This window comes from Tripterygium wilfordii, chromosome 9 (assembly GCF_013401445.1).
Source record: "Tripterygium wilfordii isolate XIE 37 chromosome 9, ASM1340144v1, whole genome shotgun sequence".
In the NCBI taxonomy this organism is placed as follows: Eukaryota; Viridiplantae; Streptophyta; class Magnoliopsida; order Celastrales; family Celastraceae; genus Tripterygium; species Tripterygium wilfordii.
Window position 1 is genome coordinate 11238564 of NC_052240.1, and position 557950 is coordinate 11796513.

General features: G+C 36.6%; 63 protein-coding genes, 5 long non-coding RNA genes, 1 other non-coding gene and 5 pseudogenes across 121 annotated transcripts; 33 read left to right on the forward strand and 41 right to left on the reverse strand.

Annotated features, from left to right (window-relative positions):
* Window positions 1-263: 263 nt before the first annotated feature.
* LOC120005048 (CBL-interacting serine/threonine-protein kinase 21-like) lies at window positions 264-3484 on the reverse strand. The gene is made up of 15 exons (XM_038854477.1): window positions 2923-3484; window positions 2772-2834; window positions 2598-2669; window positions 2395-2502; window positions 2248-2319; window positions 2107-2160; window positions 1879-2004; window positions 1700-1789; window positions 1490-1615; window positions 1312-1419; window positions 1105-1221; window positions 938-1006; window positions 781-855; window positions 588-697; window positions 264-498 (listed from the first exon to the last, which is right to left on the reverse strand). The coding sequence occupies exons 1-15, from the start codon at window positions 3082-3084 to the stop codon at window positions 444-446; spliced, it is 1407 nt and encodes a 468-aa protein (XP_038710405.1). The 5' UTR covers window positions 3085-3484; the 3' UTR covers window positions 264-443.
* A 6795-nt stretch (window positions 3485-10279) lies between these two features.
* Window positions 10280-18597, forward strand: LOC120005298 (calmodulin-binding protein 60 B-like). The gene is made up of 10 exons (XM_038854859.1): window positions 10280-10317; window positions 10426-10519; window positions 10712-10853; window positions 12669-12744; window positions 13833-13891; window positions 14455-14945; window positions 15031-15191; window positions 15274-15477; window positions 16629-16863; window positions 17564-18597. The coding sequence occupies exons 3-10, from the start codon at window positions 10747-10749 to the stop codon at window positions 18148-18150; spliced, it is 1920 nt and encodes a 639-aa protein (XP_038710787.1). The 5' UTR covers window positions 10280-10317; window positions 10426-10519; window positions 10712-10746; the 3' UTR covers window positions 18151-18597.
* Window positions 18598-19432: 835 nt separating this feature from the next.
* LOC120005299 (probable xyloglucan endotransglucosylase/hydrolase protein 23) lies at window positions 19433-20674 on the forward strand. The gene is made up of 3 exons (XM_038854860.1): window positions 19433-19794; window positions 19874-20067; window positions 20158-20674. Exons 1-3 carry the CDS (start codon window positions 19534-19536, stop codon window positions 20546-20548), a joined length of 846 nt encoding a protein of 281 aa, XP_038710788.1. The 5' UTR covers window positions 19433-19533; the 3' UTR covers window positions 20549-20674.
* Window positions 20675-26696: 6022 nt separating this feature from the next.
* On the forward strand, window positions 26697-34039 carry LOC120005517 (membrane protein of ER body-like protein). 3 transcript variants are annotated; one of them, XM_038855183.1, is made up of 9 exons: window positions 26697-27138; window positions 28535-28684; window positions 29223-29843; window positions 30076-30192; window positions 30810-31112; window positions 31632-31724; window positions 32346-32597; window positions 32789-32850; window positions 33373-34039. In XM_038855183.1, the coding sequence occupies exons 1-9, from the start codon at window positions 26877-26879 to the stop codon at window positions 33832-33834; spliced, it is 2322 nt and encodes a 773-aa protein (XP_038711111.1). In that variant the 5' UTR covers window positions 26697-26876; the 3' UTR covers window positions 33835-34039. The 3 variants fall into 3 exon arrangements, with proteins under 3 accessions (XP_038711111.1, XP_038711110.1, XP_038711112.1); XM_038855182.1 differs by having other exon boundaries at window positions 26698-27138; window positions 31623-31724; XM_038855184.1 differs by lacking the exon at window positions 28535-28684 and having other exon boundaries at window positions 26703-27138; window positions 31623-31724.
* Window positions 34040-35354: 1315 nt separating this feature from the next.
* On the forward strand, window positions 35355-36635 carry LOC120006679 (nicotianamine synthase-like). Its single transcript, XM_038856812.1, has one exon. The coding sequence runs from the start codon at window positions 35626-35628 to the stop codon at window positions 36499-36501; it is 876 nt and encodes a 291-aa protein (XP_038712740.1). The 5' UTR covers window positions 35355-35625; the 3' UTR covers window positions 36502-36635.
* A 6974-nt stretch (window positions 36636-43609) lies between these two features.
* LOC120004901 (zinc finger protein 2-like) lies at window positions 43610-44134 on the reverse strand. The gene has a single exon (XM_038854244.1). It carries the CDS (start codon window positions 44132-44134, stop codon window positions 43685-43687), a length of 450 nt encoding a protein of 149 aa, XP_038710172.1. The 3' UTR covers window positions 43610-43684.
* Window positions 44135-50266: 6132 nt separating this feature from the next.
* LOC120006032 lies at window positions 50267-50887 on the forward strand. Its single transcript, XM_038855910.1, has one exon. The coding sequence runs from the start codon at window positions 50267-50269 to the stop codon at window positions 50885-50887; it is 621 nt and encodes a 206-aa protein (XP_038711838.1).
* A 585-nt stretch (window positions 50888-51472) lies between these two features.
* On the reverse strand, window positions 51473-54520 carry LOC120006033 (annotated as a pseudogene).
* A 2294-nt stretch (window positions 54521-56814) lies between these two features.
* On the forward strand, window positions 56815-59480 carry LOC120004945 (AAA-ATPase At5g57480-like). Its single transcript, XM_038854307.1, has one exon. It carries the CDS (start codon window positions 57656-57658, stop codon window positions 59225-59227), a length of 1572 nt encoding a protein of 523 aa, XP_038710235.1. The 5' UTR covers window positions 56815-57655; the 3' UTR covers window positions 59228-59480.
* Window positions 59481-72405: 12925 nt separating this feature from the next.
* On the forward strand, window positions 72406-78897 carry LOC120005702. Of its 3 annotated transcripts, XR_005469878.1 has the most exons (7): window positions 72406-72778; window positions 73642-73756; window positions 74358-74990; window positions 75737-75848; window positions 77277-77331; window positions 78202-78262; window positions 78615-78897. XR_005469878.1 is itself a non-coding variant. In XM_038855490.1 (6 exons), the coding sequence occupies exons 1-5, from the start codon at window positions 72696-72698 to the stop codon at window positions 77300-77302; spliced, it is 969 nt and encodes a 322-aa protein (XP_038711418.1). In that variant the 5' UTR covers window positions 72406-72695; the 3' UTR covers window positions 77303-77331; window positions 77523-77861. The 3 variants fall into 3 exon arrangements, 2 of the variants coding, with proteins under 2 accessions (XP_038711418.1, XP_038711416.1); XM_038855490.1 differs by lacking the exons at window positions 78202-78262; window positions 78615-78897 and adding an exon at window positions 77523-77861; XM_038855488.1 differs by lacking the exon at window positions 78202-78262 and having other exon boundaries at window positions 72407-72778.
* Window positions 78898-87030: 8133 nt separating this feature from the next.
* LOC120006034 lies at window positions 87031-88660 on the reverse strand. The gene is made up of 2 exons (XM_038855912.1): window positions 87697-88660; window positions 87031-87376 (listed from the first exon to the last, which is right to left on the reverse strand). The coding sequence occupies exons 1-2, from the start codon at window positions 88658-88660 to the stop codon at window positions 87348-87350; spliced, it is 993 nt and encodes a 330-aa protein (XP_038711840.1). The 3' UTR covers window positions 87031-87347.
* A 1366-nt stretch (window positions 88661-90026) lies between these two features.
* Window positions 90027-91077, reverse strand: LOC120006479. The gene has a single exon (XM_038856532.1). The coding sequence runs from the start codon at window positions 90975-90977 to the stop codon at window positions 90288-90290; it is 690 nt and encodes a 229-aa protein (XP_038712460.1). The 5' UTR covers window positions 90978-91077; the 3' UTR covers window positions 90027-90287.
* A 3842-nt stretch (window positions 91078-94919) lies between these two features.
* Window positions 94920-95430, reverse strand: LOC120006299 (histone H4). The gene has a single exon (XM_038856302.1). It carries the CDS (start codon window positions 95385-95387, stop codon window positions 95076-95078), a length of 312 nt encoding a protein of 103 aa, XP_038712230.1. The 5' UTR covers window positions 95388-95430; the 3' UTR covers window positions 94920-95075.
* Window positions 95431-95735: 305 nt separating this feature from the next.
* On the forward strand, window positions 95736-99478 carry LOC120006487 (annotated as a pseudogene).
* A 360-nt stretch (window positions 99479-99838) lies between these two features.
* Window positions 99839-105996, forward strand: LOC120005060 (probable small nuclear ribonucleoprotein F). 4 transcript variants are annotated; one of them, XM_038854494.1, is made up of 6 exons: window positions 99839-99961; window positions 100130-100217; window positions 100299-100336; window positions 100657-100721; window positions 103964-104032; window positions 105659-105996. In XM_038854494.1, coding segments are annotated over exons 1-6 (267 nt in total). In that variant the 5' UTR covers window positions 99839-99955; the 3' UTR covers window positions 105660-105996. The 4 variants fall into 4 exon arrangements, with proteins under 4 accessions (XP_038710422.1, XP_038710423.1, XP_038710421.1 ...); XM_038854495.1 differs by lacking the exon at window positions 105659-105996 and adding an exon at window positions 104744-105059; XM_038854493.1 differs by lacking the exon at window positions 105659-105996 and adding an exon at window positions 104132-104385.
* A 3951-nt stretch (window positions 105997-109947) lies between these two features.
* Window positions 109948-115678, reverse strand: LOC120006123 (NADPH--cytochrome P450 reductase 2-like). The gene is made up of 18 exons (XM_038856026.1): window positions 115331-115678; window positions 115188-115247; window positions 115021-115097; window positions 114863-114920; window positions 114689-114772; window positions 114544-114580; window positions 113775-113844; window positions 113481-113675; window positions 113289-113381; window positions 112848-113073; window positions 112669-112752; window positions 112430-112581; window positions 111812-111908; window positions 111284-111433; window positions 111111-111188; window positions 110874-110996; window positions 110641-110754; window positions 109948-110363 (listed from the first exon to the last, which is right to left on the reverse strand). Exons 1-18 carry the CDS (start codon window positions 115676-115678, stop codon window positions 110283-110285), a joined length of 2127 nt encoding a protein of 708 aa, XP_038711954.1. The 3' UTR covers window positions 109948-110282.
* Window positions 115679-124552: 8874 nt separating this feature from the next.
* Window positions 124553-129374, forward strand: LOC120006448 (replication protein A 32 kDa subunit B). Its single transcript, XM_038856491.1, has 10 exons — window positions 124553-124747; window positions 124999-125097; window positions 125171-125268; window positions 125398-125439; window positions 125885-125962; window positions 126840-126918; window positions 127054-127134; window positions 127215-127294; window positions 128837-128905; window positions 128992-129374. The coding sequence occupies exons 1-10, from the start codon at window positions 124646-124648 to the stop codon at window positions 129074-129076; spliced, it is 813 nt and encodes a 270-aa protein (XP_038712419.1). The 5' UTR covers window positions 124553-124645; the 3' UTR covers window positions 129077-129374.
* A 2444-nt stretch (window positions 129375-131818) lies between these two features.
* On the forward strand, window positions 131819-134830 carry LOC120006447 (AP2-like ethylene-responsive transcription factor AIL5). The gene is made up of 8 exons (XM_038856490.1): window positions 131819-132451; window positions 132570-132652; window positions 133023-133031; window positions 133218-133306; window positions 133417-133490; window positions 133614-133664; window positions 133796-133872; window positions 134047-134830. The coding sequence occupies exons 1-8, from the start codon at window positions 132024-132026 to the stop codon at window positions 134667-134669; spliced, it is 1434 nt and encodes a 477-aa protein (XP_038712418.1). The 5' UTR covers window positions 131819-132023; the 3' UTR covers window positions 134670-134830.
* A 5678-nt stretch (window positions 134831-140508) lies between these two features.
* Window positions 140509-140580, forward strand: TRNAE-UUC. The gene has a single exon. It is a non-coding gene; the product is annotated as a tRNA-Glu (tRNA).
* Window positions 140581-140745: 165 nt separating this feature from the next.
* LOC120005640 lies at window positions 140746-150869 on the reverse strand (annotated as a pseudogene).
* A 6753-nt stretch (window positions 150870-157622) lies between these two features.
* On the forward strand, window positions 157623-160218 carry LOC120005246 (probable glycerol-3-phosphate acyltransferase 3). The gene is made up of 3 exons (XM_038854774.1): window positions 157623-158406; window positions 158976-159955; window positions 159996-160218. The coding sequence occupies exons 1-2, from the start codon at window positions 157681-157683 to the stop codon at window positions 159861-159863; spliced, it is 1614 nt and encodes a 537-aa protein (XP_038710702.1). The 5' UTR covers window positions 157623-157680; the 3' UTR covers window positions 159864-159955; window positions 159996-160218.
* A 1882-nt stretch (window positions 160219-162100) lies between these two features.
* LOC120004916 lies at window positions 162101-165300 on the reverse strand. 3 transcript variants are annotated; one of them, XR_005469675.1, is made up of 4 exons: window positions 164876-165299; window positions 162342-162349; window positions 162226-162253; window positions 162101-162188 (listed from the first exon to the last, which is right to left on the reverse strand). XR_005469675.1 is itself a non-coding variant. In XM_038854260.1 (4 exons), exon 1 carries the CDS (start codon window positions 165187-165189, stop codon window positions 164914-164916), a length of 276 nt encoding a protein of 91 aa, XP_038710188.1. In that variant the 5' UTR covers window positions 165190-165300; the 3' UTR covers window positions 162101-162188; window positions 162226-162253; window positions 162342-162349; window positions 164904-164913. The 3 variants fall into 3 exon arrangements, 2 of the variants coding, with proteins under 2 accessions (XP_038710188.1, XP_038710187.1); XM_038854260.1 differs by having other exon boundaries at window positions 164904-165300; XM_038854259.1 differs by having other exon boundaries at window positions 162106-162349; window positions 164904-165298.
* Window positions 165301-165714: 414 nt separating this feature from the next.
* LOC120004917 lies at window positions 165715-166279 on the reverse strand (annotated as a pseudogene).
* Window positions 166280-166369: 90 nt separating this feature from the next.
* On the forward strand, window positions 166370-171926 carry LOC120006545 (putative clathrin assembly protein At5g57200). The gene is made up of 15 exons (XM_038856606.1): window positions 166370-166748; window positions 166847-166916; window positions 167161-167261; window positions 167731-167869; window positions 167986-168113; window positions 168214-168306; window positions 168373-168423; window positions 168845-168910; window positions 169018-169083; window positions 169248-169328; window positions 169413-169490; window positions 170181-170360; window positions 170449-170527; window positions 170832-170959; window positions 171379-171926. The coding sequence occupies exons 1-15, from the start codon at window positions 166446-166448 to the stop codon at window positions 171787-171789; spliced, it is 1974 nt and encodes a 657-aa protein (XP_038712534.1). The 5' UTR covers window positions 166370-166445; the 3' UTR covers window positions 171790-171926.
* A 1796-nt stretch (window positions 171927-173722) lies between these two features.
* LOC120006409 (actin-related protein 2/3 complex subunit 1A-like) lies at window positions 173723-181886 on the forward strand. Its single transcript, XM_038856436.1, has 16 exons — window positions 173723-173962; window positions 174244-174329; window positions 174686-174762; window positions 174972-175066; window positions 176466-176535; window positions 176681-176750; window positions 177723-177796; window positions 177933-177975; window positions 178650-178731; window positions 179028-179116; window positions 179234-179319; window positions 180055-180118; window positions 180405-180511; window positions 180972-181030; window positions 181141-181257; window positions 181471-181886. The coding sequence occupies exons 1-15, from the start codon at window positions 173893-173895 to the stop codon at window positions 181218-181220; spliced, it is 1152 nt and encodes a 383-aa protein (XP_038712364.1). The 5' UTR covers window positions 173723-173892; the 3' UTR covers window positions 181221-181257; window positions 181471-181886.
* Window positions 181887-182892: 1006 nt separating this feature from the next.
* Window positions 182893-192823, forward strand: LOC120005339 (DNA-directed RNA polymerases IV and V subunit 2). Its single transcript, XM_038854926.1, has 8 exons — window positions 182893-183049; window positions 184327-184822; window positions 185491-185703; window positions 186606-187489; window positions 188764-189055; window positions 189947-190894; window positions 191093-191364; window positions 192066-192823. Exons 2-8 carry the CDS (start codon window positions 184337-184339, stop codon window positions 192565-192567), a joined length of 3597 nt encoding a protein of 1198 aa, XP_038710854.1. The 5' UTR covers window positions 182893-183049; window positions 184327-184336; the 3' UTR covers window positions 192568-192823.
* Window positions 192824-192986: 163 nt separating this feature from the next.
* LOC120005338 (DNA ligase 4) lies at window positions 192987-216342 on the reverse strand. 3 transcript variants are annotated; one of them, XM_038854923.1, is made up of 26 exons: window positions 215819-216342; window positions 215604-215689; window positions 215371-215507; window positions 214107-214181; window positions 213572-213663; window positions 213273-213344; window positions 210779-210858; window positions 210630-210667; window positions 210540-210546; window positions 210270-210425; window positions 203536-203611; window positions 202245-202369; window positions 202132-202166; window positions 201970-202028; window positions 200707-200790; window positions 199685-199780; window positions 199551-199599; window positions 199388-199475; window positions 199051-199254; window positions 198514-198639; window positions 198300-198399; window positions 198104-198209; window positions 197800-197930; window positions 197521-197682; window positions 196052-196207; window positions 192987-193911 (listed from the first exon to the last, which is right to left on the reverse strand). In XM_038854923.1, exons 1-26 carry the CDS (start codon window positions 216244-216246, stop codon window positions 193176-193178), a joined length of 3504 nt encoding a protein of 1167 aa, XP_038710851.1. In that variant the 5' UTR covers window positions 216247-216342; the 3' UTR covers window positions 192987-193175. The 3 variants fall into 3 exon arrangements, with proteins under 3 accessions (XP_038710851.1, XP_038710852.1, XP_038710853.1); XM_038854925.1 differs by lacking the exon at window positions 192987-193911 and adding an exon at window positions 195574-195978 and having other exon boundaries at window positions 215819-216246; XM_038854924.1 differs by lacking the exon at window positions 200707-200790.
* Window positions 216343-218318: 1976 nt separating this feature from the next.
* LOC120005278 (protein CHLOROPLAST IMPORT APPARATUS 2) lies at window positions 218319-221346 on the reverse strand. 3 transcript variants are annotated; one of them, XM_038854824.1, is made up of 3 exons: window positions 219849-221346; window positions 218948-219103; window positions 218319-218665 (listed from the first exon to the last, which is right to left on the reverse strand). In XM_038854824.1, the coding sequence occupies exons 1-3, from the start codon at window positions 220785-220787 to the stop codon at window positions 218579-218581; spliced, it is 1182 nt and encodes a 393-aa protein (XP_038710752.1). In that variant the 5' UTR covers window positions 220788-221346; the 3' UTR covers window positions 218319-218578. The 3 variants fall into 3 exon arrangements, with proteins under 3 accessions (XP_038710752.1, XP_038710753.1, XP_038710754.1); XM_038854825.1 differs by having other exon boundaries at window positions 218373-218670; window positions 219849-221320; XM_038854826.1 differs by lacking the exon at window positions 218319-218665 and having other exon boundaries at window positions 218948-219098; window positions 219849-221342.
* Window positions 221347-222691: 1345 nt separating this feature from the next.
* LOC120006488 (protein At-4/1) lies at window positions 222692-225947 on the reverse strand. Of its 2 annotated transcripts, none has more exons than XM_038856540.1 (10): window positions 225654-225947; window positions 225490-225570; window positions 225300-225380; window positions 224990-225095; window positions 224398-224453; window positions 224163-224240; window positions 223778-223851; window positions 223551-223684; window positions 223361-223456; window positions 222692-222962 (listed from the first exon to the last, which is right to left on the reverse strand). In XM_038856540.1, exons 3-10 carry the CDS (start codon window positions 225360-225362, stop codon window positions 222817-222819), a joined length of 753 nt encoding a protein of 250 aa, XP_038712468.1. In that variant the 5' UTR covers window positions 225363-225380; window positions 225490-225570; window positions 225654-225947; the 3' UTR covers window positions 222692-222816. The 2 variants fall into 2 exon arrangements, with proteins under 2 accessions (XP_038712468.1, XP_038712467.1); XM_038856539.1 differs by having other exon boundaries at window positions 225704-225946.
* A 1708-nt stretch (window positions 225948-227655) lies between these two features.
* Window positions 227656-228474, reverse strand: LOC120006035 (loganic acid O-methyltransferase-like). The gene is made up of 2 exons (XM_038855913.1): window positions 227941-228474; window positions 227656-227790 (listed from the first exon to the last, which is right to left on the reverse strand). Exons 1-2 carry the CDS (start codon window positions 228472-228474, stop codon window positions 227656-227658), a joined length of 669 nt encoding a protein of 222 aa, XP_038711841.1.
* A 1405-nt stretch (window positions 228475-229879) lies between these two features.
* On the reverse strand, window positions 229880-232233 carry LOC120004743 (loganic acid O-methyltransferase-like). Of its 3 annotated transcripts, none has more exons than XM_038854031.1 (4): window positions 232101-232233; window positions 231405-231493; window positions 230555-231220; window positions 229880-230411 (listed from the first exon to the last, which is right to left on the reverse strand). In XM_038854031.1, the coding sequence occupies exons 2-4, from the start codon at window positions 231483-231485 to the stop codon at window positions 230061-230063; spliced, it is 1098 nt and encodes a 365-aa protein (XP_038709959.1). In that variant the 5' UTR covers window positions 231486-231493; window positions 232101-232233; the 3' UTR covers window positions 229880-230060. The 3 variants fall into 3 exon arrangements, with proteins under 3 accessions (XP_038709959.1, XP_038709958.1, XP_038709960.1); XM_038854030.1 differs by having other exon boundaries at window positions 231405-231533; window positions 232101-232219; XM_038854032.1 differs by having other exon boundaries at window positions 231405-231527; window positions 232101-232183.
* Window positions 232234-235742: 3509 nt separating this feature from the next.
* LOC120004745 (loganic acid O-methyltransferase-like) lies at window positions 235743-246739 on the reverse strand. The gene is made up of 4 exons (XM_038854033.1): window positions 246584-246739; window positions 245887-246015; window positions 236401-237066; window positions 235743-236268 (listed from the first exon to the last, which is right to left on the reverse strand). The coding sequence occupies exons 2-4, from the start codon at window positions 245965-245967 to the stop codon at window positions 235918-235920; spliced, it is 1098 nt and encodes a 365-aa protein (XP_038709961.1). The 5' UTR covers window positions 245968-246015; window positions 246584-246739; the 3' UTR covers window positions 235743-235917.
* On the reverse strand, window positions 237307-239509 carry LOC120004748 (protein At-4/1-like). The gene is made up of 5 exons (XM_038854037.1): window positions 239357-239509; window positions 239044-239149; window positions 238447-238502; window positions 238202-238279; window positions 237307-237957 (listed from the first exon to the last, which is right to left on the reverse strand). The coding sequence occupies exons 1-5, from the start codon at window positions 239417-239419 to the stop codon at window positions 237820-237822; spliced, it is 441 nt and encodes a 146-aa protein (XP_038709965.1). The 5' UTR covers window positions 239420-239509; the 3' UTR covers window positions 237307-237819.
* LOC120004746 (loganic acid O-methyltransferase-like) lies at window positions 239804-241733 on the reverse strand. Its single transcript, XM_038854035.1, has 4 exons — window positions 241515-241733; window positions 241269-241382; window positions 240504-241157; window positions 239804-240371 (listed from the first exon to the last, which is right to left on the reverse strand). The coding sequence occupies exons 2-4, from the start codon at window positions 241350-241352 to the stop codon at window positions 240027-240029; spliced, it is 1083 nt and encodes a 360-aa protein (XP_038709963.1). The 5' UTR covers window positions 241353-241382; window positions 241515-241733; the 3' UTR covers window positions 239804-240026.
* Window positions 244190-245417, reverse strand: LOC120004749. The gene is made up of 2 exons (XR_005469632.1): window positions 245036-245417; window positions 244190-244881 (listed from the first exon to the last, which is right to left on the reverse strand). It is a non-coding gene; the product is annotated as an uncharacterized LOC120004749 (long non-coding RNA).
* Window positions 246740-250548: 3809 nt separating the features above from the next.
* On the forward strand, window positions 250549-253658 carry LOC120004747 (transcription factor bHLH35-like). The gene is made up of 5 exons (XM_038854036.1): window positions 250549-250695; window positions 250825-250984; window positions 251126-251371; window positions 251479-251649; window positions 253530-253658. The coding sequence occupies exons 1-5, from the start codon at window positions 250619-250621 to the stop codon at window positions 253617-253619; spliced, it is 744 nt and encodes a 247-aa protein (XP_038709964.1). The 5' UTR covers window positions 250549-250618; the 3' UTR covers window positions 253620-253658.
* A 266-nt stretch (window positions 253659-253924) lies between these two features.
* Window positions 253925-267286, reverse strand: LOC120004742. 2 transcript variants are annotated; one of them, XM_038854029.1, is made up of 8 exons: window positions 267090-267286; window positions 261050-261185; window positions 259852-260930; window positions 259504-259564; window positions 259278-259396; window positions 258265-258355; window positions 256299-256346; window positions 253925-254062 (listed from the first exon to the last, which is right to left on the reverse strand). In XM_038854029.1, the coding sequence occupies exons 3-8, from the start codon at window positions 260928-260930 to the stop codon at window positions 253967-253969; spliced, it is 1494 nt and encodes a 497-aa protein (XP_038709957.1). In that variant the 5' UTR covers window positions 261050-261185; window positions 267090-267286; the 3' UTR covers window positions 253925-253966. The 2 variants fall into 2 exon arrangements, with proteins under 2 accessions (XP_038709957.1, XP_038709956.1); XM_038854028.1 differs by having other exon boundaries at window positions 259852-261185.
* Window positions 267287-268330: 1044 nt separating this feature from the next.
* Window positions 268331-271685, reverse strand: LOC120005227. 2 transcript variants are annotated; one of them, XR_005469753.1, is made up of 5 exons: window positions 271346-271685; window positions 269670-270207; window positions 269236-269338; window positions 268690-268748; window positions 268331-268555 (listed from the first exon to the last, which is right to left on the reverse strand). It is a non-coding gene; the product is annotated as an uncharacterized LOC120005227 (long non-coding RNA). The 2 variants fall into 2 exon arrangements; XR_005469752.1 differs by having other exon boundaries at window positions 269236-270207.
* An 843-nt stretch (window positions 271686-272528) lies between these two features.
* LOC120005133 lies at window positions 272529-275301 on the forward strand. Of its 2 annotated transcripts, XM_038854604.1 has the most exons (3): window positions 272529-272999; window positions 274675-274791; window positions 275089-275301. In XM_038854604.1, the coding sequence occupies exons 1-2, from the start codon at window positions 272555-272557 to the stop codon at window positions 274758-274760; spliced, it is 531 nt and encodes a 176-aa protein (XP_038710532.1). In that variant the 5' UTR covers window positions 272529-272554; the 3' UTR covers window positions 274761-274791; window positions 275089-275301. The 2 variants fall into 2 exon arrangements, with proteins under 2 accessions (XP_038710532.1, XP_038710530.1); XM_038854602.1 differs by lacking the exon at window positions 275089-275301 and having other exon boundaries at window positions 274675-274999.
* Window positions 275302-275538: 237 nt separating this feature from the next.
* On the reverse strand, window positions 275539-289914 carry LOC120004806. The gene is made up of 5 exons (XM_038854116.1): window positions 289359-289914; window positions 288807-288910; window positions 288242-288418; window positions 276415-278282; window positions 275539-275857 (listed from the first exon to the last, which is right to left on the reverse strand). Exons 1-5 carry the CDS (start codon window positions 289553-289555, stop codon window positions 275708-275710), a joined length of 2496 nt encoding a protein of 831 aa, XP_038710044.1. The 5' UTR covers window positions 289556-289914; the 3' UTR covers window positions 275539-275707.
* Window positions 279102-280384, forward strand: LOC120004809. Its single transcript, XR_005469647.1, has 3 exons — window positions 279102-279473; window positions 279590-279660; window positions 279763-280384. It is a non-coding gene; the product is annotated as an uncharacterized LOC120004809 (long non-coding RNA).
* LOC120004807 lies at window positions 281512-287614 on the forward strand. The gene is made up of 2 exons (XM_038854117.1): window positions 281512-282550; window positions 287225-287614. Exons 1-2 carry the CDS (start codon window positions 281527-281529, stop codon window positions 287278-287280), a joined length of 1080 nt encoding a protein of 359 aa, XP_038710045.1. The 5' UTR covers window positions 281512-281526; the 3' UTR covers window positions 287281-287614.
* Window positions 289915-291942: 2028 nt separating the features above from the next.
* On the forward strand, window positions 291943-292824 carry LOC120006609. Its single transcript, XR_005470051.1, has 2 exons — window positions 291943-291974; window positions 292551-292824. It is a non-coding gene; the product is annotated as an uncharacterized LOC120006609 (long non-coding RNA).
* A 2278-nt stretch (window positions 292825-295102) lies between these two features.
* LOC120006707 (glycosyltransferase BC10-like) lies at window positions 295103-301990 on the reverse strand. Of its 3 annotated transcripts, none has more exons than XM_038856841.1 (11): window positions 301684-301990; window positions 300222-300741; window positions 298739-298837; window positions 298016-298116; window positions 297838-297909; window positions 297566-297656; window positions 297039-297119; window positions 296116-296175; window positions 295901-296023; window positions 295726-295764; window positions 295103-295634 (listed from the first exon to the last, which is right to left on the reverse strand). In XM_038856841.1, the coding sequence occupies exons 2-11, from the start codon at window positions 300678-300680 to the stop codon at window positions 295506-295508; spliced, it is 1254 nt and encodes a 417-aa protein (XP_038712769.1). In that variant the 5' UTR covers window positions 300681-300741; window positions 301684-301990; the 3' UTR covers window positions 295103-295505. The 3 variants fall into 3 exon arrangements, with proteins under 3 accessions (XP_038712769.1, XP_038712771.1, XP_038712772.1); XM_038856843.1 differs by lacking the exon at window positions 301684-301990 and adding an exon at window positions 301214-301364; XM_038856844.1 differs by lacking the exon at window positions 301684-301990 and adding an exon at window positions 301190-301331.
* A 4165-nt stretch (window positions 301991-306155) lies between these two features.
* LOC120006607 lies at window positions 306156-306886 on the reverse strand. The gene is made up of 2 exons (XR_005470050.1): window positions 306565-306886; window positions 306156-306439 (listed from the first exon to the last, which is right to left on the reverse strand). It is a non-coding gene; the product is annotated as an uncharacterized LOC120006607 (long non-coding RNA).
* A 1953-nt stretch (window positions 306887-308839) lies between these two features.
* Window positions 308840-313646, reverse strand: LOC120005275 (putative inactive cadmium/zinc-transporting ATPase HMA3). The gene is made up of 10 exons (XM_038854822.1): window positions 313557-313646; window positions 313207-313435; window positions 312625-312891; window positions 312232-312329; window positions 311480-311735; window positions 311273-311410; window positions 310846-311173; window positions 310546-310748; window positions 310254-310456; window positions 308840-310134 (listed from the first exon to the last, which is right to left on the reverse strand). The coding sequence occupies exons 2-10, from the start codon at window positions 313397-313399 to the stop codon at window positions 309061-309063; spliced, it is 2760 nt and encodes a 919-aa protein (XP_038710750.1). The 5' UTR covers window positions 313400-313435; window positions 313557-313646; the 3' UTR covers window positions 308840-309060.
* A 21523-nt stretch (window positions 313647-335169) lies between these two features.
* On the forward strand, window positions 335170-335269 carry LOC120006750 (annotated as a pseudogene).
* A 2806-nt stretch (window positions 335270-338075) lies between these two features.
* On the reverse strand, window positions 338076-340381 carry LOC120006619 (pentatricopeptide repeat-containing protein At2g34400-like). 4 transcript variants are annotated; one of them, XM_038856720.1, is made up of 2 exons: window positions 339769-340381; window positions 338076-338365 (listed from the first exon to the last, which is right to left on the reverse strand). In XM_038856720.1, the coding sequence occupies exons 1-2, from the start codon at window positions 340089-340091 to the stop codon at window positions 338362-338364; spliced, it is 327 nt and encodes a 108-aa protein (XP_038712648.1). In that variant the 5' UTR covers window positions 340092-340381; the 3' UTR covers window positions 338076-338361. The 4 variants fall into 4 exon arrangements, with proteins under 4 accessions (XP_038712648.1, XP_038712646.1, XP_038712645.1 ...); XM_038856718.1 differs by having other exon boundaries at window positions 338076-338378; XM_038856717.1 differs by having other exon boundaries at window positions 338076-338811.
* Window positions 340382-344805: 4424 nt separating this feature from the next.
* On the forward strand, window positions 344806-349818 carry LOC120006421 (nitrate regulatory gene2 protein-like). The gene is made up of 5 exons (XM_038856451.1): window positions 344806-344929; window positions 345614-346920; window positions 347383-347594; window positions 347718-347941; window positions 348929-349818. Exons 2-5 carry the CDS (start codon window positions 345753-345755, stop codon window positions 349662-349664), a joined length of 2340 nt encoding a protein of 779 aa, XP_038712379.1. The 5' UTR covers window positions 344806-344929; window positions 345614-345752; the 3' UTR covers window positions 349665-349818.
* Window positions 349819-350087: 269 nt separating this feature from the next.
* Window positions 350088-356280, reverse strand: LOC120006422 (mitochondrial outer membrane import complex protein METAXIN). The gene is made up of 6 exons (XM_038856452.1): window positions 356009-356280; window positions 354214-354548; window positions 353894-353970; window positions 353754-353814; window positions 351345-351510; window positions 350088-350618 (listed from the first exon to the last, which is right to left on the reverse strand). Exons 1-6 carry the CDS (start codon window positions 356169-356171, stop codon window positions 350431-350433), a joined length of 990 nt encoding a protein of 329 aa, XP_038712380.1. The 5' UTR covers window positions 356172-356280; the 3' UTR covers window positions 350088-350430.
* A 1721-nt stretch (window positions 356281-358001) lies between these two features.
* Window positions 358002-368865, forward strand: LOC120006419 (pumilio homolog 6, chloroplastic). Of its 3 annotated transcripts, none has more exons than XM_038856449.1 (11): window positions 358002-358229; window positions 359392-359815; window positions 359891-360021; window positions 360318-361678; window positions 361779-361920; window positions 362004-362111; window positions 364928-365140; window positions 365254-365364; window positions 366368-366562; window positions 367163-367334; window positions 368338-368865. In XM_038856449.1, exons 2-11 carry the CDS (start codon window positions 359464-359466, stop codon window positions 368358-368360), a joined length of 2808 nt encoding a protein of 935 aa, XP_038712377.1. In that variant the 5' UTR covers window positions 358002-358229; window positions 359392-359463; the 3' UTR covers window positions 368361-368865. The 3 variants fall into 3 exon arrangements, with proteins under 3 accessions (XP_038712377.1, XP_038712378.1, XP_038712376.1); XM_038856450.1 differs by having other exon boundaries at window positions 359392-359806; XM_038856448.1 differs by having other exon boundaries at window positions 359392-360021.
* A 2730-nt stretch (window positions 368866-371595) lies between these two features.
* Window positions 371596-386495, forward strand: LOC120005488 (villin-4-like). 7 transcript variants are annotated; one of them, XM_038855129.1, is made up of 26 exons: window positions 371596-371899; window positions 372515-372577; window positions 374141-374207; window positions 374434-374556; window positions 374771-374870; window positions 376793-376861; window positions 376951-377187; window positions 377358-377535; window positions 377611-377743; window positions 378112-378274; window positions 378354-378501; window positions 378695-378795; window positions 379428-379583; window positions 380349-380417; window positions 380503-380571; window positions 380700-380837; window positions 381509-381637; window positions 381898-382045; window positions 382191-382201; window positions 382719-382859; window positions 383097-383222; window positions 383299-383364; window positions 385056-385383; window positions 385484-385683; window positions 385798-385973; window positions 386067-386493. In XM_038855129.1, exons 4-25 carry the CDS (start codon window positions 374501-374503, stop codon window positions 385909-385911), a joined length of 2880 nt encoding a protein of 959 aa, XP_038711057.1. In that variant the 5' UTR covers window positions 371596-371899; window positions 372515-372577; window positions 374141-374207; window positions 374434-374500; the 3' UTR covers window positions 385912-385973; window positions 386067-386493. The 7 variants fall into 7 exon arrangements, with proteins under 7 accessions (XP_038711057.1, XP_038711056.1, XP_038711053.1 ...); XM_038855128.1 differs by lacking the exon at window positions 374141-374207; XM_038855125.1 differs by lacking the exon at window positions 374141-374207 and having other exon boundaries at window positions 371597-371899; window positions 374427-374556.
* A 347-nt stretch (window positions 386496-386842) lies between these two features.
* On the reverse strand, window positions 386843-389698 carry LOC120005489. Its single transcript, XM_038855131.1, has 3 exons — window positions 389494-389698; window positions 389240-389410; window positions 386843-387268 (listed from the first exon to the last, which is right to left on the reverse strand). The coding sequence occupies exons 1-3, from the start codon at window positions 389631-389633 to the stop codon at window positions 387025-387027; spliced, it is 555 nt and encodes a 184-aa protein (XP_038711059.1). The 5' UTR covers window positions 389634-389698; the 3' UTR covers window positions 386843-387024.
* A 1003-nt stretch (window positions 389699-390701) lies between these two features.
* Window positions 390702-396748, reverse strand: LOC120005526 (plasma membrane ATPase 4). Its single transcript, XM_038855196.1, has 16 exons — window positions 396506-396748; window positions 395557-395676; window positions 395213-395449; window positions 393921-394682; window positions 393693-393815; window positions 393487-393591; window positions 393234-393378; window positions 392980-393144; window positions 392626-392864; window positions 392502-392534; window positions 392331-392412; window positions 392067-392227; window positions 391805-391978; window positions 391502-391684; window positions 391224-391405; window positions 390702-391121 (listed from the first exon to the last, which is right to left on the reverse strand). The coding sequence occupies exons 1-16, from the start codon at window positions 396560-396562 to the stop codon at window positions 391025-391027; spliced, it is 2865 nt and encodes a 954-aa protein (XP_038711124.1). The 5' UTR covers window positions 396563-396748; the 3' UTR covers window positions 390702-391024.
* An 11713-nt stretch (window positions 396749-408461) lies between these two features.
* LOC120005189 lies at window positions 408462-413383 on the reverse strand. Its single transcript, XM_038854690.1, has 3 exons — window positions 412999-413383; window positions 412701-412798; window positions 408462-408680 (listed from the first exon to the last, which is right to left on the reverse strand). The coding sequence occupies exons 1-3, from the start codon at window positions 413249-413251 to the stop codon at window positions 408627-408629; spliced, it is 405 nt and encodes a 134-aa protein (XP_038710618.1). The 5' UTR covers window positions 413252-413383; the 3' UTR covers window positions 408462-408626.
* A 1121-nt stretch (window positions 413384-414504) lies between these two features.
* On the reverse strand, window positions 414505-418871 carry LOC120005646 (adagio protein 1). Its single transcript, XM_038855408.1, has 2 exons — window positions 418440-418871; window positions 414505-416627 (listed from the first exon to the last, which is right to left on the reverse strand). The coding sequence occupies exons 1-2, from the start codon at window positions 418676-418678 to the stop codon at window positions 415019-415021; spliced, it is 1848 nt and encodes a 615-aa protein (XP_038711336.1). The 5' UTR covers window positions 418679-418871; the 3' UTR covers window positions 414505-415018.
* A 1202-nt stretch (window positions 418872-420073) lies between these two features.
* Window positions 420074-423670, forward strand: LOC120006092 (pentatricopeptide repeat-containing protein At2g18940, chloroplastic). 5 transcript variants are annotated; one of them, XM_038855973.1, is made up of 3 exons: window positions 420074-422909; window positions 423012-423299; window positions 423423-423670. In XM_038855973.1, exon 1 carries the CDS (start codon window positions 420253-420255, stop codon window positions 422791-422793), a length of 2541 nt encoding a protein of 846 aa, XP_038711901.1. In that variant the 5' UTR covers window positions 420074-420252; the 3' UTR covers window positions 422794-422909; window positions 423012-423299; window positions 423423-423670. The 5 variants fall into 5 exon arrangements, with proteins under 5 accessions (XP_038711901.1, XP_038711902.1, XP_038711903.1 ...); XM_038855974.1 differs by having other exon boundaries at window positions 423181-423299; XM_038855975.1 differs by having other exon boundaries at window positions 423213-423299.
* On the reverse strand, window positions 423664-426736 carry LOC120006094 (DNA-directed RNA polymerases II and IV subunit 5A-like). The gene is made up of 5 exons (XM_038855977.1): window positions 426590-426736; window positions 426257-426471; window positions 425283-425474; window positions 424266-424379; window positions 423664-423940 (listed from the first exon to the last, which is right to left on the reverse strand). Exons 2-5 carry the CDS (start codon window positions 426455-426457, stop codon window positions 423815-423817), a joined length of 633 nt encoding a protein of 210 aa, XP_038711905.1. The 5' UTR covers window positions 426458-426471; window positions 426590-426736; the 3' UTR covers window positions 423664-423814.
* A 1191-nt stretch (window positions 426737-427927) lies between these two features.
* LOC120006318 (phospholipase A2-alpha) lies at window positions 427928-429728 on the reverse strand. The gene is made up of 4 exons (XM_038856329.1): window positions 429429-429728; window positions 429301-429343; window positions 429081-429206; window positions 427928-428246 (listed from the first exon to the last, which is right to left on the reverse strand). Exons 1-4 carry the CDS (start codon window positions 429552-429554, stop codon window positions 428071-428073), a joined length of 471 nt encoding a protein of 156 aa, XP_038712257.1. The 5' UTR covers window positions 429555-429728; the 3' UTR covers window positions 427928-428070.
* A 1064-nt stretch (window positions 429729-430792) lies between these two features.
* LOC120005108 (activating signal cointegrator 1) lies at window positions 430793-435985 on the reverse strand. 3 transcript variants are annotated; one of them, XM_038854575.1, is made up of 8 exons: window positions 435918-435976; window positions 435529-435809; window positions 433594-433737; window positions 432014-432081; window positions 431861-431911; window positions 431718-431777; window positions 431273-431616; window positions 430793-431069 (listed from the first exon to the last, which is right to left on the reverse strand). In XM_038854575.1, the coding sequence occupies exons 2-7, from the start codon at window positions 435656-435658 to the stop codon at window positions 431320-431322; spliced, it is 750 nt and encodes a 249-aa protein (XP_038710503.1). In that variant the 5' UTR covers window positions 435659-435809; window positions 435918-435976; the 3' UTR covers window positions 430793-431069; window positions 431273-431319. The 3 variants fall into 3 exon arrangements, with proteins under 3 accessions (XP_038710503.1, XP_038710504.1, XP_038710502.1); XM_038854576.1 differs by having other exon boundaries at window positions 431295-431616; window positions 435529-435985; XM_038854574.1 differs by having other exon boundaries at window positions 435529-435985.
* Window positions 435986-447199: 11214 nt separating this feature from the next.
* LOC120006121 (ribosomal RNA processing protein 1 homolog) lies at window positions 447200-449229 on the forward strand. Its single transcript, XM_038856023.1, has one exon. It carries the CDS (start codon window positions 447242-447244, stop codon window positions 449072-449074), a length of 1833 nt encoding a protein of 610 aa, XP_038711951.1. The 5' UTR covers window positions 447200-447241; the 3' UTR covers window positions 449075-449229.
* A 1322-nt stretch (window positions 449230-450551) lies between these two features.
* On the forward strand, window positions 450552-455441 carry LOC120006506 (cold-responsive protein kinase 1-like). 2 transcript variants are annotated; one of them, XM_038856561.1, is made up of 7 exons: window positions 450552-450894; window positions 452563-452754; window positions 452856-452986; window positions 453232-453445; window positions 453850-454081; window positions 454626-454776; window positions 454877-455441. In XM_038856561.1, exons 1-7 carry the CDS (start codon window positions 450693-450695, stop codon window positions 455192-455194), a joined length of 1440 nt encoding a protein of 479 aa, XP_038712489.1. In that variant the 5' UTR covers window positions 450552-450692; the 3' UTR covers window positions 455195-455441. The 2 variants fall into 2 exon arrangements, with proteins under 2 accessions (XP_038712489.1, XP_038712490.1); XM_038856562.1 differs by lacking the exon at window positions 450552-450894 and having other exon boundaries at window positions 452553-452754.
* Window positions 455442-458199: 2758 nt separating this feature from the next.
* On the reverse strand, window positions 458200-461057 carry LOC120004811 (60S ribosomal protein L7-2). The gene is made up of 7 exons (XM_038854119.1): window positions 460915-461057; window positions 460481-460667; window positions 460293-460390; window positions 460132-460189; window positions 458896-458975; window positions 458695-458797; window positions 458200-458604 (listed from the first exon to the last, which is right to left on the reverse strand). The coding sequence occupies exons 2-7, from the start codon at window positions 460661-460663 to the stop codon at window positions 458389-458391; spliced, it is 738 nt and encodes a 245-aa protein (XP_038710047.1). The 5' UTR covers window positions 460664-460667; window positions 460915-461057; the 3' UTR covers window positions 458200-458388.
* Window positions 461058-462358: 1301 nt separating this feature from the next.
* LOC120005549 (protein trichome birefringence-like 5) lies at window positions 462359-466825 on the forward strand. 2 transcript variants are annotated; one of them, XM_038855239.1, is made up of 5 exons: window positions 462359-462969; window positions 464482-464674; window positions 465167-465360; window positions 465779-465937; window positions 466257-466825. In XM_038855239.1, exons 1-5 carry the CDS (start codon window positions 462434-462436, stop codon window positions 466588-466590), a joined length of 1416 nt encoding a protein of 471 aa, XP_038711167.1. In that variant the 5' UTR covers window positions 462359-462433; the 3' UTR covers window positions 466591-466825. The 2 variants fall into 2 exon arrangements, with proteins under 2 accessions (XP_038711167.1, XP_038711168.1); XM_038855240.1 differs by having other exon boundaries at window positions 466253-466433.
* A 651-nt stretch (window positions 466826-467476) lies between these two features.
* LOC120006036 lies at window positions 467477-468451 on the forward strand. The gene has a single exon (XM_038855914.1). The coding sequence runs from the start codon at window positions 467477-467479 to the stop codon at window positions 468449-468451; it is 975 nt and encodes a 324-aa protein (XP_038711842.1).
* Window positions 468452-477960: 9509 nt separating this feature from the next.
* LOC120006037 (F-box protein KIB4-like) lies at window positions 477961-479283 on the reverse strand. Its single transcript, XM_038855915.1, has one exon. It carries the CDS (start codon window positions 479281-479283, stop codon window positions 477961-477963), a length of 1323 nt encoding a protein of 440 aa, XP_038711843.1.
* Window positions 479284-479563: 280 nt separating this feature from the next.
* On the reverse strand, window positions 479564-488708 carry LOC120005550 (calcium-transporting ATPase 10, plasma membrane-type-like). The gene is made up of 20 exons (XM_038855241.1): window positions 488690-488708; window positions 488318-488360; window positions 488152-488235; window positions 487575-487712; window positions 487426-487491; window positions 487197-487295; window positions 485802-485912; window positions 485385-485555; window positions 484783-484842; window positions 483767-483931; window positions 483247-483363; window positions 482656-482754; window positions 482154-482291; window positions 481930-482030; window positions 481814-481859; window positions 481567-481701; window positions 480491-480598; window positions 480317-480408; window positions 480038-480132; window positions 479564-479944 (listed from the first exon to the last, which is right to left on the reverse strand). Exons 2-20 carry the CDS (start codon window positions 488345-488347, stop codon window positions 479940-479942), a joined length of 1860 nt encoding a protein of 619 aa, XP_038711169.1. The 5' UTR covers window positions 488348-488360; window positions 488690-488708; the 3' UTR covers window positions 479564-479939.
* A 5208-nt stretch (window positions 488709-493916) lies between these two features.
* LOC120005552 lies at window positions 493917-511023 on the forward strand. 8 transcript variants are annotated; one of them, XM_038855249.1, is made up of 5 exons: window positions 493917-494240; window positions 494467-494501; window positions 494968-495068; window positions 497242-497326; window positions 510655-511023. In XM_038855249.1, exons 1-5 carry the CDS (start codon window positions 494177-494179, stop codon window positions 510703-510705), a joined length of 336 nt encoding a protein of 111 aa, XP_038711177.1. In that variant the 5' UTR covers window positions 493917-494176; the 3' UTR covers window positions 510706-511023. The 8 variants fall into 8 exon arrangements, 6 of the variants coding, with proteins under 6 accessions (XP_038711177.1, XP_038711174.1, XP_038711171.1 ...); XM_038855246.1 differs by lacking the exons at window positions 493917-494240; window positions 494467-494501; window positions 494968-495068; window positions 497242-497326 and adding exons at window positions 506938-507274; window positions 507514-507548; window positions 508015-508115 and having other exon boundaries at window positions 510514-510955; XM_038855243.1 differs by lacking the exons at window positions 493917-494240; window positions 494467-494501; window positions 494968-495068; window positions 497242-497326 and adding exons at window positions 506938-507274; window positions 507514-507548; window positions 508015-508115 and having other exon boundaries at window positions 510570-510955.
* LOC120005551 (calcium-transporting ATPase 9, plasma membrane-type-like) lies at window positions 500985-503480 on the reverse strand. The gene is made up of 7 exons (XM_038855242.1): window positions 503383-503480; window positions 503267-503312; window positions 503020-503154; window positions 501925-502032; window positions 501751-501842; window positions 501472-501566; window positions 500985-501378 (listed from the first exon to the last, which is right to left on the reverse strand). The coding sequence occupies exons 1-7, from the start codon at window positions 503460-503462 to the stop codon at window positions 501242-501244; spliced, it is 693 nt and encodes a 230-aa protein (XP_038711170.1). The 5' UTR covers window positions 503463-503480; the 3' UTR covers window positions 500985-501241.
* An 866-nt stretch (window positions 511024-511889) lies between the features above and the next one.
* LOC120006038 (putative F-box protein At4g17565) lies at window positions 511890-513212 on the reverse strand. The gene has a single exon (XM_038855917.1). It carries the CDS (start codon window positions 513210-513212, stop codon window positions 511890-511892), a length of 1323 nt encoding a protein of 440 aa, XP_038711845.1.
* A 241-nt stretch (window positions 513213-513453) lies between these two features.
* Window positions 513454-534248, reverse strand: LOC120005744 (calcium-transporting ATPase 8, plasma membrane-type-like). Of its 5 annotated transcripts, XM_038855548.1 has the most exons (36): window positions 534173-534247; window positions 534008-534066; window positions 533123-533299; window positions 532390-532506; window positions 532234-532273; window positions 531347-531456; window positions 531125-531256; window positions 530910-530999; window positions 528532-528601; window positions 526165-526235; window positions 524836-524919; window positions 524675-524752; window positions 523966-524037; window positions 523650-523733; window positions 523480-523562; window positions 523279-523387; window positions 523116-523171; window positions 522744-522786; window positions 522578-522661; window positions 522001-522138; window positions 521852-521917; window positions 521623-521721; window positions 519735-519845; window positions 519317-519487; window positions 518715-518774; window positions 517699-517863; window positions 517179-517295; window positions 516589-516687; window positions 516087-516224; window positions 515875-515975; window positions 515759-515804; window positions 515512-515646; window positions 514419-514526; window positions 514245-514336; window positions 513966-514060; window positions 513454-513872 (listed from the first exon to the last, which is right to left on the reverse strand). In XM_038855548.1, exons 3-36 carry the CDS (start codon window positions 533288-533290, stop codon window positions 513868-513870), a joined length of 3237 nt encoding a protein of 1078 aa, XP_038711476.1. In that variant the 5' UTR covers window positions 533291-533299; window positions 534008-534066; window positions 534173-534247; the 3' UTR covers window positions 513454-513867. The 5 variants fall into 5 exon arrangements, with proteins under 5 accessions (XP_038711476.1, XP_038711477.1, XP_038711475.1 ...); XM_038855549.1 differs by having other exon boundaries at window positions 534012-534248; XM_038855547.1 differs by having other exon boundaries at window positions 534008-534248.
* Window positions 534249-538844: 4596 nt separating this feature from the next.
* LOC120005697 (tRNA pseudouridine synthase A) lies at window positions 538845-545477 on the forward strand. Of its 2 annotated transcripts, XR_005469877.1 has the most exons (10): window positions 538845-539143; window positions 539276-539463; window positions 539845-539990; window positions 540512-540603; window positions 540726-541066; window positions 541691-541754; window positions 543963-544016; window positions 544356-544542; window positions 544640-544697; window positions 545085-545477. XR_005469877.1 is itself a non-coding variant. In XM_038855484.1 (9 exons), exons 1-8 carry the CDS (start codon window positions 538886-538888, stop codon window positions 544539-544541), a joined length of 1329 nt encoding a protein of 442 aa, XP_038711412.1. In that variant the 5' UTR covers window positions 538846-538885; the 3' UTR covers window position 544542; window positions 545085-545477. The 2 variants fall into 2 exon arrangements, 1 of the variants encoding a protein (XP_038711412.1); XM_038855484.1 differs by lacking the exon at window positions 544640-544697 and having other exon boundaries at window positions 538846-539143.
* A 122-nt stretch (window positions 545478-545599) lies between these two features.
* LOC120005696 (pollen receptor-like kinase 1) lies at window positions 545600-548179 on the forward strand. Its single transcript, XM_038855483.1, has 3 exons — window positions 545600-546523; window positions 546666-547307; window positions 547402-548179. The coding sequence occupies exons 1-3, from the start codon at window positions 545755-545757 to the stop codon at window positions 548034-548036; spliced, it is 2046 nt and encodes a 681-aa protein (XP_038711411.1). The 5' UTR covers window positions 545600-545754; the 3' UTR covers window positions 548037-548179.
* A 146-nt stretch (window positions 548180-548325) lies between these two features.
* LOC120005698 (protein APEM9-like) lies at window positions 548326-552561 on the reverse strand. The gene is made up of 6 exons (XM_038855485.1): window positions 552147-552561; window positions 551872-552036; window positions 551387-551464; window positions 550274-550559; window positions 549249-549607; window positions 548326-548650 (listed from the first exon to the last, which is right to left on the reverse strand). The coding sequence occupies exons 1-6, from the start codon at window positions 552203-552205 to the stop codon at window positions 548521-548523; spliced, it is 1077 nt and encodes a 358-aa protein (XP_038711413.1). The 5' UTR covers window positions 552206-552561; the 3' UTR covers window positions 548326-548520.
* Window positions 552562-557950: the final 5389 nt, after the last annotated feature.

A 557950-nucleotide genomic window follows, 5' to 3' on the forward strand; every position in this document is an offset into this window, starting at 1 on the left:
ATTATTACCCTTTGTGAACCAATTCTTGGGACCTCACAACGCTGCTCGCGCCGCGCTGGGAATGCCACCGTTGGTGTGGGATAAAAAATTAGCTAGTTTCGCACAAAGCTACGCTAATAGAAGGCGTTTCAATTGTGATTTGAAGCACTCTAATGGACTTTACGGGGAGAACATTTTTTGGGTAGCGGCAATGCCTGGACGCCTGCTCAGGCAGCGATGAGTTGGGTCTAGAAGCGGAGATGGTACAATTATTGGTTTAATTCTTGTGTTGGGAATCGGGATTGTGGACATTATTCTCTGATTATTTGGAGAAGTACAAGTAGAATTGGTTGTGCTAGAGTGGTGTGTCTTGGGGGTAGGGGTGTTTTCATGACTTGCAACTATGATCCTCCTGGAAATTACATTGGACAAAGGCTTTACTAAATTAAATTTCTCTGTAATGATCAAGAGGACAAATAGCCTCTATCCTTGCTATTTTTGTTGCAATTATCTTCTCGGCTGCACAATTTGAAGGGAAAAAAAAAACCCAGTCAGATACTGTGGCACTGGCTATATGTATTGACCTTTCAAAGAAGATTTCACATTACCTGACACTTTGTTGTATACTTTTGTCCTCTGTGCTAATTTCATTGGAGTCCTGAATATGCAATGGCACTTTTCCTTTATCTTTCAGCAAACTTGATAGGCTTGAGCAAAACTGATGATCAATGTCTAGTCAGTAAGTAATATACATACCATTAGTCTGCATGTATAATCTGTTGAATGGAAGGCACGCCATACCTCTTTGTACAATCTTATCTCCCCGGCTGATTTTGATATTTCCACGACACAATTACTGGGAGAAACCTCAATTACCTAACGTTTTGCATAATGGTGATCAGATATTCAGATCAGATGATCTCGTGTCTTGTGGGAAGTGTGTTTGACAATAGATTACCTTTGCTGATAGGTCAAAATATGATCTGGAACATCTAGTCATTCTTTGTTTTGGAAGAAGCATTTTCATCTGATATGATGCTGATAATCTATTAGCCTTAGCAGGGGAAAAAATGGGGGGGAGGGGGGAATCACCTGTTGAAGTGTCAAGTGTGTATGAGGTTTTACCTTGAAATTATTCGTCCGTTCGACTGCCAAACTCACATCCATTGCTGCAGCTTCTATTTTCTTGATAGTCTCATTAACTGTATGCTTAGAGCCTAGTCTTGTCATTTGCTTATTGTCCTGAGCAAGAAAAATAAATTTTGCTACAATTTAACAATGAACCAGAGAAGCACATAAAATGGCAAACTTATATTCTGAAAGTAGGCTTGCCTGCTCTTCAAAGAGACCGGATAAATCAAGGTCTTGTGACATTGCTATCAATTGGAAAGCGTTGATGAAATTTGAGGATTTGGTCATGTTTGTCTCTTTTCCTTTCTCCTGCTTATAATTTCAGGTGTCAAGCTTAAATTATGAAATTCTTTACCTTGTTTCTATACTAAATGCTTACCTCTATTGAATCTAACGCAGCATTCACATCATCAAGCTGGACTTTCTCAGTGCATTCATATCCACAAGAACGTACGTAATCTTTCCGAAACCATTTATCTTCAATGATTTCTGGAATAGTTACCCTCTGCAACAATGGATGACAAGATATAACTACGGCACTTGCAGTAATTCAATTTTTCTTTGGCTATAAAATGTTTTGGAGTCATACCTTTTTAGGATTTGCGCAAAGTATCCTGGAGATTAGCTTCTTTTGATTTTCTGTAAACCATTGTGGAAATGCATATTCTGCTCCAGATATCTTTACACCAACATAGTCATCAATGAAGGGAAATCAATTATAATATGAATCAGTTGTATCTTATCATCCGTTGATGCATACATACATACCTTCTTGTATAATATCATAAGGTTATTGTCATCAAATGGTAGATGACCTGCAAGTAGTTCATAAAGGATTACTCCACAAGACCAAACATCTGCCGCAGCTCCATCATAGCCCTTATTAGCAAGAAGCTGTTTATCACAGCAATGGAACTTGTCAAACTTAGAAATTGCAAGTAAATGTTTTTATCAGTTTTGGTCTCGTAATTAGAATCTGAAAAGGTTGCTTCTTACCTCAGGTGCTACATAGCATGGGGAGCCGCATGTCGTATTTAGTATATCTCCTGGCTGCAAAGTATTTGAAAGTTCAACAAAAAATATATATCTTTTTTTTTCACAAAGAGAAAGTTGAAGATGACCTAAAGGAGTTGCTACCTTCCTCAATGCACTTAGTCCGAAATCGGATACTTTGATATTTCCCTTGTTATCCAGTAGCAGGTTTTCTGGCTGCAAATGAGACTATGCATTAGGTCCTGTTGTCCTTCAAAATAATTGGAAGAGAAAGATGTATATATCAAGTACCTTTAGATCTCTGTGATATACTCCCCTGTTATGACAATAATCTACAGCATCAATTAGTTGATGGAAAACTTTCCTAGCTTCGGATTCGCCAAATTTCTTGATGTAAGACTGGAAATACTTAGCTGCGTTAGAAATAGCAATAGAAAAGCTTGTTGAAGCAACATTTCTGCATTACAGAGGTGGTATATATAGATGAAATTTACCAACTTGTCTGAAAGTTGTCCTCCGGGTACATATTCCATTACAAGGTAAATTTTCGTCTTTGTACCGATCACCTGCAATCAAATTTAACACCAAAAGTGAAGAGGGAATTAAATTTTTAACTTGAAAGTAGTGATTATTGCCCCTTAAAATGGTTTTAAGAGAAGTAATCTTACCTCGTATATCTGTACGATGTTGGGGTGATGCAGCAGTTTCATGGTTCTTATCTCTCTTTTCACCTGAAAAAATTTGCAGAACTGGGATTGTTATTTAACTCTGTTGCTTTCTTAATCAACAGGGTAGAAGAGATGTGTTAGGAAGATTTGCCTGAGACTTGAGATTGCTTTCCACAACCATCTGCTTATCGATGATCTTGACTGCAACATAACGGCCATTTGTGGTATCCAAGGCCAGCTTAACCTTGGCAAAAGTACCTTCTCCGATGGTTCGTCCCAAACGATACTTCCCTATATTGTTTTCATATCCCATTCTGTAATGGAAAAAAGAGCAGTCAATTAATTCTCTTCAGTTCTTGCAGAATGTTTCTTATATCCTCACTGCCTTCATGATCCTCATTGCTCCTTCCCTTTATTCTTCAACGACGGCTAATATATACGCTATTTGCTCTACACATTTGTTACTCTAAAATCAGTATGAAAACTTGATTTTGATTGTAAATCATGCTTTTTTCGGATCGGATAACCTCCATTCTTGTGGTTCTCATCTCTCTCAGGGGAAGAAGAAGTGATGTGAAATTTAAAAAGAGTTCAGACTTACATTTTGAGAGGCTAGGAAGGGAGGGTGACTGGTTTGGCTAGTTGGTGTAAGCTGGGGAAGGTGTGTTTGAATGGAAGTTAGCTTTTGCTTTTCAGCTACAGTGCGTGGTTTAAGACTTTAAGTGCGTGGTGGTGAATTTGATAATCTCCAGTTTTCCAAAATATTGTTTTGCTCCAATCGTTAACCGCCACATGAGACCAAGACAACGTACACACACATATGTATATAACCTGGTCAGTTCAAAATGGTTGAATTAGGGCTGGCATATAGAATAGTCATTGGACAATTGGAGTAACGAAGATTTGGATAAATGGTCGATCGACCAAGATGGATGGATACGTCTTTTTTTTTGCCCATTACATAATAATGTTCTTTTCATCTCTTGGTATTTTTGTCTGGCTCTGGGAATTGTGCATTGATGATCAAATATAGAATTAAGTTCAAGCATTGAATTATTTTAGGAATCAACTGATAGGCTTGTTTGAAAATCCCAGCCCATTCATACATCGGCCCACACACGGTTTTATTCTTCTTAGGTTGTCTTACTTAATGACACTTGAACTCAAGAAAAAAGACATCTTTAGTGTGATAAGAACTTGAGTTTCATTATAAACCACACGTATATAATATTTTCTCTACCATAAATTTTTGAAGAAATTAATGAATAATGATGAAGTCAAGCCGCACAACTCATTACGAAGAGCATGAATCCAAAGAAAAATGGACCAAAGAAAAATGGAGCACTAAAATCAAAATCTCAATCTGAGTATAGTGACGGAGCCACTAAGGGGCAGAGGGGCCACCGCCCCAAAAATTTTGGATTTTTATAGTATATACATATATATATACACACATATTCATATATAATATTGTTTCAACATATATATAATATTTGTAATATGATATAAATAATACATGTATTTGCTTACATATATAAAATATATAATATTTATAATGTGATATAAACTATAAATTTTTCTAAATATATATATTTCTCCTCACTAGCCCCTTAAATTTTTAGAAAAATTCTTTATACATTATATATATAATTGTGTATATTATCAAATACTTATTCTAATAACTATATAATATGTATGGCTAATTGTTACACATTCATATAATACAATAAATATTGATTGATAAACACTAGCTCATATAAGAGATCAATGAGAAATTAGTAAATGGTGATAAAAAAATTTCGGGGGCACTATCCTCGAATCCCCGCCAACTTTTCGCCCCCCCCGGAAAAAATTCCTGGCTGCGCCCTTGTCTAAATATATAAACTCAAACAATTAAAGATAATGTACGAACAACTTTAAGCCTTCAGGCCACATTTTCTAAAAAAAAGAAAAAAGATTTGAATGTTGGGGGCATTTGTGGATAAATAAAATAAGTCATATCAAGTCAACATGACAGTGGGCATTGAGTAGAGAAAGCAATATGGCACTAGGTAGAGAAGCTACATACTGTAGCTTCCTAAAAGCTGTGTTAGGGATAAGGAGCTGGGATAAGATAAGTCTCAGGTCCTAGGGTATCCCAACCACACTCAAACTAACCTTTAAGGACGCCTGGAGATTAGGATCAAAACAGCTTTCTGAGCGGTGCTAGGAATAAAGAGTTGGGATAAGATAACTCTCATGTATCAGGGTATTCCAATAACGCTCAAACTAACATTCAAGAATGCCTGAAAATTAGGATCAAGGAATTTGATCCTATACACCCCAAGAATGATAATATCAATAGCCAAGAAAATGCTTTATCTTTATCACCTATCCATTCCTAATTTCCTATATAAAGGTTGAGGTTGACTCAAGTCACGCACACACAAGCGGTTAATGGGAGAACTCTTGGGCGCACCAAAAGCCAAATCAATTTTGTGGATGGTGTGTGATGATTTGTCAAGACTCGTCGAACAAATGCATATATGAAGTGATAATGTTTCCTAGAGGGGTAATGTCGTATTGGTTTTGGTTCATTGACTGTCGGGTTGGATATTTCAGGTCAACAAGCTTGACTATTTAATTAGTTTGTCAAATCACAATTGGTCATCAATTCTCAACTGTATAGCTGTCGGTCTGATTCAATAATGTTTTCTTTTGTTTGGCAAAACAAAAAATTGTGGTTCACACAAATCACAATTGTAAGTACTACTATCACAAACTCTTGATTTCCAAGTCTATCTATTAGTTATTTTTTGAAATAAGCTGATAGACTTGATTGTATTCATATACCCAATAAATTAAGTAAAAGAAATTGAGGTCTGTAGACACTCGAGTTACCATAAAAATGAATTACAGCTGAAAGAATTAAAAAAATATAAATACAAATACAAAACCGATTGTCACTGGACACCCCCGCGATAGATGTCAAGTGAACTTCTCAGGAAAATATTGGCCCAACATATGTCAAGTGAACTTCTCATGAAAGAGTTAATAGTATCTTCACCCCTCAAATTGGTTATCTCACCCCCTAATAATTGAATTGTATTTTTTAATATTATTTTATATATGATTTGATATTTGATTCTTTTGATTTGCGTGTGATTTGACATTTGATTATCGTTTCAAAAATTAGTTTTCACACACCTATCAATTAATTAAAATAAACTTATTACATCACATCAATGCAGATTAACAAGTAGGGGTCGACATTGGACCCGGGCACGATTTTGAGAATCAAGCCCCTAAGGCTCGATTCTCAAAATGAGGCTCAAGCCCCTAAGGGTCGGGCCTCAGGCTGGGCTCGACTTTTGACTATACTTTTGACCATTTAATATTTATGTATGTGTTATATATATGTATATGTATACATATACATATACACAGACAGTGCATATATATATATATATATATCCACAACTCACTCACATTTTTTGAAATAGATAGACCATCACCGCTTGACAACTGAATGTCAATGCTAGATATGAGTTACTTGATTGTTTCTAAGTCTAATGTGATTTTACACGTTCTTAGTTAATAGTAGTGCTTGACATTTTTGCCTCTGCGTTCTATTGGCATTGACATATGGTTGTTTGATACCTCCTATTATGATTCAGTGGTTTAGATATAGGTGTGATTATGCAAACGAATGGGTCCTCCGTACAAAGAACAACTTGCAGTAAGCAATGTTTTAAAAACCAGATTTCAAATCGTGCTGGTGGGCCATCGATAACCGGTTGAACTGGTCCAACCAGTTTGACCGATCGATCTGTTTGATTTGATTAATTAAAATTTTTGATAATTAATAATAAATTATAGAAAACCTGTAAATTTTTAGAAAGATATTAGAAAAATACTATAAATTAAAATCCATCCAAATAAAGTACTAATCACAATAATAACACTCTCAATCTCAAATTAAACATAATATCACCAAATTTAATTTTCAATTAATAAACATTCCTATAAGAAAGTAAGACATAACTATATAAATTATAAAAGTCCAAGTCCAACATAGCCATTTAAATCTCAATTAGGTTCAACTTTTACTCTTTTAATTTTTTTCATATTTTTTTTTATTTTTTTCTCAAAGAGTTCTTAATTTTGAATTTTTCAAATCAGACAACCGGTATTTATACTGAAAATCGGCCAGTTGAACCTGTATTTGACCAAATCGATATTTTACTAAATCGTACCGATACCCCTAAGATTTTTGGTTCAACCGATATTTTAAAACACTGATAATAAGTTTGTTTTAATTAATTGATGGGGGTGGAAAAACTAATTTTTAGAATGAAAATTAAATGTCAAATCACACACAAATTAAAAGAATCAAATATCAAATCATATATAAAATAATATTAAAAAATACAATTCAATGATTAGGGATGGAATAACCAATTTGAGGGGGTGAGAATACTTTTTTTGGGTACATCTAAATACACATTATTTTTTGCTAAATACACACAAATATTGATTTGACCCCACTGTGTTGATTTTTGTGCTGTAATATCTGTGTTTCATTGATTTTTGGGCTTAAAGAAAGATTGAAACCATTGTGGTGTATCTAACACCTCCACGTGATCACTGCATCCATCACTTACACATGCCACGGGATTGGGGGCCTGTAGTCTAATTGCTTTTTTTGGTTAACTTTCCTAACAATTTTCTGGCAGATTTCGCGGTCCAAGAGTGGGGATTAGGTCCTGGGATGAGGAGATGGGTCTTGTAGGGAGCCCAAGGAAAGAGAGCAATCACCTGCCATGAGATCTCTCAATCTCAGGCTTGATTATGAAATTCAACAAAGATGAGGAAGAGGGTGCTTCATAAGCTCTGTACATTATTTAGGGACTCTGATGAATATAATTATGCTCTGGGACTGGACAATGTTATAGATACTGAGATGTTCTTTCTGGCATCCATATATTTATGCTTCCCTAATGGACAAGGCGGTCCTGGTAAGTGTTTTGCTTCAACCAAACATTTTTTTAAAAAAAATAAAAAAAGATTAAATGGGTTTCCTTTATAAAGTGGGAATGATTAAATGGGTCATACTTGTTAATTTTGGGCAAATGTGCAAATTGGATTAAGTTTATAAATTATTGGGTTTGTTTTATTTGAGTTTGATAGTCTTAATAGGGTAATAAAAAAAAAGATGGTATAAATGGGTGTTTTGCTAGTTCAACGGGCCTAATAAGTTTAATTGGTTTAAAGGATAACTAAAAAAAATATTCAGTTAGCCTTTGATTAAGTTTGGTAACCATTTTTAAATTGGTGTTGTAGGGTGGTAACATCTTCCCTACACTCAACCAACCTTTGAACTCAATTTTTATTCTTGCGAATATGGATCATTTGGAAGAAATGAGAGCTTGGGCCGAAGATCTACGATTGTCAAGTAGTAGTTCTAGTGATAAGGTAAATATAGATATTTAAGACATTTTTTATTTGTTTCACAGAATATTTTGATTAATTACAGAAATTCAAGTGAAATTTATTATTGACAGGATTATACCATCAGAAACAAAATGAAAAAAGAAAAAGAACTTGCGGATGATTGTGAAGAGAAAATTGAAGTTGACGTTACAAATGTATTTTTAACTGAGACGGTATAACAACCAGGAAAATAATATGTCTTCTATTTTGAACATCTTTAGCAAACCTGTTTTAATTTATAACATGTATAAATTATTTTCAGGTGTTCGATTCACGTCAATCGTTGATTGATTGGATTCAAGAAACAGAGCATAATTTGGATTCATTATCGTTACAAGAAGCTCATCCTTATTGTTGCAATGCGATCGCAGTGGCACATACAGAAGGAAAAACCTCCACGAAGCTAACAGGCACGAAAAAGCTTGATTGTCCTTTCAAATTTAAAGGGTTGAAACTAAAGACAACTGATGATTGGATGGTAAGAGTGTTATGTGGAATGCACAACCATGCCCTTGCATCATATATGGAAGGGCATCCATATGTCGATCGTCTTTCTGACTCTGAAATTGAGATAATGATATATATGTCTAGCAATCGTGTGAAGCCACAAGACATCTTCGCATCATTGAAGAAACGAGATCTGAACAATGCGTCCACTATTAAAATGATATACAATGCACGACAAAAGTTTTGAACTTCTGAAGAAGCCAGTAAATCCCACATTCAGTCTCTAATGTCATTCCTACATGAGCACATGTACATTTTCTATTATCAAACCGACGATATAACCAATGAGCCCCAGGATTTATTTTTTGCTCATCCAGGCTCGTTATAACTACTATGTGCATTGCCGCATGTTTTATTAATGGTCGCAACATACAAGTCGAACATGTTCAGGATGCCTCTTCTTGAGATTGTCGGGGTGACTCCAACAAATATGACTTATTGCATAGCATTCGTGCTCTTGAATTCTGAGAAGGAGGACAATTATACATGGGTTTTAAGGTGTTTGTAATCAATAATTGAGGAAAGCATTGGCCCAAGAGTAATTATCACCAATAGAGAGTTGGAGCTGATGAAATCATGTGCCCTGGTATTTCCTGAGGCAAAGAAACTACTTTGTAGATAACACATATATAGGAGTGTTTTGGCGAATTGCAAAAGATCATTTCAAGACAAGAAATCATAGGATGCATTCTACTCTTCCTGGAATATGTTGGTGGAATCTGAAAATGAGATTGCCTACGTGTATAATTTGTTGCACCTAGAGGTAATCCTACAAAATTATGCTAAGTAATATTTTTATGAGCTAGGCTTGTATATTTATAAAAAATGTTAATTAGTAGTATTTTAGTTTACAACTTGACATTTAAAAATAGTTTTAATTAGATGATCCTAAGTTGAAAAGACTATATAAACCCTAATAATAAATAAACTAATATTTTAAAAAAGAAATTAATATTGATATATTTTTGTAAATAAAAAAGTTGATTGTCTTTTGAAATGATTGATTGAAATGTGATATGTGAAATGACTGATTGAAACATAATAAGTGTATATTTAGTAAAAGGTTATATGTATTTAGCAATGACCACTTTTTCCCCTCAGGAAAATTCTGGCGCACTCCATTGATTCCAAGTTATCTTTCGAGGCTAATATCCGCTGCAATCAATTACAGCTAGATCTCCCTTTTGTTTGTGTGGATTTTGCAACTTTTACAATTTAGGCCTATGTACTGGCGACGTTTGTCAGACAGACGAAAAAGCTGACTCATCCTCAAATATAGTATATGCAAGTGACGTGGCAAGTGGCATCAGCCCCCGAAAGAAACAAACGGCCACGATTGTGAACTTTGCTCCTCCTTGGACGATCGTGATCCAATCAAGCATATATCTCGCACCATTGCTTGACATCACAACAGATGTCCCAATCAAAAGTAAATAAAGTCAACAACATGAGTCGGATGTAGCGAGACTGCGAAGTATACGATGTTTCCTCCAGTACGGCTAAGAGGTGCCATTGTAGACCAAAATATATAGCTTGAAGAGGCGGACGAGGCGAGACTATAACACTGGTTCGTACAAATCCAAATCTGTTACTTACTTACTTACTTACATAGTTCCCGTTTTTTCTTGTTTCAATCGCCTCTCTGAACAAGCTGACACTGAAGGATTGTTTTCAGGATTTTCTCCCTCATTGTCGCGCTTTCTACTTTGACTGCAGTCTGGTTGGTTCCCGGGAAAACCAAAATCGACCCCCAACACTTTTAACCACAGGTTTGAACTCTCGTGGATTAGGGTTTTTTTTCCAACTGTTTGTAATTGAGGATTGTGGATACTTTGTCGAGTCGTAATTTTGCGTGGATCTGAATTTGTTGTTTTTAGGGTTTGGTTGGTGGTAATTTGCAACTGAAGTTCAAATTTTTTTTTTTTTTTACGTTATCGTTTCCTTTTTTTATTTTGTTTCAGATCTGGGAAGCTTAGGTTATTTGAAGTGAGTCTCAATGCATACCAGGTACATGGAAAGGACTAACAGTATGGCTAGAGGGAAGAGGAGTTTGGAGGGAGAAGAGGAGCAGCAGCCTGAGCGGAAACGGCCTGCTCTTGCTAGGTGATTATCCAATGTTCTTATTGTGTTAGGCGGTGTTTTGTTTGTTGGTTTTAGCAGTCGAGTACTCTCTTAATTTAAGAATATCTGGGAAAAGAAATAGTTAATTTGTGGAATGCGCACTGATTGTGCCTTTTATTGTAACCTTCGTGAGGTTTACATGAGAGAATACTAATATTATCTTCAACTGGATATCCCTTCGGTTATTACAACAAATAAGCTTTAAACTGCACCGTGGCTGCGTTGACTACTTATATATATATTGAACTCGGCTATTCGTGCTTGATGTCCATGTGATAGTGGATTCACTCTTAGTTGATCTTGACTCTTTCGTGGTGTTTTTCCAATTTCTTGTTTCTAAAGTTCTTCCCAAGTTGTATTTCATCATCTAGCTCTAAGGCTAGTTATTGTTCCCAATAACTAAGTTTCATCCAAATGACTGCATCAGTGAACTTTCAGTATTATTCGTAATTGGGTAGAAAAGTTATTGAAACTATCTTCAGAGCAATTTCAAGTATTTGGAGCTTCCTTACGTACCATAATAACTAAAATGGGGAATTAAAAACCTCTAGCCTAATATGGACTCAAAGTCATAATTGTAGCATCTATCTTCCTATTTTGTGAACCTCTGGAGCTGAGTGAGAAACCGTTATTCCCTTTGTAGGCCCCTTTTGCCAACACAGGAAACTAAATCTGCTTTACAATCATCGTTCAGTAACGCATGGGAAGCTGAATCTCTTTTCGCATACACCCTTTCCTCAACGACCCAGAGGAAGCAAAGAAAAATAGATCTTACATTTTTTTTGCTAGTAGAAAGTGTGGATCACAAACCAATTGTTATTCTATGAGGAACTATGATGCATTTTTCGGAAGTTGAGGAAATTTTCGTGGGAACCATTTAATTTATTTTGCATTATTTTGTTCCATAACCTAAAGCCTTTTCAGGGGTTTGCATGTTTTGGCCATCCCTTGTAACCTATGCCAAGCCCTGTAAACCACCGGTATTGATTAAAAAGGGGTTTATGACTGGCCATAGTTCCCATTGCTCTCCATTGACCTATTCTTTATGGTCATGTACTTGTTTCAACCATTTTAAAGCTGATAAACCTGTAACCATTTTGATTGTCCTATGAAGTTTCAAATACCTATTCTAAGCTAGGTGGAGCCTTAGTAGTTGTCGAATTGTTTGATCTGAATTTCATTTTATCAACTTCCAATGAATGATAAATATTTTGGTCTTCCAAAGTTGATTCCTAAATTGAGGCATTCAAATTAACTTGGTGATGTTCATGCAATTTATATGCGTTTTTTTGTTGCAATGAACTTGGTTCATTAATATATTTTGGTACAAGGGCTTGGAAAGACATCATCGATTAGGTAGTCTTCCCCTTGCAATTCTCGTGTTTTAGAGTTTTCTCAATAACTTGGCATTTATTGATCGACCTTATGTGCTCGCTACTATTCTCCTTGTTTTCTAAGAATCTGTGAACTCTTGGCCAGTTGGCCATCTCTTCAGACCTCGGTATTTGGTCACTGTACCTCTACCTTTTAACTAAAATGTTTTTTGAGTGTCAAAAGACTCCAAACCAGATTCTATATGAAGTTATATTTGGCAGAAATGCTTCGGTGATGTCTATTGCTTGAGCAATTAATATTTTTCCAATATTTCATGAATCATGAATGAAAAAGCTGTTAGTTATCTCATTAATCTACTAGCTCATTTCCATTTCTTGTTGTACTTGTAATTGCTATTTCATCGTTAGGTTGAAATTCTAGGCAATCTAAAATGATATTTCTAAAAATACATTTGTCATGCAGTGTAATTGTAGAAGCTCTCAAGGTGGACAGTCTGCAGAAGCTATGTTCTTCTTTGGAACCTATTCTTCGCAGAGTAGTAAGATCTATTCTTTACTTTGTATTCTCAGGAATAATTTTCTTCCTGTCTGACTTTTGATGTGTGCCTTTTCTACCTGTTTAACATTTCTATGATTACCCATAAGTTGTTGGCAATCATTGCTTTGATTTGTACTGCTATGTTATTCTCCAGACCATAGATTTGTTTGTCTTATGGCCCTTGATACGTCAATTTTTTAATGCAAAATAAATTTTGTTCAGGGGCACTAAGTGCGATCAACCCAGAAAGTAAAGTACCAATTACAATGTAATAAAGTACAGAAAGAGCATTAGTTTACATCAAATCTCAGAATTTCTGATAAGTTGCTGTGATCCCTTGACAACCAAAACATGGCAATAGAGAGACAGTTATCCTTAAATTTATCCATTTCGGTTTCTTTCCCATTGAAGGGTCTATTGTTTGTAATCAGTAAGTGACCTTAGGAATAATTAGAAGACTGACATGATATACGATATTCTAATGAATGGTTTTGTTACTTTTTTTCATGTATCGTTATTTATTTTGGAACAAACAGTATGAATACGTGGACCACTTGCTGCGTCACTGACTCACTGTCCTTGGTCGCAAAGCATTTGGATGACTGCCTTTATTGGAGATAAATTCGGTGATAAGCTGTGTTAATGGAGGAGCTGGGAGCCTGGGGTCTCTTAGCCGAAAGTATGGTTATCCAGATGGTTCTTATGGCTATAATTGTGGGCGATATAAATTGAAAGGAACAATAGAATCTTCCACAAATAGGGATAAATGTTAAATTACATTAATGTGTGCATAGTACAACTATGGTGTTCTGACATTTGTATTAATTTTCTGTAGACCATCTCATTTGCTTCCGAATAATTCCTCTCTTCTGCACCTTTTCCATAAAATAAATCGTGTACCAAATGAAAAATGTATATTTACTGATGTGTCTGCTTTGCTGACTTATTATTACAATTGCAACATTTTGCTTGCTCATGTTGTAGGATTGACGTTCTTTTCTTTTATTCCGTGGTGCATGTTATTTTATTTGAAATGTATGTTCCTTTGTTTTGTTTGTTAATAGTTTGTTGTTGTTCATGCTTGAATAGGTGAGTGAGGAAGTGGAACGTGCTTTGGCTAGGTTGGGCCCTGCAAGACTTGATGGAAGGTCTAAGATATTTCTAATCATTTATGATGGCTGTTAGTTATGTTTTATATATACATATATATAGATTTTGCTATACATCTTATGATGAGGTACCAATGTTTTTGCATTTTTTTGTGAATTGTAATTTGAACATACTGGTTGAAATTTTGGAAATATGAATATTTCAGGGGTCATTTTCTTTATTTAGTCCTTAAATAATGGTTGTGACAAGAATTGCTGGATAAAGGAAATAGATTTAGAGATAATAGCATACATATCAATACAAATGATTTATCCTAAATTTCTGTTCTGGTCATCAATTTTGTTATTTGCAGACAATTTACATCCTCTGTGGGAATAAATTTTTGCTGACATCTCTTTCTTGAAGATATTTGTAACTACTACGTATCACAGGTTCAATTGGAACTTGATTATATTAATTCATGATAGATCTATTATTCTTAGTGGGTTTTTTTTTTTTCACTCTCATACTTTGAGACTCCTGAGTTTGTCTTTGTTCTGTGGTTGTAGAATTTTTTTCCCTCTGCAGTGGTGGTAAATCTCTATTGTATTTGCGATTTCAGGTCTTCCCCAAAAAGGATTGAAGGTCCGGATGGCAGAAACTTGCAGCTGCACTTTAAGTCCAGGCTCTCCCTCCCTCTTTTCACGGGAGGAAAAGTTGAGGGGGAGCAGGGTGCTGCAATCCATGTTGTTTTGGTTGATGTGAACACTGGTCATGTTGTAACATCTGGACCTGAAGCCTCAGTTAAACTAGATGTGGTGGTGCTTGAAGGTGATTTCAACAATGAAGATGAAAGCTGGACACAAGAAGAATTTGAAAGCCATGTGGTGAAAGAGCGTGAAGGGAAGAGACCATTGTTAACTGGAGACTTACAAGTGACTCTCAAGGAAGGGGTAGGAACACTTGGGGACCTTATTTTTACAGATAACTCAAGTTGGATTAGGAGTAGAAAGTTCAGGCTTGGCTTGAAGGTTGCCTCTGGATTTTGTGATGGCATACGCATTCGCGAGGCCAAGACTGAAGCTTTTACTGTTAAAGATCACAGAGGGGAATGTGAGATTGTGCTTTATGTTTTTTTAATAATTCTTTTGATGGTTTTTTTTGCTGTAAAGTTGTTAAAACACATTCTCTTTTATAGTGTACAAGAAACACTATCCACCTGCACTGAACGATGAAGTATGGAGATTGGAAAAGATTGGGAAGGATGGGTCATTCCACAAGAGGCTAAACAATGCAGGAATTTTAACGGTTGAAGATTTTTTGCGGCTTGTGGTTAGGGATCTTCAAAAATTACGAAATGTAAGTGAATGATCTGTTTCTCAAATTATTTTGAATTCATGCTTTATGGTTATTTTTTTAAATGTCTGTTCTTTGCTGCTAGATTCTTGGAAGTGGTATGTCAAATAAGATGTGGGATGCTCTCTTAGAGCATGCAAAGACATGTGTCCTAAGTGGGAAGCTCTATGTTTACTATCCTGATGATACAAGAAATGTTGGTGTTGTCTTCAACCACATTTATGAGCTGAGTGGCCTTATCTCAGGGGAACAGTATTATCCAGCTGATTCTCTTTCAGACGATCAGAAGGTTAGTTGAACTTAAATGTATCCCTTTCTTCGTAATCAAATTTCTTTTCTTGTTTTTTTTTATTCTCTGCATTAAGTACTTTCTGCCTTTTATTGTCTTATGTTTGATCGTGGTCTTATTTTGTACTCGGTTGGCCTTCTGTTATTTGAATTCGTACCAAGTTGCATTGAAGGCTTCCTGTAACCTTCTTTTCGAATCTTAATAGCCTCATAAGCCTTTTTTTCTTTTATGTGTCTTTTTAGCACACCATAGTTAATATATGAAATTTTTAAATGACCTCTTAATTTTGTTTGGAATTTCGAGGCTTATATCCTAGTTCATTTTCCTTGTAGTAACATCTGTATCTAATTGTTCAATGATCAATTACTTGCACTTCTCTTTTCTGGAGAAAGTTTAAATACCTGCCTCTTTACATTTGATGTTGTCTTTGCTGCCTTCGATGTTCATTTACCTCTTTGAGTGTTTTCTCTTGTGATGGTAGTATGGGATAGATGAGTGAATTTATGGATTAAGAGATTAAAGTGTATTTCTATGTGCATCCCCTCCTTTTGTTTCAATTTTTTTTCATCCTATTTCTTCCTTTTCCTTTTCCTCGCCCTCACCCCCTCCCCTCGTGACCCTTTGCCTCTTAAGTTGAGTAATCAATCTTTGATTTTTACCAGAAAGATCTGAACTAAAGAATCGGTATCCAACTGATCATTATTTCCTGAAAAGCTTGAAATATATCTTCCCTTGCCAGAAACAGCAAGAGAATGAACTTGCTCTCTCTCTCTCTCTCAAGAATTCACATTCCTGACTAATACTATGTATAAAACTCAAATGTGGTTACTTGAGTTGTTTCTTTCCATATGCAACAATATTGAAGTAATACTATACTTTCCTTGACTTGTATGAAATATTTTACCTTCATTGTTATGTTGGTAATAGCCTATGTTAGGTCATGCCCTAATCCTTGTGTTCGGTTAGTGGCTTTGGCTTGCAGCAAGAATTAGGCAACTGATAATTTGAAGCAGACTAATGATAGAGATATAAGTTGAGGCTAATTTTACTTTTTTTCCTGTTGTAGTTCAGGTTTCTGAAAACTTGTTTTATGTTTTCGCTTCTCTAATTGAGTGAAAACAATTTTACTCATTGTGTGATTCTGCTTGCAGGTTTATGTGGATACATTAGTTAAGAAGGCATATGATAGTTGGAACCAAGTTGTAGAGTATGACGGTCAGTCACTTTTGAACTTCAAGCAAAACAAGAGGACTGGTACTCCACGAAATGAGGTTCAGATGGGTCAAATTGACTACTCTAATGCTTTAGACCATCAACTTCAACTACCTAGGCCAGCTGCAGTTCCAATGGAGCAGGCTTCCTTGCATTCAGGCGTACCTATAGGAGGTACTATTTACTGGCTTTGAATACTAAGGTTCCCCTTTCCTTCTTGTCATTTAACTTCTAGTCAAGGCATTGGTTCTATTCACCACTTTTTTCTTTCCATTTTTGGTGAAGATATTTTGTTTGACCATGCGAAATTGACTTCTACAAAGATTATTTGTGATCTCCTAGTCCTAGGTAGTCTTGTTGGAAGGCAAAGATTTCTTTTATTGCAAGACCCTCATCACTCAAGTATGTAGAAGTTCTGCTAGGCCTTCTCCCGAGTAAAGTGAGGGTGACATAGGACAGTATTACTAATTGTTTCTTGTGGCTTCGTGAGGGTTTAATTAGGAGTTTTTAAGGGTAGAAGATAATAAAAATTCAGGTAAAAATTAGGCATTTCCATAGTTCTCAGGATTTGAACGTGTAACCCAGAGGATGTGGTGAAGCAACTTTTCCTCTGGGCTGTAGAAAATGGTTTCAGTTTATGTATTTTCTAGATAATTTCCACAACAATATAGGTCCGAAGAAAGTGGAGGTGATTATTAAACTATTTTTCTTGAAAGTAAATATGAATAATTTGATTTAAAGTTTTACAGAAATGCATAGACATTGACGTGGAAATTTGCATTTGGGCTGTTTTTCTGTCGTATAATTGTTATTTGAGGAATAACATTTTAACAAAGCATACCATTTACTGGTCTTTGGGTTTGCCTTCTGCCAGCATCAGTGTATAGTGACAATCTGGCAACAAGATACTCAACCCAGCCTCAAGTTGTGAATCCTAATTCTCGTACACAGTTTGATGGTAGTTCATTCCTACAGCATGACCAGCTGATCAATAATTCTCACCAATCACAAAGCATTAGAAATGATAACAGCATTGTTGGGCTGGCCCTTGGACCTCCACAATCGTCACCCGCTGCATTCCAAACCAGTGGATCCTCTCAACCATCAATGCTTAATCCTTTTGATGACTGGTCAAACAACCGGGACAAGGGAGTTGAGGACTTCTATTCGGAGGAGGATATTCGTATGCGAAGTCACGAGATGCTTGAGAATGAAGATATGCAGCACTTGCTCCGTCTCTTCAGCATGGGAGCCCATAGTTCAATAAATGTGGCTGAAGATGGCTTTGCATTTCCATCCTATATGCCATCACCAATGCCAAGCTTTGATGAAGATCGCGGCCGTCCTGGTAAAGCTGTTGTGGGGTGGCTGAAGATAAAGGCAGCAATGAGGTGGGGATTCTTTATCAGGAAGAAAGCAGCTGAGAGGCGGGCACAGATTGTTGAATTAGAAGATGAATAACAGCCGCATGGTTGTTATCCTCAATCCTATATTTGCACGAAATCGTCATAGCATAAGTTACCAAAATGCTTCATGAATTCCAGCTATGACCTGAGCTTTTGGGACTGCTTGAAATTATTGGTTTTGGGAGTCTAAAAAGCCTCTGGTGATTCAGGATTCATATTAGACATTGGCAATATCTTGTACAGCTGCCTGTACAGTAAGTTTATTTAGTTGCCTTGCTTAACCAGATGTTTCTTTCTGATTACAATTGCTTTTTGTATGATATTTGTTTTTGGGTCTTAAGGGGTGAATTTGCTTTTCAGCCAATTGCCCCCTTGGTGTTCAGTCAACTGATTAGGGAACGTTTCTAATCTCTCAAGTAAGATTTCGACTTTATTAATCTTAATTTCTCCTTTGTGTAAGAATGAACTCTAATATCTCATTCTCTGGGAGTTGCTTCTTTCAGTTGTTGCTGTGTTTTTTTTTTTTTTATCTGAACCACCTAATTTACTGGGTACTTTTTTTTTTTTTTTTTTCTGTACTTCGAAGGAAATTATCGTCATTTTGGACTTGAGCCTCATTATAATAGTCTGAATTCTTTTCTTTTTGGATGCATGTGTTTTCTATGTATATAGGCAAAAATGATCATGAACCATTTCAGGTCCCTATTTGATATACCATTTCATGTAGTATTACCACTAATTCAATACTACATGAAATAGTGCCAGCCAAGCACATGAAAAGACTCATTTCTAGCCTTCTGGCTAAAAGTTGGTTCTTATTTCTTAATGATGTTTCTGTCAAATCATATTATGATCAAATTGATACCAACTATTGGATCTTTATCATTTTCGGAAAAAAAAGAACTTGCACAAGAGATTTGCAAATTGATTAATTGTAGAGCATCTGGAAGAGGGGACCCCAATCGCTCTCTTGATAGAACAAATGCAAGCAAAACAGCATAAATTATGAAAGCTGTAGACACACTGGAAAGAAAGAATTAAAACTGTAAATATTATTATTATTATTCACTTGTAGAAGCAACCTTGGAGCTTCGTAGTAGTTGTGATGTGATATCAGAAAACGTGTCATCAATGGACCAATTCAGGTTCAGGCGGCCATTACTAAGAAAGAAGGACATCTTAATTAATAACCATTATATAAATATGGTCCCATCTGATGAATCTATGCCCCCCCCAGCTATCTCCAGCTCATGTTTTTTTCCTACCAACTCCAAATTACCGATGAAAGGAACCTTCACCTTCACATTCGTATTCACATCGCAGACGCTCCCTTACATGCAATCCAATCCCATATATAAATACTCGCATAGGCACCCTAAAACCCAAAACATCAATCACTTTAGATTTTTTACACTTGACACTAAAGTCTAAACCAGCCATGGATTTTACAAAACTTCTTGCTTTAACAATATTGGCAAGCATTTTTGTGTTGGGTTCGGCTAACTTTTACAGAGATTTTGACATAACGTGGGGAGACGGGCGAGGTAAGGTGCTCAACAACGGCGAGCTCTTGACCCTGTCCCTAGACAAAGCGTCGGGGTCGGGGTTTGAGTCCAAGAACGATTACTTATTTGGGAAAATCGACATGCAACTCAAGCTCGTCCCCGGAAACTCTGCTGGAACCGTTACTGCATACTACGTAAGTTGGAAATTAATTCATTAATATCAACCAGTATTGTTATTGTGAGTCTGTGACATTAACAACCATCTCTGTGCAGTTACGTTCGAACGAATCGGCTTGGGATGAAATAGACTTTGAATTCTTGGGCAACCTTAGTGGCGATCCTTATATTCTTCATACAAACGTTTTTAGCCAGGGAAAAGGGAACAGAGAGCAACAGTTCTACCTCTGGTTCGACCCAACTGCAGATTTCCACACCTATTCTCTTCTCTGGAATCCACAACGCATCATGTGAGTATACTAGCTAGTTCAATCTAGTTCTGTTCTAAATTAATGAAGACCCAACTCAATTTTTTTGACAAATTGTTACTATAAATTCAGATTCTCTGTGGATGGTACTCCAATTAGAGAGTTCAAGAACATGGAGTCGATTGGAGTCGCGTACCCGAAAAACCAACCGATGAGGATTCATTCTAGTCTGTGGAATGCTGATGATTGGGCTACAAGAGGAGGACTTGTTAAGACAGACTGGTCTAAAGCTCCATTCACTGCTTCTTACAGAAACTTCAATGCTGATGCTTGTGTTTGGTCAAATGGTGCATCTTCTTGCAATTCTGGGTCTGGGTCTGACTCTGCTTGGTTATCTGAACAACTCGATGACACAAAGCAGGGTAGGCTTAAATGGGTACAACAGAATTACATGATTTACAATTACTGCACAGACACTAAGCGATTTCCACAAGGTCTCCCTGCAGAATGTGCTGCCAATTAATCTCTATTTGCTCATTCAATGTTTTGGTGATGCAATTCTTTCGTTCATTGTTTGTAGTTACAGATTGATACTTTATATGTATTATATTTACATCATACAATAAAAGAATGATTTGTTATATGTTTAGTTGAGATTGTTGATGGTGGTGGAAATTGAATTGGTAAAACAGGGCAGTTTGTGGAAATGACTATATGATAGGAATGACAGAGTCATTAGAATGGACTCTTGACAACTTCAACTTCACATGATTTTTAACAATTTAAGGGTATCAGCTTTAGTATATATGATGATATTTGATTGATCTATTGATGGTATCAGCTTTGAATTTTGTTCAGTGGAATAAGAGTCCAAGGATTGGATACCAGACACTAGAAAGTTTGAAATAGTCCTTGCACCATCGTAAAACTCAAATAATATAAATAGACAAACGACTCTCGTGCACAATATTCTCATAATGGGTGAGATCGGGAACAAATATAGTGTACGCAAACCTTACCTTCACATAATATGTGAAGAGGTTATTTGTAGGAATTGAACCTGTAATATCTAAGTTGTACCCATACAACTCAACCATTGGGCCAAAATGTTTGTCTTAATTTATAAATAATAATTAATAAAATATAGAAAAAAATTTACAATGGTTCGATTTAGTAGACACATATATTCACGGTATAAGCCAATCTCCAATAGAGTTGATTGAGTGATAAGATTAACGTATGCCAAAGGAAGAAGGACGTCCTATATTCAACTCTCATGTTCAATAAACTTTTTTGGAGCCACCCCAATAGCCAAAAAGCCTTGTGATTATCTTGTGCATGTGGAATGGTGATCGTTTTGTTTGTTATGGCTTGGAGAGTTTGCTGAGTTTACTTTTTTTTTTTTTTTTAAAATATCACAGAGAATTATGTTTGTGGATAGAATCGAATATTGGACACACATATGTCTAACTTAGCCGATTACCAACCAAGCCAACTCTCGTTGGTTTGCTAAGTTTACTTTTGTGTGGGAAACCCTGTTATGGTCTGTCATTCAGTGGTTGTAAGCTGTCTTTCGTTCATCTAATATTATTCGGGGGTTTATGCCTCTTTCAAAAAAAAAAAGAGTATATGGACAATTACAGGATGCCATATCAGGTCCGGATAAATATACCATATAGTTCTTTCCTTATCCAAACCAATGCTGGACAGTTTGAATCCATTACCAAAGCCCAACCCAACAACCATGGTCCATCAAAATAAATAAATAACATTATACTGCGGCAAGTTTTAGTTTTGTGTTTTTTTTTTTTATATGTCAATTTTTTTGAATTTTTTTGAAAAATGGTGCAAGTCCCAACAAAAATTCATTTCCTAAAAACAAAGTTACACCTAACGTTGCGATAATAACCTAGAAAATTACAAACCGAAGTTAAGGAAAGTAGGCACCAAGATTCAAAAACAAACAAATACCGGTATGACAATAATGTCCCAAGATGAAACCGGATAGACTAAAACACCATTGTCTCGAGATAAATCTGGACATAGAAAATAACAAACATAAAGCAGAGATAACACCTATGGATTGGATTTAGGAACTAGGTTCTTGACTTCCCCCTTCATTAGAAAAGATCGATCTCCAGCAGATGTAAGAGGCTCATCACTGTGCATCAGATATGTTTCGTTGAAACTTAAAACACCCCAGAAGAACCAATGTTGTGAAGACCATGACAGATAGATGAGAAGATCGAGATTTCACCTCCATGAGAGACGATGTGGTGAAGAAAACCCTGAAACATTCCTTATTCAGCACGAAACAGAAAGAAAACAACATATATATATGAGGGAAGGACATATCTATGCCAGGAGAGGAAGAGGAAAGGCAGGAGGCTCATCGTCGTCATCCTCCCCTTATCTTGAAAAATAGCTTCCGAAATTGACAGAGTTTTGAGAGAGGGACAACTACGATTCTAGTTATTTTATATGTTGTCAGCTTATATTCATGTGATTACAAACTTAAATCATAGTTGCCTTAAACAATACCATGGTCTTTGAATTATTATTTTTTTTGATAATAAGAAAACTTGTATCAAAACAAATTAGTACAAGTTACACAAACCAGATAGCCAGATCCTCCTCCAGAAACATTATAAGAAATTAAAACTCCTATATCAAGAATAAAGAAAAGACCCAAGACAATAACGTTTGCAAGAACTTGCAGAGTAAAGAGATATAACTCCTTAAAAGTAGGCAACGACCTTGAAGCAGCAAACTTTGCATTATGATGAATTGTCTTGAAAGCTCCCCAAATAACAAAGATTGGGAGAGCATATGCTGAATTCTTGAGACATTTTCTTCACAACCTTTATTAGAGCCACCATAAGGCGAACATCGCTGCAAAAAAAAAAACATTATCATTGTTGGAACGAGAAAGGGACAAAACCATCATATCAGTGGAGGAAACCACCAAATTTGAGGAGAAAACCATTAGATATGGAAGAAAAATCAACCAAGCATCGAAAAATACTAATAGAGTTACATCTGGGGAGGAGGAGAAGTGTCGAATCCTTACTCCTCCTCTTACTGTCGAGAAAATAGAGTTTTTTGAAAGAAATTTTAGAGAGCCATATTATGATATTTAAATTTAAATACCTAAAAGTTTAGATACACTCATTAATCACAGAATAACAATTAAATATTATTAACGTGCAAAATCACCATAGGATAAAAATTCACGGGGAGATATCCAAGGCTGTCCTTATGTTATGTCTAATAACTTTGTCTCTTTTGGAAGTCCAACAAGTCTATTGTCCAATTATTTTTTCAATTGAGTGGAAGTAGGTTCGTTATCGAGGATTTTATCATCTGACTAAGATTCTTATACCGTGCAAAACACCGATTCTCCTAAAAATTCAAACTCAACCTAGAAGTAAGTTTCTTATGAGGATTGTAGGGTTTGGGTAGAAAATCTTGTTATTGCAATTGAATTGGCAATTCGATGACAACCACAAAGGTTGCAATTTGAATTTTATTTTGTTGGATAATTTTTCCAACTTATGGACTTGAGAAGATTTGAAGAGTTTGAACTTTGAATAACAATTAAGAGATTCTAGATGAATATCGTTAAAAATATATATTTTTTGAAATCGATATTCACTAACGTTATAAATAATAATTCGATGTTATAGAACCACCTAATATTTCACATTTTCTCTTCTTTTTTTTTCCCCTTTTTGAGCATGTTTATTGGGGTGGTACAGCACGGGTCCAAAACTGGTATGGAATATATTGAGTTGGATATTCATGCATTAATTCATGATTAAGATCACCATGGCAAGAAATGTTCAATTCCAATAAGAAACAAATTTGTCAACGATATTTCAAGAAAATTCTATCATTAAGACCATCTAATCTATGATTGACGACAAACACATATATGAACAAGATTGTCTTCTTCTTCTTATTCTTTTTTGGTCTCTTCCTATCTTTAATCCCTTATCTACTCCTATTTATATATAAAAAAAAAAAACATATTCCATAACTTTATGCGATTCATTTTATTGATATAATATGTGTACTATATATAATGTACATAATCCCTGTATAAGCTAGGACAATTATAAAATAAATATAATCCTCTTATTCAGCAATTGGAAGGAAAAAAAAACACATTATTTTCATAAAAATATTATGGTTATTTACATGCTACCCATAGACTCAAAACGCACAATATCTCAAGTGGTTGAAATACAATAAATTAAAAAAAAAACTATATTTTCTCGGAATCAGATTATTGAATAATATAAAAAAAAAATATTTTTCATAAGTTTTTTTATTTTATTTTCTATGTACCAAGAAAGAAGTAAAGGAGTATTTGGAATGTAGAATAGTACTCCCTCACTATACACGTCGCCTTCTCCTCTTCTTCTCCTTCATCTTCATATATGTCTCAAATCCTATCCTTGGTGTCACCCTCACCCTCTCCTGTCCTCACAATCCCACCACCATTTCTACCTTCTCTTTTGCTTCCACACATTACCAAGATGACCCAATAGCCTAACAATCTCTCCTTTCGAAGTAGCCAAATTTCCAACCCCAACCCAAATACTCTCTTCATATTTTTCATGGGTCATGTTTTATCATATTTACATTGGCCAATTTAGTGGGCATAGGGCATGCTCATGCATATAAATATATTATAAGTTATGGCGTATGAACTTTACGATCCAACCTGTACTTGTTAATGGAGCAGATTATGCAATTAATCTGGCACATAATTAATTAGGCAAAATTATTTCACACTTTTCTAAATTATGTAGGGAATCATTAAGTTCAATAACTATTATTTTACTGAGAGATTGATTAGGTGAGCTGTATCACGAGTGAAATGTAGGGGATTCAGCTTTGACCTTGACCTCACTGGGGTGTAGTGACATCCCCAACCGCCCAAGGTAATACTCCGCCAAACTTTTTTATGCATCAATGCGGTGACTTTGGCAGCAACGATGTATGTTGGATAGGTGAAAATACACTCTCAAACGCACCTCATATAGACATCCACGTTTTTAGCGGGATGGGAGGGACTTCAATTGTCCACCAAAAATCATGTTAAATCATAACTTTTTTTCAAAATGACATATTAGAGTTTAGGAGTTAGAAATTAGTATTTAGAGTTAATGATTTAAGGTTTAGAGTTTAATTTTTAATATTTAGGATTTAAGATTTATAGTTTAGAAATTTAGTATTTAGCATTTTTTTTTTCAAAATATATTATATATTATAACATTATGAACACCAAAAATACTCAATCACATATTTAACTTCATGATTTAACATACTTTTGGGATAATTGGAGCCGAAATTAGAGTTCGAAATTGGAGCCCTATCTCGTTTTTAGCATGCCTAATTTATTTTATGTTTTTTCATATTCGGTGGACTGTTGTCCTAATTGAACAAATACCAATCATGGGCGCTACCGGTCAACACGAAATCAAATCCAACGGTTCTCGATTGAAGATCTAGATCAAAATATCTTAACTGGTTTGTCGTCTTCAAAATTATATGATTTTATGAAGTAGAAGATGTTAGTGGACTAGGGATTGGGTTGGTCATACCGCGTTGTCCGGTTATGGAGTTGTCAGCAACATTAATGGATGCAACCACAAAAATATTAGAATATTAACGTTGGCATTCAATATTGATCTCTCATTCTCATCCACATTCATCAATGTCCTACTTTATTTTTTGTCTACAATGTACAAAGTCAAAAAACACACCAACATATATATAAAAATATTAGGCAAGTTGAAATTCATTAAGGGTATTATTCACAAGACCAATAATACATTAATACAACCACGTGAGCGATAGTTTAATATTTAATCTCTCTGATACAAAACCGTATAATCTTGAAATGTCATGAGTTTAAGGGTTTTCCGACTTCAAACAATACTCTTTTGATCATGTGTTGGGTTTTAACTCAACTTATCGTAACATTATGTGGAAAGTAATACGTTTTCACCTTGCATATCATGTTCGAGACTCCTATCACGTTAATATTAATAAAAATAAGTTTATAATCAAGATTTATCAAACAAAAGTAATACTAATAGTTGAGTACAATTTGGCCTCAGTCTCTAGTGGGAGAAACTGGTTTCATTTTGTAATTTCTCATAAATATTAAATAGTACAGCTGAAGGCTAAATTTTATTACCAAAAATATATGTAGAGTTCAAATAATTGATGATCTATAACTAGTAACCACACATAATTATTTTAACAAAAGTATGAGACGCCTTGAAGTGACTATTCCCTTAAATCCATAACACAAGTCCCTATCTTTTTTATGACAAGAAATCATAGACATTTAATTTTATCCGATAAAATTTTAAGTATTTTGATTGTTCTAATTCTCTCCAAATACCTTAACCCATGAAGGGTTGATTGGTTTGGTAGAGTTTGTATTTTGGGAAAATAAACTAATTTATAAGCGGTCAAAAAACTTATAAAGTCGATTGAATTTGTATTCTGAAAGGATAAGAGAAGAAATCTGTGCGCTAGTGTAATTTTGAAACAGACTTCCTAGCGTAATCGCTAGCTAGCGTATTTAATTATTAAACAAAAAGGGTAGAATTTAGATCTTAAAACTAGGATTACGTATTTACAAAGACACCCATAATTGTGTACAAAGAAAAAAAAATCACTCTCAAAATTGGTCCAACAGTAGGCCTTAAAAGCAAGGACCCTGCAAGGCAGATGAAAGTCTACAGGTAAGCCTTGGCTCTCTCTCCCTCTCTTTCTGAAAAAAAGAGAGCGCAAGTTGACTGTCTACCACTATCTGCTTGTGGGTATCAATGGAATATCAAGAACCCAAGCTGATGGACCCGGAGGATGAAGAAGAGGAGGAGGAAGTTGGTCTGCAAGGGCGGCGGACTGGGCATCGGAGTAGTAACAACGGCTGCACTGCTGTTGATGCTCTCATTTCTGATAATGGACATGGTAATGGTAATGGCAGTGTCTCAGAGCATGTCATTGAAACCAAATTCGATTCTTCTATCAAAAGAGGAGGAGAAGTACAAGTAGAAGACAAAAGCGTTTACTTTGATCAAATTCTAGGTACTTTTATTCCACCCATACTTGGCTACTGTTTCTTATCCGTTTGAAAAGTCACTTCTTGGTTGAGGCCTCCAATTTTGCAACAGTGCTCTACTTCAGTCACTATTCTCTAGAGGTCCTGTTTTTCTTCTTGTTGTGCTTCTTGTAATATATGGTTTGTTTGCTGAACTTATATGCCTGAATCTGTCTTTTCCTTCAAGCAATTTTTACAATTTACCTTAATCTTGCTTTCATGGGGTCTACAAAGTTGGCTTTTCAGTGGTCTTGTAGTTTTGAAGGGTGAGACAGAGTGATGAAGAGTGTTGGGACATTTTAACAAACACCTGTTGTGCCTTGCTGATTCCGCCAGGTTTTAGGACCTGAACATAATTAAAGCTGAACCCAAATAGCCATAAGCTCCACAAGCCATCAAGTTTGATCACAACACTTTTTCAGCTGATGTAATTCACAGAGGGATTAAACCAAACACTGAAATTGCAGAACTGGGCCTGTTCAATTTGGGGCTGATCTTCCCTTTAGAACTTAAGTTGGCTTGGGCTTTCCTTGATTTATTTTTTTACAGCTGGGCCTTCTGGCTGCAGCACAGAGTCTTGCGAGACCATACACTGATATATAATTGGCTATTCTGGCGACTATTATTTTGGTTCACCATTCCACAATCCGCATAGAAAGCTTATGTCTTTTTAATTCTCTTTCCAGCTAAGTGTATTTCTGGTGTCCTTCCTTTGTTGTTACATATATGTTATCTGTGAAAGTAAATATTCTGACTTTTTTACTCTACAATAGAACGCCTTTATTTGTTGAGTAGATTGGCATTCCTTAAAAGTATTCCCACACATTAGTGCGTGATGTTTTGAGTAATTGAAACAAGTCATTAGGCATATTACTCTACTCTCAACTATGTTGAAATTTTAGAGTGAATTCTTGATGTTATTGGAACTATAAATCCTGCAATAATTCACTCTATCTTGTACTAGATGGATCTCTACTAGCTTATACCTTGTTTAGTGTGATAATGCTCACAGCTGTGAGCTACTGAGCTATAATGGATGCCATCAAGCTTTAAGCAACAAAAATGTTGCTAGTTATTATTGGTAGTGACCACAAATTGGTAGTTTGTAACTCATCATACTGATTGGCGGCTTGGGTCTGATAAATTTCTCGCACAGTGCTTCTTGGTTCATGCAGTTATTATGCATGTTTACTAAAGTTCACTTGGGAAACAATCTTTGTTTAGAAAATAGAAACCATAGTTGTATGGTCCTGTTTATAGACCACTTAGACCTATAAGGTTATTTTCTTTGTTTTTTCATCCTTTTACTTGTCATAGGAGTTCTTTTAGGTATTGATGGTGTTTTGTAAATATTTCATTACTTTTCCTTGTCTGTGACTGAAGGAATATGGAAATGTCACCACTGCGAGTGGACCTACGGTGGTCAATGTCCTTGGACTGTTCATGGTCAGACTCTTAAAGAACACTCGCACACGCCGATGAATATCAAAAATTTAAACCAACAGGGACCAATTGTTATTTTTGAAACAAAAGGTCAGTAGATACTGAGATTTCTTGATGGACTAGTAGCAGTTTACTCATGGTGATTGTGCAATGTGCACTATCCTGTTAAGTAGGAAAGTTGACTATAGGATTCATGCTAGTCCAGGTGAACAAGAAGTAACCATAATAGTAACTGAAAAGGCTTTCTCTTGCAACGATGCCTTTGCTTACATAAAGCTTTGCAGCTGAATTACCTAACCAATTGTGAACGCTAACCTTCAGTTTGAATATTAATGAGTATGGGATCGACATGAACTTTCGTCCCTTGCATCTTTTTAGTAAATTTATCATATTGCTTAGTTTTTTTTTTTACTATACTTGACCATTGAGGTTCTCATTGTTACAAGTAGTTGCAGATTGTCAAGTGTATCAATTATGGGATGATCACTGAAAATTCTGTATCTATTCCATCTTAGCAAGTTCGAAAAGTAACTCATTCTATATTACTATTCAGATGAATATGCAAAATAGAATTATTATTGTGCTATATGGTGTGTGAATGAAATGTTTATATGCTGCATGATTGCAGGACCCAAATCCACGGATGGAGTTCCTAGTACAGAATTTACGGATGTTAAGCATTCTGCTTTTAGGAAAAACACCAATGATGGGACTGCAGATGACTTCGAGATTCAAGAAAATCGTACCAAAGAAACTAACCATCAAAATGGGCAAAACTTGGCGGTTGATATTCTCTCTGGTCCTAGTCCATCACCTATAGTAGAACAATTTAAAGAACGAGATATAGGTTTTACGCCTCTCATCAGCGAAACTGGAGTGGTGGCTGATGTTGACTTTACTGAGGAAATTGACCAGGAAGGGGATGATTACGACATTGAAAGGGTAATTGAAAAGCAGAATACTCATGATCTTTACTGCCCTAATTGTCATTCTTGCATTACCAGAAAGGTTATTCTTCGTCGAAGAAAACTGAAAATTCGAGGTCGTAAACCAAAACGTGATGCAACTCAGACGATATTTCATTCTGAGTTGGGAGCTAATACCGCACCTCCAGTTGACGATCAAGAGCATGGTATAATTGACATTTCGTCAAATGGTGGTACAGTACCGGCAGCATCTGATAACGATCATGTTCAGCAACGCGATATATTCAGATGCTTATCTTGCTTTAGCATTTTCATTCCAACAGGTATTACACTTCCCCTGTCCATAGGAATAAAAATTTGTCGAAAGCTTGAAATCACGTCTATACATGCTTGCAAGTTGGCTCTAGTCTACCACTAAATTTATCATTCTAGCCGTCATTATGTATGTATATGGTGTAGCATTTTGTTCTTTACTTGGGCATTTCTTGAATGGCGTACGTTATCATGGGTGTTAGTTATAATGGACGAAGCACAAATGATATTTGAACTTGGCAGGAAATGGTTTCAAACTGTTTCGATGTTTTGGAAACAACAATGAGACTGAAAATGTAACAGAGCAGCAAAAGGCACCTTCCGCCAGCACAAATTGGTTCTACTCTATCTTTGCTTCGGGTAAGGGGTCCTCAGCAATATTTTACATACTATTCCCGTGCAATGTTTCAAGACGTTTAACATTTATGATGATAGGTTCTACACGAATGGTTTATTTCCTCTTTAGACTATTAGGTAACTGTTTTGGGTGTTGCATAATTTTACTACTGTCACTGAGATTCTAGATAGGTCACTGCTTATGCCTGTTATAGCCTTGTTTTTATTTTCTACAGTTTTCCCCTCTTTCTGCTAAAGAACTCTTTGTTTCTACACACTTTATCTCATTTTGTTCTATTTCAATTGGCATGACAGTTTAAGTAGATTTATTATTCCAAAGGTAGTATATACTCCTTCTATATGGTTGTTTACTTGTTTTGAAATGAATTTATGGCCATTTCCTTAAAAAACTTTTTATGATAATGATAACTATGTTGAGATATTTGGAATTGTAAATATTCTTGTGTATTTTTTGTATGACTATACTATATTTCTTTAGTATGTTATCTCCTGAGAAAGGGATTCCACATCTCATGTCAAATGAAGTGATTCATTCACACACACAGAGAGAAAGACACCTGCACTACATATATGATGTAATAATTCAGATTTAGGAATTTTAGCTTATTGTGCTAATGCAGGTAAGGATCCAGTAAACATCACTCAAATAGATATAACTACTGAATGTAACTCATCATTGCTGCCCTCTCATGGAAACGATTTTCCAGTATCTCTAATCTCTGATGGAAATTTGGTTAACAAAGGAGAGGTAGCAGAAGAGGTCCCTAATAAACCTCCGGACGACAGACAAGCTTTTCTCAGTTCTTCAGCAGTGCAATCTGTTCAGTGTGAGAAAACACCAACAGAAATAGGCCAGGAGCAGGAAGCCAATTCGGCAAAAGGGAAGGAAATTTTTGCTAGTCAAAATGCTGTTGCAGCATCAGGTATGAGAAAGAGTTTCAAGCATAGTTTTAGATATAGATTCTCACTGCATTGTATCTTCTGACAGAGCCACACATGTCCCCTTTTCTTTATCATTTAGTCTTTTTTTTCATGGCAAGAATATTTCTATAGTAGGATTTTAATTCTTCCCTGGTAAATTCATCTTCTAGCTGTCTTTCGACAACAAGACCATGGGCTGATTTTAAGCCTTTATTTGAAAATTTACTTCTCCTTGCACAAGTATGCGGTCTGTCTATGCTTGCAGCTCCAGCATCTGGGTATTACTTTGAACTGCTTTTATAAGTTTTTGCTCATAAGTCATAATGTTTTTTCATTGTTGGGACTGGAGTTTGAAGTAACCTCTCTCTTTTTTCTAATCCCGTCTTCCTTGCATGGATCATTTTTCTTACAAGGATCAGACAAGATATTCAGTAGTTAAGATCTGTTGGATTAGAAACCTTTCATTATCAGCTTGACACAATCATACATAATAATATATATATTGTATATAGTTGGTGCAGGGACTGCTACGGTGAAGGTTTCTGTATCAAATACTACTCAACAGCTGTACCCACGGAGCATTACAGATAATATGCGACCCCAGAAAGAAAAAGGTCAGTTGCCAACATCTTGCTTTCACGGGCGAAAACTCTTGGGGATGCCTTGTTCAAAGTGGAACAAGGTTGAGTCCCGAATTCTTCGTGGGTCTTTAGTTTTACAAAATGATTAACACTGAAAAAGCCTTCCTATTGGTTTCTTAGGTATCTAATAGTTTATATGGTGTTCCGTGAGAGGACAGATATGGGAGCCTTTACAACTTAGGATTTTGTGGGATGTGGGAATATGGTGGCTCTTTTGATATTTTTGAAAAGATAGAGGGGCAGTAGGGACTGGTTTTGGGGGTGGGGGGATCTTGCAAAATTCACCAGGCCGCAGAAAAGTTTCTGGATTATCTATGCTTTCCTTTGATGATGAAAAAAATAAAAATCAGAGAAGAAGTCACCACCAAATGAGTGTGTGAATGTCATCATATCTATATATAGGGTATATTTTGTGAATATTGCCCTTGCTGTACATAACTTGATAAGTGATAACAGAACCTCTTCTCAGCTTGTTGAAAGTTAACCATTAGTTCTTTATCAACCATAACAAACTTTTATTCTTGTGACACATGAGATGTAGCCTCTCTATGAGTCTCTGTAGCTATTCGTTGGTCTGATCATAACATGATGCAGGGGAAAGCGTCATATTGGATGTTGAAACTGGGCCGAGCCAACCAGAAGCATCTCTGACAACAATTGTTTCAGTAGAATCTGAGATTTTGCCACAAATTGCGACTCAGGTATACACTAGTAAACAAGGAGTTGTTAAAAGTAGAAATGGCCGCCAGTGGGAAATTTTGAAGAGCATTGTATATGGTGGTCTTGTTGAATCTATCACCAGCCTAGTAGTTGTGTCATCTGCAGCTGCGGCTAGTTCTGCTACATGTAAGTTGCATTCTGCAATTAATCTTCTGCAGTACTGAATAGGAGTACAAATTTTCTTTCTACACCTGTATATACTACTAGTAAAGCTACAAGTCTACAACTACATTTTTAAAAATTTATTAGCTGTCCTTCCATCTGACTTGTGTAAATGGTTAATTTTTGAATAACATCTTGTGGAACTTGCATTGCAGTGAACATTCTAGTTCTTGGATTGGCAAATTTGATTGGTGGACTTCCCATAATTTTCCATAATGTCGGTAACATTCCTTGCCAAATCTAAGTAATGAACCTTTTTTTTCGCATTAGAGTTACTGTTCTCTCTGTTCATGAGTTTCCGCTCTTTTTATTTTTAACGAACATATTTTGACGTACACCAAGATTCTCTGCTGATGACTCTCTAGTCTTTATTTGTTTACCATACAACATAAAATAAGATGCGTTGATTCCCTTTAGTGCGGTTGGTGCAATTACTAAATTGTATGGCTCCACACAACTATGTCACCACAAAGACGACTCTCTAGTTTTTCTCCATTGGAGCATCTTAAACTATAAGCTGAAAAAAAAATCGTCAAAACTTCCTGTTTTCCACTGGGATCACTACACTCACTGAATGTGTTCATATAATCATCATCACAGTTGTTACCAGTAATTTTTGGCCTTAATTTTGAATGACGCTCGAAACCTTGATAGGTTTATGGACTACAGATACATTTGTTTTACTTCTGTACATTTTGTTCCATTCTCTTACTACGAAATTTACAATGCAATTCTACAGCTCAGGGAATTGAAAAAGGAGCCTCCTAGAGAAGCCTCGGGTGAAAGAAATGAGCAAGAAGACCGTTACCAGGAACTTCTTGGGCGGAGAGAGAATTTTGCACTTCATGCGACTCTGGCAATTTTATCATTCATCATCTTTGGCCTACTGCCTCCTGTCATATATGGCTTCTCATTTGGCAAGAGTGACAACAGAGACTACAAGCTTGCAGCAGTTGGGGTTGCTGGTCTCGTGTGCATTGCTTTACTTGCCATAGCGAAGGTTTATGTCCAAAAACCTCCTAAATCTTACATCAAAACCGTAACCTACTATCTAAGCATAGGGATTGCATCGTCTGGTGCTGCTTATTTAGCCGGTGAACTAATCGGTAAAGTGCTGGAGAAGCTTGAGCCAAGTGCAGCTGTACTGGATGCGCCTTTAGTGAAGATGAGACCAACAGAGTTACCATTGGCATCCTACTAAGTATCAAGAGCAGCTTAATAAAGAGACCACCGATGGATAAACTGGAACACACACCTGTCTTGCATGAAATGCGAGTATGTTTTTCCTTTAATTTATTCAGAGTTTTTATTTATTTGTCCTCTATTTATAATCCTCGTATAAGAGAACACTTTTAAGAGAAAATTTTATTAGTCACTAATTAATGAGATTAATGGTGCAAGTGAAATCAGGGCCATCTTCAATCCATAAACCCGAGCTTCCATATTTTACAGCCTCCTTGACCAAACAATGAGCAGCAGCATTAACATCTCAACGCACGTGAGAGAAAAGGTGTAGGGTAAAACTATTTAGGCGTCTCTGTATTTCCTTAGTTATCACACTCCACCCAGTGAGATATTCTTCATCAGCCTTCGACTCTTGAATAACCGTTAAGGAGTCACCTTCCAGTATAATGTTCCTAAAGCCCAAATCAATGGCAAAATCAACTGCATTTAACGCGGCCTCCGCCACCGCCATTGTTGGATTCAAAACCACATTCTTGTATGAAAACTTTGCTGCCATGACTTTGTGTTTATATTAATTTCTTATATATATATATATATATATATATATATATATATATATTTCTGTATGCGTGTTGTTGCCGTATTCTGTAAATTTTGAAATTTTCCTGTCCGTGTATCTATGTCGATTCGTGTCCGTATTGCGCTTCCTAGATGGCAATTCTAACTAAATGGTTCATGTTAAGCATAGTTCCACTAAATCCCCACTATATATGATTTAATGGGTTTTAGTTAAGCATGGCCTAATATGGCTCATATAATCACAGTTAGGCCCAATCTCTGGCCCATGACTTTCATATTTTGGCAGTAGTATTTACTATTTACAATGTTATTTATATATTTTGAGTGTGAACATGAACACACGCCCGGATTCGGTTGCTTCATATTGTTTATTAACTAACATTACAAAACTAAATCAACATTGTATGAAAAGAATCCAATCTTCATATGCTACTACGTTGCCTTCAACTAATCAAAGAACAATCCCATCTAGGCCCCACAATTTACTTTTGTTTATTTATGAAATTTTAACCATGTTAAATATGATCATTCCCTAATTTCTATATATATATATATATAAAACTAGGAACGACACTATACAAAATTTTCCTTTGGACATCCGAGATGAGTCTAAACTCGGGCCTGATAATATGAGCCTAAACCCAGGCCATTAGGCTTGCGCACATAGAAGTTTCTCACCTGCAATAGGGTGCGTGACCACATGGATGTGAACTTAGAATTTTCCAAGTGCACACATGTGTGGAAGATGGGTAGTATGTTGGATCCAGGTTGCTTGGTTAAAATGGGTTAAAGAATAAATTCAAATCTGGTCCATTCCCGTGATCCAACGGCCGAAATGCGTAACCCGTAAATTAAAATAAATACATGTTTGCGTATAAGAGCCCTGATGTGTGTGTCTATATATATATATATATAACTTACGGATAACAAACAGTTATATATAAAAAAATTTATATATATAAGTACTTTTATAGAAGGCGTATATATGAAATTGATACTATTATTATTTTTTGTTGTGAATACGCTGATGCTTCAAGTATATACTATGAAGCACCTTGGTTGGTATTCAACGTTTACATAACCGGCATGAAACTTCACGCCGCAGTTGACCAATATTATTTCCTTTCATCTTTCTATAAATACTATTTCCAAGGCAAAGTCCCTCCACAAGACACAAAAGTGTACACCTAAAACTACAACCCCAACTCTAAATACATAATCATCATCAATGGCTTCCCTCCAATTCCAAAGCTCCAACTATGAATCCCAAAGTCCAGCTGATGAGCTCCTTATAGCCCGCATCACCGAACTCCATGCCGCCATATCCAAGCTTGAGTCTCTTAGGCCTTCAAAGCAAGTCAATATCCTCTTCACTCACCTTGTCAAATTATGTACCTTTCCTTCCAACATAGACACCACAAACTTACCTCAAGAGGTTCAACAAATGCGCCAGAGTCTCATCAATTTGTGCGGGCGCGCTGAAGGCCTATTGGAGCTTGAATTCGCGACCTTCTTGTCCAAAATCCCTGAACCACTCAATAATCTCAATCTTTTCCCCTACTACGGGAACTATGTCAAGCTAGCCAATCTAGAGCACAAAATCTTAGCTGAAAATGGTGTGGTGAACCCCAAAAGGGTCGCCTTCATCGGTTCTGGTCCAATGCCTCTCACTACTTACATATTGGCAATGCACCATATGAAGTTCACCCAGTTTTATAACTTCGACATCGATGAGACAGCGAACGATGTGGCTCGACTAATTGTTGCATCGAATGTTGAGCTGGAGAAGAGAGTGAAGTTTGAAACATGCGATGTAATGGATGCTAAGGAGAAGCTAGAGGAGTACGATTGCATATTCTTGGCAGCTTTGGTTGGGATGTGCAAAGAAGAGAAATTGAAGATTATTGGACATCTAAACAAATATATGAAGGAAGGAGGGATTTTGCTTGTGAGGAGTGCTAAGGGAGCAAGAGCATTCTTGTATCCGGTCGTCGAAGAGAATGACTTGTTTGGCTTTGAAGTTCTATCATTCTTTCACCCTAACAATGATGTTATCAACTCTGTTGTTCTGGTGCGCAAGCCTTATAACTGCATGGCTGCTTGAAGCTAAGATCTTAAAGGGTTTCATTTCCTTTTATATGAGTTTGACAATAATTGGAGAACTAAGTCTAGTTGTAGTTCTCTTGTCTGTTGTGAGTCTTATGTTTTATTATGGAATTTCAAGAGTTTTAATGCTAAGATATTCTGTCTCAATAGAGTTTCTAATTGAAATTTATTGAAGAATAGTAATGGCAGAAGCAGCTGTGACTAAAATGACATGAAAATGCAGAAGCAGCTGCGAAGCCGAAAAATTTAAGTACACAGCATGACAACCGCAATCTAAACAAAAACCAGGCAGATTGTGAGCAGAGAAGAATCAGATGCACAGACAAAGCAGTCTTTGGGAATTCAAATATACTGAAATGATACCAAAAGAACATTAACATCCTAAAAAATGTATAGAAATGCAAGTGATTTTGTTATTGACAGACAAAAAGATTGCTCCCTAGCTAAGCTTCATATGCGCATTCAAAGGATCACCTGCATAGCTCTTCTTATCCATCTGTCGAACTCTTCATCCCATCTTCATCATTAACGTTCTGAGTACCAAATACAGGACCCCATATCGTCTCAACCAATTGGATTGCCTTCTGATCTTCTTCTTTTAAGTCAGTAATCTTTTCTCCCTGGGTCCCAGTACCAATGTATTTCCTCCTCAGCGTAAGAATCACCTTCTCCAATTCACTTCTGGGAACTTCAACTTTAAGCCAATTCTTGATGAGATTATCAATTGGAGGCAAGTCATCCACCGGCAGCCTTGCTGTTGGGATCTTTGGGAGGTGCTCAATGATTTTCTTCAAGAATGTAATCTGATCCTTTACATCATTTGTTAACCTTTCAAGAAATCTGACAGGGATGTTGTCCTCCTCAGCAATTCTCATACCATCAGTTACCCATATTTTCTTGACCAATTCACAGACCTTTTGCTCTACGGGTTCCAAAATATCAATGGCTGAATCAGGAATCTCGTCCAGGTATGTCCTCTGAAATTCATCAATCAGATTTTCAAACGTCTGTTTAGGAACTGTAATCCAGTTCTTGATGAAATCTTCAATGGCGACTTGACTCTCAAATGGGTATATCAGGTACTCGGACCTATATTCAATCAGGGCGTTCAAGAATTCAATCGCAATATGAACTGAGCCTTTCGACTCATGACAAGTGAGACAACCCAGTTCAGTAGTCGTTGGGGCAGTGCCTTCTTGTTCTTGGCCAACCATATTCAAGGAGGATTCACTCTCTGATGGTTGAAGCGGAGAATCAGAGTTTGGGGGTTGTTTTTCTTCAAGAACTTTTCGCCCTATCCAACTAAGTTGGTAATTCTTTTTTTGTGCTCTGTTTCCATGGACTGGGAATGGAGGTCGTCCCCTTCCTGCCATTTGCACTCAAACCAGGGGGAGAGAGAGAGAGAGAGAGAGAGAGAGAACCTGAGAGAGAGTGAGAGTAGGTTTTTTGAGAGTTTCAGATCGGTTTGGAAGAAATGGAGAAGATATGTAGACAGAGGAGGGAATTTCAGTTAAAATTGCAACTACATGGCAGTTGGCAGTTATATGGCACGCGCTCTGTTTTGTGAATATTGCCCCTTATGTCCTACATGGGCTATAGATATGGGCCTACCAGTCCAACTACAACTACTGATGTATGCCCTTCGTTTCCTCATTCCTCCTTGAGTCCTTGTTCACTGATGAGTATCCCACATCGAAAAAATAGGGCTACAAACTCTAGTTTATAAGGATCCAAGACACCCTCACCTGGTAAGCCGGTTTTCTGGATTGTATTTCTACCTTGGGCCTTATGGGCCGGTGTGGGTTTTCATCATTGGTGCTTTCATTGAGAGATCTCGTTATGGGTTCTAACAAGGAACGCTTTGAAACCTTAGAAGCCAATCTTCAGGCAGTCCAACTAAGCAATCAAGAGTTTCAGCAACAATTGACCGAACTAAAGGAATTGTTGGTCAAGAAGAAGAATAAGAAAAAGCCGCGCATCAACAAGGAAAGTACTTCCGATTGTGCGTCCATCAATAATAATAGCAGTTCGGGATCAAGCACGGATTCCTCTGAGAAGACGTCATCGGACGACGAAGAAGTCAAGGGTGGCAAGGCAAGAACCACGGACACTCGTAAACCTTGGATGGTTTTTCCAACCTTTAAGGGGGAGGAACCGGTTTCATGGCTCAGCCGAGCCCAGCAGTTTTTTAAATATCAAGAGATTCCTAAACATGAATGGGTGGATTATGTAGCCTTTTATTTAGAAGGCGAAGCCAACTTATGGTGGCAGTGGATTGAACGCGTATACTTTAAGAAGGAAAAACAGATACAGTGGAAGAACTTCGAGAAGGAAATCCTAGTAAGATTTGGACCGACAGGGTACATTGATCATGATGAAGAACTGTCAAGGGTTAAACAAACTGGGGAGTTGCGCGACTTTCTGAGAGAATTCGAAAAGAAAGCCAATCTTGTTCATGGGTGGCCCGAGAATGCCTTGGTAGGAACCTTTATTGGAGGATTGAAGAACGACTTAGCCAAGGAAGTATGCGTTCGCCGTCCGCGCATACTAAAGAAGGCTTTCGAGGTAGCACGATTAGAGGATGACCATCTAGCGGATGTTAAAAGGAGTGGTAAAACAGAATTCAGGAGGCCGAATTCCCTAGTTACTGAAGGAACACTGGCCAAACCAGTGGGGATCCCAACTAAAGCCATTCCTTCTGGAGTAAAAAAATTGTCTTGGGATGAGATGCAAAAAGTAGAGAAAAAGGGTTGTGTTTCAATTGCAATGAAAATTTTGATCTAAGGCACCCTCACCTGGTAAGCTGGTTTTCTAGGTTGTAGTTCTACCTTGGGAGTTATGGGCCGGTGTGGGTTTTCATCATTGGTGCTTTCATTGAGAGAGTCGCGTTTGCGGAGAGGGCTGCTGTCCTGGAAAGGGCTGCCGTCTGAAGGGCGAGCAGAGCCGCCGTGGACGTCGGCTGTCTAAGGGGGTGGTTTGATGAGTATCCCACATCGAAAAAATAGGGCTACCAACTCTAGTTTATAAGGATCCAAGGCACCCTCACCTGGTAAGCAGATTTTCTAGGTTGTAATTCTACCTTGGGCCTTATGGGCCGGTGTGGATTTTCATCACGGAGCTATGGCGTCTCAAGAAACAAATTACAAAGGTATGCTTGTTCTACATACATTTTCAGTTATCATGACCCGGGACTAATCTGTTTCTAGGTAGTCTCAGTTACCTCTATCTGTCTACTATCTTCTTCTTTCTCTTCTTGTTACCATTGATGAAGTAGTATTATAGAAAAGAAAAAAAAAAGGAGATAATTTTTTAAATATAATTGGTACACTTCAAAATTGATGAAAACTCTGGAGCTTGGAGTAAGTTATTTTCTTCCTCTAGATCATGTTGCATATTATCTGTGCAATAGATGTTGTTCTTCTATGGTGTTTATGTAGAGCCTAATCATGTATGTTCTACATTGGTTGCGTTAATAAATCCTGATTGTCAATTTATCTGTCGATAATGTGTTGTAGGTAGTAGTTTAACAAACCCCTCAATTGTAAAGTTCAAATTTTGAGCAGGTAGTAGTCATTTATCTGTGCAATAGATGTTATTTTCTTCCTCTAGATCATGCTGCATATTATCTGTGCAATAGATGTTGTTCTTCTATGGTGTTTATGTAGAGCCTAATCATGTATGTTCTACATTGGTTGCGTTAATAAATCCTGATTGTCAATTTATCTGTCGATAATGTGTTGCAGGTAGTAGTTTAACAAACCCCTCAATTGTAAAGTTCAAATTTTGAGCAGGTAGTAGTCATTTAGGACTAAATTTGTGATGCTTTTGGTTTAGCTATTTGGGGCAATACTAAACATCTGTGTAATTAGGGTTGCGACTTGTGAGATTTTCTATTCTCAGTGACATATAATTGCATATGATCTGTCAATCCATAAGCTATTTTCTGGTCTTGCATTCCTTGAGGAGTTGAAATTAAATGGATCCGGATGGGGGATATAACAAACGCTACCATCTCTATCCCAACTCTAAGGAGGTTAACTTCATTTGTTTGTTAACACTATATATGTGCAAGTATGTTTGTGAGTCAACGTTGATGCAGAAAACCTTATATACCTAAAGGTTTCAAGTTTCAACTAATCTGGCAATTGATTTGCTGCTTGATAACTTGTCGTCATTAGTCGATGCATATGTAGATGTGCAAAGCATGTGGATGCATTTGACAGTTAAATGCTATCAAGCAAATCTTTTTAGCGGGATCCGTTTTGCCAAAACCTGAAAAATTACGGATAAAATCTTGGAGGTATCATCTCTTTCTCTTTACACCGCTTTTATAGAGAATTTTTGCATGCAGAATATTTTGTATTCCTTTTCTTTTAGTTCCTTGCTGGATTGCTCTTGCGTGCCTGCAAACAACTGCACGAACGTTGGAGTCTTAACAAAGCATTTAACAGAGAACTGTCTCAAGGGCATATCTCGCAATTTTAGTAAGGATGTCAATCTTTCCCCTAGATTTGATAATTTGACTTTCTTGGAGGTGAATACAAGGGTTATAACGTATAAGCGACACAAGCTTGGCATTGATGGGAATTTTTCAAAATTCACCTATTCTCAAATCTGTTTCATTCATGAGGTAAACTGTGTATTCCAAACAAGATTTGAGCTTTTGGTTTTTGAAGGCTAGTTACAGAGTTTTTTTTATCAATTCTTGTTGCAGAGGAGATATATGCTGGAACATGGATGAGAAATCCTTCACCATAGGGTTTGAAGTCTTCCCTCCGAACATGTTGCCTTCGGTTTTGTCATGGACGCCCGCTAGCAATTTTTTTGTCAAATATTTCTTGAAGATTGCTAAGGTGCTGGAGAGTATAAAGATACATTGTTCTGTGCATTTTATGAATGGCCAAAACTTTAGGTTGTTAACTGATTGTAGCTCAAGTATTTTGTCCTGAAGAGCTTGCAAACTGCTCTTTTTTACAGTGAGATTGAAATAATAATAGTGTGGTTGCCTAATATCCAAGCCGTGCAGTTATCTAGTAGCTTGGTGTTTTCACATTGATTATGTTGGAAGAGCCATCTCTTTTACCCATTTTCCTATTTTTTCTTCTCTGGTTTTCTCTTCATTTTTATTGTCCACCCTGTTCATAGAAGCTACACCACACCATCTCTATTGACATTTCAATGATGCACCATACATTTTTATTACACAAGTCTAGCATATCCAAAACCTAATTCATTCTCATTTCATGAAGAGGTTCTTTACTTTTAAACACTGGAGAACATGAAAATTCACATTGTCAGAGACTGAAATGAAATGGAATGCAGAAGCAGCCATGGAGACAATCACAATCTTTACAAAAACCAGGCTAATTGGGAGCATAGAAGAATCAGATGCAACAGACAAAGCACTTAGGCATCCAAAATTTGCTAAAAAAAGATCCTCAGAAATGATACCAAAAGAACATTAACATCCTCATAAATGTATAAAACATATGATTTATTATTGACTCACAAGAAGATTGCTCACCAGCTTCATATGTGCATTCAAAACATCACCTACATAGCTCTTCTTATCCATCTGTAGAACTCTCCATCCCATTTTCATCATTAGTAGAGTTCTGAGTACCAAATACAGGACCCCATATCTTCTCAACCAATTGGATTGCCTTCTGATCTTCTCTTGTTAGATCAGTAATCTTTTCTCCCCTGCTCCCAGCAGCCATGTATTTCGTCCTCAATGCAAGGATTGCCGCCTCCAAATTTCTTCTGGGAACTTCAACTTTAAGCCAGTTCTTGAGTCATTCCGGAGTACTCGATGATTTTATCCAAGAATGTAATCTGATCATCTACATCATCTGATAACCTTTCAAGAAATCTCTTGGCGATGTCCTGGGTTCCAATATTATCAGTTACAAATATTTTCTTGACCAATTCAGGGACCATTTGCTCAACAGGTTCTAAATCATCAATGTCTGAATCATCACTACTGTCCAGGTACGTCACTTGAAAGTCATCCATTAGCATTTCAAAATCCGGTTTTGGAATATCGACTTGAATCCAGTTCTTGATGAAATCATCAATGGCAACTTTGCTCTCAAATGGGTATATCAGGTACTCAGACCTATATTCAATCATGAGGCTCAAGAATTCATACTGACGATCTGGGGAATCTCTTGTACTTTCGAGAAATACGTTCACTGCGTGTTTTTCTTCTTCCTCTTCTAACTCTCTTTCATCTTCTCCTTCTTCTTTATCTTCTCTTTCTTCTTTATCTTCTACTTCTTTTTCATCATCTCCTTCAATGCCATCATCTTTTCCATCATCTTCTCCTTGTTCTTGTTCTTCATCTTCTCCTGGTTCTTGTTCTTCAGAAGTGACAGGATCTAGTTCACTCATCGGGTCAGAGTTTTCTTCTTCTTGGCTAACCATATTCAATCAAAGGGGGGCAGCAGTACTCTGATTCTTGAAGCAAAGGAGGGAATCCCGATGTCAGGTTAACAGAGGAGGGAATTTCAGTTACGAAATTCGTGGTCAGTTAGAATTGCAAGTACTTGGCGGTAAGTGGTAGTAGTACACCATGTCATACGGATATGGGCCTACCATTAGTGGGTCCATCTACAAATACGGATATGGGCCTAGAGTTGATAGTCGTTTGCGTTCTAACAAGAGAGCAAGAATGGATGGGAGGTCAAGGGATCAAAAGAACTATTTACATTTAAGGGACCAAAAGAATCTAATGAATTTAAAGGATCTTTCATTTTAAGGATCAAACATGGATTTAAAGGGCTTTACATAGAAATTTTCTTTTTGTGAGGTTAAATTCTCAATTTTTCGAGGATGGGATTGACATACAAGGTGTTAGTACATAAATATAAGTATGAAATTCGTTGAATAAGTTGAATGACGATTTTTGATCATTATGGGTATAACATCATACAAAGGTGAAAATAGAAAATGTTGACATTTTAGTTTGCCATACTTGTTACATACCACAACACATAAGTAGCTAGGACCTATTAATTGCATGCCTTTCTTTGGCTAGCTCTTCATTCTTGCTCCTCAAGTAGTTGAATATGGTGCATCTTCATTGTTGACTATTGAAGCTTAGATGTGAGAGAGAGAGATCTATAGATATCAATCGATGTGGAAGAACAACGATCGATCAAGATCACAAAATACCCAATTCAAAGCCTCAATGACAAGTCAAGTTGATTCAACTCATCCTGGACATTTTCAGGCCTATAACCATAACTCCAAGAACCAACTCCATCTTTAGGAGGAGGTACATGGTGCACAAATACTGCTTGACCCGGGTTTCTAACATGGCTAGGATCGCTCGTGGAGGTGGATCCCGACGGAGAATTCGATCCCCCTCTCTCATGTGCCCTAACTTCTCTACTTTTCTTGGCCAGGGTTCGCTCAAGCTTGTGTGCATTTTGGTGTCCACCAAGTGCTTGTGAACTATAAAACTTTCTTTGACAATAACTGCAAGAGAATACTCGAATCTCCGATGTGGGACTATGAGTCATCGATGATGAAGAAGAGGAAGAAGATTGATCAAGAACAAGTTCTAGGTTTGGCCTATTATTCACTCCCAAGCTTAGATTTAGAGATGTGTTTGGTTGGAAATCCATGACCACACAAAAGATAAAAGAGTAGTGACTAGTGAGAGTTAGTTCTTGGGTACTAAAGAGTCAAGTACTTGGAAACAAAAGAGTGTGAACTAGGGAGTGTAAGATTAGGGAGTAAATATATAGAGGAGTAGAAGGAGATTGAGACATGTGAAATGCAAAGATCAATGGGGAATCAAAGTGTTTGTTGACTACATTAATGGCAACATTTGAAATCCTCGTCACTCTATTTGAAAATTAAAATAAAATGAAAATAAAATATATAAATATATTAAATTGTGTGTTTCTCTGTCTGTTTTGTACCCTGAATGTTGTTCTACTTTTAAGAATCAATCTACACACATCTATTCATTCACAGTAATGATAGGAATCCGATCGAGTAACTGGTATTTCAGTTATCTCAGCTGTTGAGTTGTACGCGCATGATTTCATATGCCTCATGTATGACATGTACTCATGAATTCACTTGGATGCTGTGCACCCAACTCAGTAGTTGAGATAACTGGGATATTAATTGCTATGATATTTATCATTTTCGCTTAATGATAATCTAATCACTCCACTTTTAATTAAAATGAAAGTTAAAGTCAAAGAAAGTTGAGATCATGCACTTAATTATCAAATTTCCTATCTAGTTAATTTATAATTAACAAGATCAAACATCTTGACTAGACCAAACATGCAATCTGATATGATAACATGGACAACAGTCGATGTGTTGCCACAAAATTGTACAGTACTACAAGGTGCACTGAATAATTAACAGTACTGCTATAGAGATTATAGTCCAACTACACTGAACCCATTTTGGACTTATAATGGCTACAGCTGGGATGGTTCCTAAATTAGAGACATCCAATATTTAAGATTGTAGTTCCTGTTCATGGAGATTGCTTAATGATTAGTTACTACATTTGTATATATATTCTCTCAATATCTGTGTTAGATTACTGTTCCAGAATCCACAGGCACTTAAATAATCAATGCATTTGAACAGTTTCAGCCCATGAAATGAGACCACTCCTTTCGGCTTTTTGGAGGAGCCAATGAGATTGGCAATAGCCTGATTTGTTATTTTTCCAAGTTTAGTGTATAAAACGTTTTAGGTCGGGAGTTTGAATTAATCAACTGAGATTTTTTTGTCGTGGAATCTTGATTTTATGGGTTTGTTAGTTATCACACTTTCGGGCTCTTACCCTCATAGGTTTCGATCCACTCTCACCTGTAGTTAGCATGGTGCGGGTTATTCTGACGATCCGAGATATACGCCTACTCAATTGTTCATAAGGCATGTTGAATTGAGTGGTTCCTCAGTTAACATATAGAGAGAAGGGTACTTAGGTAACCGAAACTCGCTACTCGCTAACATCTATTACTACTCATCACCCTCTAATTGAAGAAAAGACATTGAAATTGTGCGTTGTGACATTCATATATAGAATCATAGTACAAACACATGATGCCACGATGGATGACAGCAATCTTGTCTATCTATCTATCTATCTAATCATTCATTTTAGTCGGAGCCCATATTGGCAAACAATCCCATAAATTAAAATAGTTAGTGTTGGAAATTGAAACGAAAAGATGTTGATTCATTTTTTGTTGTCCATAAATAAAGTCATTATTGGACCCACCACCTTTACCTTTCATTGCATCCATGTGTGCCACCAAGGGTTGTGACTAGCTACTTCACCTTCTACACATCACATGTATATGTATACATGCGAATATGTGGCGCAATGTTAAAGTCATTGATGTAGAACAGATTGCAGCTGAGTTCTATGAGATTTGGAATCGAAAGCAAGGGTTTTTGACCCATGCTCACTAAAATGGCATCGGAGGTCCTTTTTGGATCCATAATATATCAAATCAAAACTTGTTTCTGGGTAATCTCAACGTGGGGGCTAATAGTAAAGCTGTTAGGCATCATTTTTGGCCTCAAAAATGGACGTTTTGATGGGTTTTGAGTCCTTTTTGTATATTTTATATTTTTGTCGGCGTGTTTCAGGATTTTCCTTATTTTGTTGCTTTATTATATTTTAGGGTTAAGAATTATTATATAAGATTTTGTAACCTCCTTTGAGATGCAGCTTTGAATAAAATAAACACACTGTTTCAGGATTACTCGTAATTTATTTGTTACCCAATGTATATATTGACGACGATCATACCTTACTATCAGTTTTCATTCTGTGTTTGTAGTAGTACATCTAAAGGTCTGTCAATGTATATTCTGTCTATCCTTCATCCCGTCACTACGATAGATTTGTAAACGAGAGTTGTTTACTATATTATTATTTTGACATTAATTATCGACAGAGACTAGCACATGAGACATGGTATTTACTATTTATAATTAAAAAATGTATCAATAAATAACTAGAATGAATGATATGTTGGACCATGATTGTGAGATCATAAAATCCTGCAGGTCGGCTATGATTGCGCTGGTTCTTGTCTTGTTAATCACAGACACAATACCAACCAAGAAAAACCACAAGCTGTTTGGGTTAATTTGCTTTAGTCATGTAAGCATGGATTCCTAAAGTATATATGGATATTGATTAATTCTTATTCCTTTGTATATTCAATGTTATACATAGCAAATCTGTCAATGGAATGTGTCCCTTTGTACTTTGAAAACCCCACAAGATGTGAGTACTTTAGAGAAGTAGAGAGATGATTGGTTCCAAGTACAATAATTAGTAGGTTTACTCAACTTTTTTCGTATCGCAATAAATTATATAGTATGTGGAGATATTTTTCTTCTTTTTGATGTATTATTCTTCCATCGGGTTTGTATTGGATTGGATAAATATGGTGTGTATTAACTTGCATAATTTGACGCGAAATTGGCAAACAAGGCCCGTTGAACTAACCAAATCAATGCTTATATTCATCTTTAATTAAGATTGCACTTGTGTTTGGGGCTTGCGTATTGTTAAATAATGGCTCATGGTAGAAGAATTACTTAATGCCTAAAAGTTCTAAGGAAATGGGAAGTTGTGCGAGAGGAGAGAGTAGCGTACCAATCGAGTGATGTGAGTTTATTTATTTTTTTGATAAGCCACAAATATATATCAATAAAAGAGCAATACAGCAGGGCATCAAGGAGATGGCCTGAGAGTGTTCCACTACAATTTGGAGCAATATAAAAAGAAAAAACCCAAACAAGAGAGAATAACAGGATATATATATAGTTAAGTTCGGTAGCCTCTGATTTAGACAATCAAGTGAACCAATTAAGGCAGGGCTTGCAGTAACTTGTGGTAACCAAAGTCGAGAGAGGATGGTATAGGGGTATAATTGTATTTTCGGATACCTATGTAGCTTGTATAAAAGGGTATAAACCCTAACCGATTAATGTATCTTATATTGAAAACGACCGCAAACTCTGTGGACGTAGACATTTTATCAAACCACGTAATTTCTTGTGTTCTTCTTTCTCTTTATTACTTTGATTGTTCTGTGTGTTACGCTCTATTATATATGGTTGTTTTCGAGAACATGTTTTACAACATACGTCCCAAATGATGAACACTAAATCAATCAAGAGATATCCTAAGAAGAAGGTGTAGTAGTGTACATGTTTTCTTTGTCGGATTTCACAAGCACTAACCAATTATGTGGCTTATGGAGGGGAAATGACAATATTAAATGCAACATCTTGTGCCGCTCAAAAGACTACACACATAATGTGTCAAGATGACAGTCAATCCAGTCTTATGATCTACCATTCAATTTAGTGATCGAGAGAGCCATATTGGCAAACAATCCCACACAAAAAAAAAAAAAAAAAAAAAAGTTGTTTTGGAGTTTATTATATTTTCCTTGTCCATACTACATATAATGCGCTCCATGGACCCATCTTTCTTTGCATGTATGCCACCATGGGTTTATTACATCACATCCATATTAGTCACATGCAACCAGGGATTTTTAAGCATATATATTTATACAAGGAGTAGGCTTCACTGATCCCGCATGTCGGCTATGATTGCGCTGGTATTTGTCCGTTATTCACAAACAACTCTGAGGATAAATAAAATGACACATATCATATCAACATAACACGTGATATGGAGAAAGAGAAATGTACGTCTAGCTTCCAAGAAGGGATGTACATGTTCTTTTGTACTTTGAAAACCCCACAGGACAAGAGTTGTGATCTTCTTTTTTTATCGTGTGCCACTAAAGGGAGACACATAAAGTATGAATTCAATACAAAATTAAGGGGTGTTGAGGGTGTGCTGTAAATAAATTACAACAAATCACAATGTAATATCAAATGGACGGTCAGATTATATTTGATTGAATCGAAAGGCTATTATTTTGTAAGTCAAAATATTAAATCGGAAGCACTAAAATTATGAACACTTATCATTTTGGATATTAAATTAAACAGACATTTGTTTGTTTCTCTCTCTTCAGTATTCTCACAGTGCAACACCAACTGAAGGAAAAAAAAAAAAAAAAAAAAAAGCGCCCAAATTTTGTTATTTTTTCATCCCAAGCTGGACGAGCTCTTCGATGGCAAATCGAGGGCAAGACGATTTTCCTTCTTGGCTAGGAGCTTGTCCTTCTGTACCGCCCATTCTTCAGATCCGACGATTACATAGGCTCAATCACCTCATTAATCACACCTTTGTTCGACTCTAAAATTTTCAGTCTAAACTTTTTTTGAGAACTCTTGTCCGGATGGATCATCAAATTCAAGGTCCTCCCGACCCCTTCCTGCATCGCAAAAGTGTATTTTGACTTCCTTCGACGCTCAAGCGAAAAATCTCGTGAGGCGGCATCATATTTGAATTTCCTTGCCATGGGTGTGTTCTTGGTGGAGCAAGAATCAAGAGAGACTGCCATGGGTGAAAGCTTGGTGGAGGAAGAATCGGAAGAAAAATATTTAATTAGAGAGAAGCTGATTTATTTATTGTTTTGGGCAGAAAAAATTTTTAGCCATTCAATTTGATAGATTTAAATTTAGCCATTAGTTATATTACAGTGTGGTCTGCTGTAATTTATCCATTAGTTATATTACAGTGTGGTCTGCTGTAAATAAATTACAGCAGACCCTCAACACCGAAACAAAACACTAGCATGCATGTTTCATTATCTAAAATGTTGCACTAATGCCTTCATTAAAAACAGATGAGAACTGAGAGAAAAATTAAAGCTAAAAAAAACTGAATCATGCATTGAATTAATTGCACCAAAATTAAGTTTCAGTTGATCAGTAACTCAATTTGACGTACACTAAAAATTAATTAAAATCCCATATTTTTCACCCTCCCACAAACCAACAGTAACAATGGCAGCACTGTCACCAAGAAGAACAGTAGGGCTAGCCATTCTACTAACCCTAGCTTGCACAACAATGTTACTTCCAGTAGGGCAAGCCAAGTATTTTCCGATCATTTCCATCCGCGGCGCCGGAGGTTGCTGGAAAGCAGTTACAAGTGTAAAAGGATGTGCTGTGGAGGTTGTGACATCGCTATTGAGTGGGGAAATTGGTGTTGGACCTGCCTGTTGTACTACACTAATCCACATTGAAGACAGTTGTTTGTCTAAACTGTTCCCATGGAACCCATTCATTCCAAAGCTAAAGGAATTTTGTTCACTTAGAGCAAGCTTAGTGCAAACTCATGGTCAGTTTGTGGCCGTAAAACCGTGATTTTTGTAGGGTTTCCAAATACAAGAGTTAGTATTATCGAACCCAAACTCGAAGAAATTAAATTCAAGTGACAAAATCATTATAAATAAATTGAAGAAATTAAAGTGACAAAATGCTCATCTATGCTTATGCTATCGGCTGCTCTGGCCTCTAGGTCTCCTTAAATCGCAGTATTTCTTGACAGAATCAGTTTAAAAATAAGCTTAAATGTAACAAATTTAATTACATTAAAACTACTTTTAATGTTGAAATAACTTCTCACTGAACAGAAAGAATTTCCCTTTAAAAGCTAGAAAAACTGTTGCAAGCATCAAATTCATTAAGACCCAGAATAAGTAACTCCAACTTAAATAAATTTGAAATTCTATAAAAGCCTACTCTACTCTCCCCTCCTCTCAAACCTTATCAAGACTCTCTTGTGTTCAATTCCAATGGCAGAAGTCTCCCCAACAACACTTACTATGCTACTAACCATAGCTTTCATGTCCATGTTTTCCCCAGCAGGATTAGCCCAGTTTGTACCTCTCCCTCCCCTGCCTCTCCTGCCTCCTCTGCCTCCCCTGCCTCCCCTGCCACCAGGTGTTGGTGCTAACCCACAATGCTGGTCATCACTTGCATCTATACAAGGCTGCGTCGTCGACATCTTCAAATCATTCTCCAGTGGCAAAATTGGATCTATTGGCCCTGCCTGTTGTGATGCCATCACACACATTCAAGCTGATTGTTGGCCTAAGTTGTTCCCATCAGACCCTGTCTTCCCAAAAGGGCTCAAGACCTTTTGTGCTGCACCTCCCCCGCTCCGACCGAGCATCGCCAAGGAGTTGGAGTCAGAGCTATTGAAAGATGTGAAAGAAATCAAACAATGTTGGTCGTCTATTACAAGCATAGATGGTTGTGTTGCAGAGATTTTTAAGTCATTCACGAGTGGAAAAATAGGGGAGTTTGGTTCTGCTTGTTGCAAGGCAATTAGTGGAATCAATGACAACTGCTGGTCTCAGATTTTCCCTATCGATCCATTCTTTCCTCCATTGATAAAGAGCAAGTGTGGTACAAATTCAGGAGTAGCAGCACCACGCCAGTGAAATTGAATAAGCTATGTACTACAATGATTAGTTTAAGATAGAATTAAAACAGATTTGCTAGGGAGAGTAGCATGGGAGGCATTAACATTCTTCCTAAGTGTGTTAGCACTATTGTTTAGTACTCTTGATTAATAAAAGTTTTGTTTTCTAGCTATACAATTTTCTCCTAATTTTTTTGGTATAAATAAAAATGACTTTTTGTTAACTGAGTACCTTAAAACCAAATGTAAAATACATAAAATTTTCGATAAATTATAAATAAATATACTATCAACAAATTTAATTTTTGTAAAACTACAGATAATATATTCTAAGGTTCTTAGGAAAAAATAATATATTCCAAGGTACTCAGAGCAGTCCAAAACAACAGATAAATGATAAAACAAATTCAAACAAATTAAGCTGAGCTCTTCTCTCACAAATTTTTTTTAAAAAAAAAAAGAAAAAAAAACCACCTTGGATGGGGAGAGCAATAAATTTCAAAATCAAGACACAAAAAATAGACACTAGAGCTGCTGCAATTGGTCTTCAAAGGCTTTGAGCATTGATGAGTCCAATTGGGAAGAGCTGCTGCAAGCTTTTCTCTTAAATCTTTCCTGAAGTTGCCTTTGGAATCAAGTCCGCGAAGAACACCCGATTAATCCTCATATAGAACACAACCTGCATGCATATAGCAACATAATTAATCATCTTTCGTGACAAATATGAGTAGGGCTGGGATTTTCAACAACGATCAATGCAGAAGACAAGGAGAACATAAAATACAGGGATGTATTGCTTGATTTGGTCCTCCGTAATCTTTGAACCATTTGATCTTACGACGAATGCAACGGCAACTTCACCTGCAACCTCATCTTTCATGCAGAAACCCAGAATTATAAATATCCAATCAATATTAGGTTCATTGCATACATATACAAATTAATATGTAAGTTTTTGTTGATCATGTATATACATATGTATCTATATATATATCACATGCATGCATGCACTTACGGTACAACAGCAGCGTCTGAGATATTTGGATGGGCTACCAATATTGGTTCGAGCTCTGCCGGAGCAACTTGGAACCCTTTGTATTTGATCATCTCTTTTATTCGATCGACAATGAAGATATCGTCGTCGTCGTCAATGTAGCCGATATCTCCTGTGTGTAACCATCCCTCTTTGTCTATGGTTATTGCTGTGGCGCGAATCACGGTCATCCAAATAACCATTTGAGATGAAGACATATAAAGTCGTTTGAATCAGGCATTTGTCGACCCAAACTTTTGAGATAAAGGCTCGGATGATGATGATGATATACTAATTTTTTAGAAGATAATTTAGAGAATGTGATGCGGAGTGTTTTTGCTAAAACAATGGAGGGGATAGGAAATTAAGTGTGCCTTTCATGATCTGGCATTCTGGCTCCCTCTGATGCAAACCTCGCCGGCTTGATTTCGCGGTAGTGATGCTCCGGTTTCAGGGTCAACGATCTTCATATCTGCATTCCTTACCACAATCCCACATCGACCTTGAAAAGAAATCAAACCTAGTATAATAAAGATTATATTAGCCCAGAACCAACAACCAAGTGAAGAAGAACAAACTGGTAAGACAAGAACCAAAAGGACAACCAATAACTGATATCTTATTTCACATGAACAAGGGATACTCAAATGTCTAACCACTTGACTTACTACAACAAAACACTACTATAAATAACCATAATAGAAGACTCTAGAACAGACTCAGTAAAACATGCAACACGACACTCAAAGCCAAAGAAACACACATAGGATAATGAACAGACTCAAACGGTTCTTTCGCAAAGGCCAAGCACATTGACAATACTCCTTTCCCAAAAAATCAACTTAAGCTTTCAACAGACCTGATTTATCTCAAACGGTTCTTTCGCAAAGGCCAAGCACATTGACAATACTGACCCTGCCTCTGTCATTCCGTATGCCTGGATAGGATGCTCCGAAGAATGCGAAGATGAATTCCAGGCAATTTTGGACCAACAGCATGCATGATGACATCGCCTTGTTTGATGCCCAATTTGTGAAGGCCATAGACGACTTTGCGCAATGTGAGTTCGACGTCCGCGTAACTGTAAATGTGGCCGCTACAGCCATCGATTATTCAAGGGTTGTCCTTGAACTCTGAGATTTTTTCAAAACAGTATGTGTGGAGTGGGAGGTGGTTTGGGATGTAGACGTCATGGAGTTTTGATCTGAAAATGATTTCTTGGTTATTTTTGGGCTCCATTTTTAGTTTAAATTTTAAAGAGTTGGGGGTTTGGTTTAAGGCTTTAAGCTACTCATTCCAGTAATCAATCTTGGTAATTGATTGATATAAGTGTAGGAGTCTACAAAATCTGATGTGCATCAATTAAGGATCATAATTGATTACTAGCATGATTTATACGTTGGTGAAGGGAGCTGGTGAATGGGACTAAATTGGCATTTTGTAGCATTTATGTGATTGGAAAAGTTATTTCCATATATGGATTTTGTCGGGTTTGGTGAGTGGTAGTAGAAGAGTTATTAAGACCAACAAGTCCTTTGCCACGTCGGATGAAAGCCACCACTGCAGATGGAAAACTACCCAAATCCCAAACCCCTTGGTGAGAATAGAACCTCAAGATCCTGGGCAGACAACCTGACCAATCAGGCTATCTCCTATTCTCAACTTAAGATGTAGTTTCTATTTTCTAGAATAACACATTGAGAGTATTTAAATACAGAAATAACATAATAATATATTTAATTACCAATATAAATGCGCCATTGAGAGTAGTGGCGTAGTGCATTCCAACAAGACTCTACTATTTCTTTTTTTATTTTTCTATTCATTTTTTAATAAATTTATATTTAAAAATATAAATTCATATGCATTCTTTAATTGACAATGTGAGAAATTATGGTCTAACGATGTGAGAAATGTGTCATATATATATATATATATATATATATATATACCTGGGGTTTTAGTTCGAAGCTTTCCATGTCCATGTCCCCAGCATACATGCAGACAATTTTCACAAGCCAAGTCAACACCGAACGAACAAACGCCAGCGCATACTACATAACAATTTTCAGCCATGGATTCTTCAACCAACGCTCCAAACATCAAACAAACGATGATCAGTGCACTAGTCACTTTCATTGCCTCCATTTTTTTTCTTGCTTTTCTTTCCTTGAAACTGGAAGATCTCTATAACAAATGGGCGCAGAATGAGAATTCCTTCTTCATCCCATGTGGTTTATATAATGTTGATTGGTGTCTGGTGAAATCTCACAACCACCAACCACGTATATATGAATATATCTCATGTATATATATATCTCCACTAATCTCATCTAAATTAATGAAATAATACAATAACCATATTTTTTGGCACATCAATACTGTTTTAACGAAAAGCTGGTATAATTGCATAAGCGCTAACAAGGGTGTGTTTAGTAAACATTGCCGCATTGGGGTATGATTAAAGTTTCCCTTCCCCATTTCCTTGAGCAATTCTTAATCCCATTTCCTTGTTTACAATCCTCGAAGCCCAGGCTGGAGGCTTTGTTTGCATTAGGATAAGGATAAAACCTTTTGGGCCTCTTTGTACAGTCTATCAGCCCGTTTCTGGCGCTTCATCGAAGCCCGGTAGGTTACCTTAAGGGCCTAGTCATTATTGGGCTTCATCGCTCAAGGAAAGGCCCAAGTTAGAGGCCATGTTTGCATCAGGATCAGGATCAACCTTTTGGGCCTTTTTCACCGTTGCAAAAGCCCGGAGGGGTACGACCAATAAACCTCAAACGGCAGCGTTTATGAAAGACGAAGGTGTCTGCTCATTGCAATGTAGTATTGTTTCTGTTTGGATGAACGGCTAGTTTAACTTGGCGTTGGAAATCGAATCCCGTGTTTGGTTGCAGAGAAGAAGAAAAAGAGAAGGTAAAAGGAGCAAAACCAGAGAAGCTTCAATAAATTATAATGCAAGTTGTCATTCTTTCTAAAAAGAAATGAACATCACAATTGAATATCCATAAATTTCAATTCTTTTTTGCGGTTCAAGATTTACCCGCTGACGTTATTCCGAATAACGTCAACGCTCATTTTACAAATTAATTTCAAATTGTGTTATATTGCTAATTAATTATTTAAATAAATTATTAAAAAAAACCCTTTGCAGTTCTCTACCATCAAGAAACTATAACTAATATTTATAAAATTAATTTCAAATATTTTATGACATGAAAAATTAAACAACTAAATGGATCAGTTAGATATATAATTTTAAAATTAGCAAATTGGGCTTTAGTAGATAACGTAATAAACTCCGAAGAGACAAAAAACCATGTGATTTGCTTTTTATATGTATGTATGTATGTGTGTGTGTATATATATAATATATGCAAAAGATTGTTAAGTAAGTCAACACTTATTTACTGATAAAGATAGTTCTATTCTTTGTCCAAGATCGATGCTTTGGAAATTAAATATAATATATTATGATGAATAAAAAAAAAAAACTTAAATAGTGTAAATTAATCAAGAAACCCATGTGTATTGGAGAGAGTGGTATCATTTCCTCTCTTTGTCTCCACATGATCTTCAGTGTCATGAGAATCAAGCATACCATCATTTCGATGCAAATTTGAAGGAAAATTTAAATTGATTGCCAAAGTAGCAAGCCACAAAATCACCACCTTATTAATATATATACACACACACACATATATATATATATGAAAGCAATGTTGATTCAAAACCAATGAAAATTGGTTAAACATATATATCAGAGATTTGTTAAATGACTTAGGAAACCATGAGTAATTTTTGACATTCATATACATGATATCTCATAGAGATCTCGAATTCGAGTATCCTCATCACCTTTCTCTGTATTAAACAAAAAAAGGTTCAATCACCATCCCTTATAAAAGTAGTTTAGTAAAACTTCGATAATATGCCAGTTCTACTTCAATTTTGTAGGACAAAGTGCTACAGGTATGTGAATTGTCTATCTCTAGTACTGTTCTGCTGCACACAGATACATATGTTATTGAGAGAGAGAGAGAGAGACTATTGCTTATGGGGATAGGTTAACTTGCAAGTGTGGATGTGTCCTTGGGGCATGCAGAGTGAGCAATTGATATATACAAATTGGTCAGAGAGAAATATGCCCCAAAAGGATTCTCTAATTCTACAATCTACACCATGCAATTGACAACACTTGGACTCCGAGCCCCCACTTCTCTCTCTACATATACATATATATATATATGTATGTATATATTTTTTTGCAATAAAAAATAGCTAATTTGACCTGTCTAAGAGGCGTAGACCCTTGTGCACAAAACCCATCATAACGAACCTATGGCTATGGGATCAAAATCCCATCTTTATGCCCAAAACAAAGGAGAGAGAACAATTAATTAAATGAAAATTAATTGCATTGAAAAGAGAATCACAGCTACAATATATCCACTGACAATCATATTTACTACTGATTAAGCCTATTCCCTATCAACCAAATAGAATTCACGTTGATAAATGACAATGAGGGGGTCTTAAAAAGTTAAAAAGTTCTTGTGTTGTAGGACCCACTAATATAATAATATTCAATTTCAATTTCACATTTGGTCATTTAATAATAATATTTGTCTTTGTTAAGTTAGGAAAATGAGTAATCACATGCAGATTTCTCTGTCAGTTTACAGATAATTTTTTGGTGAAAAATCTCACTCAAAAATGGTGTTACTTGTGATTGCTTCCATTTCTGCAGCATAGTCAGTAGAGTTAATGCCGTTTTAACCTCATTCACTGTCGTTTTCTTAGATCTTGAAGTATCACCATCATTACTTTTCTCTTGTTTCACAGTCTTCACGTTTTTTTTATTGCAGTATATTATTCAGATCAAACATTATAGTGTAAAAAAAAAGTAAAATAATTCATAACCACTCAAAAAAACGATACTCTGTAATTCACTTATGGCCAGGCCGGCACTCCAAGCCCCAATATAGGAGAAGGAGAGGACCCATATAAAAGTAAGCCAAGCCAACCAAGCTCCATGATATATTATTTGCCATTTGACCAAGCAAAAACGACCCTGAAAAATATAATTTCTATATCCATTCATTTATCAATGCTCCGGCAAAATCCACTTTTCTCTCATCAATGCTCCAGCAAATTGTCATTTGTCTGCAGTTGATCAATATATGAAACCCAAAACTCCAAAAACTGTTTTGTCTTTGTCACCCCACCATTGCCGTTCTCCTTGTGTACTTATTAGATGATTATATCCTCATCCTCCTCCGCCAGCCAATCCCTCCTCCCATATCAAAACACTTCCCTTTTCCCCTTTTATGACCAAGTTTTCTTTTCCTCTCTAGATTAAATCTCATTTTCTACTGACCCACTTGAAAATTCCAATAACCCACTTGGTTTCTCTATAAATTTAAGCAAAACCCATCAACAAAGAGACTCAAGACTCCACCTTTTCTCTCATCCACACCACATCCTCCTCAACACGTTTCCAGGTCGATTTCTTCAGACCCACCTCAATATTCCAAAAACCCACATGTTTGTCTATAAATTAGCCCACAACCCATAAACAAAAAATACTCAAAAGACGACTTCGCCTTTTCTCTTCTCCAAAACCACATCCACCTCAAATTTTCCAAGATCAATTTCTACAGTCCCACCCCCCAAAACCCATCAACAAAAAGGCTGAAAGGCTCCACCTTTTCTCACAACACTTCAAAACTAGAAAGAAAAAAACAGAGCAAAATGAGAGAATATTGGACTTCTCTAGCATCGCTACTTGGTGTACTGGCCTTCTGCCAGAGTCTCCTCCAGGTTGTGTTTCCACCAGAACTCCGATTCGCAACTCTCAAGTTCTTCAACCGGATCTTCCACATGTTCTCCTCTTACTGCTACTACGACATCACAGAAATCGACGGTGTCAACACAAACGAACTCTACAACGCCGTACAACTCTACCTGAGCAGCTCTGCATCAATCACTGGTAACCGATTGAGCCTCACTCGAGCACTCAATTCAAGCGCCATTACTTTCGGTCTCTCCAACAATGACTGCATCTTCGACACCTTCAACGGCGTCGTTGTGTTGTGGGAACACGTGGTCACGCAAAGACAGTCGCAAACCTTCTCTTGGCGACCTATGCCGGAAGAGAAACGTGGGTTCACTCTCCGAATCAAAAAGAAGGACAAGACTCTGATTCTTGATTCCTATTTGGATTACATAATGGAGAAGGCCAATGACATCAGACGAAAGAATCAGGACCGTCTCTTGTACACAAATTCCAGAGGAGGATCGCTTGATGCGAGAGGGCATCCATGGGAGTCTGTACCGTTTAAGCATCCGAGCACTTTTGATACTCTGGCTATGGACCCAGTCAAGAAAAAGGAAATCATGGATGATTTGAAGGATTTCGCGAATGGTCAAGTTTTTTATCAGAAAACAGGAAGGGCTTGGAAGAGAGGGTATTTGCTTTATGGTCCTCCTGGTACTGGTAAATCAAGCATGATTGCTGCCATGGCTAATTTTCTTGGTTATGATATTTACGATCTTGAATTGACAGAGGTGCACAACAATTCTGAGCTAAGAAAACTCTTGATGAAGACTAGTTCAAAGTCAATAATTGTGATTGAGGACATTGACTGTTCAATCAATTTGACTAATAGACAGAAGAGCGGTAATTCCAATTCCAGCTCAAAGAATTCACACGACCCCGAAATGGGATCCGGGTCTGTTGGCAATGGTGGTGGTGATGATGGGAACAATAATTCAATTACCCTTTCTGGTTTATTGAATTTCACTGATGGGTTATGGTCTTGTTGTGGGAGTGAGAGGATTTTTGTGTTCACAACCAACCACATTGAGAAGCTAGACCATGCATTGCTTAGGAGTGGAAGGATGGATATGCACATTTTCATGAGCTACTGCTCGTTCCCTGCATTGAAGATCTTATTGAAGAACTATTTGGGTTATGAGGAGGAAGACATTGAGGATGAATTATTGAAGGAAATGGAGATTGTTGTTTATAAGGCAGAGATGTCACCAGCTGATGTTAGTGAAGTTTTGATAAAGAACAGGCGCAATAAGGACAAGGCAGTGAGGGAGTTGTTGGAGGCGTTGAAGGAGAAGGCAGAGAAGAATTTGAAGAGAAAGGAAGTGAGGGAGAGGAAACAGAATGGTGTGGAAGAGGAAGAGGAAGAGGAGGAGCAGGAGAAGAGGGCTTTAGAGAGTCCTAAAGAAGGTTGTGAGTTTGAGGAGATTAGTGTTAAGAAAGGGGAGGATGTTGATGCTGCTGCTGATGATGATGAGAAAATCAAATGATACAAGTAATGGTATGTTGGGTTCTAGTTTTGCTTTCTTCTTAATTTGCATTTGTGTTGCATATGAAAAGGGGATATGATTTGGTTCTTTTTAGAGTATTGAATGAATCTTTGAGATTTTCTTGATGGCAAGTGGTATTGTTAGGACAATGTTATTATTTCCATTTTCTCCCCAAATTTTAGTAATATCCATGATCCATCATATGGATAGATTCAATAATGGAGTTAATATTATTAAATAGTTAGAAATGCTAGTCAGGCTGGCCATTGAGACATATTATTTTTTCCCCCTTCAATTTTGCTCATGCATATGCTTTGCCGACTTGGAGAGGTTGGCCTTCCAATTTGAGGGCAATTTAAGGGGGGACCCAAATGGCCAAACTATTGTTTATCAAATCATCAAATATGGGAATTAAATGACTTGGTACAAGAAAAGGAATGGTATCATGACAAATGTAGACTATCTTGTTATGTCGCTATGAGATTAAAGCTCTTTTGTCATTGTATAATAATGTAACACTTTTTCAAGATTGCATTATATATGAGTTAAAGAACATTTGTTGTAAACAGTTGTATGTGAGCTACGATTGAGATTATTGTCTAAAACTTTTTTTTTTTAAAAAAATAAGAATGAAATTATATAATTTTGCTCTTTGAATATCCAATACGAGTTTAAACTCGGAAGGTTAAATCTACTCGTTAATTCCCCACCTAACGAATTAGTTTTTTTTTTTCTTAGGTAAATACCCACTTGATGAATTAGTGTGTAATATCTAAACTTTAGACTCTGAAACTTAAAACTATAAATCTTAAATCCTAATATGAAAATGACTAAAGCAAATAACGTAAGTCTAAAAAAGTAAAGACGTCCCACTGGAGAATGATAGCTTTAGACGTGATATTATCAACTACTGCATGATTTGGGCATATCATGAAATGCAAGTCTTTGGAATGATGATTTAAGGAGAGAATGAAAATTGAGGTCTAGGGTTTAGAGAAAAACTTGTCATGTCTCTTTGAGTTGTTTCTCGAACATGGTACTTTGTTCAATTGTGCTATATGTGAAGATGTGACGTGGCTAATGGATAGAATTGAAGGGGGGTGATTTGGTAAAATTATTGAAAAAAAAAGGAAAGCAGAAAGAACCAAACAAGACCAGATTTAGATTTTGTGTTGGGAAAAAAGAGAAAAGGCTATTGGAAAGTCTAGTCTTACAATTGAGAACAAGTTTGACATTTTGTGATTGTTTCATAAAAATGAGTTGGAAAGTCATTTTGGTGTTTGTCTAAAGGCATGGCTGGACGACTTTTTGCCTTTAAGTTGTGGTGGTGACGAGGGACAGCTTGCAAAATCATGCATTTCTAAACCCTAAATTCGTTGTAAACATGTGTAACTTTCATACATTTATTGTTTGGTTGCCCCCTTTTTTCTACCGCCAATACTATTTTCCGTGGAAAGCTTGTATTCACAAATGAAATTGGAAGGTAAATTCAGTGATTCAAGCCCTACTTTTCCAACTAATTTTTTTTGGGAAGATTCCCACTTATGAAAAAAATTTGGGGCTGCCTAGCGCTAGAGCCGCCCCTGATCTCTTAAAGTGTGTTTGGATTGAGGGATTTGGAGGGAAGGAAAAGGAAGGGAAATGGACTTTTCTTCCAATTCATTTGTTTGGATAGTTTATTAAAAATTAAGGGGAGGGATTTGAGGGGATTTGGGAGGAAGATTTCATTAAATTTTTGTTAAAATTCTCTCTCCAAAATGGAGTCATTTTGAGGGAAAAGATTACTAATTAAGTTATTTGTAAGTTAAATATCTATTTTACCATTGTACATAATATTTTAACATAAAAAATAAGGATAAATTAGTAAATTAAACAATTTTTTTTCCTTCTTTTTTTTATCTATCCAAACATATGTGAGGGAAAAATAGTCCCCCTTCCCCTCCCTTCCCTTCTCTCCCCCTCCCCTCCCTTCTCTTCCCTTCCCTCCAAATCCCTCTATCCAAATACACTCTTAAAGTCTCATTCTGTGCAGATGTGACCTTCTAAACAGTTAAACATTCACCATTTTTCTCATGGATTTCACTCTTCCGTTGTTACTCTTTAGAGTGTGTTTGGATTGAGAGATTTGGGGGGAAGGGAAGAGAAGGGAGGGGAGGGGGAGAGAAGGGAAGGGAGGGGAAGGGAGACTATTTTTCCCTCTCCCATGTTTGGATAGATAAAAAAAGAAGGAAAGAAAATTTGTTTAATTTACTAATTTATCCTTATTTTTATGTTAAAATATTATGTACAAGCGTAAAATAGATATTTAACTTATAAATGACTTAATTAGTAATCTCTTCCCTCCAAATGACTCCATTTTGGAGAGAAAGAATTTTAACAAAAATTTAATGAAATCTTCCTTCCAAATCCCCTCAAATCCCTCTCCTTAATTTTTAATAAACTATCCAAACAAGGGAATTGGAAGGAAACTCTATTTTCCTTCCTTTCCATTCCCTCCAAATCCCTCAATCCAAACACACTCTTAGAGTTCAAGGCACCCACAACATCCTCTAGACTCTAGAGTAATCATCTGTCCACCAAGTTCCAAGATGTCTAGAAGCGTCTCATAGGACTTTGACAATGAATGTAACAATATCAAGGCCTTATTCTCATCCTTTTACTCAACCTCGATGTTCTCCAAGTCTAAGCACAACTTCTGAACTCGTCAATATGATCTTGCAAATATATACCCTCTGCCATCTTAAGCGTGTATAACTTTGCCTTGAGATACAACCGGTTTGACAGATTCTTGGTCATGTACAGAGTCTCAAGTATAAGTCATATCTCAACTGTCGACTTCATCTTAACCACCTCTCTTGGCACCTTATCACTAACACTGAGAATCAAGGTATTGTACGCTTGCTTGAGCACCTCCTTCTCGTTCTCATCATTCATAATGGCGGACAATTTTGATTCTCCGCCAAGTGCTTTATCAAGGCCAAGATTTCCTAGATGAGCCAACATCTTCATCTTCCATAATCCGAAATCATTCGACCTATCAAAGTTCTCAATCTCTACTTTTAAAGCAGGATCTGTCATCTCAAGCTTTCTACTAGCACCTAGAGTGCACTAGCAAAGACTTCCACAATTTATAAAGTAACCCTTTCCAAATCAACCACAACAACTTAGCCAACCAAGTTTCAATACCAATTTGTAAAGATATCCACCCAAGCAGATTAAAGGAACACAATAACCAAACAAAGTATAACAACAAAGTAAAGAATATGAAAGAATTAAGAACAACACATAATTTATTATGGTTCGGAAGCAATTTGAGATTTTACGTCCAGCAATGATGTTTTCAGTCAACTAATGAATTTGCAAGATGATTTTACAAGGAGTTTTCTCTCTTTCTCTCTCGTAAGACTAGACTACAAAATAATAATTTTTTCTCTATTTATAGCAACCTTAATTATGACAGGGTTCTAACAATATCAATTTTATTCAACTCGAACCACTTCTCACATTAAATTATAAGGAAACTGCACGTCATGAACTGCTTCAAGGATTTCGTTGTCCCTTTTCTTTTGATTAAGGTAAACTTGTAACAGAATTACCAACAAGAGTTTGTTTGGTTGATAATTGATTGGATTAGACCTATATGTGTTCAAAATTCAATTTCAACCGCAATCATAATTCTCTCTAGTATTAAAAAAATATATTAAAACATAAAAATCTAGTGGATATGATCAGTTGGTCCAATCAAAAGAGGATTCTGACCAATTCAAAGCCAGACAACAATTCAATGGTTCTCTCTCAATGTTGAATTTATTGCAGTCCTTCAACTTTAGATTTGATCAAATGTTCTCTTTCAACTTTAACAATATGAACAATTAGAGTGCAATAATATCAATAGGGGTGGACCTGGTAATCAATCAAATATTGTAAGGTTTGGCAATGCCGATCTAGCATATATATATATAAAGACATAGAGTGAAGAAGTTTCTGATGTTGGGAGTACCAAACATGAAATCTTGTAATGACAGGGTGGGCATTTGCCTAATGTGGACCAAATAAATTGGCGTGTGTCAGTGTGGGATTGATTCTTTCAAAAGTACAATGTACATTTTTTTGGCATCTAGCTTGTGCATGTATAATTGAAGCACAAGTAGTTGTCATGCAATATATGAAAAAGTACCATACATATATGTATATATATACACAACACAACAAAACATATTGATTTTTGTTATTACACTCATCACACATGCCATTGCATTTGAAGAAGGACATGCATATATGTATTGTCTTGTTGGTTGGTGTTAAGTTTGGCGCAAAGTTCAATTTTTCGTTCAGGCCATATTACCCTTGCTCGAGGAAAGCATGGGTCCGACTCGTAATTTTTAGTTGTAAAATAAGAATTCTATTAGGTTTTGTGTTGGAATTAGGGTTTCCTTCTCTTTTGTTTGTGTAACCTATAAGAATTAAGATTTGTGCAACTTTCCAGATAGTGAGACAGAGCCGTCTAGAGTGAAAGAGGGTGTGAGAGTCTAAGAGAAAGAAACTTGGGTTAGTTGTTGAGTTCAAGAGCTTATTTCTTTTGTAATCTTCTTCATATTAGTGAAATTCTTCATTGTTCGTCCGAAGACGTACGAAGACAAGTTGTGTCGAACCACGTTAAATCTTACACTTTCTCTCTCTTTTGTTTCTCCATATTTTCTATATTTGAATTTTGTTCCTTTAATTCACTAACGGTTGGCAATGCAAGTTGAATAAATATATGTTAATTTCGTTATTATATGGGAGACCCCCCAAACAACCACAAAACAAAATGTAGTGCTGAATTCAATTTGTTCTTTTTCCAAAAAAAAAAAAAGTGAGAATAAATTCAATGGTGCGAGTTTAAGATAGAGGATCTTAGAACAGAGATCAATTTTTGACTAAACATGTACTAGTCCAAGATGAGATTGCTTCCAGGAATATGGTCAAATGGGAATACATTCTTTGGTGATCTTCCTTCCCCAGTTGCTTGAAAGATACTTATTTACAACCCCATTGGTTTTGCATAAATGATAGGTCGACCACGATCTTCAAGCACCGAGTAAGTCAAGGTGTTTAGTGGATACTCACTCTCCCAAACTAAAGAGGTTATGAGTTCTCATAGTGGGGGAGGCGAGATTATTTCCTGAGGAGAAAAATCGTGAGAGGATAAGAAGAGGTATCCCGGAGCTAGAGGACAATACCTTGGATGTGAAAATCACATTGACAGTTGGCATGATTGGACCATTCAGCTAGCCTCTAATTTTGAAGTTCCAGATTCTGTGGAGGGAGTTCAAGGGTGTACAAATGGCGAAGAGTAAAAAATGCTAGAATCTTAAACAATGAGGTATATACTACGTACACACATAAAATGCTGCATGTCAAAAGATTAGATTCTTTAAACTCATAAATATAGATGGAACCAGAGAGACTATCTTTCTTTCTGGGTATATGCTACATATATATATATATATATATATATATATATATAGGAATTCTCACATAAGAGTCTAATGTAAGGGTATAAAATAAGGGTCTATATTTGCATCATTGATTTGAAACATATGGGAACCAAAGCAGTAGACCCCACTTGTCATATCATTCATCCATACCATTAAAAAGAAACCTTTATTTTATACTCTTACATTACACCTTTATATGAGAATTCTTATATATATATATTCATAACAAAAATAGAACTACATATTTGTTCCCTAAAAGGGTTTTGCTTTCTTTTTGTCAAAATCAACATCTTGAGTCGCAAAATTCACGTGGTGGATGGAATTGGTGAAGATTTTTGTCTAGAAGTTGAAAAGATTATTTAATGCAAAAGGACGATCCAACTAGACTTTAGCACTACCCCTTTTCTACCTTAATAAAAAAGGCCAAAAAAAAAATAGCAACTAAAGTCTTATTCCTTATGGAGAAGATTTTTCACATGCACACTCGTAATTTAATATAAATAACAAAAAGTACAATAAAAGTGAACACCGCACATTTTCTGTGGAACCCATCATCTAAGATTGAAAACAAATGTGTAAAGTTGATGGTGCGCATGTAAGAATTGCTTTAGTTACATATATGGACAAAACATAGAGGCTACAAACATAATCATATAATTGGAGACCAAACAATCATCTTTATATTCTTACTCATTTCTAAAAAAATGAATATTGGGCCTGGCTTACACAATTGTTTATGGAGTTTCTAGGCCCTGAGGCCCATACACCAAAAACTTAGTATTAGCTCACTTTATAATTTATAGTATTGAGAAATGATAGCCTCTTCTTCGAACTCTGCTCCTCTTGCCGCTCAAATTAGCTTTCACCATTCTCTGGGGGCCTGTGTATACTTGCAATCTCAATAACTCCTGCTTCAGTTCGTGTGTCCGGATGCAGAATGATAAGGTAGAAGCTCAATCGTTCACTTAGCCCTGCTTTTATAGAAAATTTTCAAATTCATTTTCTAGGACTGTTAATTGCGGTATTTGATGCTTATTTGTCTATTAAGAAAACGCTGAAATTTTTTTAAAAAAGAAAAGGATTGGGATCCTCAAATCTCAGTCTGCTTGCAGAGAAAATCTATGAGTTTTCAGCTGGTGTGCAAGAACCCCTTTTTTTATTTATAATTTATTTTTTCATTCTTCTTTTACTATTAGTTACTCGATTTAATGCTCAACGTTTTTCGTTGCTACGTAAAAATATGGTCTTTCTCTGTGTGTTTCCACATGCACATATTTATTATACTCCCCTTTTGCCTCGCCATTACAGCTTAACTGAGTATATAATCAATATTAATAAGTTTTTATTAGGGATGGCCTAAAATATTGGGTTATTCTTGTGTTAAAGAGTAGCATATGTGTTGGATTCTTCTCTATTTGGGGCTTGGTTTTGCCCTCAAGGGCCATTGCATATTCTGTTGAGTCTAGATCGTTTTCAAGGAATAGAAAGAGCAGTTTGGTGTTGGATAATAGAACCATGGCATATGTTGAAAATAGAGTTTTGTGATTGGGGATCAGTAACAGACTAACTGATTCTTTAATAAGGTTGGATGTCTGGTGCATGGATTGAGAATGGTAGTTTAGGAGCATACTCTCCTCTGTTTTTCTGTCTTTGCAGCTTTTGGGTTTTGCATTTTTTTCTTCTCAAATTGATATCTTATTCATTAGGTGTTGGTCTATATTAATTCCTTCCCCCCTTCACCTTCTGGCAGGCTTCATTCATAAAAACCCTTGCGCATGCACTCACTGTCAAAGATGACCCTTTCATCTGTTTGGGATTCTTTAACGAGTGCCCTGGGCACTACTTATATAAGGAGTTACCGCTTGTGCCATATATATATATATATCGAGACATGTGACATTATACTGGGATTCCTTAGCCATTGCCCTTAATAAGACCTTTAAATTTCTGAATAAAGTATGATTGTAAAATACAAGAGTTCTTATCTCCTTACCTTTAGCCAACTTAAGTGCGAGATTGAATGAGCGTACCAAGTCAGTGGCCACTGAGAATTCATTTGATCCTTTGACTTATTTCTTCATCACATTAAATAAAATGGTAAAACTTCTTTCTTACCCCTGACCATTGGTAGGGGTTGGGTGGGGATGAGACCACCTCAAGGAGTTGGTGATTCCCCAGTTTTATAATGATTATGATTTTTTCATGTGTAATTTCTCATTCTTCTTCCTATCTTGAGCTACAGTTCATGAAAAAGATGATAAAAAAAATGAAATTTACTTTCCTTCCATCTTTTTACAGCACTTGCGTGTTCGATATGACGAGTTGGTTCCTGAATTATGCAATAATCATTTTGATATATTTCTGCCAACTATTTACACATGGGAGTAGTTCTTATGGGCCTGTGAGCTCTGGTACTCAAACAGCATGAAAGTTATGTTTGACGATGGAAAGCTAAGGACTTGCTTGATCCCTATTGCAGGATTCCTGAACCATTCGGTATGCCATTCTTTCTCTTTATCTAGATTGTTAAGCTGACAAAATGAATGGCATTCACTTCTAAACGTTTTGGAATTTAAGTGCTTAAGAAAAAGGAGGAAAAAATGGTTATGGTATGGTATTTTTTGATGGAGCAGAAGTGCTATCAGCCATTCTTTGCCTATAAAAGCTAAGAACAATATCCTGGGTTGTTTTACTGTTGGATGGCTCCACTTTTGCTGATGCTCTTCACCGCATGCAACAAAATTTTGCTCCTCTAAAGTAAAGACAACAGCTTAATTGTTTTTTTTTTTTTGGCCCCGGGGGGGGGGGGGGGGGTTCTTTTGTCTTGTTAGTTAACCTTTATGTTGAATGCTGGGGTGTTTGTTCTGGTCATTCAGGTACTCAACAGCTCATTTTATGTTTCTGACGTGTATCTCTTGTTGTTCCTCTACAGTTATGCCCACACATACTGCATTATGGTAGAGTTGATTCCGCTACAAATTCTCTTAAATTTTCTCTGTCAAGGCCTTGCTGTGCAGGAGAACAATGCTTTCTTAGCTATGGAAACTTGTCTAGGTCACATCTTATTACATTTTATGGATTTGTATCGGAAGGAGACAACCCCTATGATGTAATTCCACTGGGTAAATTCTTCCTTTACCACTTATTTTATATGTTATTCTGTCAATCTACAGAATTTTCATTATGCTTTTAACGAGTGCATGCTGTGCTGGCACACCCAGCCACCCACACTCTTTTTAGGTGTTAATTTCTTTCCTAGCCTATCCTTTCTATTTCTGGTGCAGATATTGATATTGATCAGGATGATTGTGTTGATCGTCCCATGTCCAACTGGACCAACCACATGGTAAGGGGTACTTGGCTTGCAAAAAACCATGATATCTTCTATTATGGCTTGCCATCCCCCTTGTTGGATTTGTTGTGCACTTGTCCCACATCGCTCAGATGTGGGAGTGAAGTGCAGTTTATAGTGGGGAAGTTGGGCTTCCCTTAGTAGCCAAGGTTTTCATGAAGGTAGGGCCGCGGGCCTGAATGAGGCCTTGGTTACAGCCGACCCACTTGGTGGGAGTCCGGTTGGGCCTTGGTTGTTGAGCTTGTTTAGGTGCGATCCTATCAATTGGTATCGAAGCCACCCAGCTAGGTGTTTGTGGGCTTGTGTGTAGCGCCTCCTCCCTGGAGGGCCAGGGCGGGGCTGCCTTTGCGGAAGGGGCGACCTGTGATCCGGGTAGGGCCATGGGCCCGGGCCTGGTGCCTCAGAGTAGGCTAACGTGGGCGTTGGCCTTGTAAGAACGGGGGCATTGGCCCCGTAAGAACGGGGGAATGTTGTGCCCTTATAGGGGGGAAGTTGGGCTTTCCTTAGTAGCCAAGGTTTTCATGAAGGTAGGGCCGCGGGCTTGAATGAGGCCTTGGTTACAGCCGGCCCACTAGGTGGGAGTCCGGTTGGGCCTTGGTTGCTGAGCGTGTTTAGGCGCGACCCTATCAGGATTGCCTAGGGAGAGCTCAGAACCCCATTCTGCATACTGAGACGTGTGTAAGTTTCTCCAGCTAGGTGTTTGTGGGCTTGTGTGTAGCGCCTCCTCCCTGGAGGGCCAGGGCGGGGCTGCCTTTGCGGAAGGGGCGACCTGTGATCCGGGTAGGGCCATGGGCCCGGGCCTGGTGCCACAGAGTAGGCTAACGTGGGCGTGGGCCTTGTAAGAACGGGGGAATGTTGTGCCCTTATAGGGGGAAGTTGGGCTTTCCTTAGTAGCCAACCTTTTCATGAAGGTAGGGCCGCGGGCCTGAATGAGGCCTTGGTTACAGCCGTCCCACTAGGTGGGAGTCCGGTCCTCCCTGGAGAGCCGGGGCGGGGCTGCCTTTGCGGAAGGGGCGACCTGTGATCCGGGTAGCGCCGTGGGCCCGGGCCTGGTGCCACAGAGTAGCCCAACGTGGGCGTTGGCCTTGTAAGAACGGGGGCATTGACCCCGTAAGAACGGGGGAATGTTGTGCCCTTATAGGGGGGAAGTTGGGTTTTCCTTAATAGCCAAGGTTTTCATGAAGGTAGGGCCGCGGGCCTGAATGAGGCCTTGGTTACAGCCGGCCCACTAGGTGGGAGTCCGGTTGGGCCTTGGTTGCTGAGCGTGTTTAGACGCGACCCTATCAGGATTGCCTGAGGAGAGCTCGGAACCCCATTCTGCATACTGAGACCCTATCAGGATTGCCTGAGGAGAGCTCGGAACCCCATTCTGCATACTGAGACGTGTGTAAGTTTCTTAGTTTCTTATATTTACTTGTGTCGATGAAGTAATACCCACGAGACATTAGCCTATTTTTTTTTTTCTTGTATTCTTACGCAATCATATACCAATGCAATTTCTTTCTGAACTTTGGTATGATCAACTTCTAATCACACGTTCATTCTTTTATACTTCAAAAATAATGAATTTTCGCAATGGACATTGCGCTTCTTTTTTTTTTTTTTTTTGTCCCCCAGTTCCAAGTGAAGTTGAAAACTGAAATAGAAGTTCTAGAAGACCTCCAGTCCACGTTCAGCAGTATGATGGCGAATCTCGGTGACAATGACACAGATGTCGTCAACAGGTAATTATATCCTTGTAGAGCAAGCTCATGGTATTTAATTCGACAATAATTTCCCTTTACCGATGAGGGTTTTTATGTCACTAACATAGAGAAAACCTGAGTTGGGATGTAAAGCTGGCATTGGAGTTCAAAGATCTACAAGGCAAGATAATCTCCTCTATTTTAAATTCCTGTGATGCTGGTCTCAAGCTGCTGGAAAGTGAATTATAATGCGTGTGTGACGAGCAATTAAGGTCTGCTCCCATCTAAGCTGAGTTGGCTTATATATAGGCCTTTTACATGCCTGTTTTTGTTGTAATCCATGGATATTAGATCACTTTCTTGGTTTTTCCATGCTATATATCACGAGTCTTGTTCATGACTGGAGAATACAATAGTGTATACAGAGTCGGCCAAGTTTAGTTTGTATGACCTAAGCTGCATTAGGCATGGATTATGTGTTTGTTTATTAGTGATTGAAGAAAATGTGTGGATATTGAGATCTGGCTTGCAACTTTTTTGCTTGATTTGTTGTGTGCTTTCTACATCAACAACTTGGTTTCAGAATCAATAGTAATTGATTGTGGCCACTCAACCCTAGAAAACACAAACAAAATATATAAAGCAGAAACCAATTGTTGACTGCCAAAACGTGTTTGTGTGTGTGAGTGAGTTTTAAAGTTCTAGGTAGGCATTATGAGGCAAGTGGAGAAAGAGACAAGAACATAACAACCAACTTCTTGTCTCTTTCTCCACTTACCTAATAATGCCTATCTAGAACTTTAAAACACACGCACAAAACACAGTGTAACAAGGAATTGTTATATATATGGTATATATGTATAATGTACACACACACACACATACACTTTTGTTGGCACTGGCACATACACGGTTCATCACTTGCACTAAGTCAGTTCTGAAACGTCCTTTTATGATCCTAAACCAACTATGTTAGTTAATGTGATTTCCATTGGTAACTGAAATTCATAAACCAATCAGGATTTTGGAAAACCGACTCCCACTACGATTAGAAGAAAGTCCAGCTTAAGTCTAGTCTCTATAAATATAAATCATGCAGAGGCTTAATTCTCATCTTCTTCTATTGTTTCATCATCAACAGATTATTGCATACACACGAACGACTCTCCTACCTGATGGCTGCTAGCAAGACCGAGTTTCTTCTCCTTGTCTTCTTCTTGCTTTCAACACTATTCACTGCAAAAGCAAGTCAAGAAGACTCTAGTAGTGAAGTTATTGTGGCTGGAATCGTGAGTGCCGTTGCAGAGAATGGTTACAAGTCCATGTCAACCATTCTAAACAGCTCTCTAACTAGTCTAATATCTAATCAAAACTCTACTACTTTCACCATATTTTGCCCTACTGACATTGCCTTTGCTAGTTTGAAGAATGTGCGGCCCCTGCGGGATTTTCTTGCATACCATGTTACACCCCATTATCTTCCAAGAGATGATCTGGAGTTAAGAACTGAAACTCTTCGTATGTATTCGGGGATCGATACACTCCTTCTTGGGAATTTTCTCGTGGTGACTACTCAAGTACCTCATCTTAATTCGCATGCTGATTTCCAGGCTGAACTCAACCTTGTCAAGGTCATGCATTGGAACATGTACAATGATGGAAACATCATTGTTCATGGAGTACAAGATTTTCTGGATCCGGCCGCTCAAGCAATTCTATTTCCATGGCTTCAACTTCACGAAATCACCAAAACCACCATCGAAGAGGGTTACTTAAGTATTGCATGGAATCCTTTTGGTTTTCTAGCCATATTTGCTCTTTGTATCTTGGCCGTCTTTGGACTTATTTTCTTGGCATCTCTCTCTATTTATGATCATCTTATAATCACCACAAAAGCGTATCCCATAAATATGTAAGCCTAGAGCTCTTAGAATTGAAGCCATATTGTTGATATGATCATGATCATAGATTTTATTTTCGATGACAAAGTTGTAATATCTTATTATATGTAAGTTTCTTTTGTTTTGGTTTAATATATTTTCCGATATGTATGTATGATCATCGCCATTCAATAAAATCCTAACTTCAATCTCCTTTGGTCACTTTTTTTTTAAAATACTATAGAAAAATATGTTTGCAATTTGAATCGAACTTTGAACACGCATATGCCTAATCTAATTGATTGCCACCTCTTGTTGGTTACTTTAATTTCAAATGATAACCATTCATCATGAAATCAACTCTTGATCTTGTATACAAACATGCCATGTTGGAATATTACATGGATTGGAAATTTATTACACCAAAAACAAAAGGACACAATTCAAGCATGAGCAGACTGAAGCATAAAAAAAAATAAAAAATAAAAAACAATTCGGTGGTTAATTAGGTGGGACCCTTATATGGTGGCTGGGCTGGGCCCTACAAAGCAGCTCACAGCCCACCATCTTTGTTTTTGTTTTATTTCACTTGTTCCATTGAGCACTAATCTTCTGTCGGCTACACCTTAACAGACAGATCGTTCCTGCGTCGTGCCAAAATATTATTGGACTGTAGTTTTTGTTACAGCGAAGCTTTGACAGAGAAGATGGAACCCCCATTTTGTAAAATGACAAAAATGGGATTACAAGATATATATTATTTCCGACATATCCTCTCCAAAGCTCCAAACAAATTTGCAGAGAAAGGGAGGAGAAGAGAGATTCGCTTATACGACTCTCTCATTTCTCTCTCTCTCTTCTCCTTGCGTTACTTTTCTTTCTCTCTCTCTTCCTTGTTTGCTTCTCTTTAGCACAGAAGAAGAGAAGAGAATCTGAGGGGGAAGGGAAGAGAAGAGGATTGAAGCTTACTGCATCTGCATAATCCGTCCAAGCCGCAACAAATAAATTGTGTTTTCGTCTTTGCTTGGGCGTATTTTATATTGTTGTCTCTGTTGCTTTTGTTTGGTGGAGATGATGGTTTTGAACAGTTTTGATCTATGGCAAAAGGACGCTTTCTTTTCTGCGGCCGAGGAGGTTCAGGAATCTGCGGATGTGTATGTATCATTTCTTGTATTGTCTATGCAGGTTTTATGCGTTTCTTTTTTCACCTGATTTTTATCTGTTGCGCTCTAAATTGCAAGTTTGATGGGTTTTGGTGACATGGGTCTAGATGCCTTTCGAATTTGAGTATTTGGAGTGTGTATATGTCAGATTTTCTTCATGAATATGAGTTGAATTTGTGATGAATCCTTCAATTTAAATGTTGTTGTTATGTATATTATATTGGCTTGAAACTATTAAGAATTGGATGTATCTGATTGAATGGCCAGCGAAAACTCTATTTGCTTTTGCATTAGTTTCTACACTTGCTGTATTGTGTCGCTGTTGAAGATCCTGAGCCTACTGTTTGTTTTGTTTGGTACTTGTTCACTTTGTTGATTGTTTTGCATCTACATGGCATTTTTTTATTTGTACAGAACGGTGTGAATGATGATGAGTTTTAGAGACACTCTGTTGTATATTAGTTTGTATCTGATTATTATTTTTGCTGCAAGTCTTTCGGTGTGATACTACAGTAGATTAAAACATAAGAACTCTAGAGAAGAGTAGGTGTAGCCTATGGAATGATATTTAGAGCTGTACGATTCACTTGGTGGTTTTATACATTGCATGCGCAATTATGCTGTGTTACTAATCCATTTCTGGGAGATTATCTTCTTATAATTTTAAAGAGCTCTCCTTCCCAACTTGAACGAGGTTTGATTTTTATGATAAGAATATCTTCTTCAGTTCTGCACATGCAATTACTGCAGGGTTTTGTACTGCCATCTCAACAGATGTTACAACTGATCACTTATGTTTGTGTTTTCTTGAAAAGCATTGGTTCAGTATAAGTTTTTTTCTGTTACTCTTGTAGTATGGAATCAGCGTACAGGTTGTGGTTGAGAAAGAGGAGAGAAGGGAAAACTCCAGAGCATTTGGATGAACTCTCTCGGGAGCTGCAAACTGCGTTAGGGACTGCAAAATGGCAGGTCTGCTTCTTTTATTCTTTCATGAGTTTAATATTTTTCTACTTTTTGCTCCCATGCATGAATTTATTAGTTTTTTTTTTCCCAATGAGCTAAGTCGGAAGGGGGAAAGGGATAAGGGTAAAAAGGTAAACAGTTCCATGCAGAAGGCTCCTGTAGTGGACAGGGTAAGGGATAGGCAAGATGTACGCAAACTTTACGCCTACATAATATGTAGAGAGGTTGTTTTCAGGAATTGAACTTGTGATCTCTAGGTTGCATCTCTACAATTCTACCACTGGGCCACATGTTCGCCTGTGAAAGGGATAAGGGAATACCGAAAATTTAGCTTCTATCATTATTAATCCTTATTTTCTATATCATTGTTTTCAAATGATCTAATTTGCTTTTTTTTTCCTCATAAAAAAGATACTTATGCCTTTTGGCTTGTCAGTCAGTGATGAAAATATGGTTTAACATGTTTATTTTGTCCTTAACTCTGTGCTCTCACCCACCATTTTAATATGCATAAATCTTGTTATGGTCTTTCTTTTATCTCCTTAGCTGATCAGTTGGCTTTTGCAACTAATAATTTTGTTTTCCGGAACTTTTAATGTTGCATCAGTTGGAAGAGTTTGAGAGGGCGGTCAGGTTGAGCCATGGACGTCATTATGACAATATCAAATCGTCTAGGCATAGACAATTTGTTGCTGCCATTGAGAGCCAAATTTCTCATGTTGAAGAAGCTTTAATGGAAGCTTTTAGTGGGAATGGAAAGCTGCCGCTACAATGGGTAAATCTGGATGAAAATGAACGGGATGATTTAGCCATGTTTCTCTCTGGAACTTCCCAAACCTCAGAAACTTCTACAAGAGGTTCTCTTATGGAGAATTACCATAGGAGAAAAGATTTAGACCTTAATACTAATTTGAGCAGAGATATTACTGATGAAATGGAAGGTTCCAATGTTACCACTAGAAAGGACGCTGACTGTATCATAGATATAGAAGAAAAGGAAACGTTTGGCACAAGAGATGACATAATCTGTCAGTTTGATAAAGCAACTGGCTCAAGGAGAACATGGAGTACGCCAAATTTCGGCGCCTTAAAGATTGTTATTCCTGATGAAGACAACCAACGTAGCCGGTTAATGCCCTCTGTTGACGCCACTCCCAAAGAGAAAGGTTCCAAATCCATCTTCTGGCAAAGGTCTAAAGACCATGCACTGGCCAATGGAGCAGTTAATGTGTTTAGTCAGGTCAGTTCATAATTTATCAGAAATAGTATGCTTGATGATTTATCAATATAAAAGGGCTACATACCTTTTATGTTGTGAAGAATTGAAAAAAATCACTGTTTTTCACATCCCTCCCCTCTATCCTCAGATTTTGGCCAGTAAACGTATAAGCTTTCTGTGTGATGCTTTTATAGTTTGAATGGTAAAGGAAGCTTTATTAAGGAGGGCAACAAGGGGCACCTGTGCGCCACCCATTTGCGAGAGGAAAAGTAAAACTAAGAGTCAATCAGGTCTATATTTTTATATGTGATGTTTGAACTTTGAAACCCATATTTGAAACAGGATTATGTTTTGGTTAGATGTGTTTGGCTGCATTAATTATAATCCATTTCTAGAAATGGCTTCGAAGAGGAGTGTCTTGGAACAACTTTTATGTGAAGAAAACCAAAATTCCTTCTGGTAGATGTTCAAGAGAAACATGATTTTGTGAAGAATGCAATAGAAAACATGTTTGGGAAAAAGCAAAGACACATCATTTTCAGGAAAAATAGTCACAACACAGTGAAAGAAACAGGAAAAAAAATGGTTAATATGCTATTGATCTCAGTTATCCATAAACTGAAGAAGTAAATACATTGAAGTTGTTTCAGTTTCTAGGAATAACCATTTGCAAAAGGTAATAAACATGATTCTCTGTTTTAAGAACAATTATTTGAAATGTTTTGGGTGTGGTAGTTTTATTCAAGCAATGATCTTATGTGCTGCAGATCTTCTGTCGGGTTAGGTGGCTACAAAGACACATACCAAATTCATTACCCTTGCAGCTTAGTCGTTCTATCCAACTTATGCTTGCTTTGATGCTCAGCATTTTCTTAATCAGTAAGCTCTTGAATTCGTTTAACCATAAAGATTTATCTATTTCCTTGGAGTGGAGGACCATGAGCTACTTCTAATTTTGACATAGTTTTTGGTTTCATGATGTTAATATTTATCAAGGCTACATTTTCTCTTTTTTCGTTTTTCCTTATTGATTCTCTGGCAACACAAATAAGCACTCAGTCTGGCATTTGACTCTGTACCCGATCTAGCAATATCATTGGGAATGCAGTTTTTCAATTGCAAAGGGTTGTAAAAAATATATTAAGTTTGATGATTCAATCATTTGATTCTTAAAATTTACTTGTGCACTGATAAACAAATGGGAAGCATGAGTTCACACTTTATCTATTCAGGTTCGATATAGACAGCATCACCTGTTAAATTTCATGTAAGACTAGCACAATTTTGCATGCACCATATAGTATACTTGTCAAGAGGTACTAGTAGTACATTGCATTAAAGATTTCTCTCTACTTGTAATATATTATTTAACAGCTAATGATTGAAAAATCAGTTTTCTTAGGAACCTGACTTGTAGAATGCTGTTGTATAGCTGGAATTATCCAAAGCAACTTGTATACGGAAGTTCTCCCTCACACGATTCCATGTTGCTTTTAAGTTTTAACAGTATTTTCCCCCCTTTTTCTGAGTGAAGCATTTTAACAGTATTGTATTATAATTGTTACTAGCAAGAGGACCCACGCGATGCGCAGGTCTTTGATTATCTTTGAACTACGCGACAAATTACACGTCACCTTTGGGAAAATGCTAAATTACTACTATGCCCCTCCATTACTGCCACACATGCGACCACAGAATTTCTCCTGAACTTGACCGCTTTTCTGCGCAGTAGTCTCACGAATTTATAGTGAATATAGATTTTCCCTCACCACTTAGATCTATAATTGTGGTACGCTGGTGGAAACTTGGAAAACCTCTCTCCATGGTTAGTTGGAGACCAAATGCCATGTCCGTTTGTTTTTTTTTTTATTTTTTTATTTCTCTTGGATATAAGAAGTCTCCTTTGATTTGGTTCTACTACTTCCTAACAACTTTTTGTTGTCCTTCATCTGGTAATTGATTTTTGTCTTACTCTTCATTTTATCATTTCACAGCCTCCTTAAGCTAACTTAAACACAAGGTTTCAAAGCTTTACAGTTTAACTTACTGTCATGGTTTATTGGGATTTTTTCCATGTATGAAAGTTTGTTTACATAAATATTCATATTTGTGGGCATATTGAGCAACCTACGAGTAATAAAAAGAATTGACTGAAAGACGGCATTTGTTGGAAAACAACATACGAATACGTTGCTTTGTCTCTATTTCAATGATTTGAAGTCTTGGATTGTATTTCTCCTGTCTGCTCTCTATTGATCTCTAGATAAGATATCACACTGATGAGTGATTCTTTTCTTTCCCTTGCAGTGCATTTTGTACTTTATACAAGTTGAAAGGGAGTTCTCTCCTTGTGTGAATTGAGGTAATCATACTTCAAAGTTCAAACTCATTTTGACCATATTAAACATGAACTGAGGCAACATGTATTATCGAAGTGCAAGTGGATATTCCATCTGCAAGGAAATTGTTTAGAAAGTTCTTCCTTTCTTTTTATTTGTTTCACAGAATGATGTTATGCCTCTCTGGAATGTCTGTTTTTGGTTGGGTTGACAGGAGGAAGAGGATGAGGGAAGGGAGTGGGGGTTATCTTCCATTTACATGCAGGAGTCTTGGGACTGAAATAGAGTGCCAGTAGTGTAGCGAAGTTGCATGCCTTACACAAACCATGCTGTCTTGCCACTATTCTTGTTGCCATGAATTTCTTTCGTCGTTTTAAATTGTCCAGTCAAAGTGATCCAAAAAATGCTCATAGAAAATTGCGACTGAGCCAAAATATATGGTCGTAAATTTTCACAATAAAAGTTGTTCAAGTTTCTGGATATTTAATTTTGGAACATAGCTCTTGAGAATTGCCATTTATTGCAGTTATGGTGAAGTCAATCATAAACCTGTAAACTTGTCTAACATAGGCACATAGCTCATGTACCAAATTTCAACTAGAAATATTTGCTTCTGGTTTAATTAGCATGTCCTCAGATTTAAAGATTAATTATATGACAGGCACCTATTTACAGCTTTTCATATTTAGCTTACCGCTTACCCTAGTTATTACAGGAACACTGCGGGCATCCTATTATCATTACCATAACATTGTCCTTCCAAAGTTATTACTGTTTTCTTGAATGTGTGGTCGAACTTATCCTTTGGATTGTGGGGTGCTTCATATATGCAAATGATAAGATTGCGTAATAAATTAACCAAAAGGTTTGACCACTCTGTTTTATACAAGTAGATAAACATACGAAGAAACCCATTTTGGATGTATAAAACGTATTTCTGCTTCTAAAAAAGAGGTATGTTCACTGTTTGATATATATTCTTGAATCTCATTTTTTGGATTTATTTATTTGTCATCCCCTGCCTTCTTAACATGTAAGCCAGATTTTCTTTTTCTTTTTTCGATATAATTTTGAACTGGAGAGAGTATTATGATGAAATTAGCTAGATAAACATATGAAGACATCCTTTGGCTAGCATTGGAGAAATGTTTTTATTGCATGTCAGCTATGTAATCCGTAATCTATATCTTCAGTCAGGATAGACTGCTTCATTATTATTGTAACGCAAAATCAAGTATACTACAATAATCTTCTGTGCTCTGTATTTTTTTGTTCAAGTATTTGGTTACTTATATTAGCTCTGCAGGTATAGTAGCGAAGTTTCATAAGTTTTCCTCATGAAGGGACGACCTTGGTTGATTTCAAAGCTTAGCAGTCAGCTGAAGTACCTCTCCGACGCACAAAAAGGAGTGAATCTAATGATGGTAATAGGATGCCCTCCAGTGTTCATATTTTTGTACAATTCAAGATGTAAATGTATGCATTCCAGTACATGTATTACTAAGTTTTTTTTCCCTGAGATGTTAATTTCTTGATATACACTGTTATGATTATTACATTTGATGTATGAAGAAGCAATCCTTACCTCACTTACAGTGAAAGAAGGCTACACAGTAGGCTAAGCGAAGCGAAGCAACTAGTTTACTTGCTTGAAAAGGTGCGGCTAGTCAGGAGTCGAACAGAAGCATGAGTTGAGTGGTGAGCTAAAGCAGGGTAGCGAAACTAGGAACGGAGTTGGCTTGTTAGAGCTAGGCTGTTGAGTTAAAGTAAGCGAGCTAGTCATACGAGCCAGTGAGCTAGGCAGCTTGCTGTAGTTGCTACGGTAAACTGGAGTGAAAGGAGTTGGCAGTAGATACTGAGGGCTAAAGATGTCATTGGAACGCTTTCACAAGGCCGTTACGGAGATGCGAACAAAGCAAGCCGCAGCTCGCGACTATAGGAGCATGTTTCACAAAACTGGAAGTCTTCGCAGACATGTAGCCTAGATCAAATTTTCATCTTCAATCACAAGAACAAAAGGCTTTTGTAAGTCTTAAAATAATCTCTATAATGAGTAATTCGAATGGTTTTTTCGACTCCAATCAAAGAAAAATGTCATATAATTCTCTGTTCATCATGTAACAGGTTTTTGAAAGCATAACCAGGTAAGTTTATATCTGCAATCAAACTGGATAGTCTACAGGTTACATGCCATAACTAGTTATGAGCCCCTCAAAACATAACACCAAGATCAATCAACAATGCAAACAAAAATTTGGTTGCTTGGCAGACTTCTTTACGCGTGATAATAAAAGCAAGACGAAACAGCAAAATACCGTGCAAACCATACCTCTGAATCTTGTCCTGAGTTTTCATTCTGTTAGATTCATTATCTAGACAATTCCTGTCATTTTTAATGTATGACATCTAACAGAAACCTAATTAACTACTGGTCTCAGTAACAATGTCAGAGCCTCGGATGTGAGTTGCTACCACTTTAAAGCCAAATGTTGCATCAGATATCAGAAAACTCTCATAATTCAAATGTCCTTCTGGCCTACCAAACAATCCTTGAAATGTTCAACGTGTTCAAACCCAGCAAAACACAGAGTTTGCTGGTAATTGATTAATTTCGTGTTGCGCTGTTCTACAAATTGATATTTTTAGCTTAATATGTTTCCCTCATAAGTAGACAGTAAATCCCCACAAACTAGTGAAGAATTATCTGGACACAACAAGAAAGCATGATAAATACATCATAAACTATTGAAGTCTTTTTTTTTTCGACATGGTAAATGAAAATATAATGAATAACAGCACCCAGGAGGTGCCTACAAGGTTACATAAGATTCAAGATTGTCTCTCATATTCTCATTCCTATTAACCTCCCCATTGAACCAAAAAAGTAAATTGTGAAACCGTAAGTACTCAAATCTTGGAAAGAGAAGTCTTGTTAATAAACGAGAACAATCATTCAAAATAACTACTAACAGAAAGAAAATCCATGTCTTATGCCAAAATAATATTGATCTCTAACTCAAAGCAATGAACTTTGTTTAAAAAGTTTCTTCTCATTAACTTTTACTATTGCTCCTGCTAATTGTAAAGATATAGCTATCGAAATTGCCTACACGTACAAAATTAACTGCATATTATCTTTCCATAAGAAAAATCTATGAGAGCATGTTCAACCAGACCCCTAAAAAAAGGAAAAAAAAAGTTCAATCACTTCTAAGTTGGTAGTAGAGGACCTCACAAGCTGGATATGTTGAGCAGAGCTGTTCTTTGATTTTTCAGCAAATCAGAGGAAGAAAGGATTCAGTTGGCAAAATCTCATTTGAAGAAAGATGCATCTTATGGTGCCAGTCATGGGGACTTTTGGCAAGGGGTGTTTTGGGAGAGGTGCTTTGGATGTGGATGTGGATGTGGATGTGGGATTTTAAGCGGGGCTTACATCTCATATCACCCAATTTACAAACTACCCAAATAGGGGATTTTTGTGGAAATTTCTGTCCGCAAAAGGCTTTTATAGACAGAATTTAGTCATATCAATACCTAGCTGGTTTTGCTCGAGACATTACCACCAAAAGCAAGTATTTTCAGGGTTGTATAACAATGGAAAAAACCAAAATCTAAGGGAAATGCAATGACAAGCTACGTAATGAATCAATAACATATCCCGTTTGGATTGCACAAAAGCCTTTTATGCATGGACTGTTTTCTCATCAGCAGCTCACCACATGAAAAGAAACTGTAAAAGGGAAGGAGTGATGCAGGATATAATTAAAAATAAATAATGCAGAAAAGGGACCTCAATTCATTAAAAATTTACATGAAAAATAAAATATAAACAAGCCTATCTTCGCTGCTATCAGTGCAAAACAATTCAAAATAAACACGAAAGAGCAAAAAAAAAATTAAGAGGAAGAAGGGAGAACAAACAATACTTACTGTACTCTTTGAAAGTCCAAATGATAAGTTCACCCCGAACTCAGCACTGCTACCTTCAGAAGATCTCATCTTGTGTAAAAGCAAACTATCTTCTTTCGGCTACGATTTCGGTGATGGAGTTGCACGGCACTCCGCCTCCAAGTGAGCGGTCGAGGATGGGACATCCAAGGGTGCACTTTTGGGTGGATAGTCGTCGATTGAGCAGGTTTTCTGGTGTGATTGCCATTGGAATTTGGGAGTGAAATTTTGAGGAAAAGATGAATACATCGAACCAAGTTTTTCACTTTTTTGTTATCGGTCCGGTTCAGGTCAGATCCGATATTTTTTAAAACTACTCCACGAGACCGATAATCCTGGTAAAGATCTATCCTACTTCGGGCCACAAGATTATCAAGTTTTCGGATCACCCGATGGTCTAAACAAAGTTCAGGTGTAATGCGAATCATGTGTAGGATCGGCCAAATCAAAGGTAACTGGGACAAACTCAACATGAAATTGGGTGATTTGGAGGAAAGGAGACTCAGCCAAATCGTAGTGCTGAAGAAGCGGATAACACCAACGGCCCTTGTCATTGGAAAGGGTCGTCTCGTAACAAACACCGCAGCTCAACCTATTTTGGAACAAGGTGGTGCTCAAAGCAACTAACCAATTTAGTAACTGCGGATTTCATGTTTAAAAAAAAAAACAACTAACCAACTTAGCATCGGTTGATGTTTTGTATATATATTTTAATGTATTTTTTAAACATGAGTAGTAGGACTGTGATTGAGGTTTTGGGACTTGTGCCCTAAACCAAAATTCTAATCCTATTATTATATAATATATATATATATATATATATATCAAAAGTTGGGTTTTTGATTTCTAGAGTACCTATTATTTTTCCTCCCTTTTAAATAACAATTGTTATTTTACTAAAACTAAAAAGCGTTTTGTTTTTGTTAAAACGGAATGCTATGTTGATTTGAAGAGTCACGTTGTTCTGTTCTTGGTGAAGAGACATACCCTTTCGAGTATTATGTATAGAAGGACGATTCTCTATGTGATAGATAATTTGAGAAAGACAGAAACAAGTATAAAAATTATTGGTGTTCTTGTGTGTACATTTACAGAGGTACTAGGTTATTTTATCCTGAGGACGACGTTGCTGTATACTGTTGTCACAAAATTCAAAGGCAGAGCCACGAAATCATCTTAAGGAGAGCGACATAATTCATGACTCAGCCACATCTCAAACTTTGTTCAATTTTTATTGTAGATTTTCAAGGTAATATTTAATCAGTTTTTGTGGTAATGCTTCAATAGCATCCTACCTAACAATTAATAGTAAAACTTTTTCCCAATTTTGATTTACACAATGTAGAAATATGTGTATTTTTTTTAAGAGAAACGACCATGAAAGAAACTTGACTAACAAACTTTAACCAAGAAATTATGAATTTAATTTTGGTTTGATATAATTGAAGTACCATTTAGTGTAATTAACAAATAAGGGCATAAACTATTGAAATCATTGTATCGATCACCATTACGATTGAATGCGATAATGTTAATTATCAGTGAAGTGTGCTTATCATTCCTGCCTAATCTTATCATTTTACCTTTGAAATAATCTAGGTATTAGCATTAAATAAACCAATGTGACTTGCATGCTACGTACCTAATTTCTTAAATTTTCTAGTGGAACATCTTTTACAATCCTTGGAGAGAGAGTTCATTAGTAGACTTAGTCCGATTCGACTCATTCACGTAGAGATCATGAGTGTTTGGAATCCATATTATACAAAGAGACATTGCTTTTGCTAATTGAAATCAAAGGGCGATCGACTCAGCTCGTCAATTGAGCTATGTTTCAATGTAATTTCTTAAATTCTACTCTAACAACAAATTAATATCCCATGATTATCATATGTAGCCCTAATTAATCCATGAGAGTAATGTTAAATATTTCCAATTTAAGATAGACAATATTGGTCATATGTTAATTCACACGCATTAAATGCTCTCCAAAAAGAAGTGGTAGCATTAAATTTGTATTTGAATTTGAAGGGGAAAAAATATCTAGGGTTGGCGAATATGATTTAACACCTCCTAGTGGGAGATAAGTCTTGGATCAAAATTTGTTACAATTTTAATTCTCTAAAATTCTCTAGCTATTTAAATACAATTATGTGGATAGTCATATATCTCTTCAATTTTAATTAAAGTTTTTTGTCTTAAATCGGGGAGGGGGATTCGAACTCTGGTCACGAGGGGGATTCGAACCCTGGTCATCAGGGTGATACAAACCATCCTTACTATTCCAACTAGTGGCTCGGGTGTAGTTTTAATTAAAGTTTGGATGTAGAAAAACAATTTAACTTATACATAATTACATTGAGTCATGCATGTTAACTTAATTAAAGTCACAATTAATGCAATTATCGTGATTTACTAATGAAATCACTGCTACTACTTTATTCATTGCTTTCATGACTTCTTCTTTTTTTTTTTAACTTGTGAGATGATTAAGTGCAAAGAAAATTGTAATAATATGGCGTGTACGTCAAGGTCCAAAGAAGATGGATCAAAGAGATACTCCATATATAGTAGCTAGTAGTTAATCATTCATATTTATGAAATTGTGTAGAATAAGGCAAATATAATCATGAAATTTAAACAAGGCATGGTATCATAATCATAATAAAAAGACTGCTCATTGCTAGAAGGTCAAGAAAATTGGTGTATGATGGCAAAGGAGTCAATGACCGAAGTTCCGGTAGTTGAAAGAAAGCACAGATTTGGAAGAAAGCACAGATTTGGGAGAAAGATAAAATTAATATTATTGATAGATTTTCTCACACTTCGTTACTTAGTCTAAAGATCCCCTTTAAATGCATCATATACAATCCCTAATTACATGGAGAATCATCAATCACTACCTAACATTGGGAAGACTTTAATCATCAATCACTACCTAACACTACCTATAATTAAGGAGCTGATTATAATACAAAGTCAACAATTAACAACAAAGTCAACAATTAACACTCCCCCTCAAGTTGGTGCATGGATGTCATACATACCCAACTTGCACAAGAATCGATGAAAGACACGCTTATTCACAGCCTTCGTTAGAATGTCTGCTACCTGATTTTCTGTTCGAATATGCGGCACCTTTATAACTTCACTTTCGATCTTCTCCTTGATGAAGAATCGATCAACTTCTACATGTTTTGTTCTATCATGTTGGACTGGATTATGTGCAATATCTCGAGCAGCTTGATTATCACAAAACAAATGCATTGGTTGACCATTACTATAACCCAAATCTTGTAACAAAAACTGAATCCATAATAGTTCGCAAATGCCTAGTGCCATTCCACGGTATTCTGCCTCAGCACTAGACCTAGCAACTACATGTTGCTTCTTGCTCCTCCATGTGACTAGGTTGCCGCCAACAAATGTAAAATAACCAGACGTGGATCTTCTATCATCTATTGATCCTGCACAGTCAGCATCGGTATATCCCTCGACATTGAGATGGTCATTTCTTGTGAACAAAATACCTTTTCCAGGACTCCCTTTTAAATACCTTAGTATTCTCATGACCGCGTTCATGTGTTGTTCTCCAGGATTGTGCATAAATTGACTCACCACTCCAAGCGCATGTGCCAAGTCAGGTCGTGTATGTGCCAAATACATTAACCTGCCTACTAACCGTTGATACCTCCTTTTATCCACGGATATTTGGTTTGAACTCATCCCAAGTTTCAGTCCCTCCTCTAATGGTGTATCGGCTGGTTGACAAGCGGTCATCCCTGTTTCTTTCAATAAATCAAGGATATATTTTCTTTGGCACAGAAAGATCCCAGAATTATTCTTGGACACCTCAATCCCCAAAAAATATTTTAGGGAACCAAGGTTCTTCATCTCAAACTCTTTGAACAAATATTGCTGAAGTGCTACCCGTTCCCTTGCATTGTTTCCTGTGACTATCATATCGTCAACATACACGATAAGAATTGTTATTTTACCTTCTTTCTTCTTAATAAACAAAGTATGATCTGCATTACTTTGTTTGTAGCCAAAACGTCGCATTGCTTGAGTCAGTCTGCCAAACCATGCTCTAGGTGACTGTTTGAGCCCATAGAGTGATTTCTGCAATCTGCATACCTTCTTCTTATGCGTGCCAAGTAGACTATATCCTGGTGGAAGGTCCATATAAACTTCTTCTTGTAGCTCTCCATGTAAAAATGCGTTCTTTACATCAAATTGATGCAAAGACCAATCGAGGTTTGCTGCCAGGGATAATAGTACCCGAATAGTATTGATCTTTGCTACTGGTGCAAAAGTGTCTGAATAATCAATGCCATATTTTTGTGTATATCCTTTCGCTACTAGTCGTGCCTTGTATCGATCAATAGATCCATCTGCCAGATACTTTATAGTAAAAACCCATCTGCATCCCACCGGCTTCTTTCCAGGTGGCAGGTCAACTATTCTCCATGTAGCATTCCTTTTTAATGAGCTCAACTCTTCATCCATTGCTGCTCGCCATTTGGAATCAGCCATAGCTTCCTGCATACTGTTAGGAATCGATACATGGGATAACTGACAAATGAATGACTTATTTGATTCCGACAACCGGTTAGTAGACACATAATTGCTCAAAGGATATCTTACAGTACATTTAGGATCAGGTTCATAGACAAGTTTTGGAATACCTCGGTTCACTCGCGGTGGGAGACGTGAGAGTGGACGGACTTCCATTGCCGGAGACGATTGGTTATGTGGCATCAAACTTGGCGCAGAAACCATATCAGTACCTGTCTCATTTTTTTCATCCATTACCTGCTCAGTCAATAGCTGATTAGTTATGACAATCTGCTCAGTTGTGGGAGGCAAAGTGGGCTGCTCATCTACAGTAGCTTCAATCACCTTTTCACCACCACTAGCTGCCACCTTTTCACCACCACCACTCACTTTTGTGTCGCCACTAACTGCCACCTTTTCACCACCACTAGCTGCCACTTTTTCACCACTACCACTCACTTTTGTGTCACCACTAACTGGTATGACACTGTATTGTAGGGACTGAATTTCGGCACTTTCAGCACATCTCTCCCCCTGAAATTCAGGCTTATCATAGTACATAGTCATTTCATGAAATTTGACATCCATAGTAACAAAGATTTTCTTTGTAGGTGGGTGATAGCAGCGGTATCCTTTTTGATGAATACCATACCCAACAAATATACATTGTAACGCTCGGGGTTCCAGTTTATCACGTTGATGCTTATGTAAATGTACATAAGCCACACAACCAAACACATGAGGAGGGAGATTGGATGCAGTAGGAGCAACAGTCAAGGTAGTTAAGGTGTGGTGAGGTGTTTGAAAATTTAGGATACGGGATGGTACTCGGTTAATCAAGTAGGTAGCTGATAGGAGAGCTTCACCCCAGTATGATACCGGGGTATGTGCTTCTAGTAGAGAAGCTCGGACAACATTTAAAAGGTGACGATTTTTTCGTTCGGCAATTCCGTTTTGCTGTGGAGTATTAGGGCAGGTGGTTTGATGAATAATACCATGAGTATCCAAAAAGGATGTCAACTCGCCATTCACATATTCTCGACCATTATCACTTCGGAGGACTTTAATGGTACCACCATACTGAACAGTAACCATTTTATGAAATTTCTGGAACATAGAACACACGTCACTTTTATTTTTCATAAGAGTAACCCATGTCATGCGTGTACAGTCATCAATAAAAGTAACAAACCAACGAGCTCTGTTTAAAGTAGGAATTTTGGACGGGCCCCAAACATCAGAGTGAACCATCATAAAAGGAACTGAGCTTTTATTCTGACAAGGAGAAAATGGAACTCGATGGCTATGTGCCAATTCACAAACTTCACACTGAAAAGAAGAAACATCAACTTTTGAGAACAATTTAGGAAATAGTCTCCGCAAATAACCAAACGAAGCATGTCCTAAGCGACGATGCCATAACCAAATATCAGAAATATTTTTAGAATTTTGTTGAGAACCATCCATCATAAGGGCTCGAGTCAGGTGACCAGTGCTTTCCGATGTAAGGTCCAGGTAATATAGCTTCCCGCGCCTAGTGCCATAACCAATCGTTCTCCGGGTCTGGATATCCTTAAAAACACATAAGTTTGGCCCAAAAATAACAATACATTGTAAAGTAGCAGTTATTTGAGCAATAGAAAGGAGATTATAATCAAGAGATGGAACGACAAGTACAGTATCTAGATGAAGGTCATTTGTTAAATGGACAGTACCTTCCCCAATTATGGGAACAATACTACCATCTGCAGTAGTCACGTCACTTTGTGAGGATATATGTAAAGTTTTAAGGAGGTTGGAATCATAAGTCATATGAGCCGTAGCCCCAGAGTCAATTATCCATGCATTATTCAAAACAGAATGATTGGTTGATATGACCTTACCTTCATGATGTGTAGCGGTAGCTAATGCAGTAGCTTGGTCCAACACTATGTCTGGTTCCTCATGGGAGTCAGTAGAAGCTTTTGTTACTGCAATAGATGCCCGTTGCTTGTTGTATCGTGAATCCCTTGTCTTGTCCCATCCTTCCGGATAACCAATTAGCTCATAACACTTTTGTTTAGAGTGTCCTGGACGCCCACAATGAGCACATTTGTTCCGTGAGAATCGATCTCCAATTGGCCGATTTCGTGAGGGATTATTTCGGGCAAGCATAGCCCCAATGTTCTCCCCCTCACCCTTCATGGCTTCCTTTCGATCAAACTCGCGTCTAACGTAAGTATAAGATGCCTGGAGATCAAGTGGAGGTTCCTTTCGAAGGATTTCACCACGAACTTGCTCAAACTCATCATCAAGACCACCCAAGAAGATATAAACCCGTTGTCTCTCCTTGAAATCTTGATATATTTTGATATCCTTGGCACAACTCATAACCACCCTACTATGGTGGTCCAACTCTTGAAATATCTCAAACAACTCACCAAAATAAACAGAGATTTGTCTCCCGTTCTGACGTATACGGGCAGCTCTTTGGTTCAAAGTATAAACTCGTACCTCATTCTTGTCATCCACGAATGAAGTTTTTACAGCTTGCCATATGGCCGCTGCAGTCGGCAAGCGGATATGGCGCTTCATCAGCTCAGGCTTCATGACAGAGAGAAGCCAACTTTTAACTCGTTGATCCTCAGAGAACCAATCATCATACTTTGGATCATCTTCGGAGGGAGCCGTAAGCGTACCTCGAAGATATCCCATTTTCTTTCTCCCTGCAATATGCATCTCAACAAGTGGTGCCCATAAATCATAGTTGTCTTCATTCAACACGATACCGATTTGGAAATTGGAATTGTCAGAGTTGCTTCCTGAACCAACAACAACCAGAGGTGCAGCGGCAGGTTTGTCAGTCATCGTGAAGAACCTGGCTCCGATACCAAGTTGAAAGAAAGCACAGATTTGGAAGAAAGCACAGATTTGGGAGAAAGATAAAATTAATATTATTGATAGATTTTCTCACACTTCGTTACTTAGTCTAAAGATCCCCTTTAAATGCATCATATACAATCCCTAATTACATGGAGAATCATCAATCACTACCTAACATTGGGAAGACTTTAATCATCAATCACTACCTAACACTACCTATAATTAAGGAGCTGATTATAATACAAAGTCAACAATTAACAACAAAGTCAACAATTAACACCGGTGAACGACAATCATAACTATAACAGTCCTAAGATAACGAAACTCTTTGTCGGGTAAGTTTCGACCCACACGAAGGGTGTATCGATTTGGATATTGTTTACGAGAGAGGCTCGATGAAATTGACATGTCTGTGAAGATGTGGACATTACTTTTTGGGAGCTTATGATCCATAGAAACTGTCTACTTGGGACTGTCTCTTGGCCTATAGGTCCTAACACAGGGTTATAATTCTAGCTCTATGCTAGTAAATAGTTGTCACTTGGATGTGGATATTAAAAGATGCTAAATTAGTATATTTCCTGTGTTTTAATTAGTTAAATAGAGTTTTGATATTACTTTTAAATGATTAAAATTTGCGAAATTTTAACAATAAAAAGTAGATGGAAAAAAATTCAAAAAACCCAAGTTTTAAAGTCATAATTTTTTAGATTTTTTTTCTGTGGGCAAGTTTTTGTAGTAAGAGGATTTGAACACTAACCTTATGTCATGGTGGCATGGTTATCACTTTAGTAGAGTAAACTCACCGGACCTTGTAATTTTCTCATTAACTAAAGTACTTTAAGGAACATATCACTTGGTTACAATTTTTTGTTATTAAAGTGTTGATTATTATTTATATTAATTCAATTAATAACAAACTAGCTAGGTAGACAGTTAATTAATGTCAATATAGGAGTATGAATCAACTCTTAGCCTAACTCGTTAGGAGGGACCTTCCCTCTTCGGAGAACATGAGATCGCGTGAATTTTATTGTGTTTGTTTGACACTCATAATTTGCGTGTATCCTATCCCAACTCGATCCATTGTCATTCCTAAGTAGCTATTAATTTCTCCACCTGGAGAGGTTGAGGAAACAAAGTGAACATGAAAATAAAATTTCCGAAATCATTCATCTATTTGTTTCATATACCAACTCCATCGAAAAGAAAACAAAAACAAAAACAAAATCCCAACAATGCGACATATATAGTATAATTAAATACTAATAACATTAGGAATCAACTTCTAACTAGTTGGTTAGGAGGGAGCCGTAACTCTTATGAAGTTGTGGGTTCAATTCCTATCAAGTTCGTACATAAAATTATTACGTGTTCTTCCCACACATGTGGATCCCATGTCATTAAAAAACTAAACAGTATATGTCTTCTCGGGAGTCTCGTGATCACCATTGATTTCTCACACTACCAATGAAAAACCAAGAAAATTAAACATCATTCATTCACAATAATCATCAACTCTTCTGTACACCCAACACCATGCCTTTTACTCTACGTTTAAACTTTAAACCCCCCATATAATTATAAACAACACAAAATGACATCATTACCCCTAGCATGGAAACGACGTCGTTGCTACAGCAACACTAGCATGATCCTTACAGCTGAGGACTCTAATCAGCTTGTAGGAATTGTTATTATTTTTTATTACCGGCGGTAACAGAGCCGGCGGATTTTGTCTGGATTGTCGATTCTTGATATCCGTCAGCTCCATTTCCATCGGAATCTTGGCCATTCCAAACATCATGAATACATAGTACCATCTAGCTGGCTTAGGAACGGCCTTTTTGGCGGACGAGCTGCTTCTTTCCATCATTTCCTTGTCTTTCCTGTAATCGAGGGAGCGACTGTTTCTCATGAGCCTGGCTTTGGTGCTAATCGAACGAGGCGTCGTAAAGCCTTGGATATCGGAGAGAGACTCGGAGCGTTTACGAGTAAAGTTCGCCCTCTTTCTGTCTTGCTTGATTGGTTTGGGGATTGAGTGGTAGTAGTGATCTTTCCGAGGTAAAAGTTTGCCGCAGAAAATGATTTCTTCGGCAGGGCACATGTCCACGCTGAAGTCGTTGAAGAACTCGAACAAGTCGGAGGATGATCGAGGATTGTGATTGCCATTGAAATGGTTTTGAAACTCAAAATTGTTGTTGTTGTCGTCGTCGAGTGGGAGGTCGCGAAGAGAGAGTGCCTCCTCTGCTTCTTCTTGTTCTTGTTCTAGGTTGTGAAGATCGAAGCGTTCTTCTCCCATACTTGTGTTTTTTATGCGAAGAGAGAGAGATGGAGAGAAGAAATTAACATGTGATGTTGGGCAAGGCTATGAAAAAAGAAAATAATATGCAGGGAAGAAGATTTTATGACAAGAGGACTTTAAGAAGAGAGCGTGTATATATATTAAGAAAGGGCCGATGAGAGAGAAAAGAAAATAAAAAATATTTAATTTTATAATACTATTTAAATTGGTTGAGATGGAGGATATATATTCTTTTTAATGAAAGAACCACCCAATCCAATATACCTCTGTAAAACCTTTGAATGACATGCACCACGCTAAAAACATGTAATACTGGACTGAACCTCATGTGAGTCAGGACCCGAAAGAGAGACAAATCTACAAAATCAAGATTATCTATCCTAAACGATTTTTCTTTTGTTTTTAAATTTTTGTTTTTATAAGATATAAGAGGCTGGCTTCAAGGGTTATAGTCTTTTAAAGCCTATAGAAGGTGGAAGAAGAGAGACTCATCTAGAAAGATTGATGCCAAAGTCCAAATTGCCGGATAAGTAAAAGCCTTGGTGACTTACCATAAATACTTGTGGTTAAAGGCAATGGCCTAAATTAGTCAATTAGTGAGAGAGAGAGAGAGCCTAGGTGGAGTTGGGGTTTTTTGTGTTTTTCTTCATGTATTGGAATATTCAAATCCGGTAGACTTTTTCCTTAGGTCGGCGAGTTACGTAATAACCCACTAGAAAGGTAACCCTTTATCAATAACATTTGCCAATCAAATTAGCTAACACGTCAATTCATCCCATTTTTTGTGGTAACCAAAGATGGATGGTTTTACTTGCTCACCTCAACATATACTACAACACGTTGCACATCACGTGATCCTTATCTTCTTCTAGAAGGTTTAATTAACACGTATTTTTTTACTTGGGAATTTATGTTTATTTGATGACAATTGCAATGCTCCCCATTTGTCCATTTCATACAAATCTTGCCGTCTGATATTTAAGAACATTGTGGAAGAACCAAGAAAATCTCAACTTGTTTTTGTTTACCGTTTGTTTTGCTTTAGTTATGTTATAATTCCTTTTCTTGTTGGCATGTTGCTACAATGAAAGGCAAATCTAGATAATTGGTCTAGACATAGTTGGATGCCAAGGGAAGGGTTATCGTTGACACGGATGTTTGCGGGGCTGTTGGGTGGGGAAGATGAGGATTCGGAATAGTTGGGAAGGTAAATTACTAGGAAAGACAAAAAAAAATAGTCTACCTCATGTTTAGACTTTAGAGAGATGTTCTTGGAGAAGTGTTCATGGTTGTAACATCGTACTTGTAGGGGCAAAAATATACAATCGTTGAATATTCAACTTTTAATACGTGCAAGCTCGTCTGTACCTTTGAATCCTGCAAATAACATAACAAGAGCAACCGTGAAAGCTCTCAGACATGACAGGGGGTGTCGGTCATAGAAGCTCCTACGATCAAGTCAGTGGTGATCGGAGATGGAAGACCAGTGATGGTCAAAGTGTTTGTGGCTGAGTATTTTTTGTGAGGGGTCAAAGAGTTTATGTCTCTGGTTCGCCATGTTACGATCCCCTTCCCCAAGGTAGGAGAAGGGTATTTATATGAGAGTGAGGATTGCCATCGAAAGTTGTGTCACCCACTTGTGTCCCACTCGAGGGGATTGTAGGGTGTAAACGCTCAAAAGTCAAGGATAACAGATGTGTCAGTGTTGATAGACAAAGTATGGTGAAGATGTTAGGACATATGATGAGACTGTGACACGTGTTGGTCAGAGTATGGAGAGTAATGTAGACAACCTTTAATGAACTGATATTATATGATATAAGATCGTACCTGGGGATACGTACCTCTCAGGTCCAAGTATGTTGATATGAACTAGATTGGATGATGCTCCCTTAGAAGGAAAGATTCACTAGCTGGGTTGGAGCCTCAGTGTCTTGACACCTTCATTGTGGCAATGCCAATGTTGTGGCGACGCCAAGTTAGCCAAAAGATATTCCCTATCATGTGATGATGTCATGAATACAGTAAAGTAGATATATAAGACATGATGTTAGTTGTTATTGTCAAAGGTAGCGTATGAGTCACTATTTTCTATCACATGACCATGTTGTCAATGGCAAAGCCTCGAACGTGCCAGTATGGGCTGCAACATGGGCCAGTGTGCGTCAATTGGGCCCATGAACTTGGGCATTCCTGACTTGGGTTCGTAATAATATGGTCCAGTGGATCCATACGATTTTTTGTAACTACAGTACCAGTACCTAATAGGAGGACATGTTCAAAGTACTTTCATGGAACAATTACTTTGGTAGTTTGGTGTAATATCGTACCCTTGATGCAGTCAAAGGTCAACTGCACTTTCAAAACACTGCATATTTTGTTGGAGAAGCATCAAGTCAGCAGGCCATCTGAATTGAATTCGAGGGAAATAAGTCAGTATTCACTGAACCCATGGTACCCCTAACATGTATCTGGCGGTCATTTTGCCAATACCCCATATTACATTGCTAATTGCTAGTGTTTAGTTCTGTTAGGGTTGTTAGCATTGTCATTCCACTGTAACAGTTTTGCATACTTTTGTGCTCTGCTCAGGCTTAGGAGTACTGTCCCTAACCCTGTTCCACCAAGGCCATCTCCTGGGATGCCCTTTTGTTTTTGTTTTCAATAAATTCCGTGGCTAATAAAAAAAACATGTATCTGGCGGTCAGGAGTTGGTGAATGCCCTTAGAACTTGATTGCCTAGCACCTAGCGTGGCTGCATGGGACAGGCACCATGAGCCAATCTTGCCCCATAGAAAGGGACACGAGAGGAGACTATAGAAAGGGAGAGAGGCAACAGAGATAACCCTAAGTTAGTTCTTATGAACCGTAGCCGCTCTTCCTTCTCTCTCTGCTCTCTAATCAATCTTTGTTTTGCAGCGAGTTATCAAGGATAAAGGAATCCAGCAAAGTGTTCCCTGAAGAGATGATTCATTCTAAAGAAGGATAAGTTGTGGTTAGGTGCCAATACACTTTCGAATCAATCGATGCTAGGAAACTGATGCAGCACGGCCTAACACACCTAAGAGGGTTTTGTGGACCTAGACTCAAGTTCAACGTCATAAGTTTGAGCCTAACTCATAATTAAAAACCATAATTGACAAAGAGAGGATTGCCCGCCCTTGTAAGCTAGACTTGGAACTCCACTTTTAACAATGTGGGATAGTCCTACATCAGAAACTGATATGGGAAATTGTCCCAGTTCCAATTTGTGATAGATGGGCACATAGTTCCCCTGCTAAGACTACTAAGTAAGCTTCAATTGAGGCATAAACACATAATTGTATAACACAAATTCCAGAGAAAATCATACTCCTCCATTAATCAAGTAAACTCTGCAAGCTGATGCTAACTAACGTGAATATATCAACAAACCAATTATGACCTCTGAAAAGGTCTCATAACTTGTACAGCCCAATTACTAAGAACAGAAGAACTTTTGTGTCTGCATACAGTAAGAACACAATGAACTTGTAAATAACACACCACAGCTAACATGAGCTTTGCAGAACTTGAATCCATCTCAGACTCTAATCTGATAGATGACAGAGTATCCCTTTCATCAGTATTAGGCATCACAAGATTCACAACACTAAGATACACATTATGAGGAACCAAAAACCCCCATTTTGAAATCCACAGCTGAATTGCTCCACCCAAACTCATGCTCCGCCCAAACCAGTACAGTACAGGAACAAAACCTATTGTATCCCCATTCCCCACAAATTTCTACAGAGTTCTTGTATGGCAAACTCTCAGACAAGTTCAATCGAGTAAATAAAATCATTCACTACCAATAGGCAATCAAGTAATATGACTCGGGAACGTATTGTCAATTAAGTTGTCAATCCAATTAGAGCACAAACATGACAAGAAAGAGACAGCTGTTCAAAGGAAATGCAAAACCAGAAGTAAGAATCCATTAGAACTAATTTGATTAAAGATGGCCATTCATAATATCACTCCAACATTAACAAAATATAACAGATATATTCATAAATTGGTGCAGATCTAGAAAAAAACGCAAACCCTAGGCCCAAATTTCGAAACTAACATCTAACCACCGAAGCCGTAGAGAGTCCTGCCCTGCCTCTTCAACGCATAGACAACATCCATGGCGGTGACAGTCTTGCGACGGGCATGCTCAGTGTAGGTGACGGCGTCGCGGATGACATTCTCAAGGAAGATCTTGAGGACTCCCCTGGTCTCCTCGTAGATGAGACCACTGATACGCTTCACTCCGCCACGCCTGGCCAGACGACGGATGGCGGGCTTGGTGATGCCCTGAATGTTGTCCCTCAAGACCTTCCTGTGCCTCTTCGCACCTCCCTTGCCAAGCCCCTTCCCTCCCTTTCCTCTTCCTGACATCTTCTTCGCTTTTCTCTCGCTTCTCCCTCTGGTGAGATTTGAATATTTGATGGACGGCTTTGCAAGATTATTCGTTATTATTTATAGACCTCAAGTATGCTTTCAGCCGTTGGATTCTATCACGATCCGTGTAATGTGCTAATTTGGATTTTGAACCGTTGGATGTCTAAAGCTTGTTTTTGATTGGTGGATATCGGAAATGTTGGATTGAACTTTGAAGGTTGTTATGGAGGGTAAAAGCGTCAAATCGTGTTCAGACTGCGGAGTTGTGTTCGTAGAATCGTAGTGGATCCTCTACCCCCAAAAATCAGTTCAACACTTTTCCACTACGAAAACCAGTCTTTTTCCATGGCAACCCTCTCCGCGGCCGATTCGAACAGAGAACCCGTCACTCACGTCATCTTCGACATGGACGGTCTCTTGCTTGGTAATTTTTTTTTTCAAGCATTTAACTTCATTATCAATATTCGTCTTTGGAAAATATTTGATGGTGTCATCTGCATTTGTGATATGTTGGTTCTTTGATTCCTGCTATTTGCTTTCGTTTTTGCTCTTTGTATGTGGCATGAGACGCGCTGTGCGAACGATTGTACAATTGATAGAAAGTTATCAATGGCACCCATCTGATGGGAATTTACCGCTGTCTGCTGCAGACACAGAGAAATTCTACGCTGAAGTCCAGGAAATCATACTTTCCAGGTACAATAAAACTTTTGATTGGTCTCTCAAGGCAAAAATGATGGGATGAAAAGCAATAGAAGCTGCTCGTGTCTTTGTTGAAGAGACCGGACTCAGTGACTCTCTGTCGGCTGAGGATTTTCTTGTAGAGAGGGAGGAGATGTTGCAGAAAATGTTTCCATCAAGCGAGCTCATGCCAGGTATTGATTCATTAGCACTTGAAATCTTTCTTTGATACCAAATGTACTTTGCATATTAACCTCTCTCAGTTTTAGATGGTATCTAGTGTGATGTTTTGGAGTAGATATATGGTTTAGGTCTGAATAAAACTTGTGACTGCATTATGAAGAGATATTAGGATTCGTGTGTTTGTCATCTTATAAAACAAAGAAGCTCACGTAATATTGTCGCAAGATATCTGCTTGTACTTGAACTGAAAATGAAGGATCATTACATATAATTCTGCTTGATTATTTTTCAAAGTTTGGACTTTAATATATATGCTTATTTTCCGATTTAGTATGTGTAATATACTAATATGCAATTCGCATCCCAATATGTTAAAAGCTTATGTCAGTGGCTGACTGGCTGGCCAAAAAAAACTGCAGGAAGTCAAGATATATGAAGTGATACAACAACATTCCATTCCTCCATATTATCCATAACAAAACTACACCAAAATACCAAATACCATTACATCCACATCAGCAAAACACTTCTCCCAATACAGCCACATAAGCAAAACACGTTTTACAATACAACCACATCAGCAGAAGACAACATCTTTGTTGGCCCAATAATTATCTACCATTGCAAGTGCCCTAAGCCAAGCTATACTCATGGCTTATCTTGGCCCGCTTTTATTTCTATCTTCCTTTTACCAGAATCTGTATTGTGTTACAGTGCTAATTAACCTTATGGATGATAAATGATAATCAGTCTATGGCGTTTAGTTTCTAGTGAATGATGTTAGATAATTAGCATCAACACATTAGAGAGTAAACAAGGGAAAAGAATTGTAGTGTGTTGAAATTTTAATTAATTCTTTTAGTGCTTAGTTCCAAACTAAAGATACCTTGTCCTTTCTCTGCATGAAAAGATCATGCAAAATTACAAATAAAGGATAAAATTGAAAACTAATGTTCTTTGTCATGAAAAATGACTATTCTTGATAAAAACTTTGGCATATAGACTGTCTAAAAATAAATTAAGGGTGAAGAAGCCTCTGTGCCTTGCATAGGTGCCCGTCAACTGTTGATGTCCATTAAATGGGCTAGGATAGTAGTTCCAGCTAGGATTTTAGATTTGTAGTCACTCCCTTCAAATGCAACCGTGTTTTGAGAGTCTCAACTCCCAATTCTTGTTTGAAAATAAGATTTCATCTGGTACTAGTAAATATAGTGTCGTACATCCTTGAAAAGACTGTTTATTTTGCTTGGTTTATAATTGACAATTACAAATTGACTTTGGCATCACTACTGTTTCTATTATATTCAACAAGATATTGGCTTCTTTTGGTAATTTTTTTACTGCTGCAGGGGCTGGCCGTTTAATTAAACATCTCTATGCAAAAGGGATACCAATTTGTGTGGCTACAGGGTATGGCACCTTTGGAAAAAAAATTCATTATTATTAGAATCTATTCAACTATGGTTAGAAATAGGCATGGGGCACATTTCTATAAGGTTTTCTATACTTCCAACTTAGAATTTTCTTAAATTGTGAAATTTACTGATAAGAATGTACTTTACACTTTACAGTTCTCATAAAAGACATTTTAACTTGAAATCTCAGAGACATAGTGAGCTTTTCTCGTTGATGCATCATGTTGTTGTGGGTGATGATCCAGAAGTTAAATAGGGAAAACCATCACCGGATATATTCCTTGCAGCCACCAAGAGATTCAAGGTATAGTTGTCCAGTAGCTTTGTATGTAGCGAGATAAAGGATGACAAATGGACAATATCTTTTGGTTCAGTTCATGCTTCTTAGATTTTATAAATATTTTCAGTATGGCAGTGCAACAGCTAATGAAATTTAGTGGTTCAACAGGGTGGCTCAGTGGATTCATGTAAGTGCCTTGTGTATGCGCCCTCTGGAGTCCTTGTAGCCAAGAGTGCTGGGATGTAAGTCTATTCGTTTGCCTCCCACTTTCCTTTCTATTTGTTCTACCTATACTTTATCAATCATGGTCATAGTTGTTAATAGCATCAACTACGGATTTGGAATCCCCTTCTGGAATTATGTGAGACCACCCATGAAACCTAGCACAATCAATTGCTAATTTACCTGCCATCTCCTCCCCAGCTTAGATCTTGGATTCAATAGCCAACACCTCCCTTTTATGATATCTAGCAACCATCTTAGCAGCCATGCTATTAACACTCATGGCCATGTGAAATTGTATCTTGATGAAGGGTTGTTAACGAGCGAATCATTTGGCATTGGCTCTTGCTCTTAATTTGCCTTCAAGCCAAGATTTCCAGGCCAAGCTATGTTCCATATAAAGCATCATTGAAGATATCAAAAAGCCTCTAGGATCCAAATCCCTGCCGTGAATAGTTCCATCTTTTATTATTAGATGACAGCTCATGATAAATCATAAGTTGATCTCTGTCTTGAAAGATAGATTACCTTTTGATATATTATATGACAGAAAATTGATCCACAGCCATCTCTGCACTGGTTCCTGTGGTGTCACATTCGCAGGCTGCCCTCTCAGTATCTAAACCATCATATGTTTGACCAATGTCTTGATGATTGAATTATACAAAGAAAAATTGATGGACACCCACATTGCATTCTGAAACAAGCTTTTGATGTACATAACCTACATCTCTTGACACTGATGTGAAGACCACTTCCTTTTGCTTTTTCTTCACTGATATGACATGATAATTAGATCTGGTGTTTTTTTGTCTCTTACTTTTATATGTTACCATGCAGGTCTGTAGTTATGGTTCCGGATCCATGTCTAGATAGCTCTTACCACACCACTGCAGACCAAGTCCTGAGCTCCTTATTGAACTTCAACCCTAAAGATTGGGGTTTGCCTCCATTTGACGACCCAAGCAGTTAAACCTGCAGATCTTTTTAGCATTATTTTATGTGCTGCAAGCATAGAATTGCCACTTCTATTAGTTATCAATTTTTTAAAAGCATGGGAGCACCTTCATTCTTCTCTTTCAGGGCCACATGATAGTTTTTACATTTTTCTTATTATGGTTGGGTGCAGTCATTTTCTTTAGAATCGGCATTTAACTATGATTTAAACGTCTAATACTGCAATCCAAAACATTCGCCAAGGTCGGACAAGACTAGTAGGATGAATTCTTGTACTGTCCTAATCTGTAGCAACAACTGAAGCTCAGTGAAGTGTGTGTTAAAATAAAGACTACTGGACAACACTATTGTCAACATCTTCAGCTATATATTTTTCAGGAATCTGCCTTCATTGCAAATAAGTTGAATCATTGGATATCTTTTGATCAAAGGGTTCTGCAACCCTAAGGCTACAACCACACTCACAGAGCAAAGTCTAAACATTGCAGCTCTGACCCATTTCAAATCTAACAAAGGTAGAGCCAAAACCTTTAGGAAGAATAGTAAAAAGTAGAAAGGTCACATAATGGTAAATACAAACATTTTTCCGATCAGTAATAAACATTCTTATTGCAAGGTTAATGGGCTTTGTAATCTTCCCTTGACCATTAAAACAATACAAAGCCCAGCCCGAACCGCTTTTCTCCGGACTCATAAAACCTTTCGTACGTTCTTGGTTGAGTCAATTACTCATTACCCTTAAACCCTAGCTAAGGAGCGAAGTGATACCTGCGGACCTGCTGCAACCACATCGAAGCTTGGCTGTCTCGTCTTCGTCTTCGTCTTCAATGGCAGTAAGTAGTAATTTCTGCTAGATTTATGTAATTTATGTCGAATATTTTACACATTTATGTCGTTGAGATCCCACAGCTGTTTTACTGTTACTTTAATTTGTTAGGGTTTATTTTGATGGACGTAGTAGATCTTGTTGTATTCTAACACCGATTATGTGAATACTGCAGACAATACCAGTTAACCCCAAGCCCTTTTTGAACAACTTGACTGGAAAGACGGTTATTGTGAAACTCAAGTGGGGAATGGAATACAAAGGTAGATTTTTTATGGCAATTTTCTTTGGATTCCTGAGCAGTGTTCATTTAAACATTTATTTTCTTATTTGATTGTTCTCAGGTTTTCTTGCCTCGGTAGATTCATACATGAATTTACAGGTGCGGCCTTGAATTCCAAGTTGTGTAAACTTATATGAATCTGATTGCAATTGAAGTAGCTTTTTATCTTGCATGTTCTTCTTCATAAAGAAAATAAAGCTTCCTTTCTTTTTATGCTGCATATCTTGTTTAGTGCAATTGGCATTTAAGAGCCATTAGTTGGGATTCACAATGCCTTTAATTACGTTGTTTGTTACTTGGTTTAGTTCCTATTCAATGTTTGTAAGATACTCAAGCAGGTAACTTGTCTTGCATTGGATAACCTCATCTGGGCTTATTGCTGGATGGTACTGTTGCTAACATTTTTTTCTTATCTGCAGTTAGGAAATGCTGAAGAATATGTCGATGGGCAATTAACTGGAAATCTAGGAGAGATTTTGATCAGGTAACTTCCACTTATTGAAGTTGTTTACATCTCGAAATGCTATTACATTTTACTCTAATGATGTTAATATGTATCGCTTATTTCGTTTTGAATTTTTGTTGGTATATATCTTCATAACATCATAGTTGTTTGGATTGGAAACTTTCTCTGTACCTTGTTTGGTTGTTTGTGTATATAGCATTTAAACAGCCTTTTCTTGTTTACTTGTTTTTCTTGTTGAGTCTTTTTTTCCGCCAAGGAATAAAGCTAACGTGTTGTTTTTTCATTTTGAAGAAAGTGTCTAACAATTTCATATAAGGAGAGTTCCTTAAAAAGGGCTGATAAACATATGCTGTGTGGTAGGTTGTTTAGTCAGTAATTCTCTAACTTCTAATTGAATATTTTCCTTGGTTCATTTATTTAGTGCCGATGGAAGAAATGATAGTTGGGAGAGACAACTTCGCTTAACCTTGGAGGGGGTGCCACCCATGTACATCAAGACAGATTAACCATGCCAATTACAACCAGCAAGTAGAAAAATCAAGATTACAATTTTCCAGGATCCGAAACCGTAAGGTTTGAAACTAGTTGTTTATGGAAGTTCCCATTGAGGAGACCTGAAAACCCCTCCCATTCCTTTCCAGACAGACTTTGCCTGATATTGCAAATGGAAAGCAATACTCTTTTTGTCTCTCGTTGCTTGCTTGTAAATAGGGCCAATCCTTGCTCTTAATTGAAAGGTTCAGCTCTAAGGCCTAAGCCTCTAGCCTTGGAAGTTGGAACTTCCACGTAGTTATAATCATAATACCAGATCTTACTTGATCAGCTGCAACTTATAAGTGGATGATTTACATTTTCTTCTTGTTCCTTATCAGGTAGCACATATTCACCATCATTCTGGACTCTTCTTTGAAGGTTTTCAATCGTGAGAATTAATCCCCGATTGCCTCTTGGTTGGAAAAAGCTACTATAGGTTATATTTTATTTTCAAACTATCCTTCAATGACATCAGTGTGGACATTGTCTTCTGAGTTATTTGGTTAGTACTTTGTTATAAGAATGAGCATTGAGATTTCCTTCCTTTCTAGCCTCCCAACCAACACTATCTTAGTTGTATTGATTGAAGGCACACTGAAAGTATCCACTCGCCCATCTAATACTTTCTCAAGGAAAAATAAGTATCGTTCGATAACAGAGCACCATTTTTATCATTATGGAAAAAAAATCATTAACCAAAACATCTTTGTTCTGCACATACCAAATATGTGGGGAATTGACTTTTCAAAGGTGCCAAGTCAAGCCAAACATCGTTCCCAAGCTCCACTTTTTTCCCATTCCTTATCTTGATATTCATATTAGGGAAGCGGGAATTCTGTTCTATGATAAAATGGCATTCCATACCTCTATTCCATGCTGCTTTGACTTTCAATTGTTTGTAGCCCATGCTTCGTAATCATTACTCTTCTCCACTTTGCATTTTGCTCCCTGGAGAATATCCATTACCACTTCCTAAGTAAAGCTTGGTTGAATAGTCGCATAGATTTTATGTTTTAATCCCAAACCCTCTTGTTGAATAGAGAGTTTAAAACACCGGATTTAACAAGATGGAACTTGGCCTTCTTCCATATCTCCCGTTGGAAACATCTTTGAATAGATTCAAATCTAGAATTCATGGATACATGAATTGGGTATAAGGACATAAAATGGTGAGCAGACTAGCTTGAATGCTTTTATTGGAGAAAGTCTTCCTCGATAAATAATTCATTTTTGATACTTTTATCTTTTGAGAAGTAAATTTTTGATGTATACTAGCTATATGTGCATTAGACGTCTAGGAAACAAGCAAAGCGAGCAATATCTTTACTGATGTGATACGCAGAATATATTTTTCGTACTTTTTCTGAACATGTGTGTGAATTTATATACACAAGATTTCTTTTCATTCGAAAATAAATATGCAAATAGAGATACTATCAGTTTGTAAGGTTGATGAGTGTCTGATTTGAGATGAGGACTTTTTGTTTCTTCAGATTTTCATATTTGTCTCAGTTAGCCAATTTACGTAATAAAGACCGGATCATTCTGAATGATGTATGTACACCTGAAATTTAAGCTTTGTTTGGAGTCTTAAACTGACCGCCAGATGTAGAATATTGTTGGAAGGAAAGCATATCCAAGAAAGTGATCAATTTTCATTTGTTTGATTTATACTATGATCTATGATGATGCGCTGGAAAACATTATCTAATTCAGTATTCCTTGGAAATGGGAATATGTTTCAGTAGTTAAAATTCTCTTATCGATAATAGTAACTTGTGGATAGAGATAAATCTTCATGAGGTAGAGAATAACATAGCTGGTCATGTCAGTTAACCTTACCGCTTGGAGTGTTAGTGGGCTTAGAAGTGGACGGTCCCTCCTCTTACTCCACTGAAAGTTTGGGCTACAGTGTGGAACCTAATGGATGTGATATGGGTTTCCTTTCTTGGGAGGAGCGAAACTCGTGAATTTTTCTCGATATGGAGTGCTCGATTAGGGTCTTTTTGGATAGATGGCCTTCTGTGCTTGAGTTCTAGTTGAGTGAAGCATGTTCTACTTTTTTCGGTTGTATTATATTCTATCCTTGTTTCCGGTTTGTTCTTGGGTTGCTCCCCCTTGGGGATGTTAATCAACTTTTTTCTATTTAAAAAAAAAAACTTACATTTTTGGAGTAGAACCAAGTAAGCAAGTAGTTCTAAAGCTGACTTGGGAATTTCAAATCTGTAGCCCATTTTCATCTGATTTGCTGCTTTCCATTTGCATTTAAAATTTGTTTGATGTTCCATTTTCTGTTGCATAAAAATCACCTGAAAACAGAGTAGCCTAATCTGCTGGTCTCTCTCTGATCATGTACATATACTAGAAACACAATCCTGGAAATGAAAAGAGGGTTCAATGAAAAGTTATTGCGGCCAAAGTCTTCTGGGTTTAAGATAGTAACAGTTTCAACTTTCCCTGTGTTATCTGTGCCCTGTGTCTCTTATTTTAGAAAGTGTCTAGCGTGTTTGTGCACAGATGAGATATTCGAATTGTATTGTAAATGAACTTTTCTAATATGTCGAACTTATCTATTCAAGAGGTTTACTTTGACAGCATGAGTTTATCAATATATCCATGGTACTGGCACTCATGATCGCGTGTTCATATTAGAATTTAGGCTATATTTTCCATCGCTTTCTTTTGCATTAAGATTAAATGTATATGTTTGTTTGTTTCATGTGCAGATGCAACAATGTTCTTTATCTTCGTGGGGTCCCAGAAGATGAGGAGATAGAAGATGCTGCCGAGGACTAGTAAGTGCACTTTGGCAACTGTTCAGTTGAAGTGTCATATCGAACATTAGCATGCTCTTAAATAGTTTGTTCCCCTAATACTGCTATATTATGGTTTAGGTAGGAGCTCTATGACCTTGCATGTACTACTAAGTACTAACTACCCATGTTGCTGAGGCCCTGCAAAGAAAGCAAAATCAATTGAATATTATCTTTGATTGACTACAATCTCAACTGTTATTTCGAGTTAGTGCATCTTTATTTGAACCCCTGTTGGGCTAGGACTTAAGGCAGAGCAAACATTAAACAGAGTAATTGAGACAGCGTAAAATATTCTTTTTAAAGTAATTTAATGTTCATGCTTATTTCAAAAATTTATTAGTTATCCATTCTTTGTTGTCATGGCATGTTATTCTGGTTTTATGCGTACAATGTGAACATCTTAGAAACTTTTTATTTGATAGTCTTCTTTGATAGCATTTGATATATGTATGAGGGACCATACTGTGAACAACAAGAACATTAGTTTATAAAGTCAGTGGCAATTAGATTTTTTTCCAGGACCACCATAGTAAAAGTGTATTCCCATATCCTCATTTTTGTGAGTTTTGATGTCGTAGCAAGTGGGTTCGCTAGTAATCCTGCGCAAGCTTTTAGGGTTTCTGAGTTTTGCGGATTCATCAACATATTTAATATTTCTAAAGTAACTGGCTTTGCCAAACCCTTCTGCAGGAAAATGACCACTACCCATTTGGGTTGTGGTATGTTGCTCGCCTACCTCTTTGTTTGTAATCTCTCCGCCCCAATGAATTTTAGTAGCACTTTTGCTGAGGTGAGAGAATAAGATTGAAGGCCAATATCCCATTATTATACCATTCCCATATTGTAACCACCAATTACCCGTTTCTGGGTCCTATATATATATATATGATATCATCAATATGACAATTATAGAAAGTGATAAATATTAAGAAAGGAGGAGTTGGGTGGGTGATATATTAAATATTTTACCTTAAAGATAAGAATATCGAGGTCTTGTTGTGAACCATCATATGTAGAAATATTGGCAAGGGTTGCACCCAATGCTATTTCATTGTCAATTTGGAGGAAGCCCGAACAAAGCATGTTGTAGCATCCCGTAGATTTATGTCCATCAGCCTATTATATTATATGTTGATTGTAATTAAGGAAATTCAATAAATAAAAATGAGCAAGAACAATAATAAAAGAATATTTTTCTTACAGTCCAATAAATGAATAAGCGAGTGTTGTTGTCTCCAAATAACTTTGGGAAAATCTGTTTGTTTATACAAGAGAAGAGATGAGAAGAAGCAGTGATTTCTGTACATGTTAACAAATATGTTGATATGATAAAATACCTGCCAACCAGCTTCAATGGACTCAATACCTTCTACCACTACCCATATTTGAGATAAACTGAATTCACTAGTTTGTACTCTTGGATTCCACACGTTTATGGATGCCTTAGCACCATAATATTTCTCTCCCTTTGTCGATATTGTTGCATACTAGAGTGACCAGCAGAGGTTTACAGCAAATTCTATATATATAGGCAAAAAAAATTAATTTCCTTATATATGTTGGTGTACCAAGGTTGGTACCTCATGAAAGTTTCTTTTTGTAAAGATCTTTGCAGGAGTTGATTGAGGGATAGTGTGATGCTTCCTTCCAAATCCTTGAATGGAGTCTGCTCTCAATATATCTTGACTAGCGCTGGTTCTTCTTATGGGAATTGTTTGTTCTGGACATTTCTTGTTCGTATGCCATAATTGTGTGAGTCGATTTGATGAATCCGTATGCTTAAAAGCATTATCTATGTGAGTAGTTGGTGTCATCTATGGAGAATGAGTAATAGAAACTCCACTACATATTAAAATTGCAGGAAAAAAAAATGCTAGCTAGTCAGGAAAGTGAGACAAGTAGTGACCTGAATTTTATGATCTTTCAATAAAGGATGATCAAAAGCTGGTTGATTATAAATATTGACACAGTCAATTATATCTCCGTCTGGACTCTGTTTCAGTGAAACGCGTATAAAGCATAATAAGCGAATAATATTAATTAGTTCAAGTTAGATCACTTCAGTATATATATCTCTGCGTCTCTGCGTCTCTCTCTGTCCGTGTGTCTCTGTCTGTCTGTGTGTCTCTCTCTGTGTCTGTGTGTGGGTGGATTGGAAAGAAAACATAAATGAAATGAATAAAACCAGTAGACCTCGATGGATTCAATGGGAGGCTTCATGAACAAGTTCAATTGGTTTTGCAGCCGGAGGTTTTGACAAGAAGAAGGGCATACGGCATGTGTCATGATGGGTAGAATCGATGAAAGTAATAAGATAGAGCTCCATAGTCTCCTCCTTTTAGTCGTAAATCTTTCTAAATATGACAGAGTTGCCATGTGTATCTGATGAAGACCTTGGCTTTCACGGTTTCGCCTTCGGATAAATTGGGTTGAACTCTGAATAGACTCGCAACGTCCACAACCTTCACAAAGTCCTCTCAACGAAAGCACCAATGATGAATACCTTCACAAGGGAGGGATGGGGGCCTAAGTCTAGAGTCACAAGTTTGAACCTGACTCTCTATTGAAAACCAGGTTGGTAGTAAGAGGTTTGTCAAACCCACCATCTTTTAATGTGAAATTCTGATCGATATCCAAGCTTCTTAATTCCGGTAGATGTTAATCTACAGCAAAAAAAAAAAACAAATAAATAAACTTTCAAGGATATGTAAATTTTCTTTACAATATCCAACTAGAATTATAAAGAGTGAAAAATAGACATATTACCTTTAAATCCAGTTACAGAATTCATATGAGGGGAGAAGCAAATGATGGATCAAGGATGACTGAAACTGTATTGCCGGAAATATATCTATAGATGAACATATAGATGTGAGTTTATATTATTATTAGTTGGTTCCTTCATTTGTTGACATGGAAACTAAGGAAATTAAAAATACTTTACAATTTTCTTATTAAAAAAAAAAAAGGTGAAAAACGACTCACGTCAGAAAAGACATGATACAGGACACGGCTATATATATTATATAATGAATCTTGTTTCTTAGAAAACTTGGTTTTAACCGATGGGAGTTGGCTTGGTTTATAATCGGTTGAATTAAGTATATGTATACCCAAAGTTTGATTTCAATTGCAAACTTATTTCTCTATGATAATTAAAAAAGAACAACCTTGGTTTTATCAATAAAAATTAACTTATTAGACAATGTGAGCATTATAAATGCAGAAAATGCGTAGAAGAAATCATGAATATTATATTAAACATCCAATGCCAGATTGGAAGGAAGACATGGAGGCCACCATTAGCAAAGCATGTTTGATGAGAAGCTCTGAAAAGTTCAAATACCTAAAATTGAGAAAGTGTGTTGGAATAATCGTCTATACTTGTCAAGGATAATAGTATAATTTTGAAATCCAATAGGGATAAAATGTGAGTTTTTTTATAAAATAGTATATACATAATTTCCTATAACATTAGAACAACTACAATGGTAAAATTTTACTGGGCCAACAAAATGGTAAAATTTTCAATTACAATTTGGAGTTGCACAACCACTCAACATTTGACACTTGTAAGTTTAGTTGAGAGAGAGAGTAGAATAGAAAAAAAGTAGTAAAATTGTAGTTGAAAATTTTAAGTTTGGAGTGTTTCATATTGCATATCATTATAGAGGATAGTCTTGATAATTTAATGCGCACAAATTACAAGATATTTTAGAGTGCTTGAAATAGTTTTGCCATTGGAGATGCTCTAATACCCCACTTCCTCAACATGAAGACCGCATTAAGTAAGTAGGGCTTAGTAAGAAAGACGAAAGTCGAAGTCTCTGGAAGGTACCACGCATGATATCACGTTGGTTCGGCGGCTACCGACATCTCACCTTCTTTTCACTCTGCTCTCTCTCTCGATCGATCTTCTTAAAATCGTACATCGATGTCGATCGTAGCTCCAAATCACGGTTTATGTACCCAGTAGCTTTCAGCGTCGTCGATGAGAGGATGTGTTTGACAGAGAAAAATCAAAATTCAAAGGAGATGCTAACTAAGAGAAAATCGAGAAAAGTTAGCGTTGTGTACATCCTACGTGGATGGCCATGTATGTTATGTACGTTCACGGATCCCAATATTAGGGATACATAGTATTTTCGAATCACGAAAGTGACAGAGAAGGAAGATGAAAGATGAAAGAGAGAGTATTTGATCTTCAAATTTTAAACAATATAAAAGTGAGAAATTTGATTTTAAAATAAAAATTGTGTGTCAAGTCAACACTCAACCTCCCCTAATCTTGTTATCAATGGGATCAGGTAGCACTTACCAATGAGGCATGGAATCACGTTCATTGGGAGTTGGGATCCAAAGGAAACTTGGGCATTTATTACTTGGATAATATTCACAATTTATTTACATATTGGAGCACATAAACCCTAAACCTCGATAACATTTAATACATGCATGATGGACCATATTGTGAAAAGAAAAAAACAATAGGTTATCAAGTCTTAACAAAGTTGTTTACAGGCAATTAGGATTTCTTCCAGGACCCACCATAATAAAAGTGTATTCCCATATCGTCATTTTTGTGAGTTTTGATGTCGTAGCAAGTGGGTTGGCTAGTGAAGCTTCTAGGGTTTCTGAGTTTTGTGGATTCATCAACATATTTAATATTTCTAGAGTAACTGGCTTTGCCAAACCCTTGTGCAGGAAAATAACCACCACCCATTTGAGTTGTGGTATATATACGTTAATGGATTCAATGGGAGGCTTGTTCAACAACTCCAACTGGTTTTGCACCTGGAGGTTTGGACAAGAAGAATTGCATGCAGCATATGTCATGATAGGTAGAATCAGTGAAACTAATAAGATGGAGTTCCATAGTCTCCTCCTTTTAATCATAAATCTCTCCATATATGGCAGAATTACCTTGTGTATCCAAGCGCTATTAATTTTCTTAATTCCAGTAGGTCTTATCTACAGAAGAAAAAAAAAATGTAAATTTTTATTACAATATTCAAAAAGAATTATAGAGAGTGAAAAATAGACATATTACCTTGTGTGATAATATTGACAGAAATATATCTATATATGTGAGTCTTGTCAACGCCGGATTGGAACGCCGTCCTTGGAGGCCACCATTAGCAAATGTATCTTGTTTTAACGCAGCGGAAACGAATCAAAATTGCAAACTCCGTCAATACGAGAAAAAAAATAACACAAGACAATACTCCAAAAGATGGATTTATTTTATTTCAAAGATGCTTAATGATGGCTCATAATCATATTCAAACAAAAAACAAGAAATCCTAAAAATTGACAAATATGACAAAAATGTCAAAATCGGGTTCGGCCCACAAATCACTATTACTAATAATCTAAAACAAATCAAAATCATAAAAACGCGATATGGACGTCTAATTTAAAAGATATAACAAAAATAAAATATTCATAAAATAAGAGAAATGCTACGGATCGGTGCGAATCGACGTTTTGAGTCAGTCCATCAAGTTTTACACAATTTCGAGATTTAAGTTTTTAATTTCTACTAGACAATTTTAAATTTCAAATGATCCAAAAAGCGTAAAAACCGTTCTGCAACATGTTGTTCAAACATCATGTTTCTTGGAGAATATATATATATCTGAAAATCTGGTGTACTTGGAACCCTTATTTCCCAACCACCAAAAGCACAGGTGGTTGTGGTGTCTTTTGGTTTTGTTCTAACATGTATGTTGTGTTGCCACCAATTAGTTGTGGTGCCGAGACAGTCCAATCTCTCAGCTTTCGGTTTGGTTTGCCACCAATTATCATTTGTGGTTGCTTTCAATTCTCCCCCACCAATAACACACTGTTGTTGTCGGACTTCTGAGAGTCACTTTCAACTAACAACAAAATACTAACAAAAAAGGGACCATCCTTCAACTTCACATTATAATAAATAATTCAGCTACATATTGGAACATTCTGTCCCTCAATTCATACAAACAACTTCGATAAAATTCATACCTATCTATAATTACTACAGTATTTGTGTAAATATATTATATGAACAAAAAAATTTTCCCTGCTGGGGAAGTCTGAGAACCGACTACTGAGAAGACAATTGCAACCACCCTTTCCTGGCATCAAGAGGAGCCTTACAAAGTTTCTTTAATCTTAATAAATTGGCTTCGATGATTAATAAATGCATCCTTTTTCGATATTTTCCCCCTCGACACGGCAGATTAGTATATTACCATACATCCCGGAGATACCTTCCACTAGTCTGCAGATTCTTCACCATGCTTTCAGCCTTGGAGCTGTCTAGAGATCCCTGAAATCAACGAGAACCAAATGGTAAGGCGACAAAACCTAGTATATATAAGAACAATGAAGAAGAAAAAGAGATGGGGAACCCCAAAGGAAACATATGAAAGCGATAATTTTCACTAGTTCACAAGAAGCTCTCTCGAGTTTTTAGCCTTGGATAAATACCACTTTCAAATAGCTGCTTCTTTTCAAGCACTTTGCCTTTATGAAAGATAGCTAGTTACAACAGAACAAGTGACTGATGAGCTAATCTAGCTCCAGAATCAAACTGACAAACGTACCTGCTCCTGCACTATAGTGTGGAGAGTTCGGTGAACATCTCTGGCCATGCCTTTGGCGTCACCGCAAACATATATATAAGCCCCTTGATTAATCATATTCCAGATATCTGAAGCCTGTATACAAATAAAAGACATGCATAAAGATTCTATTCCAGAAATAGATCGATTACCCGATTTAACTCAAAAGCACATCTTCCTCAGACAAAAAGTGGTAGGTGAAATAGTTCAGGTACCTTCTCCATCATTTTATGCTGCACATATTCCTTTGTGGGTCCCTCACGTGAGAAGGCAACAATGAGCTCAGAAAGTGCAGCACTTTCTACAAAGTTATTCAGCTCCTCCTCATAGATGTAATCCTGCACATGTAGGTCGCATTAAATCAAGCTATTGAAAATTAGTTACACAGAATGCCTCGGCACCCTCCCATCCACAAAACCAAGGAGAATTTGAAATAAAAAAAAAAGGCTAACCAGTCTTCGGTTCCGGCAACCGAAAAATAATATAGATGATCCAAGTTCTGCTCCAGACTCTTTCAAAGCTAATCTTTCCTGAAAAAGAAATACACAAATCCCAAAAATTAGATAAATACTTCAATGTGACACGAGGAAAGTCGAACATCAAACATGAACTTGCTAGTTCAAACCTGCAGGAAACCCCTGAAAGGTGCAAATCCGGTCCCTGGGCCAATCATTATAATAGGCACTTTAGTATCAACAGGAAGCTTGAAGTTTGACTGCCTAACAAAGATGGGCGCCCAACAGCTTTCATGGCTCTTCTCCAGAGGCACGGCATTCTGAAATAAGAACCAAGGGCACTCTTAAGATTTTATTTTATCATACAGAGACAGTTAGAGCTATAAGAAATAATAGAAGCTGAGCAGAAAATATCATTCAGAAGTAACATAAGTGAGCTTGCCTAAGAAGTAGGCATCATTGCTAAACAATAATTAGATAGATTATGTATGACGAAAATGAATCCTAATTCCCCAAATGAAGTCGACAAATCAAAGGTATCTACAATATTTCTGGTTCTAGGTTCTCGTACACTAGTGCACTTGCCATTTCTCTCCACCTGCTAGTACCTGAACATTAAATCTAGGTTCTCAACCTTTTGCTTAACCAATTACATTTTGCTTGACCAATTGTGAAAGGAAATAGAGTACACAAGGTACCTTCATCCAAGTTGAGCATACTCCTTTATGAATTCGCCCCGCAGGTGTCTTCTCATACACTAGTGCACAAGTAACATGAATCCTTGATGGTGCCATTCTGCATACCATAATAGCAGGGAGTGAGCATGGCATAGTTACATATACCTTAAAAAATGAATAAAATGCAAGAAATACCAAAAAGAGTATGATGAAATAAACAGGGAGGTGCCTTCAAAAATATTTTTCATGGCAAAAAATCCTGAAGACCTAATTGCCAACAAATGTTTTCTTAAAAACTCCATAAAAATACCAAGCATGCTCTTCGAATAAACATGGTATTGGACTGTAAAAAATAATTTAGCCAACAAGGATACAATTGTCATAAGGAACCTAGGAAGCTGGAAAGTAAACAACCAAATAGGATGGCTACAAATCCAAGATGATGAAGAGATCATTTGAGGCTCATTGAAACACAAGCATTGTTCCTTTATCTCGTAACATCAAACACGTGTCAAGTCAATCCAAGAATAAGACAGCACCAGAAGATCTCCCTAGTGAATTATATGGTTCATGTATATGACAAGATGGCCAAAAGCTTTACTCAGGAAAAAGAAAAGGAAAAGGGAAGTAGGAAGCCACCTTGGCGATGATGAGATTGAATAGTATCTGGGCTGTAAACGTGGTGCAACTGCAGCAAAGAAGACCCCAAGTGGAGGCCTGGCAGACGGAAATTCAGCCATAATCTCAAGCAGGCTTCTCTGACTTGCAATCACCCATTGTGCATATTCATCCTGCACAAATGCACAACCAGGTTTCAGAATACCAAATATTAAGAAACTGATGGGACTAATGTAAGATATAAACATTTTTATGACAACCTTTCCAGCAGGTGATGCAAGATGTCTTAATCGATCGGCCTCAGTTGGGTCAGAAGCATGGGCTGCCAGAGCGAGTAAAGCTGACTGGAAGAAACAAGCATCGAGAAAATTATTCATCAGCACGCAAGTGCTTCAAAGAACACCAGGAAACAGCTCAAGTCTCTAGGGGGAAGACCAACCTTTTTGGGTGAATTCAAAAGATCAGCGTAGCGAGCAAGGGCCGTTTTCAAACTGCATGGCGGGAAAGTTGGAGGCAGCGAGCTTGCACTAAGTGGTGTACCATCTTCTTTGTCACTATGGAGGGAGAAGTAAGTATCTGGAGACAAGCCCAACAGCCTAACTGCCTCCTCAACAGTTTCTGTTAGATTCTCACAGTAAACACCAACATGGTCCCCAGTTTCATATCTGAGATTGCAGACAAGAATTAGTATATAATGAGGTTTATTCCTGCTCTAGACAATTTTTCTACTTAATGCTGCGATCTATTGATTTCATAGGATAATAAAGTATTGATCCATCTTTTACTTTCAGAAAATTAACAAAAAAACAGACAGCAACATTGAAACTTGTAAGTAAAGAAATTAAAATAAAACATCATGTGCTCTAGAAAAGGAACTTACGAAAGCCCTGTTCCGGCAATGTCAAACTCCAGATGGGTGCAAGAACGATCTGATGCAGGAGTATGTAGCTCTCTCTTCACAGCTACATTGGACCTTCACACAGCAAAAGAAAATTATTATATTTAAGATTACCCAGGAGAAATTACATGCTTAGAATGAGATTGAAAAATTCACTGATCATATAAATCACACCTGCATGGATGTTGAGCATCAACAACAGCATGGCCATTTGCATTACTCCAACTCTTTTCTTCTACTGATGCATCTGATGTGTCATAACATTTGACGCGATATTCTGGTATAGTAGCAGTGTACGGAGTAGAGACAGTTGTTGCACCATCCTTGTCTCGAAGCAACTGATCCAACTCCGGCCACACTAATTCTCGCCTGGATTGCATAATGCACAACAAGAAATTGAAGTAAACATGATCAGATGATGCATGTGTTCTACAATTACAATCAAAAGAAATCTCTCTTTCTGATTACCATGCAGTAAAATCATCTTCAAGGCATTGATCATCGTCACCAAGACCTACTGGGACAAGCCTTGTTGCACCTGGGGGGAAAATGAAAAACACTATTTAAGAACAGATATTTGAGGGGAAAAACGAAAATGAGTCCATAAAAGTACGCAGGGTATTGATCATTATATGGAACACACTGGCAACATGGATAACATCGAAACCAAATCCTATCAAGCCAAATTTACCAAAATTAGGATATTTGCAAGCCTGGAAACAGGGAACACACTCACTTGCTAAAAATAGGGAACACGCTCACGGCTCACTCACTCATTACAAAGACCAAACACTGCAAACTTCACGTTGAAAGTTAACTTGAATTTAGGATAAATTATCATCCATGTAATGTGCAATTTCTGGCTGGTAAATGCTACAGTGCTGAAAGTTAACTTGCTGTCACTTGGAACTAGCATTTATGCTTACTAGTAACGCACAAGATTAGTCCTAAAGACTACTAGACTTATAAGCAAAGTCCAATTACTCTTCAGCAATAACAGCAATGCAATGCCACGGCATTACAAGAGCACAAAATGCAATTCAATTGAAAGCTAAGAACATGATGATAAAATTATAGTATAAATTATATTCCATCCATACTCACAAAACAGATGTGCCAACTTGTCTAAGAGCGTTAATTACATCACATTCATGCCTAAGTAGTCAAATAAGGTTAATTTGCACATTTTCTAACACCCATTTATAGAAAGCCAATTAAACTTAACATAATAGAATACCTTGCTCGGAAAGGATTTGATCTACTTCCTTTGCAACCTGTTTGAAGATGAAAAATTAGTAATAAATTGCAATCAATAATTAGGAGCAGCTAGAAACTAAAACTAATGGCATCAAATAAGAATTTGTTTAATCTTTTTCCCAAACCTTGTTGAAATGTTCATACTGTCTATTCCCAAGGCCAAACACTGCAAACTTCATGTTTTGAAAACATTCCCCTCTCTCTTTTCCCTACACCACAATTACACAAACCAAAAACTTAAAAAGTCTGGTTCAATTGAAAGAGAGTTTCAGACACCAAAAAAATTAGCCAAAGCCTACCTCGAGGAACCATTTATAGAACCTAGCCGCATTGTCTGTTGGTTCGCCATCTCCATATCTACACCAGGCCAGCGAATAATTAATAGGAGCAACAGAATAACATCAACAAAAGAAAAATAAACAATATCACAATCCCCCAGCTACAGATGATCACTCACGTGGCCAGGAAGAAGATAGCCAACTTCTCTTTCTTCAATTTCTCTTCATACTCGTCATCGTCTTCCGCATAATCATCCTACATATAATTCAACTCAGCATTAACATCCTATACAGGACATTCAAAGTCAATTCAAGACTTTTCTTTTTCAAAGAAAGTCAAACATACCAAATCAACAATTTTGAAAACAGCCTTTTCATATCGAGCTTTTGCTTCTTCCACCAGCGCCTGTAAAAAGATCGAGTAATAAGCATAAACACCGATAATTACAACCCGAAGGCCAAACACATGTATATGCAATAAAGGCAAACCTTAGCGAATCCTTCGGCGGTTCCAGTCTGTGTACCATAGAAAACAGTGATTTTAGACTTTCCGTCATCGACCTCAGGCTCAGGAAGCTTGACAGCCAGGGGTTTAGGAGGCACCAAAGCCTTAGATTTCTGAGAGCCGGATCTTCGCCAAATTAGCACCACCACACATCCAATGAGTACAGCGATGGAGGTGGTCAATATCATGACGAACTCTCGATTCTCAAATATTATTGAGGTAACCTCTCCGGAAACCTCCGAAGAAACATTAGAGGGGTCCACCCTTCCTTTGATAATCGCCGACATCAGATCGAGAGGCGACGCCTTCATAGAATTTGAAGAAGATTGCATGATTGCGATAACGATGATTTCGATGCAAACACAAAGCAAATTTCTAGAAGTGATTTGAACGGAGAGATGAAGGAGAATTGGAGAAGGTCTCTCTATGCTCTGGTTTTGCTGGTAATAATGTTGAGGAGACAAGAGAGACTTCTCTAAAGAGGGAGTTGGGAGGTAGAGGGGGATTTAATAACGTGCCTAAACTGAACCAACGCCTACCAAACCAGACCAGTCAACTTCCACCTAACACAGTTAACCATGGTTAACATTTTGGTCAAGTAGAAGAAAAATATTTATGCCGACTCTTCTAATGCAAAAATGCCCTTCCATGTCTTTTCCTTTATGGGAGATACAAGGAAAATGCCCTTGGCGTCTCATCCACAATACCTTTAAATAATTAATTTATTAAATTAGTTTCCTTCTTTTATATTTAAACTTTTTATAGAAGATTTTTGCCGAGTTTACAAGAGATAAACCTTTTCTATTTATTTAGAATATAAAATCAATTCTCCATATTTATTTATCACGATTTATCAATACTTGAGAATATAAGGTAATCCAAATTTTTTACGAATTAAAGATTCCATCATTTCTCGTGGCTATCATACCATGCCAAATTTTATATAAAAAGTTAGGGAATTATTTTCTTTTGATAATCATTTCATGTCGCATCGCATATATATATATAGACATTATATTTTGTGAACAATTATGATCGCATGTTTCAACTCTCGTCCACACAGAGGATTGAGCACATACATGATGTATTCAGATATTATCCCACATATATAACATGTGGATAGTTTACTTTTAGAAATTGAACATATAATATCTAGGCTTTATTTCTATAACTCTAAAATCACCAAAAAAAAACATAAAACAAACTGATTTTTCTTGGTTGCTCAATCATCGTACATTTGGGCCCATGGGTGGTCACACCAAGTGAGTTGTGGCTGTAAAACCAGTTTGAAAAGGGCTTAAAAGGGTATCAATCATATGGCAGAAAGACGGCTGCCCAATGGTTGACACGTGGTCAAATCTCAATCTCTAAAATGGATATTGTGTCGGGTTAGAGAAGTGAATTCATGAAACTCATAATAATACCAAGGTGTCTCTAATCAATCACAGTTCGAACCAATCAGGAGGAGTAGCAAAGCTTAAAAGGATTTCATTGATCAAGTAATCAAGTCATCTAATAGAGAAGAATAAGAGAGATTAATAGGAGTCCTTTGCAATTAATCTAATTTGAACATAAAATTGTGCGTTTAATTATTCATTACAATTAATAATTCAAAATAATATGCTGCCTCAGCTCAAACGTGAAATATAATGGCGAGGCATGGGATATTAGTGAGGGATTTTATTTAATTGGTGACAGTGTGGCAGTGGCAGGTTGGCCAATTTTTTAAAAATAAATAAATTTATACATAATTTTATCCTTAAAATAACTCATTTTTCTAATTATTGCCCCCACAACTCAAATTTCTTTACTCTTGCCTTTATAAAATTAAACCTTATTTTTTATTATTATTAATATTTTTGCACAGATTGTGAGATCCTAGGCGTGGCAAAAAAATCGGTTCTAGATAGATTTCGGATCGGATAAAAACACGTGTTTATGAAATATTTATATGTCTAAATCCTATTATCCTATGACCAAGACAAGAGAGAGAGACTTGACCCTCTGGCCCAAGCTTTGATTTAAGGGAAATTCAACATAAAATAATATAAATAAATTTTGATTTTATGGCAAAAAATTCACAAGGTACGTAACATAACATACTTATATGAATAATTAATTGGTTGTTTGGTTGAACATTAGGAGTGCTTGGGTAAGCATATCAAGACAAACATAATTCTAATTTTGTTAATTGCCGTTTGAATTTGAATTTATGGTGCAAATAAATAAGTAAAAGAGTCTCGATCGTACCATTTATTTCTTCCATCGTTTTGACCAAATGCGTGTTGGTGCAGAAAGTACATGCGTGACCGTCACCCACCAATACACCATCATGTTGGACCGCCAAACTCCCAAGTCCCACAGATTTGTTAATTCTATCATCACTTTATGTTTTCTTTTTTTAAATTAAGAACGACGCAAGATATATACCTAAACTCAGATTATCTGTGAGTACAAAAAATTTACACCTGATAACAAGGGGTCAAGGTAAGGTGGATTAAACTTCAACGCATGACCACAAAAATATCCTAATAGGAATCCTATTATCACTCTATGTGCACGCGTAAGTACACCAATTGATCAAATATGAGCTACTAAAAAAAAATGAGTTGGGAGCGCGCCTAATATACGGGACATCTCGATACAATTTTATAGCAGAGATGGAGTTATAGTGTGGCCCGTGGAGCCCTTGGACCCATTGACTTTCTTTTTAAATAAACCTATATGTATTAATATGTCTTTTGCCAACAAGAAGTCTAACATTTAAATTATAAAATTTTGTTATAGTAATATAATTATGATTAAGTTAATATTATCAACTAACGAATCCATCTCACATTCTCTTGAATATTTATAAGGAGGTGTGTGGGTTCTAATCTTACCTTCTCTGAATATTTATAAAGAGGTGTGTGAGTTTAGTCTGTCTCTGCGTGGGTTTGGTTTATACCTCCTATGTGGAGTCTGTTAACACCTATACTTTCTTAAAAAAACGAATCCATATCTCCCGTTTTAAAAAAAAAAAAAAACTAACGAAGTTAGTACATTAAACAGATTGTTTCTTAGAACAAGACAACAAAGATGGCATCCTCTATGGAAAAATGGATTTTGAGAGGCAACCATTTCGACACCTATGTGAATTTTATTGCGTTAAGCGACAGAAAATGCAAATACAAGTAAGCCATTAATTTCGTATCCGAACAAATTGATGAGTCAAAGTGCCAAACCATCACACCAATGACCAAACCTTTGTATTTTTTTTCCAAGATATTTTTACAGATTTCAACCTAAGGGATTAACCTGGGTGGCAACAAAATGAGCCATTGGGTCGAATCTCCATAATTATACGCTAATTAGTGTTTGAACTCGTGCGATGCACGATGAAAGAATTTATAATTTCAGTAAAATGAGAACCAACGCATAGAATAAGTTTCGAAAAAGTGTTTTCGTAGTCTAGGCCTTGATTTTCCTCAGGTGAGTATTCTTCTAAACTTATATCAACAAACTTTATGCTACCATATTCCTTAGTCCCCTCAGTATATTCACCTGAAAATATCACAACAAAAATAAATAATAAAATTACTTCTCATAATATTGGTTCCACTCAAAGTACCTCAACTGAATGTTTCAATCAACAAATTTCAAAATATATTAAATCAAAGTGTTAGAAGGAACAAACCTCACGCATACAAAGTGGATAGTATCCACCATAGTATTTTAATATTCCAATTTGGAGGTGACAATTACTCACCATTCTTCACAGCATTTAATCTTCCAATTTACAGGATATGTTGTTGCTTCCCAATATATATATATTTGCCTCGAGCTTCTTCATAAAGGTCAATCCTTTCTTCGAATCGTTTTAAATGAATGTGTGTGTGTTTGATACACCACAATAAATTTAGAAGCCACTTCTATTAGGTCAGAACTTTCTTCCCATTCACTCCTTTGAATGTGAGAGAGGCCTTATGTCATCCTGGAAAGAGTATGCAGAGACTACATCTTAGGATAGTGAGAAGAATTTGATGTATAGTGAAAAAAAATTGTGCATTTAAATAAGTTTTTAAAAGACAAAGGATTAAAAAAAATTCAAATATTTGTATTGTTAATTAATACTTCTAATCATGATCATTTTTTTACATTTAAAGCATATATACTCTGGTTCATTTTTAAAATCTTAAAAGGATTAAAAAAAATCAAATCATTTTAAGAAGGTCATCTTAATTTGAAATTAACACTTTTGATTTAATAGTAATAAAGGATAATCATATCAACTTAAATAGTGATAAAAAATTATCAAATTACTAAATTATGATTTACACAATGATAAAGGATAATCATATTGTAGTTTTTAAAATGTTTGGTGTGATGATGAAATTTGCCGTTTTGATTTAATTGGTGTTTAATATGTAGATGTCCATGGATAGGCCAAAATTAGGAACTTAGGGTGTTTTCATTTTTTCAACATCACAAAAGAACACGAACAAAAATTAAACAAAACAACATCAATAGATATAGAAAAAAGATATTTGAAACGTTGGTTATCGATATCTTTTTTGAAAATCTTCACAATATTTGAAAAAATCATATGAATGTTTAGGAGATATCTTATCATCTACTATATATTTGATTTAAAAATATTTTAATATTACTTTAGAAGGAAAAAGATTAATGAATATTATTTTTTTTACAAGTTTAGAAGGGAAAAAAGTTGGACTCTCTTCTATTTTTATATATTGTATGATTATTATCCTACCAAAAAATTATGTTTAAAAAAGGTATTGTCCTATTTTTGAGAAAACTATATACTTTTAATTGTTGATAATCTACGTTGATATACATGTGAAGTGTTTATTATCACAATCTTTTTTTAATATATTTAAAAATAGCTGAAACTTTTTTGAAATGTCTGTTATCACAATTTTTTAAAATATCTTTAAAATATTTGAAAATTTGTGAAAGTTTAGGGGATATTATATTATCCACCATATCTTTGATTTAAGAATTTTCAATATTGATGTATGAGGGAAAAAATAAATAATACTATAAAAATCTTGTAAGTTTAAGAGAGAAAAAAGTTGAAGTGTATTATAATTTTATAATTTTATAGATATAGATTAAAAAGAAATTGTCTGGAATTTGTATATGATTTAAACTTTTCAATATAAATATTTAAAATATTTTACTAACTAATATTTAAAATTTGAAAAATGTGGTAAAATTTTTATAGGGATAAAGATAATCATAAAAGTTGTTGTGTAGAACTTTAAAAAAAATAAATATTTTAATTAAGGATTAAAATATGATTTAAGTGTTAAAATAACTAAACACGTGAGATTAAAGAGTTGGAAGTTTAGGAGGGAAAAAACTTAAAGTAGTGTATTCTACTTTTTTATATATATATATAGATTTCTTTGGATTACCTTTGATTTTTTTCGAATTAGTTGTTGCATGTGGCACAAAATAATATAAATACCCAAAAACTAATGAGGGCAAAAGCTCTGATGCTCTTATTTGAATAAAGAAATTAAAAGATGGTTTAATACGTTGAGTTTAAAACATTACAACTATTTCGACAATTCAATTAAAAAAAAAGAATAAGAATACTTCAACTAGGGCCATTAGTGTGAAAAATGAAATTAAGACGTGCTAGAGGTGTGAATTACTTCAACTATGAATAATTTAAGATGCGCTATTTGATTTGTATTAGAAAATTATGTGACAATAGCAAAATCACATGAAGATCATGAGACCTTGTCTTTGTAATTTTATTTTACGAGTTTATTAATTATGTTTTCAAAAATATGGAAAACAATACTAAAAATAATAAGATCGTTATTGAAGCTAAGTATGTTTAGACATACTTTTTTTTTTTTGGTCATTTATTAATTATACTTTCAAAAACTCAAATTTTTAGAAACATGTTTAGAACCCCTAAATTAATTTAATGTCCCCAATTGATTTTACATGTTTTTAGAAGATACATGACACAACAGCAGCAAAGTGTGTCATATATGAACAGTACAGTCTTCCCCCTTTTCGTTGAGAGAGCGTGTCCAAAGTCCAGGTCTCGTTCAAAGTTCAACACAAGCTTCTAAAACAGTCTTCCACCTTTTGTATATATATATATATGCTTCGTATTCTTTTGTCACCAGTACTCATCATCATGCTAACATCTTTGACTTTATTGAAATCCCCAATTCAACAAGGGCTTCGGCATTGTGCTTTATGGCCAATCATCATGCAAGCCCACACTTTTGACCCAAATATTCGTGTTTAATTTATTTTTTTTTTGGAGAAAAAAATAGATTTCATTAAGAAATATCAGCTTCTACATCATGCAGAACAGAGTGAGAATATTCCTCAATCAAAAATACGCTGCTGTCAGATGAATGCGCAAACTTAGATTAATGATGAACAACAAAGTTTGCTGATAGTTTAACATGAGAGAAGATGCAGCCATTAAACAATTATATATATAAACTCAGATCAAATCATGTGGTTGATTCCACATTCATCTAATTAAATACAATCAAGCACAACTTTAAAATCTATATATAAATGCATGCTTTTACTCCAACCCTCTATGGCATTTTAGTGTGTCTCCAATGAGAATGATTTCATACAAACCTCAGGGATGCCTAGACCATGCATTCATCGCATTGAAGAGCATAACAAGGTGTTGGTTCGATCGAGGTTTTGGTTCTGGATTTCGAAACACAAGACGAACAATCGAAAAATTAAAACCATCTGTGAAGCTAGTAGCAATGTAAGTAGTGATGGTGATCATAAAAATGAAATATTATTGGATTTCTATGGTGGCTCATCCGATGGTGGAGAATTCATGGGTACACCTAGTAATTCTAGGTCTTCGCCGTCATTGTTGATCTCTAATGGCCGTTCGAGGAACTCATCAAGGTTAGATAGTCCGGCTATATGGGGAATCAGTGGTTGTAGTCCATTGAATTTTAATTCAGTTCTTGTCTTTGTATCAAGGAGGTTTGATTGATAAAACTCACAAATATGTGAGTGAGCATATTGTATATGGGCTACTAATTACTTTTGTGTTAAGTTGTTTAATGTTATGCATATACTTCTTTTATTCATCCTGAAAAATTATTTGAATTTTTTTTAAAATACCACTGAGAAATATATGCTTCTCATTGGAATCGAACATTGGACATACATATACCTAATTCAATCGATTGCAAGTTGAGCCACCTCTCGTTGGTAAATCCTATGAAGTATACCCGGTAAGTATTATATGGTCATCTAAGAAGATGTAAACATTTTAGGAATAAGAATATTTCTTAGTATGACTGTACAAGAGATATGATAACAAAACTAAGGCATTAAAAGCTATACTTCCCTTATATTCTGGAGTTAAATTTGTCAAAAATCATTTTTGAATTTGGCAATATTTATCAAAAAAATATTATGTCATTGCTTAAAACATATGCAGAGGAAAAAAGATTGATCCAATTATCTTCCGTATTAATATATATATATATATATGAAAATTAATCACATGATATGGGGGCCAATCTCAACGTTTATGTAAATTGGTCAAAATTTGTTGAGCCTAATTAAATATATTAGAGAAAAAACAAAAATTAATAACGGATTATTTCCTTTGTGGGTCAGATTTATTTAATGGGATAAGGTGCAATTGCATATCTGAATCCCGAGATTATATGAATTGATTTATTTTCCATATATGGTAACATGTATATTGTTATTTACACACAAACTACTTAATACGACCACAAGTAATGGAAAGAAAAAAAAAAAAACAAACAAATAAGAAGAAAAATGGAGAGCGGAAGATGCAGTACTACTCTTGAAGATGGAAAAGCTTCAATATTGCACCAAATCGATGGTGCCTTCTTAAACAAAATCATGATTTCAAGGAATCCATCAACCGATCTGTCTAATCAAGTATCAAATCCAATCGCAGTCGTTCCTTTCAGTTGGGAATCACAGCCAGGGATGCCTCGAGATGACCTACCGATGGATAAGAGTACTATTCGACCTATTAATCTCCCACCAGCGGCACTTGGATCCTACGTGTCTAAGCCGAATATCACTCACACTAGATCTAGGGTTCCGATGATCAAGACAATGAAGAAGTTTCGGAGAGGGATCAAGAATCGAGCCAAGCATTTGGGTGCCAAAGTTGATCGTTATGTTACAAGAGGGACTAATAATAATAAAGTCCACTCTAAGGAAAATCAAGGGTTGTCGAGACCTACCAATGAATTTCTCGAAAACTCGGAGGAAAACGACATTGTTTTTGATCGTTTTTCTTGGAATTCAAGTTCAAATTCTTGGACTTCTTCAGTATTGAAGGCATCTAGCGGAGGTATGCAAGTGTGCAAGTTACCAAGGTTGCCCAAAACCAAAGTAAGATCCACTTTAGATGGCATGGCTAGGAGATTTGCTAAGTTGTCACTTAAGAAGCATAGTTAGCTTGGGACTTATGAGATGTTCAGCTCCCTAACGTTGGTTTCCTAATTAGTGTTATTTCTAAAGTGTTGGTTAGACACTAAGCATATTTAAGAGTTGCAATAAAACTTGTCATGTGATCTTATGTTTGTTTTTGTGTTTCTTACTTTTTAGTAAATTCCTCTCTCATTCTCATATTAAACATGTAACAATTAATTTTTTTTTAGTTTTAATACATGTTCCTTGATTGAACTTGTCGCTAAATCCATTAAAATGTGGAACAATTTGATAAATGATTATTTCTGTGTTGTAATGAGTTACATAATGTTCATATATGTAATTTGTCACAACATTTTGAGCAGCATAAATGCAATCAACCACAATCGAAGTCAACCAGTTAATTTTAATTAATTATTTATCTTAATTTATGTTTTTTATTTTTTATTTCTATATTTATTTGGATTTATTACAACCTAGATGCATACTACCATGTACATAATTTGTCATTGTATTTTAAATAATATATATGTTATCAACAAATATACAACCAAACACTACCAACATTTCAGATAACATATATTCTACCATTTTTATCAATATCATAATATATATTATAGTCGAAATTGTCTATCAAACGGATCCAACATTTTATTTTATGTTACTTTCGAAATGTTTTAGCAAATGGAGCAAAATAACAATTTCTTTTATAAAATTTTGTATTATTTCAGTGCGCTTATTTGAGGCATCAGTGGTAATTGAGTAAAAAGCCTTGCAATAATTTTCATCAAAAGCCTGTTTTAACTTCTAATTGTTTCATTGTATTTGGTGTTTGGCTTCGATTGTTTGTGTACAGAGAGATGTATGGAGGCGAATTTGACGGAGCCGCAGCCTTCTCCGGCGGCGGATTCATGCCCTCTCAGGCCACCCAGGCCCCCGATTCCTCCTTCTCGACTTCTAAAGTATTCACCCTCTCTTCTTTTACTTTTTTCCCCTTCGAAATTAGGGTTTTGTTTTAAATATTCCATGGTTGCGTCAATCTATTGCTACTCGTTTTCCCTCATATTAGCTCTAGTTTTCTCAATTTCCTTCCGTTTCCCCGATTTTTCTTGGAAAATGACGACTGCTCTGTGGTGCGAGCCGAGAAAAATTAAACGGAAATTGTAGCCTTTCCTGAAGATTACAAGTTCAGTACTCTGGTTTAATTTTGCAGAACCGTGAGGGTCGCCCGTTGCTCTCAGTTACTGTGAAGCAGATACAAGGTGGTATTGATGAATCAAATTTATTCATTGATGGCGTTGAAGTGAACAATGTAAGTCTCTTCTTACACTCTCTTGGATGATGAAGCCTTTTTGCTATGCTATTCAACTCTAAATTGTGTCTAGGTTACACTTGTGGGGATGGTTTGCAAGAAGGATGACAAAGTCAGTGAGTACACTTTCTTAGTCGATGATGGGACTGGACGGATTGAATGCAGCAGATGGTGATTTCCTTAAATTTTGTGTTCTTTTCTCATCGTATTTAATCTCAGTATGCTGTATGGTTTAATACGTTAAACTCTTTTAACAGCTTCAATGATGTTTAATTTTTCTTTCTTTTCTTTTCCATGTAGGGTTCAAGAATCCATAGATACAGAAGAAATGGAGGGTGTCTCGTATGTTCCTATCTGTAGTGTCTATTCTTTCGGCTTTTCAGAATTGATATTAATATTGCTTAATTTGGCACATCTGTATGGTATTTGTTTGAACTTTGAACAGAATTGTTTGCCGAAAGAGAGATAGTATTATTGGTTCTTAATTTCTTTCACAATTATCATTCAGAGTGTGAATACAACAGCTCAATCATTGTTGCGTGTTTGTTACGGGTATGCAACGAAAGAAAAGAAATAATAAAAAAAAACCTTGGAAATATCTAAAAATTTGGCTAGGAAATAAAAAAACATTCTTTCTGTGATATCAAGTGCCTTATATTTTCTCAAAATCCTCTGCATTGAAGTTAAGATGGAGGTGTTTGAATATTTTTAAATAGTTGATTATTTGAGTAACAGGAGTCCCTTTTTTTTTTTCTCATTTTTTGCTTTAATAATTAACTTGTGTCAGGGTTGGAATGTATGTTCGTGTTCATGGGCACTTGAGAAGCCTTCAGGGCAAAAGGTTCATAAATGCCTTTTCCATAAGGTATGAATTTAGTAATTCTTCTCATATATATATGGTTAATAAAATGTGTTTGACATTTGATATGATTTTCATAGCTCACATATTAACAAATATTTTTCCCATTAGCTTGAAGGCACCTTGTATATATCTTGACTACATGATTGCCAAGTTCCTTGGAAATGAGTTCTGGAAACCTGCAACAACTTTCCTAAATTACAGTATGGATATATGCATATGATTCCTGAACCCCAAAATTCTTCCCTCTGTTGAATGCAATAATTTAATTTTTCAATAGTTTATTTCTCTTGTCGTTGATCTCCATTTATTTACCCTGAATAGCTTTCAAATAAAATATCACCTCTTAACATTTTTTTTGACTCTATGATGATTTCTTGTGCATTGTTTGATAACTTTATTCTCTATATATAATTCAACTTAGTAATTAATATTGATAATGGCTGGTATCACACACTTCGGTGGGAACTAATTTGCAGGTTGTGCACATGTTTTTGAAATGATATTTAAAATGAATAGATACATTTCCTATCGTTCTTCACAATTGAATCTATTGTTTTCTGAACTAGATTCAGGTTATGGTGCTTCGTCTTTTTTTTGTTTGTTTATTCTATGGAGTGTTGGTTAGAGTCCTTGCCCTCGGGCAAGGTGGTGAGGAACTTAATTATTATGCTTCACTGCGTGACTATCACTTTTTTCATTATTCAAGGGTTTTGAATTCCTCTCCCTGGTGTAGTTCCTTGTGTCATTTTTAATCACAAATATTCACTGGTTTGTACTTTGGAGTTTGGACCCATATGGATATATTGGAGTTCTTAAGTTACTTTTTAATGCTAAAGTTTTATCTTATTACTTTAAATTACAAACTTGATCTTGCTTTTAGGCCTATTGCTGACTTCAATGAGATCACTGGCCACTTTATTGAATGTATGTACGTCCATCTCTACAACACTAAGATACGGGTAATGGTTCAACCACTTGTATCTGCCATTCTTTCGCTCTTTTTTTGGTTGCATGACATTTTAATATGCGCAGTATAACGCTTTAATAATTGAGACTTCTTTTTCCTGATGTACAATTTACATATTCAATTACAGGGCTCTGTCACTCAACCCCAGCTGGCAAATTCAAGAATGAGCACCCCTATGAAGGGATACCAAGCGGTCGCACCTAATCAGGTAAACGAATTTAGAGTCATGTATTTTTTCTGACCTCTTGATAGATTATTTTTACTGATCCTCTAGATTTTCATCTCTAGTTTTCTACTTCATATGGCATTGGTTCACTGGACAGCTTATCTCAGAGTGTCTTAAATTTGTTGAAGCATCCAACATATCTGTAAGTTATCTGTAACTCTAATTAAATTCTTTTTAGCTGGAGTCGTGCTTTTTCGCTCTCTAGACTTTGTAATTTTCCTGTCTACTGGCTCATGTAATACCTCTGGTGCCAAGTGTTCTTGATGTTTCCGGACTTGAATTGATTGGGAGTGGATGATAACCCTTTGCTCCACTTATCATAGTTTTGGTGGCTGATTTTCAATCACACAGTTTCTGGCAATAGGCAACTAACTCCTTTCTCAGCAATTGATATCACTGCCAATGAAAGGAGCCAATCAATAAATGGTTAGGAAACTTTAGTGCACAACATATCTGTATACTTCTCTCTCTCTCTCTCTCTACCCATATATAATACAAGTATTCTCTCTTTCACTTCTTTCTTTCTAGCTACAGTTCCTCGAGTTACTGTTTATACTTTACGGCAATAGAACATTAACAATAACTTCTACGTTCTCTCACTTTTACTTCCTAGCTCTCTTACAATACCATTCCCTTACATTCCTCTTTGATCGCCATACTGCATCCTAGCTTTTTTACGCAAATAATCCACACAGAACCTTAACCTCTCTAGCTGTCACTGTTTTGCCTAAACTACCGGACTCCGAAGTTGCCCCCCACCCCACAAAAAAGGGAAAAAAAATTTGTTTGCAAGTCAAATTTTCGAATTCCATTCACTATTATGGGGGGAGACTTCAGTGTGCCATTGTATTCTAATGAGACATTAAGTGCATAAGTGGAAAACTTACTTGAATGTCATTGGAAAATAATTAGGAAGCATCAGGGGGGCATTCAAACTTTAGACTCCTAGAGAAAAAGAGGGAGAACCTGGTTGCTATATGCTTTCTTTATGATGTATGACAAAGTGGTTAGACGTCTTCTCTTGCAATGCCCTTGGACAAGGAAACTTCAAGAAATTGCCTTAAATCTACGTGGTTCCTGGGTTTTGGTGAACTGAATTAAGAAGGAACTCATGTACATTTAGAGAAAAAAGAAAACAATTGCTTTAATAATTTTAAGTAGAACCGACCTCCATTAGAAGGATGGAGATGGAAATAAATCTATGAATGATTTTTAACCACTATTGAAGCTTACATAATAGCAAATATTGGAACAAAGAACTACTAACTAACGCAGTCGAAAATGATGTGCTTTGGGAAATGGATATTATCATCCCATTTTCATGTTTTGTAGTATGTATGCTACGTAATTTTATTTATTTTATCACATGATACAAGATTGTAAGTTTGTAAAATCACTCACAACTTCAGCTGGTTTTTTGTGAAAGTCTTGAGTTTCTAACTACTCTGCTGTCATAAATAAATGTGTATGAAAACCTCCATTACTGATGTTGTGTATGCTCCGGAGAATATGGGCCCTTCTTCTTCTTCTTCTTCTTCTTTTTTCCTTGGTGTATACCTGTTTTTGAAATTTCGTGGCCATATCTTCTCGTCTCTTGACTCATATAATGCTTGGTTCAAGACTTCAAGTCTCATTTGTCTGTAAATCTACTTTATTGACACCTTGAGTTGTTTCCATACTTCAGAGCAAGAGAAGAGGGGGTACACCGTCTTATGATTGCTGAGCAATTAAACACTCCAATGGAGAAGGTCATGTATGACTCTCGCTCTGTCTCTCTATATCTATCTCTAAAATTCCTGCAGAAATACACTGACCTTGATAATGTAATTTGTTTGACAGGGAAGCTTTAGAACATCTTCAAGACAATGGCTGTGTTTACTCTACCATTGACAATGACCATTACAAGTCAAGTGTTAATGGCTGATACTTTTATAAGGCCTTTAGGGTAAATCTTGGTTGAATCAGGTCATCCTGTAAATCTGTCTCTTGCTTGGTTTCTTAATCTCAAGCATGATATATGAAATGAAAATTAAGGCAGGTAATGGCTTTTTCCGGGATCTTTTTTTGTGCTGGGACATTACTCATGGATGTTAAAAGAGAAAAAATAACAGGGCTTTTGTCTAATATCTAAGGAAGGTAGATAAACCTGTATCGGTGGATCACATGTTGCAATGTTGTGTTTTGTACATTTTTAAAATTGGTTTTACGTCATTTTTACCATATTTATCTAATTCCATTCGTTGCATATATATAAATAGGCTGGCACGTGTAAGCTGAAGATTGTCCGGAATTCACGTGTTATTCTGCGGTCAGCCGGTCACCGCACCTTGTGTCTTGCACATCGTGACAAGTGCAAATAGTCCGTGCAGTTGAAGTGTTGTATCATAAACTTTTTTTCCTAATTAATCAACAGCGAAAATGATTAATAAAATTGTATTATAAGAACCAAAAGTCTCAACCATTTTCTGTTTAAAAAGATTACAAAAGAATATTGCCGAGCATCTAAGGATGTTCATTAGGGTGGAGAGGGATTCAAACTTTGCTTATCGGGTGATTTGAACTCTGTTTATCAGGGTGATAAATATCATCTTTATTATTTGAACTACTAGTTCGAGAGTGCATATATAATTTTTTTTTTTTTATACTTTTGAAAACTTGGAACAATCATGATAATGGTATCTGTCTATATCTATCTAACAAAATAAAGAATGCAAAAGAGTCATGTCATGTGATATATGATGATGAAGTAAAATAGTAAAAGAAAAAAAAAAGAGAAATAGAGAGAGGCAGCTAGCTAGCGAACGTGGGGAATGATTTGGTTTCACTTGGCCTTTTTTGGGCGATAGTTGACAGACAATTTTGTCATCTGCTTTTTGTTTATATTCCTTTAAAAAAGAAGAGAAAAAAGAAAAGAAAGAGAATCAAAACACAACTCCCGCCGAACTCCCAACCAATACCATATGATGGCCTTTTATTAGTCTTATTTCAATGTTGAAAAGCATTCTCAAACTCCTTGTCCGGGTTTTGGGGTTTCGACTTTCATGTGGCTGTCGCTTCTAGTTTGAGTAGGCGACTCACTATGAGACATCTATTATCTTCATTTGTGTCAAAAAGAAAATGTTAATAAATCTTCTTAGGCACAAGATAAGATGAAGAAAAAAATGTATTGGAATTTGAAGAAAACATGTATTTTAAGTCTAAAAAATAAGTGAGAAAGTGTTCATCATATATGACATATCATGATATGGTGTAATAAATATTTAACAAGTGTTTTTAGAACACCCGTTAACACTACTCGTGTCAAAATTCAAAACTACTTTTGCACATGTCTCCGTACCTTCTGAATGTATAGTGGACATATATTCGTACCTAATTCATATATGTCCCAGTTGTTGAGGTGTATGAATAGAATTTAAAATGTATGTGAAGGTCTTTTTCGATCTTATTAATATACAATTTTTTACATACCCAATAATACGAGCACCCATATATATATAAACACAAGTTGTTTTTGTCTACGACGACTCAATTTCGTAGCTCTAACATGTGGAGACCAGATTGTGTATCAGGATTATAAAACTATCCACAATATGAGATCATTTGTATGAAATATGGCATCTTGGTCAGGAAGCTGACACCATTACTGGATGTTTGCAATTAATATTAAGTTAATACACACGTGTCATTTGATTGGTATATGCATGCATGTGGATGCCATTAGCAAAATATTATCCTTCGTTTTTTACAGAGACAGCCAAAACCTTCTTTCCCTCCATGCTTTCATGCTGGCATCTTAACTAAACCCATTCTCAATTGCAGATTTTGTTTACCTACCCCGCACACACTTTTTCTTGTTCAACATAAAAATTTAACTAGACATATATGGGTTACCATGGTAGACCAGTAACAAACCACTTGATAATAGTTTAACTTGTTATCTCTTCGGATTTAGAACGTAAATAATCTCACTCAAAGTCGGATCAATTATAAACAAACACAACTATTTTCAAGTGTTTTGACGCAATTAACCTTCAAATGTGAAATGGGTAATTTTACAGGTTTGTGCATATTCTATGAATGATTCGTGACAGGTAAATACACAAAAATTCTATATACGAATTGGCATCATAATGTCTCAAAATAACAGAATCCCTTTTAATTGTCAAGTTACCAGCTAATTCTTATCTGATTTTGTTGTTTAAATTGGAATTGTTTTTGCGGGATAGAATATAAAATGTCTAACAATGATAGAAGTCTTTGTTGAACAAAAAAAGTAAAGTAATATGCATGAAAGAGGCGGGAGTTGTGTTCAACAATGGATGCCTAGTGAAAACAGAAATGCCGAATTTATGATCCATGATTAATAAAGGTAGTCATGAGATTGGACCAACATTTATATATATTTCCCCTTTTCTCTCTACTACTTTGTTTCCCCACTAACACACAAGGGACATTGTATACGTATACGTACGTACGTACATGCACCCAAACCCTATCTTCCATTTTCTCTCTCCGTGTGTAATGTTTTTATGTAATAATAATCAATGAATGCTTTTGGTCAACATAGCAAGAGATGAGAGAGAAGAGAGACAGACCGCCCTGATCATCCCATGAAAAGCTTCCACCTGCTGTCTCTCTCTCTCTACATTTAAAAAAAAATGACAAAAGAAAGCGAAATATAGAACCACCTCGATCCTCGTGCAAGCCTGAGACTTGTAAGGTTCTCTCTCTCTCTCTCAGTTTCTCCTTCTATATGTCTCCTTCTTTCCCATGGTATCTTGAAGTTGAAATATCTCCCACTTCAAAAAAACCCTAGTTGTCTCTTAAACATCAAAGAAAACCAAGGAAACATTTTGAGCTTTTGATAATTGATGGATGCTTCATGGCTTGGTTTCTCTCTTTCCAACACCAACAACTCCAAACCCATGCATGGCATCTCCTCAATATCTTCTTCCTCATCCACCTCAGATTCCTCCAACCTCTGCCTCTTTGAAGCCTTCACCACCACCACCACCACAACAACCACCGCGGGTGTGGGTGGTGCGACTGAGCTGTCCATATTCACAGGTGTCCCAAAAGTGGACAACTTCTTCTCTACTGAAACTGCACCGCATGGAGTGGGCGCCGTGGGTGGTAATATTTACGACTCAGACCTTAAAACTATAGCTGCTGGATTTCTCTCCAACGTCTCCTCCACTAACCAAAACGATGCCGTAAAGCAATTAGCTTCGGAGACCACACTCAAGAAAACTGTGGATACGTTTGGGCAACGCACTTCTATCTACAGAGGCGTCACCAGGTGAACATTATGCACATATATATGACGTCACCATAAAAAATGAAAATTATTTTTTTTTTTTTACTATCAAAAAATAATTCTCTGATTGATATTTTTTGTTTATGATTGATTGATTTAGGCATAGATGGACGGGTAGATATGAAGCTCATTTGTGGGATAACAGCTGCAGGAGACAAGGCCAGACCAGAAAAGGAAGACAAGGTTTTTATTTATTTTTTCATTACTTAATTTTTTTTTAAAAAAAAAGGAAAGAAATTATTTTCAACTGGTGCCAGCAGGCAGCAGGAGATCTAAGTATTCTGAGAGGTATATAAAGGCGGTGGAGGTATGGGAGTAGTATCTCATCACTGACCACAATTAATTATTTAATAACCCTATTTAGAAATATTAATATAGTAATATATATAAAAATTGTAATTGCAATCAACGGCTCAGATCTTCTCTGTTTGCCACAATATTTAAAAGTTTTCAAAGATTCTGATGATCTGCTTTCTTTTTTTTTTTGTGACATTGATGTTCTTTGACCAATGATTGCTGCAAATCCATGGATGCTGGTCATTATGCGTTTCAGTCTATTTGGGTGAGTTTGAGAATATATCCATCATCTTTTTACTGTTCAAATTAATGTTTCATGATCATCAATACTGTGTTGCACAAGTTTGGATTCTTGATTTGCATGAATATAATCAATAATGTATCAATCATCAATTTATAAGATTCTTATTACAATTATTTCTATTTACTATTTATTTTTGTAATTTTATAGGTGGGTATGATAAGGAAGAAAAGGCAGCAAGAGCATATGATCTTGCAGCTCTCAAGTACTGGGGTTCCACCACCACTACCAACTTTCCCGTAATCTCTCTCTCTCTCTCTATGCAATCTTAATTTTTTTTTATTAATTTCATTATCTATAGATCTTCTAGATTAATCATCTTATTTTACCTAATTAATTTTGTCTAAAGATGTCAAACTATGAGAAGGAACTGGAAGAGATGAGGCACATGACTAGGCAGGAGTTTGTTGCTTCTCTAAGGAGGTAAAAAAAAAAAACACACTATATTATAAGTACACACACATTTGTCTCCATTCAATTCTTTTTCTTACAAAGTAATCTATTATATATTATTAATTACTTCCATTAATTTATTTAATGTTCCAGAAAAAGCAGTGGATTTTCAAGAGGAGCCTCAATTTACAGAGGAGTGACAAGGTTTGTTACCTTTAGTTCTTTTTCTTTTTTTAATGAAAAATGAACTTTTATTTCTTCCTTGAATTCCCTTTTTAAAAAAAATTAATTTTTTTTTTCTTTTTGGGACGAATAATTATTGTAATCAATTTCAGGCACCATCAACATGGTCGATGGCAAGCAAGAATAGGAAGGGTAGCCGGAAACAAAGACCTTTACCTTGGCACATTCAGTAAGTATATATCATTTCATTTCATTTGAATTTATGCATGGTCATTTGTACATAAGGCACTATATATTTCAAATACTGGCCATACTAATCTGTAAAGTTATAATTATTATCGTTTCGGATTTAGGATTTAGAATTTAGGTTGATATATATATATACGTATTTTTGTTCCAAAAGGCACACAAGAAGAAGCTGCGGAGGCCTACGACATTGCAGCAATAAAATTCAGAGGCCTAAACGCTGTGACCAACTTCGACATGAACCGCTACGACGCTAAAAGCATCGCCAACAGCAACCTACCCGTCGGAGGCCTAACAAAGAACTCATCACCAGATCATTCACCTTCAGAAAGCCATATGATCATCAAGAGCAAGAGCGTATCGGACGGCCAAGATCTCTCCTCAGCATCCTCATCACTACTCAGCTTTGCAATGCCAATCAAACAAGACCCATCTCTATCTGATTATTGGTCTAACATCCTTGGATACCAAAACAAGAACCCTATAAGCAGCACAGGTTTCAACATGGACTTGCTTGGAAGCAGCAGCAACAACAGTGTTGGGTTAATGAATAGTGTTGCTAATGGTGGTTGTTACTCTCAACAACAACATTCAAGTGGTAGTCCAATATTCCCTCTTGCTTTAAACAGTAATATTGGGGGTAGTAGCAGCAGCTGGAGCAATAGCAGTAGTATTGCATCATCTCCTTATTCATTTCAAGCTACTACTGCAAAGCCTACTAATAGTCTCTCTGCTGCTGCTGCTCTTGTGCTTCAGACACCAATTTTTGGGATGGAATAATGAGAATCTGTGCTTTTGGTGTTTTGGAAGTTTGAATAGATGTGATGAGGTGGACTGACAAGTAAATTATTATTAGGGGAGCAAGCAGCTGACACTAGCACTACTAACTCAACCCTCTTTAGCTTTGTTTCTGTCATGCATGGCTTTCTTTTGTTTTGTTTTTCTTACGTTTTTTGGTCTCTGCTTTTCTTCTTTACTGACATGATTTAACTTAAAGACAATGCTAGAGACCCCAAAATTTGATCCCCAAAAGTTTCTCAAATCTATGTGGCAATAAAATAACCATTGATTAAAAACACACATGTAGGGTCCACTTCACATCCAACACTCCACATTAAATGGGGGTCTCAAGCATTATTCTTAACTTAATTACAAGGGTATAAGTGTACAATAAATCTTTTTGTAATGCTTACTATGAAATCACATAATTAGTTATATTTAGATTGTCCATTTCTCTCCTAACCTCTTGGTAAGTTGCTCATCCCCCAATAACGGGTAGTTGGTTGAGATGGTCAAATTGACTGCGGTAACTCTTAGTGCAAACGGGAAGTCAGCGAGTTTAAGTCCCATATGTGTTTCTATTCGCACGATTTGAGAGATGGGTCATTGTTCAGCTCATTGTGTGCGAATGTCAGCTTGCGTTATCTTTCGCACGAGGCCTCTATCTAAATGGGGGTTATGGGGTCTTTCATATGGCTTGATATTTATTAGACAGTTGTCTAGCGAACATTTGGATGGGTTATGTGTTGAAGAAAAAAAAAAGTCATTCATCTCCAATCAACTCATTCACCTTTGGGTACTTATATATTGTACAAAAAATTGAAATTGAAATTCTTAAAAAGGGCCTTGTGTATGTGAACAAGATTCGGAAGGTACGATGGTATATGTGTTGTGTCTAAAATCCAATGCCCACAAACTAAACACCAAATCAATTCAATGAATTAAACAAATCCAAACTAAATAATGTAGAGAATCAAAAAAAAGTGTGAATATAAATAGCTTTTCACAATTAATACACACACACACATATATATACACACAACAAGACATAACAAATTGAAGAAAAGAATCTTGTCGTACATGTCTCCCTAATTCTCATCCAAAAATGTGTGTCCTCTAGTTTTTTTCTTCTTTGTTAGATTTCTTGTTTCTTTTTCGTGCTTTCGGCGCGTATTCCATGCTTAAATTATTTTCTTTTTGCCACCATGCATGCCTTCTTCTTTGACCACTATTTTCCACTTTTGACTGGAAATTATCAGTTTGTGGCTTTGATTTCATTTCAAGAGGAATATAATTTGTGCCCGTTTGGCATTCCGATCACCACCCACCAACCGTACCTCGGCAAGGTCTACCGGCTATTCTACAAGTTTTTGGTGTTTGATTTCTCAAGTACCCGTTGCAGCTCAATCGCTCCAAAAATATAATTGGTTCAATTGCGGATTAGTGATACGTTACAAATAAATCCACTTTTAGGGTATTAATTTATATGTAACTTGTTAAGAGCACCTTGTACAATTACTAATTTTAATGATTAATTGTGAAATAGTAAAATAAATAACTATATAGATCAGTAGTTAATAACTGAAATAAGTACAGTTAATATTTTACTGTAGATTAATAGATTAAGTTAATAAATTTTAATATTGAAACAACGTCTAATATTTTAATATACTAGCTTCGTCCATGATTCATGACCAATAAATCTTGTGTTCCAATTCTTACTACAAAAATTATTTGCCTACCTAAAAGGGAAAGGGTAGGGCTCCGATACATAAAATTTATCTATATACAATATTTAAAATGTCGTTAAGAATTTAAATGTCGCGTCACGTGTTGGTAGTCAATAATTGAGCCTGTTTGGGAGTGTTGTCAACTGCTGTGAGGTGCTGTGAGTTATAAAACTGTGGTGCTGTGAGGTGAGTTGGAAAGTAAAAAGTTGTTTGGCGCATCACTTTTAAAACTATGGTGCGGTGCTGTGAGGTGCGTTTGACGTATCTAAATTACGGTTATATTAGATGACTAATAATATTAATATAAAATCACTTAATGTTTGCATTGTACATTAATCTAAAATAAAATAATTGACCTAATTTGATTACGTAGGACAATTCAACATATATTGTAAGCGTTTGGAAGTGTTGTGAGGTGAGTTGAAACGCAAAAACTTTTTGGCGTGTCACAAAAAACTGTGATGTTATGAGGTGCGGTGCAACTGAACGCAGTGTGAACGCACTGCCAAACACCCATAATAAAAAATTTTTAAACCTTTAGAATTTATATGTTGTGCCACATGACGGTAGTCAATAAGAAATTTTTTTACTAAAAAAAATCGCAATGATTTTTATGGTAATTGTATTTGGACTCTATATACATATATACGGTAATACCGAATTATATTGATTATGATTCTATTAGTATAACACATATATTGAAAAACATTAATTTATGTCTAATATTTGTTAAAACTCAAATTTTATATTTTTGTTGGTACTAGCCACTCATTGTGCCAACTCCGAACTAGTATAAAATGTCATTTCTTCTGCAAAAATGTTAGGAATCCCAGTAAAAAATATCTCAGTTATCCCAGTAGTGGATCTTGTCCCTTAATTGATGTAAGTGTGGGGGCCCATAAAATCTGATGATTGAACAAGAGAGTAACACATCCACTACTGAGATGCTTTTTACTGTGATCCCTATCACTTCTATTTCCTTTGAAGCTCGCTCAACCTTATAAAAGGATGAAACTTGATCTCTTATTAGTTATTGAAATTAAAAAAAAAATTATTTTTTCTACAATATGATTGCGATTGGAATCGAACATTGGGTATATATGTCTAACCCAGTCGATTGTCAACCGAACCATCTCTTATTAGTACCAATATTTGTTTTTATTATTCTAGGTGAAAATGGTAGTACTCAATCAAACAAAAGGGATGCATGCATCATAAATTTCTATAGATTTTCTTACGAAAAACCACAAAACCTGAAAAAAAAAAAAGTTGAAAGTCATTGCATATGTGATATGTTTCTCTTTTCTCTTTTTCTTTTCTTTGTAATTTTCCACCAAAAAAAGCTAGGGTTGCCGCGGCACATACATATTTGCTGAAAAGGCTAATGTTCCAAGATGCATCAAGTAATAATAGTCAAACCAAATGCTGCAAAAGATAATATTTTTTCTTCTTTTAATTGACCTTTGTCTTTTAATTTGTCTTTTGTGAGTTCAGTATTTAATCCTTGTGCCCTTTTTGTTAATTTTGTGCCTGAATCATGTCGGCCACACCACCAGCTCTTTAACTTTTTCTTTGATGTGTTGCTTTGACTCAATTAGTAGCCAAAACATCTTATTTGTACTTGTGTTATATTTAATGATTTAAGGATTAGGATTTTGTCTTCTTGGAGTTGGATGCGAACAAGATTCCGTGAATCAAGGAATCCTTAAATTTTCTCTACATTACTTTTATACTTATCCATCTATATATATAATATATGTGCGTGTGTGTGTGTGTGGGTTCTAAATTGTAATTATGATAATCATTCATATAAGTAGTTGTGTTCATCTAATTAATCATATACCAACTAGGTTTGCACGTTCTATTTTGACTTGTATCCTAAAATACTGTATGGAGACGTAAAACATGCGGTTACCTAAGTAACAGAGAGCAACAGGGAGCTTTTGAGGGTAGAATTTGCTACAATTCTCGTCAAAATTATATTAGATTATAATTTTTTTAAAGAAAAATAACATATTACTATGATTTAAGAGTTATAATTTAATGTTTTAAGGTTTAAGATTTAGGGAACCACTATTGACATAGTTAGTGAATCTCTCTAAGGCCAAACACTATGGATTCAGAACGTACTAACTTCGTTTCTCATTGAGAGGAATACACTTATGACCACGCACTGAACTTTGATCCAATTTGATTTGTTGTCAATGAAAAACTTTTTTGCGTGCAGACCTCTGAACGTCCGAGTTTATATCCATATCAAATGTTTAAAGGACAAGTTTTTATGGTGTCATTGTCGGTTACCAAAAATAATTAAGTTCTAGTTTTTTTTTTCCAAAATCTAATATTATGAACACTCAATAATACATTTTAAATCATGATTTAACATGATTTTGTGTGGAAAATTGTAACTAACTATACCTTAAAGATAGTACCTCATCCGAAAATAGGAAAGGGCGATGAAACCAAAACCAAAGGGCCTAATAAATTCTCGTCATAACCAAACCCATGCATCACCTCTCACGGTCTCCCAAGCCAAGCTTAACTCTTTTGGATCAAAAAAACCCATGAATTTTTTTTTGGGTCAAATAAAAGCCCCTGCACTTATCATTATGCTACAAATTAATCCTTCTGTTTAATAATTTTTTATAGAACACAAACCGATTTCCAAACTTCAATTATGCATGTCCAAACAATATCAAAATAAAATATATTTCTATATAAGTAGAGATGTTTAGCCCAGTACAGCCCAGCACGGGCGGAAGCTAGCCCTCGAGATTCATGGGCCGAACAAACTCGCAAATCTCAAAACATAAGGTCCAGCCTCGCTAAGTGCCGAAGCGCAGGGCCTAGTGGGCTCGGCCTTTCTTAACATGTTCCATAATGAAATATACATGTCTGTAGTCAAGAAGAAAACAAAAGGAGTCAAAACTAGAAGAATGGGTGTGTTTGGAAATGGTTTTGGTTTTTTACTTTCAAAAACTGATTTTAAGATTAGATTTTGAAAACAATTTTAAGAAATAATGATGAAAACAAAATTCATTTGGTAGAGGATTTTGCATGGAGAAAGAGGAAAGATGAAAGAGAAAACAGAAAAGAATTTTACAAAACTTCAAATAACAGTTTTGGTTTTTTAGTTTTTAAAAACCAAAAACAGTTTTCAATTTTACAAAACAGTTTCTAAAAATATCCAACCAAACGAATTTTCAATCTCATTTGAATTTTCAAAAATAGAAAACAGTTTTGAAAACTATAACCAAACAGGCCCTACTTAGCAAGATAATAGTTAGTTTTCATGTGTTTTAAGGTGTTTTTATATGATATGTTGAAGGGTGTTCATGGGTTACTAAAAAAAAAAGTGTTCATGCTAGGCTAATGCTTGTGAGTTATTAAGATGTGTTCTCATGAATTTGATCAACACCAGTATAGTGTTTAATTTGGTGTGTTTTAGAGAACGCATTAAATTGGGAAATTTTTATGGTTTTTGAATTTTTTGGACAAAAAAAAAATCATTAGTAGGTTGATAAGTATATCGAGAGGCTCTGCTATAGCTTTACAAAAACTATATTTGTTTTTGATAGGCTTTATGAATCCAACGGTATATTGTTTGTCCGAAACAAAATCAAATGCATGACACTTATTGTTGTATATAAACCCAAAACATTCTATATCTCTCTCACGACGAATTTGATTTTTGTTTTGAACAAAAAAATATAATGTCGAGTTCGTAAAACCAATCGGATACAAATAATTTTTTTAAGCCCCAGCTCCCATAATAAGTTTAAATCTTATAAAACACATAAAGAAATTTGTTAAAAAAATTTTATTTATAAAAACCATTATGATCCATAGGCACAAAACTCCTAAGCAATATTTCAAATCACTCAAAATCTATCATTTAAAACACCCAAAATTCAGACAATCAAAACATCTAAAAAAATCTCTCAAAGCAATGCAATGAATGTGGTGTCCCTCCCAATCCTATTTACATAGACATTTTTTTATTTTCCATGCAAGAAATGAGAGTGACTGACACTCACTAAAAAAATTCAATATTCACACATAGGTTGGTAATAGTTATTTATAAATTAATCCATCCTTGGACATTAAAATCCGTTGTCGTCCAGCGGTTAGGATATCTGGCTTTCACCCAGGAGACCCGGGTTCGATTCCCGGCAACGGAAACTTTTGCAAATCCTTTATTTTTTAATTTTTTGGGAACAAATTAATACATATACATGCTATATATATATATATATATGATCAGTAAAAAGCTAAAAACACTTCAACGTGGAAATTCTTAGATTGATTCTTGATCTTCAAAAACTGCAAACATAAAGTCCACTAGGTACAGCCAATGTCAGTATTTCAATATTTTTCTTCGGCAATGAGTGCCCTAACACCTTGTATAGTTAGTTTTTACAATTCCAAAAGAGAATAAAATGGATAGCAATCAATTTAGGAGTCACAAAAAATATTAACACTCGACCTCCATATTACAAAATTTTCTCTGATATGCTTTACTCAATCAAATAATTACATAATGAAGGTATGTTTCCCATCTCTCTACAGCCTTAGCTCTCTAGTGTGAATACCATATCTTTCCCTCCCATTTGCCAATGGAGGAAAACAAACCTTAAAACAACATCCCTTCCAAATGAGAAATATAATCTTCTTTCTCCCTGGACCGACAATAGCTACTGATGTCGTTATCACATTCACATCAAAATGCCCGCATACCCACGCACCATCCTTGCCTCGCGCCAGAGTAAGAAACATGGACTTGTTCTTCAAAATTCTGGCGAAACTAAGTTGTGTAAAGAACACTTGCCTATAGCATTCCCAGAATTCACTCTACAACAGCTGTTCTCTTCAACAACAATGATTCCAGAAATGGTGAACACAATTTCTTAGGCGGTGGAAGCACATGTGAGGACCCACTGAATATGGTTTCCCATGGTCTCTCAGATGGTACAGATGGAACTGAAAATTTTTGCTTGCTTTTCAAGACAAATTCTGGGAGCTCCCCGTAGATGGATGCATACCCAAAATTTCCTATAAATAATGGCATGTGAGTGAATTAGCAAAGGAGGACAACTTTAGGTACTAGAGATACTTGAATACCAAAGCTATTATAATCCAGACTTGTGCCCCTGTCCCATCATATCCAATCATATATTTATATACCTGCTCTGCTTACTACCTGAAACTGAGCTAAAATACTCAGGGAACAATTTACAACCACGTTCGATTCATTAGCTTTTTAACATCTCTATAACAACTAAGAGGGATGTTAAACATCCCTTAACATAGATGTTTATGTGGTACCACTAGAACTGCTATTCTTGAGCATCTAACCATCAAAGCCATTCTAGAAGATAATTCTACTACGTAAAAACTGCACCCTCAGTTGAACAAGCGTAGATTTTAACTCCTGATAGGTAAAAATTGAGAATAACATCTTAATCTACAGTAAGAAGTCAATACTTAAAGTTCACCCATAAGAATGGTTGCTAAATTATTTTAAAAAATAGATTAAGAAACACTCACTATTTTCCTCAGAGACAGCGTCACCATCCCTGTGGATCATGCCAAGTCCATGTGCTTCTGTGTCATATGGGGTCAAAGAGAACATACTCATGATCGCTTGTTACATATGCCAGCACTAGTTCAGTGGCTTTCTCATCTGATGTTTTCTCTTCCACAGAAGATTTAGTCACTTGAATGAAAGCAAGGGTTCCTCCTTTGGCCTGCATTGAAATTTTTTGTGCATGTTCAGAATACCAGGTCATTCTTGTTAAAGAACCTCACACTATTTAATACCAGGTCATTTTTATTTGAATGATACTCATCCATATAACCTCTCTATCCTTTGAAAATCCTATGGATTCACAGTCCCAAGAGCCAGCTAGCAGAAGTGGCGTAGATGTTCTGAAGTCACAAAGAGGACCTGTGTGCTTGTGAGTTTTATAAATACAAGAGCTGGAGCTTTTGACGAGCAAGTTCATGAGTGTGGTATAGTAGAAGAGAATAAGTAGCTTCAATAACAGAACAAGTGGCTGGAAGTCTAACAGAACACGCTAACAGTACTCTACTAACTACTTTTTTCTAAAGATTTATTAAGGACCCCTTACAACACCCATGCAAAAGGCTACCGCAGTGGACGGGATCGGGGACAGAGAAGATATAAGCAGACCTTATACCACATAATATGTGAAGAGACTATTTTCAGGAATTGAACATGTGACCTCAACGTTGCACTCCTGCAACTCTACCATTGGTCACACTATTTTGTTCTTAAAATTTTATTAAGGACCACTAAGAAAGCAAAACCAAAGGAGTCAAAGTAGATTACCAGACTACAACCAAAACTAAAAAATGGTCACGAAGAAATTCAAAAGACCATAGAACAAGACATGATTGAGTAAAACAAAATATTAGTTCATGTATTAAATTGATGATATCTACGAAGTTCTCTAGACAACCAGAACAAATGATTGAAACTCAATTATCAATGAAGTGATCTACGCCCAAATATATCAATCATGAAGTGGTCTACACCCATGTTTTACTCGGAAAATATTTCGCCATTCCTTTCCAGCCATATTATCCAACAAGTGATCATACAGATACTCTTTAAGATCTGCCTCTTTATTAGATCCTGCATAGCCAAGCCCAAGCATTTAATTTTGCAGCCAAGCTTCCACTAATGACCCAACTGATACCCGATGATTTGCCAAAATTTTCTGGTCCATGTTCAATGGAGTGAAGTATGACTGATGTTTTCAGCATCCCACTTACTCAAGCAGCAACTGTTGGCCATGGATAAGCCTCTCTTCTTTAACTAGTATAATAACACCTTAAATAGCTTATCAGAACATAGCCTTCTGATGTATCCTCTGGCTTGGCAACCTGGCTCTCCCTAATTTTTCTTGCTTCCGTGTTCCCATTGACCATTCAAGCAATTATGAACCCAGAATGAATACCCCCAATCTTCCACTTCAAGTACTCCTTCAAAGACCTATTCTCCTTCCATTCCATTTCCTTTTGTTTACTTATAACTGGCTTTGCTTGCTTTTACATTGCACGGAAAAATACATATCAAAAGAACTTTGAAAATGCCCGTGGAAAACATGAATTAAAATAAAATACAGAAGGCACACTAACACTATGTAGGATGCCATCAAGAAATCACTCTTCTTTGAATACCTATAATATGGTTTCCACGCTAGTCAGTACTAAATGCCACAATTTCTTTTCTTTTTCCTTACATAAGATGCATTACATGCCAAACTTTGAATAAATGAAGTTCATAATAACAAGCAAAAGTTTTGCAATCCACTGTATTGGGGTTACAGTCAAAGCTTCGGGAAAAAAGGGCTAAATCCCTATAATAATCATCAAAGTCTTTAATCCCAAACAATGTGCGGGTTGGCTAAAGAAGTAAATCCTGATGAACAGAGCAATTCCTGAACAAAATAGTTAAGGCAGAAACATATCATACCTTTCTTACAGACCAGGTGGCCACAGGAATGGGATCCACAGCATTGAATAATAAGATTAATCCATCACCTCCTTGAACCATAGAATTCTCAGATTTGATGTCCTTTGATTGAGGACAAAGTGCAAGAGCAGCAAAAGAAGATGAATCCATGGCACATGCTAGAGCTGCATGATGTATATGCATAACAGTATAACACTATTAAAGATTTAAAGTACCATAAATTATGAGAATCCAACAATGCTAGAGGCATATAAAGCATTCAACATCGTCATCACCATCAAAGCTTCTTCTCAAAACAGTTTATGGATACTGGAGGATGGCTCAATCATTTTTGTGGTTGGGTGATTGAGCACTACTCATTTTCATTCCAATAGGAAACTTACAGGATAAAGACTCTTTGACTTTTTAAATAAAAACTACAAACCTAAAGTAAAGACTTAATAATTCAAACTCAAAGTAACATCTAACAAAAATAATTCTAGAAAAATAATATTGCAATTAAAAAGGACGAAAGAATCCTAATTTAATAGAATTGAAAATGTAGGAAACATTTGGATTTCCCATTCCGCATCATTTACGCTATAGTTAAATCAGCCATATCAAAATCTGAAAAATTCTGTATAAGACAAGCCTACAAGGTGCATCAGTGGCTAAGTTCTTGGTTTAGTAGTTATCTTCCTCCCTTCCTTTTAAGTTTTAACTGTATATCTCATAACATCTTTTCTTGAACGGACAAAAAGATTTATTAGAGCACCAAGGGGGTGCAGAAAGAAGCTATCATGGCCTTGTGAATGAACAGGAAAAGCATTCAAAATCTCATTGATTCATTTCAAGTTTAAACATCAAATGCACTAGATTTTCTGAAGAATCATAATATCACAGCTTAAAGGCAGATGAAGAAGGACTTTATGGCTTATGAAAGCATGTTAAGACATTAAATATTTCAACCGCAGAAAAAGGTAAAAAGGCCAGAAAGTTATATGGAGCAAAACGAAAAGAAAAGCAAAAGCATAATGCAGTCAGAATACTCTTCCAGCTAAATAGAAATATAGGATTTCACCTTCAACATGAAGCTTGTATGACCAAGACACAGACAGCTTTGACATACTCCAAACAGATAGTTGCGGTTTAAAAGAACCGCAAGATGCAGCTACAAGGTACTCTGAATTACCGATGAAAGAGAGGTTCACAATTGGCTGCAAAAAGAATTGCCTGAAAACAATTACCTTTGGAGTAGTGATAGTTTATCCAGATTCCAGAGAGCATGATGGGGAGAGGAAGAGGGTGAGGGAGAGAGAAGCATGTAATTTTTTTTTTTTAAATGTATGCGTAAGCCAGTGTGCTGGAAAACCAAATTAATCTATTAAATAATTACAAATTAAAGAACTTCTCCCACAAAAGGCAATTTACTTCAAAAAAAATTCTGTTTTTAAGTTGTTGTATTTGAGGCATTTCTAACCACCTCCCTTATATAAAAATAGTATGCTAAAGCTGTACCGTAAGGTTAAAAATTTACAAGAACTCAAGGCAAAGATTTCTGAATAAACTGTAAAACACTTGTTCAAACGGACGTCAGAAATTGGCAAGCAAGCATTTCCATATTGGCATTATATGCAGTGAACCACTTTATTAAGGGTCAAATCCCAAACAGTACATGCTTCCATTCTGTGATAAGGATGATAATGGGAACCATGATGCGCAATATATAAAAGCAGGAGAGGACAAAGATGCTCCAACCAGAATCATATATCTAGGGAGAAAGGACTACCTGCCTGTTGCTATGGATTGGTTACCATTATCTGATTCTAATAATATATTAGGGTAAGAGTAAAGACTTAAACATATATGTATACCACAATAGCCTCGCCCATTATGGCCACAATAACATTCTTTTCTGGGTCGGGGTCCCACAACGTAATCACAGTTTCAGCAGCAACAGCCAGAACAGGACCATCACAAGAAAATGCCACTGCCGTCACTGGCTTTTTCCTGGAAGACAAAGATGGGAAGATTTTCAAGTTTTTGTGAAATGAAATCATATCGAGTTTTGATACACTTAAAATGCTAGATTCAATTATTCATAAAGAAAAAACTTCAGGACCATTAAGTTTTTCTTCATCTTTAAACTATTTCTTTTTATAAAATAATTCACATTCCAGAACGGGTTGGAAAATAAGTGAAAACCCCAGTATAAAACATGTTCTTACTTATACGACCCAACAGCATGACAAGTCCAGCTGGAATTCTGAAGTATTTCATTCCCTTGCCGAATCCCATCTCTGCAATCCCAAACCTGACATATCAAAAAGGAAATTGTAGATTTCATAAAACTGCTTTGAATTTAGAGCAATAAGAGCATAATCATTTGTTTCAGATGAAAGATTACCTTGAAATCCCCACCATATGATGAGCTAACAGCCATACGCTTGGTAGGGTGGAAAGCAACAGCAGAAATGCCTGCATCCCTGTACAATCAAAATGACAGGTACCTTATCACTACTAAACAAAATAAATACTAATCGAAATCAGCTTTGGTAGGTATTGGCTAGCTACAAAGATAATATTACCTCGCAAATAAAAAATCTAGAAAAAGTTCCTATCAACAACAAATTGTGTCTCACACAAACATTTATCATTTGCATTTGCTCATTTAACAAATAGCGACAAACCTGTGAGGTTCATAAACAATGGTGGTTAAGCTGAAATCTTTATTCTGTGCTGCAGAAGACCAAAACTTAAGACAAACAAGCCCTCCTAGGCCCTCTTCAGCAAGTTTGACTTCAGCAGTACTCATCATAGAGCCATCTGGGGACAGGGCCACTATAGTGACTACCACCTGTACACCAACATTCCCAGTCATTGATTGTAATAAATATTTCAGCAATGTTATGTCTGAGGATGTGTCATTGGAACCAAGCTGTGAGTACAAATCACCACCAAAGTATTGTCTTGTGCTGAACGAAACTGCATGTCGACTTACTGTGACATCATCACCTGGTTGATGGTTTCTCTCGCAAACTTGAACCTGAAACAGAAGTATCGTTTATTTTTTGAAAATAAAATTCCAACTAGAAGAAACCAATGGCCAAAATCTTAAACAAATATCCTTATTCACTGTGAAATACAGTGCAATAAAATCTCCCAACACAACTGTGAGGCACGAAATCAAAAAGATCAAAGAAATAACAAAATTAAAGATAAGGAAAATGAATCAATTGGCCAATTATAATAAGATGGTTTTTATCTTTCCCTGGGCGCCTACTAGAAACCAAAATTTGCAGATAAAGTATACCGTAACAAAGAATATTATCACAATAAGGACACATCTGTACAACCTTTGATAGAAGGTAAGAATCCCTAGAATTAGAAAATAAATGTCTACCATTTGAACTATAAGTTAGATTTGACACTAAATAAACATCAAGTTTACAGCCGAAAAGCCTCACCTCAGATATTTCACGGTCATCATACAAGCTGTAAAGCTGAATACTATAGCTCTCTGTAGGTAAGGCAACCAGGCCAGCATTTTGATTGAAGGCAACTTTATTATGTACATTGCTGTATAACTCTGGAGATGACCAAGGAAGCTAAAAAAATGGAATCACATTTTAGAACAATGTAAACATTTTTTTACCTAAAAAAGCTACAGCATAATAGAAACATGAATGAATAAGCCCCAATGAAAAAATACTTTGTTTACACAAAGTCACTACATGAATGAATAAGCCCCAAGGAAAAATACTTTGTTTACACAAAATCACTGCCAAAGACAATATAGAAAACATAAGCAGTAGGTTACAGCATGATAGAAACATGACTGAATAAGCCCCAAGGAAAAATACTTTGTTTGCACAAAGTCACTGCCAAAGACAATAGAGAAAATATATGTAGTAGTTTACTGGCTTACTGTCATTTATCCATGCATCAGAGCAGAGCCAGAAAGTGTGGAATCAAAAGTTTGGAGTTTGTTCAATGGAAGATATCATCATCATCTTAACCTTTATCCCAAAAGTTTGGAGTTTGTTCAATGGAAGACAAGATTCATAAATTATGTATCAACACTGTCCACATCCCATCCACTGAAAAAATGCCAAGAGCAAAATGCATCCTAATCACACAAGATTGCGGGCCAAACGTAGATTAATGTCAACAGAAGCAAACCTTGATCCCGGAAATGGACTTGATAATTTCCATTAAGGGCATCTTTACAAGATGGATTTGATTATCTGCACAAGATATCTAAAGAACTTTGTATTGGTAAAATTAGAAACTAGTAATTAATCGGCCAATGCTACTCCAAACAATAATAGCTACTTACAGAACAATGTGTTGGATCTGGGGAAGCTGTAAAATATAGAAGGGGAGAACCGATTCTAGGTAAAAATTTCTTCTTCCCAGTGTCCAGCTGCCAGACAACAAGAACTCCTTCCTTTCCACCTACACACCAACAAAACTTCAATGAGGGGGATGATTTTTTGCTAGTGTGCAATATACAAGTAATCATGGAAGAAAAAGCCTCAAGATGAGTAAGCTTCGAACATTTATATTTTCTATATTCTTGCCAGAGTCAGAATGGATAAAAGATAATATAAAATATTCAAATGTATACAGTATACACACAAAATATAACCAGCTCCAGCCCAACTAAAATAACATATCTGATTTTGTCTCTTAAAATATCTACCATTCTACTTTATCCTGAAATTGCAATTTTTAAGATAACAATTTTAAGTTAACACATTTCAAAAGCTCTGGTTCATAGGAACTAAGGAATATCTACAAGCACACAAAAAGAATTAAAAAAGGGACATATCAAGTTAATTGAAAACCACAAATCTTGCACTGTCCAAGTGATTTCAAAATATCTATAACACTCACAACTGTAGCATCAGGATCAGTCAATAAGAAATCCCAAACTTCTTCTAATATCAAGAACATCCAAAGGAACACTCACTTTTTGCCCCATTCCAGCACCCTAATGGATGATGCATCAATGACACAAAATGCAAGACCAACTGCATATTAAAAGATCAGCAAGTTTCCATAGGTAGAAATGTTATCCTTACCTGAATACAAATATGCCCCATCAGAGGAAAAAGACAATATAGTAACTTGAGAAGGGTGCCAATGCCCTGTTGAGCAGGATCCAGCGTCATCATACCCCCTCACCCCAGGTCATTCTTCAATGTTTTTTGTCGAACTTCCACCCATCAGACCATTGCCAAGAGCAAAAGTTCTACTACCAAAGCCCCTCCAGATTAAAATTCTCCCAGTCAAATCACCTGCAGCAATAATATTCTGAGTTGGGTGGAATGCGAGAACTGTCATTTTCTTTGTATGATGTAGTGTTATTTTCTTAATCTCCACAAGTTCAGCTTCCAGTGCTGGGACTTTCCATATGTGAATTTTACGTTTGTCTCGGATACCAAAGAACTTGCCCATAGAACTAATGGTGATAAACTCTGGCTCATTTGTCTGTCAAAAAGTGATAGGAAGAACATCATACACTTTTACCACTTAACCAACATAGTACCAAATTCAACAACAAGAACAGATCAGACATTTATATCTATAAAATTCATATGCGGCTTGATGAGGCCAACCTAGCAAGCTTGCAATGTTGCTCATCGCTTTATGCACACTAATATAAGGTTCGCTGCTTAATATGAGTGGTTCAGACAAAATGCATGTTGGCATTTTGCCTAATCTTTTTAATCAAGCATTAAAAATTATTTAAAAAATTCAAATCTGCTACCCTTTTTGAATACTGGGCACTTAAATTGCTATTATTAATATTACAATAAATTTATACCCTTCAATTTAATAACACGGACACCTTCATCCTCCATTACTTCAAAATTATCCATCAGATATGGATTTTACGAATCAAATGTTAAAGTGTAGATGCACATGTTCATAAAACCAGATGTTGATGTAACTTACAAATACAGTACCTTTACTCTCATGCACAGATGTCCAACAAGATAATATGCTTAATTTTTACTGAAACTCATTGCATAAGGTTCATCTAGTCCAATAATTCCCGACAGTCTCTAAAGCACAAGTTTCTTCAAGAGTTGATTCATTAAATTGTAACAAAGTATAATTTTACACGGTCGAGAAATTAATCCAGTAGCAGAACAAATAAAATAACATAAAGGGATCCATGAAAGTGTACCTCTGCCAAAGTTACTCCCATACGCGAGTCAGTTAGGTTACACTTCTTAATATGTCCACATAAAGCCGTGGAACCATTTGCTTGCTTTCTTGCACCTTCAACAGAGAAATAAGCGAAAAGCTTAGGTTCTTTTTCATTGCTAGCAGGTTGACCTAGTATAGATGGAATTACCTGAACATGTAAATAGTCATTGATCCCTTCAAACTATATAAGATCGAATTAGGCGCAAGGAAGCACTCTTCATCACTATTTGAGCCAAATTGAGCTTTGTATTGCCAAAAGAAAAAGCTATAGAAGAAGAAAAAAGTGGTACTTTACCATGGAGTGAACAGGGAACCGGATATCAATTTTCTTCACCAACTCCGGCACGGAAAAATCCCAATATCGAATGGTCCCATCCAGCGAGGCCGTCCAGCAGTAACACAATCTCTGAACGGCTCGACTTGTCGCCGGCACGACTATCACAGTTGTCACAAGGTCTGTGTGACCTTCCAAGGATGCAATCTGATATCACGAAAGTACATAATTGCAAATTTGAGTTAAACGTGGAGGCTTGACATGTATGGATAATTGAAGTGTTGGAGAGTTAACCTGCAAGCCAGTAGAAGTGCTGAAGATGGAGACAGCATTGCCGGTGCAAACGAGAAGTCTCTTGGCATCGTTTGACAAAGCCGGAGGTGATGATACGTAGCTTCTACGGCCTCTGATCATCTTTTTGCTCTGAAGACTGCAATCAATTTCGCAATTCGCCGGTTGGGACAAATGAGATGGCCGTTGATGGTGGTTTAGGGTTTAACAAAGCCCTAAACAAACATCCCAAGTCAATAGTCATCCTAACCGTTAGATTACCCCGTCTATCTAGACCGTCCCTTATGAAGAAAATATAATTACTATAGAACTAGTCAAATGACCCCCCTCTACTGTTTTCCTTCAACCAGCTGGTGGAAACCAAGCCTCGGGTAGTGATCTTGGGCCCATGAATAGGGAGAGAAAGATTTCGGTAGTTGCAGAAAGCCAGAAACTGAATGGTTGGTGTTTAGGGGCCACGGCCCACGAGTGGCCCTTAGATCCAAATAGGCAGTAGCTAATGGGAGACCCAATGGCTGAAGAAGGCCAATGTAGCGGGTATGGGCCAAAGGAAAGGAGAGCCCAATTTAATCCAAACCGTGTCCTGTACTTTTTTTTTTGAGTTGACTACATGAATATATGAGAAATCAATAAAAAACGCACTAAGTGATAATATTATTAAAGTCATGTCGGACATAGATTCGAGCAAGGGACTAGGTCATTGGTTCATTAGTTCAATCAATGGATCATCGGTCGATCGTAGTTTCAACTAAAAACAATAAAAATTATTAATATTAAAATAATACTAAAAATAAATATCATAATAATTTAGAAAATCAAGTTCATATAATCTATTTAATATAGAACAATACACTCAATACATATGAAAATCAAGTTTCCCATCATAAGTTAGCAATATATAGGAAGGACTTCAAACGTCAAACAATGTTTTCAAATATTTTGGAAAACCGTCCAGTTTTACGAGCACAATTTAGCTAATATATTAAAAAAATCGTCCAATTTTACCGCCTATTTCCAGTTTGATTATTTGATTGTTATTTTAAGAGAACCATGTCGGCCTGTGAATGGTTCATCAATTTTACGGTTCAACTAATCGACATGGTCTAGTTTTTATAACACTAGAGAGAGTGCGTGATATATATTATCATAAAGTACTACAATTCCTATACATTAAAATTACTTAAGAGATGTATATGAAATGTAACAACTCCATCCGCCCCTATTCATAAAATCCCACATAGCTATTGAAATATGAGCTTTGCATTATCTTTGAATGGTCCAATTGTGCCATAACTATTGGGGACCATATATACATATATACTTAATTAGATGCCCATCCTGTAAAATATGGGATGATATGAAGAAGGACCTGTCAATTTTGAATTTTAAAAACCCTTATCATTTGCATATATATAGATGAATTCTCACATAAGGGTCTAATGTAAGAGTATAAAATAAGGGTTAATGTTTAATGATGTGAATGAGTGAGATGACCATACATACATACATACATACACACACATATATATATATATATATATATATATATATATCCGTGCATGGCAATTTGCGCCGTCCATAATGTTGATCTCTAATTTTATATCCGTGCATGCACAAGTACAACTATACTGCCTGTATAGAAGAATAGCGTGGTCGGCTCTTCAGTGCTCTTTTGACCTATATAGTTTATATATATATATATATAGTTGCATCATATATTTTAGCTCGAATGAACCGACAAGAAATGATAGTAACATTTGATGGCCATACCTTATTCAACACCCTTTATTGGTTCCAACTCGGAAATTCTACGTTATACAACCATATACATGGAACCAGAGTCAATGTGTATGGCCTTCAATTCATTTCACTCTGTTTTCCAAGTATTTGGTAAATTATAGAGTGTATTAAGTCTAAATTTGACAGGAGTGTTCACATGATTAGAGATAGGATAATTTGAGAGATTCTAAGAAAAAATATAACATGTTTTTTAATTGAAACTCTCCGAAACCCTCCCATCCTAGTTGCCACGAATCTGTTGGAAAACGTGTTTTAAAATCGTGAACCCTGTGATAAATTAAGCTTGGACTTGAGAAAACGGATAATATCTTACATTGATAGTCAAGTTTAGGTAAGGGAATCCATTGACGTTTTCTAACATAACCCGTCTCGATCCCAAACTTATTTTAATCTCCAATTCAAAGTATTCACTTGCTTAGTGAATTGATAGCTAGTATAGATTCATTTACTTAAGTCTTGATCAAATGTCTATTAATTACAGCCAGATTATACCTGGATATATATATATATCTTCTTATGCATCCCTTTATTGATTACCTATATATGAAGGTGACCGATAACAAGAAAGAACTTTGTATCCAAACAAATGAAAGTTGCAACTCATGTAGTCCTCCTCAACAAGAAGTGCAAGTAGCAAATTTTAAGACCAAATCCATCAACTCATTAGTTAATGCTAAGAAAGAATTTTCTTGCTTGATGTTAACCTTAAATGTTTTTCATGTCAAAGAAAGCAGGCAATTAGCACTCCAACACACTTTTTTGAGATATTATGATATTCTTAATTAATTATGATTAAGATGGGCACAATTGGGAACACATGTAATGTTCATGAAATGTATATATATATATAGCAGCCTGGTTGATTTGACTTGGTAATTAAGTATTTATTGTTAATTAATGTTAGATGTGAACTATACTTGACCCACTTGACCACTTCAAATTAACAAATTTTCTTTTCTTTTCTTTTTTTTAGTTTGAGCCACCTGAAATTATTTTCTTTACCCTCCTCAAATTTTATGTGAACATTTTTAATCCTTAAAAAAATTTACTAATTTATTTGCTCTAAAATAAAATTTAAAATCTTACGACTTCACCCTTCTAAATTTAGTTTTTTTTGACCCATTTAATATCTATGACCTAAAATAATTGAATAGATACCACAAAAAACGACAACTTATTTAACTTCAAGATCGGTTTATTTGAATTTTTTCTTTAAATTTTATGTAATTTTAATAAATTAAATTGCCTAACTTTTTATAAGTAATTTGATTGAGGAAAAGTGGTGTTTCACACTAACCGACTTTGCAATTATTTTATACTTCAACTTCATGTTGGGTAAATTGATAAATATTGATAGTTTGGGAACTCTCTCTATGGGTATATAATTTGTTTTCTAGTTGACCGAGAAAAAGCTTGATTGCAATATATTTTTTTTAAATAGTAATCCCAGTATTTCATTCCATGATAGCAAACGTTATACCTAACGCCACAAAAGTAGCCTAAGAATTTACAAATACCGGACCACTCAAAGAAATTACAAACACCGGACTCCACCAAACTAAACCGAGATATACCCGAGCAGACTAAACAAAAAAATACAAAAAACAATAATTCTGAATCAAGAATTTTAGTTTCCCATTCATTTAGATAGCATGATCCACCAAATCTGTGAATTGTATCACTGTGTACCAAATATTTATTGCCAGAACACATCAGAAATAACAACCGATGATCAAGAAATCTGGACATATGGATGAGATCTAGATTTTGTTGTGCAATATTTCGTTTGGAAGCAAAAGAAATAAATGAGTGATACTGATAAACTTTTTATTTAAAAAAGCATAATTTTTTTTTAAAAAAAATATGTTCCCAAAAGTTTTTAAAAAAAGATATACAAAATAGTGCAATTCATTAATTTAACAATCATTTCGGTTTTTTCAAAAAAATAATAATGAAGAGAAGATATTAATAATATTGATGCTAAGTCAACATTTCTTGACTATAATGCTTACCTAAGCTGATCTTGTAAAGGTCAAAGAATGCATACGGCAGCAGTCAAATTGAACTAACGTTGGAGTCGTCTTCTTAATAAATTGCAATGTATAGCAAATCAAACATAAACAGTTCTCTCCCATGAGATACTTAATTACTCCAATATTTATGTTGACCCCATATTTTTCAATAAAAAATTCATAAACCATGAAAACAAAACACTCAATCATGGCTTCATAAACATCTTAGAACCCATGAGAGAGTTTTGATGTATTTTAGAGAACAATTCAAATATGGGTATTTTCATGATTTATGAATTTTTTGGACAAAAATGCCCTTAATTAATAAGTTTATTAAATTTCATTAAAATAGTATTTTTATTACGTATTAATCACTTTTCTAGTACCAATAAAGCTATATAGTTTGCTTCTTTTTTTTTTCCCGAAGAACTCATCCAAAAGTCAGCCGACTCTAGAACTCACTCTTGCACGGTTTTAAAAATAAATGGTACGAGTAGTATATTGGTATGTCCCCTATACATGTTCAATATCAGTAGTGAATAGGGTAAAGTATGGTAAATGACAAATATGTCACTGAAGAGATGTGAATGTTTGCAATTGAGTCATTGAAAAGAAAACTTTTCAAATAAGGTCATTCAATGTTTCAAATTTAGACAAATAGATCACTCCGATCTAATTCCGATCAATTTCTTGTCAGAAATTGCCAACCTATCTAATTTCTGTCACATATCAACATTTTTTGACAACGTGACGCATACATGTTTTTGTTAATAATAATTCATAAAAATATTGACTTGTAATGTGTGTATATATATATATATATATATATATATATATAATTTTAAAAATAAAACTCAAAAATCATTTTAATCCTAAAATTCTAACACACCATCCCTCACATCTCATCTCTATCGTTGCTCTGGTTCCCCATCACCATATCGCTAGTCGCTCTCCAAGTCGCATCGCATCATCAAGAATGTTGATTGATGGCAGATTTGAGACAGGTTAGCAATTTTCGACAAAAATTGATCGGAGTGATCTATTTGTCTAGATTTGGAACAATAAATAACCTAATTTGAAACATTTTTCCTTCAGTGACCCAAATGTAAACACCCTTATCTTTTAATGACCTATGCGTATTTACCCGTAGTGAATTTGCACAATCATTGACACGAAATCAAACCCAAATTTGTACGTGCATCTAACCCACATCTACCAATGTCCATTTTTTTTGGATAAGTATCAAGGTCCATCCTGCCAGTGAGACAACTCCACATGGGACTACTAGAGTTAGGGGTTTGCAAGGGTGTAGTGCCTTTATTTTTCCTTGACTTTATTTTTTTGGGTTTTTAATTTTTTATATGTTGTGTGGCATTTTAAATAACACTATTTTTTAACAACACTGACATAACCGACCACACTAACAAAAAACAATAAAAGAACATAAGAAACTGTGAACGAATATTATTAAGTCTAAGAAGAAGAAAAAGTATATTATATATCCCTTTCGACTTATTAAAATACTTTTTGGATGATGAGACAAAATGAAGTTGAATAAAAAAATGTATATGATTGTCTTGATAAAAAAAAAGGGAGGAAGGGGATCGAAATCATAGATATTAATACTGATTATTTATATACTTTGATGTTTAAAAATACATTTTTAGTAGGAACCCTAGTTCTAGTTTTTCTTTGCATTTTATTAGCAATAAGTACTAGTACTCGTGCTAGATAAAAATCAATAATCAGTTTGTAATAAGAAATACGTCCAATTATAAAGTTTCGTAGAAGTTGAATATTGTACATAGAAATATTAGTGTGCAAAAAGAAAATTCAGGAAATAATTCTTACGTATAAGAATTTGTCACAATTAATTATATAGTATTTTTATAGTTAAATTAAGAACGATGCTTGAGATATCCAAAATATGACCCATATATATTTTACTCCTAATTAATGTGAAGTATTAGATGTTAAATGAGCCCTACATGTGCATTTATATTTTATAATCAATGATTATTTTACATGACACATAGATTTGAAGATAAAAATGGGTTTTTGGGGGTCCGTAGTATTTTTTTTGGATAAATCGGAGTTAATTTATTGATTATGAAAGAAAGATAAAGTACAAGCCTTGACAGATAGCCTCCAAGATAAACAAGACCCCCAAAACCAGAACAACAACCCTCCCAAAGCAAAGCCATCAACACAGAGAACCAACACACCAATGAGCCAATCAATGATCCAGTACAACCCAACTCAGAGTTTGTTTTAAATTAATTGACACACAACTACAACTCCTTGATTAATTGATACTACTTTGATAAACTCACCGTCAAGATTATGGATTTTTGGGGGCTGCTGTAAAATTATTACAGCAGTCCCCGCCGTAACATCATTTTGGCATTGAAAATATTTTTATTTTTATTTTGAAAAATTATATATGTGTAGTATTCGGAGTAACGATTCTAACGACATATTTTTTGTTCGAAACAAAAATCAAATGTAATATGAAAAATGCATAACAATTCTAAGCAGTGGGATATAACTACAAACATTCGATGTTTCGATCGCGATGAATTTGATTTTTGTTTCGAACAAAAAATATATCGTTGGATTCGTTAGATCGAATACTACACATTTATAATTTTTAAAAAATAAATAAATTTTTTTTACTACCTCAAATATGCTACAGCGGGGGCTACTGTAGTAAAAACTACAGCAGCCCCCAAGCACTCCAAGATTATCATCTAGCACCCTAGTTTCAAAGATGCATTAATTAGAATAAATAAATAAATTTAAAATTAACAATTTTTTTATTTGGAGCAATTAATGTTATGGGTTATTAAAAGAATATTTGATAATGTTATTATTATTATTATATTGGGCCAAGTTACAACAAAGAAATAGTCAACGCGGGTTTTTTAACTAATTAATGTCCCGTGTGGACACCTTATCTTCTCTAAATAGACAGTTGTGAACCCCAAAAGGGAAGTTGCATGGAATGGAAAAAACTAGTCCAAATAATCTAAAAAAGTCAAAGAAAAACAATTGTTGCCATTCTTTTAAATAACAATGAAACACAAGGGCATTGTTCTATCTTTCATGGTATATAAAGGGGGGCATGTCATTCTTGTGAAACTACAACTTTCACTACTAAGCCAAGACAAGAAACTAGATCAATTGAGGAGTTCCAAAAAAAATGGGTACAAACCTAGGTTTCTTCAAAGCCCTCTTCTTGTTCTTCTATAGATTTGTGTTTAGACAATCTTGGAACCTAAAAGGTATCCATAGAAGCATAAGCAACATCCAATCAAGATACCACAAATACCCTTCTCTACTTCATAGGTTTGAGGTTGATGAGCTATCAAATAAGACCTTGATTTTTGATGTGGAAGGGGCATTATTGAAATCCCCATCTTTGTTTCCTTACTTCATGCTTGTAGCCTTTGAAGCAGGGAGTGTGTTGAGGGCAATTCTGTTATTTGCTTTGTATCCACTAATTTCTTTGGTTGGTGAAGAGATGGGGTTGAAGATTATGGTGATGGTTTGCTTCTTTGGGATCAAGAAAAAGAGTTTTAGAGTTGGAAGTGCTGTGTTGCCCAAGTTTTTCTTGGAGGATGTTGGTTTGGAGGTTTTTGAAGTGTTGAGGAAAGGTGGGAGGAAAGTGGGTGTTAGTGATCTTCCTCAAGTAATGATTGAGGGTTTCTTGAGAGATTACTTGGAGGTTGATTTGGTTTTGGGGAGGAAACTCAAGGTGGTTTCTGGGTATTTTGTGGGGATCATGGAGGATAATAAAAAGGCAGAAAATATTCATGTTTTGGGGGAGATGCTTAATGGAGAAGATGCAAATAGTGATTTTAGTGATGCTATTGGTATCACTAGCTTCAACAAATCTGATCATCATCAACTCTTCTCATATTGCAAGGTGAGCACTACTTCTCTTCATTTCCAATATTTTTTATTTGTATTGCCTTCACTGTTCTCTTACACTAGTATGGTCTTAGCTCCTTCACTACGAGATTTGGTGGGAGTTAAAAATTTATAATTAATGGTATGGAGAAAAAGTCCAATAAAAATTTTTTTTTTGAAAAAATAAAATTAAAGTGAGATGTGGAACATATCTTAAATAATTGGATTACAATGATAGACTCTCGTATTTTAAACGAATTACGGAGACCGGATCCCTTCTTATAATTACCGAGTCACGGAAAAGATTAATGCTCAATAATTAGTTGCAACAATTTTGGTGATGAGTGCTTTCCAATTGTCCCTTCAGAGCATTCATTGTGAAAATGATGACTCTCTATAAACGTAACCTGTTCTTCGGTTCTTGTACAACATTTTGTCAGCATATGAAGTTGAGAGCATTCATTATATTCAATTTATGTTTTCAATAAATTTCCAGTCTTTTACTCCTCCATTTTAATTCTAAAAAATACCCATTTTTTCAACAAAATCTGACAATTCTGGGTTGTTTTTTTTCCAAATTTACAGGAGATTTACTTGGTGAGAAGAGCAGACAAGAGAAGCTGGCAATACCTACCCAGAGAAAACTACCCAAAACCACTGATATTCCATGATGGAAGACTTGCTCTCAGACCAACACCCTTAGCCACCCTGACCTTATTCATGTGGATCCCACTGGGTTTCATTCTTGCTATCATCAGGGCCGTTATTGCTTTATCTCTTCCTCACACAGTGTCCATCCCCATGTTAGTATTCAGTGGACTTCACATCACAATAACAGAACCCAATAATAACTCAAACAAGCCAGATCATCATAACAATGCCAAGGGGGTCCTTTATGTTTGTAACCACAGAACACTATTGGACCCACTATATCTCTCATTCTCCTTGAAGAAAAATTTAACTGCGGTAACTTACAGCCTGAGCAGAGTATCAGAGATCTTGTCGCCAATCAAGACCGTCCGATTAACGAGGGACCGGGGTCAGGATGGGATGATGATGAAGAAGTTATTGAATCAAGGGGACCTAGTGATATGCCCTGAAGGAACCACATGTAGAGAACCATATCTCTTGAGGTTCAGTCCATTGTTCTCGGAGATGAGTGAAGATATAACTGCAGTTGCCATGAATTCACACGTGAGCATGTTTTATGGAACAACGGCTGGGGGGCTAAAGTGCCTGGACCCTCTTTTCTTCCTCATGAACCCTCTCCCATCTTACACCGTTCAGTTGCTTGACAAGTTATCTGGGTCGTCCACTTGCGATGATGGTCAACGAACACGGTTTGATGCGGCCAATCATGTGCAAAATCAACTTGGGAAGGCTTTGGGTTTTGAGTGCACCAAGCTTACGAGAAGAGACAAGTACCTGATTTTGGCCGGTAACGAAGGGCATGTAAACAATTGCAGAAGCTAAAATTCGTACTATCCATGCATGCATTGAGATTTGCAATACCGGTTACACTTTGTGTCCCATGCACACACATAAATGCTTTGGTGTGATGGACCATATATATATATATATATATATATATATATATATATATATATATATATATATACGTGTGTGTGTATGAATAATATGTAAACATTTATTTAACTTTAATTTTTTTATGTGAAAGCTAGTCAGTTAGTCCACACATTTTTTTGGTTGACCGTTGAAAAGTCATAAGAGAACCTTGAGTGGAACTCTCGTAATATTTTGGAATTCTATGTGACATTATGTAAGTTGTAATGACGCATATATGTAATTAATTAGTGACAATTTGTAAGTTGTTTTATTATTACAGTATTATTTATCTTCTTAAATGTAATTGATTGACATGCCTTATTTTATGAAAAATAAATAAATTTATGAAGTTAATTTCTACGCCATAGACAATTTTAAGTAATTAAGAGTGAATTTGAGAAGAAAATATGTGGTTATATAGAATTAGTAAATGACAACTTGCAAATTGTAATGGATATATATATAATGTTGTGTACGCATAAAAAGAAAATCATGATAGTTGTGTGATTCTAATTAATTAAACCTCCACGCGTCATATACACAGATGAGAGTGATCCATCAGCTAATTATTTCTTCATTTCATTATCCTAGTAGTTGGAAATTGTATTTATCATGTTGTGTTGTGTGATTCCAATTAGTTAAGCCTCCACGCGTCATATAGATGAGAGAGTATTAATTGATGATTCACTAATTTCTTTTTTATATTTTCCTAAATCCATGTCACAAACTGGCTCCTAGTGGCTTTGCAAATGGGGATTGGGGATCCAATTCCCCCAAAATTATGTTTAATCATAAATTAAAATGTATGATTACGTATTTTGGTGTTCATAATATTATAATATAGTATATTTTGAGGAAAAAAAATCATAAACTTTAAATCCTAAACACTAAAAATTAAGTCCTACGCTTTAATTTTTTTGATAAGTAAGTATAGTAAAAAAAACAAATTTCTAAATCTAAACACTAATTTCTAACTCCTAAACTCTAATATGTCATTTTCAAAAAAATAAATAAAAATTCATGATTTTTGGGAGAGAATTGGAGTCCCTCCCATCCCTTTCAAATTGCATTAGGTTATGTCAATTAATTAATTTAAATTATTGAGAGGTTTTTATGACCCAATATTGAGATTGAATCTTCAAACAACTTGCAAAGATATTGCATGATTTTTCTTTTCTTAAAAAATAATTAGTAGTATCATAAAGTACTGATGTGGCCAAAATTGAAAATGATATACGATTTAGATTTCTTGGCTAAGAAGTGAGAAGGGTGTGGTCAGCCAAAAATTGACGGTGGCTTGGTTTCCAGGTAATTGGAGATCTTCTTCGCCTGTAGTGGGAATTGAAGATCTGATTTTTTTCTTTTGTTGTATTTCGAAATCTAACATGTATTTTGAGAGATAAATAATTTTGAATTTTCATTTAAGAAAAGAAAAAATAAAAATCAGTGATGTCAACATCTGTAGAAAAAGTAATTGGACCAAGAAAGAAGGGTATTTTGTCCCAAAAAATAACAAATCATCCAACTTTTCATGTCACATAGTGATGTGTTAATGCCACATAGATTGGGAAGCTTTTGAGACAATATTTGTTGGGATATATAGTGCTACCGCTAGGGTTAATAAAAATTTTGTTGAGTCATTATGGCATGGCATGGTGTGTGGCGCCCTTAATTGACATAATAAAGGAACAAATAAAGAGACCAATGGAGGAGAGAGTATACCTTAAGACATGCATAGTAACTAACAAGTTATTCATCCGATAAACTAACAAGTAACAAACCCTAACTCACGCCGCTTGAGAGTATGAGACTCACTACGACTTAGAAGTGAAAGATGCGACATATTTTATAATGGTTGGGTAACAGGGTGGATAAAACTGGGCCAAATGACTTATTAGGCTGAGCAAGAGTTGGATTACAAGATGGACAAAAGACTTGGCCCACCCTTGGCTACCAGAAGGCCCGCCCCATACACATTTTGAAGATGTGAAAACACATGGGGGAGATAACGCAGACAAAATTTAGAAGTTGGTGGTTTAATGACAAAAGCTTTAGATTTTGGGTTAGGGTGAGAGTTCATTTAGGAATACCCAAGCAATAGTGCAATACCAATACATCATAAGCCCACCACATCCTCCAGTCAGAACTGAGCAACCAAAACAAACCTGTTTTCAATTCATTCAACAGCAAATAACACAAGTAATAATAACAGCCTGATACTGTTCATCACGGTCAAGTGCGTCTTATTTTATCAATTAAGTGCCAGAACACAATGGCAACGATAGTCTGATTTCTGCCTACATGTCCCAGAAATGCCAAAAAGAACATTTAAAAAAAAAAAAAAAAAAACCCATTCGTCATCAACTGAAAGGAAGAGATGCTCACCATAGATCCTGCAAAGCAACAAACGTGTTAATAGAACAAATCAGCTGTTTGATCATGATGACTAAATTCAATAAATCAAAAATAAGATAGTCATGTACCTAACGAGTTCAATCATATAATTCACATTCAGAAGAGAGACAAAAGTATAAAACTCCAATTTAGACAAAATTAGTCTATATTGATCGATGTAGGCCAGTAATTTCAAGAGAATTGACAAACTATATATTCAGATGAGCGTTTTTAAAAAACAGAACAGCAGTGAAAGGAAATCTGAAACAGAAGTTATACTCGATAAGAAACCAATTGCGGATGCAGAATGGCAGCCTGGGTTATTTTCGTCACGTATGTCAATCAGGCAAGCCGCAATCATTGTCCCAGGGGGAGGGGAGATTGGACAAAATCAAGGCTGGGAAATGCCAAAGAAACAAATGAAAGATGTCTCAGCTCTAGTTAAGGTTCAATTAAGACAATAACCTAGAGAAAAGGCACAAACAAGTTAACAAAGGCACCAATTTAAATATAGATCTTATACTAGTAGCTGATGCAATCCAAAGTCTCTAGCAAGATAGAAGAGGGAACACTGAGGAAGACTTCATTTCAAACCACAACTTCTCATATTTTACAAACAAAAAGAAGCAGATGGGAATAGAAAAAGCCTCGAGGAATTTCTCATTCTACTAACGAATCCACAGGTTCAAATGCACCATTCATCTGATTTCCAGCAAGTAAAGCTTCATATTTGAAGGAAATAGAGAAATACTGTTATGTCAAGTGTAAATATATTGGCCATTGCAGATACCAGTTCCCAACAAAGCTGGAAGAGGGAATAGAACTCCGTGGCTACTAGACAAACCTTACATACCCATTTGAATTATGAATCACAAATAGCCAAATTCCAAAAAATATTAAGTCAACAGAGACGAATACTATTTTTTTTTAAACGGAAAATAATTTTATTCAAAGGCACCAAGGACAGTGTTGTTAAAGGCGAAAGGCGCATGACCCATCAAACGCTGAGGCGCAAGGCGCGCGCCCGAGCGAAGCTAGGCGAAAACAGGGAATTTTTATTTCCTTTAAATATAAAGATTTTATCCCATTTAATTCTGATCAAATATTAATTAATTTTGAAGGATAATATGATATGAACTTCTGACTAATAAATAATATATTAGAAGCAGGAATGCTCATTTTTGAAGAACACGTGTACTAGATTAACAGACACCTAAGCAAATGCTTTGGTTGCTGTAAGCCTGTAAGTCACCAAAAGATAGTGTGGCCTTGACACATGGACCTCATTTAGCAATTAGCATTCATGTGATAAAGGCATATAAAGGCTCATTTTTTAGGATTGAGGAACACCATTGATAGACCTGTGAGTGCAAAAAATATAGCAAGAAGGGGAGTCAGCCACCTATGCAAGTGTTGTTGCTGTAAGTCACCAAAGATGGTGGTCTTGACACGTGGACCTCATTTAGCCTTCATGTGAAGCCATATAATTAGTGGACCTCATTTTGACAATCAAGAAATACTTTTGAAATTAAAAAAAGAGACCATTTTGACCTCAATTCTCCTAGGCGTGCGCCCGACCAGCCTTGCGCCTGGTCTGAGGCGCGCGCCTAGGCCAGGCCTGGCTGAAGCCGGGCGATTAAGGCTAGGCGAGGCACCCATGCTGCGCCTCACCTCACCTGGAGCGCCTAGGCGCAAGCCCGGCCGCCTCGTGACAACACTGACCAAGGAGGAGGCGCACCGAGGTAACAAGAAGGTGGATACAGAGAGGCTCAAAAGGATTTTTACTAGAACACCAAAGGCTTTGAAGTAAAACAAGTATTATCAGCAAGAACAGTCACTTGTAGATTCAAAAATGCAGAGAAGGAACGATGTTACTTGATGAGACAGTTGTATGCCATTTCACTAATTTTATCCTTGCTATTCCCTTTCCCTATTCAATTTTCCTCACAACCTAACAAAAACTCTGATCTTAGCTAATATGTAATATCATAAGGCAATGCATCCAGACACATCTACCAATCAAAATAATCTTTAGCTGCATTTGAACAGTGCAAAGAGGTTATCTACTACCTAAAATAACACTCTCTATAACCCTTTTCAGTCCATTAAGGCCAAGAGTTTATGCAAGAATCGCCGCATATGGGAAATCCATCAATCAAATCAATATAAATTACTTGAAACTAAGGGCAGATTCTTCCAAGTACAAAACAAAGCATCAAACAACAGATTTACAGCAATAAAATCACATTCAAATTTCAAATTCCTACAAATAAAATATCCAATCATTTCATTCAGAAAAAAAGTACAATATGATATCCATTCATATTTCATACATAGAAACCCAATGAAATCAATAAGATTCTAGCGTCATATATACCTTTCAACACACTTTAAGATTTTTTGTATCCATTGATTCCACGTTCAGAAAAACCAAGCCAGCAATAAGATCGTCGGAAAAAATCCATCCATATTTCATTGTTATTACATACGATGATCAAATCTTGCACTTGAATTCAACCATATACCTGCCCGTCAACCAGACAAACAACCCACCGAGTAGGAATCAGTGCTTGCCACCGTGCTCCGCGGCGTGCTGCTTGTGCTCGAGGTGCCGACGCTCCTCTGGGAGAGCGAGAAGGTAGGAGAAGATCATGCCACCAATGCAGACATGAAAGAGAGGATCGACTGAGCTGGTCTGGATGTATTTAGCGTGGTAATTGTCCAAGCCCCTCTGTATCGCCTGCTTAACATATCCGATCGAAAACATGGGCTTAATATGTTCGGGCACCTCCTTCACCTTCATCCCCTTAATCTCGTTGTAGAATTGTCTCAGCGCCATTGCTCGATCAGTGGTTGAACTTGAACAGGCAAACCAAACCCTAACGCCCTCGAAATAAGGAGATTCGAGATTTGACGATGGGGATATAATATAGGCTCTATGAAGGATTGGATTTTTATTTTTTTTTGGCCCTTTCCAGAAAACAAGCTTAATTTATTCTGCTTAAATTATTTATTCAAGAGGTTGAAAAGGCCAAATAATGCAAAAAAAGAAGATAACAAACCCTGTCTCGGTATTGTCCTGTGTTAATCCGGTGTTATTGATGTTGATTCGGTGTTTGTTATTCGATTTTATGATTCCTCTGTCAGTATTTATAAGTTTTTAAACTTCTAACGTGGAGTTATAGGTTCAGAAAAATAAATCGGACAAGATTTTTGTATTTAAATCCATATTCAGTTTTAATTCAGATAATTTTTTTTTGTTTAGATCACATATAACGAATGTTCAAATTGATTTGATTCGGATTAGACAAATTCGATCATTTAGATACTCTAGGAAAAGCCAGAGAAAGAAATGAAAGATATCTGTCAGCTATAGTTAAGGTTCAATTAAGACCATAAACCATAGAGAGAGGCACAACAAACAAGTTACAAAGGCGCCAATTTAAATATTGCTAAAGAAAACTGGACTCGGTGAACTATCCATATCATTTGGCCCCTGTATCAAGAAAATGGAAGAAAAGAAACCCTTATGGCAAAGAAAGAGAATGATAAAAGAACACTAATGTGATCCCATGACAGCCTCAATATGCCCAACGAGTAGGAATCAGTGCTTGCCACCGTGCTCCACGGCGTGCTGCTTTTGCTCGAGGCGGAGACGCTCCTCTGGGAGAGCGACAAGGTAGGAGATGATCATGCCACCGATGCAGACATGAAAGAGAGGATCTACTGAGCTGGTCTGGATGTATTTGGCGTGGTAATTGTCCAAGCCCCCTCTGTATCGCCTGCTTCATATAGCCGATCGAAAACATGGGCTTGATACGTTCTGGCACCTCCTTCACCTTCATCCCCTTAATCTCGTTGTAGAATTGTCTCAGCGCCATTGTTGGGTTTTAGCTGTTGTCGGTTTTTGTATGAGAGTGGATATGGGCATTTATCCATATATATATCCATCTATAACATAGTGGAAGCTCATAGAAGGTTTTCTTTTCTGTAACATTCTAGAAGAGCGGAAGCTCAGAGAAGGTCTTTCCTTTCTTTGAGCCTGACATATCAGCTTCTTCATGCCTCACCTTTTTTAATATTACAAACAATATAATGATATTTATTAGTATTAAAGTGAAAAAAGAACATCAAAATTACTCATCTGCGCTGCGCAGATTGTGGGAGGGAGAGAGTGGTCGTTTGGTTTGTTTGGTATTTTCTGTTAGAGAGAAGAAGAAAAGAACAACAAATTTACTCTCTCACTCCCTCTCTCTCGGATCAAAACAGAACCAGAAAGAAACCACAATCTTCTGGTTCATTCAAATGATGGGAACGTTTTGGAGTTTGAGGAAGGCATATGGGGCTCTCAAGGACTCAACCAAGGTCGGCCTTGCCAAGGTCGACAGCGAATTCAAGGTTCACTCATTCTCCAATTTCCCCGTCTCTTTATCCATTTCGTTACGGGACATTGTGATTCCTCACTTTTGTCTTTTGTGGTGATTGTTGAATGGAAGGAATTGGATATTGCGATTGTGAAAGCCACAAATCATGTTGAACGTCCTCCCAAGGAACGTCATGTCCGAAGTAAGCTCAGCTTATAGATGTCTATAACATTTTCATTTTTTATTGATTAGGGTTCTAAGTGGAGGACATGATTATACAATGCGAATCTGTTTTATAATTGTTTGCTGGAATGGATTGTGATTCAAATTAGGAGCTGGATCACCTTGAATTTAGTTGGAAATGTGCATATACATAAGAAAATATATATTGATATATATAAAGATTTCATTCTCATATTCTCATGTTCTGTGATTTCTGTGCATAGAAATCTTTTCAGCTACATCAGTGGTACGTCCACGAGCAGATGTCGCGTACTGCATTCACTCACTGGCCAAGAGATTATCCAAGAACAAAGATTGGATTAATGCCTTCTCTCCTTTCATGTTCCTTTTTTTCCCTTCCATTTCCTGTTACTTAGCTTTTGTTTGTGGAGTATGTTAATTTGTTTTTGAATTATTTAGGAACCATTTTGAACTTGTTGGACATTTTCTTCCTCCAAATGATGCATTTGATGTAAATTGTAGGTAAAACAATGACTCTCGACAGTCGACACAGTAACTTGATTGACTCTATGAGGTTTGGCATACATCACCAGCAAGTAGTAAAAACCTAGGACACGAAACTTAATAGAAGCAAAATGGGTATCATGAGTATAAATAAAGAGATTAAGAGACTACTAAAATACTTTTAAGAGATTCAATGAATTTATATAAGAACAATAGTGTTATCAGATCATTATGTTTATTTATGCAATTGCAGACATTTGTATAAAATTATTTTTTATTTAATTCTTCGCATTGATCATTCATTTTTTTGGCTATCTTGTGACCGACAGGTTGCCTTAAAGATATTGATAGTCATTCATAGGACATTAGGAGAAGGTGACCCTACCTTTCGAGAGGAGCTTGTAAACTATTCACGTAGAGGACATATTCTCCAAATATCCAATTTTAAAGATGACTCCAGCCCTATGGGTATGCAGCTTCAAACTGACATTACGAGTTCGACATTTCTCCTTTTTCTGATATGAGCTTAACTTTGCATTTTGAATGTCAAATTCCTTAATAACTCTGGGATTCTTTATATGCAGCCTGGGATTGCTCTGCATGGGCTCGGACGTATGCGCTCTTTCTAGAGGAACGACTTGAGTGTTTTAGGATCTTAAGATATGACATTATGGCGGAGCGTTTGATGAAATCATCACCCGGGGCCACTAAGGTTTGTGCTTGGCATTATTTTCTTTAGACTTACATTCTAACTTTTTTGCTGCATTCTATTATTGTGGATGATAGGTTGTATTTGCACTTAATTTTAATAGGCACATAGTAGAACGAGGCTTTTGAATGGTGATGAATTATTGGAGCAACTACCTGCATTGCAGCAGCTTCTTTATTGTCTTATTGGTTGTCAGGTAATGACTTATGCTGGGTACCTGCTACCCTGTGTTTGTTAGGTTCTAATCTCCACTAAATTGCAGCCTGAAGGAGGAGCGTATTGCAATTATCTGATTCAGTATGCCTTGGCCCTGGTATGCATTCCACATATCTGTATATATCATGAACTAGCAATTTTTACTGCATTCAAGGAACTATGATTGGGGAATGAATATTATAAGAAAATTTCCATGTGTGTGTGCATATGTTACAACAATGCTCAGCAAGCTGCACCACTTCCTTGACTTGACAGGCCTCTGACACTGTTTATTTACTTCTTGTAAACATAAGGAGGATGCTTGAAAATTCTTAGCAATGTTTTGACATTTTAAAGAGTATTAGTTGATTTCAAGTTGTTTATTTTCTCTTTGAAAATTGATTTGGTGCATTTTCATGTGACAATAAAAAACACGGAACTTATTGTGTGGGGGTCCATATTTAAGTGCTTCTTATAAATTGCCCGCCTATGTTTCTCTGAATTTAAAGAGTTCTTCTTCTTTTCTTTTTTTTCTGTAGGTCTTGAAAGAGAGCTTTAAAATATATTGTGCAATCAATGATGGAATCATCAATCTTGTGGACATGGTATCCCTTTTGGCTTATATGTGGTTTCAAAATTTACACTCATTTCGAAATCGTTTTCTTGGTTTTGATGTTTTCACGTTAATGTCGAATTGCAAATTTCTCTGCAGTTTTTTGATATGCCAAGGCATGATGCAGTCAAAGCTCTTACTATATACAAAAGAGCTGGTCTACAGGTTTTACAACAATTATTTTCTTTGGCATTTTTCTTGTTTCATGCCAACGGGGGTTATGGCGAATTTCTTTTTTTTTTTTTGCTTAGAGAGGATGCTGCTAAACGTTCTTATATTCTTTCTGATCTCATTCTTTTATTCTTATGTTTTTTTTCCCGGTTTTACAGGCAGAAAATCTTGCCGACTTTTATGAGTATAGCAAACTCTTGGACCTTGCAAGGAGCTTTCAGTTTCCAACACTGAGACAGGTTCCTTCTTGTATCAATCTGAATATATTTCTTTCATTTAATACTTCGTTGCCTTACTCGCCTTCTCTATTTCTGACAAAGCAGCCACCTCCATCTTTCCTTGCCACAATGGAAGAATATATCAAAGAAGCACCTCAGACTGGTTCTGTTCAGAAACGACTGGTGAGAAAAATATGTGTGTGAATACTGGCAGTTTACAAGCCGGTTCCATGGCATTGGTCCATGGATATAATTATCTCAGACTATCCACTTATGGTGTTTGCATAGATGTATTCATTAGTTTCTGCTCATGCTTCCAGAATTCTAATTTAATTCTCCATATGAAACTAACTCAAGAATTTCTTTGTGATTCATTCCTTCGCTTCTATTGTCTATTGAACAAAAATGAATTTTGCCGCATGGTACATGGTGCGGTCAATCACTCCATAATTTATGGTGTCCATTCTTGAAGTAGAAGGTGTTTGAACTAACATTAATGTGCTTCTTTCTGTGGTTACCTTTAGATAGAGACCTGTCTTGTGGAATGTCTGGATACCACAGCCTTATAGTGTTCAAAAATTTCAATTTTACGGCTCAGTATTCTTGAACAACCAAATCATTCAGTGACAGTACCTCGAGTTTTCCCAAATATTTTCATGACATTCATTCTTTTGGCTGAAAATTTGTGGGTAGATAGAGATGCAAAGGAAAAGGAGAAAGGGATGACATCTGTTTAATTTGTCTCTATTTATCTCAATTTGACTTGAATTCATTCAGATTGAAATGATTTAATCTTTTTGGATATATGAGGATGGAATATGGTCACTGTATATGTATATTGATGTGCACTTAGTATTTACTTTCAAACTTTAGGAGTACAGAGAAAGGGAAGAAGAGCCACCTAAACTTGAAGAGCCTTCAGAACCTGCAGAAGAAGTTAAAGCAGTTAACGAGGATAATCCGGATTCAGAGACCGAGAAAGAAGAAACTCCACATCAAGAGGAGGTGGCAGAATCTCCACTGATATCAACTGATGACACTGGAGATCTGCTGGCAAGTTCTGCATTTCTGCTGTCTTTCCTTTATGTATGTATTTGTCTTTATCTATCTATAACTATCCTTTTCGCATGCTTTTGTGCAGGGTCTGATGAATGAAGTGAATCCAAAAGCTTCAGAACTAGAGGAAAGTAATGCATTGACTCTGGCAATCATTACACCTGGTTAGTTATTAATTTGATAAGTCGTAAGAAATATTTGGCCTGTATCTGTCTGGTGGAGAATGTTGAAGTTCGCTACCGAATGTGCTCATTGTTTAGTAAAATGCATGATGTGCTTTATTTCTCAATTTTTTTTTCCTTTTTATAAGAGCGTGGAGATCTTAGAAATCTTTGATTATATCAATCTAACTACCTTTGAAGCTCTAAATTGGCAGAACATGATAATACTGGAGACCTAAGGACCAATTTATGTATGTATTATACATGTACTTATGTAATATAAAATAAGCTTGTTCTTCATACGTAGGGAATGATCTTCCGTTTTCATCAACTAGTGCGTTGAGTGAACTTGGTGCGCCAAATGCTACCGGATGGGAGCTAGCACTCGTAACCACACCAAGCAACAATACTGGTCATGTGGTAGAGAGCAAATTGGTTAGTATTCCTTCCTCATATGAAATTTATAATCTATAATATTTTCCATATTTCAGAAGATTTTCATGAAAAAATTGTTAATGGTGTGAATATTCGGGTTTCCAATATTGTCTTGGTGGAAGTAGTGAACCAGAACTGTTGTATTTATCATTGATATTGGTTTACTAAATGTAGTTATAGTTTTCACTTTTTCAAAGTTCGGAGGTTATGCGTTACTGTTTTCTTGAATTTTACTGATAAAATCTAATGAACTGGTGTTTCGTTGTCGCCTTTTAACATAATCAAGTTCATAAAAGACCTAAATTGGCTTGATACAGGAATCAATAGCCTAACTAGTAGTAATGCACATAGGTTTTCTTTGTTCCTTTAGCCTAATAGTAGTCATCTCTTGACCAAAGCTCTTCTTCTTTTTTATTTAGGCTGGTGGGTTCGACAAGTTATTACTTGACAGTTTGTACGAAGACGACACTGCAAGAAAACAAATACAACTGCAGAATGCAGGGTATGGATATGGTGGGATGGCCATACAAAATCCGTTCGAGCAACATGATCCATTCGCAATGTCCAACTGCACAGCACCCCCACCAAATGTGCAGATGGCCTTAATGGCTCAGCAGCAACAACAATACCAACTGCAGCAACAACAATTCCAACAGCAGCAAATGATGCTGCAACAAAATCAAAGCATGTCCATGATGGCACCTTACCAATACCAACCTCAATATTCTCAACAACATATGCAGCAGATGAGCTCGAATCCGTTCCGCGATCCGTTCCCAGCTCTCCCGCAAAACTCAATGCCACAACAGGGAAACCATATGCTTCTGTAGAGTCCTTCATTCTTCATTTATTTTTATTCTTTCTTTGATTCTTTTGAGTAGGGGGAGTTTCACTAGGTCATTCTTTGTTCTCTCAGTAAAATTATAAAATGGTATGTCCTTCTGTATTGATAGAACAAATGATAAATATTGACTACATATTCAATTTTGAATTTTCAATCATCTGACTTTTTTCTTTCCACATATACATTTTTGATTCCCAAAGTGACAAGGGACTCAAGTAAAGACACCCGAACCACTAGTTTGAGTGGTAAGGATGGTGATCAGAGTTCGAATCCCCCTTTCCCGTTTCAAAAAAAAAAGGGAATTAGTAGATAAAGGGTCAAGGTTAGTTATTGTGTACATAGCTTCTGCAAGTTGTAAAATTGAGAGTTGATAGCGAGATTGTCAAAATCGGGATCTTACATGAGATTGATAGAAGGCTGGCAAGATTGAATCGCAAAATCTTACGTAAAATCGTAAGATTTTACAAAATTTTAAAAATAAATATAAATAATATAATAATTTATTTCTATATAAATAATTAACATAATATAATATTCAATGCGTAATAAAAACTAAAATATTAACGTGGGCAAAAGACTCAGAACAACTTTTACAATAGTAATCTTGTAGTTATAATTAGATTTAAATGTATTTTTTGTCCAGCCCATAAGGTCATAAGCCCAATAAAGGTAAAATCGATATGATCGTAAAATTGGTAAGATCGGACAGTAAAATCGTAGGATCTTATCAATTTTGCGATTTTGAATCGATCCGGATTGTTTTGTTGACTTAAGATTATAATATCGTATGATCTTACGATTTAAATCGTGATTTTGACAAACCTTGGTTGAGAGTATTTTTTGTCTTTTCATGAGACCCACCCAAGCAAAGAGAAAATATGCATTTAGTAAAACATTTTAACACGAATATACATATGGTACTTTTTAAATATTTTACCAAACAGAGCTTAGAAACCTTATTCAAGTAAAAATTTATTTTATTAACGCAATTTATGCTATTGCTAATGTTTCTTTCCTGCATTTTAATATGGTATAATCATAAATTCATAATGCTTAAAAAAGAGTAAAAAGACATAGTAAAAAGGAATATTTTTTTAAATCATTTATTTGCATATAAAATTCCCAAGATCTTATTGTAGAGGTCACTATTTGACCCATGGGTCAAAGCTCGGTCTGATGCCTCAGGCGGGCCTGGACTCCATTTATGAGGCCTCATTTTGAAGGCCTGGCTTAGCCCGAAGCCCGATTCTCAAAATCGGGCCCTATAATCATAAATTCATAATGCTTAAAAAGAGTAAAAAGACATAGCAAAAGGAATTTTTTTTTTAAAAAAAATCATTTATTTGCATATAAAATTCTCAAGATTTTATTGTAGGGGTTACTATTTGAGCCGTGGGTCAAAGCTCTACTCGATGCCTCAAGCGGGCTTGAGCTCCATTTCTGGGGCCTAATTTTGAAAGTCTGGCTCGGCCCGAAGCCCGATTCTCAAAATCGGGCTCGGGTTTAGGCTGGGGCCCCAAAAAGTTGGGTCTGGCCGACCTGACTCCTATTTGGCTGAAGGATGCCTTCTCTTCTTTCACATGCATTTAGCATAAAAAAAAAGGGCTTCTCTTATTTTCTTTGTCTCATTACCTTTTTGGTATTGTACCTTCGTTTTGCCTATTACATTGGGAAGTTGAGGGAAAAAAATATTTTTTAAATAAATCTAATATTTTATAATAGAAGTTTAGTTTAAGAACAAAATCATGCCGCCCTAAAATATACAATACCCATCTATTAATTTGTTTGGATTTGATTTTCTTAGATTTAAAAAAAAAAAAACACCTGTACATTTTGCACTCATTCTTAATTGTTTTTTAATCGACGTTAGCTTTAAGCAAGAGAATTATCATTTTTTTTCTTTTAAAAGGGCATCAATTTTCTGTCGGGTCGGCCTATTTTATTTTTACTGGTTTCGGATCTCACACTCCGCCTGAAGACGATGAGATCTCAGAGTACAATAGATTTGATAGAATAGATCTCTCATAATTCTCTCTTTTCCTCGAAATTTTCTCGCTTCACGCAGGGAACTGGAGCAAGTAGAAAGAAAATGGCGACGATCGAAGCCCACCAGTTTTCTCGGTGCATCACTTGCCATGCTTGGAGCCCTGATCGTTCCAGTAACTTATTTTTCTCTCCCTTCTATGTTTCGGAAAATAAAGTATTCTGAGAAAAACAACATTGATTGATTTGATTATTGTTTTTTTAACCTCAATTACCGTTATTACATTGTTCTGGCTTAGAACATTCTAGCAATAACATCAGAGCTTTTGTCGAAGTACTGAGGAAATTTAGATTGGATATATGTGTAATTGTGATCGCTACAGTATTCAGTTTGGTTAATTACTGTCTCCCAGATATTCTTACATCACGTATTCGTGTGTCTACCTTGTGCTTGTAGTGGTTGCGGTTTGCCCTAATAATAATGAAGTGCACATCTATAGACGGGTACAAGATAACTGGGAGAAGCTCCATGTCCTACAGAAGGTACTTTCTTCGCAAGTCTTTGCTTGAGAGGAAATTCTTTAAATTTTCTAATGCATTTTAAATTCTTTAATGGAATAAATGAGCCACCTTGCCTTGCAACTTTTATGTAAAACCTGTACAAGATTTTTTTTGGATGTATTTAGCAAGTAAGACATCAGCACATTGTTTACTTGCATCTCGGTTTGTTGCGGGGGATAGAGGAACTGTCTTCTTCTTTGTTGATGAATAATAAATTTATCAAAACTACACTCCAAGAATACCTGTCCTACATCAACTGTAAATTAATCATTCTGATTTGTTGTTTTTGAACGGATTTAATTCTTGTAGCTCTCTCTGTTTCCATTTTTCTCTTGCAGCATGACCAAATTGTTTCTGCGGTAGACTGGAGTTGTAGATCAAACAGAATAGTCACTGTATCACATGATCGAAATTCGTGAGTGTCCTTTCGTTTTGAACTTGGTGTAAAATATCTGCAAGAACAGCGTTCTTCTCTCTCTCTTTCTCTTTGTGTGCATGGCTGCATGCTCACACTTAAAATTTATTGTATGCCTTGCACCTTTCAAAGTGTTATATTGCTTTCTCTTCTCATAGTATTGTGTTTAAATTTTTGCTCTGTAACTTCCTTTCTTCTTTGGCTTTAAGATATGTCTGGAACCAAGAAGGACCAGAATGGGTACCAACACTTGTTATCCTCAGGCTAAACCGAGCTGCACTTTGTGTTCAGTGGAGCCCTAGAGGTACTACAACCATACTTCATTTCAATTGTGGTTTCTTCCTATTTTTCTACCTTGGTCTCGTTTATTAGTTGTAAGTTGTAACAAAGGTTATCTACAAGCTTTGGTGTGTCATTTAGAAAATGAATTGGTATTTATTTAAAGCAAATGATAATTAAAGATTTAAACCCATTCCCTCTTGCATTTCACATACTGAGAAAAGCTTTAGTCACTATTACCGTGGTTCAATGGCCTATACACTTGGAGTTACATTCCTTAAGGCTCTGTTTGAGAGATTTTGTGATCAATTTTGGTTGGATTTTGAAGTATTCGTTTTGTTGGTTTTTTAAAGTAAAGCATTTGATTGGTTTGAAACCATACTTGGTAGTAAAGTTTAATGATTGGTTTGGTATGAAACCATGTTTGGGAGCTGAGTTGTGACAGGTTTTTGTTGTCTTTAGAATGATTGAAATACTTATATATGTCTTCCTACCAAAGAAAGAGTAGTACATATGTTGCTTATTTGGCTTATGCAATCCCTTTTTATTTGTATTTTTCCTTGCCACATTTGTGCCTTTACATACTGCATTCTCTTGTACCTCAAAATCCTCAAGCACCTGAACATGTTTGTATAAGCGACCCTTAATCATGATGTTGAAAACACATGGATTTTCTGTAACTGTAACTTGAAAACTAGATTTTGCATTATGGAAGAGTGAGGCTGGCAAGACAAAGGGTAGAATTGGAGGTAGCTGCTGCTGTTCTTCAACGGTGGAGTGTAAGAATGATATGAGTTAAGATAGGGTTAAAGTCTTTAAGGGCACAAATTTCCGAAGAAAACTTAAGGGTAGAATTGAACAGAAATTGTTGAACCTACAAGAACCCATCAATTTGGTGGGTTCACCAAAAACCAACAAAATGCCTCTTACATTGGTTTTCATTTTTTTAGAACCTATCAACGCTAGTGCCAAAAGCTCCCAAACGTTGGTTATAGTCCAACTGACAAAGAACAAATCCATTAAATGCTTACAAACAAATGAAAAATTGACTCCCCAACCGTCCCTAAGTTTGGACATAAATGATGGGCTCAATCTAACAAAGGTTATCACCCATGGCATTGGCTCTTTCATTTAGTTGATTGTACAACACAATGAGTTTGGAAGCTCTACGGGCTTCCTTACTGCAAACAGGGGGAAATTATAACAAAGAGAAGGTGCAAATGTAGACTTCCCAAAGGAATTTGCAAATGCACATCCATGTGCTTTCATGAATCAGGTCCCATTTGCAAATGCAATTCATTTCATTTATCATGAGCAGACCCAGTCGTCATGCTCCATTTTTTATTATTTTTGCACTGCGACATTGTTATATTTAATTTGAAAATATATATTCCTTGTTGTCCATTCATTTGTTCTACTCCCAGAAAACAAATTTGCTGTTGGAAGTGGGGCCAAGACTGTCTGTATATGCTATTATGAGCAGGACAATAACTGGTAATTGACCTGTAACTTGCGGTTTCTCTCATTACTTAACTATTCGTATGTTTTAGGTACCCTTACTTCTATGCTTCCTGCATTTATTTAGGTGGTCTGCGTAGCATTTAATCTCCATTTACTTTTTCTTTATATCCTGTTCCAGGTGGGTTAGTAAACTTATAAGGAAAAGACACGATTCCTCGGTGACAAGCGTAGCTTGGCATCCTAATAATGTACGTATATCCCTACCGTAACTAATACCTTTTGTACAAGGTAGTTCTATGTGCTTGGATGGATTTGCTATTGACTCATCCTATACACCTGGTCATTCTCAAATGGATCTTCTGCATCTATATATCATAATTGGATGTATCCGGGTTCTTTGTCTGTTCAACTAGATGAGTCTTTGTTTTTACGGAACGATCAATGAGCCAATAATTTATAAATAATGTTACTTGGAAGAAAATTTTGGATGTTTTCGATGTGGATACGAAACATTAAGCATAGCTGTGAGTCCTTTTTTTTTCCGATTGTTCGACGAGCGTGGCTAAAACATCTTCCCTTGGAGAAGGTTGGAGTGAACCTTGACCCCTTGAAGCAGTGGTGCTTCTCAAACATAGAAACAATGGAAGTATATTTTCAATGAGAGGAATGACAAGGATATGAAGCAATGCTGGGAATGGAGTGCATAGGTGCAATGCTATCATGAACTGTATTTCCTGTCACAAAATTTGTATTGTAATTTGATTCCTTTATTAAATCATCTTACTATCCAAAAGGATGACTGAAGTGGAGTTCAGCATATGAAATATGAAGAAGGGATAGGCAATATTGAATGTCCTTATTCTTAGACTGTCTCTGAAGGGGTCATTTTGAGCTTGTAGGAAGCAGTCAATAATGAAGAAAGAAAACTCCTATAAATTTCTAGCAAGTCATTGATTTTGTGACACCTTCAGAATCATGATAGCAAGCTATTAAACATACTTGGACATCTTGATCAAGTTACATATTAATATTTTGGATGACTGAATAGCCAATGCATGGTTTTGGTATTTACATACTAATTTTCTCTTCTTCGAAATTGTTTGTGTTGCTTTCCAGTACCTGCCGCTTTCTAGTTTTCTGTTAGCCCCTAAATTACATGCTAATTTGTTAGTTGCTTATTAGCCACTTATTTTTGTCTTGATTCTTAACTCACTGCACAGATTTTTCTTGCGACAACATCTACAGATGGAAAATGCCGAATATTTTCCACCTTTATCAAGGGTGTTGACCAAAGGTGTGCCCAACCTCACTGTAGAGCATTATCTCCCTAGTTTCTTTCCTTTTTCTTCTCTTCCCATTTCCCCTCATTTTCCCACTGATTATTGTCTAAGAACTTCTTCTATTGTGGTCCAATTATGGCAATGGCTTAGGGACTCGAAAGGGGGCTCTTCTTCAGATTCTAAATTTGGGGAGGTCTGATGTCTATTTTATTTCCTTTGTTGGAGCAAAATTATATTGCAGCTTTCTTATTTATGAAAATTTTCTGGGAATTTTCTTTGCCATGTTTCTTACCCAAAATTGTTCACTTTCGTTGTGGATTTACAGTTTTTCCCCCCTTCTTTGGTGGATGTGCTATGTGCTTGAGAAGCAATTTTTCCTCTGAAATAAAATTGTTAAAGGGCAGTTTATCAAACTCGGGTAATACCAAAAATTTGTAGATTGTGAAGCTTCTACAGATGAGGCTGGTCAGCATCATCATAGGCCTATGTGTTGTATTTAGATTAATTATTTAGGCTGCAATCCAGAAACCTCTTGAAATAAATTAAAGCGATTTACTGATGTCCACAATGTGGAAAACAAGAGAGGGAGGAGGGGGGGGGGGGGGGGAAGTTTGAGGAAGAGTAGGGAATGAAAGCAAGCTCATTTTTTTCCAACTTCAACTATTTTTCAACGCAATCAGAGACTGAGGAATCATATAAATTGTGGATAGTTTTATCCATAAATAATTAAATATCATGCTAAATCTGGTATATTACTTTCATGTGTTTATTTGATAGCTAAAATTCTTGTCCTCCCTAAGACAGTGCAATTGGATACGATACTTATTGAAGTAGCATGACCTTATTATTCCCTCTCTGCTGAAACAGCAAATTCTTCAACTGGATCTCTCGTCTTCTTGGGCTTTTGGTGTCAAGTGGTCACCTAGTGGCAATACCTTAGCTTATGTAGGTCAGAAATGTCTCAACCATGTCACTTATTAAGTTTCTGACATTTCCTTATGGTTTGCAGCAATCATTTTAAGGCATTTCCGTTGTTTATTCATTTTATCCATATTGATTTTGTTATAGCCATTGAATTACTGTATGTTAGGCCATTAAATTTTGATTTCAAATGGCTGCCGTTGCCTGAAGTTAAATAGGAAAGCTTGTTCTTACCAACTTTCATGAAGTCCAGGATGTTGAATGTATAAAGCTGACTGAGATGGTTTTTGTCCCTTAATGTGTGTTCCATTGATAATCTCGCAGGTCATAATTCAATGATCTACTTTGTTGATGATGTTGGTCCCTCTCCTTTGGCCCAAAATGTTGCTCTTCGTGATTTGCCTCTCCGTGATGTGGGTCAGCGTCCTCTCTTGTTGGCCATTAAGATTCTAGTTTTGTTTCTCAACTTGTTTGTTACTAACTTGATTTGTAATCTGGTAACTGTGGATCAATGGCATGGCTTGTTTCAGGTCCTATTTGTTTCTGAGAAAATGGTAATAGGTGTTGGATTTGACTGCAATCCAATGGTTTTTGCAGCTGATGAAAGAGGAATATGGTATGTAAAATCATTTATGCTTGTATCTAGATAAAGTTGACATTTACTTATACTTTGTGGTGGGGATCTTGTTGGGTAATATTTAGGGCATGCTTGGAAAGTTTTGTGTACATTTGTTTTTAGTTTTCTGAAAACAATAAAATATGTTTGTTTTAACTTGTTGAAGAAAAACACTTCTTTAGTTCTTGAAGACAAAAATCTTAAAATATATTAAGATGTTTTCATCTGTTATGTTACTTGGAGCGCCTTGGGAGTTGTTATCAAAACACCTCCTTTTGCCAAACACAATTTATTTTTTTCTTCTCAAAATTATTCCTAATTAGTACTCCTGAAAAGTTTTCAAAAACTAGTTTTTTAAAACCCAGCCAAACATGCCCTTAAGAATCACATGTTCATGCTGTGCTTTTTCCAAGGATATTGAAAAAAAAGTGTTGAGTCTTCATTCAACTTCTAGTCAACCACGATCTTTAGCTCCCTGCAGATTTATGTCACATGAGTTAGTTCCCACTTCCCATACTCTTTGAGAAGTACTTATTTTAGAGAATGGTGTCTTACCTTTTTCTCTATGTTTTGGACGGGGCCCAATTGAGGTTGAGATTCACTTTTATAAATTATGCAGTCCTCTCGTTATAAATCTCTGATATGATTTTCTTTGGGCATTGTAGCTCATACTTCTGTGTCCTAACTTTGTTATTTTTCTGATTAATGCTGTAATCTCCATGCTTTGTTCCCCAGGAGTTTTGTCAGGTTCCTTGGTGAAAGGAAATCAGTGTCTTCAGGTTCAAAATATGGTTCTCAGGTATTTGCATGATATAAGCCAACGCTAATTTTTTGACATTGTAGCTGAAACTTGAGTTGGTGAAAATATGTCCTTGTCAATTTGAAGCCTTAGCGGCTTTTGGAAATGCATAGCCATAGATGTTATGGTGATGTTGATCATTATGCAATCATCCGAGTACATGAAAATATCTGGCTCAAAGATGTGATATGGACTTTGATTGGAAACTAGAGGCCATATAAGTTGAGTTATTTCCCTGTTGTCAATTATGATGCTGAGTTTCTTTTTCATTTTTCTTTCTAAACAGTTCTCTGAAGCATTTGGGAAATTATATGGCCAATCTAAGCAAGGACTGAGCAATGACGCAATGGAACCTTCAAGGCCACGTGGAGGCATTCACGAGAACTGCATAAAGTACTATAGTAGTTCACAATTCTCTGTTGTCATTACCTTTATTGGTCTTTTTTATATATAAAAAAAAAACCCTCTCTTTCTTCCTTTTCTTGAGGTTCTCTATTAGATACGTTTTGCCATGCCAACTTCTATGTACCTTAGGTTGGCCTCACTGTACTTTGATATTGCTCGTCTACCTCACCTGCGTAATCAATTGACATAGAATAATGCTTGAGACCCCCAAAATTTGACACCCCCAAAAGACCCCCATTTAATGTGGAGGGTTGGATGTGAAGTGGACCCTACATGTGTGTTTTTAATCAATGACTATTTTAATGTCACATAGATTTGGGGATTTTTGGGGGTCTCTAGCATTGTTCATTGACATAATGAGTGATAACCAATAATTACGATGTGACTAGGATACTTTTAGCTGTATGAGACTTGTAATGCATATTGTTTCATTTTGTGGCAATTGCAGTTGCATTGTGCCTCTTAGTGAGGCTGGCAGTTCCAGAACAATGCGCTTTAGCACTTCAGGTCAGTGAAGAGGGAAAAAAATGCTAGTGACCAAAAATATATTTGCAGAAAATACATTGTTATTTGCTATTAAGGCCACACTTTGTTGATATTTGCATGTTAAATGGCAGGATTGGATGGAAAAGTAGTTATATGGGATCTGGAGAACCAAGAAGATCTATCTGAATATTTTGAAGCATTGAAGTTATAGCGATACGTTGCCCACATAGAAACAAAAAGTCATCATGGTACAGTTTGTTTAAGACATTGCTGAACTATATTTGGATTTTTGGATGCAGGGATTTGGCCGGTATATTAATTGTTTTATGAGATTGATTTCTTTTGGAAAAAATGCCCAGACCATAACTAAATATCAATTTAAGTTGAAGGGTTTCTTGTAACATTTACGCCTTTGCAGTTTGCATTGTATATCATCACTCCAACTTATGTTTGTCTTTCAGAAATTTGCTCTGCTCTTGCTGGAGATGATGTTTCATCAATATCAATATTAAGCTCATGCACTTGCATTTGGTTTAGGCTACCCTGTTGTACCAAGTGCAGGCCTTTGCCGTGCAGTCACCGGTGAATGGTCTGTGAGTGTAAGGGTTGTTTTTTTCATTTTGAAAAGACCACAAACATGTTTATGGTACTAGTAGAAATTAACTAGAGGAGTTGGAAAAGATCAATTAAAACTCATATGGACGAATTTGGAATGGGCAGTGCCACTGAAGCTTCTACCTTTCAGGTTGAATTTCTTTCCAAGAAATGATAGTGGTGGTGTTTTGTAGTAGTAGTAATGATTTGCTTTCATATGTTACTTTTCTTGTAAGCTAATTTTTATCCTATGTATTTATTATATACATAACTCTTGGCACAATTTATCAGTCCATTCAAACCATGCAATTCTCACTTACTCTGAGTAGTGTCCTTGACATAAAACATTGAAATAGCTTCCTATATGTTTGTACAGATGGGCATAGATATGTTCTTGGAGGCGTATTTTAAGTGTGCAAATTAGGTGCGCATAAGAGAATTCTTATATATATATATATATATATATAGATATATATTAAAAAGATTAATGAAAATCCCTATGAAGTAAATCATTTTAGTAAGATAAATTTTGATGTCTAATAGTAGATCTATAAAATCGAGCTTAAGTAATGAAACCCACGGATGACATGTAATATTCACAAATCACATGGATTGATTTTTGACCCCACTAATATTTTCGGTATATGAATATTTTGTTGGGGCAACAACCAATAGATTTAATCTTGCAAACTTATCAATAAATGGGTAGAGTCCATTAGTCTGGTAAACTATAAACTATAACTAACGTATTTTAAACTTTTAAGGCCATAACTAATAACTTATCATATGGAGTGAGCTTTCACACTTTTGTTGTGTTTGTGGATTGTAACTTAGTAAGTCCGAGATCATATATGAGACATGAGCATTTGAGATTGAGCCGTTATGATTTTGCTTGAAAGTTTTCATTTTGTTTCTTGAACAATAATTTACTCTCAAAATATAAAATCATCGACAACAGTTATAAATTAGTTTTCAATTATTACTAACCTTGTACTATAATATTTTGATTTTTAATGTTTTTCATATTTTTATTTTGAAGACATAATTAATAAATAATTAGAGAAAAATTTCCCCAGACCCCTGCAAATTTTTTTGGTTTCTGTACAAACCCGACCCCATATATTTGGGAGACTGGGTCCGCCCCTGAGCGGGGTGTTAGCCACTTGGGAGTGCAATTAGGAGGGGTAAATATGGAATCTTATGGCTTGTAAAGTCTGTCCCTTTCAGGTAAAAGAGTAAAAACGGAGGGGTAAATATGGAATCTTGGGGCTTGTAAAGTCTGTCCCATTCAGGTAAAACCGTAAAAGAGTCAAAGCGGCTTTTCGTTCTTCACTCTTCAGTAATTCCTTGCTGTGCTGCGAAAGTCTTGAGATCGTCTCTCATATCGCAAACCCTTAACGTGACTGCGTTTCGGTTACTGGTCTTACTCCACAAGCTCATTATTCGGTAAGATTTTGTTTTGATTACTTCATGATTTTCTGGGTCATCTCTCCCTTTTTTTTTTTCACAATGTGGATTTGAGTTCATTATGGTTTATGGGCATTTGCTTTTTCTTCCTTAGTTTGTTTTTTTGATGATTTTCTTACTATTTTCGACGTGTTAATCGGCATTTATGATTGTTTTTACTTAGCTTGAAATTTGGCTTCCTCGGCATGCATTGACTACATTAGCTTGAAAACAACCACTTTGGATGATTTAGGGCAAAACCCAGTAATATTTTTTTTATTTTTCGTTTTGTATTTTCGCAACAACTTTGAGAAAAGGCTAAACCCTGATGCATTTAACTGTTGGAGTTTTTGTTGGCATTTTTGGTTCTTGTTTCCTTAAGATTGTAGAGGATTTTTGGGTTTTATGTCAAAATTGGTACGTTTGATGTTCTTTCCTTCAAAGTCTTCTCCTTTCCTTCAAAAGCTTGTTTGTTTCCTTCCTTATCAACCAGCAAATGATTAGAGACAGGCAGGCCGAACTGCCTGGCTGTAGCCCTTCTAACCCAAGAAACCTCTTAACACCTGCAATGCTTCATTCCAGATTCTCACTGATTTCTCTTACGCCTTACACAAGAACCTTCTGTTTGCCTTCCAGAATGATGTATATAAACTTTGACATTGAAGAATCCATTTGTACTTTCCTCAGTAGCCTGTCACCTGCTGTTATATCAGGGTGGTAGTTGTGTATATGCTTGCATGGAACTGAGCGAACAAATTGATCTCTCATTTCATTGCATCTCTGGTAAAAGTTAGTAATTCCATTTTTAAAGGAAGTTGTTCTCAATGGTTCTCACCATTTGTTATTCAAGAAGTGGCTTCTGTCATTCCATCATTGTCTAATTTTTCTGGTGAATTGCATGTTGAAATTATGGTAGTTAAGAGTTACTGGATGATGCAATTAGAAGCACTGTCTCAGAATAAATTTGTTGGTTCTGGAACCTGGAGTTGCTGAAATCACATAGAAAAAGAATATTGGTCTATAATTATGGAGTAGAACTAACCCAAATATGCTCTAGAAACAACAGCAAGAGAGCAACCCACAAAGGCTCTAGATACAGCAGTTCTTGCTTTAGAATAATCTTATTGAACAGTATGAATGAGTGGCCTTTTTTCCCCTTGTTCTTCAGTTTTCTATTCCACTTGTTTTTTTGATTAAGGGTTTAAATTTTTTCATGTGGTGTATCTTTCATTTATCGATTTGTTATTTGACCTGCTTTTCTTTAATTCTATTCTCAGAATCTGTTTAATGGCTGAATCATCAGTTGCCAAAGAATTCATGGATATGAATAGTGGGGGAGAGAAATTATCTAACGGATCGAAAATGATGGATCTAGATGATTATGACGACGACGATGATGATATTGGCTATTCCATCCTAAGTGATTTGGGAGAACAGACTTTGACGGCATTCTGTAGAAAGGCAGCAGCGTCATTTTTTGATGAGTACGGTCTGATCAGTCATCAGATCAACTCCTACAATGACTTCATCAACAATAGTCTTCAGAGTGTCTTTGATTCCTTTGGCGATATCATAGTCCAGCCTGGATATGACCCATCAAAGAAAGGGGAGAACGAATGGAGGCATGCTTCTGTGAGCTTTGGAAAGGTCACCCTTGATCGGCCAAGCTTCTGGGCCGGAACAGAAGGGAATGAGCTAAAAATGCTTCCCAGACACGCAAGACTACAGAATATGACCTATTCATCGAAGATGAAAGTGGAAGTTCGTGTGCAGGTGAATAAGTTTCTTTTTCTAATCTCCATTCAGACATTTTTGTCTTTCCATTTTAGTTAGGAAGAATAGTGAATCTGTCTTTACTTTTCTCTAAAAGCCTTTCTCAGGGAACATTTTTGATCTTATGAAGTTATCCTCCCTGAAATTTTTGGTTTGCACTTTCTTGGTGCTTTAATAAATTTTTTCATTCAAAAAAAAAAAAAGTGATTAGAGTTGCTTCATTTGACTTTTAATCTCGTTGCAGTTGCTTCCAAGTTGCAACTATTGGTTAGAACTTTCTTTTGATTCGTTGATGGTGTTTGCGGTCAACATTGCACCTTTTTAAATACAAGTCCTTTATCCATTGTTTTTTTTCCCTATAATGATCAATGATGTGGGAGTTCTGTTGAGGTGGAACTCTTGTGTCCTTTCAAAAAAAATTATAAAAAAAATCATTTCAAAAAATGGTGGAACTCTTGTTAAATGCCTATAAACTTCTTTTTTAACTCCTTCATTGGTTGGTCTTTTGTTTGATATGATAGGCACTTCATCTTATTCATGAACTCTATTTTGAAAGATTTTACATTTGAATATCTGAATTGTCATAGTACCAATTATTTATAATCTATTTATTCTTTTTTGGAGTCATTTACGAGCAGATTTGACGTTTCTTCATTGTAATTTCTCAGGTATATACAGAAAAGCTCGTTAGAAGTGATAAATTTAAAACTGGAAAGGAGCAATATCTTGAAAGGCATGTTCTCAGTGATGACACCACAAATATTATAATTGGGAGGATTCCTGTGATGGTGAATTCTGAACTTTGTTGGATGAAAGATGCCGAGAAAGCTGATTGTGATTTTGATCATGGAGGCTATTTCTTGATCAAGGGTGCTGAGAAGGTGAGTTTGAAGTTTCCTTTTTATATTTTCCCCTTTCAGTGCCTTGCATCGTGGTTACTGATTTACTATATTGTTCTCGCTTTACTTTCAATTGTTAATAGCACGTGTGTGATATTCTGGATTTTTCGTTCTTTGAAGAATCTAAATCAAACTGAAAAGTAGACATGTCACCAGTTTTAATTTTAGAAATGGTCTCCTTAAATTCTCACGTTATTAAGTACCAGATATTCAAACTGGTTAACTATTTGGAAATCATTGCATGAAACTGTCTATGTATCTCAGCATGTATGTGTTATTCAAAAAGAAAAAGAAGAGAGTTCAGCATGTATATTTACTGTATGTCCGAGAACCTGGATCCGAATTTTTTTGGTGCTTCAATCCTGTGTTTTACTTTGTACCATGGGTACCAATTCTTGTGACATCATTTTTTTAGTGCTGCATGTTGTTAATCACATAAATGCTTGACTTTACAAGGTGGTGCAAAGCAAGCAAGTCACATGATAGATAAGCTTAATGCTATCAAAGAAATTCCTGTCAGAAACATTACTCCAAAGTTTTACAGTGCGAAGCCAATTATCCATGAAGTAATCAAAAGAAGTTTCCTTGTCTTCGAAGATCTGTTGCTCCTCCCCTTCCAGACTAGGCTACAGATAGCCATTGGCATAAGCTGTATAATACACGTTGGTTTTGTTTCTGGACCAAAACTCGACCGTCTGAATTGCTTTTGACAGTTTTATTCTCTAAAGAAGATACAAAACAACTAGAAATTGACTTGTCTTTGCGAAAATAGTTTGTTATTTTCTATATTCATCATCAGGGACATAGCTAGAATACTCACCAATTTATAATTCATTTTATCTTGTCATATAGACATTCGTGACACATATGCCTTGTTTATGCAGGTATTTATAGCACAAGAGCAAAGTTGTTTAACACGACTTTGGATCTCAAACATTCAGGGCTGGACAGTGGCATATAGGTCAGAGTTCAAGAGAAACAGATTGATTGTTCGAATAGTAGAAATTCCCGAAATTGAAAATATTAAAGGAGGAAAGAAAGTCCTCAATGTATATTTTTTGTCGACGGAGATCCCTTTATGGATACTGTTTTTTGCTCTGGGGGTCTCATCAGACCGAGAAGTTGTCGATTTGATCGACTTTAAAAGTGAAGATGCCAACGTAGTGAATTTACTCTTTGCGTCTATATATGATGCTGATAAGAACTGTGATGACTTCCGTAGAGAGAAGAAAGCTCTTAACCATGTTGAGAAGCTGATAAAAGGTACCCAATTTCCACCCGTGGAGAGTATTGAGGAGTGTATTAATATGTATCTATTTCCAAACCTCCGTGGCTTAAGACAGAAGGCTTGCTTTCTTGGATATGTGGTTAAGTGTCTATTACAGGCCCGTACTGGCTTAAGAAAATGTGATAACAGAGATAGTTTTAGAAACAAGAGGTTGGATTTATCTTGTGAGTTGCTCAAAAGGGAGCTGAAATTGCATATTGGACATGCACAGAAACGCATGGTAAAGGCTTTGCAGAGAGACCTTTATGGAGATCGTATGGTACGACCTATTGAACACTATCTGGATGCATCCATCATCACCAATGGTCTCTCGAGAGCATTCTCAACTGGAGCATGGTCACATCCCTTTAAGAGGATGGAAAGAATTTCTGGTGTTGTGGCAAATGTTGGTCGTGCAAATCCATTGCAAACAATGGTTGGTTCAAGGAAAACGCGACAGCAGGTTCTGTACACAGGAAAGGTTGGGGATGCCAGATATCCGTAAGTCATCTTCAACTCATTTTACATTTTTAACCCTCTATGGTGTTCTTATGCATAGCAATTCGTGAGTTATGCTGTAATCTACTTGATGGAGTGACGTGATGCCTATTTTGTTACTTTTGATGCTTGGATTATTGTTCTAACAATTTCCTGCACAATTATACGCCAGTCCAAGTTAATCTTGTTGCTACAACAATCATTGCTAGATAAAATCTTTTCCTCCTTTGTGCATTGACTAGCTGAGAACTTCCCTGCTTGTATAAGAAATTAAACTAAGGTTTAGGTAAACAAGATGCTAGGTTCATTTAACAAAGTTCTGCTCTGTTCATGAGGTCGCCAGTCGAACTGCTTTTAGACTATGTAAGTTCATTGTGGGTTTAAATGTAAGGTCATGGATTGGTTCAAGGAATGGATCTGTTCCGATAAGATTTATGCAGAAAAGGGGAGATTTCATTTCACATGAGTATTGAAAATAAAGTTCTAATTGAATAATACCACACAACTGCCATTCATGGTGTGCTAGTTAGTACTTGAACCCAAATAACTGATTTATCTTTAATTTTTGTATGGAAAATGCTAAATTAATCTAAATAACTACATGTGCATTAATATTTTGGTTGAAAATGCATAATATTCTCAGGAAGGATGCCAATTCTTTAAATTATGAGGTTAAATTTGCACAATTACAATTTCTATGGTGGTGTGAACACTGTTTATGACCATCACACTCAGTCAAACCTGGGGATTGATGGTCACAGAGCTCAGGGAAAATTTTGAACTTGGTTAAGCGATTAAATATTTTAATGGCATCATAGTCTTCAAGAACACTCTGTAGACTGATAAACGCAGAAGGGATGATTGGCTGATGGGCTGTATGAGCATTCAGAAACTTGGTTCAAAAAAATGAAGTTCTTGTACATAGTATCAAAATTTTTAGTGATATTGACCCTCGTTGGCTTTTTGAGTTTCTGTCGTGCAGTTTCATATCTAGCTATTAATTTCTTTATTGGTTTCTATGTCATCTAAGTGAAAATAATGATGGGTGATATACCTTACCATTAAACTAAAGGAATTTTTTGCTTTGGCACAATCTATACACGTATCTTATAACTTGTTTACATAAAAGGTTTGATGTACTAATTCTTGTTTGCTCTAGTGCGTATGCATATTTGATCCTTCAACTGATTGAATTATCTATTCATCTTAATCCTAGGAGTTAGATTTTTTGGGTTAGATGCCTTAAAACCTTCTTATAATATAATTTTCTTGTGCAGACACCCATCTCATTGGGGTAAAGTTTGTTTTCTCTCAACCCCAGATGGTGAAAATTGTGGGCTTGTGAAAAATATGTCCATGACAGGACTTGTTAGCACAAGCATATTGGAGCCTCTAGTTGAGAAACTATTTGAATCTGGAATGGATAAACTGGTAGAGGATGATTTTGCTTCGCTGCATGGAAAGGATAAAGTTTTTCTAAATGGGGATTGGGTTGGAGTTTGTAAAGACTCCCATTCGTTTGTTGCTGAGCTAAGAAGTAAGAGGCGCAGGAAGGAGCTGCCACATCAGGTTCTCTATGTTTCATTCCATTAGTGATTTCAAGATGATTTTTTTGATAAGTGTTTTTTTAAAATTAATATTATTTAAATTATGGAATGCTAGTCATTTTTATTTTATAATGTTGAGGTGATTGGTTGAACATCATGTCAAAATATCATGCAAGTGATGACTTATTAATCTTGCAATGCTTGGGATTGAATGATTTTCTGAACATTTAGAAATTAGACATGAAATAATTGACATTGAATTTTAACTGTGATTTAGATGTGACAAGATCCCATTCTTACTGTAAAGGCCTTGCTTCTGTGTTTTATATTGATAAATTGATTGCTTGCTTCTCCTGTCTTAGCCTTATAAAACCTGTGCTGTTCTAGCTTGAAATTTGAACCTTTTTATTAACGTGTAGCTCCATATAATTTCTCAGTATTTGTTGACCTTATCTGCAACTGGAATTTCATGTCTTATCAGCTATTGATGCAATTATCATCATGTGCGATTGTTTTTGTTACTGCTTGCATATTGAAAAAAGAAAATGTAATTTGACTAACAGTTTTCTTAGACAGACTTTAGAATCGAGGTGTTATATTCTGATTTTGTGACTTTAAGACACCCTAATGTAATATTAACAAGTGATCCAAACTATTCTTCTTATGGTTAAACTATTCCCTCCCTCCAGGACCATACGAAAAGGGTAGAACTTTTGATTATTCTATTCTCTCTCACCTTCAGAACTATGATGGAGAGACCTCTTCTGTGAAAATAAATAGCATTGCCTTCACCAGAAAGGGAAGGGGAAAGAGAATAAATATAAATTATTTTTTTATGATTGAGTTTATATATTTTTTCCCTTTCCCATTTTCATTGCTTTCTTGACCTTTCAGTTGTGGTTTTCTCCTCTAGATTGAAATTAAAAGAGATGAACAGCAGCAAGAAGTACGCATATTCTCTGATGCTGGAAGGATCCTACGTCCTCTTTTGGTTGTCGAGAATTTGAACAAGATAAAATCCTTTAAAGGTGAAAACTACACGTTCCAGAATCTTATGGACAGGGGGATAGTGGAGCTTGTTGGGCCTGAAGAGGAAGAGGATTGTCTTACTGCATGGAGCATTAAGCACCTGTTGATGGAAGTTGAGAAGCAAACGATCAAGTATACCCACTGTGAACTTGATATGTCATTTCTATTAGGTTTGAGTTGTGGGATTATTCCATTTGCAAATCATGATCATGCGAGGAGGGTGCTTTACCAAGCTCAGAAGCATTCTCAACAGGCTATTGGATTTTCGACAACGAATCCTAACATTAGGGTGGATGCTTTGTCTCACCAATTACACTATCCCCAAAGGCCCCTTTTTCGAACTGTGGCCTCTGATTGTCTTGGAAAGCCAGGATATCCACTTGGTCATAATGGAATAATGCCAAAGCCAGAGTACTTCAATGGCCAGAATGCAATTGTTGCAGTGAATGTTCACTTGGGATACAACCAGGAGGATTCTCTGGTAATGAATCGAGCATCATTACAGCGTGGTATGTTCCGATCTGAGCACATCAGAAGTTACAAGGCCGATGTTGACAATAAGGAACTATCAGAAAAGAGGAAAAATATTGAGGATTCTGTGAATTTTGGAAAGATAGAAAGTAAAATTGGACGTGTTGATAGCCTGGATGATGATGGATTTCCTTCCATTGGTGCTAACCTGCAAAGTGGTGATATTATAATTGGCAGGTTTGCAGAATCTGGTGCTGATCATAGTATCAAACTTAAGCACACAGAGAGGGGTATGGTTCAGAAAGTAGTATTATCTTCTAATGATGATGGAAAGAATTTTGCTGTAGTATCTTTGAGACAGGTAGATTTCAATATTATTGCCCGTGAATCAGTTGACAAATCAATTTTCTAGTACATAATATTACATTTTTGGTTTCTTTTGCGCTGAAAGCACTTCATGTATCTGTGCATTGGGAGGTGCAGTATGATTTCTAAATGTGAACATTTTGCAAGATAGAAACTAGATGATGATGATAATAGTACTTTCTCTGTGTTGTAGGTTCGTTCCCCAACTCTTGGAGACAAGTTTTCAAGTATGCATGGTCAGAAAGGTGTGCTAGGATTTTTAGATCATCAAGAGAACTTTCCTTTCACCATACAAGGGATAGTTCCAGATATTGTGATAAATCCACATGCATTTCCTTCACGGCAAACTCCTGGTCAACTATTAGAGGCTGCTCTAGGGAAAGGGATAGCTTGTGGAGGGTCAATGAGATATGCCACTCCCTTCTCCGCCCTTTCTGTTGATGCCATCTCAGAACAGCTTCACAGGTAGCTATTTGCATATAAAGTTACTACTCTTTTAACTCGAGTTTGGGCAATATTTGCAAGACGAGTAAAATAGTTATGATTAAACATGTTTTTTGTTTTTGGTTGTGGAGCCGTTCACTTTATCTTTCAGGAGTGATTCCTGTGGTAAATTTGGATAGGAAGAATGAATTTGATAAAAGATAAATGCATCATGATCATTTAAGGCAAATAGGAAGAAAAGTTGGCTATCATTTTTAGTAAGTTAATTACGCGTGCACATTTGAAAATACAAATAGAATTGAAGTCCAATTTTTTTTGCAAAAACAGATAATATCAAGAATCCTAGTAGATTCTGCCATGTGAAGAAAACTTCATGATAGATCATTTTTAGTTGCTATTAGATCCTTCCATGTTCAAGTAAGGAAGTCAGCTAGTATACTATCAGATTTTGGGAGAATAATGACTTCCAGTGGTTCTCCACTGGACCGCTGTTCTATCTGTTGCTTTATATAGGTTTTTGGACTGCTTAATCTCTGAAGGTTATCGTGTATTTCTCTTTTGGTTCAGGTTTTGTGACTTGTGAGCCCCACTAGAGACCCTTTCCAGATTGTATTATTATAGTTTAAGATCACCCTTTTTGTTATTATTTTTCAACCTTTGATATTTTGTTTCTATACTTTTGCAAGTTATTGTGGTGGTGATTCATTCTTCTGAGTTGGCAGGGCTGGATTTTCAAGATGGGGAAAAGAAAGAGTTTATAGTGGCCGAACTGGGGAAATGATTCGTTCACTCATATTTATGGGCCCCACATTCTACCAGCGTTTGGTCCACATGGCTGAAGACAAAGTGAAATTCCGCAACACAGGTCCAGTTCACCCGCTGACTCGACAGCCAGTTGCCGATCGTAAGCGTTTTGGTGGGGTCAAGTTCGGTGAGATGGAGCGGGACTGCCTCATAGCCCATGGTGCGTCAGCCAACTTACACGAGCGCTTATTTACCCTCAGCGACTCTTCCCAAATGCACATTTGCCAGAACTGTAAGAGTGTTGCGAATGTGATTCAGCGAGCTGTGAGTAGCGGACGGAAAATCAGAGGTCCTTACTGCCGTATCTGTGAGTCAGCTGATGATATTGTTAAGGCTAATGTACCATATGGCGCGAAGTTGTTGTGCCAGGAGCTTTTTAGCATGGGCATTGGACTGAAGTTTGACACCGAGCTCTGCTGATAAGAGCTGTGCTGGTTTCTACAAGTCTGCCATAACTTTGTACGTAAAACTCAATGTTCTATGGTACGTGACCTATCTAGTCAAGTAGTACTTCGTATTAGAACTCAATGTTCCCTGGTTAGTGATCTAGTCATCAACTCGCGCTCAGGGCTGAATTAGTCAGCTGGAGATCAATGGATGTTTCACTTTTTTGTAACTTCATCTGGATTTGCCTTGAAATGGACTCTCGTTGGGGATGCGCATTCTTGCCTTATTATGTCGTCTTTGTATAGTTCTTAAATTTTCTCTTCCCCATTGTTTTCTGACAGGATTTCCAAACTCCCTTAATTTCACAACTAAGACAGAGAGCTTGAAATTGCAACAATCCACACACGACTCATTGTTATGAAATTATTCTTTATTTCAATGATCGAAGGAGGTTTTATGGATACTAATCATATTAAAGAAAGTCAGCAACTCAGCGTATGCTAAAATTTTCACCCATCAGGTGATAAGATAAACAGAATTTGAAACCTTAATCTGGTAAGTTAGAAACCGTTCTTCACTAATACTTACGTATGTTCAGAATTGACATAGAATTTACAAGGAGATGCAAACAAGCTTGTGAATTACCAATCCTTGAGAAGTTCACTAGCGACATCCTTGTAGCTGACTTTCTTTTTCTTCACAAGCCCTGTATTGGTCTCTTCAGGAACTTTATCATCCCCAACAAATGATTGTGCAGTTTCATTCTTCTTTATTCCAAGGCTAGGAATCATGTCAAGTAACATCGCATGAACTGGATCAACCACAGCTTCACACTTTTCAGGATTTTTGGCAATTTGGCATTTAAACTCAGGATCTTCATTGCCAAACTGCATTTCATGTCTGCTTTCCAGCTTCTTGCCAAATTGGCTGCAATACCGTACACTCTTTTCCATCCCAGGATCTTCATTATTAAACTGCAGTTCCTGTCCGCTTTCTTCTGCAGCCTTTGGTTCAACTTGCTTGTCTCTTTGGGATGATGCAGAATCTTCCAGTACTTCCATTCCTTCATTTATTTTTTCATCTGCAGAACTGCTTGTGTCTGATTCGTCATCATGAATTTTAGCAGGCTTCTTTTTACAATGTGTCTGCATTCGTCGAGCTTGTTTGATGTTCATGTTACGTTTCTTTGTGGCCTGACCAACAGGTCTCCCTCTTTTCCTTTTGCCATCACTTTTATATGAATCCAATGTTCTGGAATTTATAAAAGCAGCTTTATTTTCTTCCTGCTTTTCGTCCCTGTCAGGTAAATAAGGCACACTCAGGTTTTCGGCAACCACCATATCAGAAGAGGCTTCCTTGATATTCAGGTCATCTTTGCTGGGAGCACAGAGACAACATAAAAAAGTAATTTCGGTTAGGATCTTCATCCAATAAAAGAATACTATATTACAGCACAAGAATGCATTGTTATGCATTTCAACAAACAAAATTTTGAACAAGTTAAAGATTAACCCATTTAAACTTCAAGCTTTGAAGTTATCCAGTCTCAATTGTGCACGGCAAAATTCAGCCATCTGGAAATACAAAGCTGTACATATAGACGTCAACATAAATATGTCTTCACTATGGTCACATAGGCAACACAATTGTCAATGTTTTTGACGCAATGTTATCTATGTGAATCTTCTTTATAGCTTACGAATTGCTTTGGTTTAGAGGTTCACATTGGTTCTACATCCTACCATTTCATTTCTTCTTCCAACAAGAGACTAGAGCACGTGAAGCCTCTTTTATAGCCAAAGTAGGCAACCATTTTGGAACCAAGATGCTCATCAACTTTCTATCAGAACATCAAGAGTTAGTGAACTACCCATTTTGACAGTCAAGGAATTCGTTGGATTCTGTCAGGCCAAAGTCAGGCAATATGACCCCCTAAAGGTTCAACAGCATTTGCTTTTATGCCGGGACGATTCACAATGGAGGCGATATTTTTATTGAGGGGACTTGTAGAAAAATATATGATAGGGTGGATTTAGAGACGAGGAGTCAAAATTAGTTATATTTCTAAAGAATATGACAAGATGTATGAAGGAGTTGCAATTAGTGTTAGGACTAATCGAAGAGATAGAGAGGAGTTTCCCATCACAATAGGTTTGCACCAGGGGTCGACACTATGCCTGTTCCTATTTGCTATAGTGATGGATGAACTCACATGACATATACAAGGTGAGTTACTTTGGTGTATGTTGTTTACGGGTGATGAGGTCTTGTGGATGAGACAATATTAAGAGTTAACTCAAAGCTCGAGATGTGGAGGCAAGTCTTAGAGTCTAAAAGGATTTAAATTAAGCATGACTAAAGAAAAATATACGAAATGTAAGTTTAGGAAGAGCATACAAGGGAACAAACGATCGAATTAGATGAGAGAAGTAACGAAAAGTAAAGTTTTTAAATATTGACTCGATTTTCCAAAATGACGGAGACATTAGTGAAGATGTAGCTAATATGATTAAAAATGAGTAGATGAAGTGGAGGACTACATCTGGTGTTTTATGCAACCGAAGGATTCCTTTAAAATTGAAGGGAAAATTATATAGGTCAACTATACGACCTGCGATGATGTATAGTTCTGAGTGAGTGTTGAACTATTAAGAGACAACATATCCAAACAATGCATGTAACAGAAATGCAAATGCTTCGTTGGATGTGTCGTCACATAAGGACAGATAATTTAAGAAATGAGGTTACTAGATCAAAGCTAGGAGTAACACCAATTAAAGATACGTTACAAAAAAACTGTTTAAGATGGTATGAACATGTACAAAGTGGAGATATCAATGTGGCAGTGGGGCAAATCGAGAGAATTTGTATAGAAGAGAGTAGGAAGCGAAGAGGAAGACCTAAAATATATGGCATGAAACTTTTGGATAAAGGCTCAAATAATGATGATCTAGGCACAAAAAGAACTGGAAATGAATTGCATTTAATGCTAAATCTCTTGGGAAATTTTTCATTTTTTATTTATAAATAAGCATGAACTTCAACTTGACTGATCTCCACCTTTTTTAATCAAACAAAACTTTCAAAAGGCGATAAAATTCCATACCTAATCCCATATTCAAACCTTCACAAACATGTCTCTAAACGTTAAAAAAATCACTGCAACATGCATTTATGTTGTTGTGTGTGCATGCAGAGTGGTTATGAATACTGCTTCAACAGGCTTCACTATGAGTATATGAGATTTAGCTCAATCAGAATAGTGAGAACTGATAACTATCATTACAAATATAATAAAGATCAAGTAAGGAAAGTTATCCCAGATTCTTTTTTTTGTTTTCTTGATTGTTCAATGGTGCTGAGACTTTTCGACCTCCTGCCCTAAGGACAGGGCAGTGATGAGCTTGACACCTTGAACTAATGTTGCTTTTTTGAAGATTCTTACTGCATCAAATGACTTTAGTTTTTTTATGAACTAGAAACCAGAAATGCAATGAAGCTAAAAATATTTGCATACCACTCTTCATAAGCTGATACTTCCATCCCTCTGGGCTTCATGCTATATCCATCCTCGGGCAATTTTTCCTCCATTTTCAAGCAGTCTTCCAGCCATTGGTACCCAACAACATGCAACCTCTTGTTCAACAAAAGATGTTTCTCTTCGGTGGTAAAACTACGGAAAGTTAACAAATTGAATTACAATTTGCATAGAAAACTTTATTAGTCATGACATAATCACTGAATTAACAAAATAAAGAAGATAAATATAAAAATTTATTCGCTTTATATATAAAAACGAGAAAAACAAGGTATCAGAATAAATGAAGCAAACTAAAAATAGAGAGACTAACATAATGCTAATATAAATCAAAATAGAGAGACTTACACTTCTAAAAGACAATAACATAACTTATTTCCAATTACAACGATCGTTCAAAAACCATGGCTAGGCTTCGAGAAACTAAGAAATAAATCACACATTTATTCAAAGCGTAACTCCAATAGAAAATTCATTCAAATGTTTTCAGATGATACTGAATAATCGCTTGCCATTGACCTTTATAGGCTACAAGCCAACTTATAGAAATGAGCGTTGCCACAAACTCCAATCAGAACAGGATAAATGTTTAAATAGAACCTTTTCCTTCTCAAAGAAGGATATTTTTACGACAATGTTAATATGATTTCATACTGGTGCTGCAATTGTGATGTGTTGGCACAAGGAACCAGCAGCAGAAATAGCTCCCCATCCTATGGAGCATATCTGGATTTCTATATTCCTAAGTCCTACATTATATGTACTCGTCAACAATCAGAGAGTTTTAATTTTTATTTTCTATTCCACTATTCCCGCTTGAACCATTATTGCCAAAAAAAATAATAATAATGGAAATGCCACTGCATGAAGCTGAAGACAAAACGAGCAGGTCAACAAAGAGGATACAATATACATAGGGCATCTAAAATTATTGAGATCAGTATCAGTGTGCTTCTCGAGGGGAAAAAACTTTTCAGGATGAAATCAGTAAAAGTCAAAATATTAGAGAGCATGGAGAAAGTTGACTGGGTCCCAAATGAAGTTAATAATTTCTAACGGGAAAAATCAGAAACAGCCCACAAGTTGTTGGAAGCTTTAGAACTTTTGGTAGTTGACATGCTGAGCACCATTTCTGTTCTATGCTAGGTCATTAGTGCACAAGTGGTTAATGGGAACCCTAATGCAACTTCGACTGATCCTTTGGGGACAAGCAAACATAGCTAGGGCATCCATGTATCTTGGGAAAAAATATACATATAAATATAACAGCAAAAAGAACAAAACTTATTTACAATGCAAATCCTGTCAACTCCACAATATTTAAGAATTACTTCACCCTTATATCCGCTTGCAGTTGCAGCAATGGAGAATTAAAAAAAGAGGATGAGTTCCCCAAGGATGGAGAATATTCTACACTAATGCTCAAACAACGAGCCAATATATCATACCTTTTCATAAGAGAACTGAAGTCCAGGTCAGATCCTGGCACTGACAGGACCACCAAATGTGTAGCATGAAAGAGAATTTTGCACTCTTTACCACCACCCATGAGAACTTCAAGCTTCAGCCTCCTTAGCACAAGTCCCAGTAGCACTTCTGAATCAGGTGTTCTTCAAGGAAAATGTTTTTAGGTCATTAGACAGTGGGGAAACTTCAACGGACAAAATGTAAGTCATCCAAAGTAATAGTACTCTTAATGGATATGAACTTATGGTAGGAAGTCTTACAAAGAATTCATAGACGGATAGAAGTAGATGCAGCAACCATGAAAGCGAGACCATCTGTCTGTAGGACAATACTTTTTCTTGTAATAGTCAACAGTTTTGCTGTCTTCTGATGTATCAATTTTGCTTAAGAGCTGAAAAACAATAAATAAATTATTTTAGTTAGGTAAAAGGAATTGGTCACTATATCAATAGTAGCAAATAAATAAGCAAGACGCAACATGAGAATACTGATAATAATTAATCATACAACAAAATTTGAAACAAATTTTCAATAATACGAAGAAAGCCAATGTATACAGAGTACCTGTTTAAGGTCTGCCGTATCGAGATCCCAGTAGTAAGAGTCAGCGAATTCATCTATATCTTCCTGAAACTTCTTCTTTGAAGAGTCAGAAAGGTGGAGGAAATACCTTAAAAGAAAACATAGGTTAGAAGGACTATCATATGCAAAACGGTTGTCAAGAACTATACAAAGTTTTTTTGGAATTGATGGGGCTCACTTTGGGTGCAAATGGATCAGCTTCTTTTGCAAACAACAATCCAATACCCACGAATAATGAATTATATCTGTGCGAAGCTTTGCAGCCTGATATTTGATCCCTGTGAGGAATTCATACAGTCACACATCAAATTTTCCAAGAATTGTTAAATGCACTAGCACGTACAACAGTGTGTGTGTGAGAGAGAGAGACAGAGAGAGAGAGAGGGACAGACCCTTGCTTTCAGCTGCAACACAATGGCTAACCGAGTTATTCAAATTCATTGAGAAAGTTCCACCATTCTCCACAACCATTTTGTGGAATGAATCAAGAGAATGGGTTGGAGGCACATTCACAAAGTCTATACTCTAGTCAAGGAGACAAGATGTTTCAAGGAATGGATTAATGCATCATTTAACAATCCAAATTGCAAGCATAATCTAACAAACAAATGCAAAACAAAACAAAGCAATGAGATGCAAAGAACACCACTAAAAAGGAAAATCATTCTAACTTCAAATCATTAGTCACACAAGAAGGCAAAAATTGTGAAAAAATTTATCCACAGTTCTCCACCAGAGAAACGGATCTCCCTCGAAAAGAATAATGTGTTTCCCTAATTGCTGGAGAGAAGCAGAGAAGAAAGAATAGTGGGCTATAAGTTGCATCATGCAGTGAACACAAAACCCATAACCAAAAAATATAAATAAGATACAATTTAAGAATCAAAAGATGCAGATTGATAAAGAGAAAGCAAGCTAAAAAAGGATACAAAACATCATATTTGAGAATATCAAGGTTTCCCCTTTAATATCAGAGATATCTGTCTGAACAAAATGATTTGGAACTACCGAGACATTCTGCTTCTCTCTCTTTGTGGAGGATTTCATGCGTTTTGGTTTACTATCTTGCACGCCACCATATTCTATATCCTTCTGTGTGGTACCATTACTTGAATGCACTAGTTCCACAAAAGCTGAAAATTGGAAAATTGTTGTGTGTCAACACAAATTAAGGGAGTAGTCTTCCCAGACAAAATAAATAACATTGATGAACTTATAAACAAAAATTAATGACCAGAGACACATTTGGTCACATTTTCCTCTTACACTGCATATCAAGGCACTCATGCCAAGGCTTGTCATATCTCACTCTGTCGATGCGTGGGAATCTCAGGCCGTATGGCGCAGCAAATACCTGAAAGAATGGAGGAACTACAGAAATCATTATTCTTCCAACTGAGTATAATCAAACTACATCATATAGACTCACCTCAGACCTAATGGTCCGGATATCACTGGTTATAGAAAGTATTATTGACCTGCAACAAGTGAGGATTGTCCAAAATGAAATTTAGTAGAATACATAAAAAAAAATTATATGAGAGAATAAAGTTGAAAACTAACTTTTCAGGGCTTTCAACCCAAACATCAGGTCTCTCTTTTGAATTATTTGTAACTTGATAGAAACTTGGTGGACCTTTCTTGGGATATTCATATTTCCTGACAAACCAAAAAATGTGGGCCAAAATTGTCAGACACAGCAAGTACAAGCATAAAACCAGCATCTCCTCCCACCTCGTCCTATATCTGTTCAAATGTATACACTACTGACATAATAATGTTTTATAAACAAGTTTTATTAGTACTAGACTATGAGACCCTCTATGAATATTCATCACTTTTGTTATAACGACATTGTTTTTTTGGTTTGGGTAACCGAGACCAACTCAACAGGCGTGCCCTTTGGGCAGCCCATTAAGCCCTAACTCGGGCCATGCTAGGCACGCGCAAATTGCCTAACAGGTTAGTTGGACTAAGACCCAGCGCAAACCACTTGGAAATAGCAGTGCTAGCTTAGAATCCAACACCCGACCTCCAGGGAGATTACGCCCTAAGTCAAGAGAGATAACCAACAAAACTATCACCAAGTGACATTTCAATTAGCCTTTCAACAGCAAATCAAAATGTTTTCCATAATGATAGGAACTCCTAGATCGGAGAGATAGGGGAGTTAAGTGCAATTTATAAGGAGGGCAAATGCCACTCCTTAACATGTCCAATGGGTTTTCACATGATAAGGATTGGGCCTTGATTGTGGAGGCCCATTGGACTACAACTGGTTTATGGCTGCATGCGCCTATGGATGCGGGCTGGGCCTGTTGGACTGTTAAGGGGGTATGGGCTTGGGCTCTCCAGCGTCCATGAAACACTGGCTTGGGAGGGGTCCTTATCACATACAAATGAGGTTAATTTTGTTGTACAGTAATCATTGCAGCAATGTTGTCACATTTCATAAAGTTATCTCATCAATGAACCACCTCAGGTTGATCCCAGAGCTAGCTATTTGATGAAGCTCAAAGGGCATTTTCCAGTGGGGATCTGGAAGTAACCACCATTTCTTTAACATCTAGTTACCTTAACAGTACCTAAAGTAAGGCTTCAGTTTGGTTACAACAGCATCTAATTCATCATCAGAAAGCCCAGTGCCCACCCTGCAAAAGGAAAAAAATCTGCAAAGACATACCTGATTAGTTCATTGATGTTTTCTGCATAAATACCATAGCATCACCCTGTGAACTAATAAAACATTCCCAAGCAAGATTGTAAAGCAAGGTCTCAACAAATGTTTTTCCATCATTTGCTGGCAATAAGTCAGCTTTGCATTTAAGCTTATTCAAATCTTAATCCAACTCTCACTTGTGGGGAAAAACGAAGAGAGAAGCAAATTTACACAGGACGAACCCTTCTCCAATAGGTAACTCTTTAAAATATATATGGATATATATATTCAATAACCTTAAAGGTAAGAAATCAAAAGAAACTAATCCTTACACTCTAAGAACACAGAGGGAAAAAAAAATTTGACGGGTGCAAAAGGCGTAGTTTAGAGTTTAGACTAAATCAATATTTATTACAATGTAATCAGATCACAGTAGGAAAAGGTTATTTATGGCACCAACCTACCTACAGAACCTGTTAATTTAACCAAAGGTTTCAGATACTTCTTTGGATATGGTCATATATGGGCAAATGAAGGTTCACATACTTACTGTGGATGCCTTAGGTATATAGTTAAGCAGATTTACAATGGATACTGAAAAAGATTAAGTCAGTGATCAGGACATGGAATAAACATCCTTTTTTGAGTGATCAATCACTCCCTCATCAAGACAGCACTAATTTATAAAACCTGTCTCAGATCATATTGCACATTTGTCTGCAGTCCAGGCGCATTTTATTTCATATATTAAAGCACAACTTATCATAGTCATCGTCATCGTCATCGTCATCATCAAAGACTTTATCCCAAACAATGATATAGGGTTGGCTAAATGAATCAATATGGGAAGTTAGTTATAACCCATTACACGAATTATCCTTCCCCATTATTCACATGAAACACAACCTATGGACAGATAAATGTATTCTTAATAGTAGTAGCTGCAGGATAGTTGAAAGATGCCAAGAAACGTAATAAACAGATTAATGAGCAAGACCAATGACTTGTAAAACATAATGTTACTTGAAAATTTCACTAAGAATTGAACTTGTGACCTATATGTTGCACCCTTGCAACTCTACCATCGGGCCACATGTTTGCTTATAAATTTCCACTAAGCATATCAGGAAAACTCTGAATGCACAATAAATGATGCTGAAAAGATGAGTTTATAGTTGGATACAGTTACCTCCTTGGATAAGCATTTGGTGCTGCATGCTCTGCTAGGCCAACTAAGAATTGAGCAACCTGCAGTCAATGACGATTTCATAAGTAAACCCTTCTGATAATTAAACCCTTCTGATAATTAAAATACAGAAATAAGAATTATAAAGAAAGAGGGCAAACCAACCTCTCCTCCACGACGCCCAGAGCCATAGTATCCCCCTATTAACGATTACATTAATATTTCTTAATTGCACAATTTTTTTTCCAGGAAAACCAGGTACCAAGTAGAACTCTCACCTATGATAAGAACATCTAAATCAGAACCAGCACGAATGTAATCTGGCTTCAACTTCAACCACTTTCCGCCCCGGTCACCCGGATCCCATCTGGAGCCAAGATCTTTCAATACAATTCCTTCATCTCTGCAATGTGACTGTTTGGCTCAATACATAAATGAATAAAGAAGGCAAATGAATAATAGGCCATGCAAATTCTGAATTGATAACAAACAGAGATACACAAGCATTAATGGGAGACTGGGACCGATGAAGCACAGTAATTATTATGTATGAAATCGCTCCACTAGTTTTTGAAAAAACATAAACTATGACATGTAAATGTAATGCTACAAATTGACAATCTCCAATGAGTGCTCAATTAAATATCATGGGCTTGTAGAAAAGTATCACGTCATTATCATCTGACCTGGTGGTAAATATCATAATCCCTACCACTGTTGATACTTTATGAACAAGAAGGATAGCTGCTAGGGAAATCAATGATTCTACCTAAATTGGCTCATCTTAATAGAAACTAGACACAAAACGCTCAAACCTATTCATTGATGAAGTAAAATACACTTGAAAAAAAACTATTCAAAAGACAGCCAAAAAAATCACAAGTACTTGCCCAAATAGAAAAATTGAACATGTAACCTCTAGGTTGCACCATTGCAACTTTACCAATGAGCCACATGTTCACCTGTAGAAAAAATGTATACAACTCTCGTGCACAAAGCTCCCACAATAAATGAGGTCGGTCACATGCATGATGTACATAGACCTTACCTCACATAATATGTGGATAGACTGTTTCCAAGAATTGAACTTGTGACTAAATGATTTAAAAGAACTCTCGATCAACATATAGACCAATGAATTGTCAAGCAATTATATTCCACTACAATAAGAAATTTCCAAATTCCATATATTGTTTCTAGGTTAAGACAGAAGCAAAAACTTCATTCTCTCTTCTTCATCAAAGCTATTATGTGCTCAGCATGAAATTCTTAACAAAAAAAATTTCTTCAACAAGCCGAAATTGCAAATATGTGAAACAAATTGCAGAGCTTATTCAAAGCAAACCAAAATTCAGAAAACTAAGTAATAAAGAAAGATAAGTAGAAAGAAAAAAGCGAGGAATAAATTTTACAATATAGAAATGCTAAAAGTCAAATACTGCTGAAGGTGAGAACAGTGATAACACAAAGGAAAGGCAACTATATTTCACAATAACTAAAGATCACCAAAACCTTATTATCTTCTAAAGTTAAAGTATCACTGTGGCCACCAACAGAAATATTTCTGACCTGTTTTCAACAGTTTCTTTAAAAAATCTCTCGACATCATTCACATCATAAGCTATGAGTGACCAACAAGGTTCACCTGGATACCACAAATATGATTAATGAATTTTCCGATGCATATAGATTACAATAATGAGAAAATTGGCATAAAGAAACTGCATATCCGCATCACATGTCAAGAGGAACACCATATTTTGGACTTCAACATGATCAAACAGAAAGCAATAAGAGCCACATGAAAGAGTCTAGAACCATGGAGTCAAAAGAAATTATCCTCGATTTGCTATGTTTGAGAAACACTGTAGATGATAATGTCTCTGAAAACATCACAAGCCCAAAGGCAGCACCAAAACAGGTTAAGCAAAACTATAGACCAGGTTGCCAGCAAACTTTCAATGGACAACTATTCTTGGGGATATACTTTTCTTTAAATAATTTTTACAGCACTTTAAATGGTTGATTTAAGGATACTAATCAGTGGGGAAGTCAATATCTGGAGCCAAGGTAATTCACTAGAATCTAGAAATGCAAAAGCATTATAATTCTATCCATACTAGCAAAACATGTTGATATTTGTTAGAATATGTAAGGGTAGTTCAGTCATTGCACATATGTTAACAGTATAGTAGACAGTGTTAGGGTTGTAATCGTTAAAATGTTAAAGAAAGAGGAGGAGAAGAGAATGTATGTGAGAATAAATTGACGACTACTGTCTCTTTAGTTTCATGGTATCGGAGCCGGGTTGGCTCGCTGGTTGCACATGGTGATCATCGGCTGCAGTTTATCAGTGCAAATCTGGGTACCTACATCGCGAGTTTCTGCTGCGCACTTCTATCGCGATCTGGGTTTCTAGCGCGAGTGTTGCTAGTATTTCTTCTCTCCTGGTGTGTGCTTCTCCTTTTCTGGTTGCTGGTTGCTGCTGTCTCTGTTTTAGACAGATTGTGGTAGAGGTATTGTGCGTGTGTGAAATTTCTGGTTGCTGGTTGCTGGTATTGTGCGTGTGTTAAATTTCTGGTTGCTGGTTGCTGCTGTCTCTATTTTAGACAGATTGTGGTGAAGGTTTGTTGGTGTGTCTCTGTTTTAGACAGATTGTGGTGGAGGTTTGCTGTTGTCTCTGTTTTGGACAGATTGTGGTGGAGGTTATTGTGCGTTGTTCAAGGGTTTGCTTGATTCTGTGTGAATCATGGCTGAGACTAGTGAAAAGAAAGCTGTTGCAGAAATCATCCCAACCTCGTATCGTATCACAGACAGGAAATTAAATGGTACAAACTATGGTCACTGGAAACGAGTTATTAGAAGATATCTCTCGGGTATTGATATGGAGAAACACTTGACCGAGGATGCACCGACTGAGCTGAAGGCCAAGGCACAATGGCAGAAGGAAGATGATAAACTTTTCACTTTAATTCAAAATACTATGGAAAATTCTGTAGATGATATGATTGGGCATTGTGATAGTGTCAAGGAGATGTGGACATATTTAGAAACATTGTATTCTAGTAAGCAAAATCTGTTTCATGTTCATGAGCTACTAGCTGGGGTATATCGTGCAGATCAGAAGGGACGATCTTTACTTGAATATTACACTGACTTCAAAACCAAATTTGAAGAGATGAGGACTTTGTATCCTATTACAGCTGATGTGAAGAAAATGCAGACCCAACAGGAAGAGGTCGCTGTTCAGTGTTTCCTTGCTGGGTTGGAGTCGCAGTATGAGATTGCTCGTACTCAATTACTTACTGATCCAGAGTTACCTTCCCTAGCTGAAGCATTCTCTCGCTTGCGCAAAGTTTGTAAGGATTCTGGTAATGACATCTCGGGAGTATCTGCTGTTTCTGGTGATACCTCTGCTTTATTGGGTTGGACACCACCAGCTGGTGGTAATAGGGGTGGTCGTAGTGGTGGTCGAGGAGTTCGTGGTGGTGGCCGTGATAATGGAGGACGTGGAGGTCTAAGGATATGTTATTATTGTGGTGAGCAAGGTCATTTGAAAAAGAATTGTTGGAAATTGAATGGTAAACCATCCATTTCTTCACGGTTTGCTAATGCCGTTACTCAGGAGGGTATTTTGCCTACTCCTACCGGAGTTGTGTCTTCTTCCATAGCATCCAAACCTGATGGCCATATTCTGATATCGGCTGATGAATATGCTCAGTTTACTCAATTTCAAGCTACCCAGTCTGCTGCCACCCTTGTTCAGTCAGGTAATCCAACTGCTTGTCTTTCTTCGTCCTTCGGTGATTGGGTCATTGACTCCGGAGCCACCGACCACATGACTAGCAATACAGGTATCCTTTCTTCATTTCAGTCCTCCCCCACTCTACCAAATGTCATTCTAGCCGATGGCTCAAATGTTCCTGTGCTTGGTAGTGGTACGGCCTCGCCCACTTCCACTTTATCTCTCTCCTCTGTTTTGTGTTTACCTCATTTCCCTTTTAATCTATTATCTGTCAGTCGAATCACCCAAGCATTGCACTGCTCTGTTAACTTCTTTCCTGATCATTGTATGTTTCAGGATCTGGTGACGAAGAAGGTTATTGGTAGAGGTCGTTTGTCTAATGGTCTATACGTTCTTGCTGCTGAAGCTTCACCAGTGCCACGGCCAGTTGCTTCCACTAGTACTACCTCATTCTATCAGCTGCATTGTCAATTTGGTCATCCCTCGTTACAAGTTTTAAAGCGTCTTTGTCCGTCTTTAGGTTCAGTGTCTCAATTAGAGTGTGAGGCATGTCAATTTGCCAAACACCATCGAGCGTCTTACATTCCTCGAGTTCATAAACGGGCTGCGTCCCCCTTTGAGTTGATTCATTCAGACATTTGGGGTCCTTGTCCTGTTATATCTCAGTCTGGATTTCGTTATTTTGTCACTTTCGTTGATGATTTTACTCGGGTAACTTGGTTATATTTAATGAAAAATCGTTCGGAGTTGTATTCTATATTTTGTGCTTTTCATGCTGAAGTTCAAACTCAGAATAATGCTTCTATTCGGATTTTACGTAGTGATAATGCCAAAGAGTATTTCTCTAACTCTCTTTCTTCTTATCTTGTTCAACATGGCATTGTTCATCAGTCATCTTGTGTTGTCACCCCACAACAAAATGGGGTGGCTGAAAGAAAGAATCGTCATTTGATGGAAGTTGCCAGGGCTCTATTATTTCATATGAAGGTTTCTAAGGTATTTTGGGCTGATGCTGTTCATACCGCATGTTACTTAATCAATCGTATGCCTTCTTCGATTCTTGATGGTAGTATTCCTTATTCGCTTATGTTTCCTTCTCAACCTCTCTTCTGTCTTCCTCCACGTATATTTGGATGTGTGTGTTTTGTGCAAGATGTCCGACCTAAAATCACTAAACTTGACCCGCGGTCTCTGAAATGTGTCTTCTTGGGATATTCTCGTCATAAAAAAGGGTATCGTTGTTTTTCTCCTGATCTAGGTCGATATTTAATCTCAGCTGATGTTACATTTTTTGAGTCTACTCCTTATGGTAGTGGTTCTTCTACATCTTCTTTTGTTCCCGAGGATGAGTTTCTTGTCTACCGTATATCTGAACCTAATCCTTCTCTTGAGTCTTCTCGTCCTCCCATCACTCAAACATATTCTCGTTATAGCTGGCACCATCCTTCGACACCTCGAGTGGATTCTTCTGTGGCACCTAGGACAGACCAAGACACTCAGCCTCTACCTGTCTCTTCCTCTCCAGATCCGAGTTCTCTAGCTTCTGATGCTAGTCCTGATTTACCTATTGCTCTCCGTAAAGGTAAACGATCTTGTACCTATCCTATCTCTTCATTTGTCTCTTATAAAGGTCTATCTCTTGTTTCTCGGTCTACTATTTCTTCTCTTGATTCTGTTACTGTTCCTAAGTCTATTTCAGAGGCTCTTTCTCATTCTGGGTGGAGGCAGGCAATGGAAGATGAGATGTTTGCTCTTAAGGAGAATGGTACTTGGAATCTTGTTTCCCTCCCAGATGGAAAACATGCTATTGGTTGTAAGTGGGTCTTCACTGTTAAAGTGAACCCCGATGGTTCTGTGGCTCGCTTGAAGGCTCGGTTAGTGGCAAAGGGCTATGCTCAGACATATGGTGTTGATTATTTAGAAACATTTTCTCCTGTTGCCAAGATTGCTTCTATTCGATTGTTTATTTCTCTGGCTGCTACCTACCATTGGCCTTTACATCAGTTAGATGTTAAGAATGCCTTTTTACATGGTGATTTGGTTGAAGAGGTCTACATGGAGCAACCACCCGGGTTTGTTGCTCAGGGGGAGTCTGGGAAGGTATGTTTTCTTCGGAAATCATTATATGGGTTGAAACAATCTCCTCGCGCTTGGTTTGGTAGATTTAGTGAAGTGGTTATTGAGTTTGGATTGTGCCGGAGTGCTCTTGATCATTCGGTTTTCTACAGACAATCTGAGCTAGGTTGTATACTTTTGGTGGTCTATGTTGATGATATTGTGATTACTGGGAGTGATAGTATGGGTATTACTGCTCTCAAGTCCTTTCTTCACACCAAATTTCAAACAAAGGATCTTGGACCTCTCAGGTATTTCTTGGGTATTGAAGTGTCACGTAGTAAGCAAGGTGTTTTTCTATCTCAGAGAAAATATGTACTTGATATACTCAATGAGACAGGGTTGATTGATACTAAACCCTGTGAGGCACCTATGGTGCCTAATGTGAAATTGGCTGCTGAAGATGGTGTTCTACTTGCTGATCCAGAACAGTTTAGGCGATTAGTTGGAAAACTTAATTATCTTACAGTGACACGGCCAGACATTGCTTTTCCAGTAAGCGTGGTTAGTCAGTTTATGTCATCTCCTCGGACATCTCACTGGGATGCAGTAATTCACATTTTAAGGTACCTTAAGGGTGCTCCAGGCCGTGGGATTGTTTATCAGGATCATGGTCACATTAGAGTTGAAGGAACAGGTCGTGGGGTTGTTTATAAAGATCACAATAACATTGGAGTGGAAGGATTCTCGGATGTTGATTGGGCGGGTTGTCCTATAGACAGACGGTCTACTACAGGTTATTGTGTCTTTGTTGGCGGGAATTTGATATCATGGAAAAGTAAGAAGCAAAGTGTGGTTGCAAAATCAAGTGCAGAGTCTGAGTATAGAGCCATGGCTCAGTCTATTTGTGAACTTATGTGGGTTCGTCACTTACTTGAGGAGATTGGTATGAAGGACTCAGCTCCTATGCAATTGTGGTGTGATAATCAAGCAGCTATTCACATTGCTTCTAATTCAGTGTTTCATGAACGTACAAAACATATCGAGGTTGACTGTCATTTCATTCGAGAGAAACTCCAACAAGGAATGGTTTGTCTTAAACATGTTAGGACTGGAGATCAAATAGCTGATGTATTTACTAAACCTCTACCAGGGAGTCGGATAACTAATATTTGTAACAAGTTGGGCATGATTGACATCTATGCTCCAACTTGAGGGGGAGTGTTAGAATATGTAAGGGTAGTTCAGTCATTGCACATATGTTAACAGTATAGTAGACAGTGTTAGGGTTGTAATCGTTAAAATGTTAAAGAAAGAGGAGGAGAAGAGAATGTATGTGAGAATAAATTGACGACTACTGTCTCTTTAGTTTCAATATTCAAAAGACTATCAGTCCCTTGAGAAGTTGAAAGAATATGGAATTTGATACCACGATGCTGGAGTTCATAATGATAGATTCATTAGATGCAGAAATTTCATGTATCATCAAAAGAAAACGTCATAACAAGTATCAAATACAAAATTTAATATACAAATATTCGATGCCACTTAAAGTGATCTTTTTTACATAGAGAATAAGAATATTTCACCAATGAAATCATAATGTTAAGATTAGTTACTTTGACATTCAACCAAATAAGTTAACTTGTTAGGTTGGGATGTTTCACATCATTTATACCATATTCTAACACTCCCTCTCACGTGTGGGCTGGGCAATCCGACGGCCCAACACTAGGGGCAACAACAAACACACAAAGGCCCACACTTGGAGCAACAATAAATGGGTGCTTAAATTGCAAAAGCTAGGGTTTGAACCCAAGACCTCTTGCTCCGATACCATGTTAAGCTAAGTTACTTTGCCATTCAACCCAATAAGTTAACTTGTTAGGTTGGGACATTTCACATCATTTATACCATATTCTAACACATAATAATTCACAAAACAGAAGAATTGAGTGTCTTTGTAGATGAAGCTTAAGAATAGGTCTACTTTATACTTTATTACTTCTGAATCGAGGATGCCACAATATACAGCATGTCACAAACACTTGTGTGAATGCTGCCACAGCATATTGCACGCAGAACATATGAAAAATGTAAAGGGGAGAAAAAAGAGGAAGAAGAAGTGGAAGCAGAAGAAGGGTGCCATGACAAACTGCAAAAAGGTCATATTTGACCTTTTCCGTATCTAGCCCACATTAAAAAAAAACCATTTATTTTTCTTATATGTGAGGAGGAAGGAGGGTGTTAAACCAATCAATTTATTAGCTCCAAATAACTATAAAGGCTTCAAACAGAGTTTCTCTTCAATTAAAGCACAGTCCAATAACAAATTAAAATAGACAGACTGCACTCTAATCATAAGAAAGAACTGATAGCAAGAGATTGTCTTTATGAGCCAAAAAGAAATACAGAGCGATAAATATGATAAAAAAATATTCACACTGCAGGCTGCCAATCAAATAAGGCAAGACATAATGATTATTTCTGCCTATATGTTTACCAGGAGGGCGGGAAGTATTAAGACCATCATCAGGTAATAAGATGTCTAAACGGCCCTTCAAAGGCTTCACAACTTTTCGCAGAAGCTCATGTCGTTCCTTCAAGCTTTGGTGAATAACACTGGTATCTCCCACATAAAGAATATCAAATGCAATATCTACGTAGTATCAAGGTAAATCATATCAATTAACAATGGGATACAAAAAAATTGATGTCAAAAGTCACTTTTCTAGAGCTCGTCTTCAGAAGGAAACAAATATGAATAGGATACAGCACAACTGCATCACAAGAAGCAACACAAAACATTTCAGTTCTAGTATAAGAACAAGAAAAAGATTTAAAATTTTCACAACAAAAAGACCTGTCTGTCACTGTCAAATCCATCCCTCGCAGCCTTGGCTGTAAGCAAGTCATGGTACTAAATATGAATATATGAATTGAAGAAGATACAACGTACAAGAAGTCTAGACAGTAAAAAGAGTGGCTATTGAACACTGAATATGAGAAAACCTGTTTCCTGATTAGAACCAAACTCTGCAAAGCAATTCATTGATGTATCCCACACTAACATTTCACCATCAAGTATACACCTATACCAAATAATAAAAAGAAAAAAGAAAAAAAAAGTAAACAAGATGGATGAGTATCAGTAAAACTTTAAAAATCTGCAACATACATGTCATGTATGAATCCAGAATCATCCAATGTTTCATTTCACTCATTGTTTTTGTACGAAGAGGTCAGGGAACCGCAAAGTCGCAAACCTCATTCTCTTTCAGATCAAGACAAATGACAACTAATACGTACAAGGCTTTTCCCACCAACAAATCCCACCATAAATTAGCAGTTTATTGAGCAAAAAACCCAGTAGCAAAGTTGTCATTCTTTGACTGTAAACAAGTAATATAATAACAGTTAGAAGAACATGCCACTATGCCAGTTAGGGTGAGAGCAAGTATATGGCTGTAATCAGTTTCCTGGCTGGATACAATCGAGAAGTCCGAGAACAGTAAGTACCAGCCAACCAGCCTCCAGCCAGGACAGGGAATGCTAAAGCGGTAGTAGTAGTAGTAGTCATTTGGAAGCCAAAGACAGCACACTCTCCATTACTATGTCAGAAAGTAATAATGTCATCATAATCAAATTGAAAACATAAAAAATTTTAGGCCTAAACATATTTGGATGGTAATGGAGAAACATTCAGATCTCATTGACTCCTGGTAGCACATTTGATGGATCAAGAGAACAAAGTGCTGAAATTGACAATATTGCATCTCACACAGCTCCTCTAATCCAGTTTTTGCCTAAAGCTCCATTCCTTCCTTCCTATCTACATAGCATTTGTCTTTGTCAATAACAGAGAGATAAACTTTATTTTATGGAGGAATAAACCACTATATTCCTCAAAAAAATGAGCTTTGGTTCCAGCGTCAAAGTTCACAAAATGAAAAATTCCAGAAATTCTTACTCCCAACGAACACCCGGACTGAACAGAATAGAATCGTCAGCCAACGGTTCTACCTCTTTCCTTCACCTTGTTCACAATAAGTCTACAACCTTTGCTACAGTCATTGGTGTAATTTATATTACATAGCTGATATGGCCCCAGCGGCCCAACCCCAAAAAAAAAAAGTGAGGCATTCCATGGACTGCAGCAAATGCAGTTCTTGGCACCAATATTTCAGTTTTGAGGCCCAACAAATGGGAGGGGATATTTGACAAAATGTCCTCATGCTTGGGCTGGACGTCCCTTCACGAGCTGGTGACACGACACATGGGATAAATGATTGAAATGGAAGGTGCACAGAGCAACGGTTCTGCCTCTTCCCTTGACCTTGTTCACAATAACTCTATAACCTTTGATACAGTTCTTGGTGTAATTTACGAAATAAATAAATAAATAAATTTGTGACGCATTCCCTGGACTGCAGCAAATGCAGTTCTTGGCACTAATATTTCACTTTTGAGGCAAATGAGAGGGGATGTTTTATAAAATGTCCACATGCATGGGCTGGACAGCCCTTGCGAGCTGGTGACATGAAACGGGATAATTGATTGAAATGGAAGGTGTACAGAGCAAGCAAGAATTTGAAATCATGACCTCAGGTTCTCCAATGTCAGGTTCAATCACCAACTTTGCAATAGCTTCAGTTAAAGTTACTGAATTCGAAACCAACGGGAAAGCAGAAAAATCACATGCAAAATCATTAGCAGCAAAATATAAAAGTAGGGTTGCCTGCAATCTACTTTTTGAATTAGCTGCTTTCCATGGATCAGATCCCATGGGAGCTAGTACAATTGCCTACACTTAGTGATCCTGTGGTTCAGATCATGCCACAACATACATGAAGAGACAAGATACTTGATATCTCATCCAAACTTCTGATATCACTATTATTTTAACTTCACGGAGACATGTGCTCTTTCAATGCATGACTTTTAAAACAAGTATGAGCAATTACATAGAGCATACAATATAGGGGAGTCCAATCTGCATATCATACCTTAAATCATCATAACACAAACATTATTTACGCTCTGTTAATTGAAACTATAAAATGTTAAGTAAAGTGCATTCTGCTGTTTCCCCATCTGGACTGAATTTTGTTCCTTTTTTTGTGCCCTCTATCAAGTGAAAATGAACCAATGAGGATAAACTGCCACCAGTTTATCCACCTTTCATCTAAATTCTTACAAGTTGAAAATGTTCAAGTACAAGAGTTGATCCCCCCCCCCCCCAAAGGTTTGAATTCCTTTTGGTTCTATTTTCTCTATTTTTTTGGTGAGGGGGTTCCTACACGTATATAGTATTACATGAATGAAAGCATCGTATTAGCGAACAATTTCATCCCAAAATAATGTGTTCTTCTTACTCTCCCAGCACTTCAAGGGAAAGGAAGACAAGGGCATTCCAGACCTGGAATGATTTGATTCTAAATTGTACTTCCAGGAAGAAAAAAAAGAACTCTAAAGTCGTACAAACAGCTATCTGAGAACTTCTTACCTATCAATTAAAACATTTTGCTCAATTATGTTTGACATGGCATGATCATATTCAGAATGATCAAGAAAGTTCCTGCATAGGCAACAGAAATTATCAATCAGACAGAATACTTCATTTTCTCCAGCAGCCATATACACTTCACAATATAAATAATGTCCAAACTTCATATCATTTTTCTTTACTGTAATTTAGTCATTTCTGAATCAATCATTTCAATTTAATTTGCAAACAACAAATGATATACTCAAAAGCTAACTACAAAGCATATACATGGAAACACACAAAATAAATGTACATACCTAGAGTAGTAGTGTATCTCAGCTCCATTCTTATGTATTTGGATACGATCACCATCAAACTTACACTCAACAACCACTTCCTTCCCTTGAAGCTATATGAATAAGATAAAGTGTTAGAGATCATGTAATATTGACAAAGTACATTCAAAATAACAACTAGATTGAATGGAACACACAGATACTTGTGCAAAAGATGGATATTCATAAAAGTCGATAGATAATTACAATCAGAAAGTTTAAAGATAGTGGGTGTTTTCAGTAGTCTACTTTAGATAGTAGTTTAAAAGTATAACTAATGTAATCGAGGAGAGGAAGTATAAGACTGTTCTCTTTCAAAGATTACTTAGCTATGAAGAATACTAAAAATATACAATCATATTTTTTATTACACATAATAAAGCACAATTACAAGCACATCACTGGTAAGTTTTGAACATCCCCTGTTAGTAGCTCCACATAAATTCTCAAAAGTGAAAGATGACAGACTACTAATTCAAGCAAAACTAAGTTACTGAAACGCCATTGTTTAAGGAACCTTTTTCCAAGCAGTAGTTGCATCACCAACCCTTGTAGCTAACTGAGGGCGCACAGCCTTTCCAACTTCGATGTCCTACGTATTAAGACAATAAAAAATTTACTTGGTTGTATCAACATGTATATGAGTTGCCCAAATTAATCAAACATTTTTAAATGAGTCCAGCTTCAAGTGAATCATTTCAGAAGTATGCTATGGAGCTTAAAGAAATGACAACAATAAGGTAAAGCTATTTCCTTAACTCATGTTTCCTAATATCATGACATTCCTAAACCTTATAATAAGAGGTCACATATGAGATAAGGCGGTTGTCAACTTTTATAGAGTAGAAAGCCTGAGTAGTCTTCATTAAAACTTTTATAACGCTCAACCGACAATAAGGTTGGAGCAAGCATCATTGAAGATCACCAACCAATCAGTTTGGTTGGCAGGGTTGTATAAGCTAACATCCAATGTCCTCATTAGAATATATGAAACGTTATGGGTAGGGTTGTAGGGCATTTCCAAAATGCCCATGCCGAATGATTGCAAATACTTGATGCTTGTTTGATAGTAAACAAAAATGGGAGACTTCCCATCAATGAAATACATAAAAGGTTTTATGTTCAAATTACGCAAGGGAAAAGACTTAGATCCTTTTAGTTGGAACTTCCTTCTCTATCCCATGCAAAAGGTGAATTTGATATATGGAACACGTTCTGTTTCAAGTATCATTGGTATTCTTGGATAAGTAACCATATTGCATCACCATCTTTCTCAACAATCACAAATCAATGTAACTTGGGATTCTTCCTTTCTTCAAATTCGAATCTTACTCAGTGAGATGGAATATAATCTCATCATTTAGGTGGATTGGACATTAATATCCTCATTCAATATAAAAATGCTCTCTAGAGGCTCTTATCTCCACAAAAGATAATATCCCCTTCATATATCCCCTTCGTATATTTAAATTATAGTAAAAGAAAATTAAGATAATATCTCATTGATAGCCAAAGAGAATTGCTCTCACCTCCACAAGAAATCATTCCAATGAGTTCCTTTTACAATATGACATTTTGTCTGAACTCTGAATTTAGGGTTAAATGATGTAAATCCTGTTTAGCCAATGAAGCTATGATTCAAATTTCAGATCATATTCATATGAAGTGTTCCTTTACTATTAACAGCTATACAGCTATATTGTTCGAAAAAGCAAGTCCTGAAGCCTAACAAACATTTGGCAGATAGAAGAAAGGAATGGTTTGACAAGTTCGTAACAAACCTGGCGCTTATGCCGTTGATTTGGATCCCTTAACTTCTCACAAACCAATTTTAAGTCACATGTGACGTTAAATAAGTCTTCAGCATCTGGATGAAACTCAAGAAATATGCTCTTCTCACTAATTCCCAACTTCAAATCTAGGACAGATCAATAATAGTTTACGTAAGGGAAAAGAAAGGATAAAATGAATAAGTGAATAAAAAATACTAATTTTAACATATTTAATCAAAAACCTTTCAGAATTATCATTATGATCCACTTCATTTCCTGTGCATTTGTTTTCTGAATCATGGTAGAAAGAATATCAGTCTTCTCTGCCCTGAAGCCATACATAAAACCAAAAGAAATACAAAAAATACAATTCAATTTTCTTGAATTTCAGCTTACTTTTAAAAAACGGAAGATAGAAAAAACGAATTCGAGTCAACTGTCACTATTCAGTATATACCTGTTTTCGCTGGAGGCCAAGCGATCCAGCAAGTCGTTCAACTCCTTAATAGTGAGACCGCCAGAAGCCATTCCTTGCCTTCGCTGCAAAACCTCGGCAGCAACAAGCGGAAAGTTTCCAGCATTAACACCGCCGGTGGAGCCGCTCTTGCGCCAGTTGATGAGGCGCAAGGCGTCAGGAGAGTCCCGGGAGATACCTAGGGCGTCAATGAGGCAGGTTGCCAGAACGGACTCCTTGAGGCCGTAGGAGCCGCGTTCTCGGTCGAGCGAGGGGAGAATGAGGCGGATGGCGGTGAAGTAGTCGGTTTTATCACAGAAGGTGTCGATGAACTTGCGGAACTTGGAGCGCTTCTTGGCCGAAGACTTGCTCCTCTGCATCCAGTTGAATAAGCTCACTAGCACGCTCACCTTGGTCGTCTCTCCTTTCATTGTTCGAATCTCTTTCGGACTTGGGAGTTTGCAAACTGAAGCCGCTGGTTTTCACGGGAAGGAAGCACAACTTTGCCATTTGATTACTTCTTGGAGAATTCTCTCCAAAGCAGGCCAGGTGGCATTAATGACACGGTGCCGTTTAGATAAATCTAAGATTCTAAATCGAGGCAATTAAAATTCGAGCAACAAAAAAAACTATAAAAATTTAATTATGGGTTTTTGTTGTTTTAAATTCCATGTTCAATTCATATATGAAAAATCCACATCTTTTGAGAAATTTAAAAAGAGAAGATGATTAGTAATTTCTGATAAAAATTAATACATTAATATTGATTCACATAGGATAAATCCACCTAAAAATCATTTTAGAAATCTTGATATGGTCAAATTTAATTACATTGTTAGTGGATAATTATTTATTATAAATAAAAAATGTCAAATGTGGATGTAGAAACCAACTTTCTTATCATGACATTTCAGTTCACTTTAAGGTATTGTGTTCTTTAAACTATCCTCATATCCGCACGTATTTAATTCGATAAATAATATCGTTTCCTTCGTTCAAACACATTGGGAGAGTAAATACCCAAATAGAACAAATAAACTCTTCAGTTTGGCTTTAAGAGAGAGAATACCCGAGTATCGAGCCACATACCGAAACTATGAATGGCTCAGCTGGAATGAAATATTAGGGTACAAAATTAAAAATCTTGATTTTTGCATTTATAGAAACTCAAGAACATTAACTGAGAACTAATATTCAACCATTATTTTTAAATACGACAAAACTTACACAAATAACTTGTACATTTGACTTCATAAGTACTTGTTTGTTTTTCTTTCCAAGGTTGCATATTATTGGGACAAGAAGGAAAATGGGTTGGTGTCAGGAGCTGTTGTGGATTCCAATTTGAGGTTCTCGGTGGAGAGCGAGAGCAAGAAGGCTGACAAGCTCATTACTGTACTGTCTGTCATTCACAATTTTCTTTTCAAAATAAAGGATGTTTCCCTTGTGATTCAATCACACCTGTAAATTTGCAAACGGTTTAGTATTAAGAAGTTAAAAAAAAAGAAAAGTGATAGGAAATATAACGAAAAATAAAAAGAAATCAAATGAACGTATAACCTGGTAGGAATTCTCTGTCTTCTGGCTCTCCATCGAAAAACTCAAATTGGATCCTGCAACAGCTCCTAACTCAAACTCATTTTCCTTCTTGGCCTCAAAACGAAGCCCTGAAAAGGATATTCAAACATTTGAAGGACATATTAAACTACAACCAAAAAGGATGCCGAAGAAGTCTTCCTCATTCAGGGATAGCGGACCGACTATAGAATCATGTTCAATTAAAGAAAAATATATATGAGAGTAGTGAAATGAATTAGTTCCTTTAATAGGCAGGGTTTTGAGTTGTTGAATGGAGCAGTTTGAAATGGAATGGTGAATTTTTAACAAGTGGAGATTTACTTTAATTAAAAGATGACAAAATTTGTTTTAGTTGGGTATTTCGAGAAGCATATTTAATTGTTAAATTTACTAAATTATCCTCTACTATCTTCCGCATTCAGGGATTCCGAACTGGCCATAGAATCATGTTCAATAAATGAAAAATATATATGAGAATAGTGAAACAAATTAGTTCCTTAGTAGGTAGGGTTTTGAGTTGTTGAATGGATTAGTTTGAAACGGAACGGTGAGTTTTTAACAATTGGAGATTTGATTTACTTAGAGAAGGACAAAATTTATTTTAGTTGGGTATTTCGAGAAGCATATTTAATTGTTAAATTTGAGTTCTTATAAGTACTCAAATTTTGTGTGTGATTGTGCCCAATTGTAATAGATATGGAAGGAAAATTAGAGATTTTTTAGGTTTATTTTTTGAGCACATTAGTATATTTGTGTTTCATAAGTGTGAGTTTATCTCTAGACTCATAGTTGCTGAGTTTGATTTTCACTGAAAATAATATTATTGTGGCCACACGCTAAACTTTAGCTTGATTTACGCTGTCGTGACGTGAGAAACTTTTGTACATGAAGGCATGACGACCAGCATATAAACACATATTAGATGTCTAAAGAATAAATCCATATGGTGCCATTTTCGATCACCCAAAAAAACGAATAATTTGAAACCGATGAATACTCCAACTAATAAGAGAAACAAATACACACCAAAAAGTTGGTCTATTTCTCTATTTTCTCATCTTCTAATTTGGTCTCCATCTTTATCTCCTTTTTAGTTACTAGAAAGGGAAGGAAACAAGAAAAAAAAAACTAATAAATTATTAAAAACAAGAGAAAACAAAAAGATGAAAGGATTAATTGTGATGTTCACAACTCTAACAGGCTCTTCTTCTTCTGTTTCTTTATCACTTCTCTTCTTTTACCATTTTGCTTGAATGAGGCCTCCTCACAAATCTACCCTGCAAAACATGTGTGTATATATACATATATACATACACACACAAAATATTTAGGAATCAAAGTGAATGGTACAAATATAGTATAGTTCTTAGGAATGAAGACAATGTTCAAGTTTCCAGGCTAATATATATGATTTATTAAAGAAAATTATTGACCAAAGATATATACTTTATACATTTTAACCCAAATACAATTTATAAAGAATATTCATTTTTAAAACAAATTTAAAAAATTATGCATATAAATGTTGAAAAAAAAGGGGACTTTTAGTATTACCTTCATCCTGGGCCGCCGATCAGCGTTGACTTTTCTGACTTGGTACCTGATCTTTTTAGAGAAGAGACGTGTACGCCGCTTCTCCTTGTAGCGCAACACACTAGCTTCTCTCACTCCACCACTCTCCGAGAATAAATCAATCTGTGCCAACCTGGCCTGCCCAATAATTTGTAGAACACAATGATTCAGTGCTCCGTGACACATAACAAACTAATCGGATCGCAAGGGCATTAAAACGACAGTAACTAATGACGTATTCATGCAATTCCTCCCAAAGTAGCAATATTAGGGTATGTCTGGTATTTTTGTTTTACAAGCGTTTTCTGTTTTATTTTTCAAAAAACCATAAAATATTTTAAGAAATACATATGTAAGAAAACACGGAAAAGAGAAAATAGCTTAAATTTTATCAAAAAAAAAGAAAAAAGAAAATAGCTTAAATTACTTGAAAATAGAAAACCAAAAAATAGATTTTTTATTTTATTTTATAAAAAATGAAACTAACCCTAATTATGCCAAAAAAAAAAGACCAAAAAGAAGAAGTCCAAAGAAGAAACCCTTTTGTTTTTGTTTTCTTATAAGGGACATTAATAAACACCCGAGAAAAGGCAACAACACAAAATACAACTTTAGGGTCATATGAGAATCATATATATATATATACATTTGAAATATGCCAAAATCAGAATAAGTATATACTCTCTTATAATTTTTAATGTAATCAATTAATTATAATAGAAAAAAGTAATAGCAGGAAAAAAATAATACTCCTTTTACCATGTCAGTGAAAAAGTCCACAGGTTTATGGGTCCCACAAACAACCTTGGGAGCTAAACACCGACAATCGAAGAGCTAAAACCCAGAAACAATCAGAACAGTAAATGAAGAAGAAGAGACGTACAGAGACATCGTTTCCGTTGCAGGATGGAGATTCATCGGAGAACGGCGAGCCCTTGTCGGACCAAGCATTCAAGACGTCGTCGTAGTTCAATTTCAATAGTAATCCCGCATTCGCTGAATTTTCTTTGGCCAATTCTGGGCTCTTCGAATCCACTTTCTTTTTCTTCTTCTCGCCCGATTTTGAATTCGAATTCCAATTGTTGTTTTTGTTGAGTCTTGGAGAGATTTGATGGACATCCACAGTCGGAAAACTCCACCAATTCCCGTTATCGACATGTCTGAATGCCCTAATTTCTCTCCTTACTCCGAACCTAAACCCCAAATTCCCGCCAAAACCAAGTCCAATCGGAATGGAATTCCCACAATTGTTGTCGTTGTTGCTGCTGCTGCTGCTCAGATTCCCCATAATACTATCAATTCCCTCCTCAATTTCCTCATCTAGAATCGACTCTGCATCGAAATCCTCACTGTACTCCTCGCAAAAACCAATCGAATTCGCAACGGAATCAATCTCCCCGCTACTCTGGCAGCTGAAACTGGCTAGCTTAGACTCAATTCGGGAATTAGGTTTTTCAGGGACTGGATGGTGGAGCAAGAAGCCGCAGTTGTCGAAAACCCGAAAGGGGAGTAGCAAATCCGAAGACTCCTCGAAGAAAGACTCATGGGGCTTGGTGAATTTGTGGGGTTTCGTGAGGTGTTTGATAGAGAAGATGTTGGGGTAGACATTGGAGAGCAGAGCAGCTGCTTCATTGTAGGTCTGGTTTGGACGTTTTCGAGGAGTTCGAGGCTTTCGGGTTGTGATTGCTAATGGAGAATTACTTGATTCTGTGACTGTTGAAGAAGGGGAAGATGTTTGTGATGTTCTTGTGCAGGTGGATGTGGATTTCACCAGTTCAAGGTCCAATCCATATGCTCTCCCACTCCCACTTAAACAAGACATCTTGACAAACCCAGAAAAAGTGAAATACAGTTTCAATTCAAGCTCAATAGAGTTTCAAATGGGGCATTAAGGAGTGTAGTGATTGGAGGGGAATTGCAAGACCCGATTGGAGAAGAAAATGCAAAGGCTCAATAGGGAAAGAGAATCTTCTATGAAAAAAGCGGAAAAACCCTGTATAAACCCTATAAAAAGTGCAAACAAAACAGAGAAAAAGCCAAGAATGCTTAAAATATAACAAAAAAAGGAACTGCCCAGAAACTATATATATGATCAAAAATCATTCTTCTTTTCCAAATTGGGTTTTGAAGAACAGTGATAGAATTTAGCAGAGAAACAGAGACAGAGAAGAAGATATATACAGAGCATGTAAAAGGGGAAGATCCGTTGGGATATCTGTAGAGACCAGGCATATATAGCAGAATGAAGTTACTGAAGTGAGAAAGTGTTTGAAGAGATGAGATGATAACAAGAGGAAGAGACAACAGGCTCACAGTTGTGGACCACTGTAGAGTTTTCTCTCTCTATCTCTCCCTCTCTCTCTCTCCTCTCCTTCACTGATTATTTACTCCATTGACCCTGCTCTCATAGTACAAAAAAAATGAAAACATGCCTGACCTGGGTGGTCTAGTGAAGTGGCATTTATGTAATTACATCGTTGTGATAAGGCTAATTTGGTCAAAATAATGTGTAATCCCAATCATGGGCAAGCATGGATGTCCTGCTTGGATAATCCCAAGTTTTGTTATCCACCCATACGGCCATACCACCTGCAAACTTGCAAAGTTCCTCTTGAAGATATTATGGGAAAGATTTCTTATCTGCTGATGTGGCAAGAGATGATTGGTTGGCTTGGATTTTGTAGGGCTGACGTGGCATGTCAGTTAGTGAGACTCTGGATTTTCACGGGAAGGGGATTTTGGGGTTGTGTAATGATTAAAACTTTTTTGGTGTCTTTTGTCAATTGTGGGGGGGTTTATTTGTGGCGTATGGAGATCATACGTTGGGCTTGTTAGGTTCATTGGCTTGTGATTACAAAATCAAACTCTTTTAGGGTTTTTTTGCTGCACACTTGTCCCCCCTTTATTCGTAGGAAAATTCAATGAGGAATAGTAAAGAAAAAGTCATTGAATTTACTTTCCTGTTGATTTTTGTTTCCATTTTTTATTTTCAAAAACAAAATTATTACTTTCAAGAGGGGGAATAAATCATAGAAGGACAGGATGAAAACAAGTTCAGAAATAATAAATAAAGATGAACAATGTGTGTGATAAGGTGATTTCTAGGGTTTGGGGTATTAAGGTTATTTTCAAAATATCCAAGACATCTGTAACATAGATATTTGTACTACTATTCTTCTTTTAAACTATCCTATAGTTGGGAAATTACTAACACAACCATGAATATATTCATCCTTCATTCATTTAATTTATACATTTTAAGTTGTCCACAAAAAAAAAAAAAAAACTGTGAATTTCTTTTATGGTTTAAAAGGGGAACACATAAGATTGAGAGCAACTAGGGAGGTCAATGTGTTGAGGGAGAGTTTGGTCATTTCATTTACTTGGAAGAGCATGTCTACACTGACAAATGACAACACCTTATCTTTTTAGAAGGATGATTTGGAAATTCCTTTGAAACTGGATAAATAAACACCAGAAGAACCCATACAGGATTTCCAAGGAATTCAAATTTCAAGGGACACGTAACTTTCTTCTACCGCAAACAAACACCAAGGAAATCCCTTCATAAATGCAAAGCAAGCATAACTGGCAGAGTAGCATTCTCCCAGTAAATAAGAGTGAACTTCAAGCCAGATGAAAAAAAGAAAGAAAAAAAAGAGTGACCTTAAAGATCTCGTGTGCACCTTTCCTTAAGAACTTTTACATGGGGAATAAAGAAAGCAGTTTATCCCATTGCTGAAAGTAGCAAAAATTAATTGCATCAATAAGTTCCCCAACAGAATGACCCAATTGAGACTGCTAAAACTAGCTTTCTGTGTGTCTAATCATAATCGTGACACACCACTCCTCTAGCCCTCTTCTGAATGAGAGAGCTTCCTTTTTAGGATCTCATTCTCCTTCCTTAGTTTCATGATCTTCACCTTCAGTGTTTCAACATGCTGATTGGAAGTAAAATCCCTTTGTTGTTCAACCTGCCTTGTTTTGCTCAACAGCACTGCAATTCACCAGTAAAATGATGTGCATTATATAGAAGAAGACTACATTGTTTCTGCAAAATAACGAATGATTCTACATAGTAGAGCTGCAAATATTTTTCTATATGTCTACCCTCGTGTCTAATAACCTCAATTCTAATTGATTAAAGCAAAGGCTGAACATAACATGCCATTTCAAAAAGCACTGCTAAAAGTCACTTACAGGGGATAGAACTAATGGTATTTCTAGTCAAACCCAATTCTAGTGGGTTTGCAACAGCAGACTAATATTTGGCATCAGTCTTAGATTACAACATTTGCCCAACATGAACCATGGGTTATTTCGCATTTCCCTGAGATGCATAATGAAATGACATGTGAAACAGTGTTAATATCAGGGAAAACTAGAAAAACATACGTTCCTTTTCCAAGTCCTGAAGTCTCCTACTTAATGTAGTTTTCTCTTCCTGTTCAACCAGTAGACAATCCTTCAAATCCTGAATCTCAAAAAGATCTTCAACAGAATGATTAGAGAACTTATCAGCAGCCATATCATAAGAGCATCAATCGAGAAAATTCAAGGATGAGATGTAGCAGAGGGGTCTCACATTTTGACTCCTCATTGAAGGAAACCTGTTCTAATCTATTTGCCAAAACCTGTATGTGGGTTTCATGTGCTATTAAATCTTGGTGGAGCTGATTTATTGTTGCTTCATGCGTCGATTTATCCAGAAGGAGGCCTCTGTTAAAACACAAATTTCTCTTCTTTTTGTTGCAAGCAAAGTAATTTAACATATTTTGGCAAATCACTGTAGTCAGAACTCAGAAGGCTCACCTTATCTGAGCTTCATAGTCTGCAACCTTTGTTGCACAATCCTTCGCAAGTAATTCCATGGTCTTCAAATATTCCTATTCATGTATTTTGAGTTTTCAGTTGCCAGGAATCTTCTCAACAGCCAACCAGTCAAAAAAATACTTCAGATTCCCCAAGACAAATTCCGGAGGAAAAAAAATTTCTCCTTCAAATTGCACAAGAATCATATGTACGAATTCAGGTAGCATGGTTGTCCTACTTGTATATTGTAACGCATGTAAGATGTATATGTGTTAACCATCCAATTTTTTATGTTATCGATGTAAATATTGACAATCCAAAGACACATTTACTGACAATTGAAAGCCACATTCCAAGTGGTACATGAGTAAGATAAATAACTCACAGCTTCTTTACTGATATGTTCCTCACTCACTTTCTTCAGTTCTTCTTTCAAGCTCTGACATTCGGTACGCCATTCAAGCTGCATCTCGCACAAATGGTTACCATAATGATACTAACAAAAATAAGAAGAATATTGCTTCAAGTTTAGGTTAAATTTTTCATTATTAATCCATTCCATCTCTCCTACACCTTTTTAAATCAATGTCCCAAACTAATTCTGGAATAGAAATGCCAACCTGATCAACCAGATTCTTTAAAGAATCTGTGTAAAAAATTTTCAGCTGCTCATTCTCTAGAACATCAAGGAAAAGAAAAGTGTTTCAGTTGAATTCAAGACTACAACAGATGCATGATTGTAGGAAGATATCAAAAACAGGGACATATGTCAGCATCAAAGCTCAAAAAACATCGCAGCCATTGCATAATCAACGTAAAAGTTCTCTTCATCAGCTAAACTGCTTTGGTAGTTTTTATATGTATTCAACTTATAGAGACATAGAAATGCAACAACTGATTACCAACTTCAAGCATCATCTTATAATTAAGCATTCCAGATTATATCAAGCTATCCCACTTAAATTCCTAAAAACCTTTAACTCTTCAAAGAGAATGTCAAAAACCAAGTCGTTTTTTGTATGCTTGTTATATATTCGATTTATCGAATACTGAGATTCAACAATAACGTTGTTTGAGGCTATTACAAATGATCTCGACGGGTGAGATTCCTCACACACACAAATTAAGAACTACAATGACTGGCAGAGTCATATGTTTGTATGCTTGTTATATATTCGATTCATCGAATACCGACATTCAACGATGACTAACCTTGTTTGAGGCTATTACAAATGACCTCGAGAGCTTCTCTCTCTTTAGTTGCTGCATTACAACTCAATCTCAAAAATTGGATCTCGGAGACGCCACTCTTGAAATCCTGCGAAACGCATTGTTCGATTGATATCGAATTAAGAAACTAAAGAGAAAATCCCCGTTTTGTTGCCCAGAAAATTGCAGGAAAATAAACTGAAACCGGAATAAAATTGGTAAACAAGGAAACACCAATTGAGCCGCAATTTAGTAAACTGGCAATGATTTGATCATAATAAAACGAGAATGTTAAAATTAATATGAAACTTGCCTCGTAGATCTGATCGAAACTGGAGAGAAGGGAATCCAATTCTTGCTCAGTAATTGCCGCCATTTCCTTTTTTTCTCTCTTCTGAAATTCAATCAATCACATTTATTAATCTTATAAAATCACCCAATGGAATCCACGTCAACTCCTAATCTAACGGTTTAGATAAAGTTTTTCCCAATGGAGATCATACGTTGGGCTTGTTAGGTTCAGTAGCTCATACAATAGTGCTCTCCATGTCCATCTATGTCCTTTATAGCAGGAAGGAATTAACCTGCAATAGTTTCATACAAGCAAATCATCAAACACTTAGCGGACACTTGTAGAACAACCAGATAACACAACTACAACACTAACCCATGAATGATAATAATATGCCTTAAAAGATGGGCGTCTTGAATACTCACGTAGTCGGTTGTTCGGTAAATTGCCTGTGTTCACAGAGCAAAAACTATCAGCAGATTATACAAAGTGGAGAGAAAAAAAAAAACCTCAAACTGAAACACCCAATTCCTTTCACAATTCTGTAACCCCTTTATTGTTGCTCTGATGCAAATTTATTCGTTTCAACCTTTCAAAGCCCGTGCCACACTATTCAATCAGTCTCCTTTGCTAAATGTCAAACCTTGACTTATATGGCAAAGGGATTAGCCTTGACTGATATGGATGGCCTAGTGTGGTATACACCGTGTAAGTAAATTTCAAACCTTGATTTATGTGGCAAAGGGATTAGGGACTTGGGGTGAGTTGCTATTTTTTTTCACAATAGTAGCTCATACTCTTTCTTAAATCTAATCCTTGGACTTATTTAAATGATAAATTCATGAAACTTAATCCCAAATACAATTAGGGATAACAACGGGTTGGATACCATTCCAATTATAGAATACCAAAATTGTTTCCATTTAATGTATTCTATACCAAAAATGTTTAAAAAATCATTTAAATTTTCAAAATGGAAACCATTACAAAACTGTTTACTACTGAGTACCCGTTTATCATTTAACTTTTAACATTTTTTATTTTATCACAAATGTTCAGATAAATTGTTTTCAAAACGACAAATTTGAACCCTAATCCACTCCAAACTCAAATATGAAAACCGAATCATGCATTAAAAATAAAATAAAATAACATAATCAATAATTTAAGTATGATTCTATTAATACTAAGAAGTATGATTTATCTTGAAATGCTATATAATTAGCACAATAATTCTATTAGTAGTAAGTATGATTTATCTAGTAATGATATATTTAGTACAATTCAAATTCGTATGATTTATAGTTTTATTAGTATGATTATATAAATGTATAATTCAATTCTCTTTTTAAATATAATTTAATTTATGGTGTTATTATAGTATGAATGTATGATTTATCATTCTACTATATTATTTTTATTTAATATGATTAATCATGTTATAATTTAATAATTCATTTTTTATTATACGGTTCGGGTATCCTAAATTCGACATGAAAAACAAAACCTGATCCAAAACCATGATAATTGAAATTCAAAACTAAAACCATTCTAAACCCTATATGATCCATTTTTGGATTTTCAATGGATCAGCTTGGACCAATTGTTTTTCATCCCTAGATTTACCCAGGACACAATAAAGGATAATGATTGCATATTACCATAAAAAAAAAGTGTCTCATTAATTAAATGTCAAACCTTCACTTAATTAAAAATCTCATTTGGTGTTGAGTTTGTAGTTAGGCACAAACTAACTCAAGTGAGGTCACCATATTGACAATCCCTTTTGCATCACCACCTTATATTTTAGATTGGCTAGAAAACACTCCATGTTCAATGGATTCACTTATTCAAACTCTCAAGCCATTATTCAGCATCAACGTAATAAAATAGAAAGAATCAAATAAATACAACCATTTACATGCATGTTTAGATAACCCTTGTGGAACCATTCATAATACATTAACTACTTTGGCATTTGCATGTAAAAGAGTTTCTAATAAACCACCAACATATTATGAATCCCGAGTAGTTCAGTTGGCGAACTGGGTCGTATATAGTCTCGAACCCCGAGTTCGAGCCCCATCTCCTTCCCCCCATCAAAAGGAAAAAAAAAAACCACCAAGATATTTATACACAAGCACACATGAAAGTATACTGCAGGACCTTGATTCACAAGCACATGACTCTAAAAAGACATTGTTCAATGATCAAGCATCATTTCGTTTGAGAAGGAGAAACAACTCAGCCACTCCCTTGTAGCTTGTTGACTCTGAAAATATGCCTGAGTCTATGACTTTCTCGGCGTACCGATCAAACAGGTCATTAGTGATATCATTTCCGAAGTGTTCACTAATTATACCTTCCAAACCAGATCTCAACTGCAGACTGTGGTTTCCATTCTCTCTATGCTAAAACAAGCATTTTTGTCTATCAACACCTTCAATTCTTGTGGAATTGCAATGTACAAGGGCAAGTTGAAGGTGTCCACCTTTGCTTCACTAACTAATCCCTACAGTGAGATGGAAAAGACCAAGAAAAAAGAAAGATCACTTTTCAATTGCTTAAGTAATTTATATACAACTATATATCACGCTATGTGACGCATTTAGAATCCATTACAATGTCATTCAACATATCAAATTTTGATGAAAGATGTTACCTCTTTGACCATGTCCATGAGGGTGGCTCCAAGCAAATCAAAAACGGCGTCATAATTGCATGGTGAACAAGGAACCCCATCCTGAAGGCTCGGTAACAGAAGGGCCATGAGCCCTCCATGGACAACCTCTTGCGCTCTGGCATTCAGAAAAGATGTGATGTCCTTAGCAAATTGAGTTGAGTAGGCCTCAAAAACTTCTTTTGGGGCATTTGTGTAATAAACCTTCCCCTTGTTGTATGCCGGTGAATCCTTGTCTAGCAAATCTTTTGGAACTTTTGAAAGCCAATGAATTGCATATGAAGAGTGGACGAAATGGAGAGAACTTTTGGGAAACAATCGACCTTGAAAAGCACCAGGCACGGCAGCAACAAAATATTGCCTATCCAAAGGAAGATTCTTGAAGAGAGTATTGAAATCATTAGAGATTTGGTCATTGAAAAACGCTTGAAACTCAACTACTTTTTGAGAGGTGCCGTAAGATTGGTACTTCAGTTGTACAGAATCCAAGATGTTTTGCACTGCAGACACCTCCATTCCAATTGAGTCCCCTCCTTTACTTCTACTCCTTCACTTCCAACTCCCTTTCACCACATTATCTTGTGAAGAACTATCTACTTCATTAGTCATTTGCTCTTCTATAGTTGGTTTAACAATTTCACCCCCACCCTCCAAACTACTATCATTGACTTGTCTCATTGTTAAAGCAGTGTCATTCTTCTCTTCATTCCCCCCATTGTCCCCCACGGTCTCCACTTCATTTACACCCACAACACCCACATTCTCCAGTTCGTTAACTTCATTATCTCCCCCAAACTCCACTTCATTCATCCCTACACGCATTGGAGCCTCATCTCTACTGCCAATGCGAGACCCTTCCTTATGTTGCCCTCTTTCAACTGAACTAGTCGCACCCTCAGTACTACTTCTAGAAGGCCCAGAAGAGACCCTTGGTATAGCAATCCCTGCACGCATCCATGTCCCGTAAGGTAATCTTCCTTTACCACTCTTAAAATCCCCCATACACCCCTCCACACACTCACGATCTGAATGTCCCAACCTACCACACGAAAAACAGAAAAGAGGAAGCCGTTCGTACTTGAACTCAATAAACCGATCACCCTCTCCAAGATTAACCATCACACCTCGCAGCAGCGGTTGATCGATGCGCATACAAACTCGCACCCGAAGAAAAGAATGCCAGCTCAGTCCATCATCATCAGTGTCTACCATCAATACTTGCCCAAGAATTCCAATAGGTAGAGCCTTTCCTCCATTTCTTTGATTACCATTGTGGGATCCTTCCAAACTTTCCCAATAGATTGCTTAAAAGCTTCCAGATTGACTTTCTTCGATGTTAAAATCCTCCCCACCAGACATCTTCCTGCACGTTCCATTGGGAAGGATTGAAGATCATCCACCAAATTGACTGTACTTTTCTCCAGATCTGATAACTTCAGCCCATGTAGTCCATCAGCCATCTCCCCTGCCATAATATAATACTGAAACAAAACGAAACCAAACAGCCACCGCCGTTGGTACAACCCAGGAAACCCTAGACAACCCTCAGAACCCTTCATTTCTCATTATTTTAACGCAGTCTCTTATTAATTATCAATCTCTTATTACACTTAGTCCGTAATTGTTTTAAGTGATGGATTGTAACAATATATTCCTACTTATGATGGAAGATCTCAATACATATATATACAAATGAATAACGGATTGCATAAGTTGTTTTTGGCATTACCAACACAAGTTGATTGGATTGACAAATTCGGTTGATTTAGACATATATGTGTCCAAGGTTCGATTCCAATCGCAAACATTTTTCTCTATGGTATTTCAAAAAAAAAAGTTTTTTTTGGCATTGATTTTCAAAATTATCAACATTAATAGAGTTTTTAACAAGCCACCAAGATATTATTGATACACATGCACAGATAAAAGTATTTTATATAGCACAAAATGTGAGAAGAAGACTGCCAATAATATATGTTAAAGGACAAACAATCTTGAATCTCGTCGTCCCCATCTCCCCGAGAGGATACAGGAGTCTTTCTGGTGCTACAGGACCTTGATTCAAAAGCACATGACTCTTCTAAAAAGACATTGTTCAATGGTCAAGCATCATTTCGCTTGAGAAGGAGAAACAACTCAGCCGCTCCCTTGTAGCTTGTTGACTCTGAAAATATGCCTGAGTCTAGGACTGTCTCGGCGTACCGATCAAACAGGTCATTAATGATATCCTTTCCGAAGTGCTCACTAAGCATACCTTCCCAACCAGATCTGTACCGCAGCAAAATCATAGATTTTATGGCAGCTGCATCAGAAAGTCCTTGATCACGGACTATGGTTTCCATTCTCTCTATGCTAAAACAAGCATTTTTGTCTATCAACACCTTCAGTTCTTGTGGACTAGCATTGTACAACGGCAAGTTGAAGGTGTCCACCTTTTCTTCACTAACTAATCCCTATGGTACAGTGAGGCGGAAAATACCAAGAAAAAGAAGATCAAAGTAATTTATATACAACTATATATCATGCTATGTGAGGCATTTTGAATTAATAACAATGTCATTAAACACTTTGAATTTTGATGAAAGATATATATTACCTCCTTGACCATGTCCATGAGGGTGGCTCCGAGCAAATCATTTACTGCGTCCAAATTGCATGGTGAACAACGAACCCCATCCTGAAGGCTCATAAACAGAAGGGCCATGAGCCCTCCATGGACAACCTCTTGCGCTCTAGCATTCAGAAAAGATGTGATGTCCTTAGCAAATTGAGTTGAATAGGCCTCAAAAACTTCTTTTGGGGCATTTGTGTAATAAACCTTCCCCTTGTTGTATGCCGGTGAATCCTTGTCTAGCAAATCTCTTGGAACTTTTGAAAGCCAATGAATTGCATATGAAGAGTGGACGAAATGGAGAGAACTTTTGGGGAACAATCGACCTTGAAAAGCACCAGGCACGGCAGCAACAAAATATTGCCTATCCAAAGGAAGATTCTTGAAGAGAGTATTGAAATCATTAGAGATTTGGTCATTGAAAAACACTTGAAACTCAACTACTTTATGAGAGGTGCCGTAAGATTGGTACTTCAGTTGTACAGAATCCAAGATGTTTTGCACTGCAAAGAAAGTGTTGGGACCAACAGAAGATCCCAAATCCGCAATTACGAATCTTTTAGGAGAACAAGATGAAAGCAGTTGAATCACATCAAGCTTTTCAGCAATCCCCTGATTTATCAAGTCCTTCACCTGCTCCAGTCCTCTTCTCTGCCAAAATTTCCATGAATATCTTTCTTAATCGTTATTATCATCACCCAAGCTCATTATATGTCATCATCACAAATAAACCTTTCTTTGTGCCTTCAAAGATGAAACTATTTATGCCTTCAAAGATGAAACTATGTAGTTGAAACAAGTCATGCATGGTAACATATAGCTAAGAAAAGAGTACCTGCCCTGACGAGTTGCGGAAGTAGCTGTACTGTCCATCTCCTCCGTTCATAGAAGCTCGCACAGTAGTTTCCATCTCCATCTCACTTTCTTATGACACCAATTTGATGCAAAAGAATCAAGGCTGAAGCTTTAATAGTTTCATACAAGCAAATTATCGAACACTTAGAAGACCCATAGCAAGACCAATCAGAAGTTCAGGAAGAAGCTATAGTGTCACAATTACAGCAAGATCACACAATCATAACACCAACCCATAAATGAATAACACACAAACTAGCAGCACACAATCACAGTCACACGGTAAATCTTAAGGATATAAACGAAGAAGCTGTTTGATAATTTGACTGAAGTTATCTGTTTGAGGACGAGGTCTATTGTGACTGTTTCCCAATGCGTTTGTGTGTGAGTTCCAACTCAAAAACGCACGGCGTCTTGGGCATACGGGGCGAAACCCGTTTGGGGTGTCACGCAAGCGTTTTCCGGTGCCCGCTGAAGCACCATGGAGATGCTTTCACACGGGAGGCACAATCGCGGGTTTTCGGGTGTCAAAAACGCCCAGAAGATCAAAGAGCCCAAACAGAATCTAATCCAGGATTCGACAATAATTCACATATATATGGTAGAAAATAATTCTGTATAAACTCAACCATCAGCAAGAGCTAAATATAAATTTGCTACTCGATCGAGCTTGTACCTGCAAATAGGAGAGCCCCCTGTTAACCTCTTTGTTCTACTAAACTGATCCCAATCGTCCGAATTGTGAAAATTAGGAATCCTTCCATATGAATCTCACTCAATCAATTCATAATAAGTTGCATTGTTTGACCGTTGTCATTTGGTGAGGTCCAGACATGCTATTTTATTCATATTGATGTATACATATAGGTTTTCTCGCGTACAGACCCCTAAATGATAAATATTTATGGATTTCTAATATCAACCTTTGAATATGACCAATTGCCAATGTGATTAAAAAGTTGGGTTGAAATCCAAGAGGTAATGGTAGCCCTTTCTCTTAATTGTGGTTTGTCACCACAATCGCAATCCTTTCACCGAATATTCCCGATTGAAAGTGGAGATTGGGAAGATTTTTGGATGAGTTTGGTTCTAGATTAACCGTATTGTTATTTTTTGATATTTTTACGGTATAATCTTAAATGTTGGTTAGACCGAACAGTTAAAGATTAAATGTGATCAAAAAAATTGGGTTGTCTTCTCAATCCGAAAACTTCCATTGTCATGGCCAATTTTTCCTTTCACCGTTACTCAATGATGGTCAAATGGATGGAAGGACCAATCATAACACAAAAACAAAGTACAAGAATGTAAAAATTTCAATTTCAAAAGGAGGGATGCATGTCGAAATGACCGAAACCACATAGGGTGTCCATGACATTTGTCCTTCTCAATATTGTGGAAAATACAATAATACGTAAACATTAGATGGAGAAATTCAAAGTATTAGTTATGTCATTCATGAAGATATATATTACTGTGGTACATATGATGGTTATCAAAAATTGCTCGTGTAAGCCCATTTAAAAAATTGTTCCCTTTGGGTCCTAGTTTACATAATTATAATATGGATAAAGTTTATTGTCTCTATGTAATGACGTTTTACTTGTGCAATTTACGTGACATCTCCATTAAATTTGTTAACGGATGTTATTCAGTGGGAGATCTGCTAATAGTGATTGAATTATCGGGGGTGAATCCAATTTTTTTTGAAACATAGGGCATGAATAAATTGTTGACAAAAAATAATTTGATGTTAATTTGACTTTTTTCATATTAATTTGATTTTTATTTTTGATAAAAAATTGATCAATTCGTAAAATCAATCAAAATATAAAAATAATCTTTTTAAAAAATTATACCATGTTCTAAAAATAATCTTTTTAAAAGATTTTTGGATGAGTTTGGTTCTAGATTTATTAATTCTCAATTCTCTATTTATTTGTTGACAATCAATTTCCCAACCCATTCAATGGTCTATTCCTAGATACACCGAAAGTGTTTTTAATATAAATCTCTGTTATTCCTAACACTCGGATTAGTATATTGAAAACCCATTAAGAACAATAGAAATCATTTAACGATTGCATAAGTCATAAACCGATATTCCTATGGTTCATGCAACCTATGTTCTTTATGGATTCTTACAACCCTAGGAATATCCTTCCGGTCTCTACCTAGACTCAAAATCATTCAAATGGTGATCAAGCATTTGAAAGTAATAAGCATATCCACAGAAAATCAACAACATATCCACAGAAAATCAACAACATAAAAAGAGATTCAAGAATAATAATCCGATTTCATTCAATCTTCAAAGAGGGGTTCCATTAGGACCCCTAGTTAGAGGATTAGTTCCTTATAACCAAGGAATACAACTCAAAATCCAAAATGACATTCATTAAATACAAGAACAAGGAAGAAATAAAGAGAAACCCCTGGATCCTCTTGCTCAAGGTTCAATGGCTGCTGTAGAAGAGTTTCCAAAACCCTTGATTTTGCTTCCCAAAAGTGAAAAGTTCCCAGAAGAGTTTAGGACAATCGTCTACCATTCTGTAATTATCTACCATTCTTTGTGTATCAAGCACAACAAGAAGTCAAATAGAGTCTCCCCTGCTTTCAAAGGATAACCAAAAAAAAAAAAAAACACTCCCATCTCCCACTCCCCACCAAACATTCAATTCAATTATTTGCTTACATTTCCCCCTCTGATGGGTTTATATTTATTTTCTCATCTTTGACTTGCTTCTTTCCTTTATTTTTCTGTTCTCCACTTAGTGGGTTGTCTTCCATTGAAAATTTAGCCAGAGGAGTAAGATAAAAGAGACATATTCAGCAACTGTGGTATCAATGGAGGACTCCCAATTAAATGGCATAGTCGAGAAGACCCAAGATATGGAACCATCACAGAATCATGACAAGAAGCTGAGTCTTTGGGATGTTATATAGTACATACCGCATCTTGAACGAACGGGGAGAAACCCGTTTGGCACAATTGATCAAAAACTGCTGAATACAGAGAAGGGAAATACTACTAAAAGCCAGTAAACCGACTTAACTAACAAAATTAGATGAACAGACATAAGCCAAGTCAGCTGAACTGTTAGCCTTTAGCCGACCACTTAACAGCTAATAACAGACATTAGCTGGCTCTAATACGGGTTCATATCACGGAGTGGCGTTGGGGTGTGATGAGGATCAAGCTAGGAAGTTAAATAATGCCTATAATCAAGCAAGAAGGCTTATGCTAAAGGAGTCTTGTGCAGATGTATGTGGGAACGCAGGAGCCAGTTCCATGCAGCTTCTGAGTGACATGGCAGCCAACAATGATGAGCAAAATCATGGGAAACCAATTGAATTGATGGAGCCTGGCAATGATGAGCACAATCATGGGAAGTTAACCGGAATTATGGAGGTTACCATTAAAGGACAGTATGAATCCCTCACTAATAATAGCTGGTGATTAATTCCTTTAAGACAATTAATGTCTTCCCCCTTTCGTTTCCTTGAGTCTAGCAATAATACGCGACATTTGCGATGGCTGTAGTTGAGTCTGTATTTCATCTCTATCATTACTAGTTATAGGTGTCAATTAAGGAGAATGGCTCACTATATGAGTCAAGGTCTGTAATTGAATTGGGAGTTCTGAAATCAATAAACAAAACTGAGAATTATTCTCACTCGGATCTTCTATCCTTACCTGTGTCTGTGTTTGGAAGGGAATCCAACCCCAAAGTCCAGAGTTTCATCAGGGTGTCACTGCACCGTTTTGCAGTGGCCGCTGAAGCACCTTGGAGAAGCTTTCATTCGCAACGCGACGAACAATCGCGTGTTCTCGGCGTCAAAAAAACGCCCAGAACATCGAAAAGCCCAAACAGATAAGATACTCAAAAAGAAAAAGAAAAGAATCTAATCCTAACAGCAGATTATGCAAAGCATGGATTCGGCAAGAATTCACATTATATATATATTCATATAAAAAAAACTAAACAAATTTGCAAGATCATAATTGGATCGAGCTTGTACCTGCAATTAGGAGCTCCCTGCTAACCTCTTCGTTCCACTAAACTGATCCGAATCTTCCAAGTTGTGAAGAGAGGAGCGAAAAGGAGAAAGAGCGAGAAATCGAATCAAGTGTCAGAATGTATAAATTTCACTTAGTAAATTAAACATATGTGTGTTCAAAGTTTGATTCTAATTACAAAGGTTATTCTCTATGATATTATAAAAAAAAAGAAGCTTTTTTTTGGCATTGATTTTCAAAATTATCAGCATTAATAGAGTTTCTAACAAGTCACCAAGATATTATTGATACACAGATAAAAGTATTATATATAGCACAAAATGTGAGAAGAAGACTGTCAATAATATATGTTAAAGGACAAACAATCTTGGATTTCGTCGTCCCCATCTCCCCGAGAGTATGCAGGAGTCTATATGGCGCTGCAGGACCTTGATTCAAAAGCATGACTCTAAAAAGAGACATTGTTCAATGGTCAAGCATCATTTCGCTTGAGAAGGAGAAACAACTTAGCCGCTCCCTTGTAGCTTGTTGACTCTGAAAATATGCCCGAGTCTAGGACTTTCTCGGCGTACCGATCAAACAGGTCATTAATGATATCATTTCCGAAGTGCTCACTAATCACACCTTCACAAGTAGATCTGTACTGCAGCAAAATCATGGATTTTATGGCAGCTGCATCTGAAAGTCTTTGATCACGGACTATGGTTTCCATTCTCTCTATGCTAAAACAAGCATTTTTGTCTATCAACACCTTCAGTTCTTGTGGACTTGCAGTGTAGAAGGGAAAGTTGAAGGTGTCCACCTTTGCTTCAGTAACTAATCCCTACAGTGAGATGGAAAAGACCAAGAAAAAGAAGATCAAAGTAATTTATATACAACAATATATCATGCTACGTGAGGCCTTTGAATCGATAACAAAGTCGTTGAACACTTTGAATTTGATGAAAGATATTACCTCTTTGACCATGTCCATGAGGGTGGCTCCAAGCAAATCAAAAGCTGCTTCCAAATTGCATGGCGAACAAGGAACCCCATCCTGAAGGCTCATAAACAGAAGGGCCATGAGCCCTCCATGGACAACCTCTTGCGCTCTGGCATTCAGAAAAGATGTGACGTCCTTAGCAAATTGAGTTGAGTAGGCCTCAAAAACTTCTTTTGGGGCATTTGTGTAATAAACCTTCCCCTTGTTGTATGCCGGCGAATCCTTGTCTAGCAAATCTTTCGGAACTTTTGAAAGCCAATGAATTGCATATGAAGAGTGGACGAAATGGAGAGAACTTTTGGGGAACAGTCGACCTTGAAAAGCACCAGGCACGGCAGCAACAAAATATTGCCTATCCAAAGGAAGATTCTTGAAGAGAGTATTGAAATCATTAGAGATTTGGTCATTGAAAAACACTTGAAACTCAACTACTTTTTGAGAGGGGCCGTAAGATTGGTACTTCAATTGTACAGAATCCAAGATGTTTTGCACTGCAAAGAAAGTGTTGGGACCAACAGAAGATCCCAAATCCGCAAGTACGAATCTTTTTGGAGAACAAGATGAAAGCAGTTGAATCACATCAAGCTTTTCAGCAATCCCCTGATTTATCAAGTCCTTCACCAGCTCCAGTCCTCTTCTCTGCCAAAATTTCCATGAATATCTTTCTTAATCGTTATTATCATCACCCAATCTCATTATATGTCATCATCACAAATAAAGCTTCCTTTATGCCTTCAAAGATGAAACTAAGTAGTTGAAGCTAGTAATGTGTATATAGTAACATATAGCTAAGAAAAGAGTACCTGTGCTGACGAGTTGCGGGTGTAGCTGTACTGTCCATCTCCTCCATTCATAGAAGCTCGCACAGTGGTTTCCATCTCCGTCTCACTTTCTTATCACACCAATTTGATGCAAAGGAATCAAGGCTGAAGCTTTAATTGTTTCATACAAGCAAATTATTGAACACTTGAAGGTTCATAGCAAGAACAATCGATGAGGCGATTTCGGAGTACTACGATTTGAGTTCGCTGGACAGAGGAGGATCGGTGGCATCAAAGAACATAGTTTCAGAGAGGAATAGGAGGAAGAAGCTCAATGAAAGGCTGTTTGAACTTAGAGCTGTGGTCCCTAACATTAACAAGGTTGGTTTTTTTTTTTTATGTCTCGACCTACTTGACAATATCTAATCTATTTTTAGTATCTTGCTTTACATGATAATTGCTCTATTTTTCATTAATTTAATTTTTTTATGTAGTTTTTGATTTTATTATTTTTGGATGTGTTTAGATGGACAAGGCATCAACAATTAAAGATGGAATTGATTACATCCAAGAATTGCATGAGCAAGAGAGGAGAATCCAAGCTGAGATTCTTCAACTCAAATCTGAAAAACTAAAGAAAATCCCATCTGGGTTTGTGTTTGATCCACAAGAGCTGGAGCTTCCAGTATTGTTGAACCCCAAAAGGAAGAAAATTGGACAACAATTGAAGTTCTTGAGGTGGGTCCCTCTCTCTCTTTTTTTTCCTTCTCTGTCAAATCAATACTATTATATATTAATTTCAGATATTTAAATTTTATTAATATTTTTTAAAAAAATAAATTGCAGTATAGAGTTGTGTACATGGGAGAGAAGACACTGTTAGTGAGCTTGACATGTATAAAAAGAACAGACACCATGGTTAAGCTATGTAACTATTGACAATCCAAAGACACATTTACCGACAATTGAAAGCCACATTACAAGTGGTACATGGAGTAAGATAAATAACTTACAGCTTCTTTATCGATATGTTCCTCATTGACTTTCTTCAGTTCTTCTTTCAAGCTCTGACGTTGGGTACGCCATTCAAACTGGATCTCGCACAAATAGTTACCATAATGATACTAACAAAAATAAGAAGAATATTGGTTCAAGTTTAGGTTAAATTTTTTTAAATTTTTCATTATTAATCCATTCCATCTCTCCTACACCCTTTTAAATCAATGTGCCAAACTAATTCTGGAATAGAAATGCCAACCTGATCAACCAGATGCTTTAAAGAATCTGTGTAAAATATTTTCAGCTGCTCATTCTCTACAACATCAAGGAAAAAAAAAAGTGTTTCAGTTCAATTCAAGACTACAACAGATGCATGATTGTAGGAAGATATCAAAAACAGGGACATGTCAGCATCAAAGCTCAAAAAACATTGCAGCCATTGCATAATCAATGTAAAAGTTCTCTTCATCAGCTAAATTGCTTTGGTAGTTTTTTATAGACATAGAAATGCAACTGCTGATTACCAACTTCAAGCATCATCTTACAATTAAGCATTCCAGATTATCTCAAACTAGCCCACTTAAATTCCTACAAAACCCTTAACTCTTGAAAGAGTGTCAAAAACCAAATTCATAACAACAATGACCCACAGATTCATTTTTTGTATGCTTGCTATATATTCGATTTATCGAATACTGAGATTCAACGATAACGTTGTTTGAGGCTATTACAAATGATCTCGAGGGGTGAGATTCCTCACACACAAATTCAGAACTACAATGACTGGCAGAGTCATATGTTTGTATGCTTGTTATATATTCGATTCATCGAATACTGAGATTCGACGATGACTAACCTTGTTTGAGGCTATTACAAATGACCTCGAGAGCTTCTCTCTCTTTAGTTGCTGCATTACAACTCAATCTCAAAAATTGGATCTCGGAGACGCCACTCTTGAAATCCTGCGAAACGCATTGTTCGATTGATATCGGATTAAGAAACTAAAGAGAAAATCTTCGTTTGGTGGCCGAGAAAGTTCCAGGAAAAGAAACTGAAGACCGGGAAAAAAAATTGATGAACAACGGAGCACCAATTGAGCCGCAATTTAGTAAATTGGCTATGATTTGATCATAACAAAACGAGAATGTTAAAATTAACATGAAACTTGCCTCGTAGATCTGATCGAAACTGGAGAGAAGGGAATCCAATTCTTGCTCAGTAATTGCCGCCATTTCCTTTTTTTCTCTCTTCTGAAATTCAATCAATCATATTTATTAATCTTATAAAATCACCCAATGGAATCCATGTCAACTCCTGATCTAACGGTTTAGATAGAGTTTTTCCTCTTTGGAGGTAATCGTGTCCATAGGTCACGGATAATTTGTGAGTTATTGCACGAGTTCATAAAATTTACTATTTAGGGCTCTATAATTTCGGTTTTAACTTCAAATCTGAATTTGAATTTTAACAATATGATATGAATTTGAATTTACTTTTTGCCAACGGATCTGTTGACGGATAATTGTTGTTTGGTGAGGCGTCAACTCACTAGTGGTTCCGCTGTGAGTTATGCCTCACCAAAACAGGCACCTATTACATTAAAGCAACACGGAAAGAAATGAAATGTTTTGGCAAAATTATGTGCCGTCACATAGATTGCCAATACACAAAATTAATTCTCACACCCATGTCTACCAGAGATCCAAAATCTCCACAAATACAGATAATTATACTGATTCCACAAATACATATATTGAAAGGAAGGAGTTTCAGGATATTGATTCACAGGAACATAAAGAAGATCTTTGAAATTTACTCTAGAAAGACATTATCTTATGATCAGGCATCATTTCGCTTGAGAATGATTAACAACTCAGCAATTCTCTTGTACCTTGATGACTCTGAAAACATGGCAGAGTCCAGGATTTTCTTGGCAAACCGATCAAATAGGTCGTCAATAATATCATATCCGAAGTGCTCACTGAGTAAACCTTCCCAAACAGCTCTGAAGTGCAACATTAAGTATTGTATGTTCGACGCATCGAAAAATTCACGCCGGATTATTGTTTCCATTCTCTCAATGCTAAAACAAGCATTTTTCTCTATTAAACCCTTCAATTCTTGTGAAGTTGCATTGTAACAGGGCAAGTTGAAGGAGTCCACCAAAGCTTCACTAACTATACCCTAAAGTGAGTACAAAATGACCAAAAAAAGTAATTTATATACACCCATCATGCCTATGATAAGTATTCGGATCAATTGATAGCTATGACATTCAACAATTTAAACATATTATTTCTTGATGAGAAATATTACCTCTTTGACCATGTCTATGAGGCTGGCTCCAAGTAAATCAAAAGATGCCTCAAGCTCGCACTGCGAACGAGGAATACCATCTGGAAGGCATGGTATCAAAAGGGCCATGAACCCTCCATGGACAAGCTCTTCTGCCCTGGCATTTAGAAAAGATGTGATGTCCTTTGCAAACTGAGCTTCATAGGCCTCATAAACTTCGTTTGCGGCAGTTGAATAGAAGACTTTCCCCTTATTGTATGCGGGAGAGTCTTTGTCTAGTACCTCTTTGGGGACATTTGAGAGCCATTGAAGAGAATACGAGCAGTGGACGAAATGGAGATAACTTTTGGGGAACAATCGATCTTGAAAAAAACCAGGCACAGCAGCAACAAAATATTGCCTATCCAAAGGAAGATTCTTGAAAAGAGTATTGAAATCATTAGAGATTTTGTCATTGAAAAACACTTGAAAATCAACTTCTTCTTGAGATTGGTATTTGTTTTTAACAGAATCCAAGATGTTTTGCACTGCAATGAATGTGTTAGGCCCAACAGAACATCCAAAATCAGCAATCCTGAATACTCTTGAAGAAGAAGATGAAAAGAGTTTAATCACATCAAGGTTTTGAGCGATCTCTTCGACAATCAAGTCCTTCAGCAGCTCCCATGCTCTTCTCTGTCAAAATTTCCATGAATATCTTTCTTCAGAGATCAAAATAACTACTTGAAGCTTAGTCAACATCTAAAATATCTATTCAGCTTAACAAGCAAGGAAAAGAGTACGTACCTGCCCTCCCGAATTGCGGGTGTAGCTGTACTGTCCATCTCCTCCGTTCATAGTAGCTCGTATAGTAGTACTCTCCATGTCCATCTAACTCCTTTATAGCAGGAAGGAATTAACCTGCAATAGTTTCATACAAGCAAATCATCAAACACTTGGCAGACACTTGTACAACAACCCGATAACACAACTACAACACAAACACATGAATTATAATAATATGACTTAAAGATAGGCGTCTTCAATACTCACGTGGTCGGTAGTTCGGCAAATTGCCTGTGTTCGCAGAGCAAAAACTATCAGCAGATTATACAAAGTGGAGCTCAAACTGAAACACCCAATTCCTTTCACAGTTCTGTAACTCCTTGTGTGTTGCTCTGATGCAACCTTTCAAAGCCCCTGCCACACTATTCAATCAGTCTCCTTTGCTAAATGTCAAACCTTGACTTTTATGGCAAAGGGATTAGCCTTGACTTTTATGGATGGCCTAGTGTGGTGTACACCGTGTAAGTAAATCTAATCCTTGGACTTATTTAATGCCAAAAACATGACACTTATTCCCGAATATATTTAGGGATGATAACGAATCACATACCCTTTCAATTATAGAATATCAACATCGTTTTCATTTAATGTACTCTATACCAAAAATGTTTAAAAAATCATTTAAAATTTCAAAATTGAAACCATTACATAATTGTTTATCAATGGATACCCATATATCGTTTAACTTTTAATATTTTTTATTTTATTATAAATGGTTAGATAAACTGTTTTCAAACCGACAAATCTGAACCCTAATCCACTCTAAACTCAAAAATGAAAACCGAATCATGCATTAAAAATAAAATAAAATAACATAATCAATAATTTAAGTATGATTCTATTAATACTAAGAAGTATGATTTATCTTGAAATGTTATATAATTAGTACAATAATTCTATTAGTAGTAAATATGATTTATCTAGTAATGATATATTTAGTACAATTCAAATTCATATAATTTATAGTTTTATTAGTATGATTATATAAATGTATAATTCAATTCTCTTTTTAAATATAATTTAATTTATGGTGTTATTATAGTATGAATGTATGATTTATCATTCTACTATTTTATTTTTTATGATTAATCATGTTATAATTTAATAATTCATTTTTTATTACACGGTTCGGGTATCCTAAATCCGGCATGAAAAAATAAAACCTGATCCGAAATCATGATCGGTTGAAATTCAAAACTAAAACCGTTCTAGATCCTATATGATCAGTTTTCGGATTTTCAACGGATCAGCTAGACCGGTTGTTTTTCTTCCCCTAAGGATAATAAAGGATGATGATTGCAGATTACCATAAAAAAAGTCTCATTAATTAAATGTCAAACCTTGACTTAATTAAAAATCTCATTTGGTTTTGAGTTTGTTGTTAGCCACAAACCAACTCAAGTGAGGTCACCATGTTGACAATCCCTTTTGCATCACCACCTTATATTTTAGATTGGCTAGAAAACACTCCACGTTCAATGGATTCACTTATTATTCAAACTCTCAAGCCATTATTCAGCATCAACGTAATAAAATAGAAAGAACCTAATAAATACAACCATATACATGCATGTTTAGATAACCCTTGTGGAACCATTCATAATACATTAACCACTTTGGCATTTGCATGTAAAAGAGTTTCTAATAAACCACCAACATATTACGAACCCCGAGTAACTCAGTGGACGAGCTGAGCCTTATGTAATCTTGAACCCCGAGTTCGAGCCACATCCCCCTTCCGTGATCAAAAGGGGGAAAAAAACGACCAAGATATTGACACACAAGCACACATAAATGTATACTGCAGGACCTATATTCACAAGCACACGACTTTAAAAAGACATTGTTCAATGGTCAAGCATCATTTTCGCTTGACAAGGAAGAACAACTCAGCAATTCTCTTGTAACTTGTTGACTCGGATAAGATGGCAGAGTCTATGACTTTCTTGGCGTGCCGATCAAACAGACTCATTAATGATATCTTTTGCAAAGTGTTCACTAATTATACCTTCCCAAAGAGATCTGAGCTGCAGCAAAATCATAGATTTTATGGCAGCTGCATCTGAAAGTCCTTGATCACGGACTATGGTTTCCATTCTCTCTATGCTAAAACAAGCATTTTTGTCTATCAACACCTTCAGTTCTTGTGGAGTTGCAGTGTACAAGGGCAAGTTGAAGGAGTCACCTTCCCAAATAGATCTAAGCTGCATCGAAAGTCACCTTCCTTGCATCTCCCATAAGAGTTGTTCTTCAATCTTGCTAAGATTCTCATCGTCAAGAGTTCCCATGTCTTGATCTGCTTTAATCCCATCCACGATTTCTCGCCCTTCTCAAGCGCTCTGCTAAATGGCCACCCAGGCCTTCCATAACCATGGTAACCAAAGCCCCCACCATAAAAATACCATATACCATCCAGATCCCACAAAAGTCATTGTTATGAACACAGCCTTTACATCTTCCAAGGAAACAAAGGCCTGTAAAACTCCCGAGGAATCCATACTTTCCTGATACTTTACTACAATGTTTGGTAGTACAAACTGCCAAATTTCTGCCTCAACCGACTGATCAAGATCCTGCTTTTGGCCCTGTTACCTGCAACATGTTAATGGAACCTAAATCTAGGAAATGTCCTCTGTCCTTGCGAGATTTTACGAGGAATAGTAGAATTTGAGAGGCAGGAAAGACAGAAACAGAATTCAAAGAACGGCTATGCTTTGGCAGGGGAATTTCATGAAAAAATGGAAAAATATGTAATTCTGAAAAGCAACCTTAAATCGTAGAAAAAGAATTTTGCTCTTCAAGATAATCCGTAACTTGAAGTTTCAGACGGAAATCAGACAGACAGACAGACTCGAAGGTCTATAACAGTAGATTCCTACTTATGATTGGAAGATCTCAATATATATAGACAAATGAATAAAGCATTGCATAAATTGTTTTTGGTACTGATTTTTAAAATAACTGACATTAACAGAGTTTTTAATAAGCCACCAACATATTATTGATAAACACGCACAGATAAAAATATATATGACACAAAATGTGAGAAGAAGACCGTCAATAATATGTTAAAGAACAAACAATCTTGGATCTCGTCGTCCCGTCTCCCCGAGATGAAGGAGGATCTATAGCTTTCTTGGTGTGCCGGCCAAACAAGTCTATTTGACACTGCAGGACCTTGATTCAAAAGCACATGACTCTAAAAAGACATTGTTCAACGGGGTCAAGCATCATTTCTCTTGAGAAGGAGAAACAACTCAGCCACTCCCATGTAGCTTGTTGACTCTGAAAATATGCCAGAGTCTACGACTTTCTCGACGTAGCAATCAAACAAGTCATTAATGATATCATTTCCGAAGTGTTCACTAATTATACCTTCCAAGCCAGATCTCAACATCAGCAAAATCAAAGATTTTGCTGCAGCTGCATCTAAATGTTGTTCACTGCAGACTATGGTTTCCATTCTCTATATGCTAAAACAAGCATTTTTGTCTATCAACACCTTCAATTCTTGTGGAATTGCAATGTACAAGGGCAAGTTGAAGGTGTCCACCTTTGCTTCACTAACTAATCCCTACAGTGAGATGGAAAAGACCAAGAAAAAAGAAAGATCACTTTTCAATTGCTTAAGTAATTTATATACAACTATATATCATGCTATGTGAGGCATTTTGAATCAATAACGATGTCATTAAACACTTTGAATTTTGATGAAAGATATATATTACCTCCTTGACCATGTCCATGAGGGTGGCTCCGAGCAAATCATTTACCGCGTCCAAATTGCATGGTGAACAACGAACCCCATTCTGAAGGCTCATAAACAGAAGGGCCATGAGCCCTCCATGGACAACCTCTTGCGCTCTGGCATTCAGAAAAGATGTGATGTCCTTAGCAAATTGAGTTGAGTAGGCCTCAAAAACTTCTTTTGGGGCATTTGTGTAATAAACCTTCCCCTTGTTGTATGCCGGTGAATCCTTGTCTAGCAAATCTCTTGGAACTTTTGAAAGCCAATGAATTGCATATGAAGAGTGGACGAAATGGAGAGAACTTTTGGGGAACAATCGACCTTGAAAAGCACCAGGCACGGCATCAACAAAATATTACCTATCTAAAGGAAGATTCTTGAAGAGAGTATTGAAATCATTAGAGATTTGGTAATTGAAAAACACTTGAAACTCAACTACTTTATGAGAGGTGCCATAAGATTGGTACTTCAGTTGTACAGAATCCAAGATGTTTTGCACTGCAAAGAAAGTGTTGGGACCAACAGAAAGATCCCAAATCCGCAATTACGAATCTTTTAGGAGAACAAGATGAAAGCAGTTGAATCACATCAAGCTTTTCAGCAATCCCCTGATTTATCAAGTCCTTCACCTGCTCCAGTCCTCTTCTCTGCCAAAATTTCCATGAATATCTTTCTTAATCGTTATTATCATCACCCAAGCTCATTATATGTCATCATCACAAATAAAGCTTTCTTTATGCCTTCAAAGATGAAGCTATTTATGCCTTCAAAGATGAAACTATGTAGTTGAAACAAGTCATGCATGGTAACATATAGCTAAGAAAAGAGTACCTGCCCTGACGAGTTGCGGAAGTAGCTGTACTGTCCATCTCCTCCGTTCATAGAAGCTCGCACAGTAGTTTCCATCTCCATCTCACTTTCTTATGACACCAATTTGATGCAAAAGAATCAAGGCTGAAGCTTTAATAGTTTCATACAAGCAAATTATCGAACACTTAGAAGACCCATAGCAAGACCAATAAGAAGTTCAGGAAGAAGCTATAGTGTCACAATTACAGCAAGATCACACAATCATAACACCAACCCATAAATGAATAACACACAAACTAGCAGCACACAATCACAGTCACACGGTAAATCTTAAGGATATAAACGAAGAAGCTGTTTGATAATTTGACTGAAGTTATCTGTTTGAGGACGAGGTCTGTTGTGACTGTTTCCCAATGCGTTTGTGTGTGAGTTCCAACTCAAAAAACGCACGGCGTCTTGGGCATACGGGGCGAAACCCGTTTGGGGTGTCACGCAAGCGTTTTCCGGTGCCCGCTGAAGCACCATGGAGATGCTTTCACTCGGGAGGCACAATCGCGGGTTTTCGGGTGTCAAAAACGCCCAGAAGATCAAAGAGCCCAAACATAATCTAATCCAGGATTCGGCAATAATTCACATATATATGGTATAAAATAATTCTGTATAAACTCAACCATCAGCAAGAGCTAAATATAAATTTGCTACTCGATCGAGCTTGTACCTGCAAATAGGAGAGCCCCCTGTTAACCTCTTTGTTCTACTAAACTGATCCCAATCGTCCGAATTGTGAAAATTAGGAATCCTCCCATATGAATCTCACTCAATCAATTCATAATAAGTTGCATTGTTTGACCGTTGTCATTTGGTGAGGTCCAGACATGCTATTTTATTCATATTGATGTATACATATAGGTTTTCTCGCGTACAGACCCCTAAATGATAAATATTTATGGATTTCTAATATCAACCTTTGAATATGACCAATTGCTAATGTGATTAAAAAGTACGTTGGGTTGAAATCCAAGAGGTAATGGTAGCCCTTTCTCTTAATTGTGGTTTGTCACCACAATCGCAATCCTTTCGCCGAATATTCCCGATTGAAAGTGGAGATTGGGAAGATTTTTGGATGAGTTTGGTTCTAGATTAACCGTATTGTTATTTTTTGATATTTTTACGGTCTAATCTTAAATGTTGGTTAGACCGAACAGTTAGAGATTAAATGTGATCAAAAAAATTGGGTTGTCTTCTCAATCCGAAAACTTCCATTGTCATGGCCAATTTTTCCTTTCACCGTTACTCAATGATGGTCAAATGGATGGAAGGACCAGTCATAGCACAAAAACAAAGTACATGATTCCTTAAAATACAGACAAAATATCATTTCCCCCTATTTTACAGATTTTCTATCTAATCAACACTGCATCAGATTACCTATCATATTCTCTATTGCATTAAAATAATATTTCTTTCTATTTCCTCTGTTTATTATATTCATATAAATTACTTCTATTTAAAATAATAAATTAATTTCATTTAAAACAATAGATTAATTATATTTAATATTAATCAATTAATGTTATTTAAAATAATAAATTAATGTTATTAAAAATTGACGAAGTTTAATTATATATTTTTTTGTTTGATTTCATGATGTAGCCTGAGAGAGAGATGAGGAGAGAAAAAATTGAGGAGAGAGAAAGAAAGTAGTGAGGAGAGAGAAAGCATGGAGAGAGAAAGGGGATTGAGGAGAGAGGAGTGAGGAGAGAGAGAGGATTGAGGAGGGAAAAAATGAGGAGAGAGTAAAGTAATAAAAAATATTATTTTATATTTAAGAAAGTAAATAGTGGTTCTTTAGATGTAAGGAAATATTGTTCATGTTCTGTAAAATAGGGAACCTCTAGATAATCTGATGCATAGCTCTATTTTGACAAATTCTTTATAATCTTTCCCAATTTTATAGACAAATTCATGTGTAGGTAATCTGATGTGAATGTTTTAATCTTAAATGTTGGTTAGACAAAACATTTAGAGATTAAATGTGATCAAAAATTGGGTTGTCTTCTCAACCTGAAAACTTCCGTCGTCATGGCCAATTTTTCCTTTCACTGTTACTCAATGATGGTCAAATGGATGGAATGACCAGTCATAACACAAAAACAAAGTACAGGGATGTAACTATTTCAAATTCAATAGGAGGGGTTCATGTCGAAATGACCTAAACCACATAGGGTGTCCATGACATTTTTCCTTCTTAATATTGTGGAAAATACAGTAATACGTAAACATTAGATGGAGAAATACAAAGTATTAATTATGTCATTCATGAAGATATATATTACTGTGGTACATACTATGGTTATATAAAATTGCTACTCATGGAAGCTCATTTGAAGAATTGTTCGCTTTGGGTCTTGGTTTACATAATTATAATATGGATAAAGTTTATTGTCTCTATGTGACGACGTTTTACTTGTGCAATTTACTTGACATCTCCATTAAATTTGTTAACGGATGTTATTTAGTGGGAGATTTGCTAATAGCGACTAAATTATCGGGGGTGAATCCAAATTTTTTTGAAACATAGGGCCTGAATTTTTCATGTTAATTTGATTTTTATTTTTGACAAAATTTTTTTTATCAATTCTTAAAATCGATCAAAATATAAAAATAATTATACCACGTTCAGAATGACTTCCAGCAAACTACAGCTGCCCCTTTCATGATCTCATCCGGTACAAGCAACTACCATGGAGAAAACTGGAAAGTCAAAAAAGTTTCGTGAGGTGGGTCCCGTGGATTGTTTTATTTGAGTTTTAAATAATCTTTTAAAATTATTAAAAATAATAAACATAAAGTATTTGGGGCATAAATTATGATGATGTATTTTTTAAGGCAAAAAAAAACTAAATTCATTGATAAATAATAATAAGTCAAATAAGTGTTTGATCCAACGGGACAAAATATTTCATATTAATATCAAACTATCAATCTTTTTTCAACCAATTTTGTTAGTTTTTTCTAAAAAACAAATAGTGCATTTATCAATATAAAAAGTATTTTTCCCTAACCAGGGTCCCGCAGAACAGGAGGAGTCAGTTAGTCAAAAGCATTACAATTTACAACATTTTAATCGTGGTGCAGTGCGGGTGGACCGTAAGCGACGCCGTTTCTAAATACGACAAAACAAACCAAAGATAATCATCCACTACATCCGGTACCACCAACATCACGGTGTTCCCCACTTTGAAGTTTTACTTTTATCAACATACGTGTATGATGACGAAAGGAGCAAAAATCTTATGACCTCACAGAAGTGACTCCATGAAAGAAGAATAAAAGGAAAAAGAAGGGAGTGAATTTATGTGCTTTTATGGTGCGAAGGATTATTGGTTGTGTTTTTTTTAAAACAAATGTCAAGTAAGTTGCCACATATTTCAATGCACTTATAATTCTATATCAATACCACATCATTAAGGGCTTTAAGTGTCGTATTTTACACTTGAGCCACTAATTGAATGAAAAGGATGGTGTGTGTATCACCCTGATGATCATGATTTTCATGATTTGAATTCTCTCTCCCATTTAAAATATATATATATATATAATTTAAATTTCATAAGTGCCCCGATAAGGTTTGGCAGAGTGGTTGTGTGAGCTGTTAGCTTATAAACTCGCTCAAAACGGGACAGGGGTTGAAGACTGGTGCATTGATGTTGGGCTACTACTTGCTAGAGTTGTGAGCTTTCATATCAGATGTGTACAAACTTGAATCATTTTTTACTCAAGGTGGGACAAAGTCTTCTAATATAATTTTTATTTATCTCTGTATTATTGTTACTATTAATTTTTTTTTTGAGGACATATGGTTCCGCCCCTCAATGCAAGAACAAATGTATCGTTTCAAAATAAAGGGGGTCTATTTGTATCTCCGAATAAAATAGAGGGGCTTATAAAATTCTTAGAACATCTCCAAAATGTAAAAAATGATCCCCCAAAACATCATTTCTCCCATTTTGGGACCTCTTCTAGTTCTCACGACAGGATTAATCTTAGTAACCTCAATAATTAGGAGATTGCAAAACACGCGCTTGGACATAGAGTGACTGACGTTAGTAAACATATATATAGGGCTTGTTTGGGAATGTTGTGAGGTGCTGTGAGTTGTGGTGTGGTGCTGTGAGTTATAAAACTGTGGTGCTGTGAGGTGAGTTGAAACGCAAAAAGCTGTTTGGCGCATAACTTTTAAAACTGTGGTGCGGTGCGTTTGATGTATCAAAATTACGTTTATATTAAATGACTAATAATATTAATATAAAATCACTCAGGGTTTACCTTGTACATTAATTTAAAATACAATAACTGACATAATTTGATTACGTAGTACAAGTCAACATATATTGTAAGTGTTTGGGAGTGTGGTGAGGTGCTGTGAGGTAAAAAGCTGTGGTGCTGTGAGGTCAACATATATTGTAAGTGTTTGGGAGTGTGATGAGGTGCTGTGAGGTAAAAAGCTGTGGTGCTGTGAGGTGTGTTGCAACTGAACACAGTTACAACACACTGCCAAACACATACATAGTGTTCATACGAGGCCGAGTGGACCCCATTATAGACGATAAAGATCTTTCAAGGAAGCAACGAACATATGACTCTCTCTTTCTGTTGCCTTATAAATTAATAGTAATAAAACCAAGCCCCAAGTATCCGGAGAAGAGGAACATCACTCTCTCTCTCTCTCGGGTCTTCTCTCTCACTCACAATGGAATATGGTGAGGAATTCAACACCTATTTCAATTTGGAGACCAAAATGTTCTTCCAAAATGAAGAGATTGATAGGTACTATACATATACATATACGTATACATATACACAACCTTCTCATCAAATTCTCTCTATTTTCTTTTCTGGGTATACCTAGCTAATACCTTATTTGTTGTTCTTAATTTTATGGTGATTTTGGATTAGCTGGGCAATCGATGAGGCGATTTCGGAGTACTGCGATTTGAGTTCGCTGGACGGAGGAGGATCGGTGGCATCAAAGAACTTAGTCTCAGAGAGGAATAGGAGGAAGAAGCTCAATGAAAGGCTGTTTGCACTTAGAGCTGTGGTCCCTAACATTAGCAAGGTTTGTTTTTTTATGTCTCGACCTACTTGACAATATCTAATCTATTTTTAGTATCTTGTTTTACATGATAATTGCTCTATTTTTCATTAATTTAATTTTTAATATGGTTTTTGATTTTATATTATTTTTGGGTGTGTTTAGATGGACAAGGCATCAACAATTAAAGATGCAATTGATTACATCCAAGAATTGCATGAGCAAGAGAGGATAATCCAAGCTGAGATTCTTCAACTCAAATCTGAAAAATTAAAGAAAATCCCATCTGGGTTTGTGTTTGATCCACAAGAGCTGGAGCTTCCAGTATTGATGAACCCCAAAAGGAAGAAAATTGGACAACAATCCAATGACTATGGAGGGTCCGGAGATTCCCCAATTGAAGTTCTTGAGGTGGGTCCCTCTCTCTATTTTTTTTTCTTTGTCAAATCAGTACTATTATATATTAATTACAAATATTTAAATTTTATTAATATTTTTTTTTTAAAAATAAATTGCAGTATAGAGTTGTGTACATGGGAGAGAAGACACTGTTAGTGAGCTTGACATGTATCAAAAGAACAGACACCATGGTTGAGATATGTAAAATGTTTGAGTCTCTGAGGCTCAAAATCATTACTGCCAATATAACCACCATCTCAGGCAAGCTTTTGAAGACAGTCTTCGTTGAGGTTAGTCTCTCTTCAATTTCTTTTTTGGCAATACAAACCGGGTCCCACATACACCTAGCAATTATCATAGAATATGATTGCACTCGTACTAAAAAGGACGTTTGTTTCATAATTAAATGAAAGTGATTGTGAGTTAAATATGATCACGTTTGATAGAAAATAAAGAATGAGAATGAGAATTTTAACGTGCAACAAAGATAAAATAAATTTTTGCACACTAAAACTCATTTTCTCACTATTTTTGTGAGTTTGGTTGTTTTTCATAAGGGAGTGCGTTCACGATCATCCCACATTCTAAATACCAATCAAATGCCGAGAAGAGAATTATCAGAAGAAGTCTGGAAAAAAAGACAAAAATAATGGGTCATGATTTACACACATACACCCTAATTATATATAACTATTTTTTAAAAAAAAATTCATATAAAAAACCCATTAATTTTCAATTTAATTAATTTGTCTGTATTTGATAAAAGTTAACAATAATGGAATAGTTGGGGAATTTTTGTCAATATACAAAGATTACGTGTGCATAGGGATGAGAATCAAAGCAAAAGACTTAAAATAAAACATTATGGATTGGTGGGGTTTACAGGATTGAGAACATGCTAGGCAACTTTGATAAAGTGTTTTATCCATTAAATGTATATATATTTGTGTGCCTATATGTATATGATTTTCTTTTTTGGAAAATAATAGGCAATGATGGAGGCTAGAGTGTCACATATTAAAAAAGTTCAAAAGAAAAACTGTAAAAATAAATTAAAGTTGAGAAAAAAAAGGACCCACCACTTTTACACTTTTTTTAAAGCAATTATTGATTAGTGAAGCTAATTGTCATTATTTTTTGTCTTTGGTGCTAATTGTTGTCATTATTGTTGTTTTTTTTGGAAAATTTGGTAAATTGAAACATGTGTGATGTGTTTTTAATTTAGCATGAGAAACTCATGCAGATTTGAAAAATTCCCACACGCGGTTCAATCTTGTCATTTTCACGCTCTTTTTGGAGCGTACGGAACTTATGGTGCAGCTGCAAGTACATATCTTCTTTGTTTTATTTAATTTTTTTTAAAAAGAATTTAAAATTTATTTAATTTGTATTAATTTTTAATGCTAAAAACTCTTCTGTTTTCTTTTCTTTTCTTTTTCTTTTTTTTTTAAACTGAAGGCATATGTCAAGGGGTAGGTGCAATTATTTTAATAAGATTTTTTCTTAATTAATTAGATTACACAAGATCGTTTTGCCTCCAAGGATCAGTCTTCACTTGATTTTTTTTAAAATATTTAACTGTGTATAATTATTTGGGATTGTCATTGGTGGATTACAAAGTTATAAGAATGAAAACAAGGTTTAAATTAAAGAATTGCTTAATTAATTATAAAAAAAGCTGATGTTTGGTGTGTCGCTTTTAATAAATTTCCTGTCTCAACTTTAGAGAACCTTCTCTAATTTATGAAAGGTAGTCCTGCACCTGAGAGCCAATATAAAAGAGTATTCACATGTTATGACAGTAACTTTATCTATTACGACATGTCTAATTTAAAGTTACAGATATCCGCACATGAAAATTCGTGTGTACATATATATGATATGGACCTCTCCATACCAATGTTTCATGGCCCACCCTAACAATCCAACAGACTTAGCCCACATCCATAGACACACGTACTCATGGACCGACCGTAGTCCAACGGGCCTCCACAATACCATGTTTCGTGAACCCTTGTGAAAACCTATTAGACATGTTAAGGAATGACATTTGTCATCCTTATAAACAATACTTAACTCCTCCATCTTTCCAATGCGAGAGTTTCAATCAATATAATATATGAACTATTGTATTAAATATTTGGTATTTGATTTATTTTTTTTCTTTCAGGCAGATGATGAGGAGAAAGATGTTTTGAAGATAAAAATAGAGACAACAATTGCAGCTCTAAGTGATCCACAGAGTCCTATGAGCATGTAATGATGAACAAAGATATGCCATTGTGTTCTCTCTCGGTGATGGGTCTCTATGAATCTTCAGAACCCCAGCATTCAGCTTTAGTTTTGATAATGATTGTCTTAAAAATTATCTACCTCAAACCGAGCACACCAGTTTATAAAAATCTTAGTCGAATTTGTTTCTTAAAAACTTAATTGAGGAGGGAAATGAAGGTGTGTTTCAATGTAAAGCCTAAGAAAGAACAAAATCACAAGTTCATATCTCTGAATATCATGACAGAGTATTGCAGACGGAATTTGTATAATTTCAAATGCAAAAGATACCCTGAAAAGATGAGGAATCTGTGCTGTGGCAAAAGCATCTCAGTGCTACCGTCCGGTTCTGGCATCGCCTCCAGCATCTACTGAACTGCCTCTGTTTGCACGATTCAACTTTCGCCGTTTAGCAGCTAACCGATGTCTCACCTACACAGTATTGAAAAAATGTTAACGACCAAACTTAAAGCAGCCAGAAAAGAATGCTTGACTATGCACAAAAAATCCAGGAAACAAAATAGTGCACACAGAGAGGAAAGACCAGTAGTGGCATCGTTAAGACATGGAATCTATGGCAGACAAAGACTTCCCCCAAGATAAATTCAGCACAAAGTGCAATCACAGTTCCATGGAAAAAGACCCATGAACCACAAGCACATCCATTTGATTTGAGAATGAGATTTAAGGTTGTCTTCAAGTTCGCTTTTCCATGGTGCACGGAAAAACCAAAAAGATTATATGATTTTTAAAGTTTAATGGTCATTGCAAATATCTGATCCAACAACTGGTCATAGTCATAAGATTAGATGCAATTTTCAGATTTCCAATTCGAACACTATGACCTTAGACGAGAATGCCGCAGGACTGTTTGTAGCTTTTGCAAATCCAACAGAAATCAGGCTGCACAACATTAAGCATATAAAAATCCAAGGCCTACTAGTGTTAGTTATGGCAAAAGAGTAAAAAAGACTTATGAAGCTCGAGTTCAAAGAAAATTCACAATAAATTATATTCCTTAGCGTAGTACCAACTACATCTTTCAACTGTTTTTTTGAATGGAAAAAATAAATTTATTGCAGAGGTACTAACCGCATCCCTATTTTTCTCTAAACACAAACCCCAAGAGAGAGAATGAGGTAAATTAAGCACAGGTAATGGTATGCATTATCCTTCATACTCCTCTTTGCAACAAGCACGTCGAACCTTCTAAAATATCCAAAATTGAACTCTCCTTTTTTTGAGATAAAAAAACTGTACTTTGAGATAAGCTACTTAAACCCCATTATTAGTCTGTTTTTTTATAGGCTCCTCAAATACCAGATCAGTAGGCTTTTGCCTTGATTATTCAGTATCTAAAGAAATATCCTAGTCTTAGGATATCATCGGATTTTCTGTTCTGATATTACCAAGGAATACAATTCAAATCTTTCATCTCATATCTGAGGCAGATGAAAAAAGAAACTTCAATGTTCATAGAATTCTGGAATTATGGTTTATTAGGAGTTCAAGTCTTATTTTAAATAATTGTTTTAATTTTTACTAGAGGTACAGTTTTCCTGGGTTGCTGAATTCCAAAATTATCATGAAAACCATGTTTTTTATTAGTCTTCTATTATGTTAATTTGTTGACCAAGTCTTAGATAAAGTAGACGCCTAATTCATCACTTTTAGGAATTCTAGTATCTTTTTTTTTGATGAATAATATTTATTTTATTATTAGTTGTCTTTAGCATTTGGGAGGATTCAATCTTCAACCTGTTACGAAATCCTAAGGAGTTATCATATCTTAAGATTACCAAGGAGTCTTTATATATGAATTTGCTAAGGACCCTAAGCATGATTGATGTTTACGTATAATTCTTCTTCCATTCCTTTGATTCTTCTGCAATTCCAGACCTGTTCCCACTGCTTTCAAGTCCTAAATTTCTTGTTCCAAAGCCTAAAACACCCCACAACCTAAAACCAACCAAGATTTTTGAAAATCTACAAAATCCTTGGATTTTAGTGTTCACAGGTACTATTCACAGTCCAAAAATGGTTCCAAAATTCAACTTTTGTCGGCCTTATTCCATCTTCACTACATGCCTGAACTTTTAACCCACTAGAAACCCCAAGTTCTTAAATTTCTTGAAGCTCCAAATTATACCCTAAGGAAGAACTGCTATTGCTGTCATTCGTCAACATTTCTCCGCTGAAGGTATCTTCTTTTCCCTTTTTTTTGAATGGAAAAGAATTTCATTCAAAAGGCACGAAGGTTACAAATCACAAGATCTTGCAAATTTAGAATCATCAATTACTTAAAAATCACATTCTGTAAATGGCCTGTAAAATCCCTCAACTGTGAAATAACTGATTGCTTTGACTTCTCTTAGCAGCCATAGATTCTTGGTTAGCTAGAAATGGGTAAAATCATGGTAAATGTGGCAAAACAACTGAAGGCAGTACATTTTCCCCCAAACACCTAAAAAATGGCTGAGCAGAAACTGGAAAGACATGACTCTGGCCTAAAGGAGAAGTATGGATTCAACAAAATCAACAACCGTAATCCAGTTGTAGACACATCAGTATGGGGTTTAAAAAAAAGAATGTAAACCAGTATTAATGTCATACAACATCAAAATAAGTAGTTAAAATATGACCAGGATATAAGAGTGCCATGACATACCGTCTCAACATACTTTAGTTGCTTCAAAACTTCATCTGTTTCTAGCTCCTGAGTCGCAGACAACATATGAAATCAGACACAGATATGAACCATGGGGCACATGTAAGAGTGCTCGAGGCAAAAAAAAAGAGACTAAAACTAAATATAAAAAGTGACTATCACTGCAATGCAAGCAAAAGACAAATAATGCAAAACAAAACAACATCATGTGCAGTTGATGCAGGAGGGAACTGAAGGGATTTCCAAGGCGAATACAGATTTATTGGTGTTCTAACAATAGTGTAATTATGGAGTCAAGGGTATCAACAGAATCCTTTAGTCTTAAGGAGTACCCTTTAATATTTAGGAGTTTAGGTTGTCCTTGTAGAGTTAGCAAGTCTAAATCTTATTAAGATTCGCAAGTTTGTTTCTTTTTGCACTAGAAGTAGAACTCTTTTACTTTTTTCCACATAGAATTAGGATTTGGTTCTCTTCCTAGTTTCTAAAGGTCCCCTGTGACTGCAAAAAGAAGAAAGAAAAAATAAAGTTTTCAGATTTGATTCAATTCTCTCGTGAGATTGTTTTCCTTCAAATTTTCTTCTAAGAAAGATTTCCAGGATGCTTTAGTGAGAATCTAATTTTCTTGTTTCTCGTTTTTTTAAATACAACACCACAAAAAACCTGAAATTTCAGCCTTCTCACTGTTCACAGTAACAGAACAGCAACTATTCTTATTGTAGACCAACTTCAAAAATTGTCCTACATCAACAGAATTCTTCGGTTGCAAGCTTTCCAATTACATGAGGCAGCAATCAGCAAATTTTGCTCAAATGTTAAACTTTTAAAATGAAGTTAATCATCAAACTAATTTCTAATAATTTGACAAAAAAGTTGCGTGTAAATCTGTAGATAAATGACCCTGCAGTTTAGAAAAAGGGAGAAATTTTTTAATACTTTGCACTAGGCTGCTAGAGGCCATTTAACCAACATAACAGTTTTCCATCAGATAAAAAAAGAAAATATTTTTGACCAGATTATACTTTAATGTAAAATGCAGGTCAGCGTTTGTTATACTGACAAAGTCCACATCAAATCTTCAATGATAGCGAAGTAAGAAAGAGGCAACATGAAAATTTTGAAATCAAAATGACCCAATTCATTCTCATTTGTGGCTGCACATAGAGCAGACTGCGACTGTTAAAAAACTCAACAATCTATTCAAGTTGGGTGAAAAAGAAAAGATAAAAACATTTATTTCCACAGGTTATTCAACCAAGTGCACTGGCCAGACTTTTATTACGATAAATGACCGAATAAATATGGATAGGAAAGATTCAGAGCCACTTACCTCACAGAAACATATGTTCAATGACTAACCGTAAGCAAACCATAGACATTTGGCTTACTAGATGTAAAGGACATGAAAATCCCTTTCAGAAGAAACCTAAAACCTTAATAGTTTTACTTATAAGCATTGGAATACTCATATGCCAATACAGATTCTACTCAAAACAAACTAGGAAATAACTGAGCTTTTTCTTGGAACGTCTGTGCATGCAGTATTTATTTATGCATTGAAGATAAAAAAAATCCATGCAGAAGTTAATAAAATAAAAAAGGCTATCAGCTAACCAACCATCAGTAGCGCTTAGATTATCAAAGTCAACCCAGAAGCATAAATCAAATCCCAGTTTCAATTGAAAAGGCTTTATCATAATTAAAGCTCAGCAAGTTAGCATTCATCATATACCTAGCCCCCAATCCCAGCTCAGATTTTCCACAACCAAAAAGCATGACGAATTACTTAAAAACCAGATCTTTCTTCTATTTTGGTAATGATTTACAAACCTAACCCATGACATTTTCAGTATTCCAAGTTTCCAACAAAGAACTGATTTCAATTAAAACAATTCATGTGGAAAAAAATTTTCAAATAGTAAAAGTCGACACAATTGATTGATTCGGAAGAATATGAAGTTAACTACACCTGAGGTACGGCGCAATCAGCATGGATTGGATCCCAAAGAAAAGCACAAAAGCACTCCCAATTATCAGTTTGGACTTCAAAAAGTGGAGCCCTGATATTGTTAAAGATTTTCATTGTTATGCATCTTAAGAAAAGAATGGAATAAAGTCAAATGATGCTAAACATGAAATTGAAAAGTACACAAAGGAGTTGTTGGCCTAGTGGTATCCTGCTCCTTATGACTTGAACCAGGGTTAAAGTCCCATGTTGGAATCCCCTCTTTGCATAATTTTATTATTATTTTCCTACATATTGCGTACTCTCTCTGGGATTTTCAACTTTTAAACACTTATATTGCAAAGGAAAAGGGTACACAACATAAGTCTCCTCCTCCTATCTTTGCACACACCTCATCAATGTGTCAAAAACAAACCATACCCACACCCACACCATATGAGTCCAACATTTGTACTTCACAACAACAAACTCAATTTCATGATTTCATCATTAACATCTAAACAACAAAAAGAAGAAGGTAAAAACACAGAACCTAACTTATGAAAACGTTGTTGTTTCCACTTAAAAGCTAAACATAAAACACTCCAAAATTAATCACAGTAGTATTATTATTCCTTCAGCTAAAAAATACTGCTAGAAGTTTAATTAATTCAATCATCAATGCACATCCAAACACCCCTACACCACTAGGAGTCTTTTAGAAATAGACATTTTTCACTCGGCATGCTATGGTGCAGAATTTACCTATTATTAGCTACTGAAAGAAAGCCATATAAATGGAGTTATTTGTTATATAGTTTTTTTGGTTATTCCCTAGAACCTTGTATTCATTCTCTTAATTGGCTGCTCAAAATGAACTTGCATTAAAAAATGTTCATTAAGTTATGTGGTAAGCTAATTTCTCCTTCAAAACTAATAATAAAATTTAATGAAACTCTCCATCTAAACATGATCTTTGTGATTCCATTTAGCTGCAAAAGTAAAATCACTAGAGATAGCAAATCACTTCCTCATACCTGCGCCACTTCCCACAGATAACTTCATTGCCTTCTTCTGCAACACCATATATAACCTCTCTACATTGAAGCCAGTTACCTATAGGGCCTTTCTTAAGGCATTTGTCGGTGTTCAACTCCTACGTCAAAGAAAAGGAATAAGAGTGTCACTTCTCTCATGACCTCCTGCATCTCTATTGCCAAATAGAATTACTAGAGACAAAGAACACACAAACTGAGGCCTTACAGGTGAACTACTATAATTTGACGGTCCTGTCAGCAGTAGTTCATCAAATGCATCAATACCACTGCACCAAAATCAAGAAATAAGTTGGCCAAAAATATGATAAAAGTACAGACCCATAATTCTTATAGTAATTAGTCTCTCTTTTATTGATATTTATCTCAATAAACACACAAGCTTTTATCACAATCGCCTTCAAGAAATCACAATCAGGTGCCCAAAAAGAAATCTAAATGGCAATTTAAATATTATCATTACTAAAAATGCTAACTAGATATTTAACCAAAATAGTGAATCTATAATTAATACATGTAACTAATTCAAAACATATGTGATAAAGAGAGAACATACTTATTACTTGGACCCAACCACTCAGGAACTTCTGCTTGAAAACCTTTGCCAACTCGAACACTAGTTCTATATGGGTCTGTTTCTTTCAACATTAATGCTATAGGATTTGATTCATCTTCATCCCATGCATTCTTATTTCTGTCCCCTCCACGGATGATATTTGAAAATTTCCTGGAAATTGTCTCCTTCATGGACTTGTTTTTCAAACACAATTGACAAAACCATTCATCATCTTCTGGAATTTCTTTTATAGGGGGCTTGCAGCAAGAAAGATGATATGCCTCTTCACAAGTATCACAAATTAGAAGCTTCAGGGTTGTTCCTGAATTACCACACATTTTGCATGATCGAGAGCAGCTGCTATCACTACTACCCACAAGACCATCAGCAGAAGCATGAGTTCTAGTAGATTTGACTGCCCTGAGGAAGCCCTGGCTTCTAAGAACAGCGATACATAAATCCCTTGCTGACATACCTTCTGCACAGACCTCGTTGAATGTCACACTTGAGGAGGAGCACTCCCCTCCGTCATCTGCTTTAGTATTCATGGAATCTTCGACAAGTTCCATAGCAGACTTTGATGACGAGCAGCTATCATTTGCACTATCAACGTCTACAATCTTTTGTAAGACGCTTTTTGCAGATTCATCAGAACCACGTTCTACAAATGAAAATCCATTTATAGTTTCTGACTTTAAATCATTGGGCTCAACATTGCATACAGGAGGAGGCATCACAGCAACTCCAACAGCTAGAGTTTGAAGCTCATTCAGAGAATCTACAGGTTGTTCCTCCACTGCCAATGAAGGAGCACTGGAACTCACAACAGAAGGACAATCAACAGCTCTCTTTGCTTTTGCATAAGTCTGTGTGGGGAAATTGCATGAAGAATTTCCTTGTTGCTTTCTTCTTACATATACAAAATTAGGTGCAGGACTTTCGGACATTGAACTGACAGTAGATAGCTGAGAACGTCCAGAAAAATTTAAGGGGAGTATATCATTATCGTTCTCTTTTTTCTTTGTGACTGAGGCAGCTTCTTTGAGTCTATCATTGTATTCTTCACATTTTGGAATCATCTGCCAAGTTTCAGCACCAGGCATCCAATTACATATAAGATCTTTTTTTCCTAGATTAGATACATTAAATAGAGCAGCTTCAATTGAACTGGGAAGAGAACTCTGTATCAACATTTCACCTGAACTATACTAATATCTGAAATGTCCAGCTCTTTTGAAGTCACTGATTAGCTCCTTTTTTATGATTCCCAAATGAAATTTATGCTGACCATGGAAAATCACTAATCCAATTCACAGCGTACATGGTCCTGATAACTGCGGAAGGAGAGGGGAAAAAACAAGTTACAGAAATCCCACAACCTTGGGCATCAAGTAAAAAATTTCACTTCTCATTTTATCTACTCTTGCTCTGATACCGAAAGAGAAGTTAGGATGCATGAAAATGTACAAAGGACAGATGTAAGATGCAAGAAACAGTATAATTATTCTTCTGGCTACAAGCAAATCTTGCATTTCATCACTCCAAATGTGTCAATTTGTTTTCAAGTGATCCACGCAACCGTTCGGGCAAGTTCAAAGAGTCATTTTGACAATTCAAGCAGTAGTTTGGCCAAATAGTATAGATTTAGTGTGCTTCTATTACTTAATAGTTGAGTTCCTTTAATATAATATGTCCAATTGATGCATATTGCATACAGATAATCTCATTGCGATTAGATTTCATGGTTAGGTAATGTCGCAACTTCATGAACTTACAGAGCTGCGAATAAAGAGAGGTCGAATGGGGATCTTAATAGCAAAAAAGGCTTGCACTCAAAATACTGGTTCGACTGAGCAAATCCTTTGAAATCAGTAGGTCAAGTCTCAACGTTCAAATAACTCCTAAGTTAGCTACATTTGCATGACTAGAGAACACTAGTATATTGAATGAGAGAGCGACAACTGCTGTTTCACTTCTAATTTAATATACTTAATATTGTCACATGTTTCAGGAGTAAACAAAGAGATGCTACCAAGATGGGAGACCAAACGTCATCAAAGAGCTTCAAAAGAAGAAAATAAAAAGCAGCTGCAAACATCTAACTCTTATATCATCATCATCATCAGAGCCTCTTTTTTAAAACAATTTGGGGTTCGCTGAACAAATCCATAAGAGAAATTAATTCAAATCCACTACATGGATTGTCTTTTACAATTCATTCATTTGCAGAGCTATACTCTCCACTAATCCCAAACAGCCCATATCATTCTTATTGCTTCCATCCACACTTTTTTTGGACTCCCGCTTCACATTTTACTCTCTCTCTCCCACTTGAAATTTCTGAATTCTTCTCAACCCCACAACACTATGTCTTATTGCACATTCCCATAGTCTTTATTTTCAATCAGCTCTACTCCTACCTTAGATCTAAATTCTAATAGACTCGTTTCTTATCATATCCTTCCTTGTGAGAAAATCCGACACAAATTTCATCTATGCTAGACTCATTCTTTGGGTATATTGTCTTTTAACAGCCAAGCATTCCTTTCCGCATACGTAACTTGTATACAACCACTTAAAATCACAATAACAGTATAGTAATCCAAAATTGATTACAGAACAAAGAGAAATAAGACATTCAAAACTACAATCCACCCGTTCATAACAGTATCTCAGTTAAGCATTTTTATATATGCCCTAATTCTAATTTCAAACAAACAAAGCATTCTAGTTATCAACGATTTTCAAAAAGTTACATTACAGACATCAAATCATAGACAAATTTTTTATCCATGAAACAAAGGAAATAAAGGTTTTCCACTCTGGTGATAAACACTAAATACTGAAAAGAGTCAGATTCATAAATCTAAGTGAAGGCTGGAAATTTAACTCAGAATACAACTTGATGAACTAACGAACTTTATAAGCTCAAAAAAAACACTTGAGCAGACACGAGGAGGAAAGGGATAGGATTCTTGGATTCCCACTAATCCTTCCCATAATATCCCATAAACAATGGCTTTGGAACATTTTACTGGGATAAGATAATAGTTATAACAAATAGTGGCAGGAAACAACCATATCGTATTAGACTGTATAGACAGATAATAAAGAAGTTCAAAAAATTATTCATAGCATGAAGCAAGACAGAAATCTAAACACAAACTCCATAGAAGTAGGATATTGATAAGCAATCTGCATGACAGTAAGTAAATTAGCTATATTAGGCAGCTGTATGGTCTGAAAATAAGGATCTTAAACAGCTATGCCCTGGTGTGGCAGTGTATGGTAAACAGTCAACACTAGTATCAACCATCAGAGGAGTGACATAATAATATAATATAGTGCCTCTCTCGCATTCCAACGCCAGCCAAAGACTAGATTTTCATCTGAATATGTAAACTAAAGTTACATAAAATGAAACCTATTGAAACAATCCTCCCACCCTCTTGCTTCTGCCATACGTGTTTTTGTGCATACTCATGTCCTTGAAAACCAATTTCTCACCTTGATCTTATCACAAACCTAAAGGCCAATATGACGGATATGTCATGTAATATCTGAACCAAATCCTTCAGCAGATTATTGGAATCTCAGAAAGGAAAATTGAAAAATCAAAATTGGCGAGAATAAAAAAAACAGAAAAGTGCTTAACTTTGGAAGTGAGAAAGCAACTTATCAGCACCTTTCACACTTAGTGTTCTATTCCATAATCTTTCCAAGATCCAATCAAACCCTTATTATCAGCTTAAATTCTGGAAAGAACAAACGTTACCATCAATCATAAGAATTTATTAGCAAAGAAACCTAATTTTATAGCAATTTAGATACTTTCCTTTTCTTACCTGCATTCTTTCCGAATCCAAATATTTTTTTCCTTTTGAGAAGGTAACAATAAAATTTAGATATTTTCCTTTTCTTACCTGCATTCCTTCCGAATCCAAATCTTTTTTTCCTTTCGAGAAGGTAACAATAAAATTGATAACTAAAGACAAAAATGGTTCAAGTGGTAGGTAGGAATCAATTTTAGTCCCCGTGGTTTTAAAAAGTACAAAATTACTCCTTATGCGTTGAACCTTCTACATTTTAGTCCTTTCACTCATTTTGTGTTAAAACTGTTATATTGCTACATCTCTATGTGGAAGTGCCACATCAGCAAGTGTTGTAAGAACTCATCAATATCACAAATCCACGTACTAAAATCATATACTCCCATTCTCATAAACTCATAGCCCCAATTCTTGAACCCGTTATTATCAAGCCCTATATCTAATCCAAGTCAAGAAAAGCTTGACAAGCATAAAAAATCCCATTGAGGAACCTGCTCCTTTTAAATTTCCCATGAAGATCATGTTCAATTTCAAAAAGCTTCCCAGAGTAGGATGAAAGTTTGTGAGCAAGACTTAATACTCCGGTATATAGGATGAAAACTTCTATCTATCAATGAGACTTGGAACCAATAGAAATATCGGTAAATAATTGGAAAGTTCAATAAAAACAGAATTTTCTCTTGGCCTTTTTGTTTCTCATTCTGGTATTTTTCTTTTGCAACATATACTTGTCCATAGACAGGGGTGCAACCTAGAGGTCACAGGTTCAATTTGTGGAAACAAGCTCTCCACATATTAAGTGGAGGTAAAGATCTGCGTACATCCTACCTGACCTTGCCCATTGCGGGAGCCTTATACATGGGAGTTGTTTACCTTTTTTTATATTTTGTGCATATTGTGAAAAGTGCACAAACATTTTGTCCTCATATACATGCAAGTCTAATTAGTTTGTCTTGTTTTCTTTTCCTACTAACCAGTGTTTTTCTCTTCTCTTGTTTGCTTGATCAAACTAAAAATAATAGGGTACTTAGAACTTGATAATTTTGAAAGATTGGGTTGATTTTCTCATGGGGATTTATGACATGGATGAGTTGCTATAAGATTGTCAATGGGGTGCTTCCACATAGAAACATTTCCATATATAGTTAAGGGTGGTGCTAACACAAACTAGACAGAGGACTACAAATGTCAAGAGCTCAAACCAAAAAAACTAATTTTGTACTTGAAAGTGGAAAACCAAAAGTCCTAAAATTGATTTATACCATACCACAGGGACCATTTTTGGCACTAACCCTAAAATTAAAAGGCTCCCTTGAGTTTCGCCTAGGGCTAGGGCTGGGACTGGGTTGGTTGATTATCGGCCGATAATGCAACTGACTCGACCAACTGATTTTGACCAAATGGAAAAACCATTATCGGCCCGACTTTTATGGGTCAGATGTCGGTTGCATAGTTACCAGGAACTCGGTACGCTCCGGTTCGTGGTACGGGTACGGGAACGGGGTACGCCACTTGTATGATTTGTGGTACGTTAGTGGGTAGGATTAATTGGTACGCTAATTGGGAACGTGGTACGGTTTAAAAAGTTATTCGGGTCACCACTAAATACTGAATGGAATATAAAATAGTGAATTGAATTATATATTAAATATAGTAATTCTAATGTCTTATGTGTAGTGAATTACAGAGATAATAATCCATTATAAACCCAACCCAAGTCACCAAAGAGGTCTTAAAAAAATCATAAAGTCAATTGAAATCACTTAAGCCCAAATATCCATCCACTTACACTTTAAAGCCCAACAACACTTAAAAAAATCCAAATAATCAAAAAAGAACGAAAAATAAAATAAAATGAAAATGAGAAAATCCTCTATGTCACTCACGTTCTCTCTCGCTGTCTCACTCTCTCTTTTCTTGATCTCTCGCCTCTTTCTCGATCTATGTCTATCCCTTTCACTGAAATTCATCTCTCACTCACGTTCTCTCCCACTGTCTCACATTCTCTCTCTTCCTGATCTCCCGTTTCCATCTCCATCTCTATCTCTCCCTTTCACTGCAATTCCTCTATCTCACCATTCCAGAGGCAGCCGCAAACCAAGAAGATCCCAATGATGAAGCTGAACAAGATGGAGTCAAGGTTTACAACAAACCCAGCATTTTCACCTTCTTTGATCTGGCTGTGGTTTGAAAGAATTTTGGGACACCCATTTGAGCGTCCCGGGTCGCGTCCCCGAGCGTCCCAGCTCGCTACTGTACCCCGTTCCGGGACGTGCGTCCCAATTCGGGGGACGAGGGGGGTAGCACCGTTCCTGGTAACTATGGTCGGTTGGCAACCGACGTCGGTTGATGGTTAATTATCGGCCAGCCGATATTGGGTCGGTTGACCGGTAATGGCTGACAACAATAACAAAACAAACAATTTTATTTCAATAATAATAATTAAATACTAATATTTATACTATTTTTTTATTTTCTTTAAAATAGTCGGTTGATAGATATTTATCGGCCAGCCAATGATACGGTATTTTAAAAACCATCAACCAACCCATCTATACATGGGTCAGATGATATTATCGGCCCAACTATGTGGGTCAATTGATAGGTGATTATCGGCCGGCCGATAATGGGTAGGTTGGCCGGTAATGGCCGAAAAAACCGACCCAGTCCCAGCCCTAATTTCGCCAATGAGAGTCTTTAAGTGTGTTGGATGTGGGGATTCAAAGTTCAAACCATAATCATTGGGCATGGATGGTGAGGACCCTGCCACTCGACCAATGGGTGGTCCGCTGCATGAGAAAGAGTCAATCAGACCCAAGACCACCGTTATCTTGAAAGGATTAGAAATCCAAAAACACAAAGACATAACCACAAATTGCAAAGGTTGGACAATGTCAATTTTGTTCCTTCAAAGCCCTCTTGTTTTTGCCTTCCAAATCGTCCAAATGAAGGGCCAAAGAGATAGATTCTTTGCAACAACCCTAGTCTCTTAGATAATATATCTCCATGTTTCAAAGGTTATATGCCTACAAAACCTCAATTTCCATTGCCCTCCTTCCAAGATCTAGTTCTAAACGCTGCCTAGACTCAGGAAATCCGTGAACATTCCTTAACAATACTAGAAACCTAAACTTGCCAATTCCCTTCTCTTGCAGGCAGCCTTAATTGAATGTTCTATGGTGCTAATCCTAGTTTTTTGGTACAAAATGCAATATCAAGAATGCTGGGGCCCAATTAGATCCAATCTACACAGAAACCAAAAGCTTGAACATATACATATAAACTGTAATTGAGAAATCACAAAACATTGATTATCAAAGCTCAATAACGCAAATTTGTTTATAGACAAGGAAACAGATATTGAAAACGCATAGGAATTGATAAAAAAAAAGGGAGAAGAAAAGGTACCTGAACAAAGAACCCTAAAAGATTTGGCCAAAATTAATTCTTCAAGTGCCAAAAGCAGAATCGTGTTCTTCTCTGTATTCAAAAAACGGTAACTCTTAACTTCTATGAAACTATATAATAACGGGATACCTCCTCAAATGCCCAAAAACAACTAAAAGTCTAAAACCCTCTCTGTTTCTGCCCTTTTTTTTTCTCACCGGCAGCCCCTCTGTTTTTTTTTTCCCTCTCCCCTATTGCCTTTTTATGTCCAGTTGGGCTCTTAACATTTTTATAACTCCTTATTAAATCTTGGGGTGTGTGGATCAATTTTTTTTTTTTTAAATTTAATGTTCAGAAAAAATATGTCTACTTATTATATGTACATTGTCATTGACTGATAAATATTTGCAAACAAACTTATTGGATTAGTCATGTGGAGGGATGAATGAATCTGAAGTCATTTTGGAACATCGATGGTTCAAGTTAAAGTTGATTCATGGTGGAATAGTAGAAGTTGTCTTTGAAAGCACTATTGTGAAAAAAGTAATGCGTCTACACTTTCAAATACTAACGTAGATGTTAGCGGGAGACGCTGTACCAAACACTGCGTATACGCTAACATAGCATGTACACCCCAAAGACTAATGAATACCCAAACAACTGCCGCTATTTATGTTATGAATTATCACTGAAAAATAATTTAATACCTAGCCATTTAATGGCAGTTGGTTGCATTGCCTAAAAAAGCTAAGTTGCATTTTGTTGGTGTTTTGGTCATTTTGTGACTATAAAATGAGTCTGGTTCTGGTCCCTAGAATAGTGAAGTCATAAAGTGTTGACAGAAGCAGCAACAACTGAAATTCCAGTACTCAAGATGATGGGCTCCTTTTTTTTTTAAACAACAAGTCCATCCTTTTTTTTTTTCTTTTTTTTTTCAATTAACATTATCATTTTGGATCCATTTTGAATGGCTGCTGCTGACTTTCATTTTTAGGCACAAGTTGCTTCATCTGATGAGTGACCAGTATTGAGACAGTAGCTTCTTCTCCTAAGATAGACATTGTGCTTTGACTGGAAACACTACAAGGAGGCCTTTTTGTTTGGAGTTTTTTGAAAGGCAAGGGAAAAAATCATCAAATCTTGCCACCATTAACACTCTGTTTAAACGACTCCACTAAAAGTAAAGTTGGTTCTCCATAAAAAAACATTGAGATGCAATCTGGTCAGGGAAAACATTCATAGTAAAAGACCATAAACTCCAGTGGAATAATGATATTATTATATTTATATAAATTTAAGGCATAGTACATCAAAGTTCTCCATGGATTACAATTACAGGAATGGACAATGGCCCTGAAAATTTTCCAGTATTTGCCTAGATCATTGTGTGTAGTCGCCAAGATTCTGTCAAGTTCCGATGTTTTCTCTAGCTTTGATAACGTTACTTTTCCCTGAATCATCCTTCACATTTGGTGAATTCTGAGCCACTTCTCAAGGTCCCGAATCATGAGAAAAACAAACCAAGGACAGGACATATGATCTTGTTTTGGAGATAATAAAGGAAAGGAATACTCAACTGCTGACAATTGATAGAAAAATAATTTAGTTGGGAGTAACTTACCAAATATCGACACATCTAATATGCGTCCTGGCGAGCCAAAGGTCTATGAGGCTTTGGACCTGAAAGACGCACAAGGAAAATGGGTGTCAGTGACCACTCCCTTTCAGTTTGCATTTGGCTTAACATCTTATGCAGTCAAAAATCTAATTTTAAATTTAAGCAGAAGCTGGGCAAGATTGGAACCCATTCAAGAAAAATGCATGGACGTAGCCTAGAATGTTGTTATGATCCAGATGAGAAACAAAAAAATATCCCGAGGAGGAAAAAAAACTTGTAACAGGAGTTCCTATGTTCAAATAAAGTGAAAGCTGGTAAGTTGATCAAGAAATAACTTTAAGAAACTTGAAATAAATTGAAGCAAGCTCATGAGTGTTTAAGAAGCTGATGACTTACAGCCTGTTACTTGACTTTGAAAATAATAACTGCATTCAAATATTAATGCTACCTTCTTCTCCCATATAATTAGGCTTCTGAAGAAAAGTAAACAAAATCTTTACTAAAATGTTATCACAAGGGTCATACTATCATCATAATGTAGTTAATTACCATAGCGTTACCTTGTTCATAGAAACTTCATAAAAGAGAAACAGCTTCTGATGCCATTACTCCTCCAGTACATTTAAAACCCTTCCATTGTGGAAAAGCACCACTACAAAAGTCGAGAAAAAACTTAGGTACAGAAGACTAGTAGATTCGTGCAGTGGACTAAAAAATAGGAGATGAATCTCTGAATGAACAATTCTACAATCTTATATATTTAACTACTTGAACTATAAATGGATACTAGGTCCATTATGTAACTACAGTTATGATTGCAGCCTGGAAAAGGTCCGCCACAAAATTCTAATTTCCTTTTGTCTGAAAAAAAATGCTGGTAGCAAGGCATATTCCACAAATCAGGGAGTTGAATTAGTAAATGTATTGCAATGAATTATCCTCCAGTTTATATAAATGCATAAATAGAGGAACAAAGAGATTACCAGGCTGAAAAAAAACTTGTACCAGACTACCAGTGGCAGGCATTCTAGCAAATAAAGAGAATCAAATGGCTTTTGAGCACTGTCACTCAATTATAAGGCAAATAGCTTCAGTGACCCATCCATCGTGTTTGTCCTTTCCATCTCTAACCAAATATGTGCCAATTAAATTCAAGCTAGTGCAATAGGTAAGCATGTCATTGATTATAACTAAAGCCACTTATTTAGAGTTTTGGAAAATTTTCCATCACTTTCACAACCCCTCACATAGAAATACTACTCCTATAATCTTCCACTTAACCTTCTCCCCCTGACTGAGCATGAGGCAATCACTTTTTGATGGTTTCCCCATTGACAGCCAAGATGACCAGAAGAACTAAATCCATCTCACTCGAAGTTAGGCACAAGAACAGTAATACTAACAAAGAGAGAGCTGCATCTGATATATTTGAGAACTGTTTAGGCAGACAAATAGGAATTTTTTTGGGACTGGCACGGCCAAAACTGACTGTTGCTTCTTAAGGACAGCAATCCAAGTTATCTGCCATAAGAAACATAAACTCAACACTCACCATCCACACAGAGAAAGAGAATTTGATCAAGGGCTAATCAAACACAAACAACAAGAATAACATATTACAAGCGAACCCCATTTTCAATGCAACCACAGATGAATAATAAGACTTTTTTTGTTTAAACTGTATTTTATAAGTCATTGGGTAAATCAGTGCCCAATAAGATTAGCCATATGTATATAAATCTAAGGATGAAGAGGAGATAACAACAATACACACACTTCACAAGAATACAGCATATGCCATTCTCTGTCACCAGACTGAGAAGCACACACCATATTCATGCAACATAACCCACCATTTTAGCCAACATGTTACAGAAGCTGTGTTTTTCACAGTAAAACATGAGTGACAGTAGTTGCGCAGAAGATCAATAAGATAACAGAGTTATCTCAGAGATGATGAATCATATATATTAGTACACAATTTTGTTGCTTTAAAATAAATAAGGTAAGAACCGTATTATGAGGGTGAATATTTAAGTTCTTTTCTCTACTACTAGATATATGGAGGATGAAGATCCAAATGAAATATAAAAGACGAAATTAGCAAAATGCTAAGGACAATAAAGAGTATCAGAATCTCATCCAATAACCATGTGTCACAAGCAAGACTCACTCACAACAGGGAATGTGAGATGGGCCTTGCTCATAACATCAGGGAATGAACAATAGTCTTTGGACGAACACACGCTAACATTGCTCAAAATTCTATCAAACAGCGCATAAAAATTTGGCATGTAGTTTAGTCAGTGCTCTCATTTTATGTCTTGGCTGATAAAAGGTAAGGCCACCACCAAAAGGCTAGGAAAATTCTTCAATTGTAATCAAGTTATTTTTGGGCCATCAACTATGCAACAACTCCTATGCCACCATATCATCCAATTAATTACAGTTTCTTAGCACTTCTGATCCCATATTTTGGTTCTGGATTACTATTGAGCTTTCCCCTTTTGGGCACGGGATCAAAGCTCTTGGTATAATCAATCAATCTGAATTCCCCTATCCACAATTTCAGTAGTGTACAACAGAACTGGTAGAAAAGATAATTGTTTGGGGTAGTCTTGCATACTTATCTTCTTAATTAATTTCAGTGACGCATTACCTGCTCTAAGGTAAGCTCCATATATGCAAGAGTTTCAGAGACTGGTTTTCCATAGAAGAGGGCATCTGGATAAAATAATTTCCCACTAGGATGAACTGCATCTGCACCAATGGTCAACTCAATGATAAATCTTCCTGCAATGAAACAAAATGATTGCGTGAAAATTCCTGTAATTTGCTATCACGATTCACCAACTTGTCAAACCCGCGGACACCGCTACTTTGATGTAATTCCTCACATGAACTGGAAAATGAGAGGTTTGAATTACGAACAATTCAAATAAACAGAGAACAAAAATCAAATCAATCAGATCCCCAAAAAGGAAGGGGAAAAAGAAAAAAAAAAAAAAACCCTAATAATATGATGAACCCCACAAGCCACAGGGACCAACCCCTTGCCAACCAAAGCCCAACCGACGGCAACCCCCTTGCCAACCAAAGCCCAACCGACCAAAGCCCAACCGACGGCCCACAGCCACAGGGACCAACCCCCTTGCCAACCAAAGCCCAACCGACGCCCTTACGGGCCGGCTGTAACCAAGGCCCATGGGCTGAATCCCATGAAAAGTAGCCCTCTCCCGGACGGTAGCCCTTTCCCGGACAGCAGCCCTCTCCGCAAACGCGACCTCTCAACAAGAGCACCAATGATGAACCCCACAACGGCCCACAGCCCGACGCCCTTACGGGCGGGCTGTAACCAAGGCCCATGGGCCCACAACGGCCCACAGCTCGACGCCCTTACGGGCCGGCTGTAACCAAGGCCCATGGGCTGAATCCCATGAAAAGTAGCCCTCTCCCGGACGGTAGCCCTTTCCCGGACGGCAGCCCTCTCCGCAAACGCGACCTCTCAACAAGAGCACCAATGATGAACCCCACAACGGCCCACAGCCACAGGGACCAACCCCCTTGCCAACCAAAGCCCAACCGACGCCCTTACGGGCCAGCTGTAACCAAGGCCCATGGGCTGAATCCCATGAAAACCTTGGCTGATAGGTTGGGAAGGCTCTGCGCTTATAAGATAGGTTTGGTCGTCCTATTTTTCCGATGTGAGATCTCATCATAATACCTGCACCTCTCTGGCCATATGAAGATGGAGCAGACGACACGTTGGACCGGAAAAGTGGAAACTGACGTGGAAAATTATGCCACGTCATTAAATGATTTTTTATAGCGTGCACTACGCAGTAGGGCAACCCAGTCTTTCCCTAGAATGGCAAGGTTTCTCTCTCAAGCTCGAACTCTATTCCGCCACTGTAGTTCCCGGAGCTCCTCCTTCAATTCTCCATCTTTGATGCCCCTTTCCGTCTACAATTGCCAGATTCGCCACACTTCTTCGAAGGCCCAGATGATTGAGGTTGAGCTTGATTCCTCCTCATCCCCAGTCTCGTCTTCTTCATCCTCGTATTCGGACGGTCGTGGACTTGATTTCTCGCTGGCGGTGCAGAAGATGGAAGACCTAATCCAGGTCCTTTTAGTGCAGAAATCTACCCCCAATTGGCTTCCTTTCATCCCTGGATCCTCCTTCTGGGTCCCGCCACACAGCCCAACTATCGCCCCTGATTTAATCATCAAGTTGGTCGATCAGCTCACGGAGGACGAGATCCGGGCCGTCACCACCTTGCGCGGCTGGCCCTCCTCTTCCTATTTCATCCCTGGTATGCTTTTGATAACTCGGATATTGGTTTTGTTGGTTTTCAATTTTTCCCCAAATTTTAAGTTGTCTTCAATTCATTCCAAAGTATGTAAAATATGTTTTTTTGGGCCGTTTTGGTTGAAAGTTGCTTCGTTTTATCAGACGCCATGGATGTATATATGTTCCTATTGTTGTTGTTGGTAGTGTTTGGTACAACTAATGTACAGTGGAGCCATGCCGAAGAAACAAGTTCTTGAATTAAGATTGTTACTGCATTTCCAATCCTCAAACTGAAATTCCGACACATCCCATAGTAAGCCAACACTACAATTTTTCCAACACTACAAAGTCAATTCAATTCAATCTAGAAAGAGAGGTAATTTATGAATTTAAAGTTTGTTAGAAATTGAAGAAGGGAAAAGTAAGACTCAAGTAAACAAAAGAGTGTGAGGATCTGGGCTTAGGAGACTAATTGACAGTTGTTATATCTTGTGTTTTTCAAACCATTTATTACAAACCTAAATTCATCAGGATTTGCTCCAACAATTTTGAGTGGCAATTCAACTCCAATTCTATTTTAGGGATTGAAATAAAACCATGTGACTGATCTTGGAGTTAGAGTTCAGGTGGGAAAAAATTCAAATTGGAATTGGAAACTTCAGATTAAATGGCTTTATTTTATACAATAAAATGGAATTAGAGTGAATCCCAACCATCTGTTTTAGCACAGACTTGTCCTAATCTTAGATTCTTATTAATAAAAATAAGTGGAAATGAAATGATACATATTGTATTTATGAATTAGTGGTTGCAAGGATGTAATAGGCATCGTCCCTGTTTGAAATGTGTATATTGCTTCCTTGCCACGTTCAGCAACATCGACATGAGATGATGAGAACAAAAGTTAATCTCTTTATGCCCTTGTTTGAGACACAGGCTAGACATTCTTGCAAATTCTGGCAGAAGCCTCTACCATGAACCTTTTGGACTTCACCTCATCATGATGTTCATGGAAAATTTGTCTCCTCTATGTAGTTGGAATTGCATCATACCATAGTAGGTAGTTGACACGTAGTCGGTCATGTTCTATTGTCTCATATTAGTAAAATTCGAGTGTGTTCACTACTTGAATTTCGGAGGCACAAAGTGTTGGATCTTTGCTTGCTTTTCTCTGCCTATATTATTGTGTCTCAATTCTCAAATCGCTTGTAAACCTGTTGTCATTTTATCCACCACATTCTTGCTGTTACTAACTTACTATGAGCTTGGCCTTTTATTCATAACATACCAGAAATATACTATTCTTAACCATTTACTAATTTTTTAAATGTTTACAATTACAATCCTCATAAAAATAAGTACTCGACACTCTTATTAAACTCAATTGATCTCGACTTACAAAGACCATAGGGAAGGCGTCTTCCTACAAAGGAGGGCATGGTTGAAAGGTGCCATCTAGAACAAGATAAAAGTCCATTGAATTAACTACGCATCAGTGCTGCTTTAGCTGTGATGATGTACGAGAATATGGTTCGGGACTTGTCTGATGCGTATAGTAGAATTAAGATTTAAGACCATATTTACAGGATGCTGGCTCTTCACAGCCTGCTGATCTGGCTTGTGGTAATCAAATGTATTTTGTATATTCTATTTGTGCCTTTTTCATGACTTTATTTCGACACATTTGGTGAATACAGAGGTAGAGGCCGAGGTGCTGGAGGAAGCGAATACAGATTTGGAGATGCAGTTGAACACATCTCAATCTAAGGACACTGAAGGATAAGTTGATAACGCCTTTACAGACATGTTTTTAGGTTAAGTGCACTATTTTTTCCTTACGGTCATTGGTGCTCATTGCATCATATTTTGACATTGAATTTAGCATTGAGCTGAGTTCTTGCTTCTATGTATCATAATTACTTACACACATAAAATATTGTTTTTTCCTCTCCGACTTTATGATGGTATTGTCTACTTCAACAACATTGTTAAATTAAAAGATTCTTACTGCTGGTTATTGGCCGCGCGCGCGTGTGTGTGTCTGTGTGTATATATTCAAGTTACGTGTGTGTGTCATTTCTTTTCTGAGATTTGTAGTGCTGGATATGCAGGTATACTCTCCTTGAAATATCAAATTAAGACAGAAAAGCTGGAAAATCTTTGAAAGGCTAGTGGATATTGTACATGAGATTGTAGTAGTCCATCTTGTCTTGTATTTATATTTCTGGACTTGTGCTCTCTCAAGGACTAAACAGTTGTCAGTATGAATCTATCATCATATTTATGGACACATTTCAGACTTTTAACTTCTTTTTCCTTGTGAATCGCTCCCCCTGGTAGATTACATTTGATTTTTGCGCACAAATGCCTGTATGGTTTATGTTTCATTTGCAAGTCTTGCTGTTTATGGCAAAAATCACATTGATAACACCCTGAATTTACACTTGTCATAAGAATAGTGCTCAAAATTGCTTTCACCAAACCGAATTCTTCAAACCAGCGTTGACATTATTTCCTCTCTACATACCAATCATTGCTAATTATTCAAAATTTCGAATCTGTAATAAATCAACCAGAGGCACTCAATTCATGAATGATGGACAGAAATTGGTATTTACATGCTTACCTCTCCAAAGTTCCCAAAATTTTGGTTTTATTAAACAGAGAAATCACTAAAAATAATGATTAACAAATGTATATACAGGTGTGTATATATAGATGGAGCCCAATTTACATCTCAGATAAGAAATTGCCGATTTTACGGAGCTCTTTCAGAGCTGTAATGGCCGTTCCTTGCCCTTTTCCAACCATAATGTTCTTAGAAAAATTCTCCAGAGATTCCACCTGACCTTGTTCTTGCTGGAAAACAGACTCAATTACCTGCCAGACAAATAATTGATCAAATGGTAAGAAACACCAACAAAAAGAAAAAAAAAAACATAAAACAAACAAAAACGGAAAAGGGAAAAAAGAATAAATAACTTATATGCTATATGTAGATCTGTTTGAAAATTTAATTGAGCAAAGTTATACTCAGATGCTTGTCAGGAACCTTCTCATTTAATGTGGGTAAGATCTCCTTTCAGAGTGGTGAGAGACAAACCACTTAGTTGGGGAAAGGCTAATATCCTCTCAGCCACTAAACCACTAGTGGGATTTCAGGGAACTTGTAGCATCACCAGATTCCATTATTTCAATAAAATGGAAGTCAGCCCATCACCAAATTTGAAGTTCATCTTCAATTGTTTAGCCACTTTAGCAACATACAATGTTAAATGTAGACTAATCTATGTATTCCATTGCTCAGTCATTTTCCATTTTTCGTCTATTAGGAACTGAGATGACCACAATAGATCATTCCCATTTAACAATAGAAATATTTCTTAAAAGAGTCTCAAATCATGATTTATAGAGCAAAAAAAGAATCAGAATAATACCTGAATATGTTCCAGCATAGACTGTCCTAGATTCCTCAAAGTGTCAATCACATTCTGGTCCACGACATCTCCTTTGCCACTACTTGAAGCATTATGAGATTCATTAGCGGCAGATGAATCCAATGCATTGCTCTGATTACTTTCACCAGCAGAAGAGTTGGAAGCCTCAAGGGCCGCTTGTCCTTTCTCAGATGTGCCCTGACCAGAAGCAGCCCGCCCAAATTTCCAAAACCACTGAAATTTACCGGAAAGAAGCTTCCGCTCCTTCAAACCTATCCCTGGTTTCCCCATAGATTCATCGTTGGATTCGAAATCCATACCAGCATTTTCAGGGGGATCTGAAATTGGAAGAGGTGATTCTCCTGCTGCAGTCGGGGAATTCCCATTGTGTTCATCAATGAATATATTTGATCTGGAGCTACTTTTTTCTGACTCATTTTCAAGGTCATTATCACCACTATGAGGGCTTGGTGGATCTGAGAATACAGATGAGTTTTCCTCGCTGCCAACATTTCCATTTAAACATCCCTCTTCAGCTGTGCAAGTGAAGTCCCTATGAACAGTGTCTTCTCCAGCCTCAACTGCAGCAGCTAGAGGGTTTTTCGGGCCAAAAGCTTCATGGCAGCCCACTTTCTCAATATCTTTATCCAAGCCCAATTCCTTGGACAAATCTTCTTGCAAACTTCGCCTGACAAATGTCATAGGATCCTTTGTAACATTCTCAACTTTTGCTGGAGATGGGGAAGATTCTGCTCTTGATAGGCGCAATCTTACTTTTTCTGACCATCTTTTCTTCTGGGCTCGGTTTTCTTTTCCTAAACTATTTTGCCTAAGTTCTTCCGACTTATGCATAACTCTCCATTTCTCTTCCCAATAGCTGTCGGGTACCACATTTAGCGGGGTTTTGGGAGAAATAGAATCAGATGGAACACCTTGACCTCTCAGCACAGCTGATTTACTGCTGTTATAAGCTTCATTAGACAAATGAGAAAAGGATGTGAGATTAGTATCCAATGCAAGAGCCTGTAAAGATTTTGCCTTCTCCATCAGTTTTTGCAAATTTATCTTCTCTGGAAAATTCAATAGTCTCTGTAAACAGGAAGTTGCATTTTCAGTTGCGAGTAGGGAAGATCTCATGTAAAGTATCATGGAAACCGCAACACCTGAAATAAATGCTCCACGAGGTGATCTAAGTATCCCAAAGCTGGCACATATATCATCCTCAGTACCATTCTCTATGTTACCACTATCTGCTACAAAAATCTCATCCCAAACTATCAAAAGATTTTCAAGTGAAAACTCTCGTCCAAATAAAACACGCAGCCAGCGAAGTGCAAAATACTGGGGCTCCACACCAAGCTCAACAAGATGACTATGTAAAGATGAATCAACGATTGATAACAAATGGTACAATGCAGTAGAAGCTTCAATGACTGGAGGTAAGCCAGACTGGGACCCACTTGCAGGGGAGGGGGAGAAGAAATCTGCCATGGCAATGTAGCCGCGGCCGCCGCTCATTAAAGCATCAAACATACAGTAGGCATCATGTTCAATAAATTTCTCAGATAATACAATTCCCAGCTCCCCTTCAGCACCATAAGCGTCGCTTAGCATTACAATTGTCTTTATCTCAGGATCCAGATCATCGAGACTCCTAACAGTCATTGCATTACCATGTGAGTTGTTCTCATCTCCAATGGAATCAATAAGTTTTTGGGAATCAAAATTATAAATGAGATCTTTCTCATGAGATGATAAGCCATCAAATTTGTCAGTGAAGTGGTCTTCATAAAGCTTCCGCACTTCAGAAAGTCGCTCTGTGTCAACTTGAAGAACATATAACAGAGGAGCCAAAAGTTCGTGCATTCCTTCAGGAGTAAAAAAAGATAGAGCAATGAGATAGCTTAACAATGATACATTTACATAAACCATGAAGACCAAATCCTAAAGGATGTCTAAAAGTTGTCTTTTTATACAAACTAATGTAGGGAAAATCTGAAGACAACTGAAGCTGTCTTTCAATACTTGTGTTCCCAACTTAGTTACAGTTATCGGTGTCTAGCATGGATACATCTGGACAAGAATATATCTTTATTTCTAGCAACAATATGTCTGCGTGTGTGTATCCTCTTCTTTTTTTTCTTCTTTTTGCTGAGAAACTTCATTTAATGATGAACCCCCTGGAACAGTAGTAACATCACTTCATTGGAAGTAGGCATTGTAGGTTCAAATAACAAAAATAGCCTCCAGATAACGTTGAGGAAAGGGTTCATATATCTGCCCTTCCTAGACCCCACCACCATTTTTGGATCTATGTGCACTAGTTGTCACTTTAAGGATATCAACTTATACTTATTATTATATTTGCAAAAAAAAAAACCCTTCTCAAATGAAGCTAACACACCCTCAGTTAGAAGCACAGCAAATTATTCCCGTGAATGAACAAGAAAAAAAGGTGAATAGACAGATTCAATTAGCCCCTCGCAGAATATAAACGGCCAAAACAAAAATGGGTATGGTCAGCATGAAAAATGCATGATTAACTTTCCATATAGCGCAGTAAACACAATCTCAAATTAAATGTGTGAATATAACATTGCACATGACCAGCTGGCATAATTGGAAAGGTGCATTTGATGACAAATTATGAAAACACATTGCATGATGAACACGACCATGCTCTTTCTGTGAAAACCCAAAAAAAAAAAAAAAAAAAAAAAAAAGATAAAAAAAAAAAAAAAAAAGTGAAGTGTCCGGACACTCAAACAAGTGTCCGGACACCTCGAGCAGTTTTTGAGCAGATATGCAATCTGTCTCATTTTCTTCACAAAGTGTCCGGACACTTTATGAGCCGTCCGGACACTCGACGATAAATTTCAGTTTAAAACACATTGGGACAGTTTTAGTTTTAATTCTTTCACTGGTTTTGACAGAGAACGCCGAGAGAGAGAGAGAACTAGAGAGAAGAAGGATTTTGGTGTGAATCAAGGAGAAAGAAGCTTGACTTGAAGATTTTGGACTTTCTAAAGCTTGGTTTTCAAGATTTCTTCAAGATTGAGGTAAGATTTCCATGGATTTCAAGCTAGGGTTTATGGGTTTGGTGGGATTTCGTGAAATTAGAAGTTTTGGGGTAAAAGATTGTTGAGTAATCAAAGTTTATGTATATTAATGCTAGATTTGAGCTTGGATTGAAGTGTGGAGATAGGAGGAGAGGTGGTTGTCCTAAGGTTTGAAGATTTGGGCAAGGTGAGTAGTTTACCTTCAAATTTTGAGATTAATGTGAGTAGTTGGTTTGGAAAATAATAATTTTGGGATGTCAATTGAATTGCAAATGCGTGTATGGTGTAGGTTATTGAACTTGGAAGATTGGTGACTAGAGTTGTGGTGAGGTTTTACTCAAACGAGGTAGGGATTTTCTTAACCCTTAATCTCAAACACTATTGGCTACCCGAATTATGTATTAAATTCGTTAGTTTCCGCCTTTTTGGTCAAGGGGAAACAAGCCTTGGATTGGGTGCGATTGTGAACTCAAATCTATATGTTGTGTGTTTAATATTGAATGCATTACCCGTGGACACTCGGTCATCTATCGAGTAGTCAATATTCTTAATTACATGGTTGAATGACATTGCGCGCAATGAATTTAGTTGCATGACATTCATGTGTGATGCTGCATTTGTGCATGGTGAAAGTGGTGGGTTGGATTTTGGTATGTACGTCAACGTGCACTAGTGGTTCCGGTAATTGGCTCTAGTGGCATGATATGGAATATTTGTGCGAGCATGTGCTAGTGGTTCCGGTTAATTGGCTCTAGCAACATGGCTCGGTTGGATGTACGGAATTGCATTTGTTTGACAACATGGCATATTGTTGCATTGCGTTATTTCCTTATAATATTCCGGACCGTTTTTTTTATTTATACTCCTATTCGGTATCCCTACTGAGCCTCCTGCTCACCGTTTCATTTTTTCCCCCTCCTCAGGTGATATAGGTACTAGCGCTAGTGCTCCGACTACGGATCAGCAGGGAGGAGCGTGACGCGGATGGCCTGGACTTGTGATGATTTGTTGTTTATTTTGTGTGGTCTTTGATTAGTCTTAGGCTTAATGGTATATTGGGATATATACGTAATGTGTGGGATGAATGATGATTTTGGATGGTTAGGCTTGATGCCTGGGTATGTATGTGTGTATGATGAGTTATGTTTGAGATGATATGGCCGGAGGCCCTGGATATTTAGTTTGGTGTTATGGGAATTGTGTGTTTTAAATTGTTGTGTTTTATGCAGGAGGCATTCTCCGATATACGGGGAGGTGCTGCCGAATTTTTGTGTAAAATTTGTGTTGGTATAATGGTGAGTTAAATGTATTGAGTCTTGGTTTTTTTTGAGTGGCGGCACGTGGGTGCACACACGTGTTGCCAATAAGTCACGTTCCTGGGACGGGGCGTGACAAGTTGGTATCGGAGCAATGTTGGCTCTGTGTAGGACCTAAGGGTTGGGTCCCGTATGATTATTTGTGTGTGTATGGGTGAGTATTTGTGTAACGTATGATGTGTGAATGGTGTGTGTGGTATGTCCAGGTCACGTCACGACTTCCGCTGATCCGGTATGTACTCGAATCCCGTAAATCCTCGTATGTTATGACAATATTGAACGTTGGTTATTTATGTTGTATTTGTAGATGGACACGCGTAGGAATGTTCGTTCCCTCGAGTCCCAGGATCAGGGGCGTGGACGCGGGCGTGGACGCGGGGGTGTTAGGACCCGTGGTGGTAGGCGGGGCGGTGGTCGCGGTCGAGGAGCTGGGCGGGGACGCGGTGAACAAAATATACCCGCTCCTGCGATAGTTCCTGAATTACCTACGTGGAGTAGGGTGCAACAGAGGGGAAGGCGCACTGCGGTGAGGAATTCTGAGGAGGCAGAGAATCCTGCAGTGAATGTGGCAGGTGGAGAGGGAGTAGTTCCTGAGGCTACACCAACTCAGGGGCAAGCTTTATCAACTACTCAGGTAGCTTCGATGTTTGAGGCTCAAATGCAAGTGATAAAAGAGATGTCAGAGGCGATGAAGAACATTTCACAGGTAGTTCAGGCACGAACTGGACGGGATACTCATGGTGTGGTTGGAGCCTCCAAGATTTCATGGTGATACAGATGTGGCAAAAGCTCACACTTGGATCCGAGAGATGACTAGACGTCTGGATACCTTAGGCATTCCGGATGAGAGACGGGGAATGGTAGCCTCGTATTTTCTGAAGGATAAGGCTTATGATTGGTGGTATGCTCTGGGGCAGAGGAAAGAGCAACTCACTTGGGCATCATTTGAGAGATTATTTTTGCAGCACTTTGTGCCAAACTCTTATCGCACGGAGAAGGCGAGGGAGTTCTTGACTTTGTTACAGAAACCAGAGGAGTCAGTGGCAGACTACAGTTATAAGTTTGAGGAGCTATATGAATTTGGGAAGATGTATGCCCCGGATGAGGAGAGCAAGGCGGAGAGATTCAGGCAAGGTTTGGTACCGAATGTAGGTGCACCGTTGGCTAGTATGAAGATTGTTACCTATGATGATATGAGAGAGGAGGCTTTGAAGCAGGAGCAGATTAATAAAGATTCAAAGAAATATTGGGATATTTTTAGCGGTCGATCCTTGAGTGGTGGTACTGGAGGGGCTCTCAGAGGACAAAGGCAGGGGTGGTCTGGTCAGAAGAGGCAGAGGACAGACAGTCAGACTTCACAGAGCAGGTCTGGACAGAGCAGTGGAGGGCAGAGGTCCCAGGGAGGTAGAGGATCACAGCAGGGACCGAGGGCTTGTTTTCGATGTGGACAAATGGGTCATGTTAGGCACCAGTGCACTACTTCGGGACCTGAATGTTTTGAGTGTGGCAAGGTAGGCCATATGCGGGCAGATTGTCCTCAGAGGAGGAGAGACACACATCAGAGATCTGGGGTTTCATCGGCTGCTTCCACACCTACTACCCCTCGTGCACCGTCGGTTTCCTCAGGCGGCTCTGTTGGAAGAGGACGATCACAGACCAGGACACAGCAGCAGCAGTCACAGCTTCAGCCTGCATTGACTCAGGGGAGAGTATTTGCCTTAGGGCACCAGACAGGGTCTGAGCATCCAAACTTCGTTGGAGGTACTTTTCTTGTTTCAAACTGTTTAGTGAGAGTATTGTTTGATTCTGGTGCGACTGCATCTTTCATTACTGCATCCTTGGCGAAGTCAATAGAATTAGAAGTGTCCCCAATAAGACGAATGTTTGCGGTGACTTCTCCATTTGGGTACACTACTTCACTTGAGGGGATGGTGGAAGGAGTTGTGTGTAGATTTGGTGAAATAGAATTGACGGCGGATTTATATGTCCTCGATTTTAAAGATTTTGATGTAATTTTGGGTGTAGACTGGTTGACAAAACATAGAGCTATTATTGATTTTTGGATGCGAAAAATTACCTTGAATGTATCGGGAGGTGGGGTGATTAAATTACAGGGGTCTAAAGGAGTGCCATGTTTGCACTTCCTGGAAAGTCATACATATGCGGATTGTCTTGTAGCAAGCTTGACCACTTCGGCACCGAGTGGCGATGTGGCCAAGCCGATACCGGTGGTTGAGGAATTTATGGATGTATTTCCGGAGGATTTGCCGGGGATACCACCAAAGAGGGAGATAGAGTTTACTATTGAGTTGGTTTCAGACACTAAACCAATATCTATTGCTCCTTACCGAATGGCACCGGCGGAGTTGAAGGAATTGGGGACTCAGCTGAAAGATTTAGAGTCAAAGGGGTTTATTCGACCGAGCGTCTCTCCGTGGGGCGCTCCGGTGTTGTTTGTGAAGAAGAAAGATGGAACTTTGAGAATGTGTATTGATTACCGGCAACTCAATCGGGTGACTGTGAAGAATAAGTACCCATTGCCGAGAATCAATGATTTGTTTGATCAATTACGGGGTGCAAGACACTTTTCTAAAATTGACTTGAGATCCGGTTATCATCAGTTGAGGATTAGGGAGTCAGATGTGCAGAAGACGGCTTTCCGAACACGGTATGGGCATTATGAGTTCCTTGTTATGCCTTTTGGACTCACTAATGCACCTGCGGTGTTTATGGATTTAATGCAGCGTGTACTCCGACCATTCTTGGACCGTTTTGTGGTGGTATTCATTGATGATATATTGGTGTATTCACCCACGGTCCAGGAGCATGAGTTACATTTACGGGCAGTGTTACAAACGTTACGGGAGCATGAGTTGTATGCAAAAGTGAGCAAGTGTGAATTCTGGGCGAGGGAGGTGAAGTTTCTTGGACATGTTATCACACAAGAAGGCATTGCGGTGGATACGTCCAAAGTGGAGTCAGTGCTGAAGTGGGAAAGGCCGAAAAATATTACCGAAATTCGGAGTTTTCTTGGCTTGGCAGGATACTATCGACGGTTCATTTGTGACTTTTCGCGTATTGCTGCACCAATGACGCAGCTTACACGGAAAGAAACACCGTTTGTATGGTCTGAGGAGTGCGAGAAGGCATTTGAAGAGTTGAAGCGGAGACTTACATCTCCACCAATATTAGTTGTTCCGGAAAGGAATGTGGGATACCAAGTCTATTGTGATGCTTCTAAAATAGGCTTGGGATGTGTCTTAATGCAACAGGAGAGGGTGGTGGAGTATGGTTCACGGTTATTGAAGCAGCATGAACGGAATTATCCGGTTCATGACTTGGAATTGGCGGCGGTGGTGTTTGCACTTAAACAGTGGAGATATTACTTGTATGGAGAGAGGTTTGAGGTGTTCTCTGATCACAAGAGCCTCAAATATCTCTTCACACAAAAAGAGTTGAATCAGAGACAGCGAAGGTGGATGGAATATCTAGAGGATTATGATTTTGCATTAAATTATCACTCGGGGAAGGCGAATGTGGTGGCCGACGCTTTGAGTAGAAAGAATACCATTGCGGCAATTTCTATGCGGGAGTGGGAGTTTGTGGAGTTGATAAATTCGTTTGGGTTGGAATTGCAAGAGCGAGAGGAGAAGTTGTATTTGGAATGTGTTTCTGTTCGGCCGGCATTGATTCAAAAGGTGCTAGATGCACAAATTGGGGATGCAACATTTGATGTGATTGAGGAGTCCGGATGGATTAGAGGTGGAGATGGTGGTGTGAGATTTGAGGGTAGGTTGGTGGTGCCAAATGATGAAGAGTTACGGGAGGAAATTCTGCGGGAGGCACACCATTCCCGGTTTGCCATGCATCCCGGGGGTAACAAGATGTATCAGGATTTGAAGCGTCAGTTTTGGTGGCGTGGAATGAAAGTTGATGTGGGTAAATATGTGGCTAGGTGCCTCACTTGTCAACAGGTGAAGGCGGAACACCAAAGACCTGCGGGGTTGTTACAACCGCTTCCGGTTGCTCAATGGAAATGGGAGAATATCACCATGGATTTTGTGACAGCACTACCATTGACACCGAAGAGGAAGGACACCATTTGGGTGATTGTGGATCGGTTGACGAAGTCGACACACTTTCTTCCAATTAACAAGACAGATTCACTTGAATCATTGAGTAGATTGTATGTGCGGGAAATTGTGAGGCTGCATGGAGTTCCGTTGAGCATTGTATCGGATAGAGATCCGCGGTTCACGGGACGTTTTTGGGAGAGTTTACAAGAAGCGTTGGGTACCAAATTGACTATGTCTACTTCGTTTCATCCGGAGACCGATGGACAAAGTGAGAGAACGATCCAAATACTTGAAGATATGTTGCGGGCGTGTGTTATGGATTTTGGTAGGAGTTGGGAAGATTACTTACATTTGGCCGAGTTTGTTTATAACAACTCGTACCAAAGTAGTATCGGAATGGCACCTTTTGAGGCTTTGTATGGGAGGCCGTGTCGATCACCTTTGTGTTGGGCGGAAGTTGGAGAGAAAGTGTTGTCCGGGCCTGAATTTGTGAAGGAGGCCAAACTCAAGGTACAGGAGATTAAGAAGAGGTTGCTTATAGCCCAAAGCCGACAAAAATCCTATGCGGATAGAAGAAGGAGACCATTGGAGTTCTCGGAAGGTGACAAAGTGTTTGTGAAAGTAAACCCTAGGAGAGGAGTGCAACGTTTTAGCAAGCAAGGTAAGTTAGCACCAAGATATGTTGGGCCTTTTGAGATTCTGGAGAGAGTTGGGGAAGTGGCATACCGTTTGGCATTGCCGCCAAAGTTGTCGAATATGCATAATGTATTTCACGTGTCAACACTCCGAAAATATGAGCCGGACCCTTCACATGTATTGGATTGGGAGACATTGACGGTAGAGGATGATGGAACCTATTTTGTGCAACCAATGAGAATTCTGGATAGGCAAGATAAGGTTACGAGGTCAAGCACAATACCATTGGTGAAAGTGTTATGGATGCATCATGGAACCGAGGAAGCAACTTGGGAATTGGAATCCGAAATGAAGAAAAAGTATCCACATCTATTCGACTTCTCAGGTATGACTTAAATTTCGAGGACGAAATTTAATTAAGGGGGAAAGGATGTGAAAACCCAAAAAAAAAAAAAAAAAAAAAAAGAGAAAAAAAAAAAAAAAAAGTGAAGTGTCCGGACACTCAAACAAGTGTCCGGACACCTCGAGCAGTTTTTGAGCAGATATGCAATCTGTCTCATTTTCTTCACAAAGTGTCCGGACACTTTATGAGCCGTCCGGACACTCGACGATAAATTTCAGTTTAAAACACATTGGGACAGTTTTAGTTTTAATTCTTTCACTGGTTTTGACAGAGAACGCCGAGAGAGAGAGAGAACTAGAGAGAAGAAGGATTTTGGTGTGAATCAAGGAGAAAGAAGCTTGACTTGAAGATTTTGGACTTTCTAAAGCTTGGTTTTCAAGATTTCTTCAAGATTGAGGTAAGATTTCCATGGATTTCAAGCTAGGGTTTATGGGTTTGGTGGGATTTCGTGAAATTAGAAGTTTTGGGGTAAAAGATTGTTGAGTAATCAAAGTTTATGTATATTAATGCTAGATTTGAGCTTGGATTGAAGTGTGGAGATAGGAGGAGAGGTGGTTGTCCTAAGGTTTGAAGATTTGGGCAAGGTGAGTAGTTTACCTTCAAATTTTGAGATTAATGTGAGTAGTTGGTTTGGAAAATAATAATTTTGGGATGTCAATTGAATTGCAAATGCGTGTATGGTGTAGGTTATTGAACTTGGAAGATTGGTGACTAGAGTTGTGGTGAGGTTTTACTCAAACGAGGTAGGGATTTTCTTAACCCTTAATCTCAAACACTATTGGCTACCCGAATTATGTATTAAATTCGTTAGTTTCCGCCTTTTTGGTCAAGGGGAAACAAGCCTTGGATTGGGTGCGATTGTGAACTCAAATCTATATGTTGTGTGTTTAATATTGAATGCATTACCCGTGGACACTCGGTCATCTATCGAGTAGTCAATATTCTTAATTACATGGTTGAATGACATTGCGCGCAATGAATTTAGTTGCATGACATTCATGTGTGATGCTGCATTTGTGCATGGTGAAAGTGGTGGGTTGGATTTTGGTATGTACGTCAACGTGCACTAGTGGTTCCGGTAATTGGCTCTAGTGGCATGATATGGAATATTTGTGCGAGCATGTGCTAGTGGTTCCGGTTAATTGGCTCTAGCAACATGGCTCGGTTGGATGTACGGAATTGCATTTGTTTGACAACATGGCATATTGTTGCATTGCGTTATTTCCTTATAATATTCCGGACCATTTTTTTTATTTATACTCCTATTCGGTATCCCTACTGAGCCTCCTGCTCACCGTTTCATTTTTTCCCCCTCCTCAGGTGATATAGGTACTAGCGCTAGTGCTCCGACTACGGATCAGCAGGGAGGAGCGTGACGCGGATGGCCTGGACTTGTGATGATTTGTTGTTTATTTTGTGTGGTCTTTGATTAGTCTTAGGCTTAATGGTATATTGGGATATATACGTAATGTGTGGGATGAATGATGATTTTGGATGGTTAGGCTTGATGCCTGGGTATGTATGTGTGTATGATGAGTTATGTTTGAGATGATATGGCCGGAGGCCCTGGATATTTAGTTTGGTGTTATGGGAATTGTGTGTTTTAAATTGTTGTGTTTTATGCAGGAGGCATTCTCCGATATACGGGGAGGTGCTGCCGAATTTTTGTGTAAAATTTGTGTTGGTATAATGGTGAGTTAAATGTATTGAGTCTTGGTTTTTTTTGAGTGGCGGCACGTGGGTGCACACACGTGTTGCCAATAAGTCACGTTCCTGGGACGGGGCGTGACACTTTCAACTAAACATGAGGATCAAAAGCTTTTCCAGTATTTAAGAAATACGAAGATAAGTCTATCAACAAAGCTTTAGGTTTAGCTTTGGGACAATGATTTGCTGTCAGCATAGATGCATACAGGATAGAGGTAATGACAATATAAGTTTTGCTTGGAAGTTTGCAACAATTCGGTCAAAGATCTTTTTCCCAGTAGTGAAACTTAAGACCAATTTATTGTTTGGCTCGGTCTGAAGTAAGAAACAATGAAATTAATACAGAATTTTCCTAGTTCATATACATTCACATCATTCAACGAAAACAGGATTTTGATGATCCAATTCTAAAAGATTTTGAAAATTTATGGCAGTCATACTAATAATCATTTTAGCTTTATACTTTTACAGCATTTCACATTGTCAATGCACAAAAATTTCCAGCAATGAAATATGTGATATAAAGGGCATCAAGCAGAATATTATTTAATGACTAGCATACTTCCCTAGATAATAGAAGATAGAGAAAGAACCAATAATTAAAAGAAACATTACATTAGCATAATTTACCTTGTCTGTATCCATACTCTGGATGTCTAAGGCACCACAGTAACAGGATTCGCCTTAGCATGCCTTGACATCCAGGTGTCTGAAAGTAGTTCCCATGTTCTGGGTATAAACGCGATAGATCTTGATCAACCATTTTTTCCAGTTCCGCATTTCGAAAGAAACGACCCCAGGTGCTATCTGTACAATAATTATCATTTAATCAACGCAAAGTACAATTTCATTCTTAGAATAGGAGTCAGCCTCAATTTCTCATGATGAACTGGAATGCCAGTACCATAACATATGCAGGCATTAACTTATTTGTTCTACATCTTATTCTTCCCAACTTTCAAGGTTCAACTAGCGACAGTATAGCAGCCCGTAATTCTATTCCAACATGAGATCACAGATTGCAGTCCCAATATTGTTCCAGGGACATTTAATTAAATGTACAGCCGAGGTCCAAGCATAACATACATACATTTATACAGTAAGAGTTCTATGTTCAAACCAAATATGAAGTAAATAAAACTAAGAGCATGCAGGAGAAGAGGATGAAAAATTGCAGCAATTAGATACCAGTTACCTGGGTTCTGCGAAAGTGGGTTGTCCATGACAAGATTAGGTGAATTGCTTCCATCCTTGGGTACATGTGGATCAACTAAGAGACGTCTTCTTAAACCAGCATACCTGATTCACTACTATAGCTTAGAATTGCATTCATTAAATATTAAAGGAAGATATTTGATACGGTAAAACAAGGGGAGAAAATCAACTAAAAAAAGCAGTGAAAAGATCACATTTACATTGGAAATTAAAAACCCAATCCAGACCCTCACAAAATTGCAATCTTTTATAATCTAACCATTCCCCTACTTTTTACTTTTTAGTGGAAATTCTAATCAAATTTGGAAGTCCAATTAGATCACAATCATTTAATTTGGAGTAAAACAATAATATCAAGGTTTGTTAAAATTAAGCCGGCATCAACACAAGAAATAACCAATCACAAAACAGGAGCAGAAGATAAAAAATACCCAAATTCCAATCTCCATCACTTGTTGTCTCAATCAACATATATGTTGGAGAAGAAGAAGAAAGTTCCAAAAAGACGTAGAATAAAATTGAGTAAACCCACCTCCTCCGGAAATCAGCAGTGACACGGCGAAAATCATCAATCGAAGGAGAAGGAGAAGACGGTAAAACCCCGAGATTTATGCGCCACTGGACGCCTCTGAGGCTATCAAAACGACCGCGATTGTCATTATCAACAGAGTAGGATCTCGAGCAAGAACTCGATTCCTGCAATGTATGCTCAATTGGAGCTGGCGACATCGATTACCACCCCTTTTAGGTTTCGTAAATTTATCCCCCCAAAAACTGAAAATCGATCAAGGAAATGTTTGAAATGCCAAAAATTGGATTGAGCTACAAATCAGGAATAGAAAAAATTGGGGGAAAAAGGGATAGAGACAGGGCTTGGTTTGGAAAATCGATCAGGAGTTGATTGGAGAGAAATTGACTCAATCTGCTCTTCCATACGCTTTCGATTTTTATTTGTCTTTTGCTTGTGAGAAAGAGAAACGTAAAAGTGGATGGTGTAGGCAGCTTGACCTGGAGAGTCTCAGCTGAGTTGTCAAGTTATCCATTATAAACCCCACAATAAACAGTACGGCCGCCGCCGCCGCCACCGTCAGATGACTCGGATCCGATAATCAGAAGACAGTAACGTTTTTAATGTATTTCTATATATATATAATTAGGGAATTGCTAAATACACATACGTTTTACTAAGTACACACAATAAAGTTGTGATGGGACAAGTAAAGTTGTGATGTACCCCAATGTTTTAGAGCATCCACAATGGGATGATTTTGAAGTACTTGAGATAATACTTTATTGATAAATTAAGTGTTAGATGTTCACAATGATTACTTTTTTATAATGGAGTGTATTTCAAGTACTTGAAATGCTATTTTTTTTTTAAGTATAGCGCTACATGCACACAATGGGTGAAAAAATGACACTTGAAAATTTAGTTGTGAAAAAATGATACTTGAGAATTGAGTATGTATATAGTTGATGAATAGTGAAGAGAGATGGTGAAAAGGAAGAGAGAGAAGATGAAAAGGAATATGAAGTGTTGGAATGTATGGAATGTTGATGAATAGTGTATATTGTGAGATTCATTCATCCAATTAAATTGTGCCGTGCAGGATAGATGAGAAGAGAGAGAATGATTTTGGAGTGTTGGATATTTGATGCACCACTGTTGGATGCTCTTAGAGCATCCACAATGGAATGATTTTGGAGTACTTGAGATGATACTTTCTTGATAAATTAAGTGCTAGATGTTCACAATGGGTATAATGGAATGTATTTTAAGTACCTGAAATGCTATTTTTTTAATAAGTATAGCGCTACATGCACATAATGGGTAAAAAATGACATTTGAAAATTTAGTTGTGGAAAAATGATACTTGAGAGTTGGAGTATGCATATAGTTGATGAATGGTGAATAGATAGATGATGAAAAAGAAGATAGAGGTGATGAAAAAGAAGAGAGAGATGATAAAAAGGAAGAGAGAGATGATGAAAAGGAAGAGAGAGAAAATAGAGAAAATTAGTATGAAGTGTTGGAATGTATAGAGTGTTGATGAATAGTGTATATTGTGGGATTCACTCATCCAATTAAATTATGTCACGCAGGATAGATGAGAAAAGAGAGAATGATTTTGGAGTACTGGATATTTTTCTTGATCATTTTATTTCTCTCGGTCTTATAAATTTATTTTTCTTTAATTGTGATGAGATAATATATTTATTATCATTATCACAAATTTTTATCAAATTTTGTTAGATGGAGTTGGAGTCGATCATGAGATATTTTCTCACTCTATTTGAGATTTATTCATACTTTTCCATTCTTTCAAAAACCGATCCGATCCAAAAAATATGATTATTTCGATTTGGTTATCCGAACATATATGGTTCGGTTATGGATTCTAAAATATTATAGTTGAATCGATTCGGACATTTCGATTATGGTTAAAAACCAAACCGAAAACCAAATGGACACCCCTACTGTGAAAACCCAAAAAAAAAAAAAAAAAAAAGTGAAGTGTCCGGACACCCAAACAAGTGTCCGGACACCTCGAGCAGTTTTTGAGCAGATATGCAATCTGTCTCATTTTCTTCACAAAGTGTCCAGACACTTTATGAGCCGTCTGGACACTCGACGATAAATTTTAGTTTAAAACACATTGGGACAGTTCTAGGTTTAATTCTTTCACTGGTTTTGACAGAGAACGCCGAGAGAGAGAGAGAACTAGAGAGAAGAAGGATTTTGGTGTGAATCAAGGAGAAAGAAGCTTGACTTGAAGATTTTGGACTTTCTAAAGCTTGGTTTTCAATATTTCTTCAAGATTGAGGTAAGATTTCCATGGATTTCAAGCTAGGGTTTATGGGTTTTGTGGGATTTCGTGAAATTAGAAGTTTTGGGTGTAAAAGCTTGATGATTAACTAAAGTTTATACATATTGTTGTTAGATTTGAGCTTAGTTTGAGATTTGGTGTTGGAGGAGAAGGGATTGAGCAAGGGTTTGAAGAATTGACTAAGGTAAGTGTTTTATTGTGACTGTATGTGTTGAAATTGATATTGTTGGAAGGAAAGTGATTGTAAATGTTATGAATTAGGTTATTTGAACTTGGAGAAGTGGTTGCTAGATTTGTGGTAAAGCTTTTGCTCAAGCGAGGTAGGGATTTTCTTAACCCTTAATCTCAAACACTATTGGCTACCCGAATTATGTATTAAATTTGTTAGTTTCCGCCTTTTTGGTCAAGGGGAAACAAGCCTTGGATTGGGTGCGATTGTGAACTCAAATTTAGGTGTTGTGTGTTTAATATTGAATGCATTACCCGTGGACACTCGGTCATCTATCGAGTAGTCGATATTCTTGATTACATGGTTGAATGACATTGCGCGCAATGAATTTAATTGCATGACATTCATGTGTGATGCTGCATTTGTGCATGGTGAAAGTGGTGGGTTGGATTTTGGTATGTACGTCAACGTGCACTAGTGGTTCCGGTAATTGGCTCTAGTGGCATGTTATGGAATATTTGTGCGAGCATGTGCTAGTGGTTCCGGTTAATTGGCTCTAGCAACATGGCTCGGTTGGATGTACGGAATTGCATTTGTTTGACAACATGGCATATTGTTGCATTGCGTTATTTCCTTATAATATTCCGGACCGTTTTTTTTATTTATACTCCTATTCGGTATCCCTACTGAGCCTCCTGCTCACCATTTCATTTTTCCCCCTCCTCAGGTGATATAGGTACTAGCGCTAGTGCTCCGACTACGGATCAGCAGGGAGGAGCGTGACGCGGATGGCCTGGACTTGTGGTGATTTGTTGTTTATTTTGTGTGGTCTTTGATTAGTCTTAGGCTTAATGGTATATTGGGATATATACGAAATGTGTGGGATGAATGATGATTTTGGATGGTTAGGCTTGATGCCTGGGTATGTATGTGTGTATGATGAATTATGTTTGAGATGATATGGCCGGAGGCCCTGGATATTTAGTTTGGTGTTATGGGAATTGTGTATTTTAAATTGTTATGTTTTATGCAGGAGGCATTCTCCGATATACGGGGAGGTGCTGCCGAATTTTTGTGTAAAATTTGTGTTGGTATAATGGTGAGTTAAATGTATTGAGTCTTGGTTTTTGAGTGGCGGCACGTGGGTGCACACACGTGTTGCCAATAAGTCGCGTTCCTGGGACGGGGCGTGACACCTACTATTTTCTTTTAGTGACACCCCCTTCCTCACTTGACCTCCTCTACCTTCCGCCAACATGTATAATAATACAGTGTCATACATTCTTTCTTTGTTGCCAGATTTATGCTTTAAGTTGCTCATGGCCAAATTATAGTATTTTGATATATATTGGATATTGGAATATATGAGATTATGAAATTTTCACTACATGTCGAAAGTGTTTGACATATATGTTTGAAAATCATTACAGCAGCCCTATACTTATCTTTCTTATTATCATTATTATAATTATAATTATTATCAATTGGTGATTTAATTTTTACACATTATTTTTCATGCGTTGAATGAGAAAATAAATATGTCTTTTTCGTGTTTATGCGTCATATTCACTGGATTTGAGAGTCTTTGTTACCTTGTTGCTTGGTCATGGTAGGTAGGTTGAATATAATATACTAAATATAGAGCTTGTCATTTGTTTGCTACTTATAGTAACATATTTTTGTTGATGATGACTTAAGAAAATTTTTAAATATTAATTTCAAGGACTCTGCATGACCATTTAATTCAAACTAAATCTAATTAATTATAATATCTGCCTCAAATTACCTAAATAATAAAAAAAAATGTACAAAAAAATAAGCAAAGGAAAATCTAGGGAAAAAGAGGCATGCGCGTGAATGAATATATGTGTGATACGTTTTCAGTGATTGAGAGAGGTTTAATGGGGTTTTGATATATATGTGTGTGTATATAAAGAGAGAGGGGGACACATCACATCCATGTAAGGCAATGACCAAAGCAGAAAGTATTGGCCTCTCTCTCTCATCTCCTCTTCTCTGTCTCTGATTCATAGAATTCCGAATTATGTGTGCAATACATTGAAATCAGTGTGGTGTGTACTTAGTAAAAGTTGTGTGTATTTAGATGCACCCATATAATTATTGCATGGGACCCTGGACTCTCTTTCATTTTATTTATTTATTATTATTATGGCATCGACATCATAGTATCATACCATATAAAATACTGAAATCTCCATATATAGGTAGGGGTGACAATAAAAAATAATGTCAGAAAACAATACGTATTCATGAAATATTTATATGTTCCGATCCTAATCAAATTGAATTTCGGACGTATTTAATTTATCAAACTCATATTGATTTAAATTTGGATAATAGCTTAATCTGAATTAGGGTAAGAATAAGTACATCGAACAAGATTTCAGTTTTTGGACTAGAACCCGATTTTTAACTGGACAAAATTGTTATGTTTGGACCCAGATTTCGGACGTATAACTTGTGTCCAAACTTGATTTAATTCGAGTTTGACAGATTCAATCATTCAGACCGGATAGAGTTTTGTCACCTCTACTTATAAGGGTGATCTTTTTATTTCGTTAAGAAATACATGAAAAATATTCTTCATTCATACCAATAGTATGAAATTGAACCGTACCAGTTGGTTGAACCGGGAATCGACATATAATTATGGAAATTCAATCAAATTGGAAACAACTGGATCTGATCTCTTGACTCGACAATTGAACTGAAAAAAAAAGAAAGTAAATCGGTCGGTTTTTTAAAAAAAAGACTTAAACATTTGGTTTTTTATTTATATTATTTTAACAATTTTAAAATACATTAAAACATAATAGCAAAGATGTGAACACATTTAAAATATAAATTGAATTATAAATTTCGAGATCAATTTCCTATAAGGATAATTAGAATCATCTTTTAGTTTCATTTACAATATAGATTGCTGTTTAATTTTGGATTACAAAAAAAAAAAAAACATTATAGAATTAGTTCAAATTTTCTTTGGAAGATAGACTACTCTTTTACACCCAAACCACTAGTTGGAGTGGTAAGAATGATGTGTATCATCCTAATAAGGAGGGTTTCAATCCCCTCCCCCGTTTCAAAAAAGATAAACTACTCTTTATGAATTTCATATTTATCTCATATATTTAGAAGTAAATCAACCAAACTCCATAATTTTTTCCTTTTCCTTAATTATGTCCTAATTGTTCATTACAATCCACAAACAAGGAAAGGAATTAAAGTTTAAGTCAATGGATATTTGTTCCCAAGGTCAACAGAAAATTTAAGTTTTTACCTCTCTTGAACTCTGTACTCCTAATAGATCTCATTAGGGAGGCCCAAAGTGCCAGAATGTGCAACCTCACATGTTCAACTTAAACAAGGATCAATGCACCAAAATGGATTTCCCTCAAATAAAGTTCTCTACTGAAAATAGACCATGAGGTAGAAAATTGAGGGAAAAAATGAAGAACAAATTATCCCCAACCCTTGACCTGCAACCCTAATTGACCCCATCTGTTCTCCTAATTTGCCATTAACAAAATAACCGCGCTAGGGAATACTCGGGCTTCAATATTACATCAATTTACAACCTATATGAGATGTGATGAGGGGAGATGGAGTAAAAAAAAAACAGCTGATTCGACCAAAGAATTTTAGAGTAAAGAATCTCTGTTCAAATTGTCGTGTAATTGGAGAAAAGGTGCAACAAATTATCAATCGTTTCTGGGTAGAACTTCCTAGCAAACAAGTAGCATGGTCGCTGGATGCCATTCCATAAGCAAGGCTTAACTGTCATTTCTCTCTGTAAGGAAGCACACAGTAAATTTAGGCTTATAATAACACACATTGTTTACGTCTAAAGTCCAAATAAATGATGGCTCCAGTATCAGTACCTTTTCATCACTTGTGACATGCACACTTTGATCTATTGACTGCAGAAATATGAAACAATCAGTGTCACTAACATTGATCATAGAATCATTAGGCGATGTAATATGCACCCCAACGAGCTATATGTAAACAAAATATGAACATACAAGTATATAACAGAGGCGAACAGATGCATACCGTGATATTCTTCAGGAGATCATAAGCAACATCGTGAGCCTTATATGATTTGGGATGCCACTTTCTCTCGGACCAATCAACATGTGTCACTGACCAGTTGGCAATTCCACCTGGATCGAGCATCTGAAAAAAAATATAGAAGGTAACTACTCGTGAAAACACATTATGAGAAAGGGAAGGATGCTATCATGATTTAAATTGAGAAGAAACCATACAGAGAAGAAAGTCGGCAAGTAATGTTCATCAGCAATGCAATTTTTCCCATCCAATCCTGCCTGTAATAATCAATAATATCAATGTTAACAGTTGCTGCGCAAAATCACATTGACAAAGTTCCCATACTTTTAACAGATAATACAAGAATATAAGATAGATCAGCAGGTCAGTTATTTTATTCATTAAAACAAATCACAGCTGACCATTGTGAGTTGTTAAGCCGAATGGCAATATATCAGCTCAGCAGCTATATAATCACATCCTTAACATTAAACAAAATTCAGTAAAGTCAGAGCAAGATGACCATTTTCTCCATTGCTGTTCAACGTATAGGCACAGGATTTTCCAAAAGGCAGCCTGTCGAGTTAACAATAGTGGCTTTGAAACAATAAATTAATGACAACGATGACAATGATTTATTGCATGCTTTTTAAGTTCAAAAACCATTCCTAATCCAACTAACGGGTTTTAAAGAAGCTCTCTCTTCCACTAAGGCCACAGAAACTACACTATGTTTAAATCTTGCTGCTTAACCTTTTTTCTGTTCTTGTAGATGTCCACAAAAGTAGCAGTAGGAACAATGGACAATAAAGATAATTTGAAAATAGGAGTGCGCCAGCACTTGTAAGTGCTCCCAGAGATTATGTAAACAGCTACAGAGCTAGATGTAAGTAAACATATTTAAGAACCAAGAAATTTGGACACAAAAGGACAGGAGGAGAATCCACATGGGGTCAAAAAGTAGCCAGCACAAATATTTGCAATTGAGGTTCTGATGATGACAATTAACGGTAAGAGATATCAGGAAAGAGATTTCTGTACAGACACATATTCAACTAGCTCCAAAAATAAACATATTGGATCTTGACAATAACACACACATGTGAAAAATGTGTAGCAAATATGCATTGAACAAATTTACCTTGCAATAATCCCTGAATATTGAGTAGTAAAGACTGTCAGCAACAACTATCAGCGCATGCTGCCGCTTCATTGTGAACCACTGTACAGTCAAACAATTCGGACAATAAGCTAAGGAAAGAAATTGAAATTAAATATGACACATTTTGACGTATCTACATATTCCAAACTCATCGTCACTTCCAGTTTCGCCATTGATTACATATTGACATTATAATATACTTGCACAAGTATTTAAGAGCAAAGTTTACAGTGCATGACATTTATTATTGTAGTACACTAGTACTCCATGGTTGAAATTACTCCCAAGCATTTCTATGAGCCCCTACTTTTAATGTACATATATACTGATCAACTAATAATGAATGTTCATCTGGCAAAAATAAAGATTGTGAAAAGACTAATAACAATATTTAAGCCATTTGTTCCACATAGAAGAAAAAAGGCGAAATAAATTAAGCACATGCTTGAACTTTCTCAACATGTAAGTGACCTACCAGCCTCTACATCATACCAAAGAACATATACCTGGGCACCCTTTCTAAAGTCTTTCAACTCAACTTCAGGTAGCATATGCTCTGTGTACCTGCCATTCCCATGAGGACCAGGATCCACAAAGCTGAACAGAAAAGAAATTGCACGTCAATAAGGAACACAGGTTTGGAACTAAAATCAAATTTGAAACACAATTATTTTGGGAAACCCAATATCTGATATGGAATTTCTTTTCCCTTGATTCAGGCTAAATAACTTAACAAACATAAATAGATAATTGTTTACCACATACGGAAAAATTTTACCTGTCGACGAAGCTGATATTTGAGTAGATCAGATAGTTGTACACATAGTCAAAACCACGCAATGGTACACAACTGCAATAGGCCGGAGAATAACCAATTAGAAAACTGATATCAGCCAGTCGCCAAATTCAGTTTTAAGAAGACAAATTATAAGCAAAGTGCAGGATGGTGTAATTACCTATCAGAAAGTAACACAAAGTGCTGGTTGTCAGGATCTTTAAGAGCATTTGCCAGCAGTCGCCTCTCTGCATCAACCATATTAATTTTTCCCCAGACAACCTGAATATTAAATCAACCATGGAATTGACTTAGATTGTTAAATGATCGGTTGGTCATAAAAGCAATCTAAAGAGATAGGTTATGACGAAAAAGAAAAGCAGAAGAAACTAGCTTAACATATTCACAATTACACCTCTAGGACCAATGAATCTTTATCAGATAACTGCTAATACATTGTTAAATAAAAATGCTAATAAAAGGATAACCACCCAGGGGTAAATGAGTTAGTTGGGGATGATGAATCCTTCCATCAAAAGCTAATGAACAGACTGAATATATTTCCCCTACTAAACACATATCTTCAAAGTGATAAACATCAGACCTTCTAAGAAAACCAATTGCAAATAAATTATAAGAAGTGTAACCTCTAGTACCAATGAATCTTTATCAGATAACTGCTAATACATTGTTAAATTAAAATGCTAATAAAAGGATAACCACCCAGGGGTGAATGAGTTAGTTGGGGTTGGGGATGATGAATCCTTCCATCAATAGCTAATGAACAGACTGAATATATTTCCCCTTCTAAACACATATCTTCAAAGTGATAAACATCAGACCTTCTAAGAAAACCAATTGCAAGTAAATTATAAGAAGTGTAAACTGGAGAATGCTTCCGAACCTGCTCACTGTGTATATCTCGATTAACGAAGTAACGGCTCAAATGCACAGGTTTTTCCTTTGATGCATGCACATAAACAGAAAATCTTCCCTCATGTCCCTGTTCAACAATAAATTAAGTTCAGCCAAGGATATGAGACCATGTTAAAAAAACAGTTATGATTGCTTCACCACAAAAAAAGAAATTGCAAGAACTATAACTATCAGCAATCTACAACGACACACCTTATGCACCCATCTAATATGCGCTAATCTACATAATGTAGACTTGGAATATCTAATTGAAACAGAAAATATGCCTATCTAACATAGATTAGCATTGCCCAGTCAAAAAAAATAGAAACTTTGATTTTCATTACTCCAAGGAAACAGTATAGCCTACACATGACTTCTTAAATAAACTGGTAGAAGAGTAACAATCACAAGAGTTCATTGATCCAGCAACTCATTCCTAACCATTCTGTAAGCAACTGATTTTAGGTTGTTACTCCCTCCCTCTCTCCCTCTCTCTCTCTCTCTCTCTCTCTCTATATATATATATATATATATATATATATATATATATATATATATATATATATATGTATGTATGTATGTATGTATGTACGTATGTATCCCCCCCCCCCCCCCAACACCAATATAAAAGTGTACAAAATCTTAAGGATCCATGTCAATTAATAACTAGAGAAGACTAAGGCACCTTAGAGTAATCTATAATGTTTAATAACTTATGAACATTCATGATGTAGTTAACAGTGTCGTAATATTTAAGCATCAATATTTATCTGCAGAACATCCAAATCGGATTTATTAAAGAAAACATTCACTTTGCATACGCTCAAAACCGGTAATGATCAGGATGCAGCTTTCACACTTAGCTGAGCAATTTAATTTATTCAGCTTCCGACTCAATAAAGTGTGTGAAAAATGCAAGAGACCCAAACATAAATCCATAGCTTAATATCTTCATATCAATCATTCTAGATTGTTTGCATTAGCCCAGAGGATAAAAAAAGTAAAATAATCAAAACCAAAAGTTACAAGAAGCTATCAAATAAGGTAAGCTTTGGAATTACAGGTTCAATTTGTAAAACAAAATAACTTTATTTATTTCCTCAAAGAAACAGACAGTCCCCATGATTTGCTAAGAGGAAATATTAAAAAAGTAAAAACTTTTTAAATCATATAACTGGCAAACACAACTAGGATTGACAATATATAGATACCAGAGCCCCACAGTTTTAAAGAAGTTGGCGCACAAACATGGAAAGTTGTTAAAACTACAAGCATACATGAGCCAACTTCAACAAAAAATGTCTATGAAGACTATTCATGCCGCCTTGTTAAAGAATAGAGATCATGGCTTTCTTCCATGCATATATTAGAATAAGGAAGAAGAGAATTCATATTGAAAGTGAATAATGACATAACAGAAGAATAAGTATGAAAGAAGGGGAAAAAAAAAGAAAAAGAAATAGACTTACATGGAAAAACTTATCCCACAGCCTCTCAAGATGTAATGATCCAGTGCTCAAGAACATGAATGCAATTTTAGCATTTTTGGATTGAACAGGAGGCATACTTAAAATTTCCCTAATCACAATACGAGATGCGAGCTCGCTATCAGTATATTCCCTCGCACGAGTAGGCGGAAGCCAATCAGAAATGACATTGCAACTTCTAGAAGAAAATATGTAGCAGCCGCTCCTACTTTGTGGAGGATATATATAAGCGCAAAGTAGAAATAGGCTGACCAATGAAACCAAGACAATAATCCAAACTGGCCTCTTCGACAGAGGTCGGTGGCGAGGCCCAGGCAAGACCTGCACGTCACCCATTCCCAGCCGCCATGCCTTATCTGTCTTCATCAAGTAAAAATGCATAACAGCAAACCGCTTTATCTCCAACCAATGCCCTTCTCTTCTGTCAATTCCATCCACCATATAATTCTCACACTACGCTAATATCCACGAATTTTATTTTAATTGATTGAGATGGGAATATCTGCCACAAGAAAGAATTCAACTTCATTAGAGGACTAAGTAAGTGCCATAAACGCTTTTGAAAAATAATCATCGACCAAAGATTACATGAGAAAATGCTAAACTCAACATACATACATGTGAACAACGAACAAGCGCGAAAAAGAAATACTTTTTCTTTATTTTTTGCAATGGCATTTCTCCTACAAGAATATAAAACTGGGATACAGTAAATTTCGATAATCAAATTCTATTGCATATTGCTAACCATAACCCCTTTAAACTGTAAGGAATTCCCTTAAAAAGGGCAAACCAAGTATACAATATTCAAAACATCCATTAGCAATGCTTTGAATTTCCAAAAAAAAACTTGGACAGCAAGAAAAAATGAGAAGTATAACCAGAAAGTATCAGAAATAGAACTAATTTAAATTACTTATAAACCAAACAGAAAGCATCCGATGTCGAACCTTTCTTTTTTCACCATTCCCTACCTTTTTGCAGGAACCGAAGATCCTAAGAGTGTATCCTTTTGCAGGCAATCCAATAAACCATAGAAGAGAGAATATCCAAATAATTTATAAACCAAAAATAATATTAAAGAATGCGTAAAGAGAGAGTCTGATATTCGTCCAACTCCTAAAACGAAATCCAACAAAAGTCAAAACCAACCAATCCAACAAACCTCACACAACCAAGGCTTGTTCAAATTGAATTACAAATTCAAAATGGAAACGTTATCTCAAAAGTCAACGTAAACAAAGAGAATCCCCCCGTCTCCCTACCCCGTTTTGTTTACCAGAAAACAAAAGAAAAGTAAACATTCACGGACAAGAAACTGAAATCCTAAACGTATCTATATAGATTCAAACAATCACTTCTCGCATTGCACAAAACCAATCAATTGCGCCAAATTCGAGTTCGAAACAAATTCCACAAATAGTAAAAAATCAAAGAATCAAACCTGAGAATCAGCAGAGCTGGTTGGAGCTCTACGCAGATCCCTAAGTCTTAAAGATCTGAAAATCGCAGCTTCTATTCAAGATCAAGATCTAGGGCACAACACCAATCAGACCACGACGCACATATACATGTGTGTGTATATATATATATGGACAGGTAGAGAGAGAGAAAGACACTGGTAATTGTTTGTATATAAAAATGTATGTATATATATGTGTGTAAGTTCGATGTTGATTCCTTGGACGATTCGCTTGTGGGTGTTGAGGTTCCTTCTAATTTCCTCTCTGTGTGTTAGAGAGAGAGAGGAGAGTCTTTTGGTGTTATAGCAGTCGTCGTTGCTGTTGCCTCTCTCTGTGCTCCAAAACAGAAAACAAGAACATGTCAGCCGGCTAATTATTTATTTAATTAATTAATTATTATTTTTAATGAAGAGTCAATTAATTGCCGTCCACAGTCCACACATCTAATTATTAATTAATTATTCCTAAATGGAAAAAAAAAAAAAAAAACCAGGAAAATTTTATTTGATAAGGTCATGCCTCAAAATTTGACCAAAGAAATAAATTGTTTGAATAAATTGGATTCCCATGTCATAAAAAAAATAAAAAATTTCTTATTGTTATTTTTCATATTTTAGAACATAAATTTTCTATTGTCTCTTAAATTATAATAAAATTAAAATACAAGTTTTAAGTTTTAACAAATATTGTATATAAAACTAATTTTTACAATTCGGCAAAAGATGGTTTTTTTTTTTCCTTTTTCCTTTTTTTTTTATTCTATTGGCTTTTATGTTGTCTGATTTTTTATTCTTTATGTGGTCTGATTTTTGGAAATGAAGAATATATGATAAATAATTGTTAGCTGATAATTCTTGAGCATAATTGATTTGGGGGAGAGCCCTGAGCTTAGATTTGTTTAAAATTAATTCTATGATTTATTGATATTGGTTTAAACATAGTTATGCTCAGTTTCTCAAAAGAAAATCACCACCCCACAGGGAGGTGAATTAGGTGCTCATTCTTTTTCAAAGCAAAAACACCCAGAAATTAACTTACATGACACAATTATGAAAAATTTACAAAAGATGAAAACTTGACAGGGTCAATTGTAATCTGTAAGTCCGTCATCACTGTAACAATACATGATTTTTTGTTTACTTTTTGTTGGCATTGTCGATATTATTTTTAATTACTTAATTTAGAAATCAAGAGCCCCAAGCCCCCCTCATTTTATTTTCTAGATTCGCCACAGAGTGCAATGCCATATCTAGTTGGCATTGCTTGCTTGGTTAATATGGGATTATATATATATATTCTATTTTTATAGATTTGGATGTAAAGATTACACTATTCAATGCTCGTTTGATTAGCGAATTTGGAGATGAAAATGAAAAGAGGCATCATTTTTTCTTATCAATGTTTGGATCACATTGTCAAACTATTTTTCTAGCATCATTAGTTTCCTTGGCTATGGTTGGTTAAATTATTAGATTATTGAAATATAGATTATGATATGAATTTAAATCAAAATTTTATTTGACAAAATGTAGCATATACATATAAAATATATTTATATTTTCTTTTGGTAGTTATATTTAGAACCTATAAGTATAGGTGAAAAGCGCAATACTATATATAGCTTAATTGCATGCACACTAACCAAGTACAATATGTATAGATAAACTCTGGTGAATTGAACTATTTATAAATCTCATAATCAAATTTTGAAGAAACCCGCATGACTAGCTAACAATCGTACCTAACAAATTATGTTAAGATGTTAAATATGCTTAGCTACCAAGGATTGACTTTGTTAAAAACAAAGTCATTCATTACTAGTTCTGATTATTGGAATATCTATATATAGGTGAATTCTTCTTCATGATTTACATACCATAATTATTTTACACCCTTACATTAGAGCCTTATGTGAGAATTCTTGTATATATACGTATACACACTGAGAAACCAAGTTTGCCATAAATATAAAGTTAGTAGAATATGAAAATTGCTTGATTAATTGAGCGCTCTATGGCAATTAATTCACAATTTGTAGTGAAGATACAAATTTATTGTCACAAAAGGATATAACAAAAATGCAATAGAGAGATGGAAGTTAGACGAAAGAGAGTGAACAAACCCTAAAATCTTTCAATTATAGATATATGATATTGTCGAAATTATGTGTTTTCCAAAAGGGCATTATAAATATGTATTTAACTAAAAATAAGTGAGCATTCTCAATCCTCCTTAAGGAGGATTCCTCTCTTTTTGGGAGGAAATGAGAATTCTTCCTTTGAAAGGAATCTAGCTTTCTTTGGAATTTTAGAATTCCCCCGATCAAACATAGAAATCATTGGTAAAAGAAAACTCTTATTTATGGATTCTGCAATCCAAAAGACACCTTAAAGTATTCAAAGGTTTGATGAGCACTCTTAGGTTTCGACCATGTGAATTTGGTATATTGTGTGACTGAGATTAACCAAATAGCAGCTCTTAATAATAACAGTGCATATTCCCATATACTCTACATATTGGTTTATCCTATATTAGTTGGGTTAACATAAACTATCTATCTATCTAGATTACTTCTAGGTGAATTAAGATTACCACACTAAATTCCTTGTTTGGTTAGTCTTTATGTGTCATTGGCTTATATAAGTCAATAGATATTTTGTTATATATATATAGGTATATTATTGTTTTTCTTTCAGTGTGTTGTGCGATAGATGCACTCTTTGTGCAATGAACAATGAATAGTGCAAGGTAGCTTACATACGTGATTGTCATTGGTCTCATTATAGTCATATCAGCCCATTCAAATGTTTTCATCATTCGAGAACGGTTTACTTGTACCAAGAAGGGATAGTCCAATGATGAGCACTATTTACCCCCCTCATTTAATTAAGTACACTTCATTAACTTGCAAAAAACCTAATCTATCAACAGACTGGGTTTGATTTTGTAGCTCTTTTTTATTTCAAGTAAGTCTTTTATTGTTGGAAGTGTTGCTTTTGGAAGTGTGATTCTTAAGGTTATGGCGTTTTGTTGGGTATATATGGGTAGTGATTGTTGCTGCTGATGTTGCTGGAGAAGAGTAGCTATGGTTTGTAGGAGTGGATATGTGGGCGCTTGTGGTGGTGCAAGTTGGTATGTTGTTGGGCATAACAGTGGCTGGTGGGTTTGGGCAGCAGTGGTGATGATGGTAAGATGTCATTTTTGAAGTCTGTGTGTGGAGGAAGTGTGGGCTCTGGTCTGGCAAGGGTTTTGAAAGGAAATGTGGGCTATTGGGGGTTTTTGTTTTGATCAAAGTTAGAAAGAGAAGGAATATTGGTGATTAGGATTTAATCATGAAATTGATTGACACCTCCTCTTATCTTCTCTTTGGATTGCACGCACTACAAGTTCATCCTGATAAAAACCCAAATGAACCTCTAGCAGAATGAGTCGTCGAACTGATTTCATTTGCGATGAGTGGGATGTGCTTAGTTAAAAACGGAGTGCAAATAGTGCTCATCTAGTCCAATTGGTTAAGACTCTTGTCAATAGTGGTCATAGGTTCAAACTCGTATGCTGCGACCTATGTATAATTTCTAACAAGTTGTTGGCTAAGTTAAATTTGGCGAACCAAATATCACTTTGCCAAGAGTCTTCTCCAACTATACTCTTTGTTTGGGTTATAGTGATGGATATGCCCTTAAGAACGTGTGGCTCAAAACAGACACTTCACAGCAAGTGGGTACTCTATTTGTCATGTCCAGAGACTTAGAGAGAGTTGTTATGCTAGTCACTCATGCCATCCTTTACATATACAAAAAAAAAAAAAGGCCCTTAAGAATTTTACCACCCGAGTGGTAGCTCATGAAACCCGTATAGTCCACCTTTTGGTCTCGCATAACCAAGTCCATAAGTACGAGGAAGTGTTCGAACATGAAAATGTTCCACATCAATTGCTTAGAGAATACCAAGTGGTGTGGTTTATAAGATGGGTCAAATACCTCAACAATTAAGACGACTTTTGAATGACAAAATCACGTTGGCCTTCGGTCTAGAGCATGGAGGACAATAGCAAGTGAATTGAACCCAAACCGATCTCTCACATTTTTCTTCCACTTCTCACTTTATTTTTCTCATTTCTCTCAATTTCTTCAAATTATAATAAAGTAAAATGGTAATAATAAACTTTTTTAATGTCAATAGTAACAAACACAATGAGACAAGAATCAATCTAGTCAGATTTTTTTGCAATTAATTAAAAAGAAACCCAACAATATTCACATCCCACTTAATTAATCGAATCCAGTTAATATTTTTGACTTGTGAGAATTCAAGTTCAACCATTGCTTCAATTATGCATTTTTTCCCATGTAAACCTTTATTCAACATGTGAACGACAAGCTTCACTTTAAGTTAGAACATTTTGAGGGTTTGTCTACAAATTTGAAAACACCAATCAAATAAACAAATTTGCTTTGTGTACTATGTCATAATACGATGGAGATATGAAAAGAAACATTGTGTTCAAGTTCTCACCACTTAATTAAATTAAGTACTTCTCTCAATCTCTTAATCAAAACGCCAGGCGCCAAATATTCAACTCACGTATGTACTTATAAAACAAAAAAGACATAGAGTCTGTTTGTTTGTGAATGTTGTATTTTGATCTACTGCGGTGAGTTGACGTGAGTGCTCCCGAACGGCGTTCTCGTGCGCCCGGGTGCGACTTTTTGAATTCATCCAGACGCGAGCTCATATCTATAAAAGGAAGTTGCGTGAGTACAAGCGTATAATGAATTTAAGGATTAGAGAGAGAAGTAGCCTAATTATAGACAAATCGAGGCACCCATCACAATAGAACTCTTAGAATACGTAATACCTACATTTATATCTTTGGAAGGGACATGCAGGAGCAAACACACAAAGGACGAACCTTGAAATATCTAATGGTGGAGTTGCTTCATTGGATCTAGCTAGGTTTTGCAGGTCTCAAGAGCCTCGCATGAGAAGAAGAGAACCAAATGTAGCCAAGAACAGCTTGCCAGGGCCGGAGTAACCGAGATGATGATCAAAACCAAGCAAACGCCGGCCGGCAAGTCATCCTTGGCTACATTCTACTCTCAACTTCTTCATGCAAAGTTCTTAGACCAAAATTCTCTTCTTGTATGTTCATGTTTTGACGTGTATTGGAATGATGAGGAAAGGCATTATATATAGGATGGGAAAAGGTGTGCACGATTATTTATTTGTGGTAGCTATATCATTCAAAAAGGGTAGGCTACCAAATGATGCGACACTTGATGTTGTCGCCAGAAAAGTAAAGTCAATAACATGCGTAAACACTAATATTCCACATCGAATGACATGACCCAATTTGAATGATATATAAGTAAAGTCATTGCACCTCTCACACTAGTAATATGTTTTTTAGGACTAAGAATTATTGGTGATGGCCCATGAAGAACAAATCTGTGCCGACCTATGGTCCATAATGGGCAATGATCTTGATGTGTTTGGGTTTGGATTTTCAACAAGATCTTCCAACTTTCCGAAAAGGAAAGTTCTGCAAAGTCACAAAAAAAAGGGAGAATATGACTATATGCAACCCTTCAAAATTATCTAACATACTCTCATGTCGCCAAAAAATATTCTGCTCGTTTTTGCTATAGCTTGATGCAACAATCTTTGAATCAATATTGAAATAAATACATGAATCAAATAATAGATGGACTCCTAGTGTAATATAATGTTTAAAATTATGGAACATGATCTCTTCCAGATATTGTTTTGTTGACAGGGAATTTTACACTGCAAATATAAGGTGGCTTCCACTAAGTCTAAATCACAAGATTTTATATATATATATGAGGAGGAGGCTCTCATACGGACGCCCGTAACTTATAACTTATATATAAGTTACAGGAGTCAATTTCATGTGTTGCTTTGGGGCCCAAACCAATGGACCCCACAGCAAAACCAAAGTCCTGTGACATGAGGCAAAAATCGGACGCACGTATCCGTATGTGAAAATCCTCATCATATATAATTTTACTATTTTTTTTATCACCAATAATAAAAACAACATTTTTTTTATCATTTATTAGTTATCTTTTTTCTTTGGATGAGTTATATATATTATTTTGGCCATACTATTAAAAGTAACATTTTACAGAAACTGACCTCTTCCTCTAATTTGGAATATGAACATTTAAGAAAAAGAAGAATATTTAGAAAGTTGGACAAATAATGGGAAGACCTTTTTTAATTTCACTTGGAATAAGATTAAATGTGGTGCTACATTGAGTGGAGATGCTATGAGCTTTTGAATGTGATTCTCAGAATATGGAATGTCTTAATATTAGTGGGTTTGACCGACCAATTTTGTTATCTAAAAATATATATCTTTATTCCTTCTCTATTAATTCCAAAGAATCTAAAATTTCTCCAACACCCTCATTCAAACACAGCCTTTATAATACTGAAAGGGCAACCACTACTTGAAAACCAAGTTCAGGTCGCCCATGGTGAGCTTGACCTCACCCATTAGGGTTCTCGGATATGAATTAGAGAAGGAAGTTCTCTCTAGCATACTTGTTGAAGTGAGTTCTAGGCTACGTATTTATGCGGGTTAAATGAATTTTCGGGTCACTGAAATATATGACTAAGAATATTTCATCTTGGTTACTGAAAGATCAAATGTGTCAAGTAAGTAACCCTAAATTTTCAAACGTTTCATAATGATCATCCGGACAGAATTTGTGGATTTAGAGTGGTCAACATGTCAATGTGTCGCGGTCAAACCAATTCAGCCGAATTAATTGGTGCAATAACGGTCAAAGCGACACATCAACATGTTGACAGTCCGAAATCTACGAATTCTACCCGAGTTATCATTATGAATTGACCCTCATTTTTCAATTTTTACAGTCAAGTCAAACCTTATGAACTTATAATCCAAACCTGCTACCTGCTGTGAGATCCACTTGTCCATCTTGCGTCAGTTGACACATGACAAAGGCTTAGGAACGACATTAGTCAATCGACGGTGGATTATACAAGTTGGGCGTGGCCGCGTGGGATATGACTGCCTTGGCGTGGATTCTTATACCAATTCAGAAAAGCAAGCAGACTAGTTGAGTAGGAAGGTTCGCAAGGGAGTTCTTTGGAGTAGCAGACTGTTTTCTTCATAATTGGCAAAACTATATGAACCTAATTATATGTGGAGAAGGTATTAAGCACTCCACAACATCCGTCCGTCCACGTAGGACAAAGACCATGCATACTTGGAATCTATATGTGCAACACTGCTAACCTATATAACTTCGTGATTGCAGAAGTAGCCACTTAAAAGTTTTAGGCTTCTATGCAATTACCAAAATTTATTCTATCACTACTTCAGACAACCCTCCACCAAACCCAGATACAAAACCAAGGTGTCCTACCTTATTACAACATTGCTTCAACTTGCAACAGGTCCCAACTTCTCTCTTCTCCAAACTCATACAAGCTTGCAGAGCCACTGATTGCATATGGTCTGGTGGGTCATCTATGGTTGTATCTTGATGGTGATGATTGCAGCAGGAATCTGTCTTACTTGAGTCAGAAGAATGAATTGAATGGCAATGACTGCTCTCAGAAATCTTGTTGCCTTCTTCTATGTCAATGGTATGATTAACATGGTTAGCAACATGAACCTCGTTTTCGCCCTCATGTTCCGGATGCAAGTTCAGATTTTTAGAACCAGAACAGCCATGGTTGTGTATATGATCATGTGCCACTGCATCAGTATGGATCGTGTTACGATTACTATGATCACAGCACTTATGATATTGATGCAAATCACTGCACTTATTAGTCCCACATGAGTCGAAACCCGAAGGGTTAGGCTGACATGTTGCAGTAGAACACTTTTTAGGTTCACATACTACTTGTTTCTTTTTCTGAGAGCAACAATGCTGATGTTTGTGGCTACCACCAGAAGGATTATGTTCGTGTTTAGTACGAGATTCGGCAGATTTTGCTCCGTGTTTGTGGGTTCCTCTTGATAGCAGCATGCTGTTAAGGGTTACTATCAGGCATGTTCCTGCATCAGCAAGAACAGCAGCCCAAACAAGTGGATGACCTGTAAATGCCAAGGCAAGGATACCGGCTTTTGTAGAAAATGACAGCACCACATTTTGAATAACTTTCTGATGAGCTTTTCTTGCGAGTTTGATGGCTTTTGGTATTTTTCTCAGATCATTTGACATAAGAATCACATGCCCTGTCTCAGTTGCCAGAGCCGAGCCTGAAACTCCCATTGAGATGCCAATGTCTGCAGTTGCCAAGGCAGGAGCATCATTCACACCATCTCCAATCATGGCAGTTCGACCTTCCTCCTTAAATCCTTCAATAATCTTTGCCTTGTCTTCAGGAAGTAGTTCGGCATGAACCAAATCTATTGCATTGTCTAGCTGCAAATTGTATGTGAAGAAAAATGTACTTAATATCGTTGAATTCGTCATCCCATTTCTTAACTGAAGGCAATTCAGCTAGGCAAAGAACATATATAGAGCTTAGATTTGGAGTGTACCTGCTCTTGTACATGTGTTGCTGCTGCATTGCTATCTCCGGTAAGCATAGCAGTCTTAATTCCCAGTGACTTAAGCTCTTTGATTGCATCATCAACTCCTGTTCGACAAGCGTCAGAGAGGCTGAAAATTCCCGCTGGGGTTGCCCCGGAAAATATGTATCTTACACCCTTTCCTCCATCAGAATCACCTTCCGTAGTTGGAACTAGAGATTTATAAGCACTAAAGATTATTCAGAACGAGCGCGAAGACAGAATAACTAGCTCAGCTTATATAATTCTGAATGCAAATCACCTGTTCTGCAACCAGCTCTAAGAGCAATTTTTCTGTTTCCAATATAGATGTCTTTGCCTTCAATTTTTCCATAGATGCCCTCGCTGGGAAAATTCTGAAACTCCTCCACATCTTCAGGCTTCTGCTCGACGCAAAGTGACCTTCCATATTCCACAAGTGCAGCTGCCATTGGATGACTTGACTTACTTTCAATGCTTGAAACCCTTCATAGATTAGGAATACTTTTATTAGTATCCATCGGGGAATCAAACTCTTTATGGTATTTCAGTAAGGTTAAGAGGAAACAGAACAAGGTCTTACCAATAAAGCAATCTGTCAATACTAATGTCATCACAGAGGGATCGGAAATCTGTCACGACGAATTCACCTCTTGTAACTGTGCCAGTTTTGTCAAAAGCCATGACCTTAATTTTCGCAAGAGTTTCAAGATATTCGCCACCTTTGATTAGAAGACCATAATGTGCAGCCTTTGTAATTGCACAGAAAGTTGCAACTGGGGTTGAGAGGACAAGAGCACATGGACATGCACTTACTAAAACAACCAGAGCTAAGTAAAGCCAGTGTTTGAGGTTGTGAACTCTTAACGCGGCTGGAATCACAGCAAAGCACATCGATATAAGTATCACCGCTGCAAAAACACAGACGAAAACCAATACGAAACCTGTAATTAATCGAGAGCAATGATTTTAAAAATACACCATAAACAAGGAGAGAAGATCAAGCTAACCTGGAGTATAATACTTGACACATTTGTTAATGAATCTCTCAGTTTGTGATTTGTTGTTTTGAGCTTCTTCTACTAGCTGTGTCATTTTAGACACCAAACAGTCTTCAGCTAGAGCAGTTGTTTTGACACTAATATAACCTGGAAAACAAAAAAAGAGAACGTATTAGCCTCAAATTCAAGCCTGCATCAGCTAGAGAAAGTGATTACCATTCAGGTTCATCGTGCCGGCCCAGACAGTAGAGTCCTTTTGCTTTGACACAGGAAATGACTCCCCGGTTAAAGTTCTCTCATCAGCATCACATTCGCCATCAACGACGATTCCATCAATAGGTATAGCTTGACCAGCCTTAACAGCAAGGATTGTATTCAGCTTGACCATTTCCACTTCTACTTCTTCTCCTGTTTGGGCTATGACTGCCTTTTGAGGGGTTATGTTCATCCATTCTTGCATCACTGCGTTTGTCTGAAACAAGAGTATGCAAATACTTCAAACGTTCGGATTCGCCAGACAATCAATCAAACATAACAAGATCATGATTTTTCACAGAAGATGTTGTATATTTCAATTCACTTTACCAAAACTTAAGGGCGTGTTTATTTCAAGGAAAATCCTGCTTCTAAAAAAAAATTATAATTTTCCATTGGTTGTAAGAATGAAAACCATGACCATCAAAGGAAAACTGTAATATATATACCCAATTTTAAGGATCTGTTTGGTTTGCTTGTTTTCCATGCATTTTCTGTTTTCAGAACAATCCCGAAAACAGGTTTGGTTGCTCATTTTAGAAAACACGGTAAATAAAGAAAAGAAAACAAATCAGATGAACCCCTAACTATTTTTCAACCAGTTGTTTCCTTCATTAGATATTTTCCATGAATGAGCAGTACTTTTCCATGAAACAAACCGAGCCGGACTTGTTTGCAAAAGACAGAGGAGAAGTTGAGATTTGGGTAAGAACCTCTTGGCCTGCCCTTGACTCTAGCCAATCTCCAAAGTTGAAGAAGAAGACAATAGTTGCAGCTTCTAAAAAGTCACCCATGGCAGATGTTGCTATCACTGTAAAAAAAAGACAAAACACAAACATGGTGGGTAAGACAAGAAATACTCGGCAAGCAACATGCACCTAACCAGTAACCACTAAAGCAAAACATTTGACGTATCAGATTGGTTTTGATTTGACTACAAATTTTGATTTCTAGCACTAAATATGTCAAGGTTATCGCTTTCACGCTCGCGTTGCTGTTATCCTATCCGTTGTCATCCCCATTACACGTATATACTACTTCTTTCACCCAACAACAACAAAAATATTTTTTTAAAAAAATGTTAAAAGACATTTAGGTTTAGTTACCTGAAATAAGAATGAGGATGGTGATGTCTGCAAACCTAAAGTTTTTAATTGAGGCATAGGCTCTACGGAGGATCGGAAAAAGCCCGACGGCCACCGCAGCCAGAGCTACCCATTGCAAAGGATGGTACATGTATTTCCAGGCTGCAATTGAAAGCAATAAACCACAAACAAATGTGTATTTGTTTGGCCACTTTTTCTTGAAGATACCCACATCTCCTGCTGATGCTTTTACATTGGCTTCAAGTCTCTGTTTGTTCAGTTCCTTCACTGCAATTATTCATTAATCCACCAATAAACATTAATTTACATCATTTATTTATATTTTATTATCCATAATCTTTAGCCCTGAAAAAAAAAAAAAAAGAGGGGAAAAAAGAAGATAAATTTTAATGTTTTTGGGTTAAAAAAAACTAGTTAGGGAAAGGAAAGAAATACAAATTCCTTAATTAATGACACCCACCAAACAAATTTCCTATATATGTCAATTTCATATTTTCATTTCACTGTTTCTCTGTATTATTTTCCTAAAACCCATAATTACTGGAAAAAATTATATTAAGACAAGAAAAATAAAAAAATTACCAATTTGAAGCTGAGAAATGAGGAGATTGTCATGGACAACAATGAGGGTTTTTGTTGGGACAATGACAGAAAAATCTTTGATTCCATCAATGGATTTGAGGATGTTCTCAACCATAGGAACCTCTGAAGAGCAGCACAAACCCAATACATCAAAGTAGCTTTTCTGCAACCTTTTCTTCTCCTCTGTAGACATTATTAATTGCTCTCTATGTATATATCCCTACTTGATCTGCAAACCCAAACAAACAGAAAACAAAAGAAAAAAAGAACCATAAATTAGTGACATATATATATATATTTGTCATATATGTATGTATAGACAGGACAAATTAATGGAACATCTTAGAGACCTTCAAAAGCAGAGGAGGAGGAGGAAGAAGAAGAAGAATGAAGTGGGTATGTCCTATATGTGAGGTACTGGGCGATTAAATAGAGAAGAATTAAGAAAAAATTAAACAAAAAAAAAACAATTTTGACGGAAGAATTAATAAAACTCGTTTTTCTTTTTCTCTTGTGAAATGTGAATCAGACAATAAAACGTATACATAGTGGACGTAGAGAATCGGTTTGATGAACTAAAGTTGCAATGAATGGAATCCACGTGTGAATCCACATGAAGGCTCTCTTTTTTCCTTTTTTAAATTTGAAATATTTTGTCCTATCAAATAAGTACAATTTTTTAAGAAAAAAAAAAGAAATCTCTTTAAATTTGTTACACAAAGTAACCAGCTTTGATTACTTTTTTTTTACTTTTTTACTTTTGTTCTTTTTTTATTATGGCTTTTCAATAACGTTTGTGTGAGGCTTTGGTCATATTGGCACAAATTGCACTTATCACATCATTTGGTGCCAATCCCACTCACACAATTGGAGTTTCTATCGTAACGGTTAGGAGGAACTCTTCTCTCTTTTGTAATTGTAGGTTTCGTTCTTACTAAGTATATACATAAAATTTATGTGTTTCCTTAGCACGAGTGTTTTGTGGGTTATTTTACGGTCTCATGTGTTTATTTTATTATGCACCCGAATGCTTCAAATTCAAGCGCGCCTTGAAAGTGGACTGTTAGTATATGTGTTTTACGAATTGTTATTGTTGGATCATAGGTTCTACATTTTGATTTTAATGACTTAATAGTATTGTGCTATTTGATTGCATTATTTGGAAAGTTTTTGACTTTGATAATGCATGAAGATTAATTTAATTTGTGAATTACATCTACACGATAACTAACCTATATGTGAAGCATGAAGCTCTTTTTGAGCTTACAAGCTATATGAGGTGGTGTTGTTCCACCAATTCAATTTTAGGTTTTATAGTGTAGAGATCTCTATGTCGAGGTCAAGGACAACATGCCGTCGAGATGACGACAAGATGTCATCGAGACAAGAACAACATACCATCATGATGATGACAAGATTGAAGACTTCAAGATTACATCTATGGTTGAGATTAAATGATGAGATCAACGGATGATTATGCCTTTGTAACAATATATATGAAGCCTTAGCAGCCAGAAGCAAATTTGGAGAAGCTACACACGTTTTTTATAATAATTTTTTACTATACAATTAATATATATTCAAGCTAATATCTTCAACCATTCTTCTCCGAGCCTATATATTTTGCACTTGTGTCTGATCAAGTGTTCTTCATCATAAATCAAAGTCAATCAAGTCATATTTCTCTTGAAAATCCTTGCCACCAGTGAACTCCTCTTGCACTAGGAATTCTCTATTTTTTGTGAGAGTTTCACATTGTAAAAAGTCTGAGTGTTTGTCCTATAGGTTTGTTGAGTGCAAACAGTGAGTGAGCCAACCAAACACTTGTAAAGACTTGGCCGACAACCAACCTTTGTGAGATTTTGCGAAAGTCTTGGGTGAGTTTAAACCCTAGTATGATTAGTTTTGGGATATATTATCTAGAAAATTCCTAGTTGATGGTGTGATCTATGAACGTTTGTAAAAGTTTTGGGTGGTGAATTTGGAAAACCATCTCCCTTAGCAGATTGAAACGTCCTAAGCTAGTGAGCTTAGGTAGTGGACGTAGGAGGAGAACCTCCGAATCACTATAAATCTTTATATCCATTAATTTACACATGGAGGTCAATCGTTATGACGTTACAGGCTCTCATGTTTAAAAAAAATAAATTAAATTCAAATTACAAAAGATGCATGTCTCTCTTCCACTTTATTTTTCAAGTCAAATAGATTATTATGTATTGTTGCAGGAAGATTTCATGTTTGTTCCCCGCCTGTGCTTGTGAAAGTGACCAATTGGTTTCCCACTTCTACACACATTAGTGTACTTTTTTTATTTTTTTTATTTTATCTAGATATGTTTAAATATTTAAGTATATTTATAATTGTCCTAGCTATTTTATTTTATTTTTAAATTACTGTTTATGAAAAATATTATTTTTAAAATATGATATTAAGGGCTAGTTTGGTAGAACATTTGTAAAATAGCAGAAATGCTGGACAATTTTAGTAGCAGATATGCTGCTTGAATGCTGGATAGGTGTTTGGTTGAACTTTTACTATTAACATTTATGTTGTGTAGTATATTGGATGAATTACGTGCAGGGGTAGCATATATTTTAGTTGTATACGTTATTTCCAAACATACAAATTAATTCATAAAATTAATATAATGAATTTAAATTAATTAAAATAATAATAAATTATAAATTAATTAATCAATTATCAATTTTATTTAATTTTATTTATTTATTTAATAAGCTCATGGTTAATTAATTATTTATTTATTTGACAAACTCAGGGTTAGAATGGAAATATGAATATTTAATGGGGACAAAATAGTAAAGAACCATGCAAATGCTATGCAAATGCTACAAATTTGGAGCATTGTAAAAAGTAGTAGAAATGATACTGAAATTGTCTCGATTTATGTGCATGAAAAAAGGTGTTTGGATGGCTTGGAGCATTTATACTAGCAAGTAGTATAAATGCTGCAAAAAAAGCTTCTCCAAACGGGGCCTAAATATTAATGAATGGCGGAAACAAATAAACATAATGAATTCATTTTAATTTTCTCATAAACTCATATAGTTTTGATCCTAAATTTTTTGGATAAAGGTTCGGATGATAATAAGTCAGTTAAATTCAGTTAGGTCACGTGAAGATATTTTTTTTTTCTTTTTGTGTTATGAGAGTAACTATACAATATACATATATATAAGAAATAAATAAATAATCTATTTAAAACTAATTATGTTAAAAAATTGTATGTAATTACAATAATGGTTTGTTGAATAATGAACTAAAAATTCGTGTTATAAAATAGATTTCTTAATCATTATCGATTAAATTTTTAAGATTTTCTGAATGGTACGTAACTATCTAGGTTTCATATATAAATCTTTATAATTAATAAATTTTTATATTTTACATAGAATCTTTGGGGAAAAAACTGTGGCTATAATTATCCAACTTCTGCAACAAAATGAGATTAATCATTTGAAATGGAGCTTATTGATCATATTTTTATTTTCTAACCATTTAAAAGATTATATAAAATAGCACCCTTGAAAATTAATGACAAAATTACAAAATCTGTCATGCAAAATTTGATTTTGCACCGATTTAAGTTTTCAAAATTCCAACAAAACCCTTTTTCTTTCTTTCTTTCTTAATTACTTTCTATTGAACAGAGACCATTGCCATCAGGTGACAAAGCTCTGTGATAAGTGCCAAAAATGTACACTTTTAATAATGAATTATTAAGACATTTGTTAGATAATTAAGGCTTAAAGTGAGTATTACACCATTAAAATGCAAATATCATTCTCACTCACTTTATATTTGTTTTTATATTTTCAAGCTCAATTCATACCAACCCATGTTCAACATTTGCTCGCACATTTCGTGAAGAGCCCATTTGCTTGTGTCCACTACCATCTTGACCCATTTCTTTGATTATCATTTGAAAGCCCACCACATGATTTGTCAAAACCATTACCATTTCCACCTATACATACATACACATATATGTATATCTCTCTTGACATCATTCCCTGCATCACCATCATTTTTATAGTACAAATTGGTCATGTGCAACACTATTTTTCAATGGTGGTGACATCCCTTCCTTTGACATATTTGGCCATTCAACATTTTTGGTTTGAAAATTCTCAATGGATGGATAGCTCCTAATTTCCTATAAATAGAGAGCTAGAGAAAGGAGGGAGGGGAGAAAAAGGAGAGGAAGGAATACAAGACAACATTAAAGGAGGGGAGAAAGAGGCAAGAGGAGGACAAAAACCAAGGAGTGAGTTCTTGAGTTTTATTTTCTCTTTTACAACAATTTTCTCACATATTCTTTCTAGAATTTTATGAGATCAATTGTTGGTTGTGTAAATCTAGTATGAGGAACTAATCCTCTTACTAGGGTGATGATGAATCCACTATATTGTATCTAAATAAATTTGGTTTGATTAATTATTAGTTTATTTATGCTATATCAAGTGTTAATTAGCTATTCTTTATTGATAATTAAATCTTGATGCTTAGCTACCATCTAGGTTTGATTACCATGATGCAAATTGAGGCAAATGCCCATGTCCAATTTGAGACCAGCTTCTTGCAATTAATACCGGAGTTACCTAGACATAAATGCCATATGCTAGGATCTTTGTGATCGCTACATAAGTTACCATAAATCCTAATGCATTCTTGATTGTCCTAGCCAATCCAAATGCCCATGGATGGTTGCAATTGGGAATAGACGTGGTAAGTCAAATGCCCATGACTATTACATAAATTAGGGGACTTGATCTTTGACATGCATGAATGAAATGATAATTGTCGGCTAAATAATTTAAATACAATAGAGTTGGTGAATTCGGATCCCTAGTGTTTGTTTATTTGCGTTAATCCTTATTTATTTTGTTTCCATTGATAATTACAAGAGTTGGAATTGCAGATATTTAATAGTCAGTCCCTGTGGGTACGACACTCGTATTTGCCACTTCTATACTACAATTGATTCGTGCACTTGCGAGTATAATTTGGGTTTGAAATCGCTATACTTTTAGCGGGTACTAAACTCCACATCACTCTGGAATCAAATGACTGAAAATGTAGGCCATGCATGATTAGTCTTCTTTAAATTTTATAGTGCCTAAATGTGGTGGCATGTGTCGTTTACTCAAAGGATATAATTGAATAATGTTGACACACACACACACTCACAATATATATAGAATAATTGGTGCAATATGTGTTAGTGGTGGTCATAGGTCAGAAATCCACCAATATACATATATATATATATATATATATATATATATATATATATATATATATATATATATATATATATATATATATATATATATATATATATGCAAATAGCAGCAATAGTTTGCATAGTGCATGGCAACATGATTGGATAACATATTTTGTGTTTGAATTGAAGAATTTGGAGGAAGGGAAGGGAATGGAAGGGAAATAGAGTTTCTTTCTAATTTGCTTGTTTCGATAGTTTATAAAAAATAAAAGGGGTAGATTTGAAGAGAAATGAGGAGAATATTTCATTAAATTTTTATTAAAATACTTTCTTCCGGTCAAAATGGGGTCATTTGGAAGGAATGCATGGATTATTAATTAAGTTATTTATAAGTATGAATCTATTTTGCCCTCGTACATAATATTAACATAAAAAGAAGAATAAATTAGTAAATTAAATCAATTTTTCTTCATTTTTTTTTTATTTATCTAAACATGAAGGAGAAAATGATTTTACCTTCAATTCTCTTCCTTTCCTTCCATTCTCCCCAAATCCGGCAATGCAAACTCTTAGTCGACAATGACGTCAATTTCCATATCTTTCTATTTGCTGCTTCGTATTATGATAGATATTGTGAGATTAAGGCAAAGGATCATTTCAACAATGTGATTTTTAAGTATGAGTTCAACCCTTTTTTTTTGATACACTTGAGACGTTTTTTAAACGATAGAGCCACACGAGGTTAAACCTAGAGCATAAACAATACATCAAGTTAACTGGGTCAAATTATAACAATATCTAAATATTCATCGAACAATAATAATAATAGTTGCAAAAAAAGAAGAAGATTCATGCATGAAAGTACATGCATTATGTACTTTTGTCCCTGTCACTTTATTTTCCAAGTTTTTTTTGGAGAAATCAAACTGAACAGACAATTGTTCTTTTAATAACATGACGATTTCATGTTTGTTCCATCGCCTGTGAAAGTGACTCTTGGTCCGCCACTAGTACATCACATCACTTTTTTGGTTATTTACTATTTCATTTTATTAAGATTTTTTAATTAATAAATATTTTTATCATCATGCTAATTATATTTTATATATTTTTTCAATTTACAAATTTTAAAATAATAAATAATTCTTTTCAATGTATTTATAAAAGCAAAATGAATATATTTCACAACGAAAGAAAAAGGGATTAAATTACCGTTATAATATTCTTTATATTATAAATTTATAATATAGTAGTCTTCCATTAAGTCAAATACAACCTCGATGAATAATTTGTACTTATATAGATAAATAGCAAGTAATTTTGACAATAAAAAGATGAATTTATTATATGTAAGTAATTGCATGAAAAATTATATTAATTGAGATTTAAATTACAAAACTAAATTGAGAACGAAGTTTTATCTTTAAAAATATATGAATAAGTTTAATATTGAGAACTAATTAATTACTCGCACAAATTTTATACCTACCTAAACAAGACACGCTTTGAAGATACGAAAAAAAAAAAAAAAAACTAGTTATTGAAAGAAGCAACTTTTCCTTTTTCAATTGTAGCCACTAATTACCGACGAGGGATTGCTCGATTAGCAATCGGCTAGGTTAGGCACTTGTGTGTCCAATGTTCGATTCAAATGAGAAGCAAATTTCTCAATGATATTTTATATATATAGCCACTAATTAACCAAATGATAGGGTTCTCCTCCTAATGCCAAAATAATAATAAATGATAATTGAGAGGATATTGTATTTTATACTAAAAAAGCCGCTCCATATTGATTGACAAGTCCACATATGATATGATAACATATTCTTGACTCCCAATATCATATCCTTAACAAGTGCTGACTTAAATTAAAGGAGAATGCCAATAAATATATTTATAGACATTGTGCAGTGTATGTATATATGTATGTGGCTACAACTATCCTCCCAACTTTTTCCCCATAATGGATGGAGCTATCAAAGTGAATATTATTGATCATCTTTTTTATTTTCTAATCATTTCAAGATTATTATATAAAACAGCCCTCTTGTAATGACAAACATTGTCAAAAAGACAAAGGCAGTGTATAAGGGCAAATCCATCAAAAAATTACGAAACTATACAAATTTATTCTTTTCACATCCGATACGAATCTAAACTATGACAATTAAACCGACACATATAAAAAATTTCCGTCTAATTATAGAATAAGTTAGGCTAGAACCCGCAACCACAAAATATTATTTTTTTTACTTCGAAAAAGAGAATGGAGCCAGTCCCAGTCCCAGTCCCAGTCCCAATCCATGATTATTATTTATTAAATTTTGTAGTGGCTAAATGTGGTTCCATGTGGCTTGTGCAGTGTACTCAAAGGACATTATTGAATGCTTTTAATTTAATAGATATAAAATAATTGGTTCAATATGTGTTAGTGGAAATAGGTCAGAATTCCACCCAAAATCTATGGAAATAGATAGATAGATAGTTGCATATATAGTCCATGGCAACATGATTGGTAACATTTTCTCAACAATTACGTCAATTTCCATATCTTTGTATCTGCCACTTCGTATCTTGATAGGACATTCTGAAACCCAAAGCTTTTTCATGCACAATTGATTTTTGAAACTACCCCTATGAGTCAATCATCCTGTAATTATCTGGTGCGATGAGTCTAATGAGTTCACATGTTCAGAGTTTATCATATAAGACAGGGTTCAATATAATCGTGATGAGTCAAATGAATTCACATACTTGGAATTTATCGGATAAGATAGGGTTCAATATATATAATCGTGTCTTGAATGAATTTCTCCCTTATGTGTATATTAGGTAGGACATTTGTTATAATTTTCCACTTGGAAATTAAAATTCCCTATTTTTATTTTAAAAAAATATTTCCGCCATGCTGAATTCATTTGCGAGTTGACTAAGTTTTTATGACAAGTATTCTTCCATTGTTGGCAAAATATGTGAAGATTTTTAATTTCAAATGATAAAATGATTGTGTGTTTTTCTTCCTTTGAAAGCTCGCAATTGTAAAGCGAGAGTTGTAACATTTAGGACATATAAAACCGTATGAACTCAAAAGATACTGAGTTTGATTTTCACAAGGAACAATATCTTTGTGAGCACGCGTTAGGTTTTGGCTCAACTTATATACCATGTAGGCAGGTGGAACATTTATACACGCGGACTTGACGGCCGTAGTTTAGGCTCAAATTCAAATTTTCAAAGGAGCAAACTTATATGGTATTGTTCTCAATTACCAAAAGAAAAAAAAAAGAGTAAAGGGGGAAATTATGGAATCCGAATATAGATCTTAAAGATTTGACAGCTGAATTATAGAATACCAATTTTCCATTTGTCCTAAAGATTAGTCCTAGTGGGAGGATGGAATATATTCATATTTGTGTTCCAATTTTGAATGATACGTAGTGTTCCACTTTGATCAAAACAGCAAACAAATCATCATTGGACGAAGTACATCAATTTGGCAAACTCAAATAACGTTTTTTTTAACCAATAACGATACCATACAAGTATATCATTTGGACATCCGATATGAGTCTAAACTCAGACAATCAGGTACACACGCACATAATAAGTTTCTCACCTAACAACAGAATAAGTTGGGTCAAAGCGCAACACATGGTCACAAATGTATTGCTCCATATGGAAACAACCCCAAAACCTTTCGAATCCATAGAATTTGGTCTCAGAGAGATTCACATGTTATGTAACTAACCATATTTGCCACCCTAAAACGTTTTCGAACATAGTCGACAATCACTCAGCAATTTTATACATGAAAATATAAATATTTATCCAAAAATAAATAATATAATAGTTCCAACAAAAAAATATTCATGCATGAAAGTACATAATACAAGTACTTTTCTCCCCGCCACTTTATTTTCCACATTTCTTGGAGCAGTCAATTGAACACACAATTTTTTTTTAATAGCATGAAGACTTCATGTTTGCTCCATCGCCTGTGAAAGCGACTCATGGTCTGCCACTTTCGCATACATTGCATTAATACTTTTCAGTTCTTTTATGTTATTTCATTTTTGTTATTTTATTAAGCTGTTTTCGAATATTAAATATTTTTATCACCACGCTAATTATATTTTATTTTTTTTACAATTGACAAATTTAGATGATAAATAATTTTTAAAAAAATAAAAAGATCATTCTTTTCTAAATAGAGAAAAAGGGATCAAAATACTTTATATAATATTGTATTCTTGCTATTAAAAAAAGTTAGTGTATATATATAATAGCATGAAAATTCTATTAATTGAGATTTAAATTACAAAAGTAAATTGAGAATTAACATTTATCTTTAAAAATAGATTAATAAGTTTAACATTGAGAACTACGTACTTAATTATTCGCACAACTTTTAAATATACCAAAAATGAGACACACTTTAAAGTTATGAAAAGAAACTAGGGCTTGAGGAGAAGAGAGCGAGTGATCTTCTACTTGCAAGGTCATTCGATTCTCTATTTCTCGAAAAATTGAGAATATAATCTCAAGAATTAAGAATATAATCTCATAATTTTGTCGAATTATCACGATATTTATCTATTTAGTAATGCAATTGCGACCTATTTTATTATTATCATTATTATTATTTTCAATTTATTGGCGGGGCGTCTAGGCCTTCAAGGTCGAATCAGTATTTGTTCCCTATCACTCATGTCATGTCTATTTCGTGTGGGCCGACAAAGAATGTAGTACGTGCAATATTCTGTTTCCACAAAAGGCCCAATTTGAGGCCCGTCAAGATCTACTAGTGTGGTGGACTTTTTAGTGGGCCCGCTGGAATTGAACCCATCAACTTCAAGTTTAGTGGTGAGGAAATAATGAAAATATTGACCAACCTTCATATACAAAAGAATAATAATAATAATAAATATTACTACCATCAATTTTTTTTTTTACAGGAAAGAGAGTCGGTAAGAGGTGGCTTGGTTGACAATCGACTGGGTTAGGCATATGTATGCCCAATATTCGATTCCAACTGCAAACATACTTCTCTACGATATTTGAAAAAAATATTATATATCTTGGATGAAGACTCGTTGGAAACTTGTTGCCTAATTCCTTGTTAAGAATCTAAATGTGCTTATTTGGATGCAAAAGGGAACACTAAGATGCCAACAAGTGCTACAAATTGAAATCTAGGAAAATCCCAAGATACAATTTTATTATAACTAGAGCAAATTAGAATTATCTATTTTGCTAAACAAAAAGGATAAACAATGAGTTTCCTTCAATTCATCCTAACTAAAATTATATTTCTCTATAATGTTTATTTCGTTCAAAATTTTTTTTTTGACAATAAGAAAAAAAAACTTGTATTAAAAGAAACCAGCACAAATTACATGATAGAGATAAGAGGATTCTCTCCCAGAAACATTATAACAAAATAAAACTCTTGTATCAACAACAAAGAAAAAACTCAATACAATAGCGGTTGCAACAAGTTGCAGAGCAGAGCAGAGAGATGACTCTTTTTTAGAATCAGGCATCGGCCTTGAAGCAGAACTTTGCACTGTGGTAAACTGTCGTGAACTCCCATAACAAGATTGGGAGAGTATACGTTGAAATCTTGGGGCATTTGTTAAATCATGTTTAAAATGGCAATACTTTTTTTTTAAAAAAAAAGATACCTTATAATTAAGCCTATACAATTATATTTTTATTAGTTTCTTGCCCTACAAAATATATAAATCAATGTATTTACCCATGCAAATTTTATTATTGTGCCCTAATGTAACTTTGTCCCCCTAACTAAGCTTCTAAATGTTGCAAAACAGGTCATCGCAAACAATCACAGAAACTAGAACAATATAGAGAAGCAATCAAAAAATAAGAGAAAATAGAAGAAGAACACAGGATTTGCGTGGTTTGGCAATTTACCTATGTTCACGGGGTCTATACTGACAGTAATGAACAACTAGTCTTAACTGGTATGTTACGCTCCCCTCTCGCACAACTTCCCCTTTTCTATATCTTATGGGTATAAAGTAATACTTCTAATATGAGTCATTATTTAACACTAAATACACCATGTCTTTAGTGGGCATTCCTCACCATTCCACCAAATATGTTATAACAATAGTTGCATATCTTTCTAGCTGTCTTTTCATGTTATGGAAGGACGGTTTGTTTTTATTCTCTATTTAATATTGAAATTGAAATTGAAATGCCCAAATAATTTTTGGTCAAAAAATGTTTGAGTCCTCTCTATGTGATTCCATTTTGGAATTTTTCCCCAAGTTTTCTTGACAATGATAATACTCTTAGTTTCAAATGACAAAATGATTGTGTTTCTTCCCCATGAAATGTTGCAAGTCAGAATCAGAGTCCAAAACTTCTTAGGCATCTAAGGGAGAAAGATTGATTTGGTTGCATAACAGTATAATCTTTATGTCTTTAGATTAAATTTATCTTTTTGAAAGAAGCATTTTATACAATCACACCAAGCTGAAACGACCCAAACACATCAAATTGACGCGGATGAAGATTCCGAATTCATGATAAATTATGCCTCATTTGGATTAAATTTATCTTTTTAAAAAAGCATTTTATACAATAATCATACCAAGCTGAAACGACCCAAACACATCAAGCTGACGCGGATGAAGTTTGCGACTTCACGATAAATCAAATTGAAAGTTAGTTTTTCAAAGTTAATTTATGGAATGTACTATGGCTTAGCTAGCACTCTTGAAATGACAATATCTATCATGAGCTATGCATGTATGAAACTTTTGTAGTGGGCTAAAATAAATGTGGTGCCATTTGTACACAATATTAGTGGGCAATGCCTCACCAATCCACCAATACCAAGTAGTGGGGCAATAGTTTCATACCACAATGATTATTGATTGGGTTACATTTTGTTAACAAATTATATATCAAATCCATATCTTTCTGCTTCCCTTGATTGAATGCCCCAGCCCAAATATTAAAACGTAGAGTCCTCTATCACACACTAGCAGGAAACAAAGATGATAATGCTGCTGATGCTGAATCCATTTGGACTTTGCATGTCTTAAGTTTTCATGAGAATGAATGATGTTGTTGGTGTTGGCAAAACATGTCAAGATGATAATGCTGCTGATGCAAAACTATTTGGAACCATCTACAATGTGATCTTTCTAATGGGTCCATTTGGTTTCCGATTCGATTTTTAGCTGAAACCGTAGTGTCCGAATTGATTTGGTTATGATAATTTAGAATCCATAACCGGACCATATATGTTCGAATAATCAAACCGAAATAACTATAACCATGGTTCGTATCGGTTCCTCGATTGCGGATCGGTTATGGACAGCCCTAAATTCTTGACCCTTTAGATCCAAACTTATAAGCCAGTAACAGAATGTGATCGCATACATAAGTACAAATGGTGGTGTGTTAATCATGAGTTTTATTCACTTATCCAGGGGAAAAAAACTTTACCACTCCCTTTCTTTGCATTTCATTATTTCTCATAAGACAAGCTCCTGAACATACAAATGGTGGTGTGTTGATCATAAGATAGATCATGTTATTCATCAAGTCTTAGAACACATGGTAAACCAAGCTCAATGGGATATGACCCTTAAGTCCCAACACAGCCTAAGCTACTTGCCCCATGATCATTGCATTCCAGGCCAATACCCCTTTATTAGATATGCTGCCTAGAAAGATCACATGCATTTTGTGGAGCTAACTCAGAAAAATTAAGCGCGATCTTAGTTTCTGTAAATGGCATTTACGCACTTCCCGATAGTACTCAAAATCTCACATTCATGTTCATAATCCAAGAATGCTTGTAAAGTTATTTGGCAAAGCTCAAACAATCAATGTCTTGCATTCTACATTCCTTGATCCCTTCCCAGTGTCAAATCACAAGAAGTGCAAGCGAGAAATGTGGTCTTCTATTAGTATTCACCTTCATTTAACTGGGATGATACGTCAAGAATCAAGTACAAAATCTATTTGTATTAGAGGGACAACATATTTTTAGGTCATCAAACATCGTTAGATTAACCAAAAGAAGTCTTTCCCATGGACCTTAATTAAAAATTTCCTATTAAGACTCCAGTACAGTAGTAATATAATCAATGGTTATATGGAGATTCATATAACCATCCTAATCCAATTTCATTTCAAAGATCAATGTAATCTCCATGAACGTTTCAGACACAGTAAAGAACAAAAAAAAATCAGCTGTATGATATTATTCAGATTTTAGCCAAAAAAATGGTACTTACTGACCGACACCTAAGTGTGTGTGTGTACTTACCCCAAGTGTAGGGTATCGTCAAGTAATAAACCGGTGAGTCCGGTATCGATCCACGAGGAAGCAATGCAAATTTGAAGTGAATGATATGCAAATGACTAGCTAACACTAATAAACACAATGAATATCAAATAAAAGCAAGTAAAAGAAATGGGCCGAATGACTCGGTAGCATAAGCGATTTTGTAATCAAAGTGAGCACAAAGTGGATTTAAAACAATTAATTAAAAAAACCTAGTCTCTAGTCCGTCCCGGTGGCTACTCGGTTCTCATACTCAAGGTATCATTGCAAACACACACAACCATACACAATGCATTGTGTGATACTATCAATCATGCATATGCAAAGAGAATTGGGATATAAGACTTCAATTCATGCATGTAGGCCATCGGGTCTCTTAATCTACGATGAACGCAAAGGGATAAGCACCTAATATTATGGATTAATGTTCCCCCTTGGGGCTCGGCTTGGCTAACACCCTAGTTTCACACTCAAAGATCAATTAACCATAACTCTCCCATGCACATTCCTAAATTAACCCAAAACCCCATCATCAATACACATAATTAATAGCTATGCAATGAAAAACTCAATTAATTAAGGAAATCATGCAATGGGTTTAACAATTCTCAATCGAACACATTAGATGCAATCCCTAGACTATACAATCCAAGAATACAATCAAATATGTCATTCCCATAGATCCAATCACACAACTATCACGAAATTAAAAGAGAGAAATCGAAGCTACGATTCTTTGAGCATACCTTGAGTAATCGAAACCTTGCACCCACCGTTCGGGACTAGAAACTAGAAAGAGAACTTAGCCACTCATTATAATGAGAATAAACATCAATTTTATAGATGAAAACCAATGTTTACAAACAAGATCACAAGAACTAAGTAAAATCCTAGAGAGAGAAAGAGAGAGAAAAACAATGGAGGCAAGAAGTTGGAGGAGATGAATTGTATGAAGGAAGACCCAATTTTAGGGTTTTCTTCTCTTTTTACAATAGAAAATACCTAACTACCCTTATAAAATCGTTTCCCATTGGTTACATACATGATTTACCCTAAGTGCCCTTGAAATTTCGGTGCAGAAAATTGCAGATTCGCCGTAGGTGTCCGGACACTTCATGCGTCCATCAACTTTGAAGCCTCTGCCTCAATTTGTGAAGAAAGCGTCCGGACGGGTGTCCGGACAGGTGTCCGGACAGGTGTCCGGACACCTTGGGAAGTGTCCCGACACCTCACAGCAAAAAGTGCCCAAAAAGTGCTCCAACTTGCCCGAACAAGGTCCGATTCCTACAAAACCAAGGGGAAACATTTGTAAGTGTAAAATTAAGCTAAAATGCAATCAAATACATTAACTAAGTGCTAGAACATCCTAATTAAAGGACATTAGAACCTCAAAATAGAGGTCCAATCACACCCCCCAACTTAGACGTTGCTAGTCCCTAGCAATGAAACCACTACCTAAAACTAAAATCTACTAAATAAAATCCTAACTCACTGACGTAGGCATCACGGTTGCATTTAGCGCATGCAACAAGCCTTTAAACCCCTAGGTCACCCCAGTGGACGAGTTGTAGTCTCGTGAGGGCTTATCAGAGCGATACCCACAAACACTTGCCAAGGGATCCACTATTACTTTGAAAGTACCATAATGATTCTTAAATTCTCGCATGCAAGAAATAGAGCTAATCCCCTAATTCCCCTGCTTGGTCAAAAACATGCAAAATCTTTGGAAAATCAATCTCAATCCCCTTAAAAATGACCAAGAACATTTTATACTATGAAAAATATATGTGCAATCAAACTAGACAACTCAACATATTCACACAAGCAAAACCTTGTTATGGACCCTTTTGGTGTTCATAAATTCCCAATCCCAAATGTATACAAAAACATAAAAGCATTGTGCTAAGTGAATGACTTACACAATTGAATTAAATGTATGTGCTTATAAAAGATAATTTGGATGGGCATAGCTTTGAGAAAGAAATCACCTACAAGAGCAATTAATGCATTCACCAACTTACTTGCTTACCTTGGATCAAATTCATCAAAAGGTTAAATGGGTTGTAATGTGGTCATGGGACAAGGTAGGAAGAATTTGGATCTAGGTAACAAGTTGCAAGGTTAAGTTCAAACATGTGAGCTAAACTCTCATTGTTGTCACCCCTTCCATTGTACCACAATTTCAAACACTTCTCATCCTTTACACACAAAGGATTAACTTTATTGCATACACTTTTTTTTTTTTTTTTTTTTTTTTTTTTTTACAACAACCCTCATATTTTTTTTTCGTAATAAGGAGGGATAATATCACTACTGATTTATTTTTCAAGCTCCTACTCAACCTTGCAACCAAAGGTGGGAAATATTTAAGGAAGTGGTTCACACAAGGCTTGTAAGTGAACTAAAAAGGCTTAAAGAAATTTAGGCTTATAATCACTCACAAATGAATAGGCTAGGCTCAAATCTCTCAACCTAATGAATCATTCAATCCTAAGTTCACAGGCAAGCGGCAAAATACAAAAATCACACTTCTCAGCAATCAAATGTAATGGATGCAAAGCTACTGAAGAACACGCTCATAAGATGTCAAATGAATATCAATGAAAAACATCACCCGAAACCCAATGTGTATCAACGAAGAATGGCTCAAAGGAATGAGAAGGGTAAAAAGGTAATTTTTCAGACAAAAGGATCCAAAAACGCAGTCCTACAAATGCTTCAATGCCAAGATGTCTGCTTAACTACACAAGTTTATATCCAACTAGGTCCCAATCATCCCAAGAAAGATTGATTACAATTATTCCACTCAATTGCATGTATCAACTTTACAAAAGAAATCAAGAAACCTACTCTACACTTGCACGTTTGAACAAGAATAAGAAATTAACATTCAAATTGGTAGTGAATTCCAAAGGCCTCTACCCTTCCCCTCCTAAAGTCCATCTAGCATGTATGAACAACAAAGCGCAACACAATAAGATAAAGGGTAGGAAGTCATACCATACTCTTCAAAAGTGGTTGGAATCATGAGAAACGAAGCATGTCCTGAAAAAGTTAATACCAACCACACTATCCAAGCATGACACAACAAGACTTTTTTTTTTTTTTTTTTTTTCAAATTTTTGATATTCACAAAAGCACACCAAAATAAAGCAAGTTTCACAATGGATTCACAATTCCCTCACCCCCCAACTTAAATGAGACATTGTCCCCAATGTCAAGAATGGAAAACAAGGCAAGAACAAATTGTGAAATGCATTGTGAACATACAAAAACACACCAAGAATGAATAAAAAAATAATCTAACACTACATATTTAAAAGAGAGCTTTTTTCACGCACACTAGGAAGGAGTGGGATCCACAAGGTCCCATTCTTCGGCCAATTCATTAAAATTTTCCAAGTATGGTTTCAAACGTTGGCCATTAACCTTAAAAGGTTTTCCACTCCTAGGATCATCAATGTCAATGCTTCCATATGGGGAAACCTTACGGATAATAAAAGGTCCGGTCCATTTGGTACGTAACTTCCCGGGAAACAAGTGTAACCGGGAGTTGTATAAAAGAACCTTTTGTCCCTCATGAAAAACTTTCCTCACAATGTGCTTGTCATGGTATCTTTTCATTTTAAGCTTAGCAATTTTAGCATTTTCAAAAGCATCATTCCTCAACTCCTCAATCTCTTGGATTTGGAGTTTGCGATGCCCCCCAACTTGATCGGTGGAGTCATTCAAAGTGCGAATGGCCCAATAGGCCTTGTGCTCCAATTCCACCGGCAAGTGGCAAGCCTTGCCATAGACAAGTCTATAAGGAGACATTCCAAGGGCAGTCTTATACGCAGTACGGTAAGCCCACAAAGCATCAATCAATTTTGAAGACCAATCTTTTCTATTGGGACCAACCGTTTTTTCAAGAATACGTTTAATCTCCCTATTTGCCAATTCCGCTTGGCCACTTGTTTGTGGATGATATGGGGTGCCAACTTTGTGCAAAATGCCATATCGTTTCATCAAAGTTCTAACCGGGGCATTGCAAAAGTGAGACCCACCATCACTTATGATGGCTCGAGGCATCCCAAATCTTGAGAAAATGTTTTCTTTTAAAAATTTTATCACAACTTGGTGATCATTTGTTCGAGAAGGGATGGCTTCTACCCATTTGGACACATAATCCACACCAACCAAGATATACAAATAACCAAATGAATTAGGGAAGGGTCCCATGAAGTCAATGGCCCAACAATCGAAAATTTCCAAAATGTTAATAGGTTGGAGGGGCATCATCTCACGTTTTCCTAAATTACCTAGCCTTTGGCAATTGTCACAAGATAGGCAATAAGCATGGACATCTTTGTGCAAAGAAGGCCAATATAAGCCACTTTGAAGAATTTTGGCTGCGGTCTTTTTGGAGGAAAAATGGCCTCCACAAGCATATTTATGGCAAAAGGCCATGACACTTTCAAATTCATTATCGGGAATGCACCTCCTAATCACTTGATCAGAACAATACTTGAACAAATATGGGTCATCCCAAAAGAAGTTTCGCACATTGCGAAGAAATTTGGATCTATCAATCGTACTCCAATGAGATGGCATGTTTCCGGTCACCAAAAAGTTGGCAATGTCCGCATACCATGGAGTCAATTTAGAAGAGATGGCATTAGTGAGGAGGAGTTGTTCATCCGGGAAATGCTCATTGATGGGTAGGCCATGTGAAATCAAATTTTGTCCGGGAAGTCGAGAGAGATGGTCGGCTACTACATTCTCCACTCCTTTCTTATCTTTAATTTCAAGGTCAAATTCTTGAAGTAAGAGAATCCATCTTAACAACCTAGGCTTGGCATCAGCTTTTGAAAGTAGATACTTCAAAGCTGCATGATCGGTAAAGATGATGATTTTCGAGCCAACCAAATAGGACCTAAACTTGTCCAAAGCAAAGACTATAGCTAGTAATTCCTTTTCGGTGGTGGTATAATTCACTTGAGCATCATTCAAAGTCTTACTAGCATAGTATATAACATGAGCATTCTTTTCTCTTCTTTGTCCTAGGACCGCCCCAACCGCCACATCACTTGCATCACACATGAGTTCAAAGGGCATACTCCAATCGGGAGTTTGCATAATGGGTGCGGTGGTTAGGGCACCTTTCAAATCATCAAAGGCTTGTTGACATTGTGGTGTCCATTCAAAAGAGACATCTTGAGCAAGCAAGTTACTTAAAGGTTTGGCAATGGAACTAAAAGAATTAATGAACCTTCTATAGAAACCCGCATGACCCAAAAAAGATCTCACATCTTTAACACATGTAGGGGGAGGTAACTTTTGAATTAATTCAATTTTTGCCTTGTCAACCTCTATCCCTTTGGATGACACAATGTGTCCCAATACAATTCCATGTGTCACCATGAAATGACACTTTTCCCAATTGAGAACCAATTGGCTCTCCTCACATCTTTTTAACACACATGCCAAATTAGCAAGGCATTGGTCATAGGTATCTCCGTAAACCGAGAAATCGTCCATAAAGACCTCCACAATCTTCTCAACCATGTCACTAAAGATACTCATCATGCACCTTTGAAAGGTAGCCGGAGCATTGCATAACCCAAAAGGCATGCGTCTATAAGCAAAAGTTCCGAATGGACATGTGAATGTGGTCTTGTCTTGGTCTTCTAAGGCAATCTCTATTTGATTATATCCAGAATACCCATCAAGGAAGCAATAATAGGCTCGACCCGCTACTCTCTCAAGGACTTGGTCAAGGAAGGGTAAGGGAAAATGGTCCTTTCTAGTAACCATATTGAGTCTACGGTAGTCAATACACATACGCCACCCGGTTTGAATTCGAGTGGGCACCAATTCGTTCTTGTCATTCATAACTACCGTAACTCCGGACTTTTTGGGGACCACTTGGGTAGGAGATACCCATTTGGAATCCGCAATGGGATAAATGATCCCCGCGTCAAGCAATTTTAGTACCTCCCCCCTAACTACCTCCTTCATGTTCGGATTTAAACGTCTTTGCATTTGTCTAATGGGCTTAGCTTCCTCTTCCATGTAAATCCTATGAGTACAAACCAAAGGACTAATACCCTTCAAATCAGCAATTGTCCAACCTATTGCCCTTCTATACCTTTGCAACACTTGGACAAGTTTCTCTTCTTGGGAAGAAGTAAGTAGGGAAGATATCACAACAGGGTATGACTCATTTTCTCCCAAAAACACATATTTCAGCTCACTTGGTAAGGGTTTCCTTTCCGGTGTTGGTGGCTGCTCTAAAGATGATTCAAGCTTAGTCTTGGAAGGTTCTAATTCCTCAATGGGTGGGTTGAATCGTCCTATGCTATGGATAGCTAAAGACTCCAAAATCTCATTAATTTCCTCTTCCTCAACTAAAAATTGACTACCTTTTTCACTCGAAGCTAGCACACATTCCACCGAATCCCTAGCAAGAGTTTTCTCTAAGTTCTCCTCAACATATGAATGGATCCAATCTACTTCCCTAATGTCTTCAAACTCTCCCATTTGCTTAGACACATTAAAGATGTTCATCTCCGCTGTCATATTCCCAAAAGATAGCACCATGACACCATTCCTACAATTGATCAAAGCATTTGAAGTTGCTAGAAAGGGTCTACCTAGAAGGACTGAGATTGGTTTGCTAAAGCTAGGGAGGGGTTGAGTATCTAAAACCACAAAGTCAACCGGGAAATAGAATTCATCCACTTGAACTAGCACATCTTCAACTATTCCTCTAGGAATCTTGACGGATCTATCGGCTAGTTGCAAGGTAATTCTTGTAGGCTTAAGCTCACCTAACCCCAATTGTTGATAGACCGAGTATGGAAGGAGATTAACACTAGCACCTAAATCCAACAATGCTTGTTCAATCCTATGGTTCCCTATGACTATTGGAATGGTAGGGCAACCGGGATCCTTATATTTAGGTGGAGTGGTGGCTTGTAAGATGGAGCTTGCTTGCTCCGTAAGAAAAGCCTTCTCCTTCACATTCAATTTGCGTTTCACGGTACACAAATCCTTGAGGAACTTTGCGTACGAGGGAACTTGTTTGATGGCATCTAAAAGAGGTATGTTCACTTTCACTTGTTTGAAAAGTTCAAACATCTCTTTGTGTAGAGCCTCATTGGTTTTCTTCCCTAAGCGGTGAGGAAATGGTGGCCTTGGGATACACTCTCTATCCTTAGATGTGTCTACCCTTGTCCTATGTGATTGCCCCTCACTCTCCTCTTCTCCTCTTGGTATTTTCTCACATTTTTTTGAATTTCTGGATGAAGTGTCCGGACAATCCAAAATAGGTGTCCGAACACTTGCACCTAGTGAATCATTTCCCTGCACAAATTTCTCCAAACTCTCTTCCTTTCCACTATTTCCTTTGTCCTTTTTTCCCACTCTATCACCAAAATTCTGCACATCATCACTTTGATCAACATTCTCATTTGGTATGGGTCTATCCACAATGCGTCCATTCCTCAAAGTGAGGATGGATTGGGCTTGTTCATGTCCACTCACCCCCCCACTAGTAGATTCTAGCAAATTGGCTTGTTTGGATGGATTGGGGTATGGTTGAGCTGGGAATTTACCCTTCTCATATGTGGTGAGAGCCTGGGTGACCTTAGTGATTTGACTCTTAATATCCTCAATGGCCCTATTGGTCTGTTCTTGGAATTTGGTGGCCTTTTGATTCTCCCCTATTTGAGCTTGCATGAAAATGTTAAGAGTGTCTTCAAGAGACCTCTTAGGAGGTGGAATGTAAGGTTGTGGAGGTGGTTGTGCAACACTTGGAGGAGGCAATTGTTGTTGGGGTGGATTGGGGAGTGATTGGGATTGAACATTCCCATCATTCCTCCACCCAAAGTTTGGATGATTCCTCCAAGGGTAATTCTCATTGTACGAATTGTTGCCTTGGTGATTGGTAGGGTAGGGCTTCCTTAAGTTCTGAGAATTGTTCCCATTGTAACCTTGCCCAAATAGGACTTCCTTACAAGCCGGTAAGGCATTACACTCATCCGTCCTATGATCCCTACTTTCACACAAAGTACAAGCAACTTGTTCATCAACACCAACTGCATTTATAGGGGCCTTTTGTGACTCTAAGGACTCCAATTTCTTGGACAACAAAGCAAGTTTAGCATGCACATCATCATTTTCATTCAACACAAACTTGCCACTAGAGTTTGGCACAACCTCATGTCGGGTTAAGGGAGGAGCTTCCCAAGATCGGGATTCCTCCGCCAACCCATCAAAGAAAGTAAATGCTTCATTGGCATCCCTATTCAAAAAGTCACCTTGAGTCATAGTGGAAACCAATTTCTTCAAAGATGGAGTCAAAGATTTGTGGAAGAAATTCACAATTTGAAATTTTTGAAATCCATGGTGAGGACACATAAACAACAAATCTTTAAACCTCTCCCAAGCTTGGAAGAAAGTTTCATGTTCTTTGCAATGAAAATTCATGATTTGTGTTTGATAAGAAATGGTACGGTGGGAAGGAAAATATTTGTTGAGAAATTCTTCTTGCATTGCCGCCCAAGTCGCAATGGATTGGGGGCGCAAGTTCTCAAACCATTGTTTTGCATGATCCTTCAAAGAGAATGGAAAAAGTTTGAGTCTCAAAATTTCTTGTGTGCATGTAACATCACCAAAAGTAGTACACACCGATTCAAAATCACGCACATGTGAATAGGGTCGTTCCGATTCCATTCCATGGAATTTGGGAATCATTTGGAACATGGATGGTTTAAGGCTCACATTTTGTTGGTTCGGTGGCATGATGATGCAAGAAGGTTGAGTTTGCCTTGCGGGATGCGTAAGCTCCCTCAAAGTGCGATGCTCTTGGGCATGAATGTACTCCACAGGAGGAGGTGCATGTAAATTTTGTCCGAAGGGAGCATATTGTGGCACTTGTGGCATTGGATAATACATGGGATGCACATAATTGTATGGGGGAGGTATATGATATGCGGGAGGCATATTGGGAGGTTGGTAGACATTTTGTGGGGCGATTTGTGCCATGTCGTCTTGTTGAAGTGGTTGAGGTGCATTTTGCAAAGCATGCTCAACTTGAACATTTGGTAAATTTTGGGCATTTGGCACATTTTGGGCATTTGGCACATTTTGGGCATCTTGCCCTTGTGCCGGATTCATCAATTCATCAATGTTCACACGTTGCAAAAGACGACGCAATACATCGAGATTGATATCACCCCCACGTACACTCCCTGCATCACTCGCATTTATGTCACCACCTCTCCCATCTCTATTAGACCCATGCCCACTAACACTATCTCTAAGATGAGACATGATGGCAAGGAACAATAGCAAGTAGCACACGAAAGTAGCGATCAACCACGTCAAGCAACACAAGATTTTTTTTTTTTTTTAATTTTTTTTTTCAATTAATGAACAACCAAGAACAAGAGCAAATATAGGAATAGAACAACGATCAACCGTAGGAACAATAACACACCAAGATGTAGCAAGTAGTGATAGAAAGAAAAATGCGCAAAGCTCTCTCAAACAACGTATCACTACCAAGCAGCAAACAAGGTGGCATCCATCGCCCACAGGAATCTAAGTTAGCCCCATCCGCCAAGTTCTCCTCACAAATTTTTTTTTTTTCCGCTCTTTTTCAGCAACTACACTAAATCAACTACACTAGAAAGCAAGTAAAAGGGAGGAACGAAGTTACCCTTGAAGCGTGACCGTGCTCCTTCCTTATTTGATGGTGTTTAATAGCATAGAGCTAGCATCTACAAGCCACCCAGCTCCTTCTTTGACATCCGCTTCCCCGGCAACGGCGCCAAAAACTTGACCGACACCTAAGTGTGTGTGTGTACTTACCCCAAGTGTAGGGTATCGTCAAGTAATAAACCGGTGAGTCCGGTATCGATCCACGAGGAAGCAATGCAAATTTGAAGTGAATGATATGCAAATGACTAGCTAACACTAATAAACACAATGAATATCAAATAAAAGCAAGTAAAAGAAATGGGCCGAATGACTCGGTAGCATAAGCGATTTTGTAATCAAAGTGAGCACAAAGTGGATTTAAAACAATTAATTAAAAAAACCTAGTCTCTAGTCCGTCCCGGTGGCTACTCGGTTCTCATACTCAAGGTATCATTGCAAACACACACAACCATACACAATGCATTGTGTGATACTATCAATCATGCATATGCAAAGAGAATTGGGATATAAGACTTCAATTCATGCATGTAGGCCATCGGGTCTCTTAATCTACGATGAACGCAAAGGGATAAACACCTAATATTATGGATTAATGTTCCCCCTTGGGGCTCGGCTTGGCTAACACCCTAGTTTCACACTCAAAGATCAATTAACCATAACTCTCCCATGCACATTCCTAAATTAACCCAAAACCCCATCATCAATACACATAATTAATAGCTATGCAATGAAAAACTCAATTAATTAAGGAAATCATGCAATGGGTTTAACAATTCTCAATCGAACACATTAGATGCAATCCCTAGACTATACAATCCAAGAATACAATCAAATATGTCATTCCCATAGATCCAATCACACAACTATCACGAAATTAAAAGAGAGAAATCGAAGCTACGATTCTTTGAGCATACCTTGAGTAATCGAAACCTTGCACCCACCGTTCGGGACTAGAAACTAGAAAGAGAACTTAGCCACTCATTATAATGAGAATAAACATCAATTTTATAGATGAAAACCAATGTTTACAAACAAGATCACAAGAACTAAGTAAAATCCTAGAGAGAGAAAGAGAGAGAAAAACAATGGAGGCAAGAAGTTGGAGGAGATGAATTGTGTGAAGGAAGACCCAATTTTAGGGTTTTCTTCTCTTTTTACAATAGAAAATACCTAACTACCCTTATAAAATCGTTTCCCATTGGTTACATACATGATTTACCCTAAGTGCCCTTGAAATTTCGGTGCAGAAAATTGCAGATTCGCCGTAGGTGTCCGGACGGGTGTCCGGACACTTCATGCGTCCATCAACTTTGAAGCCTCTGCCTCAATTTGTGAAGAAAGCGTCCGGACGGGTGTCCGGACAGGTGTCCGGACACCTTGGGAAGTGTCCCGACACCTCACAGCAAAAAGTGCCCAAAAAGTGCTCCAACTTGCCCGAACAAGGTCCGATTCCTACAAAACCAAGGGGAAACATTTGTAAGTGTAAAATTAAGCTAAAATGCAATCAAATACATTAACTAAGTGCTAGAACATCCTAATTAAAGGACATTAGAACCTCAAAATAGAGGTCCAATCACTTACTCAAAAATCGAGAGTAATTTAGAGGGTTTATAGGTTGTAATACTGACACTCAAAGTGTGGCACTTTGGTTCAGCAACTTCACAAAAAGCACGTTAATAAGAAATAACAAGATTGATGATCTTCTAAACAGAGAAAGTTAATATACCAAGCAAAAAAACTTAGGAAGACAAAAACATAAAAAATCAAAGGATCTTGACTCACCTCCCAGGAGTCTGGACCACTCTAAAACATTTATTCCTTCCAGTTAACTCTTCCAGAGATGCACATTCTCATACTTCCACCGGATCTAGCTGCAAGGTAGATCTAGAACAAAGATTATTTGGGGGACACAAACAAAAACAATAAAGCATCTCTACTTGCAAGCACTTTTAAGCATATCTTAAACATTTCTTTTGAGTGCCAAGCAACAAAGCCTCCTAAGCTCGCCATGAAAAGCAAGAGCAGAGATCATGGTCTTCCATGAGAACTCATTTTTTTGGGGCATTTCTTTGAAAACTTTTCATGCATTATCTGAACTCCTACATATCAATTAATTCTGTAGCAACATAAATATCATGGTGTAAGCCTCTCTCTTTGTGAGGCATATGTCTCAACCCATTTTCCCAAACTAAGGGCCCCAAATGAGGCAGAAGCAAATAGTTCTCCTATCAATGTGATTTCATCTGGATCACTGCTGGCCCCTATCATGCAATTGAATACCGGCATTACTTCAGTTGATGATCCATTTTGCGCATACCTCTCACATGGATGTTTATTCCTTCAAGAATGTAAAAGAAAGAAAATAGAGCTAAATATTCCTACAAGTCCCACTCCTACAAATACATTTTAGCTTTTTTGCGATCTCTTAAGAAAATTTCAATTTTCAGAATCCCTGTAGGTTTTGTTTGGAAGATCCCCCTCATATCATTTTTTCAGTACTTGAATGAATAAGCATACCTCCATCAAATATCATAAACAAAAGTAAGGAATATAGTTGTATATTTCTTCTTCAACTTATAAGCTATTAAATTTATCAATTTCCTTAAAACAACACCCATGCAGAAGTCTCCCGCAGCGGGCGGGGTCGGGGACAGACAAGATGTACGCAAACTTTACTCTCACATAATATGTGGAGTGACTGTTTCCAGAAATTGAACTTATGACCTTTAGGTTTCCTTATTTTATATTTTACTACTAGATCAAATTATCACTCTGTAGTTTTATACATACACGTGAAGATGCAGCTTAAGATAAACTCTACCTACGTGATATGACACATTCATCACATGCGCTCAAACTATTGTGAACAGCTAAATGAATACAATATCAACATTCCTTATAAATGCTTCAAGTAAATTAGGTTGGCGTGTTTGAACATTAGCAATTCCTCCAGTATAATTGTCACACAAGAGCATCAAATTGACAACTGACTCTCCCTACTTCATAATAAAAATGCCTTGCCTTTACTTAAGATTGATCAGTTGCTAGAAGACCCAAGGCAGAAGAGTCCTGACATTCAACTCGATAAACAAAATCCGAAGATCCATTCATAATTCATATGACATCACTGTGGACAGGAAAAGAAGCATAAAGGGACTGAGATTTCACTTGACATCAAGAACTAGAAATGCAGCCCCTGCTACATATCGAAAGCGGCAGTGGAAAAATGGTGTCATTAAACGGGTGATACGAAAAACATGAGAAATTTTCTTACCTTGTAATCAAGGCGTTCCAAGTGACCACCTCCTTTTTGGGCATCCTATCAAAGACCCTCCCTGCAGATACCAAATCCCCACATTTTCCATCCATGTCAATCAGAGCAGAGCCCATATATGAGTTCATCAGCTCCATCTTATTTCCCATGACAAACTCCTCTGTCCAACTCCCCAGAGTCAGTCTCAGATCCCCCACGTCTTCACATTCCCCAAGAACGCTAACCAAAGTTATCTCATCTGGCTCAAACCCATCCTCCCTCATCCTTCCAAACAACTCGACGGCCTCTGCAGCGTACCCCATCTGTGAGTACCCTGAAATCATCGAGTTCCACGACACTAAATCGTTCTCACCAATTTCATCGAACACCTTCCGGGCGTGACCCACTCCACCAAACCTCGCATACGCATTAATAAATGTGTTACTGACATGATCATTACCGTCCTATCCAAACTTAAACACCAAAGAATGTCCTGATCGGCCATGATTCACCACCAAGAGATTGCTTTAGCTGGAAGAGTAGTTTTTCAGTCATAATTTATTTCCGTTGTTTGTTTGTATTGGTGGTGTGGAGGAGATTTCAAAAGCATAATACGGCGGGTAGTAACGGTCAAAAAGCTTTTCGGTCTAAGCATTGCGAAGAGTAAAAGTGAACGTGTCATTCGACTTGCTTAAATGCGGATCATACTGATACTGGGCCAAGACCCAGGCCCCAGGCCCATTGACCTTCAACGAAATAGTTACTCTCACCTTGCAAAATTCGGAACAAACATAACGTATACAAATTTATCCCTACATAATACGTCAAGAGACTGTTTCCAATAATTGAACAACCTCTAAGAGATTGTACAGTACATAATCCCTTAATGATTAAGTCACGCGGAATTTATTTGGCTATGTTTTAAAAAAATAAATAGAAAAATAAGGACGACAACATGACTAAGTTGAAGGAAAAGGGCGAGTTCACAGTGAATAAAAGCAGGATTAGGGCTCGCCAATAACAAAAGACAACAAAAGTGAAGAATGAAAGGACAAATGACACTACCTTTGATGTGCATTGTTGTTGTTGTTCTATTACACAATTTATATGTGTTTGTACTTTTGGTTCGGATCTTCATCATCACTTTATTATATAAGTAATGGTGAAAGAACATAAGATTGAACAAACTCATTACCATAAAAGGTGATAGAATTACCCACCTTTTGTGTAAAATATTTAAAGAAAGAACAACCTCATTAACTTCAAAAACTAACAACTAATGAGAGGTGATTCAGTTGACAATCGATTGGGTTAGACATATGCGTGCTCAAGGTTCGATTCCAATGAGAAATTCTCAGCAGTATTTCAAAAAAAAAATCTTTAGAAACTAAGAAGAATATTAAAGAACAAAAAAAAAAAGATTGCATTTTAAATGGGTCCAATTCAATCTAGCAAATCATCACTTCGTACAAAGTTGTGTTCAATTTCTTTTGAAAAAAAAAATAGCAATGTAATCGCTTGATTTATAAATAAAATAAAAAAAAAAACAAAAGACTTGACTGCTTCATATGTACAACAAGCCACCACATCACTTTGTTTTTTTTGTCATATCTTTTGCTTTGCTTTATATATTCTCATGTATTTCATGGAATGATGTAATAATGCCTTTCTTTTTGCATGGAATCATATTCTTTGCCGATCTTCTTATTCTCCTTAAAAAAAAAACAGAATATATACTCATCATCTTTTTAAATGTCTTAATAATTAATTGTTGGTTATTATTTATCATAAGAACCAATATATATATGTATGTATGTATGTATTATTTAGTAAAATATGTATACAAAATATTTATTAAGTAAATAATTTAATAAATTCATTATGAGCCAACTCGATCACTCTTGGGCATGGTTGATGAAAATGGTGTGTAAAGCCAATGAGAATATGTTCTACAAACTAAATTTGGAACGGAGGACATATAACATTAAAACAACTAATGCTACAAATAGTTTTGTGCGGGTAGATAATAACTAAGAGCATCTAATATAAAGGGATGAACAAAATTGGTGATTTTGTAGTAGGTATAAATTGAGTTTGAAACAATTGGATAAGACACCTTATCGAGGATGGTTTAGTTGTATGAAAAGATTCTGATAATGTTCAAAAGTATTCGTTATCGATAACGTATCAGGCAGTAGGGTTGAGGTTAGATATTGTCATTGATTAATTTGCATAGGAGAATACGTAAGTTAAGGGGGCCTGAGGAATGAGGATGTGCTCAGGAGACCTCTCCGAAACTCAAGTCAGTAAACCATCAAAGAGGAGTACTATGTGCTCTCTCGCTCTCTAGTAGCAAGTAAAAGTGTAGGATTCATGTTCGTTTACCTGTAGCGGAAGGTCCCCTTTTATATGAGTTTCAATTTTGGTACCTGATCTCATTCAATTTTACAAGAAAGATGAATCTCATCATAATTCCTTTCCTAAGTGGAATTGGTATCCTTCTAGACTCTTGAAGTGTTTGTTCACCTCTCTGATACGCTCTCTTCGGTTACCGTGTCTTATGTGGGTGATGAGAACCACACCGGCCCACAGCCACAGAGACCAACCCCCTTGCCAACCAAAGCCCAACCGACGCCCTTACGGGCCGGCTGTAACCAAGGCCCATGGGCTGAATCCCATGAAAACCTTGGCTGGTAGGTTGAGAGGACCCTGCGCTTATAAGCTAGGTTTGGTCCTCCTATTTTAACGATGTGGGATCTCAACATTCCTTCCCCCTTGGGGGCCGACGTCCACGGCGGCTACGCTCGCCTGGCGGCTGCACTCGCCCTTCAGACGGCAGCCCTCTCCCGGACGGTAGCCCTTTCCCGGACGGTAGCCCTTTCCCGGGCGGCAGCCCTCTCCGCCAACGGACACTCTCAACGAGAGCACCAATGATGAATCCTTGAACCTATTTGAGTTGAGTTCACCCCCTCAAAATGAAGAAGCAGACTCAGAGTTTGAGAATAAATCTCGTTTGTATTGATTTTTTTGATAATCCTCATAGCTTACAATAGGAGCTCTATAAATAGTCCATGCAATAATAACTACCGGGATATTAATCCTTTATTTTAGCCTACCATATGGCTTAATTGCTTAATAGAATACATACTATTAATTGAAAAGGTCAACATCTCATTATGTCAATCACCGCCCATAATTTCAGCTTGTCTCTCATGTAATTATTGGTCAAATACCTTTTGAATTCAACTCTGTCTTCTCCTTAATTGGTGTTGAATCTGTAATAATTACTGTTGTTGATTCAGGACCGAACTGGTCTTGATTCCTACTGCTTGAACTAGCAGCTTGGGTTTCCTTAATCTTGAGTCTCCTTGCCCGATTGTAGGCCCGTTTCATAGCCTTGCTTGGATGTTCATCAGTGGGCTTTTCAAATGCCTTATGTTCGGTGGAGTCATCGGCTCTACTTTGGTCGGTGGCCAAGGAGATTCAAATAACCGTATACACATGGTAGAAAGGTTTTGGAAGGGCAAATTAGTCATCACAAAGTGTTGGGGTAGGTTTGGCAGGTTGTGTCTTTTGCTTTATAGCCGACCCAACTTCCTTTAATTTGCTTTTCAAAATTCTTTATCACTATCACTACTTTTTTTTTAAAAAAATTCCCTCTTGTTTAATTAGTATATTAAAATTAAATTAGCTCAAACTCCCAAAATGTCCTTCCCTTGTTGTTGTAATCTAGATCAACAGAGCTTTTTGCAGAGTACACCATCAATGATTTATGTCCACATTGCAGACACAATAAATGTGGCTTCACTTGTTTTTTTCCTCTCTCTCTTTATTCATGTAGTCTTGTAGTAGTCATAGAAGGGGGGAAAGGATAGATGGGTCCTATGTTGTTGTGTGTCCAATAAAACTATAAATTTCACTTAACATCAGGCCCATGATTATGGCGGTACGGGGAGGAGTTGAGATCCGACGATTCTCCTCCTCCCCATATGTAGATTTATTAGGGTTTTTTTTCCTCCACATGTCTAATGGTTTTGCTCTCTCGTTCATATCTGGCTTTTCTAGGCGATGATATGAGTTTTTGTAACGATGACGTTCGTCTTATGGTAACTCTAATCAAGGTTGTGAAGATTGTGTTCCAAGACTTCAACATATATGCTCTCCTAGGGGAGCTTTCATGACAATTCACTATAGTGCAAACTTTGTTGCGTCAAAGCTGCTACATGCTTCTAAAAAAGAGTCGTATCTTTTTGCCCTGCAAGTTGTTGCAGACGTTATTGAATTGGGTCTTTTCTTTGTTGTTGATACATAAATTTTATTTTCTTGTTATGTTTCTAGAGGAGCATCCTCATGTATCTATCGTGTAATTTTGTGATGGTTTATTATAATACAAGTTATATTATTCTTTATAAAAAAAAAAAAACATCAGTCCCATAATTATTGTTCCTTGCATGCTCATATAAATGGGAGAGGGATTACAATTCTTTTATAGCTAGAATTAACTAAAATTTCTCCAAAATTATGTTAAATTATTAGGGGTGTCCACGATTTTTTTTGGTCTGTTTTTCGACATAAATTTAACCAACTAATCAGTCGGTTATTGTCGGTTTTTCGGTTGATTCTCATTAACATATAATTTGACGATCGATTCGGTTTGATGCGATTTTTTTGAACAGTCTTATAAATTATGGTTAAAATATATTATTGACTATTTGGGAATTCATAATATTAAAATTTAATGGATTTTGAAAAAAAAAAACATTGAATTCTAAATGCTAAACCCTAATACTAAATCCAATCTCTAGTCCCCACTTGAAAAAAAAAAAAAAAAAAACACCCTCTGACAAAACCAATGCCTACTAAATTGTAGGATATAATAGTCCTTTAACTATTTAAGAGAGAATAAAGAGTTGAATCATGAATGGCAATTGAGTAAATATAGTCTTCATGAGGGTCAGATATTTAAATCTGTCAACATTCTTGTTTTCTCGATCTGAACACTTTAATTTCTTTCACTTTAATAAATAAAATTTTATTTTTAAAAGAGTCTTTTTGACCGTTGCTTCTCTCAAACGTTCCTCTCCTCCTCTGTCTCTGACTCCCCCATCTCTCCTCTCCAAGTGAGTTGCAGTTCGAGAGCTTCTTCACTTTATTACTCTTCATAGATTACACCAACCAGACCAGGTATGTATTTCCCAGAAAATTTATTATTTTCCATGAATTTTCGATTCTTAGTTTTTGGCTTCAAATTTCAAGCTTGATTTCTGATGCGTGATTTTGTTTGTCTATTTTCCCTTCTCACCTGTATTTCTATTGGTTTCTTCTCTGAAAACTTCAATTTTATAATGGGTGTTAATTTGTTTTGTTAAAGTTTCATGCTTTACAGCTTATTTTCTTGTTTTACTTCTTATGGGTGTTCATTCATTGCTCCTTTACCAAAACAGGCTCTAACAGTAGGAGCTGATGAGCTGCATAATTTCATCTTCAATTGGAATCCATTTTGTTGCGTGTATTCGAATTAGGGTCACATTCCATGAGAGTTGCAGATTTCACCATGTGATTAGTGTAAATAAAATTCTTTTGCCTGCTGCTTTCTACGTTCGTGATTTCTTGTTTCCTTTCCCACGGTTTCCCGGAAAACTTCATTGAATGAGTTTACAAGAATCTTCATTTCTTTCTCCAATTTTTGGAAGCTTGAAATGTTGTCTGGCTTGAAATGTAAGTAAGGAACCTAAATATAGAAATTATTTTCTTCTATACTGTATTGAATAAAGCTGCTGTAAGTAAGCTTTAATTTTTTCGGAAATCATTTTGTGTGTTGATTTTTGTTTCTCTGATAACTTTTTCTTCTTCTTATCTATGGCTGCAGTTGGTAAACTTATTGTTTGTGAAACAGTTTAGGAAATCCTTATGAATCTGAGAGATCCAAGAGCACATTCGTGGGATTTCAGTTTCGATTCAAGCTTGAAAAAAATCTGAGGTTGAAATATAAGGGGAAGAAAGAAATGGGATGCTCCACATCAAAGCTAGATGATGAAGAGGCAGTTCAGCTTTGTAAAGATCGTAATCGATTCATTAAGCAAGCTGTAGAGCAAAGAGCTCGATTTGCCACCGGTCACTTGGCCTATATTCAGTCCTTGAAAAGAGTTTCCGCGGCTCTTCGTGGGTATATTGAAGAAGATAAGCCTCGTGAGTTCTTGTTAGATTCGTTTATGAAGCCACCATTAACACCGGTAAAGAAAGCTAGTCCTGGTTTCATATCAGTTTCACCGAAATCCTTCACATTGGAACCAATCCTATCTCGGCCTAATTCAACATTGAGGGTGAATTACCTTAGATCAGGTGGGAATCCGGCTGTTTCAGTTGAAGAAAGACCTCAGTCGCCGGAGATTGTCCGAGTTGCATCCTACTCTCCAATGCATCAGTACGGGGTTGATAGTTTTTTCTCAACGCAATCCCCACCAACGAGTTCTTCATTTTTCTCTTACTCCCCCAACAATCAGCCAAACATCCCTCCTCCTTCACCTCAAAATTCCCAGTGGGACTTCTTTTGGAATCCATTTTCATCGTTAGATTACTATGGATATCCAACCCGAAGTAGTCTTGATCAGGCAAATGTAGATGATGAGATCAGAGGACTAAGACAGGTTCGAGAAGAAGAAGGGATTCCTGATTTGGAAGAAGATGAGACTGAACAAGAAGTTTCCGGTAACAGGATTAATGTGACAGAAGAAAGAGCGAAGATTAACTCCAATTACACTAGAGAAGACAGAGGAAAGTTTAATTCCAATTCCAATTACAATAGAGAAGAAGTAATTGTAGAAGATGTCGATGAGGAAGAGGAAGAGGAGGAGGAGGAGGACACGGATTGTGAATGCCATTGTGATCAAGAGATGAATGAACTACACTCGCATGGTAGATCGACTGTAGAGATCTCACATGTTCAGAATTCAGGACAGGCAAGCAAGCAAGAAACAACAGTCGAAAAGCAAGAACCTAAGGAAGAAACACCTGGCTTTACTGTTTACGTAAACAGAAGGCCAACCAGCATGTCAGAGGTTATTAAAGATCTTGAAGCTCAGTTCACAATAATTTGCAATTCAGCCAATGAGGTCTCTTCATTGTTGGAGGCTACCAGAGCTCAGTACTCATCAACCTCAAATGAGCTCACAGGTTTCACAAATTCTAGACTACTGGTTTTGTTTATTGTGCTTATGCTCAGATAAACTTCCTGTTTTTGTCTCAAGTTTTTTTGTCTTTCAATAACCTAGATTACTTTGCAGGGCTATATAAAAATTCTAAACGATAATGTAATTAGTTGCATGATCCATCGGCTAAATTGTGTTGAAGCATACTGCTGCAAACCCAAATTTTGTTTTTCCACCATCCAACTTTGAGTTCGAAAATACCAATGCCAAACCAGCAAGCATATAAATATTGCCTGTTATAATAATGTTGCAAGTTTTGATCTTGTTGGTGACATAGAGGGATTGGAGTTCAAATTTTAGACACTAATTTCTGTCTCATAAGAATCAAACTGCACTTGGACAAATGTAATTCCTCAATAGATTTTGTCCCTTGTTATCTATGCATTTTTATTTTAGGTTGTCACTTGAACATAATTTACTCTTGCAGCCATTAAAATGCTGAATCCAGTAACTCTGCTCCGATCAGCCTCATCTCGCTCATCCTCATCAAGGTTTCTGATGAATTCTTCAAGTTCTAGAGATGAAGGCTATGAAAGCAGTAGTGATTTCTCAGAGGAATCCTGCATGTTTTCAGGTAGTCATCAGTCCACATTGGACAGACTATATGCGTGGGAGAAGAAACTCTACAAGGAAGTCAGGGTAAGATTCTGAACTCCTATCAATGAACTGGCAATGTACTAATGGGTTTTCCTTGAGTATTGGTTTAAAGACCATGATAACAATTGTAGCAACTGATCACAATTCTGTCACCTTCTAAAACAGTCTGGAGAAAAGGTTCGGATTGCATATGAGAAGAAATGCAACCAACTCAAGAACCAGGATATCAAAGGAGTTGATCCCTTTGCAGTTGATAAAACGAGGGCAACAATCAGAGACTTGCATACACAGATAAAGGTTTCAATACACTCAGTTGAAGCTATTTCAAAGAGGATTGAAACTTTGAGGGATGAAGAATTGCAGCCCCAACTTCTAGAACTGGTTCAAGGGTATGTTGTTCAACTTCCTCGCTAGTTGCACATATGATCTAGAAAAATCATTTAATCATCCAAGGAGACCATCGTGCGTTAATTGTCACGGTGGACCAATGGTGAGCACGCAATGATAACACTCATCGTTATTTCGTAGCCATTCTTGTTGGATTGATGTGAGCCATCAAATTCATTCATTTCATAGCCAGTAGAAATTTTTTTAAGCAAGACTTCTTGTTAGTGTTTCGATCTTATAAAGTCGCATTTCAAGGGCAAGTCAATTTGTGTTGTGATGTGCAGAATCTTTGAAATAAACTAATTACTCAACTTTCTTCCTGAAGTAATCATTAGTTTAACTCTCTTAAAACACTAACGCACAAGTGTTCACACATGTATGTCATCTAGTTTAACTGCATATTATACAGTCAAAGCCTAGTCCTCTTAACCATATTTCCTGTCAATGAAATACTCTGCTTATTTCTAAAACCTGAAGGACAAGAGTCGCCTACATTTCGTTACCTGATCATCTTTTCGAAGCCAAATAATTCTGAAATTAATGAACTTTGACCATTCTAATACTTGTTACCGAGCTTGTAAGAGGAAAGTCGAGTCAAACCATGACCTCATCTTTCACCTTGCTATCTTTATAGGTAGGAAAAATTCTCCAGAGGCTCAATACCATTGACAAATGACAATACTATTTTCTAAGGAAATTAAGTTCTGGTTATAACTTCTTCTGGTTGCATATATTCGTATATATGTATGCATATAATGTGGCTTGCCAAATGTACTAGTTCACCTATGTTGGTATCAAAACCATGATCTTTCCCTACGGGTCACTCATGGAGTATCTAGATGTCACTTGGCTCTTGGGCTATTGGTTGAACAACCTTGTATCAGTTATTTATGCATCCGCATCTTCCTTTAAGGAACTTCTGTTGATGGACGATGAAGCTGGAAGTTGATGATTGAACAATGTGAAACCAATTCTTATGTATGTTACAGGTTAACAAGGATGTGGAAAGTGATGGCAGAATGCCACCAGTCACAAAAGCGAACCTTGGATGAAGCTAAACTTTTACTCGCTGGAACACCTTCGAAGCTGGATGCCCGGAGGCACTCTTACATGTCAGACACTGACCCTGAAAGGCTGGCAAGATCAGCTGCAAATCTTGAGGCAGAACTCAGGAATTGGAGAGGCTGTTTCGAGTCATGGATCACTGCTCAGCGATCCTATGTACACGCTCTAACTGGCTGGCTACTCAGATGTGTAAGGTCTGATCCTGACACATCAAAGTTACCGCTCTCCCCTCGTCGGTCCACTTGTGCCCTCCCAATATTCGGACTTTGTATTCAGTGGTCACGGCTGTTAGATGCCATCCGGGAAAAGCCAGTACTCGATGGACTAGACTTTTTTGCAGCTGGTATGGGTTCTCTGTATGCACAGCAGCTCAGAGATGATTCTCGCCAGACCCCTTTTGGTTCAAAGAGATTTGGAATGCCGTCATCAGAGGAATCAGGTCACGATATGAAAATGGTTGAGGTTGGCCAAGTAGAAGAGGTTATGACTGCAGAGAAAATGGCTGCAGTTGCCATAAGGGTACTTTGTGCCGGAATGTCTGTTGCGATGGGCTCACTAACAGAATTTTCGGTAGGTTCCGCTGAGGGATATACTGAACTTGTTAAACAATGGGAGGGTACTAATTGGCCAAATAGTTCTAGGGAATCTGAAAGTAGGTAGGTAGCTAAATTCTTTTATTTTGTAGTTTAGTTATGGATGTCAATGTAAATTATAGGCTTAATTTAACATGACAAGGTAATAGAGAATTCTATCCTGCTACTAGTTTGCATCATCTGGTTCCTGCTGTCCCTTGATAACACGATGCAAGCTTTGATTCATTTCTGTTGTGTTTTTGCCTGTTGCAGCTCCAATTGCAGTTCAAATTAGCTTAGCAAAATTGTTCAATTGATCTGATGGGTGCTTGTGCGAACCTTTTGTTTTTGGTGACCGAGGAACCACTCAGCCCATCATATCATTCGGACAGTTGAGTGAACGTAACCTACACCACACTGACGACAGTAGCTGAAAATGCTCATGTTCCTAAACCCGACTAAAACTGCATTGACTTCTTGTTCCATATGTAAATATATATTCATGATCTGCTACTTTCAATGTAATAAGCAAATATGTAAAACAAAGAAGATACAATAGGAAGAAAGTACTACTTCAGATGCATTCCTTCAAAGCGACCTGGGTATTGCTCTGCTCAAACTAATGTACCTGTCACACTGTTTGATTTATATGAATGGCTATTTTTCAAAAAAAAAAATTGCAATATTATTTAAGGGGGGAAAAGAAGAATAACGGAACGGATAAACAAAACATTTAAATCCTGCTGTCAAGAAGACTGTGTTATCATTGATGAATATCAATGATAACCTTCATCATCGTCGTCAAGAAGGAAAAAAATTCATATGAGAATAATCGGCGGTGTACGAATGTTTTGTCAGTCCGTGCCATAATAACCTTCATCATCGTCATCAAGCTCCACCTCGGAAGAATCATGTCCCCCAATGATTGATAGGAAAAGAACGACAGCAACTACTTGTGTGGCCAAAAAATACTTGGCCCTTCTTTTGAAAGTCTTTTCCTCCTCCGTCTTCTCCCTCTTAGGTTTGTTCTTGGGCTTTGAACCTACAGAATACACCATTATGTCAATATGGCTCAAATCTGAATAGTAAGAAAGGAGTCACCAGATGAACTGAACAAAATAGCTGGCTCATATATATGAACGTAACGATAGCCAGGCACAACAAAAATCACAATCTTAGCAGAAGAAAACGAATTCTCAAACTCTAAATGGGCGCTGTTTAGGGCTATTACCTTAAAAAAGTTCACATTTCGCATCAAATATACTAGCTGGTGTATAGGTGGTCCTGAAACTAATAGAGAAACTGGTTTGTTTTTGAATTATTTGATTTTCTAGGTAATATTTTATTGAAAAAGGTACTAATTTATTGAAGGACTTCAGTTATTTAACACGGATACTCAAAGGTATGGGAGAGAACAAGGCAGAAACAAGAGAAGGCAAAAGCTTATTAGCTTGTGAAATGTGAATTTCTATTTAGGACATTAGGTTTGGCCAACAAGTTACAAAACAAAAAAGAACAATAAATCATTCTCGATTTCTTCCAACCATATCAGTCATTTCTGAAAAATCAAAGAGTTATTGGGAATCCAGTAATACGCTACCAAGAAAATCCTTTTCCAGCCATAACTTATAATTTATGAACAATTCTTACATACAGAGGGTTTAGAGACAATAAAAAGGCTCACTATTATATAATAAATAGCCTGTTTTCATTTTATAATCAACTAATAAAAGTAATTAAAAACAAGTTTGAGATAAAGATTGCCTACTCCATTTTGAAGGACCTCTTCTTGGTGTTGATGATGAAGGGTCTCCCGATAACTGTGGGAGAGAGGACGGCAATGAACCGCCTTCTACAAACTCCCTTTTAAGCTTTTCAGCATACCGTACAATATTATCATGTTCAAGGAGTTTGCTCCGCAGAACCGATGTCTCCTGAAAATTAAATGGAGCAGGCTTAGATTGCTTATATCAGTAAGACTGGAAAAGTTATTTTAGTTTATGGTACTTTACTGTTGAAAGCATGAAACAATGCCAAGATTTTATTTAATCTCGTGTTTTAATAACGAGGAAAAAGCATGCACCAATTTTACCTACACAATGTGAAATGGACAAATTTACCACATAGTGTAGTGTCTCTGGTGGTTTATAGAACGAACAAAGTTTAAGATTTGAATAACTTAAAATCTAGTATTTCTAGAATAGCCTTTTCCAATCCCTCTCCAGCATAATGCTCGTCTCACTAAATCAACATCAGAAATAAATATATCCTCCGAATGCAAAAGCAAGGTGTAGTCTGATGATCAGTATATGATAATCTCTCTTTGAATTGTATCCATGCAATATATGATAATACCTACCAGAGCACAGCAAAACCAATGAAAAAAAATTAAACATCAGTATTTTCCACCCACATTACACAGTATAGACCTTGACATGAATATAGTAATCACCACGGGCAGTCATATCAGTAGTCACTAGATATTCAATCAATGTACACGGACTTGTGTAAACTATGAAATCTCTAAAAGGAAATGCACAAATGGGGATGAAAGTAACAATTAAGTTAGCCACGCTTTTATGAAGAAGTTCGCTTCACATTAAAAGTTTCTGATACTCAAGCATCATTATCTGCTCAAGTTTGTAGAAACATAACAAGTTGACATTCATTACTATTAAAATGAAATTCAATGCAAGTATTCAAGATTGTAAAGCCAGAAAAAAGCTTAAACAAGCTTCGCAAAAGACGCTGTAGGTTAAAAAAAAAAGAAGCTAAACAACTACCGAACACAAGGCTCCCGCAGTGAGCGGGGGGTTAGGAACAGGCAGGATGTAGCAGATTTTACCCTACATAATATGTGGAGAGGTTGTTTACAAGAATTGAACCTATGACCTAGGTCGCACTCTTACAACTCTACCACTGGGTTACATGTTCGCATAAGATGCTAATCAAAATCAATGCAAGTCCTCAAGATTGTACAACTTGAACAAGCTTCAGGAATAAGATGCTGTAAAGCTAGAAATTTTTTTTTAAGAATGCGAGTCATTGAGGTTTTTAATAGTCAATAGCATCGCTGAGCCAGCCCCCCACAGCTGCAGCAATAATTTTTAAAAACTTATAAGTTATGACACCCAATAAATAGGTGGCCCTGAATAAAAATTCTTTTGCATTCAAAAAAAAAGAGCATAAAATACGTACAGGCAAGGGCAGATTTTGGCTCGATACACCTATCTTATCGGAATGGAAACAAAGCATAGTTATGATACATGTCATTTGTTAAATTTAAAATTTACTAACTGCCGGTCTGACGGCCTTCTAAAATTTTAAAAAATATCACTGAAATTTCCCAGAAGGACCTCAACCCTTTAAACAACAGGTCCATTTTTCATAGGTGAATGTAAATCCTCATATTGCTTCCCTCCATTCTTGGTGGTGATGTCTTTAAAATATATATAAAAAATAACCCCTGATTTCTATGGTGAAATGTTAATATGATAATTTTCTTAGAAGTTTTATAGTTCTTAAATTAGTTAGCTATTATGAAAAACTTCCGATACATAATATAATAGGAGACAATAACCAAAAATATCAGGATATGTACTTTATAATACACCATTTCACAACTATGGTCTCCACAAGCATCATGCATTGTCACATTAAATGAGGATTTTGATCAGATAATCATTCAGTACGGTCATGCAGTTTACTCATGTTATAAGTTTTTAAGAATGTTTTTAAATAAGTTAGTTATTATGAATAACTTGCTATACAGAATAAGATAGGAGACAATAACAAAAAACATCATGATATGGAGACACTCTATAAATCATCATTTCACAACTATGATCGCCACAAGTATCATGCATTGTCACGCACACTAAATGAGGATTTTGATTAGATAATCAATCAATACCATGCGAATTCAGGGAGTTTACTCATGGCTTCAAAACTCATCAATTCTATATGGCTATTCGTCCTTCCAATATGTTCTGTGAGAGGTCTCAATTTAAATGATAAAAGGGAAATCATGATAACCAGGTGCCACACACAATTGAATGCATAAGATATGTGAACTCTAATCTGAAGGATGCAATTTGTTTCTTATATCTGATAATATAAGCATCAAATTACTTCCAACAAAATTATAAACAATTAAATAACTCTACGGTTGACTAACCGGTAGTGCCTCAAGAGTGAAAAGCACATGTCCAAGGAAAAGAGCATCCAAACTTGATGGTCTGCATAATTGCAACTTCCTCGACTGAGTTTGTAACGAAAAGAAACAAATATCAACCACGTTGAATCCAAAAGACTCACCTGTTCTCAAAGAGAAATTCCTGTTCCCCTAACCTCGCTGACAGAGCGCCATAAGCAACCTTCGCTCTTTTATATATCTACTCGTAAAAAATATATAACCATAAGTGAGTTCAAAGTTATTAAACCAAAAAATGAAATTACACAAGAATAAGAATGGAGTAGGAAAAACACCATCACCCCTCTGGCCCATCCTCTTTACAATCAGTGTCCAGATAAATATCAAAAAATGCAAAAATCTAACACACACATCCATACACAGAAAAAGAAAGGAAGCCCCAGTTTTAAAGTTTGAACAGTAATAAGACAGCGTAGAAGCGGACCTCTTCTTCAATTTGCTCGGCATTGGCTTTAGTAATTCCCAGTCGCTGCTTTACGGAATACTTTTGCTTGATGAATAAAACCTTCCCTATTGGCCATGGAAGATCAGAAAAATAAATTTTGTAGGCAGAATCTCCATCAGACCCCACCCAGAGTTCATACGCAGTTGCATCAGCCAGCCAGGAGGTAATCATTGCTTTTGTAGAAATCCATTCTGGCACAGAATGGATCTCAGTGTCCAGGTCAACAAGACCATCTTCCTTCAGGCGATCGATAACCCCACCATTCTCATTATTATAGGCCACAAAAGTTCCAGACTCAACGTAAGGAATTTGATCTACCACAGAAATCCAGAACAACAACATGATTTCAATATTGATCACCTAAACCAACTAGGTTGGCAGCATAGGCAAATACATGCGCGCGCACACAAACACAAAAACCACATCATAGTATTAGACATCAAGAATATTTGTTACCCACATCATAGTATTAGACATCAAGCATATTTGTTACCGCAAAACAGCTAATTGTTACAGCAATTATTCCAAACATTAAAAGTTAAAACAATCAATAAGCATCCAAAAGAATATTTCTCCACATGGGCATTCAGGAAGCGCGTACTATAATGTAGCAGCCTCCACTATTGCTGCAACATGCCCCTTTGACAAAGAAGAAGAAGAGAATCTCCAGCAACGTCAAGGCAGGAACTGACAACGATCTATGAAATCATTGTATGCACAATACTTAACAATTATTTTATCATCATATGCAACAACATATGCCATTTTCTAGTTTATACCAGCTGTACTAGAAAAATTCATCAAGAACAATTTGGATATGTTTTTTGTCATTCAATTGTATCTCTATGTATTGCACAAGTATGCATGTTATACTGTCAAATCTGCAAGAAGATAGAATCAATATCTGATGCATAATTTGGATAAGTTTTTTGTCATTCATCCATATCTCTGTATTGCACAAGTAACTATGCATGCTAATATGCTATGTTGTCATTTCTGCAAGAAGATAGAATCAATATCTGATGCATAATGCAGTAAGAGCTCCCATCTTCAGGAAAAAAAGGGCAGATGCAAACAAAATAAGATTATTTCCACCGTAACCCTTCCATGTATCTATAATTTCGGAAAAACAATAAGAAAATGATCAGGAAATCAATTATAATCATTGTAACAAATGTCGATGCAACTCAAGTTGGACCTCGGAACAAAGATAAATTTAGGCTTCATACCTAAATAGAATCTTATAAGAATACGTGCAACAAGACATTGAAATTGAAAAATATTATATAGCCACTTGATATTGACATATCTTATCACCCAAACTCTTTCAAATTAAGAAAAATACCCAATTAAACCTTGATTTCCCAGCTTCCAAATTGCAACAGTGAGACCCAAGAAATTTACAAAACCAAGCCAATTAAACTCAGTAAACTACATTCCCGACCAATTGAAACCCCGCATCATCTCCATTCCATTTGCTATTTCCAATACAAACAAAAATATTAAAGAATTTTCTTCGTTTAATTGTTAAGTATACTAAGACATTGATTCTTCTACGTTCATCTTCTAGGCCAAATTTGGGTTTTTGTAAGGAATAGAAAAATAAAACAGAAAATACTCGGTAAATAATGCACCTAAAGGCATCACAAGGAAAAATAAATTAAGTTTTCAAGAACCTAATAGACAAGAAGAGCAAACAGAGTATACCCACAAGTATATTCGCAGAACCCACCAAGGAAAACCACGTATAAGTGAATAAAAGAGATATGAATACCTGAGTCAGGGAATATGGAATTGAAATCCAACTGAAAGGGAACTCGAGCAAGTTTGAGATACAAATAAACGGGCAAGCAAGTAGGGCAGGCGGTGGGGAGATTGAAACAGGACTTTCTAGTAACGAGTGTGAAGTTCTCTGCTCTCTCTTGTACTTCCTCCATTATTATCTATCAGAGCTTCAACGAGTCGAGCGAAGATCGGGCGAGGAGAATACTGAAAACACTGGGTTTTTTTGGAGGGTTTGGGAATTGGATCCGATCACCACGTTTGGGTTGATGGATCCGGATCAGGAAGACAAGTATCTGAAGAAGCCCAAAAAATAAGCCCACGTTCGGAAAATTCTAGAGAAATTTGTTTCCCATTGATTCGAACATTTGACATTGACACACATATGTCTAATTCAATAAATTGTCAATCGAACCACCTCTTATATTGGTACACAATCTATCAATAACAATTTTATTCATAAATTGAAACATGTGGCAATGAAAACCTCCGAGTTATGCATATCATACAATTGGAATTTAAACTTCAAAATTCATACTAATTATTTTTTTTATTGTAAGGGAGTGGGATGGGGAGGCTCGAACTCGAGACCTCTATTAAATACCATACATATAAATGACATTTGATTCTCAATTTATAGTAATTATTTAGTTTAACAAAAAATTAATTTTAAACATGCATCTTGTTTTCAATAATGGTTGCCTTTTTTAGTGCCTTAATCTATTACACACATGTTGAAATCATAACATTAAAAGAGTAATATTTATATTATATATAGTTAAAGAATCTCCAAAAGTAAAAATCATAATCAACCAATTTAAGATTAGGAGAGTACAAGATCATAGTTATCTTAAAAGGATCACCCTCAACATTCTACCTTCAATATTAGAGGCTACAAATATGTTATGTTGACACGTGGCATAAAAAAATAGCAAAAATTTATTAATCTTTTGAAATAGTTTTGTGTTAGTTGTCACCCAAACAAGGCCTTTTACTTTATCTTCTTGATGTTCCAGGCTAAAACATGACAAGGAAATTTCGAAGCATGGTGTAAATCTTATTACTCATGCAATTGGAGATCCCCATTTTGACCGACCGACTGTCGAGGATTTTACTCGAAGAGGTTTTCTTAGCCCGCAGACACCTAGGTGGGGGTGGGGGCTCTATATTACACAACTATTTTCCCTTACTCTTGGGCTGGTAGCCTGCCTGGTACTAGGGCCTTCTATGACATGCAACTTGCAATGGCGGTCCATTTGCTACCACTGGTTAGGAATTGGGATGTTCCATCCCGCCTCAAGACTGGCCCAACCCCGATGACCATCCCAGGCCTGTAGTCTGACCGTCCCAGAAGACCATCTTGGGACAGAGTTGACCTCGAACATCGTCCCAGGACAAACCCGACCCCAAAGACCATCCCTAGACAGACCTGATCCTGATGACCATCTCTAGATCGACCTGACCCTTGAGCCAGCCCAGGGACCGATCCGACCCAGAAGATCGTCCCGTGACATACTAGACCAGGAAGCCTAGCCTAGGACCGACCTGGCACGAAGCCCGACCTGAGATCGACTCGGGCCTGTAACCTAGTATGGGATCAACTTGAGCCCGAAATTAGGCCCAATATATCTCAATATTTGCATAAAATTATATTATCGTGAGTTTTTTTAAAAACCATCGAACACCACTTAATATGATTATAAAATAATTTTATACCATTTCGAAACTTTATTCTTCCCTCCAAAAAGACAAGCCAAAAGCCAAAATTACTATAAAAGTTACCAGAAAGTCATTATTATTAACAGCATGAGAATAAAATCCCTCTTTTGCCCCTTTTGAACTTTGTGTGTATTAAGGTTTTGAAAACCGAAACGAACCGACCGGTCTAACCGGTGACCACGCACTTGTCACTTCCAATTCCGAAGAATCCAAACCAATGAAACCTAAAAAATCTAAAACCGAGAGTTAAAAAACACGACCCAATAGCGAAGCCGAAGCTGGGAGTGGCGTTAACACTTTTGCCCTTTATGGCAAGCATATAACTCGCGAGTCGTGAAGTCCCTGACAAAACAAACGAAGCCAAATTTCTCATTTTGGACCTCCAACTCTCTCTCTCTCTGTCCCCTTCTTCCCCTCTTGACCACCCCAAAACTTTCATTGTCTGCAGAGGATCTAGGGTTTTCAATACTGAGTCTTTCTTCTTGACTTACTGGGTAAGAGAATCTTCTACTATTGCCCTCAACCCTATGCTTGCTTACAAGTTTGTTTAGGGTTTTTAAAAAAATGAAGCTTTATGTGCACTTCTTTTGCTAGTCAAACAAATTATTATGTGGGTTTTGCTGTATTTTTTTGTTTGACATTAGCTTCTGTTTGTATCGTGGTGAGTTGTAATTGCGTGGAATGTGAAGAAGACGTGTTATTCTGATAGGCTTATTGTTTATCGTGATTGTCTTTACGCTATCCTCTGTGGCTGCGTTTCTTGATGGGTAGAGAAAATAAGCAAAAGAAAATAAATTTCAGTGTGAATTGTGTTTTTTGTATTTTTGGGTTTACAGAGTGTGAGGGGATTGTATTACTATCACATGTTTCAGACTGAGGGAGTGTTTACTTTCATTGGTTTGAGATGGTGATGTCTTTCATTTCTTGTTTACTAAACAAAGAGTAGATTGTTTGGGTTCTTTGTATTCCTTCGTCATAAACATGACAAATCATGAAAGGTGTTTTCACTTGTCCTGGGATCACTGAGATTTTGGTAATTATTTGGTTGAGCTTATATTGTCTTGTTTCGTTTTCAATTGAGCTCTATTGTTGGTGACTTTTGTAGTTTCCCTATTTTTTGCGGTTGGTTTAATTATCCTTTGAATTGTGCCGATTTGACGTTGGAAAAGTGTTTTCTACTTTACTCTTTTGTGAAATGTGAATTATCACCAACAGGCATACATGAATATTCAATTTGCAATTTGAGTTTTAGTTTGATGAAATTTGATGTTATGGATTGCGTTCTTTTACTCAGACGAGGCTATAATTATGAGTTTTTGGACTTCTTTTTTTTAATGGAGTTTTTGGAATTCCCTCTTGTGTCGTTTCAAAATACCCCAGGAACTACTACCATCATTTCCTTTTACTGATTAGGCCGCATTAGTCATGATTTCCTGAAACAATTTGATTTTCTTGTCTATTGATGTAAAATTCCCTGATAATTGGTTTTTTGCATTATGTCTCAATTTCTAATGTGTGGAGTTGTAAATTTTTTAATAATTACGCTACTCTTTTTTCCACCACTTGTACAATGTTTGTCTATCTTATTTATTTCAGATTTGTGTATTCTGGTAATTGCTTGTTTAAGCTTTATTGCAACTTTGCTGCTTGGTACAGCCCAAAAGGAAGGCTGCTTTTCAGGCGGCTATGTGATTCATTGGGAAAGCGGGGAAACAATATTCAAGTAGTATGACAACTGAGAGTCCAATTAGAATGCCTTCCCATAAGGTTGCTGCAAAATTCGCACCATTGCCTACCAATATGGTGGCAGAAGAGTTAGGATTGCTCAAGAGTCATACACTTCATGGCAGCGGCAGGGATGCGGCACCTATTCGAAGTGGAAGTGCGCCCCCAAGCATGGAGAGTTCTTTTTTGGCCCTAAGTAACCTTGCATTGCAGCAGAGTTTGAGCCCAAACAGTGAAATTGAAAGCCGCAAGTCGGCAAGAAAATTACGTGACACTATAGCTGTTTCTTCTAATGTGAACTTTAAACCAAGACTTTCTACGCCTCAGAACCTGAATCAGCTGAGTGGTAAATACGGTAATAATTTTGGATGGACTTCTATAGATGACAGCAGAATGCATTTGTCTCAATTTACCCTATCTGCACACACAGAAGAGGCTGAGGAGGATCGCTTGCCTAGGCAGCCCTCTGATGATTTGGTTGAAGAGTCAACTGACTTCTGGGCTGAACAGGATACATCTTCGGTAGAAGGCCATCCCAGAAGTGTGGTTGATTTAATACAGGTAATGTCTTTTCAAGTCAATGTATTCTATTGCTACAATGCTACTTTGATTGTGAATTATTATGCTTGTACATATTTTACATATTTTCATTTCTATCTTTGGGTTTAAGTTTATCTCGTCATTCGTTCATAACTCTTTTTGTATGCTCTGATTGATCACAAGTTCTTTATATTTCGAAATTTATAGTTGTTAATTTTGGTGGGAAGGTGTGAATACTAAAAGTTGACAGTAGCTACATTTATTGCTTTGTTTCTTTGTGTGAGTGTAAGTGCGTAGCTATTGTTTCTAATTTGCAGCAAGATTTCCCTCGTACTCCATCACCTGTATATAATCAGTCTCACTCATTAAGCTCTGGAACAACAGAAGAAGCAGTGGATAATGATGCTGATTGCAGATTGAATGTGGTTAAATCAACTCCTAGAGCAAATGACAAGAGGCCGTCAATGAAATCTGATTGTGTGGCTGCTTCCGGCCTAAGCTCATCTTCCTCTGATTGTACAGGAAGTGTACCATCCACGTCTCCTCTTCTGGGAGAAACTCTGCATGATACTAATGCAACAGTTATTGAACCTAAAATGAAGGACCTTAATATATCTAGCCTGCCAAGTTCTGTAGATCAAAAAAATCAAGGACCACGGCAGCTCAATCACCAGTCTAACACACAGCTACATCAAGTACACCAGCAAAGAAACAATTCATTTAAAGTTCCAATTGAGGTATCTCAAGTGAGTTCTTTGGGAGTGAATGGCTCATACCCTGGGGCCTGCAATGTCACAACAGAGGTACAGCCAGTACTGCCATCATCTGGCTTGACTCCTCCACTCTATGCAACTGCTGCAGCCTACATGACCTCTGGAAATCCTTTTTACACTAATATACAAACTCCAAACATGTACTCTACACAATACGGTGTAGGCGGATATTCTTTGAGTCCAACTGTTGTTCCTCCACTCGTTTCTGGATACACCCATCACGGGGCCATTCCAATGGTGGTTTTTAATGGGTCTGCTGGTCCAAACTTCAATGCTAGAATATCTGAGGTTGCAACTGGAGGAAGCTTTGCACATGGAGGCGAGATGCAGCAAACTAATAAGCTTTATGGACAGCTTGGATATGCAGTGCAACCTTCTTTTGCTGATCCTGTATATATGCAATACTATTATCAACAACCTCTTGGGGAGGCACATATTACCTCTGGTCAATTTGATCCATCAGCATCCAGGGTTGGAAGCCAAAGTATTGTCACATATAAAGGATCTGATATTGCTGCATCCTCACATGACCCAAGATTCCGACACCAAAAGAATGGAGGAGTGGGAATTCTGAACCCTGGAACTGGAAGAGTTATGGGTTCTTCTCACTACATTGGACGCCCGCCAAATATGGGTACTTCATTGCAAAATCCATCATTTTCCCTCGCTAATGCACATTTGCCAGCTTCTCCAGTTCTGGGTCCTGGAGTTCCTGGAACAAGAAACGAAATACGATTTCCTCCGACTTCTGCTAGGTATGTTGGCGGATATTCTGGTTGGCAGGGTCAAAGAGGATCTGAGAGTCTTCATGATCCTAGAATTTATAGTTTTCTTGAAGAGTTGAAATCTGGTAAAGGTAGAAAATTCGAGCTATCTGATGTTGCGGGGCATATTGTTGAATTCAGGCAAGTTTACATTATGTTTTGGTTTATTCTTTTCCCTCCTATCGGTATTCTTTTTACTTAGCATTTGCAGAACTCTATAATGTTTACTTCTCAACTTCAGCGCTGATCAACACGGGAGTCGATTTATTCAGCAGAAGTTGGAGAGTTGCAGTGCTGAAGAGAAGACATCTGTGTTTAAAGAAGTTCTTCCACATGCTTCCAAATTAATGACAGATGTATTTGGTAACTATGTTATCCAAAAGGTGTGTGACTGAGCATGGAATTCTCTTGAACTTTTTGTTTATCTAAAACTTGTTATGTATTTATTGTTCTTCTGTACTTGCAGTTTTTTGAGTATGGGAGTCCTGAGCAGAGGAAGGAAATGGGAAATCAGCTTGCGGGTCAAATTTTACCCTTGAGTCTGCAGATGTATGGCTGTCGTGTTATCCAGAAGGTATATGTAGTTCATGAGTTACACTTATTAAAGCCAGCTTGAGCTAATTATAGGGTATGGTTATTTAATAGCTTCTCATTAACTTCTATGCTTAAGCTACCACTGTCTTTGATAAACAAGTGTCAGCCTTATCATCATTACATCATCAAATCCTTCATTCCAAACTGTTTGATGCCCGCTACTTGACTACACAAGAGAAATCCATTACAGTCTTAGTGGGAGTATTGTTCTTAAGTTTTGGTGTAGTTTATCTACTACATCCTCCTTTTTATTCTGAATTTTGGGCTTGGGACTGGTTGTGTTACCTGGCTGAGTTTGTCACCCTTTATATTATAGTTATTGAATCAGTAATATTATCTACCTTGTCCTTGTGATCAATTTGCTTTTGATATCCAGTATCACTATCCGCAACGAAAATGTTTGACCTGATTCTTTCTTGCTAGGAAAGAAATTATAACTGATAGTGATAACTGATAATTATGATTCTTATGAATAGGTATTACTAGAGTTTACTCTAGTATCTTGTGGATTTTTTGGCCTTCCCTTAGTGTATGAAATCATGAACTTGCGATTCTTGAAGCAGTCATTGAGAAAGTTGGTCTTCTGTTGTGTCGCCTTCTGCTGGCATTCAAGTGTAATCATGAACCTAGGACTGGGGAAGCAGTCATTGTATGCTCATGGTTCTCTTTACCCCATAGGGAAAAAGTTATGGTCCAGCAGTTTAAGATGCTAGGCATATTAATTGTGCTTTTGGTTTTCAGTGATGGGAAAATGGTTCATTAACCATTCCAGGTAAGAAGAACAGGGAATTTATTGGAATTTGAGACTAGAAGATCAGGTAATATAGGGAATTTGAGACTGGAAGTGAAAATATGAATGACTAGCAGCAAATTCGGAGTTCGTACTAGCATATTTTTGCTGTTTGTATATTTTTTTAGTGTTATAGATTAGTTACTTTGTCATTCAACCCAATAAGTTAACTTGTTTGGTTGGGACATTTCACATCATTTATACGTATTCTAACACTCCTACTCACGTGTGGGCTGGGCAATCCAACTGCCTAACACGTGCACAACAACGAGGCCCAACGCTAGGGCTACTCTCACAAAAGCTTACTTGGGGCGCCAACAAATACACACAAATGTCCCCACTTGGGGTAACAACAAATGGGGGTTTAAATTGGGCAAGTTAAGGTTTGAACCCGAGACATCCCTCTCTGATACCACTATTAAGATTAGTTAGTTTGCCATTCAACCCAATAAGTTAACAATTTGGGTCGGGTTGGGGCATTTCACATCATTTATATGTATTCTAAGTTTCTAACATTTAGGAATACAAAATAAATGCATTATAGCGCTCCTAGGGGTACCACTCTTGTACAAGGAATTAGTAAATACCAGATATTAAGTCTATGACATCAAATGCGTAAGATGCATCACAGTAGTTGTTATTACGAAGTCGGGACATAAACTATCCTTTCTTCCGGATGAACGAATCAGATGGAATCACTAAAGTGCAGAATGAGGAAATCTATGGATCCAGATTTATCGTGGCTATATAGGAATCTTGATAACACGCGTGACAAGAAATGACCCATCAATTAGAACCACCTATTCTTCACCACATAGAGAGTTCTTTGTTTCCCTTTGAAGCATTCTTTTGTTGATTCACCCTTGATCTGGTTTCATGGGCCAATTCTTGTGGTTTTAGTGTGTGTATTGGGATCTGTGGCCATAACAGTTGCAGAAATACTCATTATCTCTGTTCTTTATTAAATATCTCTGCTTACCCCTCTGTATACAATTCTTTTTGAATAGGGAATTGGAATCACTTTTGAGAATCTCTCTATGTTCTTCGTGAGCATAATGAGTTTACTTTCATCTTTTTCTAGTATAATCCAAATTCACTTGATTTTTTTTTGAGAAGTCTTAATTGGAAAATAATACGTTATACATTCTTTTTTACACTTCCGAAAGTACAATCTTGCACGGGTTTGAATCACTGAAACAATCTGTCTGAAATGTTGGGCCAAGGGTATGCATATTTTAGTTTGACCCTCCTTCCTAAATGATGCAGGAGTTGGTGGCACTTAGTGTTTTCCATTATGATACATTGTTTGACTTAGGTTTTTCCCCTTGATTAGTTGTCTAGGAAACTGGGGATGTGAACTCTGTAACACCATGCCTCGTAAAAGCTCTAGCAAATTGGAGGGCATTCTTAATTCATTTATACAAGATAAGTCAACCTATTGGGTGAGGACATTTCAGTTCCTTTACGTATTTGAACACCCGCTTCACAGTTGGGGCAATCACAATTAAAGGCCCGGTGGAACTCACAGTTGGAGATTGGAGTTCCCACGCAGTGAAAGTTCATATATGGGGACTGGACATCGTGGATGCGGGATATAAACCCACACTCATGGGCCAAATAATCCTTGAAATGGGTTGCCCAACTCTTGGAGAAGTCACAATAAATGGGGGAGGTAGATGCAAAAGCAATGGCTTGAACCCATGACATTCTGCTCTGATATGATGTGAAACACCATTTCCCCTAAGCTCAAGCCTAAAGGAATGGTGAATCTTTAACATTAATCCATTACTCTTTACACACATTGTTAATTTAGGATTGCAAAATGTCGAAGCAAAACTTAGAAAGTTGTCATTTTCAGTGTGCTGTTTTATATGTTGTTTTGACAGATATATTTGACGTCTTCATCAAGTGGAATGCCAAATTCTTACTTATGTACTTGTATCCATACATTTAATGCTTGAATTTTTCTTGTGAATAACTAATTAATTAGCCAATTTCTTGATTAGGCACTTGAAGTTATCGAGCTGGATCAGAGAGCACAGCTTGTTCGTGAGCTGGATGGACATGTAATAAGATGTGTACGTGATCAAAACGGGAATCATGTGATACAGAAGTGTATTGAGAGTGTTCCAACAGGGAACATTGACTTCATAATCTCAGCCTTTTGTGGTCAAGTGGCAGTACTTTCCATGCATCCTTATGGTTGCCGTGTCATACAGGTAGGTTCTTCAATATAATTTTAGGTGATTTTCTTTTCCTTTTTCCTTGCTTTCATTTTCTAGAAAGACCAGTCTACGGCCTAAGCTGTTTTGCATTTTGTTTTTACTTGTAGAGAGTGTTGGAACATTGTACGGATGAACTGCAATGCCAGTTTATAGTGGATGAGATCTTGGAGTCTGCACTCACTCTTGCTCAGAATCAGTATGGCAATTATGTTACCCAGGTTTTTCCTTTCTCTTCTCTTCTTACCCTCGTGGGGTTGGTGTTTGCTGCTGATGTTACATAAGCTTAACGAAAGCATGATCTGCTTTTGAAGTTCTTCGCTTTCTCATGTTTGCTAAATACTGTAAATATTTTCATTCTTCTTTATATGTAGTCAGTGTATTGCGCATGTCTCCTGTCACATTGTGGCAGTGATCTTAATTGTACTTAATTGACCCATTTGTAGTGAAAAGCTGCAAAAAGTACTAGATCTTCTCCTGTTTGTTTGCGGAGGTCGTGGTTTCTGATTTATGTTGTAAAGCTCTGGTGGTTAGATAACATGTTTTGGATTGAAGGTCATTCATTCATAGATAAAATTGACTATTTTTTAAGCCTAGCCAAGTATTATTACTTTTAAAGACTTTATTCCTTGTATTTTTGTACATGAAGAAAATGGTATTGTTGAGACTTGATACATATTGACTATGTAAGTACTACTTGCATCACATATGGAGTGTCGATCCTTTGTTTGTAAAAATTCTCTTTGGAATAAAATTATCTCTTTTATCTTTTAATTGTAATTTCTTATATAAGGGGAAGGAAGGAGAAAGAAAGGCCTGGGGGTGAGGGGTAGGGGGGATTGAAAAGGGCACTACAAATCTTAAAGGTCAAGCAAAACCTCAAAAGTTGAGGTGCAACAGAGTCTTCTAAAAGAGAATAATGTTATTTGAATATCTTTTCCTTCCCATTTATAAAATTAAAACAAATGGCGTCTGCCAATGTAGATGCTTTGAGTTATGCGGTACTTGATTTTGCTTGTTTAGTTGATTAGCCAGCTAATGGAGAAATTGGATAGCTGTGGTTCGTGCCATACTGGTGGTATTCAAACTGTCTTGTGTCTAATAAATTAGGCTTCTTGCCTACGAATTCTATGAGATGTATGCTTGAGTCTTTATCTTTTCTTGAATTTAATGTGATTTTTCTGCTCTATCATGGGATCTTAATTTAAGTCCTTTCTTCTACAGCATGTATTGGAGAAAGGAAAGCCATGTGAAAGAAGTCAAATAATTAGCAAGCTGTCCGGGCATATTGTCCAGCTAAGCCAGCATAAATTTGCATCGAATGTTGTGGAGAAATGTCTGAAGTATGGTGGTAGCGCTGAAAGAGATCTCATAATTGAGGAGATTGTTGGGCAGAATGAGGGGAATGATAATTTGTTGGTAAGTTGAGAAATACATTTTTAATGTTTTGGAGTTATGTTTCTTTGGACTAGCTTCATGTGTGAAAGAAAAAGTTTTTCCTGAAGTTGAATGAATCTCTTTTACCCGAGCTTGGCTAATGATCTCATTATGTTTGACTTACGAAGAGGTATGCTTTAACATTTTCTTGTATGGCTTTACTGCTCCTGTAGTCTTAAATTGAATAGAAGTCAACAACTCAATATGTGTATCTTTTTTACATTAGAAGAGAGGGGTTTAGTTACATGCACTGTGTTTTCCTTGAGTTCTACTTCTTCCCAAATTTGTTCTCTTAACCTTTTTCTTGCTGGGGGTCAAGTCTCAGAATTGTCTCAGAATTCCGACGCCCTTTTTCCATTTATTTGGGTTGATAAAGAGCAATCCTTTCTGGTATGACACCGCCTTTAATTTCTGTATTTTTCAAACTTTAGTACTGTTTGCGGTGAAACGGTAGATTTTCCTGTTATTGGATAGTGTAGTGCCGAAGGTGATTTATTGTATATGTTCACTTGCCATACCCTCCTACCCATGCACCCCCCCTGCTTTGTAATAATTTTTTTTTTATTTTATTTTATGCTCCAGACGATGATGAAGGACCAGTTTGCGAATTATGTGGTTCAAAAGATTCTTGAAATGTCTAATGATAGTCAACGGGCAATATTGCTTGGTCGTATAAGAGCACACGCCCATGCCTTGAAGAAGTACACATATGGGAAACACATTGTGGCTCGGTTTGAACAGAAATTCGGAGAAGGTTTGTATTGATATACCTGTATGCGCCATAGATTAATCAGTAGTACAATTTATTCTCTGAAGTCTGAATCATGTGGCAGGAGACCCTTTCAGGTCATGAAGCCGTTACTTTAGTTTTCCGTCCCATGTGGTAAATTTCATGTGTCTAGCTGTGTAGGAAGCATCCTCTACTTCTATGTGGCCTAGGTGGCTTGTTTGTGCTGCTAGAGCTGGCCCAGTCATGATGAAAATCCTTATCTTGCTTTGCACCTTTCAGTTGTGCTAACTGATCTTATCCTGTTCAAACTTATATAAACTGCTTATTTTAGTTGTATGCAATAGATATGCATTTGTTTGATTTGGAAGGTTTCCAGTTATAAGATCAGGGGGATGCCAAGAATGACAAAAGTGGGTGTAATTAGCAATAATATGGATATTGACGTGATTTCTAGAGTATAGACTCTTTGAGTTAGATAGAATTGAGTAGAGAACATAACTCATGAGGTACAGCCAAGCAGTTTGTGATAGAATTAATGTCATTGTTAAACATAAGTTTTTGTTCTGGATGAATGGTAGAATATGTAGAAGTTTGTGTTTAGAATTACTCACACCTGCTTCTTCACGTACCTTGAAAAATTTACTTGGATTTTTTTTGCCTGGTTGTCAATGTACCGTAGGGGTTTGTGTCACAGGGTTTTTTTTTTTCCCGCACATGTAATAACATTTCTTCCTAAAAAGCTCCTCTCTCAACCCCCCACTAACTGAAAGAAAATTTTCATCATATGCTATCACTGCCATAGATTGCTTGTTGCTTCTGTTGATTGCGTGGAAAAAAAAAGTTATCTGTGTAACATGTTGATAGCGAGTCATGATGAGACTAGCTGTTGAGGTTGCCAATTCACGTGCCCGAATAGTGTAAAAAGTTATTTCGAATTTCATTCGTCTATTTAGAGAGTTTTCACACATCCTCACAAAGCTCTACTGGTTGCTTCATCCTTTTTTTTTTTTTTTTTTTTTTTTTGCAGAATATCTAACATCGGATTCATGACGCTGACAATCAATCATCTAATTCAACTACCAATGTGGTGGTGGAATTTGATGTCCATAGCTGAGGCCTGATCTATTGTTTGAAATGAATGTAGCATGAAGTAGTAGTTGTTTTGTCAAGCCATGCTATGGAATGCAACAACCATAGCTGAAGCCTGATCTGGACATTGAAATGAATGCAGCATGAATTGGGGAAGAGTACTCTGTCACAGCTACATACATTGAACTTTCAACCTTTAGGAAAACCAGGTTGACATTATAAAGTCTGTAAATATTGGTCTTGAAGTAGTTGGTAGAATTATTTAGTGAAAAATATTGCAAGGTTGTGTGTGTTGCACTAGATTAGATTCAAGGATAATTATTTGGAAGGTAACCGTTCCTGATGATGCTCTGTAAAGATAAAGATGTTTCGTTGAATTGTTTTATTTGACTTGGATTCATAAATTATATTCTATATGGATGAAAACAAGGGAAAGTTTCTTTACAATCCAAGAAATTTCTGGAAATTGTTCAGGTTTGTCTTTTCTTTGTTTCTTTGTTTAGTCTGCTTGGGTATATATCGTTGTAATTTGGTGTAGTCTAGTGGAGTCTGGCATAGTCCGGTGTTTGTAATTTCCTTGAATGGTTTGGTGTTTATAAATTACTAGATTGCTTTTGTTGCGCTAGATTGAATGTTTGCTGTCATATATTGAAATACTTGAGTCCCTACTTTTCAAACGTCCACTTACTAATTGTTTTCTTTCTTTCTTTCACCCTCTTCTTTTGTTTCTTCCGTGCATATTATTTATCTATCGTTCGTGTGTGTCTCTCTATATATATATTATTAGTTGAGAAAGGATAAAAGAAATTTTGGACTGCCCTACTTATGACATTAAAAAAAAAAAATACAATTCGATTATGGTCTACCGCAAATTAATTTATCTATCATATATTATTTATTTTTCATATCCTTTAAATACCGTAATTTGGAAGAGATATATATATATCTCCATTTTGTTAAAAAAATAAAGTGATTAGGAGATTTTAAAAAAATATGAACTTGCATGAGTGCATAAACTACTCCCTAGTGTAATGGTGAATCTCCTTAGAGCCAAATTATTTAGATTCAGAAAATCATGAGTTTGATTTTCACTATAAGCAATACCATTGTGGTTACACCTTAGGTCTTTTGAGTCTCGATTCTCATTATGAGTAACCCTTGTGGTCACACTCTAGGTTTTGAATCTTCAAAAGATCATGGGTTCGTTTCCCACTATTAACCCTTGTGGTCACACACTAGGTTGTAACTCAACTTATCATGTCATCAGGTGAGAAACATATGTGCCCAAGTTTAAACCCATATCGGATAATCAAACGTTGTATGATATCGTTTTTAGTTTTTTAAAAAATTGCATACATGCACATGTGTTCTTGGCTTCTTGTTTGCTAATTGTCTATTCTTAAACCTTTACATCTTTGAATGCGACTCCTCTCCACTATGGCTGGCGTCAAAGCGGCTGCGGAGTGGGCTCCATTTGAATATATGACCGTTTGTACTAATTTGAGCTTTGAAAAATGTAAATAAATTATTAACAAAACGTTACATCAAAGACCATACAATTGACTGAAGTTACTATTTTGCCCCGTAACATTCTTAGGCAAGTGTATAAGGAATATTCCCTTGTCTATTACTATTAGAGTAGGAGTAATATGCACACACAAACTTACTTCAAGTGGACCCGTCAAGAAATTAAATCTCAAATCGGTATATATAAGCAAAATTCAACTTCTCACAAATCAATAAAAAAAAAATTCCGGACTCAAATACCGGTAAATGAGATGATCCAGAATAACAAAGTTGTGCTTCTGTGCGGATCTAATGTATCTAAAGTGAATCGGTAAAATATTGTTAGTGTGTTTAGGTTTTGGATGAGAATTTTAACAATATTAAAATAGTACAACACTCTATTACTTTACAAATATAAATAAACACAATCCACGTCGATTTAAATTTAACATGAACCATTTAAGAGTGATCGAGTTACTGAAATTTTATTCTAGTTGGAGAATTCAAGTTAATTCTTCACATTTTGTCAAGGTACTTTTAGAGTGGATCGATTTAAGTATTTAGAAATTAACACAAAATCTAAGACACATTTTTTCGAACAAAATTAAACTTTCCAAAACACAATTTTATGTGTTAATACTTAAAACAATCATTAATTCGAATAAATTGAGGATTGGATATGCAATGATCATATTTTAAAGAATATGTGGCTCAGTTTTTACATGAGCATATCATTATTAGAGAGCTGAAGAGAAGGGTTCGAGCATTCACAATGGGATGCATTATCATAGCTCAGTCAATTTCTTTGTCAAATTAAAGAGGCAACAACATGCAATGGTGAAATGTTTCATCTCTAAATAGCGGACACAATTTTTTGTTAAACGTGCACTCAATAAACACCTCTCTATAGAACAATGATATTTTTACTTGTATTATTGTTTTGATAAATTACATGAGTAATTCCAAATAGGAATTAAGAAATATGTGTTTTATTACATTATATATTATAGTGAGATCACTTTTTGTTGTGGGTTTCATTATAACATTTTTTAGTTTAGAGAGTGATTATAATTATAGTATCGTTTATAAAGAGGCTTTCAAGATGGTTAAAATACATCATGTGTGACACCTAATTTAGAAAGGGGGTTTTACGAGCCGAATGGATTCTCTAAATGTTTTGGGCGAATGAGGGGCCCTAATGCATTAGGCTTATTTGAGCCACCAAATTTTTTTAAAAATATATGTAAAAATGATAGATGTAATGTTTTTAGTGTTTAGATCATCTTCATGTATTTTTTACTAAGGAAAAACTAAATTGGTTGACAAAAAATTGATACAAATACGAAGTATTCTCTCTACCGTTGGATCAAACACCTATTTGACTTATAATTATTTGTGAATGAATTTAATTTTTTTTTGGCTTTAAAAACATACATACATGATGCTAATCCATACACCAAATGTTTTGCATTTACTATTTCTTAATAATTTATTAAATCTCCAATAACCCTAATGCTGGCCCTGCGGTAGACCATCTAGTCTACTGCAGGGCCCCCGGCCCCATATGTTTAGGCAGCAAGAAAAAGGAATGGAAGGCACAAATTCGCTTTTTATGGCTATGCATGAACGATGGATTGGACGGTGACCGCCCTTTCTCGCCTTTGCAGTTTCTCTCATTTCTAATTCTTCCTACCAAAACGGAAGTCAGCTTTCTCCTTCACCAACCATCTATTCTCTCTCGGACTTTCTTTCTTTTCTTATTCTTTAATTTATTTTTATTTCTTCTTTGAACGACAAAGTATCACAGTTTTTATTGAAAGATAATTTATTGATTAAAGTAAAAAAAATGCAGAAAAGATGACAGACTAATTTTTTTCATAGGCAACAGAGAATATATAGATGAAAAGAGAGAAGTTGACAGACTTGTATAAGCAAAAATGCAAAGGAATCTGAATGAGCAATACCAACAAATTCTACCCGTAAAGCCATAAGAGGTATCCGTTCAATTTTTCTTTAATTGGGTTGCTAGATTTGTTGCTGTTCATTGCTTCCCTTCCAATCCCATTTCATTTATGCTTTCAATTTCTTTCCTTGTAATGATGTTTTTCTAAAATGGGTCTTAGATTTTATTCGATGATAATGAAATTGAAAATAAAAAAAATTTGCAAGATAAATCACCTGATCCCAACAACTACGTAAATTTCCTGTAAGAGATCCTTTTGTTTTTTTCCTTCATTTGTTATCTTTTGATTTTGTGTTTCTTTTACCCCTCATTGTTGTAAAGTTGGAATCTTTAACGGCTAAGAGATGGTTTAGTCTTTGTTAAAGATTTTTTTTTGGATTAATGAATTAATTAATTAGTGGGAAATACAGTTCATCCGTGTGTTCTTGTGGGGTGGCTTTTGCTGCCGTTAGTGATAAGCACGCCTGGCCCTCATCATTCCTCCACAGCACCTCTTCACTCTCTCTCTTTCTCTCTCTATCTCTCTCTAGCTTTCGATTTCTCTATCTAATAAGACTTCTTTTGCTACTTTTTGTCCAACCTTACAGCTTTTTTTTTGGTCTTGTACCTCTGAAACAATCACATATGATTTGTTTCTCAATGTTAGATTGGATCTGGATGCTGCTTTAATCGGGTTTTCCGCATCGAGTTGCTCAACAAACTTTACCAGGTAAGCTAATTAAGATTGGGTTTTTCTACAACTCTTTTTCCCCCCCTTTTTTTTGTGAATTTTCAGCTTTTGGGTTTTGTAAATTATAGCTTGATTTTGGCCAACCCAATAAGATGGAACTCCCAAATTGGTTCTTATGTTGCATGAGGTAATGACATGTGAGTGTTTTGTTTTTGTTTGATTCTCTGTGGATTTTCATAGAAAGCACCACAATTTTGATGTTTGTATTTGTTTTGTTCATTTTGATTGTATGGGAGTTTGATCCGTGCTCCGTATTGGGTTTTGGCGATCTGGGACTGATAACCATGTTCTGTTGCGTGATTTGGGTTTAGAGTGGGCCACCTAATGAACTTGAGTTTCTGTTTCCAGATGTGAATTTTACTTTTATTTGTGAAAGGTTATTTTTTTTGGGATGGGGGGCTGTGATATGCTTTGGGTAGGGGGTGTGGCATTTGCTTTCAATTCTCTCATTATTTTGGTTTTGGAGATCCTGAAACTCTCTAAGATGGTCTTCTGAAAAATTAGAATCCCAATATTATGATCTATTTAATTTCTGTATTAATATTTAGTAGTAATCCTTCTTTATGGTTGCCTCCATAAGTATACTGCCACAGTGCCACTGGTATTGTATTGGACTATGATTATTGTAGTGATGCATACAGATTTCTCTTGTGAGAAATTCTCCGTTATCAGTCTCTCAGAAATGGAGCACATCATTTGCTTGGGCAGTTCCCTATTTCTTGTCATTATCTTTTGGTGTTATCGTCATGAGCTTTGGCAGTTCACTGTTTTGTTTATTTGATATTGTGTCTTTCATTGTTCAACCAGTCAGGCTTAGTGCAATGTCTTATTCAGACTGACATATAGATTGACAGCTGATTGAGTAGAATGGACCGAAGCTTAGCATTGTTTATTTGCTAATTGCTACCACATTTACAGTTTAGAAAGTATTCCGAAACAGATTAATGTTGAATAAACACTATGCGATATAAGGCCAACTAGAAGGCTTTTGGGATGTGACTTCAGCTATGTCTTGGTTAGCTGCTATTGTATTTAAACTTCATTATTTCTTATTTCACTCCTGGTGCTTCCATTCCTGCTAAAGCTTTCTGCAGGTGTTCCATCTAAAGAAAACAACTGGGCCTTATAGAATTGAAATTTATATCTATATAAAAAGATTCTGTAATATTATAGCAAAACACTAAACCTCGAAAATTTTGGTGTGGTACATTGTTGAATGGTTATGAAGTTCAAGAATGCATACATGACCTTCGTTGTAAAGATGCAATGGCATTCTTTTTTAGGGGTGATTCTGTTAGGGTGGTATTACATTTTTGATCTGAAGTCCAACCCTCCTCTTAAAGTATAATCTGGTGTTAGAGTTTACTGCAACTGTGACTGAAGAGCTTCCTGGAGGTTTCTTTCCAGAATAGTAAATTAGAAAAAATAATTGATGCATTTGTACTACAGCCTTGTGGATTCATGGAGGCAGGCAGACGTGCATTTAATATGTAACACTATATTTCCTAACGTATTGAAATGTGTTGGATGGCCATGACACAGGTTTACTTCTAAATATTGATGTGTTCGATGATCATGTTCCCCATGGAGTTTTGAGCTTCTTAACAAGGTCGCTGAATTAGTTCAAAACTGATGGCAGTGTCGTCATGTTCTTCAATTCATTTATGATTTGTTGCATTAAATTTGATCGTATAATCTTGAGTGCTGCTATAAACTGGCAGTCATTTTATATCGTCTCCACTGCCAAGAAATCCTGGATAATTTATGATTTTTATGTTATTTATATCGTCTGATTTTATGTTCCATGCTGATAACTTCTGGTTATTAGTTTGCAGGGCAATACTTCTTATATCTCAAAGCTGAAGATCTCTGGAATCAAGTAGTTAAAGCTGTAGAATAAGTATGGCAGTTTCCATGAGAGATTTAGATTCAGCGTTTCAGGGAGCTGGACAAAAGGGGTATCCTTCATTTTATGAAATATGCCACATCTGTATTTGGATTTATAAATTATGGAAGTACATCTGTTAACAAATTGAAATTACAAATAAATGATAAAGAAGCATTTCAAGTTTCAGCTTCAACTGCAACTGGTTATGCAGGTCTCGTTTTCTTCTTGGATTTTCATATTTCTATATTAACTCTTCTATCTGTACTCTCCTTGACACTGAATAGTGGAATTGAGATATGGCGGATTGAAAACTTTCGTCCTGTTTCTGTGCCGAAGTCTTCTCATGGAAAGTTTTTCACAGGGGATTCCTATGTGATTTTGAAGGTCAGTGATTGATTATGGTCCTTTCTGTTACCCTCTGATCTGTAGGCTAAAAATGGGTTCGAAGTTATAGAGTTCATAATAATATACTGTCACTTAGCTTGTAGTGGCAGATGTTGTTTTCTCTGTTTGTTTTTATTGTGGCTCCTGAACCAGCTCTGTTTATTATAGTTCCTGGATAATGAAGCATAGTGGTGGGAGGCCTCTAGCAAGTGTCAGATAAACCTAATTACGATTTTTCACTTTGTTGGAATAGTGAGGTCATTCTCTTAGTTTGGCCAAGTGTAGTGGCTTCCCTTCAGTAGAATAATTTAAAACTGGCTCCTGTATACTAATATGATATATTCACCGATTAAATCTTTTAGCGAAATTGAGATCAAAGGGAAGGATGTTGAAGGAGGTGCATCCGTGAAACAGGAAACATATGCGTGATAAGAGGCATTTTAAAGAGATTCAAGCTTGGAGATCATCTGTGGGTGCGTTAATCAAGTTTCAATGCAAACAGGGAGTTTGGTACTTGTTGAATGCGGTTTTAACCTTAATACTGAAAGCTTGCAATAACGAGGACTGCCACAATTGCTATCTTTGTTGGTACCTACACTGAAATTTCAAAATGCTTTTGTAGAGGGTAGACAAATTTTGAATGTAATGTTGATTACAATAGTAGTATACTACCCATGTCGTGGATGGTCAAATTATAAGCTTGAAGTGGACAACACATACGACCATTTAAATCGGAAATTACTCTTTTATTTCTCAGAGCGATAGGGTTTTGCAGGCCAGTGGTACAAATGTATTGGTAGGTGTACTTCACTTTATTCGCCATAATTGTGAATGGTAAGGCTTTGGGTCATTTTTCTTTCTTCGTGGGTATTGTGGCATGGTCATCCTTTGTCCCTTGTTCATTTTGGTTCAGTGATAAGGTTATCTATGGTGAGAAGGAAGTTATGCTTTCTAATATTTTATTTATGCACAGTACTTTCATTTGATTTTTGATTAACCCTCGATTTTAGATTGATAAAAACTGTCTAAAGATGAATGATAAAAACTGTCTAAAGATGAATCCCAGTTTGCTTACTTCTGGCATTTATTTTAAATTAATGTGTTGGCCAAGGTTTCAGGATGTGAGGGCAAATCCTTTGGTTGCGATATTCAAGAACGCAAGAAAAATGAGATCCTGCAGTTGAAAGGTTCCCAAAAAGAGTGCAATAGAGTAGGAATAATCTTCATAAATGGTGGAATCCCATTGGCACCCTTTCTAACAAAGTTTGTTTGAGCCTTTCAGAAAAATAAATATATATTGTTACATCTTCAAATTTTTGGTTTTAAGCTTGTAGTTTCCTTGATGCCAAACTGTGCCCACCTCCCTGAAAAAGAGCCTACAGTTAGGGGGGGTGGGGGGGGGGAGGAATCTGACATAGGTGCACCAACAAAATTTATTGTATAAATGATATGTAAATTCTCAGTTGGTGGAGTCGGACTACAAAATTAAATTATATGTTCCAACTTTTAACTCAAATAGTTTTCTCATCATGCAGGTCATTTTTTTGATATCCCATCTACGAAAATGACATTCTCATCAATGGAAGCATGGCTTCTGTAGTAAATGTATATGGCCCTTGTTTCTACAGGAAAACTTTTACCAGCCTTATATTTGTTACTTGCTCTTAGTTGCTGTATTTTTCATATTGCCATATTTTTCATATTGCCATATTCTCTGTAATGCATATGATACTAGTAATGCATATGATACTAATTATCATGGAAATTTGTGAAAAGATTTTTTTAATACTGTGTGATTTAACTCTTTGTTATACTCTTGGTTTGAAGGTAATGGTTAATTGTTCAGATTTGTATATGAATGAGTATGATTACTGAGTTCTATCGATTTACTTCTTATGTCTTTTTCCTTTTCTATTCTTCAGACAACTGCCTTAAAAACCGGTGCCTTACGCCACGATATTCATTATTGGCTTGGTAAAGATACCTCCCAGGTGAGTTGATTGGTACATAGTTTTACTACTCATTCAGTGCTTCTATCGGATATTCTTGTAATTTTGGGAATTCGGTCCTGTTGAAATAGGATGAAGCAGGTACCGCAGCAGTCAAGACAGTTGAACTGGATGCAGCTCTTGGAGGACGTGCTGTTCAGTATCGCGAAGTACAGGGCCATGAAACTGAGAAGTTCCTGTCTTATTTCAAGCCATGCATCATACCTCAGGAAGGTGGGGTTGCATCTGGGTTTAAACATGCTGAAGCTGAAGAGCACAAGACACTATTGTTCGTTGTTAAAGGAAAACATGTTGTGCACGTGAAAGAGGCAAGTCTGTGGACTTAGCTTCTTTATTCTTGACAAATTATTCCCTCTCCTGATTTATTCTCATTGATCAGTGTGCTCTTTTTTTTTCTGTTATTTTTGATGAATAATGTTGGTTTTAATTACTAGTTTTTTTTTGTCCATTTAGTTACTGGATTTGGATGTTATGACAGGTTACTTTTACTCGCTCATCACTGAATCATGATGACATTTTTATTCTCGATACCAAGTCTAAAATATTTCAATTTAATGGTTCCAATTCATCCATTCAAGAGAGGGCAAAGGCACTTGAAGTTGTGCAGTACATAAAAGATACCTATCATGATGGAAAATGTGAGGTTGCTGCCATTGGTAAGTAAATTAATCGGTTGGGAAGCTCACTAGTAATATTTGATCTGCGATATAGTAACTAATCTGTTTGCACAGAGGATGGCAAGTTGATGGCTGATGCTGAAACTGGAGAATTTTGGGGTTTTTTTGGTGGCTTCGCTCCACTTCCAAGGAACGCAGCCAATGAAGAGGAAAAGACAGTTGATTCTCAGGATACTAAGCTACTTCGGTAATATTTTTTTTAAAACTTTGTTCTGTGTGTTCCGTTACATTCATGATTCATATCTTCCTGAAACTTGTTTTCCCGTACAAACGGGTTTTAATGATTTCATGTTTGTATGTGAATTCGTCCTTCCTTCTTTTTACCTTTTTAAACAACTGTTATTTTTTTGGTCAAAGTTTATTAAGAACCGGAAACAAATCATTGATGCGGACTGCAAGAATTATCTTTAATCTTTCATTTTTAGTGAAACAAAGTTTCCAGAGTGGGATTATGGGGCTGTATCCATGGATATATTCTATGCTCTTCAAATAAATATGTGTAATAATACTTGGATGCAATAATTAGTTCTGACAGACATATGTTTGCCTTTGAAGCGTTGAAAATGGTCAAGCAGAACCTCTTGAGGATGTTTCTCTGACAAGGGAGTTGCTATACACAAATAAATGCTATCTTCTAGATTGTGGGCTTGAAGTGTTTGTGTGGATGGGGAGAAATACTTCTCTTGATGAAAGGAAGAGTGCAAGTGGAGCTGCAGAAGTAACACCCAGTTCTTTCTTAATCAGGTTTTGTTTAATGTGTACAATGTTATTTAAGATTAAATATTCTTGCTGAACAGGAGTTAATCCGTGGTGCTGATCGATCAAAATCTCACATAATTCGTGTCATTGAGGGATTTGAGACGGTGATGTTTCGGTCAAAGTTTGAATCATGGCCTCAAACAGCTAATGTGGCTGTCTCTGAGGATGGCAGAGGCAAGGTTGCAGGTCAGTGGTGGAATGATTTTCCACATGTTGTCCTTGTAATGCCGGTTTACATTTGTATATGTGTGTGTGTGTGTTTGTGTGTGCATATTTGTGTATATAATAAAAAACTAGTAGCCAGTTTGTATGGTAAATGGTGGTGGGATTTTGTTAATGTCCATTGGAAGTTCTCATCATTATTTCTACATCTTTGTAGCACTTCTAAAACGTCAGGGGGTCAATGTTAAGGGCCTTTTGAAAGCTGCTCCTGTTAAAGAAGAACCTCAACCATACATTGATTGCACAGGAAGTCTGCAGGTACATACTATGTAATAATAACAATTTATCTGGATGACCTTTTTTTAGATTGAAAATTGATAAGGATGAATTTTTTAGAATTCTAAATTCTTAGGTATGTCAAGGGTCAGATTTCTTCTTTTTATTTCATTTTCTTTGCTCATTTAACTTCTGATTTTGCTTCTTCCATATATCCATTTCTTTCTTAAAAAAAGAAAATGAAATAGGTAGTTTTCCATATGCTGTGAACGATATGTAAGAACTTGGTGTTGAAATTTGAATCAAAGAGATGTGTTATGACATGTATGTCTATGGATAGAGTGGAAAAAAATGTTCTTCAGAGTTTGTTGAATGTAGATTATAAATTCTAGTAAGATAGTCAAACTTGTAATTTATATTCATAGGAACATAACATGAACCATGGAAAAGTTATGCAAACACGCGGATTTAGATATTCTGAAATATCATGGAAGACTTGGGGCAGCATGAAAAAAATAAGGGAATATAAAGATATTACTTGTATAAAGATATGTTCTATGAGTTCCCGTCAGTTATTGACATCACAAGACTTCCTAGATATTTCACACTCTGAAAACATAGTTGTCTGTGCAGATTAAGCTTTCTGATAGTTTTACTAAATAAATTCATTACAGGTTTGGCGTGTTAATGGCAGTGAAAAGATTCTCCTTCCAGCTTCCAGTCAGTCAAAATTCTACAGTGGAGACTGTTATATTTTTCAGTATACATATCCAGGGGAAGATAGAGAGGAATACCTCATAGGAACATGGTTTGGAAAGCAGAGTGTTGAGGTGAATATCAAGCACTTTGTACTAAGTCTACTAACCTTTTGCCCAACTTATAGTATAGCATACTTGCATTCAACACTGAATATGTATGTTGTAGGCCAAGCCCATTTGCCTTTTTAATGGAGTTTATTTTTTAATCTTTCTTAGTTAGCATGTGTGTTTTTGGTTGTGTGGGCGTGGGCATGGGTGTGTGCTTGCGCGTGTGTTTCCTTGGTGGATTTCTGGCCTTACATTCCAGCGTTCAGCTTCGTCAACGTATTTATGTACATTTATAAGGATATGATATTTTGATGGTTTTCAAGTATCCAGTTAATCAGTTGTGGAGAAGAGCCGCAGCTAAATTTCCTTTAGTTGATCCGTGTGAACCCACAACAGTATGTACATACATGTGTGAAATGGGGTGAGGTGAATCTATAAGAAGTAATGAAACCATCCTTTATGTTGATGTAGTGATGTACACAGGCTACCTAACACTGCAAGATTGTTAGATGTTTAAAGAAAAAAGTTTGCATTGCATTCTTCAATGTTCTGAATGACAGCTATTGCTCGTTTACTCAGATAGAGGTGCATACACTCTGATTAAGACGTTGTATGTGCTTGAGAAGAATTGGAAATGCTCTCTGCTCACACACTTACATTCATTTGCTCATTATTATGCATACCTGCTGCTTTGTGAACTTTTGATTGGTAATGATACTGTTAATACTTATAAGTTGTTATCACGATTTCATCATTTCGTTAACTACTTATGAACATATCATTGAATAGGAAGAAAGGGCTTCAGCCATTGCTTTGGCAAGCAAGATGGTTGAGTCATTGAAGTTTTTGCCTACCCAGGTAGTTTTCTTTTTTCCCTGTTTTATTTCTAATCATATTGATATCTGTTCTGTACCTCATAATACTATCTTGTAATATTTTCCAGGCTCGCTTTTATGAAAGCAATGAACCGATTCAGTTCTTTTCAATCTTTCAGAGCTTTATTGTTTTCAAGGTTTGTTCTAGTTTAAGATACTATCAATAGAACCTAAGTCAATGAATTTAGTTTGTTTAATAGTAGTCAATATTAGTCTTAATGTTTTTTCCCTTGATGAAATCAAACACTGAGTTAAAGTTTATCAGGGTGGAGTTAGTGATGAATACAAGAAGTACATTGCAGAGAAGGAAATCACTGACAAGACTTACAATGAAGATGGCATCGCACTATTTCGAGTTCAAGGTTCTGGACCTGATAATATGCAAGCAATACAAGTTGAACCAGTACGTTATGCTGTTATCTATCAGTGTGATCTAAATATTCGAGTCGACACTTTCCCTTAAAGTCGATGGAAGGAATTTCTTTAGGGCTATGATTGCTCATTTTTAAAAATTTTGCCAGTTGGTCTTGCTTGCATTATTTAGATAATTGGTTTCTAAGATATGTGGTGTTGCATGAATTTTCTTACATTCATTATCAGTTTATGCAAGAAGTTTAGACATATCCTCATTAATACTTGACAGGAGCTGTGATCTTGATATTTGAGTCTTTACTTTCACTGTGCACCGTAGGACAATATTTTCATTGGGCTCTTGACTCCTCATTTTTCTCAACCAGCAATGTGTCAAATATGAACTATCTATATGCTCAGTTCAGAATTTGAGTGATGCTACTTATTTTGTTGTTTTATTTTCAATTCATTTGAGAATTATATAGACTTCTTCTATCCATAATTTACGGGATGTAAATTTTATTTTACTAGTTATTGCTTTCTATATATATGTCTAGATCTGTCATCAGTTGCCGACTGCTTGAGATAATAAGGAATCACCATATCAGTACATTTTAGGATGTGGCTCTGGTCATGTTGTCGAATAAAGATATAGTATTTGTCAAGTAAAAGCTGTTATAAGTGATATTTTCTCTCTTTTTTCCACTGTTGAACTTTGATCAGGTTGCGTCGTCTTTGAATTCCTCCTACTGTTACATTTTACATAGTGGCTCCACCGTCTTTACATGGTCTGGAAGCCTGACGACTCCAGAGGACCAGGAACTTATTGAGAGACAGCTGGATTTGATTAAGGTCTGATATTTATGTTTGAATGATTGCTTTTATTAATATGACTCCTTCAAATCCCTGACATATCACAAGTATTGCCTTACCATATTGGACAGAAGAGCCCGATGACAATGTGTGGGTAAATTATTTTTCAAATCATATATGCGAATCAATCAGCTGAGAACGAGATTTATTTTGTTTCGAATCTTCAATTTTTTATGTTCCATGTTATGCAATCTGCCTCCTGAAGTATATACTTCTCATAGCTTGCCAAATATCTGCAGCCAAATCTCCAATCCAGGCCACAAAAGGAAGGTGTAGAATCAGAGCAATTTTGGGATTTGTTAGGAGGAAAAGCTGAATACTCCAGTCAAAAAATTGGGAGAGAAGCTGAAAGTGATCCTCACCTCTTCTCTTGCACATTTGCAAAAGGTGTGAATAAATTCTCTGTAATGGAAAGTAATTTTCTTCTATTTCTTTCTACTTTTTGCTTTATCGTAAGTATAGACAGTGAATATCTGATTGTTTCTTTTTCCCCGTGGTTGTGGACATTGCAAAAATTTGCGCTGATCTGCAGGAAATCTGAAGGTATAAATCTTTTTTTTTCATTTTTCTAACAAAATTTACATTCTGTTAGAAGGAGAATGGTGTATGCATTTCTGAACATTTCCATGTATTTACCTGAAATGTGCATTGGGGATAGATGCTTATGGATAGGAGTTTTCTATGATGCTTCTACGTCATTCTGATTTTCTTACATAAACTTCTTTGGCATTGTGAGTAAACATATTAGTACTTAAGTAAATTGTGTGAATTCCCAGTAAAATCGATTACTCACTCAAAGGTGATGGGTGTCTTCTGAAAAGTGAGAAAATACTCCAAAATATAGAAGAAATATTGAGAAACCTTATAAGTATGCATAAGGATTTGGGAAATGTGAGTAAACACTTCAGAAATTTGAGTAAGAAAAAGTTATAACGCTTCATGACATCATAGCAAAGCCCCTTATGGATTTCCGAGATTGTACTATGGGGCCTTCATATTGATCATATGATGACAAATTTTTTAGATAAACATGACTTTAAATATAAATGGATTTCCGCAGGTGACAGAGATATACAACTTCACCCAGGACGATTTGATGACTGAAGATATATTCATCATGGATTGTCATTCGGATATATTTGTCTGGGTTGGGCAACAGGTTGACCCCAACAATAAAGTGCATGCTTTAACTATTGGAGAGGTAAGTTGCTTAGGCTTTGAAACGAAACAATATTGACAATTATACCCTCTGAAGGGAGTTATACTATTATAGTTCAATTTGATCTTTCATTTGACTCAGAGGCAGTAAATGGAATTGAAATTTCTTATCAACCTAGATTAATGCTGGATTTTACATAAGCCTATTGTGATTTTTCGTTAAATGATTTACAACTACATGCATACATTTGTTTGACATTTTTCCTCTCACCTTTCACAGAAATTTCTTGAACATGATTTTCTATTGGAAAATTTGTCTGCTGAGGCACCAATATATGTTATCATGGAAGGGAGTGAACCGCCTTTCTTCACACGTTTCTTTACTTGGGATTCTGCAAAATCTGCTGTAAGTACTAACTTATGTTCTAGGTTGATTGGTGCTGATCTATAACTGTGCGCTTAATGTTCTCAACTGGATGTAGATGCACGGAAACTCATTCCAGAGGAAGCTGGCCATAGTCAAAGGTGGAGGGACTCCAGTTATTGATGTATGGTATTTCTACTAAAGATGCTTTTTTATTTCTTCATTTTACCAGGATTTTATTTTACGACATTTATTTGGCATTTTTGGGTCTCTCTTGATTATTATTCATTCTCAACAAATGAAGATGGATATAAAGTTCTGTTGATAAATAATTAACCTTTCTAATATCAAATTATTGAGATGGAATGCATGTGCTCATTATCTTATATCACTTAAAGCACGAGAAATGACAAGCTATTGACGTAAAAAATGAGCATGATCAGCTGTCTTACATGCCCTTAGTCTAAATCTTTTAACTTATATCTGAAAAGTTCTGAATCCTAATGAAAATTTTACAAAACAACGGTGAAAGTTTGACGGAGAAGCTGGAAAAAGTAGTAAAATGGTTGGCTTTTTAATATTTTAGATTGAGGCCTGAGCCATCAATTTTGGTCATCTGTTGATATCAAGAGGTTGTAGAATGTAGATTAATCAATTAAGTAATACCATGAAAGCCTCTTTGTTTTATGACGGCTTTTATAAATCTAGAAGAGTTGGAAATAGTCCTACTCTTTAGGACTTGAAGCAGGACAAGGTTCAAGTCACCTCTCAAGCTAATAATAATAAATATTTTTAAAGAACATGACTTATCAGAAAAACGTAAGTGTGTCAAAAATAGTTGTTTGGTCTGGAATGGGTGGGTAAGAAGAAGTGGTCTTAAATAACTGATGATGTGAACTTTTTGCCCTGTACAACTATCAAAGTCTTCAAATTGCCATCTTCTTATGATCATATTATGAAGTTACACATCTGATTATTTGTAGGACATTGAAAATTCAAAATCTAGATGGAAATCCCTTAGATAGTTGAATAATAGTATGCCAAGAAACAAAAAGTGATCATAGAAGAGATTCATGGATTTATTTGGAGAACTCCTTAAACGCACACAAGGCCTTGCCTTTTTTTGGTAACCTACAAGGCCTTGCCACTCAAAGGCTAATCTTGTTTTCAACCAGAGGATAAAAATCCAAATTACTCAAGTACTAAACAAACAAACCATTACTAAACTCTATCAGTTACACACTAATCTTGTAGTTAGAACCCACAACTATGTAATGAAACCCCTTTATTTACTTCTTTTCCTTGCTTGTCACCAATTGGCTTTGCTTGAACCCTTAAGATGATGTGTGATATTGTTGCGTACCAACTCATATTGAGATCTCTGAATAGAATACTCTTGGAAGCAGTGCAGAAGATTTATGGTAGATGCAAAACCTTATATTTTCTTTGATTGTGTAAAGAATCTGCATGTGGGAAGGAAAATCCTTCTCCCCAGCACCCTGGGAAGCTCATCGAGCACATATCCAGCACAGATCTGTGGGTTCTCTTAAGAGGGCTCCCTCAGTGGTTGCGGCAAATGTACCCAGCCTTACCTTCCATAACAAAGAGGCTGTTTTTGTGACTTGACCAAAGACCCCCTATGACACTGGTTACAACAATTACAACCAAAGTCCTTTTTCTTGGAATTTGTCAAAGTACATTTAGACCAATTATTCTAATAGCTATAGGATCAAATGTAGCATACAGTTCAATGAAATAGTATTTTGACTAGGAAACTCAGGCCCAGGACTTCTTCATTTTTACCTGTACGCTTTCTTTTTTAGGATTCTTGTTCCTGCTATTCGGTTTGGTAATTATTTTCTGATGCATAATTAGAAACCCAAACGACGAACACCTGTATCATATGGAGGTCGGTCTAGTGTGCCAGATAAATCACAGCGTTCCAGAAGCATGTCTTTCAGTCCTGATCGAGTTCGCGTGAGGGGTAGGTCGCCAGCCTTTAATGCACTAGCTGCTAATTTTGAGAACTCCAATGCAAGGAACCTTTCAACTCCACCACCAGTTGTTAGAAAGATTTACCCAAAATCAGTAACCCCAAATTCAGCAGAACGGCCTTCCAAATCTTCAGCTATTGCTGCACTGACTTCAAGTTTTGAACAACCACCACCTGCACGGGGGAGTCTTATACCTCGATCTGTCAAAGGTAAGTACTGGTGCAGTTGCTAAAGGGAATTGAGTTATCTTAGTACCCCAGATATCTTTCTAGGTTTTTAAATTGATATGCCTCATTGTCATTTGCAAAGGGAGCCCAGAAGCACCCAAAACACCAGATTCAAATTCCAAGGAGAACCCCATGAGCAGCAGAATTGAATCTCTCACCATAAAAGAAGATGTGAAAGAAGGTGAAGCTGAAGATGACGACGGACTCCCGATATACCCATATGAACGTCTGAAAATTAATTCAACTGATCCTATTACAGAAATTGATGTGACCAAGCGAGAGGTAAGGAAATTGAATTAGCTTGCTAACCTCTATGCTTACTTTCCCCTGACAACTGTCCATACAAAATAGAACTTTCCTCTGACAATTGGCTGAGACACTGTTCAACATTTGCAGACTTACTTGTCATCGGAAGAGTTCAGTGAAAAGTTTGGAATGGCGAAGGTTGCCTTTTATAAAATGCCTAAATGGAAACAGAACAAGCTTAAAATGTCCCTTCAACTGTTTTGAATCTCCTTGGTACATCTGTTTTTTCTTCAGCTTCCTACAGTTAGGATGGCAGGTGGAAATAAGTATGCTTTCATATTTACATTAGTTTTCCCTTGTGATAATCTTAGTTGAATGACTAGTCTATCTAACCTCACAAGTTTATTTTTTTGGTGCAGTATAATTATATTTCTCGGGAGCGAATGGGAGGGACATCAGTGCATTTTAAGCTGCATCTGCTCCCAAGAATCTTGCTTTCATGATTGACAAAAAGAATCACAGATTTTTCCCAAATTTTCCTTCCTGTTGGTTTGATGTCTAGCTTTGGTTTCTTTTACTGTCTTCTAGTTTATTTATTTATTTTTTTGCCCCGGCTGAGTTAGCTGCTTGGTATTCTTTACGGTCACAGGTTTGCTTTGAGCTTGCAATTTTTTTTTTCACTGTAAAGAAAATTTTTGTCAGTGGAGGAATTAGAGGATTTCAAATGCAGACAATTAGGATGCATTGTACTGGTGAGGTTGGAAGTGTGTACTGCTGAGTGTAAAAGCTGAGACCACTCATAACTTGTTTTGATAATAAAGTGTGATTTCTTGGGAGTCTTTTATAGATTCTGCCCTTTTCTTCTACCCCCACCTTCAAATCCCCCTACTTTTTCTCTGTTCTTCTCTTCCATGATTTGTCTTTGCTTCAGCTACATCCTGCATCACTCAAAGCAGTACCTGCACTTTTAACATTAACCCAAGTTACTTCCATCTGCAAGAAAAGCACTTGGAAAATACATAGGCTGCTAAGTAACTGCCCTTTTAACATTAACACTAGTATTAATCTTCATAATCCCTTGATTCTATGGATCTCTCCAAATTTTTGTCTCCAACATCTGCAACGCTATTAAATAACAGAAACAGAACCCAGTGCAACAGGCTCTTTCAGTATTCTCATCGTTACACCAAGTCACTTCCATGCCCAACAAACCCACTTCGAAAATACTTCTTAATACACAATTACAATAATGTGATCATTAAGGTTCGAGTGATTACACAGTTACAGTACACGATACAAACACTGAGTAGGTGATTTTCTCAGAATTGCATATATGTAACTTCACTTTACATTTGAGTATTGAAGGTGGGTATGATTCTAGTATTCGTCTTCATCATCTCTTGATTCTGTGAATCTCCTCACAACGGCAGCAAAGGCGCCGAGCAAAATAAACAGAAAAAAGACGTCAAATCCACCTCCGATACCTACTGCGACGCTGGGACCTGGTGCAAAGAATGAAAATGGTGACCATCCCCATCCACCATAAAATGGTACACCGTAACCATACCCGTAACCACCAACTAAAGGAGGAGCCACCGGTGGGTTGACATATATGTTGGTCCTGTCGAATCAGAAATGGGAATACATTAACTATACACAATCAGCATATTTTGCTTGAATAATTCACTAAGACAAAAAAAAATCCTTAGAAAGGGTACTGAAAGGAATGAGAATTGAGTCATCAAATTCCACAATGAAATTCTAAGTAATATAACACATTCAACTTCTTATGATGGTAACGGATTTCTTTGGATATTTCTCAACCAATACAATACAGAAGTAAAAGATAAAATGACAGGGAAATACAGCAGTATATGTTGGTAATTGATAACTTTAACTGGAGAATTATATATGAGTGCTTCTATGTTCCTACTTGCTGCTTAGAAAATTTCCTACCACAGATCATACAGTGCCCAATATTTACTAAGAAGGACAACGACATTTCGAATGAATCTTCAAAATAATCAGAAGTTATCGAAAGAACAAAGAGAGCGGGGGGGAAACCAAGAAAAAGCTTTCCCTTGCCGAAGTTCAATGGAAGCAGGAAAAAGAAAATAAACGTTTAGTTACCCAAGCTATACATGCCCAAAATAATTAGATTGATCTCCAAAAAATAGGAACCCAATTATCTTAAGCTCCCTTTACTTCCATAGATAACCACAAGTAGAACAGGATATCTTTACAAAATCAAATTCTCGTGCACAGATTCAAGGGAAGAGTACACTCCTGATGTAGAAGAGTGAAACCTATCCTTCAAGACAAAATGTCTATCAACCACCTTAGTACAACAAAAACTCTTTTCAACATTCATTCTTGAAATTGGCCCACTTTGTGATTGCTGCTCACTTAAAAGGGCACAATACGGGTACATGCAAGATTTCTTGAGACCGTATTGGCTTAACAATTATGTTTATGTTTTAAGAAGAAAATAATTTTAAAATAGACAACACTTTTATGATGGGCTATATGTCCTCGAAGGCCTTGCCATCCATCCTAGCAAAATATATAATCTTTATATGAGTATTAGTGATAAGGAATTCTTGCATTGACACTAATTCAGATTCATTGAAATTTTTGGTACCTTTATCAACTTGTTTTCCAATGCCGAAGGTCTCAGTGATTGCTGACTCAATATCATGTAGTATAAAGAATCTATCACCTGATCAAGGTTCTTTAATAGCAATCATCCAAATTTGGCAAAGTCTGTGAAGGATTAGCTGCTACACAAGTCTATTAATTAACTTTTATCCGTTAAATGATTAGTGACCTTGGCTAGCATCTTTTAGCAAGAAGAGAGGCTCCAGGACAGATATACACAACTCAAAGCCAATAGAAGAATCTGCAACTTATGATTTCAGATCAAGGGAAGTGGCTTTCGATAAAGAAAACGAAACCTGCAACATAACCAGTGTATAAAGAAATTGCACCAGAGGAGCTGAAGACATAATCCTCATTGTATGCAGCCGGTTTCTAAGGACAAAGGCAGGCAGATCACATACCCCATCTCCATATCCATAAACCCAAGTGCCTCGCTGTGATTGTAACTCCTATTCCCTAATGTGGCATAGACATACAGTACTTACAGGAAGGTGATGCTTCAAGCTTTGATTTTTCTGCACAAGCCCAGCTCTCAAAACTCATGCGCATGATAATTGTTATTAAGGAGAGGCTACAAGTCTATCTTTAAGGGATCATTTTTTGCTACACATTATCTTAATAACTTGAAATGACTTCAACTCCTCACTTCAAGATAAATGCGTGCACTGATGAATGATGATTGATTAAAAGAGAACATAAAAAAAACACAAAACCACAAGAAAACCCAGCAAAAAATAAATAAAACAGAAGAATGTCAGTATTTAGAAGATCAACGTCTAAATCAACAGCACCATTAAACATGTTCCAGTTCAAAACCCATGAGACCATTATCTCTTAGCAATTAATTAAGCTCATAGACATCTAATTAATTCTAGGGGTTTCAAAGCAAAAGCCCCAATTCAAATCACAAAGGCAATATACCTCCAAAAATTACCTGGAATTATTATTAATTCTGGGTGATGGTCTAGGACCTGATGGACGGAAGGCCTGCCCACCAACTCTACCACCAGACTTAGCAGCAGATGCACCACCAACTGAACCCAGAGTCAACACTCCAGCAGCTAGTGTCACTATAGCTAGTTTTGCCAACTGATTCTCATTCTTCCTGCCAAATTCAATAACCCCATAAATAATCTGTTCATTCTGTCACAAAAGCTTGTCAACAGAATCATGTAGACATGTAGTTACCTGCAAGAGTCTTGGTGGTCATCAGGTGAGTGTCTGCATTTGATAAAGGAGACAGAACAAGGAATTCTTGATTTGGGTTTGTGGGTATGAGTAGTGAGGGCGTTGGTTAGAAAGGTTTGCTGAGATGATGCCATGGACATGTTGGTTTGATTCTTGTAGAAGCACTCCAATGCACTCCCCTGTTTCTCTGAGATTTTTCAGTGTACTGAAAATTATGTTTCTCCATTAAATGGTGCAAAGTTTGCCACGTGGCGAAATAAAAAGGTCTGGAAGAAATTTGAAAGAACCACCATTCTTTGATTTTGGTGTGTTTTTGTCCCTAAAAAGTAACTAAAAACCATAAATTAATGTTCTTTTATCTTCTTTTTGATATTATATATATATATATATATATATATATATATATATATATTATTTTTTTTAAATATTCTTTTCTCTTCTTTTTTAGTTTTAGTTTTATATTTATATTGACTTTGAAAAATATATTAATGTTCTTTTTTAGTATTAGAAAAGGATTCCTCCTCCTGAAATTTGTATTACAAGAGAAATTTTGATTGAGAGAAACTTTAAAGAGAGAAAGGAGGCGGCTAGGATTTGGTGAATAATAATTAGAAACAATTGTTTAAGAAATATGTATGACATAATATTAGTGTAATTAGTTTTCTCTTCTCCTCTTCATTATCGTATATAATTCTTGCTTCTTTTTCTTTTTAAGAGAAGTCTTTGTTAATAATTTGTTGGTGTGTATGTATACCTCAATAAAATATTTATAGGGTTTAGTAGAAAAAGTAATGATTTTATAAATTTTCAGCACTAAAAATATAGTTTATGTTAAACTGTTTAAATTAGTTTAATTATTTAAAGGAGATAAAATACAAAAGGAAATTTTTTTTGTTAACTTTGAGTATTGAAAATAATTTTTTTAGTCATATAATATATTAAATTTTTTTTAATTAAGAATAACGTCATACAAGTCTTTCTTTTGTACATCCAATATGGACTCAAAACTCGGATTGTCAAGTCCGCACGCACTGAAGGTTGGACAACATGGTAGGTTGGGCAAAATTCCAACGCGTGACAGTCTCCGTATTAAACTCACTACATGTTTAGGGACACTTGACAATTGTTTAAACACTAAAAAAATGACTCATGATATGCACTATACATATGCCTATATGCAGAAATGGTCGATGAAGAACCACAAAACAAGAGCTAGAATGATGACTTCAAAATAAAATTGTCTGCAATTTTGGAATGTCATCGATATAAGAACAAGTGCACTACATTGCTCTGTTCACCAGAGCAACAAGTAGGCAAGGCAAGCACACTAGTTAGAACACTTCCAAATACATAACAAAACACAAAACACAACAAAGCAGACTAGAGAAAAAACATGTTCCACCTCGTTAGAAATACTCTCTCTCTCTCTATTCCTCTCCTGTTGTTCTTTTGGGCTGTATCTAGGGGGTCTTGATTCGTGTACACCATTGGAACGCAGCCCTTACCCGCTCGAGAAATGCTCTCGAGCTTTCTATAATGTGTAGTGCTGCTGGATGTTATCAATGTCCAGACCTTTGAGCTTCACCACTGACTCAACATGCCCCTTGAGGGTGTTAAGCTCCCGAAGCCTACAATTACGTAGTGGTTAAAATAAATTATTCCTCAAAATCTTAAGGAAACTGGGGTAATCATTTTCTCTAATGCTAAAAAGAATAAATCCAATTACATACCTTGCAACTTCTGCTCGTCGTTTAGCCTGCTCGGCGATCTCAGACAACTCTCTGTAGCTGCTCCTTTCAGGGAAGATATTAGACGGTTCTGGTGGTTGAAGCCCGTGAAGAGTCCTCTGAGCAAGAGCCCATTGAGCCTCCCTCTCCTCTTTTCCATAGTCTTTCTTAGTTGTGAAGGCAGTCTGTGGGATGATGAGGAAGGTACACCACATTTGAGTTCTAGCGATTTATTTCAGTTTCAAGATGGATTATGTAAAAGAGGATGTATTTATGCATACCTTATTCTCCAGCAAGTTGAGCCAGGCCTTCCCGCTGAGGATGTACCGGGTGGCAAACTTGATTATGTCGAGTGGGAAGTAGAAGACGATGCTGTAAAGCCATATGACGCCAGCCCATCCCCAACCAATTCCTTTAACCCTTGCAAAGCCCCAGTTGGCATATACGGCGATTATAGTCGCAATCTAAACAAGATCAAAGCCAGTTAGCTTTTCTATGCCATAACTTCTTCACTCCTATTAAGTTACATCAACAAGAGGTTTTTCAGGCCAAAGCAGAAAAAGAATGTGCATAAAGACCCTTACCAATTGTGCAGCCATGAAGGCACCCATTAATAGCATTCCAGGGCGCTCAACAAAGGACCAGCTCCTTGATCGAGTCACAAAAATAAGAGCCTGACTCACAATACTAACTTGCAGATACAAAGCGGACGTCATTTCATCCTCACTATCTCTGATACTTCTTACACCAAATTTGTCCTGTGAATAAAAATTAATTTGAAGTAAAACACTGGTATTGGATACTTCAGTAAATTACAAGCCATTAAAACAAAATCAAATCGCTTACTGTAAAGAAGTCAGTTTTATGCATTCCCCAGAAGAATATGACGGTCATCAATGCCAAGTAACCACCAAGTGCAACTCCAGTAGCGAAAATTTCTTTTAGTTTCCAGCTATCAGGCAATGGAGATGGCTTCACTCGATCCTTTGAGATAGTCATAATTGTTCCTAATCATTGCAATAAAGCATTGATGATTAAAATTAGCAACTTTATGGTCAACCGAGTCTAGATCATTTCAGACTGCAGGCTTGTTTCCTTAGGTATACTCACCGTCATTTAGGATGGCAATAATCAAAACCATGAATGGGGAAAAGTCAAATTTCCATATCAGAGCGATAAACATGAAGCCAAACTGCAAGTTCAACAGAGAGAATATATTAATCAATTTCCATCATTTATTTTAAGCAATTGCACATGAGAAATCAGTCAATGTACACTTACCACAATACGGATTGTGATGGAGACAGCGTAAATCTGCAAACGAAAAAATCAGGGTGATGATAAAGTATTGCATCAAAGAAAATCGAGAATTTGAGGGTTGGGAAGAAGGTGCAGAGTAACTAACAGTATAATTCTTCATTCTCTGAAATATAGCCCTGCTAGTTAGCACTGCACTGATGATGACACTCAGACCAGGTTCTGTTAGAACAATGTCAGAGGCACCTCTTGCAGCATCTGTAGCATCAGCCACAGCAATTCCAATATCTGCCTTCTTTAGAGCAGGTGCATCGTTGACACCATCTCCAGTCATTCCAACAATATGTTTCCTTTCCTGCAACTTCTTGACAATTTCGTATTTATGCTCTGTACAGTAAGAACAAAATATAGGCATTAGACTAGGAAATCTTTCCAGCTCAAGCTGTAAAAACAAATTCACAATTGCTCATATCTGACTATCCAACATCCTACACGAACCCACCAGGAAACACGCCAGCAAACCCATCTGCTTTCTCAATCAACTCTTCCACAGGCAGAGCAGCTATGCTGGCATCCTTGTCCTGACCAAGCAAGGAAGCAGATGGATACATGTTTGTTCCCATTCCTAAACGTCGGCCAGTCTCCTTAGCAATAGCAAGTTGATCACCTGGAAATTAGACAATAGTGAAGTAAGAAAAAAACCAACAACAGTTTCTTTTTTATGAGATATTAAAAAAATAATAACAATTAAATTACCCGTGATCATCTTGACATTAACACCAAGATTAAGTGCTCTGCGGATTGTTTCTGCACTGTCGTGCCTAGGGGGATCAAAGAGGGGTAATAAGCCCACAAACTCCCATGCAGCACCAGGGCTTTCCTTGCTTTTCTCTGGCACCACCTGCAAAGTGTTAACAAAAGCAATCATAAGAAGATGTTGTTACATCAGAACAAAAAGCAAAAGAAAATGGCACGACATAAAAGCTAGTAATTGTATTAGTGATTAAACCTGTCTAGCAACAGCCAATGAACGGAGCCCGCGTTCTGCATACTTATCAATGATACTATGAACCTTCCTTTTAACATCTTCCTTGCAGTTGCAAAGTGCAACGATCTATAGAGACAAATAAATTATCAGAGAAGTGGATGAAGTAGACCATCCAATGTTATCATTCCATATATGAGATCAGCGGATATTAAGTGTTGCAAAATCACCTGCTCAGGGGCTCCTTTACTTGCTCGGTGCCAGTTGCCATCGGAGTCAATGTAAGTCAATGCAGTCCTTTTGTCAACAGGATTGAATGGCAAGAAGTGAACCTCTCTAATGCCAGCCCTTGCCTACATAAAAATACATGCACTTTTGAAATAAGCACCTAATCTGCAAATTTCCTCTTCAATCTCAATTAAAAACAAACTAGAAAGCACAGGAAAAATGTGTTATACCTCCTTTGGGTCGGCAAGCATACCAACCATGGCAGCATCAATGGCATCTTGATTTTCTGTCCTGGAAGATCTGGCAGCAAGCAGAACCACATGATCTTTTTCAACACCTTTTGCAAACACCTCTACCAAATTTTTGTCAACGCTAAGCTTGTTAAGGGTCAGTGTCCCAGTTTTGTCACTGCATAGGACATCCATCCCAGCCATTTCTTCAATGGCAGTCATACGCTTGGTGATGGCACCCTGCTGAGATAGTCTATGAGAACCAATAGCCATTGTTACGGACAAAACAGTGGGCATAGCAATTGGAATGCCTCCAATCAAGAGCACCAAGAGATTGTCAATCCCATCCCTATACTTGCGTTGCTGAATCGGGTACATAACTATGATCTCAACAACCATACCAATCGCAATCGAACAAATACAGAAGTTCCCAATTGCAGTGAGAACCTTTTGGAAGTGCCCAACTTGGTTGGTACTATCAACAAGGTGTGCAGCCTTTCCAAAGAAGGTGTGAACACCAGTGGCAATAACAATGGCTTCAATTTCACCTTGTTTGCAAGTTGAACCTGAGAAAACTTCATCACCGGGATTCCTGGTGACAGGTAGTGACTCCCCAGTGAGAGCAGATTGATCAATCTTCAAGGGGTCACCCTCAAGAAGACGTGCATCCGCAGGGATGATATCTCCCAATTTAACACTAATGATGTCACCCGGAACCAGAATTGCAGCATCCTGCTCGCTCCACTTGCCATCCCTAAGCACCTGTACACCACCAGGATATAGGAGATGAAGTCATGAGTACATGACATCTCAATCACAACTACATCTAGGACTCATGAAAAATTCCTAATTTCTTACATATGGAACATTACCTCTCCACATATTAGGTGTGGGTAAGTCTGAGTGCATACATCTTATCTATCACAGAGCCCGCCCACAACGGGAACCTTGTGCATGGGAGTTGTTTTAAAAAAAATTGAACATTGCTTCTACCGCAGCAAGAACAAAAGAAATAACAGAGTAAATTTGTTTCCTTATGATATTATAAAAATGCTTAACAAACAGGATCTCTGCTAATAAGACAAGGGAAACAATCTAAATGACATGGCACCTGTCCATTAGTTATTAGCTAGCATCTAATCCTTGCTTTATCAATACCATGTTAGACAACACCCCCAAGAACCCAACTTAAAGTTGTTTAAACATGAATTGAGTTACTCCAATCAACTTCAAACTAAATTATGCAAGTCATTTTCTATGCCTAGTCAATCAAATCAACTTTAATAAATTACCTTTGTTTTAGGTGCAAGACCAGCCATAAGGGCAGCAGCAGCATTTCCAGCATTGTTTTCTTCAATGAAACTGATGGTGGAGTTGATGACAAGCAAACAAACAATACCAACAAAATCTTGCCAATCTGGGGGCCTCCCACCTCCATTGGCCAAAGCAATAGCCATAATAGCTGCAGCTTCCATGACCCATGACAAGGGATTCCACATGAACCCCAAGAACTTGAGAACCTTGCTTTCCTGATCATCAAAACCAATATTGAAAATAATTGAGTTTCTTCTCATCACATGCCACTCACTGTTATTCTAAACAAATAAAGCATCATTTTTTTCAATGAGCAAAGTACCTTCTTCTCTTCTAGCTTGTTGGGACCAAAGATTTGAAGCCTGTTGGCTCCTTCCTCTGAGGATAAACCCTCTTTTGTGCATTTCAGCTGCTCAAACACTTCATCAACTGGAATTCGTTCCTAGAAAAAAAAAACCAAAAAAAATTAAAAAAACTGATCAATAATTGATCATCAAATTTCAATAGAACATGTTTCTGGGTTCCAAAAGCCATAGACCGAGTTGGACAGAGTTGACTCGCAACTAACTCGGCCAATCACAGAAAGCGTTGACTTAAAACCCGTAACAAGACCCAAAAAGTGCTCATCATGTCAGGTCCGCCACTTTCTCGACACGTTATTGGTTCTCGTAGTCTTCACGGGGGCACGATTCCCGATGGAAAGAAAATGTAGGGGTATGATTGAAAGGTCGAAAGAAAATTCAGGGGTGAAAAGGACAAATCGTTGGAAATGGATAAATCCAAGAAAAATAGTGATCCCAGTGTCCTACGCCGTTTATTATGAACTCACTGGCGAATTGGCGATTCCAAAAAATATATAAAATACAAATTTTCCGAGAAACTATTGAAAAGAAACAAAAATATAATTAAAAATTCTCCGTTACTTTCAAGTACCACGGAAAAGTACCAAAATTTATTCACGCAGAAAGAGAGAGAGGGGTACAGAGAGACGTCTATGCATATAGAGAGAGAATTAGTTATATAATTGAAATATATACAGGCAAGATTTGTTTGGGAGCCGAGAAAATGAAAAGGAAAAGAATTGAAATCTCTTAACAAGTTGGGTTTCAATCGTTTGACTCAAGTTCAAAGCTTTAGCATCAATGGATTATGTCTCCTATATCAAACCCAGAAAGTATATGAACAAAAGGACAAAAAAAAACAAATTATATATAAAGCAAAACCGATGTAGATCTCAATAATTAACAAATCGTGAAAGAAGAAAAAAATACCAGATCAACAGTTTCGTTCTTGATCTGCTCAAGACTGATTGCTTCCTTGTCCCCCATATTTGCGCCGACGAAACCCAGACGATTGAAACACCAGATTCAATCAAGAACAAGGAATAGAGAGGAAGAGGAAGAAGCTAATTGGTCATTGAATGAGAAATTCTGTATCCCAAGAAACAGAGAGAGAGAGAACTTAAGTGCTGTGTGTGTATTTGGTTCGCAGTAGCGTCTCCTTTTTATTTGCTTCTCTGCAGTCTGTCTTGTGTATTAGACCCGCCGTTTACCGCCTCCCACTACCATTTTGCCACCAATTGGGCCGGGGCCCACGATCTCTCTTTCTTTCCCTACTATACTATAGTTCTTTTTCTTTGTCCAATAATTCCAACATGCAGCACTAAGTTAAAATGCAAACCTATATTTTCGCAATTGATTTGGAACACGTAAAACCTAAACTAATAAACCCATTTATGTCTAATTCATTGACACCCTTAAAAAATATTCGTATTTTAGGTGCGTATTTTTAGTGCGCGTAATATAATTCATTTTTCTTTCTCTATCTCTTCTTATTTCTTTTCTTATTTTTTTGGAGTAGAGATATTGCCTTGGGTTCAAAGTACAAACTTTCCACTGCCCCAACTCTTTTTTCTTTTTATAATTTTTACAACTCCTAATTAACTGTAGTATTGGTTGTTTGTACCTTTTCTATTTTGGGAAATTATTAATTGTCATTATGCGTTTTTTTATAGGGGTAGGTGGGAATTATCTAATACATTATAGATGGTTTTGACAGTGTTTATTTTTTTTATTTTTTTATTTTTTGAAGATTATTATAAAATAATTAGCAGCAGAAGGTCGAAAGAAGGAATACCGTTTTCTATCACCAATAATTGCGAAATTTTTTTATTATGTAAGTCAATGCCTCAATGGAGCATCCAAAGACGAGAAAACAAAGGAAAATTTAAAGAAAAATCAGGGAAAAAATCATTTTAAACTCATTCTAATCGTCAAAATATAATGTAATTAAGTATTAATTACTAAGGGTGTTCACAAATCAACCCATTTTGTATTATACCGCCGGTTTGCGTTTCGGTTTGATGCAATTTAAAGGTTTAATCTCGATTTTGGTAGGGTTTCTTTTTTTCATGTGCAATATTATGTTACAAAAATACCGGTGTAGCCGTCAATTCTCGGTTTTCGAGGTCGATTTGCGGAACGATTTGATATTAAAAAATGTTAATTACCGAGTGTGTCCTTCAAAGCCTAATTAGAAGAGCGGCAGAAGTGGTTCGTTCACAACATCTGTAGATAAATAAAGGCATTAAGCACTTATAAGCCCTCCTATTACATCTCGTGTGGATTTTAAGTCCTCCTATTTTTTCCGATCAACATTAAGCCCTCCTACTACATCTCAGGTGAACTTTAAACCCTTTTTATTTTTATCGATCAACATTATGCCCTCATACTATTATGTTTGGATTAAATAACACGTTTTTGTAAATCAAATAATCTTATTTAATAAAATTCATTAAAATTAGATTTTTTTAACTATTCTTATCTTTTAGTGAGATATCAATGGTTTTCTATTTATTTTTTCATTTTTACCCTCATTTTCTCTTCATTGATAGTTTTTTCTCCTATTTTTTACATAAATAAAAAAATTAAAAATCATACATAAAGTATAACATCATGCTGAACTTTAAAAATATAAATATTTTTATACTTTGTAAATTAAATTTAAAAACGATAACTTTAATGATTTATGTCATAAATAAAAACATACAAGTGGTCACACATGGGTAGGTCTTTCATCTTACCCAAAAAAAAGAAAAAAAAATATAAATAAATAAATACTTTTCAAAATTTGAGATTGACTTTAATTTTCTTTGTGGGTCCATTAATAATATTAAGTCGTTGCACATGGACCGACAAAAAACCATATTTTATTGTATTTTTTATATATTAATTAAAATAGTAAGAAACTAATTCATTGTATAAGGGAGATCAGGTCATCTCTGACCGTTGGATTCCTTTAAAGGTTTTTTTTCCATAATATAATTATTAGGGATAGTCAAAATGGAAATGCCAAATTGAAATTTATGTGGTATATATAAGGCTAATGAGCACATGTTCCGGCTAATTTGTTGACTCCTCCCTTCTTTGACTTCTCTACCTAAGAGAGAAGAAAAAATAAATTACCTCAATAATAGGGAATAAAAAAAAGACTACAAGAGCACAATAGCTTTCAATTAATGAATGAATGTAGAAATTAACAAGAGGCGGAGAAGCTATTTCAATTAACTAATTTATGGGGTTCACGGAAGGAACATCAAATATCCCCGTATCTTTCTTGAGAATAGACATCCTTGGTAGACGGTGACGTATTAGGGTGGTTGAAGTGAAGAAAGTCTTAACGATAATGAAAGGTGTGAAAATGCATAAGAGATATAGGAATATTGTTAAATAAGTTATTTAATCAAATTATTAATACTCGTAAGATACTTGATGAATAGATAAGAAGCACTATGGTCCCTAAATAAAAGAATAAGTATTTTGATTTTATGCCAGGACAATCCACAAAAGAGGTGATATTTTTTTATACACGGCTCGAGTAGGCGGAGCCACAAACCTCTGCAGTGCAAGTTTGGCGAGCTCAAATTAGTATGAGATGGTGTTGGGCAGACAATATCCCTCTGTCTATATGTAATTTGTATATAGTATTTAATTTATTTCCCCATTAAGACTTTATTCAATATTTTTCGTTTTTAAAATAGTTAAAAATTAAAACATATATATACATGTGTGTGGGTGTGTGTGTATAACTTACTCAAAGTTGTAAGGCCTTGTCTTTTCATAAGTTCCAAATGATAAGAAATTTGACTGCTAGCCTTTTGAAGGAGTTGTACCCTTTCAAGCAGTATTGGTTTCATTTAAAAAGAAAACATACATACATATATATATATATATATATATATATATATGAATTCTCACCAACTATATGCACCAAGTCAAAGTGGTAAAACTTTGGCTTTCCAAAAGTTTCAAAAGAAATGGGGATTTGATTGCGAACCGTACCATTTGAAGCAGTACTAAGGTTTCATTCCAAAAAATAAAATAAAATATTATTTAATCAGACTCTCTAACGTTTGGTGGGGTAATAAGATAACACAATTATTATAAATTTAGCACACTGATCGAGACTTTGTTTGGCATGCATGCTGGATTAATTAGACAATATTAGTTCGAAATGATTTAATTGAAATTATATTGTGTTTAGTGCTTGTGAGACAATATTATATTAAACTTTACAGTTTATAAAATTTATTAAAAAAATCATGAAATGCAAATTCAGTGATAAAATATTTATAAAATCAAATAAATCGTTGAACATCAAATATATAACATAATAATAATAATAATACACTATAGTCCCAAAAAGGTGGAATTATCTTTATAATGAAATTGGACTATCAACTAAATTTAAAATTCTTTTTATCCCATTTCTGAAATGCAGAGGAAAAAAAATAGAATTGAACTATTTTAGTCCAATTCCCTATAGAGATGCGTACGGTCCGTACGCATCTCTATAGGGAATTTTACATGCCACAGTGTATATCTAATTTGGAGGGTGCTGTTGGAGTATATATATATATATATATATAGAAATTCTCTTATTTACATATAATTTACGCACATAAAATACGCACCACTTTTTAAGGCTGTGGATGAGTGAAATGACAAGTGGAGCTCACTGCTTTGGGTCTCACATGTTTCAAATCAACGGTGAAAACATAGGTGCGTATTTTAAGTGCGTAAATTAGGTGTGCATAGAATAATTCTTATATATATATATATAGGGATTCTCAAATGCGGGATCCCACACTTTATTTAAAGTGCGGGATCCATCTAACACCATTCACGCGTGAGCCCCATCACATGTGGGGAGTGTCCAGCGATGATTTTTTTTGTGTTTGTGTTTTTTAGTATTTTTTCTTATTTTTTTTAGTCGTATCGGTTGTACTCCATCTTTGTGATGATCCGAGTATCTATAGATCTCAATTACCTAATTTATGGATAACTTAATACAATCAAGTTTATTAATTTTTTTAAAAAAAGAAAATAAATTAATATATAGTTGGCAAGTATGACTTTTGGTTCGAGAATAGAAAGAAAAAAAAGAAAGTATTGACTTTTGTGGCATGAAACTATGAATATTATAGCCGCCTTCATGTGTGAGCTACACACCAACCAGTCAACCACCCAATTTGAGGTCCAAACTTCCAAATTCCAATAATACATCATATATATCGAAAAAAAATCAAGAAAAAAAAAACACAATTGATTGAAAAATATTCAATATTTGGAATTTAATGATGTCTTTTTTTTTTTTCTCACGAACAATTTTTTTTTTTCCCTTTCATATCACAAAGGATGAATTTAAGACCCACATGTAAGAACTTATTTAATTTTTATAATCATTATTTTCTACATATTTTGTTTAATATTTGATGTTCGTAGTTTAGGGTTTAAAGTTTATAGTTACGGGCATAAATGTCGAGTTACGTAATTCTCACTATGGATATTTAATTGATATTAATTAGTAGAGTTGAAACTGTAAATGAATGAGACAATTCAAAAACTAAGATTGACAATTCAAGAAGAGGGCAGTCATATTATAGGCTTTGTATAACAAATGAATTAATTAAGGCTTGAAAAAGATGTCTTAGACTTTTTTGGTTTGAAAGAGAACCTAAAAAGATCAACATAATCGGGCATAAATTGCCTTAACTCTTTAGTTATCAAAATAAAATTGAAGTTTTTCTTCCGAGTAAAATATAATTTTCATTGATAAAAAGATATTACAATCTCCAGATAAATTTCCTCTCCACTAGAGAGTGAATTTCCACTAGGGATAGTCATGTAATCAAATTATTAAACTACGTAAGTTTCTTTATAATTGAGTGAGGGTGTGAGCAATCGCTTGAAGTTCCCTCTCATTGCACCCACTGGCAAGCAATCAATCCATCCAACATGCGCATCAGATGTTTGGTTAATTTTGTTGATTGAAGTGTTTCATAGGCGACCTATGTCATACTTTTTGCCTGTTAAGATTGTAACTCTAGTAATTGAGTCCACCTCCAACACAAAATTCGATACGTTGGCTACAAACATAATATATAACCGGGGTATGTTTTTGCATGTACGATGTAATTTTGTTTAGGGGGCGGGAGTTTTCATTTTCAAGATTATGGGTAGATGATGCAAGTTTTCTTGTGGTGGCTAGAAATTTGCAAGTAATGATATAGTTAGTAACAATATAAGGGTTAATACCACTTTTGCACACCAAAAGATAGTAAGTGTTTCAATATGTACACCGTTATTTAAAATGTTTCAATTTGATCACCCAATGATAAAATTATTTTTCGGGCAGATTTTTCCACTTTGGGACAATCGAACTGTACATGTGACAATCAATATTTGGATAGTCAACGTGCCACATGTGCAGTTTCACTATCCCAAAGTGAGAAAATCTACCCGAGAGACCAAGTTGAAACAATTTTATCATTGGATGACCAAATTGAAACATTTTAAACAACAATGTGCAAATTAAAACACTGACTATCTTTCGGTGTGCAAAAGTGGTATTAATATTTATAATGTTTATTAATTAAAAAACATAATTTATTGAGATATATAATATTCTTTAGAATTCTATGTTGGTGAAGTGTTATTATTTATATACAATTAATTAGTTCATTGACTTTAGTGGAGAGTCACTTGACCACACGTTACTACTACTAACCAACCATATCACTTGAAATTGGCCTCCAAACTATGTATTTCTCTGTCTTGGTTAATCACGACAAAAATGATTAGAGCCCATTATATGTAATCTTAGTTTTGCATCACAATTTTGTCACAAATCATGCATGTTGTTTCACATTATATGTAGCACTAAGAGCAATTTCAAAATAATTTATTTTACATGCGTCAAAATTGGGGTATGCCACGTACTCCATTTTAGGATACGTGATTGGGTTAAGAGCAATTCCAACAGTTACTTCAACATTGTAAGTGTTTTATTTTACATATGTTAAAATTGGGGTATGCCACGTACTCTATTTTAGGATACGTGATTGGACTTGTTCTAACGCCATGCGTTTAGTCAAAAACCCTCATTATAAGTGCGTGCCTTGAGCACCATTGCGTTACATTATCAAACATATCACCAATTTGACTACTCAATATTATATAATTATTGGTTGTCTCAGAAATTATTGTCAAGAGAGATAAATTTGTTGGGAAAATCAACACGATAATAGAGAATTATTGAAATTGAAGAAAAAACAACAATCAACACAAGAATATACATGGAAAATCTCCAAGACCGAAGAAGAAACAACGACATTGTCAAAATACAATTAAGAGAAAATTCACTATGTAGAAAATTGTTACAATTACACACTCAATTTTCTCTCACCTTTGCCCAATTAAACCTAAGAGATAACCCAAGAGATAAACCACAAAGTTTTTCTCAACCTTGCTCTCTCTCTTTGCCTCTCAAAACCCAGAGAAATTTACAATTGGAATCAGGGTTAAAAACCTATAAACAAATCCCCTATTTATACTAAAATAGTGCAGCCCCGACACCCTATTCGGACGACTCTCAAGCTGTCCGGACACCTAATCTTTTATGTTGCGTCTGAATTGATTTCCAACTGAGCTGTTTAGACACCTCTCCCAACTGTTCAGTTAGCTTGTCTAATTTTCTGTCTGTAGCTACAATTTTCGCTTTGTTGTCCGAATGGCTTCCCAACCCGATCAGACAGATGTACCCTGACCAGAATTCCTACACGTATTTCACCAGTTTTTTTATCAAAATTTCACAAAGTTTATATTAAAAAACCAATAAAATATAATTTTGAGTGCTTAGTTATAAAAAATATTTTGACAAAATGCCCCCATCCCCAAAGTGGCTAAAATTCGTAATTCATAATATACTATTTTCAATTAAACGTGATTACATTATTTGAATGTGAGTAATGTGAAAATGTCCATAGCTATATATGTTTAAACCTATATCGAATGTTTAGAGGATAAATTTGTATGGTGTCATTTTCAGTTATCAAAAAATAGAGTATACAGCTATGTGTCTATCGAATGTTCAAAAGATAAATTTGTATGGTATCATTTTCGATTATCAAAATAAGAGTATATAACTATGTATCTCCATGGCTCACGCATGAATGAGTGCCAATTTCCGGCACTAGCTATTAATTTAAACAAAAAAAGAGGTTACGGCAATAGCATGTCAACATGTGATTTAATTCATTGAAGAAAAAGATGTATATAGTTATATATGTTATGAAACACGACCTTCGTAAACAATCGGACAATAGAACAATGAACACAGAACAATTAAACCAGAGAAAGAAGAAGAATACATGATTTAAGTCGTTTGACAAGAGCGACTACATCCATGGAGTCCGTGATTGTTTTCACTACGAGAATTCCAGTACTACAATTCGGCTAGGGTTTCTCTCTTTTATACCAGTTATATAAGTATCCAAAAAATATAATTATATCACCATATTAAAAAATAACCAACTCTCATCATTAATACACTCCTCTATCGCATAATTTCTCTTTTCTTAAAGTTTTTAGGTATTAAATAATTCTTCTAATATCAGTCGCCGCGTTATTTAACAATATAGTACCACCCGATCGACCTAACAATTCAGTGGACCACATGACATTGAATGTATAGTTGTGTGTAGAGAGGACAGTATGTGTAACGACAGTTTGGCATTTGGTACTTGTCACCCTGTACGAATATGCACTAGTATCACCATATCCCATGTGTTATGCTTCATAGTTTTGCCTCCTCCCTTTAGGCCTTTACACACACACACATTATATATATATATATATATATATATATATATATGTAAAGAAAAAGAGATATCTCTTAGATCAAGATGTATATGTTCCGCCGTGATTTAATGTCTTAATATTGCATATAATATATTTGGAATTAATGTTAAATATTCTTGCTTTTCTTGCATTTTAAATTAATTTTTCAGTGACCAAATTAAAATTAAATTAAATTTGAAATTCAAAAAATTATTTTGAAACTAACATATTTTTTCCCTGTTTCCGAAAATATATATATATATTTATTTTTTTTTTTTTTTGAAAAAGAGAGAGATAGAGCATGCATTGTAGCTCATGCAAGTGATCAGTATTTGCCACCACCAATAGAATATTTGCATTATTTTCAAAGGGGATATATTGTCTACCAAGGGAGGGAGATTGACATGATCAAAATCAAAATGAATTGAATTCTGACAATGTAGTCGGTGGTGGAAAATTGTATGCAAGTAACATTAATTTTAGTGGATCTAAAGAGTCTTACAATTGATTATTAAATGTGTGACTATACTTTCATTATACTATCACCAATGAAAATACATATCGAGTCTTTCGAATGTCTTTATAGATAGGCCGTCCCTAGATAAATGGTACCTCAATCTTGTATGGATCACTTGATAAAGCCTTTCATATATCTAATGGACGGGTCAGCCCACAAGTACTGAGAGAGAGTGTTAGAATACAAAAGTCCCACTTCGATTTGATAGAAATAAACCATGAGGTTTATAAACATGACACATCTCCTTAATACTAGAGGCATCTTTGAAGGGTAAAATCATGCCCATGAACTAACTAAATAACAAGCCCAACAAACATGACACATGTATCAAGCTTTAACAAGTAGTAGCCCAAGATCAATACAAGAGTTAATAGCACTTTTGGTCACTGAAAGATAACTCATGTTCCAACTCAGTCCCCCAATTTCAAAATATTTCAACTTAATCACTAAAAGTTTTAGATTATTTTAAATCCATCACCCGGACAGATTTAACCAAATATGGGCAGTCAAATATCCTACATGGCATATATGTGTTGAATTTGCACAATCATGGAAGAAAAGAGATAAATCAACTCTTACCAGAGGTTGTCGCACAAGCTCGTGCGTGATCCGTGAAGCAAGCTTTTGATACTCGATCTGCGCTCAAGGTGTGGGAGCAATTTGGGAGAATTTTGAAGAAATTAGGTTTACGTCTTTTGTCTTTCGCGAATGGGGTTTCCCTCGTATAAGTGATTTTGTGCTATGGTGTCACCGTTAGCTTGGTCAACAAAATTGTGATGCCATGTCGTAACATTTAACGGATACTTAACGGTCAAAATACCATGTAGGATGTTTGACTGCCCAAATTGGTTAAATCTACCTGGGTGATGGATTTGAAACAATTTGCAACTTCCAGTGATTGAGTTGAAACATTGGGGAACTGAGTTGGAACATGGGACATCAGGGGTTATGTTTGCCAGTGATATATATTGAACCCAAAAAGAATATTCCCCTACACTAAGTTCCGCCCCTAATGTCGCCCTTGACAATGATCATATACAACAAGGGGATCCATTGGATAAAGCCGTGGATTTAGGCTACTTCTTATTTGTTATGTATGCAAACTTTTATCGCCCCATATATATCACATGTATATTCTTGGACAAACATATGGGTTTAGAACACAAATACAAAATGGGTTTGTGGTCACAATCTTGCGCCATAACTTGACCACCACATATTTGCACACACTTCAGAAGCAGTACACGTACCCTCTTGTATGGCAATTGCAATATATACATACATACATATATACATATATACATACACACACACATACATATATATACATGGCATGTTCCCAATTGTGCAGCCTAATTTGTTGCGATCACGCTTTGAAAGTGCACTCTGTGAACTCACAGTGGAAGTTGGACCCAAAAGAATGTATGTATAGGAAAGATCCAACCATATGTGTATGCAGATATCCACCAATTTGTGTCCACCGTTAGTGCTTTTTTGGGTGGTGTGGTCTGCAGTTCCTGATAATGAGAATCTTGAAAGTGTCCATGCTTTTACTCTTTATAGTGGGACATGGAGAAAGAGGATGAGAGAGAGAGAGAGAGAGAGAGAGAGCTGATGTTTATTAATACTTCTTCTTCTTCTTTTGCAATTCTTCAACAATTGGCTTGATTCATGGTTTTAAATCATTTGGAATATGGAAAGCACACACATCGTCCACTAACCAAGTGGATTCTTTGGCACCTTGTTGCCTGTCCTTCTCATAAAGGTCCTCTTTCTATGTCTCTGTATGAAGTGTTGTGTTTTTTTGACCTTACGTAGTGAGTTGAGGCAAGTTCCGAAACTATGGTTAAGTGACTTGTATTGACAAAAAATATTTAGCGTCACTAAAAACATTGTGACAAAGTAGGGATATAGTCGGGATTTAAAAATTGAACGGGGGATCATTGCGGGAGTTTAGGGATAGCGCTTCCGAATTTTTTTTATTTATTTATATGTTGTTTGTCAACGATGAGACTGGTAAATGTAACTAGTTTTACAATTACAAATTACAGCTATTCGCAATGATTTTTCATTTTCTAGAATCATTGTATGATAGTTTCATTACTGACATCATTGAAAACTTCGTGCACGAAGTTATTTCCCAATTATATATGTATATGTATATAAACCCTAAACCCTATATGTGTATGGTTTTTTTAAAAAAATAATTCAGGAGGGGCATGTGCTGATGTGCTGTTGAGATCCCACATCGGAAAAATAGGAGGACCAAACCTAGCTTATAAGCGCAGGGTCTTCTCAACCTACCAGCCAAGGTTTTCATGGGATTCAGCCCATGGGCCTTGGTTACAGCCGGCCCGTAAGGGCGTCGGTTGGGCTTTGGTTGGCAAGGGGGTTGGTCTGTGGCTGTGGGCCGGTGTGGTTCTCATCATTGGTGCTTTCATTGAGAGTGTCCGTTGGCGGAGAGGGCTGCCGCCCGGGAAAGGGCTACCGTCCGGGAAAGGGCTACCGTCCGGGAGAGGGCTGCCGTCTGAAGGGCGAGTGCAGCCGCCAGGCGAGTGCAGCCGCCAGGCGAGCGTAGCCGCCGTGGACGTCGGCCCCCAAGGGGGAAGGAATGTTGAGATCCCACATCGGAAAAATAGGAGGACCAAACCTAGCTTATAAGCGCAGGGTCTTCTCAACCTACCAGCCAAGGTTTTCATGGGATTCAGCCCATGGGCCTTGGTTACAGCCGGCCCGTAAGGGCGTCGGTTGGGCTTTGGTTGGCAAGGGGGTTGGTCTGTGGCTGTGGGCCGGTGTGGTTCTCATCATGTGCCCCCTACTCCCTAGGGAGCCTATGTGGCTAAGTCCCAATCAAGGTGACCGTAAAATTAAATATTTTCATTGATATCAATTATATTTTTGATAAATTTGTTTTGATAAAAATATAAATGAAATAATGACATTGATTGAGGACAAAAATGAAAAAAAAAATCACGTTCTGATGTCAAAAATGTTGTCAATTGCGCATCGAGAGTGAAAGCAATTTCAGCTTCAGCTTCAAACTCACCGCAATACAATAATACCGTAACGAACCGCTCGACCAAACACTAATTTATCTTCTGAACGAAGCATGTTCAAGTCAAAAGCGGTAGGTTTGGTGGGTGGAAACACTCTGCCAGACAGCCACACGCAAATGTAGACAAGCCCGACTCATTGAGTTAGTGGTGATCAAATGTCGGGCCCAACCTGCCTAACTTTGTAGTGTTCGGAACTTATTTCTTGTCTGTTTTCTTGTAAGTTCGGCCCACAAGCTTGATATATCATCGAGCCCGCCCAAAATAAAGGTCGGACTGGCCACCGACCCAACTGGCTCTGCATTCCCAACAAACTCAAAAGAAGTAGAGCTGTTCAGGCAATGCCTGTAACGTGACCCGACCTGCAGGGTTTCGGGCAGGTCAGATATGTGCCTTTCCAGGCTTCGACCCGATCCGTAACCTTTAAAAAATAACCCGGATTCTGGGTTTAATGTTTCAGGTTGGTGAGGCTAGAGGATTGCATGCAACCAGATCCCTTCATAAACATCTGGGTAACCATATCTCTTACATATGTACATAGATATAGATATACTACACAAAACAGACTCAACAGCCAATCTCACTTGGATCAACAATTGGGATATCACACACGAAAGATCAAGTTACCAACCTAACAACAATGCTACACGCTCTGTAGTTTGCTTGATATCTCTTTGGTCTTTCCATCTTCCTTTCCCTGCAATCGGCAGATTAAGAACGTTTAAAACTGATCAAACCAATAAAATGAAACACGTCAAGATCAGGTGAGCAGAAATTATTTCAGCAGAGGCTTGTGAAAGTGATCATCTAAGTTTCCATTATCTTAAGTATGCATGATCACATTTGGTTATGAAACTCGTCATGACCTTGGCAGTACTTGATAAACATAACAAGTCTTACAGATGAGGAGCGTGAAAAAGTTGATGGAAAGGACCAACAACGATCAAATCAAAGAGGAGGGGTAGGAGCTAGTTCGGTTTCATGACCTTGGCAGTACTTGATAAACATAACAGTCTTACAGGTTATATAAATCGGATCGGTCTTCCGCGACGATCCAACAAACATGATGTTTACAATTATTATTTCAAAAATTAGAATCTTAATAAGGAGTGGTGATGTAATTTTCAGAGGTGAGATTCCTTTAACCATACGAGTTTTGTACAGAGTGGGGCCAATTTTAGACTCAATTGCTTTTGTTTACTTCTTTGTTCTCATTGCAATACGAAATTACTTCCCTTGTCCAAGATTCTGACATTAGCCTTACTTTTGAAAGATGTCTCGGAACAGTAACCTATTATTAAGTTAATGAATGCTTTACAAGACAGTCTATCTTTTAATCCTAGAACTAAACTAAAATATCTTTCCCATGATGCATCCAAAGCATTTTAACTTTTCATGGTATTTTTGAGTAAACGTTACTGACAATTGTAGTTAAACATTGCAGAATGCAAACAAATTTCAGAAACTCCTAGTGAAAGATAATATTTACTTAAGAAATGACAAGCATTTCAGAAATATATTCTCGCCACAACTTTTCCTAATTCCCTTTTTCCTCCAATTATCTTATACCAACTATTTCTCCAAGAATGTCCTAGGCAGGTTATATTTTTTACATGAATTTGATTAGCCTTGCGACTTAGCAGGAACACTATTGCTGGCATTACTTCAAAAGAAAATACCAAACTTTTGCATATAGCATTGTTAACTTCGGCTTAGAGAACTAAAATAGACTTCCCAACTCCTCAAGAACAGTTACTTTTTAAGTAGCAAAGAAAAAAATCAAAAAAATTTAAGAAGCAAGGTTCTGACATTGCTAGGACTAGTTTGAGAGGAAAAGACCAACAGTTTTCTGCAGTGTTTTAAAAGGCGGGTTCGGAAACCGAGGCGCTTGACTTATTTGAGGCGAGGCATAAGCCTCGAGGCGTAAGCCTCGGTGAGAATCAACAAAAAAACCTATATGCTTAATCTAAAATGTACATGTACACATTCAAATAATATAATCATATCAATTTATCAATTTATGAAGACATAACTCCATCCATCATCAATTCAAGTGATCAGCAGAGAAATTTGGAGTTGGACGCAGAATTAGAGAGAAAGTCTAATTGAATAAAGTCTTCAAGAATCAAAATAAATCAATTACTTCCAGCCATTCTCAATATGCTAAAGCTACATGTCTAAAACTAGTGGGTGTTGTGTGGATGATAGGATTTGAAATCTGTCAAAATTATCACCGCAAGTATCTTATATACTAAACGAACATTTTTTTTCGTTCTAGGTATCCTATGAAAGATGGAACTCCTCCAAGCCAGCTTCACATGCTCGCTTTGCAAATATTAGCAAGAATAATAAGAAAACGGAATCAATAAAGATCTGAAGACTGAAAATCGTACCTTCTATTCAAGATCTAGGGCACGAGTCGCACAACACCAACAGAGAGTTAGAGAGAGAGAGAGAGTATGTATGAAGCTGAAAATTGATTCGATTCCTTGGACGATTTGTTTGTTAGAGAGAGAGAGAGTCTTCGAGAATTTGTATCAAAAATCGTCGTCCTCGGTTGGAATGGCCTCGTTGGGTTGTTTGTGTTTTTGTTCTTTGTGGGCGTTGCTTTTGATAAATTGTGGTGTGCCAACAATTACGCCTCATACGCCTCGAGGCGTACGCCTCAAGCATATGAGGCGTAAGCCTCACAGGCCTTTATCAAGGGCGTACGCCCTGAGGCAGCTCGAAGGCGCCTCGCCTTGAGGCGCGCCTCAGGGCGTACGCCCTGACCGCCTTTTAAAACACTGGTTTTCTACCAATCAGTAGATATTTAGGATTAGAACATATCAGACATGCAACTGGCTTAAGTTTTGTGTCCCTTCAATGTATTCTCACATGTTTTCTCATTTTAGTAGGTAATAGTTTTATTAACGGTAAAAAGAATTGAATTATTGGTAGCACAGACAAGTTCCCAATAAAGAAATAGTCCCATCTTAGTTCTAGCATTGAAAAATCGAAATTTGTAACCATCACTCAGCCTTCTTAAGGTTGCTTGGGTTTATGGTACTGCACAACATTAGCCGTCAAATCAAAGCCCCTGTTAAGTGAAGCTTCGTCAATCAGTTTTTCACCCCAGGAGAAACCATTCCCAGTCTCTTTTCTACTCAAGTAAGTTTGTGACTCAATGTGAGGACATCTTTCTTCGGCCCACATTCAATTCTCTCTTCTGCCCACATTCAATTCTCTCTTCTGCCCACATTCAATTCAACCATTCTTAAACCAGAGGGTCCAGTGAGCAGCAAGTACAAGCTCTCTCTCACATCTCTAATCCAAAATTAAGTGTGTTATAAATTCCATGGGTAAAAGGATTGCATCATATGTCCAGACTAAGGGGAGCCAGAGTCGTACTAGGAGTAACTTATAAAAGGAGAACTGGCTAACAAAGCCTAGCTCACATAGGTCCTTCACTCCAACATCTGCACCTCATATGTCAACCTGGAAATCATAATAATGTAATCCAGAGCAAGGAGACCTCAGACGTATTAGGAATAGGCGAATAGCTTATAAAAGAGAACAAGCTAATGAAGCCTAGCTCACATAGATCCTTCACTCCAACCTATCTATCATATTAGTCAACCTGGGAGTCAGCTAGACTGGCCTCCTAGACTAAAATAAAGAGTGCCCATATCCCTTGCTAAAAGAATTATAGCATTTAAATGTAGTCCCGCACATGAAAGTCCTACCAGTCAGATCCACTAGTATCAGTTTTAACTTTCTCACTTCAAGAGAAGATAATTTTCAGCCTGCCACATCAATTCCTCTTGCCATCCTCTCCAATTTCGTGGAACCACTTGCCTTCTCAAACAAAGCAAAACACACCATAGTGAGTACTTGCTGAAAGTCCAGTTAGCTCTTTTTCGGAGATAGTAATCATTTTCTATGAAAAAATGGGGGGACCAACAGGCCTTGGCCTTCCCTAATTGTCAACTATATGCCCAGAATGAAAGCCCAGGCAGAAAAAGGATTTCCCAAGTGTTATACACCAATGAATAGAGAACTATTAGGAAAGCTGCAACCAATGGTTTTGATATCATCAGGCCAAAGAGCCATGTGTTTCATAGGCCAGACTAAAAATTAAAGGGCAAAGCAGTACATGGCATGAAACCAAATTCAAGCTAGAGATTTTTTTTTTGCTCTTAAGATGCTAGAAATGCATCAAACTATGAATAAGATTAAAAGGAAAAAACTGAGCCTCTTCCACCAAGTGAAAGATAAAAAATTATTCGGACATATCCTTGTAAGAAAAAGACCACAAACCCAATCATCGCATTCACCTATCATGAACCTTCATAATTATATAACACTCATCTCCTTATCATGTCCATTAAATGCTGGATGTAATAATTTAAGCAAAATCAGAGCGCCGATCTGTGATCATATTCGATTAGTTGCTTTAAAATAATGACATGACTGCCTTCAACCCCACTGAAATTTATGATTCATCTAGCCAGACACCTTCAACTGAGGAGTAAATGCTTAGAAGTTACTCCACATAAAACTTCTACGTTTCAAATCAAGCAGTAAAGAATCAACTAAAACCACCCCCCCCCCCCCCCATCTCCCACCAAATAAAGGGAAAAAAAATTAATGCATTAAGAAAATCAGACACAAGCAGCATAAAATGGATAAGTAGAAAAACAAGAAATTAAGATAAAATGGAAGGAATCAAGCTTACCAATCCTTTGCTCTCATGATAGCCATCCCATGCCCACTGATACTTGGACTGATCTAATCCAAACCACCGAGCCAAACGATCATCCAAGCTTGAATGAACTGCAAAATGGTCCGAGATAAATAACCTCTACACTACCATGAAAGATTTGAACTAAGAAATAACTTCACAAAACAATGAAACCCTGAACTTCCAATTCCCCACAATTGAGGAAATCTGGAAAGCAAAACAACCAAAGGCACACTTAACATAGCTATACCATAGATGAATCAACAAACTCAATCGATAACATTTCACATACCATTTTGAACTCTGGTGACTGCATTTTTAAAGAAACCCGAGACAGCAGAGCCATTGTGTAGGGATTGGGCAGACACAGACTTATCGAACTGCTGCGGAGGAGGCTGAACCATAGGCGGCGGCGCAACCTTCTTGGGGGACTCGAATACCGGTTCAGCTGGTTTTGGGGTGGAAGGTGGGGTCACGAAGACGGTGTAAGGCCCAATTTTTCCGATCATAGGCGGCGGAGTGGATGGGTCTTTGGTGATTGGCATTTTGACGGAAAATTGAGAGAGAGAATGAGGGAAAGTAGTAGACTTGGAGAGTGAGAAAGAAAGAAAAGCTTTGGGGTTTTTGACGAGTGAAGCCAAGTGAACAGGGCACGCAACCCAACTGGATTAGAACTGCTGTCAACTGGATTACAACTAGTTTTAGATTCATCATTATATCTGTCTTTTTTCTTTTTATTTCTTATTTTTCTAACTTAATTTTATTTTTAAATTTAATATTATTATGAATATTAAACTGAAAAGTTGGATACTTTTTAATATAATATTTATAAGTAAGAAGAAAAAATTTTGTTTCAATTAAATTAAAATTCCAATATTTTCTACAAATTATACTTGTCATATTTAATTAATTATTTTCTAATACCTTTAGAGACACATTTCAATCAATTAAGCACTCACATAATACATATGACAATCAATTAAGCACTCAAAAAATACATCTAATATATTGTGCTCAATGCGCTGGATTTTGTTTTGACCGCACTTATCTTATTGTCAAGTATGAAATTTCATGACCACCCGATTTTAAGTTCATATCGAATATTCAAAAACAAACTTTTATATATATATTATAAGGGAACTTGCTTTCAAAGCTTCTACTTTTAAGGAGTAATATAGATTGTGTTTGCTCACTTTGCTGATTCGTTTGTTACTTAAACACAATGCATCTTACATGCCCTAGTGCTTTATTCCACGCTTCATTGGAACACAAGCGCTGCTCTACCATTGGTGTCAAGTAAATATATTATTAAGCAAGTACTTCATAAAAGCATTTTCTTTCTCTACTTGTATTCTTCCTCCACAAAGAAAGAGTTGCATAATAACCATCAACGTACCTGAAATATAAGGGAACTTGTGTTCTAGCAGTAACAAACACTTCATATTTGCACAACATGTGAAGTTTAGTTTTCCCATCTCTTCAAAGATTTAAAAACTATAACGTCATAATTTTTGGGGCAAACCTAAATGAATAGCTAGCAAAAACGAATACACGTAGTAAATTTTCATTAATTTTAACATAAATTCATATAACCAACCTCAAACTCTTGGTATAGAGGCTCGGATATTCATAAACATCATAACATACTAGTAACATTCCGTCACATGCAAGCTATAATGCAACAATATAGGTTAATCAAGGATATGAGTCCAATTCTACATTTACAATAATCAAATGACCCATCACCATTGGCGTCCGATTATTCAAAAGCAACCTCCTTGGTAAGATCTCTTCAAGATGAAATTTCAAGATAAAACTGCAATAATATCATATTTGAATGATGAAAGGCGAATTCAAGCAGTACATTACTTTACTCATTATAAACATGCACTCTTCTTTTAGCATTTTTTTTTGGTTAAATTACAGAACCGAAATTAAAGCATGGCTTAGGCATAACAAGAGCTGGATCTACATAGTACTTAGTGCCTTCTACCTTCTATCAAATGCTACCAACCTATTTGAACAAGGATTATCCAGTACCTGTAGCGCAGGACAGAGTCTAATGCAAACCTTGAAGAAAACATATAGTGTCAGGTCACTAGTTTGAAATTTTATCCCGAGCCAGAACAAACTCATAAATAAGTTGCATCGAGGGAGAACCACCTATAATAGCAGTTCTGACTAGAAAACAACTGTCAAGAGTCATTAGTGACCAAAACAACATTCTTGACCATTTGATTTCAGGTTATGATCCCATCCATCAAGCTTGAATGCTCATATTAATCCCTTTGCCCGTCCATATTACCTCCGGATCAGTTCATGGAACTTACAAGTGATAGCTCATGGAGATCACTTAGCATCCACTCCTCTCCGGTTTGACCGCCAAGGACTATAGCCCTTGTCCCTCCAACAACACAGGTACTATGGCCCCAAGCAAATCTTGGGGGTCCCCCAGGTACATTTAGTATTCTCCAAGTAGGCTTCTCATCCGTTGGGTCCAGGATATAAAGTTGCGAGGCAGAATGAAGACCAGCCACGGAACCGCCAAAAATCAGAATTCTACCTCCTGGAAGGCTGACGGCCACATGATCAAGTCTAGGTGGTGGAGATACACCTCCGGGATTACCAGCACCAGGCATTCCACTCCCAGTCACACATCGCCAACAAGGTTCGTCCTCACTTAGATCCATGGTAAACACATCACTAGAACGGAACCGAAGGGGACCACTCTTAGCCAGACCTCCAAACATCAATATTTTCCGACCACCATAAACTGACAGTGTGTGACCCAACCGAGAAGGTGGGGTCCAGGCTACTGGGATCTCTCTCCAGATGGGCTTCTCCATTGAGAGGTCAAGCAGAAAAGTATCACTAAGAAGTACTCCAGAATCTGCACAACCACCAGAAACAATCAACTTGGTACCATCAAGCGTGCATGAGCTATGCCATGATCTAGGGAGCGGAGGAGCCAAACCAGAAATTTCACGCCAAGTTGGAGGCTTTGCATCCAAATCCAATACAAAAACGTCATTGAGCAAGCCTTGTCTGCCACAACCTCCAAATAGCACTAAATTCGAACCATTTACACAAGAAAGTGTATGACCCCACCTACCAGGAGGTGGGGAGCTCACTTGGACATGTTGCCACTCTGGATTATTAGAATTCAGATCCAATACGAAGGTATCATTCATTGGCTGCATGTTAACCCCTTCACCACCAAACAGGACAACCCTATTTCCAACAGCACAAGCACTGAAGTTGCACCGTGAGGGTTCAACAGCACCTCCAACAGCTAGCTTCCTCCATGCTGCTGCTTCAAGAGTTGTCAATTCCCGTGCTAAACGACCCCACCCTAGCCTCTTGGCACCCGGTACAGCTTCTAAAACACGGGTTGTTTCACTGCCCCATGCATTTTGGCATACCATTCGCCAAAGATTCTCATTCTTTGTGAGAACATAAAGTTGCTTACAAACAGATCCAACTGACGCAATATCTCTTGGTGTCAGAAGCGAAAGTATCTTGAGAGACAGTACCTCATCGCTCAACTGCAATATCCCACAAACTCCACGACAGACATTCCGGTCCCCAACTGGTACAGGACGGAAAACAGAAATCCCTGAACGAAAAATATCAGAACATTTTGCAGACTCTTTTAGTACAGATCCGGGCACCGGTCCAAGATCAATATTTGCTTCCGTAAAGAACTGGATACCAATTACATGAGTGACTGTTTCATCATCTCCATATATAGGAGTCATGCGCAATCTATTCATCAGTGGAGAACCATCTTTCCTAAAGTTCAACAGATCGCCTTGGAATTCAACACCCTTCTCAAGACACCTTCTCATTTCTGAAACAACAGTCGAGTCCACCAATGGATGCCTTCTTTTGGCAAATGGTCCTCTATATTGCAAGAAACGGCTGAAAAAAAAATAATCCCAAGATATCAAAAGAAAGAATGACTCTGTTGTAGTAGTTAAATCCCCTATAGAGAGAGAAAGAGACTGAGAGAGAGAGAAAGCGAGAGCGGGGGAGGGGGGTGGGGGGGGGGGGGGGGGGGGAGGGGGTTCTATAAACTGAACTTCTGGCAACATCCTAAAACAAACCCAAAACCAGGTAAGAGACAGTCAGATCTCGGCCAATTATCTAAGGAAATAAATGAAAGAAGCTAGTAAAGCAATTTATAAAAGGTATCACGGTTGAGTAATAGGCAATTGTCAAATAAATGATTTCTACACCATGCTTACTGGTCTCAGTAATATCATGTCATTCTTGATAAAAGTTCCCCCCAATGATTACGTTGTTCTTGAAGGAAAAGATCATAAAATGATAAAACAAAAATGGCTGATAAAATCCAACAAAAGATGTATTTTTATCAATCCGAGTTCCAACCTTTTCTTTACTATTTTTTACACTTCACCACCCTCATAAAACAAATAAATGCAAATTACCGCGATGTAAGAACTGTTGACAACTCAATTTTTCAGTATCAACCTCTATTAACATCATCATCAAAGCCTTATCCCAAACAATGTTGGGGTGGGCTACATGAATCCATACGAGAAATTAGTCATAATTCAATACATGAAACACGAAAATTTTAAGTAAATCAAGTCATTTATTTGCAGCCATGTCATTTTGCCAGAGCCACAAAATTACACCTATCACATATAAAAAGATGTAAAACAAAAGGAAACCAGACCCCTAATGAAATTTACTATACACAAATTTTCACTCTGATAGTCTGATGGCATCCATAATCTGAAATATGCCAACCGGTCATGATGCATTATTGCATGCAATAGTCGATTGCAGAGACATGATTAGAACAAATCATATTTGATAACCACTGTAGAATAACATATTGAGAAACAAAAAAAAATCACATGTTGATAAATTCACATCCAAGACATCAAGACATAATTAGGAGGAGTTGCAATTAATAGATTCTTTTGCAACTATTTCATAGGCAGGTGCAAGGCATAGGTGCAATTTGAAGTCATTTCAATCTAAGTAATAATTTCATGAAGTGAACGCACAACATCCAGAAACAAGTAAATCACATATCAACATAAATACATAATAACATCCAAGACATCAAGACATACTTAAAAGGAGTTGCAATTAATAGGTTGTTTCGCAACTATTCATAGGAAGGTAGAAGGCATAGATGATATTTTGAAGTCATTGCAATCTTAGTGATAATTTCATGAAGTGAATGCACATCATTATTATACGTCCTAGTCCTGCCAACAAGAATGCACACAATGAAGAGCTTTCATCTCTTGGCACGTTTCTCTTACCCGAGAATTCAAGCATGGATGGAAGCTATCAAAGCCTAGTAGGCTAGTAGCACACCCACACCCATCTATGTTGAGAAGCTCGTCATACAGCACATCTAAAGAAGACATTTTAAAACACAAGGCTGCAGAATACTTGACCATCAGCATGTGCTAAGACAAGTTTACGGAATAAAATTGGAACGAAATTTGGATAAACTTGAGCTTCCAATAATTTCAAACCCAAACACAACTCGAGCTTCTGTATGAACGAATCCACGAAATCACCACAACAGCAATGGGGAAAAGCAGAAAATCACCAGAAATAGTTATCGCAACATTCCATGGACCATATGATAAAGCATCGAAACATGACCGTTAAACCCCTCAACCCTACAAAATTTCACTCTATCAAAATCGACGAACGTTGATAACAATAGGAAAGAAAGCTAACCAGTTACGGCCAAGAACCTCCTCAGCACGGTAGCCGGTGACCATCTCGAAGACGGCGTTGACGTATATGATGGGATGGTCAGGCTCAAGAGCGTCCGTGACGACGAATCCACAAGGCGCCGTCTGGAGCAAGTTATCCATGGGAAAGGGCAGCAGGGGCTCAACTCCCACCGCATCGTTGGGCGTGAACTCCTCTTCCTCCTCATCCCCGCTTAGATCCGAATCGCTATCCCACTCCATTTCCTCGAGAATTTCAAGACGACCTTCCGTTCAACCCATTTGGCACCGTAAAAGCAATCGAACAAACAAACGTAAACGAATTTCACCTCTCAAGAGATCAGAGCGAAGGTTCAGAGCTCGAGCTGTGAAGATGGAGATGGCGAGGCAAGAGAGAACGAGTGGTAAGCAATGTTTGGGAAAATCACTTTTTTTTTTTTTTTTCAATGCTCGATATTTTATTTTATCATTTTGTTGGAAAAGGCGTATTTTAGCATGTCGAGTCACCGGCTTTGTTTAGTCGAAAGATCTGGCTGGTTCGATGGAATCTGGTTTGGTAGAAAATTGAACCGTGAACCGGGTTCTGAGAAATCATAATTAATCTGGTCTAGGGATGACAACGGGTTAACCGGTTAAGTACCCTTCCAATTAGGAAATACCACAACCGTTTCTATTTAAGATACTCTATACCAAAACCGTTCCAAAACCGTTTAAATTTTCAAACCCGGAACCGTTCCATAACCGTTTATCATCGTGTATCCGTTTATTATTTAACTTTTAATATTTTTATTTTTTTCTTTGATGATTATGTTAATATAAATTAATATTGAGTATGATTTATATTAATTATGATTTTATAATTCAAATTAGTCTAATTTATAGTTTTATTAGTATGTTTCTATAAATATATACGTTTTAATATGTTTTATCATGTTATAATTTAGTATCCTAGTAGTATACCTTTATAGATGATTTATAATATTATTACTATAATGGGTCTTTTTATTAAACGGTTCGGGTACCCTAAACCCGGCATCAAAAACCAAACCCGACCCTAAACCATGACGGGTTTGAAAACCAAAACCAAAACCGTTTCCAAAACCTATGGGATCGGTTTTCGGATTTTAAACGGATCGGGTACCCTGCGGATAGTGTTCGGATCGGTTTTTTTGTCATTCCTATTCTGGTCATGAAAATTGAAAAATATATTGAAATATGGTGAGGAGTAGGGGTGGTAAAACTTTGTCTAGTTTGGATGATCGAATTTGTTTGATTCGTATTAAATCAAGTTTGGACATAAATTATATGTCCGAAATTTGGGTCCCAACAAAAAAAAAATGTCCGATTTAAAATCGGGTCCAAACAAAAAAAAAATTATCCGATTAACTTGTTCGGACCCTAACCCGAATTATTTCATAATTATTTCGATAGATTAATAAATCAGACGAATCCCGAATAAACTCAATTAGCGAATTAGATCGTATGTAATCTCGAAAGCTGGGTTCGAGCCCCATCCTCTTCCCCGATTAAAAAAAACTCCCAAATCTACCCATAATAATTATATTTTTTATAAAAATTATTTCGCACACTCGCTCTCTGTTAGAACTTGAAATATAAAAAACCAATCTTCCAACCCAAAATTCCATCTTCAATCAGAACCAGTGGTAGTCATCATACATACATCGTCACTCTTATCTGAATCCAGATGGGTTTTCAGTTTTCTCCTTTAACTCCCTCTGCCTCGGTCTCTCATTCAACAAAACCCATCATGTCTTAAGAATCTCTTCCTCTCTCTCTGTCTATCTTTGCTCTAAGAAATGGAGGGTGCCATATTCCCAAACAGGCCTGTTTATCGTATCCCCACACATAGACCACCACAACCAGCGCCAACAGTGAAATTCAGCACTCTAACACTGCCACTTCCTCCGCAATCACCGTCTTCTCCCTCATTTGAATCCCTCCTGCAACAACTACTTCACCTGTCTTCATCCACCAATACCACCACTGCCCATAAACCCAAAACCATAAACCAATCTCACCAAAGCATCTCCCAATTCCCTTCTCTTCGAGTTTCCGTTGACCCTAGCTGGAAGCATCAGCAAGAAGTCCATCCCCGAACGCCTACTTCTGTGGTTGTAGTTCCGGAGTTCGATGCTGAGAAAGAAGAGGGCAAACCTTGTAATGGGTCTTTTGGATTTTTGTCGATGAAGTGTAAGTTCCTTCTCAATTCAATTCTTGAACAACCCTTACATAGCTTGAGTAGTTTCTTTGATTCTGCCAAGTTAGAGCTGCTTGACGCGGATATGACTGGCCTCTTGAAAGCATTAGACCTATCAGGCAATTGGGATAGAGCACTTTTGTTGTTTGAATGGGCAGTACTGAATTTGAGCTCCGAAAATGTGAAGTTAGATAAGGAGTTGATTGAATCGATTGTTAGGATTCTTGGTAGAGAGTCGCAGCATTCGATTGCATCAAAGCTGTTCGATGTAATTCCCCTTGAGGAATACACACTTGATGTTCGAGCTTACACGACTATTCTCCATGCATATTCTCGCACTGGTAGGTATGAGCGAGCCATTGCCATATTTCAAAGAGTGAAAGAAATAGGCCTGAGCCCAACTTTGGTCACATATAATGTAATGCTTGATGTTTATGGAAAAATGGGTTGCTCTTGGAATAAAATCTTAGGCATTTTGGATGAGATGCAGAGCAGAGGACTTGAATTTGATGAGTTTACTTGCAGTACTGTGATATCAGCTGGTGGAAGAGAGGGTTTGCTTAAAGAAGCAAAAGACTTCTTTACCGACTTGAAATCACGTGGTTATAAACCAGGAACTGTTGCTTATAATGCTTTGCTACAAGTGTTTGGGAAGGCAGGGAATTATTCTGAGGCCTTGAGCATCTTGAAAGAAATGGAGGAAAATAACTGCCCACCGGACTCGGTGACTTACAATGAGCTTGTGGCAGCTTATGTGAGGGCAGGGTTCTATGAGGAAGGAGCGTCTGTCATAGAGACAATGGCTCAAAAAGGAGTGACGCCGAATGCTGTTACATATACTACAATCATAAATGCTTATGGCAGAGCAGGGAACCAGGACAAGGCTTTGAGGTTGTTTGACCAGATGAAAGAGGCAGGTTGTGTTCCCAATGTGTGTACATACAATACTGTCCTTGGGATGCTAGGCAGGAAGTCAAGATCAGAGGAGATGATGAAGATACTCAGTGAAATGAAAACAAATGGATGTGCCCCTAATCGTATTACATGGAACACAATGCTTGTCATGTGTGGTAATGAGGGTACACAGGAGTATGTGAAGCAGGTTTGCCGAGAAATGAGAAGTTGCGGTTTTGAGCCTGATAGAGATACATTTAATACTTTGATTAATGCATATGGAAGATGTGGCTGCGATATTGATGCTGCAAAAATGCATGAGGAGATGGTTAAGGCAGGTTTTACACCGTGTATTTCGACTTACAATGCCCTTCTTAATGCTTTGGCTCGAAGGGGAGCTTGGAAAGCAGCAGAATCTCTTATTTTAGACATGAAGAATAAGGGCTTCAGACCTAATGAGGCCTCATATTCTTTGATGCTCCATTCTTATGCAAAAGGAGGCCAATTGAGAGGGATACGGAACATCGAGAAGGAAATTGATAAAGGTCATATATTTCCTAGTTGGATGTTGTTGAGAACTCTTGTGCTTGTGAACTTCAAATGCAAATCCTTGAGGGGGATGGACAGGGCATTTCAAGCTCTGCAAAAGCATGGATATAAACCTGATTTGGTCTTATTCAACTCCATGCTTTCTATTTATGCAAAAAACAATTCTTACGACCGGGCCCATGAGATGCTTCAGTTAATTCATGAAAGTGGATTGCATCCAGATCTCGTCACTTATAACAGTTTGATGGACATGTATGCGAGAGCAGGAGAGTGTTGGAAAGGTGAAGAAATTCTCAAGGGAGTGCTGAAATCTGGTGGAAGACCCGACCTTGTCTCATATAACACTGTCATCAAAGGGTTCTGCAGGCAGGGCCTGATGCAAGAGGCTATAAGGGTTCTCACTGAGATGACGAAAGGAGGGATCCGCCCTTGCCTTTTTACCTACAATACTTTTCTGACAGGCTATGCAGGGCTGGGAATGCTTTCAGAAATGGATGAGGTGATTCAGTATATGATTGAGAACAATTGCAGACCTAATGAATTAACATACAAGATAGTGGTGGATGGCTATTGCAAAGCCAGAAAGTATAAAGAAGCCATGGATTTCGTATTAAATATCAAGGAGGTAGATAGGTCTTTTAGTGATACATCTGTGCAAAGACTTACTTCCCGTGTTCAGAATAATCTGCAGTCGTGAAGTTGAGACCTCTTACACTTGAAAGCGATTTCATATATTTATATTGAAAACTTGGAGATGATTGATTTTGACAAACATTACACACCACTTGAATGGCCTTGGTGTGATTTTTGCTGGTAAGCACCACCCTGTTATATTTTATGTTGGTTAGTTACATGTGCATATGATGTTGTTTCTTGATCTTCAAACTTTTCCCTGCTTCTGATAATACAACGTAGGCATGTGATGGGATGCTGCTGCTTATCGTTTCTGTTACTTCTGGTTTTTTTTTCTCCTAATTTTTGTGTGTTGGAATCTAAGAAAATAGTACGGGAAATCTCTCTCCTTTACTTGTAATGGATACGCATGCTGATACCATGATGATTCCTTTGCTGGTTATTTTTGAAGTACTGCCATGCATTTTATCCCAAAAATTTCAGTTTTTGGTGCATCAACATCTGTAAGGCGGAGGAAGAAACGGTTCCTCACCTTCTGCTGCATTGCTCCCTGGACGTCAAAAGTTTGGGGTACGGTGTGGAATTTAATTGGTGTGAATTAGGTTCCTTTCAATTTGTTGTCACAATTTGAGGCTTGGCATCTCCTTGCCCCGAACAAATCCAAATTAACTGTTCTGCATTTGATCTTTCAAGGTACTTGCTGGCTAATTTGGAAGGAGCAGAATGCTAGCATTTTCGACTATAAGGAGAGTTCGATTGGGATGTTCTTGCATAGATGGCTTTCTGTTCTAATGTTATGATTGAATGGAATATGTGCTAATTTTTTTTGATTGTATTAAATCCATGTAATCCTTGTATTCTAAGCCTTTTAGGTTGATATTCCATTTAATCCTTGTATTAAATCGATTTTTCCAATCTAAATTCCTGCTAGTAATAAAGCACGAGACAAATATTTTGTTGACATTTTATTTAATCCTCAAGTAAACAAAATTCAATGGCATGCCCAATAATAGATAATAGATAGATGGCATAATTCCCAACGCACACAAGTTTTTCATAGTAGTAGATCTAAATAATGTGAAATGTTATACACAATATCTATAGGTAACATACGTATCAGCAGTTTGGCTATCTCGAACAATCTTGACAACTTGGCCTCGCTTTAGGCCATGGTACTTAGCCTGTGGATCCGTCACCAGAATGCGCGGCAACTGCAATCAAGAACATAAAAACTTTCCATGAAAGAAGAATAGTATTTGATAAAACAAAATAGGGCAGATGAGATTGGCTTATTTACAGTCAATGGTTGATTTTGGCCAAGCGTTCCAAACAACGAGAGCTAACAAATAGCACATCGTTATCAAGAGAAAAGCAGCAATCAATCAAGATAAAGTTTCTAGCTGCTTCAATAATTCTTGTTGATTAATTTTTTGGTTGTAAAACAGAATCTTTCTGCTTGTGTTCCTAATTCCTGATTCAGCTCAACTAGTTAATCTCGTGAAGTTAGTCAAGTAAGTATGATTGTAAAATACTAACCTGTGCTTCCTTTACGCGATACTTGTCCAGCAATTCCTTTTTTTCTTGGTTTGTCAGCACAGTATGTGGTGGAACGAGTGCATGCTCTGAAATATTGGACAACAGCTCTGCCTCCTGAAAATGACAGTTATAATAAAGGTCATACTCATGTAGCCGACACCAAAATTTTGGGATAAAGGCTCGGATGATAATGATGATTGAAGGCATTTGAAAAACTATGAAAATCAATTCCTATACCAAACTGTATAAGTTGTGTGTAGTAGTGTCGAAGTAAAAAACTACTACAGAAGCCCTATTCAAAGATTGACATTAATGGTTCAGTAGAAGCTTCACCCAGTGACCACAGAGGTAGAGTCTAGTGAAAGCTACCCACAGACTCTTATCTCTGTGATTCAATACAATTAGGAAAGATCTCTCTGAACATGGTTATTAACTTAAGTACTTAACCATAAGAGAGGCCGCCCAACCATCTCTCATATATATGTCTTGCAAAATTCACAGTTGTTCCACGTTAGCCACTAACCGGCTAGAAGAACCGACGTTGATGTCATGCAGCTTTCCCCCCTTACAGATATGAACAAATGGCCAACCAATACTTTGAGCAAAAAATATGCTTGTTGAATCCAAACAGAATTCATGTTTGGATTTCAAAAGATCCTTAATATAGGCAACAACTTGTTTTGATGAACTCACGTATATGGTATCCTATCATTCTTTTTCTTCCATCACATTTAATGGGATCAAATGCCAACATAACATATTTTAAACTCTTGGTCTAGTATTCTAACCAACAAGACGATCATCGGTACTACTCTTTGAGGAAGATTGCAAAGATAATGCTTATTTTCCATTACATGTAATACCAATATGGTAGGCTAAAACACAAAACTACAAGCAAATAGATCACCTTCTAAGAATAAATAAATTGTTGAAGAAAATGGTAAGAACTAAAAATGTTCAAGCAAAACAAACATATTTCGTCGAAAAACAACCAAAGGAAGAAGAGTCGGTGCTCACCTCAAAAACATCAATATGGAAGCGTGTAGAAACCTCTTTTATTGCAAGGTTTACTCCAGGACTCAAACCCTTTGCCCTTTCAACCACCAATATTGCACTGAAAACCTTCTCTGATTTCAAGCGTTCTATGCAAGTTCTCACTTGCGCAACACCAACCTTTTGTCCTTCGAGAAAGAAGACACAAATGTGATCCTAATAAAAATTAAAAATATTAGGAAAGGAATGAAATACACATATTAAAGAAAAGGATGCATAGATAGTGCCAAATAACTCTCTCTGCTACTCAATCTATAGCCTTTGCCTCCATAAGATGGAGAAAGAAAAACATCACAGCCAGAAAGTTTCACTAGGAATCGTTCAAGCTATACCCATAAATCTGAAAATACCATGTGCACTTCCCTCAACATCGATCAATGTCTTCCTTATGAAGTTAAACGAATAGGAACTTAGTCAAATATTTATCCCTCAGTTTTTCAAGAGAAATTCAACATTGTGATCTAAAGGGAAGAAATTGATTTGGCAAAAAGAAAGAGTTCTTTTTTCCCCAAACCAGAACCAACCCAAGAGTCGGCCCATTCTGGGGGCTCTCCTACATTCATAGCGGCAATGCACTCCAACACAAACTCCACATCAGTCGCAGTACTCAACCAACAACAGAAATTGAACCCGTGACGTCAGGCGCCTAATCCAGGCAAGATTGCCCTTATTGCTGGACCTCAGCCACGGGGCAAAAAAGAGGTTTAGAGAAGCTTTTCTGTGTAATTTGTCCCAGGAAAATTGCAGATAGATGGAGTTTTATACATATTTTTGGGAAGAATCAATGAAATTGAAACCGCTTATGGAGCACAATTTTTCAAAAGAAGCACAGGCACAACAAAATCAGCAAACAAATAGATGCATAGAAAGAGAAAAAAAAAACCAAAATCAGTTCAAAAACATATAAAAGAAACTCAAGCCATAGAGACATAAAGTACCTTGTCAGAGGAGTTCTCTCCCTTGTTCTTGCGCATGAAAAGGCCATCCTTCTTCGGTTTCTCACCGAATTTCTCAACAAATTGCTGCATTGTCAATTTCATCTCAGAATCCTCGACAGAATAACCACGATCGCTCAGCATTTTGAAAATTGTTTTATAAGCTTTAAATAGCCTTCTGATTGCCTCATCTGCTGCAGACATCTCTCTACCAATAACTTCAAGAGAAAAGAGAGGAAATCTATGAGAATAATTTTCACTCACAAATCAATCTTCAGTAACTAAAAAGAAACAACAAACTCAGAAAACTCAAAGCAAGAAAGACGAAGAATGTACCCCAAGCAAGCAATATCAGTTCTTGAGCTAAGCAAGTGATTGAAAAGTTGGTTTGAATCCGGGGAAAAAAGTGGGCTTGGCGGCGGTAATAGAATAATCATGAGTTCAATGACTCTAGGGTTTAGGGTTTTTGATAGAATAATTTCCTTTTTTTAATTTTTTTTCATTAATTTTATATTTCATACAAGCAGTTTCCTTGTCTATAAATTTATTTATTGGCAATCTTTCGAGCTAAATACGTGTATTATTTGAATTTAGACTCCAATATTTACTTCTGTTGGTGGGTTCGATTCTTACCTAATCCATGTATAAAATTTACTATGTCCATATTTGACAATTGATACAAGCAAACTTTGCAATATGAATGACATTTTCATTGTTTTAGCCTTTAGATATGCTTGACAAGTGTCATCTATGACTTTGACTAAATCGAAACACCTCAAAACTCTCCCTTAAACCCGGAAACGTCTTTCCTAAACATGACTACTTGAGTGCTTATATACTTGAATAGGTGTAACAAGTAACAACGGACTTTTAGCTTGCCCGTTTAGGGTGTTGGGAGGTGTTGAAGAGGGTTGGGTTCGTCCCGAACACCTCCCAACCCTTGACTATTTGAGGCATTCGGGACCGTTGATACAAACACTTCCCAACACCTCCCAACCCAACACCCTAAACGGGCAAGCCCTTATGAACCTTTTCTAAGCAAAGTTCATGGATATATCATATATATCATTGTTTTACTCTTCGAAGCCTTTCATCATTTACTACGACGTCCTTCCTTGTCTTGTGGATATCTAGGTATTCACCGTAAGGTAAGCCTTTCCTCGTTTGAACCTCATTCTTAACTTTAAAACAATGCCATCTTAAGATGCTGCTAATATATTTATGAATAATGATGTGGTGGATTTGAATGCAAAGATTCCACAATCATCTTCTTTTCCCGGTTTGATTGTTACTTGAAACCAAAATTCTTTTTTTACATAATAATAATTATATGTTACAAAAGTGGATTTGTTCCAGTGCAACTTGCTCACGTTATACATGTTATCAAAGTTTTTTTTCTTTCTTTTTTTTGAAACGGGAGAGGAGAATTCAAACTGTCATCATCAGAGTGATACGCACTATTCTTACCACTCTAACTGCTGACTCGGGTGTTACTTGTCATCAAAGTTCAAACGATACAAATAACTTTTTTTAAATAAAATGAAAAATATAACTGAATCGACCGGTCCACCAGTTCGTCGATTTCCAGCAATTCTATTGTTCGACTGGTTGAACCGGTCGGTCCAATCTAGTCATTCAAACGGGGAGGGAGGGAGGGAAATTGAAACAAATTGATGAACTACAATAAAGAGATGAGTATGGAAATCGTCCATTAACAAGGAGGAAAAAGGGAGGAAAAAAAAAATTACACAAAAGAAAGACATTCTTTGATGGTTATTATAACATTGAGATTCATGAAATTGTGTGTGTTGATTCATTTAAGGTTTGTGTAAATATCTTCCAGCAAGCAAGGCAGCTTCCATGACAAGAGAGATGACATCAATGACTTCCTCAACATGGCATTTGTTTCCTGCAAATGTATGCCCTCCTGAGTTCTTGAAGTTGCTCATGCAGTTTATCAAGTTTTGGCTGCATTCTTGGCTCAGATAATCATCTACCAACACAATCATTCAAACATTACTCCACAATATATATATATATATATATATATATATATATTGTTAAAACTATGACATCAATAGTTGTTGGAAATATAATCAAACATATAAAATGGACCAATCATCTTAACACACAATAATTGGTTTTCCAAGTAAACCTTGGAGGCCGGGATTCCCTGGCCTAATCCACGGAGGACAAATCCATGAGAGCCCAATTCCAATAGATTCAGAGTGGGCAAACTGTTGTGTGTGGATGAGAGACTCTATCTCAAGAACCCTAAAAAAAAAAGCCCAAATCTCTCTTTCTCACACAAACTACACCTTAAACCTACAAAGATCTTTTTGTTTATGTTTAAAAAGAAAGAAATACCCAACTCTTTTTTTTTTCCCCTTAATGAGAAACTCATCCAAGAAATTCAACTAGACATGATCTGAGAGTTGAACCCAGAACCCTCTTTTTTTTTTTTGAATTCAGAAAAAAGGGAAGCAACTAATGTGTGATTACATAAGATTAAGGTTCATCACATTACTTTGTCTAAAGAGGCTCTTTTTTGCCTAAAATTCATCAGAAAATTTAACAAAAACAAAAACGGCAGTAGCCTATGTGTGTGTGTGTGTGATGTTGGTAGCAGTTTCCTGTGAAAATAACACAGCAAAACTCCCACATCGGTTGTGTGTGTTCCTCTTAAGTAGTATATAAGTTCTCTCTACCACACATCTTTGAAGCCTGTGATGTAATACTCACGGGTGGTGTGTGTAGTTGTTCTTGCATCTGCTTAGTTCGAAAAAAATATGCATATATGTTGAAGAAAAGATGAACATAGACTTACTGTTCTTAGATTGGACACAAGCATCATGCTTCATACAACAAGCATCAAGTCCATCACAAGGTTTCTCCCCTGGGCATCCACTATATAACAGCCCACAGTACTTTCCATATCTCAGAAATGGAGCAACTATTTGACAAAAAAGGTAAAAAAAAAATCTAAATCTAAATCTAAATGAATTATTTAGTGGTAATTAATTAAATTAAACCACAGATTTAATTACCTGTGCAGAAATCTGACTCACATTTTGTACTACATTCTTTACTCTGCATAAATTTAAAAGTAATTATATTTAAAAAAAAAAAAACACATAATAATATAAATTTGGGGGTTTGCTGGTGAAGAACATACCAGAGAGATAGCAGAGCCAGTAGTTTGAACACCAATGTTAAGGGCATGGACGGGAATGTATAAGAAAGTGAGGGCCATTAAGGGAAAAGAGATTATAAGAGCTAACTTCCATGTGAGTCTAGCCATTAATGTTGAAGAGAAAGTACTGAATGAGAGATGGAGCTTTTGCTTGGTTTTGCTTCACGGCCCTGAATTTTTAGGTACAGGGAAGATGCATGCATATGGTGGAGGTTGGATCCTTGGGTTTGTCTTGTAATGGCTCGTGATGTGTTTTTGGACTCTTCCTCACTTCACGTTCTTCTCAGTTCTCACCATAATATATAGATACACATATATGTACATGTTGGGTGCATTTGGGGTCCAGCTTGTCAACCATTTTGGGTGAATTGTTAGATCTTTCTAGAGTCAAATCATATCAATTCGAAAAGATATTGAATTCTATTCACATTAAAGGGTGGTAAAACTTCGTCCCATCTGGATTATCGAATTTGTCCTGATTAAAATAAGTTTGAAAATAAATTATATGTCTGAAATATGGATCCAAAAACAAATTTTTTGTTCGGTTTAAAATCGAATCCGAGTTCAAACACAAATCTTATCCAATTTAATTTTTCGAACCCTAACCCGAATTAGATTGTTATTCAATTTACTTGTCTAGATTTAAATCAATATGGATTTGATTAATTAAGTACGTTCTAAATCCAATCTTGATTAAGGCCCGGACATGTTTATACTTGTATCATTTGGGGGTAATTGGAAGTTCCATTGAGAATAGGAGATAGCCTGATTGATCAGGTTGTCTCCCCAGGACCTTGAGGTCCAGAGTTCTATTCTCACCAGAGGGTTTAGGATTTGGGTAGTTTTCCATTCGCAGTGGTGGCCTTCATGCCCGTCGGGCATGGCTTAACTTGTGTGTAGCATGTGGACCTTTCAAAAAAAATAAATTGGAAGTTCCATTTGAATTTTTTTCAAATGAGGAAGTTTCAAGTTATCATGATTATACACGACCCCAAATGGTTTTTTTTTTTTTTAAAAATGTAGAACTGAAGAAACCTACTTGTCTCGTGTTTAAAGTAAAAAGGTAACAACTTCAACAAGAAAAAAAGGACACATGATTTGAATGTGGGCTACAAATTGCCGAGAAAGGAAAGTTTTCTACGTAACAAAGAGATGAAGGTAATGATGGTATGATCATATTTTTAATATCTAAACAAAAATACTAAGAATCCCCATCGCTCTCTTTTTTTCTTTTTTTTTTTTGTCATGGAAGTACGATCCATGGTGAATCGTGGCCTCACACGTTCTATATAAAATCACGTGCGTCCATCTCAGCATTTGTGATAACTGGAACAAAAGACACTAGGTTTCATAAGACGGCTTACAAACCTCTAAAATATGTAATGCCACGCAATTGTAAGCTTTATAACAAGGACAGCCTCCACAAAGAACTAAATTAGCCTATTGATACAAAATAATAAAGAAAGAACACAATCCTTCAAGACTGGAAAACTCTCTGCGTTGGAATATCAAAGAGCAAATTTCAAGACTAAAGGTGCTCTCCTGGTGGTATACATAAGTCTCTCATACAAGAATCAGCTTTCATTCATGATAATTTCAGCCCTTTTATTGCACTGGAAAGATCTGTGAGCCCACAAAGTTGAGGTAAGTAAATCAATAATTAAAGCTGAAGATTTCGACATGTCATTAAATATTAAGCAGATCATCAAATATGGGAGACTATAGCATGAAAAAGGAGAACATCAAAACTCTATAATTGTTATTCAGATCCAATGTTCCATTGGAATTTTAATGCATAATTGCAAATATTTCAAATCACCGCATACCTTAGAAGGTGTTGTCACTTACGTCTGAGGTTGTTGAAGCTACTGCTTTACTCGTGGTCATGTGTTATTTGCTCTTTATCTACAGGATTGGGTGTGCTCCTCTGCAAATTACTTGTTGAGATGTTTTGATTGTTTCTGTTAAACTGAGTAGCTGCAGCTCGTGCACCGGCGATGGCTGCACTGAGATTTGATGATTTTTCAACTGAAGATGCTTTAGTTTCAGAAAATTGCATTGCAAGAGATCCTGGCTTCAAGGAAAAAGGATCTCGAGGATCAGGGATTGGAAATTTTACAGGTGCTGGTGCTTCAACTGGGACAAGACCTCGAACAGCAGCCTCAAAAATCTGCGGCAGGTACATAAGTTGGGCCAAATTTTAATACGTACACAACACAGAGGGCGAGACAGAGATTTGTCAACTTTTGTGCCACAATACTATGACTTTACCTTCCTTTCCAAATTATAAACACCTTGATAGCCTCGCATTTCAAAAGGAACCAACAATTTCTGCAATTGTTTTAACAGAAATGCTAGATCAAAATATGTTTAAAATCACTACAAATGAACAGAAAAATTAGAGTTACACACACCTGTGGCTGTTCACAGAGCCAGCAAAAATCTGTTTGTCCTTCAAGCCTCACCTGGAGCAGAAAAATAGTCTACATTAGATATCATGTAGAACATGCAAAATTTTCTCGTTTATACATCATAGAACAACAAGGTTGGAAAGCTGAGCTGCCCACCCCTTCAGGTACAAGCTCCCAGTTTGCCAGCTCTTCACATCTAACACAGCCAACCACTTCAACACATCCTGCATCATGGGATGAAGCCATCCAGTGTAAGAAGTTTATGCTTAAAATGAGAGGAAAAGAAGAGGCAGAATAAATTATATAAAGAAAAACATCAAACAAAGCAATGAATATCTTGATAGTCCATGACAAAAAAGGATCCCAGAGTAGGTGGCTACATAAATTTGTCGAAGGAACTCATTCCAGTCATCCAGTGTCTTGGATCTAAATCGGACAGAATTATGTTGTGCAAAAGAACCTGTTTTGACCAATCTCCATGCTAATACCAGGCTGATCATGTTTCTCAGTCGGACAAAAGAAAATAATGTTGCCCTCTTAATTGAGAATCCAAAGGACTCCCCATCACAAATCAGAGATGAATTCAATCTGGACTAATTAATTATATCAATGCACTCAAAAAAATTCTTAGCATCTTTATTTTCTATGTTGAATGCACAACAAAGCCTCAAGGAAGCAAAAACCAAAATACAATGCTAATACCTGTACAATAAGTAGTATCATCTATGTTTGCAACATGACCACACAACCATATAGATAGAATAAGATAGGTTGACAACTGTGATGACAAAAAAAGATCCATCCACAAATCAATTTTGGAACAAAAATTGAATGACTACATTATTGTTAGACAGAAAAAATGGAATACCAACAACTAGATGTAGCAAAGTTGAGGCAAAAACGTGTAAAGGTGAAGAAGGAATGAGATAATTAGATCCTTTAGAGCATCTAGGATTCAAACTACTAAAGTTCTATATTATTGATAAAAAACAGTTGCTTACAAAGAGTCTTAAGAAAATACTTAAATTAGGTTTACATTTATTGTTTTGTGTACATAAGTTTGTGGTAGGGAGGTTCAAACCCAGGATTGCTGCGTCGTAGGGTGGGAACCTTTCCGTTGAGGCAGGTCTTAATCCCCTATGTTAGATTCCAACTCCTTGATTAGGTCTAGACTTGATAGGATATGATGATAAAACACCAATAATAGTACCTATAATTATCAATTTCAAAATGTAGAAACTCCATCAATTCCCTACGACTAAAAATCAAAGACAACTTATTAAAGTCAAGAAATATAAAAAGAAAACTTAAATCTAGCGGGAAAAAAAACTCTATAAAGTTCCATACAAACCACGACTCTTGTTTCTTTGATATTTGGTTTTTGTGGTAAAAGACTATAAAAGTTCCAAATAAACCACAGAAGTTTCTTTGACTTTTGGCTTTTGTCCTTCTGTATTGCTTTGCCCCCTGCATAATCTTGCATAACTTGAAAATAGTCAGGGAAACTTAAGGACTCATAGATTTTATAGTGTGCCATGTTAAAATGCAAATTGGGCACTAAAAATGTAGGTTAGTTAATAAAAAAGGCAGGTCCGAGTATCTTATCAGTCCAACACATGAAAGCACACATGCAAGGTATCATAGTCAAACAAATTGCTGGCCGAACTAAAAACACACAAAACATAAATGAAGAGGATATATTAGAAACATTTGCATAAATTCCAGATTACAAGTACCTAGAAGTCTTGAAACAGGATAATGTTCAGGAAACTTCAGATCAGTAATTCCATTTACTGAATAAATTTCTCTATAAAAGTCTTCCATTGCTTTGATTGTTGCTTCCTCTGGAATCTTACTAGCGGCATGTATCCAAAGGCGACCTTTAGAAAGACAAGACACAATATGGTTAGCAACACCTCCACAATATGGAAAAGGAACGGGAAAGCCCACCTCAATCCCTTCCCTTGGAAGTCATGCCCAAAGAGAAATAGACTAGAATAGAATCGATCACATACTACACCAATAGTTTTGCAAACAATGACTTACACCTAACGGAAAAGAACAGACATATACATACTGCACAAAAGCATTTAATGAGCTCCAAAATGAAGTTCCCAAGCTTTTCTCACTTCCTGATTTTAAATAAGCTGATAAATAATCAGGCCATAAAATATGTCTATTATGCCCAAATTCCTTAGATGGATAAATTTACAGTAGTTTCGTACTTCAGTTGTCGTAGTTTCAAGTAAGAACTCTATCCATCAAACAGTTCCATTCTATAGTAATTTCAATACCAATGTCTTCTTAAGATTGTACCAGAAATCCTTCACAAAAGTAATGAAGCAGTTTGAGTTGGCATTAAATACCAAGAGTCCTTAAAGATACCCCTTTCATATCACCTAAGATTTACCAGGTCTGAAAGCTAATCTTTACAAATATTTATGCGAATGCTATCAAGAAACCTAAAAGATGGCAAACACCATTATATTTCCCGAGGCAGATAAAAATCCTATCCTTAACTTGACATGTCTTCTCAGTTGTTATTTATGCAAATGCAATTAGGAATTAGGAAACCTAAAATATGGGAAACACCATTATATTTTCCGAGGCATAAAAAACCATATCCAGATATTCTTAACTTGACATGTCTTCTCATTTGTCTCGAAGCTGTTAAGGGCCTCGAAGTGCACTCGAGCAATTGTGAGCATGTACCGATTGGTGAGGTGTAGAGGCTGACCTGCTTTCAAGCATTATTGGCTCTATGCCATCATGTATTTTTGACCTTCCACTTCGCACGAACACAAAAGATACTAGAATTTGGGACTTGGTGGTGGAAAGTTATGAGAAGATAAATGGAAAAGAAGTCTTGTTTTCTAAAGGAGGAATATTGACATTCATAAATATCATCCTAACCAACTTTCAAAGTATATACATATTTTTATTTTCTATCACAACTTCTGTAAACAAGAGACTGGATGACGTATAAAGAAAATTTTTGGGGCATGGTCTTTGACAATAACAAAGGTACTCTCACCAAAACATGCTATTAAGACCATGACCACAGATGATATAAGAAAAGTCAAACATCTAGGAAATCAATGAGTCAACAAAGAGACTTAGTGGAGTTGAAAAACAATGAGCCTACAAAGTATGGAAAACAGTTTATGAAGCTACTCCTCTTAACCATAAGTTTCTTGGTGCAGTTGAAAACCATCATCCAAACACTCTTATTCTACGACAACACCTCTAATAAACAATTTCAGCTGTCGTTGCCATGTTGGCTACAACACAATGTTGAATTAACGCGAGTAAATAACCAACACAATGTTGGAGACAGTAAATTGAATAAACCAACAAATAATTTGATGCTATATAGCTTTCTCGAAAGTATACAAACAGAGATTCCAACATCCAGACTTTACTTTCTCCTGTTTTCCCACTTTTCTTTTCTGGACAAGCAAACGGACCATATTCCAAGAACTCAAATACTCCACTCCATTAACTTACTTAGCCCTCAAACTACCTTGACGCAAGATATCCCAACACTCTGAAAGACTCCACTTCATTAAGTACTTATAGCTCAAACTACCCACAAAAGACAAAGTTCCCCCTTAATCGAATGGGATATTTAAATTTGGCAATGAATTAAGGGGTGGGTCTAGTGTGATTACCTCGAATGGGAGCAGGCCACGATCGGCCTTCGATGCGCTTAATCCCATAAATCAGCAATGAAGCCCACGGCTGATGCATCGTCAAGCACGGATTTGTGTAGTTACCAGTACTTCTACCCCCTCTCATCATCTCTGAAACTATTCGACTTCCCACTGATCTTCGCTTGTCTAGGTAGCAAGAATCTTACTCGCGAAGACAATCTGACCGGTTCGCCTGTGCAGGAAGGTGGACAGGACGACTTACTGCACAGAGTAACTTGGAAACAATCTCTTCCTAAACCCTAAATGCACAAACAAACGTGCCATTTTTCCGTCGATTTTAACGTTAATATAGTAGGACGGGTGGAGGACTTCAAATATGGAGCTTGCTACGGGAATAAAAGAGTCACCTTTTGATGCCGATGACTTCACGGTTATCAATGGCTGGGATTAAAGTTCATTATGAGAAATTGCAAAATAACTCTGATGATGTCTAAAACAGGTCTACCCTATCAGACAAATCAGCCAAGTCAGACTGAGCTGAAATAACTAATTTCTCCTTTGCTGGTACGTGATCTCTTCCTTCCTTCCTGCACAAGGAGCGAACGTAAGCTTCGGTAGGGCCCCGAGGGTGTACTCGGGGGGACCTCTCCGACGCTCAAGTCAGTACGGTACTAAACTTGGGAGGATGGCTCGTTGCTTCGAGCGTTGCCTCTTGCTCAGTAAGTATTTTAGAGTGCAGGAGTTAGATAGCTTACCTGAGGGCAGAGGTTCCCCTTTTATATGAGTTTGAAGTGTTTGAGTTGTAGTAGGAGTCAGACTCTCTCTCATTGGTTTTCCAGAGGGTTTCTCGGATGGTAAATTCCATCCGTATACCTTTCCAAAGGGGAGTAAGACTCTGTCTAGAATTGGCGTCCTATGAGGACTCTCCATCAGTTGGACTTCGTGCGTACATGCTTCTGTAGTACGGTTATCGAAGTGTGGTCTTCGGTCTGATAGTGCAGAAGTATACACTTCGGTCGAGTACCGAAGTGTACCCTTCGGTACGTCACCCGTATTGTCCTCACCGGAACTTATTCTGCTACGTGGCCTTCTCCCATTAGTGGGGGTATTTTGGGAATATCAGTTGCCCCCCACACTCGTACCGAGGTATCTTAATGATGAACTGAGTATGAGTGTAATAATGTTTGTTCGACGGTTCATCTTTGCGGACAAGATCGAAGGATGCAGAGCGTCTCAACCTACGCACCGTTAGATCAGATCTTCCTCCTATATAAATAGGTGGCCTGCAGTTCTCTTCGATTTTTACTCGCCTCATTTTTACTATTTAGAGCGTTTAATCTGACTGACCGACCGAAGCCTTCCTTTGCAAAACTGAACATACTTCAATCTCTAGTTCTCTCAGTTTCCATACCATAAGGTCAGTCTTTACTTCCTTCTATTGTTTTTGTTTTTATTATGTCTCTAAGTTCCTCCACTTCATCTTCCTCTTCGGGGAACGCGTCCTCTTCCTCTACTTCGAGTGAACGGACTGCGTCTGACTCTGAAGTGAATATCATCGATTCTCCTACCCCCGGCCTTAACGAGGCTTCAGTCCTTCAGTTCTCTTATCCCGAAGTTGCTGATCGAAGTGAGCTTCCCCCAAATCAACAAGCGGGGGGAGACGAGGTTGATTCCGAACCGACATGTTTATCCGGTTCAGGATTGGATGATCATGGGGTGTCAAATATCAAGAGGGACTTCGGTATCCCCTGGGCATGCCGTCGTATACCTTCAGACGAACACCCCCTTCATCCAAAGGAAGGGGAATTCGCCGTCTCGCTCCATTCCGTAAAATACGGTGCAAGGATTCCATATCCTCCTGCATTGACAAGTTTTTTCCGTATCTTCAATATTTGTCCCGCACTTCTAGCCCCGAACTCCTGGCTCTTCCTTAATACCGTTCTTAACCTTTGTGTCAAATATACTATACACTTCAATTCTTTTATCATCCAACACGTTCTCAGATTAAGTCGCCATGGTAGGGAGGTCGGTCTATACTACTTCCAGTTTCGGCCACCCATTGAGTCTCCTCATTATCAGGCTTCAATCAGGGATTGGAAGAAGGGTTACTTCTTTGTGAAGGCGCCTCTTCAACCTGGAGAACACCTCCCTTTTCGAACTGAGTTCGGCATTCCACACATCTTTCATTTCAATAACCCTCGCGAGCTAAGGCATGAGACAGATAGGGATTTACTGGACCGACTAAAATCCTACCTTCCTCCCAACCCTTTCGGTCAACCTATCTTTTAGTAAGATTGACTCTACGTATACCTACTCTTCGGTCATTCTTCAGAGAGGTGTGCTTCGGTTGGTCTTTTTAGACTTAGAGAAATTCACTTGTCTATATTACTTCTTTATTAACATGTTCGGTCATCCCTTGTGCAGATATGACGAGCATGGAGGACTACGTCAACATGTTCAGCGCTGGGGCTTCGAAGGGCAAGAAGCACGGCATTGGTAAGGGAAACAGGAGGAAGCCGAACCCGAAGCGTTCGAGGAAGAATACAACGGGAGAGACTTCTGCTGCAGCCAACGTGCTCAACGCTCCCACAACTGTTCACAGTTCGGTCAGGGTGACTCAACTGAGCTCGAACCCCTCTCGGACTTCAGATTATGTCAACATCCCTCTTCCAGTGACCCAACCTCCACGAAGGATGGATATTGAAGATCTCACTGTTCATACCCCGAACTGGGATGTTCTGGTGAGTGATTCTGCCAATAACCCAACCATTGCGGGTAGGATGGTTGCGAAGGCTCCAACTCCGGCTGACTTCAGTCGATACGAAGCGCTTGCTTTGTCAGACAAGGTGTCAGAGCTGAACGTTGCAGCTATGAAGGTATAATAATTTTATTTAACTTCGGTTCTCCTTTTTTGACTTAGTATTTTTACAGATGAAATTGGTCCCGAAGTACTGAAGTTTATTATGCCTATGAAGGTTGTCTCTGTTCTTGCTACACTTCCTGGAGGCATAGCGAACATGGCTCACAATGAAACGGCAGCAATTGAAAGGGCCGAAGCAGCTGCCATGGCGAAGGCGAAAGCTGAAGCTGAGCTAGAGACATTTCGGGTCGAACTGACTGAGAGGACCGAAGCTCTAAATGCTGCTAACGCCAAGGAGCTCAAATACCGTAAGGAAAAATTCAGGCTGGAGGCTGAGGTTACTAGGCTTTCAAAAGCTGCTGAAGTTGACCGAGTGAAGGCGATTGCTGAAGGCAAGGACCTGGGGGTCCGGGAGTTCAAAGCTTCAGAGGAGTTCAAATTGACTCTTCGTCAAGAAGGCTACTTTGGTGGTCGTGGTGCCTTCAAGATGGCTAGGAAGGCTTTGATTGATGCTGGGCAGGATCCAAGTATTCTTGACAAGCTTTGCCCCGTTCTTGTTGGGAAGGATGGACTGGAGGAATCAAAGGAAGACATATATGCTGAACTTGCTAGGGCTGAGGATGAAGTACGTGGCCAGGCTGAAGATGAGGAGGACTCTGAAGAAGATTTCGAGGAGGGGGATGAACTCCCTTCAACTGTTGACCTTACCGCAGTCACATCCGATGAAGATCCTCCTCGTGTCATCCCTGCTGAAGGTGATTCTCCTATTCAAGCAACTGAGCCAGGTGAAGTTCGTGCCTTTACTCCTGAGGATGTTCCTCCTTCAAATCCTCCTGATCTTATCCAGCCTGAAGCTAGCCTGCATGAACCTTCAGAGACTGAACTGCCTCCTTCAGTTGAAGATATTTAGCTCCTTTTTTTTTTTTTTTTTTTTGTGTAAACGATTAAGTATCTTTTGGTAATGATATCTTTCTCTTTTCATATTCAGTTCGCTCTACTTTGTTGTGAATGCTTGAAGTGTACTTCGTGCGTGAAGTACTTGTCGTGGCCGAAGGGTTGGCTTCGGATGAAGTATACACTTCAAGATCGAAGGGTCTAAGGGCCGAAGTGGCATAATTTTGAGACTTAGAAAATTTTTCTAAGTTTTGGGCCGAAGGGCCTGTTTGGACCGAAGGTCTTGTTTGGACCGAAGGGTCTAAGGGCCGAAGTGGCCTAATTTTGAGACTTAGAAAATTTTTCTAAGTTTTGGGCCGAAGGGCCTGTTTGGACCGAAGGTCTTGTTTGGACCGAAGGGTCTAAGGGCCGAAATGGCCTAATTTTGAGACTTAGAAAATTTTTCTAAGTTTTGGGCCGAAGGGCCTGTTTGGACCGAAGGTCTGTTTGGACCGAAGGGTCTAAGGGCCGAAGTGGCCTAATTTTGAGACTTAGAAAATTTTTCTAAGTTTTGGGCCGAAGGGCCTGTTTGGACCGAAGGGTCTTATTTGGACCGAAGGGTCTAAGGGCCGAAGTGGCCTAATTTTGAGACTTAGAAAATTTTTCTAAGTTTTGGGCCGAAGGGCCTGTTTGGACCGAAGGGTCTAAGGGCCGAAGTGGCCTAATTTTGAGACTTAGAAAATTTTTCTAAGTTTTGGGCCGAAGGGCCTGTTTGGACCGAAGGTCTTGTTTGGACCGAAGGGTCTAAGGGCCGAAATGACCTAATTTTGAGACTTAGAAAATTTTTCTAAGTTTTGGGCCGAAGGGCCTGTTTGGACCGAAGGGTCTTATTTTGGGATGAAGAGATTATGCAACAACTTCTGAACTGTTGTTTTATTAAGCTGATTAACAAGTAACAACTTATTGAAAAATTTTTGTTCAACTAAACAAAATATCTGCGTAAATTATCAGCATTCCAAGGACGCATCTTCTTCCCAGGGTTTTCTGGGTCTTCAATCCTGTAGGTTCCTTCCTTGAATGCTTCAATTACTTTGAAAGGTCCATCCCACGTCTCCCCTAACTTTCCGGGGTGTTGTCCTGCGGCCTCCTTCTTTCTTAAGACAAGGTCCCCTGGGTTGAACTTTCTTTCTTTGACCCTTCGGTTGTAATACCGGGCCGTCCTCTGCTTGTACGCAGCAGTTCTGATTCGAGCCTCTTCTCTAACTTCCTCCACCAAGTCTAAATTATTCAGAAGTGCTTCATTATTCTCTTGGATATTGAAGTTAATGATCCTTGTAGATGGGATTCCAATTTCTACAGGTATCACGGCTTCGGAGCCAAATGCCAGGGAGAAGGGTGTTTCTCCAGTAGAAGTCCGTGCTGTTGTTCGATAGGACCATAGCACACTCGGTAGTTCTTCCACCCATCTTCCTTTGGCACTATCCAGTCTGGTTTTCAAACCTTGGAGGATCACTCGGTTTGTCACTTCGGCTTGCCCATTAGCTTGTGGGTGACTGACCGAAGTGACTCTGAGATCAACCCCCAATTCTTCACATAACTTCTTCATCTTTCCTCCAACAAATTGTCTACCGTTATCAACAATAAGGGCTCTTGGTATCCCATATCTACAGACAATGGTTCTCCAGATGAAGTCTATTACCTTATTCTCAGAAATAGTGGCAAGTGGCTCCACTTCTACCCACTTAGTGAAGTAGTCCACGGCTACTATAAGATATGTCCTTTGACCCGATGCTGGTGGGAATGGTCCTAGAAGGTCCATACCCCACTGAGCAAATGGACAGGGACTTTGAATGGGCACCATCTGACTAGGAGGAAGGTGGGGTACGTGAGAATGCCTTTGACATTTATCACACTTTTGAACAAGCTTTTTGGCGTCCGACACCATTGTAGGCCAGTAGTATCCACAACGTAGCACCTGATAACTTAATGTTCTTCCCCCTATGTGACTTCCACAAATTCCTTCATGCACTTCCCTTAGGGCATAATCGGCCTCTCTGGGCGCCAAACATCGCAGGTATGGAAGTGTGAAGGATCTTCTGTATAATTCTCCATCAATCAGAGTATATCTTGCTGCCCTTTTCCGGAGACTCCTTGCTTCATTCTTGTCTTCAGGAAGTTTCCCTTCAAGCAGGAATTCTCTGATTGGGTCCTTCCAACTTGGTTCAGCTTCAACCGGAGCAACTTCTAGTTCAGCCGAAATACTTGGTTGAGGAAGTACTTCAATTCTGACCGAAGTAGGTCCTTTGGCTGAATAGGCTGAAGCTAATCGAGCAAGGACATCTGCTTTTGCATTTTCCTCCCTAGGTATTCGATTGATCTCTACCTTGGGAATCTTGGCCAGTAATTTCTTAACCGCAGCTAAGTACTTGACCATATTTGAGCCTCTCGCCTCATAGTCTCCCTTCATTTGTTCAGTTACTAGCTGAGAGTCACTGTTGATCAACAAATACTTAACTTCAAGTTCGACAGCAAGTCTCAATCCAGCTAGTACCGATTCGTATTCTGCTTCATTGTTTGACGCTTTGAAGTGAAAATGAAGTGCATGTTCAATACATATGCCCCCCGGACCGAAGAGGAGTACTCCGGCTCCGCTACCCTCTTGGTTAGAAGAACCATCAACGTAAAGGTTCCATTTTGGGTAGTCCTCTTCGGTTAGTGTCACTAAGGTTGGGCGACGACATTCAACAACAAAATCTGCTAAGGCTTGAGCCTTAATCGCATGTCTTGGTTTATATTGAATGTCGAACTCACTCAACTCAATGGACCACTTTATCAATCTTCCTGATGTGTCCGGCTTCTGAAGTATGTTCTTCAATGGTTGGTCAGTAAGAACTACTACAGTATGGGCTTGGAAGTAGAGTCTTAATTTTCGAGCCGCAGTAACCAATGCTAAAGCAAATTTCTCTGCCTCGGTATAACGAGTCTCAGCATCTATCATGACCTTACTGACATAATACACTGGCTTCTGAATTTTATCTTCTTCCCGGATAAGGACTGCACTTACTGCTTGATCTGTCGTAGCAAGGTACAAGTACAATACCTCTCCATCTTTTGGACATGTTAGTAGAGGAGGATGTCCGAGGTATTCCTTTAAACCCTCAAATGCCTTCTGACACTCTTCAGTCCATTGAAATTCCTTGGCCTTTTTTAAGGCCTGGAAGAAGGGTCTACACTTATCACCCGACCTAGCAAGGAATCTCCCAAGTGCCGCTGCTCTTCCCGTTAATCTCTGAACCTCTTTCGGAGACTTCGGAGGTTCCATCTGAAGAATGGCTTCAACCTTCTCTGGGTTTGCTTCGATTCCTCTACTAGTGACAAGGAAGCCCAGGAATTTTCCTGAGCTTACTCCAAAAGCGCATTTGTCTGGGTTCAACTTCATTTGAAATTTATCTAAAGTGTTAAACACTTTTTGAAGATCTGAAGGATGATCTTCCGCCCTTCTACTCTTCACGACCATATCATCTACATATGCTTCTACTGATTTTCCTATCTGATCAGCAAAGACATGGTTTATCAACCTTTGATAAGTGGCACCAGCATTCTTAAGTCCGAAGGGCATAACCTTATAGCAATATGTCCCTTCTGGAGTTATGAATGAGGTGCTCTCCTCATCTCTTGGGTTCATCTTGATCTGGTGGTACCCCGAATAAGCATCCAAGAAGCTAAGGAGTTCGTGGCCTGAAGTTGCATCCACTAATTGATCAATCTTAGGAAGAGGATAGCAGTCCTTAGGACAAGCTTTGTTTAGATCCGTGAAGTCAACGCACATACGCCACTTTCCATTTGCCTTCTTTACCATGACCACATTGGCCAACCAATCTGGATACCGCACCTCTCGGATGAAACCGGCTTCAAGTAACTTCCCCACTTCTTCTTTGATAGCAGCTTGTCTCTCTAGGGCGAAGTTACGCTTTTTCTGTTTGACCGGTTTAGTCCCCGGTATGATGCTCAAACTGTGGGAGATGACTTCCCTACTAATTCCTGGCATCTCATGCGCACTCCATGCGAAGTTCTTTATGTTAGAGAGGAGGAGCTTGGTTACCTCCTCAGCTAACTTATTATTTAACAGAGACCCTAGAAATAACTTCTTTTCAGTTCCTTTCTCCACAGTTATTGGAAGAAGTGCTTCAACCGGTGTTGGCTTTAGTATCTTCTCTTCTTCCCGAACATCTAAGCTTCCAACTGATATGTAGGTCTTCTTCTTGTCCTTCAAGTCCGTATAGTACATCATTCGAGCTAACTTCTGATCCCCACTCACTTCTCCTACCCCATTAGAAGTTGGAAACTTCATTTTGAGGTGGTAAGTAGAGACCACCGCCCGAACCTTGTGCAGCAATGGTCTGCCAATGATGGCATTGTAGGGGGATTGAACATCTACTACAAGAAGATCGATCATATGCATAACCGTCCTTGGATAGGTTCCCAGAGTAACAGGTAGGGATATGACTCCCTTGGGAACTATGGATTCCCCTGCGAACCCATATAAAGGAACCGAAAAGTTCTTCAATTTTTCTTCTGAGATCTTCATCTCTTTGAAGGCGTGATAGAACAAGATATCTGCTGCACTTCCATTATCCACCAGAACCTTTTTCACTGTGAAATTTGCGATGACTGCTTCTATCACTAGGGCATCATCATGTGGATCCTGGATACCTTCAGCATCTTTTTCTGAGAAAATAATTTTTTCTTCATCCCTTCTCAGCTTCTTTCTTTCCTTACTTACTGCATTTATTCGAGCATAAGCCCTTCTAGCGGAGGAGCTTTCTCCTCCTGCGGCCAGACCTCCTACAATAACTCCGATTGTCCCAGCAGTCCCCCTTTGGTGACGAGGAGACCTATCCCTTCTTCTTTGTCTCCTTCGGTCGTTATCCCTATCATCACCATCGGTTCTTCTTCTCTTTTCTTCTCTATCTGAAGTGAACTGCTTCAGGTAGCCTCGCCTTATGAGGCCTTCAATCTCATCCTTGAGATGCCTACATTCTTCAGTGTCATGACCATGATCCCTATGGAACAGGCAATACTTATCTGAAGTACGCTTTTCTGCCGGGGCCCTCATTTTCTTAGGCCACTTCAGTATATCCCTGTTACTTATTTCAAGAAGGATATTATGCAATGAATTATTAAGAGGAGTATAGGAACTATACCGAGGGACTGGACCCTGGTCAGTCTTCCTACTAGATTGATCATCCTTCTTTTTGTCATTCTTTCCTTCTACTCTTCCTTGCTTCTTGCTTGGAGGGGGTAAGTCTTTCTCCGTCTTTCCCAGGGCGCTCGAGCCTTTTTTGGCAGGGGCCGAGGAAGAAGAGAACTGAGAAACTTTCATCATGTCCTCTGACTGCATGAACTTATCTCCTCTAGCGTAGAGTTCTCCCATAGTCTTCGGGCGTTTTTTCGTTAATGAGCGTACATACGCTTCATCCCTTACTGTCCTTACCAGGGCCGAAATAGCTACTTCTACCTGGACATGTGGGATTTCCAAGCATGCTCTATTGAACCTTGCAAGAAATGATCGAAGTGATTCTCCATGCTCATGGTCAAGATTCATCAAATCCAAACTAGTCTTTGCCGTCCTTCGTGCGGCGGAGAAGTGAAGCGCAAGTTTCTCGGACAAGTCTCCAAAACTAGTCACACTGTGTCTCGGTAATCGATTGAACCAAGTTCTTGCTGGTCCAAAAAGGGTTGATGGGAATATCTTACACATTATCAGGGCATTTGCCCCCCGACACTCCATCATTGATTTGAAACCCTGGATATGATCACAGGGGTCAGTTAACCCTTCATACTTCTCCAGCTTTGGAACAATAAGGTGACGCGGCATTTCAGCTTCAAGTATTTCAGGAGCTAAAGGGGTCAACGTACTGTCCCACACTCCCTCCATTGGGGACACTCCTTGTAGTGCTGCAATCTTCTTGTTCATCTCATCTAGGTGTCGACCGACATCTTCATTGTAGGTAGTTCCCCTTTTAGTACTTTCTCCAATGGTACCATCGGGATTCACCCTTCGGCTTGGTTCTCTAGACCTACCTGAGTGTGAACTTCGCACCTCCTCATTGTGCGGGATTTCTTGGTTCACTTGTGTCTGTTGGTTCATGATTAGTTCAGTCAACATTTGCACCTGCTGGGAAAGTTGTTGGAATTGTTCCTGAGTGCAAGGTACTTGGGACGGTCCAGCGTCCTGGTTATGCTGGTTGGTTCGGTCAGCAACATCCCCCTGGTGTTCTACCTCCTCATGATGGGGGTGTTCACCCTGCCCCCGGTCGGGAGCATTAGGGTCATTAACTCGACGGCTTGTTTCTGAAGTAGAAGCGACATTCTTTCTCAATCTGACCATTGTGAGTTTCTTTAGGGAAGTGTACTTCCTTCCCACAGACGGCGCCAAACTGATGATGTCTAAAACAGGTCTACCCTATCAGACAAATCAGCCAAGTCAGACTGAGCTGAAATAACTAATTTCTCCTTTGCTGGTACGTGATCTCTTCCTTCCTTCCTGCACAAGGAGCGAACGTAAGCTTCGGTAGGGCCCCGAGGGTGTACTCGGGGGGACCTCTCCGACGCTCAAGTCAGTACGGTACTAAACTTGGGAGGATGGCTCGTTGCTTCGAGCGTTGCCTCTTGCTCAGTAAGTATTTTAGAGTGCAGGAGTTAGATAGCTTACCTGAGGGCAGAGGTTCCCCTTTTATATGAGTTTGAAGTGTTTGAGTTGTAGTAGGAGTCAGACTCTCTCTCATTGGTTTTCCAGAGGGTTTCTCGGATGGTAAATTCCATCCGTATACCTTTCCAAAGGGGAGTAAGACTCTGTCTAGAATTGGCGTCCTATGAGGACTCTCCATCAGTTGGACTTCGTGCGTACATGCTTCTGTAGTACGGTTATCGAAGTGTGGTCTTCGGTCTGATAGTGCAGAAGTATACACTTCGGTCGAGTACCGAAGTGTACCCTTCGGTACGTCACCCGTATTGTCCTCACCGGAACTTATTCTGCTACGTGGCCTTCTCCCATTAGTGGGGGTATTTTGGGAATATCAAACTCCAAACGTTTTCATTCAGTATTGCCCAACCATGGAAGTCGTCCGCTGTTCGGCCACCGTTTGAGGTATCAGACCAACCGAACTCTTTTCCGGGCTGTAGTAGTCCATCTTGACCATCCGTGTGTGTGGGTAATGGGTATTAGGCCCAAAGGCACAATAGTTTCTCAATTGTTTGGGTTGAATTTATGTATGTTCTCACGAATATTCCATTCATAACATGGTATCATAACATATGTTTGATCCTTAAAAAAAATCTTAAAAATACATTTATCGGTTCATTTATTGGATTTCACATAACCGAGTTCATAAATGCATGGAGTGTTAAAACTGACTTATATCCTATATCGGTTAGGTGTAAACCATCAATATGATTTATAAATAAAGATTCAAACCCTCTCAACAAATATGATCTTTTAAAAATAAAACCATGTCTACCTTAAGTTTAAAGAAGATGGTACATCTTCAAATTGTGTGAATTGAGTTTATATGGTGCTTGTACGAGTATTCGATTTATAACACTTAATTTATGTATTATTCGACTTGCTACGTATGTCATATAGGTGTTAAACTAAATGCAATTTGGATTAAATATGTTTTTTTTCTTGGTCTTACACGACATTTATGGGGATAGGAGGATTCTAATTTTTTATTATAATTCTCCTCCAAAATTATTTTAAATCGTGAATTAAAATTTATTTTTGAATATTTTGATGTTCATAAGGTAATATAGTAGATTTTGAAACAAATTCGTGATTATGTTTTTAGGGTCAAACATTTTGAGGCATAAAAATAAGATTAAACAAAACTTTAGGGTCTAAAATGCAATTAAAGAAAGATAAGGAAGCTTATTTCGTCTTCAAAAATTGGAAACCCTAACAAGCTCTTCTCTCACACACAGAAGCGGCGGAAAAGGATGGACGGAGCCCAATTCGGTCCGTTACTGATCAAGAAACTCGCTTCCTGCGAAAAAACCATCCGTGACCGCTCCCTACGCCTCCTTATCACTAAATGGCTTCCTTCGCAGCACGAGATCCCCGACGCCGACATGAAGAAGCTGTGGAAGGGACTCTTCTACTGCGTCTGGCACGCCGACAAGGCTCCCGTCCAGGCTGACCTCATCGAACGTCTCTCTTCTCTCCTGCCTGAGCTCCATCTCTCTCTCTCTCTTCACTACTTCTCTGTCTTCTTGCTCACCATGCGCAGGGAGTGGCCAGGTATTGATCATCTTAGGCTGGACAAGTTTTATCTCCTGATTCGGAGGTTCTTGTACCATTTCTTCGCTCTTTTGAGGAAGAATTCGTGGGATTTGGAGCTTTGCCGTCGCTGTATGGGTGTGCTGGAAGAGCAGGGTTTCTTGGAAGATGATAAGTTGCAAGGGAACGGTGTGAAGTATCATATTGCATCAGTTTTTCTGGAGGAAATGAGGACGTTTTTGCCGGTGAAGAAGGAGGTGATTGAGTTGGTGTTGGGTCCATTCCTTTCGTGTATGGAGAAGTCGCCTGATAAGTTGTTGCTGGTCAAAATTAAGGGCAATGTGTTTGATGTTATGCTGAAAATGGGGAAGAGACTGTTGGAGGTCAAGAAATCAGATGGTGATATGGAATCCGGTGATAGCGATGACATGGTTGTCTTAGGAACAATCGCCTTGACCATTGGATTTTCCTCCAAGTTTTATGCATTGGGTTCCTCAACTGAATGTATTCAGGGGAATAGGAAAGTTCTGTTTGGTTTGCATGAGGAGTTTTTGAAGTTAGAGAAGGATATGATTTCTTCAAACATTCAAATATCATTTCCTGTGGTTGATGATGCTGACGAAGAAGAGGTGCCAAAATTGGTACCTTTTGTGAATGATTTGGTGATGGATGACTCTAATGTTGTTGCAGCAGACTCTGGAGAGAAAGTTGCCAATGGGTCCATTATGAAGGGTTTGAAGAAGTGTAAGAAATCCAAGAAGGCTAAAAATAAGAAAAACAGTCCAAGTACTGATGGTGTTGCAATGGATAAGGAGAATGAGAGTATGGGAGTTGTGGAGATGGATGACTCTAATGTTGTTGCAGTAGACTCTGGAGAGAACGTTGCCAATGGGTCCATTAGGAAGAGTTTGAAGAAGTGTAAGAAATCCAAGAAGGCTAAAAATAAGAAAAACAATCCAAGTACTGATGGTGTTGCAATGGATAAGGTCCATAAGGAGGATGAGAGGATGGGAGTTGTGGAGGGTGAGAACTGGAGTGATGGAAATTTGATACAGTTGAATGACACTTTGATGTCAAATCTACAGATGCAGTTTGAGAAGGTAGCCACAGAAGAGGGACTGGGTAATGATGGTGTTGCGAGTGCTTGTGATTTACAGAAGCTTTCGGTGAACGGTACTGTCCCTAAGAAGAGGAAGAGAACAAAGAGCATGGATGGGAAGAAAAATCCAGCCTCGAGTAGCCAGGTGAACGCTGAAAGTGGTGCAACTGCAAACACTGTGGAGAGTAGGGCGAAGAAGGTAAGGTTCTCAATGAAAAACAATTTGGTATGGAAGCCCAATAGTCCTTTGCCCCCGCAAAGTATGAGAATACCACCCACACTTACCCCTAGAGGAAGTGCTCTTAAGCAAGGTGTACCTCCAGGTCCCATCAGGGAGATGCCTCCTGCAGCCAAAAGGAGGGTGAAATCACTGAAGAGAGGCCGGAAGGCAATGAAAAATATCATCTCCCCTGCCCTCAAACGCCGGATGAAATTAAAATCTCAATCCGCCTAGTAGACATTTTTGGTTTGTGTTTCTCGGTTTCAACTCTTCTATTTCTAGTTTGAAATGTTTCTAGTTAATTGATATGACTAAGCTGATTGTTTTAATCTAGTTAAAGTTGAATTCTGCATTTACTGATGGCCATGTTATATCATGTCAATTTCTTATGTTACTGTGGGATACTGAATCAGTTCATGTTTATCCCAAAGGAAACCTTACTACCTCAGTAGAGCATAGGAAGAGAGCCCACCAGCAGAGCTCTGTGCCTTTGCTACAAGCCCTGTGTCTGTGATCTTCTATTGTGAATCTTTATTCTGTCTTGTAAAAAGTAAGATTGATGTCTAGAAATTTGTGGGTTTTGGTGACACCTTTTAATACTAAAATTGGGGAGAAAAAGGAAAAACAGTCTTTCAGGTAGCAATTTTTGCTATCTTAACCTTTATGTAAGAATGCCTGGACATGGATGGATTTTATTCATAGATCGTTTTTGCTGATAAATGCTTCTTATGGCATCTCTTCTCCCCATTAGACGTGGAGTGCTTTTGTTGCTGAATCAGTTGCTGCTAATGTAGCTGCTGTGGTCACAGCTGGTGGATGGATGTCATATTTTTCAGATTTGTTTTAGTGATTGTTTTCTTCCCCTTTGTTTTGGTGTTGGCATACATTGTTTTTCATCTGATTAAATAGGACGGCAAATGAAAGATACTATCTCCATTTCATTTCTTGATGACGAAATTCGGAATCACAGTTGTCTGGAGTATATATATAAAGCAACAGAATTTAGGGCTTGATCCACATGGTATCTAATAAAATTGAAAAAACTTAAAACTAATTCAATTAGAAACCATCATCAAGGTTTCTAAATTAAAAATCAATGCTCGATTCCAATGAGAAATATATTTCTTAACGGTATTTCAAAAAAAAAAACTTTTAATTGATCTGTTTGAATTGTCTCTCTTCTTCACGACCTAAGCAAGTTCAAATGTTAATGTGGAGAGTTTAACTTAGTTGTCGGAATCCGTCCTTTGCATACTAAGGACAAGGGAGTATGCTCATTTATCATTGCAACCAGGTTTTGATGCAATGCATCGTGCGCGGGGAATTTCCAAACTAATTTTTTTATTTTGATTCATATTCATCAAAATTTTATACGGATTATCGATCTATTGCAACCCTTCTATTTTTATCTAGGGCTAGGAACCGATTGTAAGCGCAGATGAAGTTAATAAAAGATACTATAATAACAAGGAAAAAAAATCAGGGAGACAACATTCCCTAAATGGGTCCAGTGACAATTCCTTTAATCCTCCAAATATGGACCAACAAAAGCTCGAACTGCTATCTTCGTTGGAAGTATTTAAAATTAACACTTGTAAATTATGAAATCCATTTGTACAGTTTTCATATGGAATATTATGCAGCATAACCTTAATTAACAATGTTTATGGGGTGCAAGCTTGCAATTCTTTGTTTTATTTTTATGCTTTTGGACATTATAATAAGGCAAGAACTTAGGTGGTGTCACAAGGACAATTGTGTTGGGAATTTTGGACTCTTTTTTAATGAAAGAAGGGGGAAAAAAAGAGCATCTGTTGCTTTATTTGATTGCCGTTTAGTGGAATAATTGTAAATGAACTATTTGTCTCCATCGATGAACCCATATGTTGTATTCTCCGACATTCCATTCCAGCGGGTTCAACTATGTGTTTACAGTTCACATCTTTCATTCCTTCTCTCTCAACACATACACACACAAACAATCCTATGTTCGCCATTATCAAGAGAGACCCAGAAGCTTGTGCTGCTAGAAATGGCTCGGTTGCTACTACAAGGTAAGATTTTTATTTCCTCTGGAAACTGGAAGAGCTGGGGTTTTCACATTACTCTGTTTTCCAAACGTGGGGATAAGTTTCTCTTGAATTTTGTTCTGAAATGTGTAATCTTTTCTGTTTTCTTGAAGCAGATAGTGTGTGATTAGTGTTAAAAAGTTGAAAAGTCAATTTGGTAAAACAAACAGCAGTCAATCCACCCTTTATTGTTTGCTAAGTTTTTTTTTTTCATTTCATTTCTGTGCCTAGTTTAATATGATTTGATGGTCAGTGTTTCACATACTTGGCTTGTTGCTTGCTCTTGGCAATCCTTTGTGTTTGATTTATGAATTAGGTTTTTCGGTTTCTGTATTGATGTTTAAACTGCTGTGTTCAATATGAGTATCTATGTATTAATTGTATGGTTCCATCACTATCGACGTTTTCCAGCCTATTGGACGGTCAATAATCTAATAGAAGGTTAGATGATGAGGTCTTTATGGGGAAAAATGGAAACTTTGTATAAAATCCACTTAGTTGGAAGGATGCTCAAATGAAATCTCTCATGCTAACATGTAAATATAATCTGAATTCCTCTAACATGAAGTTTCTGTTCAACATCTGCTTAATGTATCATCTGATTAGAAAAATCTATGAATCCAAAGTAGACGAAGAGAATAGATGTCCACAACTTCTCTACAGATGATTGTCATAGTTCATGAATCACAGGCCTTGTGGTTGGTTTGAGCTTAAGCCTTGGTTTATTTAAATTGACTTATTAGATGATCTTTGTGCTAGACATCTTGATGAATGGAAAAAGAAAACTCTCAAATAATGGTGATTGGGGTCGTCTTTGACACCCAAATTTTCGTGCTGTGTTTTTTTCCCTCTGAATTTTGTGGTCCTTGTCTCTGAGTTTTCTGTGTGAGGCAGCAGTTAGTAGCTTAGTTCTATTATGTATGTGTCCATGGATTATCTACTCCAAAAGCTTAAAATGAAGAAAAAGAAGGCATAATAATGAAACTTATAGTACACCTTAATGAGGATGCCCTCTTTGGGGGGAAAGCAAGAGCTCTAAAATTTCAAAACCACACTGTTTGGCTACTTAAGAACCTAAAACAATATCAATACCTGGCATGCACCCTAATCTGCAGGCCTGTATTCCGGCCCGGACCTGAGGGATTTAGACTTTCAGATCATAATAGCTTTATATACTTAGTAGTTATTCAACCTATAAATTTTAATTTGGTAGAGAGGGGGATAATAATGTTAATTTATAATATTCTTTTCCTTTTCGCAAATATAGCTGGATATACCTATCACCCAGATGATAGATGCGCTGCTGCTGCGAACATGTCAATTTAGCAGGTAGAAGCTGCTGAGTGCTGACAAATCATATATGATTTGTTTTTGATCCTCTCTTAGTACGAGTTTCAAAACCACATGAAAAAAGATGAATGACACGATTTCTCTTCTAGCATTTACATACAAATTACTCTTGAAATGATGCCCCACGTATTCTACTACTTCTTATACTCCTGAAGTTGGCTCATTATAAATCAAATCATACTTTACATTGTAATCTTATTCTTATTCTCGCCAACTCGCCTTTTGTTTTCCCCTCTTTTTTACATCTTGCTTTGATTATGGTTATAATAATTGATAAAGCAACTCTATATTGAATGCTTGCAGTTACTTCTCCAGCACCCACTAATTTACAGATGCGAAGCTCACCTTCACCATATTCTTCTGGTCTATATTTCTTCCTTGGAGGGCTGGTTATTCTCGTGATATTATTGGTTCTTATTATAGTGTTCTTGAAGTTTGTCAAACCAGCAGACGTGATGAAATTGTTATCACGATCTAAAAAAGAGAAAGGGAAAGGTAACAGACTTGATTAGTTATTTGTGTTAATATGTTTTAATAGACTTGATGAGTAATCTGACATAGCAGCTCACGAATTTATGTTTTGTGTGAAATTGCAGAATCCACTGATGTTTTTAGTGGGAGCCTCCGGTCTGTAACTGTTTTAGACTTTCGGAAACTGAAAAAGGCAACTAAGAATTTTCATCCCAGTAACCTTCTTGGAAGTGGAGGATTCGGGCCGGTCTATCGGGTATTGATGTTTAAAACTTTAAGCTATGAAACCCTATTCCATTAAAGCTAATTATCCAACATAATATCTATTTTTATGAGCTTCTGCGTGGCAGTTTATAGATTTAGTTTTGTTAAATTCTCTAGGAAATTTCTGATAAAACAAACCTGTAGTTTTCTTCTTTGGCGCTTGCGAGCAACTCAGATACATATGCGAGTCCTGCACAGTGTATTCACTTAACTTAGATTTTAAATGCCTCTCGACAGGGAAAATTAGAAGATGGAACACTGATTGCTGTCAAGAAATTGTCTGTTGATAAATCTCAACAAGGAGATTTAGAATTTCTTTCAGAGGTGAGGATGATTACGAGCATACAGCACAGAAACCTGGTTCGCCTTATTGGTTGTTGCTCGCATGGTTCTCAACGACTAATTGTGTACGAGTACATGAAAAATAGGAGCTTGGACCTCATAGTATACGGTATCACTTGTTTATAGACTTCATCTGCCTTTTAATTTAAACTTTTTTCTGCAGTCCATAATTGTTCTAGACTCAAGAATCACCTTTTTTCTTGGAATATATTTAATTCGTGCTTTGGCTGGAAATAAAATCCTTTCTCCTCAATTGTTATTGTTTGTTGATAGATTATTGAAGCTTACCAGGTAAGGCTATTGCCCTTCAACTAAACGATGACTGTCATTTTTGACGTTAATCTACTTGGTCATTTTCTACTGCAATAGTGCAATACTACATCAACATGGGTTCTTAGATATGTGCACAACATCTATTTTAAGTCAGCTTGGAAAAGTCGGTAAATGCTCATTCAATTAATCTTAAAGCCTTGGCTTAAGAATACTAATTAGTTTTGATATCCTTTGATGCAGGAAAAATTGATCAATTCTTGGATTGGACAACACGTTTCCAAATAATCTTAGGTATTGCTCGAGGTCTTCAGTATCTACATGAGGAATCACACCTGAGAATAATTCACAGAGATATAAAAGCGAGCAACATTCTTCTTGATGACAAATTTCAACCAAGAATCTCAGATTTTGGGTTGGCTAGATTCTTCCCTGAAGACCAAGCTTATCTCAGCACTAATTTAGCTGGAACACTGTAAGTCATAACTCGATATTCAAGTTTATGAATACCACTATGATTTTCTGATCTAAAGGAACCTCTAGATACGAATTTTATGAAGGGAAATCAGCAGCCAAGAGAATTAACTCTAGTGAAGCTACCATTGCGGAGATCTCATAATGTCTACCACTCTACCTCATTCCCAGCTACCTGGATGTGGCTGCTTTAACACCACTATTAAACCTCTTCCCACCAACTTCATCCTTCTTTTACTGTAGTTTACTATTTGCATTTCCCAATTCAATAGAATGCTTCCTCTATCTCACCCTCCTAGTCATTTTTCATATAGAAGGGGGTATCCGGGTATTATTGTGTTAATCACTCTATTAACCAGGTTGTATGGGTTCTGATAAAGCAGATCATTTGACCTCATTTGATTATGGATCAGTTTGGAAATTTTACTGCTAATGCATTTTTGAACTTCAGAACATGCATATGCTTCTATCAAGCTTTGTTCTTATAGAAGATTGATTTATCATAAGATTGTCCATATTTGTAACTTTTCTTACCTCTTTTTCAGAGGTTATACAGCCCCTGAATATGCTCTACGAGGAGAACTATCTGAAAAGGCTGATATTTATAGCTTCGGAGTGCTTGTGCTTGAAATCATTGGCTGCAGGAGAAACACCGATCTTTCTTTGCCATCAGAAATGCAATATCTACCAGAATATGTAAGGATCTACTCTTTTCTTCACCAAGTATTTATCAGTCCTTTTATGTTTTCTTTCTCTTAAACGTCATAGCTTTTTTACTATATATTATTTTCACCAGGCATGGAAGTTGTATGAAAGCTCAAAGGTTCTTGATCTGCTAGACCCCAAACTGAAAGAAAATGGGTATTCGGAGAAACACGTCCTGCGAGCAATTCACATAGCTTTCTTATGCCTCCAGCCTCACCCAAACTTGAGGCCGCCGATGTCAGAGGTCGTTAGCTTGTTGACATGTAAAGGTGAAATGGTTGGAACACCAATGAGACCGGTCTTCATAGACCGAAGGCGCAAGAAGGATGAGGTCTCCTGGGAGACTATAACTGAGGTTTTCCCGTCTTTGCATAGTGAGTCCCCCGCTTTACCTCGAGGACCGACTTGAGGCTATGTTTCATGCTTCTTGTGTCCTTTACAGCCATATGGTTCTTGCTTGTTTTGTTATGCACTTTGAGCTTTTTGTAGAAATAGTCATGCTTTGAGTTCAAAGAATGTTAACAGGAAGTGTGTATAGTAGTAGGCTAGCTTGATTGTTGTTGTTTCTTCCTTGTGATTTTATAAGCAACTCAAACAATAGTGAGACAATATATAAGATTGTAATATTTCTACTTGCATACCCCTATCCCACATATGGTAAGTGGGTTTACCCACTTGAGATAAGGACCTTTGAGTAGTCTTATATTCTTATATCTGCAGAAGATCTACTGAGGTAGGGTATGATGTTAGAGGGGAATTTTTCTATTGTGAAAACTACTAAGTACTCCAAAATACATAAGGATAACATTCAATGAGAGTACTTCCTGGTCCACAAAAAAGGAATATGAAAGTGATCTCTTTGTTTCTCCTTGAAGACCTAGACATCTAAGGTTGTAAATTAGTGTTTCTATTTCATTTGAGTGGTCAATTGCATTGATAGAGATCTTTGAAGTTTTAATTATTCACTTTCTCTTCATCTTTTTTGCACCTACCTTAGTTATTAGCTCTGGGTTCCACAGAAAATTTTTTGGGGTAGTATGCAAGGAGACCCCTAATATTTAGTGTGTTTGCATAAGTATAAAAGGAAGGCATGGATTTAATACATGAAAAGGGTGTTTGTGCAACCATACTTGTTTTTTTTGGTAATCGATGAAACACTTAGCCCAACATACCCTTCAGACAGTTGAGTGGGCGTAAACTTCAAGCCCCCAAAACAATTTGCACCACGCTAATGACAGGTAAGACTAGATCGAAACCTATACGGGTGAAATGAGACTCCTAACCCCTCTCTGATAGTGGGCCCAAAACCCACGAGACCAAGAAAACTCCACAAAGATACTACTGGTTGGGTCGAACTTCAAAGTTGCAACCTTAGCCCAAAGATATAACCAACTGAGCTACCGATTCATGGTTTTATGCAATCATACCCTAATTCCCTAAACTCTAACGGCTATAGTTTAGCTTTGTTGCACATATCATTTCAAAGAAAAAAGACAATTGCCAAACTGAAAAATGCCACCATCAATCACCCAATCAAACCAATAGCAGACTTACACCACAAGACAGAATTTTTTATATATTATATGGTAAGGTCAAAACCCTCATTAATTTCTAGCCAATTTGAGTGTCAGCTGTCGTAGATGCATTGGCATTTTGTAAGCATGTGGATGGACAGTGGACAATAGAGAGAGGCAGCTATGAAGCAAAGCAGAATGTTGTATTATTTTTCTGTTTCTGTCCATCTACCCTATTATGGCAATTGTTTATGTGTTTGTTACCCATAAAGTTGAATGCAATTGAGAACAGGGGGCAATTAATGTGGTTAGGTGATGGTTCTGATCAATACATGATGTTGATATATCAAAAATTCTTTTTAACTGTATATCCTAGGTACACCATAGTTAATATGGTCCTTCACTCCATCTAGTTGCATAACCCATCTTTGAATTTTCTCTCTCAATAACTTTCCTATTCCTTTTGCTTCTCTCTCACCCTATCTAGTCACTTTTCCAGTATAAAATTCTCTTGTGGGTCTCTCTTCTTCTGGGTTAGTTTTGATTTGAAAGTGAAGTAGCCAGTACTGGAGGTTGCAATATGAGATTAGTTGTTCTAATCTTTGTTGTGATATACTGCTGCCTCTTGATCTTGGCAAGTATTGGGTGTAATGCAATGTCAAAGAAGGCTTTTTTCTATCCAAATCCAACTGATGCTGTCAAGGAGAAGATTACTAGTATTTCAAATGAGACCAACAATTGCAACTACCACTTTTCTAGTAGTACTTATGGGAACAATTGCAGCAATTTGGATGAAAAGAGACTTGTCCCTTCAGGTCCTAATCCCTTGCACAACAGGTAGAGAAGAAGAAGATGATTAATCATCTTTGTGATACTTCTTCATATGTAATTTTCATTCAGACTAGAAGATATAGATTCTCTCTTTGTTTTCTTTCAGTTTTCATGTACATGGGTTGAGGATTTAGGGACCCTGCTTCTCTTTGACTGATGATTTTGGAATTTAAGAACATTTCAGATCAAGTGTTTTGCTTAATTTGTTTTCTTTTCTTCATTTTCAATTCTTGGAAGACAATGTTCTGTTTAAGTGGTAACTGTGTGAAGCAGAGCAGGTCAGAGCAAGAGCAGGAAATTGTGGTTACAAGCACAAAAGTTGTTATGCATTGATGGGATGTGTTTGCTGATTGGCTAAAAGGGAATTGAATTCATATCAGACTTTATTAATGCCTCAGCTGCCACATTGCATTCAATGGTTTGTAACCTTTTGCTTTGTGTTTCCTGTTCTTCTGCATCACTTGCTTCAATTTGGTATTTACCTTTTAAGAGAGAAACCAGTGCTGCTGTGGGAGAAGTCAAATCTCAAAAGGTTTTTAGAGATTGTGGTGTTTGAATGATTTGGTTATGATTATTATCAAATCCCAACAAAATGAAATTCTATCAAGTTCAATTGGCCTGTTAGGGTTAGGAGTTTAAAAGACAAAAAATGAGGCTTCTCAGCATTTATTTAAGTTTCCAGATTAATGCAACTTTTCACCATCAAAAGATTTCTCAGGACTCCGAATTAGTAACTGAAGTTCAAATTTATTCCAATTTAATAACTCGAACAGATTTTAAGATTACCGGGCAGATGTAACAGTAAGTTTGATATTCACACATACATCAACATATCCTTACAAAATCATTAATGAAGTAAATCATTAATGAAGTAAACTATAGCCAACTTCAAGTTGGTTTTGATTCAAACCACCACCACCATCATCAACTAAAATGGTCAAAAAAATCATGTAGACTTACATGAGGGTGTATATAGAGGTGCCAGATAAATCTCATCATCGATATTTAAAAACATAAAACGATAATAGGTAGTCTCCATTAGTAGGGCAATCAGTTGAGGCAAAAATAATGACAGCAAAATATAAGCATAAGCAAAGTATTGAATAAAAAGCAATTGTCAGAACACAAGTCAAAGAAACAAAATTGCCAATCATAATGCGCTCCGAAATTGGACTTCGATCAAGAAAAGAAACAAATGTCGGCTAAAAATTATAACAGTAAACTCTGGACCTCAAGAGACTGATGGCACCACAGAAATCTAGTTCATCCTCCTGATAAGCTCATTGATATAATCTTCACGGTTCCCAGCATCACCACCTTCAACATAGTGATTTCTTTTCTTCTTCAAACCACCAAGAGGTGCCTTCAACTGGATGGGCCATAGGAAGTTGTTAGCCTCCTTGAAATGCGGCCCAACAGTCATGATTTCATGGATGAGATCTTCCATACAGATGATACCATACTTGCCCAAGACCTACCAATAGAACAAGCAACATTATTGCCATCAAAACAAATGTACTCCATCAAAACCAGTCATGGGCTTCAACATATTTGTAGCACTTACCTGTTCAATTATCGAGTTGTCAGTCAAAGCAATTCTCTGCTTGTTTACTTTCCCATAACCTCTCTTGTAAATCAATTCTCTGACACTTTTCAAGTTCGGGTAACTGAAAAACATTTATATCACGATAAAGTGAAAATCTAACCATATGACCTTGGGTGTTACCTCATAAACTCTTTTATACATTTACCAACAATCACATACCCATAGGTCACGTAGGGCTCAACCCTGTGCAGCATATTCATGGTTGCTTTGTTCACTTTCAGAAAGACACCATTGAAAATCTGGAACCGAGAAAGATATATATGTCTAATTAATGCACAACATCTTATAAGAAACAACCAACCAAACTAAAATCTTAAAAGATAAGTGTGAAAAGCAAAGGAATAGATTTAAATAAAAGAACAAAAAAGCACATGTATGAGACTATGCCCTCTCAAGAACGTAGTAAAGGAGAATGATAATAGGTACACGTTAGCAAGACAGAATCATATTACATTTTAACCTAGCAAAGTGAAGTAAGCTTTGGCAAAACAAAAATATGAGCTGATTCAAATATGTACTAATAGCCAAGCTCAAATTTGATTGGACTATACTAATTAATATTACAAAAAAAATACCTACATATAAAATAAAATGCTTGCTAACACTAAAGGTCAACAACAGTCCTGGAAAGTTAATACACTGAAGATATGAGATCAAGTAAAGTATACAAATGACAGAACAAATAAACAATCGAATAAGATTCAAATCTCACATGGTATCAACATGGAAACTACAATAACCACATCCATCATTGCGTCATTAAGAATTCCTATATAGTGGTATCAACTCTCACCATGATGAACAAAAATTCTCAAGTCTCGAGCATATTTACAAGAAACTTAGTTCATGGCCTCAAATTAGCAGTAGTTTGGAGCGTAGACTTGAACTTGGCGGGCACTCCATCCAAATAAAAATTACAGCCCAATAATAAAATAAATCTCTCACAGGGGTAAAAGTAACAAATGGAGCTCTTAAGAAAATTGTTGATCTCAAATGAAAGAGAGAAAAAAAGAAGGAAAAATAAAGAAGTTTACATATTTTATCTCCTAGATGAAATAAACAATATTTTCAAGGTCAATAGCATGGTCTACGGTCCCCCTTTCCTCTTGTTCACTCATAAGAAAAGGCTCCATCAGGTGGAGCAATAACAGAAAAATACGCAAGCATATACATACAGTTACACTAATGCACAAATTTATCCTCCTCTTTTTCCCAAATATAAGATCTGTCAGCTTTAAAAGTATTTTACAGCTTAAAACCTACCTTATATTTTTCAAATATAATGTGTACCAAACAGAGCCAAAGATACAGATCAACGTTTGAATAAACAACCCAATATCAGCACATAGGTTAAAAAGAACACACGACCCAGAGTTAAAGTGCAAGTAGGTTTACCTGTCTCAAACGCAGAAGCTGCAAAATTGTCCTGGTCTTGGGGTGCATGGCATTGATACTGAAATTAAAATTGTCCATAATAAATCATTATCACACATCAAACATCAACACCATTTAAAAACAATGGACAAAACAATAACAATTCAAAATAAATGGCATACCCACGAATCCTGACAATGAACAGCAGCTTGGCTTCTGGGTTGACATAAAACCCTCCCTTCAATTTCGCCTCACGCTTCAACTGAATCAACTGCTTTTGCTGATAAAAAGAGCACAAAAATCCATCAGACACTCAACAAAAATACCATCAAGGAAAATACTTCAGAGCTCTAGAGTTTACTGAGTATACCTCTTCATCATACTCCTTCGAATACTGCATAGCTCTGCTGAAAATCAACTTGCGCTTCTCAGCTTGCTTCTTCTTCTGGACTTCCTGATCTTGTTTCTTACCAAGAGCCCACTCCTCTTCCCTTTTCCTCTTCTTCAACACCGACTCTGGAACCACAACTGCTCCCTTCACTTCCTCACCCATCTCCCTGACCAATAATTCATTTAAAAAATCGTTAACATCAACAGATTCCCTATCATTTTCTAGAAAAAAAATCAAGATATAATAGCCACTACTGCGATATTCTTCATTTCAAGAGACGCAAATACTCAAAGCAGAGAGATCATAGAACACAAAAACAGATTCAGTTCATCGATTCGAAAAGCAAGAGAGGCAACAAGAATCGCAGAAACCGAGAAACATAGTTGAGAAGAGAAGGAGCTATTGAGAATTACGAGTCGTTGTTGATCTTCGAAAAACTGAAGCAATCAGTCGTCGGCACGGGAGAGTTTCGAGTCTAGCGGCTCTGGAGGAGAGCTTAAGTAGCTGCGATGCATTAGGGTTTTGTAAGGTCTTTTTGAATAGCACGAGCAATCAAACGGTCAATGCTGTTTATGATAAGGATAATTGATCTACACCGTCCACTTAGTGAAAATACCTTTCTAACCTTTTTTTGTAGTTTTATTTTGGACAAGGAATTACCAGAGGCCCAATTATGCAAGAGTTTAGGCCCATCAGTTTTAAAGCCCATATTAACTTGCGAATTCTTTTGGCCCAAGGACGTTTTGGGAAATTGAGATGTGACTAACAGCGAACCAAAACAGAGAACAATGGCACCTGCAAACCCTAGAAATTGGCGGGTCGCATGGGAAGCCTATTCTGACAGTCTTACGATCCGGTTATTGCCTTCCGATTCGGACACAAATCCTATCGTTTACTGCAAGAATCTCGATGTCCATTTGGATTTCCCAAAGTTCCAACTTTTGGTGAACCGGGTATCTCATGAAGAGTTCGAGCAATTCTTGATTAGAGCAATCATGATGGTGGTTTTTTATGGAGTATGGGTAATGTATAGAGATTTTTTTTTTTAACGTAGTTGGACCAACAAAATATATTGATACAATGATATCTACTTGATTTTTGTGTAATAGAGATGGAGTCCAATATTGATTTTTATATAAAAATGCATGGGTATATGTTGAAGTGGGTCCCATATTGACAAAGTGAACTAACATGAGAGTCAACTCGTCTCCATGTTACTATGTTCGGGCCAACACAATAAAATCAATAAATCGACATTATTGTTGTGCCACATTTTTCATTCAAGACCCATTAAAACTACACTTGTGGATAAACAAAATACCATCGTTGCAATTGCTCTTTGGGTTCCGATTCCAAGGACGTTGATCGACCTGAAGCTCTGGTTTGTTTTATGGCTCTTCATTATCATATTGAATATAAACTAGCATTGCCTATGACGAGTGCACCAAAATTTTTGAAAAAATTTAGAAAAATCATAAATGTATGATATTTAACATAACAAATTTAACGATATTTTTTTATTCGAAATAAAAATAAAATTTATCACGATTGAAATATTGAATATTCAAAATAAAAATCAATGATATATTTTTTTTGCAATATGCAGTGCACAAATTAGTGAGACAAATGATATTTTAATTGAATAACTTTGAAAGAAAATAGTTAACTTCTTGAAAAATACTAAGCGTGAAGAAGTTTTTATCATACCGGACTCTTCTCCATGTTATTGTTACGTGAGCCCACCAATATGGGAAAAAAGGCGTAATTATATTATTTTATAAAGCTAAAGGGACACAATTAATAAAACTAAAAACATACGGGCTTTCTATGCAATTTGCCTCAATATAGCAATGTCTCTGTCTTTCAGTCTCAGAGAGAAGCTAGAAATAGGAACACAAGACAAACACAGAGCATGCTCTCCCTCTCAACCAAATGGCCAAGTCTTCTCCTTTCAAGAGCCGTTTCACAGTAATTGCCACTCTATTTCTCTTCTTCTGCCTCTGTGCACTATTTCTCTTCAGCAAACGCAGTTTCGACTCACCCCTTTCTCTCTACAGAGATCTGGAATCTCAAACACATCTCTCCTTGGAACCAATTTCTCCAATTCCTCAGGCCGACCCGGTACAACCCCTGATCAGCAGAAGCAATGGTAGCGGTGAGCTCTCTATGGAGAATAAGGAGGACCCTGTTCCCAATGAAGAATCTGATGCTGCATTGGGTGATCAAGGCGCTGATTCCAACAATGAATCTGACTCTGGATTGGGCGATAATGGTGTTGATTTGATGATGGAGAGCTTGAAAACTTGTAATTTGTACATGGGGAGTTGGGTGAAAGACAAAGAGTACCCAATTTATGATGCGGGTTCTTGTCCTTATGTCGATGAAGCTTTTGATTGCCAAAGCAATGGAAGGCGTGACTCGGAGTATCTCAAATGGAGGTGGAAGCCGGATGACTGCGATCTTCCCAGGTTTGTTTTTCTTGTATTGGTTATGTTTCTTGGCAGATTCCCTTCCTTGGCTTCTTTGGTAGACTATGTAAACGACACAAAAGAATAAGACAGGATCAAGCCAGGAATAGAATAAGATAATCTATTGTATCATGTGTCAAGTGCATTGATAGGATATAATACCCTAAACTTTGTTTATTTAATACAACGGATTTCCCAAAGCTTTGGTTGGATAGCTTGGATATACAATTAATTTTTTAAAATGAAAAGGAAAATGTATTAAAGAGCAACTGGGGGTATTTTATTATTGTTCATGTGATGCAACAAATATATAAAATTTCTGATGTACCCTCTTATGCAATATCTGATAGCATGCAATGTGTGTTAATATGAGATTTGATAATGTTTCCTTTATGGGGAAATTATACTTTAGTGTTTGGCAATGTTTGTTCTATCTGGATTATGCAAGTGATGATTTTCATGCCCAATTCAGAGGGAGTATGATATTTATGGGCTAGGAGCTGTTGTCATCTCCATTCGTGGGTGATATTAGTTAATAGCGCTATGAAATACAGTTTTCTCAAATGACAAATAGATAGTGCATTTGTCGGTTCAATCTGCTATAACAAGCCATGGATTTGGTTTTACAAGTTTGAAAGCAAGGTGACTCACAGATATTGTAGATGTTGCGTATATTTTTTACCTTTCAATACAGATATTCATTTATGAGATTGAAGATTGCTATTGAAGTTGCCAATGGAATTTAAATAGTTTCAGTATGGAGAGAAAATTAGCTATACATTCATAGGAATGAAGCATTAAGGATACAGAAAAATTGATTGGTTAAATTTGACTGCATCATAATCATTTAAAAAAGCAGTAATATGTCTGCAATACTGGATGTTGTCATCATATTTTCATGGAAACAACTGACCAGAAGAACAAAGAATCTGAAGACATGAGAAAAATAAAGGATAGGCATCTCATGAATTGCATATATAAACGACTTTTTCTTTTTCCGTTCAAAAAATGAATGGCAATGCTGCCCTCTCACAACCTTTTTTGGGAGATCTAGAGGTTTTTTTTTCCTTTTCTTTTTCTATCAGTCTGACCTGTAGATGGATAATTTAAGTTGCTAATTGCGAAGACGCTCTACGCGCTTTTGAAGTGATAGGACACTCCATTTAACAAAGAATGATGAGTTGAAAAAGTGCACAAGTGGAAAAATGGTTCCCTCCTTTGGAAGAGCAAGTTTTAGTCCACTTAATTCGAGACATGGGTTATTTGTGTTCCAGGTATTAGAACTAGATAAAATAAATGTGTGTTACATATAAAAGCCTACTTCTCTGTGTTTTGATTGAATGTGTTTCTCATTCTTTCAACTCTTGTTTAATTATTTAGCATTGAATTGGTCATGATTTTGCTCGTGAATACTAGTTATAGAGGCTTAAGTTCTTGCTTATCTTTCCTTGAATTTCTTTTACTTCTTTATCTGGTATACCATTCTTTTCCGCATTCACTTTTCACTCGTAGGTTTAATGCAACAGACTTCTTGACGAGATTGAGAGGTAAGAGGCTGATGCTAGTTGGAGACTCCATGAACCGGAATCAGTTCGAATCAATTCTGTGCCTTCTTCGGGAAGGCCTGCCTAATAAGAGCAGAATGTATGAGACCCGTGGTCACAAAATAACTAAAGGAAGAGGCTATTACACGTTCAAGTTTGTGGTAATTGAAAAACTTCACATTATACTGCTTTGTTATCTTTTCACATATTTATGGCCATATGGGACAATAGCTCTTATTTTCCTAAATGTTCACATTCCTTTATACATATATGTGACTGTATACATTGTCTTTTCCCGCCTTAATCCTATAAAAACTGTATCCTTGACCTTCCTCTGCCGTGATGCCTATTGTGTGGGATTTGTTTTTGATAAGGCTGTCATAATATTAGGAAAAAAAAGAATACATCCTAAAGGACATCAGAGAGGATGTCCAAGGAAAAAAACCTTTAAAAAATGGAAGAGGAAAATAAAAGCTAGTGAACAACATAATATGTGTCTCTGATTACATGCCAAATGAATTATCTGACCTCATAGTTAGTCATGAATTACATGTTTAATGTGTGGCATTGTGTTTTAATCAAATTGAGATCAATCCAACAGTGGGAAATTATGGTAGATTGGTTTACCATTGCTAACCTAAATCCCTTTGCAGGATTTCGACTGTACAGTGGAATTTGTAAGGTCACATTTCCTTGTGAAGGAAGGGGTCCGTATCAATGCACAAGGAAACTCCAATCCAACCCTTTCAATAGATCGAATTGACAAGACATCTAACAAATGGAAGCGAGCTGACATTCTTATTTTCAATACTGGGCACTGGTGGACTCATGGGAAGACTGCTCGTGGGTATGTCTGCAGTTTTGTGTGTTACACTTTTGTCGCTTTCATGCTCTGCGTTTGATGTATTCGCCGGCTAGTGTGTTATTTGTAGTGTTCCATTTGAGTGAAGGAATGACAAAACATACTTTGGGAAGTAAAGGCATTAGAGATTCTGTACCTTTTCAGTTATAAGGAAGTTGATCGCTTTGTTTTGTAACATTTCTAGACTTCCAATTTTTTGTTGACAAGTAATCTGCAGACTTCATTAAAATCGTAAGAGGTTGTTCATGTTGACCTTTTCGATCCCATTGTCTAAATGACTTCTTATGTTGCCATGTGAATGATTGAGCTTGCAATGCAGTTCACATGGTAAAGTTTTGTTCTATATTTAAAATTCCTGCAACTTAGTCGAAAGAATAATAACAAATTTCAGTTAATGATACAGGAAAAATTACTATAAAGAAGGTGACTATCTTTACCCAGAGTTTGATGCAGTTGAGGCTTACAGAAGGGCTCTGAAGACCTGGGGAAATTGGATCGATAAAAACATTAATCCAGCAAAGCAATTAGTTTTTTATCGTGGATATTCTTCTGCACATTTCAGGTATATTTTGCCTTCACTTTTTCCTTCAACCTTCTTGTTTATTTGTTCTCTCTTTGAATTACTCGACTACACATGCTAGATACATAAAAAGGGAGATTATCTTGTTCATGTTACCCTTAATTAGCGTGTATCACGAAGCATGCTAATTTAACTAAATTCAGAACAGTTGCTGATCCTTTGAATTGCTGCGACATATTCTTTCCGCGGCAATGCCATTTTATTATGAAAATTAAAGGGAAAAAAGGAGGCAAATAGTCTGCTGTAGCTCTTGCATCAAATAACTACTTATCCTTTACTTGTTTCCAATTTTTCATGGCAGAGGCGGAGATTGGGACTCTGGCGGATCTTGTAATGGAGAGACTGAACCCATCATGAATGGGACCTTTCTTGATACCTACCCTTTGAAAATGAAAATAGTGGACGAGGTTCTCCAGGAAATGAAGGTTCCAGTAGTCCTCTTAAACGTGACGAGACTGACCAACTTTCGCAAAGATGGACACCCATCAATATATGGCAAGCCCATGATCGCGAACAAAAAGGTTTCCACAAGGCGGCAAGACTGCAGCCATTGGTGTGTTCCTGGAGTCCCTGATGCATGGAACGAGCTGATTTATGCCACCTTGGTTTTCCGGCAAAAACCTTCGAAAAGCTAAACTCTTCGACACCATGATTCCCTTCAACATTGACCCTGGTAAGTTCATGTGACATTTTAGGATGGATCATGCTGTGCCCCATGAGGACATGCTTTCTTCTTCTTCTTGCTTTTCTCCTTAAAGCTGCAATTTGAATTTATTCCTATGTATATTTGTTAACGCTTCCTCATATATTATAGACAGAGAAAGGAGTGATTAGTTTTGAAATTTATAAATGATTTTAGCCTTCATGAAAGGGACAAATTTATATTTGTTAATGCTTCCTCCGTGATTGTTTGGGTATAAGGAAAACCAAGTATACTTCACAGATGACGATCTACCAAAGTTTTTGTTGTTGACATGGGCGTGTTTGATTTAGAGGAGTGCACTGTGGAATCAAGACATTTGAAGTCTACAAGACCACCTCCTATTTGGGTTATCCCCTGGCCATAAGCCATGGTATATGAACTTTTGGTTTGATTGTTAGGAATTTTCTCTGAATATTTGAATATGTTAAACTAGGTGTAAGTGATTAGTATTGTGCTGCAAACCATGCTTTACGGGTTTATATGTTGATCGCTGTTTGACATTGCAAATACAAATCAAGTGGAGAGTTTTCTTTTACAGAAATGCCAACTTCCATCATATTTTTGTCCTTTTTTCTTCTTCTTCTTCTGCAGCCTCTCTGTTTTTAAAAATAAGCTTCATTAATATCTCAAAGATTGCATGCATACATAACATAGAGAGGCAGAGGCGACCAAATCACAATCCTAAACAGACCAAGAATATGCAGGAAAAATGGACCACATGTCTCGTACACCAATAAATAGATACGTATTGTGTATGTAGGAATACCAAAATAGAGAGGACCCCGACTGGCAACTCAACCTCTCATCAATAAATAGATATGGACATGTGCTTGTTGAATCCTTTCTCTAGAAAACGTATAGATCTTCTTTCAGTGATGACCTTGGAGATGCCTTGCCCGAGGGATCGATTCATGTGTAAGTGGCAAATAAGCAAAGCCTTCTTATCAACTACTCCTACCAACTCAAATTGCTGCTTTGTCATGGTTATACACGAGGGTTTTAGAGAGTTTGCTTACTGCAAAGTTGGTGATACAACTTGGAGACCAATTAATGGACCAGATCTGACTGGTAAGCCATATTCTTTTTATGTGGACGCAATATATTTTAAAGGGAAATTCTATGTGATAGCACGTACTAGAGTGATTTATATTTGCGATCTGGCAGCTCTAGAACCGACAATGATTGAATATTGTTTAGGACCCGAGCCAAGTCCTCATTCAAGTCAAATGTATTTAGTTGAGTCAGGAGAAGGAGAATTGTTGCTCGTCTTTCAAATCTCCACATGTAATTATTATGAAGACCTTATCGATGATGAGCTAGAATGTGTCGAGGTGCATCTACGTCGGGCTACCAATAAATCTACAGAAAAACGCATAGAAATACCAAGCAAACACAGTCGTTATGAAGACGTAATCGATACCTACGATTACGACAATAATTTTCGACATGCATCTCATAAGAGAGTATTTGTAACTCAGTATTTTGAAGTATACAAGTTGGACACAAGAAGCAAGTCAGAGCCAAGCTGGATAGAATTAGTAGAGAGTCTAAATGGGGAGTCATTGTTTGTGGGACTGAATCAATCCTTCTCCGTCTCAAATCCGCGATTGTTTGGGTACAAGGAAAACAAAATATACTTCACAGATAACGTTATTTTCATGCACCAAACTTTTTGTTGTTCAGGTAATGACATGGGCGTGTTTGATTTGAAGGAGTGCACTGTCGAATCACTTGATATGAGACATTTTAAGTATACAAGACCACCTCCCATTTGGGTTATCCCCAAGCCATAGCAACTGATGAACTTTTGGTTTGATCGCTAGGAATCTCTCAACATTTTGAAAAATGTATTATTGATTATTCTAAAATCATGACAGTATGAATTTATTAGATTTGTTGTCGTACAATTCATTTGTAATTTAGAGTTTTGCCAACAATGAACATATGCGACGGATTTTCTTGCCAACTTGAAGAATTGGATGAACTTCAACTTGATTTGACATGAACTTGGAGGACCTGAGACTTTATTTGAGGGAAAACCTTTCCAGTATTTTTTTTTTGTTCTCTATGTTTTCTTTTCTTTTTTCTTTTCCTTTTCTCTCCTCCTTTGCAAAAATTAGCTACTATATATGCCTTTGACAATTGAAAGCTTTTGGTTTGGATATGTTTTGGCAAATAAATTCTATAAAAATCATGGATGATGAATAGATTATCTAGAAGAAAGAATGTGTAGGAAATAACGTAGAGATATGTTAACAATAAAGTCGGTGTCAAATAAATACATCAATTCAATACAAATTAAAATAGTGAAGAAAAGTATAAATTATGGTTGATTGCTCTTGGTTGATACTTCAAACGTGCACTAAATCTTGTAATTGATAGTAGTAGAGGAGAGACGTTTCATGATCCTCTTAGTGGAAAATGGATAGACAAAATATTTGATCAGTTAGAAGTGTTTTTCTTTTTTTTATTTTTATTTTTTTTATAGGTAAGTTGTTTCCGTGGGTTAATTCAACTTGTTGTTCAATATTTCATTTTGATCAAACGTTTCAAGTGTGTAACCAAAATTTTTTATATCAGCGTCGATCGCTCGATCGAGCAAATTTTGAGGATTTACTAGGGGTGTTCGCGGTTGATTTGATCGATTTTTTTTCTTCAATTTTGTGACATAAATATAACTGACCAAATGATAAGTTTTGTCAATTTTTTTGGGTTTGTTTCGGTTTTAAGTGAAGAGATGTGTAATTTTATATTATAAAAATAATCAATTGATTCGATTATGGTCGATTTCGGTTTTGGTGGTTTTTTTGAGTAGTACTAAGATTTAGGGCAATCAATTTGCTGAGATGTCACATTGATTTTTAAAAACAACTGCATTTTGCTTGTGTAACCTGACAAATGTCAAGTGAAAAATAACAATTTTAAAAAATATATATACATTGTATGACACTTCATTTATCTTCTTCACCATAAAAAAAAAAAAAACTTTAAAAAAATCAAACCCCCAAATCAAAACCCTTAAAAAACTCAAAACACCGAAATCAAAAGGCGATCAAGAAATGTGAATGGAATTCCCTGTACGAGGAACCATCTCTCTCTCATGAGCTTCCCCTCTCACCAAATTTTACCTTGTATAGTCCCTCTTTCTTTAGTCTACCGTCAATTCGAAGAAGTCCTCCTTTAAAGCAACCATTTATCCGAGTTACTCAACACCTGAATGTTGAAATGAACAAAAACATGAAAAGTTTGTTCATGGAAAGAGTCGAACAGTTTTAAACCATGAAAGTAGTAGTTGTTAACGAAATAAATGAGGGTGCCTTCTTACTCAACACCCACTCCATCATTACCTTTCTTTCTCACGATCAAACAATTGGAGGAGTTCCTATTCTTAACCACAATCCCCAGAAGATCGCCAGATCTCGTACGCTCCTCCATATACGCAAGCACTATTACAAAAACCCTTAAATTTCTGAAATTCCTTTCAAATCCATCACAAATTCACCATTAAAATAAAGATAATGTTTGAGACCCCTAAAATGTGATCCCAAAAGACACCCATTTAATATAGAGTGTTGGATGTAAAGTGGGCCTTACATATGTGTTTTTAATCAATGACTATTTTAATGTCACATTGATTTGGGGGACTTTTGAGGATCGTATTTTAAGAGTTTCTAACATTGTCATTAAAATAAATAAAAAAAACGGGTTTCTAACATTGTCCTTAAAATAAATAAAAAAACAGAGTTTGATATCTCAAAATCTCTCCCTCCCAACCGGGATAGAGGCTGTAATTACCCTAAAAATCATCCTTATTTTCATTACTTTTTTAGTTTTTTTGTTGTTATTGAGTATTTTGATTATTATAATGTTAAATATAGATGATTTTCAAAAAAAAAATATCAAACAATAAATCCTAAACAACAAACTCTAAACCCTAAATTCTAAATACTACACTAAACGTTGTAAACTCTAAAAACTATATTATAACTCCTAAATCTTAATAACCCAAAAAATTTGTTGGGAATGATTTGGGGTTGTAATTACATCCCCACATTTTCTCTCCCAACTTGTCAAAGCAGAAATTACTGGATTTGATGCCACGACTATAAAAAAAATAAATCAAAAGGCGTCCTGGGCTTATCTGCAATCGATGTCGACTCTGACAGAGATGGAGGAGAGAGGAGTTGGTAAACTCGAAGGAGAGGTATTGTAGTGAATGTGGCTGTGTAGGATGGTTAACAAACATCGTTTGGGAGGTGTTTGGGGAGAGAAGATGAGATTGAGGAAGAAGAAGACCACGAAAATATGGACTGAGCCATAGAATAGAAGACTATGATTGGAGGGCTTTTTGAAATTTTCTATTTTATTCTTGGGCACAACTTGTAATGAAGCCGTCATGTCAATTAGGCTATATTAAACGATACAACGATGGTCAAAGTGATACATTAATAACACAACGACTTCTGCCCAAGTGACTATTATAAAATGTCTGAAGAGTTACGATGCAATGGCAATAAGGGGCAGAACCAAGATATGACGTTGGGATACTACTACTGAAAACATATATCTTGGATCCGATTGAGAAAGTTTGGCAGGGGGTCCACCCTCGGGAATTTTTTTTGAGGCCATTTACAATGTTATACCTCTTATTTTATTCTAAAACTGTTTATACTTTGTATGTACAAAATCTTGTCATTGTTGACATGTCGTAGAAGAATTAGAAGAAGAAGAAGAAGAGCGGAAGATCAAGAAGATATGTGTCTGTTTGGCAAGGAGGCTTCGCGGTGCCAAACAGACCAAAAATGGTCAGCGGATCCACTGGCCAGAAACTTTCCCGCTGCCTCCTTATTTTTTTTTTTCATTTTTCTTTTTGTGGGACCCGCGCATCATTGTTTTTGACTTTTTAATTATTTAATGTGGGTCCCACAACTTAATCATATATACTTAATATATTATTTAGTTTTATAAATATTTTTGCCAATAAATTTAATATTTATAAAACAAATAAAATACAGATTAATAATCTTCATATAAAAACTTATTATTTTATTTATTTGACTAATTAAAATTTTCAATTTTGAAAAAAAAAATTCTAATATACTTAAATTACTTTTAATAATAAATTATATTTATTAAATTAACTTTAATAACAAAATGATTAACAAATGATTATTAAATTTAAAATAATATTTTTAGTCAACAGTTTTTCCACTAGCGTCAGTTTTTAATTCACCAAACACATCATAGCATATTTCACAGCTTTAAGCTCAACATTTACAACATTTTCGTTAGAATTGAAAATCAATTTTTCTGCTATGTCAAACGGAGCCATTGAGAGGAGAAATTAGTTTTCATTCATTAAAAATTATGTGAACAACGGCGATAATGTCTGAATATATATGAGTACAAACTAACATTTTGAAAAGCGTCAATAGTATAAGAGACGACTAAATAAAATAATATTACATGTTTATATTAACATGACTATTAACTTGGACCAAGATAGAAGACAAGCCAACTAGAAAAAGTAAAGCCCAATTTGTGAAGTTAGGCTGATAGCAAAATGTGAACTTTATTTACACATCGATTTTTTTACACCTTAATTTTGGTCAATTTACCTTTGACCATATATTTTTCTAGGTATAAGATTAACGCACTCCACTCCTAACCTGACTTGCAACTTATCTTTGGTATCCAATTCTTGATCTCCATAATCCTCTTGACATCCTTCGCTTGTCCTCATCGTTTTCAAGAAGCTTGTGTGGATTCTCTCGGAAATAACAAATCGATAACTTCAGCTTCTTTTTCAAGAACGACGGTGAATGTGTACAAAGGGTTTTTAATAGTAATCATAACCACTTATGTTTTTATGGTCAATTGTGGGTTTGCTCATTTTTGCCCCCTTCTGCTTGATTGGTGTTGATCTTTGTAGTGAATTTTTGAACTTTTGATATTTTTTTTTAAAAAAAGGAGATTAATGTTTGTTATGTTTTTTGTCATTGGGGCGTGATTAATTATTTTTTAATTTTTATAGGGTGTAAATATATTAGAGTGTAATTGATAAAAATTGGGATGGAAATAAAACTCTCCTACCCAAAAGCTGAGGTCTTCAACGAAAAGGCCCACAAATTCAATAGGGCAGGCACCTGAGGAGAAGATAAACTAGACTCCCATAGAACCATGCACAAAAGGAGTTGCCGCCGCTCTGAAACTAGAGAAAAATCATAGATGCGTAAGTGTTTTTTTTTTTAATTTAGAAAAATCTGCACTGGGTTGTGCATGTTCCCTCCCTCCGCCCCTGATGACGTTCACGGTGACACCAAATTCTGTGAAGATTCAAACTCTAGTCACTAGAGTGATAAACACCATCTTTACCATTTTAATTAGTAGATCGGATGTAATGATCAAAAAGTTCAATTAAATAATTAACTATTGTTCATGTTATTAATCTATCTATCTAGTTTACATTTTTTTTTATGGATAATGCTTGAAACCTCAAAATATCCTCATTTAATATGGAGTTTTGGATGTAAAATAAATATTACATATGCGTTTTTAATCAATAATTATTTTAATATCATATATATTTAGGGTCTTTGGGTCACAAAATGGGGATTTAACATTTACCTTTTTCATATATATATCTATTACATCTATCTATCTATCTATCTACATAGGGTTAATTATACTTTTCGTCACCGAAAGATAGACGCTATTCATTTTTAGCATCGAAAGATTTTTTATTACAAAGTCGTTATTCATTAATTCAAAATGAGACATTTAAGGGATTCAGTCAGAATTGCTATAGTAACAGGTAGGGTCAACACTGATGTGGCATTAAGTCAATACATTTGGTTAAATATGAAATTCCAATTAGATTTTTAAAAAGAAAATAAAAAACCTGACATTAAAAAAAAATTCTCTACCACATTCTCCGATACACGCCCAAATCTCAAAGAAATCCCTAAATCTCAAAGAAAACCCTAAATCTAATAAATCAGTTGCTAAATAAAGTCCACCATCAAAAATGAATAAGGGCAGCTTTACAGATGAGCGGAATGGAACATTGCTTAGCTGAAAATTGTCGAGGGGGTTATGGACTTCTAAAACACAATAGATACAACAAACAGATGAACCCTTTTTCTATGAGAAATTAAAAATGCTTCTGGAAAACCTTCATTTTGATCAGTTTATCCTTTGAAATTTAATCCAATTTATTGGGAGACTATTAGTTGTCAAGTTTCATAAGGAAAGCGGGCAACTGTTATACATCAAAATCTTCTCTTCGGATGGGAGAAATGCATCTAGGAGTATATGAACTATTACGTACCCAGAAATGTATCTAGAACTATTTAACAACCTCATCCTCAATTCATTTGCATTCTGCGCAACTGGTTAACCACCTCGTCAATCTTTGGGCATTTTTTGGATCTGAATCTATGCATTGCATCCCCAACTTGCTGATTTGCAGCCCGACATGCTTACCACAATTGAGATTCCTGTCAACCACGTTCCCAGTCTGATTGTTGTAATCCTTCTCTGCTTTGTTAGCAAATAGAAAGTTTTTGTCTGCACTCCCTTGCCCCTTTTTCTTCCCTCTTTTGTTATCTTCAGGAAAAATATCAGTCTCTTTTTTTATCACCTGTAGAAGTGTTATCCCAAAGCTATAAATGTCTGATTCCTGCGTCGATTTTTTTCCTGCCATTCGTTATTTTAAGTTAGTATTTGATGTGCATCTAATCATGCAATTTATGATGTGATATTTATACTTCGTAGCTGCTCTAGGAGAGACATGAGAGGCTGCAGTATAACTTTTCTTTACTTGGGAACTAAAACCCACCACTTAGAAAGCAGGGATGAGAAAGTTCAGAGTTAAAATACTTCTACTTCCTTGTCAATCATATGCTTCAATGAGCACGACTGAAGTGGCTATACATACAAATCTATTTACGGATCTATATGCTTCGATTGGAACTTCCAGTTCCAGAACAGGCGGCTGGTATACCACCATAATGAAACTGCCTTTTCTTTTTTTTATTCGGATAGGATATTGAGAGCACATGTAGCCATAGCAAAGCCAGATGCTTAGGGAGTTTGTGGTATGGGGAAGTATGCTCTTGGAGGATAACGCAACAACAATCACTTGTGTTGGAGAGACATGACCTAACAGATGTGCAAATTATTTACCAACAACTCATGAGGATAATGAGAATATGATTGATTTTAATTAGAATGGTGCTAACATTAACATCTGATTCCCGGAACAATATGCGGTATGCACTATATGTTTCTTGCACAATTCCAGTACATTAGTGAAATGCACGAAATCTATAATGTAGTTTGATGAGAGAAATTATTTTACCTCCTCCGTGGCTCTCAGGTGATTCATAGCCCAACGTACCCATTGATCGTAATTTGGAGTATTTGAGAAGTGCCCCAAAATCAGCCAATTTAACGTTATTTCCCTGAAAATACACAAATCATTAACCACAGTTGTTTCCAATTGCAACATGCATGTTATGTGAGCGAATTTTTTCTAAGAACCCTTTCACTTACGTTGTCGATTAGCACATTCTCGGGTTTGAGGTCTTGCACGATGTATTTTCCTTCCCCATAGTGATGTACATATTGTAACGCTCCTGCCAGTTGTTGTAGTACTTTCAGACTGTCTTTCCAGTTTAGATCTGAAAATGAAAGTTGTGTATGAGAAACAAAACCACTAGCTAACCATTTTTTAAGGAATTTGGTTTAGTAATACGTTACCTGGTATTCTCTCTTTGAGGTTATGGGGGACGTACTCAAGTACGAGCGCCCCAAACTCCTCGTCTGAATAACCTAAAAGTTTGACGATGTTTTCATGGCTGAATGTTTTTAAGGCATCTCTCTCCGTCTGCATGAACGAAAAGACGATTAATTAGACATTTGAGGCAATCTAAATTTTAGTTAGTTTAGACCATACCACATATGATTCCCTCTGCCTTTTGTATGATTTAATTGCAAACAGCCCTTCATGGACTATTGCAGTGGTGCCTTCACCAATTTCCCGGCCAATAAAGGATTTTAATTGCTGTGACGTGTAGTGTACCGGAGCATATACTGTGCTTGAGCCTCCTACTGGAGATTTCGAAACTTTCTTTGGAGCCATCACCTGCAAATGAATCAATGGTAACAAGAAGAGAAAGAAGGTAGTACAAATGGCATTATTATTTCATATAAGTCATGATACAAATGACATCCATCAATCAGTTTGCAGAATAAATGTAAAGAAACTAGACATTTACAGAGATAAAAAATTGTGAAGTTAGTGCAATTATATGCCATTGAGAATAGCCAATTTCACAACCCTTACTCTTGCTAAAAGAGGCTTGGAGTTCCCTCTTTTCATTCCTGGATTGAAGAAATTCCACCTGAGCTGAATTCTATTGTGATAAGGGAGATGGGATAGGAGTTCCTGTTTGCAGGGGTTGTGCAGAATAGTTGGCAGAAGCAGTAGCCATGATGGGTTTTTTTTGGTTCGTTTTCTTGCTTTGGATAGATTTTTACTTTAGCTGTTCTTGTTTTGTTTCCTGTAGCTGCTTTTCGTCTACCCTGTGGGTAGAGAAAGTCACCACCTCTGATGGAGTTGTGTTGGTTAAATTCTAATACAATAGGGTCTCAGACATCTTTTTAAAAAAAAAATTACACAGATTCTTAGTATTACTGCCCCAAATAGCTAAAGCAAAAGCAACACAAATTTAGACTTAAATGCCCAGTAACTGCTCAAAATTTGAACTGTACAATTGAGGGGTTTATTAAATTTCCCTTTTGTTTCAGAATCAGCAAACAAGATAATCACTTCTACTACACAAAATCGGCCAGCAACATTGACAATCAGGATTTATTAACACAGTGAATGTGGAACACTTTGTTAGGCTTCACTTAAAAACACCATAGTGGAACTTCATCTTTTGCACAAATAATATGCAGCCAGCTTGATCTAGAGGAAGAAAATAACATTCAACTTGCATATGGTTGGTACACTTCGATTACTGAACATGTATGTAGAAGAAACAAACATACATTTGTAATTTGTTTATGTTTCTTGAGACGCCACAACCCTAACCCTGGTGAAGAAGGAGGAATGAGGAAATGAAGGGCTCATATCAGTAGAGTTGTAGTTGGACCAAACTAATTGTCGGCCCATATCCTTATACTGTAGGTGTGTATATATGTTAACTGTGGGTGTTGAGATTTAATTTTCTTCTTGTTTACCGCTACACGGATGTTGAGATTTAAGTATTGTATATATAATTGGTAATACTAATATTTTGGAAAAATAAGAATGGTTGACTATAAAGAGTGAGTGAATGACATTTTCTACTCACTCATGACTCACCCAAGAAGGATGTAAACTTGCAAAATGGTAGTCGGAAGTTTGAATTCCCTGCGTTTTGTTGAAAAAAGATCTCATTGGCTTGTGGTACAAGTTAAACATGAAAGATTAAAAGTTAACCACGATCCAAATCATAATGAAATTAAAAGGGGAAAAAAATATTAAGGAATCACTAAAATATATTTCAAGCTAAGACAATTATAAGCATTAAATGTCCATATTTATTTGAGTCTAGACTAGGCATTAATAAATATGGGGCGTTAAATAACCATTATTTATTAGAGTCTAGACTCTAGACTAGTTATGATGGAGAAATTAAATTACCCATTAAACTTGAATTGATGATGCCCTAAAATACCCTTAGTGGCAAGGGTAAAACAAGTCATTTGCCTAACAACTTTTCCTATAAATGCCTTGAATCATCAAGTTCTTCAAAATTTTGATCAAATTAAGTTCCAATTTATTAAGTTCCTCAAATTCTTGATGAAATCAAGTTCAAATTCGTCTTCAAATCAATTTTTTTTTATCAAATCAAATTCAAACCTCCTCTTGAAAGATAATATTTATATATATATATTCGTCAAGTGATTCAAGTAATTAATTTTGACAAAATATCATTAATTTTCCTCAAATTAAGTCTCAATTCCTCCACGTTCATCAAGTTCTTGATCAAATTAATATCACGTTTTTTTTTTCCAACTTCTTCAAATTCTTGGTCAAATCAAGTTCTTTTATCAAATCAAATTTATACTTGATCCATGATTTTGATAGAATTTATTGCCAAAACATATGTCAAAGACATATACTAACAACACTAACAAACAAACCCATGCCAATAAATTCATACTGTCATGATTTTAGAATAATCAATAATACATTTTTCAAAATATTGAGAGATTCCTAGCTATCAAACCAAAAGTTCATCAGTTGCTATGGCTTGGGGATAACCCAAATGGGAGGTGGTGTTGTATACTTAAAATGTCTCATATCAAGTGATTCGACAGTGCACTCCTTCAAATCAAACACGCCCATGTCATTACCTGAATAACAAAAAATTTGGTGCGTGGTAAGAGCGTTATCTGTGAAGTATATTTGGTTTTCCTTATACCCAAATAATCGCGGATTTGAGATGGAGAAGGATTGATTCAGTCCCACAAACAATGACTCCCCATCTAGACTCTCTTCTAATTCTGTCCAGCTTGGCTCTGATTTGCTTCTTGTGTCCAACTTGTATACTTCAAAATACTGAGTTACAAATCGGTGGTTATGATATTGCAGTAGAAAATTATTTTCGTAATCGTAGGTATCGATTACGTCTTCATAACGACTGTGTTTGCTTGGTATTTCTATGCGTTTCACAGTAGATTTATTGGCAGCCCGACGTAGATGAACCTCAACACATTCTAGCTCATCATCGATAAGGTCATAATGACGTGTGGAGATTCGAAAGATGAGCAACAATTCTCCTCCTCCTGACTCAACTAAATACATTTGACTTGAATTAGGACTTGGCTCCGGTCCTGAACAATATTCAATCATTGTTGGTTCAATAGCAGCCAGATCGCAAACATAAATCACTTTAGTACCTGCTATCACGTAGAACTTCCCCTTCAAATATATTGCGTCCCAGTAAGCAGAAGTAGATACTGAATATGGCTTACCAGTCAGATCTGGTCCATTAATTGGTCTCCAAGTCGTATGACCAACTTTGCAGTAAGCAAACTCTCTAAAACCCTCGTGTATAACCATGACAAAGCAGCAATTTGAGTTGGTAGGAGTAGTTGATAAGAAGGCTTTGCTTATTTGCCACTTACACATGAATCGATCCCTCGGGCAAGGCATCTCCAAGGTCATCACTGAAGGAAGATCTATACGTTTTCTGGAGAAAGGATTCAACAAGTACATGTCCATGTCGTTGTTTATCATAACCAGCCATCCTTGGTACGATCCGCGACATAGATCTACGTGAGGAACTCCAACCTTTGGTATGTGATTGTTGTTGGGTGGTAGTAATACTGGAGAGACTAGGATACGACGTGTTTTACAATTAGTGTCGCGGAGGATGTCTGTGCCTGGAACCATAAGACAAGGAGGAGCACCAGGGGAGGGGTAACCATTGATATACTCAACTGTCACACTCCTCCATGATTTGCAAACAAGGCTTAACCTATAGTGATCGACAACACTCAATTTACATAAGATGTTCGTCCATAGGATGTCATGTGGGAGTTGTGTCCAATCTGCCATGCTCATGACTAGTTCTTTATTTGATGATCTCTTTCTACTATTTGTTAGGGAATAAATAAAAGAAGGAATCCCACTCAAATAAGGTAACTAAAGGATTTGACAATATTTAGAATTCTTGGGAATAAAGAAAAATGAATCTCACTTGAATTAGGTATCTTATTCCAGCTTCAGGGAATACATAAAAGTAATGAAAATTAATGCCCGAAAATTAATGAAAATTAATGCAGGATCACAAAACAAGCAACCATAAATACATCACCTGACTAAATCAATCAAAAGAAAACATAATCACACCATTAACATATTATGTATTAAAGAGTCGTCAATTTTGTACATAAGAAAAAAGCATTCCTCCCATGAATTCATTGGTCTGAATCTAACAGCATACCAACAAAAAAAAACTGCATGAAAACCCAAACACCCAAAAAAAAAAAACAAAAACCGATGGGTAGATGGCTTAACAGAGGCCACTTCTTCTGTTAGTCACGTTGTTAGTAGTGGACATCTAAAGATGGTAAGCTGAAGTTATATCAAACTCCTTGGCCCTTGCAACTCTGTTGTATAAATTTGAGAAGGTAAGAAGGTACGTCCGGAATAACCCACTCAGTCAGCAAAGTTGAAAAGTACAAACTGATGTTACTACAGCAAGAAATCTTCAGTGCCTAACCTGAAAATCCGCAAGAAATAATTTATCAGACAACTGCTAGAGCGCTGCTACGTCAAAATGTGACAAAAGGATTATAAAAGATGGTATACTTACTCTCAGAATTTCTCTTTCCACGACTTCTTGTAAAGAACTCATGCAATGGCGTTTCGGGAACATGTATCAGCTTTCCAACTACAGCAAGAGGCCAACTATGGACAAAAACAGAAAAGCAGCGGCATCAGAAGATAAGTTCAGTTAATAACGTGTTGACTGCAGCCAAACTCCTTTAAGCAATAAATTGCCAACAATCAAAATTATCCATTGTTTCCAATTCACGTGCCAATTATCTCACATGATAAAATCATAAATTTTAGAATTTTACTTCAAGCTGACCTGATAGCAGCAATAACAATCGAAATCAGCCATTGTTGCCAATTCAGTCTAACTGTAGAAGTAAATTTCCCAAGAAAGAAAATGATCATAACCTACACAACAAGAAGAAAGTCATAAGTCAGTCAAGACAAACTCTCCAAGCCAAACCAGACATAAAAAGTTCATAAATTTCACCTGAAGAACAACAGTGAACCCCACTATTCCAATAAAGAGAGGGTTTTTAGTAAGCCCTTTAAAAATATTTTTCTGGTCCGGCTTTCTAGCATTAAACTCATTAAAGACCTGCAGAAACAAATGATTAGTTCATTTTCATTCTTCACATTAACTATAAAAAAAGAGAGAGTAAAGAACAAGGGAAACAACACTTATTGTTACAGACTTGTGCAATTCCACTTAGAGCAAAATGGGCAGCAGCAGTAAGCCATAAATCAAAAGGCTTGCAGACGACAAAACAACACAAATTCATTTGTAAGGTGGGCAAAGTTGGCAACCACAATGCTCAACATTAAAGACTAAACTAAGTCACTAAGGTCAGTTTGATCCTACTTCGCAATCCTTCTCTAGCACAGTACTCAAAGAAAAATGACTTATGTTGCCTGGCCAGAACAGCCTTCCCCTTCTGACCCTGCCAATCACATCTTTTATGCATTAAGGAGGGCATAGGGAAAAACGGCTGTAGGACAGTGAATCCAGAAGATGGTTTCCTCAACAGCTCATGGTGGTGAGCTTATTTGGAGTTGTTCATTTCAAATGTTCAAGAATTAGTGTTACTTCACCAGTCCATCCCTCGTCAAGTGCAGCTTCCTTTTTATTTCTCCCTTGTAGCCGTTACCCAAATTTGCACGAATGTGTCTTCACCACACTCCCCTACCCCCAATTAAAATAATAAATAATAAAAAAAAACCCTGTGCGCAACCAATCCTGTTGTAAGGCTGTTCCATCAGCTGATTCATTAGTTGGAATCTCTATCTGTTATTGTTTTCCATCTACATCATCTATGATAAAAAAAAAGAGTATACAACACCCGTGCACAAAGCTACCACAGTGGTGGGGTTAGAACAAGCAAGATATACATAGACCTTACCCCACACGATATGCTAAAAAGTTGTTTCAATTGAAACTTTGAATTCTAGGTCACACCACTGTAACTCCACCACTGGGCCACATGTTTGCACATCTATATGATATAGAGGGGACAAAAAACCCCCTTTCTTATGCCTTCTAATAGACATATTTTTCAGTTGACTTACCTGGCAGAGGACAAAAGCATTGAATATCAATGTATTCTTCACTTTGTTCGCATGCTCAATGTTGTCATGCTCCAAATCTAGTATACTCCTCCCCCGGAAATTGAGGACAAGTAATACAGACACTTGATAAAAAGCCTGAAAATGCCAGACCACATTAAAGAAGAAATGACAGAACGTTCTACAAAAGGATAATTGACTTAATGTGATGGTCATGGTAAAAGAACAATGGATGACAATAAATGTATACCTGTATTAACAGGTTCCTCCACATGATATTAGTTATAAGAGGCTCCCTAAAACACACATATCAATCAGCACATTTTAAGGCCATCAATACTTCAAAAGTATAAAACGAACTCTTACCTTCGACCAACTGGAGGCCTATGCATAAGATGATCTGTTGGTGGTTCAGTAGCCAATGCTAGCGCTCCAAGGGTGTCCATAATCAGATTAACCCAGAGAAGCTGTGAGAAAAGAACAGATTAAGTTCATTCATTTATATATGCCAGCAACTGCGGGCCCTCCCAACAAGATTTACCGGGGGGGGGGGGGGGGGGGGAAGATGAGTGCCTTATGAGCAAACAAACCTGCACAGCATTTAGTGGAACATTGCCAGAAGAAACTGCAGCCGCAACATTTATAACAAGAGCAGCAACATTGACTGTAAGCTGAAACTGTATGAACTTCTGAATATTTGCGTATACAGATCGGCCCCATCTAACAACCTACATTAACCATAAATTCAGAACTATAATAAATATGCTACTTTGAACACTATAATAGTTGGCTCATAAAAGCTCATTATCCAGGGCAAGTTTTGTTTAAGCAATTACATATTGAAAAGAAAATTTATACAGCTAACCTCATGTGCAGAAAAAATAAACACAAGATAATGATTGCGAGAACAAGAAACCAAAATATCTGGAAGGCATACCTCATCAAAAGAAAATATTCCCAATAATCACATTAACTGTCAATCAACCATAATTCTATGCACCACAATCAGGGAAGGTATCAATGCTTTCCTTTCCCAAGTAGTAAGACTTCCAACACATGAAAAACAATAGATCAAAAATATTAGGGACCAACCTTCACAACTGAGGCAAAATTGTCATCCAAGATAATAATATCTGAGCTTTCTTTAGCTACTTCTGTCCCTTGAATGCCCATTGCAAGACCTATATCAGCCTGGAAACCCAAAATGATACGATTACAGAAGTGTTCTTGATTGCAGAAAATCAACAAATATGTAATCATCAAGACACTATATTAAAAAAAGAAGCTAATTAGCAAGATAACTCAAGACAATATGGAGCCTAAGATACAACTGTGTGAGAAAAGCGACTGGGGGTCAAGCCCTCAGTCAAACCACTGTTGCAAAATGACCTATTCCTGCTACAATGACATGCATTTCATTCTCAAAACAAAGATGCTCAAAACCTGGAAATATGATTCGTCATTTGATCGCATACACAAAACTACAAAAAATAAATACAAAGGAAAATATTCCAATCTCTTACATCCTTACAAACCAATTTGTTTAAATGCATCTCAAAAAGGTAGATCATAAAACATCCAGATACTTCTTGTCCAACAGATTCAGAGATCCCCAATTCTCAATCGACTCCAACAAAATGCCATAAAACATTATATCCAGCAAAGAATAACATGCTGCCAAACCTGATTTAATGCCGGAGCATCATTAGTGCCATCACCGGTTACAGCCACAACATGTCCCCGATTTTTCAGTGCTTGCACAAGCAGAAGCTTGTCATTAGGAGAAGATCGTCCCATAACCTATCCATCAACAGAAAATTAGTATCTTCTAACCAGTTCCTGAGCTAAAACTTTGACATGGGTGAGAGGACATGTACGTGCATGTTCTATACAAGATTTATATGAAGGACAAACAGTGATGTAAAAGATTAACCAAAAATATAGTTACAGAAGCTTCACTTTTATCCACATTGTTGTTATAAAAAACAATGCAGGACCAAGGGTTCTTCGAAGAACGTAAAAGTTAAGCCATCTAGCTAGGCCAGGGGGCACAGGCTCACCCTCACTCCATTTTTTTTAAATTTTTGAGCACTACCCTGCTGCCTCCATAATTGCCTCTTAACAAAAGTTACAATTAGAATAAGGACAGACAAAAAAAAAATGAATACAGGAAGAACAACATTTTAGCATACTTAATTCATACCGATATCTTCTCAGAAATCTCTTCTCTTTGTTCATCTGATAGAGCACGAAACACTCTTCCTTCAATAATGTTGCGCTCCACAGCATCTTCATCTGAAAAAAGTATCCCACATTCCAAAGCAATTGCTCTAGCAGTCTGGATATTGTCACCGGTGACCATGCGCACCTACATGTCAAAGTAGACAGTTCTATCTGATTATTAATCATAGGACACGACGAAATACTACATCAATATTAGGAAGCAGGATTTACTACAGTACAATGAAGAACTTCATGATTCTGATCAATGCAATTCAAACCGGTAGATGAAGGATAAAACAACCCAACCAGAAATGATTTAATGTACTTCATAAAATCTGCATCTTTACATTTTACATAGTGGAGAAATTTCTTAGCAAACAATCTACTTAACTTCCATGCATGAAGAAAGCAATCATTTCAAATAGCTGCCAGTAGCAATCCTCCACTAAATAAAAACTAATTGTGCACAACATGAAACAACAGGCATCCACAACAAAAAAATGATAATAATCAAGAGACTTAGGAAAGAAAAATGGCGTAACACTGACCATGAAACAGTCAAAAACATAAAAAATAATGCCACAATTTCTTGGTTTAGATAACAATATCTCTTATCAAAATCTAAAAATGATTGTGATTTCTACCCAACAATAAAGATATTTTGGTCTAACATCATGTGTCCTTGGTCACTCATTAATTACGAATAAAAGCGTGGCAGGATTGATTTCTTTGTATTTCTCTGTCTTATCTATGTTAAGCGTATTCTGGTACTTCTGAATTATGCTGGAACGGCTTCAGTTGGAAGAGCAGGGTTAAATCAGGTCTGGTGTTATTACCATGCTGCACTACGATAGACCTTTCCAGCCTTACGAGAAACAATTGGTGATGATAAATGGCATGTCAAATATAGTCACAAAAATATAGTAATATTCAAGGTTATACAACAAGCCTTCATGATTATACTATACCAAGTTAAAACTCGAAAACCGGAAATACCTTCACACCAGCATTTTGACATAGTCTCACTGATTCTTTGACACCAGGCCTACATGGATCCTGCAAGCATTTTCCATAAAAGTTAGTACACTTCAAAAAAATATTAAAAATTAAAAAATATAATATAGAAAGCCAGTATGACCATGACAAGCTGCCTTATGTCGGTTCACTAATAACATTATGGAGAATGTCAAGCACAATATTACTCTACAACAGTTACAAGCAAAAATAATAACCTCATAATTTCTCTTGTATGAGGAAACATGAAAAAGAATGAAAATGCGTCAAAACAAAGAAGAGTATTGAAAATGCGTCAAAACAAAGAAGAGTATTAAAAACAGTAGGCATCATCTTCCATACAAAAGCAATAAAGGTACCGGATTATTCTGGCATTGCAGTGTTCTGACATATTATTTTAACACATTAAAACTGATGTATGTATAATTCAGAAACAAACAGAATGCGAAGAACAATAAAGTAAGAGATTCCTGTTAACACCCTAAATCAAAAGAGAATAATCAATTCACAGACATTTCTGAATATATTTGAGTCAGAAATTACAAAAAATTTAACTTCTAACTGGGTTTTCAGGGCATGAATACCTTAATACCAACAATAGCCAGCAAAATAAGATCATCTTCGGGCAATTTCCACTGAGATAGCTGCTCTTCATCAACTGGAATTTCGCTTCTCTCGAATGGTCTATATGCAATGGCAACACAACGCAAACTACTAGCAGCCATATCTTCAATAGCTTTCTTAAAAAAATTCACCTACAAACCAAGATCAGCTTAAATAGAAGGCCCTGCTGATGATATTATATATAATTTTCAGGTCATATAATGCAGTTCTATCATTGCGCTAATATGCAGTGTAGAAATCACATTTCTGACTAAAAATTAAACCACAAAACATACTTCAACAATTTTCACAATAGAATAAAAAAAACTATTTCAAATTTTGAAAACCTGATCTTGTATATTAGAAAGAGACAGAGAGAGTCAACTAGTTCTCCAAACCTTGCTGTAATCCATCACCACCGTATGGTCATTTTCATCAATGTACTTAGTACATGAAGATAAGATGATTTCTGCAGCCCCCTTCCGGTGTATATGGACTTGACTGTCAGGCTGTAAGCAAAACAAAAGAACTATTCAACCATGAGTAAGAAAATGCAGAAATCGAATTAGATATTCCATAAATAATAAACAGTATGTACTTGTAACCCCCCACAACATAAAATAGCTTGACCATTTGAAACCTTAATGAAATCGGACAAACTTTCAAAAGAAAAATAAGCAAGGGTATGCTTTTCCATTTTATTCTTTTGAAGCTTCGGTAAAGTCACGTCAAATATCTTTAAATCATCCATAAACCTGAAAGGTCCCAAAGATATCTGGATATCAACAATCAAGCAAAACGATGAAAAATAAACGTTATCTTCCACTCAGTCATATATATCTCAAATAGGACAGCAAATAATCAACTTGTTCAGATTAAAAGGGATGAAATCTCATTGAATTCAATCATGCTTCATAAGGTTAGGTTTACATGATCCCCTTATCTTTTTTGAATGCAAAAGGAAGATATTTTCAGGGCCACAAGGAAGGTGAAGCCCAAGGGGTAGGTACAAGAAAGAAACAAAGACACCGAGAAAAAAAAAAACAGAACGTTAGGTAACCACTAGCCTAAATGTTATCTAAAAGGTTGTTAACAAATACTGGAAATACAGCATTTGCCAATAGAGAGCCAATAGTATATGAAAGAGCCTAAGCCAGATTTCTTACTCCATTAGATTCTTATCAACAAATACCAGATACAATACAATACATGCTTGGCATTCACTAAAATGTGGATAATTTTTCAATCCGCAGACTACCCCATGGTCACAGCTCTCTCTTTTCCTATGTATGGGTAAAGATCTATTGACAGATGTCAGAAAATGATGGATCCATCCAGAGAAACTGCTATTGAAATGATATTTGGGTTTCTGTTTTATCTCCTGATCAACAAAATATACATAATCTGGGACTAGTTCTGCTAGTTAACCATTTACGTAGCAATTCTTAAATTATCTCAATTCATTTGGAAAAGAAAAGTCCACCTTTTCAAAATTAAATCTGTAGCCACATTAATTTCTTCTCCTATCTTTTGATTCTTATCACACCGCAAATATGCTGGACCTGTCTACCAAACCAGAACCAAAAAATGCAACAGAAGGAATCAAACCTAGGACCCATCCTTGTACAAGAGTAGTAAAGTTTGTGAGGCATAACGTTTCAAGACATCATGCAACCTAAGAAATTTGGATTTTAATACGACAAGAAAATGCATAACAGTACACAATTTTGTAAAGCTACCATCTCTATGAAGTACATGAAACCATGAAAATGATCAATTTGCAATCCCATTACCAATTCCAGAGCCACGCCGCCTCTCTTTTTCTCAGAGTTGAATGGGAAGACGTGGATAATAGTAGATTCTGACCGAACAGCTTCAAAATCCATCCCAAGCTGTTGATGAGGAAGTACTCAACCAGATTAATTTTACAAAGAAAATTTTATAGTGTCATCAGGTCTCCTGATGACATATAGCATGAATAATCAAGAAATATTGGATTGGGGGACGAAGGGTGGGAAATACCTTGACTGCCCAAGTGAGAATTGTCTTCTCTGTTGGAGATCCAGAAACCTCTGCTTCTCCTCCACCCTACTCAAAACCAGCAACCGCATAAAGCAAATATTATATGTCGTACTACTTGGATTTTCACTCAATAACTCTTCCAAACCTACCTCGGGGACAAATATACTGCCATTCGTATTCTGTGCAATGCCTTCAATGAGCAGGGATGTAAGCAGGGGAGATAACTCCAACCAGCTGTCTGGAGATTCAACTTTTTTCCCACCAACACAAGCCACTACCACCGTCATCTGTACATAAAGAGAAACATGTCAACGCATTGTGGAAAGAAATAAGCGGCTTTTTTTGGACTCTCGACCGTACAACATAGAAATTATGTAGTGACTCTATTCCACAAATCGAACCCCTTCATAGTCTAGTGGATTGAATTGCTACAATCAACAACAAAAAGGTGCACACTAATTTGAATTTCAAAATATTTATTCAGCACTGTTTGATTCCTAAGTTTTGAAATGAACTACACCTTACTTCTTTATTTTATGCTCCGTCTACAATGAAAAGGGCAATGCCAATGAAGCAACTGAGCAGTAGGAAGAAAAGGGCTTTGTAAAAGTCTACCAAACTTATGGCTGCAAAAATATGCATATACACCAGAATCCATGCTTGAAATAAATCATCAAGCAACATGAGCCTAAAGACTAAATCAAGAATATGCTAAAACATATGGACCTGATTCATAGTTAAGGTTCCAGTCTTGTCACTACAAATTGTAGTTGCACTGCCCATGGTTTCACAGGCAGAAAGCCTCCGCACCTGCAACATAACTTCTATTCTTAGAATGGATTTAGTGCCAATGTCTGACAGAAGCATGACTGAAAGTGAAAGTAATTCATACCAAAGCCTTATCTGCCATCATTTTCCTCATTGAGTAGGCAAGGCTGCCCAAAGGAAAGGATGAAAGGAAGAGATAAGACAAAAGGAAAAAATGTACAAAAATGAGAAACAAGATGAAGGAAATATACAAGATATTGAAGTAATCTACAGGTATAAAGTGCACACGAGCATTAATAATCACAAGAGCTAATCATCAGCATTCAGCCATATGTATGGAGTCTAGGATTAATGCGCTGAAAGAAAGCACTATGGGACAGCATAAACACTATGGGTGAAACAGAGATAGCTATTCGAAATTTATCAAGATAGGCAACTTAAATTACGCTACAGATATGTAACAGAAAGCAAGACAACATTGCAAGAAAGAACTTACGTTAAAGTAACGGCTAGAGGGAGCCCCTCCGGCACTGCTACTACAACAATCGTGACCTATATATAAGATTTTAATATTAGTTTAACACAAAGACTAGCTGCTCATTATAATGAAAATCGAAAGAATAAAAACAAATTTCAGTTATTGAAAACTGAACAAATTTCAGTTATTGAAAACTGAACTATATGCAATGGTAAAGTTTTGTTCTATATTTAAAATTCCTGCAACTTAGTCGAAAGAATAAAAACAAATTTCAGTTATTGATACAGGAAAAATTACTATAAAGAAGGTGACTATCTTTACCCAGAGTTTGATGCAGTTGAGGCTTACAGAAGGGCTCTGAAGACCTGGGGAAATTGGATCGATAAAAACATTAATCCAGCAAAGCAATTAGTTTTTTATCATGGATATTCTTCTGCACATTTCAGGTATATTTTGCCTTCACTTTTTCCTTCAACCTTCTTGTTTATTTGTTCTCTCTTTGAATTACTCGACTACACGTGCTAGATACATAAAAAGGGAGATTATCTTGTTCATGTTACCCTTAATTAGCGTGTATCACGAAGCATGCTAATTTAACTAAATTCAGAACAGTTGCTGATCCTTTGAATTGCTGCGACATATTCTTTCCGCGGCAATGCCATTTTATTATGAAAATTAAAGGGAAAAAAGGAGGCAAATAGTCTGCCGTAGCTCTATTTGCTTGTGAAGTGATAGGATAGGACACTCCATTTAACAAAGAATGATGAGTTGAAACAGTCCGCAAATGGAAAAATGATTCCCACCTTTGGAAGAGCAAGTTTTAGTCCAATTAATTCGAAAGTTGGGGGGTTTGTGTTCCAGGTATCAGAACTAGATAAGTAGGTGTTTGTCAAATATAAAAGGCCTGCTTCTATGTGGTTTTGAGTGAACGTGCTTCTCAATCTGTGAATTATTTATCGTTGAATTTGTCATGATTTTGCTTGTAAATACTAGTTGTAGAAGCTTTTAAGTTCTTGCTTATCTTTCCTTGAATTTCTTTAGCTTCTTTGTCTGAAATACTGCTCTTTTCTGCTTTCACTTTTCACTCGTAGGTTTAATGCAACTGACTTCTTGACGAGATTGAGAGGTAAGAGGCTGATGCTGGTTGGAGACTCCATGAACCAGAATCAGATCGAATCGTGTCTATGCCTTCTTCGGGAAGGCCTGCCTGATAAGAGCAGAATGTATGAGACCCTTGGTCACAAAATAACTAAAGGAAGAGGCTATTACACGTTCAAGTTTGTGGTTATTGAAAACTTCACATTATACTGCTTTGTTATCTTTTCACATATTTTCGGACTTAGGGTATAAGAGCTCTTATTTTTCCTGAATGTTCACATTTCCTTTATACATATATGTGACTGTATACATTGTCTTTTCCCGCCTTACTCCTAGACAGACTGTATCCTTCAACTTCACCTCTGTTGTCATGCCTATTGCGTGGGATGTGTTTCTGACAAGGCAGGCATAACATTTCCTTTAGTAGATTTCCATTTATTCTTGACAAATAATCTCCAGACTTCCTTAAAATCACGAGAGATTGTTCATGTTGACCTTTTCTAGCTCATTGTTTAATTGATTTCTTTTATCAGCTCGTGAATGATTGAGCTTGCAATGCAGTCACATGGTGACATTTTGTTCTATATTTTAAATGCCTGCAACTTAGTGGAGAGAATAATAACACATTACTGTTTTGATACAGGAAGAATTACTATAAAGAAGGTGCCAGAGTTTGATGCGGTCAGGGAAACTGGATTGATAAAAAAATTAATCTAGCAAAGCAATTAGTTTTTTATCGTGGATATTCTTCTGCACATTTCAGGTATATTTTGCCTTCAACTTTCTTGTTTATTTTTTTCTCTCTTAGAACTACTCAACTAGACATACTAGATAAAAAGGGAGATTATCTTGTTCATGTTAACCTTAATTTGCATGTATCATTAAGGATGCTAATGAACTAATCCATAACAGTTTCTAATCCTTTGAATTGCTGCGACATATCTTTTTCAGCGGCAATGCCATTCTATTATGATAATTAAAGGGAAAAAAGGAGGCAAATAGTCTGCTGTAACTCTTGCATCAAATAACGACTTATCCTTTACTTGTTTCCAATTCTTCATGACAGAGGCGGAGACTGGGACTCTGGTGGATCTTGTTACGCAGGGACTGAACCCATCATGAATGGGACCTTTCTTGATACCTACCTTTTGAAAATGAAAATAGTGGACAAGGTTCTCCAGGAAATGAAGGTTCCAGTAGTCCTCTTAAATGTGACTGATAGGTATGATAATACCTATTATTTTTGGTAGAAATATCCCCTCTTAAGCTTTCTTTTGATAAATAATGAGTGTATTTATGTGTTTATTTGTATTTTGATAGGTTGATTGCGGTTTGGATGAAAAGCGACGGAAAAAGGGCTGAATTGAAGAAAATGTCCACCGACCTTCGTGTGTTCAAATAGTCATAACTTTCTGTCACGTTATTGGAATTGAGCGCAACAAAAGGCATTGGAAACTAGACATCTCAAGCTTTCCGTAGAATCTAAAATCATGCAAATCGGAGGTCATACGGAGAAGTTATGGTCATTTGAATCATGTGCCTAGGGGTAACGCGCCTAGGCGTGGCGCGCCTAGGCGCACAAATTGTGCACGCCCAGGATCACTCCTGCACGCCCAATCCAGAGAGTTGGACTTGAATTTTAAGTTGTGCACGCCTAGGATTGCGCCTAGGCGTGTGCCTAGGCGTGGTGCGCCTAGGCGTGAAAACAACGCGCCTAGGCGTGAAAAGCAATTTTCTGGGGTGTTTTAAGTCGCGATTTGTCCGAGCTGCGGGAGTTTTTGGACCGAGAACTGATTTCTGGAGAGCGAAAACAGAGGGGGAAGGTGATTCTTGGAGCTAGGAGGAGAGATTCTTCAACTCCACTTGGATCTACTCAACTCATTGGGTTTATTCATGCCTTTCTCATCTATTCTCTTGTGTTTTTCTCTCATTATGTGTAACTAAATCACTTGTGCCAAGGCTAGGATGAAGCCTTGGGTTTGATGACTTTGTTTATGACTTGATTTACATACATATGAGTTGATTTGGGTATAAATCTTGTGTTTGTATGTTTGATTGCAATTTCTTCATGCTTGTGGTGTTTGGCCAACACTTTAGGTTTTTGGACGAAATTGTTTGGAGAATTTGCTTAGACAATAATATGTCAAGTAGATTATGCTTCTTGAAACACTTGATTATGAATGTGTCTCCCTTTAATTAGGTGACAATTTGTATGAATCCTAATCTCCATAAAACTCCATGAATTCCTATGCATGTTTAGACCAATAAGATGGCTAGAATGTATTTAGGAATATCCGACCTAGACCAATAAGATGGCTAGTAATCGATTTTAGGGAGAGTTGGCTTAGGTGCGCTAAAACCGACTTAGGTGCGGATTCGTTATGCCCGAATTAGCAAATGTGTGTGTGAATTTGTGTCATCGCAAGTTATTTCCCAAGGGGGATTCCAAAGCCTTGGTGTTTATCTCATTTGCATTAGTTACATCCTTATTCAAAGAAAATACCAAAAATACTTTACTATTTGCTTGTTTTAGTTTAATTACCCAACCAAACAATCTTGAGTTGAACTTTACTTTTGTTTGCATTGTCCATACGTAAATACAAGTATAAATTTGGATTAGATATAACACCGTCCCTGTGGATTCGACCCTTGCTTATCATTGTGCTGTAGTCGCCGACTAGTACACTTGCTAGTAAGGTTAATTTAGACCCAACAGTGACGAGACTGACCATCGCAAGGATGGACACCCATCAATGTATGGCAAGCCTATGATCGGGAACAAAATTGGTTTTGTGCAAGGCAGCAAGACTGCAGCTCACCTTGGTTTTCCGGCAAAAAACTTCGTATAACTGAACTTTTCAACACTGTGATTCCCTTCAAGATTGACCCTGGTAGGTTCATGTAACATTTTATGATGACATGAAATACTCTGCTGGATTTTTGAAAACATAGGATGAGACCTTCCCTCCGACTCTGAGCTTTCTCTATTGTTTTGGTATTGTGTAAATATTGTTTAGCTTGGATCATGCTGTGCCTCATGAGGACATTCCATCCCCTTTTTTTTCCTCCTTCAAGCTGTAATTTGAATTTTGTGCAATGTCTATTAGATACTCACAAAAAAGCATTAGTTACATTTGTTAATGCTTCCTGATATATCATGGACGGAAAAAGAAGAAAGTGATTATATGTCTTAGAAAGAACAAAATCCGGGAAAATAATTTTAAAACAAGAAAAAAAGAAAAAAGGAAAAGATCTGGACATAGTTGTACTTGTACATGTTTTTTAATCTCATCATTTACCCATTAATAGTGTGACTTGACAAAAGGGATATTAATTAAGCAGAAGAAGTAATCATGAGTATGACAACTCCCAGATGACATCCCGAACGTCTTATATGTGAGTTGGGTGTTGTCTATTGCTATCGATTAAGCCTTGTGTGTCGATCGTGGATGACTATACATTTGTTTTCAACATAAAATAAGAAACATAAGATATTAATAAATGAAGTAATTTTTTAAAAAAAAATCATAAATTCAACTTCAATGAAATAAAATAGGGTTAATTAGATAGTGATATTGATATCATTTCTTATATTAAATTAAGGATAATAATAGATTAGATTCCAACTGTAAACATATTTGTTTGTGCTATTTCAAAAAAAGAAGAAGAAGATAACAATGGACACTAAAATTGAAATGGATAACAATTAAGATTAGAGTTCAATATGATTTGATAGGGTTTTTCAAAATTATTAAATAAAAATAAATTGAGATTATGATGGAAGAGTAGATCATTAAAGCTACATTTGGCGGATCCATAGCGTTTAAGAAATGAATTATTAATTCATATTAGTATTATAAAGCATTATATATTTTCAGAAAATTTCATTTAAATTAAAGTGTTACCAGTAGAATGTCACATGTCATAATTCTATCAGAAAAAGAAAACAAAGGTCAAATGGCATTATAATGATTGTTTGTAAAGGCCACACGTGGCACAACTTCAATGTTTAGGGTTGAAAAGTAATTTAGCTTAGGTGTGAAAAGAGTTAAACAAGGGTATGATCGGATTTCAATTTTATAACAAAGGTTATGGTCGTAAATACACGCAGTCATTCAGTTTTAGTTTCAGAGTTTTCACTTTAAACTCGATCTAGGTTAAGATTCGAAGTACGATGTCTCTTTCAGATTATAATGTTATTTCTATGGCTGTGATTTTTTTCTCTTCCGTCTATCTTTTCTAGCTGGTTCTTCCCAGGGGTTCTTTCGCCGATCTGATCCTCTTTTCTTGGCTTTTCTTCTTCTGTTTTTTGGCTCCTCCCTCGAGAGCAGATCTTTTCATTCACGGTCTGAGAGAGAGCTTCTCCTCTCTCAACACCGTATATCAGTCACGAGGGCTTCTCAAGAGATGGTCTTTGGCTTCTCACCTGGGATTTCCATGGAAGCTTTTCTGTCTCTCTTCATTAGATCAGGTTATGTACCTTCTCAATATAAGGTTTAAATATCGAATTATTCAATTGGACAAGTGCTCTCTCTATATTTTCGATCTTGCAATATCGAATTTAAGCTTAAATAGTTTCTTCATTCTTTGAAATTTTGGCTCTAAGCAAGATTAGGATCAAGGATGTGATTAGGTTTCCCCTTGCGTGTCTTCTGTTTTGGTTCTCTGTTTTGAAATAGCTTTTTCTGTGAATTAAGGGGTAGCTTTGGCTTGCCGACTCAACACCTTTCTGGTAATTCTCGGTACATATTTTGCTTCTTAATCCGTTTGAGATGCTTATAGGCTCGTTAAGCTAAAGTTCCGTTAGGATCATATTTATATGAGTTTTTTAAAGAAATTTCATTTTTTGTTGGAAAGAGTCGGTTGGATGTGAAGGCTAACATCAGTCTTTTAGTGGAACACTAAAAATTGTGGCATCACAGAATAGGTACTCGGGCTAACCTGTTCAAGTACTCCTCTTAATTACAGTGGCTTGGAAAATTCCGCCTCTATGCTTTGGTTGCAAGTGGGCTAGACTAGTGTCATGCCCTTATGAAAGCATAATTCTTTTTCACTATAATGATTCTTACCTTGAAAAGAATTGAGATTGACTTTAATTTTGCTAGCTAGTTTCTTAGTGCTGATATCATTACAGAAAATGTATGGTCATGAGACCACAACAAATACTAATTACAAAGAGTTTTTTTCCTTCCCTTCAGGTAAGGTTATTGTTGTTCATGTTCTTGATGAGAAAGCCGGAGCTTATCACAATTTGGAAAGTCTCTGGAAAACGGAAACATCTCCAAAGGATTCAATTCAGGTCAGTTTTGGTTTTATTTATAGCGTTGTCGCCTTGAGTTGTTTATGCGCACGTGCATGAGTACCCCCATTCACAAAAAAGCACACATTTGTTTCAGTTTTGTTTCTGAAAGTTTTTAGGTATGCATAAAGATAGAACCCAGAATTGCATAAAATTGTTGCAAGAGGAATTATTGAAGTCATCTTCTATCAAAAAGGTCATTATTTTTTCTTTCAATAAGCAGTTGTCAAAAGCTCTTTCATGCGAAGCACTTCGCTTAAAGTCACCATCGTACCAAATGGCCTTAATGTGAATGACGAGATCATATCTAATGTACTAGACTTAATCACCCCTTAGCAATTGTACTGTTGGCCTTTACCATCGTTTTGGTGCTCTTTTCATTATAATTTATTTTATCCTTAAAAATGAATAAGGGCAGCTTTACAGATGAGCGGAATGGAACATTGCTTAGCTGAAAATTGTCGAGGGGGTTATGGACTTCTGAAACACAATAGATACAAACAGATGAACCCTTTTTCTATGAGTAATTAAAAATGCTTCTGGAAAACCTTCATTTTGATCAGTTTATCCTTTGAAATTTAATCCAATTTATTGGGAGACTATTAGTTGTCAAGTTTCATAAGGAAAGCGGGCAACTGTTATACATCAAAATCTTCTCTTCGGATGGGAGAACTGCATCCAGGAGTATATGAACTATTACGTACCCAGAAGCTATAAATGTCTCTTTTTTTATCACCTGTAGAAGTGTTATCCCAAAGCTATAAATGTTTGATTCCTGCGTCGATTTTTTTCCTGCCATTCGTTATTTTAAGTTAGTATTTGATGTGCAGCTAATCATGCAATTTATGATGTGATATTTATACTTCGTAGCTGCTCTAGGAGAGACATGAGAGGCTGCAGTATAACTTTTCTTTACTTGGGAACTAAAACCCACCACTTAGAAAGCAGGGATGAGAAAGTTCAGAGTTAAAATACTTCTACTTCCTTGTCAATCATATGCTTAAATGAGCACGACTGAAGTGGCTATACATACAAATCTATTTACGGATCTATATGCTTCGATTGGAACTTCCAGTTCCAGAACAGGCGGCTGGTATGCCACCATAATGAAACTGCCTTTTCTTTTCTTTATTCGGATAGGATATTGAGAGCACATGTAGCCATAGCAAAGCCAGATGCTTAGGGAGTTTGTGGTATGGGGAAGTATGCTCTTGGAGGATAACGCAACAACAATCACCTGTGTTGGACATGACCTAACAGATGTGCAAATTATTTACCAACAACTCATGAGGATAATGAGAATATGATTGATTTTAATTCGAATGGTGCTAACATTAACATCTGATTCCCGGAACAATATGCGGTATGCACTATATGTTTCTTGCACCATTCCAGTACATTAGTGAAATGCACGAAATCTATAATGTAGTTTGATGAGAGAAATTATTTTACCTCCTCCGTGGCTCTCAGGTGATTCATAGCCCAACGTACCCATTGATCGTAATTTGGAGTATTTGAGAAGTGCCCCAAAATCAGCCAATTTAACGTTATTTCCCTGAAAATACACAAATCATTAACCACAGTTGTTTCCAATTGCAACATGCATGTTATGTGAGCGAATTTTTTCTAAGAACCCTTTCACTTACGTTGTCAATTAGCACATTCTCGGGTTTGAGGTCTTGCACGATGTATTTTCCTTCCCCATAGTGATGGACATATTGTAACGCTCCTGCCAGTTGTTGTAGTACTTTCAGACTGTCTTTCCAGTTTAGATCTGAAAATGAAAGTTGTGTATGAGAAACAAAACCACTAGCTAACCATTTTTTAAGGAATTTGGTTTAGTAATAAGTTACCTGGTATTCTCTCTTTGAGGTTATGGGGGACGTACTCAAGTACGAGTGCCCCAAACTCCTCCTCGTCTGAATAACCTAAAAGTTTGACGATGTTTTCATGGCTGAATGTTTTTAAGGCATCTCTCTCCGTCTGCATGAAGGAAAAGACGATTAATTAGACATTTGAGGCAATCTAAATTTTAGTTAGTTTAGACCATACCTCATATGATTCCCTCTGCCTTTTGTATGATTTAATTGCAAACAGTCCTTCATGGACTGTTGCAGTGGTGCCTTCACCAATTTCCCGGCCAATAAAGGATTTTAATTGCTGTGACGTGTAATGTACCGGAGCATATACTGTGCTTGAGCCTCCTACTGGAGATTTCGAAACTTTCTTTGGAGCCATCACCTGCAAATGAATCAATGGTAACAAGAAGAGAAAGAAGGTAGTACAAATGGCATTATTATTTCATATAAGTCATGATACAAATGACATCCATCAATCAGTTTGCAGAATAAATGTAAACAAACTAGACATTTACAGAGATAAAAAATTGTGGAGTTCCCTCTTTTCATTCCTGGATTGAAGAAATTCCACCTGAGCTGAATTCTATTGTGATAAGGGAGATGGGATAGGAGTTCCTGTTTCCAGGGGTTGTGCAGAATACTTGGCAGAAGCAGTAGCCATACTGGGTTTTTTTTTGTTCGTTTTCTTGCTTTGGATAGATTTTTACTTTAGCTGTTCTTGTTTTGTTTCCTGTAGCTGCTTTTCGTCTACCCTGTGGGTAGAGAAAGTCACCACCTCTGATGGAGTTGTGTTGGTTAAATTCTAATACAATAGGGTCTCAGACATCTTTTTTAAAAAAAAATTACACAGATTCTTTGTATTACTGCCCCAAATAGCTAAAGCGAAAGCAACACAAATTTAGACTTAAATGCCCGGTGACTGCTCAAAATTTGAACTGTACAATTGAGGGGATTATTGAATTTCCCTTTTGTTTCAGAATCAGCAAACAAGATAATCACTTCTACTACACAAAATCGGCCAGCTACATTGACAATCAGGATTTATTAACGCAGTGAATGTGGAACACTTTGTTAGGCTTCACTTAAAAACACCATAGTGGAACTTCATCTTTTGCACAAATAATATGCAGCCAGCTTGATCTAGAGGAAGAAAATAACATTCAACTTGCATATGGTTGGTACACTTCGATTACTGAAAATGTATGTAGAAGAAACGAACATACCTTTGTAATTTGTTTATGTTTCTTGAGAGGCCACAACCCTAACCCTGGTGAAGAAGGAGGAATGAGGAAATGAAGGGCTCATACCAGTAGAGTTGTAGTTGGACCAAACTAATTGTCGGCCCATATCCTTATACTGTAGGTGTGTATATATGTTAACTGTGGGTGTTGAGATTTAATTTTCTTCTTGTTTACCGCTACACGGATGTTGAGATTTAAGTATTGTATATATAATTAGTAATACTAATATTTTGGAAAAATAAGAATGGTTGACTATAAAGAGTGAGTGAATGACATTTTCTACTCACTCATGACTCACCCAAAGAAGGATGTAAACTTGCAAAATGGTAGTCGGAAGTTTGAATTCCCTGCGTTTTGTTGAAAAAAGATCTCATTGGCTTGTGGTACAAGTTAAACATGAAAGATTAAAATATCCAAATCATATTGAAATTAAAAGGGGAAAAGAAAAAAAAAAAGAATCACTAAAATATATTTCAAGCTAAGACAGTTATAAGCATTAAATGTCCATATTTATTTGAGTCTAGACTAGGCATTAATAAATATGGGGCGTTAAATAACCATTATTTATTAGAGTCTAGACTCTAGACTAGTTATGATGGATTAATTAAATTACCCATTAAACTTGAATTGATGATGCGCTAAATAACCCTTAGTGGCAAGGGTAAAACAAGTCATTTGCCTAACAACTTTTCCTATAAATGCCTTGAATCATCAAGTTCTTCAAAATTTTGATCAAATTAAGTTCCAATTTATTAAGTTCCTCAAATTCTTGATGAAATCAAGTTCAAATTCGTCTTCAAATCAATTTTTTTTTATCAAATCAAATTCAAACCTCCTCTTGAAAGATAATATTTATATATATATATTCGTCAAGTGATTCAAGTAATTAATTTTGACAAAATATCATTAATTTTCCTCAAATTAAGTCTCAATTCCTCCACGTTCATCAAGTTCTTGATCAAATTAATATCACGTTTTTTTTTTCCAACTTCTTCAAATTCTTGGTCAAATCAAGTTCTTTTATCAAATCAAATTTATACTTGACCCATGATTTTGACAGAATTTATTGCCAAAACATATGTCAAAGACATATACTAACAACACTAACAAACAAACCCATGCCAATAAAGTCATACTGTCATGATTTTAGAATAATCAATAATACATTTTTCAAAATATTGAGAGATTCCTAGCGATCAAACCAAAAGTTCATCAGTTGCTATGGCTTGGGGATAACCCAAATGGGAGGTGGTCTTGTATACTTAAAATGTCTCATATCAAGTGATTCGACAGTGCACTCCTTCAAATCAAACATGCCCATGTCATTACCTGAACAACAAAAAATTTGGTGCGTGGTAAGAGCGTTATCTGTGAAGTATATTTGGTTTTCCTTATACCCAAATAATCGCGGATTTGAGATGGAGAAGGATTGATTCAGTCCCACAAACAATGACTCCCCATTTAGACTCTCTTCTAATTCTGTCCAGCTTGGCTCTGATTTGCTTCTTGTGTCCAACTTGTATACTTCAAAATACTGAGTTACAAATCGGTGGTTATGATATTGAAGTAGAAAATTATTGTCGTAATCGTAGGTATCGATTACGTCTTCATAACGACTGTGTTTGCTTGGTATTTCTATGCGTTTCACAGTAGATTTATTGGCAGCCCGACGTAGATGAACCTCAACACATTCTAGCTCATCATCGATAAGGTCATAATGACGTGTGGAGATTCGAAAGATGAGCAACAATTCTCCTCCTCCTGACTCAACTAAATACATTTGACTTGAATTAGGACTTGGCTCCGGTCCTGAACAATATTCAATCATTGTTGGTTCAATAGCAGCCAGATCGCAAACATAAATCACTTTAGTACCTGCTATCACGTAGAACTTCCCCTTCAAATATATTGCGTCCCAGTAAGCAGAAGTAGATACTGAATATGGCTTACCAGTCAGATCTGGTCCATTAATTGGTCTCCAAGTTGTATCACCAACTTTGCAGTAAGCAAACTCTCTAAAACCCTCGTGTATAACCATGACAAAGCAGCAATTTGAGTTGGTAGGAGTAGTTGATAAGAAGGCTTTGCTTATTTGCCACTTACACATGAATCGATCCCTCGGGCAAGGCATCTCCAAGGTCATCACTGAAGGAAGATCTATACATTTTCTGGAGAAAGGATTCAACAAGCACATGTCCATGTCCATGTCGTTGTTTATCATAACCAGCCATCCTTGGTACGATCCGCGACATAGATCTACGTGAGGAACTCCAACCTTTGGTATGTGATTGTTGTTGGGTAGTAGTAGTACTGGAGAGACTAGGATACGACGTGTTTTACAATTAGTGTCGCGGAGGATGTCTGTGCCAGGAACCATAAGACAAGGAGGAGCACCAGGGGAGGGGTAACCATTGATATACTCAACTGCCACACTCCTCCATGATTTGCAAACAAGGCTTAACCTGTATTGATCGACAACACTCAATTTACCTAAGATGTTCGTCCATAGGATGTCATGTGGGAGTTGTGTCCAATCTGCCATGCTCATGACTAGTTCTTTATTTGATGATCTCTTTCTACTATTTGTTAGGGAATAAATAAAAGAAGGAATCCCACTCAAATAAGCTAACTAAAGGATTTGACAATATTTAGAATTCTTGGGAATAAAGAAAAATGAATCTCACTTGAATTAGGTATCTTATTCCAGCTTCAGGGAATACATAAAAGTAATGAAAATTAATGCCCGAAAATTAATGAAAATTAATGCAGGATTACAAAACAAGCAACCATAAATACATCACCTTACTAAATCAATCAAAAGAAAACATAATCACACCATTAACATATTATGTATTAAAGAGTCGTCAATTTTGTACATAAGAAAAAAGCCTTCCTCCCATGAATTCATTGGTCTGAATCTAACAGCATACCAACAAAAAAAAACTGCATGAAAACCCAAACACCAAAAAAAAAAAAAAAAAAAACCGATGGGTAGATGGCTTAACAGAGGCCACTTCTTTTGTTAGTCATGTTGTTAGTAGTGGACATCTAAAGATGGTAAGCTGAAGTTATATCAAACTCCTTGGCCCTTGCAACTCTGTTGTATAAATTTGAGAAGGTAAGAAGGTACGTCCGGAATAACCCACTCAGTCAGCAAAGTTGAAAAGTACAAACTGATGTTACTACAGCAAGAAATCTTCAGTGCGTAACCTGAAAATCCGCAAGAAATAATTGATCAGACAACTGCTAGAGCGCTGCTACGTCAAAATGTGACAAAAGGATTATAAAAGATGGTATACTTACTCTCAGAATTTCTCTTTCCACGACTTCTTGTAAAGAACTCATGCAATGGAGTTTCGGGAACAGGTATCAGCTTTCCAACTACAGCAAGAGGCCAACTATGGACAAAAACAGAAAAGCAGCGGCATCAGAAGATAAGTTCAGTTAATAACGTGTTGACTGCAGCCAAACTCCATTAAGCAATAAATTGCCAACAATCAAAATTATCCATTGTTTCCAATTCACGTGCCAATTATCTCACATGATAAAATCATAAATTTTAGAATTTTACTTCAAGCTGACCTGATAGCAGCAATAACAATCGAAATCAGCCATTGTTGCCAATTCAGTCTAACTGTAGAAGTAAATTTCCCAAGAAAGAAAATGATCATAACCTACACAACAAGAAGAAAGTCATAAGTCAGTCAAGACAAACTCTCCAAGCCAAACCAGACAGAAAAAGTTCATAAATTTCACCTGAAGAACAACGGTGAACCCCACTATTCCAATAAAGAGAGGGTTTTTAGTAAGCCCTTTAAAAATATTTTTCTGGTCCGGCTTTCTAGCATTAAACTCATTAAAGACCTGCAGAAACAAATGATTAGTTCATTTTCATTCTTCACATTAAGTATAAAAAAAGAGAGAGTAAAGAACAAGGGAAACAACACTTATTGTTACAGACTTGTGCAATTCCACTTAGAGCAAAATGGGCAGCAGCAGTAAGCCATAAATCAAAAGGCTTGCAGACGACAAAACAACACAAATTCATTTGTAAGGTGAGCAAAGTTGGCAACCACAATGCTCAACATTAAAGACTAAACTAAGTCACTAAGGTCAGTTTGATCCTACTTCACAATCCTTCTCTAGCACAGTACTCAAAGAAAAATGACTTATGTTGCCTGGCCAGAACAGCCTTCCCCTTCTGACCCTGCCAATCACATCTTTTATGCATTAAGGAGGGCATAGGGAAAAACAGTTGTAGGACAGTGAATCCAGAAGATGGTTGCTGTTGAGATGGTTTCCTCAACAGCTCATGGTGGTGAACTTATTTGGAGTTGTTCATTTCAAATGTTCAAGAATTAGTGTTACTTCACCAGTCCATCCCTCATCAAGTGCAGCTTCCTTTTTATTTCTCCCTTGTAGCCGTTACCCAAATTTGCACGAATGTGTCTTCACCACACTCCCCTACCCCCAATTAAAATAATAAATAATAAAAAAAAAACCCTGTGCGCAACCAATTCTGTTGTAAGGCTGTTCCATCAGCTGATTCGTTAGTTGGGAATCTCTATCTGTTATTGTTTTCCATCTACATCATCTATGATAAAAAAAAAAAAAGTATACAACACCCGCGCACAAAGCTACCACAGTGGTGGGGTTAGAACAAACAAGATATACGTAGATCTTACCCCACACGATATGCTAAAAAGTTGTTTCAATTGAACCTTTGAATTCTAGGTCACACCACTGTAACTCCACCACTGGGCCACATGTTTGCACATCTGTATGATATAGAGGGGAAAAAAACCCCTCTTTCTTATGCCTTCTAATAGACATATTTTTCAGTTGACTTACCTGGCAGAGGACAAAAGCATTGAATATCAATGTATTCTTCACTTTGTTCGCATGCTCAATGTTGTCCTGCTCCAAATCTAGTATACTCCTCCCCCGGAAATTGAGGACAAGTGATACAGACACTTGATAAAAAGCCTGAAAATGCCAGACCACATTAAAGAAGGAATGACAGAACGTTCTACAAAAGGATAATTGACTTAATGTGATGGTCATGGTAAAAGAACAGTGGATGACAATAAATATATACCTGTATTAACAGGTTCCTCCACATGATATTAGTTATAAGAGGCTCCCTAAAACACACATATCAATCAGCACATTTTAAGGCCATCAATACTTCAAAAGTATAAAACGAACTCTTACCTTCGACCAACTGGAGGCCTATGCATAAGATGATCTGTTGGTGGTTCAGTAGCCAATGCTAGCGCTCCAAGGGTGTCCATAATCAGATTAACCCAGAGAAGCTGTGAGAAAAGAACAGATTAAGTTCATTAATTTATATATAGAGGCTTAAGTTCTTGCTTATCTTTCCTTGAATTTCTTTTACTTCTTTATCTGGTATACCATTCTTTTCCGCATTCACTTTCACTCGTAGGTTTAATGCAACAGACTTCTTGACGAGATTGAGAGGTAAGAGGCTGATGCTAGTTGGAGACTCCATGAACCGGAATCAGTTCGAATCAATTCTGTGCCTTCTTCGGGAAGGCCTGCCTAATAAGAGCAGAATGTATGAGACCCGTGGTCACAAAATAACTAAAGGAAGAGGCTATTACACGTTCAAGTTTGTGGTAATTGAAAAACTTCACATTATACTGCTTTGTTATCTTTTCACATATTTATGGCCATATGGGACAATAGCTCTTATTTTCCTAAATGTTCACATTCCTTTATACATATATGTGACTGTATACATTGTCTTTTCCCGCCTTAATCCTATAAAAACTGTATCCTTGACCTTCCTCTGCCGTGATGCCTATTGTGTGGGATTTGTTTTTGATAAGGCAGGCATAATATTAGGAAAAAAAAAGAATACATCCTAAAGGACATCAGAGAGGATGTCCAAGGAAAAAAACCTTTAAAAAATGGAAGAGGAAAATAAAAGCTAGTGAACAACATAATATGTGTCTCTGATTACATGCCAAATGAATTATCTGACCTCATAGTTAGTCATGAATTACATGTTTAATGTGTGGCATTGTGTTTTAATCAAATTGAGATCAATCCAGTAGTGGGAAATTATGGTAGATTGGTTTACCATTGCTAACCTAAATCCCTTTGCAGGATTTCGACTGTACAGTGGAATTTGTAAGGTCACATTTCCTTGTGAAGGAAGGGGTCCGTATCAATGCACAAGGAAACTCCAATCCAACCCTTTCAATAGATCGAATTGACAAGACATCTAACAAATGGAAGCGAGCTGACATTCTTATTTTCAATACTGGGCACTGGTGGACTCATGGGAAGACTGCTCGTGGGTATGTCTGCAGTTTTGTGTGTTACACTTTGTCGCTTTCATGCTCTGCGTTTGATATATTCGCCGGCTAGTGTGTTATTTGTAGTGTTCCATTTGAGTGAAGGAATGACAAAACATACTTTGGGAAGTAAAGGCATTAGAGATTCTGTACCTTTTCAGTTATAAGGAAGTTGATCGCTTTGTTTTGTAACATTTCTAGACTTCCAATTTTTTGTTGACAAGTAATCTGCAGACTTCATTAAAATCGTAAGAGGTTGTTCATGTTGACCTTCTCGATCCCATTGTCTAAATGACTTCTTATGTTGCCATGTGAATGATTGAGCTTGCAATGCAGTTCACATGGTAAAGTTTTGTTCTATATTTAAAATTCCTGCAACTTAGTCGAAAGAATAATAACAAATTTCAGTTATTGATACAGGAAAAATTACTATAAAGAAGGTGACTATCTTTACCCAGAGTTTGATGCAGTTGAGGCTGACAGAAGGGCTCTGAAGACCTGGGGAAATTGGATCGATAAAAACATTAATCCAGCAAAGCAATTAGTTTTTTATCATGGATATTCTTCTGCACATTTCAGGTATATTTTGCCTTCACTTTTTCCTTCAACCTTCTTGTTTATTTGTTCTCTCTTTGAATTACTCGACTACACATGCTAGATACATAAAAAGGGAGACTATCTTGTTCATGTTACCCTTAATTAGCGTGTATCACGAAGCATGCTAATTTAACTAAATTCAGAACAGTTGCTGATCCTTTGAATTGCTGCGACATATTCTTTCCGCGGCAATGCCATTTTATTATGAAAATTAAAGGGAAAAAAGGAGGCAAATAGTCTGCCGTAGCTCTATTTGCTTGTGAAGTGATAGGATAGGACACTCCATTTAACAAAGAATGATGAGTTGAAACAGTCCGCAAATGGAAAAATGATTCCCACCTTTGGAAGAGCAAGTTTTAGTCCAATTAATTCGAAAGTTGGGGGGTTTGTGTTCCAGGTATCAGAACTAGATAAGTAGGTGTTTGTCAAATATAAAAGGCCTGCTTCTATGTGGTTTTGAGTGAACGTGCTTCTCAATCTGTGAATTATTTATCGTTGAATTTGTCATGATTTTGCTTGTAAATACTAGTTGTAGAAGCTTTTAAGTTCTTGCTTATCTTTCCTTGAATTTCTTTAGCTTCTTTGTCTGAAATACTGCTCTTTTCTGCTTTCACTTTTCACTCGTAGGTTTAATGCAACTGACTTCTTGACGAGATTGAGAGGTAAGAGGCTGATGCTGGTTGGAGACTCCATGAACCAGAATCAGATCGAATCGTGTCTATGCCTTCTTCGGGAAGGCCTGCCTGATAAGAGCAGAATGTATGAGACCCTTGGTCACAAAATAACTAAAGGAAGAGGCTATTACACGTTCAAGTTTGTGGTTATTGAAAACTTCACATTTACTGCTTTGTTATCTTTTCACATATTTTCGGACTTAGGGTATAAGAGCTCTTAGAAAGAACAAAATCCGGGAAAATAATTTTAAAACAAGAAAAAAAGAAAAAAGGAAAAGATCTGGTCATAGTTGTACTTGTACATGTTTTTTAATCTCATCATTTACCCATTAATAGTGTGACTTGACAAAAGGGATATTAATTAAGCAGAAGAAGTAATCATGAGTATGACAACTCCCAGATGACATCCCGAACGTCTTATATGTGAGTTGGGTGTTGTCTATTGCTATCGATTAAGCCTTGTGTGTCGATCGTGGATGACTATACATTTGTTTCCAACATAAAATAAGAAACATAAGATATTAATAAAAGAAGTAATTTTTTTTAAAAAAATCATAAATTCAACTTCAATGAAATAAAATAGGGTTAATTAGATAGTGATATTGATATCATTTCTTATATTAAATTAAGGATAATAATATATTAGATTCCAACTGTAAACATATTTGTTTGTGCTATTTCAAAAAAAGAATAAGAAGATAACAATGGACACTAAAATTGAAATGGATAACAATTAAGATTAGAGTTGAATATGATTTGATAGGGTTTTTCAAAATTATTAAATAAAAATAAATTGAGATTATGATGGAAGAGTAGATCATTAAAGCTACATTTGGCGGATCCATAGCGTTTAAGAAATGAATTATTAATTCATATTAGTATTATAAAGCATTATATATTTTCAGAAAATTTCATTTAAATTAAAGTGTTACCAGTAGAATGTCACATGTCATAATTCTATCAGAAAAAGAAAAACAAAAACAAAAACAAAGGTCAAACGGCATAATAATGATTGTTTGTAAAGGCCACACGTGGCACAACTTCAATGTTTAGGGTTGAAAAGTAATTTAGCTTAGGTGTGAAAAGAGTTAAACAAGGGTATGATCGGATTTCAATTTTATAACAAAGGTTATGGTCGTAAATACACGCAGTCATTCAGTTTTAGTTTCAGAGTTTTCACTTTAAACTCGATCTAGGTTAAGATTCGAAGTACGATGTCTCTTTCAGTTTATAATGTTATTTCTATGGCTGTGATTTTTTTTCTCTTCCGTCTATCTTTTCTAGCTGGTTCTTCCCAGGGGTTCTTTCGCCGATCTGATCCTCTTTTCTTGGCTTTTCTTCTTCTGTTTTTTGGCTCCTCCCTCGAGAGCAGATCTTTTCATTCACGGTCTGAGAGAGAGCTTCTCCTCTCTCAACACCGTATATCAGTCACGAGGGCTTCTCAAGAGATGGTCTTTGGCTTCTCACCTGGGATTTCCATGGAAGCTTTTCTGTCTCTCTTCATTAGATCAGGTTATGTACCTTCTCAATATAAGGTTTAAATATCGAATTATTCAATTGGACAAGTGCTCTCTCTATATTTTCGATCTTGCAATATCGAATTTAAGCTTAAATAGTTTCTTCATTCTTTGAAATTTTGGCTCTAAGCAAGATTAGGATCAAGGATGTGATTAGGTTTTCCCCCCCCCCCCCCCTTGCGTGTCTTCTGTTTTGGTTCTCTGTTTTGAAATAGCTTTTTCCTGTGAATTAAGGGGTAGCTTTGGCTTGCCGACTCAACACCTTTCTGGTAATTCTCGGTACATATTTTGCTTCTTAATCCGTTTGAGATGCTTATAGGCTCGTTAAGCTAAAGTTCCGTTAGGATCATATTTATATGAGTTTTTTAAAGAAGTTTCATTTTTTGTTGGAAAGAGTCGGTTGGATGTGAAGGCTAACATCAGTCTTTTAGTGGAACACTAAAAATTGTGGCATCACAGAATAGGTACTCGGGCTAACCTGTTCAAGTACTCCTCTTAATTACAGTGGCTTGGAAAATTCCGCCTCTATGCTTTGGTTGCAAGTGGGCTAGACTAGTGTCATGCCCTTATGAAAGCATAATTCTTTTTCACTATAATGATTCTTACCTTGAAAAGAATTGAGATTGACTTTAATTTTGCTAGCTAGTTTCTTAGTGCTGATATCATTACAGAAAATGTATGGTCATGAGACCACAACAAATACTAATTACAAAGAGTTTTTTTCCTTCCCTTCAGGTAAGGTTATTGTTGTTCATGTTCTTGATGAGAAAGCCGGAGCTTATCACAATTTGGAAAGTCTCTGGAAAACGGAAACATCTCCAAAGGATTCAATTCAGGTCAGTTTTGGTTTTATTTATAGCGTTGTCGCCTTGAGTTGTTTATGCGCACGTGCATGAGTACCCCCATTCACAAAAAAGCACACATTTGTTTCAGTTCTGTTTCTGAAAGTTTTTAGGTATGCATAAAGATAGAACCCAGAATTGCATAAAATTGTTGCAGGAGGAATTATTGAAGTCATCTTCTATCAAAAAGGTCATTATTTTTTTCTTTCAATAAGCAGTTGTCAAAAGCTCTTTCATGTGAAGCACTTCGCTTAAAGTCACCATCGTACCAAATGGCCTTAATGTGAATGACGAGATCATATCTAATGTACTAGACTTAATCACCCCTTAGCAATTGTACTGTTGGCCTTTACCATCGTTTTGGTGCTCTTTTCATTAAAATTTATTTTATCCTTAAAAATTAAAAGGGCAGCTTTACAGATGAGCAGAATGGAACATTGCTTAGCTGAAAATTGTCGAGGGGGTTATGGACTTCTGAAACACAATAGATACAAACAGATGAACCCTTTTTCTATGAGAAATTAAAAATGCTTCTGGAAAGCCTTCATTTTGATCAGTTTATCCTTTGAAATTTAATCCAATTGATTGGGAGACTATTAGTTGTCAAGTTTCATAAGGAAAGCGAGCAACTGTTATACATCAAAATCTTCTCTTCGGATGGGAGAAATGCATCCAGGAGTATATGAACTATTACCTACCCAGAAATGTATCTAGAACTATTTAACGACCTCATCCTCAATCCATTTGCATTCTGCGCAACTGGTTAACCACCTCGTCAATCTTTGGGCGTTTTTTTGGATCTGAATCTATGCATTCCATCCCCAACTTGCTGATTTGCAGCCCGACTTGGTTACCACAATTGAGATTCCTGTCAACCACGTTCCCATTCTGATTGTTGTAATCCTTCTTTGCTTTGTTAGCAAATAGAAAGTTTTTGTCTGCACTCCCTTGCCCCTTTTTCTTCCCTCTTTTGTTATCTTCAGGAAAAATATCAGTCTCTTTTTTTAAGACCTGTAGAAGTGTTATCCCAAAGCTATAAATGTCTGATTCCTGCGTTGATTTTTTTCCTGCCATTCGTTATTTTAAGTTAGTATTTGATGTGCAGCTAATCATGCAATTTATGATGTGATATTTATACTTCGTAGCTGCTCTAGGAGAGACATGAGAGGCTGCAGTATAACTTTTCTTTACTTGGGAACTAAAACCCACCACTTAGAAAGCAGGGATGAGAAAGTTCAGAGTTAAAATACTTCTACTTCCTTGTCAATCATATGCTTAAATGAGCATGACTGAAGTGGCTATACATACAAATTTATTTACGGATCTATATGCTTCGATTGGAACTTCCAGTTCCAGAACAGGCGGCTGGTATGCCACCATAATGAAACTGCCTTTTCTGTTCTTTATTCGGATAGGATATTGACAGCACATGTAGCCATAGCAAAGCCAGATGCTTAGGGAGTTTGTGGTATGGGGAAGTATGCTCTTGGAGGATAACGCAACAACAATCACCTGTGTTGGACATGACCTAACAGATGTGCAAATTATTTACCAACAACTCATGAGGATAATGAGAATATGATTGATTTTAATTCGAATGGTGCTAACATTAACATCTGATTCCCGGAACAATATGCGGTATGCACTATATGTTTCTTGCACCATTCCAGTACATTAGTGAAATGCACGAAATCTATAATGTAGTTTGATGAGAGAAATTATTTTACCTCCTCCGTGGCTCTCAGGTGATTCATAGCCCAACGTACCCATTGATCGTAATTTGGAGTATTTGAGAAGTGCCCCAAAATCAGCCAATTTAACGTTATTTCCCTGAAAATACACAAATCATTAACCACAGTTGTTTCCAATTGCAACATGCATGTTATGTGAGCGAATTTTTTCTAAGAACCCTTTCACTTACGTTGTCAATTAGCACATTCTCGGGTTTGAGGTCTTGCACGATGTATTTTCCTTCCCCATAGTGATGTACATATTGCAACGCTCCTGCCAGTTGTTGTAGTACTTTCAGACTGTCTTTCCAGTTTAGATCTGAAAATGAAAGTTGTGTATGAGAAACAAAACCACTAGCTAACCATTTTTTAAGGAATTTGGTTTAGTAATAAGTTACCTGGTATTCTCTCTTTGAGGTTATGGGGGACGTACTCAAGTACGAGTGCCCCAAACTCCTCCTCGTCTGAATAACCTAAAAGTTTGACAATGTTTTCATGGCTGAATGTTTTTAAGGCATCTCTCTCTGTCTGCATGAATGAAAAGACGATTAATTAGACATTTGAGGCAATCTAAATTTTAGTTAGTTTAGACCATACCACATATGATTCCCTCTGCCTTTTGTATGATTTAATTGCAAACTGTCCTTCATGGATTATTGCAGTGGTGCCTTCACCAATTTCCCGGCCAATAAAGGATTTTAATTGCTGTGATGTGTAGTGTACCGGAGCATATACTGTGCTTGAGCCTCCTACTGGAGATTTCGAAACTTTCTTTGGAGCCATCACCTGCAAATGAATCAATGGTAACAAGAAGAGACGCCACAACCCTAACCCTGGTGAAGAAGGAGGAATGAGGAAATGAAGGGCTCATACCAGTAGAGTTGTAGTTGGACCAAACTAATTGTCGGCCCATATGCTTATACTGTAGGTGTGTATATATGTTAACTGTAGGTGTTGAGATTTAATTTTCTTCTTGTTTACCGCTACACGGATGTTGAGATTTAAGTATTGTATATATAATTAGTAATACTAATATTTTGGAAAAATAAGAATGGTTGACTATAAAGAGTGAGTGAATGACATTTTCTACTCACTCATGACTCACCCAAGAAGGATGTAAACTTGCAAAATGGTAGTCGGAAGTTTGAATTCCCTGCGTTTTGTTGAAAAAAGATCTCATTGGCTTGTGGTACAAGTTAAACATGAAAGATTAAAAGATCCAAATCATATTGAAATTAAAAGGGGAAAAGAAAAACAAATAAGGAATCACTAAAATATATTTCAAGCTAAGACAGTTATAAGCATTAAATGTCCATATTTATTTGAGTCTAGACTAGGCATTAATAAATATGGGGCGTTAAATAACCATTATTTATTAGAGTCTAGACTCTAGACTAGTTATGATGGATTAATTAAATTACCCATTAAACTTGAATTGATGATGCCCTAAAATACCCTTAGTGGCAAGGGTAAAACAAGTCATTTGCCTAACAACTTTTCCTATAAATGCCTTGAATCATCAAGTTCTTCAAAATTTTGATCAAATTAAGTTCCAATTTATTAAGTTCCTCAAATTCTTGATGAAATCAAGTTCAAATTCGTCTTCAAATCATTTTTTTTTTTATCAAATCAAATTCAAACCTCCTCTTGAAAGATAATACATATATATATATATATATATTCGTCAAGTGATTCAAGTAATTAATTTTGACAAAATATCATTCTTTTTCCTCAAATTAAGTCTCAATTCCTCCACGTTCATCAAGTTCTTGATCAAATTAATATCACGTTTTTTTTTTTTTTCCAACTTCTTCAAATTCTTGGTCAAATCAAGTTCTTTTATCCAATCAAATTTATACTTGATCCATGATTTTGACAGAATTTATTGCCAAAACATATGTCAAAGACATATACTAACAACACTAACAATCAAACCCATGCCAATAAATTCATACTGTCACGATTTTAGAATAATCAATAATACATTTTTCAAAATATTGAGAGATTCCTAGCGATCAAACCAAAAGTTCATCAGTTGCTATGGCTTGGGGATAACCCAAATGGGAGGTGGTCTTGTATACTTAAAATGTCTCATATCAAGTGATTCGACAGTGCACTCCTTCAAATCAAACACGCCCATGTCATTACCTGAACAACAAAAAATTTGGTGCGTGGTAAGAGCGTTATCTGTGAAGTATATTTTGTTTTCCTTGTACCCAAATAATCGCGGATTTGAGATGGAGAAGGATTGATTCAGTCCCACAAACAATGACTCCCCATTTAGACTCTCTTCTAATTCTGTCCAGCTTGGCTCTGATTTGCTTCTTGTGTCCAACTTGTATACTTCAAAATACTGAGTTACAAATTGGTTGTTATGATATTGATGTAGAAAATTATTGTCGTAATCGTAGGTATCGATTACGTCTTCATAACGACTGTGTTTGCTTGGTATTTCTATGTGTTTCACAGGAGATTTATTGGCAGTCCGACGTAGATGAACCTCAACACATTCTAGCTCATCATCGATAAGGTCATAATGACATGTGGAGATTCGAAAGATGAGCAACAATTCTCCTTCTCCTGACTCAACTAAATACATTTGACTTGAATTAGGACTTGGCTCGGGTCCTGAACAATATTCAATCATTGTTGGTTCAATAGCAGCCAGATCGCAAACATAAATCACTTTAGTACCTGCTATCACGTAGAACTTCCCCTTCAAATATATTGCGTCCCAGTAAGCAGAAGTAGATACTGAATATGGCTTACCAGTCAGATCTGGTCCATTAATTGGTCTCCAAGTCGTATCACCAACTTTGCAGTAAGCAAACTCTCTAAAACCCTTGTGTATAACCATGACAAAGCAGCAATTTGAGTTGGTAGGAGTAGTTGATAAGAAGGCTTTGCTTATTTGCCACTTACACATGAATCGATCCCTCGGGCAAGGCATCTCCAAGGTCATCACTGAAGGAAGATCTATACGTTTTCTGGAGAAAGGATTCAACAAGTACATGTCCATGTCGTTGTTTATCATAACCAGCCATCCTTGGTACGATCCGCGACATAGATCTACGTGAGGAACTCCAACCTTTGGTATGTGATTGTTGTTGGGTGGTAGTAATACTGGAGAGACTAGGATACGACGTGTTTTACAATTAGTGTCGCGGAGGATGTCTGTGCCTGGAACCATAAGACAAGGAGGAGCACCAGGGGAGGGGTAACCATTGATATACTCAACTGCCACACTCCTCCATGATTTGCAAACAAGGCTTAACCTATAGTGATCGACAACACTCAATTTACATAAGATGTTCGTCCATAGGATGTCATGTGGGAGTTGTGTCCAATCTGCCATGCTCATGACTAGTTCTTTATTTGATGATCTCTTTCTACTATTTGTTAGGGAATAAATAAAAGAAGGAATCCCACTCAAATAAGCTAACTAAAGGATTTGACAATATTTAGAATTCTTGGGAATAAAGAAAAATGAATCTCACTTGAATTAGGTATCTTATTCCAGCTTCAGGGAATACATAAAAGTAATGAAAATTAATGCCCGAAAATTAATGAAAATTAATGCAGGATTACAAAACAAGCAACCATAAATACATCACCTGACTAAATCAATCAAAAGAAAACATAATCACACCATTAACATATTATGTATTAAAGAGTCGTCAATTTTGTACATAAGAAAAAAGCCTTCCTCCCATGAATTCATTGGTCTGAATCTAACAGCATACCAACAAAAAAAAACTGCATGAAAACCCAAACACCCAAAAAAAAAAACAAAAACCGATGGGTAGATGGCTTAACAGAGGCCACTTCTTCTGTTAGTCATGTTGTTAGTAGTGGACATCTAAAGATGGTAAGCTGAAGTTATATCAAACTCCTTGGCCCTTGCAACTCTGTTGTATAAATTTGAGAAGGTAAGAAGGTACGTCCGGAATAACCCACTCAGTCAGCAAAGTTGAAAAGTACAAACTGATGTTACTACAGCAAGAAATCTTCAGTGCCTAACCTGAAAATCCGCAAGAAATAATTTATCAGACAACTGCTAGAGCGCTGCTACGTCAAAATGTGACAAAAGGATTATAAAAGATGGTATACTTACTCTCAGAATTTCTCTTTCCACGACTTCTTGTAAAGAACTCATGCAATGGAGTTTCGGGAACAGGTATCAGCTTTCCAACTACAGCAAGAGGCCAACTATGGACAAAAACAGAAAAGCAGCGGCATCAGAAGATAAGTTCAGTTAATAACGTGTTGACTGCAGCCAAACTCCTTTAAGCAATAAATTGCCAACAATCAAAATTATCCATTGTTTCCAATTCACGTGCCAATTATCTCACATGATAAAATCATAAATTTTAGAATTTTACTTCAAGCTGACCTGATAGCAGCAATAACAATCGAAATCAGCCATTGTTGCCAATTCAGTCTAACTGTAGAAGTAAATTTCCCAAGAAAGAAAATGATCATAACCTACACAACAAGAAGAAAGTCATAAGTCAGTCAAGACAAACTCTCCAAGCCAAACCAGACAGAAAAAGTTCATAAATTTCACCTGAAGAACAACAGTGAACCCCACTATTCCAATAAAGAGAGGGTTTTTAGTAAGCCCTTTAAAAATATTTTTCTGGTCCGGCTTTCTAGCATTAAACTCATTAAAGACCTGCAGAAACAAATGATTAGTTCATTTTCATTCTTCACATTAACTATAAAAAAAGAGAGAGTAAAGAACAAGGGAAACAACACTTATTGTTACAGACTTGTGCAATTCCACTTAGAGCAAAATGGGCAGCAGCAGTAAGCCATAAATCAAAAGGCTTGCAGACGACAAAACAACATAAATTCATTTGTAAGGTGAGCAAAGTTGGCAACCACAATGCTCAACATTAAAGACTAAACTAAGTCACTAAGGTCAGTTTGATCCTACTTCGCAATCCTTCTCTAGCACAGTACTCAAAGAAAAATGACTTACGTTGCCTGGCCAGAACAGCCTTCCCCTTCTGACCCTGCCAATCACATCTTTTATGCATTAAGGAGGGCATAGGGAAAAACAGCTGTAGGACAGTGAATCCAGAAGATGGTTGCTGTTGAGATGGTTTCCTCAACAGCTCATGGTGGTGAACTTATTTGGAGTTGTTCATTTCAAATGTTCAAGAATTAGTGTTACTTCACCAGTCCATCCCTCGTCAAGTGCAGCTTCCTTTTTATTTCTCCCTTGTAGCCGTTACCCAAATTTGCACGAATGTGTCTTCACCACACTCCCCTACCCCCAATTAAAATAATAAATAATAAAAAAAAAACCCTGTGCGCAACCAATCCTGTTGTAAGGCTGTTCCATCAGCTGATTCATTAGTTGGGAATCTCTATCTGTTATTGTTTTCCATCTACATCATCTATGATAAAAAAAAAAAGTATACAACACCCGCGCACAAAGCTACCACAGTGGTGGGGTTAGAACAAGCAAGATATACGTAGACCTTACCCCACACGATATGCTAAAAAGTTGTTTCAATTAAACCTTTGAATTCTAGGTCACACCACTGTAACTCCACCACTGGGCCACATGTTTGCACATCTATATGATATAGAGGGGAAAAAAACCCCTCTTTCTTATGCCTTCTAATAGACATATTTTTCAGTTGACTTACCTGGCAGAGGACAAAAGCATTGAATATCAATGTATTCTTCACTTTGTTCGCATGCTCAATGTTGTCATGCACCAAATCTAGTATACTCCTCCCCCGGAAATTGAGGACAAGTAATACAGACACTTGATAAAAAGCCTGAAAATGCCAGACCACATTAAAGAAGGAATGACAGAACGTTCTACAAAAGGATAATTGACTTAATGTGATGGTCATGGTAAAAGAACAATGGATGACAATAAATGTATACCTGTATTAACAGGTTCCTCCACATGATATTAGTTATAAGAGGCTCCCTAAAACACACATATCAATCAGCACATTTTAAGGCCATCAATACTTCAAAAGTATAAAACGAACTCTTACCTTCGACCAACTGGAGGCCTATGCATAAGATGATCTGTTGGTGGTTCAGTAGCCAATGCTAGCGCTCCAAGGGTGTCCATAATCAGATTAACCCAGAGAAGCTGTGAGAAAAGAACAGATTAAGTTCATTCATTTATATATGCCAGCAACTGCGGGCCCTCCCAACAAGATTTACCGGGGGGGGAAGATGAGTGCCTTATGAGCAAACAAACCTGCACAGCATTTAGTGGAACATTGCCAGAAGAAACTGCAGCCGCAACATTTATAACAAGAGCAGCAACATTGACTGTAAGCTGAAACTGTATGAACTTCTGAATATTTGCGTATACAGATCGGCCCCATCTAACAACCTACATTAACCATAAATTCAGAACTATAATAAATATGCTACTTTGAACACTATAATAGTTGGCTCATAAAAGCTCATTATCCAGGGCAAGTTTTGTTTAAGCAATTACATATTGAAAAGAAAATTTATACAGCTAACCTAATGTGCAGAAAAAATAAACACAAGATAATGATTGCGAGAACAAGAAACCAAAATATCTGGAAGGCATACCTCATCAAAAGAAAATATTCCCAATAATCACATTAACTGTCAATCAACCATAATTCTATGCACCACAATCAGGGAAGGTATCAATGCTTTCCTTTCCCAAGTAGTAAGACTTCCAACACATGAAAAACAATAGATCAAAAATATTAGGGACCAACCTTCACAACTGAGGCAAAATTGTCATCCAAGATAATAATATCTGAGCTTTCTTTAGCTACTTCTGTCCCTTGAATGCCCATAGCAAGACCTATATCAGCCTGGAAACCCAAAATGATACGATTACAGAAGTGTTCTTGATTGCAGAAAATCAACAAATATGTAATCATCAAGACACTATATTAAAAAAAGAAGCTAATTAGCAAGATAACTCAAGACAATATGGAGCCTAAGATACAACTGTGTGAGAAAAGCGACTGGGGGTCAAGCCCTCAGTCAAACCACTGTTGCAAAATGACCTATTCCTGCTACAATGACATGCATTCATTCTCAAAACAAAGATGCTCAAAACCTGGAAATATGATTCGTCATTTGATCGCATACACAAAACTACAAAAAATAAATACAAAGGAAAATATTCCAATCTCTTACATCCTTACAAACCAATTTGTTTAAATGCATCTCAAAAAGGTAGATCATAAAACATCCAGATACTTCTTGTCCAACAGATTCAGAGATCCCCAATTCTCAATCGACTCCAACAAAATGCCATAAAACATTATATCCAGCAAAGAATAACATGCTGCCAAACCTGATTTAATGCCGGAGCATCATTAGTGCCATCACCGGTTACAGCCACAACATGTCCCCGATTTTTCAGTGCTTGCACAAGCAGAAGCTTGTCATTAGGAGAAGATCGTCCCATAACCTATCCATCAACAGAAAATTAGTATCTTCTAACCAGTTCCTGAGCTAAAACTTTGACATGGGTGAGAGGACATGTACGTGCATGTTCTATACAAGATTTATATGAAGGACAAACAGTGATGTAAAAGATTAACCAAAAATATAGTTACAGAAGCTTCACTTTTATCCACATTGTTGTTATAAAAAACAATGCAGGACCAAGGGTTCTTCGAAGAACGTAAAAGTTAAGCCATCTAGCTAGGCCAGGGGGCACAGGCTCACCCTCACTCCATTTTTTTTTAATTTTTGAGCACTACCCTGCTGCCTCCATAATTGCCTCTTAACAAAAGTTACAATTAGAATAAGGACAGACAAAAAAAAAATGAATACAGGAAGAACAACATTTTAGCATACTTAATTCATACCGATATCTTCTCAGAAATCTCTTCTCTTTGTTCATCTGATAGAGCACGAAACACTCTTCCTTCAATAATATTGGGCTCCACAGCATCTTCCTCTGAAAAAAGTATCCCACATTCCAAAGCAATTGCTCTAGCAGTCTGGATATTGTCACCGGTGACCATGCGCACCTACATGTCAAAGTAGACAGTTCTATCTGATTATTAATCATAGGACACGACGAAATACTACATCAATATTAGGAAGCAGGATTTACTACAGTACAATGAAGAACTTCATGATTCTGATCAATGCAATTCAAACCGGTAGATGAAGGATAAAACAACCCAACCAGAAATGATTTAATGTACTTCATAAAATCTGCATCTTTACATTTTACATAGTGGAGAAATTTCTTAGCAAACAATCTACTTAACTTCCATGCATGAAGAAAGCAATCATTTCAAATAGCTGCCAGTAGCAATCCTCCACTAAATAAAAACTAATTGTGCACAACATGAAACAACAGGCATCCACAACAAAAAAATGATAATAATCAAGAGACTTAGGAAAGAAAAAAGGCGTAACACTGACCATGAAACAGTCAAAAACATAAAAAATAATGCCACAATTACTTGGTTTAGATAACAATATCTCTTATCAAAATCTAAAAATGATTGTGATTTCTACCCAACAATAAAGATATTTTGGTCTAACATCATGTGTCCTTGGTCACTCATTAATTACGAATAAAAGCGTGGCAGGATTGATTTCTTTGTATTTCTCTGTCTTATCTATGTTAAGCGTATTCTGGTACTTCTGAATTATGCTGGAACGGCTTCAGTTGGAAGAGCAGGGTTAAATCAGGTCTGGTGTTATTACCATGCTGCACTACGATAGACCTTTCCAGCCTTACGAGAAACAATTGGTGATGATAAATGGCATGTCAAATATAGTCACAAAAATATAGTAATATTCAAGGTTATACAACAAGCCTTCATGATTATACTATACCAAGTTAAAACTCGAAAACCGGAAATACCTTCACACCAGCATTTTGACATAGTCTCACTGATTCTTTGACACCAGGCCTACATGGATCCTGCAAGCATTTTCCATAAAAGTTAGTACACTTCAAAAAAATATTAAAAATTAAAAAATATAATATAGAAAGCCAGTATGACCATGACAAGCTGCCTTATGTCGGTTCACTAATAACATTATGGAGAATGTCAAGCACAATATTACTCTACAACAGTTACAAGCAAAAATAATAACCTCATAATTTCTCTTGTATGAGGAAACATGAAAAAGAATGAAAATGCGTCAAAACAAAGAAGAGTATTGAAAATGCGTCAAAACAAAGAAGAGTATTAAAAACAGTAGGCATCATCTTCCATACAAAAGCAATAAAGGTACCGGATTATTCTGGCATTGCAGTGTTCTGACATATTATTTTAACACATTGAAACTGATGTATGTATAATTCAGAAACAAACAGAATGCGAAGAACAATAAAGTAAGAGATTCCTGTTAACACCCTAAATCAAAAGAGAATAATCAATTCACAGACATTTCTGAATATATTTGAGTCAGAAATTACAAAAAATTTAACTTCTAACTGGGTTTTCAGGGCATGAATACCTTAATACCAACAATAGCCAGCAAAATAAGATCATCTTCGGGCAATTTCCACTGAGATAGCTGCTCTTCATCAACTGGAATTTCGCTTCTCTCGAATGGTCTATATGCAATGGCAACACAACGCAAACTACTAGCAGCCATATCTTCAATAGCTTTCTTAAAAAAATTCACCTACAAACCAAGATCAGCTTAAATAGAAGGCCCTGCTGATGATATTATATATAATTTTCAAGTCATATAATGCAGTTCTATCATTGCGCTAATATGCAGTGTAGAAATCACATTTCTGACTAAAAATTAAACCACAAAACATACTTCAACAATTTTCACAATAGAATAAAAAAAAACTATTTCAAATTTTGAAAACCTGATCTTGTATATTAGAAAGAGACAGACAGAGTCAACTAGTTCTCCAAACCTTGCTGTAATCCATCACCACCGTATGGTCATTTTCATCAATGTACTTAGTACATGAAGATAAGATGATTTCTGCAGCCCCCTTCCAGTGTATATGGACTTGACTGTCAGGCTGTAAGCAAAACAAAAGAACTATTCAACCATGAGTAAGAAAATGCAGAAATCGAATTAGATATTCCATAAATAATAAACAGTATGTACTTGTAACCCCCCAGAACATAAAATAGCTTGACCATTTGAAACCTTAATGAAATCGGACAAACTTTCAAAAGAAAAATAAGCAAGAGTATGCTTTTCCATTTTATTCTTTTGAAGCTTCGGTAAAGTCACGTCAAATATCTTTAAATCATCCATAAACCTGAAAGGTCCCAAAGATATCTGGATATCAACAATCAAGCAAAACGATGAAAAATAAACGTTATCTTCCACTCAGTCATATATATCTCAAATAGGACAGCAAATAATCAACTTGTTCAGATTAAAAGGGATGAAATCTCATTGAATTCAATCATGCTTCATAAGGTTAGGTTTACATGATCCCCTTATCTTTTTTGAATGCAAAAGGAAGATATTTTCAGGGCCACAAGGAAGGTGAAGCCCAAGGGGTAGGTACAAGAAAGAAACAAAGACACCGAGAAAAAAAAAAACAGAACGTTAGGTAACCACTAGCCTAAATGCTATCTAAAAGTTTGTTAACAAATACTGGAAATACAGCATTTGCCAATAGAGAGCCAATAGTATATGAAAGAGCCTAAGCCAGATTTCTTACTCCATTAGATTCTTCTGTTTTTTTCCAATCAAAGAAGACTGACATCCCCATCTACCCTATCTCTGCAAAGATACCTGTTACCTCCACGCTATAATTTCTTAAGCTAAGTTACTACTGACCAACCATCAATACCCTTGAGGTTCCGGGTAGTGGACCAGATTCTCCTAGTCCAGGTGCAGTGGAGGAAATTTTGATTAAAGGATTTTTTGTCTTACTTGCACAAAGTGGATCTCTAAGAGAGGGAAAGGCCTCTTTTTTGGGACTATCCATGGCGAGAATTTCCTTGCATATGGGTTCCCAAGAAAAGAACGAGACCCTTAGAGATATATTAGGCTATTAGCTTCCCAAATTTAATGACAACGGAAGTGAGCATCTACCATAGTTGCGCACCTCTTGTCACTCATAATTAAAGGGTGCAATACCTTTTTTCCTATTTCAATGCAAAAGAACTTGAAAGCGTCACTTAGCAAGTGCAACCCAAACAGATAGACAGTACAAATACCAGATACAATACAAATCAACAAAAAAAGAGTTACAATACATGCTCGGCATTCACTAAAATGTGGATAATTTTTCAATCCGCAGACTACCCCATGGTCACAGCTCTCTCTTTTCCTATGTATGGGTAAAGATCTATTGACAGATGTCAGAAAATGATGGATCCATCCAGAGAAACTGCTATTGAAATGATATTTGGGTTTCTGTTTTATCTCCTGATCAACAAAATATACATAATCTGGAACTAGTTCTGCTAGTTAACTATTTACGTAGCAATTCTTAAATTATCTCAATTCATTTGGAAAAGAAAAGTCCACCTTTTCAAAATTAAATCTGTAGCCACATTAATTTCCTATCTTTTGATTCTTATCACACCGCAAATATGCTGGACCTGTCTACCAAACCAGAACCAAAAAATGCAACAGAAGGAATCAAACCTAGGACCCATCCTTGTACAAGAATAGTAAAGTTTGTGAGGCATAACGTTTCAAGACATCATGCAACCTAAGAAATTTGGATTTTAATACGACAAGAAAATGCATAACAGTACACAATTTTGTAAAGCTACCATCTCTATGAAGTACATGAAACCATGAAAATGATCAATTTGCAATCCCATTACCAATTCCAGAGCCACGCCGCCTCTCTTTTTCTCAGAGTTGAATGGGAAGACGTGGATAATAGTAGATTCTGACCGAACAGCTTCAAAATCCATCCCAAGCTGTTGATGAGGAAGTACTCAACCAGATTAATTTTACAAAGAAAATTTTATAGTGTCATCAGGTCTCCTGATGACATATAGCATGAATAATCAAGAAATATTGGATTGGGGGACGAAGGGTGGGAAATACCTTGACTGCCCAAGTGAGAATTGTCTTCTCTGTTGGAGATCCAGAAACCTCTGCTTCTCCTCCACCCTACTCAAAACCAGCAACCGCATAAAGCAAATATTATATGTCGTACTACTTGGATTTTCACTCAATAACTCTTCCAAACCTACCTCGGGGACAAATACACTGCCATTCGTATTCTGTGCAATGCCTTCAATGAGCAGGGATGTAAGCAGGGGAGATAACTCCAACCAGCTGTCTGGAGATTCAACTTTTTTCCCACCAACACAAGCCACTACCACCGTCATCTGTACATAAAGAGAAACATGTCAACGCATTGTGGAAAGAAATAAGCGGCTTTTTTTGGACTCTCGACCGTACAACATAGAAATTATGTAGTGACTCTATTCCACAAATCGAACCCCTTCATAGTCTAGTGGATTGAATTGGTACAATCAACAACAAAAAGGTGCACACTAATTTGAATTTCAAAATATTTATTCAGCACTGTTTGATTCCTAAGTTTTAAAATGAACTACACCTTACTTCTTTATTTTATGCTCCGTCTACAATGAAAAGGGCAATGCCAATGAAGCAACTGAGCAGTAGGAAGAAAAGGGCTTTGTAAAAGTCTACCAAACTTATGGCTGCAAAAATATGCATATACACCAGAATCCATGCTTGAAATAAATCATCAAGCAACATGAGCCTAAAGACTAAATCAAGAATATGCTAAAACATATGGACCTGATTCATAGTTAAGGTTCCAGTCTTGTCACTACAAATTGTAGTTGCACTGCCCATGGTTTCACAGGCAGAAAGCCTCCGCACCTGCAACATAACTTCTATTCTTAGAATGGATTTAGTGCCAATGTCTGACAGAAGCATGACTGAAAGTGAAAGTAATTCATACCAAAGCCTTATCTGCCATCATTTTCCTCATTGAGTAGGCAAGGCTGCCCAAAGGAAAGGATGAAAGGAAGAGATAAGACAAAAGGAAAAAATGTACAAAAATGAGAAACAAGATGAAGGAAATATACAAGATATTGAAGTAATCTACAGGTATAAAGTGCACACGAGCATTAATAATCACAAGAGCTAATCATCAGCATTCAGCCATATGTATGGAGTCTAGGATTAATGCGCTGAAAGAAAGCACTATGGGACAGCATAAACACTATGGGTGAAACAGAGATAGCTATTCAAAATTTATCAAGATAGGCAACTTAAATTACGCGACAGAGATGTAACAGAAAGCAAGACAACATTGCAAGAAAGAACTTACGTTAAAGTAACGGCTAGAGGGAGCCCCTCCGGCACTGCTACTACAACAATCGTGACCTATATATAAGATTTTAATATTAGTTTAACACAAAGACTAGCTGCTCATTATAATGAAAATCGTAGTTATTTCATAGCCATAAAACAGAATCTGTAGCTGCACATACCGCAACAGTAATAATTTTAATGGTTCCGTCTATGGCTTGTCCAACTTTTGTCTTGCCAGCAACAAACTGAACGCTTCCATCTGGATTCTTGGTATGGCCAGTAAAGTATCTGGACAAATTGTACAAATGTCTCATGTCTAACGACTTTCCGGGAAAAACAAATGATGGGTAGGACAGGTTTTTAACCAACATCTGACTTACCTGGCAAGAAGGACAATTAAAACAACAAATGCAACTGTGAGTCCAACAATGCCAATGAAAGTTGCAACCCCATTTAAGCGTACCTATCAGAAGTCAATTGACAATAAACATAACATGTACAAGGTGTTAAAGCATTAGTTAAATTTTTTTTTAAAAAAAACAATGCTAACCTGCAAAGGAGTTTCTTCCCCTGTGTCTTCAGCAATACTAGCCATAAGCAATCCCCATTCAGTATTAATACCAACACTGGTTACCTACAAAAAGAAGATAGAGAAGGGAGGTGGTAGATCAAATGTCCAATAGCGACGGACAACTCCAATTTGCAACACCTTCTCTAAATAGTTTGGCACAAAAAGAAGAAGAGCTTCAAGCTTCCTCGTAGCAGTTTCCACAACAATTTTAAATTCTTAAGGTGTACAGTCCAGATGCAGCAGTTCATATAATATCAACACTCAGAAAAGTAAATGATAGATACGATTAATTTACCAGCATAGTTCCGCTACCATCTGCTATTTTGCATCCAGACATCAGAAATGGATCTTTGGAACCCTTGTGAATCTAAAAGAGAGAAAGGGGGGAAATTACAGCAATCATTCATAAAATACATAATATATGCTTACATTAACATGGAAAAGCAATTACCATATTAAGGTGTATGGTGTAAGAATAAATTAAAACCCTTCCTAATTGTTTGGACTGAATCACCACATCCACATTCATTAAATGCTGTAAGAATATGTATATATGATGTGAAATGTCCCAACCTAACAAGTTAGCCTATTGGGTTGAATGACAAAATAACTAATTTTAACATGGCATCGGAGCAGGAGATATTGGGTTCAAACCTTAGCTTCCGCAATTTAAACTCATATTTATTGTTTCCCCAAGTGTGGGCCTTTGTGTGTGTCTGTTGTCCCCCAAGTGAGGGCCTTGTTTGAGAATAGTCCGGCCCTTGTTTGTAGTGCCCAGCCCACACATGAGAGGGAAGTGAGGGCCTTGTTTGAGAATAGTCCGGACCTTGTTTGTAGTGCCCAGCCCACACGTGAGAGGGAAAGGAATATATATGTAAAATGCCCCAACCCAACAAGTTAACTTATTGGGATAAAGGAAAAAATATCTAATCTTAACAAATTCAATGGAATTTACCCATCAAAGAAAAAAATAATACTAAGAATATTTCTAGAGGAAGGCTTACAATCTTGCTCTCTCCTGTCATGCTAGATTCATCAATTGCAAAAGAATGACCAGAAACTAAAACACCATCTGCAGGGACCTATAATTCAATATAGGATGCCATGTCAGTAACAAGTTAAAGATGCAAGGGATTAGATGCAACAAAATGAAAGAAACACTTACTTGATCACCGATGTTCAGAGGAACAACATCACCGACCACAATATCATATATTGAAATTTCTACTCTTCGACCCCCTCTAACAACCTACAAAAATGGTCACAAACCATAAACTCACAAAAAAAAAAGTGAACATGTGGTCCAGTGGTGGGTGCAACCTATTCTACAAGGGTGTAAAAAATTCAATTCCTAGAAATAATCTCTCCACATATTATGTGGGGGTAAGGTGTGCGCACATCTTGCTTGTCCCCGACACCACCCATTGCGAGAGCCTTGTGCACGGGTGTTGTTTACTTTTAATGTAGTTAAGGGCACAAGGGCAATTAACTGCAATTCTGCAAAGAGCTGCCATAGCTCGAGTGTGAAATGCAAAAGCACAACCATATGCTTCAACAAAACAAGCACATAATTGTAAGAAAATAAAAACATTTCCCAGAACAGAGAGTTTCATTCATTAAACAATTGGATGGCCATAACCTCCACCAGTCCTCTCATTTGTTTTAACGGTTTGGTCTTCCCCAAATTCTTTTTGTTCCTCTATTCTAACCAGTTATCTAAAAGCACAAAGGCATCTCCCTTTTGCAGACCCTTACCCCTTCTTAAGAATCAACAAAAATGGAACAGCCTTTCAGGCAACTACTACACGTCTAAATTGTTATTCAATGCATTTTTTAAAACAAATAGACATCAGAATCATCCATCAATGGCCGAGAAAAATTCAAATTCCGCGCCAAAGCATGCAGTAAAAAAATGATATATTTTTGTAATACGTACAACCACCGTAGCAAACTATGGGTTTTTTTCCCATGAAATCTACCAAAATTCGACCTTAAGAAATTGTAATAATAGACAAATTTTGCTTAGGACATTCTAACTTATAATGCACAGGTTGGTACGAAGCAACTTTGATGCGAGCAAAGGAAATTTATATGTTGTTAACCTAGTAGTTTGACAATCAACTCTCTTTTTCCAGTCACAATCAGTGACAACAGAATATATAGCCTTTGTTAGAATATTACCCATGGATAAAGCCAACAATTGAAAGCATCTGACCCCTTCAAGCCCACAACCATTCTCAAAGACATAACTATATGCAGAGTTATGTTCAACAACAGCTAATGAATATAGAACAAATTATACTTGTGCCCTAAAATTCTAAGAAGTGGCACTGTCTTTTCTTTTGCATTTACAAAAAATGAAAGTACAATTTCTGCAACAGAATGCACTGTCTTTAAAACTAAAATAAATAATCTCTTTACTCTGTAGTATGCACTCCATGCACATTTTATCCCAAACTATAATCAAGAAGTAATCCACAAAACAACAACAAACCTCTAAACGGATATTTCTCTTCTCCTCATTTAGATTTTGGAACTGAAGAGATTGTTTATAATCACTTATAGCTGCAGCCAAGAAAGGGAAACATGTAAGTGCACAAATCTACCCCAATAAAAACAAAAGGTATAGCTCCTACTATTATCTGTGTTTACAGATGACGAGCCTCAAAAGATGGCAGAACATCAAATGGCACACATCAATAACTAAATGTAGAGGGTGTAAAAAAAGATAATTGCAGCACAAGACGTCTCCTCTCTTTGACCACCTAAGAGGAACATGAAGCTAGTTGACAGAAGAAGAGCATCCTATAATTTTACTCTTTTTTAAAAAAAAATGTGATCTAATTGAAGGGGAATCAAAGAGCCCCGTAGACATTAAATCTAGGCAATCAACGATCTCATAACTCATGTAACGAACGATCGCATAGCTCATTATGAGTGAATATATAAAAAAGTAACACATTGTAAGCAGGCCATAGCTTTAGCACCAAAATTCATCAGGGAAATCAGCTTCTTAGTTGACTCTCATATACTTGAAACAAAATTACAACATGGCCATCTCCACACATGGAACACTTATGTGTCCTATCACATCTACTCTCCAATCAAAACCACATCATGCCTATAGGAAAGGCTTACCCTTTTCCGTGGTTGGTGGGGAAGTAGTCTTAGAAATTTCACATTAAAATTTAAACTTTGAAATTGTGCTTAATATAAAAGAAAGGAAGTAAAACCCACTACACAAGGTTCATGCAATGGAGGCCAGATTGGGGAGAGGCAGATATATGCTGCACTGCTTCTGTAGTGCAGAAAACTTGTTTTGTGGTTTGAACTCTGTAACTGTGTCAAAGTTTGGAAGGAAAATTGTAGGGATAATGAGACCCCAAAGCAAGGGGAGGTAAACTTTTTCCCCCTCCCCCTCCCCCACCCCCACCAACCACACAACCTCAAAGTTAATAAATATTAAATACTATGTAGAGCCTAAGGGAAATGACAACATGCACACAAAAGATATAAGACCACCTGATTACATGCCACTCAAACTAATAAATACTACTTTAGCTCTTCACCTCAACCCTTGTCGCATTTTAAATTTTACATCATAAAGAAAGTAATTACAATAGAAGTCTTGAGGACAAATCCGGTAAAACTGATATTTGTGATAAAAATAACGCACAAAATGAACACCTTATCCAGCAGTAGAAGTTAGTCTCAAGAAAATTACTAACATTGTGGCATAGGACAGCTTTCACTGACCTCGTATTAAAGTGTTCTTGCGAGGGATTTTAAGCAATTAGGGTCAAATCAAGGGTTTGGATGATTAGGGCTTGAAAGAACTTGAAATTAAGGCTTAAAAAACTTAAAATCAGATCTGAAATAGTAGAAAAATTAGAGAGAACAAAGAAAAGAAAGATAGTTAACTGATAACCTAACCAAAGCATCACACAATCGAAAAGAAAGTCACATGTTTAAAAGTAATCTCAATATTATTCATTCATCATTATCATCATTCTTGAGGGATTACATCCACATATGTATATATAAAGACTCTTTAGTGAGGAATTCTCCTATAAGTACTCAAAGTAAGGACTTAAAATAAGTACAGCTTTTTGACCATTGATTTAACTGAAATGACTAGTGGGACCCACTGTTTTGGGTCCCACATGTTTTAAATCAATGGTGAAAACATGTGTACTTATTTTAAGTCCTTACTTTGAGTACTTATAGGAGAATTCCTCGCTCTTTAGTAATCCTAATTCTATAAAACTTCCTTCAAACAATACTAGATTTCCTAAAAAGTAAATTAATAAGATTCCAATTATAGCAATGGCTTGACTTAGGAAAATAAATAATGAAAGACTAATAGAAATACTCAGTAATATAAATTTTGAAATTCCAGAATACCTGGAAATTCCAACAATACCCCTACCTCTAGAACTTAAACAATACATTATCAAAACTGAGCCAATAATTAACTAAGTTTAAGAACATATAAAAATAAGACTTAATGTTAACTAGAGTAGGATCTATAAACTTGTGGATAAGCCATGAATCTACATAGTGTAGATATTTGATTTTACTCTTTTGAGACCTCTTTAGCTCTCGTACCACAGTGATGCGTTAGCTGATCTAAAACATATTATTCTAGAAAAACTGATGATTAACCGAACAGATTACCACAATCTGTCATTCAAAAATCAGAATGACAACATCCTATCAAAAAATCTATAGATGTTAATTGACATAAAACAACAAAAAAACGCATTTAATCCAACTATAACCATGTTCAAAACTGTGAAAAACAGCATAAAGTACAGATGTAATTCAAATATTTCACTAACATTAGTATCCAACTTCATACCTGTGACAACAATCACAAGAAGAACTGCAAAAGCAATGCTTCCCCCATCATACCATCCTTCCTTGATGCCCTATTAAGAGAAATAACGCAGAAGGCATGAAATCACGACACCGACAAAAAATTAAGAAAGATAAATTCATCTTCAGCTGTATGGAAAGGACCTAAAGACAACAGAAAAGAAAGAATAAGGCAAAAGCAATCTTTTTTCTTCAAATGCAAAAAAGAGAACCCAAAGAGGGACACTAATAAACTGCAGCCAGAAAAGCAAATCTAGGGTACAAAGGAGAAATCTGTGTAGAAATGAGAAAACAACAGAGAAAGGAAAGAGAACAATAAAGTTCTTAAGTTATATCAGGTGATTGCAATGCCTTGGTACCCAAATTAAAGAGCCAATTGTCTATTAACTTATCCTTGCTCACAAGAGCCTTTTCTTCCTTTCCAGCCATACTAATGAACAACTGATCATAGGAATGGTATGGAAAAATGTTTCCTCTTGCCAGAAAGCAACCTCCAAGCAATCAGCTCTCCAGCCGTGTTTTCACTCCTAACCCAATTATATCCCATCATCTGCCTATTTGTTTGCCAAATATTTCCAATCATCCAGGATAGAAGAATGTGATTGATTGAATTTTCATCCCTCTTCTAAATACTTCTATTATTGATGGCTAGTTCTTTCCTTGTTAAGATTTTATTCCACACTAATTTACCCATAAAAATTTTTTTTGTAATTTTATGAGGGATTTTAGCTTTCATAACCAATCCAACAGAAAATCAGCTCTCACTAGGTGTTGTTTATGCTGAACCAACTCATTATAGAAGAAAAAAACCTTTTGTATATCATTAATTCTTGGAGATGTCCCTACAGGGAGGGGGTGGGGGAAGGAAGGCAGCACAATGACTCGAGATAGAGCAAGTATGCAGAAATCCAAATAAAGACTAAACATGAAGCAAAAACATAAGGATAATAAAGAAATGGCACACAAATTCCAGACCATCTATGATTTAAAAAAATTTATGATTTCTACAGTAACCACCAACTGTTAAACAATTAGCCGTTTTATAGGGACAAACATAACATAGCTGCAAAAGATCCTACAAAAATATCCAGTGACAAATAAAAAAGCCTTCACCTATTTTCCTAGCAGAGTCCAGGACTCAAGGATTGCATCAATTCAAGTATTGAATCAATGACTCTTAACATCAACTTAGTAAAAATCTTGGCTACATTTACTCTCCATCTGTTACAGTGGTGTTCTAGAGAGCAGAGACATTATCATTGTTAGAATATGGTATAAATGATGTGACATGCCCCAAATCAACAACTTAACTAATTGGGTTGGATGGCAAAGTAACTAATCTTTACAGGGTATCGGAGCAGGAGGTCTTGGGTTCAAACCTTAGTCTCTACAATTTAAACCCCCAATTTATTGTTGCCCCAAGTGTGGGCCTTTGTGAGAGGAGAGCCCCTAGTGTTGTGAAAGGAGAACCCCTAGTGTTGGGCCTCGTTTGTTGTTCATGTGTTGGGCTGTCAGATTGTCCAACCCACACGTGAGGGGGAGTGTTAGAATATGGTATGAATGATATGAAATGCCCTAATCCAACAAGTTAACTTATTGGGTTGGATAACAAAGTAACTAATCTTTACAATCATTAAAAAAACATTCTATTGCGAGTTTAAAAGCTCTTTTAGGACAAGCCCCTTTTACGCTTTTGCAAGAAAGGGAAAATAAGAAGGAAAAAAAGGAGTTAGGCAAAACTCTTGGAGAACCTGTCATCATCTACCAATTTAAAACCAAATGGACATTTTAGCATGTAGAGTTCCATTTCTATCTACCAATTTCAAATGTAAGAAATATTCCAATCAGATATGTGTATCATTAGTAGTATCACAGTATCAGACCAGCCCTACTCTTTTATCATTTTTGCTTACACAATCTTTATCAAAGCCCTTATCCCCAAAGCTCTTTCTTGTAAAGTACCTCACCATAAGTCAAGATCATACCAAACAGGCTTGCTCCTTAGCAAGCCTCTTAGTCATTACTTACTTCCTTGAAGAAATCAGAAGGCCAAAAGTAACAAGTACCCGTTTTTCCTACAGCAGCAAGTTAAAATTCAAAACTAAGTGAGAAATAAAACTATCTAGGAACTCTTTTTTTTTTTTTTTTGGGAAGTTTACCATATCCAAGATATAAGTTAGGATATCAATCAAAACTTCAAATTTAAGATGAGAACCCACAAATTATTAAGCTATCGTGGACAACAAAAAAGTTTTGAGAATTACAAAACATTCCGCATAAAATTTGAAGCATTGAGAAATCTTTTTGCATCACACACAAATAGAAGGGAAACACAATAAACTGTTCCATGAGCTTGCTCACCTCTGTCTTTATTCCCAATCCCAAGGAAGCTGCCGCAGCTATCATCAAGATGATAAGAGTAAGGTCTTGGCAAGCTTCCCAAAGAAACGTCTACGAACAAATCAGAAAGAAAATGACTACGCCAATATATACTTTCCCCAAGCATAAAAAACAGGGGAATCCATAACTTAGGAGGAAAACTAGTAGAGTAACAAAACTTTGCTCGAAAAAATTACCAAAAAATTCTTTCCTTTCTTTTGAGGATAGGTATTTGATCCAAACACAATCTTCCTTTTCTGTAAATCAGTATCATCCCCAGAAATCCCTTTGTCTATATCTGTTTTTAACATATCCGATAGCCCCTTAACCTGATGCAGAGGCACAAAAATGATGAGACTACAAAAGAAATTATAAAATAATGCACTAATTAACTCTAACATGGGATATGCTAGACTTGCCCCCCCATATTGATGTAAGGTATTAAGATCATGATCCCTGGTCAGTGTAGAAAGTTGGTCTTGTCCAATTGCAAAATCGCCATCAGGTGTTGGACGAAATTTTGGGATATCTGACAACAAAAGGCAAAATCTCTCTCATCACATCACTTAGTACACGTTTTCAAACAACATTGTGCTGTAAGAACACCTAAAAAACAGTATATCACCGATCATCATGTAAACGGACAGATTTATATGAAAAGTAGCCCAACTAAAAAACAAAGACACATCAAAGAAATTTTACTAGTGACAATATTGGCATTTGGTATATTCAAATTTGAAATACAAGGACAAGAAGGTCGTAAATGATTTGAATGTGAAGAAAGAACCATGAGACAGCAACATCACTAATTTAAACATTAAACCACGAGGCTACAGCAACCTCATTGATCTCGTACTTCAGGAAGAAATCTAGGTATCGCACCTAATCAGAACTAAAATCTTCTCACCACTTGACTAAATGTATTCATTTTACAAAATTAAATCAAGTTAATACTTGCTATGGTCACAACAAGATGAATAGGTAAAGATATGAAGAGATCTACACATTCTCTCTGTGTTTTTTTTCTTCAAGCAGGGGATATACGCATCAACTCAAATACATTATAAGTAACAAATCAAGATTCAACAAGTTGGCACAAAATGGTCATGAAGAACAAAATCCCTCAAGAAGTATTGAAGAACTTGAGGTCCCTATTTTGATTATGAAGCCGAGACATTTGATATTACCTAAGAAACAAAACGAACATACAAGAAATGTTGAATGAATCGAACAGCAGCCACAACACATAATTGGCGAATCAAAAACAAACACAGCACACATGAGGAAAACCCCAAAAAAAAAGTACCATTTATGAGTTCCCCAACTTCTTTGAAACGAAGCGCGGCCTAATAAAGGGAAAAAAAAGAAAAAAAGAAAGAAAGAAGAGAACAACAAAATCGGAATATTAGTATGCCTTCCATCATAACGCAAAACAGAACATTTAGTTATAGCATCTGTATACATGTATGGCCAGCACATGTGCTCCAATCTTCCTCAAACCATGCTTCTTCTCTTCTTCCTTTTTCAAGTCCAGGGTGTACCGGAATCGACGAGAAGCATTGAGCACAAGTGCTGCTTGCTGCAAAAGATATGGTTCAGTAAGTACACAAACATACGAAAATCCTTATTTTTTGTTTGTGTACTCCCTGACCTGTTAATAAGATCAAGAAGACAAGAATTACAACTTTACAAGTTCTATTTCAGGTGATTAGATTTATTAAGATTATATGTAAAGAGTGATTTAAGGTTCTCAAAACTTCCTTATTCACTATTTTATAACCACCTGACATATTGTTTGGTGCGTCAATTCAAAACCATAATATTAGAATCAAGCAGCCTTGAATACATCATATGAGTACTCAGACATTGATAAAAACTTACACTAGAAAATATGACTTAATGAACTTTGCAGCAATGGCTACATATAGTTGTCAAAATAGAGTAAGACAGAGCGAGAACAATAAGGTGAGCCTCACCAAGAAACAGCAGCAATGTTTCACAAACCCTATTATTATTCCTTTCCAGGGAAAAACAAAAACTCCAGAGTCCAAATTGAAAGAACACTAGGTAATATGTTTACTTGCCAAAGTTAGATGCTACACATACTCTGCATTCAGAATACAAATACCTAATAAATAAGTACAACCAAAAATAGCAACATCACATATAAACCGATAGAAGTAGAGTAATAATACCCTCCACCGGCGCAGACGCTCAACAGGAGCATTCTTGGTGCTGGGGATGTTGAAATGGCTGGAGCACGACCCGTCTTCCAAATTCTTGTCGAAGTCAGCCGAGCGGCTGCTTCCGGCCTCCACGTCCAGGTGCCGCCGATATGGCGACTCCTTGAATGAGGTAGTCATATTTGGTCACTGTCGCAGGAGAGATGGCACGGTCAGACTATATACTTTCCGAAACACTTCACCATTACTTGCTTTTCACTCTTTATGTTGTTTTTTCTCTCTCCCTTCCTTTTTCTCTCTCATTAATTATCTCAATTCTTCAGAAAAATAACATCAACCTAATTTTAAATTTTCCAGTTCTCGAAACGGTCCTTTTTCCCAGAAAATTTTTTTTTTGCAAGGCGTTGGTGTAGACACACTCTCTCCACTCTGGAGGCCGACACCTCCACAACAAACAAATCACCGACGGAGGACACGAATCCTCCACGATTCGACGTTATCGTCATCGTTTAACACGTATAAAACGACAAACAAAGAAAAAAACAAAATCAAAATGCTTTTACTGTACAAAACACACAGAAATTCGAAGAATGCCTGCGTTACAGAGTTTTTTCTTGTTCTTTTTAAAATTGCAAAAAACTAATTTCAAAAGTTTCTGTTCAAGAAACAGTTCTCGTTTTCCAGAGAAGGTTTTTCCTGCCAAAACGATTTCTGTAAACGCACTCTCTCCACACCGGAGACAGACTGAGAAGACCGAGGACATGAATCATCAAAAATACGACGCTTTCCTAAATCCTAATCATTTAACACGTATAAAATGACGAACGAAGAAAAACAACAAAATCAAAACGCGCACAGTACAAACTACAAAACACACAGAAATTCGAACAATATTACCTGCGTTACAATCTCTGTCTTCTTCTTGTTCTTATTCTCCTTCAAAACAACAAACTGTGCTGCAAATCAATGTAGCAATAACAGCTAGCGATGAGCATTTGAGCTGCTACTTATAGTGAAAAGCAAAAGGTGTGTGGTGGAAAATCAATTGATTTAGGTGATTACTTGGATTGGAAGCAAGTGGAGTCTGGAGATATGCTTTCCTTTTTAGGCTTAGTGTCCGATATTCATATTCTTTGGAAAAAATGGAGAATTTATATAGTGTAGAATCTGTTCATTCTTGACTAATCGTGAAAAAAGGTTAATTATACTTTACACACCGAAAGATATGACTGGTTATATTTCAATCATCCAAAGAAATTTTATTACAAACTCGTCATCAAACTCGAACAGATTTGATATTGTTTCGGTTAGGATTTTTACTGAGGTGGCATCCAGGTAACTATTATTGATCGATATATACTTACGTGGCAATATAAAATATTTTTAAAAAAATAATTTGGTTTGACTTGGCATTATTTTTTTGTTTATCTCCTACACCCTTTATTTTCATCTTCTTCGTAGAAGTAGACTAGATTCCTCAAAATCAAAATCAAGAAATGGTGATGGACAAACAATCTTGAGCAGAAGTCACGGTTCATAAATGATCATAGAACTTCTAAGCTAAATCTACAACTCTTTCTTCCATCATCACCCACAACTCTCTTCCCCATCACCCCTCACCAGATCTTCTCTAAACCACGATTTGACTCACATATGGGTTCCTTTTGGGATCACTTCGAACTCACTTCTCGAAGAGAGAGTTTGACTACTTCACTGTGATGGGGTCACACGTACATTAAGAGCTATCCATCCACTAGTCCGAGTCGAACTCACCACCGACACCGCCATCAAATTAAGAGAGTCGAAACCCAGCTGTATGGTGAGCCGTGCGCGGGAACTAAAACCCCGTTTCTTCGGCATCTCCACCGTCAGACACCTGAAATGGGTCTTCGCAAGAGACGCGTGAGAAAGAAAGTGGGTTTGCCGACGGTGACATTCCTCATCACTTCAAGTTCCTCTTTTCGCCGTTGTTGGAGCTGAAGATTTGTACAAGATATTGAGATGGTGTTCATCAATTTTGATGGCAGATTATTTTTTATTAATTTTCTTTTTGGAAAATCTAGTTGGAAATTCCAAATCACTTGTCAAAGCTTATCCTTGTTGCCACCTAAGCAGATATTGATCCAAATTTGTTGAATGGATCTCACGTCAACGAAAGCCTACCCGTTACTATAGCAATTGTGACCAAATTTTTAAAAACTCCCATTTTAAAAAAATGAATGGCAACTTTGTAACAAAAAAAAAAGTTATAGATGTTAAATATGAACCACCTATATCTTTTCAATAATAAAAAGGTATAATTAACCCGTGGAAAACTTGAAATCCTCAGATATTTTCGCAGATATTTTTTCAATAACCGAAAGTTATAAGGGAGAGTTAGAGCGAACCGGACGGCAGTGGCCGTGAATCAGCGAATCATGCTTCGTGTCATCAAGCGGATAATCCGTGACTTAAACGCGTAAAGAATAACATGCGTTGTGACTTTGCGTAGGACATTGTTTGTGAATAATATATTCCTCCACCTTATTAAATTACTATATAATAAAAACTTTTGAAATTTTACTCTTGCAGTCCCATGTTCACCATGGGGTAAAAACCGTAAAACATGAATTTAACTAGAAAATATCAGTTTTCTTTATGAAGGGAAAGCTAAGAATCTGGTGTAGATGGTATTTCTTAATGAAGAGGAAGCCAATAATCTTGATTCAATCCATATATGTTGTTTTACTTTCTATTTTTGTTTAGTCTATTTGAGTTTAGCATGGAGCAATGTTAATCCATATGTATTGGGGATCGTTCAAATTCAGTGTTGTCTGGTATTAATCCAGCGTTTGTTTTTTTGTTTTGTAATTCCTTTGTTAGTGTTTCCAAATTCATATGTTAATGTTTATAAATTTTTAAGCCGCTAACGTGGCGTTAGGTGTAACGTTGTTAGTATGGAATGAAGTGTTTGGGTTTAAAGTTTTAAGCCCTCTATAAAAAAAAATAATCAATTTATTGACATAAACACAGTTGATAATACTTGAAATGACTACTTGTTTTTTATGGAAATGAGGGGACTTTTTTTTTTGGTGATAGGCATGAGGGGATTAGTCTGTCTAGAATTATTGTTCTGGTTTGTATTCCACCATGATTGGTGGCTTGAGTGCCTGCTGGCCTCGTCTTTTATCTCCGGATATTTGAATAAATTGGGCCTATACCCTTCCTTTTAAAAAAAAAAAGAACTATTGTAAATTATAATTATTGAGGAGTGCAAATGATATTTAATTTTGTACATTTGAGCTAAAGGTACACAACAGAGCAAGATTTTCATTTTTTTTCACAATTAATCTAAATTTTATGGGATTTTTTTAAGAAAAAAAAAGTCTAAATTTTATGTGAATAAGGAAGTAAACAGTTGATTTCACTCTTAATAAGGTGTTTCCTTGTATGCTTGATTATCTATAATGAATTTGAGAGAGGTTGGTCGCTCATAGACCCTAAATTTTTCCTTGCTCTTCGTGACAGGCTTTTCCTAGTTAAATTGACATCTCTATTTATGCTTTCGTGTTAATTTGTTTATGCTTTCGCTTAAACAAATTATTCTTTGGATTGGGGACTTTGGGGGAATCAAAGTTGAAAGTTGTTTGTAGTAATACTTCCCATATAACAGAACTTCATAAATGAAAATGTGTGTTAACATAGTGATGAGAATCTCACATCAAAAGATGGTGGATTTAGAGTTTATCTTATAAAGAATGACAAACCTCCTATTGTCTACCTGGGTTTTCAATAGAGAGTTAGATCCAAACTTGTGATGCTAGATTTGGACCCCCATTCCGTGTGATGGGTATTCATCATTGGTGCTTCATTGAGAGAGTACGAGCCTACACTATAGTAGACGAGCCTGCCCCAGAGCCCATTCATTTGTGGAGTTGGGTTAGTAGACAGTGGGTCGTGTCCATTATGGGCGGGTTGGAAAAGAGAAAAAAGATAGTTAAAAAAAGAGAAAGCAAAAAATCGTTAAAAGTAACTGGGAAAGCCCTAAACCCATTAGACCTGACAAGGCTATGTGACCCTGGCTGGCAAAGTTTGGGACGATAAGTGGGCCGTATGCCAAAATAATACAGTCAGGGTCATGCACGAGGTCGTGCATGCTCCTGAGAGGGGAGGATTGATGAGAATCCCACATCGGAAGATGGTGGATTTGAAATCTAGCTTATAAGGGATAACAAACCTCCTATTATCAACATGAGACAGTTAGATCCAAACTTGTGATGTTAGACTTGGGCCCCACATGGGATGTGATGGGTATTCATCACATAGTCTTCACACCTAATGAGAAGTTTCTTTTTATCATTCTTTATTTTAAAATCTTGAAAAGAAAAACTAGTCCTCAAGTCTTTATGTATTCTACAAGCAAGGTCACGCTTTCTTGCCACGTACAAAGAGGAAAAAAAATGATTCATCACAAACAAACAAGCAAGGTCACGCTTTCACACTCTTTTATATTTGTGGTTAGCTTCCTTGGAGTGGAGGAATTCCTTTGTTATATTGGAGATCATATATTTGTAGAGGACTATATATACTTAACTTCTAATGGTCACTTAGAATTTTCGAATCTCAACTAAAAATAAAATAAAATAAAATAAACCATTATCATATAATGTTAAAAAGACTCTGTTTGGTGCTTCTTATTACAAGCTTATAAAAAATTGTACCAAAATTTACAACTACGCACTCAAAAAACGGCTAGCAAAAAGATAAGCTCCTCAAAAAGATCTTATTGTAACTGCAGAAGATAAAGAAGACTACACACGTCTTCAATCCAAAGCCAAGTCTTTATTACTTGCCAAGTTTGTTGAGTCATGGCTTGATTAGTCTTATATTACTCGCCAAGTTTGTTGAGTCATGGCTTGATGTGATAATGGATTGTGATCCCCTCTTTTGTGAGCTACCATTCTCTGCACATCATATTCTCGACATGATAAGCTTGGGAGTGGGAGATACTAAGAGTGTGTTTGTATTGAAGGATTTGGAAGGGAGAGAAGAGAATGAATAATAATTTTTCCTCTCTAATGTTTGGATAGATAAAAAAAGAAAAAAAGAAAAATAGTTTAATTTACTAATCTATCCTTATTTTTATTTTAAAGTGTTATGTACGAGGGTAAAATAGGGTTTTAATATATAAATAACTTAATAAGTCATCCATTCCCTCCAAATTGACTCTATATTTTGAGAGAAAGAATTTTGATAAAAATTTAATGAAATCTTCCCTCCAATTCCTTACAAATCTCTCTCCTTAATTTTTTTAAACTATCAAAACAATGGAATTAGAAGGAAGTTTCATTTGCCTTCTCTTTTCTTCAAATCACTCAATCCAAACACATTCTAAAGTAAGCTCGGGAGGGAGATTCGTTGTATTTGGCAAAGGGACGGTTAGGAAGAGGGGTTGTGCAACGGAATAGTTAGAAGACTTTCTTTCGCTTTCCTAAATCCCGTACAGAAGTGTTGCCATTTTGCTCGGCAATATGGAACCTCTCAATAGCTCCCCATCTTTTTAGTACAATTATTTAATTATATGTTAAAAAATAAAATTTTTTAAAAAATGGTCAAAGCCCAAGGCCTGACCCGAGGCTTATGGGCTCAGGCAGGGCCTGGGCCTATAAAAATCAGGCCGGATCGGCCCGATGACAACACCTGCTTGACATTTGTGTTTTTGGCCCTATTACGGCTATTGCACGGTTTATGAGTTTCACTAGTGCACAACAGAGCTACTGGCTGCGGTTCCATGTCATGAAAAAAACCCCTTGTATTTACAGAAGGCATTCTAGCCTTTTCCATTCCAATATACTTATGGAATATCAAGGAGAAATCGACAGTAAACGCAGAATTCATTCTCAGTACAACCACACCGATTCGTGCAAACTTGCTAGATGGACATCCAAGCAATGCTATCAGTTCATGTCCGCCAGGCCATGGCAACACGTTCTCGATTTCTACTCCGATGCCGTCCATGGCCACTCCTCCTTGTTCGACCTGTTCCCTTCTCTGGTCTGTGGTTTTCTTTCCTTGTATAAATTCGTTTTCTGGGTTCGTTGGTAATGAAATTTTGGCAAGAATTTTATGGGTTTTGGTTTCTTTGTTGTGAATTATTCTATTGACCGGGGAAAACTTTCTATGCAGACGAATATTGTTCATGGAGATACTTTGATTCCGGAAGTTTATGATAGAAATGAATTGAAGAATGTTTCCTGTGGAGAGAAATCGGAGAGTGGGAGATGGGCAAGAGTTACTTTTAAGATAGTTGTCTCATATCATGGGGGTTCATTTGATGGCTGGCAGAGGCAGCCGGGCTTGAACACTGTTCAAGGGTAATTCAAATTGTTTCCCCATTTTTCTTGCGTTCCATCAGCTTTTTAACATCAATCATGGCTTGAAACTCTTATTCATAAAGAAAAAATGGCTCAGAACTCTTTGTTTTTATTGTGTAAATAAACTCATGAAATGGGTGAATTACTTTGTGACTGGCTTTTTGGAAGTGTTAAACTCTGCTTTGATACATGGTCTATTCCTCCAACTTTGTTAAAGAAAAAGCTTTTATCAGTTTTGGAGTTTTTAATTCTGCGGGTGTTTGGGGTTATTGGTGAAGAACACCCATCACTCACTTTTTTTTTTTAAAATTATTTTTATGAGATTCTCTAATCAGTGAAGTTGGAATTCTTGTACCAACATTCAATGTTTTAATTTTACAGTTTAGTAGAAAAGGCTCTTGGGAGATTTGTTGATGAGAAGAAGGCTCAGTTACTTAAAGAAAAATGCAAACCTTTGGAAGGTTGTGTTCTTGTTGCTGGGCGCACTGACAAAGGCGTCTCTGCTCTTCGGCAAGTTTCTTCCTTCTGTATGTTATTTTTGACTTTATTCTTACCATTGTGTATCAATCAGTTGTCTTCCCTTTCCTCTTGTAAACTTGAACTGTGACTTTTAACTTTTACTTGTATTGCCATGCTGATAAAAGTACTTAGAAGAGCAAGGAATGTGATTGGAGAAATATGTCTAGATCTAAATCATTGTATTAGGTTAAGGTGGTGATGGGGTGGCCTTAATTTCTATTACCTCAGAAATGATTCTTTTGGGGATTTGGAGTAATATGTGCGCGAGTGAATTTCTTGAACTTTAGCATTCTTTTAGAAGTTTTCTATGTGACATTGTAAGTCTAAATTGTTGTATCATGTCTCAACATTTTTGGGCAAATACTAGAAAAATGTTAACAGTGATGGATCCATGATACATGACATCCATTTAAATGAGACATGATCGTTCTAATTAGAACAAAGGGAAATTACATGGGCCATTATCTCATTGTGCACAACTTGGAGTTGCCTATAATTTTCAATAACTGTGGAGCTATTAAATGCTTAGATACTTGGAGGAAAGATGTGAAGCATTGTGACATTGAAGATGCCATCAACAATGCAGCACCTGGAAAGCTCGGGGTTGTATCTATTTCGGAGGTATAAAATGCTTCAGATTTTTTACTCACAATATTTGCTCTGTATATAACAACCTCAGGAATACCTAATGGTATTATTTCGTCACTACTTCTTTTACTGATAGCAGTTTTGAATTATTGTAGGTTTCTCGTGCATTTCATCCTAATTTTTCTGCTAAATGGCGGCGCTATTTGTATATCTTTCCTTTTAGTGATCAAGAAAATGGAGAACAAAACTGTGAGAATGAGCATAATTGTGAAATTTTTTGTTCAAGTGAAAATCATGGCAAGGAAGAAAATGAATATGGGGAACACATTGGCAAGGAGAATGTAGAAAATGTTGTTTTTGTTGATGATGAACCTGAAGGCGAAAGAAAACCTATTACGTTTACTATATGCAGGGTTAACCAGCTTTTACGGCAATTAGAAGGAAAGTTGTTATCCTACAAGATGTTTGCACGTGATACCCCAACTTCGAGGAACGTGTAAGAATAAAGAACAGAATAGCTTTACGGTGGTCTGGCTAATAAACAATATTTATATGTTTTGGTCTGACAGTGGTTACTTTGGTTGTGTTAGCTTTATTCTGATTGATATTTTTTCTTAATTGTAAAAGTTGTGTTTATTATGCGAAGATTACTTTCTGAAATCAACATAGAATTCGAATCTTTTTGTCTTGATTCTAATTGTATTAGAAGGCTTTATTTCCATATATGCAAAAAAAGAAGAAGCACTAATGCAGTTGTCTCCTAGTAAATGAGAATCCTTTGTATTAGTTATGAATAGATAGTAATGAGTATTCTTTCTTTTAGTTATGAATGGGTACTCAACATCTCAATGCATCTTACATTTTTGTATTTAGATTATCTGCTAAGGTTTGGGAGTTGGCTCATTTTATTTTCAGAATGCTTCGTCAGTTCACAGATGATATGTTGAGCATTTGGTTAATGTTACTATCCAAGCCTCACAAAGGCATTTACAGCATTGTCTTAATAGATTATTGAAATGGTTTAAGGCTGTGAATAGTGGGCTTTTTGTTCTGTGTTTCATACTTATCAACCATAAGGTCCTAACTGCAAATGTTTTATATTTTCTTTGATTTTCATTAGAGGTCCCCCAACAGAATGTTTTGTCTACCATGCTCGTGCTGCAGAATTCAGATTACCATGCTCGGTATGCGTTGTCACATCTTGAAAATTTATTGGTTTTCGACTCTCGTCCCTTTTCAAATTTTTTACTTGGCTGTTAGTTTGAGAAAGTTTTCTAGCATGTGATTAGAAGCATATATGGACGTCTGTGCTATTGCTCTATTTGATTGTGTGTGACTGCGAGTAAGTTTGTAATCATAGAATGACTTGTGCACAAGCTTTTCATAGTTACCACTGAAAAGTGACCAGGTTTGCGAACATGTACAACACAAATGAATCAGAATTGAACACATAATGAATGCTAAATTTTTTTGAATAATATGTGTGCGCTCTAGAATTTAACTATCTAAGTAAATGCCAGTAGGGTTTTTTTTTTCCTGTATGTTACTTCACATTATGATAGCTTGTTAGTAACAGCTAAGTTTAGTGATTTGGTTATGGGTTTTTGCTTTTTAGAGGGTTAAGGTTTCGGATGTGGCATAAAGATAGTAAAGAAGGGGTAGTAGGATTTGGGATCAGCTCAGAGTTGGAACTTATTATGGTTTGAATTGTCTGGAAGCATTGAGAATGATGTCTTAAAGGGCTGTTTTGATAGCTAATTGAGTAAAATACTTACTTACTTAGGCAAATCTATGGTTATTTTGGTCAACTGCGGTATAAATTTTAACAGCAATGTAATTTCAGATGATGGAGGAGCTCTTTGAATTCTTTGACACCAGCAATATCATTTTCCTGAACAGGCAAAGGAAAAAGTACCTTGTTTAGAGTGATAGGAGTGAAGTTATTATTGGTCTCTTCAAAAGATACGGAATGGAAGGAAAACAGAAAGGAGAGGCATACCAAAAAACCTAAGAAGGCCATTTGGAAACTCATGATTCCAACCAAATTTGTGTTTTTCAACCTTCACATGGGGCGCTGCTTGGAAGACCATAAGACCCTAAGAAGGAGAGGCTCACATATGAATTGATGGTGTCCTCTTGGAAAGAGTATAGGGAATTGCTCAGTCATTTTCTTGCCTTTTGTAAAAGGGGTCATCCCTCTCCCCTCCCCAGCTGTGGAGGAAATAACATTCTCACGTTTCTTTTGGGCTGGGATGAATTTCTTGTAGGATGTGGTGCATTATAGAAGTTTAAAAGGTTGAATTCCCTAATTTTTGTTAATTGCGGGGGAACAAATAGGCAAACTGGGATTATAATTTGCTGAACCTCTAATGGTACAGCCGCTTGAAATATTCTCTTTATTAGGGAGGCCATGGATTGGTAGCTGAATGATGTACATCAAAATGTCGACACCTTTTAATAGTTTATGTTAAATACAAATGTCAATAATTCCTTGTGATTGAGTGGTTTTTATAAAGTTTGTTAGCGCCATGTTAAGTTTCTCCTTGATGATGGAGCTAGAAAAATAATTTTTTTGGATTCTAGTGTGGAAGACAAAGGGGTTATCTAAAATGGCTTTCTTCAATAGGCAGATTGTTAGGGAGACTTTTAGCTTTCAATAATGTCATAAAATAAGGAATTTCAATGGTTAACTGTTGTTTCTTGTGCACGTAGAAAATATATTGTGATGCTTGCTCTTTCATTGTAAGTGGGCAAGCAGACTAAGTGAAGTTGTGTTGCATCTGATGGGAATGGTGCATGCGGCAGTGATCCTGTGAAAGAGGAGTTAAAAGGTGTTGAGTTCTTCGTGAAAGTGTTATTCTCGGGAGAGGAGTATTTGACTCCATAGTGTTCATACCTTTGACCATTATTTTGACTGCTTGGAAGGAAAATAAAATCGGAAGGATTTGGATGGGGAAGAAAAACACCTTGTGACTTCCTAAAAGAGAGATGAATAAATAACTTATGTACTTTTACATGTTTGGTATCCCCTTGGTGTTCTTATTAGTACGTTCCTTTTCGTTTTCAAAATATGTTGCCTGGCTAAGGTTGAGTTGGAATGAATACTGGGAACATTCGTTTTTATAATCTATGTTCTTTTATATTCTGGCTAATGCTCCGGTTAATGTTGCTTTCTCCTATTCAACTCCTCATTCTAGTTCTTAATTATCATTCTTTTGTCTTCCATGCTCTGAGTATGGTGTCCATTTTTCTTAATTCTTCATCCCCTGCCCCCTCTTTTTTCTTTTTTTTTTGTTTTGTGATTGAGGTCGCCCAAACTTGGTGAATGGTAATAACCTACCATATGCATATTTCTTTATCACTTATGAAGTTGTTTTTTGTATGATCATCAGGAAGGAAGAAGGGTTATGTGTATTGAGCTGGTCGCTAATCGATTCCTTCGCAAGGTTTTTATTTATAAATATTTCAACACATTGCAATATTGCATAGATATCTGGGATTTGTTTAAAGACTCAAATATACTAGAACTACAAATGTTTCATTTGACAGATATTTAAAAATTTGCTGGTAAACAATTATTTGAAGAAATGAAGAATATATTTTGTCATTAACTGAGATCTTGTTTAATGGTCCAAATATCTGCTCCCTGCCATGTCTGATGCAAATGAAAAAATAATAGTGTATTCTTAAATTTGTTTTGTTAGTTTCTTCTTTATACCACTTTATGCTATTAATTTACTTTTTTTTTTTGCAACTCATTTGCATTGTGGGTGAAAATATAACAGATGGTTCGGGTGCTCGTGGCTACATCAATAAGGGAAGCAGCTGCAGGTGCAGATAAAGATGCATTGCTGAAGCTGATGGATGCTACTTCTAGACGCGCAACTGCTCCTCCGGCCCCTGCAGAGGGTCTATGTCTTGTTGATGTAGGATATACTGAATTTGATCCAAAAGGCTGCCTGATTCCATAAGGTATATTTTTAGAAATATCCATTCTAGTTTATTTTTATTTTTATTTTTTAAACATATAAGTGGCCACCACTTATTATGAGGGAGGCATTGTTGACAATACTACCTTGGAGAGTATACAATCCCCTATCAGCCCTCAGATCCATGGTATAACACAGGTATGTGCAAAAGATGAATCAAATATACAAGAAGAGGAATAAATGTGACTCATGTACTCACCAAAAGCAAAATCCTTACTGAATTCTTAAATAAGGTGGGTCAAGGCATTAAGATTTAGTATTTCTTGCACTTCCCATCTGAAAATTCAACCTCATGGCAATTTTGGCTTTCCTGTTTCCCAATCAATTTCCATAAGCCATTATACGGCGAAGAAACAACCAAGTAATTTTTCATTGAGCATAGGTGACTGCATTTCAAGTGACATTTCCCCATTGCTTTTATGTACAATGAAGAAAACAACCAAAGGCACATAAAAATTAGTCTTCTGCTTAAGTTGTCTAATGAGACATGCTGTTTTATCATGCTAATTTCTTTGAAACTGACAGGTCTTTTACGCACTTGCTGCACTTAAATGTCTTGGCACAAAGACTTAACTTTGCAGTGAGAAGATTATTCCCAAGTGCTGTGACAAGGAGATAATTATTTCACACAATGACTGAGATAGTTGTTGTTGAATGGCTGCTTAAACCGCAAGCAGCAATTCAGCTTCACAATCGGAATCTGTCATGATCCTGCAAGCCCTTCCAGTGTAGACTTTTGTAACTTTGAAATTGCAGAACTGCCACCTAGCCTTAGATGAGATCCCATTGGAATGTTTTTATACGTTGTCATTGTGATTCAGAAATTGCCCTTGCAATGAAAAATGTTATTTTATGGGCATGTTTGAATTGAATTGAACTGAAGTTCACATATTCAAGAAGACAGTGGTTTCCAATGAATGGAACAGCTCTGCATTGCATTTGCATGCCAAAGAAAGTAAACAGCAAGCCTGTACAATGATGCCAGAGAGATGTTTTGAGTAAAAGTAAGAGGTGAGTCCAAGAAGATAGCATCAAAGTAGGGGAAGACTGGGAAGGCCTGATTTCTCTCAAGCAAAAGACTTTGTCAACCTGCCACACAACTCCCCACCTTCTCAATTTGTGTTTTGTGAACCTCTACACTCCCTATTTCCTCTCTCTCTCTCTCTCTCTCTCTCTCATTTCTTTCTTTGCTTCTATGCCATCAAAGTTTCACCACCCTTTCTGGAAGCTTTCTCCTTATCCCAAACATTGTAGCCTCCCGTCTAAGGGCGCGCACGCCGCCCCAACAGCGCGCCTAACCTCCATGGCTATGATCAACCCAACAACCTTGTTTCTTATGCTCGTCCTTGTCTTGTCAATCCATTTTGATCCTTCTCATGGGTTGTCAGATCCAGAGATCCTCCTCAAATTCAAGTCCTCTTTGTCTGTTAACAACAATGCCTTGTCAACTTGGACAAACCAGACCCCTCCATGTGATGGAAATAAGGCCAAATGGGTTGGTATTTTATGTTACAAAGGTAGCATTTGGGGTATCAAGCTTGAGAGATTGGGATTGGGTGGAACTATAGATTTGGAGACTCTCAAGCAATTGCCAAACTTGAGAACATTGAGTTTTATGCATAACAATTTTGAAGGTCCATTGCCAGAGCTGAGCAAACTTGGTGCACTAAAAGCAGTTTATCTGTCTGACAATAAATTTTCTGGGGAGATTCCTGGGGATGCATTTGAGGGCATGCCTTGGTTAAAGAAACTTCATTTGGCGAAGAACGAGTTTACGGGTGCCATTCCTGCATCTTTGGCTACATTGCCTAAGCTCTTGGATTTGAAGCTTCAAGAGAATCAATTCAATGGCAAGTTACCAGAATTTCAGCAGAAGCAATGGAGATCATTCAATGTGTCAAACAATCAACTTGAAGGGCCAATCCCTGCTGCTCTTACCAAGATGGAGACAACTTCATTTTCTGGTGAGTTTTACCTTCTTCGTTTCAAACAAATTGTTTGCCATGATGCAATGCTTTTTGTTGGAACATCAATGTATTAATCAATCCGTTGATAGCGAAAAGCCGAAAACATTGAAATCATATCTTACTCTCCCTGCCTGAGCAGGCAATCGAGGTCTGTGTGGAGGGCCATTGAGTGCATGCAGTCCAGCCACCTCAAGCCCTATTCCGGACGTAACCCCTGCTGACTCCGACCACAAGAAGCCTTCTGGCATTGTAACAATTGTGATCTTGGCAATCGTTGTTGGGGTTGCATTAGCTGCCATCATTGCAGCCATAGTCATCCTTCGTCGAAGAAACCAAGCATCCCAATCAATAGAGACATCATCAATATCAAACCATCAAACGAAACCAGGTATTAAAGACTCAGACCAAGTCTCACAAGGCTCTCCTGCACACTCATTGGGAGGCAGCAAGAAGGGCGATAAAGCGAAATTGTCATTTGTGAGGGATGATAGAGTGAGGTTTGATCTGCAAGACTTGTTAAAGGCCTCAGCTGAGATACTTGGTAGTGGTTGCTTTGGTTCCTCTTACAAAGCAGCTCTCTTGACTGGACCAGTCATGGTGGTTAAGAGGTTTAAGCAAATGAACAATGTTGGAAGAGAAGAGTTTCAAGAGCACGTAAGGCGGCTAGGCTGGTTACGACACCCGAACTTGCTTCCTCTTGTGGCTTATTATTATAGAAAGGAAGAGAAGCTCTTGATTTCTGACCATGTTGAGCATGGAAGCTTGGCTGTTAGTCTTCATGGTATGCTTATTCTTTTGATACACACATTCATCCATTTATCAGCCAATAAGAGTTCCGATTTCGTGTTCTAACAGCCATTCTTCTATGATTTCAGGCCACCAAGCGCTAGGCCGGCCAAGCCTTAATTGGCCATCAAGACTAAAGATTGTCAAAGGAGTTGCCAGGGGACTTACATACCTCTACAAAGAGCTCCCTGGTGTGATTGCAGCCCACGGTCACCTTAAATCCTCGAACGTTCTGCTAAACAACTCCTTCGAGCCTCAGCTCACTGATTATGGACTAATCCCCTTGATCAACCAAGAGAATGCTCAAGAGCTAATGGTGGCATACAAATCCCCTGAGTATTCTCGATATGGACGCGTTACAAAGAAGACCGACGTATGGAGTCTCGGGATATTGATACTAGAAATTTTGACAGGAAAATTCCCTTCAAACTTCTTGCAACAAGGCAAGGGAAGTGATCAAGAGGATTTGGCAACTTGGGTGACCTCAGTTGTTGGAGATCAAGAGCCTACAAGTGAAGTGTTTGATAAAGATCTAGTAGGCTCAAAGACAAGCGAAGGCGAAATGATTAAACTATTGAAGATAGCATTGGCTTGCTGTGAAGGGGATGTGGAGAAGAGACTGGACTTGAAGGAGGCCATGGAGCGCATTGAGGAGATAAAAGAGAGAGACGGCGACAATGATTTCTTCTCCTCATCTGCTAGTGACCATGGGGAGATTCATTAAGCTTTAGATCTCATCAACTTAATTCTTATACCGGGGCGGGGGACTTGATGGGTGTGTGTAGGAGGGTTTCTGGGGCATGTTACATTACATGCTTAGAGTGTAAATTTAGCAGTTGAGATGAGGTTTGCCAATACTGCACAATTTGGAGTTTTGTTCTATCTCAGAATTAAAATACTGGGTAGGACTTCTCTCATAAGATTGTCTCTCCCTCCATCTCTCACTATCCTTTCACTCTGGGCTTAAAATGCAATGAGTTATAATATAATAACTTGCATATAGAACGATTTGATTGTGGATTAGCCCTACCCATTTCAAAAAATTCAGTTTCTTGCTTATAGAATTAGGGGGATCATGACTTAACAAGGTAAATATAACGCATGAAAAATAAATAGAACCCGATACTCATATGAAGGCAGTCAATGAGGCGGTGCACCATCTAACTCAAGATAATGTAGAAGAAAGCTTCATTCTGACAAATACTTTATCAATTGTTTCCTCGTGTCGCAGGAGGAAGAGGTTGAACTGCAGCTAAAGGATTCACTTGGTATGAAAATGCAAGATGCCAAAGGTCCACCAAAGCCTTCTTCAAGGATGAAGCTTGCATTGTTACAATCCTGAAACAGTAAGACAATGAAGCTTTGAAACATCAACCATCAATCAAAAATAAACTTGACTTTAATCTACAACTGGAATAAAGTTTTCTAATAATGAATGGTTTACATGCTACTCAGACATTTTCTTAAAGATCCATTTTCTGATCTCATTCAGGAATAACATTTCTATGCGGAAGACAACTTTATCACAGGTAAATACATCATACAAGCTCTCAATCTATTCTTTCCTAATTACTGGAAAGCAGTACTCATACAGAGATGACAATTGTGATCAAGACTGCAAAGTCGGAAGAAACTGCAGACGCCACATATAGGTAGTCACCAACTGTTGACTCTTCTTATTGCCCAACCACCCCCATTTCATCATTTTACCCTTTAAAGTTGCAAGTAGTAAAGATGTTGTTTCGCCTCAAAAGAGAGAGAACTTTTAAGCTAAGCAAGTTAAACTTTTTAGATGAAATGATCACAGCATCTCTATGTTCTGACTGCTAGTACTCTACTTCTGAAACAAGACAATCACCACAAGGGAGTTTAAAAGCTTTTGTGGAATCCAAAGCCTGACTTAAATGGAGAGAACGGAAACAAGACAACATCTTACCTCTTTAAAGTAACTTGTTTTCTCCGGAAAATGTAAAACACAAGAAAGATCAAACAGCCAATCATAATCTTGCCATTTGATACAACCAAACGAACATTACCAAACTTCAAGGTGATATTACGGAACCACCAGAAACATGGCTCCACTCGTTTGGACAATGTCGAGAGTGTTTGTTTCTTGTTATTCTCTCTATTAAAAAGAAGATTGGATTTCAAGGCTTCCTGTGATCCATTCAATGAATTTGCTTCTTTAAGAGGAGAGCGAATGTGACCAATATCTGCTGGCAACAATGAGGAAGAAGTTTGTGATTCACTGGCGGTTCTCACAGAATACATGGAGTGTAACCTTCTCAAGAGTTCCTGCCAAAACTCAAAAGTATAATAGTCATATAGCAAGAACAAGAACATAAACCAAATTACTTTCATGATTTAGCATCAATTTAATCTTCTTCAATGTGCAATGTAAACTTATGTGAAACACAAACAATGGTAAGAATACATATTTGACGAAAGAATTTAATTCACATAAACTAAAAGATGCATAATTAAAAGATAAGAACAAAAAGTTACTCTTTTTTGCTATCTCAATAAAAGGACACAATTTTTTGGTGATCGAAAAAAAAAAGTTCAGAACTTATACAGGACTGAAAAATTGCATCGATCTCTAGAGCATTCTGATGTTCAAGGGATCAGATGTGCAGAGCCATACTTGGCACACAAAGAATTTAATCAAAAAGAACAACATCCATTGTACAAGGCTCCTACAATGGAGCAAGTTTAAAGAAGAGCGGATATACGCATCATACCCCATATCATGAGAAAATTGTTTACATGGTTTAAGCCTATGACGCCTAGGTTGCAGTAAAAAGTTCACCTTAAAAAAGTAAGATATGCCTGATTGAAAGAATAAAAGTACAATCACTCATACAGGTCTTGTCAATTGCTAAAACAACATTGAAGCCAAATACTACAAATAAGAACTAGTTATTTTCCAATGTTTTGGGTACACCATGTTATTTCTCTTACCTGGCGTCTATCCTCTGGCAGTGAAGCTTTCTCAACCCAGGAAATTGCAAGGTCAATATTTTTCAAAACAGTCCCAATAAGTGTCATAGCATAGATCTCAACAACTTCCAAATAACTATTAACTGCCAAAACAAATTGCCCATCACGCTTATTTCTGGAACTGATATCTGCTACTACACCAACAAGAAAATAGTATTCTCCACCCTCATAGCTCCACTCGCTAAGGAAATCCTCTAGAAATTCTCTGACTTCAATAGATGAACCTTCCGCTATCTGAAAACATGCCCTGAAAAACAAATGTAAACACACATTGGCGCTGATTCTACTTAAGTATAATAATTTGCATAATTCTGAAGCCCACTATTGCCAAGATAGCATAAATTAAGGTTCACGCTGAAGATTGTAAAAAAGGGGTGGGGCATTCACACAAAAAGTAAAATTGCCTGTTGTAGAATGAATGTCTAATTATCTTATAAACAAAAAACATTTGTTAACTTCCTAAGCATTCATGGAACTCATATGGGAACATAATATGTAGTTTAACAGTATTCCCATATCCACAAGTCCATATTTTGAAACTTAGAAGGAGCTACATACACAAAGCATAAATAGGGAGTTAAATAACATGATGAAACAGTGAAATACCAAACTAGTTATTTACAAGCAGCTTTTGCAAGGCTAGATGAATAAACCAACACTTCCTCATTAGAGGTCTTAGTTGTGAGCACTGGGAAAAATAATTCTCAGGAATTTGGAACCTCCCATGCATTTGAATTCAAGATGGCATTCTCATGTTTTTCCAGCATTTTCTCTCAAAAAATCAATGCTTATGTTCAAGAAATAGCACATAGTGATGAAATCCTCCGAGTCAGCTAAAAGCTGTAGGAAAAAATGCCTATACCCCATAAATCGAAATTATGACAGTTGATGAAATTTTTTTATAAAGAAAACCACTGGAAGCATGCAAATGAAAACCCAGTAAGATCTAACCACTGCCTAGCAAAAATCATGAAAACCCTGTACGGCATCCATGAGATTCGTTCATGCCAAAAACAATTTCTGGCAAGGGCGAGGAGAAGAGTACAGTAACTATTCATGAGAGAGAAAGATTACCCAGTGACAAGAACTTGAACAGGGATATCTGCAACAGAAACGAATAATCTTTTGAGCTCACTTAGAATTTCAGATGCCCTGCATAAAAAATCCAGAGACATTGAAAATTGCGGAAACTAACTTCGGATCTTGATTACAATTCCCAAGTGTTTTGCATTCAATTTGACAGCATCCATAATCAAGAAGCCCAATACAAGATGCTGATAAGGCCATAAGCATTTGAATACGTCAGGTATATATGTATGAATGCACACATGAATAGAATAAACCTTTCATTTCCATTTACATAGATTCAAGTGTACGTATCTTTGACATGATTGTCAAAGACAGAATTACCCAGGCCTTTCCCCCCCCCCCCCCCCCCCCCCCCCATTTTTTGCGTATGAAATCATGAATTAAAGCAAAGTGCAAACGATTGAGCAACAAATTGAAAATTGAAAAATAGTGATAGGAATAAGAATAGGTATAGGCTGCTGGGTACCAACCTGCCAAGTTGATCCAAGGACTGAACCAGTACCATACCAGCTGATTCTTCCATCTCTTGAACATCATAATCGAATTCAACTTCAATACCGTCACGATTTCGTATTTGCTTCAACACAGATGAAGCCAGAGAAGCTGCTTTCTCGTACATACAGCAGACAAGGTAGCTGCAACCCATAGAAAGATACGAAAATCAAACACCCACAAACTCTAATTTAAATCAGTAATCTTTTATATGCAATTAGTAACTCATAATGAAAAAAAGACATTTCCTTGCCTCTCAGAACGCTCAATTTCTTCCCAAATTGATGAAGCTAACTCACTCACTGAACACATCTCTATCTCTCTCTGCTCTCTTTTGTATGGAATTGTTGCGGGTGCAGAAAGATAAATACAACCTTCTTCTTCTCCCTTGTACGTCTTTTTGTTCTCTGCAAGCGTCAGCCGCTACCCATCAAGATGGTTTGACACAGATTACAGAGACTAAATACACGGCATGGATATTTGTATTAAGCAATCGAAAGCAGAGAACCCACATTAATTCCAATCAATCAACAATTTCCTTTTCCCAGTCCTTTTCTCCATACCAAGGCAGAAAAAAAAAGATACGAGGGAGAAGAATTACTGCGGGTAATCTCGCATCCAGATTCTTCCTCACGGTGTGTCAGATTTGGAGCATTAAATTGAACCAAAAAAAAGCCTAAAATGAGAATTGATTAATTGTATGACCTAATATTTAATTATTTATGCACGTAAGATAATATCAAATTAAAATAAAATGCATTATTGTATAATAAAACAAAGATATTTTAAGTTTTTCTATCTTTATCAACATAAGATATAAAAGGGTATTTTTAAAAAAATATAAGACATCCGACTCATTAATTAGCGTGATAAAGATGATGTATATCACCATGATGATAATTAATTTGATGATATATTTATAAAAATATATAAATATATACAATAATTTGTATTAATAAGTATAAATAACTCTCTAAAAAGGAATTTAGAATATAACGAATAAAATATTTAATAATTTTGTCTTTTTGGAGCTCGGTATAGCTACCCCTCTTTGAAAATATTTCAATTGTGGTTGATTGGTGCTTTTGTGTCTAGTTGTGTGTAAGTTTTCAAAAAAACTAGAAACAATAGTTTAAGTTGTGGTGTGTGTGGGTCGTGTTGCTTGTTGCTTGTCTTCGATTGAGAACTAATATGTTCTCCCACATCGCTTGTTTTTGTGTGTCTAACATATAAGTCTTGCCAACCACATTAGTTTTAGCCCTTATGATCCCTAGTGTGGTTGATTGGTGCTTATGTGTTTAGCTGTGTGTAAGTTTTCTTTTTCTTTTTTAAAAAAGTTAAAATAATTAAATAACCAATAATCATCAATTCCTATATATAAAACGGAGGTCTAAGGATGTTTCTCCATGAATTGCGGAGAAAAGAAAAGAGAGAGGTAAAACGCTTCCCCTTAATTAGGGGAAAATCAATGCCGTTTCAATGATAACCAATTAAATGTGAATAAATACTATTAAGAACAATAAAAAAGTGATAAAAAGAGGTAAAATAATGAAAAGTAACGGGTAAGCACCAATTAAATGTGCATAAACACGGAACAACAAAAAGTGAATAAATAAAGTAATGAAAAGTAATGGCTAAGCAATTGAACAATCATAATCATAATCATATAATTAAAATAAGTGTATTACACTGAAGTGCTTTAGAAGCTGCCACATCTGCTTCCGTATGACTCAAACTCTTGCCACATGTAATAAAATAAAATAGAAGTTGTGTTAAGAACACTTTCAATCATCATGCCCTTTTTCGCCTCATGTGATCAACCATGTGTATGTTTGACACATTCGGTTTGTATGACAGATCTGCTATCGGTCCCGCTGTGCCAAACAGCATAACGAGTCCAGCGGATCCGTTGACATTTTATAAGCTCTTAATAAGAGCTTATAAAGGCAGAAACGCCTTTGGGTTTTTTTTTTTGGTCCAAATAATAATAATGAGGTCTGACATTTTTTTTTTTGAAAAAATTAATATGGACCCACAATAAATACTGGTTTTATAATATTTATTATTAAAATATTTTTTACTATAAAATTTTAATATAAAAATGAAAAAATCTAATATTATAGTACTTTATTTTAACATATTTTCCGTTAGTGTCAGCATTTTACTTCACCAAACACCTCATAACATATTTCACAGCTTTAAGCTCAGTTTTTTTTCCACAGCTTTTCCGATAGAATTGAAAATCAATCTTTTCACTCTACCAAACGAACCCCATATGTTACAATTCAATAATGTCATGTTATGTATAGCAGTGCTATTATCTTGCTATTGAATGTACTCGCATTATAATTAAAATTTTTGTAAAGTGTATTGTACTTCAAACTTGGTCACTTTTAAAAACTTTTAGTTTTATATTTTAATCGCATGAATAAATAGGGACACATATTTTAATTGAAGATGCAAATTTTTTAATTCGTTTTACTTAAGTTCCACAATAAATAAGAAATTATTTGCAAATTTTTAAGATATAATTAATCATTTTAATTTTATTTTACCCAAGTTTCACAATAAATATTAAATTACTTGTAAGTTTTTTAGATTATAATTTATTAACTAGAAGAGAGGGAAATTTTTTTATACAATATGTACATAGCTTAATTGCCATTAATAAAATTAATTATATGCGGTTCCGTTAATTATTAATTTCCTAATTTACTTAAACTCCGCCGTACATGTTAAATTATTTGTAAATGATCGACATGTTTTGTTTACCATACTAATCAATACCACATCGAAACAATTCACATTTTTTACGTAAAAAGATGAAGAAACATACTCTTTACGTTAATTTAGGCCATAGATTAATTGCTTTGTTACTAAGTATGGATTTGGTTATAGTGCTATGCAATTATTTAAAAAAAAAAAATTCAAACAGATTGTCACAAGTTGACAACTACAAAGAAATTGCAACAAATAATATGAGAAAAAAATAAATCAATAATTTAACTTCACAACGATGGGTGAAATTAGCTCAAAATAACAATTCAATGAAAACCTCAATGAATAATTAAGATAATCCACAAAATAAGGACAAAAAAATCACATAGAAAAGCTGCAACAGAAACATAAAAGCCACTAGCAAACATTAGTTCTAAGTAAAAGTTCAATCAAAAGCAATGAGGAAAAGATCTCAAATACAAATAATTATCCAATCAAATCCCAAATTACGAATAATCTCCCAAATAAATATTGAAAAAATAAATGGGTGAAGGAAAAACAGGATAAGGGGAGCTCCAATTCTCTATCAAAATCATGAATTAAAATGTGTGATTGCGTATTTTGGTATTCATAATGTTTTACTCCAATATAGTAGATTTTGAAAAAAAAAAATCTAAATATTAAATTATAAACTATAAACCCTAAACCCTAAATCTAAAAAAAAAAGACATAAACCCTAAATTCTAAACCATAAACCGTAAACTCTAAACATTAATTCCTAACTCATAAACTCTAATACGTTATTTAAAAAAAATCATGATTTAACATGAGTTTTGGGAGGGAATTTGAGACCCTCCCATCCAAGGAAAAACCCACAAACTATATGGAAGACATTAATCATTAACATATATCCAGAGAGAGAATGGAAGTGGGCGTGAAATATTATGAATAGCAGTAATTAAATAAACACCATAGAGTTCCAAACTTTGACATGAATTTAGAATCAACTGTTGATTTTGAAAATATAAAAGGAAGAGGCGGAAGCACCTAATTTAGTTATCTCAAGTCTCAAAACACATATGGATCATAATTTCCAACAAAAACCACAGATGCCAAGATCTCAATAGAAATTGAAGAAAGCAAAAATCATAATCAAGCAGATCAAGCAAATGTATTCAAGCAAATACGATCTATACATGTAGTATCAATTCAAATAAATACACACACATTACTATCCTTTTGACGTCTGTAAATTTACGGTGGATTTAGTTAATCCTATATCAGTATCCTCATTAGTTATTACCAAATACAATCTGCATGTAGTATCAATTCAAATAAATAAAAACATATTATTATCCTTATTACACCACAGAATCGACAGATAGCATCCCATCATAGGATCGAAGGCAAGCATCAAAAGGAGGTAGAAACAGACAACACCGAGTCAACAACACAGAAATTAGATATTGTGAGAGAGATCCTATATTTTATAATTAGGCAAGCATCAAAAGAAGGTAAAAAAAACAGATGACTTTGAGCCGAAAACACATAAAAAAGAACTTGCGAGAGACCTTATATTTTTTAGAACAAGCTGGAATGCAGAGATAATTGAAACAGGAAGCACAAAGCAATACAGGGATTATTCGCGAAAGAGCTGTTAGGATTATTTCAAAAGTCATTGAATTTGAAAGAGGAAGAACAAAGTAGGATAGATAAATTATTTGAAAACAGCGGTTATAGTTGTAGAGTCGTTAGAATTATATTCAAAATAGAGTCGTTAGAGAAAAAATGTGAAATGTGAATATGCATATTTTCAAATCAAAGTCGTTTTGAGGGGACAAAAGTTGTTAGAATGTGAAATTCAATGCAAGCAGAGCAAGATACATACCCATCAATTGCCAACATAAACCTACATTACTCATGCACCACATGAAAAAGCATTCCGAATTATTAAAGGAACTAGGTTAGTAAATTTATGATGAGAAGAAAAAATGCACCCTCAATCTTCTCTGTTGGGATCTGCTGGGATTTCATATCTATCAGACAACCAAACCAATCAGCATCCACAAAATTCAGTTTTGACATGCACAACAATTTAGTAATGGCATGTGGCATGTGGCATGTAGTAGTTGCTCACTGGCTCATACAAACTAGCATTTTAAAAAAAATTATGAGAATTCTAAATCAAAAGCAAAAAGGGTGCATAATGAGGGAAATATAATTTCTAAAACACCTCGTAGTTGAAACAACTCCAATGTAAACAACTAATTAGAAGAGCTTTTTTCCTTCTCTTTTACTTTGTGAGTTATATTTATCATAAGACTGTCTCACATGATTTCGGTATCTATCAATATTAAATGTGAAATCGCCAAGTCCTAATCATTGGAATTGAAAGCTAACATTCTTAGGGCATCAAAATCATAACTCAATTGATCAAAAAACAAAGATATAAGAACTGTCAAAAAGTCAAAAGTCAAAAGTCTTCCTGATCATTTATCTAAAGCAACCAAAAATTAAGTGTGAGACTTAGAAAGCACATGCTATGAAAAATAGGGAGTTGTCTAAGATGACCATGCACATTCTTCTTTTTCACCAAAACAAAAAAGTTAAAAAGAAAAAGATTACATGCATCCCAATCCGATTATAAGTATCAAATTTCAAAAACAAAAGAAAGACCACATAAATCAGTAATAGAAGAAATGATTATGTCCATAAGTATATTTTCAAGTTATAGCTATTTAAAATAAGAAAACCATAGAATAGTTAGGATGTGAAATGGCATCAGTTTAAGTAGAGAAAGTAGTATACCTATTGCAACTACAACTTGAGCGACATTATGGCATGAACTTTAGAGATTTGAAAACAAGTATTGATAATCACCACCTGAACAACATATATTCATCTTCAATTATATCAGAATCAGGGCATGAAGAATTAACAAAATTCTGCTACATTTTTGTAGGTACTTTTCAGTCCAGCTTTTGCTAGGTAGATATATTCAGGATAATGTTTGGGACGCAAATAAATTGGCGCACACAATAAGTCATAAATTAAGGAAAGGTAGTTCCTGATATAAAATTTGATATGGAAAAGAAAGCCAATGACATATCAGGGTGAGAATCAACAGAGCAAATGAGATTATTTCTCATCTATTCCCAATTGTGTGTGGATTGCATCTGGTTAAACGGTCTGTTATGCAAGATTGTGGTGAATCCTTTACTAGTCAGAGATAGATAGATAGTCTATGAAGAGAAAATGAGGACTTCACGGTATGGAGAACTAATAATAATGAAAAATCTGCATCATGTTGGGAACTACTATATTCTACAAATATACAAC

What these genes read in the sequence shown, in the direction of transcription:
- LOC120005488 (XM_038855129.1), top strand. Translation starts at nt 374,501, where the DNA reads ATGGCAGTTTCCATGAGAGATTTAGATTCAGCGTTTCAGGGAGCTGGA. An exon ending in ATTGCACAGGAAGTCTGCAG is followed by an intron (nt 378,796 to 379,427) that starts GTACATACTATG and finishes AATTCATTACAG; the next exon opens with GTTTGGCGTGTTAATGGCAG. An exon ending in TGAAGTTTTTGCCTACCCAG is followed by an intron (nt 380,418 to 380,502) that starts GTAGTTTTCTTT and finishes AATATTTTCCAG; the next exon opens with GCTCGCTTTTATGAAAGCAA.
- LOC120006421 (XM_038856451.1), top strand. Translation starts at nt 345,753, where the DNA reads ATGGGATGCTCCACATCAAAGCTAGATGATGAAGAGGCAGTTCAGCTT. An exon ending in AACTCTACAAGGAAGTCAGG is followed by an intron (nt 347,595 to 347,717) that starts GTAAGATTCTGA and finishes CTTCTAAAACAG; the next exon opens with TCTGGAGAAAAGGTTCGGAT. An exon ending in CTTCTAGAACTGGTTCAAGG is followed by an intron (nt 347,942 to 348,928) that starts GTATGTTGTTCA and finishes TGTATGTTACAG; the next exon opens with GTTAACAAGGATGTGGAAAG.
- LOC120005526 (XM_038855196.1), bottom strand. Translation starts at nt 396,562, where the DNA reads ATGGGGGACAAGGAAGCAATCAGTCTTGAGCAGATCAAGAACGAAACT. An exon ending in AGAACGAAACTGTTGATCTG is followed by an intron (nt 395,677 to 396,505) that starts GTATTTTTTTCT and finishes TTTTTTTTCTAG; the next exon opens with GAACGAATTCCAGTTGATGA. An exon ending in CGACGAGCAGAAGTTGCAAG is followed by an intron (nt 391,122 to 391,223) that starts GTATGTAATTGG and finishes ACGTAATTGTAG; the next exon opens with GCTTCGGGAGCTTAACACCC.
- LOC120005517 (XM_038855182.1), top strand. Translation starts at nt 26,877, where the DNA reads ATGGAATATCAAGAACCCAAGCTGATGGACCCGGAGGATGAAGAAGAG. An exon ending in CTACTCTATCTTTGCTTCGG is followed by an intron (nt 30,193 to 30,809) that starts GTAAGGGGTCCT and finishes GTGCTAATGCAG; the next exon opens with GTAAGGATCCAGTAAACATC. An exon ending in GCGACCCCAGAAAGAAAAAG is followed by an intron (nt 31,725 to 32,345) that starts GTCAGTTGCCAA and finishes AACATGATGCAG; the next exon opens with GGGAAAGCGTCATATTGGAT.
- LOC120005298 (XM_038854859.1), top strand. Translation starts at nt 10,747, where the DNA reads ATGCATACCAGGTACATGGAAAGGACTAACAGTATGGCTAGAGGGAAG. An exon ending in TAAAGATCACAGAGGGGAAT is followed by an intron (nt 14,946 to 15,030) that starts GTGAGATTGTGC and finishes TCTCTTTTATAG; the next exon opens with TGTACAAGAAACACTATCCA. An exon ending in CTCTTTCAGACGATCAGAAG is followed by an intron (nt 15,478 to 16,628) that starts GTTAGTTGAACT and finishes TTCTGCTTGCAG; the next exon opens with GTTTATGTGGATACATTAGT.
- LOC120004745 (XM_038854033.1), bottom strand. Translation starts at nt 245,967, where the DNA reads ATGGAGATGGAAACTACTGTGCGAGCTTCTATGAACGGAGGAGATGGA. An exon ending in TCCGCAACTCGTCAGGGCAG is followed by an intron (nt 237,067 to 245,886) that starts GTACTCTTTTCT and finishes AAATTTTGGCAG; the next exon opens with AGAAGAGGACTGGAGCTGGT. An exon ending in TCATGGACATGGTCAAAGAG is followed by an intron (nt 236,269 to 236,400) that starts GTAATATCTTTC and finishes ATCTCACTGTAG; the next exon opens with GGATTAGTTACTGAAGCAAA.
- LOC120005048 (XM_038854477.1), bottom strand. Translation starts at nt 3,084, where the DNA reads ATGGGATATGAAAACAATATAGGGAAGTATCGTTTGGGACGAACCATC. An exon ending in CATGCTATGTAGCACCTGAG is followed by an intron (nt 2,005 to 2,106) that starts GTAAGAAGCAAC and finishes TGTGATAAACAG; the next exon opens with CTTCTTGCTAATAAGGGCTA. An exon ending in AGATAAGATTGTACAAAGAG is followed by an intron (nt 698 to 780) that starts GTATGGCGTGCC and finishes ATTGATCATCAG; the next exon opens with TTTTGCTCAAGCCTATCAAG.
- LOC120005108 (XM_038854576.1), bottom strand. Translation starts at nt 435,658, where the DNA reads ATGATGAGAGGGGGTAGAAGTACTGGTAACTACACAAATCCGTGCTTG. An exon ending in GGGAGCTTGTACCTGAAGGG is followed by an intron (nt 431,912 to 432,013) that starts GTGGGCAGCTCA and finishes TTTCTGCTCCAG; the next exon opens with GTGAGGCTTGAAGGACAAAC. An exon ending in GGCTCTGTGAACAGCCACAG is followed by an intron (nt 431,778 to 431,860) that starts GTGTGTGTAACT and finishes AAACAATTGCAG; the next exon opens with AAATTGTTGGTTCCTTTTGA.
- LOC120006506 (XM_038856561.1), top strand. Translation starts at nt 450,693, where the DNA reads ATGAACTATTTGTCTCCATCGATGAACCCATATGTTGTATTCTCCGAC. An exon ending in GGCTCGGTTGCTACTACAAG is followed by an intron (nt 450,895 to 452,562) that starts GTAAGATTTTTA and finishes GAATGCTTGCAG; the next exon opens with TTACTTCTCCAGCACCCACT. An exon ending in TAAAAAAGAGAAAGGGAAAG is followed by an intron (nt 452,755 to 452,855) that starts GTAACAGACTTG and finishes GTGAAATTGCAG; the next exon opens with AATCCACTGATGTTTTTAGT.
- LOC120006479 (XM_038856532.1), bottom strand. Translation starts at nt 90,977, where the DNA reads ATGGGAGAAGAACGCTTCGATCTTCACAACCTAGAACAAGAACAAGAA.
- LOC120004806 (XM_038854116.1), bottom strand. Translation starts at nt 289,555, where the DNA reads ATGTCGCCAGCTCCAATTGAGCATACATTGCAGGAATCGAGTTCTTGC. An exon ending in ACTGCTGATTTCCGGAGGAG is followed by an intron (nt 288,911 to 289,358) that starts GTGGGTTTACTC and finishes GTAGTGAATCAG; the next exon opens with GTATGCTGGTTTAAGAAGAC. An exon ending in CCCACTTTCGCAGAACCCAG is followed by an intron (nt 288,419 to 288,806) that starts GTAACTGGTATC and finishes ATTATTGTACAG; the next exon opens with ATAGCACCTGGGGTCGTTTC.
- LOC120005489 (XM_038855131.1), bottom strand. Translation starts at nt 389,633, where the DNA reads ATGTCCATGGCATCATCTCAGCAAACCTTTCTAACCAACGCCCTCACT. An exon ending in GACCACCAAGACTCTTGCAG is followed by an intron (nt 389,411 to 389,493) that starts GTAACTACATGT and finishes TGAATTTGGCAG; the next exon opens with GAAGAATGAGAATCAGTTGG. An exon ending in AGAATTAATAATAATTCCAG is followed by an intron (nt 387,269 to 389,239) that starts GTAATTTTTGGA and finishes CTGATTCGACAG; the next exon opens with GACCAACATATATGTCAACC.
- LOC120006448 (XM_038856491.1), top strand. Translation starts at nt 124,646, where the DNA reads ATGTATGGAGGCGAATTTGACGGAGCCGCAGCCTTCTCCGGCGGCGGA. An exon ending in GAAGAAATGGAGGGTGTCTC is followed by an intron (nt 125,440 to 125,884) that starts GTATGTTCCTAT and finishes AACTTGTGTCAG; the next exon opens with GGTTGGAATGTATGTTCGTG. An exon ending in AAGCGGTCGCACCTAATCAG is followed by an intron (nt 127,135 to 127,214) that starts GTAAACGAATTT and finishes TTTCATCTCTAG; the next exon opens with TTTTCTACTTCATATGGCAT.
- LOC120004747 (XM_038854036.1), top strand. Translation starts at nt 250,619, where the DNA reads ATGGAATATGGTGAGGAATTCAACACCTATTTCAATTTGGAGACCAAA. An exon ending in CAAAATGAAGAGATTGATAG is followed by an intron (nt 250,696 to 250,824) that starts GTACTATACATA and finishes ATTTTGGATTAG; the next exon opens with CTGGGCAATCGATGAGGCGA. An exon ending in TGAAGACAGTCTTCGTTGAG is followed by an intron (nt 251,650 to 253,529) that starts GTTAGTCTCTCT and finishes TTTTTCTTTCAG; the next exon opens with GCAGATGATGAGGAGAAAGA.
- LOC120006123 (XM_038856026.1), bottom strand. Translation starts at nt 115,678, where the DNA reads ATGCAATCTTCTTCAAATTCTATGAAGGCGTCGCCTCTCGATCTGATG. An exon ending in GATGCTCAACATCCATGCAG is followed by an intron (nt 113,382 to 113,480) that starts GTGTGATTTATA and finishes TGCTGTGTGAAG; the next exon opens with GTCCAATGTAGCTGTGAAGA. An exon ending in TTTTGAATTCACCCAAAAAG is followed by an intron (nt 112,753 to 112,847) that starts GTTGGTCTTCCC and finishes TGTTTCTTCCAG; the next exon opens with TCAGCTTTACTCGCTCTGGC.
- LOC120005339 (XM_038854926.1), top strand. Translation starts at nt 184,337, where the DNA reads ATGGCTGAATCATCAGTTGCCAAAGAATTCATGGATATGAATAGTGGG. An exon ending in TGATCAAGGGTGCTGAGAAG is followed by an intron (nt 185,704 to 186,605) that starts GTGAGTTTGAAG and finishes TTGTTTATGCAG; the next exon opens with GTATTTATAGCACAAGAGCA. An exon ending in GGAAGGAGCTGCCACATCAG is followed by an intron (nt 189,056 to 189,946) that starts GTTCTCTATGTT and finishes TTTCTCCTCTAG; the next exon opens with ATTGAAATTAAAAGAGATGA.
- LOC120005133 (XM_038854604.1), top strand. Translation starts at nt 272,555, where the DNA reads ATGGCAAGGTTTCTCTCTCAAGCTCGAACTCTATTCCGCCACTGTAGT. An exon ending in CTCTTCCTATTTCATCCCTG is followed by an intron (nt 273,000 to 274,674) that starts GTATGCTTTTGA and finishes TGGTGAATACAG; the next exon opens with AGGTAGAGGCCGAGGTGCTG.
- LOC120005552 (XM_038855243.1), top strand. Translation starts at nt 506,977, where the DNA reads ATGTCTCTTTCAGTTTATAATGTTATTTCTATGGCTGTGATTTTTTTT. An exon ending in GCCGACTCAACACCTTTCTG is followed by an intron (nt 507,549 to 508,014) that starts GTAATTCTCGGT and finishes CCTTCCCTTCAG; the next exon opens with GTAAGGTTATTGTTGTTCAT. An exon ending in CTCCAAAGGATTCAATTCAG is followed by an intron (nt 508,116 to 510,569) that starts GTCAGTTTTGGT and finishes TGTGATGTGTAG; the next exon opens with TGTACCGGAGCATATACTGT.
- LOC120004742 (XM_038854028.1), bottom strand. Translation starts at nt 261,044, where the DNA reads ATGTTGATACAGAGTTCTCTTCCCAGTTCAATTGAAGCTGCTCTATTT. An exon ending in CAAATTATAGTAGTTCACCT is followed by an intron (nt 259,397 to 259,503) that starts GTAAGGCCTCAG and finishes TCTTTGACGTAG; the next exon opens with GAGTTGAACACCGACAAATG. An exon ending in CTGATTGCGCCGTACCTCAG is followed by an intron (nt 256,347 to 258,264) that starts GTGTAGTTAACT and finishes TCTGCGACTCAG; the next exon opens with GAGCTAGAAACAGATGAAGT.
- LOC120005551 (XM_038855242.1), bottom strand. Translation starts at nt 503,462, where the DNA reads ATGGACACCCTTGGAGCGCTAGCATTGGCTACTGAACCACCAACAGAT. An exon ending in AGGCCTCCAGTTGGTCGAAG is followed by an intron (nt 503,313 to 503,382) that starts GTAAGAGTTCGT and finishes TGTGTGTTTTAG; the next exon opens with GGAGCCTCTTATAACTAATA. An exon ending in GGAGGAACCTGTTAATACAG is followed by an intron (nt 503,155 to 503,266) that starts GTATATATTTAT and finishes TGGCATTTTCAG; the next exon opens with GCTTTTTATCAAGTGTCTGT.
- LOC120006679 (XM_038856812.1), top strand. Translation starts at nt 35,626, where the DNA reads ATGGCTTCCCTCCAATTCCAAAGCTCCAACTATGAATCCCAAAGTCCA.
- LOC120004746 (XM_038854035.1), bottom strand. Translation starts at nt 241,352, where the DNA reads ATGGACATGGAGAGTACTACTATACGAGCTACTATGAACGGAGGAGAT. An exon ending in CCCGCAATTCGGGAGGGCAG is followed by an intron (nt 241,158 to 241,268) that starts GTACGTACTCTT and finishes AAATTTTGACAG; the next exon opens with AGAAGAGCATGGGAGCTGCT. An exon ending in TCATAGACATGGTCAAAGAG is followed by an intron (nt 240,372 to 240,503) that starts GTAATATTTCTC and finishes TACTCACTTTAG; the next exon opens with GGTATAGTTAGTGAAGCTTT.
- LOC120006299 (XM_038856302.1), bottom strand. Translation starts at nt 95,387, where the DNA reads ATGTCAGGAAGAGGAAAGGGAGGGAAGGGGCTTGGCAAGGGAGGTGCG.
- LOC120005275 (XM_038854822.1), bottom strand. Translation starts at nt 313,399, where the DNA reads ATGTCTACAGAGGAGAAGAAAAGGTTGCAGAAAAGCTACTTTGATGTA. An exon ending in AGTCAAGGGCAGGCCAAGAG is followed by an intron (nt 311,736 to 312,231) that starts GTTCTTACCCAA and finishes CTCTTGTTTCAG; the next exon opens with ACAAACGCAGTGATGCAAGA. An exon ending in CAACACATGTACAAGAGCAG is followed by an intron (nt 310,135 to 310,253) that starts GTACACTCCAAA and finishes TACAATTTGCAG; the next exon opens with CTAGACAATGCAATAGATTT.
- LOC120006034 (XM_038855912.1), bottom strand. Translation starts at nt 88,660, where the DNA reads ATGACTGACAAACCTGCCGCTGCACCTCTGGTTGTTGTTGGTTCAGGA. An exon ending in TACCGCTACACATCATGAAG is followed by an intron (nt 87,377 to 87,696) that starts GTAAGGTCATAT and finishes AAGGATATCCAG; the next exon opens with ACCCGGAGAACGATTGGTTA.
- LOC120004811 (XM_038854119.1), bottom strand. Translation starts at nt 460,663, where the DNA reads ATGGGTGAGGAAGTGAAGGGAGCAGTTGTGGTTCCAGAGTCGGTGTTG. An exon ending in GAGCCCTACGTGACCTATGG is followed by an intron (nt 458,798 to 458,895) that starts GTATGTGATTGT and finishes AATGTTTTTCAG; the next exon opens with TTACCCGAACTTGAAAAGTG. An exon ending in ACAACTCGATAATTGAACAG is followed by an intron (nt 458,605 to 458,694) that starts GTAAGTGCTACA and finishes TTCTATTGGTAG; the next exon opens with GTCTTGGGCAAGTATGGTAT.
- LOC120006121 (XM_038856023.1), top strand. Translation starts at nt 447,242, where the DNA reads ATGGACGGAGCCCAATTCGGTCCGTTACTGATCAAGAAACTCGCTTCC.
- LOC120005299 (XM_038854860.1), top strand. Translation starts at nt 19,534, where the DNA reads ATGGATTTTACAAAACTTCTTGCTTTAACAATATTGGCAAGCATTTTT. An exon ending in GAACCGTTACTGCATACTAC is followed by an intron (nt 19,795 to 19,873) that starts GTAAGTTGGAAA and finishes ATCTCTGTGCAG; the next exon opens with TTACGTTCGAACGAATCGGC. An exon ending in TGGAATCCACAACGCATCAT is followed by an intron (nt 20,068 to 20,157) that starts GTGAGTATACTA and finishes CTATAAATTCAG; the next exon opens with ATTCTCTGTGGATGGTACTC.
- LOC120004901 (XM_038854244.1), bottom strand. Translation starts at nt 44,134, where the DNA reads ATGGATTTCCAACCAAACACATCTCTAAATCTAAGCTTGGGAGTGAAT.
- LOC120005550 (XM_038855241.1), bottom strand. Translation starts at nt 488,347, where the DNA reads ATGAGGAAAATGATGGCAGATAAGGCTTTG. An exon ending in GCAGTATATTTGTCCCCGAG is followed by an intron (nt 487,492 to 487,574) that starts GTAGGTTTGGAA and finishes GGTTTTGAGTAG; the next exon opens with GGTGGAGGAGAAGCAGAGGT. An exon ending in TTCTCACTTGGGCAGTCAAG is followed by an intron (nt 487,296 to 487,425) that starts GTATTTCCCACC and finishes CCTCATCAACAG; the next exon opens with CTTGGGATGGATTTTGAAGC.
- LOC120006032 (XM_038855910.1), top strand. Translation starts at nt 50,267, where the DNA reads ATGCTACTAACCATAGCTTTCATGTCCATGTTTTCCCCAGCAGGATTA.
- LOC120006488 (XM_038856540.1), bottom strand. Translation starts at nt 225,362, where the DNA reads ATGGCGGCAATTACTGAGCAAGAATTGGATTCCCTTCTCTCCAGTTTC. An exon ending in TAAAGAATCTGGTTGATCAG is followed by an intron (nt 224,241 to 224,397) that starts GTTGGCATTTCT and finishes TGCGAGATGCAG; the next exon opens with CTTGAATGGCGTACCGAATG. An exon ending in TCAGGACTTGGAAAAGGAAC is followed by an intron (nt 222,963 to 223,360) that starts GTATGTTTTTCT and finishes GGTGAATTGCAG; the next exon opens with TGCTGTTGAGCAAAACAAGG.
- LOC120005189 (XM_038854690.1), bottom strand. Translation starts at nt 413,251, where the DNA reads ATGCCAATCACCAAAGACCCATCCACTCCGCCGCCTATGATCGGAAAA. An exon ending in AGTCACCAGAGTTCAAAATG is followed by an intron (nt 412,799 to 412,998) that starts GTATGTGAAATG and finishes ACCATTTTGCAG; the next exon opens with TTCATTCAAGCTTGGATGAT. An exon ending in ATCATGAGAGCAAAGGATTG is followed by an intron (nt 408,681 to 412,700) that starts GTAAGCTTGATT and finishes TGCCGATTGCAG; the next exon opens with GGAAAGGAAGATGGAAAGAC.
- LOC120006447 (XM_038856490.1), top strand. Translation starts at nt 132,024, where the DNA reads ATGGATGCTTCATGGCTTGGTTTCTCTCTTTCCAACACCAACAACTCC. An exon ending in CCACCACTACCAACTTTCCC is followed by an intron (nt 133,307 to 133,416) that starts GTAATCTCTCTC and finishes TTTTGTCTAAAG; the next exon opens with ATGTCAAACTATGAGAAGGA. An exon ending in CCTTTACCTTGGCACATTCA is followed by an intron (nt 133,873 to 134,046) that starts GTAAGTATATAT and finishes TTGTTCCAAAAG; the next exon opens with GCACACAAGAAGAAGCTGCG.
- LOC120005696 (XM_038855483.1), top strand. Translation starts at nt 545,755, where the DNA reads ATGCCATCAAAGTTTCACCACCCTTTCTGGAAGCTTTCTCCTTATCCC. An exon ending in GGAGACAACTTCATTTTCTG is followed by an intron (nt 546,524 to 546,665) that starts GTGAGTTTTACC and finishes CTGCCTGAGCAG; the next exon opens with GCAATCGAGGTCTGTGTGGA. An exon ending in CTTGGCTGTTAGTCTTCATG is followed by an intron (nt 547,308 to 547,401) that starts GTATGCTTATTC and finishes CTATGATTTCAG; the next exon opens with GCCACCAAGCGCTAGGCCGG.
- LOC120006038 (XM_038855917.1), bottom strand. Translation starts at nt 513,212, where the DNA reads ATGAGCATGGCAGATTGGACACAACTCCCACATGACATCCTATGGACG.
- LOC120006036 (XM_038855914.1), top strand. Translation starts at nt 467,477, where the DNA reads ATGGACATGTGCTTGTTGAATCCTTTCTCTAGAAAACGTATAGATCTT.
- LOC120005697 (XM_038855484.1), top strand. Translation starts at nt 538,886, where the DNA reads ATGAAAAAAACCCCTTGTATTTACAGAAGGCATTCTAGCCTTTTCCAT. An exon ending in ACCCCAACTTCGAGGAACGT is followed by an intron (nt 541,067 to 541,690) that starts GTAAGAATAAAG and finishes GATTTTCATTAG; the next exon opens with AGGTCCCCCAACAGAATGTT. An exon ending in CTAATCGATTCCTTCGCAAG is followed by an intron (nt 544,017 to 544,355) that starts GTTTTTATTTAT and finishes AAAATATAACAG; the next exon opens with ATGGTTCGGGTGCTCGTGGC.
- LOC120004807 (XM_038854117.1), top strand. Translation starts at nt 281,527, where the DNA reads ATGGTGTGGTTGGAGCCTCCAAGATTTCATGGTGATACAGATGTGGCA. An exon ending in GCATCCAAACTTCGTTGGAG is followed by an intron (nt 282,551 to 287,224) that starts GTACTTTTCTTG and finishes CCCCCTCCTCAG; the next exon opens with GTGATATAGGTACTAGCGCT.
- LOC120006409 (XM_038856436.1), top strand. Translation starts at nt 173,893, where the DNA reads ATGGCGACGATCGAAGCCCACCAGTTTTCTCGGTGCATCACTTGCCAT. An exon ending in ATCAAGGGTGTTGACCAAAG is followed by an intron (nt 177,797 to 177,932) that starts GTGTGCCCAACC and finishes GCAATGGCTTAG; the next exon opens with GGACTCGAAAGGGGGCTCTT. An exon ending in GCTGATGAAAGAGGAATATG is followed by an intron (nt 179,320 to 180,054) that starts GTATGTAAAATC and finishes TTTGTTCCCCAG; the next exon opens with GAGTTTTGTCAGGTTCCTTG.
- LOC120005060 (XM_038854494.1), top strand. An exon ending in GTGGGGAATGGAATACAAAG is followed by an intron (nt 100,218 to 100,298) that starts GTAGATTTTTTA and finishes GATTGTTCTCAG; the next exon opens with GTTTTCTTGCCTCGGTAGAT. An exon ending in ATTCATACATGAATTTACAG is followed by an intron (nt 100,337 to 100,656) that starts GTGCGGCCTTGA and finishes TCTTATCTGCAG; the next exon opens with TTAGGAAATGCTGAAGAATA.
- LOC120005278 (XM_038854824.1), bottom strand. Translation starts at nt 220,787, where the DNA reads ATGTCTTGTTTAAGTGGGAGTGGGAGAGCATATGGATTGGACCTTGAA. An exon ending in GCAACGGAAACGATGTCTCT is followed by an intron (nt 219,104 to 219,848) that starts GTACGTCTCTTC and finishes ATTATTGGGCAG; the next exon opens with GCCAGGTTGGCACAGATTGA. An exon ending in ATCGGCGGCCCAGGATGAAG is followed by an intron (nt 218,666 to 218,947) that starts GTAATACTAAAA and finishes TTTGCAGGGTAG; the next exon opens with ATTTGTGAGGAGGCCTCATT.
- LOC120006422 (XM_038856452.1), bottom strand. Translation starts at nt 356,171, where the DNA reads ATGGAGGAAGTACAAGAGAGAGCAGAGAACTTCACACTCGTTACTAGA. An exon ending in TCACTCTTGAGGCACTACCG is followed by an intron (nt 351,511 to 353,753) that starts GTTAGTCAACCG and finishes TTTAATTTTCAG; the next exon opens with GAGACATCGGTTCTGCGGAG. An exon ending in AAGAGGTCCTTCAAAATGGA is followed by an intron (nt 350,619 to 351,344) that starts GTAGGCAATCTT and finishes TGTATTCTGTAG; the next exon opens with GTTCAAAGCCCAAGAACAAA.
- LOC120006707 (XM_038856841.1), bottom strand. Translation starts at nt 300,680, where the DNA reads ATGGTGGATGGAATTGACAGAAGAGAAGGGCATTGGTTGGAGATAAAG. An exon ending in ACTTGCCGACTTTCTTCTCT is followed by an intron (nt 296,024 to 296,115) that starts GTATGGTTTCTT and finishes ATTTTTTTTCAG; the next exon opens with ATGCTCGATCCAGGTGGAAT. An exon ending in ATGTCACAAGTGATGAAAAG is followed by an intron (nt 295,635 to 295,725) that starts GTACTGATACTG and finishes GCTTCCTTACAG; the next exon opens with AGAGAAATGACAGTTAAGCC.
- LOC120004743 (XM_038854031.1), bottom strand. Translation starts at nt 231,485, where the DNA reads ATGGAGATGGAAACTACTGTGCGAGCTTCTATGAACGGAGGAGATGGA. An exon ending in TCCGCAACTCGTCAGGGCAG is followed by an intron (nt 231,221 to 231,404) that starts GTACTCTTTTCT and finishes AAATTTTGGCAG; the next exon opens with AGAAGAGGACTGGAGCAGGT. An exon ending in TCATGGACATGGTCAAGGAG is followed by an intron (nt 230,412 to 230,554) that starts GTAATATATATC and finishes ACTGTACCATAG; the next exon opens with GGATTAGTTAGTGAAGAAAA.
- LOC120004748 (XM_038854037.1), bottom strand. Translation starts at nt 239,419, where the DNA reads ATGGCGGCAATTACTGAGCAAGAATTGGATTCCCTTCTCTCCAGTTTC. An exon ending in TTGTAATAGCCTCAAACAAG is followed by an intron (nt 238,503 to 239,043) that starts GTTAGTCATCGT and finishes TTGATGTTGTAG; the next exon opens with AGAATGAGCAGCTGAAAATA. An exon ending in AACATATCGATAAAGAAGCT is followed by an intron (nt 237,958 to 238,201) that starts GTAAGTTATTTA and finishes TTGATTTGACAG; the next exon opens with AGAAGGAAAAAAAAGAGAGA.
- LOC120005702 (XM_038855490.1), top strand. Translation starts at nt 72,696, where the DNA reads ATGATGGTTTTGAACAGTTTTGATCTATGGCAAAAGGACGCTTTCTTT. An exon ending in GTTCAGGAATCTGCGGATGT is followed by an intron (nt 72,779 to 73,641) that starts GTATGTATCATT and finishes TTACTCTTGTAG; the next exon opens with TATGGAATCAGCGTACAGGT. An exon ending in GCTCAGCATTTTCTTAATCA is followed by an intron (nt 75,849 to 77,276) that starts GTAAGCTCTTGA and finishes TTTCCCTTGCAG; the next exon opens with TGCATTTTGTACTTTATACA.
- LOC120006094 (XM_038855977.1), bottom strand. Translation starts at nt 426,457, where the DNA reads ATGTCTGCAGCAGATGAGGCAATCAGAAGGCTATTTAAAGCTTATAAA. An exon ending in GAGAGAACTCCTCTGACAAG is followed by an intron (nt 425,475 to 426,256) that starts GTACTTTATGTC and finishes AATTTTTATTAG; the next exon opens with GATCACATTTGTGTCTTCTT. An exon ending in ATCGCGTAAAGGAAGCACAG is followed by an intron (nt 423,941 to 424,265) that starts GTTAGTATTTTA and finishes TCTTGATTGCAG; the next exon opens with TTGCCGCGCATTCTGGTGAC.
- LOC120004916 (XM_038854260.1), bottom strand. Translation starts at nt 165,189, where the DNA reads ATGGCGCTGAGACAATTCTACAACGAGATTAAGGGGATGAAGGTGAAG.
- LOC120006318 (XM_038856329.1), bottom strand. Translation starts at nt 429,554, where the DNA reads ATGGCTAGACTCACATGGAAGTTAGCTCTTATAATCTCTTTTCCCTTA. An exon ending in CTGGCTCTGCTATCTCTCTG is followed by an intron (nt 429,344 to 429,428) that starts GTATGTTCTTCA and finishes AAATTTATGCAG; the next exon opens with AGTAAAGAATGTAGTACAAA. An exon ending in TGAGTCAGATTTCTGCACAG is followed by an intron (nt 429,207 to 429,300) that starts GTAATTAAATCT and finishes TTTGTCAAATAG; the next exon opens with TTGCTCCATTTCTGAGATAT.
- LOC120006037 (XM_038855915.1), bottom strand. Translation starts at nt 479,283, where the DNA reads ATGAGCATGGCAGATTGGACACAACTCCCACATGACATCCTATGGACG.
- LOC120005338 (XM_038854923.1), bottom strand. Translation starts at nt 216,246, where the DNA reads ATGAAAGGAGAGACGACCAAGGTGAGCGTGCTAGTGAGCTTATTCAAC. An exon ending in TGTTGCAGCTGAAAGCAAGG is followed by an intron (nt 198,400 to 198,513) that starts GTCTGTCCCTCT and finishes AATTCCTCACAG; the next exon opens with GGATCAAATATCAGGCTGCA. An exon ending in ATACGGCAGACCTTAAACAG is followed by an intron (nt 197,931 to 198,103) that starts GTACTCTGTATA and finishes ATTGTTTTTCAG; the next exon opens with CTCTTAAGCAAAATTGATAC.
- LOC120005246 (XM_038854774.1), top strand. Translation starts at nt 157,681, where the DNA reads ATGGGTACAAACCTAGGTTTCTTCAAAGCCCTCTTCTTGTTCTTCTAT. An exon ending in AACTCTTCTCATATTGCAAG is followed by an intron (nt 158,407 to 158,975) that starts GTGAGCACTACT and finishes CCAAATTTACAG; the next exon opens with GAGATTTACTTGGTGAGAAG.
- LOC120006619 (XM_038856717.1), bottom strand. Translation starts at nt 340,091, where the DNA reads ATGATTTCAGGGTACTCACAGATGGGGTACGCTGCAGAGGCCGTCGAG. An exon ending in TGGAACGCCTTGATTACAAG is followed by an intron (nt 338,812 to 339,768) that starts GTAAGAAAATTT and finishes TCCATGTGAGAG; the next exon opens with GTATGCGCAAAATGGATCAT.
- LOC120006419 (XM_038856448.1), top strand. Translation starts at nt 359,464, where the DNA reads ATGACAACTGAGAGTCCAATTAGAATGCCTTCCCATAAGGTTGCTGCA. An exon ending in ATGGCAATTATGTTACCCAG is followed by an intron (nt 365,365 to 366,367) that starts GTTTTTCCTTTC and finishes TTTCTTCTACAG; the next exon opens with CATGTATTGGAGAAAGGAAA. An exon ending in TGAACAGAAATTCGGAGAAG is followed by an intron (nt 367,335 to 368,337) that starts GTTTGTATTGAT and finishes TTTTTTTTGCAG; the next exon opens with AATATCTAACATCGGATTCA.
- LOC120005744 (XM_038855549.1), bottom strand. Translation starts at nt 533,290, where the DNA reads ATGACTACCTCATTCAAGGAGTCGCCATATCGGCGGCACCTGGACGTG. An exon ending in CCTCTAGCCGTTACTTTAAC is followed by an intron (nt 522,787 to 523,115) that starts GTAAGTTCTTTC and finishes TCCTTTGGGCAG; the next exon opens with CCTTGCCTACTCAATGAGGA. An exon ending in GCAGTGTATTTGTCCCCGAG is followed by an intron (nt 521,918 to 522,000) that starts GTAGGTTTGGAA and finishes GGTTTTGAGTAG; the next exon opens with GGTGGAGGAGAAGCAGAGGT.
- LOC120005698 (XM_038855485.1), bottom strand. Translation starts at nt 552,205, where the DNA reads ATGTGTTCAGTGAGTGAGTTAGCTTCATCAATTTGGGAAGAAATTGAG. An exon ending in GTTCAAGTTCTTGTCACTGG is followed by an intron (nt 550,560 to 551,386) that starts GTAATCTTTCTC and finishes TTTGTTTTTCAG; the next exon opens with GGCATGTTTTCAGATAGCGG. An exon ending in AAACAAGTTACTTTAAAGAG is followed by an intron (nt 548,651 to 549,248) that starts GTAAGATGTTGT and finishes TTACTGTTTCAG; the next exon opens with GATTGTAACAATGCAAGCTT.
- LOC120005646 (XM_038855408.1), bottom strand. Translation starts at nt 418,678, where the DNA reads ATGGAGTGGGATAGCGATTCGGATCTAAGCGGGGATGAGGAGGAAGAG. An exon ending in GAGGTTCTTGGCCGTAACTG is followed by an intron (nt 416,628 to 418,439) that starts GTTAGCTTTCTT and finishes TTTTTTTTTCAG; the next exon opens with CCGTTTCTTGCAATATAGAG.
- LOC120006035 (XM_038855913.1), bottom strand. Translation starts at nt 228,474, where the DNA reads ATGGAGGTGTCTGCAGTGCAAAACATCTTGGATTCTGTACAACTGAAG. An exon ending in TCATGGACATGGTCAAAGAG is followed by an intron (nt 227,791 to 227,940) that starts GTAACATCTTTC and finishes ATCTCACTGTAG; the next exon opens with GGATTAGTTAGTGAAGCAAA.
- LOC120004945 (XM_038854307.1), top strand. Translation starts at nt 57,656, where the DNA reads ATGAGAGAATATTGGACTTCTCTAGCATCGCTACTTGGTGTACTGGCC.
- LOC120006545 (XM_038856606.1), top strand. Translation starts at nt 166,446, where the DNA reads ATGATATTTATTAGTATTAAAGTGAAAAAAGAACATCAAAATTACTCA. An exon ending in CAAGGAACGTCATGTCCGAA is followed by an intron (nt 166,917 to 167,160) that starts GTAAGCTCAGCT and finishes TTCTGTGCATAG; the next exon opens with AAATCTTTTCAGCTACATCA. An exon ending in TTCAGTATGCCTTGGCCCTG is followed by an intron (nt 168,424 to 168,844) that starts GTATGCATTCCA and finishes TTTTTTCTGTAG; the next exon opens with GTCTTGAAAGAGAGCTTTAA.
- LOC120006092 (XM_038855972.1), top strand. Translation starts at nt 420,253, where the DNA reads ATGGAGGGTGCCATATTCCCAAACAGGCCTGTTTATCGTATCCCCACA.
- LOC120005549 (XM_038855239.1), top strand. Translation starts at nt 462,434, where the DNA reads ATGGCCAAGTCTTCTCCTTTCAAGAGCCGTTTCACAGTAATTGCCACT. An exon ending in ATTACACGTTCAAGTTTGTG is followed by an intron (nt 464,675 to 465,166) that starts GTAATTGAAAAA and finishes ATCCCTTTGCAG; the next exon opens with GATTTCGACTGTACAGTGGA. An exon ending in TATTCTTCTGCACATTTCAG is followed by an intron (nt 465,938 to 466,256) that starts GTATATTTTGCC and finishes TTTTCATGGCAG; the next exon opens with AGGCGGAGATTGGGACTCTG.